We start from the raw sequence: 505,688 nt of genomic DNA, 5'->3' as shown, positions 1-505,688 counted from the left end.
AGTAAAGTTGAGTCACACTGTAATATATATAATCGTTTTCTATTTCCTACAAGTGGAACTTGTTTTTAACTAAACGATCATCTTTTGAGCTTTAGTCGTTGTCAATAAGATTTTCTAAACTTCAGTTCCTTATCAACCAAATCTTTCAAAAACTTTATTTAAAAAATAAAAAAAAATCAGCTTATACACATCAAACATGTCCTTGCGAAATCGCATATGCTTACATTCGCTGCAGCCTAGTGGAACGACACATTGTCCTGCTGAAACAGGATGCACAAAGCCCATGAAAGTATGTAGGTGATCAGCTAGCGCATTCTGGTAGCTGACAGCATTTAAGGACCTTTCCAAACACACTAAGAGACCCAATGTTTCACATGAGAATGCGCCCCAAACCATCAGAACCACCACCTCCTTAAACCGAGCCGACTGGGCCATTGCCTCATGCTGTTGATGCCGCAGCCACCCATGAACTCGGTACAACTGATAACGGGCCTTCATCAGACCAAATGACTGGTCCACTCTGCAAGGGTCCACTTTTGATGGTCCCGACACGCGAGGTACAATGCCCGATGACGAGGGGGTCAACACTGGAACACGACTAGGGCGTCGGTTCCTGTAATCCATGGCATGCAGGGTACGCCGTACCATTCGCTCATTGGCGGTGCTTGGATCTCCGACATCGAAACGATGTGATTTGTGCCACCGTTGCCTATACAAGTTGTCTATACAAGCATCGTCAGTCTACATCGACCCCTGTCATCAATGGCGTGTGGTCGGCCACCACTTACTTGCTGGATACTAGTACGTCCGTTGACGGTATACTCGTGGTAGATCCTTAATGCGGCTGCCTTCGAGAACCCTTGGTTTCTTACTACTATGAAGATACTGACCCTCTGTCTTGCGCCAGTAGTATACCAGTGACTTCTGTCAAGATAAGATAAGGAATCGTGACGTGATTGGTTGTTGAGATGACGTCTTTGTGTATGTGACGTCATGCGTTTGGAATGTTAGGAATTTTTCTGGGGAGCATCTGCGTGTGTGACACGTTGATTGTTTTGTTCGCGTATGGAATTATGGGTGGTGATTGGAGATAAGGATTCGTGTCGTGATTGGTGGTGCACTTCTGACAAGATAAGATAAGGAATCATGACGTGGGTGGGTGTTGTTATGAGATGTAGATAAGCGACGTCATTTGTTAGTTGTAAATAAGTGCGGTTTGTTTTGAATGGAAAGGAAGATATATTATTGGATGAGGAATCGTGTATCGTGATTGGTGGGACACTTCTAACAAGATCATGGAATCGTGAGCTGTATGTGTGTTGTTTTCAGATGAAGATGGGTGACGGTATTTGTTAGTTGTAAATAAGTGGCGTTATTGTTTTGAATGGAAAATGAAGATATTATTTTTGTATCATGATTGGTGGGATACTATGAACAAAATAGGGGTAGAGTGAATGAGAGGAAGTGACGCCAGTGTCTTGGATGTGTTTTGTTATGAGGTGTAGATAAGTAAATGGTTTGTGTATGGTATAATGGGTGAAAAGATAAAGTTTGGAATTTCGCTGGGGCCCCCTGTTCTGTCAGGGACATCACGTAGTGTGTGTGTGGTTCGCTTATTGCATTGTGTGATTGACGTTTAGAGATAAGAATCATGACGTTATGTGTTTGGAAATTTCATGGGAACATGTCTCTCTCTGTGATATCACATGGTCTTTTGGTTTGCTTATGGAATTGTGGGCAATGTTTTGGAGATAAGATATCTTAGAATTTTCCCAGGGTGACAAACATCCGTCATTGTCGTCATGTTTTGTCTTTGGTTGTATAGAAGACTGTACTAATTTTCCAATACATTTTGGGGTATTTCTTTCCTCTTAAAGGGTGGGAATTCTTATAGTAGATTCATGATGCCGGCAGTGTTTAGGCTTTTCTGAATAATTTAATTATATGCTAATGACCCTCAAACATACATTTATTTTTTCTTTTGCTCCGATGTTATCACTATCAGTTGGAGGTGACATCACTAAAAGATTATTGGCAAATGACAACCTCTTTTCGAATTTTCGTTATCCTGTTTACTAATGCTTGGATAATGTGTTTTTTTTAGTTTATGAAGAGAAAAAACCAAACGGTATTTTAAAAAAATTAAAAATAAACGGAGACTTATAAGCTTACAATAACTTTTTTGTATGTCGTCTAGAAAATCTAATGATAATTTAAATTTATTTAGAGACTTTACTTCTTAATGCAAATAGATATTCCAAAATAGTTAAATTTTTATCCACACTACAACACACAAAAACACAATCTTGAAAGAACGAAATTTCTGTAATAACCTGATAAACTATTTGACTTTTTGTTCCTTAGATTTTCTGTCATTTAGTACACCGTTAATTCCTTAGCATTGGTCATACTATGTTTATATTCCCAAGGTAATGAGTGTAACCTCAAGCTGTCTTTTCCTGACTAATATATCTGCCAGCTATCGCTAAACGCTCACACAGAACAATATTTCTGTAAATATCCAGAAAATATAGTTGACTACATCGTTTAGATTTCCACCCATTTGGTTCCATTCCTTTTCTTGGAGATGATTCATTAATTTCAAGTTTTAGTTTTTGACCTCTATCACACTATGGATCTGTTTGTATTAATCACATCCTGTAATATATGAGTTGCGGTATTGTTCAAAAGGTATCATTTTCCAACGGTTGGATGTTTCTCAAACACTTACATATGACAAGGTGATTAGCATTCACATGATTGTGATGACATATATACTAAAATTATTCATTCCTGATTAAGGATTTTATACACTTATTGTTTTCAAGTAGATGGCTTGTTTGTTTGTTTACATTTTGTGTAGCTAGGAAACTGGAATTTATTTCAAATGAATATTAGCTCTGTAATATATATACTTTGTTAATTTCTGTGACCTTTTAGTTGACTGTAATATTATTAACAATATTATTTGACTGTAACATTATTATATTTACTGAATCTAACATACAGAAATTAAATAAAGTGAAAAAGATAGTATTTTTGTTTCTTATTCTTCTTTCTTAACATTTTCGCTGATGTTCATAGTGGTGGAACCATACTCCAGGAGATTGATGAGGCCAGGGATTTGGGAGTGATGGTGGATAGGGAATTGAAGTTTAGGGGGCACATTGCAAAAGCGGCTAAATCAGCCCATCAAATCGCTTGGCTTCTGAAAAATACTTTAACAAGCAGAGACAAACAAGTTATTTTTCCTCTGCATCGAACCTTGATAAGACCCCATCTAGACTACTGTGCCTGGATATGGGTGCCAGGATTTCTTCTTGATGGGGAGGAGGTGGAGAGGATACAGAGACGAGTGACCAAGATAATAGCAGGTCTGTCGAATGAACCTTATGAGAACAGGTTGAAGATTTGTGGGTTTCAAAAATTGCTCGATAGGCAGAAAAGGGGTGATATGATTGAGACATTTAAATTACTGAAGGGTTTCTATAAGATTAATCCAGATGATTTTTTTGAGAATAGGACTGGTGGTGGGAGGCCTAGGGGCCACATATGGAAGCTCGGCAAGAATGTGGTTAGCAGGAGTATTAGGGCTAGGTTTTTTACTTGTAGAGTGGAGAATGAGTGGAACAAGCTGCCAGAGTCTGTTGAGGGTGCTACGACCATGAATGAGTTCAAGGCGAGGTATGATAGATACTGTGTGAATGTCGAATATTCATTCTTGACATGATGTTAGGGCTCCCTCGATGAGTCTGTTGACTTCTTGGAGTTGCCCAGATTAATAATTATAATGATTTGTCACTGGTGCTTACATGTAATTCGTGTGTTTTTTTCTCCATGGGATATTTCAAAACGAGTTGAACTATAGTTTTTACATAGCTCAATTATGTAATACTCATTTCCGTTAGTCACAATTGATTGTTGTCCTCTCAGCCCAACATTTATTTCACAGTGGGGATATTTATATATATATTTTAACACAATTATTATATTAGATATTCTTTCCAATACAAATAAATAATTATTTATTCTTATTTCAAATGAAAATTAGCTCAGAAAGAAACAAAGAAAAAAAATGTTTACCCTTAAATAAATATTTTTGATCACAGCAAACAAGAAATTCATCAGCTTTTTTCATAGTTTTGAAATTAATGCACATATTGTTTTCATCATTTGGTATCATTCAAATGAAGAACTGGTCTGGCTATTAAGTTCGTTAATGTTGTTTGATTTTTCTCTTCCAATGGCGAGTATTTTTTATACATGCATGTTGATTCACTTGTTATCTGCATGCTATGATACCTTTTTATTTTATTTTTTTTCACTTTTCAGATGAAATATTCTCCACTAAAATTCCACCTATTAATTTAATACCCATTTCCTTTTGCTTCCAATAGTTGACACAGTTTCGCTGAGCGGATTTAAAAAAAGTCTGGTTAGTTTGTGGCACCAAATTTCAGAAGGAAAAAAATGTTATGGTCTTACTTAAATTTGTATAACACATCAATGACACCCAATTTGTTCATTTAAATTTGCACATTTTAATTGAATGAAATATTATTTACAAATTGTATTTACTGAATCTAACATACAGAAAATAAATAAAGTGATTTTTTTTGTTCCTTAATCTTCTTGTTAAATTTGCACTGTTGTTCAAAGGTTCTTCCCATGCTTGTGGAATTGCCATCATGTGGTTTTTGATAATGTGACTCTCATCTGAAAGTTAATTTTCATTTGGTGAGCGTTGGGAATTTATTACTCTAGTAAAATTAAGGGTCGCATATTTATTTTTTTTGAAACCAATACATATATTTCTGAACATTATTAAAAGCACAGAATCTTTTGTTTCCAAAAGTTCCCAAAAGCATTTAAAAGAACACGTTATGTTTTCATGTTTTGGGCATCCAATTTCATTTAAATCAAGGACAGGCCTCCCTATTAAACTCGTTAATGTTTTTGATTTTTCTCCTCCTTTGGCAAGTAATATTTGATATTTGCATGTTGATTCCATCATCCAATTTCTTAGTTTGTCCAGAGATAGTGAACCAATTTCCCACTTCAGCTGATGGTTATATTTTATTAACCAAGAATTCTGTTTTTTAACTCTTTCAGGTAATTCTTATCATCTACAAGGTGATTTAGTCAATGCATATCTTACAATAATTCCATCAGAAATACAAATTTCTTTAGGAAATAAATTCAAAGTCTTATTCAAATGAAATTGACAATCAATTATTCTAATGATAGCTGAAAATTCGTATTTTTCACCCACTGTCGATTTTTCATGTTCGTTTTCCTTCATTTTTCGTCTTCCTAGATTACTTCATATGGCACCACAAATAAATAGCTATTTATTATTATTATTATTTCACTGATTATTAGCTCTGATCTTATATTTTATGTTAACTTTCTGTTACAAATTCTAAACAGAACTTTTCACAGAGAAACTTTCAAAGAATTTTGTGGCTCACCCGTTATTTTTACATTACCAAACACAAAACAGCAGCTGCTGCAGTGGATGAACGATTACCTTAAGTCAAAAGTCACTCGACTCTATGGTTTTTAATTATAGTACTGTTTACCCTTACTATATGCCATATCCTGACCGTTCCTTCAAAAATGAACCTTTTGTGCAGATGACTCAACCACGTTTTTGAATGCTGTTGGTGTGTTTTTATCTTTGTGTGGGAAAGGTAATATTTGTATATATGTGTTATCTGGAGAGCAGAAACGTTTTTTCTATACCAATTTTGAGATTTTAAGTCATGTGTTGGGGTTAATTAAATGCTGTCTCTCTGTAAAAGAAAGGGTTAATGGTCAGTAAACAGTACTATAAGGAAAAACAAAGGAGTCAAGTGTCTTTGCACTTATGGTAATTTGTTCATCCAGTGCAGCTATCGTATTGTGGTGTTTTGTATCCAGGAAAGTAAAGTAAAATAATGAGTGCGCCACAAAAGTCATTGAAATTTTATTTCTTCAGGAAAATAGCATGAGACAAAACACTTCACATAGCTCTAAAAGGATGGAAACAGATTATTATTTTAGAAGACACATACATTGTGATGTATTTATCCAGGGCCTCTTGGGAAAAGTTATGCAGGAAGTGCAGCTACTTGCAAAGAAGAGTTGACTACGAAATGGACCTCGGTGAGTGTTATATTTTGAAATTCCAAGATGGGGAACTAATACTTGATGATACAGGAGCTGATGGAAGCAAAGTTTTTTCTATTGTGAAGAAGCTGAGAAAGATTTTCACCAAAAATGTACAACATTGATAATCATTTACTATTTTTGGAAACTGAATTACCAGCTATTCGTATAATGGGGAAAATTATCGCTAATCATTTCAATTCATCAATGGTAAAATTAGACTTTCAAGATTTTATCCAATTCAAATAAAGATTCTTTATTTTGGGACATTTACGAACATTTTACGAAAACTGTTTGTGTATATTTGGTGACAAATGAATACACAGAATGTTTAGGGAGGCATGGTGTCATTTCCAGACTGACACAATATCAAATATATGGAGCTGGGATTACCGTGGTATCTGCTTTAAAAACTTTTGCGTGACCAGCTATTTTGATGTAATGTAACCAAGAAACAGTGAGTAACAAAAATTTTATTCATTGAACTCTTTGGAGAATGTTAAGAGTGGAACTAAATATTGTGAAATATTTTTAGGTAATTACATGTTTCAAATTTTTCTCAGTGAATATACTTGTAAGTAGTATTTCAGCAAAATAAAATATGCATTTGTAAACTTAAATTAACAAAGATGTGTGCTTTTTTTGTGTTTCCACAGTGAATTGTTTACTCAGTTATTCTGATTTGAAATTGATATTTAAATCCACAACTTAATACCTTAATGCAATTCTGTTTAATTTAAAAAAATCACTAATGTGAAATGAATGCCATGAATGGGGAAAAAATAAAAAAAAGTGTTGAAAACTGATATCCAGGTCATTGATTATTTTATAAATTGTCTAATGCTATATATTGACATTGTTTGAGTATCTCAGAACAATTCGTTCACATAATCGAAAATCCGAACTATTAGAATTTGGTTGTTTTACAGAGAGAGAGAGAGCGCAGCTAATTAACTCAAAACATGACTTTAACTCTTAAAGTTTGGTATAAAAAAAATGTTTCTACTCTGCAGATAACACATATACAAATTTTACCTTTTCCCACACAAAGTAAGATAAAAACACACCGACAGTATATCCAGCAGATGTGAAAACATGTTGTTGAGTCATCTGTGCAAAAGGTTCATTTTTGAAGGAACGGTCAGGGTAGGTCATGGTAAGTGTAAACAGTACTATAAGAAAATACCATAGAGTCAAGTGACTTTGGACTTAAGGTAATCGTTCATCCACTGCAGCTGCTGTTTTGAGTTGTGGTGTTTGGTAATTAAAGATAATGGGTGAGCCACAAATTCTTTGAAAGTTTCTTTGTGAAAATTTCTATTGTTTAGAATTTTGTAAACGAAAGTTAAGTTACCATAAAGTATACGATCAGAGCTAATAATCAGTGAAATAATGATAATAATAATAAATAACTATTTATTTGTGGTGCCATATGAAGTAATCTAAGAAGAATGAAGGAAAACGAACATGAAAAATCGAAAGTAGGTGAAAAATTCGAATTTTCAGCTATCATTGGAATAATTGAATGTCAATTTCATTTGAATAAGACTTCGAATTTATTTCCTAAAGAAATTTCTATTTCTGATGGAATTATAAGATATGCATTGACTAAATCACCTTGTAGTTGATAAGAATTACCTGAAATAGTTAAAAAAAACAGAATTCTAGGTTAATAAAATATAACCATCAGCTGAAGTGGGAAATTGGTTCACTATCTCTGGACAAACTAAGAAATTGGATGATGGAATCAACATGCAAATATCAAATATTACTTGCCAAAGGAGGAGAAAAATCAAAAACATTAACGAGTTTAATAGGGAGGCCTGTCCTTGATTTAAATGAAATTGGATGCCCAAAACATAAAAATATAATGTGTACTTTTAAATGCTTTTGGAACCATAACGAAAGATTCTGTGCTTTTAATAATGTTCAGAAATATATGTATTGGTTTCAAAAAAAAATAAATATGCGACCCTTAATTTTACTAGAGTAATAAATTCCCAACGCTCACCAAATGAAAATTAACTTTCAGATGAGAGTCACATTGTCAAAAACCACATGATGGCAATTCCACAAGCATGGGAAGAACCTTTGAACAACAGTGCAAATTTAACAATAAGAAGATTAAGGAACAAAAAAATCACTTTATTTATTTTCTGTATGTTAGATTCAGTAAATACAATTTGTAAATAATATTTCATTCAAATAAAATGCGTAAATTTAAATGAACAAATTGGGTGTCGTTGATGTGTTATACAAATTTAAGTAAGATCATAACATTTTTTTTTCTTCTGAAATTTCATGCCACAAACTAACCAGAGACTTTTTTTTAAAATCCAATCAGTGAAACTGTGTCAACAGTTTCACTGATCGGATTTAAAATTTATTGGAAGCATAAGGAAATGGGTATTAAATTAATGAACAGAATTTTAGTGGAGAATATTTCACCTGAAAAGTGAAAAAAAAATAATAAAAAGGTATCGTAGCAGGCAGATAACAAGTGAATTAACATACGTACCAAAAAGTACTCGCCATTGGAAGAGAAAAATCAATAAACATTAACAAACTTAATAGCCTGACCCGTTCTTCATTTAAATGATACCAAATGATGAAAATAATATGTGCATGAATTTCAAAACTTTGAAAAAAGCTGATAAATTTCTTGTTTGCTGTGATCAAAAATATTTATTTGAGGGTAAACATTTTTTTTCTTTCTTTGTTTCTTTCTGAGCTAATTTTCATTTGAAATAAGAATAAATAATTATTTATTTGTATTGGAAAGAATATCTAATATAATAATTGTGTTAAAAAAATATAAAAAAAAAAAATCAGCTAACGCCTTTTTATTCCTGCATACGGGGAGTAGGTGAGGCCATTTAGCCCTATCTAACTTTTGGAGACTGAGTGGGTAGTTCAATCTCCACTGGTACCAATCAGAGATAGATGGCCCAAGACTATCACTAATTAAGCGGTACACAGTGAAGAGATACGACTCAAATGTGTCGCCATCTCGTGGTCCCTAACCCTAACACAATATATTTAATGTCTGAAATAATGTGGGTTCTACCGTCGATTTTCTTGAGTTTACTGGACGAAAAACCCGAGTTTCCGGGAGGGAAAACCCACTTGCCCATGCCAGAGATCGACTAACTTGGGAACCGGACGAAGAAAGGCTTAGAAAAATTTTCTCTAGTCGCCGACTAGACTCGAAACCAAGTCTTCCTTCGTGCGGCCAAACGCCGTGGTGTGCAAACGCCACATCCACTGAACTACACAGGCTCAAAAAAAAAAAAAATATATATAAATATCCCCACTATGATATAAATCTCTGGCTGAGAGGACAACAATCAATTGTGACTAACGGAAATGAGTTTGGTATAGTTGAATTATGTAAAAACCATACCATACTTCATCTTGTTTTGAAATGTCACATGGAGAAAAAACACATGAATTACATGTCAACACCAGTGGCCAATCACACAGTATGAACATCAGCGTAAATGTTAAATCAGAAGAATAAAAAAAAATATTGTCTTTTTTGCTTTATTTAATTTCTGTATGTTAGATTCAGTAAATACAGTTCGTTAATAATATTACAGTCAAATAAAAGGTAACATAGAAATTAACAATGTATATATATTACAGAGATAATATTCATTTGAAATAAATTCCAGTTTTCTAGCTACACAAAATGTAAAAACAAGCCATCTACTTGAAAACAATAAATGTATAAAATCCTTAATCAGGAATGAATAATTTTAGTATATATGTCATCACAATCATATGAATGCTAATCACCTTGTCATATGTAAGTGTTTGAGAAACATCCAATTGTGGGAAAATGATACGTTTTGAACAATACTGCAACTCATATATTACAGGATGTGATTAATACAAACAGTTCAATAGTGTGATAGAGGTCGAAACCTAAAACTGGAAATTAATGAGTGATCTCCAAGAAATCGGACGCAACCAAATGGGTGGAAATCTAAACGATGTAGTCAACTATATTTTCTGGATATTTACAGAAATATTGTTCTGTGTGAGCGTTTACCGATAGCCTGGCAGATATATTAGTCAGGAAAAGACAGTTTGAGGTTACACTCATCACCTTGGGAATAAAAACATAGTATGACCATTCCTAAGGAATTAAGGAATTCTGTCGGCTTACCAAACGACAGAAAATCTAAGGGAAAAAAGTCAATTAATTTTTCAGATTATTATAGAAATTTCGTTCTTTCAAGATTGTGTTTTTGTTTGTTGTGGTGTGGATAAAAAAGTTACTGTAAGCTTTTAAGTCTCCGTTTATTTTTAATTTATTTTTTAAAATACCGTTTGGTTTTTTTTCTCTTCATAAACTAAAAAAAAACACCATTACCCAAACATTAGTAAACAAGATAATGAAAATTCGAAAAGTGTTGTCATTTGCCAATAATCTTTTAGTGATGTCACCTCCAACTGATAGTGATAACATCGGAGCAAAAAAAAAAGTGTATGTTTGAGGGTCATCAGCATATAATTAAATTATTCAGAAAAGCCTAAACACTGCCGGCATCACGAATCTACTATAAGAATTCCCACCCTTTAACAGGAAAGAAATACCCAAAATGTATTCAAAACTTAGTACAGCCATCTATAGACAACCAAAGAAAAAACATGACGACAATGACGGATGTTTTATCACCCTGGGAAAATTGCAAGATATCTTATCTTCAAAACATTGCCCACAATTCCATAGGCAAAAAAAAACACCATGTGATATCACAGAGAGAGAGAGAGAGAGAGACATGTTCCCCAGAAATTTCCAAACTCATAACGTCACGATTCGTATCTCTAAACAGCACACCCACAATGCATTAAGTGAACCAAACACACTACATAATGTCCCTGACAGAAGGGGGGGCCCAGCGAAACTCCAACAATTTCCAAACTTTACCTGATCACCAATAATACCATACACAAACCATCTACTTATCTTCAACTCATAACAATACACATACAGACACTGACATCGGTTTCCCCCATTCACCCTAGCCCTAGTTTGTTCATAGTATCCCACCAACCACGACACAAAAATAATATCTTCCTTTTCCATTCAAAACAATAATGTCACTTATTTACAAATAACAAATACCGTCACTTATCTTCATCTGAAAACAATACACATACACATCACGATTCCTTATCTTATCTTGATCTTGATCTTGTCAGAAGTGTCCACACCAATCATTACACGAATCCTTATCCACTAATATATCTTTCTTTCCATTCAAAACAATAACGTCACTTATTTGCAAGTAACAAATGATGTCACTTATTTACAACTGCCAAATTACATCACTTATCTACATCTCATAACAACACACACCGACGTCATGATTCCTTATCTTATCTTTATCTTGATTTTGTCAGAAATGCACCATCAATCATTACACGAATCCTTATTTCTAATCATCACCAATAATTCCATACGCGAACAAAACAAACAATGTGATGTCACACACAGAGATGCTCCCCAGAAAAATTCCTACCATTCCAAACGCATGACGTCACACACAATGACGTCATCATCTCAACAACCAATCATGTCACGATTCCTTATCTTATCTTGATCTTGTCAGAAGTGACCGGTATACTACTTGTGCTGATAATGCGTACACGATCAAAAATCGCTATGATCGCCGCATTTACCTATGTTCATCGACTGCAATACACTGTTGGGAAGCCCCAGTCTTTGCATATTTACTGACTGCCTTCATTTTGGGTATAGGTCACTCTGCATGGGTGATGCCAGTGTCAACTTCCCATTACCCCTATCTCTAATGTTTTGTCCATTGAGTGTATATTAAACAGTGCAATAAATCACTGAAAATATATTACTACAGTAATTGATATTTTATTTTATAAAAATCCTCTATTGTTTTTTATTCCCCAAAGATGATGTTTTGTTATAAAAACTACATGTTTCTATTTTTCTTTATTTTTTCTTTTTTGAATTTTTAATAAAAGCCTATGTAGTCCTGTGAATGCTATGGTGATTACATCCATCGCATTCAACTGTCTGAAGAATGACGGACTTAGTTCTATTCTGGTCACAGACAGGAATTTTTTCTTACTTTTCTTTCATCGATTGTCGAGTTAATCGATCTGTGGAATGGGAGATTTTTTCCTGAAATCTTGAGTTTTTGATTCCATAGAAATCGAGAAAATCGACAGTTGAATTGACACTGCCAGACAATAATACCATGTGTTAAATTGCGGGACAATGAAGTGGCATCATTGTCTGCCTTACTCTTCCCTCCATATGCCAATTAAAATTACAATAGCCTTAGACTACCTTTCTGTGATTGGCTAAGGGTGGAGTTTGGGCTGCCCAGTAGCCCAAATTATTGGGGAATAAAAGGCGTTAGAGAATTTATTCACTTATTGCATTTCATGCTAATTAACAAAGATTAGTGAACCGCTTCCTGATCCATATGTGCATGAGAGAATCAATGAAAGTAATAAGCAGTATTTAGAATGAACGTAATGGAAAAAAGTATGTAACATCAATCGAATGAGGGACATTCGATTGATGTTACATAAGGAAATAATGAAACATACGGAAATGCGAAAACATATATTGAAGAAATCTATTGAAAGTATACTGTGTTACAAGAGAAGGCAATTTACCATTCACAGGAAGCATTAAACGTTTGGTGGAAGATATAACGGAGTTTTCTTGTCCACCATAAAAATCTTAGCGAATATGAGTCAATTCTGAAATATAATTTTGAACAAACACCAGCTGGTTATTTTTTGCCTTCTATTCCAGAATAAAATACTTAACTTGATGGCTAACGAAGTTTCAATGGTAATGATCAATGAAGTAAAAGAAGCAAAATATATTTTGGATTAATTTTAAATAATATAGCTGATTGTGCGAATATAAATAAAGAGAAATCTGCTAATGCTTTTTATTCTCCAAAAGGAGCAAGTGAACTCTTTTAGTCCCTGACTGACTTTTGAAAATTTGCGTAAAGAACAAATTAAGGAATTCATACTGTGGTGGAGATTGAAATGCTCACTCAGTCTCCAAAAGCTAGATAGAGTTTAAATGTCCCGCCTACTCTCTCTATAAGGGAATGGAAGGCGTTAACTTATTTATACTGCTTGTTTCAATTGACTATGGATTTATATATGTTTGTGCATTGAAGAATCATTTACAAATTTTAATTGTATGTGAAAAAACTAACATAGCACTTAGAAAATTTTGCATAACATAAAAATACTTTAGACATCTCTATAATGCAATCAGTTATATAACACTGGTCAAAATACACTATTTACCAATAATTATCCGGACCCCCTGTTATTTGCAGTTATGGAATATTCCTGGTGTGTTAATAACATAAAAACCAGTGTGTAGATAGTAGGAAGCAGTATTTCATCAGAACGGTTGAATACAGGTGGTATGGCAAAACAACTTGAACTCAGTGACTTCGACAGAGGTGTTTTGACGTCATTCGTGGTATGTCCATACGTGCCATTGCCGTTCAACTAGAGCATTCAAAATCAACGGTTGTCGATGTGATCAACACATGGAGACGTTCTGGCATCACTGTTGTAGGAAAACACATAGGGCAGCCGCCGAAAATTAATGACAGGGACAGTAGGATGCTAAAACGAGATACAAACGGCACAGACCATTCGTGATGAGTTCCAGAGAGCCAGAAACACCATGATACTGTACGAAAAGAATTCCATTTACTGGGTTTCCACGGAAGAGCAGAGGCACACATGCCGAACATCATAACAACCAACAAGGCGACTCGTCTGGTTTTGTGCAACAGCGTGTGAACTGAGCAATTTACCTGTGAAACATGATAAACTGGAGCGATGAATCAATGTTCACCTGTTTCCAGTCTAACGAATGGGTGTGGGTGTGAAGGCAACCTGGTGAACATTTGTTATGACAATGTGTTGTGCTCACAGTAAAGTTTAGTGGTGGAGGAGTATTGATGTATTCAGCTGGTTTGGAGTGGGACCATTGGTCGTTGTCTGTGGTGCCATGAAGGCAGCTCAGTAACTTGATATTCTGGATAATCAGGTGCTGCCTACATTGTCAAGTATTATGGAATGGGCCCTTGTTACTATCAAGACTACAATGATCCATGCCACTAAGCTGCAGCTTTTATGGAATGGTGTGAAGAGATGGGTATTAAAAGACTACTCTGTCTTGCACAGAGTCCTGACCTCAACTCCATCGAACATGTGTGGGACGAATTGGAGCGGCGATTGAGGTCCAGAGTAGCACTTTCTCGATCTGTCGCTAAACGTAATGCTGCTTTGATGGAGGAACGGAGACAAATTCCACCTGATTTCTGCCGTACATTGCTGGAAAGCCTCCCTCAACGGGTACAGGAGGTGATCAAAGCCAAAGCTGGACATACCCAATATTAGGGTTCGCCTGTTGACATTAATTGTAAATTGCTAAAGTGTCCGGACAGTAATTGGTAGATAGTGTATATACATACACAATCAGGGAATGCAATTAATAATATAAAAAGAAGCTAAATGCTGTAACTATATACCATTCTGTGAACACAGTTTGTCTAAAGCTTCTAATCCTAAAGATGCAGTTCTATAGCTAATAATGTAGTAGCTATTGTATAGGACTTATGTTTGCAAGAGACAAGAAATATAAAAATTGTAGTCCTCTTAAATTGATGACTTTTTTTTTTTTTTTGGATTTAGAATCTAAGATTGACAGCACTCATTAAACATACTGATGGACATTTCAAAGAACTAAATTAAAAAATCCACTAACACATTTTATTCCCTTATAGGCAGTAGAAGGCAATTCTCTTTTAACAATATTAAACTTTTGGGGACTGAATGGGCTTTCCAATTTCCACCAGCAGCCAATAATACAGTATATTGCTGGCCAAAGACTATCACTACCGTTAAGTGGAATTCAGTGAATAAACGGCGAATAATCGGGTTTTTCATCCGCATATAGACAAATCGGCGCAATTTACAGACAAAAATACTAGCTGTGGTGGTTGTGGGCAGTAGATGGCGTTGATGTAGTAGAGGGTCAGTGCAATAGTGGAGTCGGAGTGTTGTATAGTAGGTGTCCCCCGCGATGAGTCCTCGGACTCCTTGGAGGTGTCACAAATAATAATAATAATAATAAGTGGAGCCATCTGATTAACCCTGAAACTAACACAATATATTATTGCCAAATTAATGTGAATTCTGCTTTTGCGATTCTTGAGATGCCGAGACGAAAAAATCAGATTTCGAGTAAAAAATGCTGTTTGCTCGTGCCAGAAATCAACTAACGTGGGAACGAGAAGAAACTATACTCTTTTTCAGGTTATCTTGGAAGTAAAGAAATATACTACAGACCGTATACTTCCGAAGGTAGTGGGATACTAATTTGCTGTTACTATGGCAACAGCGAAGCCCATCGCGTTTGTAACTAAGCACATGTGTAGAAAATCTCCTAAAAGCCGTCGTCATTGCCCAAATCCACACCAATTACGATAACATTGCATTATAATTGGTAATATGAAATTGCATCGCAATATGACACTATACGACTGTGTGCCTTTGGATTTTCTGGAATTAATTGATAGGCTGTAACAAAGTAGATGTCATATAGTTTATTATAAACTGGCTTAAGATAAGCAGTGATTGTTTACATTATGAAGTGAACTTCACTCGTTACAACGCACAACATGACATATTTTATTACAATAATATATATATAAAAACACTTATCCCTTCATTAATTTAATGAAGGAGTTCCTGTACACCACTCAGGCTTTGGGTAGTATCATCAGTTTGTGCATCTTCGCTAAATAAAGATTCAGAGCTGTCATCTACCATGAAACACACGTTTTCCACGACCTCATCTATCATTCCATCAAGAGCCCAGAATTTTTCTTCTTCAATAACATGGGTTATGCAACTTTTCCATGTGCCATCAGCAATTTTTCGAAATCCTTCCATGACCAGTCTTTCAACATCTGAAATTTTGAAAGTTGTATTTTTAGCTACAACATGCCCCTTAATTTATGCCCGGATGAGTTCTATGGGTTTCAGTTCACAATGGTATGTGAAAAATAAATAACTCTGTGTCCTTTCTGTTTGCCAATACTGTCAATGCGATATTTTTGAAACTGACTCTTGACATTTGCCACCAAGTTCAATAGTTCTGTTTTCACTATATCAGAAGTAAAAGCGATTCCTTTTTCCTTCAGCCACTTCTGAATTTCCTTTTTACGTGTAGCCTGAGATGGCACATTTTCAGTTGGACAGAATGGTTAGGCGCATTGAGCTTAACGCTGTAAAACATCGAGCTTAACTCAATGTTTGGCAAAAATATGTTCGTGAACCAATGTTCATCGTGCTTTCCATCCATTTCCTTAATAATCGCCTTGTGATTTCTGCGCTCGTAAAATTTCAAGGGCCCTGGTAAAAATCCGTCTGCTGCTTGCGTGCGTTATGATTATACGAGATCCCTTTCAACTCGATGCTTTCAGGCCTGTTGTTAAGCCCAACAAAAATGCTAGATGAGCTCTTTTTTACTGTGGGTCCTGGAGAACTTTAGTGCAGGTGTGACTGGCATTCACCCAGGTTTCGTCTGTATAATAAATTTTTCGTCCCTCGCGACGATATTTCCTGATAGAATGTAAATACTGGCGACGCCATAAAATTATATGTCGATGATTGCTTTCTTGTGGCGTAAACAAAACCATTGTCCCGTCGTGGTCAGTTTCTTCATCATGTGGTATACTGCCGACTTGTTTATACCTGTCATTTCTGCTGTTTGTTTCCCGATATTGCCCACTATTTCATCAGGATTTCTCTTCCATAAACCAGCGTAAACATATAGTATGATACGCATTTCAGAGCTTCTCAGAGAATTGCCTTTAGGATGCGTAACTAATTTAGGACTACAGCGAGTGGGAGGAAAAGAGAGAACACCACCAGTCATCTCCGCCATGTTTAGGGGAAATTCGGCGGTTGTCGGAGACCGCGTGATAGATAATTACATTTTCCAAAAATAAGTTCCCAGTAACCATTTAATGGTAAGAAACATAATTCTAACATCATAAGTAAGGAAGTAGTAAAATAATTATATACAAATTGCCACAGGATGTGATACCATAAAACATTTAAGGAATTATTTTATTCAAAGTAAGCCCATAGTACGAATGGTAGGAAAAGCTGGAAATGCAACTTATTCCGATACTTCCAAGATAACCTGAAGAAGAGAATAGTTTATTCAAATATTTTAAGAAAGGAATGTAAGACATAAACCATCTGAGATTCATTAAAAAATGAAATTACAAACTATTGTACCTATTTCCAGTACGAATTAAATGATCGATTTAGGGTCCCTGCAGTTTTTATATACTAATGCCAGAAGTATCATGAACAAGAAGGAGTTTTGGGCATTAGTAATTACAACCTCGGCAAAAGTTATAGGCATTAGTAAAACATGGCTGACAGCATATGACGTAGTTACAGGGATTGGACGTGAAGGGTTTACGACTTTGAGTGAAGATATTGAAGATAGAATGAGGCAGGAACGCTGATGATATGCTGAAGATAGTAGATGAATTGCAACAAAAAAAGATCAAGAGACAGGCGGGAGGGGGCAGTTTATTTGAAGCAATTTGGTGTGCGATTAAGGCCAGTAAGACAAAATATACATTTGGTTATTGCTATAGGCCAGGGAGTTCCACAGGTGATCTGGGAGACATGCGTCGCCAAATTAGTACAATGAGGACAGGTCGAGTAATTATTATGGGGCATTTCAGCTATGGAGATATAGACTGGAAGGAAAGAAGATCACATGGCAGGAAGGGAATAGAATTTATACACCTGCTAAGAGATAATTACTTAAGGCAGCATGTGATTGAGGGGACTAGGGGTGGAAGAGTATTGGACCTGGTCATAGGATCAGAAAAGTTATCCATAACCAAGGTAACAACATTACTTCCAGTTGGTGAATGTGACCATGCGGTCTTGACTTGGGAGATTGTACAACATGAGGAATATTCGATTAATAAGGGGTATTTGTGTGCAACTACAAGGCAGGTGATTATGACATGCTTAGTAAAAACTTAATTCTCTACCATGGCATAAAACTCTGCAGGATATGAATGTTTGTAGTGCATGGAGTATAGTTAATGGTCATCTAGAAAAAGCAGTATTAAATTGTATACCTAGGGTAAGGAGGATTAATCGGATAGGAGTTCGATAGATGAGTAATATCATTAAGCATGAGTTGCAGAAGAACATGCTGTGGAGGGTATATAAAGAGAAAGGTGACCAGCACACTCATAAACAGTACAAGGCTCAGGCAAAAACGGTGACAGTATGCCAATGAAGGCAAAATCAGATTATGAGAAGAATCTATCTGATCAGGTCAAGGAAATCCCAAAGAGTTATTTTCTTATGTGGCAAGTAAGAGGAAGAATGACTATGGAAGAATAACCATAATGGGTGATGATGGTCACAAGGAGACAGAAGCGGATAAAATAGTTGAGTAACTGAGTGACCACTTTGCAAGGATATATGATCTTAGTGAGGGTACTACTTTAACCTATGTGACAAACACTAATGTGGGAACAGAGGTGGATGAATTGGAGGTTCTTAGGATATTGCCCAATCTCAATGTAAATACAGCTAAGGGATATCAGCTACTGTTTTGCAAGAATGTGCAAGGCAAATGGCAATGCCTATGACATGGCTCTTTAATTTAAGTCTCAGCTCTGGTAGAATTCCAAGGGAGTAGAAACAGGACAAAGAAATTCTTTTGCACCTAAAAGGAGGTTCTAAGACTGTGGTAGCAAATTATAGACCAATCAGTATCTCAAGTGTGAGAAAAATTGGTAAAAAAGATAACGCAAGGATCGGTAGATAAAAATATGATACTCTATGAGGGTCAACATGGGTCTGTGAAAGGTCGGCCATGCCATCCTAATTTACTACCTTTTTATAATAGTGCAAGCTGAGTTGTATGAAGCAAATGACTTCACGATGCTTTTGCAAAAGCATTTGACAGAATACCACATGGAGCTTTGTTATGCAAATCAGAACAAATGAGGTATAGATATGATACTGATTAAGTGGATAAGAGGGTAGCTTCTGGACAGATATCAAAAAGTGGTTATGTAGGGGCAGAATCGAGAGGGAAAGCAGGTGACTAGTGATGTGTCGCAAGGTTCAGTGCTAGGATCATTGATGTTTAATTGATACATAAATGATATAAAAACTAATTTGAAAGGAAATATTCAGTTGGTTTGCTAATGATGCGAAATTAGGTAAAGTAGTAGTTAATCAATGCAATGTGGAGAGCTTGCAGAACTATTTAAACAGGCTGTCACTATAGGCAAATATTAATGGGTGTCGGTTAAATGTCGATAAATGTAAAGTTATGCATTTTGAGATAAATACAGTATACCAGCCGTATATCATATTGATTGCAATGTACTCCAGGAAATAGATAAAGCTAGAGATTTAGAGGTAGTGATAGACAGAGAGTTAAAGTTTAGAGGACTTATGGCTAAGGTTGCTAAGGTAGCCCATAACATAACTTGGGTATTGATGAACACATTAACAAGTAGAAATAAGGAAGTTGTTGTTCCTCTTTATATGGCCTTGATATGCCCATATCTGGATTACTGTGCTCAATTCTGGTCCCATGGATTTCTTAAGGATGAGGAAGTGGTGGAGAGAATTCAGCAGCGAGTGACCAAGATGGTTAATGGCCTGGGAGAAAAAGAAGGTGTATGATAGAAAAGTTTTTATAGGATAGATGCAGGCAGTAGTCTGTTGGTAAATTTTTAACAACCGGCTTGCTTTATGAAAAATTTGATTCTTCACGAAGTTCTATTGTATCTTCAGATGTATTTGTTTCTCCTTCTTCAATTTTTGTCCTTTTAATGATTAAGAAGTTTCGTTTCTATTTCATTTTTTCAACTAACGGCTATCCGCTTTTTCGACACGCAAAACTCTAACCCTCATTAAAATTATTTTAATTATTAAAAAAAAGGAAAAAACCGAAATAAAAACATATGTTAAAGAAAATTTTCCTATATTACCTACAACTTACCTATTATCAAATGAAATCCTGAACAAAAAAATTGTAACACTAATATTACCACTCATAGTCGATCAAATGACCAGACTGTAGCCGTCGCGATGAATTTTAGTATTTATCGATAGCGCAACAACGTTGCATTTCCAAGAACTTAATGTTGCAAGTTCTTGGAAATTCGTCGAAAAATAAGGCAATATTGTTTATTCAAATACTCAGTTCGGGAGTTTTGATAACGTGTTTGTGTTTTAATGAATACAGGCATTGTTTAGTAAATAAAATCCTTTCCAAATTCCCGTTCGTAAATTGAATTTGTGTTTTTGTGAATTCTCCTTTATGCAATTATTTTTGATGATAATAATAATAACATATGTAAGTGTTTATTATACAATTTCAAAATATTTACGAGAAAAAGTATATACTACCATTCATCATCTATCCTTTCATAAAGAATTTTAATAACCGGCTCGTCCGACTTAAAAACATTAACAACCGGCTCGCTAAATTTGAAAAATTTTAACAACCGGCGCGCACGAGTCGGTGCGAGTCGGTCCCAACACACCACTGGATGCAGATGAAATGTTTCAGCACTTGTTTAGAGGGATCATCATTGGAAGTTAAATAATGGTGTGGTTAGTGGGGGTGTGAAGACTAGATTTTTTGCTTGGAGAGTTATGAATGAGTAGAATGGGTTGCCAGAGTCAATTGTGAATGCTTAGTATGTTAATGGGTTTAAGGAGAAGTATGATAGATTGTATGTGCATTGGGTCTCCCACGATGAGTCTTGGGATTCCATAGAGGTCCCCCTATAATAATAATAATAATAATAATAATAATAATAATAATAATAATAATAATAATAATAATAATAAATCAGCTAACGCCTTTTTATTCCCGTATACGGGGAGTAGGCGAGGCCATTTAGCCCTATCTAACTTTTGGAGACTGAGTGGGCAGTTCATTGCAATCAAGGTATTTTACCGGAAATTCAAAATTTTATATAAGAAATTATTACTGCATTCGTATGATGAAGAAAGTATGATATCTTGTGCAATCTTACATGGATTTTATTTCTCAGATATTGGTTTCATGGAACGGCATCTTGAGGTAAGGTCATTAAAAATATTTTATAAATTTGGTATCAAAAGAAATAATTACGAACTAGAATTGCTAAAATGTCTTGCTGAAAGTGATTTCTGAGAAAATTTCCTCAATATGGACATTTCATTGGGAATATACTCAAACTCCTCTAGGAATTGCTTCACAATAAAGAAGCGTTAGTAAACTGATAATTTTTTAAATTATCGTCGTGTATCAACTGGTCAAGAATGGCTTAATTTTTTGCAATTCCTTTCTTTGATTAGGAAACACGAAATTGTTAAATATTGATGAATGAACGATATGCTCTTAGCATAGAGAAGAAATAAAACTTTGTTGTTTGTGTTATTTGTGTAATCTGTACTGTATAAATAGTTCTCTATATTTTGTACATAAGAGCACATAATAAATTTATGTCTTATTTTTTCCTTAAATTTATTAGAGGTGAACTCTCAGTGATTATTATCGCTCTATGCTCTTAGGACTAAGGAATGTTTACTGAAAAGTAGCAGAAAAATGGAACAAACCGAGCTTGTTGTCAATACACTGTCCTAGTCATACTGCATGAACTGCAGAGACATTTTTAGCCAAGGATTACATGACTGTAATTTCTCATTCCTTATGATTGCCAAACAAGTTGCTTTGGCTTGCATAATGAAATTGCAAAGGATGTGGGATATGAAGGCCCTTTAGGAATTCATTCTAAATCGAAAAGTGAAGAACGCAACAAATAAGACTGTTAGTTGTGGTAGTAACCTTGGAATTGTTTTTAAATTCTGAAGGAATATATTGGTGAATTTGTTCCTGCAAACTACATTGGCAATGGACAATATTACTAATTTTTCTCAGAAGTGAAGATAGCAGAAAAATGAGCAGAGTTTTACTAGACATGAAGTTGAAGTCCAAGAGTCATATAGCAAAAATTGTAAACACAACTCAGAGAATAATGGCAATGCTGAAACAAACCTTGACTTATAAAGATAAAAAAGTCATTTTCCTCTTCACAGGGCCTTGATAAATCCATATTTGGACTATTGTGAGCAAGTCTGATCTCCTGGTTTCTGTGGTGATTTTGATACAGTGAAGAGAGTTTTGATACAGTGAAGAGCGCTAAAGAGAGTGTTCAAAAATAATATCTGGATTGTGGAATACTGATTATTACGAAGATAGATCGAGAATTTGTAGGCTGAATACACTGGCAAACAGGAAAAGAGTGTTGATATGGTTGAGATTTACAAACTTCTAAAACGTTACACAGAATTTCCGTAGATGGAATATTTTCATTTTATGGTGGGTGGGGAAAGATCGCGAGGCACTCCATGGAAGTTGATAATGCATACTGTCAAGAAGGAGATTAGGGCTAGAATTTTCTCTCATAGAATAGTGCCTGATTGGAATGGGCTGCCGTTGGATGTTCTTTGTACAAGTAGCGTGAATGAATTCAGTAACAGGCATAACAGCTGCTGCGAAGTATATGACCTTCCTCGATTAGTTCCTGACTCCTTGGAGGTCTCTCTTAATAATAATAATGCAATTGCTGCTCAAAGCATGGAAATATGAGTAACATACAGAAATCCATACAGAAATTCCAGAACACGATTCTTTTAGAATTCCTTTAGAACACGATTTCAAAGAATGACTATCGTCGTTGAAAGAAACGATTAGAATTGGTTTATAAAATCGCAAAAGCATTAATTTAAAAAGGATGACAGTGATCTGTAACTAAGTTATTCCAACCTTTTTAGCAAGCCATGGATGAGAATGAATATTGTCAAGCAGTGGCGCACTGAGGATTTAATCTTGGAGGGGGCCGAGTACCTCAAGATTTAATATTTTTTTGGGGGGGGGGGGACAAATCTGACTCAGCATCTGCAGTGATCGCCAATGCATGATACCTGTGATCTCCTCTGGCCCGGCTCGGGCAAACGAAGTAGCGCCCGAGCACTACTTCGTTCACTGCGGCCAGGATTCCACAGCGCTGTAGGGTATTCCCACCTTATGTGACCGCTAATTCATAAGTAGCATAGAAATAGAAGACACGACACAACATAAATTTAAAAAAAAATGAATTTTAATTACGGAAAGATTTTTAGAAATTTTTCTAGTGTTTTTTCCTTTTTCTTTTGGAGGGGTCCAGGGCCCCTTTGTACCCTCCCTGGGTGCACCAATGCTGTCAAGAAGGGGCTTAGGGCTAGATTTTTCTCTCATAGATTAGTGCGTGATTGGAATGGGTTGCCGTTGGATGTTGTGTGTGTGTGTGTGTGTGTGCAAGTAGCATGAATGAATTCAATAACAGTATAACAGCTGCTGCGAAGTGTATGGCCTTCCTTGCAATTGGAAGAACAATAGTATGTCGTTCTTCCAATTGCTCCCTTCGATTTGAAAAAGCCTAAGTTCGATTCTCTTCATGACGAGAGGAATCTTTATATGGTTTTCTTTTTCAATTGAAGATGAGTTAGCCGATCTCATATGGAGGTAGCAGGGTTTTTTCTTCAGGAAACTCGTTTTTCATCCCGCATACAGACAAAGCGGCCTTTACAAAACACGCAATTTACAGACAAAAATACTAGTGGTGGTGGTGGTCGTCGACAGTAGATTGGTGTACATTGGTGTAGGAAATGATGGTAGTAGCTGTAGTTGGTGGATTAAGTAGTGGAGACATAGAGTTGCAGAGTAGGTGCCCCTCTCTCGGTGAGTGTTTGAACTTCTTTTAGGTGTCACGTAATAAAATTCAGCTAACTACTTTTTATTCCTGTATGTCTGAAATAGTGTGGGTTCTACGGTCGATTTTCTTCAGTTTATGTGACGAAAAACCCGCTTGCCCGTGCCAGAGATCAACTAACTCGGGAACAAGTCGAAAAAAGGCTTAAAAAAATTTCCTCTAGTCGCCGACTAGACTCGGAACCAAGTCTTCCTTCGTGCGCCCAAGTGCCGTGGTGTGATTAATAATAATAATAATAATAATTTTTTTTTTAAACATTTTATTATGTTTCAGTATAAATTACATACAATAATAATATTTACAATATTTACAATAAGGTTTATACAGAATTTTTGAATTTAGAATATAATAATAATAATAATAATAATGATAATAATATTTTTTATTTTTATTTTTATTTATTTATTTATTTATTTTTTATAAAGGACTTATTTGTTTTTACAATGAAAATGATAAGGTTTACTATCACACGAGTATCTGCACACACACAATGAAAAACATATTATCTTTTCTGTACAGTACGAAAATTCGATATACAAAATGCAGAGTACATTTTATAAATATGAATATACATTTTTTTTAAACTACCTAATATGGATTGGCACCAATGTGCACACAATTGACAATACAATGCAATAATGCAGCATACACACACAATTCAATAATAATAATAATAATAATTTTTTTTTCTTTTACATTTTATTATGTCTCAGTTACATATATAAGTTACATACAATAATAGTATTTACAGTATTTACAATAAGGATTATACAGATTTTTTTTTTTTTTATGTCTCAGATGAATTGCATACATAGTTGCTGTAGTAATTATATGTATATAATATTTATAACGCATTACAAGTGTGTATAACAGATACTTGCAAGTTAGTAATTTTCTTCCTCGAAGCTTAGCAGAGCTTATCTGAGGAAGATAATAGATGACAGAGGGTGGTGGTTTCATGGTTGTGTTCCTATGGTGGTCACAAGCCAGGTGTTGATTTTACTGTTTGTTGGTACGTGCTTGAAAGACTTCGTCTGCTATTACAGTTTAACTTTTTTTTGTGCAAATAGGGTCGGATTTAGACATGGTGTGTTTGTTTCTTTGTGTTCTTGTAGTGGTAGTTTTTTGAGAGGGGGGTTGTCGTAGGTTTGTATGTGTGTGTGTATGTGTGGTGGGGGAGAGAGAAACAGGAATTGCTCTAATTTTCATTCTCGCTATAATATTTATATAGTGCCTGTTTCAGCTCTCTGTATGTTCCTAGGTTTCTGTTGTCGAACGGCCGTTTGTTTATCATGTCAGATACGTAGAAGTTTCGGGTGGCTTTGCCGTTGTGATTGTTGTACTTATATGTTATGTAGTTTGTTGACTGTGGTCTTGTTATTTGATATGTTGTTCTGGTTACTCTATATGTTGGGCTGTAGTAGTGTTTTAACATGACTGTGTAGTGGCGTAAGTGTTTCACCTTAAATATTTTGTGTTTTGTCCATGCTTCCTGCATAAGAGTGGGTTGTTCCCAGAATATCAGTTTTATCATTTTATCTTGCAACCATTGTAGCCTGTTAAGTCTGTAGTCTGCGCAGAATGCGTATGATGTGATTGCATATCTTAAAATGTTTTCACATAATGCTTTATAGATTAGTATTTTTATGTGGGTTGGGGCAATATCTTTTAATCTGTATAGTTTGCTTGCTATTATCCTAAGCTTGGTATGTAGGTAGTTTGTATGGCTATTCCATCTTTGATCTGCATCGAAGTGAAGTCCAAGGTAGCGTGTTGTTTTCACCTGTGTGATGGTTGTGATTTTAGGTTCTGCACTTTGTGTATAGGAGGATGAATGTTTGATAGTGAGATATTTAGTTTCTATGGGCAGGGTTTGGGGATTTTTGAATATCATTAGCTTTGTTTTTCCAGGGTTTATATATATGCGGTTTTCGGTTAACCAGTTAGTGATTTGATTGATGTCGTGTTGCATATTTTTGTAAGCGATTTTTGCAGTGTTGTGAATGGATACTATGGCAGTGTCGTCTGCATACTAGAAGATTTTACTTTTTAGGGGGAGTTGGCTTATGTCGTGTGTGTATATGTTAAATAGAATGGGAGATAGGACAGCTCCTTGCGGTACTCCACAGGTTACATGTACCTCTTTGCTGTGTGCTGATCCTATACATGTAATGTGCTTTCTGTTTTTCGTGTATGCTTTAAACCACTGGAGTAGACGACCTCCAATTCCGATATGGGTAAGTTTCGTTAACAAGGTTTTATGTGTTAGTGTGTCAAATGCTTTTGTTAGGTCAATGAATACCACTAATGTTATTCTGTTTTTATCCAATGCAGCGTTTATTAGATCTGTGAAATCTTCCAGGAGTGTTGCTGTTCCTTTATTTTTTTGAAAGCCATATTGTGTTTTGGGTATGATTTGAAATTTTTCAACGTATGTGGAGAGTTTCTGATGTACAATGCGCTCCATGATTTGGTTGATTACAGGCAGCGTGGCGATAGGTCTGTAATTACTTATTATGTTTCTTTTTCCCTGTTTGTGTATGGGTGTGATTAATGCAGTCTTCAGTGTTTCAGGTATGTGTCCCGTTTCGAAGATTTTATTTAACAGTTTTTGTATAACTGGAAGTAGGTCGGTTGAGTGTTTCTTGATGTCTTTTGGTCTGATTCTGTCTATACCCAGTCCTTTGTTAGGATTAATTTGTTGAATAGCCAGTGATAGTTCTTCTTTTGTTACTGCGGGGAACCACATCGACTGGGTTGCTCGTGGACCTAGTGGAGAATGTTCGTATGTGTGAGGAAAGGTTGTTTCTTGTAGCTTTTGGACAGAGTTCACGAAGTGCTGATTAAAGTTGTTTGCCAACTGTTTGAGGGATTTGGGGTCGCAGGCAAAGCTGTGTTTTATTGTTTCTGTGGCAGTGGTTCTGTGTATATTGTCCAGCATTTCATTAATCAGGTGCCAGGTTTCCTTTTTGTCATTCTGTGCTGTTGTTAATTTGTTGCTGTAATAGTTTCTTTTTGCCGTTCTAATCTGTGTTGTTAGGAGATTCCGTTTTCTTTTGTATTCAGCTTTTAAAGCGATATTGTTCGGTGACTTCTTAAGTTGTTTCCATAGGGCATCTTTTCTTTGTATGTCTGTTAGTATGTTGTCTGTTATCCATGGATTATGTTTCGTTTGGGGACGTATTTTTATTTTTGTTAATGCTTTGTTATATATTTTGTTAAATGCAAGTTTAAGATTATTATATACAGCTTCAGCAGAGTCTAGAGATGCTATCTGCATCCAGTCTGTTTTTCTGATTTCATCGTTCACTATTACTTCGTTTACAATGCTATGATACTGTTTTGTAGTGTCAGTGATTTTTATGGGTTCTGGTTTAGTGTGTAACTGCAATGCTGTGAAATAATGGTCTGCTAGTTTGCATGTTATGACGGCTGCTGTGTGGCTGTTTGGAGGGGCCCTTATATTTATATGATCAATGCAGGTTGAGGTTGTTGTGTTTCCGACTATCTCTTCTCGTGTATACGACTGTATGGATGGGGTTATGTTATATGCCGATAATAGGTCTAGGTATTGTTCTGTGTTGTTATTTATGTTCCTAATGTTTATATTAATGTCTCCTATTATTATCAATTATTTTGAGGTGCCTACTTTCGTGGCTGAAAGCCATCTGTTTAGTTCTTCTAGGAATTTTGTGGTGCTTAAGTTGGGTTGTCTGTATATTGCGTTTAATATCAGGGAGTTTTCTTGTTTGATGTTTTTAATTTCGATGCATATATTTTCTGCGTATTCTAATTTATAGTTTATTTCTGTTTATTACTTCTAGTTTATGTTTGGTAAATATTATTATACCACCGCCTCGTTTTGTTTGTCTGCAGTGTTTGTGTTGTTGGAAGTGTGGCATTTGGTAGGAGGATGCCTCTTCGTTTGTCGTAGATACTTCAGTCAGTATTAAAATGTCTATTTCGTCTATATCTTCCTTCAGATAAGCTTGCAGGGTCAGCCAGTATTTTTGAATGCTTCTGATGTTGATGTGGAGAATAGATAGTCCTTTTTTGGGGATTGTCAGTTGTTTCCATTCTGATATTGATTTCAGAATGTGGCAATTATCATGTTCCGGGGTGATTACGTCTGCTTGATGGTGTGCATTCATGTTGGTTGGGGTGCTGGTCCTTCTTTACGAGTTGTCAATATTCCTTTCAATGTGACAGCCTTTTGAGGTCATCTACGGATTTTATTTCGATTGGTTTTGAGTCTTGTGTCTTTCTAAGGAATATTTTGCTGTCTCTTATCCATATAAACTGGTAATTGTTTTCTGTTTTTACTTTCCTTGCTTGGTAGAATATTTTCTGATAGTGTGGAGTAAGGTATTCAGACAAGTATATTGGGGTGTTGTCGTGGTCTCCTTTCAGATCCTTTACTACTGGATTTTTAATCCTGCTAGCTTTTATAAGTGTAGTTTTTGTTAGGCTGTTGGTGAGTCGCACTACGACGGGAGAAGGACCGGTATTATTTTCTCTTTTCCTTTTTTGTGGTAACCGATGCACTGACTGGATGTCTCTTGGTTCAATGGGGGAGCCGATTTTTTGGCTTAGTTGTATTACAGTGTCTCTTAGAGGTTCCGTAGCTATTTCTGGGAGACCATTTATGAGGAGGTCATTTTTGTGCTGCTGTTGGTTTGAGAGCTCGTACTGTTGCTTTAGAGAGTTTAGTTCTTGCCGTAGGTCCGTTGTCTCTTTAATTAAATTATGCTGTCTTTCAGTTAGCTCTTTGACGTAGTTTTTAATTTCTCTAACGGTCTGTAACATATCTTCTATCGAGTTATTATTAAATTTAATAAATGCCTCGTATTGGTTAAATTTTTCTGTAATTTGTGCGGTATGCTTTTTAAATAGTTCTCCAACAAAATCGATTAAACAGTCTTTTAGGTTTTGTAATCTATTTTCAAGTAATGCATTTAAAGATGGCTCACCTGGGTTTCCGTTGTTGTTTTCTTTGTTTTTAATTCCCTCTGTTGTTAATAGCTGTTTACTGCCTGCAGTTGTTTTCTGCGTTGGCTGTTTTCCGCAATAATAATAATAATAATAATAATAATAATAATAATAATAATAATAATAATAATAATAATAATAATAATAATTTTTTTTTTTTTTAATAATAATAATATTTTTTTATTTTTTTTGTAGTTTATTATCCCTCAAATAATTACATGAATAGACTAATATTTAGGTAACAATGCATCTTTTTCTTGCAAAATGATTCAGTAAGAATTATAATTACTCTTAATATCATTATCATTTGCAGAATTTTTCATTGACACAAGAGTAAAAAGTGTGTATTATTACCATTAATAATAATCATAGTAATCGTGTTTATTATTAATGACTCACAAGTTAAACAATATTACTTATGTTGCAGTTTACATGATGATAATTTTTTTAAATTTAAATTGTAAATTAAATATATAATTTTAAACTTAAATATATAACTGAAGTATTACTATCACATTTTCTGTTTACTACTAGAATTCATTACAGAATGTTAAGTGAATAATGTTAGATAAGTACTACTACTGGGATGTAACTCAACTGCACCCTCGAAGCTTTGTAATTAGCTTATCTGAGGGTGATATTGGTTTTATATATATATATATACATATATATATTTGTTATTGATTTGGTTGCTGTGTTGGAAGTAGGCAGATCTTTGGGAGGTCAAATGAATGATCTGAAAGGTCGGATCAGAGTGAAATTGCTGATATATCCTGTGTTATTGCATCTGTCTTGATGGTTCACGTTCTTTTTTTATTGTGGGCTTCTTTTTGAACTATTTAGGAGGCTTTTTTCTTCACAGTGGCAGCCTTTCTATGTCTTCTGTGCTTTTAATTTGTATCGGCTTTGAAGTTTGTGACTTCCTTATGAATATCTTGGCATCTCTGGTCCACAAAAATTGGTAATTTTTTTCCATTTTTGCTTTTCTTGTTTGGTACAACAGATTCTGGTTGAATGGTGTTAAATATTCGGATAAGAAGATTGGTGTATTGTCTTGCTGTGCGTTCAAGTCCTTGGCAACTGGTTTTTTCTGCCTGCTGGCTTTTATGAGATTGTCTCTTGTGGACTTGCTCTTAAGACGAATTATGACTGGTGCAGGTCGTGGGAAGCCTTGGTTTTTGCTCTTCCTAGGAATCCGATTTACGGTCTGAATGTCGTTAAGTTGTAGGGGGATATCAATTACATAGCCTAATAATAATAATAATAATAATAATAATAATAATAATAATAATAATAATAATAATAATAATAATAATAAATGTTCATTGCCCACTAATAAAACATACTAATAAACATTACATACTAATAAAAGTGATCGTCTAATTAGCATACATATGTACTTTCAGTCATAATTAGAAAATACGTATTTTCAGTGAAAGACTGAAATTTCATTAAGAGAACCCCTACTACTAATGGCTCACGCAAAAAGTTAAGTAAGTTTGAGCGCGGTTAGTAGTTGGAAGGAATTCAATCGTTCGATGCTCTTGGCACACTCTCCCTCGATGAGTCTTTGGACTCCCTGGAGGAGTCACATAATAATAATAATTTGTAATATTAACTCTGACGTTATTATAATACTTTGAAATAATTTGAAGAATTATTCGGTATTTTAAGGAAAACTACGAAGGCAGCACCACCAAATCAACTTCCTAGCGTGAAAGTACGCATGTACGAGCAAAAGTACGCATGCGTGAAAATGGGCAATTTCCGGGATTGATTTCTGGAAATATCCGAATATTTAAAATACTGTGTGATCTCTAATAATCGTTCTTCGTGTGTGTGTTATTTGATTTTTGAGCGTTTGCTAGAAATAAGAACAAGATAAAAACATGTCATCCGTGGGTCAACATGGTTGCCTCATCTTTGTTCTGTTAGTTTTAGTAACTTATCTTTCTCGGATATATTGTTTTCCTCTTCGTAATGTCCTAAACGATAAGTGTGTTTTACCTAGTGGTGTTACTTTACCTGAATCCCAATTTTTTTACCAAGACCAAGGAAAATATTATATTAATGAAACTTATTGTAATGACACTGTGACAGAGGAATTGTGCTGTGTCATTATTGATGGGTTTAATAAACTTTGCAAGCTTGGAGAAAATAATGATATCGTTTTCAAAAGTGATGTAACGCTACATGAAGATGATATTTGTGAGGCTTTCAAAAATTCTGAGGCAGCTGTCAATCAATTTCTAACTACTGAAAAATCTAACATTACAAAAGAACTTTTGAAGACTAGTTTCTTGTGTCCCTCTTTATGTTCGGGTGGTTTCAAACTGGTGTGTGAATTTCATTTGTGGATATATAAAGTCAGAACAGCTTATGGTAAGAGTTGAATAAAGATAATTATTGAAAACGATTTTAGCAGTGAAATGTTTTATATGCTTGCCTTGTGTATGTCTGTATGTTATTTACTTATGCACACATCATGAGCATTAATATTGAGTATTGCATCATTGCCAACGTGATGATGATATGATATGTGATGAAATAATATGATCTTTCAGAATGTTTTTCACTATAGTGATATTAGAATATTTTGCTCCAAGAATATTAAAATAATGCATAATTTCTTGCCATGTTTGCTGTAACATAGCTGCGTTAATTATATTGTTGATAATAATGCAGATTCTTCAGTTATTTTCACTTTTGGACATTCGTTATTTTACACAGCACTACAAAAATAAGTCCGTGTAAAGTCTGGTGTTAGAGGTTATGAAATTGGACCATAACAAACTACCTCACAGGAAAATGTCTATTAAGTCATTTTAAGAGGGTGCATTCTGATGTCAGTTCACATCAATTTTCATGGAGTTCATGACACAGCTGACTTGCATTTTGATCTCACCATTTGAGGGCTTCTAAATCACTTATCAAGTGCATTCACTATCAATTTCCATAAACTTTTGTGCCATTAATGAATCTGCATTCTTGGTTGCAGGTCCTTCAGAAATTTTGCTTGACTTGGTTTCTGTGAGACAGGACACAGAGGCTTTGAATAGGAGAAAATAATATGATGATACTGATCATATATTTTACAGTGGTTAAACATTGGATTTTATCATAGAAATACAAATCCTACAAGAATGTTTTCCTACTGCATTTTTAATCTATAGTGGAATGTCAGGATGTATTTGAAGACAAATTTAATTAATACATATAACAAAGTTGCAGTTATGTTGTATTAAACACATTTTAACTATTATTATTGCATGGGTACCTCGATGGAGTCCTAAGATCCATCATGGGAGGCCCAAACTTTTGTATCCAAGTGTGGTTAGCAAGAGTGTTAGTAGGATTTTTGTTTTGAGGGTTGTGAATGGATGGAATGGGTTGCCAGAGGTGGTTGCGAGTGCTTTGCAGTGAAAGAGTTTAAGGTTAGGTATGATAGGTATTGTGTGAATAATCGGTCTTCTGCCTCTAAATAGATACCCATATAATAATTACTCACTCAGGCAGTGCATTCTTTTTCACTGCTTGAAATTAGAAAATCACTGTCACAATCATTTTAATATCACCCGTCCATTTTCGTTGTTTCACAGCACAAGAAATGTTGTACATTTTATTTTTCAAAGTGGAGTATTCTTCTTTGAAAAGGGCGTGGGGGGGGTCATGTTATGCTAATTTCATAATCAGCAAGCATTGGGGAAAAGGAGATTTTTTTTTTTCTTCCTCCAAAAAATTATCTACATTTTTTCTTGAAGTTACTGTTATAAAGATATAAATTGAAACATCATGCTACTTATTGTAGGCTTGAAGATGCTTGAAGCTCCATATTCAGTCTCTGAAGATTTTCAGATTATCTAGTCCTTAACCACAGGTTTACAAACTGTCATGGGTTGGTATTCATATTAAAAAATATCTTGTGCATGAAGATTAACTGGTGTACATCAAAATGAACATAAATTTTGAATCAATCTGTTTATGTTTTAGATATTTTCAACATATTTTACATCGGTTAAACATTGGATATTGTTATGAAAATTAGAATTTAAAAAAATTGTATACTACATTTTTAATCTAGTCAAAATCCTGAAATATTAATCATGATGCATTTCAAGAATGTCAGCCTGTTCTGGCATCAGAAGCCATGAACAAGTCTGAAATATTTCAGTGTATAAATTTATGATATTTTAATCATCAGTCTGCTAAAAATTGGAATAAAAAGGCAAAATTGTAATTTAACATTTATTGTTGTTAAAAGCAGAACAATAATACATTTATAGCAGCAAGCATGATGATGTATATATCCATATATTGGAATTCTTCAAAGAAGGAAAATGTTTATATTTACATTATTTGATAACATCATTTTTTTTCCCATAACTATTAAACTATTAATCATAAATTATTTTCAGGGACATGCTTTAGAAAATAGTTCAAAAATAATCTCTATATTATTCTTAGTAAAATGAAAGGATATGAATAGAAGAGGTGGAGAGCATCCAGAGGCGAGTGACTAAGATGATAGCAGGTCTATGGAATGAACCTTATGAGAACAGGTTTAAGATTTGTGGGTTGCAGAAATTGGTTGATAGGCCGAAAAGGGTAGATATGATTGAGACATTCAAATTGCTGAAGGGTTTCTATAGGATTAATTCAGAGGATATTTTTGAGATCAGGACTGGTGGTGGGAGAACTGGGGGAGCTGGGCAAGAGTGTGGTTAGCAAGGGTGTTAGAGCTGGGTTCTTTACTTTTAGAGTGGTGAATGAGTGGAATAAGCTGCCAGAGTCTGTTGTGGGTGCTATGACAATGAATGAGTTCAAGGCAAGGTATGATAGATACTGTGAGAGTGTCAAATAGTTGTGTGGACATGATGTTTAGGGCCTCCCTCAATGAGGCTAAGGACTTCCTGGAGTCGCCCATAATAATAGTAATAATAATAACAGTAATATCATGCTTCATTGCAATGTCCTCTTCATAGCTTTTAAGGAAGATATAGAATCAATTAGGGTCTACTGTCCAGTTCACAACTCCTTATGGTGTATCCCATTATTAGCTACAATTTTCACTTTTCATTCTCACTTGTTCCAACTGTCCTTTGTTTCTGCTCTCATATTATATTTGATGCTACTTGAATTATCAAGTAGTGTGATCAAGATCCTGAGTACTGTCACCTCATACTACTTTTCTTGTTTCTCTGTTACATTTGTCACTTCTTTAATTTTTGTTCCCAGGAAACTTGTAGTAGTGAACAGCGGCAAGCACAAATTTTATGATTGAATCACTGTACCATATTACTCCTTTTTTTCTTATCTAATTGACTAAGTTTGTTGTTGTTATTATTATTATTATTATTATTATTGCCAATTCAGTACTTTCCTGCCTTGTCTTGTTCTGCTTATGTGTATTATCCTGTCTAAGTTTCTTTAGGCATTTCTCCATTTTTGATAATTCTCTGTTTGATCGGGTTATTTCAGATGTCAAGTCATCCTTAGTTATGTTATCATCATCACTTCTGTTCAGCAGGACAGAGATTCTCTTCACTGGCACCAGCATTATTGTTATTATTATTATTATTAACATTCTGACCTCCATGGAGGTACTCGCTGCACACAATGCTCATACAACGTTGCCTTAAACTGATTCAATATGTCTACGTTTACAACACAGTCAATGCATTCCATTCACCAATCACTCTCTATGCAGAGAGTGGTTGGTGAATGGAACGTACTCCCCACTACTCTGCTCACACCCTCCTTATACAGTTTCCAGCGATGGCCTCTTGTTCTATCTCCCCCTCTCCCATTTTATGAAAAATCTCTTCCATGTCAACACCTGATAACAACCTCTGACTAGCTTATGTCTCATATCCTCCCCCCCCTTCCTCCTATTCACAAGGCTCTGCAATTTACATTCTCTCAATCTGTCCTCTTACTCTACATTCCAAAGACCACTGACCACCTTTGTGAATCTTCAGTGGACCCTTTTCAACATATCCTCATCTCCATGAAAACCTGGTGACCAAATCTGTGTGCAATAATCCATATGAGGCGTGATCCAAGGCCTTGTACAATTGCATCATAACCTCTTTATTTCTGCATGTCAGGGTCCTCTTCATCATTGCCATTATCAGATGTGACATCTTCATAACTTGTGCAATGTGGCCCCCTGAATTTCAGGTCCTTGTTCTGAAATTCAGGGGGCCACATTCCACCACCACTCACAGATCTCTCATCTCCTCTACTTCCTTTAAAGTTTCCCCACCAAGTGTATACTTTGCATCCCATCATTACTTACCAAATCTCAAAACCTTACACTTTGCAACATTGAACTGACTGTTCCACTTACCTGCCCATTTATACAATTTATTCAAGTCCTCCTGTAAGGCCATAACATCTGCGTGACTCTATATTATTCTCCCCAATTTTGATCATCTGCAAACAGATGATGCAAAATTTGGCATATCACAGAACCATTCAAATGGTTCTGTGATATGCTAATGTTAAAATCAGATTACATATGAAGACTTTTGAATGGAACTTTACAGCCCACATGGAAGAATTTGTAAAGTGGAGTGGTAGTATGATCACTTAAATAGAATGAGAGGGAAGGTTTAGCAAAACAGGTGTTTGATACTAGCAAGGCAGGGAAAAGACTAAAATCTAGATAGACTGATACTAATGTATTTTATATAGTATATTGTATATTTTATAGTATCAGAAACCTGAAAAATAGCAAATTCCTTTGGAAAATTTCTTGATAGGAAGCTAGTAATAATGCAAGTGTATGCATAACATATGTGATGTTCACAAATATTTCTCCTAATAAATAAATTTGTTAGATCTAATGGCATATTTTTGATGTAATTATAGCTTTTTTTTCCCTCCCATATACTTTCAAAGTGAAACTAATTTCTTTGTCTTGTTAAGAAACAAAATTATGTATAAAATAATAAATAAATAAAGTTAAAATATTGAAAGATAATTTTATTGTTATTAACACCACACCTCCATAGAATCAAAAGACTCGTGTTTCAGTAAGGAAATACTGTGAGTAGACATAATACTTAAAATTGTAATAACGGAATTAACTCGGGTAAAAATATTATTTATTAGCATTATTTTTGCCTAAGTATCACAGGTATCTTCAGTACATGTAAAGCTAATTAAACAATAACTGACAATTCCAAAAAGCGTCACCAAGTAGCTAATGTAAGATAACTAAAAAAGGTCAATAAATTTCCTAACTTATAAAAAAAAAAAAAAAAGGATAAATAAATAAATAAATTATATATATACATACATACAATTAAAAAGTTGGAAAGATTAGCTGATTTATAAAGTACTATCCTCCCACAAAGGGGATAGACATAAACCATCAGATCTGTTTAAGTTAGGAGAGTGAAGTAAAGTTTCACATGTTTCTTTATAAAGCTGTTCCATGAAGAACCGACTTCTGTGAAAGACTCTTGTCTTGTTCCAATGAACTCTATGTCTAGTGTTGATGGCCTTTTCCTGCAAGCCCAGACTTTCAGGTTCAAGGTATCGAATAAGACTAGTGTTCTAGCCAAATAAAGGCAGATCTTCTTGTTTGTCCGAAATAAGATAATCCACAAGAGCAAGGAATCTTGTAGACACCTGGATAACAGATGTGGAAGTTTGTCCTTTGGAGAAGGGAGAAAGGTGGAGATTTTTCTGAATGGTCGAAAGGAAACAAAAATATATAGTGGTTTTAAAACTTTTGCTATGCGTTCACTAATGCCTTGCACATAAGTTCATTGCCTTCCAGTGAACTCTATGTCTAGTGTTGATGGCCTTTTCCTGCAAGCCCAGACTTTCAGGTTCAAGGTATCGAATAAGACTAGTGTTCTAGCCAAATAAAGGCAGATCTTCTTGTTTGTCCGAAATAAGATAATCCACAAGAGCAAGGAATCTTGTAGACACCTGGATAACAGATGTGGAAGTTTGTCCTTTGGAGAAGGGAGAAAGGTGGAGATTTTTCTGAATGGTCGAAAGGAAGCAAAAATATATAGTGGTTTTAAAACTTTTGCTATGCGTTCACTAATGCCTTGCACATAAGGGATAGGAATATGCATTATTTCTTCTGTATTTGAAGAGGAAGACATATCAAAACTACTCAAAGCTCTTTTGATGAAGGAATTCTTATATCCATTAGATAAAAAAGAGGAAATAAAATGTTGCAATATTTTCTGTAATAAATCGTCTGAAGAACAAAAAGAGTGGTGCCGATGAACCAGTGTTTTAATAGTTCCTGCCTTTTGACTGGGATGGTGATGAGATTCTGCGTGGATATAATGGCATGTATGAATCTCTTCCTATAGACGAAGAATTAAAATATCTAAAAAGGCTAACTGCTTATTTATTTCTACTAGGTAAACCGGATTCTTGGATGAAGTGCATTTAATTTAGAGAGAAACTGTTGTAGTTCATCAGAAGAGCCATTCCAGATAGCAAAAATGTCATCTACATATCTGAACCAATCAGTAGGTCAACTTTTTTATGTAGCACTTCGAACAACATATTTCTGACAACATTTCTCCTAGACCTACTCATTGGTTCAGATATGTAGATGACAATTTTGCTATCTGGAATGGCTCTTCTGATGAACTACAACAGTTGCTCTCTAAATTAAATGCACTTCATCCAAGGATCCAGTTCACTGTAGAAGTAGAATTAAATAAGCAGTTAGCCTTTTTAGATCTTTTAATTCTTCGCCAATTAAAATAATAATTTTAATTACAAAAGACTCATCACGGGAGGCAAATTCTGTTACACACACACACACACACACACACACACACACACACACACACACACACACACACACACAAAGCACATCAAACCATGCTTTAAACTCGGTGTATCTGCATTTACATTTACCTCAGTGTCAGGCAATGCATTCCACTCGCCAACCACTTTCAATGCAAAGTATCTGCTTTTTATGCCCCTGCTCACACCCTCCTTATGCAGTTTGCCAGTATGTCCCCTTGTTCTATCTGCTTCTCCCATTCTTCCACATTAATCTGGTAACAACCCTTTCTGAACTTAAATGTATTCCCTTGCCCTCCTAGTAAACTACATTCCCTCATATCCTATATCCCAAAAACCAGTTATTACCTTAGTCAGTCTTCTCTGGATCCTTTCCAATACATCCTCATCACCATGAAAACCGGTGGACCAAATCTGTGCACAATAATCTATACAAGGCCTGATCAAGACTTTATACAATGGAACCAAAACCTATTTATTTCTACAAGTTAAGGTCCTCTGCATCATTTCCATAATCTGGTGTGATGTCTTCACAACTTGTGAGCGTGATCTTTGAATCAGATTCTTGTCCATACCACCACTCCAAGGTCTCTTATCTCCTCAGCTTCTTCCAGAATTTCTCTGTCAAATGTATACTTCACATTCCATTGTTGTCTATCATCAGATCATTACACTTTGCATCATTGAACTGACAGTTATATACTGTTGACCACTCACAATCCATTCAAGTTCACTTGTAAGGCCACAGCATCTGCTTGATTCCTCATCAATCTCCCTAGTTTTGCATCATCTGCAAATATTTATATATATCACCAAGTAAACCTATCCTAACATCATTTACAAATTTCAATATCGTATACCAAGGTTTCCCAAACTTTTTTTTCAGTGGCCCGGTTATTTTAATACTTCATCTTCATGAACGACTAAAATTTTTATGGCTTTTGTGTCGACTTTCTTCTAATATATCTACCTTTTAGTCTATCATGCAATAGACTAAAAGGTAGATATATTAGACTCTTTCATAAGACTCTTTCTCAGGTATCACGGTACCTCTGAATAACAATGGAATTGCCTCAGGGTTGAGCCAATACCAGAGTATCTGAGATCAACCTCTCCTAAAGCACTAAGAAATTTATTTTTTCGCTGCACCACTTAGAGCTTTTAGATTAAATGCACTATATCAATCAAGAGGCAATCTCTAGATTGTACTTAAATGATACCTTGACCTTGCAGACGTGGCCAAAATCTCTCCTTTCTAATTTCCCGCCTAGGTCCGTATTAAGTTTTATAAGAGGTGCATAGATTCCAAATTACAGATAGTCTTAATTGGATTCAAAAGCAAGGTTTATTGATTAATGTTAGCAAGGTTAATGTAAGCTAACATTATATGTTAGCTTAGTTCTCATTATAAGAGAGTTCCTGACAATTAGGTTAACATTAAAACACTCTAACAACATAATGATGTTCAAACTGATTATTGTTATTTTAGCAATATAAATCTTATCAACATTAAAACACTCTAACTAGGAATGATATTCACAGCAATACTTTTCCAATCCAGTCACAACCAAATCACTCTAGATAGCATCTATATCTCTTACAATCTTGTCATTAATATCACCTTTTTCTCTGAACTTTATTAACACCTTTTAAACACATAACATAATTCAATTACATAAGGAGACAGTAAATTTACGGTAATTACCTCAAGATCACTACAGTTCTGTTCTGTATGATACTATTAATGTTCTTTCCTCTGAATCACAGCACGGCACAAATCCTTTCATCCATAGTTAACAAATTCAATAAAGTCTACTTATCTATCTTGAACTGCATCACATTAATTTCCTTCAGGAATCTGTTCCTCCTTGAACGAAATTTCCATAGGTTCCTATCTGGCTTTCTGTGGACTGCTGGGCTTACACTCGCTTCACAGGACTACGGACTTCGTGTTTCCGCTGATGCCTCGATCAAAACCTCTGGAGTGGAGGTGCTGCCACCCTTCTCCAGTTCACAACACCGAGAGACCAACACCACGAGATCAGGAACAAAAAAAGCCTCGTGTCTAGGGTTCTTGATCCTTTTATTTTGCCTTGGTTCCCCGCGATTCTCTCACTCCACGATGTCCACCTAGCCCTTTCCCGTAGGTCGACATCACAGCATCCAGCTTTTTCTGCTACGCTTCTCGTGCGCCGTCGGTACGCGATTGCCCGGGGCAAACCGCTCCCCTCGCGTTACTGCTTTGTGACCTTTGGATTTGCATCCCTTTTAGAAATTTGTGCAAGTCATTCAACAACTTCTAATACTTATGGCTCTAACAAAATATTGAGTATTTACATTTCCACTGTTATTTACACAAACTAGTGAGTGGTCTTTTGTTGAAATACTAGATAAATAACTACTTGTTTTCCTTAAGTTTGAAGCATTTAACATAGTTACAAAGCTGTATTATATTACCTAGAGACAAACACATGTATTTAATTTCCTTTTCATTGGGTTATGCATGTTAAACCATGATAAGATTGGAGTTCCTTAAACCACAATCTATCACAATTTAACATGGCCAATAGGTAAAATAAAACAGATTTGAATGTTCATAGTTTTCATTTATTATTATTATAATAAAGAAGCATTTACTCTTACAAAAATATGAAGAAATTAAACTAAAGCCAAGTAATTTATTTATGAGAAGTGTGATTGCTGTTGTTTGTTAGTTAGAAACTTCAGGTTTGGAGAAAAAGATGATTTTTCGTCTCTATTAATTAAATTATTTATTCATTAGTCCCGATTAAATGCTATTTACTTGTATTTTAGAGTTTTGTGAAAAAAAGAAAATTCCAAAACGAAACGCCTAGGTTTTCAAGAGTTTTTAGGTGACCCGGCATTTAGCTTTCGTGACCCGATGCTGGGTCGTGTCCTGCCATTTGGGGAATGCTGCCGTATACAATATCATATTTGGTATGTATATCGTATACATGCCAAATATCATGTAATATGCAAATTAAAACAATGGTCCTGAACCCTGTGGCACACCACTAGTGCCCCCCTCCCCATACACAAAATTGCTGATACATGTGGCAATCTATCAATAGGATCTGCAAAATCTAAGTATACCACTATATATTCATATCTATTCGTAACCTTGTTATGGTACCTGCTCATGTACTATAACCTTGTTAGTACATAAGCAGGTTGGTAAAACACAACTTTCCTTTGACCAACCTATGTTGAAAAGTACAAAGAATACCACTGTTGTCAACCCACTTTTCTGTCCTATCTCTCACCAACCTCTCCATTACCTTAACTACAACTCCAGATTGGCCTATAATTTGTTGCCTAAGCCTTATCAGCATGTTTTGGAAGTGGAACAATTTTGCATTTCTTCCGCTCCTTGGGGACTTGTGCTGTTGCAAGTCTCTTGTTAAAAAGGTAGGCCAAGACTGATGCAAACTCCATGGAACATTCCCTCAAGACATATGTCATCAAGTCCTATTGACATTAGCTCACTTAACTCCTCATACCTCTTGCTTACTCACCATTAATTCTTCTCTCATTTCATTCTCTACACTTGAGATTCTGATTTCATACTGAGGATGAAACACAATGATGAACTGTTCACCGAATACCTCGACTATGTCCTTTGCAGCAGTTACTAATCTCCATTAACATCATCTTACCATAATCATTCTTCTTCCTACTTGCTATATATTTAAAAAAAAAAACTCACAAGGCTTTTTTTTGTCCCGATTTGCTCATTTCTTTCATACTACAGTTTTGTTGTCCTTACCAACTGAGTCACTCTCCTGGCCTGCTCTTTATATGCTTTGTGCAACTGATTATTACCATTATTCATTTTGTGCTCCCTCCAAAGTGCCTTAATCCAGATTTCATGCTTAATCCCCTCATTCATCCATTTTACGCTTATCTTATTTAGCCATTTGACCTCTTCGGAATACATTCACACATTGATGCTGTTTCTTTGTCAGTTTCCAAGCAGCATTTATTTCCTTACTGTTTAACTCCTTATTCCATGCTATAGCTTCAAGCTGTCTCCTGAGCTTGTCATAATCACCAGTCTTGAACTTCCACATATGTTTTCCTCACTGAAGTCTTCATATTGCTAGCCACAATCCAGGTGATAACTCTCAGCAACTATGCAAAACCCTGCTCACAATTACATCCTCAGATGAAATTATCAGACCTAAAACTTTTGATCTTGACATACCCTCCTTTACATACTACCCGAGAGAGTTGTCTCCCAAGAACTTGGGAAATTCATTTTTCCAAATGCTATCTCTTCATTCCTGTCTATATTGCCATAATTAAAATCAGCCTTCCTTTGTTCACTAATCCAAGTTGCTATTACATTTCTTCATCACCCTCCACATTCCCTAGCCTCTAGTAACATCCAAATAAATATCTCTTCCTGTCAATCTCCACCTCACTGTCTCAAAACCATTGTCACTTTTTTCCTCTTTCATGTGTACTTTATGTGAACATAATTCCCTTGCTATCATCGGTAGCTCCCCCCCCCTTCTTTCTTTCTATCCTCAAGAAAAACACTGTGCCCTTCCATCTCTATTCCTGTTAGGTTGATCTTCATTCAGCCATGTTTCAATTATTCCAACAATTTTGGGGCAAATAAACTCAGTGAAACAATTTCATCTTCCTTACAACTGTAAATAAACACATCTGTTTACTTTTAGGTCTATAACCAGTCTTACCCAAGCCATTTGTTGGTTGTGATTTCCCCACCACATCTGCCCTTGTCTAATCACCTTTATCACTGCTTACCACACCTATCTGCTCAGTCTTAACTACCCCACTCACATCCCAATCTATTCCATTTCTATGCTGATCATCCCCCATACTACTGTACTACTTCCAGCATCCACTCTCCCTATGCTGCTGTGTCTCCCTGTCCCGTTTTATCTGTTTCTCTTGCATTCTACACTACTACTCTTTCCATTGCCACTACAGGAAATATTATACAGGATGTTTTTCCATAGGAAATTGCAAGTGAAACAGTTTAACTCAAGTGGTATCAAAGAGCACATTGTACTGCATCTTCATCATAATTGACAAATATGCTTGACCACTCTCCCTTGATGAGTAGATTTTGCTAGCTGGGGAGTAGCTGCAGACTTGTAACTTTTGTTGACTTATTGGAATATATATCATTAAAAAAAATGGGGGGGGGGGTCAGCGAGTAAATTTTGTCAAGTAGCATTTTGTATAATTTGTTGAGCTCTGGCCATTATAGTTAAGCTATTATTAGTCTAATTGAAAATAAAATAAGGGTAATTGCATGATAAAAAGAGAGATAACTGCTTGTGTTTTTTTACTTGAAAAAAAATTAAGTGGTTGGTTTATGAGGGCTATTACAAAAACGTTTAGCATGCTATATATCCATAGCCTGTGGAATGACTTAATAGTTTGCATTTGTAAGTTAGATTAAGTACAATTGTATGCTCATTTTCTGTTCCTGGTGTGTGTGTTTGCGTGTGCACGAAATAAGACTTCAAAATGGAAGAAGAATCTGACACAGTTATTGCACAATGGCAATACCTGTGTTCATTGAAGCATCTGATCTTATCGAAAAAAATGGATGGTAAGTCCTCTCTACCCTCTCCTATACAATCCTCACATAACTTCTCTTGGCTCAGTATGTTTCTCCCCCCAGGTTGATGCACCCACTATCAGAAACTGCTGCGATTGACTAGGTTTCTGCTGAAGTGACTTGGTTTATCAACATATCAACAAAAAAAGTTTGCTGACAGCAACACAAGATGTTCTCAAATGTTAGATAGCAGTGATAATATAGAATTCAGATTATACTGAAAATGAATAAATGAATTTTGTTAGATGTTTGGTTTGATATCAGTAGTGGTGTGTGCAGGACTATTGAAATGACTTATATCTGATCTGTTTTGGTTCGTAATGATGTTTAGCCTAACCTTTATTTTTATTTTTTTTTTTTTAGGAAGTAAATACTGAAATACATTGACACAGGAAGTTAATAAAACTTTATTAAATTAGATATTTTGATCTGAATCTAATATATAATTTTCAGTAAAATGCACTTGAAAAGGTAGATTAACAATGGATTTTTAAATTATGAACTGCACACTAGTATAATACAGTGCATAGATAGTGAGATTTGATTATAAAAAAATATAATTATTGTATATAATAAAAATGAGGCTCCCAAATTTTAGGTAAAGAAATATGGTCATTTTGATTGAAATTTAGGCCATGTATTAGCACTTAGCACACTCTCTTTGAATAGGCATTCAAATTTGAAGTGGAGCAGTGAAGCCCATGAGTTTTAGACCAGTAGAGTATGTGGGCAGTGGTATTTCCGTGTTGTATTAAACTAGATTTCTCAGACTTACGATATTTATTCTCAACAGAGATGCCAATCAAAAGAACTAACTTGCTAGACATCTGGGAGGGATACAGGAGGTAGTTTATACTTTTTGTGGAAGGTAATGAAGAGACGAGGTGTAAACGGAGGCTATTTTTACTATATTGTACTATTATAAACGTTTTTGGTTGTTACTACTCCGTTGTAATATTTTCCTTCTGCGTTCTATATAAAATTATTCATTAGCTATCGTTTTCTGCATATCTATTTCCTCTCCTTATACTGTATTAATTTCTTATTCTTCCTGTTTACTCTACCTTCTGTAACTATATTCTTATACCTGAGAGCACTAGAAATTTATTTTTCATAACGACTGTGCCACCAGTGGTCTCGATGTGATATAAGAATTAGTAGTACTTCCAGTAGGTCTTTAGTTAATCCAAATCCTCTCTTAATTAAATTACAGTCGTGGCTTTCTATGTGCTCCTTATCTTATCTATCATTTCCCCACTCACAGGATCGTGTTTATTTGGAAACAGTGCATTGCATATTAAGATTAGGTAGCACTCCTTGGATATAAATAACAAGCATGTTTATTAAACACTAAGTTTGAATATACGATACATACAAAATAAGAAAATTGCTCTTTCTAACCTTAGTTTAAGTTATGCTAAATATGACAAACTCTATGACAATTTCCCACGAATATGCAATAAACTTACAAGAATCACTGTAACTGCAATTATGATTCCTTGTTTAAACTAATTATCACAGATAATTATTACGTCAACGTATCTAAGCCACACTGTAGGTTTTAGAGGGGAGGAATCGAGCAATCAAGTTAGCGATTGCTCTTGATTCCTCCCTTAATCGCTAACTTCTATATGGAAACTTTTGAGCAAAGTGCTCTTGATTTTTCCACTCTAAAACCTACAGTGTGGCTTAGATACGTTGACAATGTGTTCGTTATCTGGCCACATGGGCGACAAATGCTAAACACATTCCTTAGTCACTTGAACAAACAACATGAACACATACAATTTACTACCGAAATTGAAAATCAGAACTCGCTCCCGTTCCTGGATACACTGGTCACACATCTTCCTTCAGGCAGTCTATCCTTTACGGTCTACTGCAAACCAACACACACTGGCCAATACATTCATGCTAATTCATACCACCACCCATCACAAAAATATGGAGTCATTAACACCCTTAAAAACAGAGCTATAACAATTTGCTCTAAACAGGAACTAAAAATCATGAGCGACACATAAATAATGGCTATAACAAAAATACTATTAATAAAGTACTGCATAAAACATCATCAAAAAAGAATCTTAGATTGCAGTAAAACCATAGCCATCCCATACATTAAAGGGTTATCAGAAAAAATCAACAGAATCCTACACCATTATAATCTCATGCCACCTTTAAACTACCTACAAAAGTTAAAAGCATATTCAACTCCTCTAAGGATCCTCTCTTCCCATTGGCACATCCTGGAGTGTATTGCATCCACTGCACCTGTAACTTACCATACATTGGTGAAACAGGACGTACAAATTTCTATACGTAAAAAAGAACACATAAGACACATTGGTGGGAGGACTAGGGGCCATGCATGGAAGCTGGGCAAGAGTGTGGTTGACAAGGGTATTAGAGCTAGGTTTTTTACTTGGAGAGTGGTGAATGAGTGGAATAAGCTTCCAGAGTCTGTTGTGGGTGCTACGACCGTGAATGAGTTCAAGGCAAGATATGATAGATACTGTGTGAATGTTGAATAGTTGTTCCAGACATGATGTTAGGGCCTCCCTCGATGAGTCTGCCGACTCCTTGGAGTTTCCCGGAACAATAATAATAAATATAACCGTTTTGGTGAAGCAGGCCTCTCAGATCACACTCTCAACACCTTACACCAAATCAACTGGAAAAGTACTACTTGCTCTTTACACCATACGAAAACCTGGTATGAAAGAAAATTTAAGGAAGCCTGTGAAATTCTGATAACCACCCAAATATCAACAATAACGGTGGCATGAAAATTCCAAGAATCTGGATAGAACACATTCAGCCTACTTATTATTTAGTATCCAGCATATTTCAGGACTCTAGGCAACCTTCAGCTAGTATCGGACACATTCCATACTCACTAGTTGGAATTTATATGTATAATTATGGTGTTTATATATATATATATATATATATATATATATATATATATATAAAGGATACCAAGTAATTTTATAAACTTGGTTTTTTTTATATTACTTGGTGTCCTTAATATATATTATCCCAAAGGTAAAAAACTTTTCACATATATATATATATATATATATATATATATATATATATATATATATATAGACTTGCTGTTGCTCCCAATGTAATTTTACAACCAATAGATAATATTAATAATAGGACTAGCGTTGATGTAGTAAGTTTTTTTTTTTTTTTTTTTCGCCAGAGATCAGGCCAGTAATTGTTCCTAATGGTTGGTCAGTAACTTTAACAAACCATGTAGATTGTAGTGCAGCTTGTTACTCTGTATATAGTATATATGCTCCAGAAAATGACCTTGATATAAAGGTCGAAATGTCAAATGTGGATTTTGGTGTATATTAAACTAAAGTTTTACTCAAACACGGTAGTTGTCTCCATAATTTTCCAAAATGTATTCGGATCACACTGTAAGCCTAAAAGAAAAGAATTAAAAATTAAACTTTTGGCCCAATCACTTCTTAGGAAATAGCTATGCTCTGGTCTCCACACATAATTCCAACCATAAATGTGCATCAAATTACTCTCAGACATATATATATCTTATCACTATAAATTTAATTGTCCATCTTAAATAGTCCTCTTACATCACATACAAAATTAACATATAACAATTAACTCACATTAGTTCTTCCTCTCTTTAGCGTACTTCTTCTCAGTTCATTTCAGTCTTCAGATTCTTTTCCATTTCGGGTTTTTGGATTTTCTTTCCTTAGATGCTCTCGGAGCACCAGCACGTCAGTCAGATCTGTTGGTGGGATTTGGAATGCGATCTCCCGGCATCTTGAAGCTCGGGCGAAGGGTCTAGCAGTCTGAGCATATGCAGACTCATCAAAGCTGCAGGCATCTGGTCTGGCTCGGCTGGGTTCCTCCGTGGCTAATTGCTCCTGTTGACCATCATTTTTGATCTTGACATCTTGTGGTGGATCGACCTCCTTCTCCTCTTTTACCTCCTACGGACTTCTGTGCGTTCTAGCCAAAATGTCGATACTGTCGATTGAAGATCCTTGCCTTATATTCAGTCTTCCATGGCACCTTGGGTTAAGGATTGAAACCCTCAAATATTTCCTGTGACTCTCTTTATCTAACATTTCTGCTGACTTCTCTTTTCTCCCCTTTAGTACATCGTTAATCTGTTTTACCGGACTGTGGAACTATGTTTAATTCACGCCACCCCTTTCTCCACTGATCTTGAAGGTCGTCTTAGACTGAACTTGTAAATAAAAGAGTTCTCTTACACTACAATCAGAGGTCTAACATCAAATAACATTCCGAACATTCTTTGTTTATGTGAGTGAGCAAGCTTATTCCCTTGGGCTTCATACATAGGCTTTTGGTATTCTATTTACAATAACAAACAAAGTTTACCTTTGTGAATTTTGGATGTGACCCCTGTAAAAGTCGATGCAATAAAAAATAGAGAAAATTTACACTGCATCAAAATTTACAGAGAGTTTGTTAAAAGAAAAAAATGCAAGTACTAGATTGTATTTCTTGAGGACCTTGAAAATTTACTCAGATATTCCAGCAATATAAGGAATTGGAATTCTAGTTCTGGGTTCTTGGAAGTAGGCTAGTACAAGTTAAGTGTGCCAAATCTTCTGTGGGGAGAGGCTGTACTGTTACATAATACACTGGATTTTGTATTCTTCAATTCTAGTTTTGAGATCATGATGGTTAGAGCAGACAACATGAACTAGGTTTTGATATTACCCATTTTTGAGATGGATGATGTGCAGAATCTTACTGTATATAACAGTCACAAGGTAGGTTTGCAATGACCTGAGGTAGTCAGTGCACTAGAAGATGAGTTGGGAGAGGAGGATATCCAAGAAGGCCAATTTTCCATTTTTATATATTTCCATGATGAATTTGATACAGGGGTAAACACTATTGATTTTTGTTAGGAAAGTAGGTAGGATATCATCCACATAATGTACCCAAAATGATGGTTGATGCTATTAAAAAAAACTTCTTCAGACTGCCTGTCCATAATCAAAACTTTGTCTCTCCGGTCTACTGATATCATGTGATATCATGGATAGTGTAACATTAATCATTATTTACAAATGTTCCTTTTGCTGAAACTCTTCAGTTATATTACATGCCTTCCCTAAAGATTCCCTCTTCTCTTTTACACAAGAGGAGAATAGGGTGCCTTATAAGTACTCAAGGTAGAAATTGGCTCTGGCCAAAGAAAAAAGGTTCCACCTTGGAAGCACCTTTGATTTTCTTGTAGAGGTTATTTTTGCAGACAAAGTAGCCTCAGTGATGGCAATCAAACAATTTAACTGTCTAGTATATATGGTAGTTGATGCAGCCAACAGTGGGTCCAAGAGGAATGCCTTCTTTATGGATTTTTAGCAGACCATGGAAAAAGGTCTTCTACCAAAATGAGTGTTCAGTTTCTTGATAGTGTCTTTGTTCCAGCTGACATCAAGATGTGAATTTAGTTTATAGATCTAGTATTCAGATCTATGTTGTTCTAATCAGAGATATCAATAACTACAAAACTGCAATGGCTTTACCTTTTGTCTGCTTTAGTAATAGTTTTTTTATAATGGTAATGATTTAGTATGGCCTCTATTTTTTGTTTTTTTAATCGCATTTTGTTAGCTACTTTATTGTATTACATTTAAATTAAAGATGCCAAGAAATTATATTGGTTTCATCCTTTATCCAAGTGTAAGCAAACAAAGTTTGCACGTGAAGTCACTTCACAAGTGGGCTATTTGTATATTGAGGCTAATGACTTCACATCAATCTTAGTATCCCATAATGCAATACATATATCCTTGTGGACATGTATAATACTATGTGTTAATGGGAAACTTTGAAAGATAAAGTCTAAAAGAAGCCCTTCTAAAAAAAAGTCTAAAAGAAAACAATTTGGTCAGTGATTGCAGCCTTTTGGCTACTTATGTATGGAAATATGATATCTTCATTTCTTCAATCTTGGCATTATACCTGGGTCTGGCTCCCACTGATGAGATCTCAATAAAGGTCGAAACCAGTCTGGGTAGTGGCCCTTCCCATAATGCATTGTATTATGTGTCTGCAAGGATATGTGCATTGTATTATGGAATACTAAGACAACTGATGTGAAGTCATTAGCCTCTATATACAAGTAGCCCAGTCGAGAAGCTACTTCATGTGCAAACTTTGTTTGCTTACACTTGGATAAAAGATGAAACCATGAATATAATTTCTTGGCATCTTTAATTTATAGTATAACCAAGTGAAAAAAAAACTTTCTACACAACATTAAAATCCTATTTTTGTTGCTTTTTTGTTGTTCTGACTTTTGAATTGTCATTTCACCAGAGATGATCTGTTAGATTCAGATTGAAATATCTGATTTAATAAAGTTTATTACTTGTTTATTAAATGATAAAATTAACAATAAAAACAAAGGTAAATTTCTTGATTGCGGGGGGGGGGTTCAGAAACGGGAATTAAAATGTGCCAGTTGTTTTGTCTACAGTCTCTAGTATAGGAAAAAGTAGAGAAATTTTTCAAGTTGAGGTTGCTGAGAAAAGGAAAAAGATGGTTCTTGTCAGAAACCTTCAAAAAGGGGTAGATAATCATATCTTTAATGGCACTTGCGACATACTAGAAATCAGAAATTTCTCTTTTAGACTTTTTTTTTTTTGTTGTCTTAATAACACTAGTTATATCCAACATCATTCTGTAATTCTTCTAGTAGTTCTACATTTTTTCTATTGATACATTGTATGTTGATTGATGGCGCCACTTCAGTACTGTGAAACTGTTCCATGTATTCTTGATGAGAACAGTAGGGCGTTTGTTTAATCAATGATGTCCAACATAATATTTTATATTGTGCCATCATAATGCATGTGTTGTTTAAGGCATTACAGAATGTAGCTTGCTCAGGTAAGAACCAGTTGTCAGCCTATCCTTGTTTACAGTGTTTTGGTAGATACCTACTATTGGGATGTACTACCCTTTGGTGAGGATTGGACTTTGGATTAGAGATTCTGATTGGTTTTCTGCCTTCCTTACAAATTATGCAGAGGCGTTCTCCCAGTTATCAGGCTTGATCCTTAAATGACTGAAATGGTGGTCTTGTTCAGTGCAATACCATTACCCTGCTTATTGGAGGCCTGAAGCAGCTTGAAAAGTTCTATGTTTGGTTTATAAAGAGCAGGGTTTTTTCCAGATTATCCCATCCTCATCCCACCCATGGCTCTGAAAATGAAGATGGTTATCTTCATGCTTTAAATATCTTTATTATATGAGCTAGTTTTACAAAGTTTCGAAATCATATGCCATTTTTAAAAGCAAACATCCATGCCACAGTGGGACTTAAATGTATGACTAATGATTCGTCATCAGCTATTTTCTGTCTGCCACTAGATGAGGGCCTCCTTGATTCAATTCATCTTGAGCTTTTCTGTGCCACCGTGTTCCAGCCATTTGATCTTATCTCCCTACCATCTTTTTTTGGTTTTCCTGTAGCTGTTTTATGATATTTAGGTTACCATTCCGATATCAGCTTTGTCCATTTTTGAGTAGTACTTTTTGCGGTATAACTGGCCCATTGCTATTTGGATCTTTTAACGACTGAAGTCTGACACAAGTGCTGCACTTTCTATCTTGAATGGTAATATAAGCAGTGACTTTTTTTTTTTTTATACAAGTACACTCGTATAGTCAAAGTCACATTTCCCTTCCATATGTCATGACCAGAAGTATGCAGATATTAAATAGTTTTCTTTTAGATTTCTTACAGCCTCACTCTGCTGTGAATTATATATTTAGTTTAATCCTTTATCCAAGTGTAAAGCAAACCAAGTTTGTGCCTGAAGTATCTTCAGGACTGGGGCAACTCATGGCAAAGGTGGATTGACTTCACATCATTCTGCTGTGATCTTTTGTCCTAGGTAAACATAGGAAGTTGTTATATCTGTTTCCTGGTATTCCTTATGTACCGTTTTTTTTGGTTACGTAATTATTATACATTGTTTTTGTTTTGTCTTTGTTTATATTTAATCCCATCTTTTAATGTCTCCATTCAATTCCTTGAACATTTAATTTAATTCTTTCCTATTTACTATAATTACTCAATTTTTCCATTCTAGATTTTTAACAATTTCTTCTGGGTCTTCTGTAAATAACTTAGGTGAAATGGCAATTCCCTTTCTAACTTTCTTTTTTTTTTTTATAGGAAATTTCATATTTGGTCCTGATTTTACAGATGGAATTGAATATGTGTGTGTGTGTGTGTGTGTGTGTGAGAGAGACTAAGTATATCAGTTTCAATTCCTTGATTTTTTTTATTTTATTTTTATTTTTAGGACTTCTAAAATAGTTAACATTGAATCAAATGCCATTTCCAAGTCAGTAAGGGTCAGACCTAAGGATATTTGTTATTCATTTGTCTTTTCAGTGATTTCTCTTATTACATATATGTGATCAATAGTGCTGTAGTTTTTTCTGAATCCTGCTTGTTCTGGAGGTGGGCAAAAATCTAGTTCATTTTGTATTCTGTTGCTAATGATTTTTGTAAAAATGTTTGTATATTGTTGAACGGAGGCCGATTCAGCAGCAATTTTTAATATCTTCTCTTTCACACTTTTTAGAAACTATAATAAGGATAGCATTATTGCAGATCTTCTATTTTAGGTAAGATGTATACATTTTACTATTGATTGCAAAGCATAAACTCTATCTAGTCACTGATCTGATATTCTGATAATTAGCCAGTATCAGCCACTAATGCTGGCTAATTTTTTTCTGATTAAAATAACTTAAAAAACTAAATACATTTATCTATTATTTATGTGCCTCGTGAGTTATTCTTAAACAGCATACATGATGCTTCTTTTTTTTCTTATAATGCAGCAAAATTTCAAGACCAAAAGCATATCCAAACTCCTGCTATGGCCTCTGTTGAACCTAGTCACATAAGTAAGTGCATTGGAAAACATTTTCCTTGATTCTTGAGTCAAGTTTAATTTTTTAATTTTTTTATTTACATGCTTGGTATTGCAAATTTAATCCAGATAGCTTTATTAAAATATTGCATTTTGTTTTATTAATGAAATAATATAGTCGTGCCAAGCTTTGCGCAAAACGGGCAGTTTGCATAGTAGCAAGGTTTTACCAATAATGTAATTATAGACTTATACTAATTTATTAGTTAGCATTTGTGTTGTGTATTAAATAGTGAGATGCTGCATTTATTCTATTTGTAACATTAATGAACAAAACTGTTAACAAAGAAATAGAATCAGCTATACATAGAGCAAAAATAATTGTGATTCTTGCTAGCTTTCATTTATGTTAGTTTAACATAAATGAACAGCACAGTATAAGCAATCTTATCTCTATTCTCTATCTCTCTGTCTCTTATACAGAATTTTCTTTCTCAGAACTACTTTTCTATCATTTTCTTTAAAACAAACAGAACATATGCAATTTACTGATATAATGCATGTACAGGTAACCGTCGTGTAATGCGGATGTTAGGTTCCATAGAAATGGGGCGTTATATATATCACGTTATACGAGACATAGATCACATAGAAAAAGTAGGGTTAGGTTCTGCAATCGTTTTTTTTTTTTTAAATTATATAAACAACAATGACATCCAACAAAAACAATATTTTTATTTAATTCAGGTAATTCATGTAAGTTAAGAAAACATAAACTATGACAAATACGTAGTATAAAATTATAAAAATTACAAATTGTACATAAATTTCATTGCACATAATGCATAAATGTTTTAGACACAATAAAATAAAGTGCATATTTTAATCGTCATCACTGTCTTCAGAAATAACATTTCGTAGATGTTCTTTAAGTGGTGGAGGTCGTCACCACTTGAAATCTCTTGGACATCATTTGTATAGTTCTCATTGCATACTTCTGCTGGTTTAGTCATCAAGAAATCAGTAATAAGACTTTGCTTTCCACTATGTTGCAATTTTTTTTTAAGTTCATAATATGGCGCTAAACAAATATCCAATTGTCTTGTGAATTTTCCACAGCGCTCCATTGAGGGATCATTATCCGTAAAATAACTTCCTAACTTTCTTGCCAAGTCCAATCCTTCTGCTAATTTCTTTAAACTGAATTCTTTAACAGATTCATCACAATCAGAATTTTCAGCAGAACTTTCTCCACCATTTGATTCGACACCATCTATTAATTGTACCAATTCTTCCTCATTTAAATCTATTTCTCCATCAATTAATTCACTAATTTCATTTTCAACCATATCGTAAAAGCCCTCTCTACCAAAAATGTGTGCAACGTTTATTATACGATGTAGCTCGCCATCCACTGGAGGTACAAAATTTTGTTCCATTACGGCTTCAGGCCATATTTTTTTCCAGCAAGCATTCAACGTAGAGGGTTGTAATTCCTTAATGGACAGAGAAATAATTTTTACACAATTCAATATTGAAAACTCTTTCCACGCTTGAGGCAGTGTCATTTTTGGATTAGATTCCATTTTTTCCAAAATTAATTGAAATGTTTGCCGAATAGAATATGACTTAAATGTTGATATTATTCCTTGTTCGAGTGGTTGAATAAGTGAAGTAGTATTAGGCAGCAAAAAAGTTATTTTAATATTCAGATGGCTTAAATTTGTTGGGTGGCCTGGTGCGTTATCTAAAATTAGTAGAATTTTGAAGTCCATATTCTTTTTCTTTGTGTAACTTTCTACATCGGGTACAAAACACTTGAAAAATCAATTTTCAAACATGCTAGCTGTAACCCATGCCTTTATATTGGCCTACCAATAAACAGGTAGGATAGACTTGTCGAGCCCTTTCATCGCACGAGGATTTGCAGATCGGTTAATGAACATTGGTTTTGTCATGTAATCACCTGATACATTACTACAAAACAGTATAGTAATTCTATCTCTGGAAACTGAATCCAGGAGCTGATCTTTCATTTTTTGAAATATAGGTGCGTTTTGGCATTTTTTTCCCAGTTTAACCCAGATTCATCCACATTGAACACCTGGTCTGCACTGTAACCACCTTCTTTAATGATTTTTAAAAGTTCTGCTGGGTATTTCCAGGCAGCTTCAACATCTGCTGATGCTGATTCTCCCTGGATTTTAAGATTATACAAAGAAAACTGCTTTTTAAAGTTTTCGAACCAACCTTTACTGGCAGAAAATACATGCTGAGAGATTTCTTCTGAAGAATCTTGATAGAGTTCTTTTAAATGTTTATAATCTTTGAGAGGTTTTTGCTTAATAAGGTGTCCATCCAAAGGGATTTTCTTTTGAGTGCAATCTTCTATCCAAATCATTAGAGATTTCTCCATTTTTTTTTCTATTAGAATATCGCGAACACAAGCAACACGCTTTGCACTTACCGTTGATCCAGCAATAACACTTTCTCGGATTTTATGTTCATTTTGTTTGATTGTTCGAATTGTTGATTCATTTAAATTCAGAGTCCTTGCAACAACTCCTGGTTTTTCTCCAATTTTCAACCGATTCAAGATTTTAATTTTTTTCTTCGAGAGAAATAAATTTCCTCTTCAATGTTAGTTTTTTCCCTTTCGTTGCAGTTTTAGTGGCCATTACAATGAAAATAAACTTTTACATTTAAAAAAAAAAGCATTACGTATGTATGTAACTCACCAGAAAATAAACTGCTCTGCTTGAGAATAACACACTCGTGATTTTTAATGCGCTTTCCTGGCAGAAAACAAAGACAATTTGTTTATATCCTTTTATATGCTTATAAATTATTCAAGGTTTTTTTTAATTGTTACAATACGTACAAGCTGAATTTTGTTTTACACAAGACAGCAGCTATAAAGACATGCATATGACTGGTGCGGTATTAACAAAAGATCGCACGACCCAAAGACAAAAGCAACCGACAAGTGTTGAGTTGAAATGCTAATTCTCTTCAATCGAATTCCATAACATCTGAAACTGTCATAACAACATTCACTATTAGTTTTAACACATTCACAACAGGGTATCATTTATCGTTCCAATGGAACTTCTCATTACTGTCTGGCTTAACTCACACAAACGTTTCAACCCTTGGTTGAATTTTATGGCCTTTTTGTTTGCGTTTGAGGTGGCAGGCGAACTCATATATTCATTATATGGCATGTTTCAATTCTTGGTAGTCTTTTATTTTAAGTTAGCCTTTGTGATCTGTCATAATGAGATTGAGAATTTCAAATGCAATAAAAAACACTTATTTCATAATTGAAAAATTGGACAATAGTTTTTAGTTAGATACTGTGTTTCGGTGCAACATATGGTTTTGCTTAAGTCTATACAGCGTAGTTTCTGTGAGAGGGGATGTGATTTATTAGTTAGCGCCGTTTTTATTCCATCTGTCTCTAATCGCACTATTTGTTGAGAATGACACAGACTGCAAAAGCCCTCTGTACAGTACCTTATTCAGTGATACAATAAAACAAATTCGATACTTATAATTACTTGCGTGACACGGGCAGACACAAATTTAACAAAGATAAAATTTGATTTTTAAGTCCTGCGGTGAAAAATATGAAAAAAATAAAATAAAATAAAGGGTTACTAGAAATTGTAGCCTGCATTGAACAAGGGATACCACAACTTGTAGATTGCGTTGTATAAGTACCACATTATACGAAGGTTACCTGTATTTTATACAATACTTGCATTGGCATAACCTGAAAAATAGCAATTAGTATGAGTAGGGGAAGAAGAGACCTGAATAAAGGTTGAAACCGGTCTGGCTAGTGATCCTTCCTATAATGCATAGCATTATACATATCTGCAAGGAGATGTGCTTTGCATTACAGGACTAAGGCAAGTGATGTGAAGCTTCATCCATCTTTACTAAGAGTTGCCCCATTCCTGAAGATACTTGGTGCAAACTTTGTTTGCTTACACTTGGATAAAGGATTAAGATAAATATATAATTTATAGTCTAACCAAGTGAGAAAAAACTTCCAACATTCTTCTGTAATCCAGAGTAATTTAATAATAAGGTGTGACACCTTTTGGCAACTCATATAGTTAAATATGACTTCTGCATTGCTTCAACCTTGGTATCACCTGGTGTGGTCATTTGAATTATGACGAATCATGGTAATTTTTCTTTCACCTAGTTTTCACGATGGTTAGGCGACGGATTTGACTGTAAGGATTTTTGCCGATTGGATTCGTTCAGCCAGGTAAGGTTCTGGCTTTAATGCAATTTTCCCAGGCCCTCTCCTCTTCCCTGCCCTGTGCCTGTCAGTAGTCTTCCGCCTCTAGTTGGAGAATTCGACTGCTGGTCTACACTTGGTGGAAAGAAGGGACAAGACAGGTCTTGAATCACACAGTCCTCATTAAATCACTGGTTGATTTAATTGAAATCAATGCTGCTACTTCGAGCGTTTTGCCAATGCTCGGTTTTTCTGGCAGTGCCAGCTTCGGTATTCCCTCTGCGGGTAGACCATTGATTGGGTCTACAGGACTTTTACCTGGACTTAAGCTTAAACAGTGCTTTTATACCTCATTTTCTCAAAATAAGTGAAGTTGGCACTGACGCCCTAGTAGAGTCACTTAACAGAGGGCTAGCCATAAACATACTTAAAAAAATTCTTAAAAAATTTCAAATCAAGTTTTACTCTGTTTGGGGGATGACGAAGAGGGTGACAACAATGCTCGAAGAGAAGAGAAGCTGGACTTGGTGATCTCTCTCTCTCCCCTCCCCCCACCTCAGACTTCACAGAGGTCCGAGCACATAAAAAGCAAAAAACCACAGCCTCTGAACCACCAAAAGAGGATGGAATGAAAGAAGATGGGCCAGTTTCAGATCCCTCTGCCTCCACTAGAGAGGGGTATCTCCGATCATACGCTGCAAAAAACAAAGATGGATGGTTCTTAGGGCCACCATGTGCAATCTAAAGATCTCTTATATCACCACCAAAAATGTCACCGATGGCATCAAGATACAGCCTACTACAGTGATGGACTACTAAAAACTGACAGAAGAAATGAATGCTAGAGGCACTCGGTATCACATCTTCTCGCTCAGCTCAGAGTAAAATCTGAAGGTGGTGCTCAGAGGCGTGTCTGAAGACATCCACAGAAGAAGTGGCTGCTGATCTACACCATCATGACCTGCCACCCATCAAGGTCAGCAGAATGACCAAAAAAGACAAGACTCTGATGCCACTAGTATTAGTTGAGATCCATCAATCTTACAAACAGATTTATGGCCTGATGTCAATCTGTGGGCTTAAAATCAGCCCAGAATCCTTAAGGAAAAGGGCTTCAACAGGTCAGTGTTACAGATGTCAAAAATTTGGCCAGGCCCAGAAAATGTCTAAGGCTGAGTTTAAATGTCTAAAATGCAGAGACAACCACCCAACCAATATCTGTACAAAGCCGAAAACCACCCCAGCTAAATGTGCCAACTGCGGTGGCCCACACACAGCCAACTACAGAGGATGCATTCAAAACCCAAAAATAGAAGATTGGAGACAGACAGACAGACACTCTTCCTCCTCCAGTAGATCCACACCAGAGGTCTCAGCTCCACAGCCTCTCAATGATTAGTAAAAATTGTCAGAAGCCCATCTGCCGCAGTCAGAGTCCTTTAAAAGAACAACTCAACAACAGACAAGGACATATGCAGATGTAGTCCATTCTAAACAGATAACTCATGAACAGGATCAGCCAGTACCACACAAACCTGACAGCTATCATCATCTCTTCTCTGGCAAATATGCTACTAGACTTCAGCAGATCCAACCCTACACCATCCTCTACTAAAAGATTCCTAAAGGATACACAAACCATCCTCACAGCTCTCATTCATGAACAGGAATAAACTAAATCCAGACTCTCTGCAGATTATTGCGTGGAATGCGAACGGCCTCAGAAATAAGGTCTTGGAGCTCCAAGAGCTCACCCAAAGATATCAGCCGGATGTAATTTTGAGAAGTGAAATGCATATGAGATCATCGGAAAACCCCAAAATCAGGGGATATCATCTGTACAGAACTCACAGGCTGACCCACAGAGGTGGCAGCACTGCCATTTTCATCAAGAATTACATTAATCATCACTATGTAAATATCCCACCTACCACTAATCTTAAGGTTACAGGTGTAGAGGTTCTCACGAGCTTGGCTGGTAGACTAAAAATCTATGCAGCATAAAATTCTCCATTAAAATCATTACTGCTGTCTTTGGATTTGAATGCCATCTTGGGCATCAGAGAGAGCCTATCGTCATTGCTGGTGACTTAAATGCCAAGCATCCTGCCTGGAACAATTGAACTACCAACAGGAATGGCTACATACTTGTTAACTATACAGGATCCAACAATGCAGTTGTGACAGGTCCCGCTGAACATCATAATACTTATGGCACTGCTGATGTCTTGGACACAGTCATACTGCAGAATGTGAAACTCCAGTACAGTTTAATGACACTAAATGATCTTTCATCTGATCATAATCCAATACTGCTGCAGTTAGGAAACCAAGAACCCCCCCTCACACACACACTCATTCATATCATTGAAAAGGTTGTCCGAAGTACTCCCGAAATGGTCCTGTTCTGCTTATAAAATCCAAAGAAAAAATTGAAACAGCTGTTAAAGACCTAACCTAACAAATTAATACAGCCCTTACAGTAGTTACTACTTCCACAACTGCCCTCAGTCCCAACCACTTGCCAGAAGATATCATATACCTGATCAAGGTGAAAAATGAGGCTAGAAAAAGATTTCATAATAACCGCACACCACAAGACAAACAAATCCTGAATAGGATCAATTCTGCAGTGAGAGATGCCTTTAAAGCACATAGAAGTCAACTTTGGGAAGAAAGATTGACTTCCATCTCTCCTGACAATCACTCCATTTGGAATCTAATCAGAAAGATCAAAAACAAATCTCTTCCTCCCTCCAAACAGATCTGGGCCTCATCTACACTGATGCAGATAAAGCCGAAGCAATAGAAGAAAACTTAAGACAAGCAGTGTAAACCCTCATATGACCCTAGACTTCAATCACTTCTACAAGATCCATCGCCATGTCAGATGTTTGTTAAACTCTTCTGTAACTTGCTCCAATCAAATTGCACCCACATCACCAACAGAAATATATGATATAATCAAGAAATTAAAAAACAAAAAGGCTCCTGGACCTGACTGCATCACCAACAAGGTGATTAAGCTGCTGCCTCGTATAACTATTGTACATCTGACTAACATAATTAATTCCATCCTCTGTTTCAAACATTTCTCTTCCTGTTGGAAGGTGGCAGATATAATTCCAATCCATAAGACTGGAAAAGACCCACACCTGACTCAAAATTATCGGCCAATCAGCCTCATCTCAAATTTGGGTAAAATCGCAGAAAAAGTTATTCTTACCAAATTCCAAGTCGCTGTACACAAGTTAAACATTTTATCAAATGCACTGACATAGCCAGTGCATTTGATAAAATTTGGCATTTCGGATTACCGCATGAACTGATCTCAACTGGAATACTATCGGAAATGGTTCACCTAATTAAATCATACCTTTTTGACAGACGTATGCAAATCAAGATAAATGATACAGTATCAGCACAGAAACGTATCGTGGCTGGAGTCCCACAAGAATCCTTACTAGCACTGATTCTGTTTTCCATATACGTGTCTGATATCCCGCACAATCCATTGTCATCTATTATGGCCCTCTACTCAGACAATACAGCAATATTAGCCAATCTCTACATCCACATCTTGCCATCAAAAAGCTGCAAGAAAGCCTACCAAAGATTGAAAAATGGTTTTCCAAATGGAGACTGCAAGTGAATCCCCAGAAGAGCATGGCTATGCAATTCTGGGAGATTCACTTTTGGGGAAGACCGATGCTTCCTAAAGGGGGATATCTTATTGTTTAACACAAAAAATGGCAAACAGAAGTCAAATACCTTGGTGTACTACTGGACAGAAGGCTAACTTTCAGCTGCCATACCAAGGCTGTCTGTGCAAAGGCATCTAAAGCCATTGTTCAACTCTATCCTCTAATCAACAGGAACAGTAAACTAAACACCAGAATCAAACTACTTATCTACAAACTGATGGTTCATCCTGTACTCACTTACACTTCTCTGGCCTGGAGCCATAACTGCTGATACTAATATTCTCAGATTAAAACGAGTGCAAAATAAATGTCTACGTATGATCCTAAACGCTCCATGGTTTATGAGAAATGTGCAACTTCATCAGGACACTCTGCAAACTATAGCAACAAAGTTTTTTTCAAAAGCATCTATACATCCCAACTAGCTGCAAATTACGACGCAACGGATTACTTCAAACATAAAAGACCAAAAGCCATCTTAAACTCCAATTCTGATGTTTAATCTCCAAGCCCGCTCCGGGCGAGGAATTTGCTCATAAATTTTTTCGCTCACTGTTTCCCTATCAGATAGTGGGGAGTATGAAAGGTATTTTGCTTCGCCCTTTATGTCAGAAATGTTAATCGTTAGTCCTTGGTATTGACCTGTATTGAGATCTCTCACTGAAGAGATCTCAATACAGGTCGAAACTGGTCTGGGTAGTAACCCTTCCCATAATGCATAGCATTATACATGTCTGCAAAGAGATGTGCTTTGTATTACGGGACACTAAGGCAAGCGATGTGAAGCTTTATCCACTTTTGCTACGAGTTGCCCCCAGTCCTGAAGATACTTCAGGCGCAAACTTTGTTTGCTTATACTTGGATAAAGGATTAAACTAAATAAATAATTTATAGTTTAACCAAGTGGGAAAAAACTTCCATCAGACATTCTTAGTACCTCAGTCCTGATATTTGGCTCCTTTCTGTTCCATTGGTTCTTTATGATTTATCATCTCTTTTAATTCTAATGTTGTGTGTTCTAAAACAACATTGAGATATACATATCATAGTCTCTTTCTTTCTGAACACACATCCAGCCCTATTTAAAGTATATTATGCCTATTGTGGGCTACTATGCTCCATCCAGGTAACATTCTAATTATAATTATACATCCTAATGTTGTCTGACTTTGACATGCATAAAAAAAATGATCCCATCCCTTCTTTATTAGACCTTTCAAAAAAATTCTCTAATATGAGTAACAAAAATTGATCTTGGTTCTTTTCCAACAAAAGGATGCATATTGTGCCATGCATTTGACATTTAACACGTTCATTGCCATCATGCGATATCACGCGATGGGAGTTCTCACCAAACGGCCGATCATGCGTTATCGCGTGGACGTCACTAACTAAATAAAAAATAAATAAAAAAAAAATTGGCCACACATGAAATTCCAATTTTCAGCTTGGCAATGAACGATATTGCGCAACTACGCGATGCGAGTTCTCACCAAACGGCTGATCACGCGTTATCGCGTGGCCGTCGCTAACTAAATAAAAAAATTTTGACCACCGCACGAAATTCCAATTTTCAGCTTGGCAATGAAAGTGTTAAATCAACAATTTTAAGCAAGTTGCTTTTGGCAGGTCTTAAGATATTATTGTGATCTGAACTTTTTAATGACAGTTTCACCCATGAAAGATTAATAGCACATTAATGCTGTGGATGGATTAAGAGCTAAATAAGCCTGAAGTTATCTTACTCTCAAACCCATCTCACAATACTATAGTTATTTGTGAATGTATACTAAAGACATGCACAAATAACTTGATACTGTGAAATTTGAATCCACAGTCCTCTGTGGGTTGGAAAGTGAAGTGCTATCCACCAGGCCAGTTAGATCAGTACTGGGTCCAGTACCTTTATCAATGGTCTGCTCAGATTATTGTATAGTTGCTATACAGATTTTAGCTGAAGTACCTTCAAGTACAGTACATTGCAAGTATTTCTTATTGGGATAGTATAATTCTCTAAAGTTTTTGGCCATGGTGTGGGTAAAGTGATTCATTTTAAATTTCCTAACTAAAAAAAAAGATATATATATATATATATATATATATATATACACACAATTAAAAAGTTAGGAAAGATTAGCTGATTTATAAAGTACTATCTCCCATAAAGGGGATAGATGTAAACCATCGGATAGGAGAGTGAAGTAAAGCTTCACGTTTCTTTATAAAGCCGTTCCATGAGGAACTGACTTTTGTGAAGGACTCTTGTCTTGTTCCAGTGAACTCTATGTCTAGTGATGATGGCATGTTCTGCAAGTCCAGACTGTTTAGGTTCAAGGTATTGAATATAAGAGTGGTGTTCTTCTAGCCAAATAGAGGCAGATCTTCCTGTTTGTCCGAAATAAGATAATCCACATGAACAAGGAATCTGGTAGACACCTGGATAACTAAGATATGGAAGCTTGTCCTTTGGAGAAGTGAGAAAGGTAGAGATTTTAGCAGTTAGCCTTTTTTCGATCTTTTAATTCTTTGCCAACCAGATGGTTACCTACATTTCTCAGTCTACAGAAAGAAGACTCATACAGGCCATTATATCCATGCTGAATCTCATCACCATCCCAGTCAAAAGGCAGGAACTATTAAAACACTGGTTCATCGGGTCCACACCTTTTTGTTCTTCAGACGATCTGTTATAAAAAAGAATGGCAATATATTATTTCCTCCTTTTTATCTAATGGATATAAGAATTCCTTCATCAAAAGAGCTTTAAGTAGTTTTAATATGTCTTCCTCTTCAAATACAGAAGAAATAACGTGCATTCCTATCCCTTATGTACAAGGCATTAGTGAATGCATAGCAAAAGTTTTAAAACCACTAAATATTTGTTGCCTTTCGACCTTTCAGAAAAATGTCCACCTTTCTCACTTCTCCAAAGGAAAAGCTTCCACATCTTAGTTATCCAGGTGTCTTCCAGATTCCTTGCTCTTGTGGATGTTTTGGGAAAGGCATGATGCTTTCATAGTTTTGGGATTAAGATTACATCTTAATCTTCGTTTGCTACTTACCATCATGCTGGGAAATAGTAATATCTTAATAATAGCAAGAATGTGCATTACGGCTTTATATGGCAGGCATTCGATGATTTTATTAAAAATCGCATCTGGGGCTGGTGTTTTCCTATACCACTGTCATTCATTCATTTAATATATTTGAATGCTTACAGAGGCATTATGGAGAAGGTGAAGATCTGATTTTGAGTCAGAAGCCATAATGAATTCTCTGCATTCTTTTGTGGGATGCAGAAAAACCAAGAATTAGAGTTAAAATTTTTAAACATAGTTGCTAGTATTTTTTTTAATTATTACTTCAAATAATACTTCTTAAATCATAGTGAACATCAGTAATTTCATGAAATTTGTGTGCATTATCTGAGGAGTCCTATTTCTCAAAGCAATGGTCAATCATGTTTGAAGACTCGATGAGTGTTTCATAATTTTTTTTATTTTATTTTTTAAGCTAGCTTTGAAAATTTTAAGGCACTTTTTTCCTCATTTAAATAATTGATATACAGTGGTATCTCTCTAATCCGAACCTGTTTAGTCTGAACCCTTTAGTAATCCCAAATAATAATACATAATAAGTAAAAAAAAGTTTTACTTATTATGTATTATTATTTTGTGTACTATTATTTTTATTTAATAATTATTATTTTAAGTATTATTATTTATTTTATTATTATTACAATAGAGTATAACCATGGCGATACACAAAAAGAGGAAATTCAAAACTTGCATAATTGGTTAAAAATATAAATCCAGATGTTGAAATTTCAAACAGATATTACGGAATGGATTGCAGGTAGATCCGAAAGTGAATTTGAAATCAAATCAGATGCTGAAATTATAAATATGATGCTACAGAATGATTTAGAAGATGATGATGATGATGATGATAAAGAACTCTAAGAAAAAAAAAGTAAAACATGAAGAGGCAGTTGATAGTTTTACTATGTGTATAGAATGGGCTAAGCAGAATGATGTGCCATTCCACAAAATTTTATTGCTGATGCAGTTCTGAGAAGAAGCATTCGAAAAAAGTCTAGCTTCCAAGAAGCAAAAGAAAATCAGTGACTTTTTTACAAAGAAATAAAAAAAACTTTTTTGTGTGTTATTTTGTGAAACTTTTTTGTGTCGTGTACAAGAGAGTGATATTTTTTATACAAATTAAGTTATGTACTGAACTATGCAATTTTATTAAATCAGAATCCTCAACAATACAGGTACATACAAACTAAATTTTTTGCTAAAATGAACTTGTGTACTGTATTGTTTTTTAAGTTTTACTTTACAGTACAGTAGCTTTTTTCTATCAGTTACTTCATTTATTTACAGAATTAAATTGATGTACCATTAGACAACAATAACTAGCGTTATTGTTGTCCCTTGGGGGAAAATTTGCTAATCCAAAAGAGCGTGGTTTTTATTAGTTTGGATTAGCGAGATACCACTGTAGTTGTAATAGGATACTGCAGATGATTTGATATTCTTATATATGACATCTTTACATGCTACAATCTTCTGTCACTTCGGAACATATAAAATCCTTTTTAATATCTGAAAGGGGAGAAAAAATCCAAATTTAGAATAAGCAACAAAACTTTTTTTTTTTTTATTTATAAAGTGTGATGAAAGTAAGTTAATTTATTACTATTTAAATTTAATTATTACTGGTTATAGGATATTTTCTCATGTAAAGAACTACTTGCAGCAGTTTTAATTAAAAAAATGGCAATTCCTCCTATAGATGTTATTATGAAAATGAAATTGAAATTAATGATAATGCTGTTTGAAGACTACTTTAGATCAGGACTTCATTTATTATTATTATGTGACACCTCCAGGGAGTCCAAAGACTCATCGAGGGAGAGTGTGCCAACAGCATCAAATGTTTGATTCCCTTCCAACTACTAACCACACTCAAGCTAGCTTAACTTTTTGCATGAGCCATTAGTAGCAGAGGCTCTACCAATCGACCAACCTTTGCTGGCAATATAAGGTAGTCAGGTAATTTTATACATTGGTGCTGTTTAAAACCACATTGCAAAAATGCTTTGAAAACATGCAATAAAAGTTGCCTTCAAGCCAGTCCCAAAACTGTGATCGTTGTTGCAGTCCCTGACAGATGCATCCAATTGAAATATATCCAGAATATACAAATAAGCTGTGCAAAGAAATTATAGAAATAATTTTATTGCATAGCATGTGAATCAAAATCAAGGAATATTACATGTTTAAAATTTACATGCTTAAAATTAAATATGTTTTCATGTTTAACATGGTAGATGATGGTAGTTGTGGTTCAGTGGATTGGGTGGAGACAGAATTGTAGAGTAGGTGCCCTCCCTCAATGAGTCTTTGGACTCCCTGGAGGTGTCACGTAAAAATAATAATAATAAAAGGCTTGAGTGACTTAGGCTACAAATATATCCTGTCCACTGAAGCAAGCTACAACAATAGCGTAAGATCCAGATTATTATTATTATTACGTGACACCTCCTGGGAGTCCAAAGACTCATCGAGGGAGGACATCTGCTCTACATCTCTCTGTCTCCAACTCAATCCACCAACTGCAACTACATCAACGCCATCTACCACTGGTACTTCCATAGATAATCACAAACATCTATTCCCATGGTGGGATTCGAACCCGCAGCCTTTTGGCAGGAGAGTGGATACGCTAACCACTCAGCCAACCAGGCGGGCCATTAGGTAAAATTAGGCTTACTAATTTTTTTTTAATTCAATTAGTCAACTCAGTAGTAATATACTATAAGGTTACAATCATTAACAACATTAATAGGTGAAGATTACCCCCCCCCCCCAAAAAAAAGAGTAATACTACTTCAACTACAGTTTTTAATATGATGGGTTTGAAGAAATATTGCTATGAAAAATGAAACATGTTTTGTCCTTTAATTTCCTTAGGTCATAAAAAAAATAGAACAGCAGCACATGAAGACATATCGCCAAATACCAACAATATGCTTGCTAGTAAAGATATTATTTCTGTTGTGAAAGAAAACTCAGCTAGCACTGGGGAAACAGGTCCTACTATCACCAGGGAAACACACAGTGCTACTACTGGAGCTGCCAGTCCAGGAGCAGACCACGCTGCCAGTCCAGGAGCAGACCGCGCTGCCAGTCCAGGAGCAGACCGCGCTGCCAGTCCAGGAGCAGACCGCGCTGTCGTTTCAGGAGCAGACCGTGCCGTCAGTCCAGGAGTAGACCACGTTGCCCAAGACGACACAGACCACGTTGCCCAAGACGACGCAGACCACGTTGCCCAAGACGACGCAGACCACGTTGCCCAAGACGACGCAGACCACGTTGCCCACGACGACGCAGACCACGTTGCCCACGACGACGCAGACCACGTTGCCCACGACGACGCAGACCACGTTGCCCACGACGACGCAGACCACGTTGCCCACGACGACGCAGGGCACATTTCCCAAGCAGGCCACATTGCCCATGACGAAGCAGGCCACGTTACCCATGACGAAGCAGGCCACGTTACCCATGACGAAGCAGGCCACGTTGCCCATGACGAAGCAGGCCACGTTACCCATGACGAAGCAGGCCACGTTGCCCATGACGAAGCAGGCCACGTTGCCCATGACGAAGCAGGCCATGGTGTCAATGAAAAAGTGAAATCTGTTAACGCTGAAAGGAAAATATCAGAATTTGCTACAGCTGAAAAGGGTTCACAACATCCTGATCAGAAACCTATCAGTTCAGATTCTACGTCTGAAACAGATACACTCCATGAAAATTCTGATGAGAAAAGTCGACCATTTTCTGATATAAAAACTAATCCAAACAAGATGGAAGAAGAATATATAACTACATATAAAAATATTGAGGAGATACATCCCTTACAGAAAATCTCTGATAAACTTGGTGAAACTGATCAAGGTGAGTATATATTAATATGAATTTAAGAGTTTAATACAAATATCGTTTATAGCAAGATCTTAGAACAGGTAAATTCATTTAACTACCTAAGATGTATGATCACATATGAAAAAGATATAAATGTAAAAATTGCAAAATATTTAAAAATAACAGGTGTAATTAACTCTATATTTAAACCAAACCTGGTTCAAAAACAAACCAGACTGAAAGTACACAATACATTAGCCCTACCAGTCTTAACGTATGGAAGCGAAATTTTTTATGAGAAAAACTGCAAAATATACCCTATTTCATCACAAAAGAAATTAAGAAATGAAAGAATTAAACCAAGAACCAGTAATATTAAAAATTAAAGCAGACCATAAATATAAATGGATGGAACACGTTCAAAGAATGAAAACAGAAAGATTACCAAAACAAGCTTTAAAGTGCAAACCATTAGGAAAAAGAAAACCAGGACGTCCTCTTAAACGATTCACCGATGACTTCTAAAGCCGGAACAGGCCATGCTAGGCCTAAATCCTTGATACGCATGATGATGATCTTTTATAGCTGTTAAATGATAGTGTAGTTTATAAGATAATTTCCAGACCATGTGGAGATATAAAAAGTAGTAGTTTATCTCAAGAAGGGTCATGGTAGTCCTGGATCTAGAACAGTGCTTTCCAAATGTTCCTGAATGGTTTCTATGAAGTGAAAATAAGGTTCAACAAGAAATTTTCCTTTTAGGAGATTTTAAGATTTAAAAAAAAAGAAGTAATATTTAAGCATTTATGGATTTTATTTCAAGTATTTCCCTTTGTATATTCATAAGTGTTTCCTGTAAGAAACTTAGCCAATACTTCATCCAGTCACTACTTGAAGCTTTGCTTGTATTGATCACCTGCTATTAGATCATCATAGTTTATTCACAATATGATACAGTGTGAAAAGAGAAAAGAGATTTATATTAAAAATTAAGTATTGCAAATTATGGTCTTCCAAGTCTCTCTATCTTGAGCTAAATGGTAGATGTCAGATGGAGTTTTACAGTTCAGCCTACTGATGGTTTCACATATGTATTGTCAAAATTGTTTACATGGTCTTTCTCTACTGTGATTACCATCTTCTGGTTTGTACAGGATGAGAGATTCTAAAAAGGGTGAGACTCCAGGATGTCTGAGTTGCAATTTTTTGACTATATTGACAAGTGGTTCTTGCTTAGCCAGAGTTAGTGACACGGTCCATCCAAGTTTATCCAAGGATCAGTCTGAGACATGTGGTTCCAAAGGAGTTAATTAGATCTGTAGTTTTTTTGGTGCTTATTGTCCAGGTTTGAGAACCATTCAAGAAGATGGTTCTACTGGTTGCATGGTGTAGTCTTAATTTTGTCTTTAATGATATTAATGATGATTTTCAGATGGGGCAGAGTTTGTTATGGAAGACTAGAGCCAACTGTTTACGTTTTCTAATATAATTTTCTGTATTGCTGATGTACGATCCAAGGTATTGAAAGTCCTTTACTCTTTCTAAGGGTTTATTGTTGAGTCTTCACAACCTATTGAGCATACTTTGGACTTTTGGATGTTGATATGCAGACCAATAAGTTTAGCCTGTGCCTCTAGTAGACTGAGATGTTTTGTGCATTTGTTGGTTCTGTATCAATAAGTACAACATCAGCAGCAAAGCTAAGATCAGTTATTTGCATGATGTGGGTGGATGTTCTAATGTTAAAACCAAGATCTTCTGTATTGATGGTCCTTAAGATGTAGTTCAAGCATACTAAAAACAAATAAGGTGCTAGTACATCACCTTACAGGACTCTTGTTGTCACCGGAAAGGATTCAGACGTTTTTTGTTTTAAAGATTACTGTAGCATTATAATCTTTATAAGGCGCTGAGATTGGTTGTATGAGTTTTGAGGGTAGACCATAGAAGCTGAGTATTTTAAACATTGCTTCTCTGTTAATGGAGTCAAAGGCTTTTTTGAAGTCTATAAAGGTTAAAATGAGTGTTAAGATTTTATCACATGAACCGTCTATGATTCTTCTGATGCAATATATCTGTTCTGTGTGCATCGTTTTTTTAGAAATCTAGCTGTTTTTTCTTAAAAGTGGTGTTAAGTAAGGTTCTATTCTATTGAGTATTATCCTATTGTAGATTTTAACTGTGGTTGATAGCAAAGTAATACCCCTGTAGTTATCCATTCTATTAAGACTGCCCTTTTTAGGTATAGGGACAATAATGCCTTGTTTCCATTGTTGAGGCATTATTCCAGTGTTTAAAGCTTGATTCATTATGGCATGGAGATTGGAATATGTATTATACCCAGCATTTTTGAAAGCGTCTGCTCTGATTCCATCAATCCCTGGGGACTTTCCTGCTTTGGTTTTATCTGTTGCTATTTTTAGTTCCTTTTCAGTGAAGTCTTCACAATTTATTGGTAGAGCGGTGGTTAGATGCAAGTCTGCTTAGCTGACTTGAATGTTGGAGATTATCAACATTCAGTAATTCTTGAAAGTAGTTTCTCTATTCTTTCATCAAGTTTGAATTTACTGATAACTGTCTACTATTTTTTTGTCATATAAATAGAAATATTTCCATTACTTTTTGTTTTGTAGTAACAGATATAATTTATCAGTTGAAAAGTGTTTCTAGTATCCCCAGTTTTATTATAATTTTCAAGTTCCTTGCAGTATTTATTTGATTTTCTTTGTCTCTGATCATTAGTTCATGACCTTGTTATTTAAAATGTCTAATTTATCTTTATTTATTTCATTCCTGTTTAAGCAGTAGAGTTTCATTGCTTTATTTTTTTCATCTGTATATTTTTCAGTTTCAGGGATAATCCAGTGAGTCTTTATTGTTGCTGTTTCCAAGAATTTTGCTGGATGTTATGTTTATTGCTTTAATGATACTCTTATACTTTTCATTAACTGGATCTTTAAGAATGTTTTCCATATTGTCTTCTAATGTTGGAAGTTTATTTTGCACTTGGTTAGACTATAATAAATTTGGTTTAATCCTTTAACCAAGTGTAAGCAAACAAAGTTTGTGCCTGAAAATATCTTCAGGACTGAGGTAAGGTGGTACAACACCAGGTCTTCTAATGTGCTATTGGAAAGATGCTGCAATTTGTGGGTTATTTAGTTTGTCCCAGTTGTATTGTTTCTTTTTAGGCCTGTTATTTTTAGAGGCTTTTAGTGAAAGATTGTGAGCACTAATTATTCTGTAGTCAGAGTTTAGTTCAACCGTATTATATGCTCAACAGTTCTTGATTGATCTGATCCACTTTGAATTGATAAGGATGTGGTCTATTTGGGAATGAGAACCATATGGATGTTCCCAGGTCCATAGTCTTCCTTTTGGATGAGAAAATTTGGTTTGGGTGATTACCATGTTATGGCTATTGCAGAAGTTCATAAAAGAAAGTCCATTGTTATTCGTGGTTTCATGATAAGTATACGTACGATGTCTTTACCAATTTGGGCATTAAAATCGCCACCAATGACTGTGCCATTGTGAACTGGGATGTTCATGACAGTTTCAGAAAGATCTTTATAAAGTCTTTGTCTTCTAGTGGAGTACATTCTGTAGGTGCATATGTGGATATTACTGTCAGTTTTGGGTTGGTACTTATGGTTATGAGGAGAATTCTTTCAGACACTTTTTCAATTGATGTTACTTTTTCTGCTAGTTCCTTCTTGAACATTATCCTCTCCAGTACTGTTGTTGTTTGCTGGTTATAAATAAATCTCCATTTTTTTGTCAGCTGATGATGTTTCATTCATTTCATGATTGTCAGTTCTCCATCTATGCTCTTGTATACATATAATGTCTATGTTGACTTTTTCTGCTCCTCTCAGTAGCTCAAAAAATTTTCCAGTTTTCTTGAGAGTCCATATGTTATATGTTGAGAAGTTGAGATTAGATTTCCATAATTTAATTTATCATGGTTTCTTATACCTTTTTATTCAACCAAGAACTTCCTGGAAGGCTTTGATCCTTGGTATGCATAGTAACTGTATCAGCAGTTGAGGCACAAGTCTGTGTGGAAGCAGCTGATATTGTCTTGTTTCCTTTTGTAATTTAATAAATTTAGTTTAATCCTTTATCCAAGTGTGAGCAAACAAAGTTTGTGCCTGAAAGTATCTTCAGGACTGGGGTAAGGTGGTACAACACCAGGGCACTCCTTGCAAAGGTGGAGCACGCTACCAACACTCCTATCTCAGTATCTCCCAAACCCATCTCCTTGCGGATATGTCTAATGTTATGCATTAAGGGAAGGGCCACAACCCAGACTAGTTTCGACCTTTATTGAGGTCTCTTCAGTGGGAGCTCCAGAGTAATTTATTAAAAAAGGGTGGCACACCATTTGGCAACTCCTATAGGTAGAGATGACCTGCTAATGCTTCTGCCTTGTATCTCCACTTGGGCCTGGCTCCCACTGAAGAGACCTCAATAAAGGTCGAAACTAGTCTGGGTTGTGGCCCTTCCCTTAATGCTTAACATTAGACATATCTGCAAGGAGATGGGTTTTGCATTATGGGAGATACTGAGATAGGAGTGTTGGTAGCTTGCTCCACTTTTGCAAGGAGTGCCCTGGTGTTGTACCACCTTACCCCAGTCCTGAAGATACTTTCAGGCGCAAACTTTGTTTGCTCACACTTGGATAAAGGAGTAAACTAAATTTATTATACTCTAACCAAGTGAAAAATAAACTTTCAACATTTTTCTCTAAATCCAGAGTAATTTATTAAAAATGGGTGGCACACCATTTGACAACTCCTATAGGTAGAGATGACCTGCTAATGCTTCTGCCTGGTATCTCCACTTGGGCCTGGTTCCCACTGAAGAGACCTCAATAAAGGTTGAAACTAGTCTGGGTTGTGGCCCTTCCCTTAATGCATAACATTAGACATATCAGCAAGGAGATGGGTTTTGCATTATTGGAGATACTGAGATAGGAGTGGTGGTAGCTTGCTCCACCTTTGCAAGGAGTGCCCTGGTGTTGTACCACCTTACCCCAGTCCTGAAGATACTTTCAGGCGCAAACTTTGTTTGCTCACACTTGGATAAAGGATTAAGCTAAATTTATTATACTCTAACCAAGTGAAAAATAAACTTTCAACATGTAATAATTTAATATCCACATATTGAGTGATTGGCCCTAATATGTTTTACCAGTCATGTTAGGCTACTAGGAATTTACCCAACCCAAGGGGCACCACGTGGAGGTGTGACTTGGATTTTTACCCTCCCATTTAGATATTGTGGTGCTATTAGATACCATAAATAGGTATGCAGTTATTATGTAGTATTGGCATGAGCTTATTTTCACAATTCGTAACATGAATTTAGCTGAGTGTAATTATATACTTGAACGTACATGATGTGAAAAGGATTTTTTGTAAGGTAATTGTGTTTTTTATTTTAAAAACACAATTACCTTACCTTGGAAGGACAAGTCAGACCGATTATGTTATTGATATCACATCATGAAAAGTTAGTTTGCTCTATTGCCAATAGGCCATTTTCTGTTGTTTGCATAAACTTATTTGTCTTTCCTACTGAATTATATTTATAGCTAAGTTATATAAATTCACCTCTCATTATGGACAATAAATGAAAGGAAATGCAAAGTACACCTTTTTGTTTTGTGAAGTGTGAAACCGAATGTAAAGGTAAGGGACTAGAATATTAAAAACACTGGAGAAAAGAGTTCTGTTGTCTTATCAACTAAAAACAATCAAGACATGCTTTCAAGACAAATGGCTCAAGGAATTCAAGCAGTTGTTCCACAAAGACAAAGTTGCATTCTGTAATGTACAAAGAATATCCTAAGACTGCTAATCAGAAACTCTAGATTACTCTCAGTTTTTCAAGGCTCTTTCATAGTGGAAACATTTACGTTTTGTGATTCATGAGACTTCAGTTTTTACAAAAAAAAGGAAGAAAAAATTGCCTGGAAAACATCTCTAGCTGCTTTCCATTGAAAGATGGATTCTAAAATGTTTGTACACCCGAAGTACCTTTTTAATACAGCTTGTTGTAAAGCTGAATTCAATAAGCCATTTACTGAATTCAAAAACTCATATGCCCATTAGCAAAACAGTATCAAAATGAGACATGAAATGTAAAAAATTTGTATCTGTTACTGCTGATGTCATTAAACAAAAATTAGTAGTGTAAGCAAACAGAAAATCAAAGATTCCAGTACCTTCTTCTAGGTGCATCTTCTGATTTTCAAATGAGGAGAAATTCATCCATTATATTAAATGCATATATAAAACTTGGAAGAAGCATTTGTTTACAGAATTCTCTCCAAATTCTCTTGAGTTTCTGTCAGAAGCTCAGCTGCAGCGTACTTTAATTGATAGATAAGAGTGAAATGAACAAGTTCTTATCATGGTATAGTAGTAATTGCTTAGCAGACAGTGGAAAAGAAGTAGCATGTAAGATGCTGGGAATAAACAATGGAATCATGGTAAAATTAAAGAGAGAGAGAGAGAGAGATGTGAAATTTTACAAATTATTGCACATAATTTGAAATTGGTGTGTATGCATGCACACGTGCACACACACACACACACCAATTTGACCACAATTTTTACCACAATACATACTATAAGCGAGTATTTTTTTTTTTTTTAATGACCAGTAAATTTAGTGGCATTTCTGGGGGCTTGCTAATGACCACTTGTTGGTTGATTTCCAGGTTATCATATTGGAGGTTTAATGGAGTATTAACAGCACTAAGTATTGGGAAAGTGAAGAGGGTTATCAGGAATTCAATACGATTTATGTTAAGTCATTGCTCATAACAGATACGTCTGCAACTCCTTCAATTTGGTCATTCGTGTCAGAAAAGACAATAGATTGAAACTGTGAACATTAAGGTCACCTAGGAAGATGATCCCACTATTTGGATAGCTTAGATTGCAGATGATTGGGCTTCATGGAGAGGAAGGTGTTGAGGTCAGAGTGGTTTGGAGACCAGTAGATGAATATTACTAAATAGGACAAGAAAACCTTGAGCCTGAGGAAGTCAGAAGCAGTGCATTCTAAATAGTCACTTTCTCTAAATTAAAGATATCAAGAAATTATATTCTTGGTTTCATCCTTTATCCTAGTGTAAGCAAACAAAGCTTGAACATGAAATAACTTCATGACTGGACTACTTGTATATAGAGGCTAATGACTTCATATCAATTGCTTTAATATCTCATTATGCAAGGCACATATCCTTATGGACATGTATAATGCTATGCGTTATGGAAGGGGCAATAGCATACATGTCTAAAGATATGTGCCTTGCATTATGGGATATTAAAGCAATTGATGTGAAGTCATTAGCTCTATATACAAGTATCCCAGTCATGAAGTTACTTCATGCACAAACTGTTTGCAAAGGATAAAGGATAAAACCCAAAATATAATTTCTTGGCATCTTTAACTTATAGAATAACAAAGTGAAAAATACTTTCAATAGTCACTTTGTTAGATCTGGCAAGTACTGTCAGATCTCACAAAGCACAGATGCCATCTCTTTGTGGCAAAAAGAATTCTGAAGTGTTTTGGCATTGGAGATGGTCGGTAGTGGATCTAGATTCAGTTTGGGTTTCTGTCAGAAGTAAGAGGTGTAGTCTGGATGTGACTGTAAGTGATATGAATGATATTCACATTGCTATTAATGCTCAGATGTGCAAGTGAGATTTTTTAGAGATTCTGGAATAATTTGTATGATTAACTTGGTCTATCTTTTTTTTTTTTTGCTGATGTATCTTTAAAATAGAGAAGGTTCCGAGTGTTTAAGTATGTTTTGCATGCCCTTGAAAGGTATGGAGAAGACAGGGATGGTGTGGGGGGAGGGGAGAGAAACTGGAACCTCCTGCTCTGGAGGTCAAACACATTGACTACTTCCAATAAGACCAGATGGTGGTATTTTACTAGCTGATGAAAGTCATTTACCACTTAGTGGATCTAGTTAGCATTTCTTTCAACTAAGAAGGTATCCTTTTGCATTGGAAATTCTTGCTGGGTTTGCCAGAGCTACTTTTCACATCATAGGAAGGCAGGGTTGACCTGATGGAGAGGCTGTATATTGTGCATCACCTGCCCATTAGAAGTCCAATATATGTAACACTGATCATTCAGGAGAGGAAGATTTACTTAATTAATGCAGAAGGAGGGAATTATTGATGTTTTAAATCATTTGGCAGTGAATATGATTTGCAGTAGGGATGATATTATGTCCTTCTGTGGTAAGCAGAATATATCTCAAGGTTAGTCAATCCACTATCGATCATATTTATTGAAATTATAGACCATTTCCTCTGCAGCCTCAATCTATTTATAGGGATAATTCCACAGACTACTCACCATCTTGGTCACTCACCTCTAGATCCTCTTCACAAAGATCATGAACAGAGATCAATTATATACAAAGTAATTAAAGAATACAACTTACAAATTGCACCCTATATATCCATGATCCTATGACTGGGATCATGGAGTAATATGATCTATCTTGGACAGATATCACTTGTTAAGCATCTCACTAGGTGATCATCAATATCTAGTTGGTGCATTTTAATCACTATATTTGGTCTTATTTGGAACATGATGAAAAGATTTTTGTTAAAATACAATTAAATCACATCCTAGCCATGGTCTATTTCCTTTTACTTCATCATAAAAAATTAAGCAGATCTGATCTTATTTTCATCTCATTTGCTATCATTGCTCACAAAAATAAGGCAGTCTTCTGTCTTTTTGTGAGGAATGGTAGCAAATGAGACTTTTGGTTTCTTACTTTTCCCATAATTCTTGTGATGATCTGTCTGTCTTCCTTTCAGAACTCACAACATTCAGTGCCCCTTTAATTTTTTGCCAGAAAGGGATCAGAAGAGTTTTCTTCAATCTTGATATCAAAAAGACATCCTGATGGATTTCCGATTAATTTCAAAGTTTTGCTCTGTTTCAGAATTCATTCCCGTTTTGTGTTACCCTTTTATCCTAAAGCTTAAAAATTAGTTTATATCCATCTTATTCCAAAAATGGTGAGATGCTAAAGTAATGAAGGAATCCATTAACAGTTGACTGTTATACTACCTGGAAACCTCTCAAATAATAAACAATCTCTGATATGTATTCGCCACTATCAATAGGATATGTACAAACTTATGTTACCCACCTTTGGACAAGTGCCACATAAAATTGTGGAGAAACCAAGTGGTTGGTTGGTTTTTTGACTTGAATAATATTAAAACACTTGATCAGCTTTGACATAGTGATTTATTAAGTAAAATAATACTTGATGAATGGCAGATAGAACTTGATGAATGGCAGATAGCACCATCAGGGAGGTTAGCATACCGGTTTCAACTCTGTACCTGCATCATTCAATTGGAGGCACTTGTCTGACTAACACATGGCATGCTAAATGGCTGTAATGTTAAAAATTGAGTGCCGCACTGTGATAAAGTTTTTCATCAAAGAAGGGCTTTCTCCAAGTGCTATCAAACAGCGATTGGATGGGGTTTATGGGAAAGCTTCTCCTTCACATTCCACCATGAAGAAATGGGCTAAACAGTTTCGCCTAGGAAGAGAGAGCATCGAAGATGATCCTCATGATGGTTGGCCTATGGAAGTGATGACTGAGGAAAATGTCTCTTCTTGAGGAGGACCTGCTCAATAATAGATGACTGAAGATCGAAGAAATCTCAGCAAGGTTGGGGCTTTCTATAACAACTGTTTTTCGTATCATTCACAAGACGAAGGTTAGTGCAAGGTGGGTGCTCCGACTTCTCTCTTCAATTAAGGAGGAGCATCGTATGACCTGTTTCCACAAGTTTTTAGAGCTTTGTCAAGGGAATCAGAGAGAAGTGCTGGAATTCATTGTCACCAGGGGTGAAACCATGATCCTTTATTATGATCCTCTTTCCAAAAGAAAATTCGTGGAGTGGCACAAACCAGGTGAAGCACTGGCAAAAAAAGCCAAGGTCACTCAATCCACCAAGATCATGGCAACAATCTTTTGGGATTGCTGGAGAATTCTCTTGATTGACTTCAAGGAAAGAAATACCGCCGTGAATGCAGAATATTAGCTTCACTCCTGCACAAACTGCTCGACACCATAAAGGAAAAGAGATGAGGAATGCCGAGTCGTATTTGCCTGCTTCACAACAATGCTCCAGTCTATATGTCTATTGTTGCAAAGGCTGCAGCAAAGGACTGTAGCTTTCAGGAGATTGAATGCCCACCATACAGCCCAGATGCAGGAAGAAAGACCTTCGAGGAAGAAAATTTGCAGATGACGATGAGGTGAAAGATGCAGTTTTAGGCCATTTTGCAGACAAAAGTACAGACTATTTTTTTCAAGGGCATAGAAATGTTAATTCGAAGATGCGAAAAGTGTGTTGGAGTAAAAGAAGATTGTGTTGAAAAGTGACAGTTGTTTCCTTTTTATCACCTCTAAAACTTAGGCCGGAAACTTATGGAACCATCCTCACATGTGATGATAAACAGATCTTTATTCTCAAACTTTTCAGCTAATTCTTACCCACTACAAAGCCTCATTCTTTTACCTACTCTCTTCTGCATATCAATGATCTCCATTCTGCAGTTTTGCTGATACAGTACACTTACAGTCTTTCTCATTTTAGAAATGCCTTGTGCTACACAAATTCACAAAAGTTATAAAACTTACTACTCCTAAAACACTAAATTCTCATCTCAGGTTTCTTCAGTAGGATCTAATAATGTTAACTTCAGCAACAGTAATCTTGACTTTCAGCACTATCAGATCTCTAGACAAAATGAAGTTTCTCTTCCTTGGATAATCTGTTCATTCTCTCAGATTTTTGATATAATCATAACACAGTATTGCCTCTTCAGCATGCATGAAAGTAAGTACATGCTGAGGAGGTATTACTTTGTTCTAAGTGCTTTCTAAAAATCCTTGACTCGGTATTACAAGAGAGCTGGCCTGGTTGGCCAAGTGGTTAGTATACCCACTCTCCAACCAGCAGAATGTGAGTTGGAATTTTACCACGGCATGGATGTTTGTAAATGTCTTTATGTAGGGGATGAATTTTGTCACCTAGTGTGAAGCCACTTCCCACTTTATTGGTGACCTGAAGTGACTTGAAAAATTTAAAAAAATTCCTAGAAACTTGTTTCTCGATTAGGCAGAAAATAAATAAATATAAAAAGTAATAAAATCTAAAAATAATTTAAAAACACATACCATTAGCCTATCCACATCATCACGAATCATGGGCTCACTGCCTGTTGGTGTCTGATGCCTCCTTCACTATCTTCTTCCACCTTTCTTTGTCCAGTGTACAGTGTTGCAGTTTCTGTAAACCAATTCCACACCAGTCTTTTATGTCTTCCATCCATGATACCAAACACGATTGTCTTTATCTTCTGGTCCTCACTCATTCTGTAGATGTGTCCAAATAATTGCAGCTTCAGTTGTATAATCTTCTGCATTATATTCTCCTTTGGTTGTATCTTCTGATAGAGCTCTTTGTTTGTGATTTTCTGTACCCATCCTATTCTTAGAATCTTCCTGTAACAAGTTCTTTCAAATGCCAAAATTCTTTTTCTTCCTTATGTATTACCCATGTTTCAGATCCATACAGTACACCGCTAAAGATGCATGTTTCTAGTACTCTTAGTTTTTTCGTTTGTAGGCTGATTGCTTTACTTTTTCAGATGTTATCCATGGCCTTCAGATTTGTTCTTCCCTTTGCAATCCTGATCTTTATTTCTTTTTTTACAGTCCAAATCATGTCATTTTACTTCCCAAATATATGAATTGTTCTACATTTTCTATATCAATTCCATCCACTTGTATCTTTTGTTTCATGTTCTTCTCACCAAATACCATTGTCTTTGTTTTATCCAAGTTCATAGCAAGTCCAAATCTCTTCCGTTTCTCATTTAACATTCTCAATGTTTTTTGTAGTTCTCTTTTGTCTTCTTCAATAATAACAATGTCATCTGCAAATCCCACATTGTTAAATCTTGATCCAAAGCATAGTAATAATATAATATAGATTTGCAGTCTTCTGTGTAGGAGTCACATAAAAATATTTTTTAAAAGAATAATAATAAAAAAATTAATTGAATAGTGATTTGTTCTTCACTAGTCGATTCCATCTTCTGTCCTATAGGTGTTCAGTTTCTGCTATGCTCTGCATGTTCTATAGATATATTCATTGTTACTGACTTGATGTTGGTAATTGTATCAGTCTCCTCTAAATCTTGTAAGATACACGAAGCAGTCACTCACCACCCCCTTCACTGACTAAACTTACTAAATTCCAAAATGCATAACTTTACATTTCTAGACATCAAACTGACATCCATTAACTTTTGCCCATACTGACAGCCTACTTAAATTGTCCTGCAAGTTATCTGGATTGCCTTGATTTGCTATTACTCAACTAATTTTGAATCATAAGCAAAAAACTGAATATTTCCTATCAGGTTATTATCTGTATCATTTATGTACAAATTAAATGGCAATGGTCCCAGCACTGAACCTTGTGGCACACCACTAGTCACCTGTTTTCACCGTGATTTGGCTCTCCATATACCACTTTTTGATATCTGTCCAGCAGCCATCCTCTTATCCACCTGAACAGTGTCATATTCATCCCCATTTGTTCTAATTTGTGTAACAGAGTTTCATATGGTATTCTGTCAAATGCCTTTGCATAATCATCGTGTAGCCATTTCCTTTATCCAACTCAGCTGTTGCTGTATTATAAAAAGTAAACTGTGTAAAAAAGTAACAAAAGTGTCTTGTATACAATAAATTTAGTGTTTTGGCTAATTTCTCTCTTATTCCATAGAAATTTATTCAATTGACTTCCTACCATATCAGCTTTGTTGATTCTGTTGTCTATTTCCATATTTAATTTACCATTGTCACTAAAAATCACGCCTAAGTAGCTGAAATGTTTTACTTCTTCTATAGGTTCTCCATTTGCAATGCAGTTGATATTTTCAATGTTTCTGCCTATTTTCATTGTCTTTATTTTTTTAATGCTGACCTTCATACCATATCTATTACAACAGTTATTCACTTTAGTCAGGGAATCTTGCAGACTTGTATTGGATTTATTTAGAAGTATAACATCATCTGCACAAAGCAAAGAGCTGATTTACATCTCTAAATTTGATATTAGGTTTAATACCACTTTCCTTCATAATGTGATCCATATAGATAATGAATAACAGAGGGGATAATGTACATTCTTGTCTGACACCAGATTTAACATTAAACCACCTTCCTGTACTTCCTTCAATTCTAACTGCTGACTTACAACTCAAATAAAGACTAAGTATTTCTTGATATAATGCCCCATTGACACCATATGACTGTAGCGTTTTGAATAGTTTCTCTCTTGGCACCTTGTCATATGCCTTTTCCAGATCTACAAAACTTAAATACAGATCTTTGTTATATTCCCATGATTTCTCAACTATTTGTCATAAAGTGAAAATCTGATCCAGCTTGTTCTTCACCAAGCCTCTCTTTCACAATCCTTCTCAACAGTTTCACAAGTATACTTGCATAAATCTTACCAGGAACACTCAGTAATGAAATACCTCTGTAATTCTCAGATTCAGTTTTATTTCCCTTTTTATATATGGGTACTATGAGAGCTCTACTCCACTCATCTGGAATTTGTTCATCCCTCTACCCAGGCCTTCTGAACTATGCAGTGCAGCCACTGTAAGACTTTTATACCTCCATACTTGAGCATTTCTGGTCAAATATCATCTACTCCTGCTGTCTTTCCACATTTCAGACTTTTGATGCTTTTTCTAATTCAAGTATGGATATATATTGATGACTGCATACCTGGTTAGTGTTTTTTACCACCGTGTTGTTCTATCCTTTTATCACTGCTTTGTTTCATTTAGCAATTTATCGAAGTAATTACTCCATGTACTTCAAAGAAAAGATATCTTTTCGTCCTGTTTTCATGTCAACTTTATCATCTCTAATTCCTTTTACAGCACTCTTTCCTCCATGTCTGAGCTTCTTCAACAACCTCCAGAATATCTTGCCACCTTCTTGATATTTATTTTCTATGTTCTTACGAAAGTCTTCCCATGACTTTTGTTTAGCTAGTTTTACACAGAGTTTAGCTTTCTTACATTTGTCTCTGTATTCACTAAGAGCACAAGCTGACTTATTTGCCAGGAACTTTTGATATGCTTTCTTCTTTTCCTTCACAGCCTCTTTAACTTCCTGTGTCCACCATGGAGTTCTGATTTTTCTATCCTTGCAGACAACCTCACCACATGCCTCTCTGGGTGAATCAATCAATGTTTTTTTCAGGGCTTGCCACCGATTCTCAAAGATTTGGTTCCTGTTCTCAAACTCTTTCATTTTTTCTTGAATAATGTTTGTGTATTTTAATCTACAGTTCACATCTCACAGCTACTCAACTTTAATTCGCTTTTATCCTGCTCAAGACTAAATGATGATCACTTCCGATTTCAAATCCTCTGTACACTCTGGTGTCCTACATCAGGGAGAAAACATCATGATCAACACTAGCATAGTCAATAAGACTTTTCTTATTCCTTGCCTCTTCTCTCCATGTGAATTTGTTCACATTTTTATTTTGGGACATTGTGTTAGTAATAACCAGTCCATGTCCGGAGCAGAAATCCAACAGGTATTTGACTTTATTATTAGCTTTGCTCTTTTCTCCAAATTTCCCCAAAATATTTTTGTATGTCTGACAATCATTTCTTACCCTGCTAATTAGATCTTCAACAAAGACCAACTTTTCCTTCTTCATTGTGTCAGTTGCTTTCTCTAAAGCCTCAGAAAATTCCTCCACTTCTACTTTAGTAGAATCCTCTTTGGGACCATAGGCACAAATAAGTCTCAATGTCCAGTTCTTCATTCTCATATTTGCCCACATCACTCTATTTTAGACTGCCGGCCATTCAAGAAGATTAGCCTCGTTTTTAGTGTTGAATACTATGGCTACGCCTTCTTTTCCTTGATTCTCATTGCTTGAATATAACATTTTGTATTTATTGCTCAGAAAGATCTTACCAGTTTTTGTCTTTTTTGTTTCAGTCACTCGTATTATATCGATCTGGTACTTATCTAATTCCTCAGCTAGCTCCATTTCTTTGCCATTCAGGCTTCTTATGTTGATAGTACCGATCTTTAACTCTGGTGATGTTGAGTTGGGGTGCGTTTTCAGATTTGTTCCAGTAGCTGACTTTTCGCTGTTCGTTCTGTTTCCCTGGCGATAACAACAGGGGCCTTGTTTAACCAGGCGACACCCCAGCCGGCATGAAATTTTGTCATGTCGTACCATAATTTGTATTTTTGGTTTAACCAATAAGAATACAATTTGGTCGGCTAAATCCCAAATTGCCAGTCCATCCTCGTTCGTTCAGTATCCAGGTAGATACCCAACAGGGTGCGCCACGAGAAGGTGAGGATTGGACATTATGTCAGAAGCCCTGGTCGGTTTTCCGCATTCGTTTAAAGGCTATGTGATGGTCTCCTCTCAGTTATACAGCTTTGACCCTTAAGTACCCCGCGGTCAGATATTAATAATAATATTTAAAAAATAACATTCAGACTTGCAAAATTATCTTCAGGTAGTTAAAAGTCCAGAGCTACAGAGACATCCAAGGCTCTTTCAAATCCAACACTTTCTCTCTCGGTTATGGAAGCTAACTTAGATGTATGCTACAGTTGGATTCCAAGCCATGTTGGGATCAATATAACCTCATCATCTCTACCTTCAACTCCATTGACCAAATTCAAAATGAAAACCTTTTCCAAAGGACAAACTTTCACCAGTGATGATACACTGTGTATACTAATCATGTTTGTGCAACTTGTCTTACTATGGACAAACAGTAAGATAAGCACAAACAGTGGCTTATCAAACCTCACAATTCTGGCCTGGCAGAACATAAAACTGAAAACACTAGCTATGGGATGCAGTGGGAAAACACTAATCTATTATATATAGATCCATGTATATGCTGAAGTCCTACTTCATCGACCTTGTCATGACTGCCTTACCATCCCAACAGTTTGGAAAATTGTTATCCTCAACTGTATTAAATAGGTTGTGTTTTATTTTAATTTTTAATAAATTTTATTTTTAATTATTATTTTCAGTCCACTAATATTTTTGTACAAATTTCTCACCATTCTTCACACACAGCAGATGATATCTTGCGATATGTAAGAAGAAATATTTGTGCAAAGAAAGTCATTTTTACTGTGGTGTACATGTGATTTTATATTTGTCAACAACAAAAAAGGTTTGCTGATAAGAATACAAGATTTACCCAAATAGTAGTGATGGGAATTGCAATTGATTTTCACTATAACAAAGTACCAAAATGTGACCACCCAGAGTCCCATAAACACAATGCTATTCCAAAAGAAATTCACCATAACAGTCTGTAATACAGTCTCTGTGAGTTTGCTTTAATGAGAATCAAACCTGTAAACTTGATGGTCTGCAGATATATTTTTGGTTTAATATTAGGCTGACCATATTTCCTTGAGACAAAAATGGGACATCGGGATGGCAAAAACAGGACGGGGGTTATGTAATATTCTATATTTGTGAAAAAGTAAGATGATAAAAAAGTTTATTATATAAACATATTGCGCTTACCTTTATTCTTCAGTGACAGAACCCATTAAGTGTCTCAACACTTAATCTAGATTTCTCCTTTGACCACATACTGAGAAAGAAAAAATCTGTACCCATCTATCAGATACAGGAATGTTTCCTTTATTCCATGTATCCAACTGCCTCACAATTATAGATTTTATGAGGGTCCACTGATTGAATACATGAGTTTCTTGTGCGTGTGAAGTTCCTCATTCAGGCTGTGTTGTATTTTTTTCCATTGAGGTCTCTTCCTTAGTAGCACCCACTTGAATTTCTTGGTGTTTAGTAAACTGCACTTCCACTTGTTGACATATTCTAAGTTTATTTCTTTGAAATTCTCAATTACTTCAAAAAACTTAGCTGCATTAATTTCTCCTGAATCTACTAACATTTACAGTTGTTTTTTGACATCAGCAGTTACAAACACTTCACTTTTTCTGGACTCTAAATTGTTTACAAGATTTTCAATGTTCAATTAAGCTAATGCATGTTTGGAACGTAGACACTTAATCTTTTGCACGTGACAACCACAATTTCAAACACAGATCTTCAAACAATTTTCTCAACATAACAGGGCATTTTTTTTTTTTTTTTTTTTTTTGAGAAAGAAAGTAAGAACGAAGCCCATCAAACATGCTTAAAATTCTGTCAATTGATGGACCCTAGGACAAAAATCTTGTCTTTCCATGCTCTAACAATTTGGTGTAATTATTTCCTGCAAAGTCACAAAAGTTTTTCAGTTCTTCAGCTCTGACTGTGTATATACTGAAATATTTGTATACTTTCACTGTAAAACATTCAATATAACTGTGTATAACTGTGCTCCACAGCCAATAACAATAATTGCTTCTTCAGTTCAGTTTCAAGTTTTTCCACACATTATTTTTTCCAAGTCTTTTGCAACCATCAAAATTGGTGTTTGTGTTATCTGCACACACAAAGCAACAATTTTTCTTTGTAAAGCAAAGTTGTCACTTACTTCCTTCAACATAGCACACTGTAGGTCAGATGTTCCAGATAAGGAAATAAAGTCTATGATTTTGTCTTGAACACAACTATTTAGCAAAAAATACCGCACAAGGATTGAAAAAAAAATTGTGTTTTTTGTTTGATGCATCTAAACTTACTGTAATGTTTTTTGTTTTATTCAAATCCTCTATTACTTTGCCCAATATGTATGAGGATAAAACGTTAGTAATTATTGCTGCTGATTTGGTATGTGCTGAAGAAAATTTTGGTTTATAAATTTTATTTATCAATGTCGACAAGCGGTCATTTATCAAAAACTTGTGCCATGACACACAGTATGATAACCAACAACATCTTCACTTTATCCTGCAATTTTATTGCTTTCACTATCACCATCACATCTCACCATAAATGAGTTCATATTTTTAACTGAAGCGAGAGTCTTCTTTTCATTATCCTTATGTTTCTGACTACATAGATGTTGGTTGATGTCACTTCTGCCTCCATGAGCAACGGAAAAATAGACATAATGCTGACATGCCATTTTTGTTCCATCACTACATAGCTTGTCCAGTTTAATAAATTTGAATTCTTTCTGGAGATCATCATTAAATTTGCAGTTTTGTCTCTTTGACATTACAAGGATAGACAAAGCTTTAAAAAATATGAAATTTAAATCACCGGCATTGAATAACAAAGCTACCAGGTAGCATACAGGCAAAACAAAAACTAATGCTACAGCAGAACAGATGCCACATCTGAGATGAGCAAGTGTTGCCAACATTTATTTTTTTATTTTCTGTGAATAAATCACTGCAGATATCGATATTTAGTATCGAACAATGCGACTCCGTGGTTATACTAATTACTGGTATCTATGATATTGATATACGATTATAGATTATAAATAATAATTTATGATTGGGCAATATTAAAGTATATTTATAGTTATTATTAAAAATGGGACACAATTGACATTTTTATTAAAACGATGGGACAGCAGGGAAATATGAAAAAAAAAAAACGGTACATATGGCCACCTAGTTTAACAATAGCAATACATAGAACTTGAAATGACTTTTGTAAAAATGATTATAGGAAAGGACTGTCTGATATCATTAGTATTCAGGAATGTGTGAGCAGATCTAATCAGTGGTAGTATAGTTCTCACTTAAAAATTATATAAGTACATATATACCACATTAAAAATATTTATTAGACTGATATTTCATCTTTTCAAACCATTTTTAACTTTGGATCTGAGAGCTGAGTTAGATATAAAAAAAAAACACTTCATCAAAGACTGGAGACCACTGATAGAGTTCTGAGAAAGATTAGTGGAGTGAACAAATTATTATTATTATTCAAGCCTCCATGGAGTCAAAAGACTCGTAGTGGGAGGTCCTTTCTAAGAAACACAAGTCTATCAAGACTCATCGAGGGAGGTCCCTCCTGGGAAACACAGTCTATCATACCACTCTTTAAATGCATTGACCGTTCTCACCACTCCATCAGGCAATGCATTCAATGGTTCAGCCACCCTCCATGCAAAGAAACCACTCCTCACCCTCTTTCTCACAGTTTCCTTTCGTAACTTCCAGGGATGGCCCCTTGTTATCACTCCTTCTTGCTGTTCAACCAAGCAAAAGAACTCCCCAGTGTCAACCCTGTAACCACCTCTCAACAGTTTAAAAGTCTCAATTATATCACCCCTCCTATCCACCAAATTCTGCAGTCCACACTCCTTCAGCCGATCCTCATAACTAGCATTGTACAGTCCTGAAACCATCTTTGTTAGCTGCCTTTGTACCCTTTCCACAGTTAATTTATCCTCTTCAAATCTTGGGGACCAGATCTGAGAACAATAGTCTAAGTGTGGTCTGATCAGAGTCTTATACAACAGAATGATAACCATTTTATCTCTGCAGGTCAGTGTCCTTCTAATTATTGCAGCAATCCTCTGCGTTACCTTCACTACCTTTGCAATATGTCCCCTAAATTTCAGATTTCTATCAATCATCAAACCCAGATCTCTTGTCTCTCCTCCTTCCTCCAGTTTAACTCCTCCCATAGAGTATGCAGCATCCCATCGATGTGTCCCAAACCTCAAGACCTTACATTTTGCTGAATTAAACTGACATCCCCTTTCATTTGCCCATCTATCTAGCTTATTCAAATCCTCTCGCAGGGCTACCACATCTGCACTATTACTAATAATCCTTCACAGCTTCGCATCGTCCGCAAACAACCGAATATCCCCTTGCAATCCACGGACAATGTCATTGATATAAAGGTTAAACAATATAGGTCCCAGTACTGAGCCCTGTGGAACCCCACTTGTAACCTTCTGCCTCTTTGATATTGCTTCAACATATGCAACTCTCTGATACCTATCAGACAGCCAATCCTGAATCCAGTTGACCAATCTGACATCCATATCAATGTGCTGCAACTTAAATATCAGCTTATCATGTGACACCCTGTCAAATGTTTTTGCTAAGTCTAAGAAAATGGCAGTATATGGCTTTCCCTCATCTAATGCTCTTGTAACTTTATTATAAAAGGCTAGCATATTGCTAAAACAAGAGTGCCCCTTCACAAATCCATATTGACTCTCACGGATAACACCACCCTCATCTATCCAATGCTGTATATGGTCCCTCACTACTTTCTCCAAGATCTTAACAACTACTGATGACATGCAAACTGGCCTATAATTAGACACTTCCAGTTTGCTACCACCCTTATGCAATGACACTATTTTACCTTCCTTCCATTCCATGGGCATCTTTCCCACAGCCAGACTTTAATTGAAAAGCCAGGTCAAAGGCACTGTCGGTTCCCTAGCACATTCTCTCAAAACTTGTGGTGAAATACCATCCAGTCCCATAGATTTACTAATATCCAGAGTACTCAGTATGTGGAACACACTCTCCTCCTGCACCTCTAAACCTCGAACCTGCTCTATCCCTCTAGTATTCAAATTGATTCCTCCAAGATGAAATACTCCAATAAAGTGTTCATTAAACAATTCCACTATGTCCTCTGCATCAGTCACTCTATTCCCATTTTTATCCCACAATGTCATTCTTCCATAGTCATTTCTCCTCCTACTGGCCACATTGCTAAAAAATTCCCTAGGATTTTCCTTGGATCTAAGGGCCAATCCTTTCTCATATTCCAGTTTCGCCTTCCTTACCATACTGGTCACTCTTCTAGTCTGTGTCTAATATTCTTCATGCATCTTCTCTTCACCTTCTCCTTATATCTCTTCCATAGCCTCTTTTTCGCATGTAGCTCCTGTTTAATATTGTTTGTCATCCACTTTACTCCAAATTGTGTCCTCTTCTTCACTCGTGGAATACAGCTTGCCATTGCTGCTAACAAATATTCCTTCACAATTTCCCAAGCACTAATGATATCCCGGCCTTCCAATTCCTCCCTCCATGAAACTTCCTCAAGTTGAGTTCTAAATAATTTTGGAAACCGGTGCACTTGAAGCTGCATAACCCTTTACATTTTTGTACATGAGTGTAACAACTACATTTTTGCATGTCTCCCCACTCTACACTTCTATTTCAGTTGCAAGAAAAAAGGAAAGGCTCCTGCAGCATACTAAACCTTAAACAGCACCAAAAATTGCAGTATCATATTAAAAATGAGAATGTTAGGAAAGCACTTGCCATTGTTATCATCAACGTAATTGAAGAGCAATGATGAAATTTGAAAACAAAAGAACAAAAGCATTCCTTATAATAGAATTCATCTAAACATGCAGTCACATATTAATTAGGATAATACACATACCATTGGGATAGGTTATTCAGCAATCCCAGTAGTGTGTGTATGCGTGCATGTGTTCGCGCGTGCATTTTCATGCATGCACACAGACACATTATACATATACATCGATGGCATATGGAAGAACATAGGAGAGTCATATAGCAGAACTAGAGCTTGCAAACGATCTAATCATGTTTCTAATTCTGCACAACCTGATGATAAAGATTCTGTTTTAACAATGTGACAGTATCAGAAACATGTCAAATAACAGAATAATTTATTCTTCCAGTCATTCATCCAGTGATCTGAAAAAATCAAAAAACATTTTCATATGCTATGATGAGCTGGAGAGAAGAATTCTGGAATAAACAGAAATTTTCCTCAAACTGGCTCATTTTAATACTAACCTTTGCTATAATCTATCTTACTGTCACTCTTCAGCTATCCAGCTTTGGTATATATATATATCAGATCATGTACTCATGAACATGCCCAACAATACCTTGGCATCCAGAATACTTTCAAATGTTAGCAATATGTTTGCAAGTTAGTTTATATCTGTTGCTCTCTTGTAATGTATATTTTTTTGAATTTATCTTTTGGTGTTATGCATCTGACAAAGTCTTCTAAGAAGATAAAACTAATTGTACACTCAATTAATAAATAGTATTTTTCTATTTTGCTATCTTTCAGCTTCTAGTTATTAAATTTCTTTAATTATGTCACATAACCGAGTAAATTTATTGCATCCAATATATATGCACACACATATACACACGTAGCCCATATGCACCCTTGTATACATATGTAAAAAGAAAGATAGGAGAGATTATTTTATTTAATATTATCCTGTCAGCTGTGGCACTGTTTAAAGAAAGGATTTTTTTATTATTTGATCTCTTTATTTCTAACAATTATTTTTTTAATTCTGAGTGTACCTACATATTATATGCGCAAGGGTTCACTCCGATTGATACAGTGACCTCTTTTTTACTATTGCTTTCAGAATCCAAAAAATCACTGACTCGAGACCAAAATACAAAATAAATACATTTAATAAAACACAAACTTAATATATATACACTTCAAACAATATTACATAACTAACTACAAATTTAATTGGATCCAAGGCCTTTTAAAATAAACTTACACTTAAGACTAGACTAAACACTTTGTTTTCACAATGACAAAATGTTCATAGCCAGTTTCTTTCCCTGTTAAGGCCCTTTTCCGAAGATATATGACTTTATTCTTCATTTTCATAGGATCCTTTCTCATCACTCATGTAGCACACATTAATTCTTCCTGACTCAATTCTGTCTCCTTTTTAGTAGAAATAATAGTTAGCTCCAGCATCCTTAAGACAGATGAAACTTCCTAATCAGAGTTTTATCGAACATTCCTTTAGAATGTAAATAGCAACTTCTTCTTTTATTCACTAATGCTTATTGACTCTCCACTTTAAAAAATTCACAGTTCTACGATTCCCTCTTCAGAATCTACTACTAATCTTCCAATTAGCGTTTCCTCGAATATTCCTTTTAAAACATCAATAGCAATATTTTCTTTTATTTATCAATACTTATTCCACTTTGAAACTTCATAGTTCCATGATTCTTTTTTCGGAATATACTATTAATTTTCCTCCGAATGTCACATAAAAAAACTCAATTTCTTCCGAATCTAAATATCTGCCCGCCTGTGTTCTCATTTCCTCCTGAACGCTCTCTTGTTTACTCCTCTGTTACTTCGATACCGAATGCTCTCCTTCTCAGCTGTCAATCACACATCAAACCTCTTGGCGAGCATGCGAACTCCTTGAAACTGGCAAGCAAGAAGTTAGGTATAATGGCTGACACGTTGTCTCCGTTAGCGACAAGAGAATGTCTTCATAAAACACAACTTAATATTTTAAACTACAATAAAATTGTTTAAAGTAACACAACTATTCAAAATTCGGTAAGTACATAAAATTTTAACTTCTTTACATATCACTTTGACAAAATAATTTCAATAACGGGCACATCACAAGTGCCGACAATGCGTGTTATGAAACTAAAACTAATAAACATACTAATATAAACTAGGTAAAAATATTCAGAATTTTAAATTATGATTATTTTTACACATACACCTAATATTATTATTAAGAGAGACCTCCAGGGAGCCAGAGACACATCAAGGGAGGCCACATACTACACACACCAGCTATCATACTTATTCTTGAATTCATTCACACTGCTTTTACTCACAACATCCAATGGCAATCCATTCCAATCACACACTACTTTCTGAGAGAAAAATCTATCCCTCACACCCTTCTTGGTGACCTTCATTCTCAGCTTCCAAGGATGCCCTCTCGTCCTTTCCCCACCCTCAGTACTAACAGCAGGATGGTGGCTGGAAGATGGAGAAGCAGGGACTGGAGATACCGAGATATTACATGTCCCAATCTGTGGTGGATGGGCTGCCAATTCTTGAACTAACGCTTCGAAACTGGCTTTCCATCTATGATACTTGATGGCATCCAAAGATCTTAATGGCAACACTTTAAATAAAGCCTCATTGATTTTCTTTATCTCTCGAGCCATCAAATCAATCTCATGAGTGGCGAGGACGTTTTTTCTTCAGCAGTCCAACGTGCTTTGACTCACTCAGTTCTTATTGCAGCATTGGCTTCGGCTGGATGTTTCGAGGTGCGATGCACGCCAAGGCCGACTGCGGTGGAGAATGCATGATCGCAGACTTGACATGTGAAGTGTCTGAGATTTGGAACTCCTAGACCGCCGGAACAAGCATGATGAGAACTTGAAGAAATGGATTGATGACAGTCCTTTCTTTTAACTTTCTTCCTGAGGACGCCACTGGGATGCGTGGCAGGATCACCTCCAAAACAAGAAACAGACATCTGGAATCACACTCAATGAGTTTCCTGGCTCCGGCCTATAAGAGTCGGAGCCTTCATCAGATGAGTTATTGCAAGCAAGGAAACTTAACCCTTTCAGGGCTGCTAACCCTGGAAGGGAAGAATAGTTTAGCAGGCCAGTCAGTCACTCGAAGGTCGCCCCGAGCCTATTGCTGCACTTGTGAAATGTCTCAGGGGATGTGCAAGCCAAGACAACAATGCTTCGAATTCCTGCATTAAACCTTGCAGACTCAGATCCCCCCCCCCCCTCCGTATACCACTTTTTGATATCTGTCAGTCAGTCATTCTCTTATCCATGCTAATAGTGTATAACCGAAACCCATTTTCTCTAATTTATGCAGCAGTCTGCCATACTGTATTTTGTCAAAAGCCTTAGCAAAATCCAAAAGTATCATTGTGTATCCAATCCCCTTGTCTAGTTCAATGGTAATATTGTTATAGAATGTGAGCAAGTTGCTAAAACATGACCTTCCTTTAGTAAACCCGTGTTGCTTATTGCAGAGTAGAGATTCACTGTCAACCCATATCTGAATGCAGGCCCTAACCAATTTTTTCAAAATCTTCACCACCACTCCTGAGATACTAATTGTCGATAGTTGGATACATCGGTCTTTGCATCAACCTTGCAAATGTATGGTAATTCCATTGCAAATGCAATGGAATTACCAAACATTCCTTCCATTCCTGCAGAATTTTCCCTGTTCTGAGACTCATATTAAACATCCTGGTTAAAGGAATGGCCAGTTCAGCTGAACACTCTTTTAGCACGCGTGCTGATATTCCATCAGTCCCTATTGCTGAATTCTTATTCAGTTTGTGCAACAGCTCTAATACCTCGTCCTCACACATCTGCGTTTCTTCATCTAGTGAAGAGGTAACAGTGAGCTCAATGTTGCGTTCACCAGGTCGATAGCTTTAAACGAAATGGGCACTCATTAGGTGAACAACCACTTCTGTATCTGTACCCTTCACACCATCTGGATTTAGAAGAGTTATTCTTTCGTATTCATTCTTTCTTTTACTTGCAGCATATCAATAGAATTCTTGTGGGTTGTCTTTAGCACTCTTAGCCAGTTTCTTTTCATAATCAGACTTTGCTTTCTATACAACAGTTGTGACTATTCTAGCCTGCTGCTTATAACGTTCATAACAGACATCATCCTTATGCAAACAGTAGTCCTTCCACATCATCCTTTTCTTAAATCTCTTGCTTAATAAGATTACACATCCATTCGACTCCTACTCTGTTTATTCTTCGAACTCTCGGGACACATTCTGATATCGCATCATTTAAGTATTGTTTTAATGCTTCCCTTACACTGTCTATATTCTTTCCATCCAGCAACCGATCCCATTCCACTAAACTCAGTAGGTCATAATTTCCTGCTTTGTAGTTCAGCATGTAACCTTTTCTGAATGGAACATTCATAAACTTAGTCACTTCACAAGTGAGTACTGCATGATCACTGTCATCAATTGGAGGCAGAATAGTTATGTCTTTAACAAAACGCCCTCTGATACTATAATCAAATCTAACACTCTTTGACTTTGAGTTCCTTCTGTCACATGCTGCTTGAGGAAGTTGTCATGCAACAGCTCAATAAATGCATTTTCATTCTTCTCATGAGATTCTACTGCTATCCAATCAATATTTGGATAATTAGTCTCCTGTTACGATTACTCTTTTCGTGCTCACCTTTTCTATTTGGTGATGTATTTCTTGATTGTGACTATTAATATATGACATATTAATATTAATTAATATGACTAATATTATATTATATTATATTATATTAATATATGACTGCATTTTTGGCTAGATTCTATTGTAATTCATGTGTTTCACTTTTATTTTGCTTTCAGATTTCATCATTGTTCTTCGTTTACACTAATGATGTTTTACGATACATAAGATGAAACATTTGTCTGAGAAATAATATTTTTTACTGTTTTATATGTTTGTTTGTATAATTATGAAAAGCTTTGCAGGTCTCATTATACTAGAAAATCACTTAAACAATGGGATGGGAAAGGTTTGCAGAGGAAGTGTGTGGCAGGAAAAATACCCAGATGAGGTCCAAGATCTAGCTGGATTGATGTGCTTAGCAGCCTTAAAAGACCAAACTGTCAGTTTTGACAGTATTAGAGACATGTCAAATAACAGAATAATTTATGAGAAAATTGATAAGAAGCTAGTAATAATGTAAACTTAATTATGTTGTGTTCTCATTATATCCTGTATGCACCTCTTGATTATATATTTCAGTTCCTGCTGCTGGAAAAAAAAAAAATCTCTCTCTCTCTCTCTCTCTCTCTCTCTATATATATATATATATATATATATATATTAACCAGTTGGAGCAGAGTCTCAGAAAAGGAGGGTAAACAGGCATGCCCCAGGATTCTGTTGTTGTTTGTAAATGATATATCATGGGGATCTTAATCTTCAGTTGTTTTCTGATGATGCAAAGTCGAGAAGAATTATAAGTAACCTTGCTGATGCTAATTCCCTTCAGAAAGATTTGAATATACTTTTCACTTGGACAAAGGAGTGGGGTTTGTAGTTTTAATATTAATAAGTGCAAGATGTTGTATCTTGGAATGCAGAAATATAAGGCTCTGTACTATATTGATGGTACTGTATACTACACGAAGTGGATGAGATTCGAGACTAAAGTTTAGAAGGGCATATTGCAAATGTTGCAAAGACTGCACACTGTATAAAGCATTGGCAAGACCACACTTGGACTATTGTGTTAAGATTAGGTCACCTGGTTTTTAGTGTGATGTGGGAACATTGGAGAGGGTCCAGAGACGAGTGACTAAGACAATAGCAGGATTTGGAATGCTGGCTATGGAGAGAGAGGTTGAAGAAATGGGATTGCAGAGTTTGGTGGATAGGAGGAAAAGAGGTGATGTGACAGACATTTAAGTTAGTGAGAGGATTTTATTGGATTAATTTGGAGGGGATTACAAAAAGAGTAGAAGTGTGAGGGGAAGAACCAGAGGCCATCCCTGGAAGTTATGTAAGAGTGTGGTGAGGAGTAGATTTTTTTACATGAAGAACTGTCAGTGATTGGAACACATTACCAGAATATGTTGTTTATGCAAGGAGTGTTAAGGATTTTAAGATTTGGTATGATAAATATGTCGTCAGTTGAATGAAGTTCGCACGATGAGTCTGCTGACTTCACGGAAGGTTTAATAATAATTATACATATTTTTTTTTTTTTTTATGATTCCCACCCACAGAGTGGTTTTTGTACTAGATACTAATAGTAATTTAGGCGCTTGCATATCTGGTATTGTTAAGCTATACAAGCCCAATGACTATTTTCATCTAAGATGAATCAAGAAATGACACACTTTAGCAGATGAGGTCCTAAACTATATTTAAGGTCCTTGTCATCTCGATTCAAGAGCAGAACAAAATAATTAGAGATCCACTTGTTTGGTTATTACACTTACATAAAAAAAATGAAGGATTTTGAAAGTTAATGGTTTCAATTAATGTTATTTTTTCTGAATTCAAACTTTAATATGTTTTGATGATTAAAATGCATATGTTGCCATAAGTTGCTTTTCATTATTTTTTATTAGTTTTTTTAGATTCAGGTGATGAGGGCTGTACAACATCAGACTGTGGTAGGTATTTATAGATATGAGCATTACGTAGCATGCAATGCATGGCTAATTGGCAAAATGTTGCTTGTACTATATGACTATTGCTGCTATTCTCTGACAGCATTATCTGAGATGATTATTATATTTCTTCAGTTATTTTTTATGATTTTTCTCTATACAAACAAAATAATCTGACCAAAGCTTAACACATTGCAATTGGAAAAGGATATTTACAAAGTAAACTATCTCCTTCTCTGTCTATATACTATTCCTGATGTCCCTATGAATTTGCTTTAGTAAGAGTCAACTATAGTTGTCTTTGGTGTAGTTTAAAATATGCCCAACTGAATTTAGTGTCTCTTCTGTACAGTCAATGGTGACAAATATAACACAAATAACTTTGTATTTTAGGAGAAGAGAAAATCGAAAAAGAAGTTGCCCTTCTTTACAACCAATTCACTGTAAATAGTTCATTCAAAATGAGCTGTCTTTATTATGTAAAAAACCCATCTGTAATTACAGAATTAAGAAATAAAGACTTTGCTTCTGCACCATACTTGGGTGTTTTTTTTGTTGACCCACCCACAAAAGTTTTTTTCAAATCTATAGCATTTTGTACCACCTCTGGGTGAAGGATTTTTTTCCCCTATTTTTATGAATTTTATGTACATCGGAACATCCTTTCCTTTAGTGTTACATGATGATCAGCATTCATTTTAGACAAATTATGGACTCTACAACCGTGTTAGAAATAATAATTTTAACTTCCCGACGTTTCGACCTTCATATTAAGATCATCATCTGGAGTATACACATATATATACATAGACAAGGTATGTTACATTTCACATAGTATGCTAAAGAGAATGATTTGATCAACAGGTATTCTACTGGCCTGACCTCAAGTGAAAAATTGGATTCAATTAAAATGAATAAAATAAAATAATTACATCAAAGCTATATTCTATTTAAGACAGCATCAGAAAAAAAAAATTCCTATAGATAGTTTTATTACAGCAAAAATGATGTCCTAATTTAACATGAGAATTGTTATATTAGATTTAAGATACTGGATTACCTACAGTCCTATTTATAATTAACTCTTAGGGAGAAAGAATACATGCCTTCTATATTTTGGGGTTTTTAGATCATTATTGTTAAGATCAGGGTGGTTAATAAGAATTTCACAGGCCTACTTAAATTTACATTCATACCACGTGTGGTGTGATGTAAACAACAGGTGCTTTTCGAGTCAATTCTATGTAAAGTATTCAGGGCATGATCAGAAAAGCCAGCTTCACCATAGTTATTAAATTTAATGTGCCATTTGTGTTTCTTTTGTCTGATAGGAACTGTGCATCCCGTTCCTCCTGTATAGGGCAAATTACAGGTGCAGTGAATACAGTATACTCCAGGTTAAGTGCTTGTTCATTGGAGCAAATCTTCAAAGCCCTGTTTTTTTAGTGTTAATGACACCTAGTTTTTGTGTTGGATGGTGGTAGGAGTTCGTGTATATATATTATTATGTGACACCTTCGGGAGTCCAAGGACTCATCAAGGGAGGGCACCTACTCTACAGCTCTCCATCTCTGCCACTCAATCCACCGATTACAATGAACTGCAAATACACCAATGCCATCTAATGACTACCACCACCTCTAGTATTTTCACAGACAATCGTAAACATCCAGCAGGATTCGGACCCGCAACCTTTTGGCTGGAGAGCTAACCACTCGGCCAACCAGGCCAGCAAATATTGGCCTGGTTTATTGGCAAATATTGGCCACATATTCACCAGTATGTGTAGGTTTCTGATAAACAGTGAAGGAAAGACTGCCAGAAGGAAGATGTGTGACAAGTGTATCTAGAAACGGAAGTGTGTTCTGCTTTTCAATCTCAGTTGTGAATTGTATGCATTTGTGTTGTTTGTTTAGTTGGCTGAGGAAAGTGTCTTATGTCTGGTGGCCATGGAGCAAGATAGTGAAAACATCATCAATGTATCTAATATAAGCCAGACTTTGGGTTTTAAAGGAGAGGAATCTAGAGCATGTTGCTCAAAATATCCATGTAAAAGTTAGCTGGGAGGGATGATGGTGAGCCCTTGGCTGTGCCTTCTTTTTGTAGGTAGAAAATGTTTTGCCACACAAAATAGCCAGAACGTAGTACATGTGCAAAGAGTGCTGTGATGTCTGGGGGGGGGGGGGGGTTGTCCTGTAATAGAAGGATTGTCATTGATTGGGACATTTGTGAAGGAGGCAGAGGCATCAAAACTGACTAATAAATCATCTTTTTCCAGTGTGATATCTTTGATTTAGTTTACAAAGTGTTGTGTGTTTATAATATAGGAGGGGGAATGCTCTGCCAACTACTTGAGTGTTGATGCTAGGTGATAATTGGGGCTGTCTATTCCTTCAACTATCGGCCGGAGTGGTACATTCTGTTTGTGAATCTTTGGTAAACCGTAAATTCTCGGGGAACAAGCATATTGATCAAATTTTTTCACGCTGCTTTTCAATCTCAATCCCAATTGAGATAAAAAACCAGAACACACTTCTGTTTCTAGATACACTTGTCACATCTTCTTTATGGCAGTCTTTCCTTCACTGTTTACCGGAAACCTACACATACCGACCAATACATATTGATCGGTATATCAAATGAAGGAGGCAAAATCATACACATGCATAAACAGAACACTATAGAAATACAACCTTAAAGCCACCTTTAAACCTCCTGCAAAATTAAAGAACTTACTCACCTCATCCAAGGATCCACTTAATCAGCTGGCCTGCCCTGAAGTATTCCGTATTCAGTGCACCTGTAATTTGCCCTATATAAGGGACATAAACATAAATGACACATTAAATTTAATAACTATGGTAAAGCTGGCCTTTCTGATCATGCCCTGAATACTTTACATAGAATTGACTGGAAAAGCACCTGTTGTTTACATCACACTAAAGCGTGGTATGAATGTAAATTTAAGGTGGCCTGTAAAATTCTTATCAACCACCCTAATCTTAACAATAATGATGGTCTAAAAATCCCAAGAATTTGGAAGGCACATATTCTACCCACATAACCTTTCTCCCTAAGAGTTAATTATAAATAGGACTATAGGTAATCCAGGATCTTCCTGTCCTGTCAGGTGTCTTCTCCCTCCAGGAGATTGGCTACCATGTGTCTCCACCATGTCCTATTCTGCACCTCTCTGCTGCATTTCTCATATGAAAGATAGGTCCAGTCTTTGTCTTCCTCTCTTTCCCTCAACAGTTCCTTCGAGAAGTGTTCTTTGTAGGCAGTTATGTCTCAGAATATGTCCAAAATATCTGACTTTTTTCTTTTTAATTTCTTTCATCAGGCTCCTGTTTATGCCTGCCATCTCTATTATCTCTTCATTTGTCTTTCCACGATATTCTCATAATTCTTTGCAGCATCCACATTTCCAAGAAGTTTTTTCACACTCAGATTGGAGAGTGTCCATGTCTCTACTCTATATAATAATGTAGACCATATGTAGCATTTGGAGATTCTTAGTATTGTTTTCAGATTTAATTCTCTAGATGTTAGTAGATTTTTCATACTGTTGAAAGTTGACCTTGCAATTTCAGTCCTTTTTCTAATTTCATCTTCTGTCCTGCCATTCTCTGCGATCAAGTGTCCGTTCCAATTTATTTCCTTTTATATCGATGCATATTTTTGGTATTTTCCTTTTCTCTTGAAATTATCATGATTTTTGTCTTTTTAAAGTTGAAACTGAGGCCATACTGTTCACTATACTTGAGGGTTTCATCTTTAAGAGTTTTGAGGTCATATTTATTTTCAGGTAGAAGAACTGTGTCATCTGCATATCTTAGGTTATTGATATTTCTGCCCCCTACAGTGATTCCTTTGAGGTTACTAATTTTATTAAATATTTCTTCTGTGTACAGGTTAAAAAGAATCGGAGAAACGACAGCTTTTTCTCACACCTTTCTGAACTGAGAATTCTTCTGAGGTCTCCCTATTTATTCTCAAAGATGCAGTCTGTTCCCAGTAAAGATTAGTTAATAGCCTAATGTCTTTTCCATCCATGCCTATTTTTGAAAGGATTTCAATTAATTGTTCATGTTGGACATTGTTGAATGCCTTTTTGTAATCTATAAAGCAGAGGTACACATCTTTTTGTTTTTCTGGATATCTTTCTATGATGGTTCTGACGTTGAAAACACCTTCTCTTGTACCTACATTTTCCTTGAAGCCACTTTATGTATCATTTATTTCTATGTTTATTTTTCTTTTATTTCTTTCAAAAATAACGTATAGGAGGACTTTTGATACTTGACTAATGAGGCTGATTGTCCTGAACTCTTCACATCTTGTAGCTTTTTTTTTGGGAATTGGAAATAAAATTGAGTGATTAATATCTTTGGATAGAAATCCGGTCTCATATATTTTATTGCATAATTTTGTTAGAAATTTTAGTCCTCCTTCATCGAGAGCCCTCAACCATTCTACCAAGATGTTATCTATTCCTGCAGCTTTATGTGGTTTTAGTTTTCTGATGGCATTTTCAACTTCACAGAGTAAAATGGATGGTCCTTCTAAATCAGTCTGTTTAGGAATATCATTTCTTTGTTGTTCATATAATTTCTTTGTGTATTCAATCCATCTTTCCATGATTTCTTTTTTATCCATTAGAATATGGTCTCTTGAGTCTCTAATGACACTTGCATGGTTTGCTGTATTTATTCTGCTTGTCATTTCTCTGATCTTTTCATGCATTTCTCTACTTCTGTGTTTTCTATCAAGGTTTTCTATATCTATACATTTATATTTAATCCATTCCTCTTTGGCTTTCCTGCATTCTTTTTTATTTCTTTATTCATGCTTTTATATTCAGGTTTGTTCTTTAACTTTTTTCTTTGTTCCATCAACGTCAGTATTTTTTCATTCATCCAAGGTTTATTCCTTTTCCTTTTTAATTGTGGGAGTGTATTTTTGGCTGCTTCATTGATGCTATTCTTGAATGTTTGCCAGTTCATGTTAATTTCATCAATTGGTGTTCTATTTTCTGTGTGAGTTGTGGTGTCAGACTTGTTAAGGGATTTTGTGAATTCTTTTATAAAGCAGTCTTTAAATTCTTGGTTGTTAAGTGAGTCTGAATTATAAGTTTTTCTTATGAATGGTTGGCTTGGTATCTTAAGTTTTATTTTGATTTTTTCAATCACTGGGTTGTGGTCCGATCCTATGTCTGCTCCAGGATATGTTTTTGTTTGTGTTATTGCATTTCGGAATCTTTTGCTTATTATTATATAGTCAATTTGGTTTCTATAGATGTCCCCAGGGCTTTTCCAGGTATATAGTCTTCTGGGAGGATGTTTAAACTGTGTGTTAGCAATTATTAGGTCATTGGTTTCACAGAATTGAATTAATCTTTCACCTCTTTCATTTCTGATTCCAAGCCCTTGGTTTCCCATGTAAAATGAGATTTTTTCTGAGCCCACTTTTGCATTTAGGTCACCCATCATTATAATAACATCATCTGACTTAGCACTGGAGATTGCAGTTTGGATGTCTTCATAAAATCGCTCCAACTCTTCATCTGGGTGATCTTGGGTTGGCACATATGCTTGGATAATATACAGGTTGAATGGTTGTGCAGTTATTTTGGGTTGTTATGATTCTGTCATTTATGGGCCAATATCCCTGTAGAGATTTTGCAATTCTATTACTTAGAACAAGCACTACTCCATTAAGGTGTAAGTCACTGCCAGAGTAGATTATAGTGTGATTTTTTTCTTCTTATTATCCCTATATCTGTCCACCTCACTTCACTGATACCTGCAATATCAGCCTTCATCACTTCTAATTCCTGGAGTAGGTTATCTAATTTGCCTGCCTTGTAGAGTGTTCTGACGTTCCATGTTACTATTTTCAAGAGATTGCTCCTGGTTTTCAGACAAGGGACATCTGAGAATATCCTCTCTGGAGGGTTTGGGATATTATCTTCATACACTACCTTAGTAGTTCTTGTCTTACAATTCTCAGTTTCAAGCTCTTCCTCCCTGTAGCTATAAGAGCTGGTGGTTGCAGGGGTTTCAACCACATCTCTAACTTCATATTGTGACATGGTGTGTTTCATGGTTGACAATGGATAAATACGTGGTGAGGCTCCGATCTCTTCCACGACGGCTGGCCACAAGTCCCTTAGATGTCAGGAGTGTGCCCTCGATGTGCCGCACATCTTGCTATCATGCCATTGATCAGTCAGTGTGGATTCTTCTGCCATCTTGGTCATTCCAGACTTACTGCACATAAAGGGTGACATTCCCTATTTACAGCATTCTATATTGCTGATATCCTCACTTAGTTTAGTCTGCCAGCCGAGGCGGTTTACCAGAGTATGGCCACTGGTGTGCACTACCAACTTCTTGGAGCCATAAATGAGAGTTGAGTGTATGTGAGGACCAGAGCCCAACATCCTGACCCTGAGATCAGCGGCTGACATCGATACTAAGGTGCTACCTCTCCATACACCCCAGGATCTTAAATCTACAATAATATAACAATTCTCATGTTAAATTAGGACATCATTTTTGTTGTAATAAAACTATTTATAGAAAAAAATTTTTCCCTGAAGCTATCTTGAATAGAATATAGCTTTGATGTAGTTATTTTATTTCATTTATTTTAATTTAATTTAATCCAATTTTGCACATGAGGTCAGGCTAGTAGAATACCCATTGATCAAATCATTGTCTCTTTAGCATACTTTAGCGAAATGTAATATAAGCTTGTCTTTGTATATATATATATATATATATATATATATATGTGTGTGTGTATACTCCAGATGATGATCTTAATATGAAGGTCAAAACGTCGGGAAATTAAAATTATTTCTGACAAGGTTGTAGAGTCCATAATTTGTCTAAAATAAAATAAACCTGCACATTTTCAAGCTGCCGCTGCTACTTCAGCCTCCAATAAGGTAAGTGGTCGTCTCACACCAAGCAATGAAATTTATCTCTTACCTAAAAGAGGTGCAATTTCTAAATCAATGCTACAGTATTATGAGATATGGATATCAGAGTCTGTTGTAAAACTTATTTACAACATTATTAAGGCTTGTGTTCAGATTTGTTCAAATTCTACATGAGGACTGTGAGGACTTGAATAAATTGTCAGTTCAGTGATGCAAAGTCTAATGTTGTGCATTTTGGATTGAAGATATTGAAGCTGTGCATTGCATTGTTAAGCCTATACGTGCATGAAATTGGTGAGGTTAGGTATGTAAGAGTGGTAGTGAACAGGAAGTTGGGGTAAATCTAAAAGTTATTTTCCTATGTAGCAAGTAAGAGAAAGAATGATTATGGAAAGATAACTTTACTTTGGAGCCTTCGTAGCTCAGTCAGCATAGGCGAAACCTTTTGATCGGAAAGACCTGGGTTAGATTCCCATCAGTGACGTGAGGAACCTTTATTTGGTCTTTTCAACTAAAGGTGAGTTAACTGGTCTTTATACAGACGTGAAGGGTTTTTCATTTGTCAAAAACAGACAAACCGGTCCTGTGAACACATACACAGCTACAGTCATAAAATGTACTATGGTAGGGAAGGCAATGGAAAACCACCTTGCTCATTATCATCTCCCTATTATGGTAGCATGTAGCTACCCTCACCAGCTGTATAGCTGAGGGAATAGAATAGGATAGATAACTTCATTCACTGCTGATGGTAGGAAAGTGACAGAAGCAGAAGAAATAGCTCATTTACTAAGTGATTACTTTGCAAGGGTATATCATCTAGGCGGTGACTTTTGTGGTTGCTGACATGACAGACTGACGTGAGAATTGAGGTAGATAAACTGGAGGCACTCAGTATATTGAATAATATTAATGTGAATACAGCAGTAGGCTGGACAGTATGTCAGATTGTGTACTACAAGAATGTGCAAGTGAACTGGCAGTGCCTCTGACAAAGTTGTCTCAGCTCTTGAAAGGTTCCAAGGGAGCGGAAAGAGGGTAAGATAGTTCTATTATATAAAGGTGGCCAAGACAGAAGTAGCAAATTACAGACCACTTGGTATCTCTGGAGTGGTGGTCAAAGTATTAGAAAAGTTGGTTAAGAGTGAAGTTCAGGAATGGGTTGATATGAATATAGGGGGCAGCATGGCTTTGTAAAAGGTGGGTCCTGCCTTAGTAATGTATTCACATTTTATAATACGGTGACAGTGGAATTGGATAAAGAAAACATTATACCATGATACACCATGTTCCAACATAAAAATGTGCACAAATTTACATGGAGATAAGAGGCTAGGAATAAGAAAAGTCTCATTGACTATGTTATTGTTGATAGTGATGTTTTCTCCCTGGTGCAGGACACCAGATTGTACAGAGGATTTGAAATTGGAAGTGATCACTATTTAGTCTTGAGCAGGATAAAATTGAATTTCATATTGAAAAGAATAACATGTAAGAAAGTTTTAAAGCGAATAAAAGTTGAGCAGCTCTCAGATATGAACTGTAGACTAAAATACACAAAAATTATTCAAGAAAAAATGAAAGACTTTGAGAACAGGAATCAAACCTTGGAGATTCAGTGGTAAACTCTGAAGAAAACATTGATTGATTCTGCCAGAGAGGCATGTGGAGAGGTTGTGTGCAAGGATAAAAAAATCAGAACTCCCTGGTGGACACAGGAAGTTAAAGAGGCAGTGAAGGAAAAGAAGAAAGCATATCAAAAGTTCCTGGCAAATAAGTCAGCTTTTACTCTTACAGAATACAAAGACAAATGTAAAAAAGCTAAACAGTGTGTAAAACTAGCTAAACAAAAGTCATGGGAGGACTTTGGCAAGAATATAGAAAATAAATATCAAGAAAGTGGCAAAATATTCTGGAGGTTGTTGAAAAAGCTTAGGAATGGAGGAAAGAGTGCTGTAAAAAGAGTTAGAGATGATAAAGGTGACATGAAAACAGGAGAAAAAGATATCCTTGAAGTATGGAGTAATTTGAAAAACTGCTAAATGAAATAAGCAGTGATGACAGCACAGTGATAAAAAAACACTGACCAGGCATGCAGTCAGGAATACATATCCATACTTGAAGTAGAAAAAGCCATCAAAGGCTTGAAATGTGGAAAGGCAGCAGGAGTAGATGATATTCGACCAGAAATGCTGAAGTATGGTGGTATAAAAGTCTTACAGTGGCTGCACTGCATAGTTCAGAAAGCCTGGACAGAGGGACGAATTCCCGATGATTGGAGTAGAGCTCTCATAGTACCCATATATAAAAAGGGAAATAAAACTGAATGTGAGAATTACAGAGGTATTTCCCTACTGAGTGTTCCTGGCAAGATCTATGCAAGTATACTTGAGAAACGGTTAAGAAGAATTGTGGAAGAAAAGCTTGGTGAAGAACAAGCTGGATTCAGGCCAAATAGAGGCTGTCAGGATCAGATCTTTACGACAAATAGTCGAGAAAGCATGGGAATATAACAAAGATCTGTATTTAAGTTTTGTCGATTTGGAAAAGGCATATGACAAGGTCCCAAGAGAGAAGCTATTCAATACGCTGCAGTTATATGGTGTCAATGGGGCATTATATCAAGCAATACTTAGTCTTTATTTGAGTTGTAAGTCAGCAGTTAGAATTGAAGGAAGTAGAGGAAGATGGTTTAATGTTAAATCTGGTGTGAAACAAGGATGTACGTTATCCCCTCAGTTATTCATTATCTATATGGATCACATTATGAAGGAAAGTGGTATTAAACCTGATATCAAAATTGGAAATGTTAATGTCAGCACTTTGCTTTATGCGGATGATATTATACTTCTAAATAAATCCGCTACAAGTCTGCAAGATTCTCTGACTAAATTGAATAACTGTTGTAATAGATATGGCATGAAGGTCAGCAATAAAAAGACAAAGACAATGAAAATTGGCAGAATCATTGAAAAATGTCAACTGTGTTGTGAATGGAGAACCTGTGGAACAAGTAAAACATTTTAGCTACTTAGGCACGATTTTTACTGAAGATGGTAAATTAAATATAGAAATAGACAACAGAATCAGCAAAGCTGGTATGGTGGGAAGTCAATTGAATAAATTCATATGGAATAAGAGAGAAATTAGTCGGAACACTTTGTTAACTGTATACAAGACAGTGTTCAAACCTGTTTTAACTTATGGATCTGAGAGCTGGGTCAGAAGTAAAACACTTGACCAAAGACTAGAGACCGCAGATATGAGAGTCCTGAGAAAGATTAGAGGCGTGAACAGATGGCATCAATGGCAATATCATATTAAAAATAAAGATATTAGGAAAGAACTTGACATTGTCAGCATCCAGGAATGCGTTAGCAGAGCTAATCTCAGGTGGTATGGTCACTTAAATAGAATGGGAGAGGAAAGATTAGCAAAACAAGTGTTCTCTGCCAGGTTGGCAGGAAAACAACCCAGAGGAAGACCAAAATATATGTGGATTGATACGGTACAAAGTGCCTTAGATGATAGAAATATAAGATCTGATAATGTTGGAGTCTTGACAAGTAACAGACTGATTTGGAGGAAAATTGTAGATAGGAAGTTAGTAATGATGTAATTTTTTCATGTAGTACTGTCATATCCTGTACACCCCTTGAGGGTACATGGCAGGAATTTGATGATGAGGTTTAAGGTATGCAGATAGGCAGAGAAGAGGGGATATGATGAAAACTTAGAATTTTATATGATTTTATAAGATTGACACACAAGAAATTTTTCAATATAGGGGAAGTAGGAGAAAAACAAGGGGTCATACTTGGAAGTTGTCTAAGATGGTGGTGTCTGCAGAGAATTTGAGTGTGTGTTTAAGATGTGGTATGACAAAAGGAACCTCCTAGATGAGTCTTTGACTCCATGGGATCTTAGGATGATAATAATAATAACATATGTACTTCTCTCCTGATTGCATTTTCTATAAATATTTCCTTTATCACTGTTCATGAGAATTGACATGATTCTGATGTACTGCTGTCCCCTCAATCTGTTGGAAGAAATGCAGAAGTTAACCGATATCCACACCTTCACAGTTCAGCTTCAAATTTTTATCCCTCTTCATTCATTTTTTTTCTGTTGTTGTTGTCATTTGAAACAGTCTTTCCTGTTATGTATTTCCTTAAGAGCACAATTTACAAGTCTTCATATTTAATGTTAACAAGTTACTTCTATCCCCCTCAACTTTCTTCCCATTGTGAAACTGGTGTATGAGGTGTGACAATTTAATTCCTGGAATGGCCACATGGCATCACTCATGTGGTGATTTGGCTGTAGTCATGTGAGTAATTGTGTTTGTACATCTTTTAACTAATGTGTGTGCATAAACCTCAATTCAATAGAGCTTTGCTAGTTGGCTATTTCAAAAACAATAGCGATCTGTGTGTAAACTTTGGCATAAAAATGTGTGATTGAAATTTGGAGCAGCGTGTGAAAATCGGCAAAACTGCTACTAAGACATTGGAACTGTTGAAAGTGGCATATGATGTTGATGTTCTGAAAAATCAAGTGTCTTTGAGTGGCATAAGAGATTCAAAATGGACGAGAAGATGTGAATGATGACCCCAGAAGTGGGTAGCCAAAAGCACAAATGACAGATGCAAATGTGAACAGAGTGTGAGATTTGGTACAGTCTGACAGACTATTAAGTATGCAATTAATGGCTGATGAATTGCAAATGAATCGAGAAACAGTCAGGGTAATTTTCACTGAAGAATCGGGTATGCGAAAGATTTCTGTGAAGTTTGTGCCTCGGATCTTGACAGACGAACAGAAGCAGCAGTGGATTCAAGTTGTGACTGATCTTTCTGCAAATAAGCACGTTTCCGAGAGTAATTATGAGTGATGAAATCTGGTGCTTCCAGTACGATCCCAAAACAAAACAACAGAGCATGCAGTGGAAATCCCCCCTGAATTCCGCACACAAAAAAAAAAAAAAAGCATGCATGTCATGTTTGCAGTTCAAGACCATGCTGATGTGTTTCTTTGATCACAAGGGGATAGTCCACTGTGAATTAATTGAATAGGGACAAACTTTCAACCAAGAATGCTATTTAGAGGTGCTGAAAAGATTACGAGATTCTGTTAGGAGAAAAAGACCTGAATTGTGGCCTGACAAGTTGATCATCCATCATGGCAATGTGCCAAGCCGTAGTGCGCTCATCGTGAGAGAGAGTTTCTGGCCAAAAAATTGATTGCTGAATTAGGTCATCCTGCTTATTCATCCAATTTAGTTTCCTGTGATTTTTTGCTGTTTCCAAAATTAAAAACTGTGCTAAAAGGACAAACATTTTCCGACATCACTGATATCCAGCATAATGTGATAAAGGAACTCAAGAGTATTCTGGAAAATAGTTCCAGACCTGTTTCCAAAAATGGGAACACCATCTAAACCAGTGTATAAATGCATAAATGCACTTCGAAGGCGACAGTAGCCACTAATATATGTATAGTTCCGAATGTAGGTTTTTTTACAGGTGCATTCCAGGAATTAAATTGTCACACCTCGTATAGTAGGTTGTGAACAACTTATTATGTGTAGAGTTTTCTCCAAGAAAATGCCTTTCTAAAATAAACAAGTTACTAAAAAATTTAGCAACAACATTACAAAAGAAATATTACAAGCAAAGCTGATGGATTTTGCAAGAAAAAAAAATCAGGTCACTATCTTATTGAAGATGTGCTGTATGGAAATATTGACAATGATAACTGTGATGACACTTACTATGCTATTGAAAATTGTAAAATTTCAAAAATTGCATGTCATGCTGCTATCAGATTTTAACTAAATTTAATTTATACACATAGGCATAAAAGGCATGCTTTTTAGCTTATAAATATGTATTAACCCCATCTTTAAATCATGTATATCCTATCAGAGGCCTTTCTCAAAACTAAATGCATTCTAAACAGCCAGAGAAATTGCCTTACACAGTCACATCATGAATGTTCATGCTAATTAATGTCATATAAAAGGACCTTGATGAATTAGCACCAAAAACCTGTTTTCAGGGGGGGAAAATGCTGTATTTATATACAATGAGTGCATTAGGAACTCCCCATCCCCGATTTACATATTCAGCACAATAATGAAGTACCACGTGATATCAACATCATGTGCAGCTAATATAAATGGACACGCCTATCCTCTGTATGTGATCAGAAAACATTTGCTGATAATGGGAAAATGTAGTGATATAAGCAAATTTGACTGCAGGCAGATATAGTTGGAACCCTGGAAGGCAGGTGCCAGCATTTCAGAAACAGCTGCACTTGTTGGTTACTTGCATACTACTGTATCCAGGGTGTATCAAGACAGGATTAACAATGAACAGACATCTGGCAGAAGGGCTCACATTAGTCAGCCATGCATGGTTGATTTGAAGAGGTGAACATCAAGTGTCACAAATGGTATCTCAGCAATGATGTGCAACAGCCGCGCTGCTCCCCCTCCCCCCCCCCACCAGTACAACAGTGGAGCAATTCAACCCATTTCCACATGCACCATGCACTATACTTTGCTTTGCCTTGGGGTTCTACAGCTGGAGACCAACAAGGATACCCAAGATGATGGCCAGGCATCGCAAACTATGCATTACATGGGCCAAGGAACATCGGCATTGCACCCTCGACAGATGGAAGGTCATCTGGAGTGATAAGTCCCGTTTCCATGGTGCAGCATGGTGCACATGCTGCACCATGCTGATTCTCTTCAGACAACAGATCTGCCCCAACGGGCCAGATCTCTTGTCTCCCCTACTTCCTCCAGTATAACTCCTCCCATAGAGTATGCAGCGTCCCATCGATGTTTCCCAAACCTCAAGACCTTACATTTTGCTGCATTAAACAGACACCCCCCATTCATTTGCCCATCTATATAGCTTATTCAAATCCTCTTGCAGGGCTACCACATCTGCACTATTACTAATAATCCTTCACAGCTTCGCATCATCCGCAAACAACCGAATATCCCCTTGCAATCCACGGACAATGTCATTGATATAAAGGATAAACAATATAGGTCCCAGTACTGAGCCCTGTGGAACCCCACTTGTAACCTTCTACCTCTTTGATATTGCTTCAACGTATGCAACTCTCTGATACCTATCAGACAGCCAATCCTGAATCCAGTTGACCAATCTGACATCCATATCAATGTGCTGCAACTTAAATATCAGCTTATCATGTGACACCCTATCAAATGTTTTCGCTAAGTCTAAGAAAATAGCAGTATATGGCTTTCCCTCATCTAATGCTCTTGTAACTTTATTATAAAAGGCTAGCATATTGCTAAAACAAGAGTGCCCCTTCACAAATCCATATTGACTCTCACGGATAACACCACCCTCATCTACCCAATGCTGTATATGGTCCCTCACTACTTTCTCCAAGATCTTAACAACCACTGATGACATGCAAACTGGCCTATAATTAGACACTTCCAGTTTGCTATCACCCTTATGCAATGACACTATTTTACCTTCCTTCCATTCCATGGGCATCTTTCCCACAGCCAGACTTTAATTGAAAAGCCAGGTCAAAGGCACTGTCGGTTCCCTAGCACATTCTCTCAAAACTTGTGGTGAAATACCATCCAGTCCCATAGATTTACTGACATCCAGAGTACTCAGTATTTGAAACATACTCTCCTGTACCTCTAAATCTCGAACCTGCCCTATCCCTCTAGTATTAAAACTGACTCCTCCAGGATGAAATACTCCAATAAAGTGTTCATTGAACAATTCCACTATGTCCTCTGCATCAGTCACTCTATTCCCATTTTTATCCTGCAATATCATTCTTCCACAGTCATTTCTCCTCCTGCTGGCCACATATCTAAAAAATTCCCTAGGATTTTCTTTGGATCTTAGGGCCAATCTCTTCTCATATTCCAGTTTTGCCTTCCTTACCATACTATTCACTCTTCTGGCCTGTGTCTTATATTCTTCATGCATCTTCTCTTCACCTGTCTCCTTATATCTCTTCCATAGCCTCTTTTTCACATGCAATTCCTGCTTAATATTGTTTGTCATCCATTTATTCCAAATTGTGTCCCCTTCTTCACTCATGGTATACAACTTACCATTGCTGCTAACAAATATTCTTTCACAATTTCCCACGCGCTAATGATATCCTGGTCTTCCAATTCCTCCCTCTATGAAACTTCCCCAACTTGACATCTTAGACTATTATAATCACCTGCCTTATATTCCACATACGCTCCCATCTCTTTGATACTCCTGCATGTCTATTCATTTTCCAAGTCAGAACCATATGGTCACTCTCTCCAACTGGTGGGAGAGATGTCATGTCAGTTATTATCAACTCTTGTGATGCTATAACCAAATCCGAAACTCTTGAACCTCTTGTTACCTCTATTACACAGTACTGAGACCTATATTGTTTAACCTTTATATCAATGACATTGTCAGGTTTTTACAACCTTTCATTGGTTAGAGGCATGTAAAGTGTAATATCATGCCAATGTCGTGAAAAAGGCAATTAATAAAATAAGTAGTAAGGATGTTCTTGAGGAACTAGTGCCCAAAAGCAATTTTTTTAAAGAAAGTGTAATATTAAACAATGGGTTTGTGGGCCATTCTGAAGTAATTTCTCAAGCCTGTTTTGTTCACAAGTCCACTGCTATTTATAATTCTGTGTAGGGATCTTCACCAAACAACTGAAGATCCCTAGTCAATTCATGTACACCATCATTAACAAATAATTTAAAAGTAAGGGTGTAAGAACAGCACCTTGTGGTACACTGCTGGTGCATATTGGAGAGTATCATTAGGAGTGTTGCTCATGTTAATTCCCTTCAGAAAGAGTTGAATAGACATTTTTTAGTTAGACAGATGAGTGGTAGTTGTACTTCAGGAAGTGAATCAGATTCACAATCTAGGATTTGTCATCTTAACCTTACTTGTCATGTGATGTGTGGTCTTCTCAGCACTTGCAATGTACCAAGTAAGGTTAAGGTGATGGTTGTGCTATAATATGTCTTTGTTCAGTCCACACATGGATTGTTCTCAGATTCTGTCACCTAGTCTCCAGTATTTCTATGTCATAATGAAAATCTTTAGAAGTGATAGGATAGAGGCATTTAAGTTAGTGAGATGACACGCAAACTTCTAGGAATGTATTGCTAGAATGTGTTGAGAATGCTGGAGCATTCCCAACATTGTGCTAAGTAAATTATGCTAGACAAGAAATTATAGTTTTTCAACTTTTATCCAAGCATTAAGAAACAAGTTTTCATATTAGCATCTTCACAACTAGCTTCTATATATATAGAAGCTGCTTTGTGTCAGTTGCTTCAGTATCCCATAATGCACAGCATACTTCCTTTGGGACATGTATATCTATGCATATGGAAAAGATTGTTATCCAAACTAGTTTCAATCCTTATTGAAGTCTCATCAGAGCTAAACCAATGGAGATACTGAAAGTAAGCATTTGCCATATACAAGTAATAAGATATAAGAGATAGTTGCAGATTTTTTAGTGTAATAAATAAGTTATACTGGACAAGAGTATAATTTAGTTTGCTTATGATTGAGTAAAGGATTAAAGCAAGAATAGAATGTCTAGTGTTATTTACTTTCTAACCAAGCAAAAAAAAAAAGCTTTCTGTTGTATCCAGAGTATTTTAATAGTAGGGTGGTGTACACCATTTTGCTGCTTGTGTATGGAAAATTACTTCTGCATTGATTCAGATTTAAGTATCTCTGTAGGGCTAGCTATATCTATACCTAGTATAAATCATCTTTTCTAAGACTTCCTGCCTCCTTTCTAAGATCATTTATCTCCCATGATGAATCTGCTGACACCATGGAAACTGTTGTAATAATAATAATAAAGCATTTTTTTAATAAATAAACCAATAATAAATATTCACTGCAGTTTCAAAGGTAAACAGTGTTTGCATTGAAACCACAAGATAGGTGGAAACAACTACAATGGATATTTTTTTTTACGTTTCAAAAGCACTCAAAAGTTTATAAAAACACAGACCTTTGGTACAAGTTATCTTGATTATGCTATGTTCATAACTCAGAGATTCACCTTTTATTAGTGTTTTCAATGGTTTTTACTCCTTTTGTTTCTCATCACAGACCAGTCATTCTGAATATCATGGTAGCTCATCTTTAAACGTTATGAATTTTTCATAACTGAATTCTCAATTAATGCATAGATATAAGATTTGAAAAAAAGAGACTAAAAGGCTTCATCATAAGTCTTAAACTTGCAAAGTTATAAAAATAATTGATAGCCTATGAAAATACAACCCCTTAGAATAAGATGCCCTTGGTATTGCATTATTTGATTGAGAGTTTACTGAGCCAGCATAGAGGGTTTCTGTTTGGTCTTTGATGAGAGCCAACAGTTTGAAATACCTATCAGGCTAACAAAAACCTTAAACATCAAAATTACTAATGATAGGGAAGTATACAAACCCTTGGCAGTTGTGCAATCTCAAAGCAACTTTTGACAAAATATGTACTGTATTTTCAAAAGCTCTCAATCACTTCTGAAACTTGTTTTAAAAATTTAAAAACAGTCACTTTTGCCTTGGCTATAAGGAAACAGTAGCTGTTTGTAATCATTCATTTAGTAGTTTTTCAGTGTTTTCAAATGAAGCCCTTTTTTTTTTTTTTTTTTAAATCATTTATATGTTGCTTCATGCCAACTTTGTTTATATTTTGAAATCGTATTTTACTATACAAATACATACTTCACAACACAAAAACACCTTCCTTCTTTTTGTTGTTATTGTTTATTTTTCTAACACCCCATATTCGGAGGTCTTTTATTAGTAGGGATCCCATTTTTTGAAAACAAAAAACCAGGACACAAATTTTGTAGAATTAAGGGTTAAGAGAAATAAATTTTCTCTTACGTATACGAAATGAACAGTTCAAAACTAGGTTGTAGAGATATAAAAACAGTTTAGCACCTGACGCGTGAAGCTTAGTTCGCATAGCTTATGATATCCGACAGTCCCAAATGTTTCTCATTGGTTGAAAGAAAATGAACTATCGTGGCACATTAATATTCAAAAACATGTTGATCAATGAGAAACATTTCGGACCGTCGGATATCGTACGCTATGCAAACAAAGCTTGAGACAAAAGATTGCTAAACATTTACGGCTGACCAGACGAATGAAATAGATGCCGTTGTTGCAATTAGTTAAACATTCAGCTGGGCGACTGTCTCCCTCATTCTGACATTCTTTTTTCCGGCCGAATGAAATGTATGGAACTAAATCGTTTTCCCAAAATTTTTAACATTCTGAATTACTAATTATATGAAGAGCCAAAGGCTTCAATTCAGTGGTGTGAAATTATTTAAGTTAAGGGATATTACATCCCATATTGTTTCGTGCCGAATATAGAAACTATATAAAGTTCGGCGAGTCCAAGCGTAAGCAAATACCTGGATAGTCCATATGGTAGTGCAACATGGGGCAACTGATAGTAAGGGTGGAGCTAACATTCTAGTAATTCACCGAACTACAAAATAAATATGTCTGCTTTTTGTTTTGTAAACATACATTTTTAAAAGCACCCAAAAATATTACGACTTGTACCTATTCTTATTAGTAATGTTAATATTTTTATATTCTAAAAAATCCAGGACATTTAGCATCCCGAACTAAACATATCGGGACAGCGGGACAGAAGTAATAAAACCGGGACATATGGGATCCCTGCTTATTAGCCTTGTTTTTCTTATGGAAATGGACTGAAATTAACAGTTTGTGCCTTTTGGTGAAGTTGTGCAATACCTAGTCAGCACGTAATAGTTTAATCTTTTTGTCTTCTTCATATTGAACCCTCGGATTTATTTTATATATATATATATATATATATATATAGCATGAGCAACTGGAAAATAACACTAGAAAAGTTTAACAAAAGTGTTGGTAATTTGTGTTAAGCATGTTTTTTTTATATTTATGAACAGGAGAGTTTTCTTTTCATATTTTACTTAAAATGAATATGAATCTTTTTTCTTCGTGCATTGTGTAGAATTAGAGGTTTGCTGTTGCTACTTATCATGAAATTATTTCCTATATTAAGTATTCAGAAGCATTTGAAGTGATTATTCATGCACTTTCAGTTTATTTTAATATAATATATTTGATTTATTGATAATTTAATTCTTTTAGGTTCAAATTTGAATGCTGATGATGAAGATGACGATACATCCAGAGTACCACCAGATTCAAGAGTTTCAGACCAAACAGAGCAAAAGAAAAAAATACAAGAAAAGATATCTGAGGACAAGCCTCTAGTAAAACATGGTGAAAATGGTCCCATCAACCCAGATATGTATACTGAAGGAGAAGATAACCATTTCTTTTTTTACCTCTTAAGTGCAATAATTATATGTGCAGTGGGGTATTTAGTATTTCACAATAAGCAAAAGGTTAGTTATAATGTAATGGCTTTATATAGACAAATCAGTACATTTTTCATTTTTAGAGATAGATACACCCGATTATATGAATATTTATCAAAAACAATAATTTTGCTTTTGTTATTTTTTAATGTTTAGATAATTAATAAAATGTAATTTATTATTTTGCTTTAACGTACATCACTGGCATGTGTGGTTTTTATTTTCTTTAGAAAGAGTTGCATTTTTTAAATTGTTTTTTTAATAGCACTATTTTATAGCTTCATAGATTGAAACCAACATATCAATATTAATGAATATTTCAAAATATTATATAATTTTAATTATTTTACCCCCAATCTCTTCACTCTTAAAAATGTCCCAGTTTGGATGATATTATATGGTTGCCATAAGTAGAGTTTTATTATTTGGTTGGAAGTTTATTTTCCACTTGGTTAGGCTATAATAAATTTAGTTTAATCCTTTACCCAAGTGTAGGCAAACAAAGTTTGCACCTAAAGTAGTTCAGGACTGAGGCAACTCGTAGCAAAGGTGGACCAAGCTCTCGTCACTCTTTGTCTCAGTATCTCCCATAATGCAAAGCACATCTCCTTGCGGACATGTAATAAAGCTATGCATTAAGGATTAAATGCAATATGCAATAAAAGATTAAACTAAATTTATTAGTCTAACCAAGTGGAAAATAAACTTCCAACATCTTTTTTTTTCTCTAAATCCAGAGTAAATTAATAATAAGGTGGTACACCTTTTGGCAACTCGTATAAGTAAATATGACCTCTCCATTGCTTCTGCCTTAGTATCACCACTTCTGAGTCTGCCTCCCACTGACGAGACCTCAATAAAAGTCGAAACTAGTCTGGGTAGTCTCTTCCCTTAATGAATAGCTTTCTACATGTCTGCAAGAAGATGTGCTTTGCATTATGGGAGATTCTGACAAGGAGTGATGAGAGCTTGGTCCACCTTTGCTACAAGTTGCCTCAGTCCTTAACTACTTCAGGTGCAAACCTTTGTTTGCCTACACTTGGGTAAAGGATTAAACTAAATTTATTACACTTTTATTATTGTGATTGAGCAACATATAACAATCATCTGATAAAGAAATAAGCTGAATTTGAGTAGATGTGGAATTCTCATGAAGCTTACTTTATGTTCACCATGCATCCACCTTATGGGATAGCAGCTTTCTGGGCATTATTTCAATCTTTTTATAATTAAAGGAATAGAAATGGTAATAGTAGTTATAAATGTTAGTAATTAACACACTGTGAGTGGCTGCATGTTTAATTTGCAATTTTGTCCTCATTATTTTCAGATATATATTCAGGAGCATTATAATTGATGTCAGGATGGTCTAACATAATATTTCTTGGTTAGTTCCTTAGTTATCAGCCATTGTCTTCCAAATGAACCTGTTATTTGTTATATCAAGGATTTGATTATAGCTCTTAATCTTCTAAAGCATTCCTAACAACATCAACTAACATATCTTGGTTTTCCTCTAGGACCTTTTTTTCTGTTTTTGAAATGATTTTTGCTTCAAACAGCTGTTTTTGCTAGTTTTTCATCACCCATTTTGTTTAAGTAGCTAGACCATCTTAGATTATCTTGATTTAAACATTCTTGAATATTAATAATGTCAGGTTCTTTGCTTATATCTTTATTTTTAATATGATTCTTCTCTTGATATCTGTTCTCTCTACTATTTCTCAACTTTCATATCTGTAGTTTAATTTTAGTTACTCAAAAGTTCGGTTCTTTTGAGTAACTGTTTAGTTTCTATTTCACACTTATAAAAATACATAAACTACAATTTGCACATTAAAAAAAAATCGTGGTGATGAATGCCATGCTGACTGATGTTTATGGAGAAAACATGTTCAGAAATGATAGTTACTAAATTTATTTAGCATAATAAATTATGCCAATATTGTATTGCCATGGCAGATTCTAGAAATCTCTCTGATTTATATTTGCTTCTATACAAAGGGAGAGGGGTTCTGTTAATTAGTCATCTATATCCAGATGTAGCAGGTAATGGACATGGATTCTCTGTCCCTCCATATATATATATATATATATTAGCTGTTCTTCTGGCTTGCCTTTGTCCAAAATAAGATAGTTTGTAGTAGCAAGGGATGCAATGGACCCAGGATGGTTTAGATGATGGAAAGGATCATTTTGATGAGCAGATAAAGAATAGCAGCTTTTTATGACTTGAAGAAAGTCAGTATGTCCTACCTTTTTACAACATGTGAAATGATTTCTGGGATTCTCTTGATGTAGAAACTAGCAATGGATTTTTTGCTCTGCATTCTTCTTTTTGTGGGTGGGTGGGTGGGAGAGAGAGAGAGAGAGGGGGTATATATTTGTGCCTGTGGACCATGTTTGTTAGCTAAGTTAGTAATTATTATTACTAACCCATGAGTAACAAAGTTATAACTAACAAAGAATCATGACTGGGCAGATCATGGGTCTTTGGTTTCCTTTTAATGCCATTAATTTCTATTGTTTAAAAATTCTTTGGAAAAATGTATTTCTTAATATTAACAATAATAATCCATAGTACTTACAGGCCACCATGCAATATCAAAAATAATATGACCAATTTTCACTGCTCAGTACTTAGTTTTTTTAGGAACTATGGATATATGTAATACAAAGTGTGACTTTGTATTATTTTTGATATTCTAGTACTCATTTGGATCAGATATTTCCATGTGTAATAGAAATTAAACCTTGGTTCCTGTTGAGGAAACTACACTACATGGATCATTTCAGTAGATTCTTTAATGCATTATGATAAGGAAACTTTCACTAGTAAAAAATGGTCAAATTTTTCAAATTACCTGCTACACTCTCTTGAAACAAATTCTTGCAAAAGATTTTGGATTTAATGTTATTCCTGATAATATTCCAAAAGTTTGAGTAGTATAAAAAAGCAATGAAATGCTTTTAAAAAAATATTGCAAATGGGTTAGATCTTTTACCAATTTGAAAAGATAGTCCTTTAGGAAAGAAAACTTTTCTCACTCTTAAAAAGAACAGAGATATCATCATTTTTAAAAGCTGATATAGGACAAATGCTATGAATGCTGTTGAGTTGATCGAGACTAAAATATCTACTTTGCTCAATAATCCTTCACTTTATTCTTTATGAGAGAACCTCATCAGCCATAAAACTAATGATTTAATTCATAAGATTCTTCACTTCTCAGTATGGTTTACCTAGATCTGTAAACTAGATATTTCAGTGTCCCCTGTATGGATGGAATAAGTTCCCCAGTTCCTTCTTTATTCTTATCCATGCAGCACTGATATGTTATAGTTCTTATAACCTTTCATGTTGATCAGGTATTAAAAAAATAATAGTAGATAGGTTTTTTGAATAGCTGAACATTAGAATCTTTAGTGAAGGCAGAGTGGGAAATAGAGAGCTACTCCAAAAAAAAGGAAAAAATAAATTGAATGAAAGGAGAGTTGGTTCAGTAAGTTTAGAACTAGAATGGTAAATGGATGTTGGCCAGTTCAGCAAGACATTGTCCATGAAAGTATCTGTAAAAGAGACATAAGGAAGAAACTGAATATCTTAGAGGGGAGGGGGAATTATCTATTAATCAGTTTGCCCTCTTCTTGATAACATCAAACAATCTTATTTTTTGTGTCAGCCTATGAGAAGAAATCTGATGATTGGAGATCTGGGAATTATCAGAAGTGAAGGTAGGCCAGTTTTCTTGCAGCAAATTATAACTATGTATTGGTAGCATTGAAGCTAACAAGGTTATCCTTGCTCCACTGAAAAATCGAAGGAGATTAGAATTTAGAAACATTGGTTATCGAAAATATTCAAACTTCCAATGATTGGGCACTGCAAGGTTTGTCAAATGAAAAAGATTAAAATGTGCTGTCATTAGCAAAGCTATGACCGCAATTTGAAGCCAGAGAGAGTAAGTCATTTTTATATAGGAGGAAGAGAGTTAGTAAAACTCCTGGAGTACTTCTGCATTGGTGGGGAGTTGAGGAGACTATCTACCATGACATGTGGTGAGCATTCAGAGACAAAACTGATAACCCAGTTGTTTGCCAGGCTGCTATGTGCCAGACCCAATCAAATGCTTCAGAAATATCAAGATCAACCATATGATAAATTAAAGATGGCAAGAAATTATATTATTGGTTTCATCCTTTATCCAAGTGTAAGCAAACAAAGTTTGCAAATGAAGTAGCTTCATAACAGTGCAACTCATATATGGAGGCTGACTTCACATCAATTGCTTTAGTATCCCATAATGCAATGCACATATCCTTACAGATAGATGCATTATGGCATCTTTCTGTAAGGATAGGCAAGGGGACATTACAGTTTTAACCTTTATTGAGGCATGTTTAAGTGCAGGGGTGTGTGTGTGTGTGTGTGTGGGTGGGTGGGTGGGTGTGTGTGTGTGTGTGTGGGTGTGTGTGTGTGTGTGTGTGGGTGTGTGTGTGTGTGTGTTAAGATCCACTGAGTCATTTCCGACTCCTGGCGACTCCATGAACATACACTCTCCATTCCGATCTGTCCCTGACCATGTCTTTCAGAACTTCCAAGCGCACTCCAGTTGTTTCTTTAACTCCATCCATCCATCCATCTAATTTTTGGTCTTCCTCTTCTCCTGCTTCCATCAACTTTACCAAGCATCATCATCTTCTCCAGACTGTCATTTGCTCGTATAATATGTCTGAAGTATGACAATTTTTGCTTGATGATCATAGCTTCAAGGGAGCAATCTGGCTTTATTGCTCCCTTGAAGCTGTGATCACCAATTTATTGGTTTGCTTTGCAGGCCATGGTATTCTTAGTAAGCGTCTCCAAACCCATAATTCAAATGCATCTATCTTTCTTCTTTCACTTTTTCTCAGGATCTAACTTTCACATCCATACAGCACCACAGGGAATACCATTGCTTTCTCAGTTCTGATTTTTGTTGTGAGGCTAATATCTTTATCTTTAAATTTGTCATTGCTTTTTTTCCCCGAGTAATAATCTTCTTCCAACTTCTTCGGTACAATAACCATCTTTATCAATTCAAGATCCTAGGAACACAAAATTGTTAACTGCTTCCATTTTCTCCCCATCTACTTCAAAATCATTAAGTTCATATGTTGCCATAACTTTTGTCTTTTTGAGGTTAAGTGTAAGACCATATTTAGCACTTTCTTCTTTAACTTTCATAATAGGTTTCTTCAAATCTTCTTTGCATTCTGCTAGCAAGGTGGTATCATCTGCATACCTCAAATTATTAATATTTTTTCCACCAATTTTAATTCCAACTGAAGACTCCTCCAGCCCTGCCATTCTTAAAATTTATTCGCTGTACAGTTAAACAGCTATTGAGATAAAATACATCCTTGTCGCACCCCTTTACCTATTGTGAAATACTCAGTTTCTCCAAGATCTGTTTGGACAGTAGCTTCTTGTTCATAATAAAGATTTCTCAGAATGATAATGAAATGCTCTGGGACTCCCATTGTTCTTAACACATTTCACAGTTTCACATGATCTACAGAGTCAAAAGCCTTGCTATAGTCATTATTCTTGTTGAGAGGCTTATACGCTGGTTAAACATGATAACTAATATTTAAGGAATTGACAGCATATACTAGAAATATAGATTAAATAAACTTTAATATATACTTTCCGATATTTCGGCGAACGTCACGTTGCCATCTTCTTGGGAACTTACTACAAAGACACATGCACACAAGTACTAATAACAGCAAATGAGACTGAAGCTAGGAAGCTAGCGTTTTCCTAAAGTCCTGATGGTGCCCCCTGGTGGGCTATATTGGTAGTTCTTGGCCTTTGGGCTGAAGTTCACCACTTTCCCCACCCTTGGCCAACTTCTTCATGGAGATGTTTGAAGAGAAAGCCTTAAACTCAGCCCCACAAAAACCTACCATATGGCTTCGCTACATTGATGATGTTTTCGCTATTTGGCCACATGGCCCGGATTCACTCCTCTCCTTCCTAACACACTTGAACAACCAACACCCTAGAATCAAATTCACCCTGGAAAAAGAGGAAAACAACCTCCCCTTCCTAGACACACTAGTCACCCGCCAACCTGATGGAACCTTGGTTTTCTCAGTTTATAGAAAACCCACCCATACAGGCAGATACATTCACCAACAATCCTCCCCCTCACAACAATATGGAGTTATTAAAACATTATTCAACAGGGCAAAAATAATCTGTTCTAATGATCAAGCCCTAACCACTGAACTAAATCACATCCGTGACACTTTCTCAGCCAATGGCTACCCCCTCCAAAAAATCCAAAAAATACTTAACCCAGTTATCCACAACCCACCACCCCCTCCCCTTCACAAAAAAGATTACTCTAAATCCATCACTATTCCCTACATCAGAGGCACCTCGGAAAAAATCAATAAAATCTTAAAAAAACATGACTTGACCACTTGTTACAGACCACATAGAAAACTGGCATCCCTTATCCGCTCCACCAAAGACCAACCACTTCCCCTAGACATACCTGGTGTATACCAGGTCCCTTGCAGCTGTAAACTGTCCTACTTTGGCCAAACAGGCAGGACAGCAAACATCAGAATCTCAGAACACAAGGATTACATCCGATTTCACCAGTACAGCCACTCTGGGCTTGCAGACCACGCTCTGGATACTCACCACAGAATAAGATGGAAGAAAGCCACAGTAATACACCGCAGCAAGTTCAAGTATGAAAGACTATTCATGGAATCAGCCTCGGCCCTTAGGAACATGCCAAACCTCAACAAATTTGGATGCATGAAACTACCCCAAATTTGGGAAACTTTTATCAGAAGAACTTCAGCCCAAAGGCCAAGAACTACCAATATAGCCCACCAGGGGGCACCATCAGGACTTTAGGAAAATGCTAGCTTCCTAGCTTCAGTCTCATTTGCTGTTATTAGTACTTGTGTGCACGTGTCTTTGTAGTAAGTTCCCAAGAAGATGGCAACGTGATGTTCGCCGAAATATCGGAAAGTATATATTAAAGTTTATTTAATCTATATTTCTAGTATACGCTGTCAATTCCTTAAATATTAGTTATCTTGCTATAGTCAAGGAAACAAATGTAGACATTCTTGTGATATTCCTGTGCTCTTTCTATTATCCATCTCACATTGGCAATTTGATCTCTTGTTCCCCTGCCTTTCCGAAATCCTGCCTGTTCATCTGGCATTTCTCTCTTCATGAATGGTTCCAGTCTTTTCTGAATGATCTTAAGTAAGACTTTACTTGCATGAGAAATCAATGCTATAGTTCTGTAATTTTTGCACTCTCTTGCATTGCCTTTCTTCAATAAAGGTATATAAACTGATTTTTTCCATTCTCTAGGCCATGTAGTTTGATCCACATTTGCTGACATAGAGCTATTAAAATTTTAACTGCTTCTTCTCCCAGAGCTTTGAGCAGTTCAATGGGTATTCCATCTCCTCCTGGTGCTTTCTTACTGGATATCTGTTGCAGTGCCTACCTCACTTCACTCTCCACTGGTACTGGTTCCTGTGTATAATTCTGCTCTTCAAATTTCTCAGTAATTTTGGAGTCCTTTCTGTAAAGGTCTTCTGTATACTCTTTTCCATCTTTCTTTGATGTCTGTAGTTTCTGTAAGATATCCTTTGTGTTTACTTTTCAATATTGTCACCTTGGCACTAAATTTCCTGTTAGTTCTCTGATCTTTTTGAAAAGATCTCTTATTTTTCTTTTCTTGTTTTGGTCTTCTATTTGTTTGGCATTCCTGGTTAAAGTATTTTCCCTTGTCTCTTCTGGCTTGTCATTGAAACTCTACATTCAAATGCCATACTTCCTGAAAATTTCCTGTGGCCTTCTTCCTCTTTTCCTGAGCAGGTTTGATGGCATCTTCTGACAGCCATTTGGACTACTTCTTCTTACAAACTGTTGGGATATTCTTCTTTGCTTCTGTTTTAATTATATCTTTAATCTCTTCCCATAGTTCATCTGGTTCTCTTTCATACAAATTGAGTGTGTTGAATCTGTTCTCTATGCTAATATTGTATTCAGCTGGTATGTTTCCAAGATCATATCTGATAGACATTTGTGATGTTTTCAGCTTCTGTAGCTTCACTTGTATCGTAGCCACTAATAACTCATGGTCTGTTCCACAATCTGCACCTGGAAAAGTCTTGACAGACTGAATTGCACTTATCCATCTTCTTTGTCCAAGTATATAGTCAATTTGATTTCTGTGTTGTCCATCAGGTGATACCCATGTTTACAATCTTCTTTTGTGCTGTTTAAAGTAGGTGTTAGCAACAAAGAAAGAATTCTCTGCACAAAACTCAACTAGTCTCTTCCCTGCAGTGTTTCGAATACCTAAACCAAAATGACCTGTTATTCCTTGTTCCTCAGTCTCTCCCACTTTTGCATTCCAATCTCCAATAAGTAGCCATAAATCTCGCTTTGGTGTTGCATCTATCACTTCTTGTAACTTGCCATAAAATTCTTCAATGTCTTTTTCTGATGCCTCTGTAGTAGGTGCATAAACCTGAATGATGGTCATATTCATTGGATGTTCACTCACTCTGAGAGAAATGATTCTGTCACTCACTGGATTATAACCCAATACATACCTAGCCATCTTTTTCCTGAGTAAGAAAGATACTCCATTTTTTCGACTTGTCTCATGTCCTGAGTAATACACCATATAGTCCCCTGACTGAAAATAGCCCATTCCTGTCCTCTAAGTTCACTTATTCCCAATATATCCAGCTTCTTGTGCTCCATTTCCATCTTTATTATTTCCAGCTTACCTTGGTTCATACTTCTAGCATTCCAAGTTCCGATCCTGTGGTTTTTTGTGAAACAGGGAGTCTCCTTTTTCCAATCAGCAACATCCGTGATGAAGCTTCCTTCCGGGTTTGACCTGGACATATCATAAAAACTAGTTCTACTTGTGGAAGCCCTCTGTTCTTCCCCAGTTGCATGTTGGATGCCTTCAGGCCCAGGGGTCTTACCATCCAGCACCATATATCGTACTTTCTCATTTTTGGCATGTTCATGGAATGTTCTTGGCAAGGTACAGAGGTGGTTTGCCTCTCTGGATACCTCTCCAAAAATTCGCGCGATCCCCATTAGTTGGCACTAGACCCAGAAGTGATACCAAGGTTAAAATTTCCATATACAAGTAGCAGAAAGGTGTCACACCTTATTAAAATACTCTGGATTAGAGACATATGTTGAAAGTTTTTCCACTTGGTTATATTATAAATTAAAGATGCTAAGAAATTATATTCTTGGTTTCATCCTTTATCCAAGTGTAAGAACAAAGTTTGCCCATGAAGTAGCTTCTTGACAGTAAAACTCGTATATAGAGGCTAATGACTTCACATCAATTGTCTTTGTAAAGCTGCTTCATGTGCAAACTTCATTGATGCATGAAGTAGCTTCATGCACAATTTTCCATTTTCCATGCATAATTTACACTTTATCCAAATGTAAGCAAACTTTGTTTGCTTACACTTGGATAAAGGATGAAACCAATAATATAATTTCTTGGTGTCTGTGGGAGGTGGAGTATTTTGCTTTGGTCATTGATAGCATTGAAATTAACAAGGCCTCACCCCACTAAAGAATAGCAAGGAGATAAGAATTTAGAGACACTGTTTATTGAAGATAATCAGGCTTCTCATGATTTGGCACTACAAGGTTTGGCAAATGAAAAGAAGATTGTTGATTCAAGCTGCTGATTTTTTTTTTTTTTCTTGGACTACCTTGACAAACTTCTAAGAAAACCAAGTTGGTAGTGTGGATTTTGATTAGAATAAAAGATGAAGACCTTCATTTCGATTAGAATTATTTCTGTTATTTGGTCTGAGCTAGTGTTTGGTTCAGGAGAACGTAGTCAGACCACAGAAAGGAGGAGTAAAAGTCACAAAAGAAAAGAGGTTATCCCTTTTCACACCTGTGTAATGATATAGGATATCAGATTGTACATATCTGGGTGAAGGTTGTTCCATAGTGAAGGAAACTTGGATAAGATTGTAGTCTGAGCTACTAAGAGAACTGATATCTGCAGTGTGATTGGAGAGAACTTGTTTAGAAGAGGTCGAGGGTGTTAGCAGATGTTGAGGGTTGTCTAGTATTCTGGTGGGTAGAGGTACTACCTGTACTAATACAGATAGTACATTTGCTCATTACCTGCCTGCTTGATCAGTGGTATCAGAAAAAGGAAGCCAGTTTTTGAGTTGTGTTAGAAGTCCCAAGAAGTCAAACCTTCGGTAGTAGGTAATCAGAGATCTTGAGTGGTTATTAGAGTTGGGAAAATGATAGATAGTAAATGAATGCAAAAAAAAAAAAGATGAAATTTTGAGACAACATAGACGAACTAGGGAGGGGGGGGAGAATAGAGGTTTTGCATTCTCTGACAGGATGTTAGTTCTGATGAATGCACTGTTCTTACAGTAGAAGGAATTACGTAGTTTCAGCACTTTAGGTGGACAATAGAAATAATAGGTTCAGATTGACTGTAGGTTATCTGAACCTATTAAGACTGCAAACTTTGCAGTGGATATGGATGGTTTTGCAAGTATTATTAATGTTTATAATTTTTATCAGGTTTTTATTCCTCTTTCTTTAGATGTTTTTATTGTTTTTGTGAGAGATTTTAGTGATTCACAATAAAATGGTATTTATTTATATTGTCTTTCATTGTTAATGTGAAGGAAAAGTTATTAGTTGAAAGACTCATGAACATACTACCCACAGAGGAAACCACATCTCTTGTCCATGTATGGCCTTGATAGTTCTCCCCTATGTATATTACCATATTTGGGCTTCTTCCAGACATGATCTAGCAAAGTAAAAGGCTGAAAATTTTACAAAGCTGATCAGGAAGTCTCCTGATTTGTTACTGTCATGTTTGATTATGAGCACTGTCTAATTGCCAGCCTGTGCAAGTCTTTATTACTGTACTTTTAAATTTGGGGACAGGATATAAAGTCCCTGCAGCATATTTGACTTGCCTTTGAAGGATGTCACTCACACTATATGTAAGGAGAAATGGAGCTTGGCATTTCTTCCAACTAGAGATTTGCAGTGATATATCTTAACATAGTGCCTAAACACTTAAAGAATCATACCTGATGTACAATTTCCTGCATCATAAATTCTTTTCACTTTCTATCTAGCTTAGACGTTAACCAGCCAACAATCAGAGATAAGGAAATTATCATTCCACTTTATATGGCTTAATAATGTCAAATGCACAGGTCTGGTCACCTGAATTTGTTGCTGATGAGAAAGTGCTGGAAAGGATCCAAATGTGGGTGATCTGTGGAATGCTCCCTATAACAGTTGATTGAGGATTTGTGGATTGCAGAATTTGTTGGTAGGTAGAAAATAGGGGAATATGATAACATTTAAGTTACTAGAAGGATTTTATAGATTGACTAGAGGGGCCAGAACAAAAGGTCATCCCTGGAAATTGAGGGAGAATGTTATTAGCAAAAGTGTAAGACTAGATTTTTCATTTAAAGAGTAGTGAATGAATGGAAGTTGTGAGTGCTTTGTTAGTTGAAAGCATGCTGGGAGAGGTATGATATTGTGTGGATGGTGTGGTTCTCCTATGATGAGTCTTTGGACTCCATGGGGGATTTCTGTGCAGTGATAATAATTGTTATTTGTTATTTAACTTGATTCAAATATAGATGACATTTTTATTATCTGTAATACATTATTTCCAACCTAGTTTTCGCTTCCTTAATTAATGTCACAAACAATAAAATTTACCACGAAGGAATTGTGTAAAAAAATTTTATTTCCTCCCTCCCTCCCTCCCCCCCTCACTACCATCTTCCGATGTCTCAATTAATAAAAAATGGGGATGGTAGAATCCCTTTTGTAGACCTATTGCAACCTACCAGATGAGATGCTGTCTTCATTCTAAATCTCTTTACTGTTTTAGTCTCCCAGAGTTCCCTTTACCTTAAAGAAGAAAGTATTTAAATCCTAGGAGATGAGAATAAAAAGAAGATTACGACTTATCATTGCACCATGGTTGTCATCAACATTTTCCCTAAAAATGCAGTTCATAAATTTCTATATACATAAACCTCCACTCTCAAATATTGATGTTCAATACACAGACTATATATTCTTTCCATACATTTGCAGATTCATTCCTTAGGGTGGACTAGTATTGAAAAGATAAAATATTAGAATGGCTAAGAACTTATCCATAAAATTCATTGCCTTTCAACATCTCCAAAAATGCAAAAGTTTATATATTTTTTGTTTCTGTGGATTGCATTCAGTGGTGAGCTATGGAAATTTTAACAAAGGGCTCACATTGTCGAGCAAAAAATAAAAAAAATAAAGCCGTATTTCACACCAAAACTTTTATTAATACAGCTTGTGTACAAATTCCAATCGTGAGAGAACAATTAACCTCTAAAAGCTATCATTTTTAAACAAATATTTCATGATCTAAATATGAAATATTTGCACACAATCAACTGTGTTAATTTATCTTACATAAGAAAAACATTTTTTAACTATCAAAATATAATAAGAATGAAATCTTTTATAATCTTTTATCAAACATTTGATTGGCTACTGGTTTTACCATACGATTGGCTACCAGAAGACAGAAGGGTAAAGATAGCACATGTGCTTATTTTATTTCCAAACTTGGGCGCATTTTTTATAGAGGAGTTGAAACAATAATTCCTAATAATCTATACACTGCCGAATAGACTAATTTTTGTCGCTTAATATATTTTAAAAAAAAATTTTTTTTTGGAAAAAATAAAGTAAACAAGAATAAGGGGCTCGCAAATTTGAGAAAAAAATTAACCAAGTTCTCGCACGAGCCCCTTATAGCTCACCACTGATTGCATCACATTAATTCAACTGGAAGAAATTTTGAAATGAGAAAAAAATGGATATCTTACATGGCTTGGCATGAATTAGAACAGATTAGCAGAAAAGATGTGTTAGGTTAGGAATGATGAATCGGACCTAACCTCACACATCTTTTCTGCTAATCAACATGGAGTGGAAATATAGTCATGTTCTTACATAGAAGAGAATTTCTTATTGCAGTTCATTGAAGAATCTATTGAAGTTATCAATTGTGTGGTCCCCTTACCAGGAACCTGGATTTAATTTTTTTGTGACATAGGGAAGTCTCATCTGATCTTTAAATACTGCAGACTTTGCCAACAAGCACTTTAAATTATTATGGGACAGAGCAAATGACAAAAATGTTGTTTTGTAACATATCTTGTTCATGTATATTTTTATAGCATTAACTGAACACTATAAAATATTGTTTGCATTAAGCATATCTGTGCTTAGTCTAAGTAGCAATAATAAAAATAAAATAATAATAATTATTGCTACTCAGTAGCAAAACTTATTGGTCATTGTATTATTTTTAATTTTGTATTTTGTTTTTAATAACATTAAAAATCCCAATTTTCATTATGTAAAATGCTTTTCATAGGTAAACACTTTTATAAATAATAGGGGTTTAATTATTGTAATAAACCAAAACTAAATGAATGCGACCAAGTTTTGCTACCTCAAATCTGGCTTTGTCAGAGTCACTCTTTAACATAAAATGCAAAAAAGAAAGAATAAGGATACAGTGAAAACTGTTACTATTGGAACCTATGGAAAATTCAAGTTATGTTACACGTTTTCCATTGGCTTTTCTTATGCCTTTTGAGTAATAGATAGAATAATTGAGGTCTGAAGTATTAAAAAAATCAATAATAGTTTCTATACATCTTGCAAAATCAGGTTCCAATTTTGCAAAATAATTTACTAGTTAAAATAATTAATTTTAACTAGTAAATTATATATTTACATTGTAGTGTCTACGTAGTTTTCTGTTCCAGAAACTTCAACATGAATAAACCATGGAAATACAAGTCTTCTGATTGATGCCTCTGAAGGATTCTATAAGATGGCATGAGAAGATATGATCTTCAAGCAGTACCATTATAGCACTGTTTCATTTTGTGGTGTGGTTTGTAGGTGAGACATATGCAGTTGAACCTGACTTGTTTCAATTATAAGTGACATTGCTATAATGTTCACCTTCCTTAATCACATAATTTTTCTAAGCCTGACTGATGTAATGCTTTCTGTAGGAACATTGAATTTTATAGAGTCCTGGATATTTCTGGAAAGAAAAACTATCTCTTTTAGAACTCTGGAGTTAGCATATGGTATTTGGATCGACTTGTAAGCAATCTTAATGGCTGCTTATCAAGTCAATTTGCTACTCTTATGAGCTATTAAGGCTCATAAGAGTAGCAAATCCACAAAGCTTTTTTTTCCCTTTTTTAGGATACCTACTAAGGATGAATCTATTTTATAGAGGTTCAGCTCTTCCTCTTTTTTTTTTAAGATGCAAAATGTAGCATGGTGCACAGTGCTACTACTATGTTGGATGAAGAGTTGAGGTTCATGAAAATGAGGTTGAAGAGCTCTTGCATAACCTTGATAAGAATTTGTCAATAGGGACAGATGGAATATCAGCTCATTTACTAAAGGAATGTTCAGTTGAATTTTCTAGGCCTTTCACACATTTGTGTAACTTGAGTCTCGGCTCAGGAATGATACCACAGGAATGGAAGGAATGTATGATAGTTTCATTGTACAAGGGTGGTGCAAAAATGGATGTGCCTAACTACCGACCTATTAGTATCTCTGTTGTAGTAGTGAAGATTTTAGAGAAGTTGGTAAGAACTTGCATACAAAAATAGGTAGACAAGAATTTTTACTCTGCTGGGAGCAGCATGGGTTTACTAAAGGAAGGTCATGTTTTAGAATTTGCTCATAAGTGACCTTCCTTTAGTAAACCCATGCTGCTCCTTTATCCAACTCGGCCATAATATTTTATAACAATGTTATGGCCGAGTTGGATAAAGGGAATGGATACACTATGATAATGTTGGATTTTTCTAAGGCATTTAATAGGATACCACATGATAGGCTGTTGCATAAACTGGAGAATATGGGATTGGAATATAATCGATTGACTTGGATCAGGGGATGGTTGACAGACAGATATAAAAAAGTGGTATACAGTGGGTGTGAATCTGCCAGATTTAAGGTAACCAGTGGTGTACCTCAGGGTTCAGTCCTTGGGCCATTATTGTTCAATCTATACGTTAATGACATCAAGCAGGGTCTACCATCAGATTTGCAATTGTTTGCTGGTGATGCGAAGATAGGCAGGGCAATCAGGGATGCTACTGATATTCAGCAATTACAAAATGATTTGACTAGACTGGAAATTTGGGCAAACGAAAAGTGGTAAGTGTCAAGTTATGCACTTTGGCGTGATTAGAGTTCCAGCGACATATTATATTAGCGGGGTTATGCTACAAGAAATTGAAGAGGCAAGGGATCGTGGTGTGTTAGTGGATAAGAATTTAAAGTTCACATAGCAAAAGTTGCAAATACAACTCAGAGGATTATTGCTATGTTGAAGCAAACCTTGACATTTAAGGATAAGGAAGTAATTTTGTCTCTTTATAAGGCTTTGATAAGACCATATCTGGATTACTGTGCGCAGGTTTGGTCTCCCAGTTTCCAAGGGGATAAAGAAGCTGTGGAAAGAGTGCAAAGAAGAGTTACAAAGATTATATCCGGATTATGGAATTTAGATTATGAGGATAGATTGCAAGTATGTGGATTGCAGACTCTGGTTAACAGAAGAAAGAGGGGGTGATATGATAGAGGTATATAAACTTTTAAATGGGTGTTATAGCATTTCAAATATGAAATTTTTCATTATATGGAAGGTGGAGAGAGAGAGAACACGGGGGCATCCATGGAAGTTAAGGTTGTTCTCAGTCAAGAAAGTGGTAAGAGCTAGATTTTTCTCCTAGAGAGCAGTGAGTGAGTGGAATAATTAGACTTTAGGTATAGTGAGTGCATCTAGTGTAAATGAATTTAAGGGAAGGTATGATAGCTGGGTTAGGTAATTTACAGCCTCCCTCGAGTCCTTGACTCCCTGGAGGTCTCAGATAATAATAATAATAAAAATGCCGTATTTTTTAGAATATTAATAATGCTTTTTTGTAGGAGTGGTGTAGTTTTTAGCATGAAGATAATGTATACTTTGCCAACATGGGTGTTGGATTTCATGATATTTAAAAAAAACAGGTGGTCATGATTTATGTAGTTTGATTTTGTTCAGTTTTTAAGTATGCTATGCTATATGTTCATGTAGAATCACAAAAATGCTTACAAAATTGACTGCTAAATAGCTTTCAGCTGAACTTTATTATATATATATTTTTTTTCGGCAATTTGGGATTTAGCCGACCAGTTGTATTCTTATTGGCTAAACCAAAATACAAAATGATGGTATAACATGACAAAATTTCATGCCGGCTGGGGTGTCGCCTGGTTAAACAAGGGCCCCGTTGTTTCCGCCACAGAACCAGGACGAACAGCGAAAAGTCAGCTACCGGAACAAATCTGAAAACGCACCCCAACTCAACATCACCAGAGTTAAAGATCGGTACTATCAACATAAGAAGCCTGAATGGCAAAGAAATGGAGCTAGCGGAGGAATTAGATCGACACAATAGGGGTGACTGAAACAAAAAAGACAGAAACTGGTGAGAACTTTCTGAGCAATAAATACAAAATGTTATATTCAGGCAATGACAATCAAGGAAAAGAAGGAATAGCCATAGTATTCAACACAAAATACGAGGCTAATCTTTTTGAATGGCACGCAGTCTCAAGTAGAGTAATGTGGGCAAATATGAGAATGGGGAACTGGACAATGAGACTTATTTGTGCCTATGGTCCCACAGAAGGTTCTACTAAGGTAGAAGTGGAGGAATTTTTTGATGCTTTAGAAAAAGCAACTGACACAATGAAAAAGGAAAAGTTGGTCCTTGTTGGGGATCTGAATAGCAGAGTAGGAAATGATTGTCAGACATGCAAAAATATTTTGGAAAAATTTGGAGAAAAGAGCAAAGCTAATAATAATGGCAAAGACCTGTTGGATTTCAGCTCAGGACATGGACTGGTTATTACTAACACCATGTTCCAACATAAAAATGTGCACAAATTCACATGGAGAGAAGAGGCAAGGAATAAGTAAAGTCTCATTGACTATGTTATTGTTGATAGTGATGTTTTCTCCCTGGTGCAGGACACCAGAGTGTACAGAGGATTTGAAATTGGAAGCGATCACTATTTAGTCTTGAGCAAGATAAAATTGAATTTCATATTGAAAAGAATAACATGTAAGAAAGTTTTAAAGCGATTAAAAGTTGAGCAGCTCTCAGATGTGAACTGTAGACAAAAATACACAAAGATTATTGAAGATAAAATGAAAGAGTTGGATAACAGGAAGCAAGCCTTGAAGAAAACCCTGATTGATTCAGCTAGAGAGGCATGTGGTGAAGTTGTCTGCAAGGATAGAAAAATTAGAACTCCATGGTGGACACAGGAAGTTAAAGATGCAGTGAAGGAAAAGAAGAAAGCATATCAAAAGTTCCTGTCAAATAAGTCAGCTTTTTCTCTTAGAGAATACAGACACAAATGTAAGAAAGTGAAACACCGTGTAAAACAAGCTAAACAAAAGTCATGGGAGGACTTTGGCAAGAATATAGAAAATAAATCTCAAGAAGGTGGTAAGATATTCTAGAGGTTGTTGAAGAAGCTAAGAAATGGAGTAAAGAGTGCTGTAAAAGGAGTTAGAGATGACAAAGGTGACATGAAAACAGGAGAAAAAGATATCCTTGAAGTATGGAGTAATTACTTCGAAAAATTGCTAAATGAAATAAGCAGTGATAAAAAAAAAAAAAAAAACACTCAACAGGCAAACAGTCAGGAATACATATCCATCAAAGGAAGGCTTGAAATGTGGAAAGGCAGCTGGAGTAGATGATATTCGACCAGAAATGCTGAAGTATGGTGGTATAAAAATCTTACAGTGGCTGCACTGCATAATTCAGAAAACCTGGACAGGGATGAATTCCCGATGATTGGAGTAGAGCTCTAATAGTGCACATATATAAAAAGGGAAATAAAACTGAATGTGAGAATTACAGAGGTATTTCTCTAATGAGTGTTCCTGGCAAGATCTATGCAAATATACTTGAGAAACGGTTGAGAAGAATTGTGGAAGAAAAGCTTGGTGAAGAACAAGCTGGATTCAGGCCAAATAGAAGCTGTCAGGATCAGATCTTCACTTTACGACAAATAGTCAAGAAAGCATGGGAATATAACGGAGATCTGTATTTAAGTTTTGTTGATCTGGAAAAGGCATATGACAAGGTGCCAAGAGAGGAGCTATTCAATACGCTGCAGTTATATGATGTCAATGGGGCATTATATCAAGCAATACTTAGTCTGTATTTGAGTTGTAAGTCAGCAGTTAGAATTGAAGGAAGTACAGGAAGATGGTTTTATGTTAAATCTGGTGTCAGACAAGGATGTACCCCTTTGTTATTCATTATCTATATTGATCACATTATGAAGGAAAATGGTATTAAACATGATATCAGAATTGGAGATGTTAATGTCAGCTCTTTGCTTTATGCGGACGATGTTATACTTCTGAATAAATCCGCTACAAGTTTGCAAGATTCCCTGACTAAATTGAATAACTGTTGTAATAGATATGGTAATAAGGCCAGTATTAAAAAGACAATGAAAATAGGTAGAATTGTTGAAAATGTCAACGGTGTTGTGAGCAGGGGAACCTGTGGAACAAGTAAAACATTTCAGCTACTTAGGCACGATTTTGAGTGAAGATGGTAAATTAAATATGGAAATAGACAACAGAATCAACAAAGCTGGTATGGTAGGAAGTCATTTGAATAAATTCATATGGAATAAGAGAGAAAACACTAAATTAGCTGTATACAAGACAGTGTTCAAACCAGTTTTAACTTATGGATCTGAGAGCTGGGTCAGAAGTAAAACACTTGACCAAAGACCAGAGACTGCAGATATGAGAGTCCTGAATAAGATTAAACAGAATGGGCGAGGAAAGGCCTATGTGAGGTCAGAGAAGGTTAGATAAGAATCTTGATAACTTGTAAGTTGGGCTGCTAATAGAATCTACGACAGGTCTGAGTGGAACATTAATCTTGTGAAGCTTAGGTAAGCCATAAATTCTAGGAAGTCTAGCGTGGTATGTCTTTAGTTTTTTAATTGTTTCTTCATCTAAGGAGGAGGTTTCATCAAGTAACTTATTTAACTTCCTGAGTTGACGTTTTGTAGGATCATAATCCAGTTTGGCGTAAGTATTACGATCTTGGAGTAGTGAATTCATTTTTCAGTCATGAATTGGTATCAAGAAACACAGTGGTATTTCCTTTGTCAGCTCTGGTAATGATTATGTTTTTATTACGTTTTAAGGAGGTAAGAGCTTTCAGTTCTGATGGTGGGATATTTAAGTCTGAAGGTTTGGCATTGTAGATTATTTTTGCTACCTCGAAACAAAGTCTGTTGGCTTCAGTACTGGAAAGATGGCCGATGTTTCTCTCTATGTTATGTATGAAATCAAAATATGGGAAATCCCACCATCAGAATTGAAAGCTCTTACCTCCTTAAAACGTAATAAAAACATAATCATTACCAGAGTTGACAGAGGAAATACCATTGTGGTTCTTGATACCAATTCATATAACCAAAAGATGAATTTACTACTCTGAGATCGTAATACTCACGCCAAACTGGATTATGATCCTACAAAACGTCAACTCAGGAAGTTAAATAAGTTACTTGATGAAACCTCCTTCTTAGATGAAGAAACAATTAAACACTCAAGACACACCATGCTAGAACTTATGGCTTACCTAAGCTTCACAAGATTAATGTTCCACTCAGACCCGTCGTAGATTCTATTAGCAGCCCAACTTACAAGTTATCAAGATTCTTATTTCTAACCTTCTCCGTCCTCACATGGGCCACTCAGCCTCTTTAATCAAAAATTCTACAGAGTTTCATGCAAAAATAAAAGACATTCAACTGTTAAAAACTGACTTGTTAATTGGTTTCGACATTGTCTCCCTCTTCACTAACATTCCCCATAAAGAAACAGTAGAATTATTAACTCGAAAATTTCCGTCTGATATAGTTGAATTCAAATTTGTTATTACATCCGGTTACTTCACTTGGAAAGGTAAAATGTACAAGCAAGAAGAAGGAACAGCAATGGGGTCTCCTTTATCACCAAACTTAGCAAACCTGTTTCTAGAATACCTGGAAGAAAAAAAGTTTCACTTTTGAACCCAAACCAAAAATTTGGCTACGATATGTCGACAACGTCTTTGCAGTCTGGGATCATCCCAAACATGAATTACACCTGTTTCTAGATAAAATAAACCTTCTTCACCCTTGCATCAACTTTACGCTAGAAAAAGAATCTCTACAGGGTATTATCTCCTTTCTGGATTTACACATTGAAAGAAAAGAAGGCGGTTCCATCACCACGTCTATCTATTGCAAGCCTACATTCACAATTCTTCCGCTCATCATACATCTCAGAAATTTGGCATCATTAAATCACTAGTTACCAGAGCACACAAATTCTGCTCCTGAAGAATCTCTAAACCAAGAACTAGAAATAATCAAAAATACAGCCATGCTAAATGGATATAATTTTATCTTAAAACAACTCAAAAAATCATCAGTCACTTCCCCACACATCAACCTAGACAAAAAGAAGCCCATAGGATTCCCATACCTTATGTCAAAGGCATCTCCGAATGTCTTTAAAAAATTATGAAGAAATACAATTTTGCCACTACTTACAAACCCATCAACCAGATCTATAACTTGTTACCTTCTCCTAAGGACAAACTCTCACCTCTGATGTTACCTGGCGTGTATGAGACCACATTCTTCTTTTCAAGCCGCAGAAATCTGGTCTCTCTCAATGCGGAGTTGAAAACCCAAAGGATCCATTACGAAAAGTCGAAACTTTTACATAGATCTTTATATAAACATGAACGTTTATATATAAAGAAAGTGCTGAAGCCCTACTACACAGACCAAATTTAAATAAACCGCAATGACGTTCTTACTATTCCTAAAGTATGGGAAATTGTCATACAAAATTGTGTAAAATAATCTCTTTATATATGTTTTTTTTTTTTTTTGATTGATTCAGTTATATTTTAATTTACTTCTATAACACGTTACTGCACACATATTGAGATTCCGTTGTAATCATGCACCCTAACTGTATGTTATTCCTAGTATTGTTTGAATTACTGTACTGAGGATGTCTCAGATACTTGGGATGAAATATTTACGTATTAAAACTTATCGCTGTGGTTAGTACATGTGTTTTTTAATGAATATTTTGTTATGGTGAGAGTCGACAGTTCGATTTATCTTATGTTATTGATAAAAATGTAATTTATTTGCATTGATGACTATTTATGCATTTGTGGAATGCATCTCACTCTCCAAATATTAATGCCTTTTATGCACTTCACATTGAAAACGTTGCATGCAGTGTATCATATTAATGATACTGGATTGTGAGAAATTGATGAGACTTGGGGATAATGGTGGACAAGTTGAAGTTCAGAGGGCATATTGCAAAAGTTGCTAAAATAGCTCAAAGGATTACTTGGATGTTCAAAAACAAGATAGGGAAGTTATTATCCTTTGTATAAAAGCTATGATTTGTCTGCATCTTTACTACTGTACACAGATTTGGTCACCTATATTTCTTGGGGACTAGTAGATAGTAGAGAAGATTCAGAGATGAAGTTACTAAGTTGGTGAAGGTCTGTGGAATGCTCCCTATGAAAATAGGTTGAAGATGTGTGTACAAAGTTTAGTTGATAGGCAGAAAAGAGGGGACGTGATAGAAACTTTTAAGATATTAAAGTGGTTTTATAAAATTAATGCTAAGGAAATTTTTCAACATATGACAAATAGTCGGAGAACTGGGGGACCATCTGTCGAAGTTCTGTAAGTGTGAATGAGTGGAATGGATTGCAGAATTAGTTGAGTTCCCTGACTGAATACATTTAGGGAGGTAGGTACAATAGGTTTTGTGTGTATAATAGTCAGTTTGGATCTCCCACGATGAGTCTGAATGCCATGGAGATTCCTTACAATAATAATAATATCTCCACCAAATAGATTTTGAGTCACTTTGAATTTCTTCTTCAAATCTTTTCATGTATAGATGCCTACTTGCTACTAAGCCATTTACTGTCATAATTTATTTGTTAAATGTTTATTTTCAATGGGGAGAAGTAAAAATGTGTGTGATTTTTGAAAAATTAAAATGCAGGAAAGTTTTGCTTTTGATGAACTGGTTAACATTTCCTTATAGTTTCTGACTTTTTGAGAATCAGACAACATGTCACGTCTCCAAGTGAAAGGTCAGTCTCTCTTTATTATAAGAAAGGATCTATGCACTGCTCCTTAGCCAGTACTTTAGAAACAGATCATGTCGAATATTCTTTAGAATATTAGGGACAACATGATCATTTGCAGTTCAAACTTAAATTAGTAGAACTTGGAAAGTTGTCTTCTTGAAGGTAAAAGATATCAACCTTTTGATATCTTTTACTTTTGATTAAACCAGTTGAGATTGAATGTTTTGCAGTGAAAGTATACAACTACTTCAATATATAAGTCAGAGTTGAAGAATTGAAAAACCTGTGTGACTTTGCAGGAAACAATTATGCTAAATTGTTAGAGCATGGAAATGTAAGATTTTTGTCCTTGGGTCCATCATCGACAGCATTTTAAGCATGTTTGATGGGCTTCATTCTTATTTTCTTGAGAAAAATGCCCTGTTATGTTGTGAAAATTGTTTCAAGATCCCTCTTTGAAATTGTGTTGTCATTTACAAGAGATCACGTATCTACATTCCAAACATGCATTAGCTTGATTGATATCTTTCAAATTTGATTTGAAAGATATCAACCTTTCAAATCAAATTATTATTATTGTAGGCTGACAATACGTACCATTTTGAACATGACTGTACTGTTTTTTTTTTTTTTTTTTCATATTTTCCGGCCATCCTGTCGTTTTAATAAAAATGTCAGTTTTGTCCCGTTTTTAATAAAAACTATAAATATATAATATTGGCCAATCATAAATTATTATTCATAACCTATAATCATATATCGATATCAGTAAATTGTATAACCATAGAGTTGCATTGTTCGATACTAAATATCAAATCTGCAGTGATTTATTCAGAGAAAATAAAAAATACATGCTGGCAACACTTGCTCATCTCAGACGAGGCGTCTGTTCTGCTGCTGTCGACTGTTTACCAATTGAGATTGAATGTTTTGCAGTGAAAGTATACACTACTTCAATATATAAGTCAAAGTTGAAGAATTGAAAAACTTGTGTGACTTTGCAGGAAACAATTATGCTAAATTGTTAGAGCATGGAAATGCAAGATTTTTATCCTTGGGCCCATCATTGACAGAATTTTAAGCATGTTTGATGGGCTTCATTGTTATTTTCTTGACAAAAATGCCCTGTTATGTTGCAAAAATTGTTTGAAGATCCCTGTTTGAAATTGTGTTGTCATTTGCAAGAGATCAAGTGTCTCCGTTCCAAACATACATTAGCTTGATTGAAAAAGATAATATTTCAGCTACAGAAGTAGCTATGAACATTGAAAATCTTGTAAACATAGTCCAGGAAAAGTGAAGTGTTTATAACTAATTTCAAAAAACAACTGAAAATGTTAGTAGATTCAGGAGAAATTAATGAGGCTAAGTGTTTTGGTAGTTGAGAATTTTTGAAACCAGCTTAGAATATGTCAATAAATGGAATTGCAATTTAGGAAACACTGAGAAGTTCAAATGGGTGCTACTAAGGAAGACACCTGAATGGAAAGGAATTCAGGACAACCTGAACAAGGAATTCCTCTCATGCACAGAAACAGAAGAAACTCGTGTATTCGATCAGTGGACCCTCATAAAATCTATAATTGTGAGGCAGTTGGATACATGGATTAAAGGAAATATTCCTGTATCTGATAGATGGATACAGATTTTTTTTCTGAAATGAGCAATAAACGCCTAGACTTCCAAGACTTTTGTAATATTGTAGAGTTTATTCTTTTTTTTCAGGAAGTACAGCACCTATTGAGAGAATATTTTCTGTTATGAACAGTATGTGTTCAAAGGAGAAATCTATATTAAGTGTTGAGAGAATGAGGGCTATATTAGTTGTAAGACAAAATTGTGTCATAGAGTGTGAAGTTTTATGATAAGGTGTTGAAAGACTGAAATTTGCTGCATAAGATCACTTCATTGGAGATGTATTTATGGTGAAATACAGTCTCCCCTCCTCTTTGTCTACTTAAATTTTTTGGGTAACAGCTCAATGGGTTCTGTCACTGAAGAATAATGGTGAGCTCAATATATTTATGTAATAAAAAAACTTTTTTATCGTCTTTTTCGTGAATATAAAATATTACATAACCCCCCGTCCCATTTTTGCCATCTCAATGTCCTGTTTTTGTCTTAAGGAAATATTTATTATTATTATTATTATTACGTGACAACCTTCAGGGAGTCCAAAGACTCATCGAGGGAGGGTACCTACTCTACAACTGTCTCCACCACTTAATCCACCAACTACAACGCCATCTACCGCCCACCACTGCTAGTATTTTCACAAACATCCATGCCCATGGCGGGATTCGAACCCGCAGCCTTTTGGATGGAGAGCGGATATGCTATCTTATTGAAACATCTATTCTTACAAAAAATCTTGATATTTCATAAATTGAAAAGTCATTCCAAACATTTATCAAAAAATAATGCGAATTATATGGCTTTGTATTTTGAACTAAAATGAGGTCTTCAATATTACCAGTAAGATAGTTGATTGACTTGTTTTGTGTGTGTTCTCTTCACATCAAATTGTGCAATTTTTTAATGGAATGTGGGCATTATTAATAGTTAGTCTGTGTCCTGAATAAAAATCTAGAAGTTACTTGCCATTATTATTTGTGCTGTTTTCTTCAATCCATAATTCCAATGAGCTATCTTATTAAATCTTATTAATATAGTAATAAGATTAATATGTTGTTTTTCTTTTCTTTCTTAGATTATTGCACTTATTATTGAGGGAAGACATGAAAGACGAAGGCGCCCCCATAGTGGAAGTTATAAAAGATTAGATAGCAAAGAAGGAAGCAAAGGAGGCACTCATGCTATATTCTGATTTTATATATAATATAAAAATGGTAGTAAATAAAAGTGCTGTGTGTATTGTTCGAGAGGGTATGTTGCTTATATGTGCATTGTGTGTTTGCCTGTGTGTACATATATACATAAGTATACAGCCATGAATTCAACATATAAAAGTAATAGATAAATAACTGCAATAAAATGAATTCCAAATCACCACTTGTAGTTGCTAAATGGTGTACTATTTTACCTTTTTTTCCCTCCCAGCACAATAAATTAGATCATCAGACTTGCAAGACAATAATTAATGTTCTTGTTTTGTAATATTAGTTGGTTTAGTTTAAAAGCTTATTAGTATTTTTTTGGAGAAGAACACACTATTATTTTCGAACCAAAAGAATAATGTGTTATAGTGGAAGGGATTTCCTTTTGAAAATGCTAGACTTTGAACTGTTCCAATAAGTTTTGCATACAGCTTTGATATTGATTTGCTTTTTTAATAGTTTAGATATGTAAAAAATGTTAAAATTTGATGTTTCAAAAGTGTTAGAAAAGAGTATTACTTTATCATAAGCTTGAAAGATGTTGTGTTACAATAGATATCACTGTTTCAGTTCTGAAACTTACATTGTAACATTGAAACATTCCAGACACACATAATTCAAGATAATTTTAATTGTGGAAAAGAGTATTGGTTGTTACATATATCAGTATCTAGATGGGAAAATAATTTCCTTTAACTAAGTGATTTGTATTCATTTGCTTATGTATTTGAGTTTTCATTTTGTCATATATTTCACCACTCCCAAATTTTAAACTATATGCATTTTTTTAACAGCTTCATTAGTTTCATGTGTATTTTTTTTAAACATCTTACAGCTCTATTTCTGGTTCGGAAACTAGATGAAATGTAAAAATTGGTTTCACATAATGAAAATTACAGTCAGCCCTCATACTAAATATTACAGTGAATTTGTTCACTATAACAAACTACTGACATGTCATTAATTGAGGAACATTAATAATATTCCAAAGGAAACTTTTTTTTAATGTAAGCCGTTTACAATAAACTATTCCTTTAGGTTAAGTTCATTATATAAAATTTGTTGTGGAGTAGGAGAAATGAAACACAAGCAGCTAAAAGATATCTTAAAACAGTGCATTGTCCAAGGTAATATTTTGCAATTTTGGTCTTATATTAACCCAGATATAAAGAACAACTAATATTATTATCTAATATTAATGACCATTAAAATTATTCAAACCATCAAAGAAAATTTTAAAGCATGCTACAATTCCACTGAATTTACACTGTTGATAATAGAGGTGTGCTTAATTTTAACAAGTTCCCCCTTTTAAGTTTGTCATAAATTTCTGCATCTGTGTACCATACTTTTTTGTTTGAGTAATAAATTAGTGGATGGGTGACAACACTAGCAGAAGTCATAAATTTATCATCTTAAAGTCATTTTCAGTTAAAGGCTATCTCATTATGTTTTCCTACCGATCAAGGAAATTATAGATCAAGTATTTATCTTTGCAGCATAGAGCTTTGAATCCTTTTTTTCATTTGATAATTAGTTAAAGAATATAAAGTTCTGAAATTCTGAGTACTGGATAATTCATAATAGTATTTCAGATTCCAGTTATATAATTTCTCAAAATAACACAGTAGGTATATATTATATTTAAGCTTCTCAGCAAAACAAAATATTTTATGGTATTGATGATATACCTCTCAATTGTAGTTAAGTTGTGCTTCAGAACTAGTATCTATCTTTGAACTTTTTTTTATGCTCGGCTAGCATCTGTTCCAATAATACATGGAAATAAACCTGTATTCAGTCTATGATAAAAATGGCTGCCATCTAACTATCTACCTTTTGACAAGATACCTTCATGTTGACAGAACATAATCCTGTTTTTGTTTTCTTGTAAAAATATTAGCTTGCCACTTCTTTTTACTTTTCATGATATCCATTATGCCAACAAGACCAGATATCTCTTCTTTGGGTTACCTATACTGCATCATTCTTCTGCTGTCAAAAAACCGATCTGATCATAACATTCCTTTTGTTTCATTGTTGGTTAACCGGACCCTCCAAAAGAGGGATTGGCTATCAGTGATCCCTCTTTTCTCTTGCATAGTAACTCCAACTGCTGTCTCACGTTAAAGATCTACTGATTCTTTAACTACCTCCCCTATCCTCATACACTTCTAATGTGAGCTGTATTCCAGGATGAACTGCATTAATCTTCAAAACAGCATTTTCCATTTGGTCTAGCTACTCACTGATGAAGCCTCAAAAAAGGCTGAAACCGGTCTGGGTGATGACCACCTACCATAATGTAATAACAGCATATATTTCCTAGGAAGTGTGTTTTTACATTATGGAAAATACCAAAGAATAGCGATCAGAACTTTACTCACCTTTGCAACGAGTTGCCCGGTATTGTACTACATACTAGGACTACTTGCATTGGCTCACGCTAATATTCACCGATATTTTTATAGTTTACTATATTCAGCATGAAACTCTGAGTTTCTTATTCGGTTTAAAAACGATGTGGGATTTAATATCCCCTTAATTTAAATAGCATTTTCCATCTTGGATGAAGAGCCAATCCAAATTATGAAGATATCAACACTTTAGTCCCATACTGTAGGTTTGGAGAAAATGTTAGGCGATAGTATTTATAGTGTTCCATAAAATAATTAGCAAGAGTGTGTGAGGAGGAGTGTAGTGCCCTGTATTTGTTGGTATAATTTATTCTGAACCATAAAATATCTAGAACATATCACAAAGTCAGAGTTGTACAATATCAGCAGGAAAATCTTGTTTAAGTAATTTAGCAGTACTTTTTTAAAGGTTTATGGGTAAATTTGTTATCCAAATTGATCATTGAAGATGAGCCCAGACAAAGATTACAAATTTTGCTCTTAAAATTGAAAGTTTTCTTCAACTAAATAAGAGGCTGACTTCCCTGTAAGAGCAGACAGTAATATTAACAGATGTTTCTAGAATATATATGTAGGACAGCCAGTGCAATCAACAAGTGATCTTAAAGGAATACTAGGTCTGCAGATCAAATCATCATTCTATTAGCAATGAGCCTTCTGAGTTTGGTAATCTGACATGTTGTCAGCTCAAACAGTAAAGGGCAGTGAGTGGAGTTGTCATGGAGCATCAATGTAACCTTTTTTTTTTTTTTTTGTAATATTCTTTTCTATCATATATTATAACTATAATATAACACCTTATCTTTGAGTGATAAGTTTGTAGTCATTTTTCTAAAGATTTGAGGACTTTCAGTTGAGAAAATACTAATTAGAGAATGAAGCTTTTGCTGTTAAAAAGAGCTTTAGTGGCATCGAAACAAATCTTATGAGATGAATGAAAAAGAGAAGCATGTAACCTTTTGTTTATAGAATGAAAAATGCACGAGTTTTTTTTTTAGAAAAATACATATCACTTTCAGAAAATGCTAAAATTTCCTTTTAAGTAAGTGGTCAAATTGCAATATTAATGACCAGTTTATCCAGAGTAGTAGTAGTGGCACTAGAAGAAACTGTCTAGAAATGATTAACAGATAATTCAAATTTTCATTTGAGACTACTACAAACAATATTAAAAATCCTTTTGAAAGATTCTGGGACCTCTTCTCTATCCCCCCCCCCCTCATGCAGAGACCATTCTTATGGAACACCTGTATGAAGAAAACTGTGAAGCATTATTACATAACCCTAATTTAAAGAATGGGTCTGGTGACTTATCTCCTTTTGGGAAATAGTGCTTCTCCACTCTGTTAATATCTGTTTTTTAAGGAATTATTTGATCATTTGTTACCTTACTAACTTTTTTTGTATAGTGTTGAATTTTTTTCTCTTATTTTTTTGTGTGAAGGTGCCTATGATACTTGAAGATTTTGCTAATAAATAATTAATATTTATCTGTAGTAATTTAGTATAATACGACTTTAATGGTCTATCTATTTTGAAAGAAAAATGGCCTAGTTGTTGAGTTTAAAATTGAGTCTACCTCACTTTAACTTGCAAAAAATTAAAAATTACTTTTAAGAATAAAAGTTCTTTGAATTGTTCTTAAAGATAATTATCTTTTGCAAGTTAAAGTAAGGTAGATTCAATTTTAGGAGGAGGAATGATGGAGATAGTCTTGCAGACATTATTAGATTGGGACTTTCAGTGATCTCAGTCAAAGCTCTTCAAAAGGAAGTATTATTCTAAAGGAAATTCACTATAATGCTATACAAATTCTTGTTGTGGTCTCTTTGTTTCCTATATAAGATTTGGCGCTCATTGTAGCTGACTGATTCTTTATATATATCTATTTAATAAAGTGACGGGTATATTTTTCAGCCTGTGCCTTTTTTTTTTTTCTGCAATGACAGTGAGTGATTAATGAAAGAAATGCTGCTCCTCTGTTGTAGAAAACTGTTTTTTTATTATGTATGTATAATAAAGTATATTTTGTATTTACTCAAATATAACTCATCCTCACGTATATCTCGCACACCCCTGATTTTACTTTATGAAAAAAGAAATTAAAGTTACCTCACACACGAAAAAAAGTTTAAAACTTTAAGAAATAGACAGTGAATGTTGTTATGACAATTTCAGATATTTTGGAATTCGGTTGAAGAGAATCAGCATTTCAACTCAACAATTATCGGCTTGCCTTTGTTGTTGAGTCGCGTGATCTTTTGTTAATACTGCGCCAATCATATGCATAGAGATGAAAGCAGCCAGTAGAGGAAATGTGGGAGTGAGCGCATTGACTTCTACTCGATCTTGGTTGCACAGGAGTGGAGCGGTGAGGTTTAGGTTCTACACACAGTGGATGGCAGCCGGCAGGGAAGATTAAGAGACCATCATTAGAACTGTTGTGCAACTGGATTTTGAGAGCTTGGGATGATTTTGCCAGAAATAATTGCCAAGATTTTTTTAAAAAGTGGCATCTCTAATGCCCTTGATGGGAATGAAGATGATGCTATTTGGGTGGATGACTGTTTGTTTTAATTTAATTACAAAAGCATTGCTGCTAAAAATTCAAATATATCACATGATGAAGGTAGTCAATCGCTTAAATAACGTTGATAATTAAAATTTAAATGCATTCATTTTATAAATATGTGAGATATTATAATGAATACTGAGGATTTAATTATAAACATCAATTTAGTTTTTTCCTGAAAAATTAGTTTCCGAACATCCCTGCATATATCTCGCACCATGATTTTTTAACTTTAATTTTTGGGGAAAAAGTGCAAATTATATTCAAGTAAATATAGTTTCTTCAAGCTAAACAAAATTTTGCATGATCATTGATTATGTTGGTTAGTTTAATGATATGTTAATGTTTTGTGGGAAACGTGACCATAAGTTTCCCCACGGTAGCATTTTTCATGAAGAAAATGTGTGGTCAAAATTGATGTTGACTGATTGCTGTTAGTATTTTTAAAAGGTTTGAGGAGAAAGCTGAAATTATGGATAGATGATCAATGCCCATGGAAATATATTCTGTGATATGCTTTTACTAAGAGAAACCTGACATTGTTATCTTAATAAGGAGAATCTTCCCTCAGTTAGAATGGATTTGGGATTTATAGAAGATAAGTGCTTAGTTTTAGTGAGAAGTAGCATATGGAATAGTAGGGAAAAATGAAGCTTTTGTTTTTGAAGACAGCTATAGATATTATATATTTACTAGGAGAAGCTTAAAAGTTATAGGAATCTCAGGAAATCACTTCTTTCCTAGTAACTAAAATGGTATTAAGAGGAAGGACAGGTAGTTTTTAATGAAAATCAGATGGGATTGAGTCTTGGAGGTACTGAATTCAGCTGTGTTTTCCTTTCCCATTGAAAACCAACAACTGAGCATAAAGACAGTAGAATGATATAAAGCGTTATGAAGATTATAAATTATAATGAAAAGAGGCACAAACTCATCAAATCAGGAACTTGACTAATAATATACTAATCGAGAGAAATTTTGTTGATAAAATTATGAAATATCCAAAATAGCAATCTTTTGACCAGACAGCTTCATTGCAACCAAAAATGAAAAAGAAAACAAGTATTGAATACCTGCCAACATATAAGCCTATCTGCACAATTTTTTATACATCATTTATGAGAGTAAAAAAAAACACAAATTGAACAGAATTAATATACCATGCAACTTTTGGCCTAAAAAGATCTGTAGGTTTTCACTTTAAACGATATTACCTTTCAGTAAAATATCATACAAATTTCTTATTGTTTTCAAGTGGGAAAATAAAATCAGTTATCTGCTTTTGGTGAAATTCAGTATGCTATAGGAAAACACGAAGAAATGCAAGTATTAATCTCAGAGTGATTGATAACAAACTTTATTGTAAATAGTTTCTTTCCTCAAAACAAGAACTATTAAATTTACAATTATGTTTCAGATAACTTTTTAAATTTCTACCTTTGAATTCCTATCTCATTAGAAAGTATTTGGTGTTTAAAATATCTATGTTTTCAAAACTATGTGTATGCTGTTCAGCCACTCTTGTTTAGAACTGAAACTCTCAGTTTACATGAAATGGAAACAAAGTAAAACATTTTTGTATATTTGACTGCAGCATGCAATGTAAATACTTATCTTATCCCTGTTAGCATTCAGCTTACTGCAGTGAATATCCATGTAAAGAATCAAATTTTATTATAAATATGGATACTCATTTGGTCTATCTTTCATAAGTAGATTCTATATATATATATATATATATATATATATATATAGTCAGTGTTTTAGAATAATTTAAAGAGATTTGCACTGCTAAGACAGTTACATAAACTGGGTAAATGCATCACTTAGTGGACATTTTCTTCTTAGTTGATACTAATTGAAAGCATAAAGCACAAATCAATACACTTATTTATACTTCTATGTTGGTTATACATTTTAATAAAGAACTTTAATGGCTTATTAATAACACAGAAGGAAAAATTAAATGTTTTATTATCCAGTATTTCACTTATCAGTAACTGAGGCATTTTCATGGATAAAGATAAGGTAAATAAAGTAATTTTAAATAAACACAAAGAATATCAAGCAAGTATTAATATGACTGTCTTCTGGCTGTATTACACATGGATGGTGTGTTTGCTATTTGATTGCACAGCAGTGAGTCAAATAGTAAACAGTCAATGATTATTTAGACACACTTTTAGTGCATCTTAATAACCAAAATCATAAATAAAATTTACTTCAGAAATTGAAAACTGTTTACTGTTTTTTGTGCACTATAGCAAACACCACTATGACAAAATGGTGCATTATAACTGTGGAAATGTCCCATAGAATCAGTGCTGTTTTAAGCTCATTATTACAAACTCTTCACTATATAATGAACTGAATTTCCAAGCAAATGAGTAGACAAAGGAAATGACACTAAATATAATAAAGGGAAATAAGTCACTGGAAACAGAACAAAGGAAATGGTAGGAAACTGTACATTAAGGCAGAATACAGAGAAATTGGCATGAAGCACACAAAATGACGAGATGAAAAAGTGTAAATGCAAATAACAATAGGAGGCATAAGAAGAACTGGAAAATCAGAAAATTTATCTAAAAAATCTAAAATTAACATTGAAATTTTGAAAAGTTACATTAGTAAATTCACTTACCTGAAATCTTCATAATGAACTACTGTAAATATTATAAAAATTTAAGTTTTTACAATTAAAATCAAAAATTTAGGTCAAAAATTCTTAATTGGAAATTTAGAATTTTTGGAGGAAACCTTATGGAGGAAGTCTTTCAAACATAGAATGTGCTGCTACCCAAACAAATTTCTTAACTTTTACTTAAACTTAAAATTAAAGAAATATTGTATATCATGCAACAGGTCGAAGAGACCAATGTATGCTAGCTGTAATCATAGGATCCCCCCCCCCCCCCCCTTCAGGATGATGATACAGACTAGTATTCATATTCTGTTCTCTGTGATCATTTATTTCTAGCCATTCCCTGCTGCTGCTGCTTTTTTTTTTTTTTTAATATCTTATTTCCCATGATTTCTTGTGATTTGTTTTGTTTTATTTCTGGCAATTTCCTTTTTATGTATTTCATGATTTCCTTTGTGCTATTTCTCATGATTTATTACATTTCTTGGTTACATTTTCCATATATATATATATATATATATGCTATTTCTCATGATTTATTACATTTCTTGGTTACATTTTTCATATATATATATATATATATATAATTTCATGGGAATGGACTGCAGGAGAAGGGGAGGAAAGTGTTATTTTTTAATCTAAATTCACTTTAGTGAACCCTGCATTATAACAAACTGTCTCTGGTCCCAGGGTTCACTATGGTAATTGTCCATTAGACCTCCAGGTTACCTTTCTTATACTATCTACAGAAAATCCACTCTGAATATTAATTCATATAACAAACTATCTCTGGTCCCAGGGTTTACTATGGTAATCGTCCATTAGACCTCCAGGTTACCTTTCTTATACTATCTACAGAAAATCCACTCTGAATATTAATTCATACCATCATCCTGCAAAGATGTATGGCATGATAAAAACATCATTAAGCTACAATCCTAAAAAAAAAAAAATAATAATAACAATAAGACACAAATTATTAAATGCTGCACCTAATAGTGCTTGTTAGATCACTCCAAAACAAGTAGTAGGTTCTTATATTAAAGGAGTATCTGAAGAAGAAGAGAGAGAGAGAGAGAGAAAAAAAAAAAAAAAAAAACCAAACTGCCTATAAACCAATATTAAAACTACCTTCCCTTATCTGCTCCCCAAAAGAAGTTCACCTCTTATCAGTACCTGCATTATACAGAATACATTACCAGTGAAAACTTTATAGACACTCTGGCAGACCTGTAGTGAAATGGAGAGAACACCAAAATTATGTAGTTAAGAACCAATATTGGCAAAGTATCTCACTATACCATGTTCAACACCTTATATGCAGTTAGATGGATAAAAACTCTTATATGAAAGACTGTTTCAAAAGCGACAGGTTATTTCAGAACATTCCTATAACAGATATGGATGTAAAAAACTTCTAAACATCTGGGAGATTGTAATTCTACATTTCTAATCAATGAAAAACTGGCCATCTTTGACTGTGTCAGAAGGCATAGTAAAACATTTGAACTTCTTCAATTTGCTCATCTTTATCCATGAAAATGCCTCACTTAATGTTAGGCAAAATATTGAATTAAAGTATTCAATTTTTATTTAGCTCAAATCATTAGTTCTCTTATTAAGAAGCAAATTTAGTAGACCATTTTATTTATATTTTAATATACATTTTATAAAAAAAATAAGTTTTTACATCTGTGGTTTTACAACCAAAAATCAGTTCCATGTGATTGTTGATGTTGTCAATGATCAAAGTTTCCAGACAGCAAATGTCCAAAAATTGGTCAGTGAAAAAGAAATAGCAAGAAACTATGCAGTAATTAAAGTATAATGAAAATTCATTAATAGTGATTTGGAAGTAATATGCATAATATAATTTCAAATAATTTTCATGTTTTTAACTTGTACTAGCCACGTTAAGTATGAGTGTGAAGCAAAATGTACCATTTAAACTTGGCTGATGTTTGATGTCAGATACAGCCATAAGTATTTTTATCTTAATAGAAAAGTGTCAATTTTTACCATCAGTTGAGAATTTTCTTAACTGTTACAACCAAAGTATGAAAACATTTGACCAGGAGTTCTTTATATTATACTAAGCAGAAGCTTCAGGAAATGAATCCTGCCTAAATTGCCTTCTCTTATTATAAAATTCTGTTCTAACGATGTTTGCTATTAATACTTGGTGATGACAGTGAAATGTAAATTAAAATTTTGCTTTTTTGTTAACTGCAGGCAGTTTACGTAATAAAAGCTAACAATGCTTGTTGAGCATTTCTCTTTGTCCATGTAATGGATAAGAAAAAAAAAAAAAAAAATGCTAAATCTTGAATTTCGTGTAAACATGTGATGGCTAATATATCTGGGTTTTCAAGTTACTGAATTATTAGCATTTGCACTGACATTTCTTGGTTTTTTACTCCATGCATGGCTCGGATGCACTATGGGCTCTTCTACTTGTGTATGGGATCAGTATTTTAAAAAAAAAAAAAAGGTAATGGATAGTAGATCATCTTAAATTATCTGAATTGCATACATGGAAATTTTTTTAACCACCTGTATATCTTTCTATTTATTGTAAACCTTTATTTTCCAAGGAAATGTGTACGGTTACTGTCATATGTGCAATATAACAACCATTCCAGTCGGTAATTACCGTATGTTAACTCAAAGAAAATATTTGAATGATTATGTATATAAGATTGCTTTCTTTTGCTATGTATTGTGAAGTAAACCAGGATATCTAGTCCATGTGTTGCAATTTTAATAGCATGTACATTTGGGGCTATACATTGTGTGTGTATGTATATATAATGAATATCATGATGATCTTTGTTTACATATAAAAATAATTATAATAAAACACATGCTGAACCATAATTTTAACTTATATAATAAAGTTTTCTAAATGAATATATTGCCTTGGATCTGTTTTAAATCCTGAAGGTGAGCATCTTACCTGCCAAATATGTTTTCCTTGGTAAAGGAAAGCCAACTTTTTCTCTCTATGATGTCCATTTTATTGTGATATGTACTCAATTTAAGTATGAGGTTAGGTTCCAAGGTATTAAAGTCAAATGTTTATTGTATTAAATTTTGCAGAAAATTAATTAGTTTTGAATACTTAGGATGTGGTTTTACATTCAAGAGAGAGAAAACAAATGATTATACCATGTAATTAAAATCCAAATAAAAGATATTCTGCAGGTTTCTGTGCTGTTTTATCCTTACATAGCTTTAGAAAACTGAAACGTAAACAAAACCATAACCTTAAAAAAAAAAATTTATATATCTGATGCTTAATTTTAAATTAAATTTCTAATTTGAAATGATTGAATCTTAAGATTCCTTATGCTCATTTCTTTGCAATTTATTCTAACTTGAGCAAGGCCTAAAATCTACAGAGCAACCCTTCTTTCTGCTTGGCCTTTTAATGCTTGAAATTAAAAGATAATTTAAAATGAAGCATCGGATATATAAAAAAAATACTTTGCTAGAATGTGGAAATTCCATGTGGCTAAAGTTGTATAATTCTTTTATTTCACTTTAGATAACGTTTTTTTACAAAATAGAATCTTAATATAAAAATTGATAATGAGAGAGAAATAATAACAAAAATTCTTACTTGCACCCTCAAAAAAAAAAAATACCTGTTGGTAGAATAAAATTAAAATTTCTGTAACAAAGTAAAATAAAGAAAAAATGTGAACATAAAAAAATAAAAAAAAACTGGATGCCTATGTATGGCCTTTACATAGGTGTGGTAGTTAAATAATTGTTCATTATTGAACAGTAATGTTGAATAATGAACATTAGAAGAAGTGTAGTTGTTTATGCATACTGTACCTATATCTTTGTAACATTTACTGTCAGTTTTAATTGTGACTGGTGCATTGTTTTGTTAAAAAATCATGTCAGCTGCTCCAGTTACATTAAAATTCTTAGTGGCTGCACCAATTTTGCTATCCCTGTAAAGAGACTGTTTTTACACTGAGCGTTAAGTAAATATACAAATGTTCAATCCAGTTGGTGCAATGGCTTAACTCTATTTCTTTTAGAATCCAGGAAATAATTGACTTGAAACAAAAAAAATAAAACTATATACATGGCTAATATAATTAAATTAATATCTATAAAAAGTATAAAGTATTTGGATCCGAGGCCTTCTAAATTAAAACTATACTTTAGATCTTTATCTTCAGAGGATAGTCATTCACTCACTCATCTTGTTATTGGTTTTACATGTAATTAATGAGTCTACCAGACTGAACATTTTGTTTTTCACTACAAATTTCATTAGTCAGTTCTCTCTCTCTCTCTCTCTATATATATATATATGTATGTTTTTTTTGTTTGTTTTTTTCAAAATATAAATTTTTTTTTTTGATTCCATGGGACCATGTAGTGCTTCCTTATTTAGCATAAGAGTTTCATAACATTTAATAGTGAGGATGAATGAAATGATAGTTCCATTTATCCTGTTCTTCATTAAAGCCAGTAGACGAAACTTTCCATTATGTTTTTCCTCAAATATTGAGATAGAATGTCTATTTAATATCTCCTTTTATTTACTACTCACTTGGTGACAGTCTTCTAAGATTCCCTTTTTGGAAACTTCTATTAATATATTCCAACTGTCAAGTTTCCCCAAACTTTGTAAAACAAAATTCTCTTGTCTGTGTTCAGAAACTTCTCTCTCCTTGTTTCCTCTGTTATCCTAGTATCGAATGCTCTGTTAACTGTCAATCAGCCTCCTTGGTGAGCATGTGCACTTATCCCACAAGCAAGAAGGTTGACAAGTTGTTGTTGGCAAAAAGAGAATGTCTTTATGATGGACAGATATCATAGTACATTTAACAGTTGTAAATCGCAATAAAAAAAACTGTTGGAATTATTAAAACATATATACCTAATAAGTACAACAAATCTTGCATACTTTACATTATTTCTTTAACATTACTATCAAGTTTCTTATGGGGTACTTCATTAAGTGCTGATCATACGTGGTCATGAAACTAAAACTAATAAAATTCCAAATATAGAGAAACAATTGTAGAAAGGAAAATAAATAATTATAAATTATGACTACTTTTATTTCTTCTAGGTGCCAAGTTGATGAAAGAATGTATGGTTTTTGAGAATTTATAGTATTATTTGTCTTGATTGCAAGAGGCTGATCAATTTAAACCAGTTTTGTCATCTTGGAAATCGATCTAAATGCTGGAATTTATGTTGTACGATGTACTGACATTTCTTCTTATCTTATCATTATTTTACATTATCTGTAAAATATACGAGACATAACAGTCGAATTTTAGACCTATGGTGGTAGTATTGCATCCTGGTTTTAAGGATTTTTTAAGTTTAAAAACATTGCTGAAACAAGGAGTCATTCTATTACTTTGGGTATAAAATCTGCACCTTTAAATTTGACAATGGAAAACATATCAAGAAATCACCTAGCTCCTGCAGTAATGTACTAATATCGATTCTAATAAGTTTTTGGCATGTTAATATATTTCATATATGAATATTTGTATTTAATCAATATATTCAGTAAGGCAAGCATGTAGGTTTTACATTTAAATCCTAATATGAAATCTTACTGGTGATCACAAATTACAACCTACAAAACCAAAGACTGATATAAGCATAACAAACAATTTTAATGATTGTCTTATATGGCAAGACATTGTTCATAAATTGTAGTAATAAAATATGCGAGATGATTGCTATATCTACATTATATTATGACTTTAAATTTTTCAGGAAATGACAACATATGCTAAAATATTAATTAAAAAACTTTAATCAATACCTTCCAATATTTTGTCAATGTTACATTGCTATCTTCTGGGAACATAGAACTATGATATGTGCATGCAGGCACTAACAATGAGCAAATGAAGAAGGCAACTGGTGTTTATCCTAAAGGTGCCCCCTAGCAGGCTAAATTGGGTTGTCTTGGCTGTTGGGCTGATGTTCTAAAGATGCAAGCTTCCCAAATTTGGGGGCAGTCTCATGCATCCAAATTTGTTGAGATTTGGGAAGTTCTTTAGAGCTGAGGCTGATTCCAGGAACAATCTTTCATATTTATATTTGCAAAGGAGCCTTTGGAGTGTTCTGATTTGGGAGTTGGTGGGATCATATTCAATGGGGAGCTAAACCACCAAAAACCAACCTATCTAAGGAAGAACTAAAAGCTCTACAAGAAATGAGGAACAACAGCAAAATAGTAATCACCAAAGCAGATAAGGGAAATGCCACTGTGGTTCTCAACCAAACTAACTATACAGGTAAGCATTCATCTTTACTCTTAGATTGTCCTGCCTACCTCCCCATTGAATATGATCCCACCAGCTCCCAAATCAGAACACTTCTGTTGGATCCTACTTCTTGTCAATCTAATACTTTGGATCCGACATTTAGTTATTATGATGTTCTTTACCTAAAAAATAGTTGCTAGTTGATTTCTAATACAAATATAGAGAAAATTTATATTTATAGACTGCGCCACTCTATATCTGAATTAGTTCAAGAATTGAAGATAAATCAACCCTCAACTATTTCTCCTTAATATACATACTGGCCGAGTATATTTAACTAACTTAATTCACCCGCTTGGTTCCAATATTTTATGAATGGTGCAGTAAAAGAGATTCTGGCAAAATAGAACTTTTGATTTAACAAAAACAAGCATTTAATTTTATAATCACAAATTATACACTTAAGTTCAAATCACTAAACAAGTTATTATAAACACTTCAGCCTTTCTGATAATAAAGTCATACAAACTCAGACAATGGTAATTCTGTTATCTGTAATACAGTCTTCTCACAGTTCCTTTTAGCTATTTAATAAAGTTTCTTAATGATCATTCACATCAATATCTCATAGTTCTTTAAGTTTTAAATACAAATAAAATTGCAGTAATACCTCTTCACAAACAAACACTTTTAAATTTACACTTTAGCTAACTTCCTCAGTAGTTACTGTTAGTATAAGGAAATTCTAGGATGAAACTCTCACACCTTTCTGTATAGGAATATTAACGGTTGGAATAATCTTACCGATAATCTTTTTTCTTCATCTACTTATACGTAAACACTTTTTATAACTGTAAACACTTAAACAGTATACGGCACTCATTAAAATAATTCTTCTAAGCAATAACTGAATTAATCATCGGTCACAATACACATAAACAAACGTTGTTGCATAAAGTACTACTGATCACTCGTGAAATAAAGCAACATACAATAATTCCTTAGAGGTTTTATATGCACAGTTGTTCACTCTTCGGGCATTTAATTAATTCTTTGGACACTACAATTCCAAACACAGCTATCGGTAAACTTCAATTTTACAGCCTCTACTTTTCTATAATAACTCTGTGCTTTGCTTCAAGGTTCCGTATGTCCTTGAAAGGTCGGCCCTGAAATTGAATCTCAACTCAAATATCGCTAGTCTATTTAGTAGTCACTCAGCTGTCTTCTGTAGCTATAATTGTTATTCTACAACTTATTAGCTAACCGCCTCTCGACTAGTAGACTTTATTTAGCTGCTTGAGTGACTTGCCAACTCGCTATTATCGCACCGTGATTCCCGAATGCTCCGATTCCAACCTAATGCCAATCCTCTCCTATCTCTCTCTAATCTATCTCTTAATTCCTTTTTATATATGCGTTCTTCCTGCCTAAATTGTTCTCGTGATTTCTTTAACTGAAACTGTTTTCAATAAGCTTTCAACATTCTCCTCACGTGGTGTTCCAAACTCGTGCAAGCTATCTAACATATGTTTCCATGACAACAAAACAAAATATAATAAAATTGAGCTATTGCATAACATTAAACTTCTACCAACAGGAATAAATGATGAATATTTACATTTCAATTAATGTGCAGTTAAATTATCAAATACAAACTCTTATAATATTAACATAGTAATAAATAAAATAGCTTAATAATATTTAATACAGTCTTTTCATTATCAATACATATATCTTTGATTAATTAATTAAATATTAGACAAAATTAAGGTAGTTATATGAATATTAAATTGTAAAATAAGTTGTTTACATTAAATAACATTTACAAGTCTAGCCTTTGTGATGGAAGATCATGTTGGATTCTGAAGCAAATAATAATTACTCTAATCTCTACATAATCAGAATCCAACACTTCAAAGGCTCCTTAAGAAGGTTACTTCTTGGCCTGAGAAAGTGACCAGCAGACTAAAACTTTTCAACTCTAGATTCCCCCCCCCACACACACACATACAAATTAACCAAACATTTAGCCAAAGTGCTCACACCATCACATTAAAAACTCAACCCACTTTAAAGCCAGTATAGAGAACTTCTCACTCCAACAATGGTCAGTTTTGATGTTTCCTCCTTATTCACAAATGTTCCACTCAAAGATACCTCTCATCCAAGCCAAATTTCCTCCCAATATCTCAGCCTTATTTCTGTTCACCATGAATTCAGGCTATTTTGTTTGGCAAGGAAAATTCTACAAATGGATAGAGGGTACAGCCATGGGTTCTCCACTCTTTCCACCCCTAGCAAACTTCTTTATGGAGACTTTTGAAGAAAAAGCCTTAAACTCAGTCCCCCCCCCCCAAAAAAAAATCCACTGTCTGGCTATGCTACGTGGATGATGTGTTCTCTATTTGGCCACATGGCTTAGACACACTTCACAACTTCCTAAACACACTTAAACAATCAACACCTCAGAATTCATTTCACTTTGGAGAAGAAAAAAAACAACTGTCTCCCTTTCCTAGACACTCTGATTACATGCCAGATCGATTCCTGGCTTTCTCTGTTTATATAAAATCAACCCATACAGTAGATACATTCACCAGCAATACCCCCCTGTCCTCACAACAATATGGGATTATAAAAATACCCTATATAACAGGGCTAAATTAATCTGTTAATAATGCCTTAACTACTGAACTTCACCATATCCTTAACACCTTCTTTGCCAATGGCTACAACCCCCAAAAATCCAGAAAATGTTAAAACCAATTAACCACAATAAACCCCCCCCCCCCCCTCTTAACAGAGATTACACTAAAATTATCACCACTGGGGCATGTCTGAAAAGCTCACAAAAATCCTTAAAAAAATATGACCTGACTACCTGTTACAAACCACATAAAAAATTGACATCCCTTATCTACTCCACCAAAGACCAGCCACTTCACCTAGACTTACCTGAAGTATACCAGGTCCCTTGCAGCTGTCCTACTAAGGCCAAACAGGCAGTGCAACTAATATCAGGATATCCGAACACAAAGACTACATCCGGTTTCACCAATACAGCCACTCAGGACTTGTGGACCATGCATTAGATACCCATGCTGGAAGAAAGCCACTTTACTACACTGTAGCAAATATAAATATGAAAGATTGTTCCTGGAATCAGGAACAATCTTTCATTTTAAAATTCTAAAGAACTTCCCAAATCTCAACAAATTTGGGTACATGAGACTGCCCCAAATTTGGGAAGCTTGTATCCTTAGAACATCAGCCCAATAGCCAAGACAACCCAATTCATTCCACTAGGGGGCACCTTTAGGACTCTAGAACCAACGTCAGTTGCCTTCTTCAGCCATTTGCTCATTGTTAGTGCTTGCGTGCACATATCATAGTTTTATGTTCCCAGAAGATAGCAACATTGTAATATTGCTGAAATATTGGAAAGTATTGATTAAAGTTTTTTTAATTAATATTTTAGCATACGTTATCACATCCTGAAAAATTTAAAGTCGTGTAATCAACATATAAATTTATCTACAAGAACTACATTATGTTGAGTAAAAGTAATATATAAGAAATTGTCACCAGTATGTGTGAAATTTGTGGTCATCTTATATGGCAAATATAGTACAAAATGAACATGTTGGAAAGAAATTTGGAGTCATCTTATATGCCCAGTCAGGTTTTATGCTAGGATATACAGTACATTATAAAACTGAAATATATCTGAATTTCTTTTAATAGCTTCTGAGAGCCTCAGTCAGTTTTGGTGATGATTTTTGATCATTTTGTTGGAAAGACCTGGTTCAAATCCTTTCCAGGATGTGAAGAACCTTTATCACAGCTTTACATCTGAAGGTGAGTTAGCTTGGAGCTGCAAGAGTTTTTCCTTGCTGAAACTGGGGTTCACACACTATGCGAACATAGACTGGGAATGGGGGATTAACTAAACCTATTCTGTCAGATTTAGTTTTGAAAGTATGCTTGATACAGTGTGCAGTTCTATGCACAAGCATAAAACAGGATGGAAGGAATAGTTTCTGTAATTAATAACTGGTTGCAAAGAATTTATAAGCTGAATATATGAAGATATGATTTGTAGTCCTACAAATAGACTGAACAGAAGGTGAACATCATGATCTTAGAAGCATAAATTCATTTTCTTTAATCATTCAGTTGCTACATATGTACCATAAAGATAAGATAACAGGTCAGCTGTTTGGAATATTGTTGGTCTAAAAAATTTGGTTTCTAGTTATTTTTCTTGATTGTAGATGAATATTTACAATATTCATCTTATTCACCTTAGTTTAACAAGCATTGTTAAACCAAGGTGAATGAATCTCGTAGACAGGCTTATACGTTGGTTATGCATTATTAAATCACTTAAGGAATTGAACAACATAGATACGAATATAAATTAAATTACACTTTAATAAATATTTCCGATATTTTGGCAACGTCACGTTGCCTTTTTCAAAAGGAACTTACAAAAAAAGGCACGTGCACTTAGGCACTACAACACAGTAACTGAGAATGAAGAGATGAAGCTATTATTCTCCTAAAAGTCCTGATGGTGCCCTCTAGCAGGCTAAGTAGGTGTTCTTAGCTGTTGGGCTGAAGGTCTGCTGATGTAAGCCTCCCAAATTTGGGGCAGTCGCATACAAACCAAATTTGTTGAGGTTTGGAAAGTTTCATAGGGCTGAGGCTGATTCCATAAACAGTCTTTCAAATTTGTATTTGCTACGGTGTATTACTGTAGCTTTCTTCCACTGTATTCTGTGGTATGTATCCAGAGCATGGTCTGCAAGACCAGAATGGCTGTGCTTGTGAAAACGGATGTAGTCCTTGTGTTCAGAAATTCTGATATTCGCTGTCTTGCCTGTTTGGCCAAAGTAAGACAGTTTACAACTGCAAAGGACCTGGTATACACCAGGTAGATCTAAGGGAAGGGGTTGGTCTTTGGTGGAGCAGATAAGGGATGCCAATTTTCTGTAAGGCCTGTAACAGGAGGTCAGGTCATGTTTTTTTAAAATTTTGGTAATTTTTTCCGAGGTGCCTTCAGATGAAGGGAATGGTGATGGATTTAGAGTAATCCTTGTTGTGTGTTGGGGGGGGGGGGGGCTGTGGTTTGTAAGTTTTAATATTTTTTGGATTTTTTCGGGGGGGGTAGCCATTGGCTGAGAAAGTGTTGAGGATGTGATTTAGTTCGGTGTTTAGGGCCATGTTGTTAGAACAGATTAGTTTAGCCCTGTTGTATAGTGTTTTCACCACTCCATATTGTTGTGGGGGGGGGGATTGTTGGTGAATGTATCTGCCTGTATGGGTGGGTTTTCTATAAACTGAGAAAACCAAGGTTCCATCAGGCTGGTGGGTGACTAGTGTGTCTAGGAAAGGAAGGCTGTTGTTTTCCTCTTTTTCCAGGGTGAACTTGATTCTGGGGTGTTGGTTGTTTAAGTGTGGTAAGAAGGGGAGGAGTGTTTCAGAGCCATGTGGCCAAATAGCGAACACATCATGAATGTAGCAAAGCTATATGGTTGGTTTTTGTGGAGCAGAGGCTAAAGCTTTTTCTTCAAAGGTCTCCATGAAGAAATTGGTCAAGGGTGGGGAGAGTGGTGAATGCAAAATTGTGGCTGAGGCTTAGGGCACTGGCGGAATCGTTGGTGAGCCTTTTGGACGAAAAGTTAACTACTGTCTGGAGCGGTTGAATTTGCGGTTGCGGCTTGGCTTTTAAAAAAGGTTGTTAAATTTCTTGATATATCATCATCATCAAATTCCTGCCATGTACCCGCAAAGGGTGTACCGGATATGATAGTACTACATGAAAAAATTATATCATTACTAACTTCCTATCTACAATTTTCCTCCAAATCAGTCTGTTACTTTTCAAGACTCCAACATTATCAGATCTTATATTTCTATTATCTAAGACACTTTGTACCATATCAATCCAACTATATCTTGGTCTTCCTCTGGGTCGTTTTGCTGCCAACCTGGCAGAGAACACTTGTTTTGCTAATCTTTCCTCGCCCATTCTGTTTAGGTGACCATACCACCTGAGATTAGCTCTGCTAATGCATTCCTGGATGCTCACAATGTCAAGTTCTTTCCTAATATCCTCGTTTTTAATATGATATTGCCATTGATGCCATCGGTTCACACCTATAATCTTTCTCAGGACTCTCATATCTGCAGTCTCTAGTCTTTGGTCAAGTGTTCTACTTCTAACCCAGCTCTCAGATCCATAAGTTAAAACTGGTTTGAACATTGTCTTCTATACAGCTAATTTAGTGTTACGACCAATTTCTCTCTTATTCCATATGAATTTATTCAATTGACTTCCCACCATACCAGCTTTGCTGATTCTGTTGTCTATTTTTTTATTTAATTTACCATCTTCAGTAAAAATCATGCCTAAGTAGCTGAAACGTTTTACTTGTTCCACAGGTTCTCCATTCACAACACAGTTGACATTTTCAATGATTCTGCCTATTTTCATTGTCTTTGTCTTTTTATTGCTGACCTTCATACCATATCAGCTATTCAATTTAGTCAGAGAATCTTGCAGACTTGTAGCGGATTTATTTAGAAGTATAACATCATCCACATAAAGCAAAGAGCTGACATTAACATCTCCAATTTTGATATCATGTTTAATACCACTTTCCTTCATAATGTGATCCATATAGATAATGAATAACAGAGCGGATAATGTACATCCTTGTCTCACACCAGATTTAACATTAAACCATCTTCCTGTACTTCCTTCAATTCTAACTGCTGACTTACAACTTAAATAAAGACTAAGTATTGCTTGATATAATGCCCCATTGACACCATATAACTGTAGCGTATTGAATAGCTTCTCTCTTGGCACCTTGTCATATGCCTTTACCAAATCGACAAAACTTAAATACAGATCTTTATTATATTCCCATGCTTTCTCGACTATTTATCGTAAAGTGAAGATCTGATCCTGACAGCCTCTATTTGGCCTGAATCCAGCTTGTTCTTCACCAAGCTTTTCTTCCACAATTCTTCTCAACTGTTTCTCAAGTACATTTGCATAGATCTTGCCAGGAATACTCATTAAGGAAATACCTCTGTAATTCTCACATTCAGTTTTATTTCCCTTTTTATATATGTGCACTATTAGAGCTCTACTCCAATCATCGGGAATTCATCCCACTGTCCAGGTTTTCTGAATTATGCAGTGCAGCCACTGTAAGATTTTTATACCACCATACTTCAGCATTTCTGGTCGAATATCATCTACTCCAGCTGCCTTTCCACATTTCAAGCCTTTGATGGCTTTTTCTACTTCAAGTATGGATATATATTCCTGACTGCATGCCTGGTCAGTGTTTTTTACCACTGTGCTGTCATCACTGCTTGTTTCATTTAGCTTTTTCAAAGTAATTACTCCATACTTCAAGGATATCTTTTTCTCCCGTTTTCATGTCACCTTTATCATCTCTAACTCCTTTTACAGCACTCTTTCCTCCATTCCTAAGCTTCTTCAACAACCTCCAGAATATTTTGCCACCTTCTTGATATTTATTTTCTATATTCTTGCTTTTGTTTAGCTAGTTTTACACAGTGTTTAGCATTCTTGCATTTGTCTGTATATTCTCTAAGAATACAAGCTGACTTATTTGACAGGAACTTTTGATATGCTTTCTTCTTTTCCTTCACTGCCTCTTTAACTTCCTGTGTCCACCAGGGAGTTCTGATTTTTTTATCCTTGCACACAACCTCACCACATGCCTCTCTGGCAGAATCAATCAATGTTTTCTTCAGAGTTTGCCACTGAATCTCCAAGGTTTGATTCCTGTTCTCAAACTCTTTCATTTTTTCTTCAATAATCTTTGTGTATTTTAGTCTACAGTTCACATCTGAGAGCTGCTCAACTTTTATTCGCTTTAAAACTTTCTTCCATGTTATTCTTTTCAGTATGAAATTCCATTTTATTCTGCTCAAGACTAAATAGTGATCACTTCCAATTTCAAATCCTCTATACACTCTGGTGTCCTGCACCAGGGAGAAAACATCACTATCAACAATAACATAGTCAATGAGACTTTTCTTATTCCTAGCCTCTTCTCTCCATGTGAATTTGTGCACATTTTTGTTGGAATATGGTGTTAGTAATAACCAGTCCATGTCCTGAGAAGAAATCCAACAGATATTTGCCATTATTATTAGCTTTGCTCTTTTCTCCAAATTTTCCCAAAATATTTTTGTATATCTCACAATCATTTCCTACTCTGCTATTTAGATCAACAACAAGGACCAACTTTTCCTTTTTCATTGTGTCAGTTGCTTTCTCTAAAGCCTCAAAAAATTCCTCCACTTCTACCTTAGTAGAACCTTCTGTGGGATCATAGGCACAAATAAGTCTCATTGTCCAGTTTCCCATTCTCATATTTGCCCACATTACTCTACTTGAGACTGCGTGCCATTCAAGAAGATTAGCCTCGTATATACTGTTGAATACTATGGCTACTCCTTCTTTTCCCTGATTGTCATTGCCTGAATATAACATTTTGTATTTATTGTTCCGAAAGATCTCACCAGTTTTTGTCCTTTTTGTATCAGTCACCCCTATTATGTCGATCTGGTACTTATCTAATTCCTCAGCTAGCTCCATTTCTTTGCCATTCAAGCTTCTTACATTGATAGTACCGATCTTTAACTCTGGTGATATTGAGTTGGGGTTTGTTTTCAGATTTGTTCCAGTAGCTGACTTTTCGCTGTTCGCCCTGGTTCCCTGGCGAAAACAACGGGGGCCTTGTTTAACCGGGCGACGCCCCAGCCGGCATGAAATTTTGTCATGTTGTACCATCATTTTTTATTTTGGTTTAACCAATAAGAATACAATTTGGTGGGCTAAATCCCAAATTGCCAGCCTATCCTCATTCGTTCAGTATCCAAGTAGATATCCAACAGGGTGCACTACGAGAAGGTGAGGATTGGACATTAGGTCAGAAGCCCTGGTCGGTTCTCCACATTCCTTTAAAGGCTATGTGGAGGTCTCCTCTCAGTTATACAGCTTTGACCCTTAAGCACCCATTCTTGATATGTTTATTTTTTGAAGTTCTTTCTGTGCAGAAGCTTCCAAGATGCCAGATAGAATAGACCAGTGTTCAGGGTTAAGTACAGCGGAGAGCTCCGATTGTAAGGAGCCAATGGCGCCGTTCATCACGGAGAGGGTGGTACGGTTGGCGGCGATTTGTTCCCTCAGTAGGGCCAAGCTGCCGTGGTTATATATGCGGAGGGCTTTTTTGGAGTGGTAGTTGATCTTTAGCTTAACACAGTTCAGTATTACTTTTGTATCCCGACATCAACCACCATGCTCCACCACAGCAAATTCAAAACAGAAAGACTATTCTTAGAATCAGCAGCAGCTGTCAGGAATCATCCGAATCTTAACACATATGGTTGCATTAAGCTTCCTAAGATTTGGGAAACACTTATCACCAGAGGTCCCACTTTACATTCCAGGCCACCTACAACCGCCCTTTGAGGGAGCTCCACCTAGGTAGGACTTTAGTGTCACCCACGTGGTTGGGCTTAGTATTGTTTGTTATTTGTTTTTATGTTACATTAGTTTTTTTTGTAATCCCTGAAGATGTCTCATTGACTGAGACGAAATATAGGCAGAATTAAATTCTGTTTTTAATCCTTTCTGAGCTGTATACAATCCATTAAGCCTCCAACATGATAAATAGGAGGAAGAGGGGAGATATAATAGAGACCTACAAGTTAGTAAGTGGTTGTTATAGGATCACTGTTGGAGAGGTTCTACAGAAAACGGTGGGAGATCAGGGGAGAACCAGTGGTCATCCCTGGAAACTATATAAGGGGGGTGTGAGCAGGGAAGTGAGAAGCAGGTTTTTTGCATGCAGAGTTGTGAATGATTGGAATGCCTTGCTTGAGTGTGTGGTGTCTGCAGAGAATTTGAATGTGTTTAAGGTGCAGTATGATGAGCTGTGTGAAAGATAAGAGGACCTCCTAGATGAGTCTTTGACTCCATTGGGGTCTTGGGATAATAATAATATATACGATCTCTTGAAGCATTGCCGCAAAATAATAGTCACACAATCCTTAGCTGCTTTAAAGCAGAGCAGATTAGGATCGTGATTTCGCTATATATATAAGTTCTACTTGGCATTTTTTGTCTACATTCTGTAGTGTAGAGTAATCCCTGATATTTAAAACATTGAGGGGGGTTTCCCCAAAATTCATGTTTAAATATATATGTACTGTTCTAGGAAATGATAATTATAATGGAAATACCTATTTTAACAGAACTGAATTCAAACAAATTTTTCAAATAAGTGTCATTTGAACCATGTTATTTTGAAATCGTATAAAAGGAGAATTGCCTGTATACTGTTAAAACTTGAACAGTGTATAAACCTTTGATCAGTCAGTATATCATAATGGAAATTGTAACTCATTTATAGCTTTCAGCACATACAAACCACATGTATAGGGATCCCAGATACATTGGAAAAAAATACGGAACACTTATGACTAAGGCTTAAAGTTTAGTATGCACATCCATCACATATGTCAGTCTTACAAAATGATTCTAACTTTCCAAGTGTGTGCGTGGTAAGGTTTACTATGCACACACTTTACTAAGTATAAGTAAACAAATAGTAAATCAAATTGTTAGGCTGCATATTTTCATTAAGCCACTTTAAGTTGCCTTGAAATGGTTTTTTACTTACTATTATAGATACAAAACTCATCATAGTTGCATTGTTGCCATCACTCGTCTTGAGAAAATAACAATGCATCTACAGTTCCCTGTAATGACGGAGAACGATGTTTGTAACAGAAGAGAAATTGTAACTCATCGATTTTGTTGTTCAGTCTTGAACTCTAAAATAGGTTTTAGAGTTCAAGATTCTAAAAGGGGTCTTGAACTCTTGAACAACTCTTCGGGACAAAAAGCTGTCCCAAAGAGTTTTATCGGGACACATTAGCCAAAAAACAGGACAATCCCGTATTTTACGGGATGTCTGGGATCCCTACACATGTATAACCTGCATTTAGCAGCACTCAATGTGTGAAATGTTCCCCTTTTGCCTTCACACATGTCCAAAGTCTGTGAGAAGCCATATAATTCATGGTGGCATCATAACATCCAATGGAAATGCTGCCACTGCTTGCTCCAAATCCACCTTCAGGATGGTGATACTATAGGTGTTGTTTTTTGGAGGCTACTTTCTCAAGCTCTGACCACAGTTTGAAGTCCAACGGATTCAGATCACGACTTCCAGACGGCAAATCTAATATGTGGTCAGGCACATTTGCCTCCTACCACTGTTGGGTGGTACTCGTCTTGTGTGCAGTTTTTGTCTACACATTTTTTGTCTACATTCTGTAGTGTAGAGTAATCCCTGATATTTAAAACATTGAGGGGGGTTTCCCCAAAATTCATGTTTAAATATATATGTACTGTTCTAGGAAATGATAATTATAATGGAAATACCTATTTTAACAGAACTGAATTCAAACAAATTTTTCAAATAAGTGTCATTTGAACCATGTTATTTTGAAATCGTATAAAAGGAGAATTGCCTGTATACTGTTAAAACTTGAACAGTGTATAAACCTTTGATCAGTCAGTATATCATAATGGAAATTGTAACTCATTTATAGCTTTCAGCACATACAAACCACATGTATAGGGATCCCAGATACATTGGAAAAAAATATGGAACACTTATGACTGAGGCTGAAAGTTTAGTATGCACATCCATCACATATGTCAGTCTTACAAAATGATTCTAACTTTCCAAGTGTGTGCGTGGTAAGGTTTACTATGCACACACTTTACTAAGTATAAGTAAACAAATAGTAAATCAAATTGTTAGGCTGCATATTTTCATTAAGCCACTTTAAGTTGCCTTGAAATGGTTTTTTACTTACTATTATAGATACAAAACTCATCATAGTTGCATTGTTGCCATCACTCGTCTTGAGAAAATAACAATGCATCTACAGTTCCCTGTAATGACGGAGAACGATGTTTGTAACAGAAGAGAAATTGTAACTCATCGATTTTGTTGTTCAGTCTTGAACTCTAAAATAGGTTTTAGAGTTCAAGATTCTGAAAGGGGTCTTGAACTCTTGAACAACTCTTCGGGACAAAAAGCTGTCCCAAAGAGTTTTCTCGGGACACATTAGCCAAAAAACAGGACAATCCCGTATTTTACGGGATGTCTGGGATCCCTACACATGTATAACCTGCATTTAGCAGCACTCAATGTGTGAAATGTTCCCCTTTTGCCTTCACACATGTCCAAAGTCTGTGAGAAGCCATATAATTCATGGTGGCATCATAACATCCAATGGAAATGCTGCTACTGCTTGCTCCAAATCCACCTTCAGGATGGTGATACTATAGGTGTTGTTTTTTGGAGGCTACTTTCTCAAGCTCTGACCACAGTTTGAAGTCCAACGGATTCAGATCACGACTTCCAGACGGCAAATCTAATATGTGGTCAGGCACATTTGCCTCCTACCACTGTTGGGTGGTACTTGTCTTGTGTGCAGACCAAGTCCTGCTGGAAGGTCTGCCTACCGTGAAATAAGGTGTCGTTCAGCGGACATACACAGGTTCTGGCATGGTATCTTTGATGCATGCTTCACCCTTTGATACGTCACCACATCACTGACATGGGGTGATGATCTCTCTAAATCCTGTTATTATGGCACATGTTGTGCAACTATCTGGGACATATATACATGATTGTTTTGGCTGTTAAACTCCAATAGTGAAAATCTCATCTGTGAAGAGGATATCTCTGTTTGTTGTTCGTGTACTGCCATATATGTGCCTTTTGATTTTTATCACTCTTTATTGCATAAATTGTGGTCTTAGGAAGTGTCTATTAGAACAATGATAGTCTCTCACCCCCAGATCATCAGTTAGTACACGTGACATCACTTTCTGCATTCTCACAGGATTATGCCATAGTCATGCCTTCACAAGCTGTTGCATCCTAATGCAACATTCGGGATCAGTAGGATGTTTGTATATCAGACTATTAACCATTATAACAATACAGGAGTGATCCCAAATGTTATTGAAAATAACAGGTGGCTGCATTCCAACCTTGTGAAGTGCTATTACAGCTAGAAAATCCTCTCTCTACTGATAAACACTTAAATGTTGGCTGTGCACAGCTCCACTAACAGAACCATACTCACGCAATTCTGTAGGCAGTCAGGAGTGTGTGTGTGGCCAAGTTTTAAAATTATTTATGGCAAGACTGTCTGTCTATATGGATGTATGGTTGTTGGCCCATAGAATGGGGATGAGCATGTTTGTTGCTCATAAGCTTGCTGAATTTTAAAGAATTATAGCAACATATTACAATCCACTATCAATAGGAGAGAAAAAAAAAAATCCATAATTTTTTTACCATACATGACTGGTAGATCGAATGGTATTAAAATGCTGTAAACCTACAGATATTGGCAGTTATTTGCATTTCATGTTATATTATCTATATGCCATAAAAAAATCAGTAATCCTAACTCAGCTTATTGATGCGTATAAATATTCAACAACAGCTGCAATATATTTAAAATATGTTTAAAATCAAGAAATTAAATTACTCGGACTATCCAAGTTGATCAAGATTTTTAGATAATATTCCAAACATCTTGATCAACTTGGATATCTTTGCTGCACGAAAATGTATACTAGGATCTTCCCCCCCCCCCTTAAGCCTGCCATCTAGAAAGAACAGCGTACTATATATATATATATATATATATATATATATATATAGTTGGAAGATTTTTTCGCTTGGTTATACTGTAAATTAAAGATACCAAGAAATTATATACTTGGTTTAATTCTTTATCCAAGTGTAAGCAAACAAAGTTTGCACCTGGAATATTCACGGGCAACTAGTGGTAAAGGTGGTATGACTTCACATCACTTGTCTTAGTATCCCATAATGCAAACCACATCTCCTTGCAGACATGTATAATGCTATGCATTATGGGAAGAGTCACTACCCAGACCAGTTTCGTCCTTTATTGAGGTCTCTTCATAAAGGATTAAACCAAGTATATAATTTCTTGGTATCTTTAATTTATAGTATAACCAAGTGAAAAAACTTCCAACCTTTCTATAATCCAGAGTAATTTAACAATGAGGTGCGACACCTTTTGGCAACTGATATCGGAAAATATGACTTCTGCATTACTTCAAACTTATCACCTCTAGGTCTGGCTCCCACTGGGATACTAAGGCAAGTGATGTAAAGTCATACCACATTTACAATGAGTTGCCCCAGTACTTCAGGTGCAAACTTTGATTACACTTGGATAAAAGATTAAACCAAGTATATAATTTCTTGGTATATTTAATTATATATATAGAGACACACTGTGCAGCATAACTACACTTCCTCTGATGACCCACTATTAAAACAGCTATTATGCTGTAATGTGATTTAGTAATTAGTTCATATATTTTTAACATTAACAGTTCTAGAACTTTCTTTTTGTTTTGAACATTTTATTCTATTCTAACATGTTTTTGAATTCCCACTGAAGTATAAAATAGAATTTTCATGTGCATTATTTAATAATAATACACATGAAAAGGTTATCTAAAGTGGAAATAAAAGAATTATATCTTTATTCTACCAACATATTTACAGTTTTAGCCATTAATATTATGGAATTTCCATATTCCAGTAAAGGTATGTTTAATATACACTCATGAGCCAAAAATAAAACATTAAAACCACCCCTGCAGTAAACATTAAAACCTGCAGTAAAAATAAAACATTAAAACCACCCCTGTTTTGGACTTTCATTGACCGAGATAATTACTTTCACCTGCTTTAGCACTGACTTCACTAAGTCACAGTAGGTGTCCTGAAGTATTCTGGATCAAATAGGCAGAATAACATCCTTGATGTCAGTGACTGAGTGAAGCACTAGTTGATGCTGCATTCCACACGAACCCACAAATGTTTGATGGAATCAAACATATGTGGGTTCGTGGGTTCAAATTAGGAGAATTAGGCAGCCAGGGAGAGCATATGGAATGATTGGATATGATTTTCAACCATGCTTGCACAATGCAAGCGTAGGATATATGTATTAAAATTCAGATATTCCACAAGTTTAAAATATAAAAATGAATTGATTTAAAATTAATAGCATTATTTTATAAAATTAGTTAGTTGAAGATGTTTCTTTTTGTATGTCACGAGCAAGCTGTTTGAAATGTTATTTTATCTTTGGACACTGAAGTCTTGCTTAGATATGACATAAATGGATTGAGATAGTTAGATTAATTATAGCTTTGTATGAGCTGTCAAAAGTGTAATGCTGTTTATTTGAACAAACATTTACAAAATGTCAGTTATGAGAGAAGCAAAAGTCATTGCTATGTAATTGGAAGTGATTAACATGTTCGCTGGCATGCTACTTCGGCATAGTCTGTTCCCGTACGCCGAGCAATTTCACTTCTTCAAGGTCAGTAAGGTAATCTTGTTGCCGGCGGTAAGCATCATACGAGTATACTCATAGTTGGCTTGTGCAGAGCATAAACGATCTATGACTATACACAGTTTTGCTGCTAGCTCCACAAGCCAAGCATTTTCACTTCTTCAAGGTCAGTACGGTAATCTCGTTGCCGGCGGTAAGCATCATACGAGTATACTCGTAGCTGGCTTGTGTAGCTCATATACAAACTACGAGTATACTCGTAGTTGGCAGAGAACGTGTTAAATAATCTTACCTCAGTGTATAGAAGATTGTGAAAGGAAGAAATGTTATAAACTCTGCTTGTTTTGTTTTGAAATTATAATTAAACTTTCCTGTACTATGAAAATAATTTATTATTGTTTCAAGTACAATGCTGAAAATGGTAATGGACTGTAGCTAATGCTCTAATGTATTTCCAAGCATATGCACAAGTAAAAAGAATGTAGCTAAGCAAACAATATGAGAGAAGACTGATGACTCACTTTCAAAGGTAGATCATAAGATGGCAATTTACTGAGAAATCCTCTGCGCCAGATCTTATCATATATACATATATGTATGTATATATATATACATGCAGACACAATGCTTGGAAAGAAGTCAACGGACACCATAGTGTGAGAAACAAACAGCCATGGTACCCACTTTGATAAGATGTAGAACTTTCTTTCGCTGCAGTGACTGCAGCAATCCTATGAGGCATATTTTCCACAGGTGTACAACAGCGATGAATGGAAATTTTAGACCATTCTTCCTATGGGCATGTAATGAGGTCCCGGACATCCCTTGACCACACTTGACACTCCAGTTCATCCCACAGATGTTCAATAGGGTTGAGATCAGGGCTCTGTGAAAGCCAGTCAAGTGTGGTGATGTTCATGTCCACAAACCACACAGTTATAGCTGCAGCCTTATGACACAGTGCATTGTCTTGCTGAAAGAGACAATGGTCATTTCCTCAGAAACGTCACAAAGTAGGAAGCAATGCATTGTTCACAGTGTTCAGATACCTCTCAGAGTTCAATGTTTGTGGCACCACAAACAGAGGTCCGAGGCCAAACCAAGAAAAACAGGACCATACTACACTACCAGCTCCAAATTTCATAACTGAGGTTACACACTCTGGTAAGAGACGTTCACTGGCCATATGCCACACCAATTCATCCATCTGCTTGGTAGAGGGTGTAGCATGATTTGCTGCTCCATACACATCTTTCCAAGCTTCCACGTGCACTGTATATGCTCTTTGCACCACTGAAGACTATGCTGCATGTTGGTTCAGGTAACGTTGGGTTTACATATTGCAGTCCTACCATGGAAACCCATGTTGCAAACTTCAGTTCTGAGATTTTTGTGCATATTTATGTTCCAGTCAATGTCTGGCATTACGCATTCAACATGTTAGTTGACAAATGGCTGTACATTCAGTGAGTGTGGTGGGTTGTCGTGTAGGTAGCACTTGACTCCCTGCAATTTCACCTCAGTATGGTATCACTGATTGTTGATCTGAGATGGCCCAGTTTGCTGAAAAAACAGGACAAACCACATTGTTGGTGCCTGCAACGTGGCATCCTATTACAATGCCTCTTTCAAATTGTCAGTTCCCTTCTTGCTGCCATTTCACCTGGACACAGTTGCATTGACTTCTTACGAATCAGTGTGTGTGCGTTATTTATTTTTTGCTATTCATCAGTAATGAGCATATCAACATTGCTTTAAGCACTTCTTATTCATATCTTTCATAGTCTTTCTTTGGTAGATTACTGCATGGTGAAAAAGTCATCAGTCACTTCAGGCTCCAATTAGGAAGACTATAAAATATGTGAATAGGAGTGCTTCAAGCAATGTTGATATCCTCATTACTGATGAATAGCAAAAAACACTTTGATTACTGCAGAAGCCTGGAATGGTTTCCACAAAGAAAGTTCTGACTTCTCTCCCCTCCTCGAACTTAATATGCAGTATTAGTAATAACAAACTATAGAAACATAGGAAAATTTGCATTAAAACTTATTTGTAGAATTTTCACTCTAGTTTCATAGGCATCTTCAGTACAGAATTGCAGAATGACAATCAAACAGTAATAGACAGTTCTAAAAAGTTCCTTAGTAGCAAATTTATGAACTAAATTTCCTAACTAAAAACAAAAAATTATATACATAAAGTTAAGAAAGATTAGCAGATTTAAAAAGTACTATATATCTCATGGAATAGACAGTCCATTGGATCTGTTAGGACAATGGAGTAATGTTTCACACATTTCTTTACAAAGACATTCTCTGAGGAAATAACTTTTATGAAGGATTCTTGTGAAGTTGGCAATGGTTGGAGAAATAGGAAGTAATTTGGATAATTTACTTGTGACTTCTACTAAGAGATCTTCAACTCATATAAAACACATTTTGGATTTTAAAAATGAAATTTGTGATCTTCTTTTAGGCACTTCTAATGTTATGATCAGCCTAGTTATTGTCTTTCTTTACTAATATTCCTTTATCAGACAGTACTGAATTACTTCAAGAATTTCCATCACATATTGTTAAGCTATTTGATTTTGTTATATACTGGTTATTTCACCTTTCAAAACTAATTATATCAACACATATACAGTGAAATCTCGCTAATCCGAACCCTCCAGTAATCCGAACTGCGGTTTGAAAAAAAAGTTTTATTTATTGCGTAATATTATTTTAATTATTATTTATGTTATTATTATTACAGTACAGTATTTTTTTTCGTACTGTCCATTGTACGGTTATACTGGAAGCCTGTTTTTTGTGTTGTGTACAAAAAGTGATATTTTTTACGCAAATTAAGTTATGTACTGACCTATGCAATTTTATTAAATCAGAATCCTCAACAATACAGGTACATGGAAATTAATTTTTTTTACTAAAACGAACTTGTGTATACTGTATTATTTTTTTGTTTTACAATACAGTACAGTGGCTTTTTTTCTATAAGTTACTTCATTTATTTACAGAATTAAATTTATGTACCATTAGAGTCTGATTATTTTTGTCTTAAACGCACGTTATTGTCGTCTCTTGGGAGAAAATTCGCTAATCCGAACGAGCACGGGTTTTTATTAGTTCGAATTAGCGAGATATCACTGTAATTTGTTTTGGGCAGTCCTATTTCTCCAATCATTGCCAACTTCTTCATGAAACACTGAACAATGTCTGATAATATTTCACCTGGACCTACACACTGGTATAGATATGTGGATGATATTTTTGCAATTTGGAATCTCTCTTCTTCTGAGTTACAGTGGTTTCTTTTCAAATTAAATGCATTTCATCCTAGGATCTAATTCACCATAAAAAAGAAATAGGTAACAAAATAGCTTTTTAGATGTACTAAATCTTTGTCAACCAGAAGGAAGCTTATAATTTTCAGTTTTTATGAAATCATACAGGCCATTATATCCATGCTGAATCTCACCACCACATTAGTCAAAAGGCTGGGACTTTTAAGACTTTATGAAGTGCTCATTCTTTATGTTCTTCTGATGAACTTTTACAGAAAGATATAATAAATTCAGTTTAATCCTTTATCCAAGTGTAAGCAAACAAAGTTTGTGCCTGAAGTATCTTCAGGACGGACGCAATTCATGGTAAAGGTGGACCAAGCTCTATCACTATTTGTTTTAGTATCTCCCATCATGCAAAGCACATCTCCTTGCAGACATGTATAATGCTATGCATTAAGGGAAGGGCCACTACCCAGACCTTTATTGAGGTCTCGTCAGTGGAAGCCAGACCCAGAGGTGGTGATACTAAGGTGGAAGTAATGGAGAAGTCATATTTACCCATACGAGTTGCCAAAAGGTGTCTCACCTTACTATTAAATTACTCTGGATTTAACATTTTACAGAAGGAATTACAACATATTAAATGCATCTTTTTATCAAATGGTTTTAATGATTCCTTCATCAAAAAATCATTTAACAGTCATAGAATCTCTGCCTTTTGTCCGCACGGTTAGCCTAGTGGCTTTGTGCTTCGCAACCATATGACTGGGGAAGGAGTGTCCCAGGTTCGATTCCCGTCGGAGATGTGAGGAATTTGAGGATCTTCCTCAGCCATAACCAAGTTAGTTGGTCTTGGGCACAGGTAGTAGGGTTTTTTCCGCCAGTTTATCTGGCGTTTTTCATCCCGCAAGCAGGCAAACCGGCCCCATGAACATACGCTGCTAGTCAAAAATATATCCCCTCCCCCCAGCAGCAGGCTAGACGACAGGTTGGGAGTAGTACTAACAAGAAGTCGCATCTAAGTAACACACGGAGCTTGCATAGGAAGTGAGAATAACGCATAGGTGAAAGAAAAAAAAGAATTTCTGCCTTTTCTAATGCAGAAGAAATAACTTGCATTAATATCCCCTTTTGTGCAAGGCATTTCTAAACACACAGCAAAAATTTTAAAACCACTGAACATTTTTGTTGCCTTTCGTCCCATTGAAAAAATCTCCATCTTTCTTGCTTCTAAAGATAAACTTCTGCCTCAAGATTTTCCAGGCAACTACCAGATTATTCCTTGCTCTTGTGGATTATTTTGGACAAACTGGAAGGTAGCTTGCTCCACCTTTGCAAGGAGTCGCCCAGTGTTGTACCACTTTACTCCAGTCCTGAAAATACTTTCAGGCACAAACTTTGTTTGCACACACTTGGATAAAGGATTAAACTAAATTTATTATAGTCTGACCAAGTGAAAAATAAACTTTCAACATCTTTCTCTAAATCCATAGTAATTTAATAAAAAGGTGGCACACCGTTTGGCAGTTCCTATAGAAGGAGATGACCTTGCTAATGCTTCTGCCTTGGTGTCTCCACTTGGGCCTGGCTCCCACTGAAGAGACCTCAATAAAGGTCGAAACTAGTCTGGTTAGTGGCCCTTCCCTTAATGCATAACATTATACATATCCACAAGATGTGTTTTGCATTATGGGAGATGCTGAGATAGGAGTGTTGGTAGCTTGCTCCACCTTTGCAAGGAGTCGCCCAGTGTTGTACCACTTTACCCCAGTCCTGAACATACTTTCAGGCGCAAACTTTGTTTGCACACACTTGGATAAAGGATTAAACTAAATTTATTAAAATATTATCACCCTGAACAGTCTGGATTTGCTTAGCATACTATTTACACAAAACAGAGTTTACTAGAACAAGACAAGAGTCCTTTATAAAAGTCATTTCCTCATAGAACTTCTTTATAAAGAAATGTGAAACATTACTCCGTTGTCCTAACTTTCATAGGCCACCCGTTCAAATGGCTAACAGATGCAATGGACTACATCTATCCCCCTTTATGGGAGATAGGAAAGAAAAGTAGATTTAGAAACTAACGCAGACACTCATGCTCATAGAAACTGCATCACTTTACATAAATATAGTTTTTAGTATTTAAATTATACATGTTTTTGGTCGTAAAATGTTACAAAATATAAGACTTATTGTTAAACTGACCATAGATTTTTTAATTCGTATGTATGTTCTTACAATATTGCCTGCCGGTTTCGCTAGTAACAGACTAGCTTTCTCAAGGCTTGCACAGTAAAAAAAAATGGTAAATGCAAAAAAAGGTTTAAGAATACAAAAAAAAAACACGTTAGTACCTGTTAGGTAGCTAAGGTAACACGATCGCGTGATGTTTCTACTCAGTATCATGAACACGCGTTACATGCAAACGCATGATATGATTATTCGCGTAATGTAGTTCTGTTGAACTGAGGGAATTAATTAGATTTTTCCAAGTATCGTTCAGTATGGCCCCCTTGATTTCTGTTTAAGTTGCTTCCTGTATGTAGCACTACTGCTTCTTCATTAAATAATCGATGTCTGTAATCTTCGTCTATGTAGGGCATAGAGCTGTTATTCCAGTCTATAGTGTGGTTCGAAGTTAAAAAGTGATGTGCTAACCCAGAGGTGATCATTCTGTTGTGATTTACATCGCCAACATGTTCTTTCTGTCTTATTTCCAGGCTTCTCGAAGTTTGTCCGATGTAGGAAAGACCGCACGTGCATGGAATCTTATAACCACCTAGATATTTATAAAATGGAACACTGTCTTTAGGAGATCTTAGAACCTGTCTGATGCTAGTAGTTGGTTTAAATACAACCCTAATGTTATGGGCCTTTAACAATCTCGCAATTTTGGTGGAAATTGAACCCATAAAGGGGATGACTGCTGTAGAAATTTGCTGGGAGACTGTTCTTTCTTGGTTATCTTTGTATAGAAATCTGTTGATGTTTAGAGGATAACCATTTTGTGATAGTGTTATAGCGATTTGAGACAGTTCTGTTTGAACTTCTTCATCGTCGGAGATAAAGTTTCTAGCTCGATTTCTCAACATGTGGATGATGCTCTGTTTATGTGACCTATGATGGTTTGAAGAGTAATGTAGACATCCAGTGTCTGTAGGTTTTTTGTAAATGGACAGTTTGATATTGTTACCTTGTCTTTTAACTAGTATGTCCAAGAAGTGTAGCTGTTCATTGTTTTCTATTTCTAGAGTAAATTTGATTTTATTGTGGAGTGCATTGATTCTATTGACAAACATATGTGGGTTTTCCATGTTCTCTTGCCATATGAATCATGTAAATCACAACAGAATGATCACCTCTGGGTTAGCACATCACTTTTCAACTTCAAACCACACTAACAGCTCTATGCCTTACGTAGACGAAGATTACAGACATCGATTATTTAAAGAAGCAGCAGTAGTGCTACGTAGCAGCAACCTAAACAGAAATCAAGGGGCCATACTGAACGATACTTGGAAAAATCTAATTAATTCCCTCAGTTCAACAGAACTACAGTAGGCGAATAATCATATCACACGTTTGCATGTAACGCGTGTTCATGATACTGAGTAGAAATGTCATGCGAACGTGTTACCTTAGCTATCTAACAGATACTAACGTTTTTTTTGTATTCTTAAACCTTTTTTTGCATTTACCATTTTTTTGTACTGTGCAAGCCTTGAGAAAGCTAGTCTGTTACTAGTGAAACCTGTAGGCAATATTGTACGAACATACGTACGAATTAAAAATCTATGATCAGTTTAACAATAAGTCTTATATTTTATAGTTTTTAGTAGTTAAATGGTCATTTTTCATTGGTTTATCATTAGATATTTCATTGTATTGCATCATCTATCATTCCTACAGGTTTCTGCGTAATGTAATAGTTGCTGTTATTGTGTCAGAATTTTTATGCTATAAATAGGCAGCAAGAGCTAGTTTTCACATTTTCATGCTGAGATTCGCTATGGCTAATTACATGCCATTAACACTTTGCAGAAAAAGTGCATTTCAAACTTCAAATAGAGAAGGTTATTCCTTTTGTGAAATAGCTAAAAGGGTGTCCTGTAGTCAATATACTGTGACATGGCTGCTGTCAAAAGTGAAGAGAAACTGGATCTGCTGAAAAGAAGGGGACAAGAAGAAAGCCTCTCTCTATACCATGTCAAGATCGAGTTCTAAAGTGGCTCTGCCTCAAAAATCGGCATGTACCATCTGTAATGGAACTGGGAACAACAAACGGGTGTTGTGGTAAGCTCTGTAACTGTCAGGAGAAGACTCATTCAACAGAAACTGATAGCCAGGCACCCTAAAAAGAATCCCTTGTTAAAAAAATGAGATTGGCTCAGTTGAATTGGTGCAATGAGCATGCCCAATGGAATCCTGATCAGTAGAAAAAAATAATTTTTTCTGACGAGAAAAAGTTTGAAGATGATCTAGGGAAAAATTCAACTCTGTCTGGTGTCAATAGTCAAATTCTCAGCCAGTCAGATGATTTGGGGCTGCATGTCTTATCATGGTGCTTTGTCACTTGCATTTCACAAAAGGTTCAGTGAATGCACAAGTATACCAGAAAATTTTAGAATTGCTGCCTACTATCAGAGACCACTTTACCGTAATGATGAACTGCATCTTTCACGATGACTCTGCCCCTTGTCATAGGGCAAAAAGTATAGGTAATGCTATTATAATCCTAAAATGTACGATACAAATATTGAGTTTAGTACTTAAAAAAACTTTTTGTTGCAGGTTAATAAGTGACTCAATGAATACTTGATTCAGTGACTACTTTGGCCAGGAAACAGCCTGAATCTCAACCCCATTGAGAATTTGTGGTACCAAATGGAGACTAAAATACACAAGAAGGCGAAACACTCCGGGAGGGGCAAGGAACCAGGAATTGACAGTTGCATTCATCAGGAAATTGATTTTGTCAATGTCCCACCAATGCCAAGTTGTAATAAAGGCAAGAGGAGGAATTATTTCCTAATTATGTCACATCTTGTGCTAAAAAGGGCCAAATATTAATCAAAAATAAAAATATTACCCCTTCATTATTTGTGACAATTATTGTGTTATTATTCCTTTTCAAATAGACATTCAAATTTAATTACCAAAAAACATGGTTACAGCAATTGATGTGATATCTATGAACATGAGTTATAAAGGGGATTTCACCTGCATCACAAGTTAATCCAATAAAAACTGTTCTAAATCATTTTCCGCAATGATTTTGTCACTATTGCGATAATGCCCTGACAAGATGTGACTCAACCTTCTCTTTGCTCAGCTGTCAAGGCATGTGGGATAAAATGTGCACACAACTTACTCTTTCCAAAATCATCACTCAGAATGTGAAGAATGGTGCTCTTATGGACGTTTGATGCCTCTACTATCATCCATGATGTGATTCGACAATCGTTGTTCAGCAACAGTGGCAATGTTTTCTTCAGTTTGAGTTGATGCAGGATGGCCACTTTTCTCGTCATGTTCTACCGACTCTCTTCCATCACAAAATTATGAACACCACCTGAAGACATTGAAATTGGTTCAAAGCCTCATTTCTATACACCTTTGGTACCGTTTCTGTAGCAGAAAGATCTGCTTTAAAACAAAATTTCATCATAATTCTCTGTTCAATTTTCACATCATATACACTTTTCATGCTATACATCATAACTTGTACACCAGTGAACATAAACTAAACTCATTCTCTGGGGAGATGCAGACATTAGTTGTTGGTATTACTTAGTGCATTTGCCGATAGATCACTCCAGCACCATGTGCACAACAAATCGAGTCCTAAAACTTCTGGATTGCACTGTGCATTCTTAATATTTTTTATCCAAAGCCATCTATTTTGTTCAGATATGTTAATGTTTTTGCTGTGTAGAACTCATCCTTGTCTGATCTTCATGAATTTCTTAAGAAAATCAATTCAGTGAACTCAAAAATTAAATTTACACTTGAAGTATAAGATAACTCTTGTCTCCTTTTTCTGGACATTCTCATTTTGCATCAAACTAATGGCAGTCTACAGTTCTCAGCATGCAGAAAACCAACTCATACTGGTGGATATATTAAGGCTGCTTCATCTCATCATTCCTTTCAGAAATATGGTGTGATTGAAATTTTAGTTCACCATGCACATAAGATACATTCTACTGATTCTCTTCTAAATAATGAACTGTTGTTCATCAAGGCTACTCTCATCTCTAATGTATAATGCAAAAATAATTGATAGCTTTCATCCTAATCCTACTCGAGTAGAAGTTTCTAGAATTTCAATTACATATGTTAAAAGACTGTGAGAGAAAATTGTGAGACTTCACCATGTTACTTACAAGTTTCTTTCATCCAGTTTGTAAACTAAATTCTTTCTTAGCCTCTGTGAAAAACAAGTATCCTCCTCTTTCTTATCCTGGTGTTTACAGGGTCCCTTGTCCATGCCACTTTTGTTATCATGGGCAGATAGGTTGTTCACTCAGATTTGTCTAGGAAAACATCAAGAATATTTTTATTTCAAGAGTCTGATAAGTCTAGTTTGGCCAGCCATGCCTTATCCACTAAGCAGAGAATTCATTGGGATAAAACTAAAGTCCTACACAAAAGTTATTTTCTTCTTGAAAGATTATACAGAGAAAGTTGTGAAGTTCACATTCACAGTCTGAACCTCAACAAAAAAACGATTGCAAACTAAACTTTTGCAATTTTGGGAAATCATCCTAAATAACACTCCTCATTCCTGTGTTTCTTAACTTAAATTTATTTCTTTGAATTTCAACAGTTGTAAATGGAATTATTCTCCTGCAGTTGATAGTATATATTGTTATGCACTTGCAGTTTAAGTGTTGTTCTTATTGAATTTATTTCATTTCAAATGCAATGGCAATGTCTACTACTGAAAATTTTACAAACATTAAATATTTTTTTCTTAATGTATGTCATTTCATTACTTCATGATTTTATCATGTTGTACCATGATGAAATGCTATGCTGGCATTAAACATTACATAATACAGTTTGTTTGGCCAAGTCCCAAATTGCCACCTCACCCTTATTTGTTCAGTATCCAGGATGATACTAATAGCACAGTGCACCATGAGAAGGTGAGGATTGGTCCTTGGTTCAGAAACTTTTATAAGTACTCTGCATTCCTTAGAATTATCTAGCTTTAATCCTTAAGCAACCCATTATGTTTGTCAAAGATCTATAAAAGATAATAAATTAGAATGAAAAAAAAAAAAAAGCATGGAACTTTCCACTAAACAACAAGTGAATTCGTTTCTAATATAATTTTTCGGTAGGTGATGTGTTAAAAGATTAATTCATATCTTAATTGGCCAGAAGTATACTTCAAGAACTTTTTAACAGGTATGGAAGTTTAAAAAACAGCATTCAGATTAAAATATATATATACATACAGCAGAGCTACTTGAGATGTTGATTATTTAGTTACTCTTAATGAAAATTATCTGACCATGAAGTATGAAATCCTGTAGATAGACATTAGGTCATTTCAGTGAAAGAATGAATCACAATGTATGGCTTTCCACTGAAAGATTTATGAATTAATGTTATCTGTTTTACAACTGCAAATATATTTATAGAGCAGTTTGCATTTATTTCTAATAAAAAAGTTTTTGTGTATGTTTTAAAAAGATTAAAAGGTTTTTAAAAAAATTAAAGAGGTCTATAATAATGATGTAAAGGTAGCTTAGCAAATAGCATTAAAAACTGTAAATAAAGTAGGTTTTGTTTTGTTACAAACTGTAGTTAACTTGATATTGTTACTATTTAATGATTATATTACATGATTATAGTGCATAATCTGCATTCAGGGTTGATGATGTCTATTAAGTTATTTTGTGGAAACTCACTATGTAGAAATAAAAACTGCAATTCTGTATAAAGTATTTATAAATGATCATTTTTATTTTTAATATTCATATTTCATCTTTTAAATATTAATTTTTATTAAATATATTAAAATATTATTTGAAGCTCCCCAAATTCTATTTCTAGTATTTCTATTAAACACTTATCATTTTACAAAAAAAGTGAATCTTCTCAATATCACATTTACAATAAATATCCTAATTTGAATCCCATATAATCAAATTGGGGGAAAAAAAATACAATTTCATATAACATCATAATGATTATTTCCTAATTTTATAACTTAATGAATATTTATATTAACATATTTTACATGAGACCTAAATTTAATACAGCTGATATAAATAAAAAAATGGGTATGAATATAATAATCACAGTAATTCTATAAGTAGAAATCTCCATCTGTTTCAATATACACACAAATTCCATGAAGTTTAGAATGGTTTTCTAAAAGATGAGCTAGAAGATTGGCACATTTTCACTTAAAATGTTTATATATATATATATATATATACACACACACACATATACAGGAAAACCTTGCTTAACAAGAATTCGATATGCACGACCGAGTGAAATGATACTATTTCCCACTTTAAGTGAGTGATTAATCGGTTAACGCAATTTTTTATGGTATTCAAAATTTTTTGTCGCCAGTCTGCAGTGACCAGAAAAGCTAAAAGTCGTTAACAGACATGAAAGTGGCACTAGTAATACAATGATTGTGCGAGACATGGGATATAGCAAGTCTACAGTTTGGACTATATTAAATAAGAGCAAGGAATACAAAGAACAAGGAAAAGTTGCTACTGCTTCTAATAATACAGAGCACCATTTAAGGCATGCAGATCACCCGAAATAGAAGCCATTTAATGATCGAGATGGAGCATCTTCTATCACACTGGATTGAGGATTGTAACCAAAAAAGAATACTTCTTAGGACAGGGAATATTCAGGCAAAAGCTCTAAATATTTTTAGCTCATTGAAAGAAACCAAATTTCAGGAGGAATGCAAGCTTTACAGCGAGTTTAGAATTGTTTGACCATTTTAAAAATTGAGCTGGGCTGCACATAAAAAGATTCTGTGAGCAAGTTTCCTGAAGAATTGCCAAGGATAATTCAGGAGGGTGATTATGATGATCAGCAAATATTCAACGTCGACGAAACTAGTCTCTTTTTGGAAGCGTATGCCAACAAAAACTTTCCTAGCTAAAACTAAAGCATCTCAACCAGGATACAAAGTATCTAAAGATCGTCTTAAGCTTTTATTAGGAGGCAATGCAGAAGGCGACTTTAAACTCAAGCCTATGTTAGCTTATCATGTGCAAAATCCAAGATCTAACATTAGCGAAGAAATAAGCATAATTGGAAAAGAATTTGCATTTAATGAACTGGATAATGATGTGAGAAACTCTCGATTTTCATTCTTTAAGCGAGAGTGATCTTGAACAAGAAGAGAATATTCGACTAAGAAGTTAACTGCAAAAGAACTTGAGCTAGTTTTTCAGTCATTGCATGACAAAATTGCATGACATGATGAAAAAGTCTAGCACGATTCAAATATCTTTACTTAATTTTTTGTTAAAAAAAGTAGCTCAATCAAATGTTTAGACATTAAATAAAAATGTCAGCAATTGAATTTTATTAACTTTGATTATTTTATCCTCTAATATAGCTTATATTATAATTTTTTTCCAAATTTATGCTAACTGATGGATGAATTATAATTATTTCTATTGTTTATTGTATTTGCTTAATGCAATTTCACTTAGTATGCATTAATTGATGGATTACTTAATTGTTAAGCGAAGTTTTCTTGTATATATATATATATATATATATATATATATATATATATAAACATTCATTAAATAGCCAGAAAGATCTGTTTATAATACAGCCATATAGATATAATAACCCACAGAGACGCTCCCCATAAATTCATTGCAAGCAGACGCCCATGAAAAGGAGTCATAGCCCATGCCCAAGGAAACATTCCTCCAGTTAATTCATGTCCGACGTATAAAAGGATGGAATTCATGCCTGTTAAAAATAAATAAATAAATTATATTGTATCACTGACATCATATATATTCTAAATGAACCTTAATTATATAACTACAATCAAATATGAATGTTTATTTCAGAAAACATTTGGACTTGCCTGGAAAGAAAAAGGGTGCGCCTGTCCACCATGCTTTTACATCAATAATTAAATAACAAATGGCTAAAAGAATAAAAGCCATTCCTCCTGTAGCAAAAATGAAAGACACAGACCTGCAAAAATAAATATCATTGTCGTAGAAAACATTAAAAAAGCAATTTTGAATTTAAATTAAAAGGATAGTGAATCAGTTTAGTAAATCATTGTGAAAATGTTGAATATAAAACATATCTACAACCATACACAATGATCTTTACATTTTTATGTGCAAAAATTTGTTTTTATTATATATGTTAAAAAGTTGAAAGTTTATTTTTCACTTGGTTAGAGTATAATAAATTTAGTTTAATCATTTATCCAAGTGTGAGCAAACAAAGTTTGCTCCTGAAAGTATCTTCAGGACTGGGGTAAGGTGGTACAACACCAGGGCACTCCTTGCAAAGGTGGAGCAAGCTACCAACACTCCTATCTCAGTATCTCCCATAATGCAAAACACTTTGCAAGGAGTGCCCTGGTGTTGTACCACCTTACCCCAGTCCTGCAGATACTTTCAGGCGCAAACTTTGTTTGCTCACACTTGGATAAAGGATTAAACTAATTTTATTATACTCTAACCAAGTGAAAAATAAACTTTCAACATCTTTCTCTAAATCCAGAGTAATTTATTAAAAAAGGGTGGCACACCATTTGGCAACTCCTATAGGTAGAGATGACCTGCTAATGCTTCTGCCTGGTATCTCCACTTGGGCCTGGCTCCCACTGAAGAGACCTCAATAAAGGTCGAAACTAGTCTGGGTTGTGGCCCTTCCCTTAATGAATAACATTAGACATATCCGCAAGGAGATGGGTTTTGCATTATGGGAGATACTGAGATAGGAGTGTTGGTAGCTTGCTCCACCTTTGCAAGGAGTGCCCTGGTGTTGTACCACCTTACCCCAGTCCTGAAGATACTTTCAGGCGCAAACTTTGTTTGCTCACACTTGGATAAAGGATTAAACTAAATTTATTATGTTAAAAAGTCTGGCTAATCTAAATACTGAGGGGGCTAAATTGCCAACTTCAAACAGCACAGTCCTGTCAAAATATTATGACCATTGTTCTAGCCAGAACTGTAACTATATGGCAGATCTTTGAACATCACAAGAAGTATACTCTACCCCATCAGGATTGCTTCCTGCAGATCTGTGAGTATTTGGGGCAAAAAATTCAAATATCAGATCTCTCAATTCATATATTATTATTATTATTATTTCGGGCGACTCCAGGAGTCCTTAGACTCATCGAGGGAGGCCCTAAACATCATGTCCACACAACTATGCGATTACATTCTCACAGTATTTATCATACCTTGTCTTGAACTCGTTCACCGTCATAGCACCCACAACAGACTCTGGCAGCTTATTCCACTCATTTACCACTCTAAAAGTAAAGAACTCAGCTCTAACACCCCTGCTAACCACACTCTTGCCCAGCATCCATAGGTGTCCCCTAGTTCTCCCACCACCAGTCCTGATCTCAAAAATATCCTCTGAATTAATCTTATAGAATCCCTTTAGCAATTTGAATGTCTCAATCATATCTCCCCTCCTCCGCCTATCAACTAGTTTCTGCAACCCACAAATCTTCAACCTGTTCTCATATGGTTCATTCCATAGACCTGTTATCATCTTAGTCACTCGCCTCTGGATCCTCTCCACCTCCTCCCCATCAAGAAGGAACTGAGGTGACCAAATCTGGGCACAGTAATCGAGATGAGGTCTTATCAAGGCTCGGTATAGAGGTACAATAACTTGCTTGTCTCTGCTCGTCAAGGTATTTTTCAACAACCAAGTGAGTTGATGAGCTGATTTAGCTACTTTTGCAGTGTGCTCCCTAAACTTCATCTCCTTATCCACCAACACTCCCAAGTCCCTGGCCTCATCAATCTCTTGGAGTACAGTTCCACCAATGTGGTATACTGCTGCTAATCTTTTCACCCCAAAATGTATAACCTTACATTTTGTCACATTAAATTGACATCCATTCTCCTTAGTCCAGAACTCCAATCTATCTAAGTCATCCTGCAAGACTTTGACATCTTCTGCATTCACTATTGCCCTACCCAACTTTGCATCATCAGCGAACAAATGAATTGTTCCACTTAGATCCTTCCCTATATCGTTAATGAACAGATTAAACAGCAGTGGTCCAAGAACAGAACCCTGCGGCACACCACTAGTCACAGGCCGTCTTTTGGACTCTACTCCTGAATAAACTACTCTTTGATATCTCTCCATCAACCAACCACCTATCCATCTCACCAACCCTATATCCATTCCCATATGTTGTAGTTTACGGATTAGTATTCCATGTGGTATCCTGTCAAACGCCTTTGCCAGGTCCAGCAGTATCACTGTAAATCCATTTCCCTTATCCAGTTCAGCCGTCACCTCGTTATAAAACTTGAGCAAGTTACTGAAGCATAATCTACCCTTCACAAAGCCATGCTGTCCCCTGTACAGTATGTCGTTTTCATCGATCCATTCCTGTATTTTTCCATTGACTACTTTCTCTAAGACCTTGACAACGACTCCTGATATGCTGATCGGTCGGTAATTTGCAACCGTAGTCTTGGATCCTCCTTTGTGCAGTGAAACTATTTTCCCCTCTTTCCACACCTTCGGGACTAAGCCAGACCTGAGACTCAGATTAAACAACATGGTCAAGGGCATTGATAATTCTTTAGCCGCTTCACGCAAGACCCGTGCCGGTATACCATCCAATCCCACAGATGTGTTCACATTAAGGTTCTGTAATAAACTAGTCACCTCCACTTCATTCATCACTATTCCCGTATAAATTAATGGTTCCTTCACTTTTTTAATGTCACCACCTGGATGATATGCTTTTGCAAAGTGCACGCTCAGTAACTCCACTATATCGACTGATTTAGTGACCTCCTTACCATCGTCATTCCTTAAAATCATTTTGCCGGGTACAGTTTCTTAGTGCTGGCTCGGGTACATTATATACATTCTTACACTCATCTGTCTCACTGATGTCTGCATATCCATCCCCCCCCCCCCTCCTTGGTAGTTCTAGCTTCCCTGGTTTTGCACATCCATTTTCACTTCATTCAGCAACACTCTTTCCAGTCTCCGCACACCAAGTCCATTCAAATGCAGGCCATCCATCTTGTATAAGTCCTTTCGCCCTTCAAACTCATTCCACACCACACCGTCTGCATAACCTACGCATAATGTCATTTGCGATTATGGCCCTCCTCCTAAACTCCTCTCTGTCATACTGCGGCAACAGACTAACCATTCTAACTCTGTCACTCTTTTCTTTCGCTACCTTTAACAATACTTTCAAGTCCTCTCTCATAAAAAATTTATCACCTTTCAATTCATTCGTACCCGCCACAATTATTAATTCTTTCACCCTCTGTTTTTGCACTCTAATACTCTCGCTTACATCCTTAAATTTCGCACCCAGTAAGTACGATTTAGTTACACTGCCATCTATCACCCCTCTTAATAACGAGTCACCATACAACACTCTTTCCTTCATTTCAGAAACTCTCTCATTCTTGCACTGTTTTTTTAAGTTAGCCGAATCACCCTGGAAAGAGTTTTGCAGGTGCTCTAATTGCCACTGCGCATTTTGTATCACTGCGCGCAACCTAGCGATCTCACTTCCTACAAATAATTCCTCATTATTTTTATCATTTAAACCATTTTCTCTCTCAGTATGGTTGCTTTCACTCTTTCTTAGATCACCGCTCTCATTGCCATCTTGTACATCGCAATTCTCTATCACGCCACTATCAGAAAATATAATATCAGAGATGTTCTATGAGATTGAAATCCAGTGAATTCAGCAGCCATGACAACACTTGGAAGTCACTGTCATGTTCAGCAAACCACACATGAATGATATACAGACAATGTGGTATTGCATATTATCTCACTGGACTATAACCTATGCTATCTGGGAAGACATTCACTATGAAACAGTGTACTTGATCAGTCACAATGGATAAATACTTTGTAACATTCATAGTACAGTCTATAGTAGGTATTAGAGCTCCAACAGATTCCCAAGAAGAACCCCCCCCCCCCCATACCATAATGCTGCTGCCTCTTACTTATTTCTGCTGGATATAGTCATCACTGTGTCCCTGGGTTCTCAAGCTTACTCTCTACACAGAATGGCAAGAAATCTGAAAAGATAACTTTTTTTTCCCATGTTCAATAATACAATGGTGTGTGTATGTATATATATATATATATATATATATATATATATATATATATATATATATATATATATATATATATATATATATATATATCCCATGTTCAATAATACAATGGTGTGTGTATATATATATATATATATATATATATCTCAGATGCAAATTACAGATATAGTCGTCAATATATACACATAAGTTTGGTCACCCAGATGGTGCCTACTTTGGATATGTTGGATTGCAGTCTGGGAAACACCACTATTTGTCCTCTGGTTAAATTTCATGGTCAACAGTTTTTCATCTATAGGCCACAAGGTGGAAAACCTACATTCACCATGAGACCAATGAGCCATGGGTGCCCACCACTAGTTCAGTGAATACAATTGTGAATGCCAGAATGTATACAATTCTGGCAGTTTCCTGGATACTGCAGCCAAATGCTTGATACCCTGCAAGCATGCTTTTTGTCTATCAGACCACATCCCTTTGTCCACGTCACAATGTAGCTTCAAATGAACAATATGCCTCGCACTTCCAGTGTCACATATACTGGATATGTTGGATTGATAGACTGGATTACAGAAAAAAATTACAGAGGTGGTCATAATATTTTGGCTGGACTGTGAGTATAACTTCTAATAACCAAAATTAAATAACAATTCATTGCCTTTTGTAATATATTTTTTTAGCAGCCATGATAACAGTGAAATGTTATATTGAAAGGTATTGAGTGATACTTCACTCAATACCTTTGCATTGCATTTTTAGGTGTGACTGCATTATAAACAGTCACACCCTTGCATGACACAAAATATCTGCTACACTCTTTATACTTCTTAGCCATCACATCTAGAGTGTGATAGAGAATAACTACTGATAATGTTGAAAATAATGGAATGACAAATTGCAAAAAACACAATTTCAGCTTACATCTGGAGTATTCTGGTTTTGAACCTACTATATTCAAACTCCTTTTCTAAAAAACACAGGTCAGAAAATAAAATTCCTATCTTCCTTTTGTGTTAGGCTCAATGGCCTGTCACAGTCAGGTATAAGTAACTTGGCTGCTTAGAAGCCTAATACTGCTTATGATAGGACATATAATCCTATCTGCATTGTCTGCCATAACTGTAAATTGTATGTGTTCTTCTGGCTAGATTGCCCATTTTGCAGGGAGAAAAACCTGGGTTTCTGGGAAATAAAAACCATGTCAACCACCATATCAGACAGGTTAACTCACTTTGTTGGAAAGCCCTGATATAAGGTGTTCACATCCTAGATGGGATTTCAAACCCAGATCTTTTCAACCAGAGCATAGTCTATGACTGATATAAGGAAGACTTCAGAAATACTATGCTGTTTAATATCAATAAATGTAAAGGAAAGGAGTCTTTTTTTTTTCTTTTTTTGTATACTATACATACAAATCTTGCTAATTCCTATAACTTTTGGGCAAGTTGCTCCACAATTTCCTTCACACCTTGTGTTGATTCTATCATTCAATTTCTGAACCTAAAGAGCTATATTCAGCACCATTTGATCATTATCCTGCTCACTTATCTCAAGAATGTGATAAGTGCACACATTCTCGTGGCCCCCCCCACCAGACACTAGTTTCTCTGACTGTGCACTTCCATTTTTTTAGTCAGCAAAACTTTCTCCAGACACTTAATTCCAAATTCATTCAAATGCAAACCATCAGGCTTATATCAGTCCTTTCATCCATCAAACAAATTTATGCATCTATAAAATCCACATTATTCCTCCTGCACAACCTTATGCATTGACTTGTTCACATCATGACACTTCTCAACCTGATTCTTCACGCCATGGTAGTAGACCCACAATGTTTATTCTCTCGCTCTTTTTATTTGCTTGTATGTAACTCTTCTTTCCAAAGTTGTCAACTATATTATTTATTATTATTCGTGACACCTCCAAGGAGTCCAAAGACTCATCGTTGGAACCACCCACGGTGCAACTCTCCATCTCCACCACCACACTGAACCTCTACTACCAATCATCCACATCAACGCCATCTACCGTCCACCACCACAACTAGTATTTTTTGTCTGTAAACTGCGTGTGTTCCGAATGGCCAATTTGTCTGTATGCAGGATGAAAAACCTGAGTTTCCAGGAGAAAAAAACCCTGCTACCTCCGTATGGGATCGGCTAACTCATCTTCGATTGAAAAAGTCCATATAAAGATTCCTCCCATCACAACAAGAATCAAACTAAGGCCTCTTCCAATCAAAGGGTGCAACGCACAGTTGTTCTTCCAATTGCGCTACGGAGGCAATCAATCAATCAATCAATATTCCAAGCAGAAGTTAATAATGACTGCCAGAGTGTTATTAGTGAAAAAAGAATGTGCATAAAATTAACAAGTTCTGCAAATTAAATATTTATAGAAATATTGGGCCCCTGAAGGTGCCATTTATTCTAAAAAAAAACTTTTCATTTTCTAGACATTTTTTACTATCAGTAAATGTAAATAAAAGCAGTATTTTTTTTTTTCAACTCTGTTCACATGCTCTATTAGCATATAATATTCAATCTCCTTTAGTCTTTGCCTAAAGAAAATTGAAGAGATTTACGTAAGTGTATTATTTTAAGGTCTGTTAGGTCATATTTCAAATATGAACCATATAAAGTTACATTGACACAGACTTCAGTTTGAAGAAACAGACTGAATAACAATCATACTAACCAGAGATTTTTGTTAATAGGAATCCAACCAGAATTTTGAGTTCCTTTGCTGAGTAAAACTGCAAGACAGTTCTGCAATATACATATAAAAAAAAGTCATGTACAGAAATCTGGAATAGATGCCATATAAATTTCACATAAATAATGTCAGTCAGTGAGTTATCTAAATAAATTCATCTTATGCATTTATCATGATAATTAATGAAAAGTGTTAGGTAATGATGTTTCTAGCTCAGTTAGTAAAATTAAAGAACTTTTATACTAAGATTAAAGGACCTTTATAAGGGCATTTTAACTGAAGACGATTTAGCTGATCTCATACCAAGGTAGTCGAGTTTTAATCCTGGAAAACAGACAAGCTAACCTGATGACATCTGTAACTCATACAGATGGTCATTCCATCTAGCTTGGTTCTGTGGAGTAGCCTTCTCCCCCATGAAGTATTCCCCAAACTGTATAGCCAATTATCCATTACAAGTTACAAAATTCCCCATATTTCTCTAACAGCCATTGTTCTAATTATTATCATAGCATAATACTTAACTTTTAACTGGTTTTCTTTCTATATGAAGAATTTTAAACAGAAATGTCCATTTTCAATTCTAAAATTCCCTACATTTTTCTCTCCGTCTCATATTTCTTTAAAAAGAATATCAACAAATTACTTTTCTCTTGATCCCAGCCCAAACCCTTTATTTATTCTCTAAAAGTCCCACAGTAATATTACATCAAGCTCACTTAAAATTCATTCCTGAATTGTCTCCTGTTCTCTCTCCTATTATTATTTAACAATACTCCAAACTCCCATACACTAACAAAATAAATGAACATTTCCACTATATCTTCTAAAAATGTTACCATGTTTCATCTCTAGTAATTAAAATCATCTTCCACATTCACTCTTTCTTTTATTAGCTACATAACTGCAGAATTCTATGGGGGTTCTGCTTTGCTTCTTCAACAGTCTGTTTCATATGCCAATTTCCTCTTTCCTACTTAACTAGTTGCATTCCTAACCTCTGGCTTATACTCATTATAATCCATAATTCATTCATTTCACCCTTGCTTTATTTCTCCTCCTAACATTAGGAAAACAATCTCACATTGGCATAAGTAACTGATTTCTTTCTCCTTCAATTGATCAAGCCATGGCAGGTCATCCAATCTGTGTTCTTAATTTATCAGTCTCCAACTCTGTAATTCTGCACATCTCTCTTATTTCATGAAGTTTGCACCTAGCTACTTCCCATATCAAAACCATGTTCTTCTCAAATGATGGCATTGTGGCATCTTCTATTATCACTGTAAGAGACATCATCATCAAATTCCTGCCATGTACCCTCAAGGGGTGTACAGGATATGACAGTACTACATGAAAAATTTACATCTTTACTAACCTCCTATCTACAATTTTCCTCCAAATCAGTCTATTACTTGTCAAGACTCCAACATTACCAGATCCTATATTTCTATCGTCTAATGCCCTTTGTACCGTATCAATCCATCTATATCTTGGTCTTCCTCTGGGTCATTTTCCTGCCAACCTGGCAGAGAACACTTGTTTTGCTAATCTTTCCTCGCTCATTCTGTTTAAGTGACCATACCATCTGAGATTAGCTCTGCTAATGCATTCCTGGATGCTGACAATATCAAGTTCTTTCCTAATATCCTCGTTTTTAATATCATATTGCCATTGATGCCATCTGTTCATGCCTCTAATCTTTCTCAGGACTCTCATATCTGCGGTCTCTAGTCTTTGGTCAAGTGTTTTACTTCTGACCCAGCTCTCAGATCCATAAGTTAAAACTGGTTTGAACACTGTCTTGTATACAGCCAATTTAGTGTTTTCTCTCTTATTCCATATGAATTTATTCAATTGACTTCCTACCATACCAGCTTTGTTGATTCTATTGTCTATTTCCATATTTAATTTACCATCTTCACTCAAAATCGTGCCTAAGTAGCTGAAATGTTTTACTTGTTCCACAGGTTTCCATTCACAACACAGTTGACATTTTCAATGATTCTGCCTATTTTCATTGTCTTTGTCTTTTTATTGCTGACCTTCATACCATATCTATTACAACAGTTATTCAATTTAGTCAGAGAATCTTGCAGACTTGTAGCAGATTTATTTAGAAGTATAACATCATCCGCATAAAGCAAAGAGCTGACATTAACATCTCCAATTTTGATATCATGTTTAATACCACTTTCCTTCATAATGTGATCCATATAGATAATGAATAACAGAGGGGATAATGTACATCCTTGTCTCACACCAGATTTACCATTAAACCATCTTCCTGTACTTCCTTCAATTCTAACTGCTGACCTACAACTCAAATACAGACTAAGTATTGCTTGATATAATGCCCCATTGACACCATATAATTGAAGTGTATTGAATAGCTCCTCTCTTGGCACCTTGTCATATGCCTTTTCCAGATAGACAAAACTTAAATATAGATCTTTGTTATATTCCCATGCTTTCTCGACTATTTGTCATAAAGTGAAGATCTGATCCTGACAGCCTCTATTTGGCCTGAATCCAGCTTGTTCTTCACCAAGCTTTTCTTCCACAATTCTTCTCAACCGTTTATCAAGTATATTTGCATAGATCTTGCCAGGAACACTCATTAGGGAAATACCTCTGTAATTCTCACATTCAGTTTTATTTCCCTTTTGATATATGTGCACTATGAGAGCTCTACTCCAATCATCGGGAATTCATCCCACTGTCCAGGTTTTCTGAATTATGCAGTGCAGCCACTGTAAGATTTTTATACCACCATACTTCAGCATTTCTGGTCGAATATCATCTACTCCTGCTGCCTTTCCACATTTCAAGCCTTCCTTTGATGGCTTTTTCTACTTCAAGTACGGATATGTATTCCTGACTTCTTCCAGTCAGGATCCCTTCTTCCAGTCAACGCTTACATAGTAAATGTCACCAATTATTATCACCTTAATAATGTTTTCTCTTACAGTCATTCATTCATTTCGTATGGTGATTCAAAAGCCGTGAGCCCCTTTTATGGGGAGGTACGGCACCACCTCAATCCCACCTATTTTTATCCGGGCTCGGGACCGGCATAGCTGACAATTCAGACCTATGGCTAGAGGGATTGTCTTAAGTATTCCTGACTGTATCAATGCGTGTCTTCACGGGGACGGTTTGCCTGCTTGCGGGATGAAAAACCCCAGATAAACTGGGGGGAAAACCCTGCTGTCCATGCCCAAGACCGGCTAACTTGTCTATGGCTGAGGAAGATGTTTAAGCTTCTCACGTCATCGACAGGAATCAAATCTAGGACACTCTTTCCCCAGGCGTATGTTGCGAAGTGCATAGCCACTAGGCAAACCATGCAGATGTCTCTTACTGTAATAACAGAAGATGTCACCAACTTGGAGAGTGATCATATAATTCTGATGTGGGAAGGAAGTCACAAGGCAGGTGCATACTTCATGGAACAAAAGAGACATGTGGAATTACAGAGCAGGAGAGTATGTTTAATTAAGAAAATAGATTGGCAACCTGCTGCAAATTGCTCTTATTAGAGACTGATGTTGCTATTAATATTATCACTTTAATGTTCAAATAAATGTGATTCCAATTTCCTGGTAACAAGGTTCAGAGTAAAATTTATAAACATTATGGTATTATATACTGTACCAGAAAGCATTATTATTTTTCTGTTTGTTTGTTTTAGAAAGCTTCAGGGTTTTTAGAGAGAGATATTTCTTTTTTAGGTGGAAAAGCTCCTGTAAGGATGTTAGGTACATCAAGCCTGAATTTGTTAGCAATATTTGGAGGCAGTTGCAGATATTGCATTCTATATGCAACAATGATTCATCCAATTCATCCCAAGGTCTAATGTTAGAAGTTCATGAGGTGTTACCGTAAAGTTGTGGCTGTGCTTTATAAATTATATAATGATAAAATATAATAATTACTAGAGCTGATGAGTGCAATTCCACTGTGGTCTTCAGCATTAGCAGATACAACTGTAAATGAACATGTGTCACTCAGAGACCATGCTACATACAAATCCTACTTATTCTAATAAAAACATTAAAAAAAACTTCTAAAAAGTGCTATCCCCCCCACCACCACCACCCACACACCTCAGATATACAGATTATCCAAAATTCATAAATGCAACAACCCTCTCCTCTCCATCACATAGTAGATGCTATTGAACCCCTTCCTACCTTTAAACAAACAAAACACAACTAGTTCCACTTATATATATTATATAATAAAATTCCACCCACTTCAAACGTTTAATCCAGACTTTAGTTTTAGCAGTACTGATATCATGGCTAATTTTTACATCACTTCTTTATTCACCAATATCCTGCCTCCTTTCTGACACCTTGACTTTAATTAAAAATGTATCCCCCCCCCTTTCCACAGATATTACTAATTTCTTCACTTTTGCTATCAATACCAGTTGCTTCACTTGGAAGGACATTGTATACAAGAAGATAGAGAGCACATCTGCAAGTTAGCAGAGAACTTGCAGAACTATTCTTCATGCATTAGAATCACAATTTCTGTCTTCCTCTCTCCTCACAAAAGTGCTGACAATATCCTATATACTAATAATGAACTTTCCATACTAGAACTATTTCACTTACTCGACCAAATATTAAAATTCACAATTGAATACAAAACAAGAAATATTCATAATATTTTAAAATTTAACCCTTACAAAATCTGATCACTATATCAAAACCAAAATATACCATAAATCTCCACAAATATTGGCAATGACTTGGACTTCTCATCCTATCACCACTAGGTATCAAGAAATCTGTTGAACTAGTTTAATTTATCAGTGCTTACAAATACTTTTCAAAAACATTGCATAAAGCCAAGAAACCGCTTGCCTTAAAAATATCTTCTTTCACAAGCAATATCCACAACAGATAGTAGACAAAGTTATTCATTATGCACAAAACTTCATTACCTTAGCCCAAACGACACATTAAAACTTTTATGACCTTAAAAGTCCAATACATTCACTACATCCATGAAAGCTATCAACTGCATTTTCAAAAATTCAAATGGCTAATCTTAGCCATAGCTGAGATGTGTTTATGCCAGGAAAGGCTAGAGTACTGTTCTACTCAAGGTACTGTACAACTGCTAATGATGTATACATTTCAAATCTGCCTAACCTTGGAATACTGCTCACATATCTGGAATGGTACACCCAAATCCTAAGATTTTTTGATGGTATTCAAAAGGCAATCTAGTTAATTGATGAATGCTTTGCTGAACTGGCCATAACCACTTTCTTCCAAAACTGTCAGAATAAGAGTAGCTGGTAATCAATACCCTTTGCATTTCAGTTCCAAAGTTGCAAAAACAATTTCTCTTCCCTCTGAAGATATTGATATATCCTCAGAGGGTGCGCATATTGCTCTGCAACAAATTGAACAACTGTTGTAACAAATTTGATATGAAACTTAAAAAGACAAAGACTAATAAAATGTAGTATAAATGTGGAAAACAACCACTTCATTTTCAATAAAGAACATACAGAAGATGAGAAACTTATTTCAGCTGTATAGAGACAATTTTTAGTGAAGATTACATACAAATATGGAATTTCTTTTTGTATCAACTATGCACACACAAAAACGCTCACAAGAGGTCGCAACATTTATAATATAACACTGCTATGTATGAGTAAATAGATTATAGAATAAATAAAACTGCCATGGTGAGAAGCCAGATGAATAAATTTGTATAGAGTAAGAAAGAGAAATTAGGCAAAACAGCCAACCACCAGTATACAAGACAAATTTCAAACCAGTTTTAACTTAAGAATATAAAGTTTGGCTTTAAAAAAAAAAGAAGAAAAAAAAGTGATTATTAAAGAAATTATTAAAGACTGCAGACATGAGAGTTGCTGGTATTAATGGCAAAATCATAAAATATTGAAATCATCATGAATCATTAAAAATGGAACTATAAAAAAGGAACTTGACATTATTTACTGGCATTCAAGAATTTGCAAACAGAACAAATCTAAAATAGTATGTTATTTAAACAAAACAGGAGAGGAAAAATTAGCAAAAGAGGTGTTCTTTCAGATTATACCTAGATACCAATGAATAAGGATGGGTTAGCAATCTGGGAGTTAGCTAACCAAATTGTATTCTATACTTGCTTACACCAAAAGAAAATGATGCCATAACAAGATAAAGTGTCATATTAGCTGCAGCACTGCCCAGTTAAACAAGGCCACTACTGTTTTTGTCAGGGAACTAATGCAATCACTGGAAACTCAATTACTGAAAGAAAATCAAATTCAGTATCAGCAGAATTTGAGAAGGTACTATAAAAATAAAAAGTGGAACTGGCAGAAGGATTATAGAAATACCATGTTTATATAATTGGTGTTACCAATAAAGAGGACAAAAACAGGTGAGATTCTTCTAAATAACAATACAAGATGTTATATTCCAGCAATCATTATGATCAGCAAAACTAAACATGAAGATAATCTTGGGCAGGCAATTTCAAGTAGAATGGTGTGGACAAATGTGAAAATGGGAATTGGACAACGAGACTTATTTGTACCTGTGGGCAAACATAAGATTCTACTAAGGAAGAAGTGGAGGAATTTTTTGAGTCATTTGAGAGGACAACTGAAATGAAAAAAGGAAAAAAATTATTCCTTGTTGGAGATCTAAACAGCAGAATAAGAAATGACTAACTGATATACAGAAAGCTTTGGGGAAATCTGGAGAAAAGGGCAAAGCTAATAATAATACTGTAAATAACTGATGAATCAGAAAATGTAATATGCTACTCATTACTGATACAATGTTCAACATAAAGATTTGCAAAAATTCACATAGAAGACACAGGAAATAAACATCTCATTGGCTCTGCTGCTATTGATCGATAGTAATATCTTCATGATGGCTCAGAACACAAGGGTAAAGGGGGGATTTGAAACAGGAAGTCACTGTCAGTTGATTTAAATCAAGATAAAAATGAATATAATATTATACTGAAAAGAAAAGTGTATAAAAAAAGTCAAGCAGCTTTCAGAAGTGAACTGTACACTCAGATATTATTCAGAAAAAAAAATGAAAGAGTTTGAAAACAAGAATCAAACTTTGGAAACTCAGGGAAAAGCTTTGAAGACAACAATGATTAATTAGAAAAGGAAATTCAAAGTTAGAAGTCATGGAAAAGAAGAAATATAGAAAGTTCCTAACAAGTAAGTTCGCATGTTCTTGGAGAGAATAAAAATACAGCCAAAAATATAAGAAAACAAAATCAGTGTGTAAAAGTAGCTAAACAAAAGATAAAAGAAGATTTGGCAAGAATATAGAAGATGAATTCTGCAGGCTCTTGAAAAAGCTTAGAAATGGAGTAAAGAGAACTGCAAAAAGAATCAGAGATGATAAAGGTGACAAAAATTGAGGATAAAGATATTCTAGATGTCTAGAGTAAATTAAAAAAAAATAATAATGTGATTACTATCCACAAAAGGTCATAAACCTGTAGTACATTAGTACCACAAGTGGACAAAGGATTTTTAAATTTTAATTTTTTTTTGTAATTTTTAAATTTATTTTTTTACTTAAGTAGGAGAAACCTTGCTCCATACACCAAACTTTCTGAAGCTACTTCAGGCCCCCAGTAAGTGTGGCAATGATCTCCTACCCAAAGACAATCACAAATTTCCATGACTAGGGCAGGATTCAAACCCATACGCTATTGGTTGGAGAGTGAATGTGTTAAGCACCTGGCCAACCAGGCCACAAATTACTTTGAAAGACTGTTCAGAGTGAAACAAGCAGTGAGAGAACAGTAGCATAAAAAGGGGAATGTGATCAGGAGTACACACCAATACTTCAAGTAGAGAAAGCCATCAGAAACCTGAAATGTGGAAAGACAGCTGGGGTAGATGACATATGAATAGAAATATTTAAATATGGAGGCATCAGTTTTACAATCGTCTTCTTTCTTCTTTTCAGCCATTTTCTGCCTGGATGAAGGTCTCCTCCAGTTCTTTCCACCTTTCTCTGTTCTTGGCAATGGCTGACCAATTTTCCCCAACAAAATTTGACAATTCATCACTCCACCTTCTTTTAGGATGTCTTTGGCCTCGTTTCCCTTCTTTTGGAATCCACTTCGTTAGTTGGTGGTTCATCGCTCATCTCTTCTGAATAGATTCTGGCCCATTTCCATTTTAGTTGCTTATGGTGAAGAATGATGTCAGTGATGTGAGTCTGGCTTCTTATCCAGGTGTTTCGCTTCTTATCTTTTAATGTGATGCCTAGCATCAACCTCTCCATTTTTCATTGAGTTAGTTTATTTGCCAGTGCTTTTGTTAGCGACCAAGTTTCACAACCATATGAGATGACTGGAAGTATACACTGGTTAAATGTCTTCCTTTTTAAACAGAGTGGGACATCATTGTTTTGAAAAATCTATCCCAATGGCTTTAACAGGCGTTTAAGGCCCACAACCTTCCAAGCATGCTTGGATTTCATAACCGAAATACGAGGATAGAATGGTCACTCCTATGCCTCAAGGTATTCTTGGCTGTATCCCTGTGTGTTCAAGGGGCCGGTTTGCCTGCTTGCGGGATGAAAAACACCAGATAAACTGGCGGAAAAAACCCTACTTCCCGCGCCCAAGACCGGCTAACTTGGCTATGGCTGAGGAAGATCCTTCAGCTCCTCACGTCTCCGACGGGAATCGAACCTAGGACACTCCTTCCCCAGGCATATGGTTGCGAATCGCAAAGCCACTAGGCTAACCGCGTGGACTGAAAAATGCTTTTCAATTTTGAAAAATGCTTTTCAATTTTCTGAATGCATTCCAGGCAAATTGAACTCTCCTATTTATTTCCTTTTGGAGTCCACCGTTTAGATCAATGAGATGACCTAAGTATGTATATGAAGAGACTCTTTCCAAGAAATTGTTTTCTATTATTATGTTTTTTGGTGTTACAAAATGATTAAACATGATTTTAGTTTTTTCTCTGTTTATTTTTAGACTGACTTTACTGCTTTCATGATATAGGTCTTCTGGAGTGTTTGCAAAAATGATGATATCATCTGCATATCTTAGGTGTGTTAAGTTTCTGTTATTAACTTTTATACCAAGGTTTGTCCAGTTTATATTATTAAATATTTCTTGAAGGACTGCTGTAAAGATTTTGGGTGACAGAGAGTTCCTTGTCTGACACCTTTTCAACTGATATTTTATTGCTACTCGTGTGAAGTTGGATTGTTGCTGTTGCAGTGTGATATATTACCTGGAGGAGATCTATATATTCTCCAGGAACTCCCTGATTCTAGAGTGCTTTGATTATTGCATTAGTTTTGATGGAATCAAATGCTTTTTCATAATTAATGAAGGCTAAACAGAGAGGCAATTGGCTTTCTTCTGCTTTTTCTATTATTTGTTTTACTGCATAAATATGATCGATTGTGTTAAAGCCTTTACAGAATTCTACTGGTTGATTTGAGTCTAGAAGAGGGGTTAAAATGTTTATTATTTTTGTGAGAATTTTGTACAGATTAGAGAGAATACTAATTGGTCTATAGTTCTTTACTTCTTCTTTGTCTCCTTTTTTAAATAACAGTATCAGAGGTAGCATTTTTCCAGTTTTCTAGTATCTTCCCCTCTTCTAGGCAAAGATTTAGTAAGTTTGTGACATGGTGAATTACATAGTTTTCTCCCCATTTAATTAATTCTATGTGAATTAGGTCTTCACTAGGACATCTTCCATTTTTCATTTGTTTTAATGCTTGTTTTATTTCATCTGAAGTGAATGGGGGGATGAATTCTATATGCAATGGAGAAGAGTTTATCTATTGAAGGATCACTATAGAGTTCTTTATAAAATTCTTCTAGCCTGCTTAGGATTTGTTCTTGGTTCCTTATTGTAGTTCCATTCTCATATTTTATTGCAGTTATTTGACTTTTGCCAACTGATAAATGTTTTCTTAGTATTTTCATATTTTTATTGTTTTCAATTGTTTCTTTTATTTTGTTAGTGTTATAAGATCTTATTTCATTTCTCATCTTTTTCTTTATTGTTTTGCATAGTTCTGCATATTCTATTTTAGAAATTAAGTTTTCGTTTTGTTTCATATTTTGTCTCTTTTTTAGTAGTTGTAAGGTTCCTCTGAAAGTTTATGGTCATTTTGTTGTTTGTTGCTTTTGAATTCATTGGCTGCTGAGATTATTACTTCCATTAGGTTTTTATTTTATTTATATCTTCTTCTTCAAATATACTTATTAAGTCTAGTTTTTGATTGAGTATTTCTTTGTAATCCTTCTTCTTGTTTTCGATAGGTTTTAAGTCAAAACTTCTTGATTTTTTGTTGTTAAGCCATTTTATTCTTTCCAAATTGGTGTTTATTTTAATTTTGGCTCTCACCAGTCAGTAGTGACTTCCTGTTTTTTTACTTGATTCAGTAGTGAGGTATCTCGAACTATTTCTTTATTATTACACAATACACAATCTATTTCATTTTTTATTTCTCCATTTTGGACTTCTCCATGTCAATTTCTTTTGAGGGCTTTTTTAAAAAATGTATTCATAATATAAAGCTTGTTACTGATAAAGAATTCTGTAAGAGCCATTCCTGAGTTGCTGCTTGTACCATGTATGTATGGTCCTATTGTATCTATTTGGTGGATGGGATGACCTACTTTGGCATTAAAATCGCCCATTACTATAGTAAAGTTTTGATTGCTATTTCTTTTTTTGTCTAGAGTGTGCTGTAGTGAGTCATAAAATACTTCTATCTCTTTATCAGTGTGGGATGAGATGGGAGCATATATTTGGATGATCCTAATTTTAAGTTTGGAGTTTATTTTAAGTGTAATTTCTATTATTCTTTCATCTGTATAATTAAATTCTTCTATAAGGTGTATAATAATTTTCTTAATTAGAAATCCAACTCCATATTGTCCTTTAGTTCCCCCATAATAGTATAAGTAGTATCAATTTTTTTGTTTTATTAAATGTTCATCCTGCCTGTGAAACTTCACTTAAACCTACGATGTCCCATTTGATATGTTTTAGTTCTTGCTATAAGATGGCCAAGTCTTCCTCTTCTTTAAGTGTTCGAGAATTAAATGTTCCTATACAGAGGAAAAGAGGATTGTATTGATTACTGTTATATTTATGAATTCTTTGGGCTATTCCAGTATTGCTTATTATTTTGGAAAGTTTCCCCCACTGCATCATGCTCTGGTCTCCATAAATGGTTTTGATCAGAGTAGTCATATAGTTGGGAAATTTAGTCACATCCAGTGTTTTCCCATTCTGGCCATTGGCTTTATGGCCTTTCTTTCTTCTTCTTGTTTGCCTCCTACTAACGAGACTTCAAAAAAGGTTGAAATCAGTCTGGGTAGTGGCTCTTCCCTTAATGCATAGCAGTATACATGTCCACAAGGAGATGTGCTTTGCATTATGGGGGGATACTGAGACAAGGAGTGATGAGAGCTTGATCCACTTTTGCTGTGAGTTGCCAAGGGATGTACCACCTTACATCTGTCCTGAAGATATTTTCAGGCGCAAACTTTGTTTGCTTACACTTGGATAAAGGATTAAACTAAATTTGTTATAGTCTAACCAAGCGCAAAATAAACTTCCAATTACAGAGGAATTTCCCTGCTGAATATTTCAGCAGAAAAATTCCTCTTTATGCAAGCATACTTGAAAAAGAGTTAAATAAAAGTTATGGAAAAGAAACTTAAAGAATAAATTGAGAAACAGTTGAGAAATCATGGGAACATTACAAGGAGCTGTATTTAAGCATTGCAGATCTGGGAAAGGCATATGATAAAGTGACAAAGAAAAGCTATTCAAAAATGGTACAATTAGATGGAGTAAACTGGATATTATATAGAGCAATATATATCTGTACACAAATGCCAACAGTTAGAATTGAATAACTTACAAGAAAATGGTTTGGTGTTACATTAGATGTAAGACAAGGGTACTGCTATCTCCATCATCATCTATGTGGACTACGTTATGAATGAAAGTTACACCAAATCTGATATCAAAATTGGAGAAGTTAATCTCAGCTCTATTTTATGCAGATGATCTTAAATAAATCTATTACAAGTCTTTAAGATTCCTTGACTAAACTGAATATCACCTGTACAATTTTTGGCATGAAATTCAGCAAATAAAAGGACAATAACTATAAAAATAGGCAGGAACATAAAAACACCAACTGTATTCTAAATGGAGAACCTATAGAATCAATAAAACATTTCAGCTATTTAGTCACAACTTTTAGGTGCAGATAGCAAACAAAACATGAAAATAGACAACATAATAAGCACATGCTGTATGGTAGAAATCGATGTTATCATGAGTTCGAGGTTATATCGTAGTGTGTAGTGTTCGTGCAAGCTCCTGATAAGATAAGTATTATTTTCAGTTATCGTTGATAAAATTACTTAATATTGCGTAGTTTTGTTTGCCTTGCGTATTTTAGTGCATCTGTTTGTGTGTTTTTGGTGTGTTATAACTTATAATTTGATAAAACACGTTGCAAATAAGTATGGCACCTGTACGAAGGAAAATGGCGGCCAGTAATGATGGTTCGCCATCTTTATCAAAGAACAGTAGTATAAAAGAAATGAGTCAGTGTACTAGCTGTGAAATGTACGCTTTGCGGAGTGCGGTCGGAGTGTGGATAGATGATAATAAAGGATTGAATGTGTGTAGAAAATGCAGGGAGAATGAGGAATTGAAGTGTATTTCGGATCGTGAGTGTGATATTTTTGTCAAACTTCAGAATGAAGAAAATAGGGATATGACAAGAAACGGCAAGGTTGTACATGAGAATTGTCAGAGTGTGAATGAAGAAAGTGTGAATGATAGTATTAATGGTTTCTCAGAGAATAAAAAAGATGAGATAGCTGCATTGAGTGAGATCGCGTTGTTGAATGGTGCGATAGAAAGGGCAAAACAGCAGCTAGAGTGCATGAACAAAAGTCGACTGAATGAACCAACCAATAATAAAAGGTATGACAGGAAAAATAGATGTATGAATGTGAACATGAACAAAATGAAGGACAGAGTACTGTATGGAGACTCGTTAGTACGAGGTGTGTTAGTAGAGGATTTGACAAAATCGTACCAACCTGGTGTGACCATAAAGGATGTAACTGAGTCTATTAGAGAGCAAAAGGAAAAGGTGAAAGAAATGATTGTTGTGGCAGGTACGAATGATTTGAAAGGAGATAAAATGGAAATGATAGAAGACCTGAAAGAATTGTTTGAGGTAGCAAAAGAAAAGAGTGAGAGAGTTAGAATGATTAGTCTTTTGCCACGGTATGACATGACAGTGAAATGTTTAAAACGAGGGCCATAATTGCGAATGACTTTATGCGTGGGTTATGTATGACGAGTGATGTGGAATTTGTGGACGTGTGGAGTGAGTTTGATGGGCGAAAGGATCTATATAAGATGGATGACTTGCATTTGAATGGTTACGGTGTAAGAAGACTTGAGAAAGTGTTGCTGAATGTAGTGGATGTACAAATTCAGGGAAACTAGATTTGTTAAGGGGGGGAGGGGAGTAGATATACAGTCCTTAGGGAAGCAGTTGAATGTAAGAATGAATATAATATGCCAGAGCAAATAAGGACAACAAATCAGAGTGGGATAGTTAATATAAGGCATCAAGGTAGAGTTGGGGCTAATGGGGGTCTTAAATTCATGTACACTAATACTAGGAGTATTAGGAACAAGAAGGAAGAGCTTTTGGCCATGGTTGCACTTCCAGACCACAGGTTATTGGTATTAGTGAAACATGGCTGACTGTAGATGATATAGTTAGTGGGATTGAATGTGATGGGTATAGTGTGTTCAGGAATGACAGAGAGAATAAAATGGGAGGAGGAGTATTGTTGATGATAGCTGATGAGCTACAGCCAAGGAGAATAGAAGTTGAATTGCAGGATAGAGAAAAGAGCACATTTGAGGCCATTTGGTGTGAGATTGTGGCTAGCAGAACTAAATATACAATTGGGTGCTGCTATAGACCAGGTGATGGAAAAGATGGTGGTGACAGTATGCACAAGCAAATAGAAGAAATGAGTGGAAGGAGAGTGATTATTATGGGAGATTTCAACTATGGTCGCATTGATTGGAGTGAGGAAAGGACACATGGGAGGAAGGAATTGGATTTTATGCGGTTATTAAGGGATAACTATCTGCGACAGCATGTAATGGAAAATACTAGGGGTCAGAGAGTGCTTGACCTAGTAATTACATCTGAGGATTTGGCTGTAACAAATATGACCACATTGCCACCAATCGGTGAGAGTGATCATAGGGTCTTGACTTGGGGGGGGGCTAAAGGTGTGGAATTTTCAATTAAGACAGGGTACATGTGGAATTATCGGGCTGGAAAGTATGACAAGCTTAGGAGTTTGATTGGTTCAGTGCCATGGCATGTACAACTGCAAGGACTAGAAGTTGATAGTGCATGGGAGGTAGTTAAGAAGTGCTTGCATGAAGCAATGGCTGACTGTATACCTAGAGTCCGAATAATAAATCAAGTAGGGGTTAAATGGATGAATAACACCATTAAGTTTGAGCTGCAAAAAAAGAAACAACTATGGAGGGAATTTAAGGAGAAAGGTGACCGGCAGGCACATGAACGGTATAAAGCGCAGGCCAGAAGGGTGACGAGTGTGGTAAGAAAAGCAAAAAAGGATTACGAAAGAACATTGGGCATGCAGGCTAAAGAGAATCCTAAACAGTTTTTTAGATATGTAGCAAGTAAAAGGAAAAATGTACATGGCAGAATGATTTTAAAGAATGCCGATGGTAGGAAGGTAACTGAATCAGTTGAGATAGTTGAGTTACTGAGTGAGCACTTTGCAAGAATATATCATCCAGGTGGTGACATTGCAGAAACGAATAAACCAGTAGATTATACGGGAATTGTGGTGAATGAAGTGGAGGTGAGTAGTCTATTGCATAACCTCAATGTCAATACATCTGTGGGATTCGATGGTATACCAGCTCGTGTTGTACGAGAAGCAGCTAAAGAATTGTCAGTACCCCTGACCATTTTGTTTAATTTGAGTCTCGGGTCTGGGTTAGTCCCGAGCGGGTGGAAAGAGGGGAAAATAGTTCCACTGCATAAAGGTGGTTCCAAGACTGCTGTTGTAAATTACCGACCGATTAGCATATCAGGAATAATTGTCAAGGTCTTAGAGAAATTAGTCAAGAAAAGAATACAGGATTGGATAGATGAAAATGGGATATCGTATGGGGGACAACATGGTTTTGTGAAGGGTAGATCATGCCTCAGTAACTTGCTCACGTTTTATAACACAGTGACGGCTGAACTGGATAGGGGTAATGGGTTTACAGTGATACTACTGGACCTTGCCAAGGCCTTTGATAGGATACCACATGGAACCCTAATCAGTAAAATGGAGCAGATGGGGATAGATATAGGATTGGTGAGATGGATAGGAGGGTGGTTGAAGGAGAGATACCAGAGAGTTGTTTATTCAGGAGTGGAGTCTAAAAGACGTCTTGTGACTAGTGGAGTGCAGCAGGGATCTGTTCTTGGACCACTGCTTTTCAATTTGTTTATCAATGATATTGGAAAGGATTTGAGAGGAAGTGTTCACTTGTTTGCTGATGATGCAAAGTTGGGTAGAGCAATTGTGAGTGCACAGGATGTCAAAATTTTACAGGATGATTTGGATAGTTTGGAGGACTGGGCTAGGAAAAATGGATGTCAATTTAATGTGGCAAAGTGTAAGGTTATGCACTTTGGGGTGAAAAGAATAGCAACAGTATATCGCATTGGTGGAACCGTACTCCAGGAGATTGATGAGGCCAGGGATTTGGGAGTGTTGGTGGATAGGAAGTTGAAGTTTAGGGGGCACATTGCAAAAGTGACTAAAACAGCTCACCAAATCACTTGGCTTCTGAAAAATACTTTAACATGCAGAGACAAACAAGTTGTTGTTCCTCTGTATCGAGCCTTGATAAGACCCCATCTGGACTTCTGTGCCCAGTTATGGGCACCAGGGTTTCTTCGTGATGGGGAGGAAGTGGAGAGGGTCCAGAGACGAGTGACCAAGATGATAGCAGGTCTGTGGAATGAACCTTATGAGAATAGGTTGAAGATTTGTGGGTTGCAGAAATTGGACGATAGGCGAAGGAGGGGTGATATGATTGAGACATTCAAATTACTGAAGGGTTTTTATAAGATTGATCCAGAAGATATTTTTGAAAATATGACTGGTGGTGGGAGGACTAGGGGCCATGCATGGAAGCTGGGCAAGAGCGTGGTTGACAAGGGTGTTAGAGCTAGGTTTTTTACTTGGAGAGTGGTAAATGAGTGGAATAAGCTTCCAGAGTCTGTTGTGGGTGCTACAACCGTGAATGAGCTCAAGGCAAGGTATGATAGATACTGTGTGAATGTTGAATAGTTGTTCTTGACATGATGTTAGGGCCTCCCTCGATGAGTCTGTCGACTCCTTGGAGTTTCCCGGAACAATAATAATAATAATAATAAAACAAGAGAAAAATTAATCTTCAAATTTCTGGTATAGAGACCATATCAAGAATACACTTACAAAAAAGTACTTTATTGAATTCCTTCACCACTCAACTACTTTTGTGTGCTGTCAGATACACTTTGTTGTATTAACAAAAAGTTAAAAAACTGAACTGTATCACAGGTTACAAGGAATGGATGAAAATTAGAGTAAACAATGCGATATTATTATTATTATTATTATTACATAATACCTCCAGGGAGTCCAAAGACTTATCAAGGGAGGGCACCTACTCTACAACTCTCCATCTCCACCAACCACAATTACCTTCATCACCTACACCAATGACATCTACTGCCGACAACCACCACTAGTATTTTCATAGACAATTACAAACATCCATGCCCACGATGGGATTCAAACCTGCAGCCTTTTGGCTGGAGAGTGGATATGCTAACTATATTGCTACATTCCACCACAAGCTGTGTATCATAGCCAACACCTGTGCACATGAGGCTTTTTATGAATGATGGCTAGACAGTGCAGGATGAAGCTTCTCTGAATTTCCTGACAAAACAGTTATGATCAATATTATTTCTGTTTTCTACCATTTCAAGCATTTCTGTTTTCTACCAGAGAGCACGATGGCAGTTCTTTTCCACATCTTTGACTGTTCTAACATGCAGATCTCTCTCTCTCTCTCTGGAGTACCCTGAGTGACCTGCATATGCTATGCAAGTCTGTTTATACGAACAGTGTAATCTTGTAGACATCTGTCTTCTTAATGGGAGAACAAGGATATTTCTGGGAATATAAGAATCTTAAGATTTTGAATAGGGAAATGAAAGTCAATTTTATGTCATGGGAACATCGAAGTCTTTGAGTAGTATTTTCCATAACATTGTGGAGAAGGATGACAGTACCTTTAGTCTTCTTTATATCATTAGAACTGCATGACATCACTATTACTCTTCTTAATGGATATAAATGCACGACTGCCAACAAGATTTTATACTCCCCCTGCCCCAAGATATTAACAAATAAGCAAGACTATAATGTCATCTTTCCTTAAGTCCACAATGTTACAAACAATACTACTCAGATACTTCGATATTATGACTTAAAACTGGCTTTCATCTCCAATTCACAATCTCAAGATTCTCACATGTTGAAATATCTCATTCTCCCCTTAAGAAACCAACTGTCTAAAACAGTGTTTCTCAACCTGTGGTCCGCAGACCACAGGTGGTCTGCAGGCAGACTTAAATTAATTAAATAAATGTTTTTTTTTTTTAATTATCCAAACAAAACAAATTAAACTTAAATAAGTAAGTAAAAATTATTGAAATCAAATGGAGCCTTAAAAAAACCAACAAATAGCATCAGAATATTCAAAGGCGGAAGCAATAAAACTATATTGTTTTTCACTTCACCCCTCTTTTATTATTCATCAATCTGCCGCTCAATTTGTAGCTGCAGAATGACGAATAATAAAAGGGGGTAAAGTGAAAAATAATATAGTTTTATTGCTTCCACCTTCCCTTGCTGTTTTGTCAGATTTCAAATGAACATGTGTTATCCACATTTCAACCAATTGTTTGTTGTGTACTGATTTTTATTATTGAAGTTTCCTTCAACCAAGGCTCAGTATATCCTCAGAAGTGCTAAGTGATACTTGAACAAAGTGTGTCGTGAGTTCACCCCAGTATTTATATATTTATATATTTTCCGGAAACGTTTTTTTAATAATGGAAAAGTGGCTTAGAACTAGGACTCTGAAAAGAAGAGCAAATGAAACAGGTAATGCTAACCCTAATTGTAATAAACATGTTGTAACGGCCAGTAAATCTGATACTATTAAAGTAGAAGAAACAAGCAGTTCAAAGAAAAAATACAGTAGGAAATATAACAGTTCATATTTGGAATTCAGGTTTACTTGGTATGGAGATGCAAGTGAACAGAAACCTCAATGTGTTTTGTTTATGAAGTGTTGTCGAACGAGTGCATGAAACCTGCGAAACTCCGATGACATTTAGAAACTAAACATTGTGATGTGAAAAATAAGCCAATTGAATTTTTTCAGCGACGCTTAGGGACATTAAATTATGGGAAAGATATAATTTCAGTTATCTTTTTTAGACGTTCTCCTCATCCGATCATCTTCAAATATTCTTACAACTACAGTATACAGGAAACCAACATTCACAGGTCGTTATATTCTGAAAGAATCAGCCCATCATCCATGTCATAAAACAGGAATTATAAAATGTCTCATCAAAAGAGCCAAAACTAATTGTTCTACTTTTGATTATCTACAGAAAGAACTTTCTACTATCCAGCAACACATGAAACTCAATGGCTTTTCTGAAAAAAGTATTCAACGTCTTCTTACATCTTATAATCCTCCACAAAACAACAAAGATTCAATACGTCGAGTACCTATTCCTTATATCTCCGGTATTTCAGAACCTATCGCAAGAATTTTGAAGAAATATGATTTAACACCTACGTATTCTCCTATTAACAAATTGTCTTCTCATTTTCCTTCTCCTAAAGACAAACGCTCAACTTTATCTCTTCCTGGAGTTTATCAAATTCCTTGCAACTGTGATCTCTCTTACTTTGGACAGACTGGACGCTCTCTTGAAAAAAGAATCCAAGAACATCAATCATCCATTCTTCACAATAAACCTGAAAAGTCTGGTCTGGCTCAACACGGGATTGAAACTGACCACAGCATCCTTTGGTCCAAAACGCGCCTCTTACATAGATCCCGTTATAGGTTCGAACGTTTGTTCAAGGAAAGCGTGGAGGCCTTGCTCCATCATCCCAACCTGAATCGTAATGACTGCATATCTATATCAAAAATCTGGGAAAGCCTAATCAAGATTACTCATTAATTTTTTTTTTTTTTTTTTTTTTTTTTTTTTTTTAATAGCAAATTCAATCATGTTTCTACTTCAAAATATTTCGTTTCATACTTAGTGATATAACATCACGCGGCATGTTCTAATTTCAACGATCTATTGTTAGTATTCTAGCTTGTATATTTTTTAAACTGTTCTTGTAATACCACCGACGATGGTCTGCTATTTCCAGACCGAAATATTTGGTTAAATAAATATCTTTCTTGTGATTACGTGATTATATCATTCATAATTTCAACCATTAATAGCAAAGCACTGGAAGCATCATATCTGTTAAGTTTGTGCATAGCGAAAACAGGGAAACCTCATTCTATCAGGGAAAATTTACTACTTCCAGCTATAAAAGATGCGGTAAACACTATGTTTGGCAACAAGTTACTAAAAGATGTTGATTTGATTCCTCTTTCAAATGAGGCTGTCGGTCGCAGAATTAATGATATGGTAGGTGACATAGAATCTCAGTGAATCGAAAGAGTTAAGAAGAGCCCTTATTATGCATTACAAATAGACGAGACTACTGATATTACAAATGATGCGCAGTTAATATGCTAAGGAAGATATGTGCATGATAACAACATTCATGATGATATTCTGCTTTGTAGAACTTTGTCATCTCAAACAATTGGAGAAGAAATATTTCACACTCTCAATAATTACATAATACACAAAGGGATCCAGTGGGAAAAATGTTGAAAGTTTATTTTTCACTAGGTTAGACTATAATAAATTTAGTTTAATCCTTTATCCCAGTGAGAGCAAACAAAGTTTGCACCTGAAAATATCTTCAGGATGGGGAAGAGAATTAGGAATGTTGATTCAATGTATAAAGTGTTTATGTTGAAAATTGTCTTTGTTTTCTGCCAGGAAAGCACATTAAAAATCATAAGTGAGTTAATCTCAAGCTGAGCACTTTATTTTCTGGTGAGTTACATACAATATGTAAACTAAATTTATTATGGGAAAAATGTATAGGCTTCTGTTCGGATGGAGTTTACGCTCTTACAGACAAGTATAGTGGGGTTCTTTCTATGGTCAAGGAAGTAGCTCCGGATATGAGTTGGATGCATTGTTTCATACATAAGGAAGTGTTAGCCTCCAAAGGAATGCCACTAGAATTTAAAACTGTGCTGTACAACGCTGTCAAGCTAGTTAATTTTATTAAAGCTCGACTGTTATATAACAGGTTATTTTCAGTACTCTGCGATGAAATGGGCAGTGAATATACACAACTTTTGCTTCATTCTGAAATTCGCTGGCTTTCCAGGGGCAAAGTACTAACAAGGTTATTTTAATTAAGGCACGAAGTTTTATTATTTAAAAATGAAAGTAATTCTGATTTTGCATCGCTCCTTGTTGACGAAGCATGGTTATCAACACTATCCTATCTTTCAGACATTTTTTCGAAATTAAATGAACTAAATCTCTCTCCCTTCAGGGAAGTTTTTTAATTGTTCTTGATGCTTATGACAAAATAAAGGCATTCGAGAAAAAAACGGTTTTATGGATTAATTCTGAGTTTGTGGAAAGGTTTTTTTCCCGAAATGTTGGTAATTCCTACGTAGGTTTTTTAAAAAAAAATTACTAAAAGTTAAAACGACATATAGGGAAATAAATTAAAAACACTATGTTTATTTTTGAAATAAAACTGCAATTCCAACATTCTAAAATGTTATTTTTCTTGCTTTTCTGTTTGCAAAATCATCGATGACATTGTCGAAGTCTATTTCATCACTCAGTTGCTGTTTTATAGACAGTAAGACAAGATTTCATAAAAACCAAAAAAAGGTGCCACCAGGAGCGGATTCCCCCCCCCCCCCAGCTACGCCTCTGTAACTTAGTGGTCCGCAGAATTGTTTTAGGCATTTTACTGGTCCTTGGGCTTAGAAGGGTTGAGAAGCGCTGGTCTAAAAGATTACAATGTTCATGCAGCATATACTATGCAGGTTAAACAGGTGCTGCAGAGCAAGATCTGCATGTCAGAACTTTAAGATGTGGAAAAGAAAACAAATCTAGTTTGGCATAGCACATAACCTATGAAGGTCATCCCATGCCTTTGGAAGGAAACAGAAATGCCATATATTAACCAGAACTGTTTTGTCAGAAATTCCAAGACACTTCAGAAATACAAACCTACTCAGTGCAACAAAAATCAAGGTGCCATTCTGCACTAAGTCAAGTCATCATTCACAAAAAGCCTCATATACATAGACCTTGGCTATAATACCCAGCCCAATTGTGGAACGTGGCAACACCGATTAGTAAATATTATTAGGTGTTCATGGTTTACTTTAAATTTTCATCCATTATATTCTTTGTAAGTCTGCATAGTTAGCCAAGTGGCTATGCGCTTCGCAACCATAAGCCTGGGAAAGGAGTGTTCTGGGTTCAATTCCTGTCTTCGTCGACGTGAGGAGCTTAAGAATCTTTCTCAGACATGGCCAAGTTAGCTGGTCTTGGGCATGGACTGCAGGGTTTTTCTCCCCGGTTTATCTGGGTTTTTTCCCTCCTGCAAGCAGACAAACTGGCCTTGAGTACATAATGCTTCTACAAGCATAGGGCCAACCCTTATCCTCGTATAACGGTTGTGGTTATAAGGACTAGAAACCCTTGACACCGTAATGGTAAAAGGAGGGAAAGATTAAGAAAGAAAAGAAAAGAAGAATATTCTTTGTAAACCGTGATATAATTCTGTTTTTAACCTTATGATAATATTTTCCTAATTGCATATGAAACTAGCTGAGAATTCAATATAGTCTTTTTTATATGAGTATTCATCATGTGCTCTCTATAAACACAAATGTCAAAACTAAATACAAACCGCAGAAATCTCAGATGTTCAAAAATTTTAACTTATGGATCTGAGTGTTGGGCTAGTAGTAAAACAGGATCAAAGACTAGACCATAAATATGAGAATTCTGAGACAAAAGAGAGTTAACAGATGTAACAATAGCAGAATCATATTAAAAATGAAGACATTAGGGTGGAAGTTAACATCGTTATCATTCCAGAATGTAAGCAGAGCTTATATGAGGTAGTTATGGTCACTTAATCAGAATGAGAGAGGAAAGGTTAGAAAACAGATGTTTGTGATATAAGAATAACAGAAAATTGACCAAGAGGAAGACTAACCTCTTGGTCAATTTCCTGTTATCCTTATATCACAAACATCTATTTTCTAACCTTTCCTCTCTCATTTTGATTAAGTGACCATAACTACCTCATATAAGCTCTGCTTACACATTCTGGAATGATAACGATGTTAACTTCCATCCTAATGTCTTCATTTTTAATATGATTCTGCCATCAATGCAGTTAGAAATATCTTCAAATACAAACATACGATCTGACAATACCGGAGAACCAAAAATTAACTGCCTTATCTGGAAACTGTCTATAGGAAGAATAATGTAAACTTATCATGTAGTATTATTATAGTATCCTGCACATTCTTTGAAGTTACATAAAAGGAACTGGATGATGAATTTATAAATTTAAACTCCTAAAATTTCATTCACTTTAGAACTTACTTTCAATAATTTTCAATGAGAGCAACAAGGACTCTTTCAATAATTTTCACAGTTAATAATTTAAAATTCAGTTTGGAATGATACTATCTTGGTAATACTGAAATAAAGATAATTAAATGTTTCAATTACCAGTAGTATACCCCAAATTAACCAACGGCAAGTTCTTGCTTTCCAGTTTTGATAGGTCAGAAGAATCTTTCCAGCCTGCAATAAACATATTTTAGAAACAGAATTTAAATGTACTTAAAAAATAGCACATTACAGCAATTCTAAAAAATTTTGTTCATCTCTAACAAAGCTTTTCTAACATCTGGATTTTTAAAATATATTGCATTCTGCAAACAATTAATTATTCAATTCTTATTTTGTATTATTATTACAAGAGGACTCTAGGGAATCAAGATTCAATGAGGGAAGCTACATATCATCCACACCAACTGTTATACCTTTCATGGTATTCATTTACAATATCCACCTTCAAAGGTAAGCCATTCCAATCATGCAGTGTTCTGTGAGGGAAAAATCTAGCTCTGACTCCTTTCTTGACTGCATTCATTCTCAACTTCCATGAATGCCCTCCTGTCCTCTCTCCCCACCTTCCATAAAATGTAAAAATTTCATCTGCCAGTATCCTGCATGATTGTTCCAGAATTATGTAGGTCTCTAACAAATATCAACTCTCTTTCTCCTGTTTACAGACACTAGCAAACAGGAGAAAGAGAAATATCAACTCTCTTTCTCCTGTTTGCTAGTGTCTGTAATCCATGCCTCCTCAATTTGTACTCATAAGCTACATTGTACAGTCCTGATATTATGTTTATCACTCTTCTTTGCATGACTCGACTGCATCTGAATCACCTCTGAAACAAGTAGACCAGATCTGCACTGTGCAGTCATTTGGACTGCAAAATCACTTCCCTATCCTTACCTGAGTTGTTGTAATCATTGCTATATGGTCAACTTGGTTATGGGTGAAAGGGAGAGAATTTTTGCATAAAAGCAACTAAGTTATGCAATTATGTTAATGATATGAATACAAGTATCCCTCGATTAACGCGGTTAATTAATCCCTCGATGTTACCGCGTATATCAAAATCGCGTTAATCAAATCTAATAATCAATGGTAAAAAGTACAATTCGTCCCTGATCGATTACTGTACTAATAGTTTGTTTTATATGGTACTTTTTTAGGAAAGATAAAAATGAATGCAAAGTAAATGTTTAATAAATGTTTGTACCTACATTATTTACTGCAATTTTTTTACCAAAAGAAGTTATCAAGAGTCGTTTGAACAGTTTTAGTTTTTTTCTTATCAGCATAAATTCTATGATAACAAGCAAAATGACTCTCCAGACCTCGGCAAAAAAGCAATAAAACATAAAGAAAAATAATGCAAATATAATAAATGATGGTACAAATTAAGTGGATATTGAATCCAATGTTATTTCATAACCAAATATAGAAACTATAAGAGTTTCGTGCGAATATATAGAAACTAAAAGTTTCGGCAGATGCAAGCATAACCAACCTTATGAGCAACCGTAGTAAAGGTGGAGTAAGCTCCAGATCACTTTTGCTTAGTATTTTCCATAAATGTAAAGCACATCTCCTAGAGGACATGTATGATAAATAAGCCTTTGGCTCTCTATTGTAATACATGATGGTTTATTTATTTTCAGTTACAATCTAAAAATCATTGAACAAAGAATAAAAAAAAAAAAAAAAAAAAATTAAACCATACTATACTGACATGGGAGGTCACAGTATCTCTCAGATACAGTTTATTGTCAAATATCACAAACCTTTACATAACATGTGTTAAACCAAGCTGACAACAAAAAACAGTGCGGAATATCACTCGTAACATATGAATGCACAGCTACTCATGACCTCCAAGCTATACACTGAATTGTGAGAGAATATTTATATTAAGCATTTTGCTTGTATCTGTCAGATCAGCTGCGAGCTCCTCAGGGTTAAAGGTGTGTTAATCAAAACTCTTGCCACATATATCAAGGGATTGCCACAATTTATTTCGCCGTGATAATCAAAACCGCATTAAGCAAGGGATACCTGTACTCTTAATCATGGAGGTGATTATGATGAAAGAATGACTGTGTGTTCATATGGCTCTGACTTATTAAGTTGCATTTTATGTCCAACTGGGTAATGACTATACAAGAAAGCATACAAAGTGCCTGGGATAACTTATTGTGTCTGTATACAATTGCTATCAGGAACAAAAGGGAAGTATGTTGCCTTGGGGAATAAGCTGAGGTAGTGAAACCTGCTCTGAGATAGACAGAGAGATACTAACTGGTTCTGAGTTTGTGTATATATGAGGTGAATTCTAACGACATCAAATACATAGTGAGGTGCTGTTATGCCTAGTGGATCATCTGCCATTAATGACAACATGCATCACAAGACCAACCTGATGGATGCTAAACGAGTAACCATCATAGTAGTTTGTGGACCTATGTTGAGGTTGATGGACGGATAGATCTGTACAATCCTGATGGACTGTACTTAAATGGATTCAGAGTTAGGTATCTAGAGCTAGAGAGAGAGAGAGAGAGATAGCTTTGTTTACTGAGAGCATGGAAGTGCAAAGTCAGTAAAACTAAAGAAATAAGAATAGATGCAGGGTGGTGTGTGTGTGAAGGCATCCATGGAGCGAATGAATGTGTGAACAAAAAATGTGGATTCTAGTCTCTCAGGCAATAATATTGAATGGGGTAGTCAATTCAGGATGTAAAAGTGGTTGGGTGGGGGGGATGCTACAATTTCTATATACTAATGATAGAAGCATTAGGAATAAGAGGGAGGAGTTTGGGGCATTCATTAGAGAAACCTTGCCAAAAGTTATAGGCATTAGTGAGACAAGGCTAATAGTAGATGATATAATTACAGGGATAGAATGTGATGGACTTAGTATTTTCAGAGAGTAGATGGGGTGGGGGGGAGCATTGTTAATGGTAGCAGATGAACTGCAGCCAACAGGAGTAGGACTCAGTCAGGCAGATGGCAGTTCTTTTAAGACAATCTGATGTGAGACTGATGACAATAGGACAAAATATAAAATTGGTTGCTGCAATAGGCCAGAGATAATATTATTATTATTACAGGCAACTCCAGGGAGTGCTTAGACTCATCGAGAGAGGCCCCAAATCATATTCATCACAACTATTCGACATTCATACAGTATCTATCATACCTCGCCTTAAACTCATTCACTGTCACAGCCTCCACCACAGACTCTGCCAGCCCATTCCACTCATTCACCACTCTAAATGTAAAGAACCCAGCTCTAACACCCTTACTAACCACACTTTTGCCCAGTTTCCATGGATGTCCTCTAGTCCTCCCACAACCAGCCCTGTTCTCAAAAATATCTTCTGAATTAATTTTATAGAAACCCTTCAGTAATTTGAATGTCTCGATCATATCTCTCCCCTCCTCTGCCTATCAACCAATTTTTGCAACCCACAAATCCTCAACCTGTTCTCATAAGGTTCATGCCACAGACCTGCTATCATCTTGGTCACTCGCTTCTGGATCCTCTCAACCTCCTCCCCATCAAGAAGAAACCTAGGTGACCAAATCTGGGCACAGTAGTCGAGATGGGGTCTTATCAAGGCTCGATACAGAGGAACAATAACCTACTTGTCTCTGCTTGTCAATGTATTCTTCAGCAAGCAAGTGATTTTCATGAGCTGATTTGGCCACTTTTGCAATGTGCCCTCTAAACTTCAACTCCTTATCCACCAACACTCCTAAATCTCATGCCTCATCAATTTCCTGGAGTATAGTTCCACCAATGTAATAAACTGCTGCTAATCTTTTCACCCCCAAAATGTATAACCTTACATTTTGCCACATTAAATTGACATCCATTCTCCTTAGCCCAGACCTCCAATCTATCCAAATCATCTTGCAAAATTTTGACATCATCTGCATTCACTATTGCCCTACCCAACTTTGCATCATCCGCAAACAAATGAACTGTTCCTCTCAGATCCTTTCCTATATCATTAATGAACAAATTAAACAGCAGTGGTCCAAGAACAGATCCTTGTGACACACCACTAGTCACAGGCCGTCTTTTGGACTCTACTCCTGAATAAACCACTCTCTGATATCTCTCCGTCAACCACCCTCCTATCCATCTCACCAACTCTATATCTATCCCCATATGCTGCAATTTACTGATTAGAATTCCATGTGGTATCCTGTCAAAGGCCTTAGCAAGGTCCAGTAGAATCACTGTAAACCCATTACCGTTATCCAGTTCAGCCGTCACTGTGTTATAATATGTGAGCAAGTTACTGAGGCATGACCTACCTACCCTTCACAATAACCATGCTGTTCCTGATACAGTATCCCATTTTCATCTATCCAATCTTGTATTTTCTTCTTGACAATTTTCTCTGAGACTTTGATAATGATTCCTGTTATGCTGATTAGCCGGTAATTTTCAACAGCAGCCTTGGAACCACCTTTATGCAGCGGATCTATTTTCCCCTCTTTCCACCCCCTTGGGACTGACCCAGGCCCGAGGCTCAAATTAAACAAAATGGTCAAGGGCACTGACAATTCTTTAGCCGCTTCACGTACGACACGAGCTGGTATACCATCCAATCTCACAGATGTATTGACATTGAGGTTCTGTAATAGACTAGTTACCTCTACTTCATTCATCACAATTCCAGTATAAGCTGTTGGTTCTTCCATTCCTGCAATGTCACCATCTGGATGATATACTCTTGCAAAGTGCTCGCTCAGTAATTCCACTATATCGACTGATTTGGTTACCTCCCTTCCCTCAGCATTTTTTAAAATCATTCTGCCATGAACATTTTTCCTTTTACTTGCAACATATTGAAAAAACTGTTCGGGATTCTCTTTAGCTTGCATGGCCAATTTTCTTTCGTAATCCGCTTTTGCTTTTCTTACCACCCTTGTTACCATCCTGACCTGAGCTTTATACTGTTCCTGCGCCTGATGGTCACCTTTCTCCTTAAGTTCCCTCCACAATTGTTTCTTTTTTTGCAGCTCAAGCTTAATAGTGTTATTCATCCATTTAACCCCTACTTGATTTATTATTCGGACTCTTGGTATACAGTCAACCATTGCCTCCTGCAAACGTTTCTTAACCACCTCCCATGCACTATCAACATCCAGCCCTTGCAGTTTTACATGCCATGGCACTGAGCCAAGCACATTCCTAAGCTTGTCATACTTACCAGCCTGGTAATTCCACATGTACCCTGTCTTAATTGTAAATTCCACACCTTTAGCCCCCCCCCCCCCCCAAGTCAAGAGCCTATGATCACTCTCACCGATTGGTGGCAACGTGGTCATATTCGTTACAGCCAAATTCTCAGATGCAATTACTAGGTCAAGCACTCTCTAACCCCTAGTATTTTCCATTACATGCTGTTGCAGATAATTATCCCTTAATAGCATATAAAATCCAATTCCTTCTTTCCATGTGTCCTCTCCTCCTCCTTCCAATCAATGTTACCCTAGTTGAAATCACCCATAATAATTAACCCCCTTCCACTCATTTCTTCTATTTGTCTATGCATACTATCCCTACCATCTATTCCATCACCTCGTCTATAGCAGCACCCAATTGTATATTTTGTTCTGCTAGACTCTATCTCACACCAAACAGCCTTAAATGTGCTCTTTTCTCTATCCTGCAGTTCAACTTCTATACTCCTTGGCTGCAACTCATCAGCTATCATCAATAACACTCCTTCCCCTTTTTATTCTCCCTGTCACTCTTGAACACGTTATACCCATCGCATTCAATCCCACTAGCTTTATCATCTTCTGTCAGCCATGTTTCACTAATACCAACAACCTGTGGCCTGGAAGTGCCAACCAAGACCAAAAACTCTTCCTTCTTATTCCTAATACTCCTGGCATTAGTGTACATGAATTGCAGAAGCCCATTAGTCCCATCCCTACTTTGATGCCTTATACTAACTATCCCATTTTGATTTGTTGTCCTTCGTACTCACACAGGCATATTATACTCATTCATACACTCAACTGCCTCCCTAAAGTCTGCATATCTACTCCCCCCCCCCCCAATATAACAGACATATCAGCATATTACCACAATGAGTTGAAGACGAGTAATTATGATGGGGGATTTCAACTTCAGAGACATAGATTGGAAGTAAGAAATGGAATTTATACACTTACTGAAAGATAAATGCTTGAAAAAAAAAATGTGATGGAAGGGAATTCAGGGTAGTACAAAAGTGTTGGACCAGGTTATAGGATCAAAAGACCTCCATAACCAAAGTGACTACATTGCCTCCAACTGAGGGAAACTGATTGTGCAGTCTTGACTTGGGAGATAGCAAAACATAGAAATTCCACTTAAGAAGGGGTTTTTGTTGAACTACAAGGTAGATGATTATGATTAGGAGGCAGCTTGAAACAGTACCATGGCATAAAGATCTACAAGGGAAGGATGTTCACAGTATATGGGGGAATATTCCATGAGTATATAGAGGAAGCAATATCACAATGCATACCAAAGGTCAAGAGAATAAATTGCATAGAAGTTAGATGGATGAGTATTATTGAGCATAAGCTGCAAAAAAGTTCTGGAGGGTATATAAAATGAAAGGTGACTAGCTAACTCATGAACAGTACAAGAATCAGCAAGCAAGGTGATCAACATAGTAATGAAGGCAACATCAAATGATAAGAAATTAGCCAAGCAAGAGAAAGAAAATCTCAAAGAATTTACGTTCTGTGGCAAATAGTACAAAAAATGGCTGTGGAAGGAGAACTTTAATGAGTGCAGATGATAGAGAGGTGACAGAAGTACATGAAATTGTTGAGCTACTGAGTGACCAGTTTACAAGGGTATATCATTCAAGTGAAAATATTGATATAGCAGAGGTGACAGGGACTGATGTGAGAGAGGTTGATGAATTGGAGGTACTTAAGATATTGCGGAATCTGAATGCAAATACGACTGTAGGACTGGATGGGATATTGGCTCATATTTTAAGAGAATGTGCAAGAAAAATTGTGATGCCTTTGACTAAGGCATCACAATTTTAATTCTGAATGCAAATACAGCTGTAGGATTGGATGGGATATCGGCTCACATTTTGAGAGAATGTGCAGAAAAACTGGTGATGCCTTTGACTAGGCTGTTTAATTCAAGTCTCAACTCTGGCAAAGTTCAAAGAGAGTGGAAAGTTCAAGGAGGGTAAAATAATTCCTTTGCATAAAAGAAGATCTAAGTCTGAGGTAGCAAATTATAGATCAATCAGTATCTCAATAATTTTAAAAGATAAACAGCAGTTGTCCAAGTACTAGAAAAATTGGTTAAAAAGAGAATTCAGGAATGGATGGATATGAATATGATACTCTATGAGGGGGACAGCGTGGATTTGTGATGGGTTGGTCATGCCTTAGTAATCTACTAATTTTTTATAATAGAGTGTCAGCTGAGTTGGATAAAGGGAATGGCAACAGGATGATACTGCTGGATTTTGCAAAGCAATTTAACAGGATACCACATGGAACTTTGTTATATAAACTGCAACAAATGGGGACAGATATGAAACTGGTGATGTGGATAAGTGAGTAGTTGATGGACAGATACCAAAAAGTAGTATATGGAGGAGCAGAATCCAGAAGAAGGCAGGTTACTGGTGGTGTGCTGCAGGGCTCTGTGCTTGGACAACTGGTGTTTAATTTGTATATAAATGATATAAGAAATAATTTGAAGGAAGATATTCAGCTGTAGGTATTCAAGGTGAAGTAGAAAGCTTGCATAATGATTTAAATAGGCTGACACTATGGGCAAAACAAAATGGATGTCAATTTAATGTGAAAAAGTGTAGAGTTATGTATTTTGGGATACAAAGATCACAAGCTATATACCACAATGAGGGAATTGTCCTCCCAGAAACTGATGAAGCTAGGGGGAAGATTTCGGGGTAGTATTAGATCGAGAAATGAAGTTTAGAGGGCATATTGCTAAAGTAGCCAGGGCAGCTCACAGGATTACTTGGTTATTCAAGATCACATTAACAAACTGTGATAAGGGAGTTGTTATTCCTATTTATAAAGCCTTGATACAATCATATCTGGATGACTGTGCTCAGGTCTGGTCACATTAGTTACTTGGGAATGAGTAAGTGGTAGCAGAGAGGATCCAGAGGTGAGTGTGAATGGTCTGTGGAATGCTCCTTATGCCATAGATTGAAGGTTTGTGGCTTGTAAAAAAAAAGAGAAAGAAAAAAAAATCAGGGGATATGATAGAAACATTTAAGTTGCTTAACGGATTTTATAGGATTAACACAAAGGAAATATTTTCAGCACTTGGCTAGAGAAATCATCCCTAGAAGTTGGGTAAGAGTTTGGTTAGCAAGAGCGTGAGGATTAGAGTTTGCACTTGGAGAGTGGTGAATGAATGGAATGAGTAGCCTGAGTCAGTTGTCAGTGCTTTGTCTGTTAATGGTTTCAAATAGAGTTATGATAGATATTGTGTTGATAGTCTGGATTCGTTACCGAAGAATACATTAACAAACAGTGATAAGGGAGTTGTTATTCCTATTTATAAAACCTTGATACAATCATATCTGGATGACTGTGCTCAGGTCTGGTCACGTTGCATTGTCACTGATTCACATATTCGTTCATTTTTAAAGGATAAGTCTTAGATTCTATGGAGGTGCTCATGCAATAATAATAATAACTTTATTGTGTCTGTACATGAATGCTAAGAGTATTAGGAACATAGCAGGAGAGTATGTTGCTTTGGTGAATATGTTGAGGCCTGAGATTGTAGGCATTAGTGAAACCTGGTGCTTAGAGAGATAAAGAGAAATATATATATACAGGAAAACCTTGCTTAATGCGATTAATTAATCTTCCAATTAATGCATGCCAAGCAAAATCGCGTTAAGCGAATACAATAAACCATAGGAATAATTATAATTCATCCATCGGTTAGCATAAATTTGGAAACAAAATTACAGTATAAGCTATATTAGAGGATAAAATCATCAAAGTTAATAAAAATCAATTGCTTACATTTTTATTTGATGTCTAAACATTTGATTGAACTACTTTTTTTAGAAAAAAATTAAGTAAAGTTGTTTGAATCATGCTCAACTTTTTCATCTTGTCAGGCAATTGCTTTATCAAGATTTTGGTGGACTTCAAAGCTTCGTTCCACATCAGGATCAGCATGAAACAAAATTTCTTTAGCATATGTGATTGAAAACTAGCTCAAGTTCTTTTGCAGTTAGCTTCTTAGTTGTAACATGCGCTTCTTGTTCATTAAATCCAAGTTATTTTCCAATTGTGCTGATTTCTTCAATAATGTTAGATTTTGAGCATACACTAACATAGGCTTGAGTTTAAAACCCATGCACTGTCTCCTAATAAAAGCATAAAAATAAATATAAATAAATAAAAATAAAAATAAAAATAAAAATAAAAGACGATCTTTAGATACTTTGTATCCTTGTTGAGATGCTTCGGTTTTAGCTAGGAAAGTTTTTGTTGGCATACGCTTCCAAAAGAGACTAGTTTCATTGAAGCTGAATATTTTCCAATCATCATAATCACCCTCCTGAATTATCCTTTGCAATTCTTCAGGAAATTTGGATACAGAATCTTTATCAGCACTAGCAGATTCCTCAGTTATTCTTACGTTAGGCAGCCCAGCTCGATTTTTAAAATGGTCAAACCATCCTAAACTCGCTGTAAAGCTTTCATTCTTCCTGAAATTTAGTTTTTTCTTTCAGCTAAAAGCTCTAAAAATATTTAGAGCTTTTGCCTGAACATTCCCTGTACTAAGAGGTATTCTTTTTTGTTACAATCCTCAATCCAGTGTGATAAAAGAAGCTTCATCTCGATCATTAAATGGCTTCTATTTTGGGTGATCTGCATGCTTAAAGAAGCAGTAGCAACTTTTCCTTGTTCTTTGTATTCTTTGCTCTTATTTAATATAGTCCAAACTGTAGACTCACTGTATCCCATGTCTCACACAATCAATGTATTACTAGTGTCAAATAACAAGATCAAATACATAGTGAGGTGCTGTTATAGATACGGTGACCATACATCCTAAAGATTTATTTTTTTTCTAAAATGGTCATTTTGTTCTTTATTTTGTGAATTGAAATAGTAAATTGAATTTGAATATTAGCGCACAGCACACGGCCCATAGAAACATGAACCTGTCACTTCACTGGCACTTGCTAGCAGCACAGCATATATGGATGTGTCGTTGATGTGCATGTCTATATATTGTACTTGATTGTGTGTGTGTGTGTGTGTGTGTAGTGCAGAAGTTGTGGATGTAAGAGTGAGTGGATGCTTGAAATTGGGACGCTGCATTGTCACTGATTCACATATTCGTTCGTTTTTAAAAGATCTTTTGAAAACATTTTAAAAATCGTTGAATTTTGCTTATGTCTCCCTGGATCTAATGCCCCCACTGAATGAGTATTTTCATTAGTGAACAATATATGGACCAGTGAAAAAATCCAATTAAAAAATTGAAACATTGAAGGCATGCATTTATACCAAATGCAATTTTGACATGAATTGTATACAGTTTAATGAATTATTTATTAAAAAAAATTCATTCTTGTGAAAACTATCAAAATTAAATGATTTTAAGTAATAATAATATGATTGCTTAAAATGCTATGTATATGCTTATATTTTATAATAAATGTTATAATGCTTTTTAGATTTAGTGAAACAAACGCAACCTGCTTTTTTTTATTATGAAACAATTTCTGATTTGTCCTTTATTTTCTCCAAAAAAATATGGTCACTGTAGTTATAGACCTAGTGGATCAGCTGCTGCCAATAAAACATCACAAAACCAATCTGATGGATGCTAAACGAGTAAACGTGATGTAGATTTATTAATCTGAATATTGACTGTATAGTGGTGAAATCTCATGAGAAGAATGAAACTGAATTCATTAAGCTGTTGAAAGACAACTTATTTAAGCAGCATGTGACAGAAGAAACTAAGGTCAAACAGTGTTAGATCTGATTATAGTGTTAGAAGGGTTTTCAATTGAAGACATCTACTCTCTGGTTGGTGATAGTGATCGTGCTGTACTAGCCTGAGAAATGAATAAGTATATGGATGTTTAATTCAGAAAATGTTACTTGCTGAACTACAAAGCAGGAAATTATAGCCACCTAAGGAGTATGCTACATTCTGTGCTATGGTACTGGTTGCTAGATGGGAAGGCAGTGTACGGGATGCATTTAAAAAGAAATGAATGCAATATCAGAATGTGTCCCTAGTTCTAAGAATAAATAGGGTAGGAGTGAAATTGATATGCAATTTTATTAAGCAAGAAATTCTTAGGAAAAATATGATGGGGAAGGAGTACTGTGTGCACAAGAACAATACAGCTATGAAATTATAAGGCACAGGACAGAAGCACTAAATTAGCTGTTTTAACTTATGGATCTGAGAGCTGGGTTAGAAATAAAACACTTGACCAAAGACTAGAGACTGCAGATATGAGTCCTGAGAAAGATTAGGGATGTGAACAGATGGTATCAATGGCAATATCATATTAAAAACGAGGATATTAGGACAGAAATTGACATTGTTAGCATCCAGGAATGTGTTAGTAGAGCTAATCTCAGGTGGTATGGTTACTTAAACAGAATGGGAGGGGAATGATTAGCAAAACAAGTGTTCTCTGCCAAGTTGGCAAGAAAAAGACCCAGAGGAAGACCAAAGTATAGGTGGATTGATACAGTAAAAAGTGCCTTAGAAGACAGAAATATAAGATCTGATAATGTTGGAGTCTTGACAAGTAACAAATTGATTTGGAGGAAAATTGTAGATAGGAAGTTAGTAATGATGTAAGTTTTTCATGTGGTACTATCATATCCTGTACACCCCTTGAGGGTACATGTCAGGAATTTGATGATGATGATAAACATTACCAGAAAAAAACAAAAAACAAAACTACATTGTAACTTTATAAGGAGAAAAGAAATTCCTATTAAATTTCAGCATTCAGAAAAATGTTAAGATGAGAGAGAGAGAGAGAGAGGAAGCTGATTCGCTTTATGTAATTTACCCAGTGCATGCTCCTATTTTTTCTACATCCAGGATAAAGATTCGAGTAAGAAACTAAGGAAAGAATCAACATAACATTAAATTGCACAAATACCTTGATGGAAACTTTTAATTCTAATATTTTCCTGTGGAAGTGATTTAAATCGGAAGTTTAAATTCCTAAAGACTTTTATAGTGATGTGAATTTACCAAATTGAAGAACTGGGAGAATGCTAATCTTTACAGCTAGGAGTGTTAGTTTTAAATCAGGAAGTATTTGGTTCAATAATCTTCCCATTTGGTTTTGACCTTTTTTTTGTAATTCTCACATTCAGTTTTATTCCCTTTTTTTTAATAGATGGTACTGTAAGAGCTCTACTCCAATCATTGGGAATTCGATCTTCTGTCCAGGCCCTCTGAATTATGCATAATTCATAGTTTTGAATTCTGCAAAACTTTTATATCTCCATTTTCCATCAGTCTGAAGAAAATAAGTATTATAGCAATGTAGCAAAACACATGCATTTTATTCAACATAATGAAGCTGAAAGGATTATGTATTTTGAACTCTCAGTTTATTGTAACACATTCCATGCTGGCCTTAAAGGTCTAAGTGGGTATTAAAAAAATAAGGGGACTGAAGACTTCTTCATGAGATGGCCAAGACAGATGGCGCATTACTGATGGGAATGATGTTCTGAAATAATATGGAGCATCTCAAATTTCAATGAAAAAAGAGGGTACAGCTATGGGCTCACTGCTATCCCCCCACCTCACATACCCCCATTGCTAACTTTTACATGGAAGCTTTTGAGCAATGTGCTCTGGATTCCTTTACTTTAAAATCTAAAGTCGGCTTAGCTGTTTTGATGATGTTTTCATTATCTGGTCCCATAGATGCCAGACTTTAGACACCGTCCTCAGCCACATTAACAAACAACACAAATGCATATAATTGCCAACTGAAATTGAGAGTCAAAACACACTTTCTTTTCTGGATACACTTGTCACATGTCTTCCTTCTGGCAGTCTTTCCTTCATTGTTTACTGTAAGCCTACAGTAACTCTTACCATACTAAACACAAAAACTAGGTGTCATTAACACACTAAAAATGGAGACTTTAAAGCAGTGGTTCTCAAAGGGTGCGCCCTAGAAGATTTCTGGGTGCGCCCTGTGGTATTCCAGAGAAATATGTGTCCAGATATAAAAATAAATATAGTTACTCTATTATACCTTTTCATTACGGATATACTGCTCTTTTTGTCAACACATCATTATTATGTTAATTAACAGCAGTTTTTCTTGCAAAGAGAACAAGAATATGGTTTATTCTTGTTACGTATATTACTTATTTTAAAAGTGTTGGAAGTGGATGTTATGTGCATATTACTTATTTTCAGATAAATAAACCCAAATAAAATGGATAGATTTCTCAAAAAGAAGCTGATATTGAAGAATCAGATTCTGGAAGTGAGCAAAAGTTAAGTGCAAGTAAGAAAGCAAAATCGCAGCCTACTCGCAAATATAATGAAAGTTATTTAAGCTTTGGTTTCACTTGGACCGGAAGTGAAGATCATCCTTTGCCGCTATGTTTAGTATGTGGATGTAAAATGGCAAATGAATCATCGCTTCCTAGTAAATTGAGTAAACATTTTAAAACTATACACTCTAATTTACAAGATAAATCTGTAAGTTTTTTCAAGAGATTGTCTGAACAGCAAACAAAAGCGGAAAATTCTTTTAAAAGTATAATGACTGTTTCTGATAAAGCTCAAATCGCTTCTTATCAAGTCTCAGAACTGATAGCAAAAAATATGAAAGATCATACTTTAGGTGAGTCACTTATTTTGCCTGCATGCAAAAAAAATGGTCATGACAATGCTAGGAAATGAAGCAGCAATGAAAATAAGCAAGATTCCTCTGTCCGACGATACAGTTCACAGGCATATTATAGAAATGTCTTCTGATATCGAGAAAAATGTATGCAGTAATAAACTCCAGTATTCAAATTTTGCATTGCAAGTTGATGAGTCAACAGACATTGCCAACAAGGCGCAACTCTTAGCATTCGTCCGTTTTATTAATGAAGATCAAATAGTAAATCAGTTTCTTTTATGCAAAGAATTAAGTGTGTCTACAAAATGTGAGGATGTTTTTAACATTTTGAATAGCTATCTTGATAAATGGCAGTTAACATGGAAGTCGTGTGTAGGCATTTGCACAGATGGAGCCCCTTCCATGGTAGGCTGTGTTAAGGGCCTTACATCTTTTGTAAAAAAACAAAATGAGAATGTTATCGTAACTCACTGCTTTCTTCATAGAGGAGGCCTTGATGGCAAAAACATTGGGAGAAAAATTAAGAGAAGTTTTAGATCAAGTTGTTCAGATGGTAAACTTTATTAAAACAAGACCTGTCGAATCGCATTTATTCGAAAAGCTGTGTATTGATATGGATTCACAACACAGACGGCTGCTTTTACACACTGAGATGAGGTGGCCGTCAAGGGGGGAAAGTACTTACCTGTGTACACGAGCTACGACAAGAACTTCTTGCGTTTTTTGAAGAGATGAAACAATTACATTTTTGTAACCTCTTTCGGTGCGAATTTTGGATTGCCAGGTTGCAGTACTTGGCCGATATATTTCATCAGCTCAATATTTTGAATACTAGCATGCAAGGGAAAGAAGAAAATATTCTCACATCCACTGACAAAATGAAAGCGTTTCAGAGAAAACTACAGATTTGGAAAAGAAAAGCTGTTGAAGGTAATTTGGAAATGTTTCCATTGGTAAGTAACACTTGCATAAATGAAACACTTCCAATAATAGTTGAATTTAACAAGTTTAGAAGAAAAATTGAGTTCTTATTTTCCATCACTTAACACTGAACAATACGATTGGATTAGAAACCCATTTATGGAAACTTCAAGTGATTTTGGTTTAACATTAACAGAAGAAGAAGAACTGGCAGCTATATCCACTGATCATGGATTGATGATTAAACATAAGGAATTGTCTCTTGAATCCTTTTGGATTTCTATAAAAGAAGAATATGTGTCAATATCTAAAAAAGCTTTGAACATTTTACTACAATTTTCAACATCACATTTATGTGAATTAGGATTTTCTACCCTCACCACAATTAAGTGTAAAAAAGAGAGGAACTCTTCAATGTATTGACGAGGAAATGAGAGTTTGCCTTTCAAATATATGCCCAAACATTGAAGCAAGCACTAGGACACATCAGGCTCATGTTTCTCATAAACACAAGAATGAATAAACTTAAGGTATGTTTCATTTTATTTTTTTTTATCGCATTATTTTTTTTCTGTAATATTTGACTTAATTATTATAACATATTTCTCAGAAATTTGTATATAGTGCGCCTACAATTATTTGTAGGATTTTAAATGCGCCCCGACTTCAAAAAGTTTGAGAACCACTGCTTTAAAGATTTGCTCCGATGAGCAAGCACTTAAGCATGAATTAAAAATTATTAGCAATACTTTTGTAAAATATGGCTACAGCAAAAATACTATCCACAAAATTCTTCGCAAAACTGCACCTAATAAAAATAAAAATAAAAAAAGCAGAGTACAATAAAACTGTAGCCATTGAATACATTAAAAGGTTATCAAATAAAATAAACAAAATACTACACAAATACAACCTTAATGCCACCTTTAAATCTCCTACAAAATTAAAGAACTTATTGAGTTCCTCAAAGAATTCCCTTCCTCCCCTGGCCCAACCTGAAGTATACTGTATTCAATATACCTGTAACTTGCCTTATACAGGTGAATGCACAATTCCTATCTGGAAAATGGAACATAAACTACACATGAGATTTAATAAGTATGATATATCTTACCTTTCTGATCACACCCTGAATACTTTATATATGGAATTCACTGGAAGGAATACCTTCCAAATAATGAACAGTAAGGAATACCTTATTGTTCATTACATTATGTTACATTAAACCAAAACTGGATATGAGCACAAATTTAAGGCCTTAAAATCTCAAGAATATGGATGGCACATATCCACCCACATAACCTTTTGTTCTAAGACGTCATTATAAATTATAATTAGGATTGTGTAGTACACTCCAGGTTGTTAGCCTTAATATAACAACACTTATGTTAAACTATTGATGTTAAACTTATGTTAATTAATCAAATTGATGTCACTTTGGCATACTGTTTGAGTTGTAATGTATCTTGTCTGTGTATATACTTCATATTTCGATCTTAATATGAAGGTTGAAATGTTGGGAAATTCAAGTGATTATTCTTAACATGGTAGTTGTTTTCATAATTTTGTAAAAAATGAAATACGATCACCACATAACTCTAAAAGAAAGGCTTCTTATTTCAGTCATCACTATCACATACACTGTTGTTTTGTTTGCTCTTTCCATGAAAATCAAATAATAAAAAAGTGACTGAGCTGAGCTTTAAAATAAGATGAGAATTATACATTTTATAAAATACTAATAATTCCTATGTGATCAGTGTCAACATATATTCTTTTCATATTCAATGAAAATCTGAATTAACACAAAGTTTAGGAAGCCAACAAAAATCATATTTACCTGCAGTCCTAGAAATACCAAAAATGCTGACGTTAAACATCCCAGAATACCTTCAGGATCATATGGCAGATCACCACCATACACATTCTGTAAATAAGCATATATATATATATATATATATATATGAATGAATACTATTATTAACTCGGGGTTGGGATATGTTCATTTTTAATATAAACTGACTATAAACCCGAGAATTATAACAAATTGAGATTTATTTCCAAATAAAAACGTTTGCAAATAAATCTCAATTTGTTATAATTCTTGGGTTTATAGTCAGTTTATATTATCTGGAGCCAAGAATGGAGAAAGAAAAAGGTTGGATGCAATTCAGAACCATCTACTACTTTATAGCATTATTTTTAATATTTACTAAAATAAAGAGCCAAAAAAGTTTCAGTTTGGCGATGCAAAAATTATAAAAATCAAGTGGATATTAGATCCAGCATTATTTCAAAGCTGAATGTGGAAACTATGAAAGTTTCATAAAAATAAGTTGACCAGAGAGCTTACAGGAATACACTCACTGGCATTTACGAGTCACGTTAAGCAAGGACCACTTTAGAAAACATGAATGCTGCCCAGGCGTCCATATATATTCACTTTCTAATTGGCCCATTTTTTTATAAGGTTTTACTGGCCTGACAGCTGTTTTGAACTGGCAGAAACCTTAAGAGGGCAAAAACTCTCTTTCAATACTAATGAACTTGAAACGTCAGAGAGGTGTCTTTTTCGTAAGTAAACTCTCAGCTTCAGTAAAGGCTTCAGTTCAGAATTGCAAAAAATATAAAAATCAAGTGGATATTAGATCCAATATTATTTCAAAGCCAGCATTATTTCGGCTTTGAAATAATGCTGGATCTAACATCCACTTGATTTTTATAATTATTTTTAATAATCAGTGGTAATGTAGTTGCAACTATTAATGTAACATGCAGATTTTCAGAAGAGAGGGATCTGTATTCTTAATAACTGAAACAATCATATCAAATAACTACATCGAAATCACAGCCAATCTATTACTTCCTTAGTACTTGGCTCATTTTTTACATATCAAAAAATTTTTATGATATATCAATTTTTTTTTTAGATGAAGTAATTAAAACAGTCAAGGAATAAATGACATAGAACATAGAATAAATCAAAACAATAAAATACATTTACTGGATCCTATATTTTGTTTCTGTCACAGAGACATCATCAGGGATACAATCATAAACTTGTAAAAGCATACACAAAAAAACATTCAAAACAATAAGTGGGGAAGGGGGGGAGATTAGACAAAATCTAAAGTCCTATGAGGGAACATCCTCTATGGGTGATGTTGGACAGCCTTAGCTGTTGGGCAGGAGGCCTAAGAGTTAAAGTTTCCCAAATACTGGGAAGTTTAACACAACCATACTTATTAAGATTAGGCTGTTTTAACAAATCTACTACTGATTCTAAGAAAAATCTTTCAACTTTATATTTCTTGCAGTGAAGCATAATAGTTTTTTCCATTTGATTTTGTGCAAGGTAACCAATGCATGGTCAGATAGATCAGAGTGATCATAGTTATCACAGCAGATCTTTTCTTATGTTCTTCTAGACAGATCTCCCAGTTTGACTATACTACGATAATTTACAAGCAAAAGGAACCTTGCAAGCAAAGGTGACAGAAAGAGGAGACAATGGATCCTTAGGAGAAAAGATAAGGGCCACCAGCTTCAGATGAAGTTTCAAAGCAGTGCAGATATTATATATATATATTTTTTTTTTTAGAGTTCTGGTTATATTTTTGGAGGTACTCAGGATGCAGGAAATAGTAATAGCATTAGAGTAGTCTGTTTGTAGAGACAGATATCAAGAGAGGGAAGGAAAAACCAACTTGTTAATCTTTTCAGCATTGTAACCATTGGACAAATTAAAGATACCAAGAATTATATACTTGGTTTCATCCTTTATCCAAGTGTAAGCAAACAAGTTTGCACCTGAACTATTTTCAAAACTGGGGCAACTCGTATAAAGAAGCCAAGACTTCACATCACTTAGTATCCCATAATGCAAAACACACATCCTTATGGGTATGTATAATGCTATGCATTATGAGAAGGGTCACTATCCAGACCGGTTTCAACCTTTATTGAGGTTTCTTCAGTGAGAGCCAGACCCAGATGTGATACCAAGGTTGAAATAATGTAGAAGTCATATTTTCATATACGAGTTGCCAAAAGGTGTCACACCTTATTATTAAATTACTCTGGATTAAGAAAGTTGTTGGAAGTTTTTCCACTTGGTTATGCTACAAATTAAAGATACAAAGAAATTATATACTTTGTTTAATCCTTTATCCAAGTGTAAGCAAACCAGTTTGCGCCTGTACTATTTTCAGGACTGGGGCAACTCGTATAAAGAAGCTAAGACTTCACATCACTTCCCTTAGTATCCCATACATATCCATAAGGATAAGTGTTTTACATTATGGGATACTAAGGCAAGTGATGTGAAGTCTTAGCTTCTTTATACGAGTTGCCCCAGTCCTGAAAATAGTTCAAGTGCAAACTTGTTTGCTTACACTTGGATAAAAGATTAAACCAAGTATGTAATTTCTCGGTATCTTTAATTTGTAGTATAACCAAGTGGAAAAACTTCCAATAACCACTGGACAGAAAGTGCTAACAAATAAATGAAAGCCTGGGTGCAACAGAGGTAGGAAGCTCAGCTAAGAAGGGTTTCAATAATACAATAATATGGGATACTGAGACAAGAGATAATGATGATGGGAAAGTTTATGTATGTATCTACCTGTGTGGGTGGGTTTTCTCTAAACTCAAAAAAGAAAAGGTGCCATTGCAAAAGACGCATCACAGGAGGTACGCACTGTCAAAAAAAAAAAAAAATCATCAAACTGAGCTTTAAACTCATTCATTGTGTCTGCTACAATGAATGAGTTTAAACCTATCAGGCAGTGCATTCCAGTCAACAGCCACTCTCCATGCAAACAACCAACTACTCATTCTCTTGTTCATACCTATATAGTTTTCAGGGATGGTCTCTTGTTCTATACCAATTTCCCATTATATGAAAATTTTCCTCCTGATTAACCCAGTAACAATCCCTTGCTAAACATCTCAATCACATCCCCCTTAACTCCTCCTATTCACAAGGCTTTACAAATTGCATTTCCTCAAGTCTGTCTTCATACCTCCACCTTCCAAAGACCAGTTACCCACCTTAGTCATTCTTCTCTGTTCTCTTTTTAATATATCCTCATCACCATGAAAACCAGGTGATCAAATCTAGCACTGTAATCTGTGAGGTATACGGATTACACTTCCTTTTACATTATGGGATACTGAGGCAACTGATGTGAGGTCATCGGTCACTGTATATAAGTAGACTGGTCATGAAGTAATTCATGTCTGCAATGAGGTCTGGTGATGATAATAATAGTATAACCTAGATAATCTAGATATCTGTATAATTGTGAAGGATAATCCTAGGTCATTGTTCTAAATTTTTGTAAGGCATTTAAGTAAAATGATAGTTTTCTGTGTATAAATACGGTTGACCCTTGAAGAACATGGGGGTTAGGGTCACCAAACCCCATGCAGTTGAAAATATGAGTATAACTTTTGACTTCCCAAAAACTTAACTATTAATAGCCTACTGTTGACTGGAAGTCTTACCAATATTTGTGTTAACACATATTTTGTATGGTATGTATAAAGTAAGCTAGAGGAAAGAAAATGTTATTAAGAAAATCGTAAGGAAGAGAAAATACATTTACTGCACTGTAATTATCAATACCATAAGTTTACGTTGTCTGTGTATAAGATGAATCATCTGTCTGTCAGTACTTACATCATCCAAAACACTGTGCATATTATAACATATTACTAACACTAGATATCAAAAATGAAAAGATAATGTGAAAAAGAAATTCATATTTATTTACAAGTATAACAATTCATTCATTGATAATGAAGCAGCAGCAATATGATTTCTTTATGGTAGTCTAGCCTATACACTAATGATGAATAGTTATAAAATTTTTATTTTATAATTAATTAAATGTAATTAATTAATTAATAACAGTTATGCAATTTAATACTGCATCTTTACATTTGTTTACATTTCTCTCGACTGCAAATGGCACAGTGTACGGTCTAAGTATTTGTGTGCATAAGTTTGATAAATTTTAACTTTTTTTTTATTTAGATTTGTATATATTTTATGATAGTAAATGAAAAATAGACTAATGCCAACATATATTTTATGCATTCATAACATACCTAACTTTTTCTTAATCTTTTCGATGTTGCTAAGCTATGTGGTTCGTTTGCGAGTTTTTTCAAATTGTCACAAATCATCACAGAAATTTCCAATATATTTATTGAAAAAAATCCACGTATAAGTGGACCCGTACAGTTCAAACCAGTATTGTTCAAGGGTCAACTATATATACCATATTTTCCAGTGTATAAGACACTCCTATGTATAAGACGCACCCAAGAAATTTAATACAATTTTCTGGAAAAAGCCTAAACTTTAAAGTATGATTTTAAAAAAAATGGATAAAATAATAGGTAATTTTTAATAGTAAACTGACCTTTCAGAAACCTGCAAAACCCATGTCACTGTCATCTGACTCTTCTCTATCATCATTAATTTCTTCTCTTTCTTCTTCCTCTTGTTCATCATCATCATCATCATCATCTTCATATAAGAAATGATCTTCACTTCCATCAGGGGCATTGCTAATTCCACATTTCAGAAAGATTTAACAAGAAAGATTTTTGTTGAAATGGCAATGCCATTTTGGCGATTTTCTTGCACCCATTTCAAAACTTCGGTCTCTAGTTCTGGCCACTTCGCAATGTTTCCACGTTCTGCGCACTTTTCATTACACAAATTGTACAAAATCTCCTTCTGACCACGCCAAGTTCTTCTAATAATTTTTTCTGTAGGCGGAGGTCCAAAATGTCTTTCAGCTTCCCTATTCCTGTGTTCTTCCACGTATTTTACAACCTGCAATTTGTAACTTTAAGTATATGAATGTCGCCTGTTTTTTTCCATCACTAAAATCTACGGGGAAATATTAAACTGAACACAAAATATCTCAACACGTAAACTCAATACTGATAAACATTGGTAACTGATTACTCGGATAAGATATTATGAAACTTGAATAGGGACTCCCCGTTCTTAGCCAATGACGTGCTAGAAGTCATGTGAAGGTCACGCATCAATTTGATTGCACCATTAACCGCCTACAAAGATCTTGGAACATAAAAGGGGAGTGCATATGACTTTGAAAAGAGGAAACAATCTTTACCTTCATTATAAAAGACGCACCCCATTTTTAAGATGAATTTTTTAAGGTAGGGGTGCTTAAGGGTCAAAGCTGTATAACTGAGAGGAGACCTCCACATAGCCTTTAAAGGAATGCGGAGAACCGACCAGGGCTTCTGACCTAATGTCCAATCCTCACCTTCTCATGGTGCACCCTGTTGGGTATCTACTTTGATACTGAACGAACGAGGATGGGCTGGCAATTTGGGATTTAGCCGACCAAATTGTATTCTTATTGGTTAAACCAAAATAAAAAATGATGGTACAACATGACAAAATTTCATGCCGGCTGGGGCGTCGCCCGGTTAAACAAGGCCCCCGTTGTTTTCGCCAGGGAACCAGGGCGAACAGCGAAAAGTCAGCTACTGGAACAAATCTGAAAACAAACCCCAACTCAACATCACCAGAGTTAAAGATCGGTACTATCAACGTAAGAAGCCTGAATGGCAAAGAAATGGAGCTAGCTGAGGAATTAGATAAGTACCAGATCGACATAATAGGGGTGACTGAAACAAAAAAGACCAAAACTGGTGAGCTCTTTCTGAGCAATAAATACAAAATGTTATATTCAGGCAATGACAATCAAGGAAAAGAAGGAGTAGCCATAGTATTCAACACAAAATACGAGGCTAATCTTCTTGAATGGCAGGCAGTCTCAAGTAGAGTAATGTGGGCAAATATGAGAATGGGGAACTGGACAATGAGACTTATTTGTGCCTATGGTCCCACAGAAGGTTCTACTAAGATAGAAGTGGAGGAATTTTTTGAGGCTTTAGAAAAAGCAACTGACACAATGAAAAAGGAAAAGTTGGTCCTTGTTGGGGATCTAAATAGTAGAGTAGGAAATGATTGTGAGACATACAAAAATATTTTGGGAAAATTTGGAGAAAAGAGCAAAGCTAATAATAATGGCAAATATCTGTTGGATTTCTGCTCAGGACATGGACTGGTTATTACTAACACCATGTTCCAACATAAAAATGTGCACAAATTCACATGGAGAGAAGAGGCTAGGAATAAGAAAAGTCTCATTGACTATGTTATTGTTGATAGTGATGTTTTCTCCCTAGTGCAGGACACCAGAGTGTACAGAGGATTTGAAATTGGAAGTGATCACTATTTAGTCTTGAGCAGGATAAAATTGAATTTCATATTGAAAAGAATAACATATAAGAAAGTTTTAAAGCGAATAAAAGTTGAGCAGCTCTCAGATGTGAACTGTAGACTAAAATACAGAAATATTATTGAAAAGAAAATGAAAGAGTTTGAGAACAGGAATCAAACCTTGGAGATTCAGTGGCAAACTCTGAAGGAAACATTGATTGATTCTGCCAGAGAGGCATGTGGTGAGGTTGTGTGCAAGGATAAAAAAATCAGAACTCCCTGGTGGACACAGGAAGTTAAAGAGGCAGTGAAGGAAAAGAAGAAAGCATATCAAAAGTTCCTGGCAAATAAGTCAGCTTTTACTCTTACAGAATACAGAGACAAATGTAAGAAAGCTAAACAGTGTGTAAAACTAGCTAAACAAAAGTCATGGGAGGACTTTGGCAAGAATATAGAAAATAAATATCAAGAAGGTGGCAAAATATTCTGGAGGTTGTTGAAGAAGCTTAGGAATGTAGGAAAGAGTGCTGTAAAAGGAATTAGAGATGATAAAGGTGAAATGAAAACAGGAGAAAAAGATATCCTTGAAGTATGGAGTAATTACTTTGAAAAACTGCTAAATGAAACAAGCAGTGATGACAGCACAGTGATAAAAAACACTGACCAGGCATGCAGTCAGGAATACATATCCATACTTGAAGTAGAAAAAGCCATCAAAGGCTTGAAATGTGGAAAGGCAGCAGGAGTAGATGATATTCGACCAGAAATGCTGAAGTATGGTGGTATAAGAGTCTTACAGTGGCTGCACTGCATAGTTCAGAAAGCCTGGACAGAGGGACGAATTCCCGATGATTGGAGTAGAGCTCTCATAGTACCCATATATAAAAAGGGAAATAAAACTGAATGTGAGAATTACAGAGGTATTTCCCTACTGAGTGTTCCTGGCAAGATCTATGCAAGTATACTTGAGAAACGGTTGAGAAGAATTGTGGAAGAAAAGCTTGGTGAAGAACAAGCTGGAGTCAGGCCAAATAGAGGCTGTCAGGATCAGATCTTCACTTTACGACAAATAGTCGAGAAAGCATGGGAATATAACAAAGATCTGTATTTAAGTTTTGTCGATTTGGAAAAGGCATATGACAAGGTGCCAAGAGAGAAGCTATTCAATACGCTGCAGTTATATGGTGTCAATGGGGCATTATATCAAGCAATACTTAGTCTTTATTTGAGTTGTGAATCAGCAGTTAGAATTGAAGGAAGTACAGGAAGATGGTTTAATGTTAAATCTGGTGTGAGACAAGGATGTACATTATCCCCTCTGTTATTCATTATCTATATGGATCACATTATGAAGGAACGTGGTATTAAACCTGATATCAAAATTGGAGATGTTAATGTCAGCTCTTTGCTTTATGCGGATGATGTTATACTTCTAAATAAATCCGCTACAAGTCTGCAAGATTCTCTGACTAAACTGAATAGCTGTTGTAATAGATATGGTATGAAGGTCAGCAATAAAAAGACAAAGACAATGAAAATAGGCAGAATCATTGAAAATGTCAACTGTGTTGTGAATGGAAACCTGTGGAACAAGTAAAACATTTCAGCTACTTAGGCACGATTTTGAGTGAAGATGGTAAACTAAATATAGAAATAGAAAACAGAATCAGCAAAGCTGGTATCGTGGGAAGTCAATTGAATAAATTCATATGGAATAAGAAAGAAATTAGTCGGAACACTAAATTAGCTGTGTACAAGACTGTGTTCAAACCAATTTTAACTTATGGATCTGAGAGCTGGGTCAGAAGTAAAACACTTGACCAAAGACTAGAGACCGCAGATATGAGAGTCCTGAGAAAGATTAGAGGCGTGAACAGATGGCATCAATGGCAATATCATATTAAAAATGAGGATATTAGGAAAGAACTTGACATTGTCAGCATCCAGGAATGCGTTAGCAGAGCTAATCTCAGATGGTATGGTCACTTAAATAGAATGGGAGAGGAAAGATTAGCAAAACAAGTGTTCTCTGCCAGGTTGGCAGGAAAACGACCCAGAGGAAGACCAAGATATAGGTGGATTGATACGGTACAAAGTGCCTTAGACGATAGAAATATAAGATCTGATAATGTTGGAGTCTTGACAAGTAACAGACTGATTTGGAGGAAAATTGTAGATAGGAAGTTAGTAATGATGTAATTTTTTCATGTAGTACTGTCATATCCTGTACACCCCTTGAGGGTACATGGCAGGAATTTGATGATGATGATGATTTTTAAGGTAAAAAAGTGCATCTTATACACTGGAAAATACGGTATGTTTTTAAATGAAATGCAATAAAAAAAGTGTGATTAAGTAAACTAGTGCTTAACTAATGTGGTACTTGAATATTCGTGTCCCAAGAGTTCGAAGAACAAAGTGGGAGTGAAATGGATATACAACCTTATTATTATTATTATTAACATTTGACCTCCATGAAGTCAGAAACCCATAGTGGGAGGTACACACTATCGTATAGAATGCTCATCTCATCCATGCATTGCCTGATTATGTTGTGAATGTAGATACATTGAATTTTAGGGGATGGTTTTTTTGTGAGATCCATAAAAAAGAGAATAATGTGGAAGGAATACTGTGAGAATAAGGATGAGAGGAATTATGAAATATACAAGCATAAGCCATAAAAGTTATGTGTGGAAAGCTAAATCAGAGTATGAAAAGAAATTAGCTGTACAGGCTAAGGCACCCACCCTAAAAGAATTTTATTATTATGCTGCAAGTAAAAGAAAGAATGGAAAGAAAAAAATAACTTTACTGAATGCAGACAACACCCTGGTGTCAGAAATAGATGCCATTCTTCAAATAATGAGTGCTAATTTCGCTAAGATATATCCACCTGGTGTATGTAACATAGCACTCAGTGAATGCTGTGTTACATACACATCACTCAGTGAGACCACTACATGCAATGAACAAGCTCATAATTAGGTTTAATGGAATGAATACAACACAGAGAAATAATTAAACATATTTAATAGTTCTAATATTTTACCTCTGTTATAGAGACATCTTCAGGAATACAATATTAAACTGTATTAACACACACACACACACACACACACACACACACACACACACACACACACACACACACAAATACAAAACAATGGTGCAAGATGTATGACTATAAGCCTGAAATCCTATGAAAAAATACCCCTTGATGGGTATTGTTGGCTAGTTTGGGCTATTCAGCAAGAAGTCTAAGAATTAATGTTTCTCAAATAGGGGTAAGTTTAACACAACTATATTTACTGAGCTTAAGCTGGTTTAACAAATCTGCTGCCGATTCTCAGGAAATTCTTCCAAATTTGTATTTGCTCCAGTGAAGCAATAGTACCTTTTTTCCATTGACCATTGGATAGGAAAGTATGGAAACTAAAGGAGAGTTCAGCTGTGAGGGAAGTCTGGTTGGAAAAGATGCTTGAAGCTCTGTTGACAAAGATTTTAATAATACCATATTGTTTAGGAAGTGGGGATGATGGGAAAGTGTTTTCTCCAAAATGAGAAAGAAAGAGTGCCATTGGGAAGACATGATTTGAATATCTAGAAAGAGCTATTACTATTTTCTTTTTCTATAGTAAACTGGATTCTGGGGTGCTGACTGACTGTGTGTGTGTGGGGGGGGGGGTTTGGTTTATAGTTTATTTGACACAAAAACTACAAAGGTCATACTGTGCCATACTAAAGGTTACAACATTAGCATTTACAGAATTGTAAACAATATGCCTGTACAAGAATCTAGTTTCACAAAGCAGCATCTCTAAGTAAACAGAACTGCTGCAGAAGGCACAGCAACACACAAGGTCAGAGGTTATTACAGTAGTGCAAAAATGGTTAACAATATAAGTTAATACATAATATATGAAACACTAAGCCAAGGAATACAGTATCTACATATATGTAAAATTATAATAGATGCCTTTATAGCAGTACAAAAATAGGCAAAAAGGGATTATTATACGATATGCATGGATGAAAATTAAATTTAACAATGCAGTAGAAACAGAATTTAGAATACATATAAACAGAATTACTAGAAAGTACACAAATAGGTAAGATGTCCTACAGCACTACATGATTATTCAAAAAATAAAGTAGTAAATAAGATGCATACACAAAATGTATGTTAAGTGATGCAGTATCTACATATCAACAAAATTACTGCAGAGGTTTCAGCCGTACATAAATAGATAACTATAGTTTAACATATATATATATATGCAAAACAAGTCAAGGAAAGCAGTGTCTACATCTAGTAAGGTTACAACAAACATTATTATACTAATACTTAAAGAGTCAGAAAGGAATTATTATACAGCATTGATGCATAAAATTTAAGTTTAGCATTATGGTATTTACATATTAAGAAAATTACAGCAGGGTGATACAAATATACAAGATCAAGCCCCATGGTAATACATAATTAGTCAGATTTAACCTAATGAATAATATATATGTATAAAAGTTAAGTTAAGCAAAAAAAAAGTATTTACATATAAACAAATTTATAGTCAAATGTGTTTGTACAAATTAATTCTTTCTAAAAAATTAAAAACATCATGCAATTTGCCTGCATCTGCTAGTATTTCCCTGAGTGTATATGGCTTGGTTAGATAGGTGAAAATTTCATCCCTCTCTCTCTCGTGTAAATTTTTGACAATCTCCCAGAATATGATGAATAGTGAGGTGTGTGTGTGTTGCATTTTTCACATATGGGAGGGTCATCAGCTCTCAGTAAATGAGAACGTGTAAGGTGACTACGACCTATGTGGAGCCTAGCAAGGACAACCTCCTCCCTTCTCTTTGTACGTTGACTAGAATACCAGTGTTTAATTTCAGGTTTAATGTTATACAATTTGTTTGTTGATGTTTCTTGCCATGTTAACTCCCACTGAGTAATTAGCTTTGATCTTATAGGTTGTGTGTAGTCTGTATATGGAACTGTCAAATAGTATGTGGAGAAGGGGCTGATTTAAGCTTCATTTCCTTTGATTCCGATGTGGCTGGGAATCCAGCAGAGCTGAACATCGAAATTAAGGATTTTCATTTTGTGAAGCAGGTGTAGCACTTCATAAAGTACAGAATGATTATACATAGGAAAGGAGATAGCTTGTAAAGAGCTCAATGAGTCTGTATAAATTATACACTTTTGGTAGCAGTTTTCTTTTATATGAACAAGTGCAAGCTGAATGGCATGTAACTCTGCTGTATAATTACTGCAGTCTGGTGGGATCTGATTTGAGATAATAATGTCAGGAAACACAGCAGCACAGCCAACAGAGGTGTTAGTTCTTGAACCATCAGCATAGATGGGTAAGAAATCAGCGTGTGCTGCTCTGTGTGCATTAAACAATTGCAGGTAAATGGATGATGGGGTATAAGATTTCTGCAGCTGACAAAGTGAGAGGTTGCAGGATGGTGTGCAAACCTGCCATGGAGGAATGCTGTTACGCTTAGTGTAGCTAATGTCAACATTTATACTAACAGCTTGCAGTTTCTTTAATACGCATACCAAAAGGATGTATAGCAGTTTGATGTATGTGATATTGAGCTTCCCAATGCAGAGAGAAAATACTATTCCATGTAGGGTGATCTGGGAGAGATTTTATTTTTAGGGCATAATTAAGAGACAATTGTTTCCATCGAAGTGATAGAGCCGGTTCATTTGCTTCTACATAGAGACTTGGAGTGGATGAGGTGCAAAAGGCACTAGTAGCTATCCGTATACCCTGATAATGGATGGAATCCAACCATTGTAGGTTACTCTGTCTTGCCGAACCATAGACTTGGGACCCATAATCCAGCTTTGAACATATAAGTGCACGATAAAGATGGAGCAATGAAGCTCGGTCAGCACCCCATCCAGTAGAGGATAGAGTACGAAGGAAGTTCAAAGTTCTTTTGCACTTTTCTCTTAGTTGATGAATATGTGCTAAAAATGTGAGTTTTCTGTCAAAAATGAGTCCCAAGAACTTGGTTTCTGTAGTTATTGGAATAACAAGGTCCCATTCTTAGTTCAGGATCTGGGTGATGAGTGCGTTTTCGACAGAAGTGTACACAGACACTTTTTCCTGTTGAAAACCTAAACCCATTATTAAGAGCCCACAGAGAGACATGATCAATTGCTTGCTGAAGTTGTCTTTCAATTACCCTCATGTTACGTGAGTGATAGCATATTGTGAAGTCATCAACATATAGAACATTGTCTACAGTGGGAGGAAGCTGTTCAATGATTGAGTTGATTTTAATAGCAAAAAAGGGTTACACTTAAGACAGAGCCTTGGGGAACACCTTGTTCTTGAAGATATGGTTGAGATAGCATACTTCTACTTCCCACTCTGACCTGGAAAGTTCGCCTGGACAGAAAGTTTTTAATAAATATAGGGAAGTGTCCTTTGAGACCTAGGTTATAGAGGTCATTTAATATGCCATATCTCCAGGTTGTGTCATAAGCTTTTTCCATGTCAAAAAAACCGAGACAAGATGTTCTCGCTTCAGAAATGCATCTCTTATACAAGTTTCTAACCGAACTAAATGGTCTAAAGTTGTCTTTTGCCAAGAATTTGGAAACTCTTCTTCTGCAAGTATTCTATTGTATAATAAGAGAAGAAGATCCATAGAAGATGATGGTAGATGTTTTATCATTTCATAATGGATGTCATCAGGTCCTACTGCACTAGGGTGAGATTGTAGGAGAGCTCTTTTTAGTTCCTCCTTGACAAATGGCTGATTATATGGCTGAAGAATGTTGGTATTCAGTATTAAAAATTACGGAGAATATGAAGCTATTGCTGAGATTTTAGCAAAAGTTTCTCCCAAAAGTATCAGCAATAACACTTCAATTATAGTCTAAGATGGACAAACAATATGTACTATATCTACCTTTCATTTTCTGGATTTTCCCATACAATTTTTGGACTGGTCATTTGATTAATTGATGTAGTAAATTGGATCCATGATTGTTTTTGGATCCAATTGAGGGGCTAATGTCAGAGACATGTGGCCAAATAAAGAACGCATCATCAATATATCTTAGCCATACAGAAGGTTTGAGAATGGCAGTATCAAGAGAATGTTTTTAAAATGCTCCATATAGAAATCAGTTAGAGGATGTGAGAGGGAAGAGGCTGTGGCTGTACCCTCTATCTGTTTATATAAGATGTCCTTCCAACTGAAGTAACTAGTACAGAATAGATGACAAAACTGCGATGATCAATGATGCGTGTGTGGGTATGGGGGGGTGACATTTTTCAGTAAAGTGTCAGTAAGTAGGATACTGATAAATAAAGAGGTGACATCAAAGCTCAACATGATATCATTATTTAAAGCTACATTTTGGATTAAAGATTTGAAAGGAGCGGAATGTTTTATATAAGAAAAAGTACAGCCAGTAAGTGAGACTAAAATTTGGCTAGTTTAAAGAGTGTGTGTGGGGGGGAAACAGTACTATCTATGGGATAGAGAGTATTATTGGGTTTATGAATTTTATGCAAACCATACATCGGGGGGGGGGGGGCATTCTTTTAACTACTTCACAAGGGCAGGAGTTGACATTTTTAGTAGCCTTTTTAATATTTTTTTCTGGAAAATCTAGCAGCTTATAAGTACTTTGTTCTCTGAGAAAGACAATCATGTGCAAATTATAATCACTGGTATTGAGGAATGCAGTAGCTACTCTCATTAGCTTTGATAATTATGTTCTTTTTCTTCCAATAATACAAGGCACACTTCCTTTCAGACATGTATATTGCTATACTGTGAGTTAACTTTGCATGGAGGATGTTTGGCACCTTGTGCAATCATGGCTCACGGATGCCAAGGAACAGATTCCACAAGGTGCCAAACATCCTCCATGCATAGCTTAACCCATGTCTGCTGCAGTAACTTTGTCAGTTCAAGATTATTCCATTGAGGAGGATCAGCAGTTCTCACACCCTGTTCTAGCATATCCCACACATGCTCAATTGGGTTACAGTCAGTGAACTCAATTGGGTTACAGTCAAATTTGCCACATTGCCTTGAGGGCCAAGGCAATGTGGCAAATTTGTTGTTGTTGTGTTCCTCCAACCACTCAGTAGTTGTACGAGCCTGATGACAAGGTGCATTGTCCCGTTGAAAGATGGCACTGTGGTAGGGGTACATCTCCTGCAGATATAGATGGTCGACTAATAAGTCCTTGTAGCAATCGCTATTTAGTGAATGTGAAATGATAATCAATTGGTCTCTGAATGTGGACCCCATGCGAAGCAAGATATGGCGCATATGCCTTACCAACAAGTGCAGCTGTTTCCGAAATACTGGAACCTGCCCTCCGGGCCTCAACTATCTGCCTGTGATCAAATTGACTTACATTGCCATGTTTCCCCATTATTATCAAACATTTACTGATTATGTACAGAGGATAGGTTAGGTGTGCCCGTTTATAGTAGCCACACAAAACATTGATATCGTGTGCTACTTCGTTATCATGCTGAATATGTAAATCAGGGAGTGTTCTAATGTAGAGCCAACTCATTGTACATTATGAACAGGTTCACTACTACAAGTCTCAATACACAAGTAGCCCATTCGTGATGATACTTCACATGCAAACTTACACTTGGGTAAAGGATTAAAAAGTAAGAATATAATTTTGTGCCAAGTTAAAAAATAACATAACATGCTGTTGGAAATCTCCTCACACTTTGGCGTGAGGAGATTTCCAACTGCTGGTCTGTAGGTTGAGGCGAGTTGTGTAGAGTAAGGTTTATCAAATGTAAGGGAGGAGTGCAATGTGCTGTCATCTGCAAAACTGTGTATCGAGCTGAAGGTCAACTGAAGTAGGTCATTGATATATAGCAGGAAGAGGATTGGTGAGGGAACAGATCCTTGTGGAACCCCAACATTAGTTGAATGGTGAGAGGATAAGGAACCATCCACCACCACCACCACGCATAGTGTGCATCCAGACAGAAAGCTGGCAATCCAACTACAGAAGTCCTGAGACAGACCAAATGATGGTGGTTTGCTTAGTAAGCCTTGGTGCCAGATCCAGTGAAAAGCTTTGGCAATCAAGTACAACCACTTGAGATTTGCCAAACTTATCCATGGAATGGAGTCCAGAGACGGGTGACATATGTGAGCAGATCTCCTGTTGATCGGCAGCAATGAAATCCATACTGGCAGTCATTTATTAGGTAGGTGCCTTCAAGGTAGTGCAGGAGTTGGGAATTGATGATTTTTCCATTATTTTAAACAGGACTGAGGTGAGTGAGATAGGGTGGTAGTTGTAAGACAGTAACTTGTCACCCTTCTTGGGAATGGGTTGAATATAGGCCAATTTTCACCTGTGGGATACATTTAGTATCCATTAAGTTTATTTGACGATGTATTTCATCACACCAACAACTGATCCACTAGGTTTGTAGCACCACCCCAGTATGTATTTGATCTTGTTAGACCCCATATACATCTTTAAACTCATTGCTACATGCATAATTGTTACTAATATTGCAATATCATAGACTGTCCAAATATCATTAGCATCACATCCCTCCTTTTCTATCATGTCTATCCTTCCTAAAAATACTGCACCCTTTTATACTCAACATCAGTGGGTATAAAAGGGTGCAGCTGTTGGATATAAATCCAACAACAACATTTGTGTACAGACACAAGTTTCCTCTGTGTTTTTTTGTGTGTTCTCACCTCTGTAGTCTGCATGACTAGGACAACTTTCAGATCCCTGTTCATGTATAATGCTTCGAATATACAGACATGTTTGCAAATACAATACACAGAATGCCCCTTATGAAGATAGATCAATGGTTTGTGGGTTACAAAAGTTGGTTGTAGGTGAAAAAAAAAAAAAGGGGGAGGGGAGTGATAGAAACAGTTTTACTTTTTTTTACATTTTTATCGAGTAAGAGTGTCGTTAACTAGATTTTTCGCTTGGAGGATGGTGAATGAATGAGCGGAATAGTTTGCCAGAGTTAAGCTGTGAGTGCTCTGTTTATTAATGGATTAAAGGAGAGGTATGATAGATGTTGTGCAGATACTCTGAATCTCCCACGATGAGCTTTCAGACTCAATAGAAGCACCTGTACAATAATAATAATTAATAAGTCTGAATTGGCCAAGCTGAAAATCATCCTTTTCATGATAATCACTGTCATGATGAAGCATATCTAAAAGTGTAGACTTATGTATATAGCACACAGAGAAAATGATTTTGTGCTAGAATGATGTGGACAGAACTGTCAATTTCACATTAAAGCTGAATATCTAGAAAGGATAATGATCCTGGTGATTGCTTTTGAAGAGTAAATTTGATCCTAGGATGATGATTGACTGATTTTTTGTAAAAATTCTTGTTGCTCTTGATCCATGTATTTACAAATGGCAAAAATGTCTTCATTTAACTAAGAATGGTTTTAGGCTTCAAATTTTTTCTTCTAAATGTTCTAAAAATACCCTCTCTAGGAATGGCAAGATTCTTTACTTTTTAATGAATCTAGCTTTTATTTCAGAAACAGGGCAACTAACTGACTGGCATCCAGATTTGGAATACTGATTTCCAAATCTAGATGTCAGTTAAGCAGGTCACAGACATCAAAGCTTGTTGCTTCTTCAGAGAAAAGTTTTCTCTGATAATCTCAGAATAATATGAATTTTAGTGCTAGTGATAAATTCCTGAGTACTGTTAATGTCTATAGTCAGCATTGTCACAAATTAAATCATGAAGAGTAGCAAGGTATTAGGAAATACTAGAATCCATAATAGGTAGGACTTCTCTATAACAGAAAAGAGCACCAATTATAAGGCGATTACTGTATATCAATATAACAGAAAAAAAAAAAGTAAATTTATTTTAATGTTTTCAGGTGTGTTTGTTTATTTAGATTTACAGCTGAAGCAACTCAGGCCATGAGGCCGGTGTATTATGTATGTTAACTGCATGTTCTAATGGCCAGGATGAAAAACTTGAGTTTCTGGGAGGAAAAATCCTTCCACTTCCATATGAGACCGATTAACTCACCTTCAATTGAAAAGCCCTGATAAAGGTTCGTCATGTCCTAGATGGGAATGGAACCCAGGCCTTTCTAACCAAAGGGCATCAACTGAGCTATGGAGGCTCTTTGTTTTTTAGGCATCTTGTAAAACCAAACAAGATATTTCATGACAGATTTCATTTACAGCAAGTCTCATTTACATGCGTGGAAGAAACTCATTCCCGAATTATTAATTATGAACAGACCTTGAGAGCCCGTTTGTAAGTACGAAACACTGTAAGTTGGGTCATCAGTAACTTGGGGACTGCCTGTGTGTGTGTGTGTGTGTGTGTGTGTGTGTGTGTGTGTGTGTGTGTGCGCGTGTGTGTACTAGATTTTGAACAAAAGGCAATCTCCTCAGCTACTCTTAAACCAAAAATTTGGCTGAGATTTGTAGATGGCATATTTCTTATATCTGGGAACACGGCACCGATAACCTACAGTCTTTTTTAAATCATTTAAACAACTTCCACCAAGACATCAAATTAACAATGGAGGTTGAAGAAAATGGATCTCTTCCCTTCCTGGACGTAAGACTTACTAAGACATCTGATTTTATAAAAATCTCAATCTTTAGAAAATCTACACATAGTGGGTATCTACAATCTATACAAAGTGGGTATTATCTCAACTCTAGCACATCATGCCAGATGATGAAGAGCTAAAAAATGAACTACAACATCTAAAAAGAACCTTCACAAGTAATGGCTACTCGTTGAAAACTATTAATAAGCATCTATACCACTGCCATCAAAACAACTCAGAAACACAAGACAACCCCAAAGGTTATATCTCCTTACCATACATCAGCTCGCTCTCCACGAAACTAAGAAGAATTTTACGAAAGTTCAACATAAAAACCTGCTTCTCTACTTTTCCTAAACTAAGATCAATTTTAAGCAAATACAAACAAGCTCACAATCATCTAATTCCCAGGAGTGTACAAAATCATGTGTGACTGCGGGAAACAATACTATGACTATGACTGTGATCAAACTGAAAAACCATCCTCTTAAGGCTGGAAGAACACCAGAGGGACATTGCCTACAAAAGAACTAGAGCAAGTGCCCTGTCAAGCCACATACTGTTTTCAATAAATACAAATGATGAAGGTCATCAATATGAGATAAACTGGACAATAACTTCAAACCTTCATATATGCCGTGACAAGGTGGAGCGCAGCATACTAGTCGAGTCTAAGGAAATTGTTATGGACCCTCATCACATAAATAATAACCTTAGTTATAATCTATCGGACTCTTTCAGCTCTGCTATCCAATATTGGCACACTCGTGAAATCAGACGCACACAGATGCCCAACAATAGAGCTTCAACATGAACTGTAGCTACAGTTCAAAGCTAACTGAATTTTATAATAGTCGTTTTTATAGTGATACGATGTTTCTTATAGTGTTTTTTATTTGCTTTCTGTGTTCCCACGCCTGAAGAAGTTGGACAATCCGATGAAACATGTTGCGTTTTGAATAAATTTAATTGTTATTTCCAGTTCTCAGATCTAAGTCAGTATATATAAATATGAACATATCCAATTCGAAGTTAATATTACAGATCGTCATCCTAGTCAGAATGTCGGCTGACTGGAAGATCAACTGCCAGGGGGACTGGTGTCATTTATTCTCCTGTACTGGTTTATAACCATTTGTTGATTGTTTGTAAATTGGTTTATTTTTTTGACAGCCTGGTTGGCTGGGTGGTTAGTGCATCCGCTCTCCAGCCAAAAGGCTGCAGGTTCGAATCCCACTGTGGGCTTGAATGTTTGTGATTGTCTGTGAAAATACTAGTGGTAGTGGTGGGCAGTAGATAGCATTGGTGTAGTTGTGGTTCATTGTAGTTGGTGAATTGTGGGTGGTGGAGATAGAGAGTTGTAGAGTAGATGCCCTCCCTCGATGAGTCTTTGGACTCCCTGGAGACATCAAGTAATAATAATAATAACATTTTGTAATCAACTTATCTTAAACTGTTACAATTTTTAAAAGAAACTGGCATTAAAAATAATTGAAAACTAACCTTTGAAGTAGGATGCTGGTACACGTGACTTGACCCAAGCACAACTCTATCAATATACCCTGCTGCCCCTCCAGTACAATTATAATAGTCATTATTGTCATGCATGCCACCAGGTCCCTGGTAACCACTATGTGAAGAAACATCAAAAACAAAAAAAAAAAAAAAAAAATCAAACCTATACAGCAACTTAATATATATACATGTGTGTGTGTGTATGTGTAGGCAATGAAATAAGATATAATTTAAAACATCTATAATTTAACATAAAACAGTGAAGTAGAAATGAGCAAAATAAAGAGTATAAGAATTTAAAATTGTTTTTAAGCAATCAGCTTAATAACATTTTCAAATTTTTATAATTTTATGACTGTTTAAAAGTTTGGTTATGACTAGTTAAGGTGTTTTCTAGTCACAACCTTAACCAGTCTACAGGGATGATTCTACATAACCTGCAAAATTTAAATCTCACTTCTATCCCTTACTAACATGCTTCCATCGTATCTCCTAACCATCTATTCTTCAAATTTTGAAGACCATATTCCTTCAATCTGTCCTCATATGCATAATTCCATAGGCCAGTTATTATATTGGTCATGTGGCTCTGGATCTTTTCAGCTGTCTTCACATCTCTTCGAAACCCTGGTGCCCTTATCTCCACACAGTAGTCCAGATGTCTTATCAAAACCTAGAGAGAATAACTTTTTTTCCTTACAACTCAGTGTTCTCTTCAACAGTGCAGTTATTGAAAGTAATGACTTAACCACCTTAACAATGTAGCCCCTAAACTTTAACTTACTGTCTGCTATCTCCCCTTCTCCAAGGCTTGACTTCATTCACATCATGCACCAAATTCCCCATTAATATGATACAGTGCCTGCATAGTTCTTCATCCACAATGTACAACGATACCTTTAGAAACACTCATTAACATTTGTTCTGTACTTACGAACAGGCTCCCACAGAATTATTCTGTTTAAGTCAGCTTGCAGAGATTCTGTATCAGATAAGCACTTTATTACTCACCTCAACTTAGTGTCATCAGCAAAACTGGCTATCTCCCTCCAATCCATCCCCAATATATAAGTAAAATAACAACAATGGACAAATTACACCACTGATCGCTCTCCTTCTCTTAGTACTTCCATACACTTTTTGATACCTGTTAGCCAGATCCTATCCTATATCCATGTCACAAGTTTATTTTGCAATCTATCCCTTTGAGTTTGTATAAAAACCATGCATGTGAAATCCTGTTGAATGCATTAGCAAAATCTGCGAATATCATGGATCTTATGAAAGTCTGCTCACTCTATTACAGAAAATAAGCAGATTGCTAAAGTAATATCTACCTTTAACAAACCCATGCTGTCTGTCCACCTCTGGATTACTACTTAGCCTCTCCAAAACCTACACCAATCCTATAAGTCGCTGTGGCTCCGCCCTTGTATAATGGAAGTGATTTGCTCTTCTTCCACTGTTTCTAGAATCTGCAGCAGAACTCAGAAATCAACTGAATTTAAATAATGCCCGGTTGCATAAAACTTCCCAAAATTTGGGAAACATTAATTATTAGAGATCCCAATTTATATACTAGGTCACCTACAAACACCCATAGAGGAAGCACTACCTAGACAGGACTTCAGAGTCACCCACGTTGTTTCACTTAGTATTGTGTTGTATTTGAGTGTGTGTGTGTTACAAAAGTTATTTGTAGTCCCTGAAGATGTCTCGATGACTGAGATGAAATATTGGAAGCATTAAAATTAGTTTTAATCCTTTCCTAGTGCTGTAGATATTCCATTAAATCTCCAACATGAGGTGTAACATATGCCTTTAAAGTTTATGGGGAGGGGGGGGTTGTTGCATCATCCTGTGTGCATGCATACGTGTGTGAGGTTACAAATGTGTATATGGCTTACCTTGGACAACCTGGTACTGGAAGCTTGAAAGTGAGAACTAAATGGACTGCAAGCATACTAAGCATAATTAGCCATTCAGCCCAGTACAAAATAATATCTCTCATAGGGGCCCATATAACATCCTGTAATATAAATAAAAATATATGAAGCATTAAAGGAGAATCTCACAAAAAGAATTTTTCTTAAATATAAAAAAAACAGATTAAGAAGGGAAAAAAAAAAACTGAAAACACTGAAAAGATATACCACATAAAAAAAAAGTATATTTTGATTCAAGATTATGCAAAAATGAAACTGCAAGGTTTTCTGGAATCAAATATCTGTGTGTTCTGTTTGGCAGAACACACAGATCCTTTGTGGGAATGTGTACATTACATTACTAAACTAGAGAATTCACATTTAGAGAATTCGAATTAAACTTTTCTATGTGGTGGTTACAATACAAAAGTAATCAATAATTAGTATCAGCAATACTAATCTCTAACTTATCCCTTTAAATCACAATAGTGGTTTCCAAACATTATGCAGCATAACTAACCCCAATCTTTCTTTAGAACATTTTCATGTTCCCTCTTTCTTCTCATTAAATTCTTTTTAAAATAATCATCATGATAACTGATAATAGTGCTTCACAGTATAAACAATGCCAAGAGAACAAAAAATTAATTTATTGAACTTACTAATATTTTGCTGGTTTTCTGCCCAGTATCTTTGGAGCACAAGTTATAACTGTGAAACACACACACAGCACTCAACTAAATCATTGCAGAAACAATTCAAATTGTAACTGAAAAAAAAAAAAAAAAACTAATGTCCTAATATGGCATCCTCTATGTGCCAGATAATCATAAAATTAATTTTGAGAAGTCACAAGCTATCTGGTCTCAGAATGACCATATCCCAGAATCTTTGGCAAATTAATGCCACCAAGACAGCTGAGGTTGGAGGAATGGTTCAAAGCTGATGCTGATTCTACAAACAGTATTAAGAGCATGGTTTCCCAGTCTCAACTCATTATACAGATGATTGTGGATGTAATTTTTGTGTTCTTCTTCTTCTTCAAGACAAATGCTAACTGATCTACCAGTCTATCTAAAGTAGGCACTCCTTACAGGATGTGTAAGGGAACGAAGTTGATTTTTAGTTGAATAGATAAAGTTAGCTAGCTGAATGAGTGGTTTGAAAGTGGCATGGAGAGTGATAGTTCGGCCTGCTTTAGACAAATTGGTAGGTCAATTAACAAAAGCCTTGAAGAACAGAAAAATTACATCTGCAATCATCTGAATGGCAAGTTGGACCTGACAAACTATGCTCTGAATACTCCTTTGCAAGGGATGATTAGATGGAACAAGACACTGGTATTGCATAGAAGTTGATATAGGTCTAAGAAACTATTTTAGAATCAGCATTAATTATGAAGTATTCCCTCAACAAGTATTGTTGCATTAATTAGCCAACAATCTAGGAGAAAGTCATTTTGAGACCACACAGCCTGACTTCTCGAAATTAACTTTATGGTTTAAATTAAATATACAAGGAAGTTATATACTTGGTTTAATCCTTTATCCAAGGGTAAGCAAACAAGTTTGTGCCTAATGACTTCAAATTAAGGCAAGTGATGTGAAGGCATTAGCTTCTTTATATGAATTTATAGTATAACCAAGTGAAAAAACTTCCAACAACTTTCTCTTATACAGAGTATTTTAATAATAAGGTGCGACACCTTGTGGCTACTCGTATGAAAATATGACTTTTGCATCACTTCAACCTTATTATTACCTCTGAGTCTGACTCCAGCTGATGAGACCTCAATAAAGGTCAAAACCAGTCTGGGTAGTGAATCTTCCCGTAATGCATAGCATTATACATGTCTGCAAGGAGATGTGCTTTGCATTATGGGATACAAAGGCAAGTGATGTGAAGTCATTAGCTTCTTTATAAGAGTTGCCCCAGTCCTGAAAATTGTTCAGGTGCAAACTTGTTTGCTTACACTTGGATAAAGGATTAAACCAAGTATATAACTTCTTGGTATCTTTAATTTATAGTATAACCAAGTAGAAAAACTTCCAATAACTTTATGGTTATCCAAGTCCATAAAAGGTGTCATGTTAGGATTTTTCTTTTTTTTTTTCAGTTACAATTTGAATTGTTTGTACAGTGATTTAGTTGAGCCATGTGTTTGTCATCACAGTTAAAATTTGTGTTCTGAAGATGCTGCGTAAAAAATCAGTGAAATATTAGTAAGTTTGATAAATTAAATTATTTTTTTCTCTCTTGGTGTTGTTCAAACTGCAAAGAAAAATTATGAATAACAGACAACACTCATTACGATAAGTACATTACGATAAGTACTTTATTTATTTAAAATGTATGAATAAATTAATATGTTTTAGGAATAATTTATTATTAAGATACATAAAAAAGATGAATGCCTAAAAATTAATAGAGCACATAGTTTGAATATCACAATAACTGTAAGCATATTGTTTTTCTCGTGAACTCCTGTGGTACAGCATATATTCATTTGGAAGATATAGATATTCTCAAATAAATTACATATAAAAATAGAGAGGTTTTTTTTTTATCATTCTATTAGTTTTACATTCTTTATGGCATGTTTCTTCAGGAGCGAAAAAAATACAAATTTATATTATAATATGAAAAAACCTGACAACATACATACAATAATAACAGAACTGTGGGATAATTTAATAAATATTTACTCATACTTTACATTATATCATGCATGTATGGTATCATTAAAACGAAATGTGTACTGTCCATCATATCCCAGTTCCATATGTTTTAGTTGTTTAATGAAAGAAGCTGATGTAGCTAGTGTAGGCAATACATACCATCTCAATTTGTTGCCAGAGCATTTCATGATTTTCATTTGTTGTATGGAACATGAGACTAGATTAGGTTTACTTTTTTTTTTCGAAATTATGATATCATTCTACCAGGCAGATTTCTCCTGAGTGCTCAATCTGTCTTTCAGATTAATTTGTCATCTTAAATTCTCAATGGTTCTCTAAACACATACAGATGAACCACTGCTGCATCTATACATGTTTAATTGTGTTTATGTCACAAATTGGGATAGGAATACAGGTTGTATGCAGATAAATAATAATCTTAGTGAAGAACAGTTTTTAGTGAGGATAGCAAATCAAATATGGAAATAGATAAACAGAATATGCAAAATGGTATAGTGGTTATCCAAATGAATAAATTTATATTCACAACAACTGTAAGCCTATTGTTTTTTCTCATGAACTCCTGTGGTACAGCATATATTCATTTGGAATATACAGATATTCTCAAATAAATCACATATAAAAATAAAGAGTTTTGTTTTTTTTTATTATTCTATTAGTTTTGCATTCTTTATGCCATGTTTTTTCAGGAGCAAAAAAATACAAATTTATATTATAATATGAAAAAACTGACAAGCCGGCCTAGCTGGCCGAGTGGTTAGTGTACCTGCTCTCCAGCCAAAGGGTTGCGGGTTCGAATCCCGCCGTGGGCATGGATGTTTGCGATTGTCTGTGAAAATACTAGTGGTAGTCGGTGGTAGATGGCCTTAGTGTAGATGATGAAGGTAGCTGCAGTTGGTGGAGATAGAGTTGTAGAATAGGTGCCCTTCTCAATGAATCCTTGGACCCCCTGGAGGTGTTACATAATAATAATAATAATAATAATAATATGTAATAAGAGAGAAATTAGCCAAAACACCAAAGTAGCAGTATACAAGACAGTGTTGAAACCAGTTTTAAGTTATGGATCTGAGAGCTGGGCTAGAAGAAAAGCATTTAATCAAAGACTAGAGGCCACAGATATGAGAGTTCTAAGAAAGATTAGGGGAGTGAACAGATGGCATCAATGGCAGAATCATATTAAAAATGTGATGTTAGGAAGATATTAGGAAGGAACTCAACATCATTAGCCTTCAAGATGTTTTAGCAGGGTTAATCTAAGGTGGTATGCTCAGTTAAAGAGCGAAAGAAAAGGTTAGCAAACAGATGCCAAGATGGCAGGAAAAAGAGGAAGAAATATTTATCTGGATTGAATCAGTCAGAAGTGCCTTAAAAGACCAAAATGTCAGATATGATAATATTGGTGTGCAATATTAATTGCTAATTTGGAGTAAATTGCTGATAGAAGATTAGTAATAATGTAATCTTAATCATATAGTACTTTCATAGTGGCCTGTAAACCCCTTGAGGATAAGCATCAGCAAAATGATGATATATATATATATAGTTATATCTCAGTGGAGTTAAGTTTGATCAAATATTTTCTTTATAGGTATTATTCCTGGGAAAATTCCCATGTTACTCCTCTAAGAAAATATTATTTTTATGGCTATTAGCCTATTTTTGTTAAGGAGTATCCCTTTTTTTATAATGTCATTGGCTTTTTACTCAAATTTAGGGCATTACTGATGTTTTATATGGACAGATATATGGAGAATAAATAGGAAAAAAAAAAATAGACATACCTTTGTGGGATGTTGTTGGCCGTCTTCTTTTTCAGTGGCATCCCGGTGTATGGCAATATACATTTGTTGTTAAAGGAAGGAAGTATGATCGGAATGGAAGGGGGGGGGGTCAAAAAGTGGGGTTTGAGAGATGTGGGAGAATTATTGGTGAGGCAAGGGATATGCAAACTTTTTTTGAAAAACCCAAGTTTTTTTTTATATTTTTTAAAATATTAAAGGTCAGCAGAGAATACTTTGAGATGGGGGTGAACATAGAAATTTTAGGAGAAGGATATTATGGGATAAGATCAGGGTTGGGAGAACAGGATGCGAGCTGTTTCGACAGTGCGTAGTCTTTGGAGCATGGGGGAAAGTGGAGGCTATGCCATGCCATGCCGGCTTGGTGTTTCTGTGTTGTATTCTATTGGTCAGAGTCGTGACCTGATTTTTATGTTATTTAGCTTCCAACTCTCGAAAATTATGTAGGGCTGGTGGACGTTTATCAAGTTTTTGTCACATTTTATGTGACAAAAACACACCCTTGAGCAGAAACATACCCCGCAAATCAACAAGGCCAAAATAATAGACATACAGAAAAATGAAACAATGCTTAGAATATCAGAAACAATAGCCATGGATTCTGGGGTGTTGATTGTTTAAGTGTGTTAAGAAGTTGTGGAGTGTATCTAACCCATGTGCCCCCCCCCCCTCAAAACAGAGATTAAACTAAATCTATCACCAATCCTTATATCCAGGGCATGTCTGAAAAGCTAACAAAAATCCTAAAAAAATATGACCTGACTACCTGTTACAAACCATATAAGAAATTGGCATCCCTTATCTGCTCCACTAAAGACCAGCCACTTCCCCTAGACCTAAGTATACCAGGTCCCTTGCAGTTGCAAACTTTCCTACTACAGCCAATATCAGGATATCCAAACACAAGGACTACATCCAGTTTCACCAATACAGTCACTCAGGACTTGCTGACCATGCATTGGACACCCACCACAGAATACACTGGAAGAAGGTCACTTTATTACACCGCAGCAAGTACAAGCATGAAAGATTATTCCTGGAATCAGCCTCAGCTCTGAAAAACTTCCCAAACCTCAACAAATTTGGGTGCATGAGACTGCCCCAAATTTGGGAAGCTTGCTTTCTACGAACATCAATCCAACAGCCAAGACAACTGAATTTAGCCCGTTAGGGCACACCTTTAGGACTCTGGGACCGACTTCAATTGCCTTTCTTCAGTCTTATTCGCTTAGTGTTAGTGACTGCGTGCACATATCATTGTTTTGTGATCCCTGAAGATGACAATGTAACATTGCCAAAATATAGGAAGGTATTGATTAAAGTTTTTAATTAATATTCTAGTATACATTTTCATTTCCTGAAAAATTAAAAGCTATGTATAACTAATGTATAAGTTTATCTACAAGAATTTGAGTGACAGTATCAGATTAATGGTCTGTTCTATTTATATAATGATTTTTACATCTTTAAGCAGATACAAAATTCATTATATAAAATTTTATTTAATAAAATTTTGCTCTTGCAAATATTTTGATATTTACAAGAAAGATACTGATTCCAAAAAATAGCCTCAGAGGATGCTATCTATGCTTACTTTAAGAAGAATTATAGCTTAGCCAACCTTAGTGTTATTTATGTAAGCTAATGTAAACTTATGTAAAAAGTTTAAACTAAGTCCAACCTTGTATAATAAATTTAACACAGAGAACAGGTATATAATTGTATATTTGCCCTTTACTACTTAAATGAATACACTGAACCCACATAGGTTAGAATAGTAAGAATGTTAAACCTATTTATAAAAACCATTCACTTATACTGGAAGATGAACTAATATTATAATTTTTTTCCTTTCATTATCCTTTTTGTGCCCCAGTTTACTCGTTTTCAATTCTAAGCTGGTAAATTTTAAATCATGGCAGTGCGAACTGAATTAGTGCCAGTGTCTACGTGTCTGAGACTGAACAATACAAATAAAAACAAGAAAAAGAAATAAACTGTATTGTTTGCTTTCTTGACAATGCATTAGTCTCTCTCTCTCTCTCTGAGAGAGAGAGAAAAAAATGTTATTTACATTTAACTGAACAATAATTAAAAAAAAAAACTTACAACATGAGAATCTTCTGCTTGTACAAAAAACATATGTATTGTAGCTATCACAAAATAAGATACTGCAAATCTTTGCAATACTCCAAGTATTCTAATTTCATGGAGAGGATACGCTGCAAAATACAATTTTGTAATAATTTAAACATACACAGATGATCTTTAAAAGAAATAAAGATAAAAATAATAATAAATGTATATGTTAGCTGTAACTTGTAGTTAAATTTTATGTTACTGTAATAAAACATGATTTTACAATTACAAATGACCTGAATTTTCCAGCCAAAATATATTCACTACATCAGTGGCAACCAAATATTCCTGAGCCATCTCCTACCTCCTAGATGCGTCTTTGACTCCATGGGGTCTTGGGTAATAATAATAATAATAATAATCTCTGGGGGAAAAAAACAAAAAAAAAACGTCTACCTGTGGTCTCGAATCAATTTTCAAAAAACAGACAAATGGGTCAGAAAGAAACACATGCAATTAACAGATATGTTCATCTCATAACTTAACTCCTCGGGATAATTATATACAAAAAGAACTATTTTCACTTCTGTAGTAAAAACGTTTTGCTAGAAGCCAACTTGCTACTGAAAAATTAGTCTTTTTTATATATATGTGTGTGTGTTACGGTTAAAGTAATAAATCCAGTTATTATTGATAATTACAAGTTAAAGTGAATAATTTACGAGAATTAATCACTTTAACCAGTTAAAGTGGTGAATAATTCCTAGAGGAGTCTGGTAAATGTAATAAAAACATGTCTATAGGTTTTATATATAGGTATTCATTCTCAATAGAAATTATAACAGCTTAGATTAGATTAGTTTATAATGAAAAAAGTAAGGAAAGAACTTCATTTGCACTCAATGAAATCAGAAATTATAAACTAACCTAACCTTTATTAGTTGGAAATCATTATAACCTAAACTAACCTTTATCAGTCGGAAATCATTATAAACTAATCTAACCTTTATCGGTTGGAAATCATTATAAACTAATCTAACCTTTATCGGTTGGAAATCATTATAAACTAATCTAACCTTTATCGGTTGGAAATCATTATAAACTAACCTAGCCTAACCTTTATCGGTTGGAAATCATTATAAACTAGCCTAACCTAACCTTTATTGGTTAGGTTAGGTTAGTTTATAATGAAAAAAGTAAGGAAAGTACTTCTTTTGTACTTAATGAAATCAGAAATCAAAACTAACCTAACCTAACCAATAAAAGTTAGGTTAGGTTAGTTTATAATGATTTTTAACCGATAAAGGTTAGATTCGGTTAGTTTATAATGATTTCTGATTTCATTGAGTGCAAAAGAAGTACTTTCCTTATTTTTTTCATTATAAACTAACCTAACCTAAGCTGTTATAATTTCTATTGAGAATGAAAACATATAAACATGTTTTATTACATTTACCAGATAGAAATTATTTACTTTAACCTGTAATTATTAATAATGACCGGATTTATTACTTTAACTGTAACATATATATAAAATAAATGAAAGGATTAAGATGCTGACATTTTAGCTGAGTGATTTACTGCAACTAAAACAGATACCTGCCTGGGCTTTTTTTTTATGTGACTCCCACCCATGAAAGGTTTTCTTTTATTATTAATCAGGCCTCCATGGAGTCAAAAGACTCTTCATGGGAGGTCCTTCCTAGGAAACACAGTCTATCATACCACTCATTGACTGTTCTCGCTCTCGCCACTCTATCAGGCAATGCATTCCATGGTTCGAACACCCTCCATGCAAAGAAACCACTTCTCACCCTCTTGCTCAGTTTCCTTTCATACCTTCCAGGGATGGCCCCTTGTCATCACTCCTTCCTGTTGTTCAGCCAAGCAAAAGAACTCCCCAGTGTCAACCCTGTAACCACCTCTTAACAGTTTAAAAGTCTCAATCATATCACCTCTCCTTCTTCTATCCACCAAACTCTGCAGTCCACATTCCCTCAGCCGATCCTCATAACTAACATTGTACAGTCCTGAAACCATCTTTGTTAGCTGCCTTTGTATCCTTTCCACAGTTAATTTATCCCCTTCAAATCCTGGGGACCAAATCTGAGAACAATAGTCAAAGTGTGGTCTGATCAGAGTCTTATACAACAGAATGATAACTCTTTTATCTCTGCAGGTCAGTGTCCTTCTCATTGTATTGCAGCAATCCTCTGTGTTACCTTCACCACCTTTGCAATATTTCCCCTAAATTTCAGGTTTCTATCAATCATCAACCCCCAGATCTCTTGTCTCCCCTGCATCCCCCAGTATAGCTCCTCCCATAGAGTATGCAGCTTCTCATCAATGTATCCCAAACGTCAAGACCTTACATTTTGCTACATTAAACTGACACCCCCATTTTCCCCATCTGTCTAGCTTATTCAAATCCTCTTGCAGGACTACCACATCTGCACTATTACTAATAACCCTTCCCAGCTTCGCATCATCCGCAAACAACCGAATATCCCCTTGCAATCCACGGACAATGTCATTGATATAAAGGTTAAACAATATAGGTCCCAGTACTGAGCCCTGTGGAACCCCACTTGTAACCTTCTGCCTCTTTGATATTGCTTCAACATATGCAACTCTCTGATACCTATCAGACAGCCAATCCTGAATCCAGTTGACCAATCTGACATCCAGACCAACGTGCTGCAACTTAAATATCAGCTTATCATGTGACACCCTGTCAAATGTTTTCGCTAAGTCTAAGAAAAATGGCAGTATATGCCTTTCCCCTCATCTAATGCTCTTGTAACTTTATTATAAAAGGCTATCATATTGCTAAAACAAGAGTGCCCCTTCACAAATCCATGTTGACTCTCACGGATAACACCGCCCTCATCTGCCCAATGCTGTATATGGTCCCTCACCAAGATCTTAACAACTACTGATGACATGCAAACTGGCCTATAATTAGACACTTCCAGTTTGCTACCACTCTTATGCAATGACACTATTTTACCTTCTTTCCATTCCATGGGCATCTTTCCCACAGCCAGACTTTCAATGAAAAGCCAGGTCAAAGGCGATGTCAGTTCTTTAGCACATTCTCTCCAAACTCGTGGTGAAATACTATCCATTCCCACAGCTTTACTGACATCCAGAGTACTCAGTATTTGAAACACACTCTCCTCCTGCACCTCTAAACTGCCCTATCCCTCTAGTATTAAAATTTACTCCTCCAGGATGAAATACTCCAATAAAGTGTACATTGAACAATTCCACTATGTCCTCTGCATCAGTCACTCTATTCCCATTTTTATCCCACAATGTTATTCTTTCACAGTCATTTCTCTTCCTACTGGCCACATAGCTAAAAAATTCCCTAGAATTTTTTTTGGATCTTAGGACCAATCTCCTCTCATATTCCAGTTTTGCCTTCCTTACAATACTAGTCACTCTCCTGGCCTGTGTCTTATATTCTTCATGCATCTTCTCTTCACCTGTCTCTTATATCTCTTCAACAGCCTCTTTTTTTGCATGCAGTTCCTGTTTAATATTGTTTGTCATCCACTTTACTCCAAATTGTGTCCTCTTCTTCACTCGTGAAATACAGCTTACTATTGCTGCTAACAAATATTCCTTCACAATTTCCTAAGTACTAATGATATCCCGTCCTTCCAATTCCTCCCTCCATGAAACTTCCCCAAGTTGACGTCTAAGACTATTATAATCACCTGCCTATAATTCCACATAAGTTCCCGTCTCTTTGATACTCCTGCATGTCTATTCATCTTCCAAGTCAAAACCATATGGTCACTCTCTCCAACTGGTGGGAGAGATATCATCTGAGCTATTATCAACTCTTCTGATACCATGTATGTATGTATGTATTTTATGCAACTTATAGTTACATTCATACTGCAAGTGGACTAAGCATTTTCTTCTTTTTTTAAAATTAATTTTAATTTATTATTTTTTTTTGCAGGGGGGGGGGGGTATTTTTTATTTATTTTTACACAGTCCAGAAATCCTGCTCCAGAAACCAAACATGAAACTTTTTCTGGTTAGTCAGGCCTCCAATCTCATGCTGAGTGATTAAATTCGTCTCCCAACTAAAGACAATTACAAACATGCAAGCCCATGGTCAGATCTGAATCCACAGCCTCTTGGTCGGAGAGCAGATATGCTAATTACTCAGCCAACGGCCAGCAATTCCCGCTGTACAGATAGGATATCTGTACAATGGGAATTTTCTAACTCTTTTTCAGAAAAGGCTAAACCAATTATAAATGGAAGTGAAAAGGCTTTTTACTAAGTAATTCAGTTTTATTTTCTCTTGTTATTTTTTCCTTTTGCCAAAAACAAGGCAAAGTAGTCTAAGAAAATAAGCTTCAAATAAATTAAAGATGCCAAGAAATTCTATTCTTGGTTTAATCCTTTATCCAAGTGTAAGTAAACAATGTTTGTGCATGAAGTATCTTCATGACTGGACTACTATATAAAGGCTAATGACTTCACATCAATCTTACTATCCCATAATGCAACACATATATCCTTGCAGACATGTATAATACTATGTGTTATGGGAAACTTCGAAAGATAAAGACTAAAAGAAGCCCAACTTCATTTGGTCTCTCAATGTGAGACAAAAGCATCTAATTTCTATGAAATAAAAGACTAAGCCATGAATATCACAGCAACAAAAATTAACATGCTATTGATTACGCAATCACTGAGCAGATTGTTTTATCAATAGCATGTTAATCTGGATGAAAATTGTTGATCAGAAGTTAGTCACTTTCCAGCCAATGCTGGATATAGCCCCCCCCCCCATTAACTTTCTGGTTTGTCTGTCTTTAGCCAATATCCACTATCATCATCATCATCCCTCCATCTTGTTCATTGGTTCAAGCTTTCCTTCTCTTGGTATCCACTGAGTGTTTAATTTTGTTCACCTTTTGTCTGGAAGTCTACTAGTATGATCTGCCCATCTCCATTTATTTGTTTTGTAACACTTCACAATATCTTCTACTCCAGTCATCTCTCTTATTCTAGTATTTCTTAGCCGATAGTTAGCAAAGCCACTCTCCAGCCAAAAGGCTACGGGTTCGAATCCTGCTGTGGGCATGGATGTTTGTGAATATCTGTGAAAATACTAATGGTGGTGAAAAGTAGATGACGGGTGGATGAGGTTGAGTAATGGAGACAGAAAGTTGTAGAGTATAGGTGCCCTCCCTCGATGAGTCTTGGACTCCCTGGAAGTGTCAAATAATAATAATAATAAAATTTCTTATCCTCTCCTTGGCTTCCTGTTTTAAGAGTTGCTGCCCATGTCTCACTTTCATAGGTAAACATGGAACAATGCATATATTAAAGAGCTTTCTTTATTAGACATATAGATAAATCTAACAGATAACCTTTATACAGCCAAAATGCTTTTGGTGAACCTATAGAACAAGCGAAATGTTTCAGCTATTTAGAAACAATGTTTAGTGAAGTTGATAAATTAAATATCGAAATAGACAACAGAATTAGTAAAGCTGGTATGGAGGAAGTCAGCTGAATAAATTTATATGGAATAAGAAAGAAATTAGCTGTATACAAGACAGCGTTCAAACCAATTTTATCTCATGGATCTGAGAGCTGAATTAGAAATAAAACATTTGATTAAAGCCTGAAGACCTCAGATATGAGATTTCTGAGAAAGATTAGTGAAGTGAATAGATGGAATCAATGACAGTATCACATTTAAAATGAGGATAATAGAAAGAACTTGCCTTTGTCAGTATTCAGGAATGTGTCAGTAGAGCTAATCTCAGGTGGTCTGGTCCCTTAAATGGGATGGGAGAGGAAAGATTAGCAAAATAAGTGTTCTTTGGCAGGGTGGTAGGAAAAAGACCCAGAAGAAGACCAAGATGTAGATGGATTGATACAGTAAAAAGAACCTTAAAAGACAGAAATATGATTTGATAATATTTGAACCTTGACAGATAACAGATTAATTGGATGAAAATTATTGATCAGAAGTTAGTAATGGTGTAGATTTTTTATGTAGTACTATCATAATTGTCCTGTACATCCCCCCCTCTCGAGGTTACCAATCAGGAATTTGATGATGATGATGAAGTGTTACTATTCCTAATAACTATTTTTATTACTGTGTCATCTGCTTACATCTCTATGAAAAGAGAGGATATTATTCAGAAATGCAAGCTACTAAAAATGTTTTATAAAACTGATAAAGAAGAATGAATCTTAGATCTATTAAGATAGTGACAGTGCTGTGAAATGCTCTCTACAAGGATATACTGAAAGTATGAGGGTTGCAAAGTTTGGAAGAAAAGAGAGGATATTATTCAGAAATGCAAGCTACTAAAAATGTTTTATAAAATTGATAAAATTAAAAGAAACACACGTATTAACCACAGTGAAAATTATTTAATTGTAAATATTTCATCCTAAGTATCTTAGGACATCATCAGTACAAAGATATTTAGGATGAAATATTTACCATTAAATAATTTTCACTATGATCACACCACACGTTTCGTTATTTAAAAAAAAAAAAACTGATAAAGAATAAATTTTTTTGCAACACATGACAAACGGGTTGGGGGGGGGGAACAAGGATCACTGCTGAAAGCAGTGTGTGAGTAAGAATGTGAGGACTAAATATTTTGCTTGGAGAGTGGTGAATGATTGCCAGAAGTAGTCGTAAGTGTGCTTTGTCAGTGAATGAGTTTAAGGAGAAGTGTGAATGTGAATAACATTTTGTGTTAATAACATTCAATGTGGACTTTCTGTGATGAGTTTTCAGACTCCAATATGCCCATATAATAATCATAATAATACAATTAGAAATTAAAATAAACTTTTGCCATGTGATAGTGGCTTACTTCATAAGTTGAATATGCTTCAATCACTTTGATATTCGAAGAGTAATTTTTGAAATTTCATAAATTTGATATTCGAAGAGTAATTTCAAATATTTTGAAATTTGAAATCAAATTTCAAAAAGTTCAAAATGTTTAAGAAAACGGAAAGAAATATTTTTTTATTTTTTTTTATTTTTAATAAGTGGCTATCATAGCCACTGGTTAACAGGAGTGCAGACTGGATTAAAGAGCATCTAAGTTTGGCATCTACAATATCATAATCACTTAGAAAAAAATATATTTTGTTTTATTTTCCTTTTATCCTCTAAAACATTTGCAAAAAATTATTTAGCTTTCTCTTAGCTCAGCTTATCTTTTCAGAGCAGAGATTAATTTAGTATTCTACGACAGAGGTTAATGGATGAACGACAATAAGATGAGGAATGTCTCCTTTGAATTAGGGTGAAAAATGAGTTTGACATCTACAATATCATAGCCACTTAAAAAAAGATTTTCTTTGTTTTATGTTCCTTCTGTTCCTAAAACATTTGCAAAAATTATTTAGCTTCTCTCAGCTCAGCTTAGAAGATTAGTCTTTTCAGAGCAGAGATTAATCAAGTTTAGCATTCTAGGACAGAGGATGATGGATGAACAGCAATGAATAACTTTGTAAAATAGAAAGTATTTTACCTTGGGTATAATAAATGTTAAAGATATACCAAGCTATTTTAAATCTGGTTTTACTCCATTTCCCAAGTAAGCAAACAGACAAATAAGTCAAGTTTGCGCCTGCACGTAATGCAAGTCTAGCTGACCCTGCAGGTAGTGCAAGACCAAGTAACTCATGGTAAAAGTAGAATAAGCTCTGATCACTAATCTTAATATTTACCTATAATGCAAAGCACATCTCCTGGAGGAGATGTATGATGCTTTGTATTAAAGGCAAGGGGCCATTACCCAGACCGGTTTCAACCTTTATTGAGATCTCATCAGTGGGAGCCAGGCTAGAAATACCAAGATTTTAGTAATACAGAGCTTATAAGTATTTTACCAGAACAAGTTACCATAAGGTGTTTTAACCTTATTAAAATTTAATTTTTAATAATAAGGTTAAAATAAATTTAATAAGGTTAAAACACCTTATGGTAACTTGTTCTGGTAAAATACTTATAAGCTCTGTATTACTAAAATCTTGGTATTTCTAGCCTGGCTCCCACTGATGAGACCTCAATAAAGGTCGAAACCAGTCTGGGTAGTGGCCCCTTGCCTTTAATACAAAGCATCATATATCTCCTCCAGGAGATGTGCCTTGCATTATGGGTAAATATTAAGATTAGTAATCAGAGCTTATTCTACTTTTACCGTGAGTTACTTGGTCTTGCACTACCTGCAGGGTCAGCTAGACTTGCATTACGTGCAGGCGCAAACTTGACTTATTTGTCTGTTTGCTTACTTGGGAAATGGAGTAAAACCAGGTTTAAAATAGCTTGGTATCTTTAACATTTAGCAATGAATAGCACGAGGAATGTCTTCTTTGAATTAGGATACGATAGAATCAAATGCAGGTGCACTACAGAGCAAGAGATACATACCTTAATAATATGCTACAACACTAAAATATCAAAAAGAAGAAAAGAATAATTATTACGTTAACAATTACATAAAATATAATAAAACAAAAAAAAAATGTTACTTACGGCCATCAAACGTATTGAGCATAATACCAAGAGAGAAGAGTATTACCGAACGTTTTACTATTTTCTTAAATATCTTTGTACGTGGTACAGATTTTCTTAATAGAGAACGCAACGAAAGGGCCATAGATACACCCATAATCCAAATGAACCTATATGATGTGAAATTCTATTTTAATTAGTTCTTTCAAGAATAGAAACTTCATATAACTATAAATCAATTCCATGCATTGCTAAGATTTATACTTTTATCACAACTGTTATAAAGAAATTACCTTTTAAGTTAACAGTAATATCACATGAAAAATATTCTGATGACAGGATCAATAATCAGCACAATCTTTTTTTCATAAAAAGAGGTTTCTCTGAGTTTGGAAGTTTTCTCCCACTTGGTTAGACTATAACAAATTTAGTTTAATCCTTTATCCAAGTGTAAGCAAACAAAGTTTGTACCTGAAGTATCTTCAGGACTGAGGCAACTCGTGGTAAAGGTGGACCAAGCTCTCAACACTACTTGTCTTAGTATCTCCCATAATGCAAAACACATCTCCTTGCAAACATGCATTAAGGGAATGGCCACTACCCAGACCGGTTTCGACCTTTATTGAGGTCTCGTCAATGGGAGCCAGACCCAGAGGTGGTGATACTAAGGTGGAAGTGATGGAGTTCATATTTACCTATATGAGTTGCCAAAAGGTGTCTCACCTTATTATTAAATTACTCTGGATTTAGAGAAAGATGTTGGAAGTTTTTTCCCACTTGGTTAGACTAATAAATTTAGATTAATCCTTTATGCAAGTGTAAAACTTGCACCTGAAGTATCTTTAGGACTGAGGCAACTCGTGGTAAAGGTGGACCAAGCTTTCGTCACTACTTAGTATCTCCCATAATGCAAAGCACATCTCCTTGCGGACATGTATAATGCTATGCATTAAGGGAAGGGCCACTACCCAGACCATTTTCTACCTTTATTGAGGTCTCGTCAGTGGGAACCAGATCCTTACACTTGGATAAAGGATTAAACTAAATTTGTTAGTTTCTCTGATTATTGATCTTGTTCTTTGATGATGAATTTAGTATATATTCAAATATCTGAAGTGACTCGAGTGACTATATCTGCACACAGTAATCCACATGTGATCTTATCAAAGCCTCATAAAGTGAGAGAATAATATCCTTATGCCTACACATTAGTGTTCTATTGAACGTCAATATTATTTGATGCAATGTTCATCTTAGCACTGTCTCCTAAATCTTAACCCAATGTCCAAATAATCCCTAAGTCGCTATCATCATTGGCTATATCCAACAAATTCCCATTAATATAACTATCTGCCTGCAATGTCCTCCATTTAAAATTCAAGTCTTACAACTTACTTAGCAACAACAAACTGACTTTCATTGTCATATGTTTGTATAACCAATCTGTTCAACCTGCAGGAATTCCAAATCAGCAATGTTCCTTACTGCTCTAATTGGGATCAAGTTCGAGGTTATATTGTGAGTGGTCGTGTAATTTAGCGCTCGTGTAAAATTCGTGATTTTTATCTGTTTTGTTTTTCATTAGAAAATTAGTGTATTATAGTGTATTAGTGTAGATTTTCATTTTTTTACAATATAGTGTATTTATAACATTTTTATTGTGATATTATCAGTATGGCACCAATGCGAAGAACAAGGGCAGCAAAGATCACGTTGTCTGGCGATTTGAATTTGCAGGATTTTATTGAGTGCAGGGTGTGTGAAATACAGTGATTAAAAAAAAATTAAGAATATGTGGAAAGAAACTGAAACTGGAGAGAGAAAGAGAGAGAGAAAGAGAGTATGTATTAAGAGTTTCAAAAGTGAGTGTCTGTTAGGTGACCAGAATGCAGCAAATACTAATAGTGGAAATAGAGGAGAACGAAATGGACATTAATAAAGAAATAGTGCATTTAAATGTTGTCCTTATAGGAAAAAGTGTGAAATCGAAAAATTTCAAAAGCTGCAAGAGATTAGTAGGACTGAAAAGAGAAAGAAGCAGGTGGTCCGAAGGAATAATAAAGACCAACTGAACAAAAAGAAAAACATGTTAAGGAGAAAATTATGTATGGAGACTCAATAATCATGGGAAATCTTAATGAAAGTGTGAAAAATCCAGTTTTCCTGGGTGCAAAATTTCATGAGTGTCATTAGCCATGGCATCCGGATGCAAAAAAGGTAAGTTGAAGGAAATGATTGTCTTGGTTAGTACAAATGATTTGGGGGGTGAGAAGTATTCTATGAAGGAGAATGTAAAGAAGTTGTTAAAAGAGGTAAAACTGAAGAGCAAGAAGGTAAAGATTGTCAGTCTCCTACCATGCTATGATAGAGGCGAACAGAGGAGAAGGAGGGGTTAGTAGCTGATGCAGAATCTACATATAGATTGTGCAGAAGAAATGATGTAGGATTTGTTTATCTGTGGTCTGTGTTTCAGGGAAAGAAGAAGGATTTGATGTTTTTGGTATTAGGTGTCTGGAGAGAGGGAGAGTTTTGTTCACTGAGCATGCTGAAGCACAAATTCAGGAAAGCTTAAGCAATAAGGGTGGAAACAAGTGAGATTCTGTGAGGTGAGTGAGTGAGTGTAAGAATGAAAAAGTGTGGAATCTAGTCTCACAAGCAAAAATATCAAATAGGGTAGTCAATTCAGGAAGTAAATGTGGATGGTGAATTAAACGGATACTACAGTTTCTATATACTAATGCCAGAAGTATCAGGGACAAGCGGGAGGAGTTTCTGGCATAGGTTAGTGCAACCTCGCCAGTTATTAGTGAGACTTGGCTAACAGCAGATGATGTAGTTACAGGGAGAGAATGTGAAGGGTTTAGTATTTTCAGGGAATAGAGAAGACAGGATGGGGAGAGGAGTACTGCTGATGATAGCAGATGAATTGCAGCCAAAAAGAATAGGAAACAGGTAGGAGGGTGGCTGTTCATTTGAAACAATCTAGTGTGAGACTAAGGCCAGTAAGACAAAATATATAGTTGGTTGTTGCTATAGTCCAGGGAGTTCCACAGATGATCTGGAAGACATGCATTGGCAAATTAGTACAATGAGTACAGGTCGAGTGATTATTACAGATAACTTCAACCACAGAGATATGGACTGGAAGGAAGAAAGATCACATGGCAGGAAGGAAATAGAATTTATACATCTACTAAGAGATAATTACTTAAGGCAGCATGTGATGGAGGGGGACTAGGGATAGGAGGGTATTGGACCAGGTCACAGGATCAGAAGAGCTATTGACCAAGGTGACCACATTGCTTCCAACTGGTGAAAATGATCACGTGTTCTTGACTTGGGAGATTGTACAACATGAGAAATATTCTGTCAAGAAGGGATATATGTGGAACTACAAGGCAGGTGATCATGACATGCTTAGGAAGAAGCTTAAATCTGTATCATCACATAAAACATTGCAGGGTACGGATATTAGTATAGCATGGGATATAGTCAGTGGTGAGCTATGGAAATTTTAACAAAGGGCTCGCATCGTCAAACAAAAAAAAAAAAAAAAGGCATAATTTAGCCCTTATAGTACTTATATTGTGACTTTGTAAAGCTTCTGATCATTCCTATAGGATATCAATCATTAATGTCAGATCTTTTAAAAATTCCAAATTGAGAAGTCGGTTCAAAAAGCCCTTATATTTAACGTTCGATGCAAAATGCTTGCATAAAGCTGGGTAATTTTTCCATAAAGCAAGAGCTGTTTGTAAACTGCAAGCTGCCCATCATGATCCAAACACACAGCCAATCTTTAAAATTTCAATACCAAGGTCTTTTGCAATTATTTAATTCTTGTTGATTTTTTTGGTGATTGATGATAAAAAGCATATAATTTATCCATAAATATTTCAAAATGATTTATTTCTTTAATGTTTTTTATCTAATCGTCTAATGCTAAGCGTAAACGATGAGCGTAATGCCAAATCACAACGTTGGGAAATTTTTGTAGAAGTCTGATTGCAACACCTGATTTGTTTCCTAACATTACACTAGCTCCATCAGAACAAAATGCAATGAAATGATTTATCAGAAAATCCATGTGAATTTAAAGTAGCAATTATAGTAGCATGTATACATTCCACGGTGGTATTTTCTAGTTTTACAAGATTATTAAACAAAAAGAACCAAGGGCTCGCAAATTTGAAAAAAATTTAACAAAGGGCTCGCGCGAGCCCCTTATAGCTCACCACTGGATATAGTTTTCATCTACAGAAAGCAATATTAAATTGTATACATAGAGTAAGGGTTAATCAGGTAGGAGTTAGATTGATGAGTAATATCATTAAGCACAAGTTGTGGAAGACAACTTGTGCTTAAAGGTAACCAGCAAACCCATGAACAGTACAAGGCTCAGGAAAGAAAGGTGACCAGCATGGCAAAGAAGGCAAAATCAGATTATGAGAAGAATCTAGCCGAGCAGGCCAAAGGAAATCCCAAAGAGTACTTTTGTTATGTGGCAAGTAAGAGGAAGAATGACTATGGAAGATTAACCTTAATGAGTAATGATCATCATGAGGAGACACAAACAGATAAAATAGTTGTGTTACTGAGTGACCACTTTGCAAGGATATATCATCCTAGTGAGGTTACTGCTTTAATCTATGTGAGAGACACTAATGTGGGAACAGAGGTGGATGAATTCTAATTTCTAAGGATTTGCAGATTCTCAATATAAATACAGCTGTAGGATTAGATGGGATATCAGCTAGGGTTTTGTGAGAATATGCAAGGAAACTGGCAATGCCTTTGACTAGGCTCTATAATTTAAGTCTCTGCTCTGGCAGAATTTCAAGGGAGTGGAAAGAGGGAAAATAATTCCCTTGCATAAGGGAGGTTCCAAGACTGCAGTAGCAAATTACAGACCAATTAGTATCTCAGACTTGGTGGTAAAAGCACTAGAAAAATTGGTAAAAAAGAGAATTCAAGAATGGGTAGATAAAAATATGATACTGTATGAGGGTCAATATGGCTTTGTGAAGGGTCGGTTATGCCTTAGTAATTTAGTAACTTTTTATAATAGAGTAAGAGCTAAGTTTGGTTTCACGATGATTCTGCTAAATTTTGCAAATGCATTTTAATACCACATGGAACTCTGTTATGCAAGTTAGAATGAATGAGGATGGATAAGATACTGGTTAAGTGGATAAAAGAGTGGCTGCTGGACAGATTTCAAAAAGTGGTATATGGAGGGGCAGAATCAAGGCAAAAACAGGTGGTGTGGTTGCAGCATTGAACCTTGCAGCACAAGGTTCAATGCTGCGTCCATTGCTGTTTAATTGGTACATAAATGATATAGGAAATCACTTGAAAGGAAATATTCAGTCGTTTGCTGATGATGCGAAATTAGGATAGTAAGAGTTAATCAAGGTGATGTGGAGAGCTTGCAGGATGATTTAAATAGGCTGTATGAGCAAAAGATAATGGGTATCAGTTTAATGTCGAGAAATGTAAAGTTATGTATTTTCGGATAAATAGATTACAAGCAGTTTATCACATTGATGACTGTACTAAAGGAAATAGATGAAACCGGAGATTTAGGAGTGGTGGTAGACAGAGGGTTAAAGTTTAGAGGACATGTTGCTAAGGTAGTCCATAAGATTACTTGGCAATTGACTTTATAAGGCCTTGATATGCCCACATCTGGGTTACTGTGCTCAAGTCTGGTTGCCTGGGTTTCTTGGGGATGTGGAAGCGGTGGACAGGATTTAGAGGCAAGTGACCAAGATGGTGAGTAGCCTGTGGAATGTTACCTATGAGGATAAATTGAAGATGTATGAATTGCAGAAGTTGGTTGATAGGAGAAAAAGAGGGAATATGACAGAAACATTTAAGTTGCTTAAAGGGTTTTGACAGATAGATGCAGGGGAAATGTTTCACCACTTGGCTGGAACCAGAACAAGGGGTAATCCCTGGAAGTTGAATAAAGATGTGGTTAGTAGGGGTGTGAGGACTAGATTTTTTGCTTGGAGAGTCATGAATGAGTGGAATTGATTGCCAGAGTCAGTTGTGAGTGCTTTTTCTGTTAATGGGTTCAAGGAGAGCTATGATAGATTGGGTCTCCCTCAATAAGTCTTCAGACTCCATGGAGGTGCCTGTATAATAATAATAACTTAGCAACATCAGCAAATAACTGGATATGCCATGACCTCCAGTATCATTAATATGTAAGTTAAAGAAAAATGACTTAAGTGCAAAATCCTGTGGCACACCACCTCACCGGACACATTCTTCCTCACAGACTTAGCACTATTAAATACTGTTTTCTGCTACCTATCAGGTCAGACATGCTCCAATCCATAGCACATGTTTATTTTGCTAATCTATCCTCTGAGTTTGCATAGCAACCTTACATATGGAATTCTGCCAAATTCCTTGGAAAAATCCAGAAGTATCATAAATCATATCTAATTCTATTGCCACTATTACAGAAAATGAGCAGACTGCCAAAGTAAATCTATATTTAACAAACTCATGCTATCTAGCTACCTCTGGATGCAATTCCTAAACAGCTTCTCTAAATAAAGGCTCAAACCATTTAGTTTCTTCTTCCCCCTCCTCATACATGGATTGCCTACAATTCAAAAACTCAGTAATCTAACCGTCTCCATCTCACAGTAGATACTACTGACTCTCCCTCTTTTAAGTTAGCCAAATAATTAGCTAAATCCTTAACTCCACTTACAAGTCATTCTTCTTCCTATATTAAATTTCCACTCATTTCAAATCGTTAATCCAAAATTTAGTTTTAGACAATAATGATATCATGATTAGCTTTGATGTATCTCCCTTTTTACCAATATCCCTCTTTCTGAAACTTTAAATTTACTTAAACATGTTTTCACTCTAGATATCACTGATCTTTTTAATTTTAATATTCATTCTGGTTACTTCACTCAGAAAGATGCTATTCTCAAACCTTCTATATGGTTAAGATACGCAGATGATGAGCAGAATGGTAGAGTATAGAATAATGAAATAATAATAGTGGGTTCTAAGTCTTCATGCCCTTGAAAGATATCATTCACACTGCATGGGTAAGAGGGGGGGATGTAGAAGCTGGAATCCTTACTCTGGAGACCAAACATGACACTGGCCACTTCAGAACTCCAAGAAGCAGCGTGGTATTGCTTCACCAGGCACTGAAGGTTATCTACTCCCACATAGTGAGTCCAGTGGATATTTCTTTCAATTAGCACGTTATACCTTTTGCAGCAGGAATGCTTGCTGGGTATGCCAGCCTCCCCCCCCCCCTTTTTTTTGGAAACAGGCCAAACCACAAGAAGGTGGGGGTTAGCATAGAGGGGATGGATGTTGTGCATTTTATGCCCCTGATAGGCCTATTTAGCTAGTGATTTTTTTGGGAAGGAGGGATGGGGAGGATAAGTGATAGTAAGTTAATAACAAGATAAATCACATTTCATTTGTTGCACTGAAATGTTAGTTGTAATAAAATTCATAGTACTGAAATCAAGTATTATATGTTTACACAAGAAACTGGACACAAAATAGAATAATAAGCTTTTTTTATTCTTAAATTTTCATTATAGATGTGTCACTGTCTAATGAAAGTCACTCCAAACTATTAATTTAATTTAAAGTGGAGTTTTTAAACTTTAAATAAAATTTTAAATTTTATTTAATTTTAAATTTTTACAGAGCCAGTACATAGGATTCACACTAAGATATATATATTTCATATTTAACTCTGGCTTCAAGCGTTCACTTTAAATAAATTGGTGTAGTATATGCAGACATAATACAAATCCAAAATAATTCAAGCTTTTATATGATGTATTAAATCATTAAATTTATTAAAATCAACACAAATTTAAAAAAGTACACAAACCATGGGAAAACAAGGTCAGCTACAGTTAATCCATTCCATGGTGCATGATGGAAAAAGGAGTATTCTCCTCCACCATAATTAACAAAGATCATAATAACAATTGCTATGCTGAAAAATGAAAACAATTTTTAGTTAATAAATAAGTCTGCAAGATTGCATATGAGGCATTTAATTATAAGTTCAAAAAAGTTACAGAATGATTAAGTTGTCATTAATCTTTATTACAAATTAATTTGGAGGAAAATTGAAGCAATATCATAATAACCTGTATACCCATGGAGGATACATATCAAGAATATAGTTAAGACATCCAGTATTTTTGGATTAATTTATTTTTACAGAGCCAGTATAGAGATGATCCAAGGAATCACACCAAGATATATATTTCATTATATATTTCATATTTAACTCTGACTTAAATTGTTCACTTTAAATCAAAATTGAAATCTTTTCAATAAATTTTAGTAAAACTGTTTAAATATCATTAAAAATCCATTCATCCATAGTGATTCTATTATATATTTATATTTTTTTCTTGCATCAATTCCATATAAAATATGTAACACAACAGTGGCACATCTAGGTAAGCAGTTGCGAGAAAGAAAAGTAACCTGGTAGTGTACCTGAAGAGTTAGAGATCAGGAATTCCTTAAGGAATATGGCATGAGAAACACTGTTCCAAAAAACAGGGATGAATTGAATGAAAGAAGAAGACAAGAAGTTGTTTTACTAAGTTTGAAGCTGAATTAGTTCTGAAGAGCAGCAAGCATCCGGTTTTTGCCTATTCTGTAGCTACTGTCATACATATGAGAAAATGATTTAAAATGTGTGTGTGTGTGTGTGTGTGTGTGTGTGTGTGTGTGTGTGTGTGTGTGTGTGTGTGTGTGTGTGTGTGAGTGAGTGAGTGAGTGAGTGAGTGAGTGATAGAGCGAGTGCATGAGAGAGAAAGAGAGATGGTGCTATTTACACAAACTTTGCTTTAAATAGTACTTAGAGATCTTCATTTGTATTCCTGGCCTATAGTAACAAACAAATATATAATCAAACAAATATATATATATATATATACACACTGGAGAGAAGTCAATGGACACCATAGTGTGAGGAACAAACAGCCATGGTGCCCACCTCAATAAGATGTAGGACCACCTTTCACTGTGATGACTGCAGCAATCTATGGGCATACTTCCACAAGTGTATGATAGTGATATCAATGGAAATTTTGGGCCATTCTTCCTGTGGGCATGTAATGAGGTCCTGGACTGCTGTGGGGTAGTATCCCTTAACCTCACCTGACACTTCAGTTCATCCCCCAGATGTTCAATAGGGTTGAGATCAGGGCTCTGTGAAGGCCAGTCAAGTGTGGTAAAGTTCATGTCCACAAGCCATGCAGTTACTGCAGCAACTTTATGATACAGTGTATGTCTTGCTGAAAGAGACAAGGTCAGTTCTGTAGAAACACCACAAAGTAGGAAGCATTGCATTGTCCAGAATCTTAAGATACATCTCGGAGTTCAATGTTCATGGCTTCACAAACACAGGTCAGGCCAAGCCAGAAAAACAGGACCATATCATCACCTCTGAATCTCTGAATTTCATAGTTGGGGGGGGGGGGGGGGGTAGACACTCTAGTAAGAAACGTTCACCATATATCTGCCACACCCATACCATCCATCTGCTCAGTAGAGGATGTAGTGTGATTTGTTGCTCCATAATACAGCTTTCCAAACTTCCAAGTCCCACTGTACGCGCTCTTTTCACCCCTGAATATGACACTACATGTTGGTTCAGATAGTGTGGGGCTGGAATATTGCAGTCCTACCATGGAAACTCATGTTGTGGGTTTGGTTCTGAATTTTTTGTGCAGATTTGCATTCCAGTCAATGCCTGGAATTCTGCATTCAATTTGTCAGCTAATGAATGGTAGTTTTTATATATTATCCTTCATAGCACCCTATTCACATCCAGTGAGTGTAGTGGGTCGTCCACTGTAGGTAGCACTGATTGTTGACCTGGGATGGCCCAATTTGTCAATAATTTGCTGAACAGATAGGCCTGCAATATGGCATCCTATCACAATGCTTCTTTCAAACTCTGTCAGCACCTTTCTTGCAGCTATTTCACCTAGACACAGTTGCACTGACTTGAGAGCATCATATTCTACCACTTTATGCCAGCTGCAAACACGAGACTTGTTACATAATACAATGCGCCTTATCCATGGGAGTGTCCACTGACTTCTTTCCAAGCAGTGTTGGCTCTCAATTTCCATCTTGTTGGCTCCAATTTCACATAAGATGGACTGAAATGCACTACCTCTGTCAACCATACTTTATGCTGAATGCTGAATTTAAACTCCTGCTGGTTGTAATTCTTCTAATCATTAGCAATACCCTTTCCCCACTGTCCTGTTCTCTCCATCTTCTTCCAATAATAAAAAAAACTCCTCACCCTTGTTCTTAATGCCTCTGCTTAATATACGTGCATTGTAATATCCCCTTAGATTCATGGATACTTTTGGTACTCTTTGTTATGACCCTTATAGGAGTTGGACATCGCTCAGTAGTGGGATAAGTAATAGGAACACAAAGTTCATACCCCAATTAATTTTAAGGACTACTCTTGCTGTTCTTGGCATTGAGGTGCACCTTATATGCAGAAAAGATTCAATGGTTAACATTTAACAATTTAATTAACAACTATATAACACAAACGACCAGGTTTCTTAATATTTACACACCTTCAGTAACATAACACAAATTGACTCAATGCTTAATGCATTTTGGCAGCAATCTGCCTTTTAGATTTAAAGTCTAAATTAATTAACAATAAAATATGCTAATAGTATCACCTAGAGTTCTACTGCATAAAGTCTCTGTCAATTATTACGTAATTTCTTGTGTGAGCATAAATTTAGAAAATAAAATCAGTTCACTTACACTAGGGTCTTCAACGTATGGCCCGCAGAGCTCTTTGCCGTGGACCGCTGGCCATTTTGAAAAAATAACTACTTAACATTAAAACGCGATTATAAATAAAAAATAATTTCAATGAAGCCTGTGGGCCACTAAGCTATACTGTGGTATTAAGAATTGTAAGATGCTTTCCAGATTCACAAGGGGAATGCTGTGCATTTGATACTTTACATAAAATCCTATAAAAATAAATATTAAATAGATTTCTTCGGCCATCTACCAGTGCTAAGAGGTACTTAAGTGCTAGTACTAATGTCGCAGGTAGATGGCTGAAGCAGTAGTTTGTTCGAGTGCGCTGTCTAGTGCCTTCCAGATACATCTTGAAGGTTCTCGATACTTCATTATTTTCATGTAAATACAAGAGGATCTCATCCACAGTCAGTCAGTCATGAACAGTGTGATATTCGTGTATAAGTGCACGCAGATTCGTTGTGTCAGCCATAGCCTATTGTAGTTTTATATTGCCAGACTTTTTTCATTAGTGTGAGACATATTCAGTGGATAATAACCGTTACACAGCCATTTTGGATAATTTTTTGTGTTCACCTTCCATCACTATGACGTCTACGAGTAAAAAGCATAAATGAAGTGCTTCTTGTTGGGTTTTTAATGAAAAGTGGACCAATTTGTATTTTTTTTGTGCCAATCAACGATAAGCCAGTGTGTTTAATTTGTTGCGAGTCAGTGTCAGTATCAAAAGAATACAATATAAAACGACACTATGAGACAAAACATGCGTCGAATTTCGATCACCTTCAAGGGAAGCTTCACTTGGACAAAGTGAACCGTCTCCAAATTGATTTAAAATGCCAGCGGGTATGTTTAAAAGGCAAAGGAAAGAGAGCAAAGCATGCATCAAAGTAAGTTTGTAATAGCTGAAAAATCTGCTAAAAAATCAAAAGCCTTCTTGGACAGCAAGTTTGTGAAAGAATGTCTCATCGCTGCTGGGGATATTCTGTGCCGAAATAATAAGGAAGTGTTTAAAAAACCAAGTTTGTCTGGAGTAACTGTAGCACAATGTGTCGAAGAATTTGCCAATGACATTGAAGGAACTTTAAAACCACGGTCGTCCAAATTTACATCATATTCACTTGCTTTAGATGAGAGCACAAATGTGAAGGATACAGCACAACTGGCTATCTTTGTCCATGGTATTGATCAACAATTCAATGTGACAGAAGAACTGCTATACGCTATGAAGGGAATGATGAAAGGCAATGATATTCTTGAAGCAGCCAAGAAAACACTCCAGTGTTTCGACCTCAGCTTAACCAACCTCGAGGGTGTGGTAACTGATGGTGCCCTTGCTATGGTGGGAAAGAACCAAGGGTTTGTTGCGCTGCTATGGAAAGAACCGGAACTAGAAGGAAAAGATTTCGTTAAGCAGTGGAAAAGATCCACTGTTTAATCCACCAGGAGAATTTGTGTGCAAAAATGATTGGATTTGAGGATGTCATGAAAGTTATTGTAACTGTCATCAACATTATTAGGGCAAGGGGATTGAATCATCATCAATTCCAAGAGTTTTTGACCCAAGAGTGTGAAGTGGATCACGGCGATGTGGTTTATTATAGTGATGTGCGTTGGTTGAGCAGAGTTGAGGATGGTTCTTAAAAGTCTTCGACATAAGGAGCGAAATACAGCAGTTCAAGCAAACTGAGGGGAATCCGATTGCGGAATTTAACGATCCGAAGTGGATGACAGACTTTGCCTTTGTGACTGACATCTCGTTGCATATGAATGACCTAAATATGTGGCTACAATCCAAAGATCAACTGGTGCACACTCTGTTTGATTACATCAAAGCTTTTGTGGTAAAGCTCAAACTTTGGGAGGCACAACTCACAAAAAAAGACTTAACTCATTTTCAGCTTCTCACTGAATCTAACTGTTCATTTCTTGATGAATACGCTACAAAATTAGCCGTGTTGCGAAGTGAGTTCGAAGAGAGATTTAGTGATTTTCGTAACCAATAGTCTTCTTTAGATTTATTTTCAATGACATTCAGCATCAATGCTGCTGAAATGCCAGGCTCAGTACAAATGGAGCTGCTTGAACTCCAAAACAACTCTTCTTTGAGAGAAAAATTATTCAATGTGCCCTGACTGACCTGGAAATTGAGTAAGAGTGTAGTTAGCAAGAGTGTGACAACTAGATTTTTTGCTTGGAGAGTAGTGGTGATTGAATGTAATTGGCTGCTTTATCTGTCAATGAATTTAAGGAGAGTCATGATAGATACTGGGTGGATAGTTTGGATCTCCCATGATAAGTTTTCTGATTCCATGAAATCATCATCATCATGCTTTCAAGGATTTAGGCCTAGAGTGGCCTGTTCCAGCCTTAGAAGTCATCACTGAATCTCTTTTGAGGGCATCCTGATTTTCTTTTTCCTAATGGTTTGTAATTTAAGGCTTGTTTTGGTAATCTTTCTGTTTTCATTCTTTCAACGTGTTCCATCCATTTATGTTTATATTTTTTAATTTTTTTGTATTACCGATTCTTGGTTTAATTCTTTCATAAGTTCTTCATTTCTTTTGTGATCAAATAGAGTATACTTTACAGTTTTTCTCATAAACTTCATTAGATGTTATTAATCTTTGTTTGTCTTTTTGTTTTATTGTCCAGATTTCACTTCCATACTATAGGACTGGTAGGACTAATGTATTGTATACTTTTATTATGGTTTGTTTTGGAACTACGTTAGGTTTAAATCCTATCCTAATTTACACTCATGCATAGACTTATACTTTTTACCATGTAGGCATTCGGAACCAAAATCCTATGGAATAGGTTGGTTACTCCTTATTCCTGGAGGTTTCCTACGTCTACAGAAGCATGTGTTCATGCTTCTACAGACATAGAACAGAAATTTCGTAACGTTGTTCTAGGGGACGATAAACCTGAGTTTCCAGTTGAAAAAATCCCCTACCTCCATATGAGACCAGCTATCTCACCTTCCATTGAAAGAAACTAAAAGGTTCCTCAGGTCACTGACAGGAATCAAACCCACTTTCCAACTCAAGGGATTCGTCTATACTGGCTGAGCTACAGAGACTTGGGTTTAAAAATAGAGTTAATTATACTTGTTATTTTTAAATATTTCGCAATTTTTAGGTTTATATCTTTTTCATTTTCATATGTAATCATACATCTTAGGTAGTTAAATGAATTTGCCTGTTTTGAAATCTTGTTATCCATTACTATTTTAGTTCTTATTGGATCTTGTCCTTTAAAGGCCCATCATTTTTAATTTTTCTGTTGATATTATCATTCCATAATATTTAGCTATTTCATTTAAATTTAAAATATCTTTCTGTAAGTTATCTTCAGAATTTGTAATTATTATTTGATCATCAGAAAAAGGAGAGTGTTTAAGTTCACAATAGGAGAAAGTTTAATACTTTGATGGGAATTTTTATTCCATTTTATTCCATTTCATTTAGATAAATAGTGAAAAGAGTTGCTGAAAGAGGACATCCCTGTCGGACTCTTTGGTTTATCTCTCTCTCTCGGATATGATTGTTCATAATTTAATCTTATTTGTATTTAATTATTTTTATATATACTTATGATAGCTTTTAGAATATTATTTGGTATTTGTCTTTCTTTTAATATGTTAAATAAAATACTTCTTTTAACTTTATCAGATGCTTTTTCAAAGTCAAGTATCCATGTAATAATAATAAATCTAGCTTCCGATGTGAGTAATGGAAATGGGGTGATTACGTCATTTGTTGTGAAATTATTACTATTATTATCATCATTATATCCTCCACAAAGACTCATTGTGTGAGGTCGCACTGTCCCACAGACAGATCATTACACTAAGTCTTAAATGCATTCACTGTCTCTGCACTCACCACACTTTCAAGCAATGCATTCCAATCACTGACCACCACCTCTCCATGCAAAAAACTCATTCCTTACCCACCCCACCTGCTCAGTACTATTATAATTAACTAAAATATTATAGTGGGTGTCCACTTAATGTGATACCACTTACTATGAGATTTCCATACTGCGATTTTTTTTCAGGTGTATTTTTTTTTCTTTCAATTCAAATGAGTGAAATAATAATTCCTGTTAGCAACAAGATCTACTTATGAGGAGAGCAAAACAACTACAAGATGTCACCAAATTTTGGCATTTTGGACCACATTTTGTATTTAAGTATAACAAATTTGTTTTTATTTCCGATCAGGGAGAACCCTGATTGGAAATAGAACAACTTTTCAGTTTTTCATCTAGTCTCATGCAATATATCAAGATAATATATCATGAAGGTAGCAACAAAGTGAAAAGAGGTGCAATAAAACATTCTTGGTCATGTGTTGCACACAACGCATTCAATCAAGAGGGTGCACTCAGAGTACAGATGTGCTACCTAGTCAACTGACTTGCAAAACATGCATAAAGCTTATAAATGGTTAAGCTAAGGTAAGAAATTTCTCTGCTTCTTGAAAAGAAATTGCTGAACAAGTACTTGGCAAGAGAAAAGAAAAAGATAATAACATCATTTCAATGATTTGTGAGAAGGCACAGACCACATTTTCTGCTTCGAAAAAAGAATATCCAAGGTACTACATTCAAAATTAAAGCAAGTTAGGGATGGTTTAGGCATTTAGGAATAGAACTGGCTTCAATCCAGTATGAGGTACAGGGAAGTAGCATCAGCAGATGAAGTTACACTACCAAATTGGTGAGAACATGCAAAATCTCATGATACAAAATCCAAAAGAGACTATTGAAAATGAGTCACAAACTGAAATCGTTATTGTCTTTATATGATCCTGACCATGATAGCACATTCAAGGTTTGTTTAGCAATGGATTGTCATACTGTGAGCCATATACATTTATCCTGAATGAGATGTCTTTCTTTATGAAGAATATGGCTAACTTCTCCCCACTTTCAGAATAATGTTAAGAATGCATCCCCTCAACATCAAGTATCCAAAAATTTGGTGCATGACAATGACAAGATCAGGAGAGTGGGAAAGTTCCCTGATTTTCTCTCTCTCTCTCCAGAAAATAAGCATGGTAACTGTGACACTAACAACTACAAAATGACCAAATAGTTGTGTCCAATAAAAATGACTTTCTTTTATAAGGAACAAGCTCACTGAAAAGTGAGGATTATTCCCTAATGAACTATGATTCCATAGATGAGGTTTGTTTCAGAACAGCTTGTCAAAGAAAAAAAAAAAAAGTTTTTTTCATTGGTATTTGTTTTATTAAAATACAATGGTAGTTGTGTTTATATGTTAATTATATTTTATTTTTTGACCAGGTTTAAAACAAAAAAGAAATTTTAATTTATTGTTACATTTTTTTCTCTTTTTTTAAATCAGAGTGTCATTTTCACTTGTGTTTATTTAACACATAGGTTCTTGTTTATTTTAACACATAGGATCTTTCTTTTTCCAAGATCATCGAGCCTTGAAAAAGAGAAGATCATGAATTTTCCTATATGTTCTTTATTAGAACATCTATGCAAATCATTATAACAGCATCATAAAGCAATATTTAGATAATTTTATTGGGGATGTGGAAAAATGGTAGCCATTGTTTGCTAACTAAAATTCTCTTATCATGGATTTTTTTTTTTTGTTACATTTTAAATTTATTCCAATTAATCATGATAAACAGATACCCAGTGTACAACAAATTTTAAAAAATAGAACACAGTGATGTCATTGGTCTTAGCTGATGAAAGCATTTACTTTTTATAGAATGAAAAGATGCTGAACTGTCCCATTACACAAAATTAAATTTCTGATATAATTTCTATAAGAGTATGCATGCTGTACATTATTTACAAATAAATAATATAAATCTTCCAACCAAAGATTATTTTTTTGTAATTCCAAGATAAGAAGCAAACAGCAGTTAGGCATACAGAATATGTATAAAAAGCATACCCTCTCACCGTATCCAGAGCCCGAAGTCGACGAGGTTTTAAATGCTTATTTTTTTCTGCTGAACAGCTAACAGTATCTTGTGAGACAGAAAATCCCTGAAACATACAAAGCAAAAAGAAATTTTAATGGTAACATTTAATAACTCTAATATTTTGCAGCTTGTTACAAAGAAATCATTAAGAAGCAGAGTAAAGAAACAATAAAGCTACATTTAAAATAGTGATTGCTATGTTCATGTGTTTACAATACTAAGTCTTGGTCAAAAGTAAAAATACATGAGATGCATATGAACAAATTAGAACCAATTCATAAATCTTTAAGGACATATTAAAAATTAAAATAATAATAATAAAAGATAGCTCAAGATAATGACTTCCTAAAATTCTTACAAGCACACAATCAATAAACAAACTGGGAAATGGCACACTAATACATCACAGGATTTCATTAAGACAATAAAATTTGAGTTGGCTTTTATGTAGTATCTGTAGTTCCAATTAGTACTGATGACATGGAATACAAGGTTCTGTTTATCAGAGTAAGTATTTGATGTAGTCTATGTTCTTCAATTCTGATTTCAGCCAAGCATCAAATCAATAAATGCCATGGATAGGAGAGGAAGTGGTAATAATTATTATTATTAAAAGAGACCTCTAGAGAGTAAGGGATTCATCAATAGAGGTGACATATTACTCACACCAGCTGTCATACATACCTGTTCTTTAACTCATTCATGCTACCTGCACTCACCACCTCCAATGGCAATTCATTTCAACCACACACCACTCTATAAGAGAAAGCCTAGCTCTCATCCTCCTTCATGATGGCATTTGTTCTCAACATCCATGAATGCTCTCTAGTCCTTCCCTCCCCACTACAAAATGAAAAATTCAATCTACTGATATCCTGTATGATCCTTTTAGAAGTTTGTAAGGCTCAATCATATCACCTGTCTGAGAGTGGCAGCAGTCCATAAATTCAAAAAAAAGCCCACTGCAATTATCCTCTGAGTTGTATTTGCAATCTTTGCTATATGGCCTTGAACTTCAACTTCCTAACTACTAAAACTATGAGATCCCTAGCCTGATCAGTTTCCTCTAGTATAATCCCACCAATATAATGACACTGGATATCTCATCACACCAAAGTGCATGACTTTACATGCACTAACATTGAACTGATAGCCATTGTCACATGCCCACAATTCCAGCCTATTCAAATCATTCTGCAAGTGCTGCATATCATCCACATTCCTGACCACCCTGCCTATCTTTGCATCAACAAATAGCTGTATGTCTCCTGTTAAATCCTTTCCAATGTTATTAATGTACAGATTGAATAACAATGGCCCACAGACGATTCTTGTAATACACTACTGATTACCTTAACCCTTGCTGACTCACATGTGTCATACACCACTTTTTGATATCTGTCAGTCAGTCATCCTCTTATCCATACTAATATTTTAAAATCAATTGCATATTCTCCAATTTTTGCAACAGTCTTCCCAAGCTGCATTCTGTCAAAAGCCTTAGCAACATCCAAAAGTATCATGGTGTATCCATTTCCCTTGTCTAACTCCACTGTAACATTATTACAGAATGTGAGAAAGTTGGTGAAACATGACCCTCCATTAGTAAACCCATGCTGTTCATTGCAAAGTATAGATTCTCTGTCAACCCATTTCTGTATGTAAGGTATGACCAACTTTTTCAAAATCTTTGCAGATATACTGACACTTCAGAGATACTGACAGGTTGACAGCTGGATATATCAGTCTTTGCACCATCCTAATGCAATGGGATTACCATACCTGGTTGGCTGAATGGTTAACGTACCTGACCCTGAACCAACAGGCTTTTGGGTTTGAATCCTGCCACGGGCATGGGGGTTTGAGATTGTCTCTTTAGGTAGGAGATGAATTTCATAGTCTGATGTGAGGCCACTATCCCACTTGCTGTAGATCTGAAATGGCTTGAAAAAGTTCCATGTTTAGTCTCTAGAGCAGAGTTTCCAGATTATTTAAAAATGCAAATAAAATTGATGAAAAATAGAAAGAAAAATCTTTAGCCCATCCATAGTATCAAATGTACTACAGGTTTTCAAATGACCTTTAGCATGAGCTACATAAAAAACATTTCTTTCCACTCCTATGGAATCTTACCTCCAACACTGAAATTATACAGCCTGGTCAAAGGAATAGCCAACTGAACACTTTTAGCATCTGTGCTGATATCCCATCAGTCCCTACTGCAGAATTCATTCAATTTGTGCAACAGCTCTAATATCTCTTTATCATACACTTGAGTTTCTTCATGCAATGAAGAGATAGCAGTGAGATCAATGTTGCACATACCAGGTTGATAACTTTTAGCAAAATGGGCACTTATTAACTGAACAATCTCTTCTGCATCTATCACGTGCATACCATCTACATTCAGTACAGTTATTCTTTCATGTTTATCCTTTCTCTTACTTGCAGCATAATGATAGAATTCTTTTTGGGTTGTCTTTAGCTTGAAGATCCAGTTTCTTTACATATTCATACTGGTTTTCCATACAACATTGTAACTCTTCTGGCCAGCTCTTTATAATTTTCATAACTAATATCATTCTTAAGCACACAGTATTCATTCCGCATCATCTTTTTCTTACAAATCTCTTATCTGATAAGATTACACATCCATTTTACTTCTACCCTATTTATTCTTTGAATTCATCCAATGAACTATCAATATCATTCCTATCCGACAAATAGCAACACCACCAGAACACATCATACTCCTCAGTTGGTCATAATTCCCCCTTTGTTGTTCAGCATGTAACCTTTTCAGAATGGAACATTCATAAAGTTGGCCACTTCCCAAGTCAGTACTGCATGATCACTGTCACCAATCAAAGGCAGAATAGTTACATCTTTAACTGAAACCCCCCCCCCTCTCTGAACTATAATCAGATCTAACACTCTTTAATCTCAAGTTCCTTCTGTCACATACTGCTCGAGGATGTTGCCTCCCAAGAGCTCAATAAATTCAATTTCATTTTTCTCATGAGATTTCACTACTACTTAATCAATGCTAGAATAATTAAAGTCCTCCATTATGATTGCACATTTTGAACCCATCATCTTTATTCGGTAATGCATTACTTCATCACTAGCAACCAATACATTAGGATTGTAATAATGCCCCACTATGTATTTGATATTGTAAGACTCCACCTCACAAAAGATGGCTTTGAACTCATTGCCACATGGAAAACTATTACTAGTATTGCAGTGGGGCATAGGTCTCAATTCTAACTCATCATCTAAATCATCTAGTATCATTAACAACACACTTGTCTATCCTTCCTAAAAGTACTGTACCCTTTACACTCAATACCAGTTAATATATCTGCCTCTGATAGCCAGATCTCACTAACAAGTACAATCTGAGATTTCAACATATTTGCCAAGGCAATAAACTTAACACTTTGTTTCTGATGCTACTAGTATTCATGTACAGACATAATAACCTACCTGCATGCTTTTTTGTATACACTTCTCTGTAGGCTGCATGACATATGTTGGACAACTTGCAGATCTTTGTTTCTATCTAGTGCCTTATTTATACAGATATTCTTGCACATGCTTGGTAATTCCAAACTGAACAAACACAAAATCATTCTCTTATCATAATAATTTCCATGATAATGCAAATTCCAATCATTAACACAGTTACTAATGAGCCATGTTCTCAAAATGTTTCCAAAAATAATTAAAAAAAGAATATACAGAAAATGTGAAGATACCATCAGTGATACTCAAATTCAGCTTTAGAAGCAGTTTGGAAACAGGAGAGGCTGTTTTCTGTACTCAAATCTTATTCCAAAAATGTAGTGACCAAAACAAGGAAGTATTCATTTGTTTCATCGACTTCGAGAAAGCATTTAACAAAGTCAAACACACTAAAGTGACTGAATTATTAAAAAGAATTGGATTAGATGGTAAAGACATCAGGATCATCGAAAACTTATATTGGAACCAAACGACATTTGTTCGAGTTGATGACATTATTACATATTCCATTAACATCAAAAGAGGAGTAAGGCAAGGATGTGTGCTGTTGCCTCTCTTTTTTAACATATACTCAGAAGACATATTTAAAAAAAAAATCTTAAAAGGAAGAGAGGAAGGGATCAATGTAAATGGTGAAATCATCAATAACATCCAATAGCTGATGACACAGCTCTCCTGGATGACAATCTTCAGGATCTTCAAAATCTTCTCAAACTAGTGAACAAAGAAAGTGAAAAATGGGATTAAGAATAAATATCATGAAAACTAAATTCATGGTCATAAGCAAGAAGCCAGTTCTTAATTCAGCACTTTCTTTAAATGGGAAACAAATAGAAAGAGTGACAAAATTTAAATATCTTGGATGCTGGTTAAATGAAGAATGCAATCCAGAAAAGGAAATAAAAGTTAGAATTGAAATGGCAAAAAAAACTTTTCTCCTGATGAAATCAATACTGTGTAACTGCAATTTAAAGTTAGAGCTTAAAGTATGCATGCCTAGAAACCATACATAACCATGCTATGTATGGTCTTTCTTTAAGGTCCAAGTTTCTACACTGTACAACAGTATAGAAACTTGGACGATAACATTGATAAAAAAAAACTTGAAACCTTTGAGATATGGTTACATAGATGAATGTTAAAAATCCCATGGACAGCAAAAACATCCAATCAAGAAGTACTGGAACAAATGGAGAAATCACGTGAACTTTTAGATATCATAAAAAGAAGAAAAACTATAACTTGGTCACCTACTTTCGTAATGAAAAATATAAGATACTTCAATTGATTATAAAAGGGAAGATAAATGGAAGAGGACTAGGAAAATGAAGAAAATCTTGGCTGGCAGACATAAAACAGTGGACTGGCACAGGATCCGAGGGACTGTTCAGAGTGGCTGAGGATTGCTCAAAATTTGTCAAGGTGGTCACCGACCTCTGATAGGAAATGGCACTCGAAGAAGAAGAAGATATTAGATTTACAGATACATAACATTGTTGCTCTTAAATACAGATACTCATCATAATCTTTTCTGAATGTATGTAAAACTGTCATAAAGTGCCTCCATTTAGCTTTTGGATGTAACTTGAAGTGGCACTGCTTTTATCTGCTCTGTTAACAATTATGTTATTATCCTGCAGGTTGATTTGTTTACTACATGAATCGTGATTTCAAGGTAGAATATTTATCTTGGTGAAAGCATAATTTGGATCTTTAGGTGAAATAATAAATTCATCAAGTGTTAGTTTATGATCAGATAGATTTGTTATGTCAAATGAGAAGCCAAAGCAGCTGACTGAATATTATGATAATTAGTTTTGTGCTAACTGTTCAAATTTCTATATCATTTCTGCATGCATTGTATATATACTATTTTAGCTAATTCTGAAATGATTCTCGTTACTATATCCTTCAATTTCTATTTGTTAATTTGTTTAATTTCACTAGCAATTCAGTATATTTAATATCATATTCTTTAATAGTTAGTCTTTAATATGATATTCCCACAGCCTTCCATGTGGTTTTATTTTTGTTTATAACATATCTGAAGTGTGATCTTGATCAGAAACATATTCATTTTGCTTTTCTGAAGCATTCATTTGGCATTCAATCTTTACTGCTCTGCCTTTAACCTCAAGACTCTTATTAGTTCTACTTTTGGCTAAAGTAGACTGTTCTATACTTGCAATTTGAAACAAAAAAAAATGTAATTTGAGCAAAGTAAAGTAGGACCTTTTTTTGAAAGAGACCTTGTCTTAAGGTTATATTAATTTAAATTGAAACATTATGTAATCAATAATGTGAATCAATTTGTAAGCCACTATTGATATTGTGTTCGCTTAGTCGCAAGGCAGTTGGATTTGACAATCTGTCAACGTAATAGATATGAAGTTTTTATGTTGAACATCCATGTGATGGTGAGGAGATTTTTTTTTTAATTGTGGCTTGTAGACTTGATTCTTTGAATTACATTTGAGACTAAATTGATAGAATAAGAATAAGAGCTTGAGTTCTTCTTTCCTTTCTTTTATCCTAATCTTTTATGATAGTAAATACTCTTTTCTAAATGGTGTTAATAATTCCAAATTTCTGTGAATGTAAGAAATATGAAACAGTATTATGTGTGGGAGAGGAGTCGGTTTACAATTAATTTCTAAAGACATTCCACCGTTGGGTTTTTTGTTAATTGAAGCAATGAAAAAAAAAAAGGTATTTTATTGCCACTTCATAATTCTAGAGTGAATTTGAGTTTTATGATGAAGTTAGTTAATGGATACTTCTCATGGAAAGGCTTAGACGTTGGTTATGCATTTTTACCAAATGGTTTACGGAAATTACAACGTATACGCTAGGATATACATTAAAATAAATTTTAATACACTTCCAATATTTTGGCAACATCACGTTGCCATTTTCACAGGAACTTAAAAACAAGCCACGTGCACGCAGCTATTCTTTCTCCTAAAAGTCCTGATGGTGCCCCCTAATTAGGTTTCCCAAATTTGGGGAAGTCTCATGCAACCAAATTTGTTGAGGTTTGGATTGTTTCAAACAAACTAGCTAAACATTTGGCCAAATCTCTCACACACTATACTGGCAACACACCTTCACACATAAAAAACTCAGCCCACTTCAAAGCCAGCATAGAAAAACCTTACACTCAAACACACTGACATAATGGTCAGTTTTGATGTCTCCTCCTTATTCACAAATGTCCCACTCAATGAATCCTTAGAGATAATCCAAGCTAAATTTCCTCCAGATATCACAGCCCTATTTCAGTTCACAATGAACTCAGGCTATTTTGTTTGGCAAGGAAAATTCTACAAACAAATAGAGGGGACAGCCATGTGTTCTTCAATCTCCCCACCCTTGGCCAACGTTTATATGGAGACTTTTGAAGAGAAAGCCTTAAACTCTGCCCCACAAAAACCAACCATATGGCTTTGCTATGTTGACAATAGCAAAGTCAACATAGCAAAGATAACATAGAATCAAATTCACCCTGGAAGAAGAAAAAAACAACTGCCTTCCTTTCTTAGACACACTAGTCACCTGCCAGCCTGATGGAACCTTGGTTTTCTCAGTCTATAGAAAGCCCACTCATACAGGTAGATATGTTCACCAACAATCCCGCCCCACACACAACAATATGGAGTCATTAAGACACTACACAACAGGGCTAAACTTATCTGTTCAAATGACAATGCCCTAACCACAGAACTAAACCAGATTTTCAACACTTTCTCAGCCAATGGCTACCCCCCCCCCCAAAAAAAAATCCAAAAAATATTGAATCTAATAACCCCCCCCCCCACAACAAGGATTACTCTAAATCCATAACCATACCCTATATCCGAGGCACCTCGGAAAAATTACAAAAATCCTAAAAAAACATGACTTAACTTCTTGTTACAGACCATATAAAAAATTGGCATCCCTTATCCGCTCTACTAAAGACCAACCTCCCCCCCCCCAGACCTACCTGGTGTATATCAGGTCCCTTGCAGCTGTAAGCTGTCCTACTTTGCTAATATCAGAATTTCAGAACACAAGGACTACATTCGGTTTCACCAATACAGCCACTCTGGTCTTGCAGGCCATGCACTGGATACCTGCCATAGAATACGGTGGAAGAAAGCCATGATAATACGCCATAGTAAATTCAAATACGAAAGGCTTTTCATGGAATCAGCCTCAGCCCTAAGAAACAATCCAAACCTCAACAAATTTGATTGCATGAGACTGCCCCAAATTTGGGAAACCTACATCAGAAGACCTTCAGCCCAATCGGCCAAGAACACCAACATTGCCTGCTAGGGGGCACCATCAGGACTTTTAGGAGAAAGAATAGATTCCTGCTTCATCCTCATTTACTGTTTGTTGTGCCTGCATGCACATGTCTTCTTTTTAAGTTCCTGTGAAAATGGCAACGTGACGTTGCCGAAATATTGGAAGTGTATTAAAATTTATTTTAATGTATATCCTAGTATATGTTGTAATTTCCTTAAACCATTTAGTAAAAATAGTTAAGGGATAGAAGGAAATTATTTAAATCCAAAATGTTATATTTGGCTGAGATATGTAGATATCTCAGCCAAATTACTAGATTAAAACTAGACAGAGAAATAAGATTGTCATCACGATTTTTTCAAAAAGAGATTTGTTACAGGTGGTGATAGTTAACAGCTATATTTTTGGATCATAAGACGCACCTTTTTACATAGAAAAATCGACTGAAAAGTAAGGCGCATCTTATGGTCTGAGGGTAACGTTAATATACGAATTTTACACTGTACTGAAGCTCAATTACTGGTACAATATGTTAAGTAAATTAGTAAATTAGTACTTACTCCCCGATTTAGAGCATCAATAATCATTAGTGTGTAAACATAAGCGCTTTTGGACAGTTCGTTTGAATTATTTTTTATAAGTCGTTAAAATTTTTATCTTAAAATTAGAAAAAATGAGTGTAAAATTAAAAAAGACTTTCATATAACATGAGTTATAAATTAAATGTGATAAGTTATGCAAAACAATATGGAAACAGAGCAGCAGAAAGACATTTTTGTCCACCACCAACAGAAAAAATGGTTCATGAGTGGAGAAAACAAGAGGAACAATTAAAACTGCTATGTAAACACAAGAAAACATTCTGTTTGCACCTAGAAAAATGGCCAGAATTAGAAGTACAAATGAAAAATTGGGTAACAAATCATCGAAACATGGGAATATCTGTTTCTACGAAAATGATAATTTTTGAAGCGAAACGATAGGTAACTGCTGATGGAATTTTAGATTTTACCGTCTTGGTGCTTTAGATTTATGAAAAGACACGGGTTATGCATGCGTACAAAAATCACTCTAGCCCAAAAAATGCCAGCTGACTATGAAGCTAAAATAATAGAATTCCATAGATTTGTCATATCAGAAAGAAGGAAATTTAACTTTGAGCTTAATCAAATTGCGAACATGGATGAAGTGCCTTTAACTTTTGATGTTCCTTCAAATCGGAGAGTCGATTCAAAAGGCACCAAATCAATAGCGATCAAAACAACAGGTCACAAAAAAACTCACTACACTGTAGTTTTAGCTTGTTGCACAGATGGAATAAAACTACCTCCGATGTTAATCTTCAAGAGAAAAATGTTACCGAGAGATGAAATTCCTCATGGCATTATTATCCACGTCCAAGATAAAGGCTGGATGGACAAAACAGGAATGAAATTATGGATACAAAAGATATGGGCTAAATGTCCAGGTGCGTTGTTTAAAAAGCCTGCGATGTTAGTGTGGGATCAATTCAGAGGGCATAAAACAGAATCAACCAAGAAGCTTCTAAAAGAAATCAAAACAGAATTAGCTGTCGTTCCTGGAGGCCTTACAAGTCAATTACAACCCTTGGATAGATCTATTAATAAACCATTCAATAATTTTATGCGGGAAGAGTGGAACAAATGGATGGCAAAGCCAAATCACGATGTTACAGCAACAGGATGTATGAAACTGCCAACAATTTCAGAAGTATGTACCTGGGTGAAAAATTCATGGGAAGCTGTGAAAGAAGAGATGATTATAAAGTCATTTAAGAAATGTGGGATAAGTAATGCGATGGATGGTACCAAAGACGATGCAGTTTTTGAAGGGAGTGACAACAATAGTTCAGACGAAAGTAATACGAATAGTGACATTAACAAGACGAGTGATAGTACCGAGAGTGAAGATGAACTGAATATAAAGTCATTTAAGAAATGTGGGATAAGTAATGCGATGGATGGTACCAAAGATGATGCAGTTTTTGAAGGGAGTGACAACAATAGTTAGACTAAAGTAATACGAATTGACATTAACGAGACGAATGATAGTACCGAGAGTGAAGATGAACTGAATATTGCTAATACAAATGATTGTAACAATAAATAAAAATTAAGTAAGAATTTGTAAATATCTTTATATAATAAATATTTTTTTCTAAAAATCGTCTCATAAATTTGAGGTGCATCTTATCATCTGAAAAATATTGTAATTGTATTTATTTATTTATTATGAAAACGCAGATTTACAGTGTCATAAAAATAACTACCATAAATATGTATGTAGTCTGTTTTTATTTTCATGTTTGAAATTCGGTCACCATGTGCTTACCACTGGTAAAGGGATCTGGAAAAGAAAAGCACTGTTTTGTGTAATAACTGATGATATTGCTTGCATTTTAGTATACTATGCTGATTTTTGATAGTTTATTGTAAACTATTGCTTATTTTTGATAGTTTAGTGTGTCTGCATGATTATTGGTCTTGTGGATTTGTTACTGAATTTCTGAATTTTGCCTTGAGCAAAACACAATGATATTACACACAAGGTCATCTTGTCAAGAGGCTCAAAAATCAAATGCCATTAACAGCATTTGATTTTTGAGTCTTTGTAGACTTTGAAAATGGTTCAATGTCATGAATAAAACATGTATGCATGGAGAAATGTGAAAGATGAGTTTGTGGAGAGACTGAAAGGAGAAGAGAGAAGGTATTAATTTGTAGAAAGTGTGATATTTTGTTAGACTAGGAGTTAATGAATGCAAAACAGGCTGAAGGAACAAAAACGTAAATGAAAACAATGGAAACAGAACTAAAGCTGAGAAAAAATGGAGTGAAAGAACACAAGAATGAAGATGCAAAATAAGTCATATGGGAGTGAAAGGAAGTATGAATGAGGAAGCAGAAGTAAGGTGCGGCAGAACTAGAGGCAGCAAGACTACAGGAGTCAAAGATTGAAGTTGCCGGGAAAACAAGATTTGAAGAAAGATTTATTCAAAATTAAATGAGGAATATGCAGAGTGATATTAGATGTTTAGTGAAAACAAATGAAAGAGTGCAAAATAATAGAATGAAAGAAAAAAGAGGTGGCAAATGATTCGAGAATGGCAGTGTTAATGTTAATACTGATTAATGAGAGATTTAATATTAATGTTAGTTAAGATGAGAGTTAAGAACAAGAAGGGAGGAGAAGGAGTGCTGCTGATGATAGCAGGAGAATTAAGTCCATATAAGGTACACATGAAGGAGGGAAATAGTGGGAATGATTTTGAGGCAGTGTGGAGGTTGACATGAAGAGATATTTAGTTGGATGTTGCTATTGGCCAAGGAATGGAGGATAGTGATGTAGAAATGTATAAGTAACTTGGATTAGTGAACAAAGGAGGAGAGTGATTATTACGGGCGATTTTAAATCTGGCAGTATAGATTGGAATGAAGAGATAGGATTTGGGAATAAGGAAAATAAATTTCTCAAGTTTTTTGAGAGACAACTATCTCAGGCAGTATGTAAAGGAGTTCAGGAGAGAACTGAGAGTTTGAGATCTGATCATTTCATCAGAGGGTGTAATTGTGAATGGGGTTTCACACTTCCCTCCAGTTGGTGAGAGTGATCATGAAGTGATCACCTGGATTGTTGCTAGCCATATGAAGACCTGTGAGGAAAGGATATATGTGGAAATACAAGGCTAGCGATTATGACAAGCTTATGAGACAGCTTGGAGTTATAGCATGGAATGAAGAGTTAAGCAGTGAACAAATAAATGCTGCTTGGGAGGGTACTGACAAAGAAATACATTATTATTATATGACACCTCCAGGGAGTCTAAGGGCTCATCAAATAATACATAATAGCATTAATGGATGAATGAAGTAGGTGTAAAATAGGTGAATGAGGGGATGAAGCATCAAATCTGGAAGAGGGCAGCACTTTGGAAGCAGCACAAGATGATTAATGATAATAATCAGTAGCATGAAGAGTATAAAGATCAGGCCCGGGAAAGTGCAGTACAAGCAGAAATTAGCATATCAGGCCAAGAAAAACCCTCATGAGTTTTTTCGATATGTGGCAAGTATAAAAAAGAATGATTATGGTAAGATGATGTTAATGGATGAAAGTGGAAGACTGGTGACTCAAGGTATTCAGTGGGAAGTTCATCAGGATGTTTCATTCTCAGTGTGAAATCAGAAGCTCAAGCATAGAGAATGAAATTAAAGAAGACTTAATACTTAATGTGAGAAGTGAGCAAGAGGTATATAAAGAGTTAAGTAAGCTAGATGTAAGTAAGCAATAGGACTTGATGACATATCACCACGTGCATTAAGGAAACATTCCGAGGGTTTAGCATCAGCCTTGGCTTACCTGCTTAACAAGTCTTGCAACAACACAAGTCCCAAAGGAGTGGAAGAAAGGCAAATTGTTCCTTCCACTTCACAAAAGTGGTGATAAGGTTAAGGAAACAAATTGTAAGCTGATCTGTATATCTGGAGTTGTAGTTAAAGTACTGGAGAGGTTGGTGAGAGATAGGATACAAAAGTGGGTTAGTATTCTTTGTGCTATTCAGCATGGGTTGGTTAAAGGGAGGTCGTGTTTTACCAACTTGTTTATGTACTATAACAGAATGTACTGGACAAGAGTGATGCATAATAAAGGCTTTTGATAGATTGTCACACCACAATTTGGTAACTAGACTGAAGCAGATGGTATTGGATAGACTAGTGAGTTGGATAGGTGACTGGCTATCAGATAGGTACCAGCAAGTTGCGTAAGGGAGGGCACTATCTCGAAAGAGGAAAGTCACTAGTGGCAGTGATGCCACAGGGATCTGTTTTTGGACTATTGTTCTTTAATTTGTATATTAATGATACTGAGATGGATTTAACTGGAGTTATACAACTGTTTGCAGATAATGCAAAACTGGATAAGGAATCGAGGCAGATGTAGTTTTACAGGAGGACTTGACTAAATTGTATGAGTGGGGGCAACAGTATGGAATTGTCAATTCAAATGTTGCAAAGTGCAAGGTTCTGAAATTTGGTAGGCAACAATGGAATGCAAAGTATAGACTTGGTAGGGAAATTTTAGAGGAAGTTTAGGAGATCAGAGACCTAGGAGTAGTGGTGCACAAGGATCTGAAGTTCAAAGGTCACACTGCACAAGTTGTGAAGACATCACATCAGATTATGACAATGATGAGGAGAACCTTAACTTGTAGAAATAGAGGTTCTGGTTCCATTATATAAAGGCCTTGATTAGGCCTCCTATGGATTATTGTGCACAGATCAGGTCCCCTGGTTTTCATGGTGATGAAGATATATTGGAAAGGGTCCAGAGAAAACTAAGGTCATAACTTCTTTTTGGGATGTGGGATATGAGGACAGATTGAGAGATTGCAGTTTCCAAAGCCTTGTGAATAAGAGGAAGAGAGGGGATATGATTGATATGATTCCATTTAATCCTACATGAAGATTAAATAAACATCTGCTGGTCATGACTTTCCACATAAATGTTGCAGATGTAGGTTTTATGTTTTTTTTTTTTTTTTTTTTTGGACAGACAGATCTACCATCATCAAATTCCTGCCACATGTACCCTCAAGGGGTGTACAGGATATGACAGTACTATACTACATGAAAAAAATTACATCATTACTAACTTCCTATCTACAATTTTCCTCCAAATCAGTCTGTTACTTGTCAAGACTCCAATATTATCAGATCTTATATTTCTATCATCTAAAGCACATTGTACCATATCAATCCACCTACATCTTGGTCTTCCTCTGGGTCGTTTTCCTGGCAACCTGGCAGAGAACACTTGTTTTGCTAATCTTTCTTCGCCCATTCTGTTTAAGCGACCATACCACCTGAGATTAGCTCTGCTAACGCATTCCTGGATGCTGACAATGTCAAGTTCTTTCCTAATATCCTCATTTTTAATATGATTTAATATGATTTTAATATTGCCATTGATGCCATCTGTTCACACCTATAATCTTTCTCAGGACTCTCATATCTGCGGTCTCTAGTCTTTGGTCAAGTGTTTTACTTCTGACCCAGCTCTCAGATACATAAGTCAAAACTGGTTTGAACACTGTCTTGTATACAGCTAATTTAGTGTTCCGACTAATTTCTCTCTTATTCCACATGAATTTATTCAATTGACTTCCTACCATACCAGCTTTGCTGATTCTGTTGTCTATTTCTATATTTAATTTACCATCTTCAGTAAAAATCGTGCCTAAGTAGCTGAAATGTTTCACTTGTTCCACAAGTTCTCCATTCACAACACAGTTGACATTTTCAATGATTCTGCCTATTTTCATTGTCTTTGTCTTTTTATTGCTGACCTTCATACCATATCTATTACAACAGTTATTCAATTTAGTCAGGGAATCTTGCAGACTTGTAGCAGATTTATTTAGAAGTATAACATCGTCTGCATAAAGCAAAGAGCTGACATTAACATCTCCAATTTTGATATCATGTTTAATACCACTTTCCTTCATAATGTGATCCATATAGATAATGAATAACAGAGGGGATAATGTACATCCTTGTCTCACACCAGATTTAACATTAAACCATCTTCCTGTACTTCCTTCAATTCTAATTGCTGACTTACAACTCAAATAAAGACTAAGTATTGCTTGATATTGTTGGATCCTACTTTGTGTCAATCTATACTTTGGATCCGACATTTAGTTATTACGATGTTCTTAACCTAAAAAATAGTTGCTAGTTGATTTCTAATACAAATATAGAGAAAATTTATATTTATAGACTGCGCCACTCTATATCTGAATTAGTTCAAGAATTGAAGATAAATCAACCCTCAACTATTTCTCCTTAATATATATACTGGCCGAGTATATTTAATTTATTTATCACTCCCCTCCCGCTTTGGTTCAAATATTTTATGAATGGTGCAGTAAAAGAGATTCAGGCAAAATACAACTTTTGATTAACAAAAACAAACATTTAATTTTAAAATCACAAATTTTACACTTAACTTCAAATCACTAATTAAGTTATTAGAAACACTTCAGCCTTCCTGACAATACAGTCATATAATGGTAATTCTGTTATCTCTATTACAGTTTTCTCACAGTTCCTTAAGTTCCAAATAGAATAAAATTGCAGTAACACCTCTTCACAAAACAAACATTTTTAAATTTACACTTCAGCTAATTTCCGAAATAGTCACTGTTAGCATAGGAAAATTCTAGGATGAAACTCACACACTTCTCTGTATAGGAATATTAATGGTTGGAATAATCTTACCGATAATCTTCTATGTTCATCTACTTATACATATACACTTTTTACAACTGTAAACACTTTAAACAGTGTACGGCACTCGTTAAATAAATTCTTCTAAGCAATAACTGAATTAATCATCGGTCACAATACACATAAACGTTGTTGCACAAAGTACTACTGATCACTCATTAAATAAGGCAACACACAATAATTGTTAACTTGAGGTTTTATATGCACAGTTGTTCATTCTTCCTGCATTCATTTAATTCTTTAGGCAATATATTTCTAAGCACAGCTAACGGTAAACTTCAATTTTACAGCCTCTACTATTCTAGTAACTCCGTGTTTTATTTCAAGATTCTGTGTGTCCTTGACAGGTCGGCCTTGAAATTAAATCTCAACTCAAGTATTGCTAGTCTATTTAGTAGTCATTCAGCTGTCTTCCGTAGCTATAATTGTTATTCTACAACTTATTAGCTAACCGCCTCTCGACTAGCAGAGCTTATTTAGCTGCTTGAGTGACTTGCCGACTCACTATTAACGTACTGTGATTCCCGAATGCTCCGATTCCAACCTAATGCCAATCCTTTCCTTTCTCTCTCTCTCTTCTATTTCTTAATAATCTATATTTTCAGCTTTCTTTCCTTTTTATAACATTCTTCCCACCTAAATTATTCTCGTGATCTAAAACTAAAACTGTTTTTAATAAGCTTTCAACATTCTCCTCACTTGGTGTTCCAACTCGCGCTCGCTTACTTACATGCATCTCCATAACAACAAAACAAAACATAATAAAACTGAGATATTACATAACGTTAAACTTCTACAAACAGGAATAAATAGAGAATACTTACATTTCAAATAATGTGCAGTTACATTATCAAATACAAGTTCTTATAATATTAACATAGTAATAATTAAAATAGCTTAATAATATTTAATACAGTCTTTTCATTATTAATACATATATCTTTGAATAAATATTTCAATATTAGATAAAATTAAAGGTAGTTACATGAATATTAAATTGTAAAATAAGTTGTTTACATTAAATAATATTTACAAGTCTAGCCTTTGTGATGGAAGATCATGTTGGATTCTGAAGCAAATAATAATTACTCCAATCTCTATATATTCAGAATCCAACAATATAATGCCCCATTGACACCATATAACTGTAGCGTATGGAACAGCTTCTCTCTTGGCACCTTGTCATATGCCTTTTCCAAATCGACAAAACTTAAATACAGATCTCTGTTATATTCCCATGCTTTCTTGACTATTTGTCGTAAAGTGAAGATCTCATACTGACAGCCTCTATATGGCCTGAATCCAGCTTGTTCTTCACCAAGCTTTTCTTCCACAATTCTTCTCAATCATTTCTCAAGTATACTTGCATAGATCTTGCCAGGAACACTCTCAGTAGGGAAATACCTCTGTAATTCTCACATTCAGTTTTAGTTCCCTTTTTATATATGGGTACAAGGAGAGCTCTACTCCAATCATCGGGAATTCGTCCCTCTGTCTTGGCTTTCTGAACTATGCAGTGCAGCCACTGTAAGACTCTTATACCACCATACTTCAGCATTTCTGGTCGAATATCATCTACTCCTGCTGCCTTTCCACATTTCAAGCCTTTGATGGCTTTTTCTACTTCAAGTATGGATATGTATTCCTGACTGCATGCCTGGTCAGTGTTTTTTACCACTGTGCTGTCATTACTGCTTCTTTCATTTAGCAGTTTTTCAAAGTAATTACTCCATACTTCAAGGATATCTTTTTCTCCCGTTTTCATGTCACCTTTATCATCTCTAACTCCTTTTACAGTGCTCTTTCCTCCATTCCTAAGCTTCTTCAACAACCTCCAGAATATTTTGCCACCTTCTTGATATTTATTTTCTATATTCTTGCCAAAGTCCTCCCATGACTTTTGTTTAGCTAGTTTTACACAGTGTTTAGCATTCTTGCATTTGTTTCTGTATTCTCTAAGAGCACAAGCTGATTTATTTGATAAGAACTTTTGATATGCTTTCTTCTTTTCCTTCATTGCCTCTTTAACTTCCTGTGTCCACCATGGAGTTCTGATTTTTCTATCCTTACAGACAACTTCACCACATGCCTCTTTGGCTGAATCAATCAATGTTTTCTTCAGGGCTTGCCACTGAATCTACACGCTTTGGTTCCTGTTCTCAAACTTTTTATTTTTTCTTCAATCATGTTTGTGTATTTTAGTCTACAGTTCACATCTGAGAGCTGCTCGACTTTTATTTGCTTTAAGACTTTCTTACATGTTCTTCTTTTCAATATGAATTTCAATTTTATCCTGCTCAAGACTAAATAGTGATCGCTTCCAATTTCAAATCCTCTGTACACTCTGGTGTCCTGCACTAGAGAGAAAACATCACTATCAACAATAACATAGTCAATGAGACTTTTCTTATTCCTTGCCTCTTCTCTCCATGTGAATTTGTGCACATTTTTATGTTGGAACATGGTGTTAGTAATAACCAGTCCATGTCCTGAGCAGAAATCCAACAGGTATTTGCCATTATTATTAGCTTTGCTCTTTTCTCCAAATTTTCCCAAAATATTTTTGTATGTCTCACAATCATTTCCTACTCTGCTATTCAGTTCACCAACAAGGACCAACTTTTCCTTTTTCATTGTGTCAGTTGCTTTTCTAAAGCCTCAAAAAATTCCTCCACTTCTACCTTAGTAGAACCTTCTGTGGGACCATAGGCACAAATAAGTCTCATTGTCCAGTTCCCCATTCTCATATTTGCCCATATTACTCTACTTGAGACTGACTGCCATTCAAGAAGATTAGCCTCGTATTTTGTGTTGAATACTATGGCTACTCAGTCAGACAGATCTATCAGTCTGTCCAAAATAGGCTAAACTGTAGGTACAAGGAACTTTATACACTCTAGGATGAAGCTAATCCTTATGAGAATAGATAAGGGCAGCTAGCTAAACTTGTGGTTTAGCTAGCTGTCCTGGAGATTATAACTGCAGAAAACATAGCAGTCTTTTCATATGTATCCTGAATGTAACAAATGGAATAGATTAGGATGGGCAGGACATGCAGGTGCAATATATGCATGCATATCTGAGAAGAGGATAAGACAAACTGTGGAAGAGAAACTAGAGGCAGTGTTCAGGCCAAATAGAGGTTGTCAAGATTAGATTTTCATTTTAAGACAAATAGTTGAGAAATCATAGGAATATGGCAAGGATCTGTATCTATGTTTTGTATATGGAAAAGGCATATGACAAAGAGCCAAGAGAAAAGTAATTCAGAACACTACAATAACATGTTGTAAACATATTATCATCATCCTATGGAGCAATGCAATGCCTATATTTGAGTGAAAGTCAAAAGTCAGAATAGAAGAGTGTAGTAGAGGAGGATGGCTTGATGGAAAATCATGCACAAGAAGGATGCACACTATTTTAACATTTATTTATTATCTGCACAGATTGCATAATGAAAGAAAGTGGCATCAAACATGATATCAAATCTGGCATCCTCTACATGAGGAGATGTTAATCTCATCTCTTTATGCTGTTACACTCCTCAACAAATCCAGTGCAAGTCTTTAAGATTCTTTTTTAAATAATGAAACTTGTAGTGCGATCATAATTAAAAGAAACACACTTATTAACCACAGTGAAAATTATTTAATTGTAAATATTTCATCCTAAGTATCTTAAGACATCATCAGTACAGTAGTTTAAAACAATAATAGGAATAACATACAGTTAGGGCGCATGATTACAATAGAATCTCATTAAACATGCGTAACGTGTTACAAAAAAAAAAAAAATAATAAAAAATAATTATTTAACAATTTTGTATGACAATTTCCCATACTTTAGGAATAGTAAGAACATTGTTGCAGTTTAAGTTTGATCTGTGTAGTAGGGCTTCAGAACTTTCTTTGTATAAATGTTCATGTTTATATAAAGATCTATGCAAAAGTTTAGACTTTTTCCAATGGATCCTATGGTTTGGATTTTCAATTCCGTGTTGAGAGAGGCCAGATTTTTGTGGTTTAAAGAGACGAATGTGGTCTTGATGTTCTGAGATGCGTTTCTGAACAGACCTACTTGTCTGTCCAAAGTAAGACAATTTGCATGAGCATGGAATTTCATAAACACCAGGCAACATCAAAGGTGAGAGTTTGTCCTTAGGAGAAGGTAACAAGTTGTAAATTTGGTTTTTAGGTTTGTAAGAAACGGCAAAATTGTATTTCTTCATAATTTTAGAAAAACGTTCAGAGATGCCTCTGACGTAAGGTATGGGAATCCTATGGACTTCTTCCTGTCTGGTTTGATGTGTGGAGAAGTGACTGATGATTTTTTAAGTTGTTTTCGGATTATATCCATTTAGGATGGCTGTATTTTTGATTACTTCTAATTCCTGGTTTAAAGATTCTTCAGAGGAGTAAAATTTGTGTGCTCTGAAAACTAGTGATTTAATAATGCCAGATTTCTGAGATGGATGATGAGTGGAAGAATTGTGAATGTAGCGACCTGAGAATGTAGGCTTGCGAAAGACAGACGTGGTGATGGAACCGTCTTCTTTTCTTTGGATGTGTAAATCCAAAAAGGAGATACCCTGTGGAGATTCTTTTTCTAACGTAAAGTTGATGCGATGATGAAGAAGGTTAATTTTATCTAGAAACAGTTGTAATTCATGTTCGGGATGATCCCAGACTGCAAATACGTCGTCAACATATCTTAACCAAATTTTTGGTTTGGGTTCAAAAGTGAATATTTTTTCTTCAAGGTGTTCTAGAAACAAGTTTGCTAGGTTTGGTGATAATGCAGATTCCATTGCTGTTCCTTCTTCTTGCTTGTAAATTTGACCTTTCCAGGTGAAGTAACCTGATGCAATAACAAACTTGAACAATTCAACTATATCATACGGAAATTTTTGAGTTAGTAATTCTATTGTTTCTTTATGGGGAATGTTTGTGAAGAGGGAGGCAATGTCGAAGCTGATTAACAAGTCAGTTTTTGATAGTTGAATGTCTTTAATTTTGGTGTGAAACTCAGTAGAATTTTTGATTGAAGAGATTGAATAGCCTGTGTGAGGGCAGAGAAGGTTAGATAAGAATCTTGATAACTTGTAAGTTAGACTGCTGATACAGTCTAAGACAGGTCTAAGTGGAACATCAGTTTTTTGTGTAGCTTAGGTAAGACATAAATTCTAGCAGGTCTTGCATGGTATGTCTTAATTTTTTTGATTGTTTCTTCATCTAAAGAGGAAGTTTCATTAAGTAGCTTATTTAATTTTCTGAGTTGATGTTTTGTAGGATCATAATCTAATTTGGCGTAAGTATTACGATCTCGAAGAAGTAAATTCATTTTTCGGTCATATGAGTTTGTATCGAGAACCACAGTAGTATTTCCTTTATCAGCTCTGGTAATGATTATGTTTTTATTACGTTTTAAGGAAATAATAGTTTTCAATTCTGATGGTGGGATATTTAATTCTGAAGGATTGGAATTGTAGATCAGTTTAGCTACTTCAAATCGAAGTCTGTTGGTTTCAATACTTGAGAGATGGCTGATGTTTCTTTCTATATTATGTCATCATCATCATCATCAAATTCCTGCCATGTACCCTCAAGGGGTGTACAGGATATGACAGTACTACATGAAAAATTTTACATCATTACTAACTTCCTATCTACAATTTTCCTCCAAATCAGTCTGTTACTTGTCAAGACTCCAACATTATCAGATCTTATATTTCTATCGTCTAAGGCACTTTGTACCGTATCAATCCACCTATATCTTGGTCTTCCTCTGGGTTGTTTTCCTGCCAACCTGGCAGAGAACACTTGTTTTGCTAATCTTTCCTCGCCCATTCTGTTTAAGTGACCATACCACCTGAGATTAGCTCTGCTAACACATTCCTGGATGCTGACAATGTCAAGTTCTTTCCTAATATCCTCGTTTTTAATATGATATTGCCATTGATGCCATCTGTTCATGCCTATAATCTTTCTCAGGACTCTCATTTCTGCGGTCTCTAGTCTTTGGTCAAGTGTTTTACTTCTGACCCAGCTCTCAGATACATAAGTCAAAACTGGTTTGAACACTGTCTTGTATACAGCTAATTTAGTGTTCCGACTAATTTCTTTCTTATTCCATATGAATTTATTCAATTGACTTCCCACCATACCAGCTTTGCTGATTCTGTTGTCTATTTCTATATTTAATTTACCATCTGCAGTAAAAATTGTGCCTAAGTAACTGAAATCTTTTACTTGTTCCACAGGTTCTCCATTCGCAACACAGTTGACATTTTCAATGATTCTGCCTCTTTTCATTGTCTTTGTCGTTTTATTGCTGACCTTCATACCATATCTATTACAACAGCTATTCAATTTAGTCAGAGAATCTTGTAGACTTGTAGCGGATTTACTTAGAAGTATAACATCATCCGCATAAAGCAAAGAGCTGACATTAACATCTCCAATTTTGATATCAGGTTTAATACCACTTTCCTTCATAATGTGATCCATATAGATAATGAATAACAGAGGGGATAATGTACATCCTTGTCTGACACCAGATTTAACATCAAACCACCTTCCTGTACTTCCTTCAATTCTAACTGCTGACTTACAACTCAAATAAAGACTAAGTATTGCTTGGTATAATGCCCCATTGACACCATATAACTGCAGCGTATTGAATAGCTTCTCTCTTGGCACCTTGTCATATGCCTTTTCCAAATCGACAAAACTTAAATACAGATCTTTGTTATATTCCCATGCTTTCTCGACTATTTGTCGTAAAGTGAAGATCTGATCCTGACAGCCTCTATTTAGCCTGAATCCAGCTTGTTCTTCACCAAGCTTTTCTTCCACAATTCTTCTCAACCGTTTCTCAAATATACTTGCATAGATCTTGCCAGGAACACTCAGTAGGGAAATACCTCTGTAATTCTCACATTCAGTTTTATTTCCCTTTTTATATATGGGTACTATGAGAGCTCTACTCCAATCATCGGGAATTCGTCCCTCAGTCCAGGCTTTCTGAACTATGCAGTGCAGCCACTGTAAGACTTTTATACCACCATACTTCAGCATTTCTGGTCGAATATCATCTACTCCTGCTGCCTTTCCACATTTCAAGCCTTTGATGGCTTTTTCTACTTCAAGTATGGATATGTATTCCTGACTGCATGCCTGGTCAGTGTATTTTATCACTGTGCTGTCATCACTGCTTGTTTCATTTAGCAGTTTTTCAAAGTAATTACTCCATATTTCAAGGATATCTTTTTCTCCTGTTTTCATGTCACCCTTATCATCTCTAACTCCTTTTACAGCACTCTTTCCTCCATTCCTAAGCTTCTTCAACAACCTCCAGAATATTTTGCCACCTTCTTGATATTTATTTTCTATGTTCTTGCCAAAGTCCTCCCATGACTTTTGTTTAGCTAGTTTTACACAGTGTTTGGCTTTCTTACATTTGTCTCTGTAATCTGTAAGAGTAAAAGCTGACTTATTTGCCAGGAACTTTTGATATGCTTTCTGCTTTTCCTTCACTGCCTCTTTAACTTCCTGTGTCCACCAGGAAGTTCTGATTTTTTTATCCTTGCACACAACCTCACCACATGCCTCTCTGGCAGAATCAATCAATGTTTTCTTCAGAGTTTGCCACTGAATCTCCAAGGTTTGATTCCTGTTCTCAAACTCTTTCATTTTCTTTTCAATAATCTTTGTGTATTTTAGTCTACAGTTCACATCTGAGAGCTGCTCAACTTTTATTCGCTTTAAAACTTTCTTGCATGTTCTTCTTTTCAATATGAAATTAAATTTTATCCTGCTGAAGACTAAATGGTAATCACTTTCAATTTCAAATGTTCTGTACACTCTGGTGTCCTGCACCAGGGAGAAAACATCACTATCAACAATAACATAGTCAATGAGACTTTTCTTATTCCTTGCCTCTTCTCTCTATGTGAATTTGTGCACATTTTTATGTTGGAACATGGTGTTAGTAATAACCAGTCCATGTCCTGAGCAGAAATCCAACAGATATTTGCTATTATTATTAGCTTTGCTCTTTTCTCCAAATTTTCCCAAAATATTTTTATATGTCTCACAATCATTTCCTACTCTGCTATTTAGATCAACAACAAGGACCAACTTTTCCTTTTTCATTGTGTCAGTTGCTTTTTCTAAAGCGTCAAAAAATTCCTCCACTTCTACATTAGTAGAACCTTCTGTGGGACCATAGGCACAAATAAGTCTCATTGTCCAGTTCCCCATTCTCATATTTGCCCACATTACTCTACTTGAGACTGACTGCCATTCAAGAAGATTAGCCTCATATTTTGTGTTGAATACTATTGCTACTCCTTCTTTTCCTTGATTGTCATTGCCTGAATATAACATTTTGTATTTATTGCTCAGAAAGATCTCACCAGTTTTGGTCTTTTTTGTTTCAGTCACCCCTATTATGTCGATCTGGTAGTTATCTAATTCCTCAGCTAGCTCCATTTCTTTGCCATTCAGGCTTCTTACGTTGATAGTACCGATCTTTAACTCTAGTGATGTTCAGTTGGGGTTTGTTTTCAGATTTGTTCCAGTAGCTGACTTTTCGCTGTTCGCCCTGGTTCCCTGGCGAAAACAACAGGGGCCTTGTTTAACCGGGCGACGCCCCAGCCGGCATGAAATTTTGTCATGTTGTACCATCATTTTTTATTTTGGTTTAACCAATAAGAATACAATTTGGTCGGCTAAATCCCAAATTGCCAGCCCATCCTCGTTCGTTCAGTATCAAAGTAGATACCCAACAGGGTGCACCACGAGAAGGTGAGGATTGGACATTAGGTCAGAAGCCCTGGTCGGTTCTCTGCATTCCTTTAAAGGCTATGTGGAGGACTCCTCTCGGTTATATAGCTTTGATCCTTAAGCACCTCTCTATATTATGTATGAAGTCTAAATATGGGAAACATTTTGGTGAAATTGCAAATTTATGGCCTCTTGCTAGAACACTTAATTCAACTTTTGTTAGTGGACGGTTGGATAAATTGACTACCCATTTTTCCGTTGGTAAGTTGTTAGTGATCTTTTTTGATCGATTTAATAGATTAAGGTATTTAATATGTAGAGCACTATTGCTTTTATCAAAAACTTTTTTTTCTGAACCTCAAAAATCTGGCCTCTCTCAACACGGAATTGAAAATCCAAACCTTATGATCCATTGGGAAAAGTCTAAACTTTTGCATAGATCTTTATATAAACATGAACGTTTATACAAAGAAAGTTCTGAAGCCCTACTACACAGACCAAACTTAAACCGCAACAACATTCTTACTATTCTTAAAGTATGGGAAATTGTCATACAAAATTGTCTTAAATAATTCATTTTTTTTTTTTTTTTGTAACACGTTACGCATGTTTAATGAGATTCTATTGTAATCATGCGCCCTAACTGTATGTTATTCCTATTATTGTTTTAAACTACTATACTGATGATGTCCTAAGATACTTAGGATGAAATATTTACAATTAAATAATTTTCAGTGTGGTTAATACGTGTGTTTCTTTTAATTAATTTAAGATTCTTTAACTAAACTGAATGATCTGTGTAACAAATTGGCATGAAAATCAAATAACAAACAGACCAAACTATGATAATAGGCAGGAACATGGAGAAACAATTGCAATCTCAATGGAGAACTCAAACAACAAGTAAAATATCAAGCTAAATTTAGGTGCCATTTTTAATGAAAATGGAAATTAAATATGGAAAGAGACAATAAAATCAGCCAAGCTAGTATGGACAGGAGCGAATGAAATAAATTTTTATGGAATAGGAAAAAAATTATCCAAAAAAAGTAAGCTAGCAGCATTCAAAGGCTGTTCAAAACCAACTTTAAGTTATGGATCTGAGAGCTGGGTTAGAAATAAAACAGCTGATGAAAGACTAGAGACCACAGATTTGAAAGTTTCTGCAAAGAAAGAGGTGTGTTAGATCTTGAATAAGGACCTTTTCATCAAAAGGATCATTCATTCAAGATTTAACAAGAATACAGAATAACCAAGAAATACTTGTACTGTTAGTAAAGAAACAAATTGTTAATAGAGAACATAATTGAATTACCTTAAAATGAAGTACAAAAAAAAGGAGGAATTTGTTTGTCTAGATAGAAATATTGTTGTTTGAAAACACTAGTAAGAGAAAAATACTCTATGCAAAATGTATGTCAATGCAAACAAAAGTCCAAAGGTTGTTGCGTGTGAATTACCCACGATAAGCATAACGCCTGAAGCGAAGGCATTCGTGGAAAGCAAATTGAACTCGCGTTCCCTGAAAAGAGCGTGCTTGAGGAGAAGAGTTGTGACTAAACAACTTAAGGACCAATAGGAAGGCACCATGAGAAAACTTCAACAAAAAAGAGGGCGCAACAAGGGATAATAAAATGTGGGTTCGCGCAGATTTCAGCCCCCCGTTTTTTCTGTTCCTGTTTTCTTTCAGACCCACGATGCTGACCAGCGGAAGGGAATTGTACGACTTCGGAGGACAAGTTTCTCCCCGTTGTTGACTGACGAGTATCGGGCAAGCTGTACACAAGATGACGGCGTCCACTGACTTGGGCCATTGGTAGAAGTGCTACCGGAATGAGACAATGGAAGGTTCCTCCAGGGAGACGGGCAGTTTGATGATAGTGACCAGCGTTTGCCTGGCAGAGTGCAGAAAATTGTTGTACGAGACGAGCAAAGTGACCTCCACGTGGACGCGACCCACTGAAACAGTAAAGGACGGATAAAGGGGATATGGTAACCTCATGCAGCGGTGGTAATGTATAGAATTCTCTTATTTTATTAACAATTAGCATTAGAGGAAAAGGGTGAATCAATTTCTAGTTGAAAGAAAAATGGAAAATTGCCTAGAGAATTTTTGATTAACTTATATGCATTGTAACTTGTTAGCTCCATTGGACTGGTAATCAGAGGATTTAAGTTCTTGTGTGAGACCTAATTAATGTGGTAGGGTCTGTGTTAGCTTTTGAAGTTAAAATTGTAAACTTGTATTTTCCCATGCTAAGTGTGTTTTAATTGACCAGAGGATATGAGTTATACATTCATTAACTAGAATGTTTATTATGATTGTCAGTTGATTTAGTATAGGTAATGTGATAAGCTTTTGATATGTTTAAATCTAATTGTAAACTCATTAGATCTTTAATAAACATGTTTTACTATGTAAGCCTGAGTTTTGCTTGAGCACGAGACTAATTTACTACTCATAAAAGTTTGAACCTATGAATAAAGGGAAAGTAAAGAATAATTAGAAAGGATAGGGCCATGACTGCAAACTGAGATCTCTACAGACGTTATATATATATTTAATGAATTTAAGTAGCTGTTAGACCTCTGGGAAGGTTTCTCTGAGCAAGGAATTTTTCTGTCCTAGGACTCTGACTGGCGCAGCTGGAACAAACAAATTTGTCAGAGTTCGAAAAAGGGGACGGCCCCAGAGAGATAGACTGGAGATCTCATTCCTAGTTGGCACAAGAGAGGATAATAATAATAACATAGATTTAAAGAAAAACCACGATGTAACAGGTGGCATCAATGGCAGAATCATATGAAAAATTATGATATTAAGAAGGAACCTGCTTTGTTAGCATTCAAGAATGTGTGTGTGAGCAGAGCTAATCTCAGGTAGTATGGTCACGTAAACAGAATGGGAGAGGAAATTCTACGAGAACAGGTGCTTGATGTCACAATATTAGGAAAAGACCAGAAGAAGACCATAATATGGGTGAATTGATGCAGTTAAAAGAGCATTAGAAGATCAAAACACAAAATGTAATTAAAATGGATTCCTGACAGATCACAGATAAGAAGTTGATATGAATTTGGAGATGTATGTTTAACACACCTTCTCTTAAAAATCCTGAATGAAGATTCTTCATATTTTATAGATGGAATTCATATATTCAGGTTGCTCTCCAACAAAACAGCATTGTTGATCCATGGAACTATTAAGCATGGATCAAACTAACCCACTATTGATCAGCATATGAAAAATTAGTGCTTCCACATTTGTATTTTATCCATGTTTTGGCTTCTAATTATGGCGATTGGAGGATGATATGAAATGCACACACAAGCCATTACTGTGATAGTGCTCCTACAACTATTATGGAATACATCTCTGAGCATGTGAATTGCATAGTTTGCTATGTAAGTTGAGTGAAAGGAAGATCTGATTAGTTACCAAAATTTATCACAAACTAATGAACATATTTATATTTTCTCTTATCCATTTAACAATAAAAAAGGGTTTCATATATATCTAATTCCTTAATGCACTCCAATTTGCTATTCTACAAGAATATCTTGATGTAGAGATTGTGTTGTAAGTTTAAATGCCTCTATTTTGTCTCTGTTACAGAAATGCCAATGGTACAGTATAAGACTGTAGTGTGCAGCACACTGAGATAAATGAAATGGAAATGATTAAACTTTGCATCTCAAGTTAGGAAGAGTGTTCTCCATGACTGCTGGTTGGTCTTAACTATTGGGTGGGAGGAGACTTTAAAATTTGTGGTCTATATCAGTGGAAGTTCCATATCTATTTTTAAGAGCAGTGGCAGATTCCAGAAAGTCTCTTGTGCTTAAAACCTGCTTCAGTGAAATGTAATGGTCTTCTCCCATTTGATTCTATGGAGAATAATCATGGCACAGATGGAGCTGCAGATGCATCTTTTTTTTTTTTTAATGTCTTTCTAGGCATATGTTGTGCCTTCAAGTTTGTCAACAATGAGCTAACTTGTAGATACCTGAAACCATTGATCTTTAAAAGCATAGATCAGAATAGCATTCATGATGTGAAATTTGAAAGCTATATAGAAACTATTTTTAAGCCCTCCCTATTTTTCTCAGTGCTCCAGATATGGAGACAAGCCTATATTCAGTTCATTCAAAAGGAATATAAAGCCAGACAATAAAAACTGGCCTCACTTAATATGTCTTGAAAATAATGGAAAAAAGTCAACAATCAACTTCTCCACCACCATCACCAAACTTTACCAATTGATCAGCAACTACTAATGTGGATTTCCCCACTCTATCCACAGAGGATTTCCTTGTCAACATCATCCACCTCTGGATATATGAAGTGAAAATGTTTAGCAAAACTCAGACCAAAAATCTGAAGCCAAAGATTGAGCTGAAAGGAGAAAGTTCTATCACTTTAAATCCAATCTCTTCAATAGTTAATGCAGTGAATGAAGTTGTGCAACTTCCTCCTTACAACCTGGATTTTTCTCCATTATAATTAATTATTTCCTCAATTTCTAAAATTTGAAGACACATCTCAGGGATAATTCAATTTGAAAATAATGTCAAACAAGTCAAAGCATGAGTAAGAAAATGGTTCCTAAATGACAGCTTTTTAAGACTTATTATGCATTGGAGGAAAGTTATTGAAAGAGAGAGAGAGAGAGATTATGTTCAGAAACAGTGTAAGAAAGTAAAGAGTAGAGATTTCAATTTATCTTTTTTTTTTTTACTGATATCTCATATTCATATATATATAAAATTACACACACACACACACACACACACATATATATATATATATATATATATATATGTAGGTTTTTTATATATTTTTTTTTATATTTTATATTTTTATATTTTTTTATAAAATATATTATATATATATATATATATATACATACAGAGAGAAAGAGAGAATAGTAAAAACTTTATAATAATCTCTGCCCCAACCCAACTCACAGTACTATAATATGCTGTTGGAGAGTGAATTCAGTAATTTGTTAATTATGTTGGAATTGTAGCCATTGACTAAGAAGGTGTGGTATTGAGTTCAGCTGTTAGGGATGTCTAGAAAGTCATCTAGAATATCTAGATGTCTAGTCAGAACAAAGATTACTGGTACTGTTAGCTAGCATTTTAATAATATCAAACCAAGTGGGTAGGATGATGGAATTGTTTATAAATGTATAAATCTACCTATCTACAGGAATATATTGAGCAGGTTCTATACATTGAAAGAAAGAGTAACACTGGAGGAGGACTTATTATTAAGTGTTTATAAAGAACACTTTTCTAAGATAAATTGAATTCTGGCTGTTGAAGCAGTCATCATCAAATTCCTGCCATGTACCCTCAAGGGGTGTACAGGATATGATAGTACTACATGAAAAAAAGTACTACATGTTGAAGCAGTATATGCATTTATTTGCACCTTGAAACCAAACAGAAACACACATTCTCAGTATATCTTAGCCAGATAGTAGGCTAAAGAGTAGTTGTGTTCACAACATTTTTTTTTCCAAAATGCTCATGTAAACAATGGCTTGTGATGTGGGGGGGGGGGGGATGAGAGGGTATAGTCCATAGTCCTTCTGTTTAGTATGTTTGTTTTTCAAAGTGAAGTACCTCAGCATGGATCAAAATTTTACAAAAATATTTGTGGATACTGATGATAGCCAGTGGATAATGTAATATTTACATTCAAACGCAGGAGGTTCCTCCATTAGTAAACTTATGTTAGTTATGTTGTTTCCTACATTTAAAATCTCATCAAAGTGTTTTTCTCCATCTCTCAACAATCTTATCATCTTCACAATTAGCAGCACACCATTTTTTATCCCTTATAGCATTTACTTGCTCCATTCTTTCAGAGCACAGTTTCCTTGTCACCACATGCATTTTCCAGTGTGGTCTAATACCACAGCCTTCTGTGCTGCTTCTGCTATACTGTCCACATAATTCCTCTTATCTTCTCCAGCTGATATTTTAAACTAACTGGCGTTTCATTCTCTTCATAACTTCTTAAATGAATTTCTTTAATTCTCTGAGACAGCATTTTCAAAAAGCATTTTAATTCTATGCCTTTCTTCTAAGAGTTTCCAAGTGTTATTTGATAACCAATCTTTGTTCTTTTTTGTTTCCCTTTCTCAATACCCAATAGCTCTTTTCCATTTTACTTTTAATTATTTATCAAAATTACAAGAAAACTTTTGCAAATACTAACAGTAGATAGTAGACAATGTAATATTTAAATATAAATGTATAGGATTTTCCTCCATTATTGAACTACGTCAGTTATATTGTTTTCTAATTTAAAATCTCATCAAGGTTCTCTCTCTCTCTTCATCTTTCAACAATCTTATCTTCTTCATTTAGCAACACACTATTTTTATCCCTTATAGCATTTACTTACTCACCAATCTTCAAAAAAGTTAGTAAGACTAAGGAAGCTCTGGCTACACTGTTTGGAAATAAAAGGAATAGAGAGGGTTTTTTATTTATTTATTTTTTATTATAAGCACTATACACATGTTGAAATGCCCTAAAGAGAAATACTTACCGTAGAAATGTCAAAAGTTTCTTTGTGAATTAGGCCCCGAAGTGATACATACCTGGAATAAATAAATGAAAAAAATTATCTATTTTTTACACAAAAACTGATGATAGCAGTTACAGAGATGCAGTAATTTCTTGTTTACACAGCTCCGTAAACTAACATCCCAGTTGAAAGTTTATTTTTCACTTGGATAGAATATAATAAATTTAGTTTAATCCTTTATCCAAGTGTGAGCAAACAAAGTTTGCACCTGAAAGTATCTTCAGGACTGGGATAAGGTGATGCAATACCAGGGCGACTCCTTGCAAGGGTGGAGCAAGCTACTATCACTCCTATCTCAGTATCTCTCATAATGCAAAACACATCTCCTTGCGGATATGTCTAATGTTATGCATTAAGGGAAGGGCCACTACCCAGACTAGTTTCGACCTTTATTGAGGTCTCTTCAGTGGGAGCCAGGCCCAAGTGGAGATACCAGCCAGAAGCGTTAGCAGGGTCATCTCTACCTATAGGAGTTGCCAAATGGTGTGCCACCTTTTTAATAAGTTACTATGGATTTAGAGAAAGATGTTGAAAGTTTATTTTTCACTTGGTTAGAATATAATAAATTTAGTTTAATCCTTTATCGAAGTGTGAGCAAACAAAGTTTGCACCTGAAAGTATCTTCAGGACTGGGATAAGGTGGTGCAACACTAGGACAACTCCTTGCAAGGGTGGAGCAAGCTACTATCACTCCTATCTCAGTATCTCCCATAATGCAAAACACATCTCCTTGCGGATTAAGGGAAGGGCCACTACCCAGACTAGTTTCAACCTTTATTGAGGTCTCTTCAGTGGGAGCCAGGCCCAAGTGGAGATACCAGCCAGAAGCGTTAGCAGGGTCATCTCTACCTATAGGAGTTGCCAAATGGTTAATGCTTCTGGCTGGTATCTCCACTTGGGCCTGGCTCCCACTGAAGAGACCTCAATAAAGGTCGAAACTAGTCTGGGTAGTGGCCCTTCCCTTAATGCATAACATTAGACATATCCGCAAGGAGATGTGTTTTGCATTATGGGAGATACTGAGATAGGAGTGATAGTAGCTTGCTCCACCCTTGCAAGGAGTCGCCCTAGTGTTGCACCACCTTATCCCAGTCCTGAAGATACTTTCAGGTGCAAACTTTGTTTGCTCACACTTCGATAAAGGATTAAACTAAATTTATTATATTCTAACCAAGTGAAAAATAAACTTTCAACATCTTTCTCTAAATCCAGAGTAACTTATTAAAAAGGTGGCACACCATTTGGCAACTCCTATGGCTCCCACTGAAGAGACCTCAATAAAGGTCAAAACTAGTCTGGGTAGTGGCCTTCCCTTAATGCATAACATTAGACATATCCGCAAGGAGATGTGTTTTACATTATGGGAGATATTGAGATAGGAGTGATAGTAGCTTGCTCCACCCTTGCAAGGAGTTGCCCTGGTGTTGCACCACCTTATCCCAGTCCTGAAGATACTTTCAGGTGCAAACTTTGTTTGCTCACACTTGGATAAAGGATTAAACTAAATTTATTATAACATCCCAGTTATCCCAATATCCCAATTTTCTAGGCATTAGCTGCACCCACAACCAGTTGACTACAGAAAGGAAAATAATCTGGCCTTTCTAGGCATTTACACTATCTGATCAAAAACATCCAGACATTCTTTAGTCGTAGTAGTGGATAAAGCTATATACATCACAACCACAGCTCATCCTGATATAAAAGGAAGCACACAATTTCACAATCTTCAGAGACAAAAATTAACAGTAAAATGGGCCATACTGAAGATTTTGAAGTGATACTATCATTGGATGCAAACCTTGGCAATAACTCAGTGTCTCGGTCTTCTGGGAAGGCTTTCCACTAGATTCTGATATGTTGTTGCAACTACTCCATCAACAGGACGTGATGTTATTGTCAAGTGGTGGAAATGCCTAGGAGCAACTGATAGGCCACATAAAATCAAAGAGCAGGATCACCAAGTACTAAAGCAAGTGCTGTGAAAAAATTGCCTATCCTCTCAATGCCAGCACCACAACCGGATGGAGTGATGTAAAGCTTGCTGTCATTGGACTCTGGAGCAATGGAAACACATTCTCTGAAGTGATGAATCACACTTCACCATATAATACCAGGATACTTCACCATAAATAGCAGGAAAATGCTAGCTGTCCAAATGTGTTATGTTATCCATGAAGTCTGGTAGAGGAGGCAGGTCTGGGGCTGTTTTTCACAGTTCATTCGAAAAACTGGACAGCAGTTTTTTGGATGAACTTTACCACTTTTTTTTTTTTTTTTGGAATGATGTGAATACAGGCTTGTTCCCATGCTCTAGGATAGATGCCAGTTCAGCAGGAAAGAGTGAAAAGGTAATACAGGATAGGTGTTAATTCTAAAGCACAAGTTTATAGGACAATTGGAGGAATATCATTAGGATCAGATTACTTGGTAGTGACTAAACTATACATATTTCTTTTTGATAAAGGACAAATGCAATGAGATGTTCTTGGTAGAGTAAGGAAAAACACTTTGCCTTGGTCATTAATGTAGGAGTTGAAGGAGAAGGATAATGCCAGTAGGTCAGCCTTGCTCTTGAGTGAAATTACAACACTATCATCTAGATGTGTGCGACTGTAACATAAAGGAGAAAAATAGTTGCATTCTACACCCAATGCCTTTTACAAGGAATCATAAAGCCAAATTGGCATTTGAACAGAGACAAGTTTTCAGCATTTAGCCCATTCATAATTTGAATTTATTGATGGTATTTTATGGCTGTTGCAGCTAGGGTCTACAAATCACAAATCCAATATCTCCACCATCCAACCCTTTTATTCAATGATAGCATAGATAGCCCCACCTACAAACTTGTTAAACAATCAATAAAATCACTTTCCTTCCCTCAGGGGCAACTCTTCTTCCTTTATTAAAAATTGTATTCATTTTAAACCCTTAATAAAAAAATTCTCATCTGAAAGATTCAGACATCACAGTCAGCTTTGATGTTACGTCACTGTTTACCAATGTTCCACTGACAAAGATCATGCACAGACCAAATGTTCCACTGACAAAGATCATGCACAGACCAAATAATTCTGAGAATAATTATTGAACAGTCAATAGAAAGGCAGAACACCCTGTATTTGGAATTCATTGATTTTGAAAAAAGCATTCAATAGCATAAACAGAAGTACTATGGAAATTAATGAAATACTATAGCATACCAGAGAAAATAACTGATATAGTAAAAGCAATAAAATTTTATAAAATTAAGATAATATGTAACCGAAATTTAACCAAAGAAATGAAAACAACAACAAGAGGTGTAAGGTAAGGGTGCATACTCTTCCCTACAATCTTCTTAACCGTAATAGACTGGGGGATGAGAAATATAATAGATGAAAGCATTCTTATGTAATGAGAATAGATAAATAAACTAAAAATAAATTTTAAAAAATCTAGATTTTGCCAATGACATGTTTCCTAGTTCAAAAGCACCAGCATATGTAAAGGAAAATAGATAATTTAAACCTGGTAGACTTCAAGTGTGGCTCTTAAAAATAAACCAAAAGAAGACCTAAATAATGAAGATTAACCCCAAACAAAACCTAACACTCAAAATTATGGAAGGACCACTAGAACAGATAGATATCATTGTTTATCTGGGATCATTGGTGAACACTGAAGGAGGAACAGATGAGGACAAAAAAAAAAAAAATAGAATACAAAAATCCCAAATTGCCTTTAACACAATGAGAAACATAGATAAGTAAAGAAATAATCTCAAACTCTTCAACACAAATGTTAGACTAGTTAAACATAACATGGATTTTACTTGTGTAAATTTTTGATTGTTGTACAAATATAACAGTTTATTTCTGGATCTATAAGAAGTTCCACTGATATCACTTCTTCAGAACACTGATACCACCCATCCAAAACCAATTACTCCCTCTACATTCAAGTTCCATTCTTGTGTTGTCTACTCACACATTCATTTCCTCTTTGAGCATCAAGCTTTCCATGTGTACCCTTGTCCGCCCTGATCCCTGCCTCTCAGTTTCCCTGTTTGTCTTGCACACTTATTCTCTCATTTTCTACACTAATACTACCCACTTCTCCATTCACAAGCACTCCCCTCAATCCCTCCTTTCTTACTCTTGCTCTTCCACATTGCTTCTTACTTGCTCAGATCCATTCTCTGCATACTTTACTCTCCCTCATAATAAGGGACAGAGAAGTTATTGTTCTGGACATCTGGATTTCTGTTAACATATCATTCATAATCTTTGCTCTCTGCCTTAACTCGTGACTATGATACCTGGGTAATATATGGACTATCACAAATTATCATCCTGACTACCTTTCCTATCACACTATTATCTTCTATTCTTCTCAACAACCTCTTGACAACCAGTCTTACTCATACATTCTCCTTGTTTCTAATCAAGTCATTTGTTCCTACTGCCACTACCAACTATTTTGCTCCCTTACTCCTCAGATTCAAAGTCTCAATCACTCTACTCATTTTACCTCCTGTAAAACAAACTTTTTTTTGCATCTTCTCATTCACCATACCACTAATAATCAAATTTACATACAGCACTGTAACGATTGCTATCTGCTGCGTTATTGTAATATCCTCTTTTATTCTTTATTACTAATTAGCAGTGCACGCTTTTTCTCTCATAACCTTCCTTACTTATTCTAGTGCGTACTATGTTTATCCACCTTCAGTATTTACTAGTCATATGCCTATGAACACTGGAAAATTTATTTGTAAGACTGCGCCATCCAATATATAAATATTCGGCATAAGACTCAATAAAACGTAAGTAGATCTCTCTCTCTCTCTCTCTCTTACTAGCGTAAATTCCTTCAACAAAGTTTACATAAACAGTCATGGTTCTCAAGTAATTAAACTGCACTTTTTAATGCCCACAAGTCCGATTATTTTTAGAAACAGTGCATTGTAAAATAAAGGATCAGGCAGCACTCTTTTAACAAATAATTAAAACACATTTATTTACATTAATATGAAATATACATGAATCAAACGATAGGGAGATTGCTTTCTCTACCCATATATAAAATGGGTAGCATAAAATTAGAACCCTTTTACTTTTACACTAAATAATCTCTTGAACTCAAAAACTTATTTATTCTCTGCTTACAAATTCAACTTATTAAACTTCTAGTTTACTCACAAAGAGGTTAGCGAACTCTCTAAGTTATTTTTACAAATTTGATATCAACTTCCAATATGCCAAACTTCTTATTAGTATTAAACTAATTCTTAATAGTCCATCTATAGCATATTATAAGAGGAATTGTACAAAAGTATGGAACTTACAAAGGCTCTGTATCGCACATTCAGTCAAAAGTCTTGCACAAAAAGTTCTATGGCAATTCTTTCATCTCAGATCTCAAGCTTCCTCAGGAATGTCTGGCATCAGCAGTATCTCGTCGGGAAAATAGCGGGCTGTGAACTGCAACCTACGGTACTCGTACAGCTCCAACAAAAGGTTGTTCTCCCACAGAGAAAAGAAAAACTTCCGAGCAAAGCTGCTTCAGGTATTTACATTTTACATTGGTTTTTCTCCTTTGGCTTGGGCTCGCTGTAATGCCTGGATGACTGGCTCCTCTATCTTGCTGTCTCCAATAGCTCAAACTGCCACCTCCAATAACTATTCATTACCGCTAACTCTCTCTTTTGACTGCCGAATGGGTTCTTTCTCTCTTCTCGGTGACTGGAAGTCCCCTATGCTCGGCTCTGTCCCTTTTTATTACGCCTTCTCTGAGATCTCGCACGAAGGGTTGTAACCCCCCTAAGAATTCGGCATGACTCATCTTCTTTAAAGTTCAACCCGCTCTTTGTTCTCCTCCGTGCACTCTTTTGATCTTAAATTGCCAGCTAGCAGAAAGTTCTTTGAATTTTTCAGATCTCTCAGGCACTGACTTTGGAGGTGTTTACGCACAGAGCTTGTAAGCAATTTTCTCTTATATAAAAATCGTAAACAACCTTTCTTATGCCCTCATAGAGAGCTATTACACAACGTTCCGGTGGCAAAACATTGCCTTTGTTTTTGACATTGTAAAATATTCTTGTTAAAGGAGTAAATACAGTTCATTTCCAGAGGGTTATTTACAATAATATCTAGCACAAAATATGCAGAGACAAACACGGTTATTTTTACAACATTCTCATGGCCAGTCAACATTCACTTGACCTCTTTAAAAATCGATGTAAAGTGCTTTGGTATTTTTAAACTACATTGAATTTTGCAGCACTACTCACAAGTCTTCCATTATCTCTTTTATACAGCCCTCATTCTTTCCATACATATCTACAATTCTCTTCATTTCATCTTCACCAACTCTGCTTTCAAATCTTGCATCATTTTTCTGCTACCATTCTCTCTTGCTATCTTACTGTCAGTTGTACATGCTTTTTTTCATCAGTTCTCTCACTATCTTACAGCTAATTGCACTCTGCTTTACACTGTCATTCTCACATGTTTTTTATCATTCTTTCTTTCAAGGTTACATAGTGATCAGTAATCATTATGAATAATTATGGAGACACACTACCATATTTCAGAACTTTAATTATAATTAAAAGAAAATTTGATGCTTCAACCTTTATATCAAGGTCATCTTCAGGAATACATATATATACAGGGTGGTTCAAAATTCCATGTAAACTTTGAGGGGAGGTAGAGAACATCAAAATCAACCATATTCACAGAGGAAAGCATGGCCGGAAACGCCACCCTGAAGGTACAGGGACACAAAGATACAGAAATAACACAAGGCAGTAAGTAGTGTAAAAAACTTTTTAAGGGTAACTGAACAGTTCAATAGTAGTTGGATACATAATATGGTAAACGAGGTGCATGTCTGCCATCTCAGCGTTCGTAAAACGATGCACGTTCTTCATATGACGTCGAAAGCTTGAATGAGGAAGCCCCAATTAAGCCTGCCCTCTGGCAAAAATAAAATAAAATTTAAAAAAAATAATAAATAAATAAAAAAGATATAAAACATAATTATCTTAGTAAACACTACATCAATGGTTATTTGTTTCTTAAAGTCCTGTTACATTTAATTTTTGTTAGCTGCCTGAGAGTTGCTATGTTGTTATCCAATTAGGTTTCTTTTCTATTAGTTGGTAATTCTTCTTTGTCCAGATGTTACATGGATTGTACGTGAGTCATCTAGATTCCTTGAGAATTTCAGGCCATCATTTCTATGATCTGATTTGATTGGTTGATCAATATTTCAGAGGTTTCCTTGAACTTGTGTTCATACCAAGTTATAGGTATGAACTTACGTTCATACCAGGTATTGTATTTTTATGCATGATTCTACGGATTGTTTTCTCATTATAACCATTTTTTGCAACCATTTTTCCTATTACTTCAAATTCATTTTCAGAGACTGCTCATTAGAGCAAATTGTTAATTTTTTTTTTTTTTTAGGTTGCTAATGACATCTAGTTTTTGCATAGGACAGTGGCATGAGTCTGTGTGTGTGTGTGTGTGTGTGTGCATGTTAGTTTACAGTAAATGGTGAAGGATAGACAGCCTGAAGGAATATGTGTAACAAGTAGTATATCCAGAAAATGAAATGTGTTTGAATTGAATGTGTCTGTGTTGCTTGTTTAGTGGCTGAGGAAATTGTTTAAAGTTTAGTGGCCATGGAATCAAATGGTGAATGTGTCATCAGCATATCTTAGCCAAACTTTGGGTTTTAAGGTCACCGAATCTAGAGCTCGTTGCTCAAATCCCATATAAAAGTTTGCTATGGGAGGGAAAGTGGTGAGCCCATGCCTTCTTTTTTGTAGGTAGAAACAGTTTTGCTCATATGAAATAACCAGACTGAAGAACATGTACAAAGAAGGCTGTGAGGTTGGAAGGAAATGTCTTGGAGATTGGGACATTTCTGAAATGAGCAATAACATCAAAACTGACTAATAAATCTTCATTGTTGACTGTAATGTTTTTAATTTTGTTTATGAGACATTGAGTGTTTTTTTATGTAGGTGGGGGAATGACCTACCAACTCCTAAAGTGCCACAACTAGTTTCTTGCTAGGTAATAATTAAGACTGTTGATTCCTTCAACTATTGGCTGAAGTGGTATATTATTTTTATGTATTTTATTTATTTATTTATTATTTTATTTTAATTTATTTTCACCAGATGGCAGGCCATGGTCAACAATTGAACCAAGCAGTCATTTTCAGCCCACCATTGTTTATACCAATGATGATCTGGTGTATATGTATGTATTCCTGCAGATGACCTTGATATAAAGCTTGAAATGTCGAATTTTATTTTAGTTTTAATTAAAGTAAGTTCTTAAACACAGTAGTGTGTCTAAAATTATCCATAATGATTTCTTCTTATCAGTCACACTCATTTCTTCACCATCAGTTTCACTCGCATTTCTTAACATTCCCTACTCTGATTCAAACAAGCCTTGTAGTCCATCAGTATACTGCACTTCCTGCATATCCACATTCACTCACTCATCTCTCTCTTATTCAATCTCTCCACATACACATCTGCAAAATCTCCTCACACATACATTACACTCGCATCACCATACCATTCTCAAAAAATCTGCATCATTTACTTCATTTGTTTTTGGCACAGACCTGTGCACCAATCTCCCTTTCACTGTCATTTTATTCCATAGCACTAAACAAGAAACAGAGAATTTAAAATAATGCTATGTAAAAATTTAACTAATGACTGCATTCCAATCACAAAGTATTATTATTATTATATAATAATAATACTTTGTGTTGGATGAGTCTAAGGACTCCAAGGAGTCCTTAGACTCATCCAACATTTGCACAATATCTATCATACTTTGCTTTGAACTTATTCACACTCATGGCACCCACAACAGACTGGCAACGTATTCCACTCATTCACTACTCTTCAAGCAAAAAACCTAGTTCTCACACCCTTGCTAAATACACTCTTACTTAGTTCCCTTGGATGACCCCCCCCCCACCAGCTCCCAGTTCTCCCACCACCAGACCTGTTCTGAAAAATAAAATTTCTTCTGAATTAATCTTGTTTTTCTGCAAGTGTTGGATGAGTCTAAGGACTCCTTGGAGTCCTTAGACTCATCCAACACAAAGTATTATTATTATATAATAATAATAATACTTTGTGATTGGAATGCAGTCATTAGTTAAATTTTTACATAGCATTATTTTAAATTCTCTGTTTCTTGTTTAGTGCTATGGAATAAAATGACAGTGAAAGGGAGATTGGTGCACAGGTCTGTGCCAAAAACAAATGAAGTAAATGATGCAGATTTTTTGAGAATGGTATGGTGATGCGAGTGTAATGTATGTGTGAGGAGATTTTGCAGAAAAATTTCTTCTGAATTAATACTGGCAACGTATTCCACTCATTCACTACTCTTCAAGCAAAAAACCTAGTTCTAACACCCTTGCTAAATACACTCTTACTTAGTTCCCTTGGATGACCCCCCCCCCCCACCAGCTCCCAGTTCTCCCACCACCAGACCTGTTCTGAAAAATTTCTTCTGAATTAATCTTGTAAAAACCCTTCAGTAATTTGTATGTCTCAATCATATCACCCCTTTTCTGCCTAGCAACCAGTTTCTGTAACCCACAAATCTTCCACCTATTGTCATAAGGTTCATTCTATAGACCTGCTACCATCTTGATCACTCACCTCTGGATCCTCTCCACCTCCTCTTCCTCATCACCAAGAAATCCTGGCGCCCAGATCTGCATGCAGTAATCAACCATAACCTGTTTGTCTCTGTTTTGTCAAAGTATTCTTCTGTAACCAAGTGATCTGATGAGCTGCTCTATCCACTTTTGCTATGTAACCCCTAAACTTTAACTCCCTAACCACTAACATTCCCAAGTCTAGCGTCATCAATTTCCTGGAGTACAGTTCCACCAATATGGTATACAGCTGGTAATCTTTTCACCCCAAAATGCATAACCTTACACTTTGCCACATTAAACTAATATCCATTCTCCTTTTCCCAGTCTGCCAATCTATTCAAATCATCCTGGAAAATTTTGACAATATCTGTATTAACTATTGCTCTACCCAACTTTGCATCATCAGCATATAACTGAACAGCTCCTCTCAGATCATTTCCTATATCATTAATGAACAAACTAAACAGTAGCGGTCCAAGAGCAGAACTTTGTGGCATGCCACAAGTCTTCATTTGGACTTTATTCCTGAATAAACTACTCTCTGATATCTCTCCATCAATCATCCTCCTATCCATATCACCAACCCTATATCCATCCCCCATGTGCTGCAGTTTACTGATTAGAATTCCATGTGGTATCCTGCCAAAGACTTTTGCAAAGTCCAGCAGTATCATTGTAAATCCATTACCTTTATTCAACTCAGCTCAGCTGTCACTGTATTATAAAACACGAGCAAGTTACTGAGGCATGACTACCCTCAAATACTACCTAATAACATCCAATCTAAAAATCATCACACAACACATATAAAATTAGTTTCTCTTGATGCAGCCCATACAATTACCAGCATTATAGAAACATCTTTACATTATACAAAAAAGCAAAATCCAGAAAAAAATCACTGTATAAGTTTTGTTGTCATCTATCTCAGTTTATATTCCGTCTTGAATACCTTTGCTACTACACCTGATATATATATATATATACTTGGAAGTAAAAAATAAATTTATCTGAATCCATGGTGTTCTTGATACAACTTCATGCAAACTGCCCTCTTCTTGACTTGATCACCAATCTCATAATTTCAATCTTCCTGATAAGCAATAAATAACACTCCTCTTTTCCATATTCAGCCATTTCTAAACATTAGAATTGATATTAAGAAGCTATTTAAAATGTTTAGAATTGATACTGATGTTAATTTAGAACTGATATTAAAAACACTACATCGTCATCAAATTCCTGATATGCACCATCCAAGGATGTACAAGATATTATGATAGTACTACACAAAATGTTTACATCATTACTAATGTCGTATCAACAATTTTCCTCCAAATTAATCTGTTATCTATAAGGACTGCAAAAATATTATCAGATCTTATATATATATCAGTCTTCTAAGGCTCTTTCTTCTGCATCATGCCCTAGATTTTGGTGTTCCTCTGAATCTTTTTCTGCCATCCTGGCAAAAAAAAAAAAAAAATTGTTTTGCTAGCTTCTCTTCTCCCATTCGGTTGAAGTGATCATTCTACCCGAGGTTAGCTTATGCTCACACATTCCTGAATGCTAAAGAATAACTTCATTGTTAATATGATACTGTCACTGATGCCATCTGTTCACTACTCTAATTTTTTTTAAAACTCTCATATCTGTGGTCTCCAGTCTTTCATCAAATGATTTCATTCTAACCCTGAATTCAGATTCATAATCTAAAGTTAGGGTGAACACTGTCTTATATACAGCTAGTTTCGTGTTTTGACTAATTGCTCTCTTATTTCATATATATTTATTCAGCTGACTTCCTACAATACCAACTATGCTAATTTTTTTGTCAACTGCCATATTCACTAAAAATTATGCCTAAATAGTTGAAATATTATCTTCTCCTTCTCTTCAAGGATTAGGCATTTGCCTGTTTCAGCTTCACTGGTCTTTCCATTTTTCAGATGTCTTCCTCTCTCTCTCTGTTTGGTCTATATTTATCCACCTCTTTTGATAGGATTTATTTAGAAGTATAACATCATCTGCATAAAGCAAAGAGCTGACATTAACATCTCCAATTTTGATATCATGTTTAATACCACTTTCCTTCATAATGTGATCCATATAGATAATGAATAACAGAGGGGATAATGTACACCCTTGTCTGACAACAGATTTAATATTAAATCATCTTCCTGTACTTCCTTCAATTCTAACTGCTGACTTACAACTCAAATAAAGACTAAGTATTGCTTGATATAATGACCCATTGACACCATATAACTGTAACATTTTGAATAGCTTCTCTCTTTGCACCTTGTCATATGCCTTTTCCAAATCGACAAAACTTAAATACAGATCTTTGTTATATTCCCATGCTTTCTCGACTATTTGTCGTAAGGTGAAGATCTGATCCTGACAGCCTCTATTTGGCCTGAATCCAGCTTGTTCTTCACCAAGCTTTTCTTCCACAATTCTTCTCAATCGTTTCTCAAGTATACTTGCATAGATCTTGCCAGGAACACTTAGTAGGGAAATACCTCTGTAATTCTCACATTGTTTTATTTCCCTTTTTATATATGGGTACTATGAGAGCTCTACTCCAATCATCGGGAATTCGTCCCTCTGTCCAGGCTTTCTGAACTATGCAGTGCAGCCACTGTAAGACTTTCATACCACCATACTTCAGCATTTCTGGTCAAATATCATCCACTCCTGCTGCCTTTCCACATTTTAAGCCTTTGATGGCTTTTTCTACTTCAAGTATGGATATGTATTCCTGACTGCATGCCTGTTCAGTGTTTTTTACCACTGTGCTGTCCATCACTGCTTGTTTCATTTAGCAGTTTTTCAAAGTAATTACTCCATACTTCAAGGATATCTTTTTCTTCCGTTTTCATGTCACCTTTATCATCTCTAACTCCTTTTACAGCACTCTTTCCTCCATTCCTAAGTTTCTTCAACAACCTCCAGAATATTTTGTCACCTTCTTGATATTTATTTTCTATATTCTTGCCAAAGTCCTCCCATGACTTTTGTTTAGCTAGTTTTACACAGTGTTTAGCATTCTTGCATTTGTCTCTGTATTCTCCAAGAGCACAAGCTGACTTATTTGCCAGCGAACTTTTGATATGCTTTCTTCTTTTCCTTCACTGCCTCTTTAACTTCCTGTGTCCACCATGGAGTTCTAATTTTTCTCTATCCTTGCAGACAACTTCACCACATGCCTCTCTAGCTGAGTCAATCAGGGCTTTCTTCAAGGCTTGTCACTGAATCTCCAAGGTTTGATTCCTGTTCTCAAACTCTTTCATTTTTTCTTCAATAATCTTTGTGTATTTTAGTCTACAGTTCACATCTGAGAGGCTGTTCAACTTTTATTCGCTTTAAAACTTTCTTACGTGTTATTCTTTTCAATATGAAATTCAATTTTATCCTGCCTCAAGACTAAATAGTGATCACTTCTAATTTCAAATCCTCTGTACTCTGGTGTCCTGCACTAGAGAGAAAACATCACTATCAACAATAACATAGTCAATGAGACGTTTCTTATTCCTTGCCTCTTCTCTCCATGTGAATTTGTGCACATTTTTATGCTGGAACATGGTGTTAGTAATAACCAGTCCATGTCCTGAGCAGAAATCCAACAGATATTTGCCATTATTATTAGCTTTGGCTCTTTTCTCCAAATTTTCCCAAAATATTTTTATATGTCTCACAATCATTTCCTACTCTGCTATTTAGATCCCCAAAAGGACCAACTTTTCCTTTTTCATTGTGTCAGTTGCTTTTTCTAAAGCATCAAAAAATTCCTCCACTTCTACCTTAGTAGAACCTTCTGTGGGACCATAGGCACAAATAAGTCTCATTGTCCAGTTCCCAATTCTCATATTTGCTCACATTACTCTATTTGAGACTGACTGCCATTCAAGAAGATTAGGTTCATATTTTGTGTCGAATACTATGGCTACTCCTTCTTTTCCTTGATTGTCATTGCCTGAATATAACATTTTGTATTTATTGCTTAGAAAGATCTCACCAGTTTTTGTCTTTTTTGTTTCAGTCACCCCTATTATGTCGATCTGGTACTTATCTAATTCCTCAGCTAGCTCCATTTCTTTGCCATTCAGGCTTCATATGTTGATAGTACCGATCTTTAACTCTGGTGATGTTGAGTTGGGGTGTGTTTTCAGATTTGTTCCAGTAGCTGACTTTTCGCTGTTCATCCTGGTTTCCTGGCGAAAACAACAGGGGCCCTTGTTTAACCAGGCAACTGCCTCAGCCGCATGAAATTTTGTCATGTTGTACCATCGTTTTTTATTTTGGTTTAACCAATAAGAATACAATTTGGTCGGCTAAATCCCAAATTGCCAGCCCATCCTCGTTCGTTCAGTATCAAAGTAGATACCCAACAGGGTGCACCACGAGAAGGTGAGGATTGGACATTAGGTCAGAAGCCCTGGTCAGTTCTCCGCATTCCTTTAAAGGCTATGTGTAGGTCTCCTCTCAGTTATACAGCTTTGACCCTTAAGCACCCTATATATATATATTGAAGACAGCTGATGATAGGCTACATCCCTATCCAACACCTTATTCTCTTCCATTAATTTATTACCTAACCTTATTTTTGTATCTTTATATAAATTGTATAGCTTGGACCAAATGTAATGAATATCCTTGTTTTTCATTAAATTCTATAATTTTTCTCTGTGTATTTTATCAAAAGTATTATCATAATCTATAAAAGATAAATATGTTATTTATCATCTACAGGGATCACATTATGAAGGAAAGTGATATTAAACCTGATATCAAAAATTGGAGATGTTAATCTCAGTTCTTAACTTTGTTGGGTGACATTATTATTATTATTATTACTGTTACTATGATTCAGATCCTCAGGGAGTCACAAGACTCAACATGGGAGATCCATCCCAAAAAACACAGTCTACCACACCACTCCCTAAAACCACCAACTGTCCACGCCCCCCACCACTCCACAGCTCAACCACCCTCCATGCTCTCCCTGACCCCCCTGCCTGCAACTTCTTTCCACAACCTCCAGGGAGGGCCCCTTAATCTTGCTCACCACCCCTGCTCCACCAAACAAAAGAACTCCCTATTGTCAACCCTGCAGCCACCCACCGATGCACCCCAAACTTCAAGACTTCACACACAGCCAAATCAAACCAACACTCCACTCACTCACCCATCTGTCAAGCCCATTCAAATCCCCTTGCAAGGCTACCATATACGCACCAATAATCCTTCCCAGCCTCACACCATCTGCAAACTACTAAACATCCCCCACAATCCACCAACAATGTCACTGATACAAAGACCAAATAATACAGGCCCTAGTACTGAGTCCTGTGGGACCCCACCTGCAACCCTCCCTGACATAGCCCCCCCCCATCACACACACACACACAACTCTCTGACACCTATCAGACAGCCAATCCATCCCCGAATCCAGATCACCAGCCTGACATACAAATCCATGCACTGTAACCCAAACATCAGCCTATCATGTGGTACCCTGTCATCTGTCCCTGTGGAAAAAAAAAAAAAAAAACTGCCCCTGTCACCCCATTACAAAAGACAATCATAGCACTAAAACAAGAGTGCCTAGAACAAATTCACACCGATCCTTACAAGCAACACCACCCTCATCTGCCCAACACTGCAAATGATCCCTCACCAACTTCTCCAAAATTCCAGCAACCACTAATGAAATACAAACTGGTCCATAATCCAACACTTCCTGTCTGCCACCACTCCCCACACAACAGCAGCATCTTATCCTCCTCATCTCCCATGGATAGACCTTCACCAAAAAGCCAGGTCAATGGAGTTGTCAGTTCCCCAGCACACTCTCCCAAAACCAGCAGTGAAACCCCATCCAGTCCTACACTTTACTGACATCCAGAGCACTCAGTCTCAGTACCTGAAATACTCTCCTCCCACATCTCCAAACCTCAAAACTGCCCCATCCCTCCAGTACTAAAACCCACCTTTCCAGAAGAAAACACTCCAACAAAGTGTTCACTGAACACTCCACCATGTTCCCTGCATTAGTCACTCCATTACTACCCCCATCCAACAATGTCGCTCTTCCACAACTACCCTTTCTTTCACCGGCCACACAACGAAAGAACCTCCCAGGACTCTCCTTGGATCCCAGGGCCAACCCTCTCCCCCCCCCCCCACACACACACACAAAAATCCAGCCCTGCCTCTCCCTCCCACCACATGTCACTCTCCTGGCCCGAGTCCCACACTCCCCCACACACCTGCTCCCCCCCCCCCCCCACATCTCCTCCATGACTTCATTCTAACCTGCAGTTCTTGCCTGACATCATCTGTCATCCACTCTACACCAAACTGCTCTCTTCCTCACTCACAGCACACAATCTGGTACCTCTGCCAATAAACACACTCCTACACAAACTCCATCCCTCCAACCCTTCCATCCATTATATTCTTAAATAAATATAGTACAGGTCTGCAGGATTCCTTAATGAAATATAATTATCTGTGTTTAAAGTGTAAAAGACAGGTTATTGTTATTTATTTTTTTATAGTAATCTGGAATTTGGGGTGCAGGCTGTTCAGTTCGAGGTTTAATTCTTTCATTGTACTGGTTTCACTCCATTACGCTTTAGCATTAAGCATCATCAGGTGCCTAAAGGCACAGAGCAGTTAGGCACCTGATGATGCTTAATGCTAAAGCGTAATGGAGTGAAACCAGTACAATGAAAGAATTAAACCTCGAACTGAACAGCCTGCACCCCAAATTCCAGATTACTATAAAAAAATAAATAACAATAACCTGTCTTTTACACTTTAAACACAAATAATTATAGTAGTACTCATTCTTTCTTAGTTTTCAAAAACATACTTGCATACTTGCAGAGGTAGCTACACAAGAAATATATCTACCATCACATTCATGTTCTGTTAAAAAAATGGAGGAAAAGCTAATGTGCTTTACTGCAGTAAATACAAACATAATTTGCATTGCACCTCAGATAAAACAGCCAGAACTCAAAAGAAACATAATCTGTATACTGCATTCAAACTCCATTTGAAGCCAGCTACTCTAATTCTCCCCTAAAGATCAACTCCTTCTGCCTCCTCCTCTCATTTCCAAGTGTCTATGTGTGTTATTACAATTTTAACACTGTCACTTTGACTGAAATGAAATATTGAAATTGATTAAACATCATCATCATCAAATTCCTGCCATGTACCCTCAAAGGGTGTACAGAATATGATAGTACTACACAAAAAATTTACATCATTACTAACTTCCAATCTACAATTTTCCTCCAAATCAGTCTATTACTTGTCAAGACTCCAACATTATCAGATCTTATATTTCTATTGTCTAAGGCACTTTGCACCGTATCAATTCGCCTATATCTTGGTCTTCCTCTGGGTCATTTTCCTGGCAACCTGGCAGAGACCACTTGTTTTGCTAATCTTTCCTCCCATTCTGTTTAAGTGACCATACCACCTGAGATTAGCTCTGCTAACACATTCCTGGATGCTGACAATGTCAAGTTCTTTCCTAATATCCTCATTTTTAATATGATATTGCCATTGATGCCATCTGTTCATGCCTCTAATGTTTCTCAGGACTCTGAGAAAGTAAGCAGACCTAGATCTAGGTTTGCCTACTCACTGATGAGACCTCAAAAAAGGTCAAAACTGGTCTGGGTAGTGACCTTCTCTCATAATGTAGAACAGTAATACATCTCCTAGGAGATGTATTACTGTTCTACATTATGAGAAAATACTAAGATTAGGAGAGAAAATACTAAGAACAGTGATCGGAGCTTGCTCCACCTTTACTACGAGTTGCCTAGCATTGCACTACCAGGTGTTTGCTTACACTTGGACTCACCGAACTTTATACAGTTTTCTATATTCGGCATGAAACTCTTAGATTAGATTTTCTATCTTTGAGTTTCTTATTCAGCTAAGAAATAATGTGGTATTCAATATCCACTTAATTTTGAATACATTAAATATGTTTGTCAAGTTAGAAAAGAGGTCAGGGTTAGTTTTGTATCAACTTGCAATATCATTGATGGCAAAGCTGAGACTATAACTAACAACACAATTGAAACCCTTGACAGTCTAGGCTTAAAAACTTGTAATCTGGTGGGCCTAGGATCTGATGGAGCAGCTGTCATGATTGGAAAGCAAAAGGGAGTTGCAAAACTGCTCAAAGATAAAACAGATGGACTCATGATCATGTAATTGTGTAAACCACCGACTGGCTCTTGCTAGTGCTCAAGTAGCTGCTGAAGTGCCTTATTTAGTCATGTTTAATGATATCGTAAGGCAATTGTTTTTCTTCTTCCAAAATTCCTCAGTCAGGATGGCTGGTTTAACCCAAATCCAAAATATACTGAATAGTCCTCAGATTAAACTTAAAATGGCCAGTGAACACTAGATGGCTGTCTCATGATTCTGCAATACAGTCTCTAAGAGAATGCATGGTGAGTGTTATAGCTGCATTGGAAAGAGAGGCCACCGAACGAAATGATATCACAGCTGAAGGTTTAAGTAAATATATCAGAACATACAATTTCATAGCTTCACTAATGATGCTTTCAGATGTGTTACGGCATTTATCTAACTTGTCTAGATCATGGAAAAGGCAAGATGTTGATTTAACTGAAATAGAACTAGTCTTAGAAACCAGAAAACTATCCATAATGGAATTGAAAGACACTCCTTGCAGTCATTTTCAAAATCTTCATCAGCATCTTTCAGGTGAATGGTCAGACCTTCACATTGAAGACTACAATACATGATAAATATATAGGCACACAGTTATTAAACACCTAGAAGCAAGATTTCCAGATATGCCAATTATTTCCTGCTTTTCAAGACTTTTCAATGCAGAAAGTCATGATCAATGTGAGGCTTCTGAGATTCTTTCTTATTATTATTCTAGAAATGGAAGTCCTGCAGTTTTAAACTATGAAAGTACTAAACTAGAATGGGCAGTTGCATCAAAAATGATTAATGGACAGTCATACAAAAATCTAGATCCAAGACAAATACTGCTGAAATTAGTAACAACATCTGAGCTCAAAGAGTCTTTTCCAAATTTAGCAAAACAAGCTGCTGTTGGACTGGCCATACCTGTGAGCACAGCTGAATGTGAAAAGGGTTTCTCTGCATTAAAAAAGGTTAAAAACCTGTATGAGGAATCACATCAGTCAGAACCCTCTAAATAACCTGATGCTGATTTCCCTGGAGGGACAGACCAGCTCCAACAGATTTTAAATTCAAAATTTTATATGCCTGGCTAATGCATCATTCCACCTGGCTAGTAAAAATTTCTGGTGAGAACACTGCTTTTGGAAGTATGTAAATGTTTAGTCTAGTAAATAGATCACAAAATGGAAAGAAGTATAAACTTTAAGAAAACTATTCAGGCTACCACAACAGCATACAAATATTTGTAAAAAAATGAAAAGGGAAAACCAAACAGAACAACCACTTTAAACTTCAAGAAAACTGAATCCTCTCAGCCAACTGGCTATGTTCCATCTGATGATAGGTTTTAAATCTTAAATATTAAGTTAATATATTACATTATATATTGAAAACTAATGAACTTTATTTTTTTTAAAAAAGAGAAGTATTTTAATTTTCTTATTCTGTAAACCAAAAAAAGTTGCATTTTTTATAAATTCAAATATTTAGCAAACATCTAAATTACAATGGACTGAAGAAAAAGCTGGTCAATTCATTTCAATTTTTTGTGATGATATAAGTAGTCATCAGTGAAAATCTTTTTTCAGATGCTGTAAAAAAATTATTTTGTCACAGGGTTGTAGGACTTAACTAATTTTATTTTATGTTTTTTTTTTTGTACAGACATTTTCAATAATAACTGCTATGAGAAATTTTATGTTAGAAAACTAAATAAATGTATGTGAAGGATTTCAAAAAAAAACTAATGAACACATATGCTGAAACTTTGGAAGTGTAATATACATGTAAGATTTCAAAATGAATATTAACATATTTACCTATATAAATATTTGCCTAAGATCCATGCCATGGCAAGGGCAAAATACACAATAAAGGCAATAAGAATTGCTAATGAATAAAAAAAGAAAAAAAAAGAAAGAGGGAATTAGTATAAAGTAGTTTTATAAATAAATGATTTCAAACAGCACATTTATTAAAATGAAACTTGGCTAATTCAGTATCAAATAATTTGACAAATAAATGCCATTGTAAATCCCATTCTACTACCCCCCCTCACTTCCTTTTACATGTTACTTCCATCCACAAAAGGTCAAATACTTACTATAGTAAAACCATGGATGATTATGTTAATTCAAGCTAATGTAATCTGGAAATCTTAGTGTGGAGAAAAATATAGAACTTTTTTGGGTCACTTCAAGCCTGCAACAAGCAGGGTGGTAATCTGAATGTAACAATTTCACAGAGTGATGTGAAATTAATTAAATTAGGTGAGAAATGAATTGCAGTGCCTAGTATGAGACAATTATTGCATTTACTAAAGGCTTGAAGTAGTTTAAAAAGTTGCATGTTAGGTCTCTAGAGTAAAGGCATCTATATTATGTAAATAATAAAATAATAATAAAAACCTTATTAGGTTTTTATTCCATTGATACTAATATATGTTTACAACCCACTGTGGATGGAATTCATAAAAAATAATCTACCAATCAGAAACCTTACCAAACATTCATTCCTGTACAGTGTGAAGCCAGACATATTGGTTAGAGAGCAGGAGCACCATCTACTTGGTGCCAACCAAGTAAGCACTGTTGTACAATTTGTTTAAATCTGTTAATTTGAATACCAAATTCACATTTTTAAGGGGAAAAGTGTGCATTAAAGGTTGTCGATTTTCAAGTCAAAAAACTTTTCTAATAATATAAATATATACGGGGTGCTTAAAGGTCAAAGGTATATAACTTAGAGGAGACCTCCACGTAGTCTTTAAAGGAATGTGGAGAACTGATCAGGGCTTCTGACCTAATGTCCAATCCTCACCTTCTCGTAGTGCACACTGTTTGGTATCTACCTGAAAACTGAACATATGAAGATGGGCTGGCAGATTGGGATTTAGCCGACCAAACTGTATTCTTATTGGCTTAAACCAAAATAAAAAAAATGATGGTACAACATGACAGAATTTCATGCCGGCTAGGGCATCGCCCGGTTAACCAAAGCTCCCGTTGTTTTCGCCAGGGAACCAGGGCAAACAGCAAAAAGTCAGCTACCGGAACAAATCCTAAAAGCCACCCATCACAAGAATTCAAGATCGGTACTATCGACATAAGAAGTCTGAATGGCAAAGAAATGGAGTTAGCTGAGGAATTAGATAAGTACCAGATCGACATAATAGCAGTGACTGAAACAAAAAAGGCAAAAACTGGTGAGATCTTTCTGAGCAATAAATATAAATTGTTACATTCAGGCAATGACAATAAAGGAAAAGAAGGAGTAGCCATAGCATTCAACACTATATATGAGGCTAATCTTCTTGAATGACAGGCAGTCTCAAGTAGTGATGTGGGCAAATATGAGAATAGGGAACTGGACAATGAGACCTATTTGTGCCTATGGTCCCACAGAAGGTTCTACTAAGGTAGAAGTGGAGAAGGTTTTTGAGGCTTTAGTGAAAGCAACTGACACAATGAAAAAGGAAAAGTTGGTCCTTGTCGGGGATCTAAATAGCAGAGAAGAGAATGGTTGCCCGAAATGCAAAAATAATTTGGGAAAATTTGGAGAAAAAAGCAAAGCTAATAATAATGGCAAATATCTGTTGGATTTCTGCTCAGGACATGGACTGGTTATTACTAACACCATGTTCCAACATAAAAATGTGCACAAATTCACATGCAGAGAAGAGGCAAGGAATAAGAAAAGTCTCATTGACTATGTTATTGTTGATAGTGATGTTTTCTCTCTAGTGCAGGACACCAGAGTGTACAGAGGATTTGAAATTAGAAATGATCACCATTTAGTCTTGAGTAGGATAAAATTGAAATTCATATTGAAAAGAAGAACATGTAAGAAAGTCTTAAAGCAAATAAAAGTCGAGCAGCTCTCAGATGTGAACTGTAGACTAAAATACACAAACATGATTGAAGAAAAAATAAAAAGTTTGAGAACAGGAACCAAAGCGTGTAGATTCAGTGGCAAGCCCTGAAGAAAACATTGATTGATTCAGCCAAAGAGGCATGTGGTGAAGTTGTCTGTAAGGATAGAAAAATCAGAACTCCATGGTGGACACAGGAAGTTAAAGAGGCAATGAAGGAAAAGAAGAAAGCATATCAAAAGTTCCTGGCAAATAAGTCAGCTTGTGCTCTTAGAGAATACAGAGACAAATGTAAGAAAGCTAAACAGTGTGTAAAACTAGCTAAACAAAAGTCATGGGAGGACTTTGGCAAGAAAATAGAAAATAAATATCAAGAAGGTGGCAAAATATTCTGGAGGTTGTTGAAGAAGCTTAGGAATGGAGGAAAGAGTGCTGTAAAAGAAGTTAGAGATGATAAAGGTGACATGAAAACAGGAGAAAAGATATCCTTGAAGTATGGAGTAATTACTTCGAAAAATTGCTAAATGGAACAAGCTGTGATGACAGCACAGTGGTAAAAAACACTGAACAGACATGCAGTCAGGAATACATATCCATACTTGAAGTAGAAAAAAGCCATCAAAATCCTGAAATGTGGAAAGGCAGAATAGATGATATTCGACCAGAAATGCTCAAGTATGGAGGTATAAAAGTTACAGTGGCTGCACTGCATAGTTCAGAAGGCCTGGACAGAGGGATGAATTCCAGATGATTGGAACAGAGCTCTCCATGGTGGAGAGCTCTACTCCAATATATAAAAGGGAAATAAAACTGAATGTGAGAATTACAGAGGTATTTCTCTACTGAGTGTTCCTGGTAAGATTTATGCAAGTATACTTGAGAAATGGTTAAGAAGATTGTGGAAGAGAAGCTTGGTGAAGAACAAGCTGGATTGAGGCCAAATAAAGACTGTCAGAATCAGATTTTCACTTTACGACAGATAGTTGAGAAATCATGGAAATATAACAAAGATCTGTATTTAAGTTTTGTAGATCTGGAAAAGCATATGACAAGGTGCCAAGAGAGAAGCTATTCGAAATGCTACAGTTATATGGTGTCCATGGGGCATTATATGAAGCAACACTTAGTCTGTATTTGAGTTGTAAGTCAGCAGTTAGAATTGAAGGAAGTACAGGAAGATGGTTTAATGTTAAATCTGGTGTGAGACAAGGATGTACATTATCCCTCTCTGTTATTCATTATCTATATGGATAACATTATGAAGGAAAGTGGTATTAAACCTGATATCAAAATTGGAGATGTTAATCTCAGCTCTTTACTTTATGCAGATAATGTTATACTTCTAAATAAATCTGCTACGAGTACGCAAGAATCCCTCACTAAATTGAATAACTGTTGTAATAGATATGGTATGAAGGTTAGCATTAAAAAGACAAAGACAATGAAAATAGGCAGAAAAATTGAAAATATCAACTGCATTGTGAATGGAGAACCTATAGAACAAGTCAGACATTTCATCTACTTAGGCACAATTTTTGATGCCTAAGTAGATGATGGTAAATTAAATATGTAAATAGACAACAGAATCAATAGCTGGTATGGTAGAAGTCAACTAAAGAAATTTATATGGACTAAGAGAGAAATTAGCCAAAATACTAAATTAGCTATATACAAGACAGCATTCAAGCCTATTTTAACTTATGGATCTGAGAGCTGGGTTAGAAGTAAAATGCTTGACCAAAGACTGCAGATATGAGAGTCCTGAGAAAGATTAGTGGCATGAACAGATGGCATCAATGGCAATATCATATTAAAAACAAGGATATTAGGAAAGGGAGCCTGTGTAGCTCAGCGGATGTGGCGTTTGCACACCACGGCGCTTGGCCGCACGGAAGATTTGGTTTCGAGTCTAGTCGGCACTAGAGGATATTTTTCTAAGCCTTTTTTCAACCGGTTCCCGAGTTAGTCGATCTCTGGCATGGGCAAGCGGGTTTTCCTCCCAGAAACTCTGGTTTTTCGTCCTGTAAATTCAAGAAATCGACCGTAGAACCCACATTATTTCAGACATTAAATATATTGTGTTAGGGTTAGGTCCACGAGATGGCAGCACATTTGAGCCGTCTCTCTTCACTGTGTACCGCTTAATTAGTGATAGCCTTGGGCCATCTATCTCTGATTGGTACCAGTAGAGATTGAACTGCCCACTCAGTCTCCAAAAGTTAGATAGGGCTAAATGGCCTCGCCTACTCCCCGTATACGGGAATGAAAAGGCGTTAGCTGATTTTTTTTTTTTTTTGATATTAGGAAAGAACTTGACATTGTCAGCATTCAGGAATGCATTAGCTAATCTCAGGTGGTATGGTCATTTAAACAGAATGGAAGAGGAAAGATTAGCAAAACAAGTGTTCTCTGCCAGGTTGTTAGGAAAAAGACCCAGAGGTAGACCAAGATATAAGTGGATTGATACAGTAAAAAGTGCCTTAGAAGATAGAAATATAAGATTTGATAATGTTGGAGCTTGACAGGTTACAGACTGATTTGGAGGAAAATTGTAGATAGGAGGTTGGTAATGTTGTAATTTTTCATGTAGTACTATCATATCCTGTACATCCCATGAAGGTGCATATCAGGAATTTGATGATGATGATAATTATATACTGTCACTACTCAAACACTTGCTTTGGAAAAAAACTGTATTAGTCACCATACGCTAATAAACTACTAGTTGGGCAGGTTGACCTAATACATAGAATCTCTGCTTTGTAACCTATAGGCTGTGGGTTTGAATTCCATTGGGGCATGAATGTTTGGAAAACCTTAAGGTGATAGATGATTTTCACTATGTAATGTGAAAGCACTGACTTGCTTGAAATAAATCAGGTTTGCTAACATTTTGCTGGACTTCAATACTTTCAAGAGTGCAAGCAACACTAGTCACTGTGCACAAGCACTAGCTATCAAGTACAATGATGTAGAGAGAAGCGAGATTTCCATATTAGAAAAAACTCATACCCATGGTAAAGGATGAAATACTTTAATTACTAAACATTAATTAACAAAGAAATATTTCATGTTGTGTATGACAAAACATCTTCAGTTAATAAAGGAATAACAATGGGTCATTTAGCTGCAACAGATTACGACTACATACTATACAATGGTTATCTCATTTAGATGCAGTCATGTGTAATTGGTTTAAAGTTATAAAAATTGAAGAAAAAAAAAAATTACACACACACATTTATTTGTGCCTGTGGGCCCACAGAAGACAGCTGATATAAAGAAAACAGAAAAGGTTGTCCCTGTTGGAGATCTAAACAGAGAGAAGGAAATGAATCCCACCAGGCATACAGAAATATTTAAATAAAAGACTAATAATAAGTAAGCAGCTGTTGGATTTCTGTTTCAGGATGCAGAGTAGTCATTACTAACTTCATGTGTCTTTTCTTATTTCTTGTGTCTTCTCTCCATGTGCAGAAGTGTGCATGCTGGTTTAGGGTGTGAGAGTCTCTTATACAGAGGATTTGAAATTGGAAGTGATCTTCACTTAGTTTTTAATTAGGATAAAAATTAATATTATACTAAAAAGGAACAATATGTAAGAAAGTTTAAAAATAATTAAAATCGAGAAACTTTTACAGGTGCACTGTACTCAACTACATATGCATTATGCAAGAAAAAATGAAACATTTTTAACAGATCCATTGCAAACCTTCAATTTAATAAATGAATCTGAAGGTTTGCAATGGATCTGTTTAGGAATATAATATTTGCTACATGAAGTAAAGAGCCAAGATTAACATCTCCAACTTTCATATGAGATTTAACCTGCTTTCCTTCATATTGTGATCCATATAGGGGTTCGAAAAAAGGTTCATATATGCATCTGTGAAAGGTGAGAATTTCTGATCAACCAAGTAAAAAAAAAAAAAAAAAAAATCGGAAAAAAAGTCACAATTTAATTTAATTTTATTTTATTTATGTGGTTCTGATATGTGGTATGTGATGACAATTATGCCCTAAATAGTACGACATAAATTACATCAACAGTTTTTTAATTAATTTATTTTTATCTTACTTATTGTGCCTGTTGGAGCATGTCAGTCATTACAAATACCTGTTTCATTGATTATCCTTGATTTTGCCATAAGAAAACATGGCCAATAAGAGAATAAAACAGGACAGGATACAATACCCATTTTATTTCCGAAGTGGGTTTGAGCTTGAAGTAACCAACTCATCTCGACATGACTAAAACAGAAGTGTTGCAGAGCAGTAATTAACTCTTTTTGTAACCAATGATGTCGAATTTGCAGAAAGTTAGAAAATTGAGAAAGAATTATTGCAGTTTTTTCTTTATTTTCCCAAAATATATAATTTATTATACAGATTTAAACATAATCTAAATGTTTTCAGTTGTTATCTCAGTGTGCTGCATCATCATCATTGGCCCTGTCTATCCCCAGTGTTTTGAAGCCATTCTGAATTCAAAAAATCCACTAATGTAGTTAATGTATGTTCAGTCCTAATGATGTTATTTTCTTGAGTTTTCATGATGATTTTGAATGTTTTTACATTCAAATATTTGTTTATAATGGCACAAAAGAAATTATTTGAATTTCTTAAAAAAGAGTGATTTGAAATAGACTAAGTGTTAGAAAATGTGAAGATTATCACTATTGGTAATAAATAAATAAATAATAAATGTTCATGTAACACTGCTAAAATGTTTGAGTTATGTTTTTCTTCATGTCTCGGAGACCAATAAACAATTTAAATTAGTGCAATGGGTGGACTAAGTTTTTCTTTAATTTTTTTAACATTTCATTTGTTTTTATATTTTTAATATTTTTTCATATAATTTGAAAATGAGGCTCTATAGTCCAAAAATTATTTTTTCAAGACTCTTCAGGTCTCCAAGTAAGGGGATGGTGTGAGCCATTAAATTCATCTCCCACCTAAAGATAATAAATTGCTTCAACATTGACAGACTGAGCATGCAACTGTAACATAATAGGTTACCATGGTACTTTATGCAAGTTGACACTTGACTAGTGAGATATCTGCCTGACAAGTGCAATGTCAGCAAATATCTTTAAAGCCCTGCATAAAGATGATGAATAACGGTGGAGACAGAGCATACCCTTGTCTCTTACTTGATTTTACATCAAATCACAGTCTTCTACTTCCTTCAATTCTAACTGCTGACTTATAACTTAAATACAGACTTGGTATGTATAATATTTGATTTTCCTCATATAACTGTAATGTTTTGAACAGCTTTTCCTTTGACATCTTAGAAGATCTGAAGGATGGAATAAAGATAAACGGACATCTGATAAATAATATAAGATATGCAGATGACATTGTACTTATGACCGAAACAAATGAAGGTTTGCAAAGAATTTTGAACAGACTGAACAGGATTGGAAATGAGAGATATAAAATGAAAATAAACATTCAGAAGACAAAAGTGATGAAGATTTCAAGGAAAGGAAATGATGGGATGGAAATCATTTTGAACGGACAAAGAACAGAAAATGTAAAAAGTTTTGGATACCTTGGAAGTTGGATAACAGAAGACAATAGATCTGATTATGAAATTAAAAACAGAATTAAAAAAGCAAAAGCAGCATTTTTCCAAATATACCACATATTAGGAAATAGAAATCTGAACAAACAGTTAAAAGTAAGAATTCTCAAGACAATGATCTGGAGCATGGGGACGTATGGATGCGAGTCCAGGACGATCAATAAGGAGATGAGTGACCGATTGAATGTATTTGAAATGTGATGCTTGAGAAAAATGGATTGTATCAGCTGGACTGAAAGAGTGAGCAATGAAGAGGTTCTTAAAAGATTCAAAATGAAAAGAGACTATATGGCTAGTATCCAAAGAAGAAAAATAGCGTCTGCAGGACATTTGATGATCTGCAGGGGGTTCTTCTGGAGAGCTTCCCAGAATAGTATTGCAAGGGATGGTGGAGGGAAGGAGAGGAAGACCCCGACTGCAATGGAAAGATAACATCAAAGATTGGACGGGCAAGAATCTTACAGAAACAAGAGATAGAGAGGCATGGAAGCGGACTGTTCATCAGCTGCAACCCTCTTAAAGAGGAGGACACAGGATTAGATTAGAACTGCAATATTTTTGAACAGCTTTTCCTTTGACACCTTGTCATGTGCTTTTTCCAGGTCTACAAAACTTAAATAATACAGTTGCATGTTATATTCCCACAATTTCTCAACTAGTTGTCATAAAGTGAAAATCTAATTTTGAACACCTCTATTTGACCTGAACCCAATTTGTTCTTCTCCAAGTTTCTCTTCAATAATTTTTCTTAACCTCTTCTCAAATGTGTATGCATAAATCTTATCTGGAACATTTAGTAGAAAAATTCTACTGTAATTCTCACATTCAGTTTTATTTTCCTTTTTTATAGGCCTATGAGAGCTCTACTCTAATCCAGAATCCAAACTTCTGACCAGACTTCTGAATTATGCTGTGTAGCTACTGTAAAACTTTTATGCTTCCATATTTGAGCAATTTTGGTCACTATCTATTCCAGCTGCCTTTCCACATTTCTTGAATAAACTATTATTATAAATTAATTTGTAATATATAATATATATATATTTAAAATTTTAAATGTATATACATTTATTTATATAAATTGAATTCAGAGATCTTTTTCAATTATAATATCTAAAAAAATGGCAGGAAATCAAAACAATGAAAGAGGCCTGCTGAAATGAAAATGTTCTGTACTGTAATGTTTTGAATTAATTTCTTTTGAGAACAGTTCATCTGATACATCCAGTATCAGTTAAAGAGCTTTCACACACATGTTCTTATATAATTATAAGAACGCGTGTATGAAATATCTAAACTAAACATATTTGGTCGTTTTATAATTAAAAATACAAACTTATTTAATACTGACCGTTTACAAACATCTTACATTATAGCCTACCAGTTTCGCCAGCAAACTGTCACTCCAAGACTATATTGGACAAATAAAATACATAAAAAAGATATACCTCTCCATCCAATCGTTGATGGAAGATCATCACCAACCTACCTTTTGGCAAAGTATCTTGCAAACTTATTAAATAATAAAATAAGATCAACAGAATCCTATATCAAGAATAGTCAACATTTTGTAAATAAACTCCAAGCCATTAAGATTGCACCAACAGACATGCTAGCCAGTCTAGATGTTGTATCCCTTTTCACCAATGTACCAGCACATTATCCAAGATCTCTTTCCTCTAGACATCACACAGATGTTTAGACACTGCCTTCAATCTAATTTCTTCAAGGTTAACAACACCATATACCAACAATTAGAAGGCCTAGCAATGGGAAGCCCACTATCACCATCTCGTGCAGACCTTTTCATGGAAAAACTTGAAAAAGAAATTCTCTCCACAATCTACCCTAGACCATCTATATGGTGGAGATATGTTGACGATATTTTCATTATATGACAAGGCAGCTTAGAAAACCTAAAATTGTTTGTGAATAAAATCAACTCTATACATAACAAGATAAAATTCACTCTGGAAGTGGAAAACAACAGCCAACTACATTTTTTAGACATCTTGATAAAGAAACAATCAAATAGTGTCAAATTATCTATTTACAGAAAGGCCACAGATACTGGAAGATATCTTCATTATACTTCAAACCAACACAAGACACACAAACTGAACATTATCCACATGTTGAAATATAGGGCCAGAAAGTTTATATCAGGAGAGGAGGATACACAGAATGAACTCTCACTAATAACCAACACATTATCACAAAATGGATATCCTCCAAACATCATCAAAAAATATCTATACGATGACAATCCCCAGACAAGAAAAATCAAGCTCCCGGCACATTTCTACTGTAGTGATCCCTTTCATCAAGTCAATTTTTTATCAAATAGCCAGAATACTAAGAGCCTATAACATGAGTAGTGGTCTTCAAACCAACCACCAGCATCAGACAGTTTAGGATCCCTAAAAGATAAGGGCCTTTCTACAAATACCCCGGAGTATATTACATTCCTTGCTCCTGTGGGCTTGCCTACATCGGACAAACTTCACGGAGTTTAGAAATCAGACAAAAAGAACATGTTGGTGATGTAAACCACAACAGAAGTATCTCTTCTGGCTTAGCACATCATTTCTGTAGGTCTAACCACACAATAGAGTGGCAAAACAGCTCCATGCCATATCTGGATGACGACAACAGACATCGTTTGTTCAAGGAAGCCACAATAGTGTTAATAACCGGTGGAAACCTCAACAGAAATCAGGGTGCAATCCTAAACAGTTCGTGGAAAAACCTGATCCTCTCTCTAAATCCATCTGAACTACCTCCATCTGATGGAACTAAATCCATCTGAGCTAGCCAGTAATCACATTACATGTTTACAACAAACACGCATGCGTGATAATGAATAAGAACAATAAGTCCTTTCGGTCTCTGTCACGCGAACGTGTAACCTTAGCTACTAGTTTGTTTACAACGTTTTTATGTTCCTTTCAATTTGCATTTACTAGTTTTTATGTCTTTCCATAAATCGCCTTGAAAAAGCTAGACAGTTTGCTGGCAAAACTGGTAGGCTATAATGTAAGATGTTTGTAAATGGCCAGTATTAAATAAGTTTGTATTTTTAATAATTCATTATCATCAGCACCAACACTTATACATGCTGATATTCAAGTTAGCTATTTTCTTTTTTTGTAAAACAGGTTATCAACAGAAATGGCTATTATAAAGTTTCTGATGCAACAATAAATAATTAGTGCTACAATAAAGCAGGTCTGGTTGCTGACAGTCACTGCTCTCCAATATGACAAGCTGTGGATACAAAGCACACCACAGTATGAATGTTTGTGAAAGTCTTAAGATAGCAAATGATTTTCAATGGACTATATGAGAACCACTACCCTGGTCAGCAAAGGTCTGGCTTAAAAAAAAAAAATTTCAAATTGCAATATGCCACTGGGTTAGAAACTTTCACTGGTGGAGTTGACATTTGAAGTCATCTTGTGAAGTGGACCATTGCGAGATTACACGAAGTTTTAAATCGAAATCTTCAGGTTTTTTTTCTTATTTATTATTTTTTAATATCAGCACACACACACACACAAAAAAAAGCACTAAGCCCTATGATAGTACCATGTGTGGGAAAGTAGTTAGAGAGAAGAAAGGAAATTGTTAATGCTTCTTGAAGAGTTGAGAGTTGTAATCAGTGGGGAAAACAGTATGTGGAAATCTGTTCCAAAGAGCAGAGGTATATAGAGAATGAAGGAGTATGTTGAGAAGTTGGTTCAATAAATTTGAAGCTGAACTGTATATGACCAGCAGATGCTTGTGTTGGTGCAAGAATGGCATTGGCCAGTTCAGTGGAAATACTTGTAGGAAAATGCATTATGCAGTAAGTGAATTCAGAGATCTTTTGAATATAATTAGGCATTCTGATGGGAATTCTAGATACACCAACCCAAATGTGAAAACAACGTTTTAAGATTGTGAGGATTTGAGATTTATGAAATGGCAGGAGTTGAGAAAGAGAAGTACTGTTTTAAAAAAAAAAAAAAAAGCTGTTTGGATACTGAATACACTATAGATTTAATGTACCTATGACAGGATAGGCTAAATGTGAAAATCAACCAAAGAAGAGAGAAACCTGATCGTGGATGGTGAGCAGAATATTGTCAAAAGTGAGATGTGGTCTTTTTTTTCTGGGAAATGAGACAGGATTGCACTTAGGTGACATTAAAATTCACCAGGTTATCCACACTTCACTTGAAGAATGGCATGGAGATCAGTGTATTAACTAAGCACTACAAGGTGTTGAGAATAAAAAAAGAGTAATGGAGAGTAATGTCATTGGCAAAGCTGTGAATAAGATTGGAAGTTGGACAGGGAGAAGATCACTGATGTACAGAAAGATGAGTGCAGGGTCCTAAGGTACTCCAGCACTGATTGAAAAATCTTTTGAAAGGAAACCCTCACCATGACACATGGTCAATAATCAGAAAGGAAACTAGAGATTCATTCATTCACAAAGGATAGAAGGAATACTATAATTATGAATGGTAGCTTGGTAAGAAGGATACAACATCAGACTCAATCAAACCCTTGGAAATAGCAAAAGTGAGCACTTAAGTTTCTTCAAACTTTTCCTTGGTTTGTGTCCAAAGGTGGATGAGGTTGGCTAGGAGATCTGCTATGGAACGAGAATGGCAGAATTCATATTGGTGATTACATATAATTGGTGAGTCTCCAATCTTGATGATCTTTTCCATTATTTTTGAGAGTAATGAGGTCAGAGCAATAGGGTATAGTTTCATGGTTGACTTTTATCTCCCTTTTTGGGAACAGGCTAAATGAAAGCTTGCTTCTGAGATGTTGGATACAGATGAGCATGAGTATGACAGCTTGAAGAGGCAATACAAGAAAGTATTACTTCTGGAGCACAAGCTTTTAATACACTGAAGAAATACCATAAGGATCAGGAGACTTATTAGTATCGTGGCTATTCGGTATTTTTCTGATCTCTCTCTCTGATGAAAAGTAAGCGAAGGCATACTGTAGTAGTTCATGGAATAGTGGGAGGAGATTTGCCTTTGTCATCTATGCAAGAACTGCAAAAAACAAACTGATGCTAAGGTCTACTTTAACATCAGAAGTTGCTAGGCCATCAAGTTGTCAGAGTGTGGGAGATGAAAACATGGAAAGGCAGAGGTAGTTATAACCACAGCCTTGTCTCCTGCACAAACGACTCAACTGCCACTGGAGGAGGACACAAGCTTAATGCATTTGGCCATTTAAAGTCTGCTTTGGATTTTTTTCCCCTTTTTTTTTTGCAGTTGTTATAGGCTGCGGTGTAATCTGAGCAAAAGGCTGAAGTTTTTGATTGGAGCCATTGGACATGTGCTAAAATTTTTGTTTGAACTGCTTCAACACAATTGTTGCAAAAACAGGGCTTGGATAAGGGTGCATGATGTAATGAGAAAAGTTGAGTTGAGATGTAGTTGCAGAAGATGGCAACTGAGTTCAGTGATGAATAACGTATCAGGTTTGGATGTCTGTAGGTGGTGGTGGTGATACATGTCATTGAGTTGGGCCTCTAATCTTGGCAAAGCCAATCTGATGTTTTGTTGGATTTTTTGGCTAAAATTTTAAATATATTTTTGATACTTGTCTTGGTGACTTTTGTGGGAGATTTTTTTAACTGCACTGACTCTACAGTTTTTTTTTTTTATGTTGTCTGTCAAGGTAGTGAGTGAAATATCAGGAAAATTTACAGAGCATTGAAATGTAGCAGGGGTAGTGGACTTGTGGTCACAACTCCTACATGCCCAAGCATTGCATTAGAAATCATCATCATCATGCGTATCAAGGATTTAGGCTTAGCATGGCCTGTTCCGGCCTTAGAAGTCATCATTGAATCGTTTAAGAGGACATCCTGTTTTCTTTTTCCTAATAGCTTGTACTTTAAGGCTTGTTTTGGTAATCTTTCTATTTTCATTTTTTGAATGTGTTCCATCCATTTATGTTTATATTTTTTAATTTTCTCTATTACTGGTTCTTGGTTTAATTCTTTCATAATTTCTCCGTTTCTTTTGTGATCAAATAGAGTATACTTTGCAGTTTTTCTTATAAACTTCATTTCTGCTGATATTAATCTTTGTTTGTCTTTTTGTTTTATTGTTCAGATTTCGCTTCCATACATTAAGCATAAATATAAATGGTGAGCAAGTCATGTGTATAAGATTTGCTGATGACATAGCCCTTGTAGCAGAAAACAGAAGAACGTTAAAAACAATGCTAGAATTACTAAACAATAACCTTGAAAAATATAAAATGAAAATCAACACAGATAAGACTAAAATAATTGTTACAGGAAAAATCCCTATCAATACAGAGCATATAGACATCAGCAGGAAACAAATAAAACAAGTGAAAAGTTTTAAATATTTAGGTAGCCTAATAACAGAAGATGGCAGAACAAGAGAAGACATAAGATCAAGAATAAACAAAGCAAAATCCCAATTCTCTAAGATGAAAAAAGCAATTTAACAGGAAACCTCAACCTACAATTGAAAAAAAAATCAGTAAAGACATTGATATGGAGCATTGCACTGTATGGATGTTAAACCTGAATTCTAGGCAGAGAAGATGTAACACGATTGGCGGCTTTTGAAATGTGGTGCTGGCATCGCATGAACAAAATAAAATGGACAGAAAAAAAAATCAAACCAACAAGTCCTGAGAGAGATAAACGAAACAAGAACTCTAATAAAATCAATCAAAATTAGAAGGGATAGGTGGTTTGGACATATACTTCGACATGATGGACTTGTGAAAAGAATAACTGAAGGCAAAATAGAGGGGGAAAGAAGAAGAGGCAGACCAAGGAAAAGCTTTCTTGACCAAGTCAAAGAGAGAGCACGGGTTTGAGGAGTTACCAGGAGGTTAAGAAGAAAGCCAATGACAGAGCGGAATGGAGGAAATTGCTGCTGAGCTACCAGTCCCAAGACTGATGCAACTGATGATGATGATGATGACATTAAGACTGGTAGGGCTAATGTATTGTATACTTTCAGTCTGGTTTGTTTTTGCTAGGTTTGGTTTAAATATAGAGTTAATTACATCTGTTATTTTTAAATATTTTGCAATTTTTACATTTATATCTTTTTCATATGTGATCATACATCCTAGGTATTCATAATAAATTCATGAATTCCTATTCTAAGATCTTGTTATCTATTACTAGTTTAGTTCTTGCTGGATCTTGTCCTTTTAAAGGCCATAGTTTTTGATTTTTCTGTTGATATTATCATACCATAATCTTTGGCTATCTCGTTTAGATCTAAAACAGCTTTCTGTAAGTTATCTTCAGAATTTGTAATTATTATTTGGTCGTCGGCAAAGAGGAGAGTGTTTAAGTTCACTGTAGGAGAAAGTTTAATTCCTTGATGTAAATTTTTATTCCATTTTATTATTATTTCATTTAAGTAAATATTAAAAAGAGTTGCTGAGAGGGGACATCCCTGTCGGACCCCTTGGTTTATCTCTCTCGTATATGATAGCTCATGATTTAATCTTATTTGTATTTGATTATTTTCATATATACTTGTGATAGCTTTTAGGATATTATTTGGAATTTGTCTTTCTTTTAATATGTTAAATAATATGTTTCTTTTAACTTTGTCAAATGCTTTTTCAAAGTCAATAAATGCAATATTAATTTATTAATTTTAGGCAAAAGGCCAGGTCTATACATGATCATCCTTTTCTAAATCCATTCTGTACTTATAAAATAAAGTTTTCGGAATATTTCATTAATTTGCTATTTAAGATTCTGCTATATATTTTGTAACAGGAATTTAGTATACTGATACCGCTATAGTTTTTAAGGTCATCTCTATTACCTTTTTTAAAGATAGGAATTACAATTGCTTTTTTCCATTCTATTGGGGGAATACCAGTTGAATAAATTTTATTAAAAAATAATAAGAGTCTTTCTTTGAATCTTGTTCCAGCGTATTTATATAGTTCTGAACCTAGCTTATCTTCTCCAAGTGATTTTCCGTTTCTTGTTTTTTTCAGGCTGATTTCTAATTCTTCTTTAGTTATTTCCTTTTCATTTTTGTTAATGTTTGCCAGTTGTCTTTTTTAAAATATTTGTCTGTCCACAATTCTGTGTAGTAATTTAGAAATTCTTCTAATTTCAATTCAAATTGAAATTAGAAGAATTTCAATTTGAATTGAAATTCTAATTTTAATTTTATGTTTTCTTTGGTATCTGCATTTAAGTGTTTCAAAATCTTCTGTACATTGGGTCTTATTTTATATAAATCATGTTCTAAATTAGAAACAAATTTGTTCCATGATTCTCTATGACTTTTTCTGACTTCTCTTTTAGCTATGGCTCTTATTCTTTTATATTCTATTTCATCTTCTAATCTTTAACTGCTTAACTATTTGTAATAGGCTCTTTTTTCTTTTTGATTATTTCTTTGATTGTATCATCTTAGATCTTCAGTTTTTTCCTTTTATTGAATTTTTTGGTCTTTCCTAAGCTTTCATTTGCTGCTGCATTTAGTATCATTTTTATATTAAGCCATTCTATTTCTATTTCTTCATTTTGTTTTATATTGGTTAATTCTTTGCTCATATAGCCATTGTACATTTGTGTCATTCAATAGTCTCTAGTTTTATAAACAAATGTTTCAAATTTTCTTTCTGTTCTTGTTACTTGTACCCATTTAGGTAGTAATCTTAATTTTATTTTAACAAGGAAGTGGTCATTGCTTATTTCATATCCTCTGTGAACTCTAACATCTAGTGAAAATTTTGATGTCTTTTCATTTAATATAAAATAATCTAATATTGATTTCCATCCTCTTGCTGCCCAAGTATATTTATGTATGTCTTTATGTTTATAGAATAAATTCATTATTTTTATGTTATTATAAACTACAAAGTCAATCGATTTTTTACCATTCCTGTTTAGAGTATTTTCTCCATGTATTCCTATATTATTATTAATTTTCATGTTTCCAATTCTTGCATTTAGATCTCCTGCTAAAATTACGTAATCATTTTTATTTATATGTTTTGTAGCTGATTATAAAAATCAATATTATCCTGTTCACTTCCTTCTTCTGGGGCATATAAACCAATTATTGTTAAATAGCCTCTATTTTTATTCTAGCTTCTATTATTCTTTTATTCCATAATTTATAATGTTTTAACTGTTTTGAAAGGGAGTTATGAATCCAAATCATGACTCCTGCTTGTGCTCATTGGTCTCTGTCGACTCCACTGTATATCACATTAAAATTTTCGGTTCTCATAGTTCCTTTTAATTTCTTTTTTGTTTCAGTGATTACTGCTATTTAAAATTTCTTTCATTTAATAGTTGGGCTAATTCTATTTCTTTATATGCTATTCCTCTTACATTCCAGTTTGCTATGTGTATTATATTTTGTCGTTTCCATTTTTGTTTTACCTTTTCCATTCCAGGGTCATTTTCCATAGATTCAACCCAATTATCTTTTTCTGCCAGGTTAACAGTAGAATTATGTTCCCTATGTCAGGGGACTAGCCTGACGATGGAATAGTTCAGTGGTAGGGCTGCTACCTTAAGGCTTCTGAACTAGCCTTCTTCCGAATTTAAACCCACAGGAGGAATAGGGTATATTGAAGGGAGGAAAGAGTAGATTGTAGAAGAATTATAGTAAGGTTTACAGAGAGGACATAGTTGTAATGCCAGAAATGAAAAGACCCCATGGCCCTCGAGTACTCTAATAGTATAAGGGTCATAAAATAAGAAGAGTTGGCTGATAACGCCTTACAAAAAAAAGATTAAAGTAAGTGGATCTTCCTCAAAGTAGAAGAAGAAGAGGATAGATCCAGCAAGGGGTCCATGGGAGTGCCACTTCCCTTACAATCAAGATGATTGCCCCTTACGGCCCTGTTGGTCCATGAGTCCTTATTCAGTATATTTGGACCATCCCACCATACACACACATGGTGGGCTCCCCTATCCGCCACCCAGGGGACGCACTTTCTAGGGGTTACAGGGTTCCCCCATTAGAAGTGCCTCCTGTAAACTGCTATAATCAGGCTCCCCCTCCTGGCACAACCTAACAAAGTAAGCAGCAGCATGATTATTCATCAGCTGACTGGAAAGCCTCCCAAAGTGTTACCAACTGGTTTGGTCCCATGTACTACCTGGCCTGCAGAAAACCACTTTACCTCTATCGATGTAATGCATAGAACTGTTTTTCCAATCTATAACGTGATTTGATGTTGAGAAATGATGTGCTAAACCAGATGTGATGATTCTATTATGATTGACATCCCCCACATGTTCCTTCTGTCTTATTTCAAAACTTCTAGAAGTCTGACCAATGTAAGAAAGGCCACACATGCATGGAATTTCATATACTCCAGGACATTTGAAGAAAGGTACCTCATCTTTAGGTGATCTTAAGATTTGTCTGATCATGGTAGTTGGTTTAAAAACCACTCTGATGTTATGAGCTTTTAACATTCTCGCCAATTTTGTGGAAACTGAATTAATATATGAAAAACAGTTCTCTGCCTTACATCGAGAATGACTACAGATACAGAACTTTAAAAGAAGCAGCTGTGGTATTACGCACAGGCAATAATTTAAATAGAAATCAGGGCATTGTTCTTAAAGACATATGGAAAAATCTCATCATCTCTCTCTCTCAGTTCAACAGAATTACAATATGCAAATAACTACAAAACAAATGGTCATGTACCGAAATCTGACTGAAGCTTTCGAACACATGCACGCCTTCAAACAGAATGATCAAATGTAACGGCCTAACAGTTACTAAAGTGTATGTTTGAAATGTAACTCAATGCATTTGTTTTCACACCAGTTCAGCCTTGAAAATGCTAGACAGTGGCTAGTGAAACTTGTTGGCTCTTTGTATATTTTATCATTTATCTTCTGGTCTTTTAATAATAAAAGTTATTTATTTTGGTATTATTATTTATTTATTTTTTTACTTAAATGACATAAAATAAACAAAAATTACTTGAGCATTTTAAAATCTTTGAAGTCTTTTTATACCTGGAAATTGAAAGAATAATAAGCAGCTATTTCATATGAGATTCAATTTTAAGAAAACAAAAGTGATAATTAGTTTTGACTATATTTTTACCACTATAAAAAGAACTACAACACTGCACTGTGCATTACTATTTTCTTTGATAATTTATTAAAACTTTTCTTCTCAGAATGTCAATACAAACAAAAAGTATGAATATAAAATAAATTATATTAAGGTACTTACGCATATAAATGTTTTCTGGAAATTCTGTCTCCACAATTTTGCAAGTAATATTTTCTTCATCATGACCAGATATGATCAGATAGAACGTTCCATGTTCCCCAAAGTAATAAATTTCACTAAAAAAATTAACTAAAATTAATCCCAATTCATCATCAGAAGTAAACTAAACCATTATTTTTACACGAATCAGTGATGTATGATAGAGTTTTTTAAGAGAGGAGAGTTTGCTTATAATATATTGATATACATCTGACATACACACACAAAAGTTTGCAAGACTTATAGCATATTAGTGCTGTGTGTGGGCAAAGGGAAGAAGAAAGAAGGAATCTGTTAACATTTTTTTGAACAGCTGAAGGTTGTAGTCTTTGAGAAAGGAAGAGTGGGGGGGGGGGGGGTGCTGCTCTACAGAACAGAAGGATGAAATAAAAGACGAAGCGGAGCAGTTGATTCAGCAAGTTTCAAGCTGTACAATAAAATGATGATGACCAATTCAGCAGAGCAGTGTCCATGGAAGTATATGTAAAACAGACATAAGGCAGAAATTGAATGTCTATGGGAGAGGGAATGAAGTGGCAGTTAGAGATGGATCAATGATTAATCGGCACTGCCATCAATCCATGTTCACCAGTTTTTGCAGTTGCACATTAACCCTTTCTTGACTGAGAATTCCACATATTGAGCAACTTCTCACAAGAAGACAGCACTTTCCCTGATCAGGAATAGAGTTACTACTGTAGCTATAGACAGACCCTCTGATGTTATTTAGTGAAGAAACTGAGTGGCCTGTGAGGGGGTGTGAGGTTAGACAGAAATCTTGATATTTTATACGTGGGACTGCCTATTGATCTATAGACCTATTGTGGATTCTGTTTGTTCCTTCAACCATCGGGATGTAGATTTGAAAGAAGAAAGGGCACATGGCAAGATAAAAATGGAATTTATACAGTTATAAGAGGTAATTACCAGAAACAGTATAAATTCTATTTCCATCTTGCCATGTGCCCTTTCTTCTTTCAAATATACATCCCGATGGTTGAAGGAACAAACAGAATCCACAATAGGTCTATAGATCAATAGGCAGTCCCACTTATAAAATATCAAGATTTCTGTCTAGCCTCCATCCCATCACTGGCCACTCAGCTTCTTCACTAAAAAATTCCATAGAATTTCATACAAAAATAAAAGATATTAAACTGGCAGATACAGACATGCTAATAACCTTTGACACTGTTGCTCTCTTTTCTTTAATATCCTTCACAAAGAGACAATAGAATGTTTAACCCAAAAATTTCCATTGGACATAGTAGAATTATTAAATTTTGCAATTACATCAGGTTACTTTACATGGAAAGATAAAATATATAAATAAGAGGAAGGAACAGCAATGGGGCTCACCCTTATCACCTAACCTAACCAACTTTTTTTTGAACACCTAGAAGAAAGAATTTTTGTTCTTGACCCAAAACCAGCAATTTGCCTATGATATGTTGATGACATCCTTGCAGTTTGGAGTCACATGGAACCAGAACTCTACTCTTTTCTGCAAAAAATCAACACTCTACATCTTCGTATTAAGTTCACACTAAAAAAGGAATCATCACAAGGTATTTTCTTTCTTGATGTACATCCAGCGTAAGCAAGATTTATCCATTTCCACTTCTGTTTAGCAAAAACCAACTTTTTCAGGTAAATATATCCGCAATACATCAGCTCATCATCCATCTCAAAAATATGGCATCATAAAATCTTTAGTATTCAGAGCACACAAGATTTGTTCTTCTGAAGAATCTCTAAAACAAGAATTGGAAATTGTCAAAGAAACAGCTTTACTAAATGGATATAATCCAATAATAATCCAAAAAATAATCAACCTATAAATCAACCCAGACAAGGCATCTCTGAACGTGTGGCAAAAATTATGAAAAAATATCAACTCATTGCTATCTATAAATCCATCAACCAAATTCACAACTTCCTACCTTCTCCAAAAGACAAACTCTCACCAATGATGCTACCTAGCATATAGAAGTACCATGTTCATGTAACTTGTCTTACTATGGACATACAGGAAGATCTATAAATAAACATATCTTTGAACATCAAGACCACATCCATCTTATTAAACCTCAAAATCTGGCCTTGCACAACATGGAATTGAAAATGCTAACCACAAGATCCAATGGCAGAATGATAAGTGTTACATAGATCCATATATAAACATGAACATTTATATAAAGAGTGCTGAAGCCTTACTTCCTAGACCTCATCTTAATCAAAATGACTGTCTCACTATCTATTCCAAAAGTTTGAGAAATTGTTATCCTCAATTGTATTAAATAAATGTATATGTTATATTTTAATTTAATTTATTAATAATTAAGTTAATTAGTTTTAATTTCAATCCATTAGTTTTAATCCATGAACATGACTGTATATGTAGAGGGATTCCAATTTAAACATGTGTGCTACTGTTTTTTAATTCAATTTCTATTGTTGTTCAATAATTGTACTAATGTCTTATGGTACATAAGACAAAATATTTACATAATAAAATAGTTATTTACTGTGACATACATGTTATTCTATAGTTCTGCTAATGCATGTCATCCACATCTTCCTCTGGTCTATAGCAGCAAGCAACAATATATTTGGTCCTGTTGGCCAAAATATATCATACTAGACAGCCTCGAATGAACATTTCCCTCAGATCTGCAATTCTCCTGAACTTCCATTTTTGTTGGTCAAAGTTCTTCACATATCATTAATAGTACCCCTTCTCCTGCCCCATTTCCTCTATCTTCTTGGAAAATACAATATCCATTCTATCCCTGCAACCAGATAATTCTCTGTCACCAGGTCTTGCTGATACTAATAATTTTTGGTCAAGTCGATCTGACTAATGACACAAACCCTTCTCCTTTATTTCTGATACTTTGGGCATTTGTGTACATGCATTTCAACATCCCATTTGGACAGCTACCCTTGTATAATGTCATTACCAGTCCATTCAGATTTGAAACCTGGGAAACACTACCCAGCTATTCATGGTCATTCCTACACTCACACTCATTTGTCCCAAGTGTGGCTAGACACATTCTTGATTGCTTCCTCCTCCCTAATATCTCTAGTTTTCCTGATTTTACACTTCCAAACTCTTACTGAATAACACTTTCTCCAAACATATAAACTCCCAAATCATGCAGTCCATCAGGAAAGTCCTTTTGGCCATCAAATTCATTCCATGCATCTATAAACTGCATCCCATTCCTCCTGCACAATCTTCTCAATGACTCATTAGCAATCATGGCTCTTTTTCTCAATATTCTTCTTCTTCATATTCACACAACATTAACCAAACTCCAGGGAAAACTGCTTTTAAAGATTAAATGTTTATGAGAATGCAACTTAATGATGTTCAACTGAACTAATTATTCTTCCATGTATCAACACAAAACCACTTAAAACTGAGGGGAGAGAGATAACGTGAGGAAAGTTGCTTCTGAAGACCAAATTTGAGAACACAATATAATGTTCCACTGAACTATTTATTCAAACATGTATATTTAGGCTTAGGTGCTAGTTTAAGTTCATATTCAGGTTTAATGGAATGATGCCCAATGAAGGTTTAATAATAGGTCCAATATTTCGTCTCTGTAACAAAGACATCATTTGGAATACAATATAAAAATTATAATAACACGCACACAGAAACAATACATAGAAATTAGACTAGAAGCAGCCTGAAGTCCCAAGAGGGACACTCTACATGGGTTCTGGTAGCTAGCCTCGACTGTTGGGTAGAAGGTCTGAGAAATACGGTTTTCTCAAATCATAGAGTTTCATACGATTATATATATTTAGATTTGGTTGGTTTTTTGAAATCTGCTACTGCTGATTCCAAACAAAGTCTTTCAAGTTGTGTTTAGTGTAGTGAAGCATAGTAGTTTTGTTTTCCATTTGATTCTGTGCAAGGCTTGTAAACAAAAGCATGGTCAGCTATACCAGACTGACCATAGTTATGGCAGTGGATATATTTCTTATGTTCTTAAGGACAGATGTTAGCAGTTCTTCCAATTTGTCCATAAAATAACAAGTTTCAAGAACAAGGAACCTTGTATACACTTGGAACAGAGAGGAAATTGATCCATAGAGACTGGATAAGGACAGCAAGTGCTTCATGAGAGTTGAAAGCAGTATGAAGATTATTCTCTGAGGTGTCCTTAATAAAGGGAATAATAATAGCATTATTATAATCTGTATGTTGAGAGGGATGCAAGGTGATGGAAGAAACAATTAATTTGGGTATCTTTTTGGCCATTGTAGCCATTGAATATGAATGTAGAGAAAATAAAGAAAAATTCAGCAATGAGAGAAGCCTGACTGGAACAAAAGGTGGAGGCTCTCTTAACAACGGTTTTAATGATAACATCATTGGCAAAGGGCGAAGGATGATGGTGAAGTGTTTGTGTATATATCAATAGTATGCCCATGCTTTAGAGATCCACTTGGAAACTTGTCAAGAATAGTCGATTCATGCTGAAGGGAAGAAAGAAATGAAGGACGTAGAATTGGACAGAAAACATAAAACAGAAGTTAATTTTCCAACGTGTAATAATAAACAACTCATCCCACAATACGGATTGATTACCCTATTATCGGAATGGATTCTCCTTTTTGTGACATGCACAGAAGTGTCGAAGGGTCTCTAATCTGTGGGCAAACTGGAAACTGAAAAAGAAAGAAAGAGTGCCATTGGGAAGGTGTATGATTAGAATATCTAGAAAAGACAGACTATTATTATTTTCTTTTTTCTATAATGAACTGCATTCTGGGATGCTGGCTGTTGAGAGGGAGGAGGAGGAAAGTGTCTAATATGTAGAGCACATCAAATTTTCAAATACTCTATGCAGAAACTGGCTATGGGAAGGGGGGGGGGGAGGAAGAGGACAGCCCATGGCCTCAGCTATAACTTTAAAGAAATATAATCTCTGCACTGCTTTTAAACCTCACATGAAGCTGGATGCCCTTATTTGCTTTCCTAAGGATATTAACTCCCTCCACTTTCTGTTCCAGGTGTATACAAAGGTCTCTCATTCTTGCAACTTATATTATGGACAAACTTAGAAACCTGCTAACATCTACCACAAAGAATACAAATATACTGTATCTTCTGCCCCAATTATGATCAGTTAGGCTTAGCTGATCATGCCTTGGACACCTTGAACAGAATCAAATGGAAAAAAAAAAACTCCTACTGATTCAAAAAAAAAAAAAAATTTTTTTTTTTTTTTTGAATCAACAGGAGATGTTAAAACAACTGAAAACAACATATCTAAATAAACATGAATGTGATTTGGTAAACAGCAATTCTTAGACCTCCTGACCAACAGCCAAGACCAGCACCAATTGTTTTTTATGTGAAAGACAAAATACTAGAACTAGTAATCCTGTGTTTAATGATTTCATTCTATTAAACCTAAAGATGAACTATTTCTTCTTCTTCCTTTATATATTCACATAGAGAGAGACAGACAGACAGCAAGCTTGAGAAGAGCTGCTTCTAAGGACCCAATGTTTAATGAAAACACAATATACTGCTCTACTAACTGATAGTTTTAAGTAATTATATGATGATATAAAGAAGGACAGAGAATACATATAGGTTATTTCATTTTCATTATGAAAATCAGAATATTATGGGGTGCTTAAGGAATATAAGGGGTGCTTAAGGGTCAAAGCTGTATAACTGAGAGGAGACCTCCATATAGCCTTTAAAGGAATGCAAAGAACCGACCAGGGCTTCTGACCTAATGTCCAATACTCAACTTATCGTGGTGCACCCTGTTGGGTATCTACTTGGATACTGAACGAACGAGGATGGGCTGGCAATTTGGGACTTAGCCGACCAAATTGTATTCTTATTGGTTAAACCAAAATAAAAAATGATGGTACAACATGACAAAATTTCATGCCGGCTGGGGCGTCGCCCGGTTAAACAAGGGCCCCGTTGTTTTCGCCAGGGAACCAGGGTGAACAGCGAAAAGTCAGCTACTGGAACAAATCTGAAAACACACCCCAACTCAACATCACCAGAGTTAAAGATTGGTACTATCAACATAAGAAGCCTGAATGGTAAAGAAATGGAACTAGCTGAGGAATTAGATAAGTACCAGATCGACATAATAGGTGTGCCTGAGACAAAAAAGACCAAAACTGGCGAGATCTTTCTGAGCAATAAATACAAAATGTTATATTCAGGAAATGACAATCAAGGAAAAGAAGGGGTAGCCATAGTATTCAACACAAAATATGAGGCTAATCTTCTTGAATGGCAGGCAGTCTCAAGTAGAGTAATGTGGGCGAATATGAGAATGGGGAACTGGACAATGAGACTTATTTGTGCCTATGGTCCCACAGAAGGTTCTACTAAGGTAGAAGTGGAGGAATTTTTTGATGCTTTAGAAAAAGCAACTGACACAATGAATAAGGAAAAGTTGGTCCTTGTTGGGGATCTAAATAGCAGAGTAGGAAATGATTGTGAGACATACAAAAATATTTTGGGAAAATTTGGAGAAAAGAGCAAAGCTAATAATAATGGCAAATATCTGTTGGATTTCTGCTCAGGACATGGACTGGTTATTACTAACACCATGTTCCAACATAAAAATGTGCACAAATTCACATGGAGAGAAGAGGCAAGGAATAAGAAACATCTCATTGAGTATGTTATTGTTGATAGTGATGTTTTCTCTCTAGTGCAGGACACCAGAGTACAGAGGATTTGAAATTGGAAGTGATTACTATTTAGTCTTGAGCAGGATAAAATTGAATTTCATATTGAAAAGAATAACATGTAAGAAAGTTTTAAAGCAAATAAAATTTGAGCAGCTCTCAGATGTGAACTGTAGGCTAAAATACAGAAAGATTATTGAAAAGAAAATGAAAGAGTTTGAGAACAGGAATCAAACCTTGGAGATTCAGTGGCAAACTCTGAAGAAAACATTGATTGATTCTGCCAGAGAGGCATGTGGTGCGGTTGTGTGCAAGGATAAAAAAATCAGAACTCCCTGGTGGACACAGGAAGTTAAAGAGGCAGTGAAGGAAAAGAAGAAAGCATATCAAAAGTTCCTGGCAAATAAGTCAGCTTTTACTCTTACATAATACAGAGACAAATGTAAGAAAGCTAAACACTGTGTAAAACTAGCTAAACAAAAGTCATGGGAGGACTTTGGCAAGAATATAGAAAATAAATATCAAGAAGGTGGCAAAATATTCTGGAGGTTGTTGAAGAAACTTAGGAATGGAGGAAAGAGTGCTGTAAAAGAAGTTAGAGATGATAAAGGGGACATGAAAACGGAAGAAAAAGATATCCTTGAAGTATGGAGTAATTACTTTGAAAAACTGCTAAATGAAACAAGCAGTGATGACAGCACAGTGATAAAAAACACTGACCAGGCATACATATCCATACTTGAAGTAGAAAAAGCCATCAAAGGCTTAAAATGTGGAAAGGCAGCAGGAGTAGATGATATTCAACCAGAAATGCTGAAGTATGGTGGTATAAAAGTCTTACAGTGGCTGCACTGCATTGTTCAGAAAGCCTGGACAGAGGGACGAATTCCCGATGATTGGAGTTGAGCTCTCATAGTACCCATATATAAAAAGGGAAATAAAACTGAATGTGAGAATTATAGAGGTATTTCCCTACTAAGTGTTCCTGGCAAGATCTATAGTATACTTGAGAAACGATTGAGAAGAATTGTGGGAGAAAAGCTGGGCGAAGAACAAGCTGGATTCAGGTCAAATAGAGGCTGTCAGGATCAGATCTTCACTTTACGACAAACATTCGAGAAAGCATGGGAATATAACAAAGATCTGTATTTAAGTTTTGTCGATCTGGAAAAGGCATATGACAAGGTGCCAAGAGAGAAGCTATTCAATACACTTCAATTATATGGTGTCAATGGGGCATTATATAAAGCAGTACTTAGTCTTTATTTGAGTTGTAAGTCAGCAGTTAGAATTGAAGGAAGTACAAAAAGATGGTTAAATGTTAAATCTGGTGTGAGACAAGGATGTACATTATCCCCTCTGTTATTCATTATCTATATGGATCACATTATGAAGGAAAGTGGTATTAAACATGATAACAAAATTGGAGATGTTAATGTCAGCTCTTTGCTTTATGAGGATGATGTTATACTTCTAAATAAATCCGCTACCAGTCTGCAAGATTCTCTGACGAAATTGAATAACTGTTGTAATAGATATGGTATGAAGGTCAGCAATAAAAAGACAAAGACAATGAAAATAGGCAGAATGATTGAAAATGTCAGCTGTGTTGTGAATGGAGAACCTGTGGAACAAGTAAAACATTTCAGCTACTTAGGCATGATTTTTACTGAAGATGGTAAATTAAATATAGAAATAGACAACAGAATCAAGAAAGCTGGTATGGTAGGAAGTCAATTGAATAAATTCAAATGGAATAAGAGAGAAATTAGTCAGAACACTAAATTAGCTGTATACAAGATAGTGTTCAAACCTGTTTTAACTTATGGATCTGATAGCTGGGTCAGAAGTAAAACACTTGATCAAAGACTAGAGACCGCAGATATGAGAGTCCTGAGAAAGATTAGAGGCATGAACAGATGGCAATAAATGGCAATATCATATTAAAAACGAGGATATTAGGAAAGAACTTGACATTGTCAGCATCCAGGAATACGTTAGCAGAGCTAATCTCAGGTGGTATGGTCACTTAAATAGAATGGGAGAGGAAAGATTAGCAAAACAAGTGTTCTTTGCCAGGTTAGCAGGAAAACGACCCAGAGGAAGACCAAGATATAGGTGGATTGATACGGTACAAAGTGCCTTAGACGATAGAAATATAAGATCTGATAATGTTGGAGTCTTGACAAGTAACAGACTGATTTGGAGGAAAATTGTAGATAGGAAGTTAGTAATGATGTAATTTTTTTCATGTGGTACTATCATATCCTGTACACCCCTTGAGGGTACATGACAGGAATTTGATGATGAAATCAGAATATCTCAATAATTTATCATTCATGCCATCATATTCTGAATAACAACTAACATGACAGAACATTAAGATCATTTCTGACATCAAACTCTAAACAAGTGAAGATAAACTAACTTGGTTAAATTCACATTACAGTTACTTCACTAGAACCGCACTTTATATCACAGAATCCTCAATCAAAAGAAAATTTCTGTAATGCCATATGAGAAAATGTTGAAAGTTGCATCATTTTGCTCACAGTGAATAAATACCTACCAATTAGGATAAACCCCAAAAAAATTATTTTCTTCATAATACTAGCAAATACAGATAAATTCCACAATGAAAGATTTTTGAAGAATTCTTTCTTTACAACCTCAGGTGTTCTTCTTCAATATTCAAAAACTTCAATTTCTCTCTCCACTACATTGATGTCTACTTCATGTCAAGACAGCTACTGCTCTCTTACACTGTTGCATTTTTACCTTATGCCATGACAGTAAATCTCTCTCTTTCTCTCACTTTCCTATATCACAGTCGTACTTTAAGCCATGAGAGCCATACCCCCACCCCACCCCTCCTTTTCCCTGGTCACATGACTTCTGGTAAATCAGAGTTTCTGGTGATATAAACAAGAAGTTGCAAACAAAATGTCTGCCTGCAGTTATGATATACACAAAAAAAAAAAAAAAACTTATCTCTACAAAGGCAAAGAAAACAATTAACAGAATAACTATAAAACTTATAGTTCTATAATTTTCCATAATATAATCATGTTGCTTGTCATAATTATTAACATGACTGGGAACATGATCTATATATTGCAGAACATGATATTTATTGAAATATGAAACCATTAAAATTAAATCCTCTAATATTTTCACATTTCTCTCCTTAGAGAAATTCACATTATTAATCTACAAAATAATTACTGCAGATACATCAAAATATATTGAGAATACAACATCCATTTATAAAAAGATAAATCAAAATCAATATGAGATTTATAGAAGAATTTCTCTACTGAGTATTCCTGGCAAGGTTTATGCAAGCATACTTGAAAAGAGACTAAGAAAAATTGTAGAAGAGAAACCTGGAGAAGAACAAGCTGGATTGTGGCTAAAGAGAGGTTGTGAACACAACACCAAATTTTCACTTTATGACAAATAGCTGAGAATCACAGGAATGTCAAAATGATCAGTATTTAAGTTTAGTAGATCTGGAAAAGGCCTATGACAAGGTGCCAAGAGAAAATCTGTTCAAAACACTTATATAGTGTAACACTATATGGCTTATATGGTGTTATATTTAAGTTGCAAATCAGCAGATAGAATTTAAGAAGACAAGAAATATAGTCTTATGTAAATTCAAGAGTAAGACAAGGGTGTGCACTATCTCCCCTGTTATTCATAAATTTATGAACGAAAGTTGCATTAAACCAGATATCAAAAATGGAGATGCTAATCTTCTCAGCTCTTTACTCAATAGAGAGTATGTTGTACTCCTCAACAAAGCCAGCACATCTTCAGGATGCTTTAACTAAGCCGAATAACTGCTGCAACAAATTTTGCATAAAAATCAACAATAAGAAGAAAAACTATGAAAACAGACAGGAATATGAAAAACATCAGCTGCATCCTGAAGAAAAACCTATAGAACAAGTAAAACATTTCAGCTATTTTGATGCAAATTTTAGTGAAGATTGCAAGATGTATATGGAAAGAGACAGAAGAATAAGCAAAGCTGGTATGGTGAGAAGTCAGCTGAATAAGTTTATATGGATAAGAGAGAGAAATTAGTCAAAGTGATAAACTAGACAAGTTTATCACTTGTCTATTTTGATTAAGGATTAGAGACCACAAATAGGAAAGTTCTGAGAAAAATTACAAAAGTGAAGAGATAGTATCAATGGCTAACGATACTGAAAATGAAGATATTAAGAAGGAACTTGACGCCATTCAGAAAGGTGTGAGTGGAGCTAATCTCAGGTGGTATGATTACTTAAACAGAATGGGAAAGAAAAGATTAGCAAAGCAAATGCTTGATACCAAGATGGAAAAAGAGCTAGAGAAATACTAAAATCTAGGTGCCTTAGAACAGTGCTTCCCAAACTTCTGGATGTCAGGGCCCCCTTTGCAAAAATTAAAATATTTCACGGCCCCCCTCGAAAAAAAAATCGTAATAGAGAGATATATTATAATAATATTTATTGTATTTATATTCAATACAAAACATACACAGCGAATATTGCAAAAATCAAATGCATATATTACATTTTTTGCCTGTTGCCGTATGGTTCTGAAGACGATGCGGGCTGTTCTGGTAAAATATTGTCCTTTTTTTGAGTCTGTTTCTGCTTCTTCTGATTGTTCGTGGGAATTTTTTTTTATATTTTTATCAGCCACTTATCCATCTCAGGATTAATTTTTTTAAATGTAGAATAGATCAAATAATATCACCACTTACCGATACTGGCACACCACAGACTGATAACATGAAATTAGTGAATATTACCGGAATAAGGGATCCCCGGACCAGGAATATTTTTCTCTTTTGTGACTTTTCTCCCTTTACGGTAATTAAGCCTAAAGCAAAACAGACAGCAAAGGCAGGTTATTAAAACGTGCATATGATTGGTGCGGTATTAACAAAAGATCGCGCAACCGAAAGATAAAAGCATAGCTGACAATTGAGTTGAAATGTTAACTCTCTTCAACCGAATTCCATATGTGAAACTGCCATAACATTCGTTTTATATATATATATATATATATATTACTTAGTTTTAACACTCACGAATTTTAACACGTTCGGTTGAATTTTATTGCTGCCTTAGGAAATCGAACTCACACACATCTAATTAATAACAATAGTTTTTAGTTAGATACTATGTTTGCCCATGCAACATATGGTTTTGTTTCAGTCTATACAGCATAGTTTCTGTATGAGGGGACATGTGATTCATTAATTAGTGTGTTTTTATCCCAGATGTCTCTAATTGCACTATTTGTTGAGAAATATATTACACAGACTCCTCATACCTTATTCACTGGCATAATAAAAGTACTTGTTTTTATTGCCTCTGCAGGCTGTTAGGGAGGGTGTTGTTTACCACTGCAAGCAAGTTACTATCTCCCCACATGAACTTGTTTAAGCCTTTCTTTCATGTGTGAAGTATATGCGAAACTTTTATTGGTAACAGAAAACTAGCTCGGATGACAGTGATAATATAAAACGAGTTTTGATATGTATATAAAGTCAATATCAACAGTCCCTGATTACGAACACGTGATGAAAGGGACAGGAAGATTTGGAGCTTCCTTGGAGAGCATTTGAAGTAAATACAATTAACCACTGCTTTGAAATGAAACATATGAATAAGCAATATTTACTAATATTCACTAAGCGCCGAAATACGCAGGAAGCAAAGTTTGTGAACCAACACCAATGTGTGAATTTTTCCATTAAAATAACAAAAAAGAAATAATAAATAATAAAAGTTAAATACGTTTCTTTTAAAATAAAAAAAATCTACTTAGTCTTAAAACATTTTAAATTTCTTTTCATTATTTCACGGTCCCCCTCAACAAAACGTATGGCCCCCAAGGGGGCCGCGGCCCACAGTTTGGGAAGTGCTGCCTTAGAAGATTGAAATATAAAATATGACAATATTGGAGTCCCGCAGATCACAGATTACTATGGAGGAAAACTGTTGAAAAGAAATTAGTAATAACATAAGCTTTTAACATGTACTATCAGAGTATCCTGTATATACCCCCGCCTCCTCCATCTCTAAAGAATATATATCAAGAATTTCATGATATAGTGATGAACCTCAATAAATCTGGATTCATAAACTGCCTGAAATTTAGGATACATTAATTTTCAGACTATCAGCTTTTTGACCAAGAATGCCCAATCAAGAGCCTTGGTTTTTCGCAGTAGTTCTCTTATTCATGCAATGCCTGCATGCATGTATCTTTACTTGTGTATTGTTCCCTGATTATATCATTTGACATGGGCTATATACAGGAAATAGTAATTAAATTATTTTAGTTATCATATGATTTGTTCTGTCATCTCTTTCCTAAAATTGTCATTATGAATAAATGTATAAATGTATAAGCCTAAACACCAGAATTATTATAATCCACAGAGACTTATTGGCATGCAGGCATAATAATATCCTGCATAACAGAGATGATGATGCCATACTGATTTGGGTAAAATTAAAGCACTGCTTTCATTCAATCAAGGTGCTCTGCATTTACAAGCACAAGTGAGAATCATGTCTTCTCACATGTGTCATGAGAATCTTCGCTCTTAGTGAGAATCATGCACTTGTTTGAGGTTGTAGCAAATTCAAAATCTAGATCATAGCAGTTACGATGCAGATTTTGAATTTTGGAAAGTAAAAAGCCATCGCTTGAAAAAATTTTAAATCTTCCAACAATATGCAATGCACTAATTATAAATTCATCAAGATTGCATCGTTCAAAATTACCATCACAATCACTTAATGAAGATGCTACCAGTGCTCTCAATCAAGCTCATAACTTTGCTATTGCACTGAGACAAATACTGAAACTGGCAATTATGAATATAAAACTTGGGATCTACAATGAACCTCTTACAAATAGGTAATAACATTCATTTTAACACAGCAATGATTCTGACTAAATCCATACTGCCAAAAAAAAGCAATATATTGCAGAAAGAAATAACTACTTTGAAAATAATAATAATAATTATTATTATATATATATACATATATATACATATATATATATATATATATATACATATATATACATATATATATATATATACACACACATACATACATGTAAACAAAGCTGATAAGGGTAATGCTACAGTCATTATGAATCAAATACAGATAAATACAGGATACAAAAAAAAAAAAAAAACATTCAGGATCTTCTTCTAGATCAGCGGTTGGCAACCTTTTCAGATTCGTGGGCCACGTTCAACTTTTATTTTTAATAAACGGGCAACAAGCGTTTAATTAAGCGAAAATAGTGAGTGAAGAAAATACTTATTTTATCAGTTTTTATTATATCAATCTTAAAAACACAAATACTGTATTTAAAGTACGAGATATGAAACTAGAATGAAAATGAAACGCAATGAAAAATTATTATCACGTAAAAACAAAGTCATTTATGCATCACAATATGTGTGTCTCCCTGCTTTTTGATAAGCATCGATAAAATTTTTTGGACATTTTCTAACGAAAATGCGTTCTTTAATGTGTGCCAAAATCTCAGTTGTCGTCCGATAATTAGGGATAACAAAGGCGACTTCAAGGTTGACTCGCGCCAAGTTGCACGGCGATATCACCAAGTATAGGTATAAAATTATTTTTAATTTATTGTTCATAATATAAAATGCATTATTTAAATAATTCAACATACGGGCCACATGCCATGTAACTATGATCAACATGTGTTGATCATACTGTTATGGGCTGCCAAAAATGCACTTTGGGGCCACATGCGGCCTGCAGGCCATCGACTCCTGTTCTAGATGATAATTCCAATAATAGAACTATCATCCAGGATGTTAATTCTATAACTTATAGAAATTACAGATCAAGATGCCACTCTCTCATAAGAGCATGTTAATTACTGAAATCGTTAACTAGACAAAAAGCAGTTCATGTTAAATCTTCCTTAGTTTATGGGGCTTCAAGATTCACAATGCCCTATAGCTGAATATATAGACAATGGGATTTATAAACTTGCCAAATAGTTAGCAAATATACTTTCTCCTCTCGCAGCTAGTCCCAATATTTACAAAAAAAAAATCTGTTCAAATCTATAGTAGAAAACATATCCTTGAAGATTCAGAAATCATGATTAATTATGACGTTACTTCTCTATTTACTAATATACCTTTATGAAAGTTTTTTCACTTGGCTATGCTACTAATTATATATTGGGTTTTATCCTTTATGCAAGTGTAAACAAACAAAGTTTGCGCCTGAAGTACTTTCAGGACTGGAGCAACTCGTGGTAAAGGTGGTATAAGTTCTAATCACTTGCCTTAGTATCTCCCATAATGCAAAGCACATCTCCTTACGGACATGTATAATGCTATGCATTAAGGTAAGGGCCACTACTCAGACCAGTTTCGAACTTTATTGAGGTCTCATCAGTGGGAGCCAGAGGTGGCGATATACGGTGGAAGTAATGGAGAAGTCATATTCACCTATACAAGTTGCCAAAGAGTAGGTAAATATGATTTCTCCATTACTACCAGCTTAGTATCACCACTTCTGGCTATGGCTCCCACTGATGAGACCTCAATGAAGGTCGAAACCGGTCTGGGTAGTGGCCCTTCCCTTAATGCACAGCATTATACATTACCACGAGTTGCCCCAGTCCTGAAAGTACTTCAGGGGCAAACTTTATTTACTTACACTTGGATAAAGGATAAAACCCAATATATAATTGCAGTGGGTGATCGGTTAACGAACAGTTCGGACTGCGAACAAATCGGACAACGAACACTTTCGCGAAAGATTTTTATGTTTGGACAACAAACACATGTTCGGATAATGAACACCTCACAGAACAAACACAAGAGGAAGCGACGCTGTGTGTAAGCTTTGTAGAACTGTATTTTACTGCCATCTATGAATGGTTTCTAGAACAAGACTTTGACAGTTGTATACATAACCTTTTTGTGCGCTAGTTAATTTCTGTTCTCTGAATTTTTGTAAGTACTTTTCTGAACTTTTTATTTAAAAAAAAAACTGATAATATTACGGGGCCTAAAAAGAGTAGAGTGTCAAGAACTGTGCTCACCATAGAAACCAAGCAAGAGATAATAGCCAAGGTAGAGAGTGGGCAGAAGATGTCTGATGTTGCTAGGCAGTATGGCTTGAAAAGGTCTACAGTAGGCACAATCTTAGCTAAGAAAGATATAATGAAGAAGACTCAAGCAACTAAAGGAGTATCAAAAATCACATCTGAGAAACAAAGATGTGCCATCCATGAAAAAATGGAGAGATTGCTTTTAGTTTGGATAAAAGAAAGGGAAATGAAAATAGATGTAACTAGTATGACTATCATTCAAGAGAAGGCTAGAGAAATTTTTGAAGAACTGAAGAAACAAACTCCACATTCGTCACATGAGGAGATAGAATTCAAGGCTACCACTGGATGGTTTACAAAGTTTAGGAGATCTGGTATTAAACATGTGGTAATGCATGGTGAGTCTGCTAGTGCAGATAAAGAAGAAGCTGAGAAGTTCTGTCTCAAATTTCAAGAATTCATTAAAAAAAGAAGGATATTGTCCACAACAAATTTTCAATTGTGATGAAACTGGTTTATTTTGGAAGTGCATGCTGAACTGTACCTACATCACGAAAGATGAGAAAAATATTCCTGGGCATAAACCCATGAAAGACCGATTGACGTTACTTTTGGGAGCTAATGCTAGTGGTAATATAAAGCTTAAACTGCTTCTTGTCTATCACTCTGAGAATAATAGAGCATTCAACAAAAATTCCATAATCAAAGAAAGATGGCCAGTGATGTGGAGATCGAATGAAAGGGCATGGGTCACGCAGGTTCTTTTCAAAGAATGGCTGTTTAAAGTTTGTGCCCCAAGCATCAAGGATTACCTTCAGACCAATGAATTGCCATTGAAAGCACTGTTGCTATTGGACAATGTACCAGGACACCCAAAAGACCTTGAAGATAATTTGCTGGAAGACTTTCCCTGGCTGACAGTTCAGTTTCTGCCTCCAAATATTACTTCATTGATTCAGCCAATCAATCAGGAGGTTATTGCAGGTTTCAAGAAATTGTACACTCGCGCGCTGTTTCGTCGGTGTTTTGAAGCATGCCAATTCTCCTCAACGATGACATTAAAAATGTTTTGGAAAGAAAAATTTGATATTCTTGAAGCTATCTGGCTCATTCAAAAGGCATGGTCAGAAGTCACTCAACGACAGTTGAATTCTGCTTGGTGAAAGCTGTGTCCATCGTGCATTCAGAGAGACAGAGATGATGTCCCTACAATTATGGATGAAATTGTGACAACTGCGAGAGATCTGGAATTGGAGGCGAATGAAGATGACATTGAAGAGCTCATAATGGAACATGAAAATGATCTGACGACAGACGAACTCCAAGAACTCTTGAATGAAGAATACCAAGATACTCAGCAAGATGTGTTTTCTTCTGAAAAAGAGGAAGACGAAAGCGGACCAATGCAAACATCTGCTATTAAAGATCTTTTGAAGAAGTGGGAGGATGTTAGAAAAACGGTCTTAGAACGACACCCAAACCAGGTTGAGGTCAACAGGCTTGGGGATCTCTACAACGACAATGCTATTAATCACTTCCGAAAAATCCTGAAGAGAGAAAAGCAACTGACATTGGACAGCTTCTTTAACACCCCACAAATGGGAAAAAAAACATGACTGATGAAACTGATGAAAATGCAAGACAGTGTATGTATGTATTATTGTTATTATAAATAAACGTAGTAAGAAATTATATAATTTTTTATTTATTTTTTTGGGTCTCCAGAATGAATTAATCAAATTCCCATAAAAATCTATAGCAAATTGATGATCGGTTAACGAACAATTCGAGTAACAAACATCATCTTTGAACGGATTATGTTCATTAAGAGATCATCCTCTGTAGTAATACACCTTTAAATAAAAAAAACCTTGCTTTAACAAATCACATTTCCCCCTATTTGAATTATTCAGATTTACAGTATATGTGGATGAAAAGGAAAATTCTAAACTGCATGAATTCCCCCCCCCCTCTCCTTTGGGGAATTTCAATTTGGAGACCAAAGTATTCTGTCTGGCTATGCCATGTGGATGATATATTTGGCTATGCTATTGTAGATATATATATATATATATATATATATATCTACAATAGCATAGCCAATATATAGGATCCTCAAAATACTAATATACAGAGCTGGAGTTATTTGTTCTCATGATACAACTTTTTCCACAGAACTCAACAACCTTTGCACACTTTTTTTTTTTTTTAGTGAATGGCTACAATCTCTATAAAATGAAAATACCCCTATCTTAATAAATACACTTTCACACTATATTCAAACCACACTTCATAACCATCAGCTTTCATGTGCTGACCAAAGGATAAATTTTGTCTTCTCTTACATCCTGGGGGGGGGGGGGGGGGTGACTGAAATTTGATTTACTGTGAATGAACAGACAAAAAGAAGGGCTGTGTTAACATCCAACTGTGATTCCATCACTACTAATGTCATGAAGTCAGGACTAGCACACAATGCTTTGGACACTCCTTCACGCAGGATTAGATGGAAAGATGGGAAAAAAAACTAATGCACTTATATAGAAGTCATTAAAATTGGAGAGACCATTTTTAGAGTCAGCAACAGCAATGAAACACTCTGCTAACTTCAATAAGTATAGCCCGCATTAATTTATGTGAAAGTTGAGAGTTGTTGCAACTTCAATGCAACAACTGTAATAACTTATATTTATCCAACCTTAGAGAGCACCAAGTTAGGATTTTAGCTCGTTGTCTATTACAATTTGAACTTTTTCCTACACTCTCAGTCTCTTAAGTATCATGGCAAGTAGTTCTTGAAAATTTTGGTTAAAAAGCCAGTTAATAAACATCATTATTGTTTTGGTATTGTGTAAATACCAAAAACTGTTAAAGCAACTTCAAACACTAAAGCCCATCCCCAAGATTCATTCATACCTTGGATATTTGCCACAGAATCTGTTGGAAGAAGGCTACCTTACTTCAGAAAAGCAACCATTCCTAAATATGCTTCTGCCCTTAAAAAAAAAAAAAAGGTCATCATCATCAAATTCCTGACATGTACCCTCAAGGGGTGTACAGGATATGACAGTACCACATGAAAAAATTACATCATTACTAACTTCCTATCTACAATTTTCCTCCAAATCAGTCTGTTACTTATCAAGACTCCAACATTATCAGATCTTATATTTTTATCATCTAAGGAACTTGTACCGTATCAACCAACCTATATCTTGGTCTTCCTCTGGGTCGTTTTGCTGCCAACCTGGCAGAGAACACTTGTTTTGCTAATCTTTCCTCTCCCATTCTATTTAAGTGACCATACCACCTGAGATTAGCTCTGCTAACGTATTCCTGGATGCTGAAAATGTCAAGTTCTTTCCTAATATCCTCGTTTTTAATATGATATTGCCATTGATGCCATCTGTTTACGCCTCTAATCTTTCTCAGGACTCTCATATCTGCGGTCTCTAGTCTTTGGTCAAGTGTTTTACTTCTGACCCAGCTATCAGATCCATAAGTTAAAACAGGTTTGAACACTGTCTTGTATACAGCTAATTTAGTGTTCTGACTAATTTCTCTCTTATTCCATTTGAATTTATTCAATTGACTTCCTACCATACCAGCTTTCTTGATTCTGTTGTCTATTTCTATATTTAATTTACCATCTTCAGTAAAAATCGTGCCTAAGTAGCTGAAATGTTTTACTTGTTCCACAGGTTCTCCATTCACAACACAGCTGACATTTTCAATCATTCTGCCTAATTTCATTGTCTTTGTCTTTTTATTGCTGACCTTCATACCATATCTATTACAACAGTTATTCAATTTAGTCAGAGAATCTTGCAGACTTGTAGCGGATTTATTTAGAAGTATAACATCATCCGCATAAAGCAAAGAGCTGACATTAACATCTCCAATTTTGATATCAGGTTTAATACCACTTTCCTTCATAATGTGATCCATATAGATAGTTAATAACAGAGGGGATAATGTACATCCTTGTCTCACACCAGATTTAACATTAAACCATCTTCCTCTACTTCCTTCACTTCTAACTGCTGACTTACAACTCAAATAAAGACTAAGTATTGCTTGATATAATGACCCATTGACACTATATAACTGCAGCATATTGAATAGTTTCTCTCTTGGCACCTTATCATATGCCTTTTCCAAATCGACAAAGCTTAAATACAGATCTTTGTTATATTCCCATGCTTTCTCGACTATTTGTCGTAAAGTGAAGATCTGATCCTGACAGCCACTATTTGGCCTGAATCCAGCTTGTTCTTCGCCCAGCTTTTCTCCCACAATTCTTCTCAATCGTTTCTCAAGTATACTATAGATCTTGCCAGGAACACTTAGTAGGGAAATACCTCTATAATTCTCACATTCAGTTTTATTTCCCTTTTTATATATGGATACTATGAGTGCTCTACTCCAATCATCGGGAATTCGTCCCTCTGTCCAGGCTTTCTGAACTATGCAGTACAGCCACTGTAAAACTTTTATACCACCATACTTTGGCATTTCTGGTCGAATATCATCTACTCCTGCTGCCTTTCCACATTTCAAGCCTTTGATAGCTTTTTCTACTTCAACTATGGATATGTATTCCTGACTATGGATATGCATGCCTGGTCAGTGTTTTTTATCACTGTGCTGTCATCACTGCTTGTTTCATTTAGCAGTTTTTCAAAGTAATTACTCCATACTTCAAGGATATCTTTTTCTCCTGTTTTCATATCAATTTTATTATCTCTAACTCCTTTTACAGCACTCTTTCCTCCATTCCTAAGCTTCTTCAACAACCTCCAGAATATTTTGCCACCTTCTTGATATTTATTTTCTATATTCTTGCCAAAGTCCTCCCATGACTTTTGTTTAGCTAGTTTTACACACTGTTTAGCTTTCTTACATTTGTCTCTGTATTCTGTAAGAGTAAAAGCTGACTTATTTGCCAGGAACTTTTGATATGCTTTCTTCTTTTCCTTCACTGCCTCTTTAACTTCCTGTGTCCACCAGGGAGTTCTGATTTTTTTATCCTTGCACACAACCGCACCACATGCCTCTCTGGCAGAATCAATCAATGTTTTCTTCAGAGTTTGCCACTGAATCTCCAAGGTTTGATTCCTGTTCTCAAACTCTATCATTTTCTTTTCAATAATATTTCTGTATTTTAGCCTACAGTTCACATCTGAGAGCTGCTCAAATTTCATTCGCTTTAAAACTTTTTTACATGTTATTCTTTTCAATATGAAATTCAATTTTATCCTGCTCAAGACTAAATAGTGATCACTTCTAATTTCAAATCCTCTGTACACTCTGGTGTCCTGCACCAGGGAGAAAACATCACTATCAACAATAACATGGTCAATGACACTTTTCTTATTCCTAGCCTCTTCTCTACATGTGAATTTGTGCACATTTTTATGTTGGAACATGGTGTTAGTAATAACCAGTCCATGTCCTGAGAAGAAATCCAACAAGTATTTGCCATTATTATTAGCTTTGCTCTTTTCTCCAAATTTTCCCAAAATATTTTTGTATGTCTCACAATTATTTCCTACTCTGCTATTTAGATCAACAACAAGGACCAACTTTTCCTTTTTCATTGTGTCAGTTGCTTTTTCTAAAGCGTCAAAAAATTCATCCACTTCTACATTAGTAGAACCTTCTGTGGGAACATAGGCACAAATAAGTCTCATTGTCCAGTTCCCCATTCTCATATTTGCCCACATTACTCTACTTGAGACTGACTGCCATTCAAGAAGATTAGCCTCGTATTTTGTGTTGAATATTATGGCTACTCCTTCTTTTCCTTGATTGTCATTGCCTGAATATAACATTTTGTATTTATTGCTCAGAAAGATCTCACCAGTTTTGGTGTTTTTTGTTTCAATCACCCCTATTATGTCGATCTGGTACTTATCTAATTCCTCAGCTAGCTCCATTTCTTTGCCATTCAGGCTTCTTATGTTGATAGTACCGATCTTTAACTCTGGTGATGTTGAGTTGGGGTTTGTTTTCAGATTTGTTCCAGTAGCTGACTTTTCGCTGTTCGTCCTAGTTCCCTGGCGAAAACAACGGGGGCCTTGTTTAACCGGGCGGCGCCCCAGCTGGCATGAAATTTTGTCATGTTGTACCATCATTTTTTTATTTTAGTTTAACCAATAAGAATACAATTTGGTTGGCTAAATCCCAAATTGCCAGCCCATCCTCGTTCGTTCAGTATCAAAGTAGATACCCAACAGGGTGCACCACAAGAAGGTGAGGATTGGACATTAGGTCAGAAGCCCTGGTCGGTTCTCCGCATTCCTTTAAAGGCTATATGGAGGTCTCCTCTCAGTTATACAGCTTTGACCCTTAAGCACCCCCCCCCAAAAAAAAGCACCCAAAAAAAAAGAAAAAAAAAAGGTGCTAACCACAATAAATTTGTATGCATAAAATTGCCTCAAATCTGAGAAATACCCATTCTTAAATCATCTGCCCAAGCATCTAAGTGGTGCCATTTAAAGACTTGAGGACTTATCTTGTTTCATCATGTTGTCTTACTAATAGTTTCTCTTTGCACATTTCTTTCCATGTGTAATGTTCTCTGAGAATGCCAACTGCATTTGTACAAAATATAGGAAATATTAATAAAATTGATTTAATTATTATATCATCTATATCATAGTTTCATTCCTAAAATTAACATTATGATAATAATCAACAAATAAGTCTAAACACCAGAATTTCAGAATGTACTACATATTTTACTAGAAAATTTATTAACTTGTGTTAGCAATTTACCTGCATAACTGAGCATGACTTGAGTTGCTTATGGAGACATTTGTTCCACTTGAAGTGTTTACAAGGAGAGTGTAATTGTTATTATCCTCCACTGTCATCTGATGCATTAATGGACACTATAGATAAATTGAATATTAACACATACTATTTGGATTACAAGACCATAGATTTTAATACACATATCATTAATTAGAATGCAAAAACAGCGGGTGAAGGAATTGATAATGGTAGCAGGTACAAATGATTTGAAAGGAAACCAAAAGGCTATGAGTGAGGATGTGAAGGAATTGCTTGAGGTAGCAAAAGAAAAGAGTGAGAGAGTTAGGATGGTGAGTCTGTTGCCGCGGTTTGACAGTGAAGAGTATAGAAGGAGAGCCATAATTGCCAATGACTTTATACGTGAATTATGGTCGATGAGTGGTGTGGAATTGGTGGATGTGTGGAATGAGTTCGATGGGCGAAAGGAGTTATATAAAATGGATGTTTTGCATTTGAATGGAAATTTGAAAAGTTGTTGTTGAATGTAGTGGAAGTGAATGTACAGAACCAGGGAAACCAGAGTTAAGGGGGGGGGGGAGTAGATATGCAGACTTTGGGGAGACAGTTGAGTATGTGAATGTGTGTAATATACCCAAGCAAGTAGGAAAGACCACGAATCAGAATGGGATAGTTAGTATAAGGCATCAAAATAGGGATGGAACAAATCGGCTTCTGCAATTCACATATACAAATGCCAGAAATATTAAGAACAAGAAAGAAGAATTTTTGGCCTTGGATGGCACTTCCAGATCACAGATTATTGGCATTAGTGAAACATGGCTAACAGAAGATGACACAGCTAGTGGGATTGAATGTGAGGGGTATGGCGTGTTCAGGAGTGACAGAGAGAATAAAATGAGGGGAGGAGTGTTATTGATAATAGCTGATGAGCTACAGCCAAGAAGAATAGAAGCGGAACTTCAGGATAGAGAAAAAGCCCATTTTAGGCTATTTGGTGTGAGATCGAAAACTACCAGAACAAAATATACAGTTGGGTGCTGCTATAGACCAGGTGATGGAATAGATGATGGAGATAGTATGCATAAGCAAATAGAAGAAATGAGTGGAAGGAAGGTAATTATTATGGGAGATTTCAACTATGGTAACATTGATTGGAAGGAGGAGAGGACACATGGGAGGAAGGAATTGGATTTTATGCGGTTATTAAGGGATAACTATCTGCGACAGCATGTAATGGAAAAACTAGGGATCAGAGAGTGCTTGACCTGGTAACTGCATCTGAGAATTTGGCTGTAACGAATATGATCATGTTGCCACCAATTGGTGAGAGTGATCATGGGGTCTTGACTTGGAAGGTGGCTAAAGGTGTGGAATTTACAATTAAGACAGAGTACATGTGGAATTATCGGGTTGGTAAGTATGACAAGCTTAGGAGATTGATTGGTACAGTGCCATGGCATGTACAACTGCAAGGGCTAGAAGTTGACAGTGCATGGGAAGCATTTAAAAAGTGTTTGCATGAAGCCATGGCTGACTGTATACCTAGAGTCCGAATAATAAATCAAGTAGGAGTTAAATGGATGAATAACACCACTGGAGGGAATTTAAGGAGAAAGGTGACCGGCAGGCACATGAAGAGTATAAAGCCCAGGCCAGAAGGGTAACGAGTGTGGTAAGAAAAGCAAAAAAGGATCATGAAAGAACATTGGCCATGCAGGCTAAAGAGAATCCTAAAACAGTTTTTTCGATATGTTGCAAGTAAAAGAAAAAATGTATGTGGCAGAATGATTTTAAAGAATGCCGATGGTAGGGAGGTAACCGAATCAGTTGATATAGTTGAATTACTGAGCGAGCACTTTGCAAGAGTATATATCATCCATGACATTGCAGAAAGGAATGAACCAATAGATTATACGGGAATTGTGGTGAATGAGGTGGAGGTGAGTAGTCTATTGCAAAACCTTAATGTCAATACATCTGTGGGATTGGATGGTATACCAGCTCGTGTCATACGTGAAGCGGCTAAAGAATTGTCAGTACCCTTGACCATTTTGTTTAATCTGGGTCTCGGGTCTGGGTTAGTCCTGAGGGGGTGGAAAGAGGGGAAAATAGTTCCACTGCATAAAGGAGGTTCCAAGACTACTGTTGTAAATTACCGACCGATTAGCATATCAGGAATCGTTGTCAAGGTCTTGGAGAAACTAGTCAAGAGAAGAATACAGGATTGGATAGATGTAAATGGGATACTGTATGGGGGACAACATGGTTTTGTGAAGGGTAGATCATGCCTCAGTAACTTGCTCATATTTTATAACACAGTGACGGCTGAACTGGATAAGGATGGCTTTACAGTGATTCTACTGGACCTTGCCAAGGCCTTTGACAGGATACCACATGGAACTCTAATCAGTAAACTGGAGCAGATGGGGATAGATATAGGGTTGGTGAGATGGATAGGAGGGTGGTTGATGGAGAGATACCAGAGAGTGGTTTATTCAGGAGTGGAGTCCAAAAAGATGGCTTGTGACTAGTGGTGGGCCGCAGGGTTCTGTTCTTGGACCACTACTTTTCAATTTGTTCATTAACGATATAGGAAATGTTCTGAGAGGAAGTGTTTACTTGTTTGCTGATGATGCAAAGTTGGGTAGAGCAATTGTGAGTGCTTAAGATGTCAAAATTTTGCAGGATGATTTGGATAATTTGGAGGACTGGGATAGGGAAAATGGATGTCAATTTAATGTGGCAAAGTGCAAGGTTATGCATTTTGGAATGAAAAGATTAACAACAGTATATCGCATTGGTGGAACCGTACTCCAGGAGATTGATGAGGCCAGGGATTTGGTAGTGTTAGTGGATAGGGAATTGAAGTTTAGGGGGCACATTGCAAAAGTGGCTAAATCAGCTCATCAAATCACTTGGCTTCTGAAAAATACTTAAACATGCAGAGAGAGACAAACAAGTTATTGTTCCTCTGTATCGAGCCTTGATAAGACCCCATCTGGACTACTATGCCCAGTTATGAGCGCCAGGGTTTCTTCGTGATGGGGAGGAAGTGGAGAGGATCCAGAGACGAGTGACCAAGATGATAGCAGGTCTGAGGAATGAACCTTATGAGAATAGGTTGAAGATTTGTGGGTTGCAAAAATTGGTCGATAGGTGGAAAAGGGGTGATATGATTGAGACATTTAAATTACTAAAGGGTTTCTATAAGACTAATCCAGAAGATATTTTTGAAAATAGGACTGGTGGTGGGAGGACTAGGGGCCATACATGGAAGCTGGGCAAGAATGTGGTTAAGAAGGGTGTTAGAGCTAAGTTTTTTACTTAGAGAGTGGTAAATGAATGGAATAAGCTGCCAGAGTCTGTTGTGGGTGTTATGACCATGAATGAGTTCAAGGCGAGGTATGATAGACACTGTGTGAATGTCGAATAGTTGTTCTTGACATGATGTTAGGGCCTCCCTCGATGAGTCTGTCGACTCCTTGGAGTTGCCCGAAATAATAATAATAATAATAATAATAATAATATATACAAAAAATGTCTACTAGTTTCGCTAGCTGTAACTGACTAGCTTTGTCAAGACGAGAAGGCAAAAAACTACTAGTAAATGCAAAAAAAAAAAAAAAAAAAAATGAAGTAACAATAATTTTTGGTGTAATGTAGCTCCGCTAAACTTAATGAGTTAATCAGATTTTTCCATATATCCTTTAATATAACCCCTTCATTTTTATTAAGGTTATATCCTGTTCGTAGGACTACTGCAGCTTCTTTAAACGTTTGACAACTGCAATCCTCTTCTATATATACGACATGGAGCTGTTATCCCAATCTCTGGTATAGTTTGAAGTTGAGAAATGATGTGCCAAACCTGAGGTGTCTGTTCTGTTGTGATTGTTTGGCCTATGTAGGATAGCCCACACGTGCATGGTATACTATAAACACCTGCATATTTGAAGAAAGCTACGTTGTCTTTAGGGGATCGTAAAAGCTGTCTAGTGGTACTTATCGGTTTAAAAACAACTCTGATGTTATAAGTCTTCATAATTCTAGCTATTTTTGTGGAGACTGATCCAACATAAGGTAGGACGATGGATGAAACATACTGAGTTGCTATACGTTGTTGTTGGAGGTTATTACTGTAGAGAATTTTATTGATTATGTTTTGAGGATAACCATTCTGTGATAGAGATTTAGATATAAGGGAAAGTTCTGTATGTACCCCTTCTTCATCTGTGACTATATTTCGGGCTCTGTTTCTTAGCATATGTATAATGCTGCATTTCTGTGTATGGTGATGATTAGAAGAATAATGGAGATACCATCCAGTATTTGTGGGTTTCGGGCTCTATATTTATTATATTCTATATTATATATTCTATATATATTCTATATTATATTCTATATTTCGGGCTCTGTTTCTTAGCATATGTATAATGCTGCATTTCTGTGTATGGTGATGATTAGAAGAATAATGGAGATACCATCCAGTATTTGTGGGTTTTCTATATATCCTAAGTTTGATATTTCATTCTCTTTTCTTTTAACTAGTACATCTAAAAAGGATAGTTGACGATTGTTTTCCAATTCTAAAGTAAATTTGATTTTATAATGGAAAGAGTTAATTTTTTGGAGGAACTCATGTAAGCTGTCTACTTTGCCCTTCCATATAATGAACACATTGTCGACATATCTCCACCAGACTGATGGTTTTGGGTTTATTTTAGCTAGAATGTCATTTTCCAATTTCTCCATGAACAAGTCTGCACATGGTGGTGACAGGGGGCTGCCCATGGCAAAGCCTTCTAATTGTTGATAAACTGTATTGTTAACTTTGAAGAAATTGGACTTGAGACAGTGATGGAATAGTTGTGAGATATCGCTTGGAAAAAGTTCTTTTATAATCTCCATGACATCTTCAACTGGTACGTTAGTAAACAAAGAGGTAACATCAAGACTTGCCAAAATGTCTGTGTTGGATAAATTGACGTTTTTAAGTTTTTCAACAAAGTGTTGAGAATTTTTTATATAAGAATCCGATTTTCTGATTTGTTCTTTTAATAGGTTTGCGAGCTGTTTGGCTAGTAGATATGTTGGAGAGAATCTGCCATCTACGATCGGGCAGAGTGGAACTTCATCTTTGTGTACTTTGGGTGCACCGTAAAGGCACCCAAAGTTATAAAATTTTATATGTGGACTGATCCGATAGTAAAGTATTTATCTTTCTAACATAATCTTTGGTGCTCATAATGACTGTGGAGTTCCCTTTGCCTGCTTTTACTATTATGTCCTTGTTTCTTTTCAAATTCCAAATTGCCTTCCAATCTGAGGGAGTCATATTCTGTTTCGATGGTTTAGCTGTAGAGAGGATGATAGTACTTTGGAATCTAATTTCATTAGCTATTGTCTCTGGGAGTGGATAAAGACCTTTCTCAATATTACATATGAAGTCCATTTTTGGGATGTGGTTAGGAGCAATGGAAAAGTTAAAACCCTTTTTTAGAATTCTGGATTCTTGTTTAGAAAGGTTGTAAAGGTATGGATAAATTTCATTTTAAATCCTGATGGCCTCAAGAGTTAAAATGAAAACTTAAATCTTTACATCCTATAACACCTCGCCTTTACGGTGTTAGGCTCCAAGACTGATATTGCAAATTACTGGAGTCAAGGTACTGGAAAAGCTGGTCAAAAGCAAAATATATGAATGGATGTTTTGATTATATAGAGAAACCTGTGGAGAATTCATGACTAAATTGAACACACGTGAACCACAGTAGTAGGTTTTTTATTATGTAAATATTTCGTCCTAGATATCTTAGGACATCATCAGTACAGTATAACTAAATACTTAAGGAATTGACAGCGTACTAGAAATTGAAAGTTTATTTTTCACTAGGTTAGACTATAATAAATTTAGTTTAATCCTTTATCCCAGCGAGAGCAAACAAAGTTTGTGCCTGAAAATATCTTCAGGACTGAATATAGTGTTGTACTATCTTACCTGGGTAAGTAGTGCAACACCAGGGCAACTCATAGCAAAGGTGGAGAAACATCTTTCTCTAAATCCAGAGTAATTTAATATAAAAAGGTGGTAAACCTTTTGGCAACTCCTATAGGTAAAGATGACCTTGCTACTGCTTCTGCTTATGCCTGGTATCTCCAACTCTGGGCCTGGCTCCCACCGAAGAGACCTCAATAAAGGTCGAAACTAGTCTGGGTAGTGGCCAATCCCTTAATGCATAACAGTATACATATCCACAAGGAGATGTGTTTTGCATTATGGGAGATACTGGGTGGAGCAAGCTACCAACATTGCTACAAGTTGCCCTGGTGTTGCACTACTTACCCAGGTAAGATAGTACAACACTATATTCAGTCCTGAAGATATTTTCAGGCACAAACTTTGTTTGCTCTCACTGGGATAAAGGATTAAACTAAATTTATTATAGTACACTAGAAATATAAATTAAATCAACTTTAATATATACTTTCCGATATTTCGGAAACGTCACATTGCCATCTTCATGGGAACTTAAGATAAAGACACCTGCACACAAGTACTACATAATAGCAAATGAAAAACGAAGCGAGGAAGCTAACGTTTTCCTAAAGTCCTGATGGTGCCCCCTGGCAGGCTATATTTGGGCTGAAGTTCTTCTGATATGTTTCCCAAATTTGAGGCAGTTTCATGCATCCAAATTTGTTAAGGTTTGGCATGTTCCTAAAGACCAACCACTTCCACTAGACCTACCTGGTGTATACCAGGTCCCTTGCAGCTGTAAATTGTCCTACTTTGGCCAAACAGGTAGGACAGCAAATATCAGAATCTCAGAACACAAGGACTACATCAGATTTCACCAGTACAGCCACTCTGGACTTGCAGACCATGCTCTGGATACTCGCCACAGAATAAGGTGGCGAGTATCCAAAGTAATACACTGCAGCAAGTTCAAATATGAAAGACTATTCATGGAATCAGCCTCAGCCCTTAGGAACATGCCAAATCTTAACAAATTTGGATGCATGAGACTGTCCCAAATTTGGGAAACATATATCAGAAAAACTTCAGCCCAAAGGCCAAGAACACCTAATATAGCCCGCCAGGGGGCACCATCAAGACTTTAGGAAAACGTTAGCTTCCTCGCTTCGTTTTTCATTTGCTATTATGTAGTACTTGTGTGCAGGTGACTTTATCTTAAGTTCCCATGAAGATGGCAACGTGACGTTGCCGAAATATCAGAAAGTATATATTAAAGTTGATTTAATTTATATTTCTAGTGCACGCTGTCAATTCCTTAAGTATTTAGTTATCATGTTTAACCAGTGTATAAGCCTTTCTACAAGCATCAGTACAGTATAACAATACTAGGAATGACACAAAGGATAGGGTGTGTATGTACAATGGAATCCAAATTGCGTGCAGTGGCATGTTGCGGCCTGAACTTAAATTAAATTGAATTAAATTAATTTAACTTAATTAAAATTAAATTACAATTAAGTTATTTTTACACAATTTTGTATGACAATTTCCCATACTTTAGGGATTATTATTATTATTCCTGATACCTCCAAGGAGTCCGAAGACTCATCGTGGGAGGACACCTACAACTGTCTCAACCACTACACCGAACCTCTACTACAAATAATCTCCATCAACGCCATTTACCGCCCACCTCCACCACTACTACAACTAGTATTTTTGTCTGTAAATTGCGTGTGTTCTGAAGGGCCGATTGTCTGTATGCAGGATGAAAAACCCTGCTACCTTAAGCATTCATATTTATATGAAGATCTGTGTAGGAGTTTTGTCTTTTCCCAGTGGATCTTGTGGTTTGGGTTTTTAACTCCGTGTTGAGCAAGGCCTGATTTTTGTGGTTTGATGAGGCGGATATGGTCTTGATGTTCTGAAATGCATTTAAAAACTGATCTGCCTGTGTGTCCATAATAAGAGAGAGACGATGTTGAAGCTAATTAGCATGTCAGTTTTCAGCAGTTGAAAGTCTTTTATTTTGGCATGAAATTCTGTGAAATTTTTTATTGAAGAGGTTGAATGGCCTATGTGGGAACGGAGAAGGTTGGATAAGAATTTTGATAACTTGTAAGTTGGGCTGCTAATTGAATCAACGACAGGTTTGAGTGGGACATTGTTCTTGTGAAGCTTGGGTAAACCGTATATTCTCAGAGGTCTAGCATGGTATGTCTTGAGTTTTTTTGAAGTTTCTTCAGCTGTCTTTTTGTGGGTTCATAGTCAAGTTTTGCATAAGTATTTCAGTCTCGGAGTAATAGATTCATTTTTTGGTCATATGAAATAGTATCAAGAACCACTGTGGTATTTCCTTTGTCGGTTCTGGTGATGATTATGTTTTTATTATGTTTTAAGGAAGTAAGAGCCTTCAATTCTGAAGGTGGAATGTTTAAGACTGAAGGTTTGGCATCGAAAATTATTTTTGCTATTTCAAAACGAAGTTTGTTGGCTTTAATACCGGGAAGGTGACTGATGTTTCTTTCAATGTTGTGTATGAAATCTAGATATGGGATATGTTTAGGGGGAATGGCAAACTTATGGCCTCTTGTTAGAACATTTAAGATGAATTAAGATGAATTAAAATGTTCTAGCAAGAGGCCAATGAATGCAGAAACGTTTGGTGAGTGGGTCAGTTGATATTAGAAAGAAGTGCAAGAAAAGAGAAATGAATGCTTGACCACCGAGAGAGAGAGAGAGAGAGAGAGAGAGAGAGGAAAAAATCGAGGAGCGAGTCTTGTACGGCAATTCTATCATAAGAGGGTTGACTGGCGAGAGATTGACAAAATCGTGCTTCCCAGGTGCAAAAATGAATGATGTAAGTGAGTCTATTATAACGCAAAAGGGTAAAGTGAAAGAGTTGATCATTTTGACAGGAACAAATGATTTGAAAGGGGGAAAGTATAGCATGAGGGAGGACATGAAAGAATTGCTGAAAGTAGCAAAAGAAAAGAGTGAGAAAGTTAAGACAGAGACTCTGCTGCCATGTTATGACAGAGTAGAGCTGAGAAGGAGGGTCATAATAAGGAATGACTTGATGCATAGGTTATGCAGGAGGAATAATGTACAGTTTGTGGATGTGTGCAATGAGTTTGATGGAAAAAAGGATGGTTTGCATCTGAATGGATTTTGTGTTCAGAGTCTCGAAAAAGTGTTGTTGAATTAAGTAAGTGGATGTGCAAAATCGGGGAAACCAGAGCTTTTTTGAGGGGTGAGCTGCATATCCACTTATATCTGCATATCAGTGGATAAGCAGATATCAGTGGGGAGGCAGACGAGTGTAAGAATGTGCATAAAATGCCTAAGTTAGTACCACTGGTAACAAACCAGAATGGGATAGTTAGTATAAAGTGTCAGATAGTGGTAGGCCTAAGGGACTTTTTGCACTTTATGTACACACTAATGAGCATTTGAAACAAGGGGGAGGAGTTTTTGGCATTAGTTAATTTCATTTCTCCTTCCCAAAGGTTATTGGCATTAGTGAGACATGGCCGACAGAAGATGATATAGTAAGTGAGACAGAATGTAAAGGGTATAGTGTATTCAGAGAGGATAGAGAGAAAAGAATGAGGGAAGGAATGTTACTGATACCAATGAACTGCAACCAAAGAGTAGAAGTTCAACTGTAGACCAGTGAAAACAGCACATCTGAGGCTATCTGGTGTGAGATAGAGGCTAGCAGAACAAAATACACAATAGGATGCTCCTATAGATCAGGGGATGGAAAGGATGATGGGGATAGTAATGCATCAGCAAATAACTGGCAGGTGGGTAATTATCATGAGGGAGTTCAACTATAGGAACACAGACTGGAAGGAGGAGAGGACACATGGGAGGAAGGAAATGTAATTTATGCAGTTAATAAGGAATAATTACCTGAGACATGATGTGATGGACTCTAGTAAGGTTTGAGAGCGCTAGATCTAGTAATTGCATCTGAGAATTTGTCTTTAACCAATATGAACATGTTGCCACCAGTCAGTGACAGTAATCATATGATCTTGACTGGGAGGTGGCTAAATGTGTGGAATTTTCAGTTAAGAGGTGGGTCATCATCATTAACAACCATGGGTCCAATTACTGTAGTCTGGTTTGTCTTTGTTTTTCATTGTACAGAATTTTGTTAATAGTGTTTTGGCTGTATCCATTTTTTTGGAAAGTATTGCTGATAATTTTAAATTCATCTTTTTAAAATTATGATGAATTTTAAATTATCAGCAATACTGTCCAAAAAAACTGATACACTATTAACAAAATTCCATTAAAAACCTCAATAAAAAACAAAGACAAACCAGACTACAGTAAAACTATAACCATTCCCTACATTAAAGGAACATCAGACAAAATAAACAGAGTACTACAAAAATACAACCTCAAAGCCACCTTTAAACCTCCTGCAAAATTAAAAAGCTTACTCAACTCATCCAAAGATCCACTACCTCCACTAGCCCACCCTGGAGTATACCATATTTATTATATTTGCAACATACCATATATAGGAGAAACAGGACGCACAATTCCTATCAGACAAAAAGGACATAAACAACACATTAATATAATAATTATGGTGAAGATGAGACAGATGGCACACAACTGCCTCTGTATCATGCTCCTCATCCCAGCAATGAATATCATGAGTTATACGGTCGATATTTCAGAGATGCTTGGTTTAAAATCCACGATCCTTTTGGATAATGCCCTAAATACCTTACACAGAATTTACTGGAAAAGCACTAGCTGTCTACATTGCACTAAAACATGGTATGAATGGTAATTTAAGGAAGCCTGTGAGATCATTATCAACCATCCCTATCTGAACAATAATGATGGTCTAAAAATCCCAAACATATGGAAGGCATATATTCGACCCACTGAACCTTCCTCACTAAGAACAACTATAAAGAGGGCTCTGGAAAATCCAGTATCTTAAATAACAATTGTAATACTAAAAATAGGACATCATTGTTTCTGAAAGAAAACCATCTGTAAAAAAGAATGTTTAATCCTGTCATCATAAATAGAATTTAGCTTGATGTAATTTATAAATTTTTTTTTTTTCACTAGAGGTCATACCAGTAGAATAACATATGATCAAATCATTGTTTCTCTAGCTTACAGTTAATAACATAACTCAGCTTGTCTTGTATATTTATGTATGCTCCAGATGATGATCTTGATATGAAGATCGAAATGTCGGGATAATAAAAAAGTTTTTTAACGCGGTTGTAAATTCTATAAAATTTTTAAATGAATTCTGAGAATGATTACGAGATTCTTAATTGGACTTAGAAATCAAACTGAAAAAGGAAAAATGAACTCCCATTTACAAAAATGGGTCAAAAACTTATGCAGTGAACTAAAACCTATGCTAATTTTAACTTTTCAAAAAAAAAAAAAAAAAAAAAATGCATTATTCAGAAAACATTGCTAAAACATTAAAACATTTGAGTAGAAATGAAATTCTGAGGAGTCCCAAAATAAATATGTATGAAAGCAATTTTTCTTTCTTTCTATTTTTCCCTTTTTTTTTTTTTTTTTTTTTTTATAATAACCCTACTTTGGTATTATGCTGTAATAATTTATGAGTTAAAGAAGATAGACTTCAGTATTTTGTGGCAAAAGATTTTACCAACAAATCTAATACAGCATGTATCAAATTGAATCTATGGATCTAAGAACTGAATTAGAACTAAACATTTGACCAAAGACTGCAGATATGAGAGTTCTAAGAATAATTTGGGGAATTAAACATTGTCATCAATGGCAGAATCATTAAAGATGCAAATATCAGAAAGGAACTTGACGTCATCAGCCTTCAAGCATATAATCGAGCTGACTAAGGTGGGTTATTCACTTAAATGAAATAGGAGAGGAAATTTAACAATCAGGGGTTTTGATGGCATGAAGAAAAAAAAAATGGAAAGTCAAAATTTTAGGTGATTCATACAGCAAATAATGCCTCGAAAGACAGAAATTTGCATGTGTGTGTGTGTGTGTGTGTGTGTGTGTGTGTGTGTGCGTGCGAGAGAGAGAGTGTGTAAGTTCTGACAAATATCAACTTAATCTGGGAAATCGATTGTGGTTAGGATGGTGGTAAAATAATGTAAACTCAGTTATAAATAATAATAAATTTATATTTATTATTATTATTCATTACTAAAGCTTGTGAATATGTAGTGTATCACGGAATAAAGAACTGGCTAAGAGAGTAAGTGAGTGGTATTGAATGAGAAAGCTTCAGAATGCACTCCTAAAATCGAATTAAGGTATAGATAACAAAATTTGACAGCATACTGAGCAATAGGCAGATTGACAGTGTCATTTTACAAAATGAATTGGTTAAGTTGAAATTCTCTGTAATTGCATTTAAAATTTAATACTTACAAGTGAAATACAGCATTCTGTTAAGCGTAATCCTCAGATTAAATATTCCATGTTATTTTGACATTTTACTGCCCAAGGCAATGTAATGTCTTTTATATCCTCTAAGGGCAAATATTTATGCATGTAGATCTCTGCGTTCTTGGGCCGATTTAAAAAAAACTTGAGTTTCCTGGAGAAAAACCCTCTATGTCGTATAACACCACTTGACTCACCATTTGATTGAAAAGACCTGATAAAATTTTCTGACATCATAGACGGGATTCGAACTTTCCAACCAAAGTTCGTCTTTTCAATTACAGAAATTCAATTCAAAATATCTGTTTGGGTAAATATTTGCCGAATCAGAATGTGGAAAGAATAAAGGAAAGTAACAAAAATACTACTGTAGATCTTTGATAAGTCATAAACAAATGCCTGATGTCATTTTATTGGATGACAGAAGTAGGTGGAACTCTTTTAGCCCTAACTTGACTATTGGAAATGAGTAGGAAACCTGTCTTTCCATCCTTATTGTTACCAATAGCTGGACTTATGACTATCAACTTTTAATGCACTGGCAAAAGTATAGCTCTCATGATCCCAAACTGTAATACTCATATTGTTGTGTGAAATAGTGTGAATTTGATGATTGGTTTTTCTGAGTGAAAGGATGAACTCTACATGCCTGTGCCAGAGATCGACAAACTCAGCAAAAGGCATTGACGTGGCACAAATTTGGATTTTAAACCAAGCATCTCTGAAATATCAACCGTATAACTCATGATATTCATTGCTGGGATTAGGAGCATGAGACAGAGGCAATTGTGTGCCATCTGTAAAGAAATTTTGGAAAGACGTTTAGAGAGAGAGAGAGAGAGACTAAGGCATTAGGCATGCTTACTCTAGCATAAATAGCCTTAGGTGCATTGTTCATAATCTCAAGGAATAATTTTTTTTATTTATTCCAGAACCTTTTACCATAAGCTCTCTCCCTCTCTCTCTCTCTCTCTCTCACACACACACACACACACACACACACACACACACACACACACACACACACACACACACACACAATATATATATATATATATATATATATATCAGTTTCTCTCTTTCAAACAGAGTGGTATATGTAGTTAATAGGATAGAATAGTTAATAGAATTTACTTATTTACTAAATGAATGTTATCTTTTACTGTGTTGTGTATATTTTGGCATATATATTATATCCAGCAAGGAAATAGGTGCTAAACAGAGGAAGTCCCAAGATCTATAGGTCTGTAAGTTTAATATCTGTTATGGACAAAATAATGGATTTGTTGACAGGAATATTTAAATACTAATAAAATTCTAAGCGAATCATAACACGGTTTGTTAAAGTTTGAAAGCCCTGTTCATCAAATTTATTTACTACAATACTGCTACTATGGAATTAGATGTAGGCAATAGTTTCGATATCGTATATTTTGATTTTTAATTCAGTATCCTACTTCCATGGACACTTTTGTGGAAGTAGGATACTTCTCGCAGTCTTATATACAAATTTTAGAAATATGGCATTAAGGGTAAGATATTGAAGTAATTAGAAAGATGCCTCCATTCTTGTTCTTACTTTTTATCAGTGATATTAATAATGAAATTGAAAGTATAGTATCAAAGTTCGCAGATGACACCAAAGTGGAGATGGTAGTTAATAATGAATATCAAGGAATATTGCTTCAGGGTGATTATATATATATATATATATATATTAGTCTCAAGGATGACAACATTTAACAGTTTGAAAGTACTTCACCTAAGTAGCAATAATTCAAGAGTAACCTATTATTTATTAACAGCTCTATGTCAGTGAATTTAGATCACAACTACATGGCCTAGAGAATGAAAAAAATCAGTTTATATACCTTTATTGAAGAAAGATTGCGAAAATTACAGAACTATAGCACTGATTTCTCATACAAGTAAAGTCTTACTTAAGATCATTCAGAAAAGACTGGAACCATTCATAAAGAGAGAAATGTCAGATGAATAGGCAGGATTTCGAAAAGGCAGAGGAACAAGAGATCAAATCGCCAATGTGAGATGGATAATAGAAAGAGCACAGGAATATCAAAAGAATGTCTACCTTTGTTTCCATGACTATAGCAAGGCTTTTGACTCTGTAGATCATGTGAAATTGTGGAATGCGTTAAGAACAATGGGAGTCCCAGAGCATTTCATTATCCTTCTGAGGAATCTTTATTATGAACAAGAAGATACTGTCCAAACAGATCTTGGAGAAACTGAGTATTTCACAATAGGTAAAGGGGTGCAACAAGGATGTATTTTATCTCCATACCAGTTTAACTTGCAGTAAATACATTTTAAGAATGGCAGGGCTGGCTGGAGGAGTCTTCAGTTGGAATTAAAATTGGTAGAAAAAATATTAATAATTTGAGGTATGCAGATGGTACCACGTTGCTAGCAGAATGCAAAGAAGATTTTGGAGGAACTTCCTTTTTGTCTTTTTGAGGTTAAGTTTAAGACCATTTTAAAGTGCTAAATATGGTCTTAAACTTAACCTCAATAAGACAAAAGTAATAGCAACATGTGAACTTAATGATTTTGAAGTAGATGGGGAGAAAATGGAAGCAGTTAACAATTTTGTGCTCCTAGGATCCCGAATTGATAAAGCTGGCTATTGTACTGAAGAAGTTAGAAGATTATTACTCAGAAAGAAAGTAATGACAAATTTAAGCAAGATCTTTAAAGATATTAGCCTCGCAACAAAAATCAGAATCTTGAAAGCAATGGTATTCCCTGTGGTACTGTATGGATGTGAAAGTTGGACCCTGAGAAAGAGTGAAAGAAGGAAGATAGATGGATTTGAATTATGGGTTTGGAGACACTTATTAAGAATACCATGGACTGCAAAGCAAACCAATAAATCAGTGATAGATAGAATAAAGCCAGATTGCTCCCTCGAAGCTATGATCATCAAGCAAAAATTGTAATTCTTAGGACATATTATGCAAGCAAATGATAGTCTGGAGAAGATGATGATGCTTGCTAAAGTTGATGGAAGCAGGAGAAGAGGAAGACAAGAATTAGATGGGTGGATGGAGTTAAAGAAGCAACTGGAGTGCGCTTGGAAATTCTGAGACATGGTCAGGGACAGATCTGAATGGAGAATGTATGTTCATAGGATCATCAGGAGTCGAAAACAACTCAATGGAACATAACAACAACACAACCTATTATTTGGGCAAGGACAAACTCATAGCATTTGAAATAATAAGGACCTAGGAATAATAGTGCAGCCCAGTTTGGAATTTTCTAAACAGTGTAGTAAGGTAGGCAGAGTGCAAATGGGATTCTAGTGGTTAGACCTCAAACACTGTATTCATGTTTGCACTCCCTATCTTAGAGAAGAAAAAAAAAAAAAAATTATATATATATATATATATATATATCACATACGAGTGTGGTCTGAAAAGTTCTCGGCCTAACAATGAAAAAACGAATTTATAATTTCAAAATTATTTTTATTTTTTAAACATAATCTTCCTTAAGACTAATACATTTATTCCAGCAATGCTTCAGCGCCATTATCTCATCCCTGTAGTGGTTCTTAGTAAGATCTGCAAAATACTCCTCTACAGCTATCACCTCTTGATTCGAAGAAAAACCTTGACCAGTGAGGAAGAGTTTTAGTTTTGGGAAGATATGGAAGTCAGAGGGAGCCAAATCTGGGAAATAGGGTGGATGTTCCAACAATTCATAGCACAGATGATAGATCCCTTAATTTTCCCATTGCCAAAACACCTTTATGGGTGGGTGCATTGTCCTGATGAAAGATGATTTTTTCCTTCTACAAACCGAGTCTTTTCTTACGAATTTTTTCTTCTAGTCTGGTTAAAAGATTGGAATAACATTCTCCAGTTACTGCTTTACCCTTCTCAAGATAATTAATAAACAAAATGCCTTTAGCATTCCAAAACACTAATTACTTGACCTTTCCTGCTGATGGAACCGACTTTGTCTTCTTTGGTGCTGAACCGGCTTCTGTTTTGACTGCTGTTTGGATTCTGGTGTGTAATGGTGAATCCATGTCTCATCAATAGTAATAAATCGAAGTACAAAATCAGTTTTATTCTTGTTAAAATGCTCCAAGCACTGATTAGAGATTTTCATGTCAGTGTGTTTTTGATCTGCTGTGAGCAAGCATGGCACACATCTTGCACAAAACTTTTTCATTTGCATTTCTTCATGCAAAATATATCCTATACATTCTTTTGAAATGCCTATAGTCTCAACAATTTCACATACTTTGACTCGCTGGTCATCCAATACCATAACGTGCACTTGATCAATGATTTCTGTTGTTGTTACACTTTTTGGATGTCCTTCACGTGGATCATCTTCAAGGCTGGTACGGCCACGTTTAAACTCGGCAGCCCATTTCTTAATTGTCAAAAACAAAGGAGAAGAGTGCCCATAAACTTTTATGAACTTCAAATGAATTTCTTTTGCAGTTAAACCTTCTTTTACAAAGAATTTTATAACCGCACGATGCTCAATTTTATCCATTTCAAGGGATACAGACAACACTTTTGCTTCAGACAAAAAAAAATCTTGCCAATTGTGTTGCCATCTATGGTCAAGACCAAGAACTTTTAAAACCACCTTCGTACAGGGCAAGTAAGTATGACAAGCTTAGGAGATTGCTTGGATCTATGCCATGGCATGTGAAACTGCAAGGATTGGATGTTAGTGCATGAGAAATGGTAAAGGAGTGTTTGAGGGAAGTAATGGCAGACTGTGTTACTAAATCAGGAGAGTAAATCAAGCGGGAGTTAAATGGATGAATACCATCATTAAGCTGGAGATACAAAAAAAAAAAAGAAAAAGAAAAGAAAAATTTGTGATTTGTGGAGGGAATTCAAGAAGAAAGGTGACCAGTAGGCACATGAGCAGTACAAAGCACAGGTCAGAAGGATGGCAAGAAAGGCAAAAGTAGAGCATGAAAGGAAATTAGAAGTGCAGGCCAAAGATAATCCCAAAGAATTCTTTTGGTATTGCAAGGAAAAAAAAAGAATGTTCATGGCAGAATGATTTTAATGAATGCCGATGGTAGGGAAGTAACTGAATCAGGCAAAATAGTAGAATTACTAAGTGAATATGGAAGTTTTTTCACTTAGCTATGCTATCAATTATATATTTGTTTAATCCTTTATCCAAGTGTAAGCAAACAAAGTTTGCGCCTGAAGTATTTTCAAAACTGGGGCAACTCGTTGTAAAGGTGGGATAAGTTCTGATCGCTTGCCTTAGTATCTCTCATAATGCAAAGCACATCTCCTTGCGAACATGTATAATGCTATGTATTAAGGGAAGAGCCACTACCAAGACCAGTTTCGACCTTTATTGAGGTCTCATCAATGGGAGCCAGACCCAGAGGTGGTGATAATAAGGTGGAAGTAATGCAGAATTCATATCACCATATACCAGTTGCCAAAAGGCGTCAATACCTTATTATTAAAATTCTCTGGAAGTTTTTTCACTTGGCTATGCTACCAATTATATATTTGGTTTAATCCTTTACCCAGTACACTTGGATAAAGAGAAATGCAAAATGCGATACTGTATGGGGGCAACACAGAAAGAGAAAGGAGAATGATATAGCTGGTTCTTTGCGCTGGGAGTAACTAGTGAGCTGAATGCATTGCCTTAGCATTTTGTGAGTATAGAGACTTGTGAATGGTTTAAGACATGGTCGGGTGATCTTTTTGCATGAGAAAGATGTCCTACAATGAATCTTTTGAATCCTTGGATGTTTAATAATAATAATAATAATATAATCATTCGGCTTCCATTCCAGTGTGATCTGTGAAATGTTATTCAAAGTGATTTCTCCAAGGAAAATGATCACACTGTTTGGGTAATGAGACTAGAAAATCGACCTTCAGAGATAAATAATAATAAAAATAAGTCAGTATAGTGATTGGAATTAGAAGAGTGGTGAAGGCAGGAAATGAAAGCCACAATGAAGGTAAGGAAATCTTAAACCAAAGTAGATCATACAGGAGGATTCAAAATTTAGTAATCTCTGGCACAAAACATCAGATCTCCATGCCAGATAAAAGGGCAAACTAAACTATAATACACATTCTAACTTTTTTGTAGAAGGAACTGTGCTAAATTTAGTAATGATAGTTGAAGTGAAATGAGGTTGCAAAATGAGACTTGAAGTTCAGTAAAGAACAAGAGATCGGGTTTTGATACAAGAATGAGGTGGGGCATCACTACTGTTTATAGTGAAGTCTCAAATGCTAGTGAAGTGGACAAATAAGTGTTTTGTTTTTGCATAGCCTTTTTTGTAGGGGGGGGGGGGTAGTGGAGGTACTTTTTTTTAGCAATATTTTGATATTTTGTGGGAGAGTTTTTTTTGGAACTATAATGTCACTATTATTTACTACAGTGCCTCTCACATGGATGATGTTAATAACTTAACGAGAAAGGGCATACAGTGGAGAAGAATGGCTTGTGGACATGACTCCCACACAGAGAAAGCCTAGAATCCAATCTGTACATAAACCCAATGGTGTCCTCTGCATAATGCTATACTTGATTTCCCTCTAGGCACAATTTTACTGAGTAAAGGGTAGCAGCATCTGAATTAGTTGCCAGTCAGAACCCTCCTGATACTCTACTATCAGGTTGAGATCCTGTGTACTACCTAGGTGCCAACACACAAAACTGCTTTACTACTGTGTCCAAATGGAGGAAGTGTTGACTTATTTCTTAATTAATTACAGTATGTTGTGAATGCCCATTAAGGGTGTCACTCACTCTGCTGCATCAGCAGAGTGAGTGACACCCTTAATGGGCATTCACAACTTAATGAAAATGGGAGAAAGGCATCAGGTCCACTATCCCAAAGCAATATTCCAAGGCTGAATGGATTTGGGATTTACATATCTATATGGGTGAGCAGTAAAACACTTACTTTTTTGGAGACTAAAAAAAAAAAAAAAAAGATTGTTTTCCATATCTTTTCAGCCTTGTGTCATTCAAAGATGGTGACAGCTAGAAGAGTGGCTGTGGATCGAGAGTGGTAAACCCCCATACGGCTGGGGACTAATTAGTTGATGAGCCTCCAGGTAGTGAAGAAATTGGCTGTTAATAATCCGTCGGTGATTTTTGAGAGAAGTGAATTTAGAGTAGTTTGATGATGGTTTCACTGTTCAATTTTATCATTTGTTTCTGGAATGGACTAAATACAGCTTCTTTTCATGCCATATGACTAATAATACCAAAGAAGAAAAGATTAAAAACAAAATATAAAGGTGTTGATTCTGAATAACAATTTTTTATAATACTGATGACTGTTTTAATTTCTCTTTTTTTAAGTAAATGCTTATCCCTCATAATGATTTTGATATAAAGAGTGAAATGTAAGTAATTTTAAAGTAATTAAAGTTATTTAATCAAAACAGTAACTGAATAGGCTGCTAAATTTAACATAGCAAGCACTATCCAACCATTGTAAATTCTGATACAACAACAACAACAACATTAGGCAACTATCAAAAGTAGTCAAACATGATAGTTGTGCTGCAGAATAGCAATACCTGACATGACATTTTTTGTAGATGGCTGTCAGACTGACCCGTTAAAATAATAACCTGTAAAAATAATAATATTTGTATTATTATTCCTGACCTCCATTCAGTCATAACCAGTGGTGTAGCTAGAGCTTTTGCCACCCAGGGTGGCCCCTGAGTTTGTTGTCCGTCTCAACACACACCAAAAACACTACAAAAAGTCAAAACGACGTATAGGGAAATAAATTAAAACACTATGTTTATTTTTGAAGTAAAATTTTAACTTCAACATTCTAAAATGTTATTTTTCTTGCTTTTCTGTTAGCAAAATTGTCGATGACAATGGCAACGTCTATTTCATAGTAATGTAGGTAATTCTTAATCAATTTTAATTTAGAAAAACTCCTCTCACAACTAGCAACACTTACAGCAATTGTGAGGAAAATTCGCAGCAGTATTACAATATTTGGAACTGAGTTCTCAAGACTGTATTTTAGAATTAACTGCAAAAGTTCAAAAAGGTTCAAAGTGCCACCCAGGGGGGGACCGCCCCCTCTGCAATCCCCCTAGCTAAGCCACTAGTCATAACTCATTGTGGAAGGTCAACAAAAAGTCCATAATACCACTCCTTAAACCCATCCACCTTTGCACATTTACCTCCCTCTTAGGCAATGTATTTCACTTTTACCACTCTTCATGCAATAACTTACTACTTCCTTTTGCAATTTCCAGCGATGTCCCCTTGACCTTGTTCCTTCCCCTCTTCTACCATATGAAAAATCTCCCCAGTGTCAATTCAATAATAACCTTACAACAGCTTAAACTTCATTATAGCCCCACCATCTTCTATCCATCAAACTCTGTAGTATGCATGCCTTTGGTCAGTTCCCATTTATGCAATTATCATGCTGCATTTCACACCCTGCTGTATTCCAGTTGTTTCAACATGGGAAGTAACTCATGAAACAACTGGAATACAGAGAGTTACATGATATCTAACCTCCAAATATCAGACATAACAGCCAAAAATATCAATCATTCTAACATCTGTTATTTGTAGTTTTACTGAACGTCAAATCTTACCTAGCTAAAATGGAAAAGTCCAAAAGTCAATTATTTTGATGCCCTTTATTTGTAGTTTTGCTGATTATCTGAACATTTAACTTCTCTACCTTACATTGGAAAAGTACAAATATTTATCATTTCAATGTCCAATATTTGCCAATTTACCTTTTATCAAGCACTGAGACCCCTGCCCCATCTAACATCCTATAAGTAATTGACCTACTCTTCCCTCAAGGACCATGGGAATAGAATGTTATATAACTCACTGAAAATATTATCAAAGTGAATAAATAAAATTTAAAACTTACATTTTCACATTCCAATGACTGAGTTTCTAAATTCACAGTGAAGTTCAATGCTGAAAATACAACTAAGCATGCTTGATTTGTTCCCATAGATGGACAGGTTCCATTGCCGACTGGATGCATTGCATAAAGCTCTTGGATCCAAAAAAACTGACGAGAAAGTTCCCCTTGAAGTGAAGCAAACTGCAGTCCGCATGCTTAAAAAAACAAATAAAATAATAAATTGCAGAGTGTTATTATTCTCACTCACCCCCCACACACACCTCTCTCCCTCCTCTAAGGTGTACCTGGTTATTTCAGAATTGTTTCAGCAGGACAATAAATTCAGCAGTCAGGTAGAGAAGATACAGATGAATCACCCAGATCAAAGTAATATGAACTATGGAAAAGACCAGAACACATTTGAGGGTAGTTAGAGAGGGATGCTTGTACATGGAGTAAGACAGGCTGTGCAGTGTTAATGATAACTAAAGCCTATCACAGGGGAAAATGCTGGTCTTGAAATTCACGCTTGCTCTTGTTATCATTCAGGGAGTGAGAGGTGTGATTGAAGTCTGATTAGTGGAATAATGAATTACTGACCATTTAAAACTATATATTTAGAAATTTATGTACATTTAATCATATAAATACAACATTTATTTTACAAATGATATTCTATCTTTTTCAATTTAGCTACTTGAATACAAATTCTACCCTACAGTTCTTCTTCATGAACTGGTCAATAACATCATCATAAAAAGTTGGTTGTAACTTAATTTTCCCAAGCAACACACACACACTTATAAAGGCTGGATGAAGCTCACTGGCTAGAGCTACGTTGACTGCATATGGCCTGTGTTTAAGCAACAGAGTGAGACGACGTGAAATGGCTATGCGTGCACATGAAATCACAGTGCTGCTACAAGGATCTGGAAGCTCCTACAACCGAGTAAGCCAAGGTAGCTTTGAATAGACGAGCAAGCATTGGCCTTCGATACACAACACAAAGGTCAATTATTGCCATGCAAGCGTAAGATGTCTTCTGTCTACAAAAATAAAAGCCTAATTGGAATGCTTATAAATGCATGCATTTATTAACAAATAAATATTACTTCTTTCTCAATTAATGAGCTTGCACAGCAAGCATGGAGAATTCGCCCCTGGCCTATCATCAACTAAAACATGTTTAGGACATAAAAACTGACCACTCCTGAAGAGGCTCAACAGTATCTCAACAATAAGAATATAAGAAAGATGTTTCATAAAATGGGAAATAATTGTTATGGTAAAGAACAGAATCAATGAATTTTGGTACTTCTGGAATTACAGGAAATATTCTCCAAAAGACTGCATGGCAAAGGTAGTGAATTAAATGTAAGTAGTATGTGAAGTGACTGGTTTATATGGTTTGGACAAAATCCATTAACATTCATATTATGTAATCTTGACTGTTAAAAAGCAGCCTATTATCACATTCTAGAAAATTCTACATAGAGCTCCAGCCTGTATTAGTAATAATGCCTAAATTCTACATAGAGCTCCAGCCTGTATTAGTAATAATGCCTATGTTGTATGACACAGTTCTCAAAAATAATAATGTATAAACCTTGAATCAGCCTAAGAACACATTCTCAATACCACGGAATAAATCTGAAATATCCTGGAACAGAAAATCACAACCAAACAATCAAAACCAGATGAAAATAACCACATTCTATGAATAAATTAACTAATGAATTAATTAACTATAGGAAAAAACAGAAGAGAGAGAAAAAATGCCTAGGCATACATATACATATACAAAATAATTTTTATTGAAAGTCTACACAATACAGAGAGAGGTTTTCATTCCACAAACAGGAAACCAGCCAAATGAACACATGCAATTAATAGAAAGAATACATTAACATCATTATCCTTAGTTGCTTTGGCTGTAATCCCCAATAACAACACCCTGAGATGGACACATTTTGTATTAAATCTTGCAGTTTTTTCTGTTTCACTTACTGTCCCCCCCCATACATACATGGTAGAGGATGTTAATATTAAAATCATATTTTTATAAATTTTTATTGGCACTAGTTTCTAAACTTCAAATGTCATGCTCGACAGCTCTAACTTGGCATTTTATATAATATTGCTCTTTATGCTAAACTTTTCAGCAAATTTTTTCATTTTAGTTTCATATATCCCTTAATATCAATGTAATAGGTACTGTCCTATTACATACATAGATAAAGTAATTTAGTTTTTAATTTGCAATGTATAAATACTCACCATATGCAATACACCTGCTAATAATTCTTTCTGCAGTCTAAACATACAAATAACAGTGAGCTCATTTACCTTGGGACTTCAATATTCACAAACCAAAACAGTTCTGCTTCTCTAATTCCACTGATGAAGCTGAAGAAATGCTGAAGTATTTGCTGTAACACAAAGTCTCCATTTAACCACTAGAATACTAGAGAATTCTTTTCAAATTCACAATCCTGACCCTCTTCCTAACCGGCTTTCCTTCTTCCAGATATACTGTAAATGTCAGCTCTCTTCTTGCTAACACAGACTATAACTTTTCCATTTCCTTTTCTACAGAACTTTTGTCCCAAATATTGACCTAATTGGTAGAGTGAATGGCCACAGTGGAATTTTACACCTGTATTTAGGTCACTAAGGAATTTCACTGCCTGCTGTAAGACCACCAAGACCATCCTGCATACTGGCCTAAAGTGGCTTGAAAATAGTCCATGTTTGACCTCTAGAGCATGGTTTCTGGATGATCTAGGAACCCCTAGCCCATTGTGCTAATGTACTACATATTTTTGGGTGAGAGACACATAAAATGAAATAAATTGCTGGCCAAGTGTTTAATATCAACTCTCCAACCAACAAGCTGCAGATTTGAATCTCACCACAAGCATGGATGTTTGCGATTATTTTTAGGTTGGAGATGAATTTCATTACTCAGTGTAGATACCACTAATTGGAGGCCTGAAGTGGCAAAAAAGCTCATGTTTGGTCTCCAGAGCAGGGTTTCAGGACTATGTAAAAAATGAATGAAAAATAAATACCTACTTAAAAAGTTGACATCTTAATGCCATTTTGCCAGTTTCCTCTCTGGTTATTTATTTGTGTCATGCAGATAGTTTCCTCTTTTCAAATTTCTCTATGAATGCAAAAATACTCCGAAAAAAAATTCTTAGCCCACTCACAATATAAATGTACTATAGATTTACACACAAAAAAAAAAAAAAAAAACATTTGTACATGGATGACTTACATTATATCTATTCCTCCAATGTCTGATTACTGTTTCCACTCTCCAGATCCAAACACCTGGCTCCAACAGAATAACCAAAATATTTTTAATAAAGGTCTTCATCTCTGTTCCACCCAAAATCCCTGACATAGTACTATTCGAGCCTTATTTCTCCAATAAGTGTACAAGTTCAAGAAAAAAAAAAAATTCTTAGAATACACTGTGGACCAAATGTAAAAAAATATCAAATATCAACAAATATAAATCTAACAGCAAGAAGACCAAAATGCAGATGCTTGACTCACTCAAATGAGAGTTTAGCCTTCTTGTCTCTACTAAGATTACTAGGCACAACTTTTATTTGTGTCATACAGATGGTTTCCTCCCTTCATTTTCCTCTATGAATGCCAGTACACCCCAGGTCTCTCTACTTTTGCCAAGACTCTTCCTACATTAATGACTTTCTCTCACTAACCTCGAACTCTGATGATGGTACCCCATTCCTCATTTTAATTTGGAAAACCTCGTAGTGGTAAAATGATCCAAGCTTATAAGATCATTCATAACCTATCTCTTAAATAATGATCTATTGCATCTAATGATATTATTCTCCAGTGGGATAAGGACAATCTAGTTGGCTTTAATGCTACCAAATACAGCTGTCTTATTTCTCATAAGAAATATCTTGCTTCACCTCCCCACTACTAAAAACACACCAACTTCATCTACCCACCTACCAAACACAACATCCTTAGACTTGGTCCTCACCCTTCTAAAATCTTGTTATCCTTTTCTGCTTAATATACTACTATTGTATATCATTAGTACAGCTGCTAACACCATATGCTACCCAAATTATATTTTGAGGTTCTTAGATTTTAACATATTTTTGGTGTATCTTGTCTATATCCATTTGTGCTGTCTTTCAATAATGGCTACCACTTGTGGCATGTTCACATCCTGGAAATTAAAAATGCAACAGGTAAGAAACAAGGAATTGCATTTCTATATAAAATGTAGACCATGGGAATAGGTGGATGATATCATTATAAGCATATACCTGGTTTCAGTAACAATAGTGGTAGCATGTCATAAATAAGTGAGCGTTGGGGGGGGAGGAGAGAACCCATGATATTCTTCAAGATTTTATAGCATGCTATACTTGTTACATTTTTAATTTCCAGGATGTGAACATGTCACAGGTAAGAAACAAGGAATTGCATTTCTATATAAAATGTAGACCATGGGAACAGGTGGATGATATCAATATAAGCATATGCCTGGTTTCAGTAAAAATAGTGGTAGTATGTCATAAATAAGTAAGCATTAGCAGAGAGAGAGAGAGAGGGAGAGATACAGGTACCATGATCGAGGGTGAGGAAGATGAGCATGGCATGTATGTAGATATGGTATTAGTAAATATAGCAGATTTGGAAGATAGTGTTGATTGGGTAGGTGAATGTTGAGTGAGGGTAGGGTGCCTGGAGAGAGAGGAGTACTGAGAGAAGAAATGAAAAGTATGAAAAATAAGTTGAGAGGCTTGAAGAAAGAAATTAGGAAGGCAAATTGATGTCAAGCATTGAGAGTGGGAGTGAGAGAGATTTATGGAAATGATAGAGAGAATGGGAGAAGCAGGGAAAGAGAGGAAATGAGAGGACATTGAGATAGTGCGGTAAAACATATTCATAAACTTAACAAGGAATTGGAAGATGAGAGGAAGGCACATAAGTGTGAGAACAAGAAGAGAGAGGAAGGGATTAAAGTGAGCAAGGAATAAACAGTTCAGTGGGAGGTGTGATGTATGGAGATTTAATGATTTGTGAATTTAATGATTAATGAAATGTGATAGAAGAGTGTTTGCTTGGGGTAACGACACAGTGTCTCACTCTCTATCACTGGTGAGTGAGTGTGTCTCGTGCTCACTCACTATATGGTAATTAAGCAAAGTAAAACTTCAAATGAGATGATAGTGATAGGAATCAAATGATTTGAAAGGTAGCATAAACCAAGAAGTGAGAGATCTGAGGTCAATGTTAGAGGTGTGCAGCAGAAGAGTGTGAGAGGTAAAATAGTGAATGGATTACCCAGATATGATAATGAAGAGTTGAGAAGAAGAGTGCAATAATAAATGGAATGACAACATGAATGTGTCAAAGGAGAGGTTTGGATTATGTGGATGTCTGGGGGGGGGGGGAATTGTTGCTCTCTGAGAAAATGAGAGTTGGGGAATGGACACAGAATTGCCAGGGAGGATGGTGGCAGAGTTGGCCTCTTGTAGGGTAGTCACTTGGGAGATGGAAGAATGTGTTGTATACTGAAGAGTCAAATAAAGTCTGAGGAGAATAACAGTACTTACAGGAATAGTGATAATGCACTGATGCTCCATTATACAAATGTCAAGAGTATCAAGAATAAAGAGAATGAACTAATGACATTAATAGCCTTGGCCTGTCCAAAGACTGTTGAAATCACTGACAGAAAAGGATGTCTTGACAAGAATAGAAGTAAAGGAATATAGCATATTTTGGTAGAATAGGAAGGGTAAATGAGATGGTAGAGTATTATTTATGATAATGATGAATCGTGTCCTCTGAGAGTGTAGAATTTGAAGGGAAATAGTATTAATGGTTTTGAAAGTGTATGGAGTGAGATGGAGATGGTAGGAACAGAATATTTAGTGGATTATCGTTAGAGACCAGGGAACAGAGGGAAGAAGAGCAAGAGATATTTAGGCAGTTGTTTGGCAAGTGAAAAACAGGTGATTATTATGGAATAATTTTAACTACTACTACTTTTAGCTATTTCCTCTTCCCAATTTTTGGGAAGAGGAAATAGCTTATAGTAAGTAAGGGAATAGAATTTCTGGAAATCTTGAGGAACATGTAGTAGAGGGAACACAAAGTTCAAGAGTTTTGCTTTTGATCCCAGCATCAGAGGATCTGATTGTAATTGAGATATAATTCTTGTCCCCAGCTGGGGGGGGGGGGGGGAGAAAGTGATCATCATGTAGTCTTGGCTTGGAAAATGAATAGACATGCAGAAGTATCGAGGAGAAAGGCATTTATGTGGAATTATAAGGGAGGTGATTAAAATAATCTTGGAAATCAGTTTGGGGCAGTTCCATGGATGGAAGAATTAAAAAGGAGAGAAATCATCAATGCATGGAAACTAATGAAGAAATATTTATTAGCAGCAATGGCAAGCTGTATACCTAAAGATAATACGTTTTGGTGTAAAGTGAATGAAATGAAATCAACCAGGAATTCAACTACACATGAAAAGAAAGTTATGGAAAAAATATAAAGCGAGTGGGTGAAGTGCAGTTGCATGAGGAATATAAGACTCATTGAAGGAAAGTGACTGGTATGGTAGGAACACAAAATTGTAATATAAGAGGAAATTAGCCCTGCAAACCAAGGAAAATCCTAAGGACTTCTTTCATTATGTGGCTGGTGGAAGGAGAAATGACTACAGAAGAATGACACTTTTAAATGAAAATGAAGGTCAAGTGATCAATGTAGGTGACATAGTGAAGTTGTTTAATGATCATTTTATTGGGGTATTTCATCCTGGAAAAGTAATTTTAATACTAGAGTGATGGAGAAGAGCTCAAAGTTTAGAATTACATGAGGGGAATATGTTTTGAATATTAAGTACTCTGGATGTCAATAAGGCAATATGACTGGATGGAATTTCACATGTTTTAAGAGAATGTGCTAAGGAATTACCAGCTGCAAAGATCTGGCTTTTTAATGAAAGTCTGGCTGCAAGAAAGGTGCCCAAGAAGTGGAGATAGTTCCATTGCTTAAGGGTGGTGGTAAAATGGATGTATCAAACTATAGATTAATTTGGTATTTCGTCTGTAATTATTAAATTTATGCAAAAATTAATGAGAGACTGAGGGGAGCTCTAGTTTTTTCAGTAATTTGCATGTCTTTATAATAAAGTAAAAGCTGTTCAAAACAAAAAGGCATATACTGCCTTTTATTTATTTTTTTTTATTTTATTTTACAAAAGAATTTATTAGGGAACCACATGATAAGCTGATATTTAAGTTGCAGTATATGGGTTTAGATATCAGGTTAGTGAACTAGATTGGATATCTGATAGATAACAGAGAGCTGTTTGTCTATAAGAGAACAGTAACAAGGAAGTAGGTCACAAATGAGGTATCACAGGGCTCAGTACTAGGACCACTACTGTTTATTCTTTATGTCAATGCTATTGTCAGTTGATTGCATGAGGATATTTTGCAGATGATGTGAAGCTGTGAAGGGTTATAAGTAATAGTGCCGATGTGCTGGGCAGATGGGCAAGGAATGGGGGAATGTCAGTTTAATGCAACTAAATGTGAGATCTTGAAATTTGGGATCCACCAATGGGAGGTTGCATACTCTGTTGGTGAAACTATATTAGAGAAAGTGGAGATATCAAGTGATCTTGGAGTGGTTACTGATAGAAATGTGAAGTTTAGGGTACATATTGCAAAAGTGGTGAAGGTAATCCAGAGAAGGATGTTGAGCAGAGATATAGGAGTGGTGATTCCATTGTATAAAGCCCTGATCAGACCACACCTGGATTACTGTGCTCAGATCTGGTCACCAGGATCTGAAGTGGAATAAATTAACCTTGGAGAGGGGTCAGAGGCAGATAATGAAAATTATATTAGAACTGTACAGTGTTAATTATGAGGAGACAGACTAAGGGCACGTAGACTACAGAATTTGATGGATAGAAGACAAAGAGAACTGAAACAACTGAGACATTTAAGCTGTTGAGAAGTAATTATTATTAGTATTATGGGCTACTCCAAGGAGTCCTTAGACTCATCGAGGGAGGCCCTAAACATCATGTCAAGAACTATCCAACATTTGTTTTGAACTCATTCACAGTCATAGCACCCACAACAGACTCTGGCAACCTGTTCCACTCATTCACTATTCTCCAAGCAAAAAACTAGTTCTAACACCCTTGCTAACTACACTCTCACTCAGTTTCCATGGATGGCCTCTAGTTTTCACACCACCAGACCAGACCTGTTCTGAAAAATTTCTTTTGAATTCATCTTGTAAAAAATCCTCAATAATTTGTATCTCAATCATATCACTCCTTTTCTGCCTATCAACCAGTTTCTGTAATCCACAAATCTTCAACCTGTTCTCGTAAGGTTCCAAAGACCTGCTACCGTCTTGGTCACTCGCCTCTGGAACCTCTCCACCTCCTCCTCATCACCAAGAAAATCTGGTGCCCAGATCTGCATGCAGTAGTCAAGATGGGATCTTATCAAGGCTCAATAAAGAGGAACAATAACCTGCTTGTCTCTGCTAATCAAAGTATTGTTCAGTAACCAAGTAATCTGATGAGGTGATTTAGCCATTTTTGCTCTAAAATTTAACTTCCTATCCATTAACACTCCCAAGTCTATGGCTTCATCAATTTCCTGGAGTACAGTTCCACCAATGTGGTATACAGCTGGTAATCTTTTCACCCCAAAATGCATAACCTTACACTTTGCCACATTAAACTGACATCCATTCTCCTTTGCCAGTTGGCTAATCTATCCAAATCATCCTGCAAAATTTTGACATCATATGTATTAACTACTGCTCTACCCAACTTGCATCATCAGAATATAACTGAACAGTTCCGCTCAGATTCTTTCCTATATCATTAATGTGCAAATTAAACAGTAATGGTCCAAGAACAGAATCCTGCGGCATGCCACTAGTCACAGGCCTTCTTTTGGATTCTACTCCTGAATAAACTACTCTCTGATATCTCTCCATCAACCACCCTCCTATCCATTTCACCAACCGTATATCCATCCCCATGTGCTGCAGTTTAATGATTATAATTCCATGTGGTATCCTGTCAGAGGCTTTTGAAAGTCCAGCAGTATCAATGTAAATCCATTATCTTTATCCAACTCAGTATGGTAAAACAATGAGAAGGAGCAAGGACAAGGGACCATCCTTGGAAGTTGCAGATGGAAGTACTGAGCAAGAGCATGAGAGTGTCTCTTTTGCATGGAGGATGGCTGGACCATAGAATGCATTGCCTGATAAGACAGTGAGGGTGGTGGATGGGTAGAATAGGTTGCTAGAAGTGGTTGTGAGTGTTTCCATCAGTGAATGAGTTTCAGGAGTAGTATGATACTTGTGTTTTCTAAGATGGACCTTGCTTATCACGATGAGTCTTATGGCTCCATGGAGATCTTGAATAAGAATAATAATAATAAAAAACTTTCATCATTAGATGCATGCTCAAATACAGGTGCTCTCCTAACATTTGCAGGACTCTAGGCAAGAGTACAAATTAGAGGTCCATTATACCATGTCAAAATATTTAAAAGTTATAAATCAAGATAAAAAAACTATTAAATAAAATTTGTTCTATCCTCCTACCTTGAGAAATATACCATCATAACAATAAAATTGAGCCTCCATAGCTCAGTCAGTATAGACAAAGCCCTTTGGTTAGAAAGACCTGGTTCAATTCCCACCAGTAATATGAGGAACCTTTAACTGGTCTCTTTTGACTAAAGGTGAGTTAGCCAGTCTCATACGGAGATAGATGTTTTTCTCCCAGAAACTCAGGTTTTTCATCCCTCAAAACAGACAAACTGACCAGTAGAACACACACGCAATTTACAGACAAGAATACTTAGAAGCATCGGGGTAACCACCTTATTTTCGTATTACGACTGGGAAGTTCCAAGGATATTTGAAGGCCATGGGCACTTAAGTGCCTGTTAAAAGCCATTGATGATGATGATGAACAACAAAATTGAAAAATATGTGTAAAGCTATATTTTTACATGACTGAAAGTTGGCAAAATATCAAAGAAATTTAATTATTATTGCACATGACTGGGTGTTCAGTTGATGGGTCAGCAATCTTTGGATGAATAATAAAATAAAGACATCCAAAATTAATAAATTATTATATATTTATTTCATAAAATTTAGACAACCTTTCAAAATAAGAAACATACAAGACAAGGCAATATTTACTTTATGAATTAGAACTGATTCTGAATATTTTATGTGGCACTTTAGATTCACATGGTACTTCAAAGAAGGAAATATTCCAGAGGAATGGAAGACCTCAAAAACTAACTTCTATTCAAAAAAAAAGGAACAAGGAAGACAAAAAAATTTATTGTCCAATCTGTCTACTCTCTCACACATACATAAAATCATGAACATGGTAATACTGAACAGAATCCAAAACACTCCCGAAGACAACTCCAGTACAAAGCAGGCAGGATTCAGAAGAGGCTGATCCACAATAGATCATATCCAGGTCATTTTGCAATTAACAGAAAAATGAAGAGAATACCGAATCCCTCTGTGTTTCCTCTTTATTGAATTCAAAAAAGCATTTGATATCATAGAGCACAATGCAGTCATCCATGCCTTACTGGAAATAAATGTGGATCCTACTTACATCCAGATGATAAAAGAAATTAACAAAAATCAGACCACACAAATAACTCTATCGATCAACCTATAAATATAGATATAAAGAGAGGGGTTTTGCCAAGGCGATGTGATCTCTCCAAATCTATTTACCAGCACTAGAATATATTCTGAGAAAAACTGAACTAAATGCAAGAATAAGCATAGATGGTGAAAAACTACAAATCCTTATGTTTGCCAATGATCTAATACTAGTATGTCAAAACCCTAAAGATCTAGAAGAAATGGGTGAAAAAATATACACAAACAGTGAGATAGGCTTAAAAATGAATCTAGAAAAAACAAAATGGATTAAAAACATCCACACAAGTGACAGTCACCTATGTATTAATAACATCCCTATAGAACAAGACGACTCTTACAATTACTTAGGACAAACAATAAAAATGAATAACGATTTATCTGAAAAACTAGTAAAAAGAAAGAAAGCTGCATGGCTATCATTCAACAGACTAAAAGACTTACTGATCCAAATCTTGACATTTCTGCGAAGGCAAAACTATTTAATAGTGACATTCTTCCATCACTCACATATGGATCAGAAACATGGAACACAACAAGACAAGAAGAAACTTTCAGAATAACTCAGCTTGCTAGAACGTAGGCTTTGTAACATCAGCAAAATGGAACACATTAGAAATACAGAACTAAGAGAGAGAGAGAGAGAGAGTTCAGGCATAAAAGATGTGGTAATTGCAATATACAAAAGCAAGATGAGATGGGCAGGCCACATAGCCAGACTCAGGAATAACAAATGGACATATAGAATACTGAATTGGCCACCAAGAATAAAGAGAAAACCAGGAAGGGGCCACCTACAAGATGGGAAGACCCATTAGTGAAATCAATGAGTATAACATGGAAGAGAGATGCTCAAGATTGAGATCGTTAGAGGCATCTTTGTGGCCTGCACTCATGGAGAAATCCTGAATGAAATACAGATCCATCAAGGTAATCTCTTAATAAATTTATTTATTTTTATTTTTTGTGTGTTTGTGATATAAGGCCCAAGGCCTTATATCACAAATTATCCATCATTCTCAGTTCTTAGGGTGGCCTTATTTGAATAAATCAGACCCTGTCTATAAATGATTTTCCAAGTGTTCCAAGAAAAGTTTAGATAAAGTCAAAGATTCATGTTCAGATCTTCAATTAAAATTAAGCATTCAAAGATTATCCTTCTCAAGATTGATGGCCATCCAAAGAACAGATGACTATGACTGTGTGTGTGTGTGTGTGAGAGAGAGAGCAAAGGACCATTCTCATATGCAGTTCTTTATCATCATCTTTATCATCTACATTGTGCCTTGCAAAAAATACAAAACACATCTGCAAATTGAAATCCAACTTTTGAAGGAATCAAGTGCAAAAGACTTTTCTGATCAAATGACAGTCTGACATATGTTTGCTTGAAAGAACACTGCATGTAACTTCTTCCTGTGTATGCCCACAATCTATCTCTCATATCCAGATGGCATTAACATAACAAAGATGAAAACTTTTCCACCAGCTCTTGCATAAAAATCAAAAGAAATCATCATCCCACAGGCCAAGAACAGTTCACTACATGCCACTTCTGGGTCATTTGGAAGAAGGATATCAAAAGAATCCTGAACTCTTGGATATCAACAGGTCTTCTGGTCTTGATGGTACCTCCCCCCACACACACACAAAAAAAAAAGTGCTTCAAAATTAGCACTTCCTGCGATATCACTGCTAGAATATTCGTATTCATCCATCATCTACAACAGAGCACTGAAAGCCTACATTCAACTCAACCCTCACAAAAAAAGAATAACAAAAAATCAAACTACAGTCATCCCTCAACTTACGTCAAGGTTCCGTTCCATCTGGCAGGACGTAAGTCGGTCGGATGTAAGTCAATACATTAAATCAACTGAGTTATAGGGGTTAGGGACTTAACTGTAATAAGTATATTGTCATTTTAATTTTTAAACCCCTTATAAAACTATACTGTGTGTTAGTGCCACTATAAAACAGGAGAATAATCACCCAAATCTTCCTCCACAATCACATCTTCATTACCTTCCCTATATCAAGGACCAGACTATGGCTCTTCTGGTGTAACCTTTGCTTTTTGATGAAAATGTTCAAAGTACTTTGCTTATTCCTCTTCTTTAATAAATTTAGTTTAATCCTTTATCCAAGTGTAAGCAAACAAAGTTTGCACCTGAAAATATCTTCAGGAATGGGGCAAGGTAGTGCAACACCAGGCAACTCCAAGCAAAGGTGGACCAAGCTCTCATCACTCCTTGTCTCAGTATCTCCCATAATGCAAAGCACATCTCCTTGCAGACATGTATACTGCTATGGATTAAGGGAAGGGCCACTACCCAGACCAGTTTCAACCTTTATTGAGGTCTCATCAGTGGGAGGCAGACCCAAACATGGAGATACAAAGGCAGAAGCAATAGGAAAGATCATATTTACCTAAAGGAGTTGCCAACAGGTGTACCACCTTATTATTGAATTACTCTGGATTTAGAGAAAGTTGTTGGAAGTTTATTTTTCACTTGGTTAGACTATAATAAATTTAGTTTAATCCTTTATCCAAGTGTAGGCAAACAGTTTGTGCCTGAAAATATCTTCAGGACTGGGGTAAGGTAGTGCAACACCATGCAATGCCAAGCAAAGGTGGACCAAGCTCTTATCACTCCTTATCTCAGTATCTCTCATAATGCAAAGCACACCTCCTTGCAAACATGTATACTGCTATGCATTAAGGGAAGGGCCACTACCCAGACCACTTTCAACTTTTATTGAGGTCTCGTCAGTGGGAGGCAGACCCAAATGTGGAGATACTAAGACAGAAGCAATAGGAGAGGTCATATTTACCTTGGTCCCAGATAGTTTGCACCTGAAAATATCTTCAGGACTGGAGTAAGGTAGTGCAACACCAGGCAATTTGCTTGGAGTTGTCTGGTGTTGCACTACCTTACCCCAGTCCTGAAGATATTTTCAGGTGCAAACTTTGTTTGCTTACACTTGGATAAAGGATTAAACTAAATTTATTATAGTCTAACCAAGTGAAAAATAAACTTCCAACATCTTTCTCTAAATCCAGAATAATTCAATAATAAGGTGGTACACCTGTTGGCAACTCCTATAGGTAAATATGACCTCTCCTATTGCTTCTGCCTTAGTATCTCCACGTTTGGGTCTGCCTCCCATGCTGGTATATGAGAGCTCTGATTGGGGTAGGTTTTTGCCTGTCTCTGAGTAGAGCCACCGCTGAGATTATGGTTCTGTCCGGTGGTGGGGTGAGCCTGCCACTGGGTAGAGCCAATGCTGAGAAGTTCTTCTTGGTGATGGGGGTGAGCTTGTCACTGAGTGGAACAAAGCTGTGTTGGGCGATCTTCCAGGATCGTCTAATTTTTAAGAGAGGTCTTTACTTAAATACACCTCAATAAAGGTTGAAACTAGTCTGGGTAGTGGCCCTTCCCTTAATGCATGGCAGTATACATGTCTGCAAGGAGATGTGCTTTGCATTATGGGAGATACTGAGACAAGGAGTGATGAGAGCTTGGTCCACCTTTGTTTGGAGTTGCCTGGTGTTGCACTACTTTTCCCCAGTCCTGAAGATATTTTCAGGTGCAAACTTTGTTTGCTTACTCTTGGATAAAGGATTAAACTAAATTTATTATAGTCTAACCAAGTTAAAAATAAACTTCCAATATTCCTCTTCTTCTTTTCATTGTAAATTTGCTTATAACAAATAAACACGTCATGTACTTTCCTTTCTACTACTAATAAGTAGCATTCAACATTGGGATGCATGTCTTCAGTCATTTTGAGAACATCGCTAATTGCACAGAACATTTCTGCAAGATCCTTCGCTGTAAATTGTTTAACTACCTCTTCTTGTTTCTCTTTTCCCGCTTCTTTATCTCATTCTTCCTCTTCTGCAACACCTTGTTCTTCTAGTTCGACTAATTCTTCACTGGTCAACTCTTCAGAGGCACTTTCTATGAGTTGAATTATGTCATCATCACTTCAAGATTAAGATTGTTTGCTAGGTCCACTATTTCCTCACTCAAGTTACAAAGGTCTTCGTTTTTTTTTTTCAAAACTTCCAAAATCATGCACAAACCTTTTTAATATATTTTTCCATATGCCACTCATACATTGAAAGGTTGCTTTGTTCCAAGCCACAGCAATATTTTTAATAGCATGACAAATATTGAATGCTTTCCAGAATTGCATGAGAGTCTGGTCATTTCCTTCAGTGACAGAAATGGCTTGTGAAAAAGTTCTCCGTAGATAATAAACCACAAACACTGCAAGAATTCATCAGTTGGATCAATGAAGTAGTGTTTGGAGGGAGAAACGTGACCTTGAACTTGGGGTGAACATCACCAATGTAAGGTGAATGACCTGGTGCATTATCTAGATTTATTTCTTTCACACAATAGTGTTCCATTTCACTCACATAACAGTTGATTAAGACATCCACAACAATTTTTGAGTGCTCCACGACCTTTCATTGCTCCGATAATGAACTGGAAGAGTATGCTTCCTAATGTTTTTGAAGGCTCGTGGATTCTCACTGTTCCATATCGCAAATAGTTTCAGTTTATATCCAGCCAATTACCCCTTAACAGAATCATGATATAGTCTTTAAGAGCTTTGAAATAAAGCATAGATTTTAGCTTTTTGTGAATGAATGTCTGCTCAGGCATTTTTTTTCCAAAACAAGGAGGTCTCATGCATATTAAATATTTGTTGTGGAAAATAATATTCCTCCATAATAATTTTATCCAATTTCTCTACAAACTCCTTGGCAGCCTTCTCATCGGCACTTGCAGATTCACCATACATTTTCACATTATATAGTGCAAAATGCTGCTTGAATCTCATGAACCAACCAGAAGAAGCGTCGAATTCATAGTCATAATCAGGTCCTGCTTTCTCCTTCAACATGTTGAGGAGACTTAGTGCCTTAGCGGTTATGGTCATAGTGCTAAGGAGTATGCGCTTTTGGTTCAGGTTCTCTATCCATGATGCAAGTAGCTTTTCCATATCACTGATAGGACTTGTCATCGCTATTCGATTTAATGGAAGCAGATCCTTTCACAGCCTCTATGATTTTATCCCTATTTTTCAAAATGATCAACATTATAGAATGAGACCATCTGAAGTCATGTGCAATCACATTGAAGGGCTTATTAGCTTCATGTTGATTTATAACTTTGCAACTTTGTTTCAATATCAATTGCTTGCCTATTTTTCTGTGATTCTTCACTAGGTTTTTTGATTGGGCATGTAGGGGCCATGTTGCACAAATATCGCAAAATATTTAACAATAAATACACAAATAACCTATTTCTCAGACATAAAATCAACAGAGGAACTGTTAAAAGACACGTGCCGACTGCCAAAGAAGATTGCCACTGAATGCGTTGTTGCCACTGCGCATGATGCATTGTTGCTAAACAGAAACCTTTTTACTTTATGCTTGCTTGCTTGTGTCTTGTTCGAAAGTATAGTCGAAAATGTTATTTATTCCCTTATGGGATCACGGACATATCTTCGAACAGACATGACTCGAACTGACGCAAGTTGAGGGATGACTGTATTATTCCATTACTATTTTCCTTACTACTATCCAAAAAAGGTTGTAAAGCTACAGTACATTAGTGCCATGGATGGACTAATGATTTTTTATTATTTTTATTTATTATTACATAATCTGGAAACCTGTTTCAAAACCAAGCATGGAACTTTTTTCAAGACATTTAGGCTTCTAATAAACAAGAATGTGACATCACTGGGCACTGAATTTCATATCCAACCAACAAACATTATGCCCATGACAGATTCAAATGTGCAGCCTGGTGGCTATGGTTTTGAAATCCAGCCAGCATAACTCACCAGTGAACTGAATAATAAATATCAACAGTTAATTCCTTCATCACATTAAGAAGCCTGCCAAGTTCTCAGTAATCACAAATATAGATTCAACCATTTTTGATTTGTTGCAGATCTGACCATACTAATGAGCACAATCCATGTAAAGATGTGGAAAAACGCAGGTGGTTGTGTATAGTTTCCGCTTTTTATATTTCACCACCTAGGACAGAGTACCTCACTGTTCCATACAAGGATCATGCCTATACATAAATGACCCTCTCTCACAAAAATCAAGCTCTGTGGGAGAACATCAAAACAAAGTCTTCTCTCTCTCTCACACACACACACAAACACACACAAGAAATGTTACATCCAACTTCTTAAGAAAAGATCAGATTTCTTTTCTTGGGCTGATTTACATCCTCAGCCTTTCCTGGCATAACAAGTTCATTACATCAACAGCCCTTCAGCATACAAGAATTACTCATCTACACAGTCAATGGCCTAGTTGGCCAGCATATCCACTCTCCAGCCAAGAGGCTGCAGGTTCAAATCCCACCAAGGGCAAGGATGTTTGTGATTGTCCTATTAACTGTCTACCATATGTGATGCAGTAAACTCATGTCCTGGCACAGTATAACTTTTGATGCCTTTGCACCATAAAAATCAAATCAAATCAAATCAAATCCCAAATCTATACATTCACTAACCCTTTACAAATGTCATTTGCAATAGACATTACCATACAGTTCATACATTTGGGATAGGGCACTAAAAACCTCACTAAAAATATCTGGTGATCCCTCCTCTTTCAATCCATCTATTTCTGTCCTAGGGAAGAGCCTTAATCACATTGTGCTCCTCAAAGACTTACAACAAATGGTTCTTCAAAAAATAAAAAAAATCAGTAAGTGGGAGATCGATAAAAACACATACTTCTTTTATATATGTGTATCCAGAAACCAAAGTCCAATTTGTAAAGAAAATGACATTTTCAATATTACTTTATTGTCACAATTTACACATTCCTTTCAGCTTCTCCACATATTCGCCTCTACATTGAAACATATATCAATATCGGTACAAATTTTTGTAATAATCCCCTCCAAGTAGTCCCACCATTGGTGGGATTTTCAATTTTTTGCTCATTTTATAACATGATGGAAAACTTATGAACACATACTGAGAACTGACAAAAATATTGGTCGATTGGTAGAGCTTCTGCTACTAATGGCTCAAGCAAAAAGCTAAGCAAGTTTGAGCGTGGTTACTAGTTAGTAGTATGTAAACATTCGATGGGTGGTTGCATTGTGTACGCCACTAGCTTACACATGTGCAAGATGATTTATGAGAGAGGACTATACCTGGTGCAATATCATGCCTTGTTTCTTGCTGAACTGTTGTGGATGTTTTATCATTTTTGCTGACTCTTTGGATGCTCTTGAGTAGAAACTGTAATCCATGTGGATCATTTCAGTTTGCTGCCAAAATACTTCATGTTTGGATTCTGTTGTATGTGCTGCCAATCCTGATTTGCATTTTCTTTTTTTCTCCACGTCACCAAAATATTCAGACAAGCATATCTCTCCCAGCCTATAAATTAAAGACACCAAGAAATTATATACTTGGTTTACCATGAGTAAACCAAGTAATGCAGCTAAAAATACTTCACCTAAAAATACTTCAGGTGCAAACTTTGTTTGCTTACACTTAGATAAAGGATTAAACCAAGTATATAACTTCTTGGTATCTTTAATTTATAGTATAACCAAGTGGAAAAACTTTCAACTATCTATCTCTAATCCAGAGGATTATAATAATAAGGTGTGACACCTTTGGGCAACTCGTATAAGAAAAATACGGCTTCTGCATTACTTCAACCTTGGTATCACCAATCAAGATGGTGGAAGATGAATACTGGCATGATGGTTATTGTTGCAAAGAATGTTTTTGATTTCAGTAGTGATTAGTGAGTTTTAGATTTTGTGAATCTTCTTTGATAGCGGAATACAAGGTAAGACTTTGACTTTTGATGCAATTTACCGGCCTTTCCCGTTCTCTTCGCCATTATAAACATTTCTCACGTAAGCATATTTGAATATTTTTAAACATGAAAAGTTTAAGTCCCGACGACTTTGTCCAATCTCTGGATAAGAAGCTGGCGCTCGACCTCCTCAAAAACCTGTTGAAGAAATTTGAGGTAGAGTGGCCAGGGTTTCTAAACCTATATTCAGCAACAGATGACTCCACAGAAGGGGACAACTCAACACCAGGGGAAGAAGGGAAGTTGAACCTGATAATCTCTGCTCCCACACCAAACGACGATACTGAAACTCGCACTCGAAAAAAGCGAAAAACATGGGAGACTCAGATAAACAAGGGGATGGAAGAAGATGCCCACACTGACCCCCTCACACCCAACAATGAAAAAGTTCCTCCAATTGTACTATGGGAAAAAGAACGATGGACGGCCCTCAGGCCTATAATGCAAAACCACCAAATTGCCTATTCATGAGCAAAAAACATAGACGACGGAGTTAAAATCCAGCCTGCCACAGTAGGCAACTACAGACTCCTCACAAAATCCATGGATGAGTAAGATATTAAATATCATACTTACTCACTGAAGTCGGAGAAAAACCTAAAAATTGTACTCAGGGGAGTAACAGAAAACATCTGCACAGATGAAATAACTGAAGACCTCTGCCTCCACGATCTCCCACCTGTCAAAGTCAGCAGAATGTTACGGGCCGACAAGAGTCCAATGCCCCTAGTACTCATAGAGATACCCAACACACACAAGAACATATACAACATAACAGATCTGTGGTCTGAAAATCACAACTGAGCCACTAAGGAAAAGAGCCTCGTTGGGCCAGTGCCACAGATGTCAGAAGTACGGACACGCATAGAAACTCTGCAGAGCAGACTACAAATGCCTCAAATGTGGGCAAAACCACCCCTCAGCAACCTGATCAAAACCCAGGACCTCACCAGCCAAATGCGCGAACTGCAGGGGGCCGCCCACCCGGCAAACTACAGAGGCTGCAGTCACTGCCCTAAGAATAAAACAGACAACAAAAGGAAACAGATCTCTCAACCCTGCCCACAGGCACCAGAGTCGACGGCTCCCCAGTTGCCTGACACCCAACAAAAGACAACAAAATACCAGCTCTCACAAATGGAAAATACCAACAGTTTGGAAAGCCACCATCGAAGCAGGACATACGCCAAAGTAGCCTGCTCATCCTAAGACATCCAGCAGGACCAAATTCTTCCAAACATGACAACAGTCATCACAGCCTCATTGGCAAATATGCTTCAAGACTTCAGTAAGTCAAACCCTTCACGAAACTCCACAAAAAGATTTCTAAAAGAAACTCAAACCATCTTATCAATGCTTGTTAATGAATAAAACTAGATTACTCCCAGACTCACTACAGATCGCTGCTTGGAACACCAATGGCCTAAAAAACAAGACACTGGAGCTTCAAGAATTCTCTCACAGATACAACCCTGACATCATCCTAATTAATGAAACTCATCTAAGACCTGCAGACAATCCAAAACTGAGAGGCTACACACTATATAGAAATGACCAACTGGACTACAGAGGCGGTGGTACAGCCATATTTATCAGGAACTGCATCAGGCACAATGGAATACTCAACCCCCTAACCCCCAACCTAGAAATCACCAGTGTCAAAGTCCACACAAACTCAACTGGAAGACTTAAAATCTATACCGCCTACAACTCCCCTGCTAAGACCCTGCTATTTTCTGACTTGGATGCTGTACTAGGCATAAATGAATCCATCATTGTCGCTGGAGATTTAAACTCCAAACATCCCTCCTGGAACAGCAGAACCACAAATAAAAATGGCTGTATCCTCTTCAGCTACACAGGATTAAACAATGCTGTCGTAACAGGACCCATGGAACCAACCCACCACAGCCCAACTGGCACAGCCGACATCCTAGACATCACCATCCTACACAACATCAAATACCAGCAGAGCATTCAAGCACTGAATGAATTATCATCAGACCACAACCCAATCCTACTTCACTTAGAGAACAAAGACCAGTCACCCCCCCCAAACCTCCATTGTCTGGGAGAAACTTAGGAAAGTGCTACCAGAACACATTGGTCCGGTTCCCCATATAAAAGCCAAGGAAGAAATAGACACGGCAATAAAGAACCTCACCAATCAAATCAATAAAGCCATAACAGCAGCCACGGTATCCACGATTACCCACAAACAAAACCGCCTCCTGGAAGAAATCATGGACTTAATAAGGGAAAAAAACAGACAAAGATATCACAACACTTGTGCTCCCCCCCAGGACAAAACAGCCCTCAACAGATTAAACAAATCTGTCCGAGAAGCTCTCCAGAACCACAGGAATCAACAATGGGACAACAAGCTCACCTCCATCTCCACAGCAGATCATTCCATATGGAAATTCCTAAACAACCTTAGGAACAACCACAATTCCCTCCCCTATCTGCAAGCAGAACAGCACCTTGCATACACAGATGCTGACGAAGCTGAAGCCATAGCAAGAAACCTAGAGAAACAATGCAGTCTTGCATATGAGAACCTAAACATCAGCCACGTATACAAGATCCATCGTAAAGTCAGGTTCAGAGTAAATCATCCCGATATCAATCCAAGCCCTATAATGCCTACCTCACCTACAAAAATAATCAGCATCATCAACCATCTCAAGATCAAAAAAGCCCCAGGTCCTGACAGTATCACTAACAAAGTCATCAAGGAACTACCACGCAAAGCCATAGCACATCTGGTAAACATCATAAACTCCATCCTCAAATGGCAGCACTTCCCCCAGTCATGGAAAATAGCTGACATCATTCCAATTCACAAACCAGCCAAAGACCCACACCTACCTGAAAATTACCATCCCATCAGCCTGCTATCCAACTTAGGGAAAATAGCAGAGAAAATCATCCTCATCAGACTCCAAAATCATGTCAACCAACTAAATATCATTCCATAAGAACAATTTGGCTTCCGTCAAAATCACAGAACCACCCAACAGATCCATAGACTAGTAGAATACATCACCACAGGATTTAATTGGAATCAGCACACTGAAGCCGTCTTCCTAGACATCTCAAAGGCCTTCGATAAGATCTAGCACCAGGGCCTCCTCTACAAACTTATCATCGCTAACCTTCCACTAAACATGATACACCTGATCAAATCATACCTCTCAAACAGGAGGATGCAAGTCAAAATCAATGAAACAGTTCTCAACCCAATGGAAAATCCTCGCTGGAGTTCCTCAAGGATCACTGCTAGCCCCGATCCTGTTCAACATCTATATGGCAGACATCCCTCAAAATCCTCTCACATCCACCATCACCCTTTATGCAGATGACACAGCTATACTAGCCAGATCCCGCCAACCACATCTCGTAACCAAAAAACTACAAGACACCATCCTGAATCTAGAAAAGTGGTTTACAGACTGGCGACTACAATTAAACCCCCAGAAAAGCACAATGATACTCTTCACAAGAAGACGAGCATCCCCCCAAAGGAAACATCACCCTGTTCAACTCTAAAATTCCCTGGAAAACTGAAGCTAAATACCTGGAATACTTCTCGATAAGCGATTATGCTTCAACAGCCACATCAAGAGCACATGCACCAAAGCTTCAAAAGTTATCGTCCAGCTATACCCCTTGATCAACAGACACAGCAAACTAAGCTCAAGAAACAAAATTCTACTGTACAAGACAGTGATCCGTCCCACAATTATATACGCCTCCCAAGCCTGGAGCCATACCTCCAAGACAAACATCCTCAAGCTACAAAGACTACAGAACAAGTGCCTGCGAACGATACTGGATGCCCCGTGGTTCATCAGGAACGCCCAGATCCACCGGGACATAAACATCCCCAACATCTCTGCACTACTATGGTCCTTAGCAGAAAAATTCTTTATGAAGATATCTACGCATCCAAACCACTAATACAACAAGCCAGAAACTATGACAGTAATGACCACTGGAAACATAAAAGACCGAAAACCATCCTAACACTCATCAATGAATAACTACTTCTTCCCACTCAGGGCGAGCTAAAATAGCTCACAAATCTCTCCCATCACTGCTCCCGAAACAGACAACAGGGAATATGAAAAGCATCAAGCTTCACCCTCTGCGCCATATATGTCCTGCGTCCTTGGTATCACCTCAGGATCTGGCTCCCACTGATGTGCTTTTGTGCAGAAGTGGTTGTGGCAAGGCTGTAGCCAATGAAGTTTTAACTGAGGCTCGGCTATTGAATGTTCCCGGGTCTGGCTCTCACGGATGTGCTTTTGTGCAGAAGGGGCAATGCTTTCCCTGAGATATGAGTGGATCTGCTTGGGGATAGGGCTTTGCCTGTCTCTGAGTGGGGCCACTGCTGAGATTATGGCTCTGCTCAGTGGTGGTGGGGGGGGGGGGGAGTCAATGCTGAGTTAAATGATTACGCAGGTCACTCATTGTTGGGTGATCTGAGTGATCGCACGGGTTTTTGGAGAGATAACCCCGCACTTTAACAGGGAAACCGGTCTGGGTTTCCCTGTTTTAAGATCCTTCCCTTAATGCATAGCATTATACATGTCTGCAAGGAGATGTGCTTTCCATTATGGGATACTAAGGTAAGTGATGTGAAGTCATACCACCTTTACCATGAGTTGCCCCAGTCCTGAAAATACTTCAGGTGCAAACTTTGTTTGCTTACACTTGGATAAAGGATTAAACAAAGTATATACTTTTTTGTATCTTTAATTTATCGTATAACCAAGTGGAAAAACTTTCAACTATTCTCCCAGCCTGTCTGTACATAACACAACACTCACAGGCATAGGTGATCTTGTTTAAATGGCAGGTTTCTTAAGTGGTGGATATCACTCTATAATACATTTTTCCAAGTTTCCATGTCTCGTGCATGTTGGTTTGGGTAATGTGGGGCTTGCATATTGCAGTCCTACCCATAGAAACCCATGTTGTGAGCCTCAGTTCTGAATGTTTTTGTGCAGATTCATGTTCCAGTCGATGCCTGGAACTCTTCATTCGATGTGTTGGCTAACGAATGGCCATTTTTACATATTATCCTTCATAGCACCCTATGATCATGTTTGGTGAATGTGGTGGTCATCTACTGCAGATAACACTTGTAGTTGCCTTCCCTGCACTTCCATCTCAGTATGGTATCACTGATTGTTGACATGGGATGACCCAATGTGTCAATAATTTGCCAAACAGATAGGCCTACAACATGGCATCCTCTCAAAATGCCTCTTTCAAACTCCATCAGTTCCCTTCCTGAAGCTTTTTCACCCTTGTACAGTTGCACTGACTTGGGAGTATCATATTCCTCCAATTTATACTGGCTATGAACACATGACAGGTTACATGAAATGATGCACCTTGCCCATGGGGGTGTCCACTAAATTCTTTCCAAGCAGTGTAGATACATCAAATTCCACTTTAATTTCACCTGACCACGAAGAAGAAGTACCAAGCAGATAATTGAAGACAACGTAAATATACTAGAAAATATGAAATTTCGACTTTGTCAAGACTTTTTTTTATTTTCCTTCCTAAGAATCTGTCAATAATTTTGAAGTTTCTCTACTTCCCTCTACCACTGTCTCAAGCACTGCAATCTTTTCGCTTACTAGTTCAACGAATCTGCATATCTTTTTTTTTTTCAAACTGCCTTCTTCTTTTAGTTATTACATACAATACTATTTCTTGAACAAGTTCACGTTAGTATTAGGAGCAGCGCCAACTTATCAAGATTGGCCACTTCCTTTGTGGCCAATTTTTTTATATTATTTCAGAAGGAAGCTTCACTCGTGTATGGTACACCCACACTTCATAGAACCGAGCTTGGCAATGTGCCAAGAATAGTCAATTCATGCTGAAGGAGAAGAAAGAAATAAAGGATGTACGATTTCGTCAGGAACACGCGAAATCACGTGCTTTATAAGTAAATTTTCCAACTGTTGTGCAAGCAAAATATTACCACTTTAAAAACTAGAATTTTCATAAAAGAAAAGCTAACTTTCCGACATATAATAATAAACACTCATCCCACGAAACGCATCGATTAGTTCAATGAATAGTTCTACCCTAATATCGGAATGGATTCTCCTTCTTCTGACATGCGCAGAAGTGTCGAAGGGTCTCTCATTTGTGGGCGTACAGTATGCACACTACGCCCACACGTGTGGATACTGTAGTTGAAGATCAAAAAACAGAGCAAATATAGGCGAGTCTTTAACTTTCAAAATACAACAATCCCTATTGATGCGCTCTTTAAAACAGGCACATTAATTGAAATTTTTCTTCCAATCAAATTACTTTTCGAATCATTTTAACACTTCTATTTTTTTGCTCACAAATTCTTTTACTCATGATTTAAGGTTATGGAAATAATTTAAAATAAAAAAAGTAAGGAAAACAATTGCACGAGATACGATCAGCAATCTGCTTTACATAGCATTTTGCTGATCAGATCAAGACATAAATGTTGGCGGTAAATTTGGAACATAGTGTAGTATGCCATTAAAAAATAACTTAGAAAAATGTTTCAAATCGGTAACTAAATTATTTCATCCTGGTGAGTGATTTTTTTAAAATAGTTAGCCATAAAAAATGTATAGATCGAAAATTTTTTAAATCTGTAACATTTATTTTTAAGATGCATATAGGCGCACTAATCGAATTTGGGTATCGAAAAAAAAAAAAATTACGCACTAATCAGGGGGCGCATTAATCGAGGGATTGCTGTACGAACATTTAGTACTTATGAACACCGCATCGGCTAAAAAATTGCGATGCCTATTCCTTTAACAAACATAGAACTCGAACATTTTACGATGGCCGAATTCAATGATATATTAATAAGGTTAACAATACATCTTACGAAACAAATAAATTCAGCTCACGAATATATTTCATGGAACGAACGAACGAAGTTGTGGGTTTGCCTGTACTTAATTCATATTGTTTTGTTGTTACTGTTTTCGAACTAGACATTCATTTTATATGAAATCGCAGCAAAGAGCTATTAATAATAACTGGAATATTGATAATTATTATTATTATTAATAAGTATTCTTTACAAGGACAGAATTTTTATGCAAGTACTACATTTTAACTTTTACAATCCGTGAAGTAAACATGCGACATGTGACTAAGCAATATATATTTGTTGTACATATACTTGAAAACAAGCTGTGATTGGAATGAATTCTATTGGATGTTGTGTGCAAGCAGAGCGAATGAATTCAAGAACAAGTATGATAGCCGGTGCGTGCAGGAGGTGGGCCTCCATCGATGAGCCTCTGACAACCTGGAGGTCTCTCTTAATAATAATATACCTGTACATCACTCTTTCTCCTAGTAGCCACACAAGCACTTCCGAGGTTTTCCCCTTAACCCGCTTACATTCAAAGGGATCCCCCCTCCCCCTCAGCATATCTACAGCTCACACCCTCGACAAAGTCTCCGTCTAATCTCTATTCCACTCTCTCTCTCTCTCTCTCGTTAAGATAAAGGTATACTACGATGACAGAAAAATTCATTCCATGTGTCGGAAAAACAGAGGAAAGTGGGAGCCATAAGGCACAATTTTTTTGAATAACTTACAATGATAAACAAACGAGTAGCAGTATACTTAACCCCCACCACCACATATACACACCACTTGCATTTATTTTTTATATTTCGTTTATATATGAAAAATTTTATTCATCCCAATTTGTTTTTCCTCTGCTTTGTGCTAAAATACCCTCCAATTTACTATTATACGAGTTCATTATTTCCCATTTATATATCGGCACCAAGCTAAAAACTTTACAATAAAGGCAATAGTTCTCCATCTCCAAAAGCTCGAACCTTATTTCTGCATATCATGCCTCTCAGTGTTACTTACTATTCTCATAAAATTTATTTCCGGGATAAACTCATCAAATCATCTATTTCGATTACATGTACACTTTATTCTTCATATACATAATTTGGTGGCTTAAAGAATTATCAATACTTACTGATTACAGGTCAAAATAAACGAGGTTCTATCACTCGTACTTTTGCAAAGTTCAGAAGCTGGATAAAGTAAATGAGGACTGGAAATAAGGTCACACGGTTCGCTGAAACTAGTATTACAAGTTCTTAAGGAATTTTTTTTAAATATAGGAATGAGACATGAAAATCCTAAAAATAAGTTGCCTTATAGTAACTGCCACATATTCTATACAGAAACTCCTATCAAATTGCGATTACAAAAATTAAAAGTTTCCGAGTCAATTTAGTGGCACAGATAATTCTGTCGATATAATTGATGTCTGCCTGTTTTGCTGGGGGAAAAAATGCGAGTTTCCGGAAGTTTAAAAAAATTCTGTTACAACTACATCAGACTGGCTAACTCACCTTCTAAGTGAAACAAAAACCATATCAAGATTCCTCGCGTCATGAAGAGAATCGAACCTGGGTCTTTTCCAATTGAGAGGAGCATGTCTCACCATTCTTTCAACACAGCTAAGGAGGCACCTTAATGTAGAATTAAGGTGAATTCATAAGGATTAATAGAATGCTAATATAGAATTCAAATTACATTTTGATGTTCTCATTTACATTTTTAAGTAACAAAATTGGTGCTATCACTGTGAGCAAATATGAGTTATATATTCTTCTTCTTCTTCGGTCCTTCCAAGCTTGAGGCATATGACCGTCCAGGTATCCTTGGCCTTGCAAATCTAATTTTGCGGGAAAAGATGTTCGCAACGCCTATTTTTGTGGTGCTGCGACAGAACAGGCCTCCGTAACTCAGTCGGTATAGGCGAAGTCCTTTGGTCGGAAAGACCTGGATTCGATTCCCGTCCATGACGTGAGGACCTTTTATCTGGTCTCTTTCGATAAAGGTGAGTTAACCGGTCTCATACGGAGGTGGAGGGTTTCTCCCGGTAACTCGGGTTTTTCATCCCTCAAAACAGGCAAACAACCGATTCTGTGAACACACACACTGCTAGTCATAAAATATACTACAGCAAGGAAGGCAACGGGAAATCACCTTGCTCATAATCATTTCCCTAGTATGGCAGCATATAGCTACCCCCACCAGCCATATGGCTGAGAGAATAGGAACAGAGGAACGACAGATCAGACAGGCGTGAAAACTGACTATTTTAGAATAAAACTGTTAATAGACAGCTAGCAATATGGTAATTTAATTCTGCAGACTGCAGGTGCTCTATTGAGCTTATGTAGTTCAGTGAGTGTGGAGAACTTTGATAAGGGCTTTTCATCCTGCAAAGTAGGCCAAAAAAAAAAAAAAAGCCAAAGTAGCACGCGCTATTCACAACAAACTCAGATGCTTTGGCAATTTCTCGCGAATTAAGAGGAACTGAATTCACGAAGGAACCTTCAACATTGTCGTCTGTTGTTCTTTCATGCAAAATTAACTGCCAAAATTCATTACAAAAAGTTATGAAAAAGGGAAAATGGCAAAAAAAAAAAAAAAAAAAGGTTGCACTTTTATTCACGCAGTTCACAGAAGGAAAATCGAGGTTTTCCTTCTTCACCGACCCAATTAAGATAAGATCACATGTCAACAAACTAACGCTTGTTAAATGGAACTGAGTTAGGTTGGTTGGGACTATGGCTATAAGCCTGGTGTGGTGCATGTTAATTGCACGTGTTGTTCTGATCAATTTACCTGTTTTGTGAGATGAAAAATCCGAGTTTTAGGGAGAGAGAGAACCTTCTGTATGAAAAAGGAGCGCAATTGAACTAACATAGGAACTTTCAGTTATCATGTGAAAATCTCACCTTAAACTTTACTCAATTACAAAATATGGCAAGTAATACATTCAAAAATTAGTTGCAAATAGCAAGCGAGTGGAGGTTGCAGGGGGAAAGGCAAAAAAGTTTTTTTTTTTTTTTTTTTTTTTTTGGTAGCATGCTTTGAATATGATCATGCTACTATCACAATTTTAAGCAGGAGTACACAAAACAGTAAGACAAAGAAAGTAATGAGTATTTTTTTTTATATATATATAATTGAATTCACATCAGGCAATGAAACGGACACAAAAACACCCATGCCGAATATGATTCAAATCTACGACCTGGTAGTATGCAAGCAAGATAGTTACTCTACAGCAATCCCTCGATTAATGAGCCTAAATGCGTTCTTTAAAACAGGCGCATTAATCGAAAACGCACTAATCGAATATAATAACCTATGGAAAAATGTATAATTCGTTCCTCAAATTTCTTTTTTGACCCTTATTTTTTTTTTATAAAAGAATTAGGGTATGTCTCAGGGCCTAGTTAAAGGAAAACCATGAAGCTGAAAGACAATAAAGCATATTCAGAATATAAATTTATTATTCTGCTTCTTAATAAAGAATTGAGTTAACGTAGTTTGGCGGGCATTCTGTTTCTTTTTTTTTTTTTCATACAACTGACTGTATGGCCCTATTGCCTCTTCTGCAAATTTTTCTGGTTCTCTCTTCACCAGGGTCTCTAAGCATTGCTGCTTAAAAACTTCGATCGTACGAAAACCATTTTCAAATTGTTTCTGTAAAATCTCTTTGGGCTTGTCAGTGATTAAATTTTCTTCATATTCTTCAGGATCTTTCCGCTGTGCATCTAAATTTAGCAGGTCGGAATCGCTCAACTTATCAGAATGAGATTTAATTAACTTAGATTCATTTGAAAAGCTTCTAAAATCATTTGCACAATGTGGAAAAATATGCTTCCAAACGGCTCGCATATTGCTATAATAGCAGTAATTTCATTCGACTTTATAACCAGGCTGAGATTTCTCTGATTTGGCTAGGAAAGTCTTGGGAGGAATTCGCTTAAAAAAAAAAAAAAAAAACGGTTTCATCACAATAGTCCCCTTACACAATTTCCTTCAAAATCTCTGGATATCTCCTTATCTGCACTTGCAGCTTCGCCTGTGATTAGAACATTATGTAGGCTATTTCTCTTTTTGAAACTCTCAAATCACCCAGCACTAACGTGGAATTCTTCTTCTTTTCCATCATTAACAGCCCTTTCTTTCCAGGTTGCAAAGAGACAATGCTTGATTTAATAAGGCCAGTGTTTAGCGGGATCCATTTTTGGTTACAATCTTCGATCCATGTAAAAAGAAGTCTCTCTAATTCAATCATTATAATACTTCGATTTTCAATAGGATGCATGATGAACTTGAAGCAGCCTTCCCTTTCTCTTTGTTTTCAGCAGTTGATTCACCCATTTTTGTGTTCTTGTCCTATCTTTGCTCTGGACTCGCCTTGTTCATTTTTCTTTATTATTCCAAGTTTTTCTTCACACTTCTATTTTTTGCTCACTAATTCTTTTACTCATGATTAAATGTTAGGAAAATAATTTAAAATAAAAAAGTAAGGAAAACAATTGCACAAGATATGATCAGCAAAATGCTATGTAAAACAGACGACATAAATTTTGGCGGTAAATTTGGAACATAGTGTACATGGAATTAGTGTAGTATGCCATTAAAAAATAACTCTGTAAAATGTTTCAAATCGGTAACTAAATTATTTCATCCTGGTGAGTGATTTTTTTAAAATAGCCATAAAAAATGTATAGGTCGAAAATTTTTAAAATCTGTAACATTTATTTTTAAGATGTATATAGGCGCACTAATCGAATTTGGATATCTAAAAAAAAATGACGCACTAATCGGGTGAGCATTAATCGAGGGACTGCTGTACTTGTCTTGGGCTCTTATAAATTCTAAAGTATCTGCTTTTTAGAATATTTTCCAGATTTATTCCAGTAGTTGACTATCTATTCACTGAAATTCTATTTCTTTACATCAAATCTTGAATAACCCTTTATTAGTGAAAAATTATTCATTCCTTTAACAGCTTTGTAAACTTCATTCAAATTCCCTCTTACTCGTTTGACTCGGTTTGCAACCCATAAAATCGATCTTTCTTCATAAGTGAAACTACTCTCGTCTGTACCTTTTCCAGCACATATCTATCTATGTCTACATAATATGTATATGTATGTGTGTGTGTATATATATATATATATATATATATATATATATATATTTTTTTTTTTTTTTTTTTTTTTTTTTTCTAAGAAAGGAAGTGCAAATATGAATACAATGTTTGAAGCGCCTAACCACTAGAATCCCGTTGCACCCTGGCTAACTTACTACACTGTTTAGAAAATTCCAAACTGAACTGCACTATTATTCTAGGTCCTTATTACTTCAAATGCTCTGAGTTTATCCTTGCCCAAATAATAGGTTACCCTTGAATTATTGCTACTTAGGTGAAGTATTTTATTCAAATTGTTAAATGTTGTCATCCCTGAGACTAATACACACACAACAGACACATACACAGGGAATCCCATAAGTTCTTAGATATTTCACTAATTCATAAAAATGAGAAAAATTGGGATATTAGGGTGCGGTTTGCACGAAAGTGAATCGCAAGGAGGGGGATTTTTTTTTTTTTTTTTTTTTTTTGCGGGAAGAAAAAAATTACTTCAATTTTTACCAATAGAAGGCGCTGTACCACATGCATCATTTGCAGATACGTGCAAATGAGAGTTCTATAAAACCTGTGTACTGCTGACAGCTCGTAACGAATACGTGCAAATTCCCTGTCATTGGGGGCGAACAGAATTGTTTTTATGAAAATAAAAATTTGTTGCTGTGATGCTTACTTTGGTGTGATGATTACACACCATGAAGATGCAAAATAGTGACATTTTCGCTATGCCTGTGATTCTTGCAGCTTCCTGTGCACTGCTAATTCCGCTTGTTGATTGTGCCGTTAGGGCATTCAGTTGCGATACTACAGCGCTAGTACGGGCTTTGGATAACACTGACCTGCATGTTCGTGGGCGATCTGACAAATTTCCAGTTTTCTCGAAGCGTCGTATGAGAGACTATTCTGGCAGGAGTGACAGGACCTCGACCTTTCTTCATTCTTTCCTGCGTTCAAAACTTTCGTAAAACTTCCGCTACGAATTCCCCACTTACGTAAGACAACTTCACTAACAATATCTTATCCACCAATTTTTATGAATTATTGAAATATCTAAGAACTTATGAGTCTCTCTCTCTCTCAATATATATATATATATATATATATATATATATATATATATATATATATATATATATATATATGTTAAAGATACCAAGCAATTTTAAACCTGGTTTTTACTCCATTTCTCAAGTAAGCAAACAGACAAACAAGTCAAGTTTGCGCCTGCAAGTGTTGCAAGTCTAGCTGATCCTACAGGTAGTGCAAGACCAAGCAACTCATGGTAAAAGTAGAATAAGCTCTCTCTCTCTCTCTCTCTCTCTATATATATATATATATATACACTCAAAAAAATCAACCCGAAGCAATATTCCTTGATATTCATTATTAACTACCTGCTCCACTTTGGTGTCATCTGCAAACTTTGATACTATACGAGAGTTGTTTGAAAAGTTTGGTAAAAAATAAGTTAAACATTTTTTTTTTTTTTGAAAAAAATCACCTTTATTTCTCAACATAGTCTCCATCGAGGTCTAAACATTTGGTCCAGCGAGTTTCCAATTTTTTCATCCCATCTAAAAAGTAGGATTTGTGCAAAATAGTCACTGACAGCCTTGATGACATCCTCGTTCGAAGAAAAATTTTTCCCACCGAGCCAAATTTTTAAGTTTGGGAACAAGTCAAACAGTGGCCATCACCTTCCCAGCTGACAATACGGTCTTCGCTTTTTTCGGTGGTCTTTCACCAGACATTGTCCACTGTTTTGACTGCTGCTGCTTGGACTCAGGTGTGCAGTGATGGATCCAAGTTTCGTCTACAGTCACGAATCGACGCAAAAAATCCTGCGAATTGCTATTAAACATCGCCAAACACTGCGTTGAAATGTCTTTTCGCATGCGTTTTTGATCGATAGTCAAACAATCGCGGCACCCAACCGCACACAACTTTTTCATGTGAAATTTTTCGTGTAGGATATTATACGTTCAGTTGACATGCCTACAATCTCACGCACTTTCACTCGGCGGTCTTCCATAACGATACCGATGATTTTGTCAATCATTTCCTTCGTAGTGACTTCAGTCGGGCGTCCATGAAGGATGGAGAAATCCATCGTCGTAAGTCCATCGAAGATGAACTTACGACGTTTATTTAAACACATTTATCCAAAAATAAATAGTCTTTAATGCTGGGTGCAGAGTACCCATGAACTGCATCTAACTCGGCTTTGATCTGCGCGGCTGTTCACTTCTTCAAATAAAAGTGTTTTATCACTGCACGAAACTCGTTTTTCTCCATTTTTATGAAAAATGCGAACACGGTCATTTTAAATGTTTGCCAAACGAGAACTACGCGTCGCACGTGGCTATATATATGCCATATATACACAACACAGTAAAATATAACATTCGTTTATATTTTGGTACATTACTACTCCTTTTGAACAAGAGAAACTGATATATACGTGTGTGTGTGTGTGTATGTGTATATATGTGTGTGTGTGTGTGTGTGTGAGAGAGAGAGAGCGCTTGTGGTAAAAGGTTCCGAAGTAAAAAAAAAAAAAATTATTCCTTGAGATTACGAACAATGCAACTAAGACTATATATGTTAGAGTAAGCATGCCTAACGTCTCAAAGTCTCTCTTATCATAATATTCTCTCTCTCTCTCTCCATCCCTAAACGTCTTTCCAAATTTCTTTACAGACGGCACACAGCTGCCTCTGTCTCATGCTCCTAATACAAAACAGTGAATATCATGAGTTATTATTATTACATGACACCTCCAAGGAGTCCAAAGACTCATCGAGGGAGTTATACGGTCGATATGTCTGATATGCTTAGTTTAAAACCCAAATTTGTTCCAAGTCAATGCCCCTTTTCAGACGGTTACTGAGTTTGTTGATCTCTGGCACAGGCATGTAGAGTTTGTCCTTTCTCTCAGAAAAATCGATCATCGAACTTACACTATTTCACACAACAATGGTGAGTTAACCGATCATAGGACCATATAAACGGACATAAAAGGTTTTTCTCCAGAAAACTCAGGTCGTCCCTTAAATTGGTCCATGAATACAGATATCTACAGACATATATATTTGCCCTTGGGGGGGGGGGATGCAGAAGACATTACCTTGCCTTGGCAGCAAAATGCCAAAATAACAACGAATATTTAACCTGAGGATCACGCTTAACGAAATGCTGTATTTCACTTGCAAGTATTAAATTTTAAATAGCATTACAGAGAATTTCAACCTACCCAATTCATTTTGTAAAATGTCACTATCTTTCCTGTTGTGAATTTATGTGTATCAAATTTTGTGTATCAAATTTTGCTATCCATAACCTTAATTCGATTTTAGGAGTGTATTCTGAAGCTTATTCGTTCAATACCACTCTACTATCTTAGCCAGTTCTTTATTCTTTGATATACTACAAATGCGCAAGCTTTAGTAATGAATAATAATAATAAATATAAATTTATTATTATTTATATCTGAGTTTACATTATTTTACCATCTTCCTAATCGGAATCAACTTTCCAGATTAGGTTGATATTTGTCAGATCATATACAGTATTTCGGTCTTTTGGTTCATTATTCACTGCACGAATCACCTAAAACTTTAATTTTTTTTTTTTTCATGCGATCAAAACCCCTGATTACTAACTTTTCCTCTCCTATTTCATTTAAGTAAATAATCAAACTTAGCTCGATTATATGCTTGAAGGCTGATGAGATTATATGCATCTTTAATGATTCTGCCATTGATAACGATGTTTAATTCTACAAATTATTCTCAGTACTCTCATATCTGCAGTCTTTGGTCAAATGTTTAATTCTAATTCAATTCTCAGATCCATAGATTCAAGTAATAGATTCAGTCTGATACATGCTGTATCAAATTTGTTGATAAAATCTTTTGCCACAAAATACTGAAGTATATCTTCTGTAACTAAAGTTTATAGGCATAATACCAAAGTAGGGTCGTTAAAAAAAAAAAAGAGGAAAAAAAAAAGAAAAGAAAAGTGAAGAAAGAAAGAAGACTCCAGGAGGGAAAAAAGAAAGAAAGAAAAATTACTTTCATACATACTTATGTTGGGACGCCTCGGAATTTCGTTTCTACCCAAACTTTCAGCAATGCTTTCTGAATAATGCAATAATTTTTTTTCCTGCTTCTTAAAAAATTAAGATTAGCATAGTTTTTAGTTCACTGCATTAGTTTTTGACCCATTTTTGTAAACCGGAGTTCATTTTTCCTTTTTCAGTTTGACTTCTAAGTCCAGTAAGAATCAGAAGTTTACAAAATAGTTTAACCGATTAATTGTTAGTAGCGTTTAATCTGTCATCTAATATGAAAGTAATCAGCAACCCATTACTGTACTCTTGAGGTAACAGCTGTCCGCCTTCACAATTACCCAAGAGCAAATATCAATCATGATACTCTAAGACAGGGGTCGCCAAACTTCTTTGACCGTCGATCCCTTCAAGAGTTTCTTGACTTTTTATCAACCCCCTCTATTTTACTATTACGTAATTATAATAGGACAAGCAAAAAAGACGCTTATGTGAGTTTTTATATTTTTTATTTTATAGTTACATATGTTAACATGTAATTTTATATATGTATAATATAGTATATATTATTATATTGGCTTAACGTCAAAGGAATACGTTTTTGACGTCCTTCTTAACATTGCATATTTGATAGGAGGGATAAATAATATATAAAATATAAAATTTTATTTAGATAACAATAATACAATCTTCCCATAGGTATATATAGGATGTACAAAACTACCAGCCCTGCTCAACTCTTCAACATATTGAAATTTAGTTCGTGAATGAATAACGATTGAATTATAATATGTATGCTGATGAATTTTAGAACATTAACGCTCACTTGTATGTCGATGCGCAAAAATGAGACTGGGACGCAAGACGTTGCTGACTATAAGGGTGAAGCAAAGTGCTTTTATAATCCCTGCTATCTGATAAGGTTGCTGTGTGAGGAAAAGTTTATGAGCTAAGTGCTCTGCCTGAGTGGGTGCGATTTAAAGATCTTCATTTGGAAGTAGGATGGCCTTGGGTCTCCTATATTTGGAGAAGTCTGTTTCATCATAATTTGCCGCTTGTTGTACTAATTCATTTGGATGTGAACAGGATGCTGAGAAGAACTTTACTGCTGAAGATTGCAGGAAAAGAGTAGATGTAGGGGATATTTGTATCCCGGTGGAGTTGGAACATTTCTGATATACCATGGTGCGTTTACGATCGTGCGGAGACATTTGTTTTGCACTCTCTGTAGTTTGAGGATATTTGTACTTGAGGTGTGGCTCCAGGCTGGGGACGCATAAGTAATAATGGGTCGAATCATCAACTGAGAAAGGAGCAGTTTTATTTTGGTATCCAGCTTGCTATTCCTATTGATAAGAGGGTAAAGCTGTGCAATGACTCTTGATGCTTTTGTACATGAGGTTTTTATATGTGGATTGAAGGTTAGTTTTCTGTCCAGCAGTACACCCAGATATTTGGCTTCTGCTTTCCAGGGAATCTTGATATTAAATAGGAAGATGTCATCTTTGGGAGATATTGAGTTTTTAATGAAGAGCATGGCGATACTCTTCTGAGGGTTTACTTGCAATCTCCATTCCGAGAACCAGTGCTCTAATCTCTGCAGGTTTTCTTGCAGTTTCTTGGTGACAAGGTGCGGTTTAATAGATCTGGTTAGTATAGCTGTGTCGTCTGCGTATAGGGCAATGATGGATGACATTGGATTGTTCAGAATGTCCGCCATGTAAATCGTGAAAAGTATCGGTGCCAGTAGGGACCCTTGAGGCACTCCTGCCAAGATGCGTCGCTGGGTAGATAATATATCATTTAGTTTGACTTGCATTCGTCTGTCACTAAGAAATGACTTTATAATTTGGACTAGATCTAATGGAATGCCAGCTAAAATCAACTTGTATAGTAGTCCAAAGTGCCATAATTTGTCGAACGCCTTTTCTAAGTCAAGAAAAACTGCTCCAGTGTATTGGTGCCAATTGTAACTTGTGGTAATGAATTCAATTAGTCTATGAATTTGTTGGGTAGTACTGTGAAACTGGCGAAAACCAAACTGTTCTGAAGGAAGGATGTTTAATTTTTTTACTGAAAGTTGAATTCTGGAAAGGATAGCTTTTTCTGCTATTTTGCCCAAATTAGAAATCAGACTTATGGAACGATAACTTTGAGGCTGCTGAGGATCCTTGCCAGGCTTGTATATAGGAACTACGTCTGCCAACTTCCATGCAGAGGAAAAGTACTTAAACCTGAACATAGCATTTATTATTGTTGTATGATATACGATGGCCTTTCGGGGTAGCAGTTTAATAACTTTGTTGGATATGCCGTCAGGCCCTGGAGCTTTTTTATTCTTTACGTTCTTTATAATGTCATAAATTTCAGCAGAGGAAGTAGGTGTGAGTTGGCTGGTACAGGTATCAGGCCGTTTTAACACGTGTCTGACGTGGCGGTGGACTTTGCAAATATGATTGAAATTTAGATTATTGTATGAAGGGTTACACTGTTTTTCTAAATTTTTAGCTATAGTTTCGGCTTTTTCTGCATCTGTGTAAACAATGTTCAGGTCAGATTTGAGAGGAGGAAGAGATTTGTTTTTGATGTTTCTCAGGAACTTCCAGACGGTTTGATCACCAGGTGATATGGAGGCTAATTTGTCTTCCCATAGTTTGTTTCTGTGGACTTTAAGTGCATCTCTCACTGCACTGTTCATTTTGTTGAGGTATTTTTTGTCTTGGGGTGCTCTGGTGTTGTGGTATCTTTTTCTTGCTTTATTTTTTTTCCCTGATTAAGTTCATTATGTCATCTGGTAGTCGTTTAGGCTTGAAAGCAATTGAATTTGAGGTGATAGATGCTATGGCTGTGTTGATTTGATCAGTAAGTTTATTGACTGCAGAATCACTTCCTTGGAATTAATATGAGGGACGGGATCAATGTAGTTTGGAAGCATTTTGGATAGTTTTTCCCAGGGAATGAAGGTGTGAGGCGAAGGGGAAAGTCCCCCTCTGATAACCCAGTTGGAGCAGAATAGGACTGTGGTCTGATGATAATTCATTCAATGATTCCAGAGTGTACTGCAGATTGACATTCTGCAGTACACCCTGGAAGGATAGCTATATCCAAGACATCGGATGAGCCAGTGGGACTGTGGTGAGTTCGCACTGAGGGGCCAGCCACAGCTGAGCAATTTGAGCTTGTGTAGTTAAAGAGGATGCGGCAAAAGCAACCACGCACGTGTTGCAATCTCGCTCCCGCCGCGCCGCCGGGTGGGAACCACCGACATCCGTTTATTGGTAAATACGTCATTTTGGCCTATATGATTGGCCTCCGATACTATTTTCATGACCTTGCTCCATCTTACAGGTCCTATTCATGTCACTGCTTCCACGATTCACTCTTAATTGCGTTGTCAATCAGGATGGAGGTAATCCAAGTTAACCGAATTAAATATTACCAGTACAATAATGTCTTATATTTTTCTATCGACCCCTAACAATGTTATATCAACCCCTGGGAGTCGATATCGACCACTGCTCTAAGATAACTCGAGCTCGTACCATGAAAATGTTACTGCAATGCACTTGTGTGCATAGTTGACATAAATGTCTCATATATTGGATGATAAGCAGGTCGACAAGTACGGGATAATTAAGTAACATAATATCAATGCTTAAATGGAGTACATTAACAAATATTTCCTGTTCATCACAGTTGATGGTGGAAATTCTGGCAACAGGTGTTGAAAGTATAGAAGTGGCACGTGCATTATTCTGAAATTCTAAAACTGGATCGCTTTCAGAGAGCGATTCTAATCTGAAACCGAAGTTCATCAAAATGCAATTTTCATAGATAAAACAACTGGAGATCAAGGCTACTGTGTTGTCATATTCTTATAACATCTCCATTTTCGCTGCTACTAAGCTGATGCAGAATTTAGAATACTGTAACTGCTTATAATCTAAATGACTTCACTAGGTACAGCATAACAATGCAACACAGGAATTCTACAGGAAGAAAAATCAGCATGGTAATTAACACACTTCCTTCCAATAAAAAAAAAAAGTCACATGAATTTAGAATATGGGTCGTTTGTGTATTTTTTTTTTCCTGCGTGACTCCAATTCATGAAACACTGTAAACCTATACAATCCCATAACTGTTTGTGTGTCAATCGTGATGAGAAAAGATTAAACTAATCCCAAACTTTCCAACATGGAGATAACTAAACCACCTCTCAACAACAAAAAATAAAAATAGGAGAGAAGAAGAAGAAGAAAATAAACTGTAACGAGAAAACTGAAATTTAAATCAACTTATTTATTTTCAATTTCATAAAAATGGCATGATTACGTTTTTTCTCTCCCTTTCCCTACTAAGCCTGTCACCGGTGCTTAGTTTGGTCCTATAGCTAACTTCAAATCCTGTCCATGATTTTGATGATGCTAGCAAATTTATTTTCTTTTCCTCATCTGACAAACTTTACAGAGTTCAAACATTCCAAGTTTCAAGATCTACTATCAATGCTTTAATTATCTCCTTTCTTCAGCGGGCGAATATAATTTTGATGATATTCGCTTCAATGGCTCATCCCTGTCATAATCCTCGCAAGAAAGATCTTATTTCATTTCCCCTTTCCTTTGATAACATCCAGATCTCCAGACAACATCTGATTTCACTTTTCGGACTGATTACACCTTAATGCTTACTTGGCATAATCACATCATATTAAATTAATAATCTCAAACAAACAAAAAAAAAAAAAAAAGAAAAAAAAACTATGTTCATTTCAGCTCATGATTCTTACACCGGTGCAATGCATATCCTATATCAATTCCAAACTTAAAATATAGTTCTATTTAGAACAGTGCACCAAAAATCTCCCTAAAAATCCTTACTGCTATCCAGAAAAGAGAAATCTGATTAACAGATAAACTCCTCTCTCATAAAACGTTCTCTTTTCACCTTTTCTGTAGTTTATGGCTTTGTTGTGTTTCTTCTATAGTTCTTTTCATGGGAACTGTTCTACCGAACTAGCTACCATCATCACTATACTTTTCTAAAAGCATCTGAAAACACTAGCAGGTGCTCAACAAACCTACTGAATGACCTTCTCGTCCCTCTCTTTAATCGATGACTTTGCAGCAAGATCGGGGTAGCTCTAATTTTATCAACGTTTGTCAATTAAATAAAAACTATTTCAAAAAATATTTTATACTGTTACTTGAAACGTTCTGCCAACGTATAATATACATAGGAATACACATCTGAGCACTAATAATAATGAAGTTCTTTCTTCTTTAGAGCTGGAAGAATTTTCAAAATTTGGAGATTTCCCCTTTTCGCGCCAAATTGCATAAAATACGCTTATCTAAGATAAATAATTAAAATAAGTAATAAAATATCGTTATAAAAATATTTTTTTTTCTTTATTATATATCAGAAGTCATCAAACAACGCGGTTTTATGAAAATTACAATGAAATATTTACAAGAAATCATGAACATTAGTTGTAATAATAAGCCAGTGATCTAATCTATTCAGCGATTTTTTTTTTTTTTTTTTTTTTTTTTTTTTTTTACATACAGTGCAACCTATAACTCAATTTTCGACCTAAAATAGCGCTGCCTCCTTTACTGTTTTCTCCGATCACTATAACCACTTTGTTATACACTGTACTGCAACCTCTCGTATATGCGGAATTGAGGGTGGGGGGGGGGATACAAAGATATCAAATTGTTTTGCATTATCTATATGCCGGGTATGAAAACAAAATAGTTTTCGAATTCAAATGCAATCTACTGAATAGTATGGTCATTAAAAACACTTAGGATCTAAAGCATGACATGCACTAAATATAATATCAGTTATCTGTATCGACAAAAGATAGCAGCAAGTTTTAGATAAAAAGGATAGAATTTGATTATTAATTGAATTCTAACATAGTTGAGGCTGCAATTTTTTGTCTCTTAGTGATTAAATATCAATGCTACTGTTTGCAGTTTGCTTGCAATTTTGTACTACCAGGAGATATGTATGAATCGTTAGCTGAAGAAAGGTGACTACCATATTTTTTCGAAAATGGCTTCATTGAGATATTATTATTATTATTACGTGACACTTCCAGGAAGTCCGAGGACTCATCGCGGGAGGCCACTTTACTTCACTAAACGCATCTTACACTCTCCACTGAGCCTCCGTAGTTCATTCGGTATAGACGGAGCCCTTTGGTCGGAAAGACCTGGGTTCGATTCCCGTCCATGACGTCAGAATCTTTATCTGGTCTCTTTCGACTAAAGGTGAGTTAGCCGGTCTCATACGGAGGTAGAGGGTATTTTTCCACCGGAAAATTCAGGCATTTCGTCCCTCAGAACAGAAAAACCAACCCCGTGAACATACACGGAACTACAGTCATAAAATACATAATCCCTCATCAGGAGGCCTCAACCCGTCCTAAGGAACTGGGGAGGGATGGGGGAATCCACATACGAAATAAATACCCTCTCCACTACTACTTAATTCTCCTACTATGACACTATAACCACCAATGCCATCTACCTCTCATCATCAAAAACAAATATTTTTTTGTCTGTAAATTGCATATGTTCTGAAGGCCGTTTTGTCTGCATTTGGCATGAAAAGCCAAATTTCCAGGAGTAAAAATCCTGCTACATCTGTGTGAGAGATTCCTTATTGGGTTTTTTCCTTCATTTGAAAAAACCCATATAAGGAATCCCCTCATCACGAAATACCTTGGAGTGAGCTTGGACAGAAGCCTAACCTATAAAAGATACATCACTAACCTGTCCAACAAAATTAAAACGAAAAACAATATCATTTCAAGGCTTGCTGGAACAACCTGGGGTTGTGATGCAGAAGTCTTAAGGTAATCTGCACTAGCCCTCGCATTCTCTGCAGCTGAATATTGTGCCCCTGTCTGGGAAAGAAGTGCACACACACACACACACACTAACATTATAGATTACCATGTGCACAATTAGTGGGACAGTGAGAAGCACCTCTCTCTCCTGGCTGTCCTATCTAACATTGCTCCATCAAACATACGGAGAAGACAAGCCTCGGCAAACCTTCTACCCTTCCTGGTAGAAGATCCCTGTGTTCTGCAGCCTGGTTTTGCTCTTCCTAGGAAGATTTGGTCATCAATCAACAGGATCAGAACTAACCAGGGCAGATGTGGCTACCTACTACATAAATGGAAGCTGTTAGATCACCCTTATTGTGATTTTTCTCCCATAGCTCAGGCGATTACTCATATTGTAAACAACTGCCCAAGGTGCCAATTTCACGGTGGTGGCCTACAGGACATCCACAAGGTGACGGATGAGGCCTTAGATTGGCTTTCCAGACTCGACATTGATCTGTAGCTGCTCTGTATTCCTTTTTCCATAAGAATAAATAAAATAAATAAACATCAATATATGGATTATAAAGATATTCAAAAATGAAAAATGTGCAATACATCGATTCTCATCGTCACGGAAGGAATCTGTAGATGGTGTTTTTTTAATTGACAGCGAGTTAACCAATCTCATATGGAGGTAGCAAGCATCCATACAAACTCCATCTACTGTCCACCACCACTAGTGGTGGTGGTGGGCAGTAGGTGGAGTTTGTATGGATGATGGAGATGGATGGAAGTGGTGGAGACGAAGAGTTGTAGATTAGGTACCCTCCCTCAATGACTCTTTGGAGGTGTCACGAAATAAAAATAATAAAAAATAAATAAAATATAAAAAATCAACTAATATAGTTTTTTGTCATTTTCCTAAAGTTGGACATAAATGGATGTCCCCTTTCTGCAGTTAGCAATGCAATTATATAGGGGAGGGAATAACTCTTTTTAATAAGATTTATGAATTCATCAGCAACCTATACAAACTAGTTCCGAAAAAGTTAGGTCAGATTCCACAGAGTAGCCATTTTGCAGTGAATTGAAATCAAAATGGATAAGACTCGATTATTATTATAAGTGTTCCCAATGACTCAGAAGACTCATTACGGAAGACTCTATATTGACACACTAGCCATTATTCACACAATACCTATCATACCTCTCCTTAAATTCATTCACATACTCACAATCACCTCTGGCAATGCTTTCTACCCAGTCATCACCCAACAAATGAAAAATCTAGTCCTAACATCCTTGTTAACTACATTCTTAGACAATTTCCAGTGTCTAAGACAATTTCTTAGACAGAACGATGGGGATGACCCATTGTTCTGTACCAATCCTGCACCGTACCAAAAAAAATCACTAGTGTCAATCCTATAAAATCCCTTTAATAACTTATATTTTTCTATCATATCTCCTCTCAATCTGTGCACACTAGTCCAAAAGTGGGTTATTAATGCTTTATAAATTGGAACATGAAAATAAATTTAAAGTCATCCTGCAAGATCTCTACATTACCTTCATTGACTATGGCTCTTCCCAGTTTTGCATAACCAGTAAAAAAGTGGATATTTCCTGTCAAATTATTTTCAATATCATTAAAGTATAAATTAAACAACAGAAGGCCAAGTACTGAGTCCTGAGGTACATCACTAGTCACCTGTCTTCTCCTGGACTTAACTCCTCCATAAACCACTCTTTAATATCTATCAGCCTTCCTCTAATCCAAATCACCAGATTCATATCCATTCCCATTTACGCAACAGAATTCTATGTGGAATCCTGTGAAATGTATATACAAAGTCCAGCACTATCACCGAGTAAGCAGTTCCTTTATCCAACTCCACTGTTACTTTATTATAGAAGGTACGTAAATTACTAAGGCAAGACCTACCCCTCACAAAACTATGTTGCTCCTTATAAAGTATCATATTTCTTCCAACCAGTACTGAATCTGATTTTTATTAATTTCTCCAAAACTTTCACCACCACTCCTGATATAATGATTGGCCTAGTTTGCTACTTCTCTCTTGGAACTTCCTTTACGAAGTGGAATTATTTTCTCCTCTTTCCACTCTACTGAAACCTTACCAAAACTGAGGCTTAAATTAAACAGCTTGGTCAGAAGAGGTGCTAATTCTCTTGCACACTCTTGTAACACACTGCCCAATATGCCATTTAACCCTATGTCAGTGTTAGTATTAAGATTCTGTAATATACTAAGCACCTCTATTTCTCACTATCTCTAGACTCTCATCAGTCAATGACTCACTCAACACTGCAATATCACAACCAAGATGGTACACTTTTGCAAAATAATCACTAAGTAACTCAACTATTTGATTTGTTTCTGTTACTTCCCTACCATCAACACTTTTTAAAGTCACCCTTCCATAGTTATTCCTCCTTTTACTTATCACATAGCAAAGAACTGCTTAGGAGATATTTTGGACTCATCAGCTAGCTTCCTCTCATAATTAGCTTTGGCCTTCCTTACCATACAAGGCACCCTCCTTGATTGTACCTTGTACTACTCATGGATATGTTGATTACTTTTTTTCTTTATACTCGCTCCAGTACAAATAAAATGGATGAATATTGTTCATCCATCTTACTCCTACTTGATTTATCCTCCTGACTCTGGGTAGCGCTTTCCTTAAACACCCCTGAACAATCTCCCATGCACATCAACATCTCTCCCCAAATTCTCATGCCAAACCACTGCTGAAAGCAAACTTCTCAGCTTGTCATAATCATCAGCTCTGTAATTCTGCATATACCACTTCTTAACAGAAAATTCTGTTAAGAAGGGGTGTTTTTTGTTTGTCTGCTTGTTTGCTTTTTGTCAACTCTAGAGCTGGAGGTTTCCTATTGAAAAAATTTCAGGTTTTCAACTCATAACTCAGTAGCACAATTAGTTTGAAGAATAGTACAACATATATCTTTTTTTTTTATTTTGGAAAAGACCTGAATCTGATTCTAATTACAGATGTGGAGATTCATGTCTCAAACAAATAAAGATTTTAACTGAAGGTAATAGTCTCATATAGAATTAACAGGGGGTTTTTGCCCTCCCAAAAAAACAAACCAGTCTAAGAATAGACATTAAAATTCAATCATGAACATTAGATGTACAATGGGCCCAGAATATAAGAACTAAATTCACAGCAAAAAATATACGTTCTTCAATTTCAAAGTGAATAACGTATAAAGGCTCATGACAGGCATGGATGTAAAAATATCAGAAACCCAAATACAAAGGTGCCTGGGTGGTAAATGTGGAACTAGGGTGTCCTAAAGACTTCATTTTAGGATAAGCAGACCTTAACCATTCTATATGGGTAGTGTGTGCAGGGGGGGGGGTATTAGTGCTTTGGAAGGATAAGTAACTTGTTTGTATTTTAGTTGATAATATTAGGTTAACTTATTGTAGTGTTAGTTATAAACGGATGTGTGATCGACTATGTTATTTAGTTCATAAATAAACCTTGTATTTATTTATTATTATTATTTTTTTTTTATTTAAATACAATATAGTTGGCATGGCCCAATGCATGGTAGAACAATGGCAGCAAAGACCACACTGTCGGGTGATTTGAATATGCGGGATTTTGTGCAGTACAGTGAGTGCGTGTGAAATGTATTTGAGAAAATTAAAGAATATGTGGAAGGAAATTGAAACCAGAGAAAGAGTGTGTATTAAATGTTTCAAAAGATTTCAATATAGCAAATGATAGTGGAGTGGACAATATCGACAGTAGGATGGAAAATATCGGAATTAATATCAAACACGTGGCTGTGAAACTAAAGGAGAACAAGATGGAGGTAAATAAAGAAATAGCACTCTTGAATGTTATCCTTCATAGAACAAAGCAAGAAATTGAGAAATTGCAGAAGCAGCAAGAGATTAGCAGCACCAAGAAGAGAAAAAAAGCACACAGTCAGAAGTAGTAATAAAAACCAAGCAAACAAAAAAAGAAAAACAAGTTAAGAAGAAAATTATTTATGTAGACTCAATGATTAGGAGGAGTAATTAATGAAAGTGTTACAAAATCATGTTTCCCTGGTGCAAAAATTCATATTAGTCATGCCATCCAGATGCGAAAAAGGAAAGGGTGAAGGAACTAATTGTCTTGGTTGGCACATGATTTCAGAGACGAGAAATATTCTATGAGGGAGGATGTAAAGGAATTGTTAGAAGAAGCAAATCTGAAGACTGTAAATCTCCTGTCACATTATGATAGAGACGAACTGAGGAGGAGGAGGACTTTGATAGCTAATGAATTAATACATAGGTTGTGCACAAGGAATGACGTAGGATTTGTGAATGTGTGGTCTGTGTTTGACAGAAAGAAGGATTTGTATGATGCTGATGAACTGCATCTCACTGGTTTTGGTGTTAGGTGTCTAGAGAGCATGCTGAAGTACAAATTCAGGAAAACATAACCAATTAGGGTGGAAGTAGCCAAGTTGGTGTAAAGACATCCATGAGGCAAATGAGGGTGAGAATGACGAAGTGAGGAATCTAGTCTCTCAAGCAAAAACCAATGAAGAGTTTCATCAATTCAAGAAGTAAAGGTGGGTAAGGACCTAAGGCTATGTTGCAGTTTCTATATACTATTGCCAGAAGTATCAGGAACAAGAGGGAGGAGTTTTTGGAATTGGTTATTACTGCAACCTCACCAAACGTTATAGGCAATTAGTGAGACTTGGTAAACAGCAGATGATGTAGTTACAGGGATAGAATGTGAAGAGATTTATTATTTTCAGGGGAGATAGAATGGGAGGATACTGCTGATGATAGCAGATGATTTGCAGCCAAAAAGATTAAGAGATAAGCTAGAAGGGTGGCTGTTCTTTTGAAACAGTCTGGTGCAAGATCAAGGCCAGTAAGATAAAATATACAGTTAGTTGTTGCTAAAGGCCAGAGAGTTCCACAGATGATTTGAAAGACATGAATTAGCAAATTAGTACAATGAGTACAGGTTGAGTGATTATTATGGGAGGGGGGATTTCAACTATGATGGAGATATAGACTGGAAGGAAGAAAGATCACATGGCAGGAAGGAAACAGAATTATACATCTACTAAGAGATAATTACTTAAGGCAGCATGTGATGGAGGGGGACTAGGGATAGGAGGGTATTAGACCTGGTCACAGAATCAAAAGAGTTATCCATAACCAAGGTGACCACACTGCCTCCAATTGGTAAAAGTGACCATGCAGTCTTAACGTGAGATTGTAAAACACGAGGAATATTCTGTGAAGAAGGGATATACGTGGAACTACAAGGGAGGTGATTATGACAAGCTTAGGAAAAAGCTAAAATCTGTGCCATGGCATAAAACACTGCAGGGTAAGGATGTTAGTAGTGCATTGGATATGAGTCATTTAGAAAAGGAAGCCATATTAAATTCCATATCTACGGTAAGGAAGGTTAATGAGGTAGGAGTTAGATGGATGGGTAATATATATAGTGATAATATATCACCACGTATTCTGAAAGAATGTGCCAGGGAGTTGACACCTGCCTTGACATATTTTTTAATATGAGTCTTGCACTCGGTCAAGTTCCTAAGGAGTGGAAGGAGGGCAAGATTGTGCCACTTCATAAAGGAGGTGATCGTACTCAGGCATCAAACTATAGGCCTATCTGTGTGTCAGATGTTGTGGTTAAGTTGTTGGAGAAGCTTGTGAGAACTAGGATCCAGAGTTTGGTTGACAACAATGGTATTATCTTTGATGGACAGCATGGATTTGCTAAAGGGAGGTCATGTTTTAGTAATCTACTTACTTATTACAATAAAGTGACTGCTTCCTTGGAACTGAGGAAAAGGATACATAGTAATATACTTGGATTTCGCAAAGGCTTTTGATAGAGTACCTCATGATAGGTTGACACTCAAACTAGAGCAGATGGGGTTGGATATTAGATTGTGCATTGGATTGGAGACTGGCTATCTGGTAGGTATCAACAAGTTGTGTATGGGGGAGCGATATCTAGGAAAAGGAAAGTCACTAGTGGAGTGCCTCAGGGGTCTATTTTAGATCCATTATTGTTTAACTTGTATATTAATTCCCAGAAGCCTTTGTGTTGTATTAACAATTTTGACGATGTATCCCCCTAAATTTTAGATCCTTATCCACTATCACCCCCAGATCTCTTATTTCCTCTACTTCCAACAATATATTCTCACCAAGCATAAATTCTGCATCCCATCTTTGTTTTCCAAATTTTAAAACCTTACATTTTGCAACATTGAATTCACATCCCCATTTCCATGCCCAAATCACTCAATCTATTCAAATCTTCCTGTAAGGCCACAACATCGTCACTACACTTCATGGTTCGTCCCAACTTTGCATCATCTGCAAACAACTGAATATCTCCATCCAAATCTTCACCTATATCATTAATATGTGAAGATTTGGATGGAGATATTCAGTTGTTTGCAGATGATGCAAAGTTGGGACGAACCATGAAGTGTAGTGAAGATGTTGTGGCCTTACAGGAAGATTTGAATAGACTTAGTGATTGGGCACGGAAATGGGGATGTGAATTCAATGTTGCAAAATGTAAGGTTTTAAAATTTGGAAAACAAAGATGGGATGCAGAATTTATGCTTGGTGAGAATATATTGTTGGAAGTAGAGGAAATAAGAGATCTGGGGGTGATAGTGGATAAGGATCTAAAATTTAGGGGGACACATCGCCAAAACTGTGAAGACAACACAAAGGCTTCTGGGAATGATGCGGAGGACACTGACGTGTAGAAGGGGAGATTCTTGTTCCATTGTATAAGGCTTTGATTAGGCCACACATGAACTGTTGTGCCCAGATTTGGTCACCGGGTTTTCAGAAGGATGAAGAGATGTTGGAAAGGGTCCAAAGGAGACTGACTAAGGTAATTTCTGACCATGGAATGTTGAGTATGAGGAAAGATTGAGAAGATGTAATTTGCAGAGTGGTGGACAGGAGGAAGAGGGGAGATAGATACTGATAGAGACCTACAAGTTGGCAAGGAGTTGTTATAGGATCAATGCTGGAGAAGTTTTACAGAGAATAGTGGGAGATCAGGGTAGAACCAGAGGTCATCCCTGGAAACTGTATAAAGAAGGTGTGAATAGGGGAGTGAGAGGCAGGTTTTTTTCGTGCAGAGTTGTGAATGATTGGCATGCCTTGCCTGAGAATGTGGTGTCTGCAAAGAGTTTGAATGTGTTTAAAACACGGTATGATGAACTGTGTGTGTGATAAAAGGACCTCCCAGATTAGTCTTTGACTCCATGAGGTCTTGGGGTGGTAATAATAATAATAATAATAATATCATTAAGAGTGAAGAAGAAGAAAATGGTGTGGAGGGTATATAAGGAGAAAGGTGACCAGCAAATTCATGAATAATAGAAGGAACAGGCAAGAAAGGTGACCGGCATGGTAAGTAAAGCAAAATCAGATTAACCTAAGAGATCTTTTGTTATGTGGCACATAAGAGGAAGAATGACCATGATTAACTTTAATGAGTGGTGAATGGTAATGAGGCGATAGAAGCAGATAAAATAGTTGAGTTACTGAGTGACCACTTTGCAAGAGTATATCATCCAAGTGAGGTTACTGCTTTAACATATGTGACAGACACTAATGTAGAAACTGAGGTGGATGAATGGAAGTTCTTAGGATATTCTCAAGGGAGCAGAAGGAGGGTAAAATAATTCCCTTGTATAAGGGAGATTCTATGATTGCAGTAGCAAATTATAGACCAATCAGTATCTCAGACATGGTGGAAAAAGTAGAGGAAAAATTGGTCAAAAAGAGAATTCAAGAACTGATGGATAAAGATATGATATTGTATGAGGATCAACATGCTTTTATGAAGGGAATCATGCCTTAGTAATTTACTAACTTTTTATAATAGAGTAACAGCTGAGATGGATAAAGGAAATAGCTACATGATGATGATTCTGCTAGATTTTGCAAAGGCATTTGATAGAATACTACATGGAACCGCTATGCAAATTAGAACAAATGGGGATGGATATGACACTGGTTATGTGGATAAGAGGGTAGCTGCTGGATAGATATCAAAAACTGGTATATGGAGGGACAGAATAGAGGCAAAAGCAGGTGACTAGTGCCTCAAAGTTCAGTGCTGTTTAATTTGTACATAAACGATAAATGAAATAACCTGAAAGGAAATATTCAGTTGTTTGCTGATGATTCAAAATTAGGTAGAGGAATAGTTAATCAAAATGATGAGGAGAACATGCTGGATGATTTAAGTAGGCTGTCAGTATGGACAAAAGATAATGGGTATCAGTTTAATGTGGAGAAATGTAAAGTTATGCATTTTGGGATAAATAGATTACAAGCTGTGTACCACATTGATGGAACTGTACTCTAGGAAATGGATGAAGCTAGAGATTTAGGGGTTATAGTGGACAGACAGCGAAAGTTTAGAGGACATATTGCTAAGATTGCTAATGCTGCCCTTAAGATTACTTGGCTATTGAAGAAATTAACAAGTAGAGATAAGGAAGTTATTCCTCTTCATAAGGCCCTGATACATCCACTTGGATTACTGTGTTCAGGTCTGGTCTCCTGGATTTTTTTAGGGATGAGGAAGCAGTGGAGAGGATTCAAAAACGAGTGATCTTGGTGGACAAGGAAGAGGAGAGATTGACTGTCAATGAACAGGAGGTATGTGGGGAATTGAGTATTAAGTAATGAGGCTGTGGGACCTAATCTTAATAGCCTATCACTGGGGAGGTAAATTTTACGCTGCTTCGTAAGTGAGGTGAGAACACTCAAGCTTCAAGTTGATGGGTGTTATATTTGAGGTGTTCAAGAGATTAGTGAGGATGAACTTACAAGTTTTTTTTTTTGATGGATAGCATGGATTTGCTAAAGGAAGGTGATGTTTTAGTAATTTGCTTACTTATAACAATAAGGTGACAAGGGTATTGGACAAGGGAGATACATATGCAGTGGTATACTTAGCTTTGCAAAGGTTTTTGATAGATATTTTTTATTTAAAAAAAAAAAAAAACTTGCTATAATTATCTCTTAATAATATGGTGACAAACCATTTTGCTACTTGTGAATGAAAAATGTGATTATGAATTGATATGCCTTTCAGTATCTTAACAGCCTATCTCTATTGAGATAGGCTGTTTTTATTTGCACTATGAGTTATTGAGGCAATTTGATGTAAAGTCAACAGCCTCTACAGCAGGCTAGTCATGAAGATACTTTGCACACAAACTTTTATTTGCTCACCATTGGGTAAAAGATTAAAACAATATAATTTCTTTTGAGTATAGTTTACTTTTTAAAAAAACATATGTGTTCACTTTAATTCACTTTACTTTGCAGACTACTTATTACTGAACAGTATTAACATATTTGATATATGACTTCTGTGATTCTCTCATGGAAAACAATAAAGAAATCATCCAAAAAGTAACAAGAGATTTTTATTTTCTTAGGTCTCAGGAAATTTTTGCCATAGATTGTCTATGGTACTGTTACTTGTCTTGAAGTGAACTTTTAATCATTTCCTCATTTCATTAATAGTTTATCATCAGTGCCTGAAAGCACAAGAAATGAATGGTAGTTGGATATGATTTATTTTCACTGAAGATAAAGCCATTCCAATTCATTACTGCGAAATCTAGTGCTCTAGAAACCAAAATGGGACGTTTGCAACTTCAAGCCTCCAACCAACAGAGTGGTAGTATCACAGTAAACAATGAAATGTATTCACTAACTAAAAACAGTCAAAAACATCCATCTTGGTGTATTAAACCCATTGCCTGGTACTCAGAGAGAAGAAACATTATTCAGTCTGTAAACTAGACCAGCATATCAGAGTAACTTACTGTTTTATTAATACAAGTTAAATTATGATAATAAAAACGGCATTCAAACCGATATTAGTCTGATAATGTATCTTTATAATCTGGTTGCGTTTAAAAAAAAAAGCAAAAAACAGAACAGGGAATGATTTTAAAACTATGTTTTAATGTTCAAGTAATGGTAAGACGAAGTGTATCTCATCTCATGCTACAGCTGAAAGTCAATAATATTCCTACAGCCAAGGGCCTTTTTCATTCCCCCCCCCTCTCTCTCTCTTTCACGCAACAAATAACAAATCTTAGATTTGTGGTTAACGTATCTGATCGATGCTGGAGTAAAAGTAACATTTTAAAGTATGGAAAATTATATATCTTCCATAGACACAAAATCTGTATATTTGCTTGTTTCCTTTGGAAGCAAGCAGATATACAGGTTAGTTTTCTATTCATTATAAAAGTCATCCTTATAAAAAACGTAACACATACCTCCAACAACAAATAAGCAAGCTAGAAACACCTTCAGCAGCATTACTGTTGATCAGTTTTTTAATACTGGTATCGATGATTAATTTCTTCTCCTCGATTGTCCGACTATAAACGATGCCTAGTCTCACATTGTGTTACTGATTATCACGCACAAAGCGAATACAATGGAAGCAGAATTTATCATACTGTGATAAACTCTACGTTAATCAAGCTACTGGGTTACAGCAAATAATAGCACAGTGTATTATATTCTCCCTCATATGTATACAGGCACATGTGATAGGTGGAGGTCTTGTGACTAATTATCATTAAATTAGATACTGAGAAACAATACCAAAAATCCAAAACACAAACACGATTTTCCTGTCAGCAGCGCACGTGTCCTGTGTTTTCAAACATCTCTAAGAGCCAATGATAAATTTTCAATGGATTTCCAGTAGTAAAAAAAATCATCTTGCAGGCCCAGTCCGAAATCTACGATTTTTGATTACACGCCGTTTATTGGTGTAGTTTTAAAAAGAAAATAAGATGCAAATTTTCCTTTTCCATGGCAAACTGTAAATGATTATCGAAATTTAACAGATATTAAAATGTAGATTTTTTTTTGTTTGTTTATTTAAAAGTAACTGATTTTTCAGACCTTTATTTTTATTATCGTCGGGAAATCATTAAAGGAATCCTAAAATAATTTTTAAGCGGGATAGCATTTTCGGAAAGACTGTGAAATAACAAATGATGTAGCATTTTTAGGCGGGAAATGTGGTGGATAGGGTCGTCGCCAGATTAGATCGTGCCCTGAGGCAAACAATTAAATATCGCCTCTGATGGATTATAAGACAAAAATATAAGAAAATCTCCAATTGCTATTTTGTTTTCATTACAAGAGAAACATTAATGCAAAACGATTACATAATAATATTAATTAAATGTTTGCCCTACGGGGATATCGCACAATTAAGCTGTTTGTAAGCTCTTCTAAATTTAAATTAGAAGCTATGTCCCCCCTCTATCGATATAGTTGCAAGACCAACCAATCTTTCTTGGGTCATTGCTGTTCGCAAATCATTTTTAATCAGTTTAAGCTTGGAAAAAATTCTTTCTGCACTTCCTGTTAGCGTAGCGACGGCGCCTACGGCAATATGGCTGATCGAGCGCCCTTATTAAGTCTCTTAGTGAGGCAGGCTGCCTCTATGCTAAACCCTGTCGACGGTACTGGTAGAAGTTGGTATATACAGAATGATTTCAAGTCACAAAGAAGTCGAAGCATTTTTTTTAATGGTTTTGAAATTTTCATACTAGGTAAGAGAGGAATCTTTATGTATATAGGATGATTGCAAGTTACCAAGAAGGCATCACGTTTTCTGTACTGGTTTTGAAACTTTCATATAAGATCAGAGAGGAATCTTTATTTGAGATTTCTCAATTGAAGGTAAGATGGTCAAATTGGTATGAAGATAGCAAGATTTTCTTCTCCGACGGAAACTTGAGTCCTTCAAGATGCATACGGATAAATCGGCCAGACAAAAAATACTATTGATTGGCGGCAGATGGTATGTGTGATTAAATAATCTGGAAGATTAAATTTAATCTGATCATTTAATCTGGAAGATTAAATAGTGTGAGGGTGGATGTGTGTGAAGTGCCTTTCAGATGAGTCCTTGGATACTTGGGAGGTGTAATAATAATAATAATTTTTTTTCCATCAATTAGCCAAACTTTAATCTTCATACATAATATTTACAATATATACAAAAATTGTTATTTGTTTAAAAATAACTGATTTTAACAGACTTTTTTTTTTATTATGATCAGGGTATCATTAAAGGAATCCAAAAAATAATTTTAAACGGGATAAGTGATTTTACAGACCTTTACTTTTATAATGGTAGGTAATCAATAAAGAGATTCAAAGAATAATTTTTAAACAGGGCAGGCAGTGTGATTGAGGCATCGGACATAAGGAATGCGAGAATAATAATAGTACAAACGAATGATTTAGATGGGAACAAGAAAAACGAAACGTTGGACTTAAGGAGGTAAAAGATAAATAACAGTGTGGTAGGAAAAGTAGTCAGAATGTTGTCTAGATGTGATAGCAATGAATTCAGGCGATGAGCAAAGATTAAGAATGCTGTTAGCGCAGCTATATGGGGAGAAAGGAACGCATTTTGTGAATATGTGGAATGAATTTGAAGGATGGATGAAATTGTATAAAGAAGATGAGCTGCAGTTAAATGGTTTTGCTATGAGTCAGCTGTAGAGATTGTTGCTAGAAGAAAAGGTAATGACTGTAGTGAATAGATCTAATGTAGTGTGAAGTGATATGATGAAGCAAGAAAGGTGAAACGGGGAAGCTTTGAATGGAGAGGTGAGTACCATGAGTAAAGAGAGGGTCAAAACATAACACAAACAGGGAAATGAGAGAAGTCAGGTTGGACAGAGAGAGACTTCATGAAAAGTGTCGATGCTAGATTTAGGAATGAAAGGATGATTAGGCAAAAAAAAAGGATCAAGATGGCCTGGCACGTATACAGGGGGAGTGCTTGAATCTAAGGAAAGTTGTAGAATCGGTGGTAATATAGAGAATGGGAGAAGGCATTGAAGAGTCACATCTGAGAAGTGATATCTGAGCGACTTATAGAACCAGAAATTATTTGTAATATTTGTTTAATAATGACAGAATTATTCGAAATAAGGGGAGCGAAATTGATGCATTGATTGAATTTATTCTCCCCAAAATTGTTGGCATAAGCAAGATATAGTTAGATGAGGATGACATCCTAACAATAACTGAGATGGACGGATATGATATTTGTCATGAAGAAAGACAGAGTAGGAGTACTACTGATGGTAGCAGATGAGTTGTGCTTATCTCAGGTGGATTTCAGAAGGTAAAATAATGGCAGCGGTTTTGAAGCAGTATTGTGTTTCATAGAGTTGAACAAGATGAAATATTTAGTTAGTTGTTGCTAACTAAATATTTCATCGGACATAAGGGAAAATTAGCCCAATTAGCAAGAAATGAGTAATCATTATAATTATAATCAAATTTCTAATATGTACAATCAAAGGAGAGTACAGCATAATATGACAGTGCTATATGAAAAGGTTACACCATTATTAACTTAGGATCAACAATTTTCCTCCAAATTAATCTGTTATCTGTCAACAATTCAACATTATCAGATTTCAGATTTCTGTCTTTTAATGCACTTTTATTGTATCAATCTATCAACATCTTGGTCTTCCTCTGGGTCTTTTTCCTGCCAACCTGGCAAAAAAAAAAAAACACTTGTTTTGCTAATCTTTCCTGTCCCATTCTTTATAAGTGAACAGACCACCTGAGATGAGCTCTACTAACACATTCCTGAATGCTAACAATGGAAAGTTATTTCCTAGTATACTCATTTTAATGTGATATTGCCATTGATGCCATTTGTTCAATCCACTAATCTTTCTCAAAAGAGATCTCTAGTCTTTGATCAAGCGCTTCATTTCTAACCCTTGTTTTATACAGCTAATTTAGTGTTTGGACTAATTCAGCTGAATTCCTACCATACCACCTTTGCTGATTCTCTTGTCTAATTCCATATTTAATTTAATATTTTCACTAAATATTGTGCCTAAATAGCTGAAATGTTTTACTTATTTTATAGGTTCACCATTCAGGATACAACTGATGTTTTCAATATTTTTGCCGATTTTTATTGTCTATGTCATTTTTACTGCTGATTTTCGTACCAAATTTATTACAACAGTTATTCAATTTAGTCAGGATATCTTGCATACTTGTACTGGATTTATTCAGACGTATAAGACTATCTGCATAAAGTAAAGAGTTAAGATTAACATCACCAATTTGATATCAGGTTTAATACCGCTTTCCTTCGTAATATGATCCACATAGATAATGAATAACAGAGGAGATAATGTACATCCTTGTCTGACACCAGATTTAACATCAAGCCATCTTCCTTTACTTCCTTCAATTTTAACTGCTGACTTACAGCAGTCTTAAATAAAGACTACGTATTGCTCAATAAAATGTCCCATTTACATCATATAACTGTAACGTTTTGAAAAGATTTTTCTCTTGGTGTCTTGTCATATACTTTTCCATATCTATAAAACTTAACTACAAATCCTTGTTATATTCCCAACATTTCTCAACTATTTGTCTTAAAGTGAATATGTGACCCCGATAACCTCTATTTCACCTGAATCCAGCTTGTTCTTCACTTTTCTAGCATACTCCAACCAACATAATAACAACATTAAAGATCTAATCACGCAAAAGTGCATGACTTTACATTTACTGACATTGAACTGACATTCATTTTCTCATGCCCACAATTCCAACCTATTTAAATCATTCTGCAAGTACTGCATATCAGCAGCATTCCTGATTACCCTACCTATCTTTCCATCATCAGTAAATAGCTCCATGTTGGATAGTAACAATACAGTATGAGCAGCAGATGCTAATGACGCTAAAAATTCCTAGGAAGTTTATTTTTTTATATGTGACCAGCAGAAAACTAATGATTATGAGATGACATTGGTAAAATTCGTGGAATGATAATTGCTGCATAGGATATTGCCATGAGTTAATGGCCAGTTCATGAAAATGTTTATTCAACTTCTGCATGATGTGACATCATGCAAAAGTTGAATGATGTGGGAAGAGAGGAGGAACAATAAGGAAGAGAACAGTAGGTTTTGAGGAATTGAATAAACTTCGTGTTAATAAAGCTGGAGGACTTAACGACATTTCACCACATGTTTTGGGGGAATGTTCCAGTGAGTTATCAACAGCTTTTACATCCCTTTTTATCCTGAGTCTTTACATATCTTTTTAACATGAGTCACTGGGCCAAGTTCTAAAAGAGAGGAAGGAGAGCAAATTGTTCCACTTCATAACCGAGATAAACAAAGTCTTTGAATTATAGGGCAGTTTGTGTGTCTGGAGTTCTAGTCAAAGTGCTGTTCGATACTAAATATCGATATCTGCAGTGATTTATTCAGAGAAAATAAATAAATTTTGGCAAAACTTAGTTAGGGCAAGATTCAGAATTTTGTTGACAACAGCAAAATACTGTACTATTTGATGGTCAGCATGGGATTTATAAAGGCAACATCGTGTTTTATCAGTCTACTTACTTATTATATGAGGTGATAAATGCATTAGTTAAGGGTGATGTATATGCAGTGGTATATTTAGATTTTGCAAAGGCCTTTGATAAATATCCACATGATAAGCTGATAATTAAATTGAATCCGTTGGGACAAATAGTACTTCAGTGCCCTGGAATATAGATTGGTTTGTCTGACAGGTATCAGCGAATCATCTATAAATGAGCATTATCCCAGAAGAGGATTGACAATTGACATTTATGTCTTTAGGGATGAAGCAAGATGCTTTTCATATTCCCCGCTATCTGTTGTGGTTACAGTGAGGGTAAAATTTATTAAATGTTTGCTCGCCCCGAATGGGCATGGAGATTATGCATCGCTACAGGAGGCTAATATAGCTTTTGGTCTTCTATATTTGAATATGTCCGTTGCCTCGTATGCTGCAGCTTGCTGAACCAAATCGTTGGCGTGTGCGGACGTCTACAGGAAAAACTTGGATGCCAAGGATTGTAGAAAAGAGAAAATATAAGGAATATTTGTATGTCTATGAAGTTGATTGTTTCTAACATATCAAGGGGCATTCAGAATCATTCTCAAGCACTTGTTCTGCACTCGTATCTTGATAATGTTAGTAATAGAGGTGTCGCTCCAGACTGGAGAGGCATATGTGATTATAGGATGAATCGTCATCTGGTATAGCTGCAATTTGATTCTGTTGCTGAGCTTGCTATTTCTATTAATTAGCGGATAGCTCTGAGCTATGGCTTTAGGTGCCTTGGCGCACGTAGACTTGATGTGTTGGTTGAAAGATAGCTTTTTGTCGAGAATTACACCCAGGTAATTTGTTTCTGTCTGCCAGGGAATTTTAGTATTGAATAGTAACACATCTCCTGCAGGAGACATTGGCCTTTTTGAGAAAAGAAACGGCTGAGCTTTTCTGAGGGGTTGATTCCAATCTCCATTTGGAGAACCAACCCTCCAGCTTTAGAAGGTTTTTCTTGAAGCTTTCTGGTAACGAAATGGGGTCGGAGAGATCTGATTAGTATTGATGTATCGTCCGCATACAATGCCAAAATGGAAGACATCGGATTGTGCGGGATGTCCGACATATATACAGAAAACAGCAAAGGAGCCAATAGGGGTCCCTGTGGCACTCCAGCAAAGATATGGCGCTGGGACGACGTAGAACCGTTGATTTTTGCTTGCATTGATCTATTCTGAATATATAAATGGATTAGATGAACCATTTTTAGTGAGGTACCAGCTGAGATAAGTTTGTGTAGGAATCCAAAATGCCAGATTTTGTCAAAAGGTTTGGATAGGTCTAGGAAAACAGCTCCTGTGTACTGGCGCCAGTTAGCTGGTGGTGATGTATTCCACAATTCTGTGGATTTGCTGGGTAGTACTATGGTGTTGCCGAAAACCAGACTGTTCTTTAGGGAGGATGTTTAGGTCATTTACTGAGGTTTGGAGTCGTGAGTGGATTACCTTCTCCGCAACCTTACCCAGATTAGAGATAATTAGAGATAAGACAGATTGGACGATAATTTTGCGGTAGGTGTGGGTCTTTGCCTGGCTTATGTATAGGAATTACATCAGCCAGTTTCCAGGTGGAAGGAAAATAGTGAAATCTTAAGATTGCATTTATTATACTTGTCAGGTGCACTACAGCTTTCCGAGGCAGCAGCTTGATCACCCAGTTTGAGATGCCGTCTGGTCCAGGAGCATTATTGTTCTTAAGTTTTTTAATAATATCATATAATTCAACAGGTGATGTGGATGCAATATCGTCAGCGCTGGTATCTGGGAGATTTAAAGCGTGTCTGACCTGTCTGTGGATTTTGCACAAGTGATTGAAATCTAAGTTGTTATAAGAGGGTTTGTACTGCTCCTCTATATTCTTTAGTAAGACTTCTGCTTTATCTACATTAGTGTGAACTAAGCCCTGGTTTGTGATTATGGAGGGAGGAAACTGTTTTTATTTCTGATATTTCTCAGTAACCCCCAGAGTGATCAATAGATGAGATAGAGGATAATGTTTTATCCCAAACGTGGTTTCAATGAGTTTTAAGTGCATCTCTTACTGCCCCATTTATCCTGTTTAGAGCTGTTTTATCTTGTGGTGCACGAGTGTTACAGAATCTTTAGCTCTGTTTTTGTCTCTGATCAAGTTCATGATGTCTTCAGGCAAACGATCTGGCTTGCGGGCAGATTTGTAGGAGGTAGCTACCTTTATAGCAGAATTAATTTGTTGTGTGAGATTTGTAACTGCAGTTTCTACTTCTTCTTTTGTGCGTATGTTAGGAACAGGTCCAATATAATCATTGAGTGCTCTTGACAGTCTTTCCCATGCAATATAGGAGTCAGAAGCAGAACACAGGTATTCTTGATTTCCCAGCTGTAGTAGAATTGGATTGTGATCGGATGATAGTTCATTCATAGTGATCCAAAATAGTTCATATATTTTGGCATAGCGCTTTGTATATTAGTGTTTTTATGCATATGGGAACTATGTCTTTTAACCGGTAGAATTTGCCACTTATTATTCGGAGTTTGTTGTGTAGATGGTTTATGTGGCTATCCCAGTTCATATCTGGATTGAAGTAAATTCCAAGGTATCGTATTGTTTCAACCTGAGTGATTGTAGTGCTTTTGCAATTCTGTGTGTTTTTTATGTTGGAAAGTAGATGTTCGATCGTTATATATTTGTTATCAACTGGTCGAGTCAGTGAATTTCTGAATATCATTAGTTTTTTTTTTTTTTTGAGTTTAGGTGAATGCAGTTTTTCGTGAGCCAGTCTATGATCAGATTTATGTCATGTTGCATATTTGTTTGGGCTATTCTTGCGTTATTATGGATGGATATTATTGCTGTATAGTCTGCGTATTGGAATATCTAACCTTTGAGTGGTAGCTGATTAATATCATGCATGTAAATGTTGAATAGAGTTGGGGAGAGTACAGCTCCATGTGGTACTCCACAGGTTACTGGTAGCCCTCTGCTTCCGTTTGACCCGATAAGTGTGATATGCTTTCTATTTTGGAGGTAGTTTGTAAACTATCTGTGAAGAGGCCCGTATATTCCAACATGCCTCAGCTTTTCTAACAAAGTTTGATGTGTAAGTGTATCGAATGCTTTAGTTAGATCAATAAAGACTACCATGGCAATTTTGTTTTTGCATAAGGCGGTATTAATTACGTCTGTAAAGTCTTCCAAGAGAGATGTTGTTCCCTTATTTTTCTGAAAACCATATTGTGTTTTGGGGATAATATGAAAGATCTCAGTATATGCAGTGAGTTTCTTCAGTATGATCCGCTCCATAATTTGATTGATAATTGGTAATGTTGCTATGGGTCTGTATTTGCTGATTAAATTTCTTTTTCTATGTTTGTATATAGATGTGATTATGGCGATCTTTAGCATACTTGGTATCTGTCCTGTTTTAAATATTTTATTTATTAATTTTAGTAGGGTAGGACTTAAACTAGTTGCATGTTGCTTTATATCTTTAGGTTTGATACCATCAGTTCCTGGGCCTTTGTTTGGTTTGATTTGATGTATTGCAGAGAGAAGTTCTGCTTCTTTTATGGTTGGGAACCATAATGTCTGTTTTGATTGTGGTCCAAGTGGAGGGTCTCATTTTGTGATTGGGGGAATATTTCTGTGCAGTTCTTGGATGGAGTCTGCAAAGTATTGGTTAAAGTCATATGCTAGTTGTTGGATAGGTTTTGCGTCTTTCAAGAAGCTGTGTTTATGGTTTCGGAGGCGGTGGTGTAGGGAACAAAATCTAGCATCTGATTGATCAGATGCCAGGTTTGTTTCGTGTTATATTGTGCAGAGGTTAGTTTGTCTCTGTAGTGGCTTCTTTTTGCATTTCTGATTTGTGTTGTAAGGCGATTCCTTATTATCTTATATTCAGTTTTTAAAGCTGCGTTATTTGTATATCGCTTTAATTCTTTCCATAAAGCTACCTTTCTGTGTATTTCTAGGATTAAGTTTTGTGTTATCCAAGGAATTTGTGTTGTTTTTGAGCGAATTCTGACTTTCTTTGTAACTTTCTTATATATTTCCTCCAGTGTGAGTTTAATGTTGTTGTTGTATAAGATATCTGCTGAATCCGATGCCAGGTGTTCCCAGTCTGTTTTTCTTATTTTGTTGTTGACTATTTCTTCGTCTATTATTGTTTTTGTCGCTTTTCTTCTATGGAACATTGCATGGATATTGTCTTGGTGTGCAGGTTTAGAGCGGTGAAGTAATGGTCTGCTACTTTGCACGTTATGACTGATGCAGGGTAACTATTTGGAGGTGCTCGGACGTTTATATGATCTAGACAGGAGGCAGTGATAGTATTTCCGAATATTTCTTCTCTAGTACATGATGTTATTGTTGGTATTAGATTATACATGGATAGCGTGTCTAGGTATTGTACAGTGGTGTTCTGGTTTTCGTTTGCAATATTTATATTTATGTCGCCAATTATCATTAGGTATTCGGTTGAGCATATTTCTTGGCTTAAAAGCCAGCAATTGAGTTCGTGCAAGAATTTTATCATGTTTAGGTTTGGTGGCCTGTAAATAGCATTTAGTATTATGGGATGCTGTCTATTGGTGGTATTAATGATTTTGAGGCAAAGGGTTTCAGCATGCTCAAACTGATAGGCCGTTTCTTTTGCTATTAATTTTTGTTTGATAAATATTAATATTCCACCCCCTCTTTTTGTTTGAAGGCATGATCTATGTTGTTGGAAGCCTTGAATTTGTAAAGAGCAGTCGCTTCGTCAGTAGTTATGGATACTTTTGTTAGAATCAATATATCAATAATATCAGTGTAATTCCTCAGATAAGCCGGTAACAATAACCAACGTTTTCAGATGCTTCTGATGTTAATATGCAAGATTGAGAGATCTCTCGCTTGTACTGTGTGTTGTTTCCATACATCAAGCGATTCGAAAGTACAATTACTGATGTATTCTGGTGTAATTACATCTATCTGATGGTTCACATTCATTTTTGTTGTGTTGAGATCTTCTTATTGAACTAAGTTGGAGTCTTTTGTTTCACTCTGGCAACCTGTCTATATCTTCAGAGCTTTTTATTTCTATAGACTTTGAAGTATGTGACTTTCTCAAGAATATTTTACCGTCTTTGATCCATAAAAATTGATACTTTTAATAATAATAATAATAATAATAATAATAATAATAATAATAATAATAATAATAATAATAATAATAATAATAATAATAATAATAATATGTAGGCCTGTGTAGCTCAGTGGAAGTAGTGCTTGCGTCCTCTGCGCTTGGTCGCTCGAAGTTAGACTAAAGGACTGGAGAAACTTTTTCTAAGCAAGCGGGTTTTTCCTCGCGTAAAAACTCAAGAAAATCGACCATAGCACTCACATTATTTCAGACAGTAACATATCTTGTTAGGGTTAGGTACCAAGAAATGGCAGCACTTGTTTGCCAGCCTCTTCATCAGTGGCTGCTATAATTAGTGATACACATGGGCCAACTATCTCTGATTGGCTACCAGTGAAGATTGAACTGCTCATTCAGTCTCCAAAAGCCAAATAGGGTATTAAGGCCTCGATTACTCCCTATAAGGGAATAAAAGGCATTAGCTGATTTTTTTAAAAAAAATTTATAATAATAACAATAATACTTTTCAAGTCATTATTACCTTTATTATTCAAACCTACTTATTTACATTGTATACGTGTTTACATATCAGCATACAAGTACTTTCACATAATTTATTTGCATCTACATTGTTATCTTATGAACAATGAAACTTTATAATTTTACAACTTTACAATTCTGTACTAAACATCTGTACATTTCGGTGCAATAATTGTGTATCACTTTACTTTCACTTTTTATTACCTCTCAGAAAAATTACATGGAGTTATTTGATTTATTGCATTTATTTGTTCAAAGTCTGATTAATGGTTTACGAGTCTTATTTTGCCTATTCCTGGAGTGAGCTTTGGTTTTAGCTATAAGAACAATTTCTTTAGTTCCTGTTTTGTTATTGGTGGAAAATACATGATCTGTTATTGACTTTGTGTTGGTAATTTTTTTTTGTTGATCGTGAGTTGTATGATACTATTTGTGAAGGAAAGTGTGGTTGAATGAGTATACTTGTTCCTTTTGGTTCATATTCTCACCAAAATGTTTTGCGATGAAATCTTGCGCTGAAGGTTTGTTTTTTCAAGTTAGTAATTCGCGCAGTTTAGTCAAGTTTTCTTCATACTGCTATTATAGACTGTCAATTTTTGAAAGTAGTAGTCCTGTTTTTCCTCATGAATTTTTGTTGTTAGTTGATTTCTTGTGTTTTTATATAATATTTGTAAATGATTTGTTACTGGGTGATTATTTTAGTCTTTTCCAGAGATTTCCTTTTAGAGTAATACTATTTAGAATATTGTCATTTATCCATGGCAACATTCTAAATAGTTCGTCGCCTCATTTGTGTACTCTTTGTTCCTTTTTTTGTATATTTCTGTGAATATTAGTTGGAAGTTTTTGTATAAAGTTACAGGTCATTTATTTTGAGTAGGCAATTCAAGTCTGTATTTTGTATAAGTTCTCGACAATACTCTTTAATATGATGGAGTTTTGCAGTGTGGGAAGAGAGGAAGAGGTGGCGTAATGAAATGAAGCTGAGATAAAGTAGTGATCGGCAATTTTGGTGTTAATTACTGATGTGGGAAGTTTATGGTAGGGTTTATGTCCTACTGACTTAGTATATCTAGATATGTGTTAGTGACTGAAGAGGCAAGGTCAAGAGTATTTATGTAAATGTCCCCTATTAGGATGAGCCGATGTGTTGTACGGGGTTCAATGCCGCTTACCCATACTTTTAATTCGAGCAGAAAGCTGAGTGGATTATTATCTGTAGGTCTATATATTATTATGTTTATCGTGTATTTGATACTATGTTTGTCGTTATTTGTGATTTCCAATATTAGTGTTTCAGGATGTTCGAAACCAGTTTCTTTTTCCGTTGCGTTGTATTTCTGTTTGATAACAGCCACGATGCTGCCTGCCCTTTTGTTTGGTCTATACAAAGCATAGATCTGGTAGTTATCAATGCTCTATGCATAAGTTTCTGTGTCATTTATTGCAATTTACGCCAATAATAGTACGTTATGTTTATCACGGTGTAGTTAAGCAGTGTTATCAATGTAAACCATAGTTTCTTTATACTTCTTATATTTGTGTGTATGACAGAAGTCGGTATTTGTCTGTCCATTTCTTCAGACTCAAACTTTGAAATTTATATTTTCTGACTGGATATGTTCATCAGATTTCAGGTATCCATGTTATAGTTTTTAGAGATAATTTCGGATCTTGCTCTTAAAGATGGAGAAAGTTAATGTACTACTTTAGTAAACTGCTTAGATCGGATTCTCTTGCGATTATATATACTGCAGTGTTCTCATTCTATCTCATAAATATCTATGAATCCAGAAATTTTTTTTTTTAAAGTATGAGTTTTTAAAGTAAAGAAGATTTTTAAAGTATGGGATTCGATGTTCATATATATATATATATATATAGATTGAAGTTGATAGTTGATGTCAATTAGGATCGATGTTATCTGTCTTGTTTTCTTGCTTGCTGCTAGAATGCAATCTCTCAAACTTTTGCTGGTAAATCGAGTGATGATTGGTGGCGGTCTCTCTTTATTTTTTTTTTCTGGTCTGCAATTAACTGAGGTGATGTCTGTGGTGGTGACTGGAATGCGATGTTGCCGCCAATCAATTGCGCTGTGGAACTTAAATCTTCTGACTTTTCTTTTCGTATTCCCTCTATTTGAAGTTCTTTTTTTCGTTTTTTTTTTTTTGTAGTATATGTTCGACTTCACACTTAAGAGTGTTTACATCTTTCCGAAATTCTTCTAATTTATAATTGCCATACTGTATACGTAATGTTCGTAGTCATCCAATTTTTTGATGATTTGTTTAATGTGAGTATTAAGCAAGTCTTTAACCATGAGTTTAACCATGAATGAATCTAATTTGTCGTTAACCTGAGGATCAGGAAGGGACTTACCTTGCTGTCCATCGTTGCTTTTGGTTGATGTCTGTTTTTTCTTTTTCATTTTCTGACAGCATTGTGGATAACGCCATTCGGTACACTGCCAGTGCTCCGGAATCTCGGAGCACTGGCACTGTGTTAGCGCAGAGGACAGGCCTCATCGCATAATAGCTTATTGCACCTGTTACAGGACATTGTGCTTGGTGACCTTCGATGTGTCGGTGACCTTCGGACTTTCTTCCCTTGAGCAACTAAAAATATAAAAATAGTATGTTGTATCCTAAATTTTATCTGAAAATTGACAAATTCATTTTTAATTGCTACTAAATGTTTTTTTCAGGAGGAAACGATTTTGTCTACTATGGTTGCCTCGGCCAACAATTTGAGAAAGACTGTTATAACTCATATTAAATGATGTTGAATTTTGATTTTATGATTTAAAATCTTGATTTTGATTTTGTTGACTTTATGATGTTGAATTTTCCAGGAGTGAAAATCAAAAATGTAATAAAAATATAGAAAAACAAAAATGGAAATTAAAAGAGACAGCAATTCTCATATATATATAACATAAAGATATACAACCGCTTATGCATTTTATTCCCATAGGGAGTAGACCAGGCTCTTTTAGCTCTATCTAATTTTCCCAACCTGAAGGAAAGTCAAACTCCACTTAGCCATTCAGAGGTAGTTGGATAAAGATTGTCTGTAATTTTAAACAATGTACAATTAAGAGACTTCAGATAAGTGCTACTATCTAGTGGTCCCAAACCTTCACATGGCATGCTATTGTCTGAAATAGTATTTGTTCTGTGGTCAATTTTAATCAATTTACATCACGAAGAAACTCTAGTTTATGTGATAAAAACCTTTTTGTTTATGTGATAAAAACATCAAGTAACTTCGGAACCAGTCAAAGAAAGCCTTCGAATATATTCCTCCTAGTTAGCAACTAGAATGGAATCCAGGATGCATTCCTACGTGTGGCTGAGAGTTATGAATGCAAACGGCACTTCCATAGGCCTACACATTGCCTTTTTAAAGGTATAAATGATTAAAAAATTAATAAATATGCTAACACTTTTTATTTCCCAAAGGGAGTAAGCAAGGCCGTTTATCCCTATTTACTTTTGAAGACAGGAGGAAACCAAGGTTATTCCTTAGCCATTGCAGATGGCTTGCGCAATGCTAGCAATGATTTTAATAGACATTAAGGGAGAGGAGTATATCAGAGAACTACCACGTCTCTTGTTTCCCCCCACACACACACACACTATATGTTATTGTCAGAAACTGTACAAATTCTACGATCGGTTTTCTTGATTGAGGTGGGCGATTAAAACTATGGCAGGAATTAATGGCCGCAATATAATCTTATTTGCCATGCCAGAGAGTGATTAACTTGGGAAATATTCAAAGAAAGAAAGGCTTATGAAATCTCTCTCTCTCTCTCTCTCTCTCTCTCTCTCTCTCTCTCTCTCTCTCTCTCTCTTCTTGAAGACTAGAATAAAACTTTCAGAGGAGTATACAAATGTCCAAACAATTTAACATTAGCCAGTACAGTTTGATGGTAAAAATCCTGATGTGAAGAACTCAATAAACAAATGTTTCCAAGAATTTTGGTGTATGTGGAGCATGTTTGATGTAAGAATTGATATATATAAGCATAGTCTGTTGTATCAGGAGAATTTTGAACTTATTTATTGATATGAGACTAATATAATTATCGCTCATTCCATTTTGACGACATCCTTTGATTGGACAGACCTGACTTAGATCCCATCTAGGACACTAAGCCCTTCCTTGAAGGCTTTAGCTTGATGGTGAGGTAGCCAGTTTCATATGGGTGGAAGGTTTTTTTAGACCCAGAAGCTCGGGTTTTAAATCTCATCATCATCATGCAAACTTGTCAGAAGAACACGCAATTTACTTTCAAATTAAAATTAATGACATATGACTAACATACGGAAACGGGATGCCATACAGTATAATCTATCTTGTTCAGTGAAAATAACATAGTTTAATTAAGGGAAGGTTATGTGTAAGGAACTTGATTTTCGCAAGGTCAGTGGGTACACCTTGATATTACTGGATCTCACTATCGTTTTGAGCAAGATTAAGCATGGAAATCTGCTTCATAAGTTGAAGGATATAGGATTTTTTTAATAATTTCTTAGTAAAGGTATAACCGAAAGAAAAGTATCGAAAAGGGATGCATATGGGCGTGAGCCTGAGAAAATTAAGGTGAACAGTAGCATACTCTGTTGATCACTACTTGGTCCATTTTTATTAAAGCTTTATATTAATGATATTGCCTGGATTTGATAGAAAGCGTTGTGGAGCGTTGGAATAGGCTGGAATTATGAATAAATAAAAATGGATACAAGTTCCATGTTAGTAAATATAAATGTATTGGTACAATGAGATATCCGGATGCATATTATAATAGTAGGTTCATTTTAAAAGAAACTGATAAAGGTGGGGAGTCATATTGATTATTTTTTCATAGATATCACTCTGAAGTTCAACTGTCATATAGCAACGATTGCAAATACAAAAAAAAATCACCTACTCCCTATATGGGAATAGGCGACGACGTTTTTTTAGCCCTATCTAACTTTTGGAGAATGAATGGTCAGTTCAATCTCCACTGGTAGCCAATCAGAGATAGCTGGCCTATGGCTATCACTAATTAATCGGCATGCAGTGAAGAAGGCGACTAGTAAGTGCCGCCGTCTGGTGGTCCATAACCATAACACAATATTTTTAATGTCTGAAAATAGTGTGAGTTCGACGGCCGATTTTCTTGAGTTTACGGGACGAAAAACCCGCTAGCCTTTGCCAGAGATCGACTAACTCTGGAACCGGTCGAGAAAAGGCTTAGAAAAAGTTCCTCTAGTCGGTGACTAGATTCGAACGCCTTTCGTCGTGCGGTCAAGCGCTGTAGAGTGCAAACGCGAATTCTAAAATGAACTCTGAAATGTAAGGATAAGGAAATGTCTCTCCTCTGAAACAGCTTCACTTACGCTATTTTTTGTAGCTCTGAACTGTGTGTCAGTAGATGCTGTAGCGAGACAGATGTTAAAGATGATGTTGGCATTGCGGAATTTAGATTACGGGGATTGATTGAAAATGTATGCACTGCAGATATTGGTAGACACCAGAAAGAAGGCTGATATGCAACGATCTACAAACTTCTGAAAGGATCATATAGCATACCATCAGATATAATTTTTCATTTAAATTAAGGGGATATTAAATCCCACATTGTTTTAAAACCGAATGAGAAACTCAAAGATTGGAATCAGAGAGTTTCTTGCCGAATATAGTATAGTAAACTATAAAGTATCGGCGATCACTAAGCGTCCGCTAAATGCAAGTGGCCCAGCACGTAGTGCAATACCTGTAATCTCGCAGCAAAGTCGGTAAAGTTCTGATCACTATTCTTAGGTATTTACCATAATGTAAAAACACATTTCCTAGGAAATGTATGCTGTTATTACATTATGGTGGTGAGGTCACTACCCAGACCGGTTTCAGCCTTTTTTTGAGGCTTCATCAGTGAGTAGCTAGACCGAGTTAATACCAAAGTGTATAGCGAAAAGAACTTTATACTCGGTATTAACTCGGTCTAGCTACTCACTGATGAAGCCTCAAAAAAGGCTGAAACCGGTCTGGGTAGTGACCTCACCACCATAATGTAATAACAGCATACATTTCCTAGGAAATGTGTTTTTACATTATGGTAAATACCTAAGAATAGTGATCAGAACTTTACCGACTTTGCTGCGAGATTACAGGTATTGCACTACGTGCTGGGCCACTTGCATTTAGCGGACGCTTAGTGATCGCCGATACTTTATAGTTTACTATACTATATTCGGCAAGAAACTCTCTGATTCCAATCTTTGAGTTTCTCATTCGGTTTTAAAACAATGTGGGATTTAATATCCCCTTAATTTAAATAATGTTTTTGTTGCCGAAATGAAGCTTATTAGCTCTTTATATTTAAGTATAATTTTTCATTTTATGGAGGGTGGGGTAGTATGAGAGTGCACCTAATATATATTTTAATATATATATATTTTTTTTATTTAACTTGATAAAATATACGTTGGAAGATAGGCAACGAAAATGACTATTTACATATTATAAGAATATATATTACAGAGAAAAAATAGGATTTTAATTTTTGGATATACAATAGAAAGGAAGCAAAAGATTCATGCGGTACAGAGGATTCGCCGTTTTAGTAAGAGTCAACAATTCAGTTCAGTATCACTTTTAGTTATCTTTCAGCTGAAGTGCATCGTCGTCGGCAATTCAGAACAGGGTTCCAGTTGCATTCCACTCCTTTATGAATTTCGCTACAGTTCTTTATAATTATCAAATTCCAGTGAAAGCCTGCTTTGTAGTGTCCGACATAAGCTACACAAAAGGGTTTGTTCCGATTTGGTGATGGATGGGTGCTGGTTATTTCTTGTGTGCTTAAGATAGAAGCTGTAGATGAAGCTTCTATCTTAACACCTTGCTTTTATATTAATACACTGGCACAGGTGAAGAGGAAACTGCATATTCTGTGTCTGTTCTCTTCTGTATGAACTAAATTCCATTATTCTTCTCCAGTAGTTGTGTATGTAATTACAGGTGCTAGAGGCAGTATTCAGGGCATAGGTGATCACCGCTTTGTTTGCAGGACAGGTTTGATATGTGTGTTCCAAGATACCTGAAACTTTACAGAATAGACAGAGATCCAATTCCCTAAGTTGGAATGTGCAAAGCTTAGAAGGAGTTGGCAAGATGTTATGCTATAGCCTCCACTGTATTTCGGAATCTGGTTTGGCACACGCTTCGATTTATATGGAAGATCCCACTGAAAACTGGTCTGCAAGTGCAGCTTTGTAGATGAGAGGGATAAGACTGAATATACGAAGGGCAAAGTTGGAAGCGCTGACACGAGGAAATGGTATATTTTCTTATATCTGGAAGGAGGAATTAGAAGTGATGCTTGAGATGATACAAGATGAAAGATCGGATCCGCGCAGTTTCTACAAGGAATACGGATTCTCTGAGGTGTAGCGATATCTGAAAAGGCTTTTATAATAGCAGCTTGCATCAGTTAATATTGTTTTTTAGCGTTTGGAATTTTCGGTGGTAAGCATGTGAATGTTTTCCACTTTAGGGTCTGAGTCAGGAGGTCCCCTGTGATTCTTATTCCTACCCAGTTCCGTGTAGGGAAAAGAAAGCGCTGGCCAATTGTGAGCATTGTGATGTTTCTGTTCAAAAACAGTGATTCTGTAAGTACAGCTGATTCTGTTGATCCTGTCAGTGTGTGATGTACTTCTGTATTTTTTCACTGCTGCAGAGCATCTGTGTAAACATTAGGTAGTTTAGGAGGTGATGGCGTCGAACTGGCCATTTGGAAGGTTGTGGAAAGTGTAAGTCCTCTGGTGGATGATTTCATGATATGAACTTGTGTGATTGGACTGAAGGGTCTTTAGGAGAAAGATTATCGTGAAGGATCTAATCTTGTTTTCAAGGGAAATCAAGCCTTGACCTCCCTTATTGAGTGTTTTGCAGAGTGTATAATATTGCCTTTTGAATGTGATGAAGAAAGTCTTCAGGGGGAGGTGAGTACTTTGAGGGTATGCCATAGCACACTTGCAGCCATTTGGTTGATTATTAGGATTCTTCCTCTAAGTGAAGACATTGAACGAATGCTGTTCCATTTTCCTAGTACCCATTTAAATCGGTTGTGCAGCAGTGTCGAGTTCAGAGTATTATATATTTTGTTGTTGCCAAGGTGTACACCTAAGTATGTTTGTCCTTCATTTGACCAGGTACATTCAATCAGAGAATCAGTTCTAGCTTTCCATTTACCTGACCATAAGCCAGTGGTTTTCGGAGAGTTTTATTTGGCCCTGAGGCTTATGCATATATTCTGTGTGCTTCATCAGTTACTGTCATTTCTTCATCATTACGGATTACTACGGTGACGTCATCAGCATATGCTGATAGGCTTAATTTTAGATCTGGTTCTATTATGCTGGCACGTTTGATGATCATGGTGTAGTGTATTCTTTTCAAGAAAGTTTCTATGGCTAGTGTTTGTAATTGTCCGGAGATAGGACATCCTTGCTTGATCCCTCGAGAGTATGCCAAAGTGCGAGTGAGTCTGTTATTGATTTTTTAACAGAAGATTGCATCTAGAGTGATAGAGTTTTCTAAGTGGTTCCGATCTGTTGCAGAGATTCTTTTTGTTTCTTTCAGTCTTTTGTAAATGGCGTGAAGAGATGTTCCTGTAGAACTGTGTGCATTCTTGTAGCATTATAGGATTTCAGAAATGATTTTACTCGGATCTTCTGTGATACTGCCATCTTGAAGTCTAATGGCAGAGATACAGTTTGCTGCCTGGTATTTTTTTTTCCAAAGAGAAAATTATATTTTGTGGGTACATCTGAAAGATTTATTTGTGAGTGCCACGATCTAAGTAGGGCACCGTTTGCAGATAATTGTAAGAGTCTTTGCATGCCTTGGAGGGCTGAGTGATATTCGGGGATTTCTTCTGGCCGAGTTGTATCTCTGCATATATTCTGTGTGCATCTTCTAAAATCACAAATAAAAGGATTTTATTTGTGATTTTAGGTGATGCCACCATATTTTCATTGGTTCTGTATTTCGTTTCGAGTGAGTAAGTTAGGTTAGTTATTAAAACTTTAATGTTTCTTATATAATCTGAATCATTCAGGAGGGTATTGTTTAAGATCCAATAGGCACTTCCTGATTCGGATGCTTCAAAAGATAATGAAAGTTGCAGCTTGATGAAGCAATGTCCTGAGATGTAGGAAGGAATGTGTGAAATATGAACAGTGTGTTTGGAAATGTAATATCTGTCCAATCGTGCTTGGTAGAGAGGCCTATTAGCTGCTGATTTCAATGTATAAGATCTCTTATGTCTTGTCTTTTCTGGATGTCGATTTCTAAAGACGTCATTGAGTTCATTATCATTTACGAGTGTTTGAAGTTTGTTTATTAATCAGCTACGATGTTCAAAACATTGAAGTCTGTCTTTTCCTTGGTCAAGAGTGCAGTTAAAGCCTGCACATCTTATGATATGTTCTTGGTCAATACTGGAATGATGGTTTGAATAAAGTCCAATTTGTGATGCCAGAGCATCCTGCTGTGGTATCTAGATATTGAACACATGCAGGGTATTATGGTTTGGTGCTTTTATGTGAGGAAATTGACTGGTAGTGACTCATGGTGGATGATCGGTAGGATAACGTTTGAACACTGGGTTCAGAGATGACGAATTACTGTTACTATGAGACACCTCCAAGAAGTCCATGGGCTCTTCATGGAAGCGCACTCTACTCCGCCATACGCAACTCATGTCTTACTTACTAAATCATACATCTTTCAACTTCACACAAATACATACACACAACGACACTACTAGCAGTAACAGAGAACGTTATCTGCCGCTCGTCGTCAATAGTATTTTTTATCTGCAATTGCATGTGTTTTCATGGCTGATTTGGATTTATGTGGGATAAAAAAAAAGAATCTGACTTTTCGGGAGAAAGAATTCTATATTTGCATGAAATCAGCTAACTCACCTTCAGTTGTGAAAAGTATATATGGAGATTCGTCTCATCACGACGAATGGAATTCAGGTCTTTTTCATCCGAAGTGCGCACTGTCCCGTTGTTCTTCCAATTGCGCTTTGGAAACAAAGATTCCCGGAAAAATGCAGAAGGTGATAATTTTTATAAAGAACTCATGGTGAGTATGCCTATCGGTTTTCGGTTTTTTTTTATTGCATCTTAAAGGACACGCTTTCGAGAAGAATCTTTTCCTAATTCTTGAAACTGCTTGATTGTTTTACTTTCTGTATAATAGTCACGCCCTCTATTCTGACGAGTTTGTAATGGCCGTTGTGTGTCAGTGAATAAACTTTATGACGAGCGGTTTTCAATAAAAACTTTTAGATTATTATTATTATTTGACATGTAATGCGTGCATCTGAAATTAACATAGCAAGTGACATAAATAAATAAAGTAAATAAATGGAAATTGAATTCTTGAGATATAATTTCATGATGCTTTTAACGTAACTCCATTGTAATTGCAAGCTAAGCTTTACTTATATCAGCTGTTTATAGTTGGTATTGGTTATAGTCAAAGTAATCGGGAGAAATATTATGGGTGAGCAGTGTTTAATGTATTTATTTTCTTTTAATAGTTACTGTTTGCCGATGGACGCACGCCTCGATATAAAATTCTTGTTGCTTTCTACTGATTCCGTATTTGATTTTACACTGGGGCATACTTTTTATAAGTTTTCAAAGTAACATATCTTAAAATTGTCTATTTAACACAAATCGTTTTAAGATATCAGTATTGAATACGTTATTCATTCCCGTGAAAAATTTTAACTCTTAATTGGTTGCTACTTGTTTTGTTACTTTATTGGAGGTAATTATTGTATTCAGTTCTGTAACTAGACGGGTGCATGGGGCCCAGGACGAAGGGGGGACCCTGAAACGGGGTATCAAAAAATAATCGGTATTATATTTATTCATTTTCAAATTTGAAATTTTGCTGCTGTGGGGTCGATTTCGTAACGTTTTTGATTAAAGTTAAAAATTAACCGACCTGTTTCAGTCGTATTTGTTTTTTATTTATTTTTATCAAAAATGAAATCTTGCACAGGGCCCATGAAAAGCTGGTTACGGCACTGATTATATTCGTAATTAAGATACCTTTTTCATTAGGAAATACAAATATAATGTGTTCATTAAGACTGAACACGATGCCTAATGTTTCAGGTGCATAAATAATTTCAAAATGAAGTTTTGTTCAAAGCAGCGTAAGAGCAGTTTGCAGTTTTAAACAAGAAACATCATTATACACAGATTTCTTGAGACACACACACATATATTTCTCAGTATGTGTATCTCGAGTGTATAAAATAATTAAAAAAAAGTATGACATGATATGAAAAAATGACCTACTACTGTCAGTAGTATGCTGCTTGAAAGAAATTGGTGGACATCCCCCATGGGAAAGGTGCATCATACCATTTAACGAGTCACCTGTTTGTAGCTGGTATAAATTGGTGAATATGATGCTCCCAAGTCAGAGCAACTATGACCAGGTGAAATGGCTGTGAGAATGGAACTGATGGAGTTTGAAAGAGGTGTTGTGATACGATGCCATGTTGCAGGACTATCTGTTTATCAAATCATTGACAAATTGGGCCATCCTAGGTCAACAATACCATCTCAGTACGGTATCAGTGATACCGTACTGAGATGAAAACGCAGGAGTAAACTACAAGTGCTACACACAGTGGATGACCCACCACACTCACCGAACATGACTGCTGGGTGCTATGAAGGATAATATGTAAAAACCACTATTCATCAGCTGACACATTGAATGCAGAGTTACAGGTATCAACTAGAAAGTAAATCTGCACAAAAACATTCAAAACCGATGCTCTCAAATGGGGTTCCATGCTAGGACTGCAACATGCAAGCCCCACATTATCTGAACCAGCATGCAGTGTTGTCTTCAGTGGTACATGGAAGCTTGAAAAGCTGTGTTATGAAGTGACGAATCACACTACCTCCTCTACCAAGCAGGTGTGGTGGATGCCCGCCTGGCGAATGTCTTTTATCAGAGTACTTAACTGTGAAATTTGGAGGTTGCAGTAGTCATCCTGTTTTTCCTGATTTGGCCTCAAATCTGTTTGTGGTGCCACGAACATTGAATTCGGGGAGGTATCTGAACATTCTGGACAATGTAATGCTTCCCACTTAGTGAAACTGACCATTGTCTCTTTCAGCAAGACAATATACCATGTAATAAGGCTGCTGCTGTAACTGTGTATTTTGTGGACATGAATGGCACCACATTTGACTGACCTAAACAGAGCCCTGTTCTCAACCCTATTGAATATTGTTCATTTTTCAATATAGTTTTGTACTTTGGATGGGCAAAGGATTTTTTTTCTATTTTTATCAATTATATATATATATATATATTTGTATTTTTTAAAATTTATTTTTACATAGTCTGGAAATCCTGCTTCAGAAGCCCAACCTTTCAACTAACAGATATGGTAACCAGCACAGCTAATTTGTTGTTGTTGTAACAAGCTAATTTTAAGATTTCACAACCAGATTTTCAACCTGGTTTTGAAACCTCAAAATGAATGTAAACTGATTTGTGAACCTGATCCACAATTTTTATTTTTTTCGTGTTTGCAAATTCTAACATGATTCATTCTCACTAACAATATAGCCCTGCTTATATTAGAAAAATGTTAATATTTTATGCTGTTATTATCAGACCTCCATGGAATCAAAATATTTATTGCAAAGGTCACACATACAGTTCATCATACCATGTCTTATCATTCACAGCAGGGGCGAATGCTGGTCTTGAAATTCACGCTTGCTCTTGTTATCATTCAGGGAGTGAGAAGTGTAATTGAAGTCTGATTAGTGGAATAATGAATTACTGACCATAATCATACAAATACAACATTTATTTTACAAATGATATTCTATCTTTTTCAATTTAGCTACTTGAATACAAATTCTACGCTACCTACAGTTCTTCTTTATGAACTGGTCAATAACATTGTCATAAAAAGTTGGTTGTAACTTAATTTTCCAGTAACACGCACACTTGTAAAAGCTGGCCGAAGCTCACTGGCTAGAGCTATGTTGACTGCGTATGGCCTGTGGTTTAAGCAACAGAGTGAGACGACGTGAAATGGTTATGTGCACGCATGAAATCACAGTGCTGCTGCTAGGACCTGGAAGCTCCTACAACCAAGCAAGCCAAAGGTAGCTTTGACTAGACGAGCAAGCATCGATATGCAATGCAAAACTTAATTATTGCCACGCAAGCTTAAGACGTCTTCTGTCTACAAAAATAAAAGCCTAAATGGAATGCTTATAAATGCATGCATTTATTAACAAATAAATATTACTTCTTTCTCAGTTAATGAGCTTGTGCAGCAAGCATGGAGAATTTGCCCCTGATTTACAGCTCTGCAAACACCACACTCTCAGGGAGTGCATTCCAATCATCTATGACTCTCTCCATGCAAAAACGTGCTCCTTGTTCACACCTTCCTTACACAGTTTCCAGGAATGACTTTTTGCTCTCTGTGTATTTCCATATTCTATAGGTGACTAAATCTGTACACTCCATGTGCAGCCTGATATAAATTTCATGTAATGGGGCTATAACATCTTTACTTCTACATGTCATTGTCCTCTGCATCATTGCCATAATTCACTGTGCTGTCCTCACAAATTTAGAAATGTTTCACTGAAATTTTAGGTCCTTGTTTACAAACACTTCTACATCACTCATCTCCTCACCTCCTCTAAGATATTCCTACTGATTTGTATACTCTGCATCCCATTTTTGTTTTCCAAATTTTAAAACTTTACACTTTACAACATTGAACTGCGAACTTAACTCACTTGCCTATTCAGCCAGTGCATTCAAGTCCTCATGCAAACCAACATCTGCTCTATGCTTTATAGTTCCCCAACTTTGCATCTGCATACAACTGCACATCATTCAGACCTCTTCCAGTATCATTAATATACAAATTAAACAGCAATGGCCCCAAAACACCCATGGAGCACATCACTAGTGACTTTCCTTTTTTATAATATTGCTCTTCCATAGACAACTTGCCAATACCTGTCAGCCAATCGACAATCCAGTGCAATAATCTACTATCTAAACCCTATTTAATTACCAGTTTATCATTTGTCAATCAATTACAGGCCTTTGCAAAATCTAAATATACCAGTGTGCACAGCTCGACAAATAATGATAATCCAACTCATCACAAAAAAAAAAAAGTACTTGCCCATGACCCCACCCCTGCCTCATTTTTAATGATATAGCCTAATAAGTAAACAAGATAGGAGAATAGTAAACATAACATTATTTTTCTGGAAAATATAATTTGATACATTAAAGTTTTGTTACTAGGATGACTCTTTTCTGCTGTGTTTCTTCAAGTTAAAAAATAGTTTGTTTGGAAAGTTATTTTTTTTTAATTAAAAAAAAATTGTGTAGTCTGCATCTACTTGCCAGCTAATAAAAACTACTCATCACAGACAAGTGGCAAAGTGTATTTGTTGAACCCTGCCAATGTGTATGCATTAGCAAGGTTCGACAAATCCTCCTTTTCATTGCATTGATGTGAATGCAGCTTTGAATATTGCTATGGCTATAGATGTTTGTTAATGTAATTAGGTAAGAGATAAATTTCGTTGTCTGATATGAGACCTCCACCCTACTTATTGGAGGCTAAAAGTTCTGTGTTTGGCTCTAGAGTAGTTATTGGATTACATAACAGCAATAAAAATAAATAAAATATTTAAAAAATAAAAAAGATTTTTAAAAAATAAAAAAGATTTTTAAAAAATAAAAGAGATTTTTAAAAAATAAAAAAAAATTATCTCATCCACTATGTGAATGCACTATAGATTTACTACCTTTTATGAGTGAGAGTTATAAAAAAGGTCTCATATTAATTAGCTAATGCTTTTTTATTCCCTTATAGGGAGTAACATCAGTGGTAGAATCATTAGCATTCAAGAATGTGAGTGGTATAAACAAGTTATATTTTCCAGAAATTAATATTTTTATGGTTCCGTTCTCACCTACTCCCTATATACAGGAATAAAAAGGCATTAGCTGATTTTTAAAATTTTTTTTTATAGGGAGTAATTGAGGCCTTTTTTAACCCTATCTAGCCTTTGGCGACTGAGTGGGCAATTCAATCTTCAAGCACATTCAATCGGTCAATCATTTCCTTATTGATAGTCCAGGACTCGCATTCATATGTCCCCACGCTCTGGATCATTGTCTTGAGGATTCTTATTTTTAACTTTTTGTTCAGATTTCTGTTTCCTAATATGTGGTATATTTGGTAAAATGCTGCTTCTTCTTTTTTAATTCTGTTCCTGATTTCATAGTTAGATCTATTGTGATCTGTTATCCAGCTCCCAAAGTATTCAAAACTCTTTAGATTATCTATTCTTTGTTCATCCAAAATGATTTCCATCTCATCATTTCCTTTCCTTGAAATCTTCATCACTTGTCTTTTGAACGTTTATTTTCATTTCATTTTATATCTGTCATTTCCAACTATAGCAGTTCATTTCAGTTAATATATATGGTGTGATATTGAGGTCAGTAGGACAAAATATAACATTAGATGCTGCTGTAGGCCAGGGGGTGCCATTTATTATATGGGAGACATGCATCAGCAGATCAGTATGAGTACAAGTCATGCAGTTCTTTCAGGGAACTTCATCTTCAGAGACATAGATTGGACGAGTGAAAGATTACATGGCAGGAAGGAAATGGAATTTATACACTTACTGAGAGATATTTACTTGAATCAGAATGTGACAGAGGGGACTCAGATTATGACAGTGTTGCTTCTTGTGATCGGATCAGAAGATCTGTCCATAACTAAGGTGCCTTAGTTATCGACACCTTCTGAACTAAGGTACATGGCCTTTGATTGGGGAAAGTGATTATGTGGTCTTGATTTGGGAGGTAGCAAAACATGAACATTCCAGTTAAGAAGGGGTATGTGTGGAACTACAATACAGGCGATTATGACACACTTAGGAAGCAGCTTGAAGCAGTATCGTGACATAAAGATCAACTATGGAGGGAATTTAAGGAGAAAGGTGACCGGCAGACACATGAACAGTATAAAGCCCAGGCCAGAAGGGTAACGAGTGTGGTAAGAAAAGCAAGAAAGGATTACGAAAGAACATTGGCCATGCAGGCTAAAGACAGTGCTAAACAGTTTTTTCGATATGTTGCAAGTAGAAGAAAAAATGTATATGGCAGAATGATTTTAAAGAATGCTGATGGTAGGGAGGTAACTGAATCAGTTGATGTAGTTGAATTACTGAGTGAGAACTTTGCAAGAGTATATCATCCAGGTGGTGACATTGCAGAAATGAATGAACCAAAAGTTTATATGGGAATTGTGGTGAATGAGGTGGAGGTGAGTAGTCTATTACAAAACCTCAATGTCAATACATCTGTGGGATTGGATGGTATACCAGCTCGTGTCGTACGTGAAGCAGCTGAAGAATTGTCAGTACCCTTGACCATTCTGTTTAATCTGAGTCTCGGGTCTGGGTTAGTCCCAAGGGGGGGAAAGATGGGAAAATAGTTCCACTGCATAAAGGAGGTTCCAAGACTGCTGTTGTAAATTACCGACCGATTAGCATATCAGGAATCGTTGTCAAGGTCTTGGAGAAACTAGTCAAGAGAAGAATACAGGATTGGATAGATGAAAATGGGATACTGTATGGGGGACAACATGGTTTTGTGAAGGGTAGATCATGCCTCAGTAATTTGCTCTTATTTTATAACACAGTAACGACTGGATAAGGGTAATGGGTTTTCAGTGATTCTACTGGACCTTGCCAAAGCATTTGATAGGATATGACATGGAACTCTAATCAGTAAACTGGAGCAGATGGGTATGGATATAGGGTTGATGAGATGGATAGGAGAGTGGTTGATGGAGAGATACCAGAGAGTGGTTTATTCAGGAGTGGATTCCAAAAGATGGCTTGTGACTAGTGGTCTGCCACAGGGTTCTGTTCTTGGACCACTTCTTTTCAATTTGTTCATTAACGATATAGGAAGTGTTCACTTGTTTGCTGATGATGCAAAGTTGGGTAGAGCAATTGTGAGTGCACAGGATGTCAAAATTTTGCAGGATGATTTGGATAGTTTGGAGGACTGGGGGCTAAGGAAAATGGATATCAATTTAATGTGGCAAAGTGTAAGGCTATGCATTTTGGAGTGAAAAGATTAGCAGCAGTATATCACATTGGTGGAACCGTACTCCAGGAGATTGATGAGGCCATGGATTTGGAAGTGTTGGTGGATAGGGAGTTGAAGTTTAGGGGGCACATTGCAAAAGTGGCTAAAACAGCTCATCAAATCACTTGGTTACTGAAAAATACTTTAACGAGCAGAGACAAACAAGTTATTGTTCCTCTGTATCGAGCCCTGATAAGACTCCATCTGGACTACTGTGCCCAGATACGGGCACCAGGTTTTCTTCTTGATGGGGTGGAGAGGATCCAGTGACGAGTGACCAAGATGGTGGCAGGTCTGTGCAATGAACCTTATGAGAACAGATTGAAGATTTGTGGGTTGCAAAAATTGGTTAATAGGCGGAAAAGGGGTAATATGATTGAGACATTCAAATTACTGAAGGGTTTCTATAATATTAATCCCGAAGATATTTTTGAGAATAGGGCCGGTGTTAGGAGGACTAGGGGCCATATATGGAAGCTGTGCAAAAATGTGGTTAACAGGGGGTGTTAGAGCTAGGTTCTTTACTTGGAATAAGTAAATGAGTGGAATAAGCTGCCAGAGTCTGTTGTGGGTGCTATGACCGTGAATGAGTTTAAGGCGAGGTATGATAGATACTGTGTGAAAGAAGAATTGTTGTTCTTGACATGATGTTAGGGCCTCCCTCAATGAGTCTTTCAACTCCTTGGAGTTGCCCGTAATAATAATAATAATAATAAAGATCTGCATGGGAACGATATTCACAATTCATGAGCAGTAGTCAAGGACTATCTGGATGAAGCAGTATCACACTCTGTACCCAAGGTCAGAAGGATAAATTGGGTAGGAGTTAGATGGATGAGTAATATCATTAAAGAGCTGAAAAAAAATTGGAGAGTATATTAGAAGAAAGGTGACTACCTACCTCATGAACAATGCAAGGAACAGGCAAGGAAGGCAAAATCAAATTATGAGAAGAAGTTAGCTGAGCAAGCGAAAGGAAATCTCAGAGAGATTTTTTATTATATTGCAAGTAGGAGAAAGAATGACTGTGGAAGTATAACTTTAATGAGTTCAGATGACAGAAAGGTAACAGTGGCTGACAAAATTTTGAACTAAATGACCATTTTGCAAGTGTACATCTTCCAAATGAAGATATTGTTAGGATGGAGGTAACTTGCACTGATGTGAAAACACAGGTTGATAAATTGGAGGTACTTAGTATATTGCAGAATCTGAATGTAAATACAATTGTGGGGTTGGATGCGCTGTATGGATCGCGTTTTAAGAGAATGAGTTGCATCGGAGATTGGCTGTCTGATAGGAATCAGCAGGTTGTATATGGGGGGAGTGATATCTCAGAAGAGGAAGGTCACTAGTGGTGTTTGCCAGGGATCTGTTTTGGAGTTATTATTGTTTAATTTGTATGTAAATGACATTGGAAAGAGTTTAAATGGTAATATACAGTTGTTTGCAGATAATGCAAAGTTGGGGACAGTTATAAGAAGTAGAGTAGATATAGCTTTGCAAGAGGACTTGAACAGGCTCTCTGAATGGGAAATTTTGTAGGGATGTCAGTTTAATGTAGCAAAGTAAGGTTTTAAAATTTGAGACGTAAAGATGGATGCAGAGTATAGGATTTGCAGGTATATCTTAGAGGAAGTTGAGGAGATGAAAGATCTGGGAGTGATGGTGGATATGGACTTGAAATTTCATGGACATTTTGCTAGAATTGTGAGAACAACACAATGGAACACCATGGATTATGGAATAATGTAGCGAACACTGACATGTAGAATTAAGGATTTTATGATTCCATTGGTTTTGATTAGACCACATATGATTAATATGCACAGAATTGGTAGTCTGGTTTTCCAAAGTATGATGAGTTGTTGGAAAGGGTTCAGAGACAATTTCTAGTCTCTGAAATGTGAAGTATGAGGACAGATTGAAAGAATGCAAATTGCAGAGCCTAGTGGATAGAAGTAAGGGGGGGGGTGATATGATCGAGACATATAAGTTGATAAGGGGTAATTACTAGATTAATGTGGATGAGATTTTGCATAGAATGAAAATGGAGGGAAAAGCAAAAAGCGGTCCTTGGAAGTTGTATGAGAGGGTGTGAGCAGGGGAGATGGAGGAGTAGACTTTTTTTGCATGGAGAATGGTGGGTGATTGGAATGCATTGATCTGAAAGTGTGCTTGAGTACAGAGACAGCGAATGCATTTAATCAAGGTATGATGAGCTGTGCATGTTGAGTCTCTTGACGATGTTGATAATAATAAATGATGGCTTCCTGTAAACAGAAATTCAGTATTACAAGCAAAATTATGATGTATTAAGTATCCAAGAAGGAGAGATTGTTGTTAGATTCATGTTCAGTAGTGAACTTGAACTCTATCCAAATCATCCTACAAAATTTTGACATCGTCAGTATTAATTATTGCTCTACCCCAACTTTGCATCATTGGCAAATAACTGAACAGTTCCTCTGAGATCCTTTCCTATATTGTTAATGAAAAGTAATGGTCCAAGAACAGAACGCCACAGCACACCACTAGTCACAGACCTTCATTTGTACTCTACTCCTGAATAAACTACTCTCTGATATCTCTCCATCAACCATCCTCCTATCCATCTCACCAACCCTATATCCATCCCCATGTGCTACAGTTTACTGATTAGAATTCCATGTGGTATCCTGTCAAAGGCCTTTGCAAAGTCCTCTATCACTGTAAACCCATCACCTTTATCCAACTCAGCTGTCACTGTATTATAAAACATGAGCAAATTACTGAAGCATGACCTACCTACAAAAAACCATGCTGCCCCTCCCATACAGTATCCCATTTCCATCTATCCATTCCTGTATTTTGTTCTTGACCAACTTCTCCAATACTTTGACAACAACTCCTGATATACTGATTGGTCGGTAATTTGCTACATCATTCTTAGAGCCTCCTTTGTGCAATGGAACTATTTTCCACTCTTTCCACCCCCTCGGGACTAACCCAGAGCTGAGACTTAAATTAAACGATATGGTCAAGAGCACTGACAATTCCCAGCTGTTATACCATTTGATCCCACAGCTGTATTCACATTAAGGTTCTGTAATATACTATGCACCCTCCATTTCATTTACTTCAGTTCCCATATAAGCCTTTGACTCTGATTCCTGTAATATCATCACCTGGAGGTATATACTCTTGCAAAATGTTCACTTAGTAATTCTACTCATCGACATTGCTTAAAGTCATTCTGCCATATATATTCTTTCTTTTACTTGCAGCATACCGAAAGAACTGTTTGGGATTCTCGTTAGCCTGTGATGCTAACTTCCTTTCATAACTTTTGCCTTTCTTACCACACTAGTTACCCTTCTGACCTGTGCCTTATACTGCTCATGTACCTACTGGTCACCCTTCTCCTTGAATTCCCTCTACAGTTTTTTTTTTTTGTGTCTCCAGCTTAATGATGGTATTCATCCATTTTACTCTCACTTGATTACTCTCCTGACTTAGGTACACAATCTGCCATTACTTCCCTCAAACACTCCTTTATCACTTCACATGCACTATCAGCATCCAGCCCTTGCAGTTTTGCATGCCATGGCAGCGATCCACGCAATCTCCTAAGTTTGTCATATTTACCAGCCCTGTAATTCCACATATACCCTGTCTTAACTGAAAATTCCATACATTTAGCCACTTCTCAGGTCAAGAGCATGTGATTACTCTCTCAGATGCAATTATTAGATCGAGCACTCTCGAACCCCTAGTTTATTCCATTACATGCTGTCTCAGGTAAGTATTCCTTAGTAACTGCATAAAATACATATCCTTCCTCTCATGTGTCCTCTTCTCCTTCCAATCTATGTTTCCATAGTTGAAGTCTCCCATAATAATCACTCCACCTCTACTCATTGTACTAGTTTGTTGATGCATGTCTTATTAATCATCTGTGGAACTCTCTGGCCCATAGCAACAACCAACTGTATATTTTGTCTTATTGGTATTAATCTCACACCAGATTGCTTCAAATGAGCAGCCACCCTCTTGCCTGTCTCCTATTCTTTTTGGTTGCAATTCATCTGCAGTACCCCCTCCCATCCTATCTTCTCTATCTTCCCTGAAAATACTAAACCCTTCACATTCAATCCCTGTAACTACATCAGCTGCTGTTAGCCAAGTCTCACTAATGCCTATAACTTTTGGCAAGGTTGCACTAACCAATGCCAAAAATTCCTCCCTCTTATTCATGATACTTCTGGCAGTAGTATATAGAAATGGCAACATCCCTTTATTCCCCCACCCACCTTTACTTTCTGGGTGCCTTCACACAAACTCACTTGCTTCCATCCTAATTGCTTACATTTCCCTGAATTTGCACGTCAGCATGCTCGATAAACAAAGTTCTCTCCAGACACCTAACACCAAAACCATTTAGATGCAGTCCATCTGCATTGTACAAATCCTTCTTTCTGTCAAACAGAGATCACAGATCCACAAATTGTACAGCATTCCTTTTGCACAATCTATGTATAGATTCATCGGCTGTCAATGCTCTCCTCCTCAGTTCGCCTCTATCATAGCGTGGTAAGAGAGACAGTCTTTACCTTCTTGCTCTTCAGTTTTGCCTCTCCTAACAATTCCTTTACAACCTCCCTCATAGAATACTTCTCGCCTCTCAAATCATTGGTACCAACCGAGGCAATCATTTCCTTCAACTTACCTTTTTTGCATCCAGATGGTGTGGCTAATGTCGTGAATTTTTGCCCTCGCGAACATGATTTTGTCATACTTTCGTTAAGAGTACTCTCCATGCATAATTTTCTCTATAACTTGTTTTTCTTGTTTGTTTGGTTGATCTTTATTGTTCCTTCAGATCACCTGCTTGTTTCTTTTTTCAGCCCTGCTTAACTCTTGCCACTTCTGCAGTTTTTCAATTTCGCATTTTGCCCTTTGAAGGATAACATTTAAGTGTGCTATTTCTTTATTGATATCCATTTCATTCTCCTCTATTTCCACAGCCGCACATTCAACATTGTTAACATCATTTTCCATCTTATTGGTGACACTCACTTTCAAAACACTTAATACATACTCTCTCTCTCTCTCTTCAGTTTCAGTTTCCTTCCAAATATTCTTTAATTTTCTCGACGCATACATTTTGCATACACTACACTGAATAATATCCTGCAAATTCAAATCACTTTTTTTTCCCTATTGCCAGGATAAGAAACCCCCAGAATTTATTAACTAATAAATAAGGAACCCCCAGATTTGGGTCTTCAAGGATTGTGTCAGGAGAATATTTTCACGTATTTGTTATGGTGGGGGAGGAGATATCCTTGTGCTTGACAACTTGGTAAACCTCCCCTTAGATGAATACAGTGGCCAGGAATTTGTTTGATCATTTTGATCAATACAACTTTCAACTTCCATGTAGTGGAAGTTGAAATGATCAAACTTTAGTAATAGGTGCTGGTGTATAATGCTTGGCCTCCTCAGAATCAAGCAGGATTCTGCTTGATTCTGAGGAGGCTAGATTCAAGCAGGATGTCTTCTATTGTCTTCTGATCTGGAATTAGTTGACATACGCTACCGATTTTTTCTTCTGAATGTTCACCAGATTGAATGACATAGCGTGTCTCAGGATTTTCGTGAACATCTTTACCCAAACTGTCGTGGACTTCTTTCGGATCTTGATCTGCAGACAGGAATACTATTAGAGTTGACAAGAAAGATGATTGAAATAAGAGATGTTTGGTTCATCCTGAATATAAATGGGAAAAAATTCTTCTCGAGACAAAACAAAACCAAATATGCTTTGAAGATTTGAGTGAAGAAAAGTTTCCTGTTGATTAGAGTTAAAGTTATTATTGTTATTCAGGATGTGAATGGAGTCATAAGACTTTCTGTGGGAGTTCCATCTTAGAAAATATAAAGTTTTTTATTATATGAGACCTCCAGGGAGCCAAGGATTCATTGAAGGAAGCTATACATCACCCAAACTGGCTGTCATACTTTCCTTTAAACTCGTTCACACCAGATGCACTCACCACTTCAAGACACAAACTATTCCACTCAATCACTGCACTGTGGGAGAAAAATGTAGCTCTTACCTCTTTCTTAACTGCAAATAAACAACTTCCATTGATGCACCCCATGTTCTCTCTCTCTCTACCTTCCATATAATGAAAATTTTCATCTGACGATATCCTATAACACCCATTTAGAAGTTTATAGATGTATCACCCCCCTCTTTCTCCTTTAACCAGAGTCTGTCCTACGTTCCATAACCCTGATATCATCTTTGTAACTCTTTTTTGCACCCTTTCCACTGTTTCTTTATCCCTTTGACCCAAGAGATCAAATCTTTGCATAGTAGTCCAGGCATGGTATTATCAAGGCCTTGTAAAGAGGCAAAATGGCTTCCATATCCTTATATGTCAAGATTTGTTTCAAAATCATGATTATCCTCTAAGTTGTGTTCGCAATTTTTGCAATTAACTTCATCTCCCTATCTACCATAATGCCAAGATCCCTATTCTCATCAGTTTCTTGTATTATAGGAGTATCAAAGAGACGAACTTATGTGGAATTATAAAGCAGGTGATTATAATAGTCTTAGACGTCAACTTCGGGAAGTTTCATGGAGGGAGGAATTGGAAGGCTGGGATATCATTAGTGCATGGGAAATTGTGAAAGAATATTTGTTAGCAGCAATGGTAAGTTGTATACCACGAGTGAAGAAGAGGACACAATTTGGAGTAAAGTAATGACAAATAATATTAAACAGGAATTGCATGCGAAAAAGAGGCTATGGAAGAGATATAAGGAGACAGGTGAAGAGAAGATGCATGAGGAATATAAGATACAGGCCAGAAGAGTGACTAGTGTGGTAAGGAAAGCGAAACGAAACTGGAATATGAGAGGAGATTGGCCCTAAGATCCAAAGAAAATCCTAGGGAATTTTTTAGCTATGTGGCCAGTAGGAGGAGAAATGACTGTGGAAGAATGATATTGTGGGATAAAAATGGGAATTGAGTGACTGATGCAGAGGACATAGTGGAATTGTTCAATGAACACTTTATTGGAGTATTTCATGTTAGAGGAGTCAGTTTTAATGCTAGAGGGATAGGGCTGGTTCGAGGTTTAGAGGTACAGGAGGAGAGTATGTTTCAGATACTGAGTACTCTAGATGTCAGTAAAGCTTTGGGACTGGATAGTATTTCACCACGAGTTTTGAGAGAATGTGCTAGGGAACTGACAATGCCTTTTACTGGCTTTTCAATGAAAGTCTGGCTGTGGGAAAGATGCCCAGGGAATGGAAGGAAGGTAAGTGCCATTGCATAAGGGTGGTAACAGACTGGAAGTGTCTAATTATAGGCCAGTCTGTGTGTCATCAGTAGTTGTTAAGGATCTTGGAGAAAGTAGTGAGGGACCGTATACAGCATTGGGCAGATGAGGGTAATGTTATCTATGAGAGTCAACGTGGATTTGTGAAAGGGCGCTCTTGTTTTAGCAATATGCTAGCCTTTTATAATAAAGTTACAAGAACATTAGATGAGGGAAAGGCATATACTGCAATTTTCTTAGCGAAGGCATTTGACAGGGTGCCACATGATAAGCTGATATTTAAGTTGCAGCACATGGGTCTGAATGTCAGATTGGTCAGCTGGATTCAGGATTGGCTGTTTGATAGGTGCCAGAGAGTTGTGTATGGTGGAGCTGTTTCAAGGGGGCAGAGGGTTACAAGTGGGGTCCCACAGGGCTCAGTACTAGGACCTATATTGTTTAACCTTTATATCAATGACATTGCCAGTGGATTGCAAGGGGATATTCAGTTGTTTGCAGATGATGCGAATGGGAAGGATTATTAATAATAGTGCAGATGTGGTAGCCCTGCAAGAGGATTTGAATAAGCTAGGTAGATGGGCAAATGAATTGGGGGGGGGGGGTCAGTTTAATGCGGCAAAATGTAAGGTCTTGAGGTTTGGGAAACATCGATAGGATGCTGTATTCTCTATGGGAGGAGTTATACTGGAGGAAGTAGGGGAGACAAGAGATCTGGGGTTGATGATTGATAGAAACCTGAAATTTAGGGGATATATTGCAAAGATGGTGAAGGTAACACAGAGGATTGTTGCAATTATGAGAAGGACACTGACTTGCAGAGTCATGTATAAGTCTCTGATCAGACTTGTATTCATGTATAAGTCTCTGATCAGACCACACTTAGACTATTGTTCTCAGATTTGGTCCCCAGGATTTGAAGGGGATAAATTAACTGTGGAAAGGATACAAAGACGGATGACAAAGATGGTTTCAGGACTGTACAAGGATAGTTATGAGGATCGCCTGAGGGAATGTGGACTGCAGAGTTTGGTGGATAGAAGGAGATGTGATGTGATTGAGACTTTTAAACTGTTGAGAGGTGGTTACAGGGTTGACACTGGGGAGTTCTTTCGCTTGGTTGAACAGTGGGAAGGAGTGATGACAAGAGGCCATCCCTGGAAGTTACGAAAGGAAACTGTGAGCAAGAGGGTGAGGAGTGGTTTCTTTGCGTGGAGGGTGGTTGAACCGTGGAATGCATTGCCTGATGGAGTGGTGAGAGCGAGAACGGTCAATGAGTTTAAGGAGTGGTATGATAGCCTTTGTGTTTCTTGGGGGGGGGGGACCTTCCCTCGATGAATCTTGACAGACTTTATGTTCTTAGGAAGGACCTCCCATGATGAGTTTTTTGACTCCATGGAGGCCTGAATAATAATAATAATGATAATAATAATTATAACCCTGCTAATATAATATAATATGCTGCTGGAAATCTCATCATGAAAAAGTGCATAACTTTACACCTGCTAACATGAAACAGATAGCTATTTTCATTGACCAGATTTCCAGACTACTACTCAATTCATTCTCTAAGTGGTGCTGGATATCATTAGCATCAATGATTGCCCTGCCTATCTTTGTGTCATCAGCAAAAAATTAAACATATTCTGTTAGATCCTTCCTGGCACCATTAATGTGTAGACAGAACCACAATGATCCAATGGCTGAACCCTGGGATACCCTGTCGGCCACCTTAAAACTGGCAGCTTCCCACTCACTGTATTCCACTTGGATAAGTGGATGATTAACAGTCATATTCGCTGTCTATTAACCATCCATTTATACAATGTCAAGATTTTATATTCCAAAGCCATATTCTTCATTTTTTTCAACAGCCTTCCATGTGGTATCCTCTCAAATGCCTTAGAAATATCCAATAACATTCTCTTTATCCAACTCAGCCATAAAATTGTTATAAAATATAAGTAAATTGTTAAAACATGACCTCCCTTTAGTGAACCCATGCTGTTCCTTGCAAAGTATAGCTTGTCTGTCTATTCCATTTCTGTATGTGACGTCTTGCCAACTTCTCTAAACTCTTCACCACCACACCAGAGATACTTATTGATTGGAAGTTGTAGACATATTAGTCTTTGTGTACAACTTTTTTTGTATCTTTCCTGAGTTGAGACTTAAGCTATACAAACTTGTCAAAGGCCTAGTCAATTTGGCTGACTATTCCTTTAGCATACATGCTGATATTTCATCTGGCCTTATTACCAAATTCTTATCCAGGTTATGCAACAGCTCTTCAACTTCCTCCTCGTGCACCTCTGTCTCTTCATCCAATGTAGTAGTAATGTACACCATGTTACGTACTCTTGGTTGATATATCTTAGCACTCATTAATTGAACATTCTAAACAGTCATTTGAACAAACTTCTGATACTGTAGTATCAGAAGTAATCAGTAAAGTTATTCTTCAACATTCATTAATCTTCCACATTCATACTCGTAACTTTTCTGGCCTGCACTTTATATACTTCTTAACTCCTCTCACTCTTAGTCTCACATATTATCATACCACTCTTTAAACTCATCTATTGTTTGCACTCAGGCAATGCTCCTACCAATCTCTGTGCAAAAAAGCTTAGTCTCACTTACTTTACAACTTTGCAGTTTCCTGAACCTGAATACAATCTGATGAATACCTTTCAACAGATTAAATGTATCAGTCATACCCTTCTCTCCACATTATTCTCACTTTGCAGCTTGCATGCCCTTGGTCTGTTCTTGTTGTACAGTTCTGATATCATTTTTGTTATCCACCTTTGCATACTCTCCAAGGTTACTTCAACTCTTTTAAATTTCATTGACCAGATCTGACCACAATGATCCTCTGGATCACTGTGAGATGATCAGAGCTTTAGACAGTGGGACTACCACCCTTTTTCTTTTGTAGTTATCCTCCTCTTCAGTAATGCAGCATTTCTCTGGGTTGTCACTACATCTTTACAATATGTCTTCTGAACTTCAGATTTCTATCTGCAGTCATCCCAATATTCCTTTCTTCCTTCATTTCTTCCATCATAACTCCACCAAGTGAGAATGATGCATCCTATCTCTACATCCCAAACTTCAAACCTTACGTATAGCTATATTAAACTGAAAATCCCCATTCATTTATCCACCTATCCAACTCATTCAAATCCTGTTGAAGAGCCACATCATTAACACTGTTACCAGCTACTCTCATAAGTTCACATAATTTGCAAACAACTGAATATCACTGTATAATCCAGTGACATAAAGATTGAACAGTAACAGTCTCAGTGATGAACCCTGTGGAAATGCCTACTCCCTGATATTGCTCCCCCATATACAACCATCTGTTAAGTCCATTGTCAGTCCATTAACCTGATATCTAAAACCCATATGGTTGAATACTAACTTGTCATTTGGTACCCTATCAATTGCTTTTGCAAAAAAAAAAAAAAAAGGTGTATGCCTTACACTCATCCACTGTTCTTGTTGTCCTGTTATAAAAGGCAAATCAGATGACTAAATCAGGAGTGCTCCTTAACATAACCATACTAGCCTTCATAATGGATATTGTCCCCACCTGCTCACTTCTGTATATGAGTTTTTACTAATTTCTCCAAAATCTTGACAACCACAGAAGAAATACAAGCTAGCTAATAGATTGTTACCTCCATTCTACCACCATCTTTATGCAGTGGCATTATCTTACTCTCCTTCCACTTTAATTAAACTGCCAGGTAAATGGCATGTCAGTTCTTTAGCATATTCCCTTTCCCATCTGGTCCTCTGGTACCTTGCTGGCATGTAAAGTGCTCAGCCTTTACTGGTCTTCATTTACCTTCCTATTCTTTCTATCTCGCTTAATATATCTTCCATAGCATCTTTTTCATTTACAATTCCCGTTAGATTTTTCTCATCAATTTTACTCAAAATCTCTATCTTTTTTACTCAAGATATTCAATCTGTCATGGCTGTTCTATTAACAAATTTTTCTTAACCATCTCCCATGCACTGTTGATCTCTCTCTCTTTTCCTTTAAATTCTTTCATCTATTGTTCTGCTCTAAGCTGGTTTCTAAGTCCTTTATAGTTGTTTGCCTTGTAATTCCACATAAATTCCTTTCACTTTGATACTTCTGCAGCTAATTTTGAATATGTTTAAAATTCATTAAGGCAACGTAAGTAGTATTAATGAAACTAAAGTGAGGACTGTCCATGAGCCACCAAAGGCACAGGGTGTAATACTTCTAACAGAAGCACTAAACCCTCTTTGGAGGAATCATTTGAAAATAGGTTTTGTCGTTTTGTGATAGTTGCACCGAGAGTACTTTGCCATCGCATGAAGGCATGTGAGGTTTTTCAAACAGGTAATGAAAATGATGATCAAAATCTGCTAAATTTTTATTAACCATCTCCTATGCAGTGCTGACCTCTCTTCCTTCAAATTCTTTCATCTATTGTTCTGTTCCAAGCTAGTTTCTAAGTACTTTATAGTTGTCTGCCTTATAATTCCACACAAATTCCTTCCACCTTGATACTTCAGCATACCTATTCATCCTGTAACCATATGCTGTCTGCTGCGTTATTGTAATATCTTCTTTTATTCTTATTTTACTAATTAGCAGTGCGCACTTTTTCTCTTGTAACCTTCCTTACTTATTCTACTGCATATTATGTTTATCCACCTTCCGTATTTACTAGTCATATGCCTATGAACATTGGAAAATTTATTTGTAAGCCGCGCCATCCAATATATCAATATTCGGCATAAGACTCAATAAAACATCCAATAGATCTCTCTCTCTCTCACTAGCATAAATGGTGGGCTAATTTTGTTGTCTTGGCCGAGACACAGGTTACGACCAAGACAACAAAATTAGCCCGCCAGAGGGCACCATTAGGACTTTAGGAACAATATTAGTTTCTTGCCTTCTTCCTCATTTGCTTTTGTTAGTGCCTGCATGCATATACCATATTTTTATGTTCCCGAAGATGGTAACGTGACGTTGCTGAAATATAGAAGTTATTCATTAAAGTTTCCTTTAATTAATATCCTTCATGTGCGTTGTTAATTCCGTAAGCTAATTGCCAGTTATGTATGACCAACGTATAAGCCTTGCTACTAGAACATAGTGATACAGTTGGGCACCCAGGATTTCAGCTTCCTAAATAAAAACCCAGTAATCACTGAAACTTGGAACTAGTATCTTGCAAAACTTTGCACTGTAGCCCTCTTATTTTTCCCTGTATCATAGTCATAGATCCCTCATGCTGATTTCCAATGTTTCTCTGCATTATCTTTGATGGTGGCAAGTTGTTACCATATTAGATTCCCAATACATCCTTCTATCAGTCTCTTCTACCGCTATAGCAATATCTGGCAATGTGCCCAAAGTTATTGCATCTATAACATCTGGGAGGTTCCTTCCTGTCTTATATTCCATTAGTCCTCTCTGATTGAGGTATAGTTGATTCAGAGGTCCCTTCTGTTACTGCCTCCAGCTGCTTCAGTACAGCTTCAATACGGTCCATAAAAAGACCGCTTGTCTAATTAAAGTGCATACTTCCTCCATATTAATGGAATCAGCGATTTCTGTGACCTTATTTTCTTCTTTTTCTCCCTTCTGTTGGTCTTTACTTTTTTCTTTAGGATTCCCTATATTTTTCTCTTTCTTAATCTCACTCTTTGGATCTGACACTTCTGTAATGTTGTGTATCTGGCTGGCACTAGATGCAGGATGCAGATCGCCTAGCCTTTCTTCTTTTTCTTTTATGGCCTGATAGCATTCTTCTTAATTACTTATCTTCCTTTTGTGCACTGTCGCTTTATATTCTTCTCTTACTCCTAACCTGAATTGGTTGAAGATAGCCCAATCAAAATGGCTCTTTTCATCACTGGACATGCTCAAGCTATTAGCTAAAGTGAGCAGTCTATTATAATAGTCTGTGATAGATTCTTTCTTTTCTTGTCTGCATTTTTGGAGCCTCCACAGGTTTGGACCCACGCTTTTAACTTTGGAAAACTGGAATATCAGGGTATCCTTGAATTTATTGTATTCCAAAGTGTCTCTCAGTATGGGAGAGGAATATAAAAAATTCTTGGCCCTGTCAATCAGTTTATTCCTTAATATTATTAGAAGCTGGAAGTCCGACCACTTTACGACATTCCTTAGCTCCTCTACAAACTTGAAGAAAGACAACACATCATCATGGTCCTCTCCAGAGAATTGAGGGATTATGAGGTGAGGATTTACAGTTCTAAAAAATTCTACATCCCCCATCGTGTTAATACTAGTGGCTCCTGAGTTACCGCTGTTCACATTCATGGTTCTTAAAAAATTTTCTTCCACTATATATATATATATATATATATACACACTTTCTATTTAATTGCCTGTTCTTTATTTACAAAACTGTTCCAATCCACTATTTCTTATTTTAATTACTGTGGATTTTATCCCATCGCTGCTGTGCCATTGTAACAAATTCTGTCTGCTGCATTATTGTAATATTCTTATTCTTATAAATAAGAATACTTTTATTCTTATTTTACTAATTAGCAGTGTGTGCTTTTTTCTCTTGTTACCTTCCTTAATTATTCTACTGCATACTATGTTTATCTACCTTCCGTATTTACTAGTCATATGCCTATTATTATTATTATTTCGGGCGATTCCAGGGAGTCCTTAGACTCATCGAGGGAGGCCCTAAACATCGTGTCCACACAACTAGACGACATTCTCACAGTATCTATCATACCTTGCCTTGAACTCGCTCACCGTCATAGCACCCACAACAGACTCTGGCAGCTTATTCCACTCATTTACCACTCTAAAAGTAAAGAACCCAGCTCTATCACCCCTGCTAACCACACTCTTGCCCAGCTTCCATAGATGTCCCCTAGTTCTCCCACCACCAGTCCTGATCTCAAAAATATCCTTTGAATTAATCCTATAGAATCCCTTTAGCAATTTGAATGTCTCAATCATATCTCCCCTTTTCCACCTATCAACTAGTTTCTGCAACCCAGAAATCTTCAACCTGTTCTCATATGGTTCATTCCATAGACCTGCTATCATCTTAGTCACTTGCCTCTGGATCCTCTCCACCTCCTCCCCATCAAGAAGGAACCGAGGTGACCAAATCTGGGCACAGTAGTCGAGATGAGGCCTTATCAAGGCTCGGTACAGAAGTACAATAACTTGCTTGTCTCTGCTCGTCAAGGTATTTTTCAACAACCAAGTGAGTTGATGAGCTGATTTAGCTACTTTTGCAATGTGCCCCCTAAACTTCATCTCCCTATCCAGCAACACTCCCAAGTCCCTGGCCTCATCAATCTCCCAGGTCAAGATCACTGTCACCAACTAGTGGCAACATGTTCATATTGGTTATAGACAAATTCTCAGGTACAGTTACTAGATCTAGTGCTCTGAAACCCCTGCCCTGGTAAATTCCATCAAATCCTGTCTCAGGTAATTATCCTTTAGTTACTACATAATTCCATTTCCTTCCTTTCATGTGTCCACTCCTCCTGACCATGATAATTACCCACCCTCCACTCATTGAGATTATTTGCTAATGCATACTATCCCATCATCCTTTCCATCTCCTGGTCTATAGAAGCATCCTATTGTATATTTTGTTCTGCTGGCCTGCAGTTGAGCTTCTAGTTCATTGGCTATCATCAATAACACTCTTCCCTTCATTGTTTTCTTCATATCCTCCCTGAACAGTATACCCTTCACATTCTGTCTCACTAACTAATATATCCTCTTCTGTCAGCCTTGGTTGTTTCAGGTGTTGCGATCATATCAAAGAAAGTTGTGTAATTTGCCTTATACTAAGAAATAGTTTGCAAGGATAGTCAAAGTATTACTAGATATATCTATCATTCTGGATGTTATTTAATTTCTTAACACTGATATACAAATCTTGGATCTTACATGCTATAAAAAGCAGAATTTTTACATCTGGTGGAAGGGTGATGCTCCAAAAAATTTGACACGAAAGATTATTCAAAGAATCTTCAGCAGCTCTAAAAAACGTTCCTAACCTCAACAAATTTGGGTGCATGAAACTATCCCAAATTTGGGAGACTTACATTATGAGAACTTCAGCCCAACTGCCAAGACTACCAAATTAGCCCGCAAGAGGGCACCATTAGGACTTTAGCAACAATATTAGTTTCTTGCTTTCTTCCTCATTTGCTTTGTGTTAGTGGCTGCGTGCACATACCATATCTTTATGTTCCTGAAGATGGCAATGTGACTTTGCCGAAATATAGAAGTTATTCATTAAAGTTACCTTTAATTAATATACTTTATATGCGTTGTTAATTCCGTAAACTAATTACCAGTTATGTCTAACCAACGTATAAGCCTTGCTACTAGAATCATCCAGAAAAGAACTGGGAACTGCTAATTTAAGTATTGAACCTGTTTCCACTCAATTTCTGTTTCATAGCTTTAGTTTTGTATCCTTCTCAATCTGTTAGAAAAGTATTACAGTTGATCATCTCTTTATAGTGAAAGCATAACATGCAAAACTAACTTTATTATCTTAGTTGCTCACTTTTTTGCAGATATTAATATCCTAAACTTCTCCATTCCTCCTAACCATCCACTTGTTCGAGTACCTTTATCTCTTTAGCTTACTATTAACAGAAATATGTAACAGGAAATAACTTACAGTACTTGATGTAAACTTTTTCTAAAAATTTTGCATCAAGTAAGTTTTTTAGAGAAATATCTGTAAAGTAACTTTTTTAGTTAAATGTTCAGCTGTCCTACCTGAGATTTGTTTATTTCCAAAATTATTAAAAAATTTTTTTTTCATGTACTCACTCAGATAGATACATTATATCTAGGGATGCTGAAATAAGTAGAACAGTTGTTTTTCATTTACATGGGAACAGCATCTGTTAGCTATGTCAAGTCTGTCTGGGCATCCATTCTTCTGCTCATATGAAACCACTGAATCACAAGTGAAAGAAACTTTAGACTGGGGAAACATTATCAGGTAATTTTAATTTTTGTCAAAATTGGACAGTTTTTTACTGTACAAGTTGACCAAAATATGTTTTTCAATGTACCAATGATGTATCTTCACCTATACATGTGAAACAGAGTGAGATTCTTGCAGTTTGGAATTAAGCTTGGGTGTAGTTGACTGTGATTGCTTGCTTGGAATTATTATTACATTACACCTCCATGAAGTCCAAAGACTCATCGAGAGAGGGCACCCACTCTGCAACTCTCCATCTCCACCACTCAATCCACCAACTATAACTATTTTCATCATCTACACCAATGCCATCTACTGCCGACCACCACCACTTTAACAAACAATCACAAACATCCATGCCCACGGCAGGATTCAAACCCGCAGCCTTTTGACTGGAGAGCAGATACTTGGCCAACCAGGCCGGCTATTAATCATTATTAATCACAAAACATTAATCTTGCATAATCTTCTTGCCTTTAATATTGTGAACATGTCTACAATGTTACATTGTGCATGCATTTCTTAACTTGTTACAGATTGAAGAAAACTTCTATAAAGGGAAATCAGTGATTAGTTTACTCAAGTTAATGAAATTACACCTTCTGAGGAGTCAGGAATGCCATTGCTTCCTTCTTGTGGTGTTTTGTTTAAACCTTTATTTCAGATTTAATTGTATGTTAAATAGTTCTTACTTCTGTTAAAACCATCTGAAAAATCACTTCTGTTTGAATAAGTAAAATAATACATGAAAATCTTCACAAAGCAAGTACAAAATAATTTATTCTTTTTATATATTATTATTTTATTTATTATTTATATTATGTTTTATTTTTTTACTAATCAGAGCAACTTGAAGAAGTCTTGGCTGCCTTGAAGATTAGCAGCAGAGAAGATAAAGGCGTGACTAGTGACAGTGATGTTCAGGAAAAACTGCAAGTAATTATACAGCATTTAACTGCAGAAGGTAGGTTACTGATTTTCTAATGACTTTTTTTTTTTCCACCTTAGTAACAATTGTAGCCATATTATTATTAGGAATATATATATATATTGGAGGACTTTGGAGGAGACCTACATCCAGCAGTGGACAGAAAATGGCTGATGTAACAGATCTTATGTTACTCTCCTGAGGTGCTTTTAACTGAATGAATCCACCTACATCATGGTTTTCCTCTGGTTCTTTTTCCCTATCTTTCATTGAATTTTTTTTCTAACTGGTATTTGATGAAGAATAGGGAAAAAGACTCAGAGTGAAAAGAAGGTGACCATGCTTTCTTTTGTTAGTTCTGCTAACATATTCTTGGATGCTAACATTGTCAGGTACCATACTAATATCTTCGTTTTTCATATGATTCTGCCGTAGTTTCACTTCCTAAAATTTTCTCTGTGATATCTTTCTTTGATGAACTGTTTTTTATTAACCCAACTGACATTTATAAGTTAGCTTTTGGAATTAGAAAAATTCTGAGATCTAAATGGATGCAAATTATAGTATGAAGAGTAGTTCAAAGAATTTTTTTTTTTTTAATAACCGTTGTATAAAAGTGTGTTGCATCTGGACTCAATTTCTTGCTGTATTTTGTTCAATATACCAGGAATTACTGAAGCAGTTACATCACCTACACAGGTAAATAACATTTGGAAGGCCAAGCACATGGGAGCATACACTTTGTACTTCCACAAAAAAGGAAGACAGTAATATCTAGCAAACAGATTGGTCCATTGTATCCAATGCAGAGATTCAGAAAAATATTTTTTAAGGAATTCTGAAATGAGCATGCAGATTCTATTGTGTATGTGTGTGTGTGGGGGGGGGGGATCCTAGAAGTAGATGTTTATTTGCAAATTTGTACCTAAGGAGTTATGCAATGTGTTTCTTTATGTTAAGACCAATGCTACCTGCATTTTCCATGAAAGTATTATTGCTTTTACACACACACACACACAAAAAAAAAAAAAAAAAAAAATCCCTCAATAATTGTCTTTCGTCATTAGGACTCCCTCTTTGCAATTATGGGGATTTCTTGAATCCTCTGTGTGTGTGTGTGTGTGTGTGTGTGTGTGTGTGTGTGTGTGTGTGTGTGTGTGTGTGTGTGTGTATAAATTATGCCAGTTAACTTTTTTTTAACTGGTTAAACATAGCCTCATCAAAAAATAAGATTCTTAAAAGGATGTTGATCCAGTGCAGTCATTACTGAGGTCTTGTCAATGAGACTTTTGGCTTCAACTTCTCTGTCTGCACTTTGTATGCAAACAAATGGAGCTACTTCTGCATTTTTATACTTGGTATGGTTATTCTCTTGATGAATGGATTTAGTTGAATTTCTTTGGAATACTCTGTGTATTTCTTCAGCTGTCTCTTTAGAAATTCTCTGATGTATAACTGTAGGTTGAGTACATTTCCTGATTTCAGAAACTTGTGTTTTAGGAATTATTATTTTCCCTTTAATGATTTTAATGGCACATAACAAATGCAGTGCCAATTTCAAGATCATAGAAATAATTCTCAATTCCTCATTCATATAAAGCATCTTTAGCTTATCAGTTTTTTTAACAGAAATAAATCAAAATGCAGGAAACCTGAAAATATCTTGCATTATTCAATGCTGACTACAGTGGTGAAAAAAAAAAAAAAAGAACAAATGGTGGTTATTGTGGTCTGAGTGTGTCAGGCAGTTTTTAACTAAGAGTTCGTCATGTTTTTATTACCTTTTTGTTTTAAATTATTTTTGCTGATTTTAAATATCTTTTGATTTTTGTTAATATCTCAAAATTTCCCAAACTTTCAACATTTCCAAAATTATAAAAGATGTGTCAACAAATATAGTCAGATTTCTTTAAACTAGTCATGTCATTAGTAATGCACATTTTGACATGGCGTAATAAGCATTGGTACAGCTATATATTTCAGAGAAATTGAAATTGCACACCTTGGTAAGTTTCCTCATTTGGTCTTGATCACACTCTTCTAGGTATGCTCTTTAGTTTGTAATAACACTTGTCAAACATTTTAGACCATTCTTCCTTTGGAATGACTAGTAGTCCATTTACCATCATCAACTTTCTGATATGTACCTTCAATGAATATATGGGATACTATGATAGTACTATGTTACATTATTACTGACTTCCTGTCTAAATTTTTCCTCCAAATTGGTTTGTCAGGATGCCAGTATTTTCAGATCTTATATTTTGGTTTTCTGAAATACTTCTGACTGCATCAATCCACCTAAAACTTAGTCTTCCTCTGGGTCTTATTCCTGATGTCAAACGCTTGTTCTACTGAATTTTCTCTCACTCACTCACTCACTGTTTGAATGACCATACAGATTAGCTCTATTCACATTCTGGAATGCTAACAATGTCACTTTGCTTCTTATGGCTTAAACTTAAAATACATATTTATTTAATATTATCCTTATTTAATATATTTAATTAATATAAAATAAGAATTATTAGTGAGGTCATGTAAGGATCAAAGCCAAATAACTAGGAGGCAACTTCCACATCACCTTTAAGGAATGTAGGAAACTGACTAGGGCTTCTGACCTGATGTTCAATCCAGTACTGATTTAACAGTATTATAGACCTGGGCAAAGCAATGCACTGGAGCCCTATCCACCACCTATAGGAATAAAACTCCGAAATTATTTTTCTATACGATGCAGGGAGGGTCTCACAATTTTCATCAAGAACCATGTAGTGTTTGAGATGTTCGCATTCATTTAGAAGAATCAAGGACCATAATCAAGGTCCTTGTGATACACTTTTGCCAGATGATCACACTTTTTGTTTACCTCATCAGAACCAATTATATTTAGTTATTGACGTATTGTGTGCCATCTCCAGTTCTCTTTCTTAGCTCAGTGTTCCAGTGAGAGGTCGAGTAATTTATACATTCTGGAAGGACGGGCTGGCAATTTGGGACTAAGCTGACCAAATTGTACTGTCTGTTGGCTTAAACCTGAAATACATATGATGGTAAAACATGATGAGGTGTCATGCTAGCTGGAGCACTGTAAACAAGGTCTCTGTTGTTTTTGTCAGGGAGCCAGGGCAAAGAGTGAATAGTCAGCTACTGGAACAAAACAGGAACCACTAATATAAGGCATATTAATGGAAAGAAAATTGTGCTTGCAGAAGAACTGGAAAGTAAGTACCATATGGACATAATTGGCATCACTGAAACAAAGAAGACAAAAACAGGTGATATTATTACTAAATAATAAGTAGGATGTCATATTCTGGCAATAATGTTCAAGGAAAGGTACACGCCTGAAAGGGTGTGTACTTTGCATTATGGGATACTATGGCAATTGATGCAAAGTCATTAGCCTCTATATACAAGATAGCCCAGTCGTGAAGATACTTCATGTGCAAGCTTTGTTTGCTTACACTTGGATAAAAGATTAAACCAAGAATATTATAATCTTGGTTTAATCTTGGCATCTTTAATAAGGATATTCTAGATGTTTGGAGTAATTACTTTGAAAGATTTTTAAATGAAACAAGCAGCGACAGGAGTACATAATCAGTACTTGAGATAGTACTGACATTTCAAGTTTGTTTGGTGAAAAGGTCAAATTCTAACTGAGTGGAGCAGAACTCTTATAGTTCCCATATGTAAAAAAAAAAAAAAAAAAAAAAAAAGCTGAATGTGAGAATTACAGAGAAATTTCTCTATTTATCAATGTCTGTGGAAATTGAGAAAACTGAAAGAAGAACAAAACTGAATTCAGACTAAATAAAAGTTATCAAGATCAGATTTTCACTTTATGACAATTAGTTAAGAAATCATGGGAATGTAACAGGTATCTGTAGTTTGTAGATCTGGTAAAGCATACAAAAAAAGGAGCCAAGCCCAGAGAAAAGCTTTTCAAAACATTATAATTATATGGGGTAAATGGAGCATTAGACAGAGCAATACATGGTCTATATTTAAGTTATAAGTCAGTAGTTAGAATTGAAGGAAATGTAGGAAAGTTTGATGTAAAATCAGATGTAAGACATTATTAAAGCAATATGAATGCACATTATCTATACTACTTTTCTTTATCATCTATATGCAAGTAAATGGCATTAAACTTGATATCAGAATTGGAGATATCAAATTTGGCTATTTTTTGCTTTAGGCAGATGATCTACTTCTAAACACATCCAGTGCAAGGTTCCAGGATTCTCTAACTATATTGAATAACATCTATAACAAATTTGGCATGAAAATCAGCAATTAAAAGGCCAAACTTTTAAAATAGGCAGGAACACAGAAAATTTATAGAACCTATATATTCTATAGAATAAGTAAAATGTTTTTAGTGAAGATGGAAAATTAAATCTGGAAATAAACAAAACTGATATGGTAGCCAGTTGAATAAATTTATATGAAATAAAAAGAAATTAGTCACAACACTCAACTAACAGTATACAAGACAGTGTTCAAATCTTTAACTTATGGATGGGAGTTCAGATAGAAATATAACATTAGAATAAAGACCAGAGACCACAGATATGAGAATTCTGAGAAAAATAGAAACAGTCATGTGAACAGATGGCATCAATGGTAGAATCATATTTAAAATGAAGATAGTTAAAAAGAATTTAACATTGTTAGCATTTAAAAATATGTAAGCAGAGCTGATTGAAGGTAGTATAGTTACTTAAACAGAATATGAGAGGAAAGGTTGGATAAACAGTTGTTTGATGCAAGATGGCAGGAAAAAGATCCTCAGAGGAAGACTTAGATATATATATAAGTGGATTGAATTAGAAGTATCCTAGAAGATTGGAGTGCTAACAAATGGTGGATTAATTTGGAGGGAAAATGTTGACAGAAGATTAGTTGTAATGTAAACTTAATCATGTGTACTGTCCTAGTATCCTGTACCCCCATATCAGGAAATTTGATGATGATGATACACTGATGATCAGAGGGATCACAATTGTTTTTTTAACTTCAGAATTCACAGTGGTGATGTTACATGAAGCACAATATTTATTGGTCATGGTATGGTGAGATAAATTAATGATAATTTGGAGGAAAATGTTGATAGAAGATTAGTAGTAATATAAACTTCTGTTAGCATTTTCCAAATTAATCTAAAGGAAATTGAAACTCATATCAGGAAATTGATGATGATGATGATAAAACTAATGATCTGAGGGATTATAATTGTTTCTTTAACTTCAAAATTCACAGTGGTGGTGGTGTTATATGAAGCACAATATTTATTGTTCATGCTTTTTCATAATCAAAAATAATGATGTCCCACTCTGTTTAAAAAGGAAGACATTTAACCAATGTATACTTCCAGTCATCACATATGGTTGTGAAACTTGGTCGCTAACAAAAGCACTGGCAAATAAACTAACAACAACTCAAAGAAAAATGGAGAGGTTGATGCTAGGCATCACATTAAAAGATAAGAAGCGAAACGCCTGGATAAGAAGCCAGACTCACATCACTGACATCAGTCTTCACCATAAGCGACTAAAATGGAAATGGGCCAGACATCTTTCCAGGAGAGAAGATGCGCGATGGATCACTATAGTAATGAACTGGATTCCAAAAGAAGGGAAACAAGGCTGAGGACGTCTTAAAAGAAGGTGGAGTGTCAAAATTTGTTGGAAAAATTGGTCAACCATTGTCAAGAACAGAGAAAGGTGGAAAGAACTGAAGGAGGCCTTCGTCCAGCATTGGACAGAAAATGGCTGAAAAGAAGAAGAAGATGGTGTGATAATCTTGATTTTGCTTTTCATTTTTAGTTTACAATTCTAATACAGCTTTTTTTTTTAAATGTTTCTAGGAGAGGTCTTCTAGTCTTTCCAATATATACAGTTCTTCACTATAGTAGACTGTTAGGAACTACAAGTAGAGTGTAGTAGATAGTTTGTCATAGTGAATTTCTTTGAACAGCATTGTCTATGAGACTTTTCAATTGTTTTTTTTTATTAATATTTGCTGTAGATATACAGACATATCTGGGGATATACAGTTGACTCTCATAAGTAAACTGTCTCCATAGGTTCATCATATATTGGCCATCATAGTTCTTTCAATGTCACCTTTGGCTGATAAGATTTAGCTTCAAATTCTTATCTGGGATGTGAAGAACTCTCCTTAGATTTCCCTACCAATGCAGGAATACCACACAGCTCTTTGTTCTTGTCCACTCTCTTTCTTATTATTATTATCAATGATTAGGCATTTCTGGTCTTGCTTACTAGTCTTTCCATCTGGCAATCCCCCCCCCCTTTCCACTCTTTCTTCTGTACATAAATGACCTGTTCTCACTGACTTAAAATCCTTTCCATAGCTATGCCGATAACAATGCACTTGTCCTTCTAATTTGACAAAGCTTGTAGTTTCCATTCATTAGACACCTCGAGACCCTCTAACAAAGATAACCTTGTGAATTTCAACACTGTTAAAACAGTGGTGTGTAATTTCTTGTAAAAAAAAATCTTGTCAAATCTTGTATCTTGTAATACAAGATTTTAAAACATGATCATATTTCTCTTCTTGGAGTAACCTGGAATAAATCCCAAATCTGTCCAAACATGGAATACTGCTCACATGTTTGGGGTGATGGACCCAAAGCTTCACTAGCATTGCTTGATGCTATTCAGAAGAGTGTAGTCAAATTGATCGATGATCCATCTCTCACATGTCAGTTTCTGCATTGTGTCTCTTCTACAAGTACTTTCACAGTCAATGCTGTTCTGAATTGACCTATCATTCCTCCTTAAAAAGGATTTTAAGTCAGTGAGAACAGGTCATTTATGTACAGAATTTCTTCAAAAACTGTAAAACAAGAGCAGCCACTGGTCAGCATCCATTTGCCACCCCTCAAACTTACTGAACCAACTTTGCTTTTGTTCCATCTACTGCTGTTCTCTGGAACAGCCTTTCTCACTCCATCTTCTCCAGTGCATTTTTAAACTATTCAAAAAACATGTCAAAAATTTTTTTCTTGACATCTTATCATATTTGTCACTGATGTGCTTTGGGCTAGAAAAACTCATGTTTTTTTGTTTCATAAAACAGTAAATTTCACAAAACACTAAATTTACTGACAAAATATATTTAGTTGTCATAACACTGACCATGGTATTCTAATTAAAATTAGAGTTATGAAAGCCAGGGACACTTGGCATATGGGCTATAAAGGTATATAAGTACTACTGATGATGCATCATACTATTCCACTACCAGGTTTTTTTCATATCACTTTTGATTGGGAAATTGTTCATTGGTTAACTTGAATCAGAAAGAACATATGGTCTCACATCATCTAACTCATATTTAATAAAATTTCAGTTACAGGAGTGGACTACAAAATGCATTATTTGGCTGTAATTCCAAATAACATCACCAGCTTTGCTTTGGCCCCATTCCTAGTATTGCAGCATTTGTACATTTTAATGTTTAAGCTTTGCTATAGGTTTAGGTCAGTGTTTTTTGTAAACAATCGGCTCCAGTACTCTTTCTTTGATAGAAGGAAAAAAATTGAAAATCAAAAGGATTTAAAAAGAAAACTAAAAATATTATTTACTGGCATTTTTACTTCATAGTGTGATAATGTTTTTGGAATAAGAATTAAATATATAACACAGTTTATTAAACATAAATTTATTGTACATAGAAAATAAGTAAAATGCATACTGTATTTTTTACTAAAAATTTTATATATCAGATATAAAAAAAAGTATTTTATGGTGAATACCTTAGAGAAATGTAAATTTCATTAAATAACTAAGCGTATTTGCATACTAGGTAAACATGTAAAAAATTACTGAATATTACAAATTTCTAAATGTACTGCATCTGTACCTGAGACATCATTATAAATAAAGAGGCCAGTACACTGTACCATTGCATACCATACCAAAAATGCACTGGTTTAGTTATATTTGCATTTTCTATCTAAAAAAGAACTGATAGCCCTGTTCTGATAATGATTGGTTTCATACTTTGCAGTATCAAACCCATCCATAAATATGATTCATAAATTGAAGTTTAAAATATTTAATTCAGGATTTAATACAGGTAGCTCAAATCCCTGAAACAGAATATCAGCTTACGTTATACTGCTGTAATGCATTCTCATTAGTCAAGTTCATGGATAGACTTGGTAAAGCTGTTTGATTAAAAATTAACAATGATGAATAGTAAATGTTAAATGTCATAGGAAAACATTTCTATAATGTTTTTGTAAATTAATATACATATCTCAGTTATTTTTGAAATATGCATATAAGTTTCTTTGCATTTCCATGTAATATTTGAAAATTTTTTAAACTTCATTAAAGTAATAGCAACATATAAAACAAGCAAATGAATGTGTTAATGTGTAATTGCCATTTAACACATCCAATAAATTATTAAACTATTGAAAATAATATTATGACATACAACTTTTCATTAAGAAATACTTTCTTTTTTCTACACATCATGAGTATTTATGGTTATAGATACAGGATGTATTGCATTTAAATATAATTTACACTTAATAACTAAATAACTTATCTTAAAATTCTATACCTTGACACCTTATAATGTATTTGAATCTAAAAATACTGCTTTTTTTTTTTTTTTTGGTGCCTCTGTACCCTTTGAAATATGAAATCACTTAACTTTTGTCTTCCCTCATCAGCTTTCATGTAACCATTATAAATATGCAATTTGGTGAGAATGTAAAAGTAAATCAATTTGTGAAATCATTTATAAAGTAGGAAACCTATAGTACTGTAGCTGGATTAATTGAAGGTAATCAGGACCAAACTTGGTACTTCATTATGCTACTTTAGGCCTCTAGTAAGCAGAGTGATAATTTCACACTGGATGATGTTAATACATTCATTGCCAAGACTGAATAATTTGTGGTACGAAAGCAAGAGTGGAGAGAGAGAATGTTTGTCGGAAATGTTTCATGAGTGAATGCAATAAATGCGAGTTGTCAGGAGCAGAAGAATGAAATGGCTAATATTAAGGATATAAAGCAGGATTGTGAAAGTGTTATGGAGAATGTGGAGGAAGCAGTGATGTGGATGATGAGATGCCAATGCAGAAAAAAATTGCATGCTTTACGTGGACTCCTTCACAGGACAAAATATGAACTTGAACAACTGGAGAAACAATTGGTGTGTGGTACAGCAGGAGAGAGAAAGAGTGAAGGGTGGAGAAGAGAAAAAGTAGTATATGGGGATTCGATGATAAGAGGTATACTTAATGAGAAAGTGATGAAAGCATGTTTCCCAGGTGCAGAGATAAAGGATGTTAGTGAAGCTGTAAGTTTGCAGAAGAAAGAAGTTATCAAGTTAACAAATGATTTGAAAAGTGAGAAATATGCAATGAGAGAGAATATGAAAGAGTTGTTGGAAGAAGCAAAATGTCCGCTGCCTGTCGTTGTGAGCCTGCTGCCTCGATATGATAGGACAGAATTGAGAAGAGCAATGATTGTATATGCCCGATGGACTGCAAAGACATGTATATGCCCGATGGACTGCACCTGAATGGCTTTGGAGTTAGATGCTTAGAGAAAATGTTGTTCAATAAGAGTTTAAGAGTTCAGAACCAAAGAAATTTGAGAAATTAGGAGGGAAACAATTGATCATGTGTCTAGCCACACACCTGGGACAAATGAGCATGAGTGCAAGAATGATGTGCTGGGATAGATGACTACAAGTGCAGGAATGATTGCGAAGGGCTGGGTACAGATTTCCCAGGTTTCAAATCTGAATGGGCAGGTAATGACATTATATAAAGGTAACTGTGGGCCAAAGGGGATGTTGAAATGCATGTACACCTAAACCTCTTTTTACGTGAATTCGGAGTTATTATGCGAATTGGGGGATATCAAAAATAATTTTTTTAGCGATTTTTATTCACTTTTACGCAACCAACATAAAGTCCAAGTTAGGAAAAAATCCGTAATTCAAGAAAATTCTGAGAATTTTGTAGAATTGCATTCTCGTTTCAATTAAGAAAATTCTAAATTCTTACAAATTTCATTTATTGGGAATTCTCGGAATTACGTAACTGACGGCGCATAAAAAAGCAGTTCTTAGCAGTTTGAATTTGGTGTTTGAGTAGACAACACGGTTACCGCATTATTTGCATTTTTTAAGTGAAATTAAAATAAAAATAGCATTATAAAATTAATAATTTTGCCAAGAAATAATAAATGGTAAGCTATATGTAACTTTCAAATTTTCATTTCATTAACCGAAGATTTTAATCCAGCCCTCTCATGATGTTGCTGATAACCAAATAAAAAAGGAAGTCGTTTCCTTGGATATAAAAATTCAAATTTTAGATCTTCTTCAAACTGGGGATGGTGCGAAGACTGTGGGTAAGCATTTTGGAGTCCGTGAATCAACTATCAGATCTATAAAGAAAAATGAAGAGGCTATTAGAAAAGCGGTATGTTCTGGTACAAAATCAAGTGCGAAATTATCAACATACACCAGAGATGTTGTTCTAGAAAAAGCCGAAAAAGCTTTAGTGATGTGGATAGAAGATAATGTACAAAAAAAAATGCCAGTTGACTGAAATTCCATCAAGCAATTAGCATTGAGATTTTATGAACAGATTAAAAAACTGCAGCCAGATACTTCATCTCAATTGAGGAAAAAATATGAATTTCATGTAAGCAATGGTTGACTGGCTAAGTTTATTAAAAGACATGCTCTTCATAATATAAAAATTAAAGGTGAAACGGCTTCTGCTGATGAAACAGCTGCTAAAGCATTTCCACAAAAACTTGTTAAAATAATTGGAGGTTACACTCGTGAACAAGTTTGGAATATGGATGAAACCGGCCTTTTCTGGAAAAAAATGCCAAACAGAACTTACGTATCAAAAATGCAAAAAACTGTTGGTGGGTTCAAAGCAGCAAAAGATCGTATAACACTCCTATTTTGTTCGAACGCTTTAGGAGATTGGATGTTAAAACCACTGCTTATAAATCGATCATTAAGACCATGGCCAATGAAAGGTGTAGATTTTCAAAAATTGCCAGTTCATTGGATGGCCAACAAAAAAGCTTGGGTGACCATTGATATTTTCACTGAGTGGTTCCACAAACATTTTGTGCCAAAAGTTAGACGCTATTTGAATGACAAGGGTCTCGAATTTAAAGTGCTTTGATTCTTGATAATGCACCCGGTCATCCTGCCATAGAACACCCAAATGTGCAATTTTTTTTTTCTGACGCCCAATACCACATCATTGCTACAACCTCTAGATCAGGGTGTAATTGCGACTTTTAAAACATATTATGTCAGATGAACATTTCAGTATGTTTTGAACAAGCTAAATGATGATGAAACACTGTCAGTTATGGATCTGTGGAAAAAATTTTCAATTATGGATTGTATTGATCAGGTTCAATTATCGTTATCTGAATTGAGACCAGAAACTATGAATGCATGCCGGAAAGCTATTTGGCCTGCATGTGTTAAAGAGAATGCTTCTGTCCCCTTCAATCATACTGCAGAATTCCCCAATATAATAAGTTTGGCATGTGAAATTGGCAGAGAAGGATTCAATGATCTTACATTGGTAGATATTGAAGAATTGTTAATTGATAAACCTCTTAGTGAAGACGAAATAATGGAGATTGTTTCTGTGACTCCTGAAAGCGAAGAAGTTAATGATAATGATCAAGATAATCCTACTTTTACTGCTGATATAATTAAAGGAGGTCTTAAACTGGCCAGTAATTTAGGCAATTATTTTGCCCGACAGATCCAAATGAAGAACGTGGTGGGAAGTTTTCACGTGAGCTTAAGTTGTTAATGTCTTTATACAGGGAATTATATCGCGACTTATCTAAAGCATCAACACAGTGATTAATAACTGAGTTCATGCCTAAAACTACTGAAACAACCAGTGGTACTTTTGTTCAAGACATGACAAGAAGAATTCCACAAGTTGAGGCAGAAGTCAATGACGATAATACCATATCTAGTAGTTCTAATGATATTACAGTCTCACGAAAATGAAAGCTTTCACATTCATTGTCAGAAACCGATAGCAAATAATATATTTTTATAGAATCCTTAGCAAACAACTGAAATGAATATGTTTTTTTTAAAGTTATTAAAATTTATTATATGCATGTGTGTTCTCCATGAAATGTAAATAAAAATCTTATGATCCTAACGAATTTCATGTTTGTTTTTTTCATTATTTTGCTTATATTTCAGGTTTGGAACCAATCTTCACTTTTTCTGTG

At 35.7% G+C, this 505,688-nt stretch overlaps 2 protein-coding genes across 3 annotated transcripts; one reads left to right on the top strand and one right to left on the bottom strand.

Annotated features, from left to right (window-relative positions):
- The first annotated feature begins 30,839 nt into the window (after positions 1 to 30,839).
- Positions 30,840 to 150,826, top strand: LOC150099526 (uncharacterized). 2 transcript variants are annotated; one of them, XM_090404194.1, is made up of 6 exons: positions 30,840 to 31,442; positions 52,366 to 52,431; positions 66,338 to 67,327; positions 95,285 to 95,329; positions 114,502 to 114,761; positions 139,858 to 150,826. In XM_090404194.1, exons 1-6 carry the CDS (start codon positions 30,950 to 30,952, stop codon positions 139,972 to 139,974), a joined length of 1,971 nt encoding a protein of 656 aa, XP_090260320.1. In that variant the 5' UTR covers positions 30,840 to 30,949; the 3' UTR covers positions 139,975 to 150,826. The 2 variants fall into 2 exon arrangements, with proteins under 2 accessions (XP_090260320.1, XP_090260321.1); XM_090404195.1 differs by lacking the exon at positions 95,285 to 95,329.
- Positions 150,827 to 180,736: 29,910 nt separating this feature from the next.
- Positions 180,737 to 448,484, bottom strand: Hgsnat (Heparan-alpha-glucosaminide N-acetyltransferase). Its single transcript, XM_090403589.1, has 17 exons — positions 448,005 to 448,484; positions 396,036 to 396,229; positions 374,695 to 374,810; positions 352,048 to 352,163; positions 333,143 to 333,212; positions 313,359 to 313,410; positions 282,843 to 282,937; positions 273,948 to 274,055; positions 266,075 to 266,223; positions 257,542 to 257,654; positions 250,914 to 251,035; positions 248,995 to 249,121; positions 229,439 to 229,525; positions 212,869 to 212,943; positions 189,734 to 189,804; positions 182,785 to 182,897; positions 180,737 to 182,663 (listed from the first exon to the last, which is right to left on the bottom strand). The coding sequence occupies exons 1-17, from the start codon at positions 448,045 to 448,047 to the stop codon at positions 182,488 to 182,490; spliced, it is 1,827 nt and encodes a 608-aa protein (XP_090259715.1). The 5' UTR covers positions 448,048 to 448,484; the 3' UTR covers positions 180,737 to 182,487.
- Positions 448,485 to 505,688: the final 57,204 nt, after the last annotated feature.

Source organism: Typopeltis vanoorti, chromosome 14 (genome assembly GCF_054136105.1).
Source record: "Typopeltis vanoorti isolate ZY-2024b chromosome 14, IOZ_Tvanoo_1.0, whole genome shotgun sequence".
In the NCBI taxonomy this organism is placed as follows: domain Eukaryota; kingdom Metazoa; phylum Arthropoda; class Arachnida; order Uropygi; family Thelyphonidae; genus Typopeltis; species Typopeltis vanoorti.
This window is presented reverse-complemented; position numbering and strand designations above follow the sequence as displayed.

What these genes read in the sequence shown, in the direction of transcription:
- Hgsnat (XM_090403589.1), bottom strand. Translation starts at nt 448,047, where the DNA reads ATGCTGCTGAAGGTGTTTCTAGCTTGCTTATTTGTTGTTGGAG. An exon ending in TTGCTTATTTGTTGTTGGAG is followed by an intron (nt 396,230 to 448,004) that starts GTATGTGTTACG and finishes TGTTTTTTTAAG; the next exon opens with CATGCGGACTGCAGTTTGCT. An exon ending in CCAGTACCAGGTTGTCCAAG is followed by an intron (nt 249,122 to 250,913) that starts GTAAGCCATATA and finishes TTCTTCACATAG; the next exon opens with TGGTTACCAGGGACCTGGTG.
- LOC150099526 (XM_090404194.1), top strand. Translation starts at nt 30,950, where the DNA reads ATGTCATCCGTGGGTCAACATGGTTGCCTCATCTTTGTTCTGTTAGTT. An exon ending in TGTTGAACCTAGTCACATAA is followed by an intron (nt 52,432 to 66,337) that starts GTAAGTGCATTG and finishes TAATTTCCTTAG; the next exon opens with GTCATAAAAAAAATAGAACA. An exon ending in CTGTACAACATCAGACTGTG is followed by an intron (nt 95,330 to 114,501) that starts GTAGGTATTTAT and finishes TAATTCTTTTAG; the next exon opens with GTTCAAATTTGAATGCTGAT.